Source organism: Notamacropus eugenii, chromosome 4 (genome assembly GCF_028372415.1).
Source record: "Notamacropus eugenii isolate mMacEug1 chromosome 4, mMacEug1.pri_v2, whole genome shotgun sequence".
Classification (NCBI taxonomy): domain Eukaryota; kingdom Metazoa; phylum Chordata; class Mammalia; order Diprotodontia; family Macropodidae; genus Notamacropus; species Notamacropus eugenii.
The window spans coordinates 205,429,084-206,005,799 of NC_092875.1; the positions used below are offsets into that span (position 1 = coordinate 205,429,084).

A 576,716-nucleotide genomic window follows, 5' to 3' on the forward strand; every position below is an offset into this window, starting at 1 on the left:
CCTAAATATATTCCTAAAACCCTTAGAGTTGGCTATGGTAGCTCACTATTTCAAGTCTTTGCTAGGGAGCCAAAGCACTTACTCAGAGTCAAAGAATAACTCAGCTATTGAGATTTTAAATTATGTCACATCCAGGGCTCACTAGAGAAAAAGCAAGCACAGAGGAAGAATGGTGGAGTTCTCAAAAGTATAAGTATTCAAGAATATAACAAAGGAAACTTTCAATTAGAAAGAATACAGCCCTTCAGTTCCCTCCACCACCTCTCAAAACTATTACATCCTCAAACTTGATTATTTCTAAAGTTGATTAAAAACAGGAAATTAGGATTCTGAGAGGCTAAAATGAGGGGATGTAAATTCTAGATGTAACTAGGGCCTCAAAGCTCATTTGCATGGAATTCTCCTTATTGAAAGTGATTAATTATTCAAAGCATTTGGACTTGCATGAGGGGCAGAATAATCAATCTACCTACCAATCTGGAGGGTTACATGCATAAGTATGAGGAATAGCTTATAGAAATGCACAAAGGTAGGCATTAGAATCCCCAGTTCAACTACTAGCCTAGTTTGGCTGAAATATAGCATATGGGAAGGGGAATAATAAGAATTAACCCTGAAAAGGAAGGCTAGGCTGAGATTATCTAAGACTTTATACACCAGGCTTGATGCAGTTTGGGGAGCTGAGAACCCTGACATGCAGGTAAGAGGGGGTCTGCCTAGAAAAAATTCAACCAATCAAGCCTTATTTCAGTCAGAATAGCAAGATTTTATTGTAACATCAGTTAGGCAAGATTCCTAGTAAATCTGAAAGTTTGATGAGGATGGGACTGATACTTGTATACATAAAAGACAATGAGAAGATCTGGATGGGATAAGGAGTGGTAAATAGCCTGGGGTGGGCCAAGTAAAGAGAATAAAAGGAGTTAAGTGGTCAAAGAGCTACAGTGAAAGGGCAGTTTAAAGAATTATTGAGTATCTAGGTAGAAATGTGTAGAAAAGTTCAGGGGCCAGTTGTGTTAAAAGATGTGGTCTTTTCCTTTTAGGAGTCCACCACAAATCTGATAACCTCATCAGGTTGATCAATGACTTTTGCATTTTGTTCTAAAGAACAAACTATGATTTATAAAGATTTTTAAAAATGTGAAGATGATGAATTGGCTATCTAGGTGGCTCAGTGCTGGATTTGAAGGCAGGAAGACATATTCCTGAGTTCAAAAAATCTGGCCTCAGATACTTACTAGCTATGTGACCCTGGGCAAGCCCCTTAACCCTGTTTGCCTCAGTTACTCATCTCTAAAATGAGCTAGAGAAGGAAATGGCAAATGACTCCATTATCTTTTCCAAAAAATCCCCAAATGGGGTCACAAATAGTTGAACATGACAGAAAATGACTAAACAACAATGACAAAAGATGATGGATTGGAAAAGGGAGAGTCTAGAAGCAGAGAAAATAGCTAAAATAATATTATAGTAGTACAGGCAAGGAGTTATAAGAGACTTAACTAGTGATATGGTCATGTGAGTGGATAGAAGGTAGTAATAACTGGAAGATTAGAAGTGTAACCCTGCTTTGGGAGGCAATCCCAAGAAGCATAGCACCAGATGTTTTAAAGAGGAGTTCTAAGAAACTGTGTAAGTAGGTGACTGGGATTAGGTTGTGGAACATTCTGAGAAAAAGGTAGTAGTGAAGAGAAAGGCATAATTGAAAATGGGGGCGGGGTGGGCACAAAGGGATAAAAGGTAATTAAGAATCAAGGATGATTATAAGACTATTAATATGAGTGACTGCAAAAAGGATAATACCCTTGACAGAAATAGGAAAGTTTGAAGAAGATAAGTTTAAATTAGGGGAAAGGTAATGAGTTCCATTTTCAAGATGTGAAAAGAACATTTAAGTGGAGAAGTTCAGTAGATAGTTAATAAAGCAACACTGAAATTCAAAAGAGAAATTAGAATTATATAATTAGAGATCTGGACATGATCTGCATAAGAAAGATGATCCAACTGGAGAGATCAGAAGGAAGAATGTGTAGAAATCAAGATAAGTGGGCTAAGAAAAAAGTCTTGAGGAATACCCATACTTAGGCACTGAATGATGTAACAGCAAGGACTCCGTACACAGGAGTGCCTGCTGTAAAGGTTTTTAGATCTGATTTTCTAAAAAGAAAGCAATTTTTGAGGGGTCAACAATCTACTTTAATCAAGCACATATATCATTCACTTAGTTCAGCATCCTGAACTTCAGAGAAAATACAAACAGAGGAACAAAGATTGACAGGGTTCCCAATTGTCCGACTGTAAGCAATACACACATCACAGATCAAGAGACAGATCTAACTTTCTGACCATACATACATAGTTACCAGAGAGAAAAACACCAACATCTGGGTTTTCAAAACTGGGGCTCTCCTTAGTGGCTACTCAGAGTCTCATCTGGCCAAACAAACACTTACAATGAGTAAGCCCCAAAGTAAATCTTCATCTCAGAGTATTTATACATTTTTCAGAGATGGAGTGCAGGACCCTCTGATCCAGTGCCTCAGTAAAAATTAACAAAAGGTATTGAGGCCTACTAATGGGCAAGGAAAATCTTTAACTCTCCCCTGCCCCAGACGCCATTTACCTTAAATAGTCATACAAATGATGAACCCACAAAGGAGCTTAGGAAGAAACAATCACCCAAGTAGAAGCAGGGGACATAGCAGTGTCATTGACAGAGAGGAAGGAATAAATATTCGGCTCCACTCGCTCCTCAAGAGCCATCAAAGTCTTCTGGCAAGACAAAAGTCAAGATAGCTGGTAATGGGCTGGATGCAGTAGATAACCCTTATGTCTTAGATGTCTGACTAAGCTCTAAGTGCTCCACAGCACCTGCTTCAGCTGCCTTCTTTGTCCATTGGAATAAATTGTTTTCTTCTGCCCATTCCACCAGGGAAACTTTCATATGCTTCAAGTGGGGAACCGGTGGCCTCAAGGCTACATGTGGCCTTCTAGGTCCTTGGGTGTAGCCTTTTGATTTTGTTAAAGAGAGGATATAGTATTTGATTTAGAGATGATGGGAGTCACTGAAGTTTATTGGGTGTGGAAGTGATATCATGTGCTTAGGAAAATCACGTTGGTTTGGACAGACTGAATGAATTGAAATAGGGTAAGACTTGTGGCATGCAGACCAACCAGTAGACTATGGCAATAGTCCACATATAAATGACAAAGATGTGCCTGAAAGCAATGGCAGTATCAGAGGAAAGAAGACAATATACTTCAGAAATATTACACAAGTGACTTCAATATACTTTAGCAAAAATGGAATGCAAGGTTGTTGTGTTTGTCCTTCATTCTTGAAGAGGACAGTGACTTCAGGGAGATGATCACGTAACTTGCAGTTGACTTTGATATGAATGAGGGAGGACTGTGCAAGATCACCAGCCTCACTTTCTTCTCCTGAGCCATCTGGGTCCAGTAGCTAGATATTCATCAGGACAACTGGAAATGTCCCAGAGTACAAGATAGTGAAGAATTCAGATGGACACCTAAGTTGTGAGCCTGGTTGGCTGGAAAGATGGTGGTGCCCTTAACCATAACAGGGAAGTTTGGAAAGGGGTAGGGTTTGGGGAAAATATTTGGGGGAAGGACCAGTTTTGGACATGATGAGTTTATAATGTCTGCTGGACATCCAGTTTGAGATGTCTGAAAGTAGTTGAAGATAGGAGATTGGAGGTCAGCAAAGAGATTAGGGCAGGATAAGTGATATGAGAAACTGACAGCATAGAGATAGTAATTAAATCCAAAGGAGTTAAAGAGATCAACAAGTAATACAGAGGGAAGAGAGAAGAGGACCAATTGATGTACCTCAAGTAAAGTGCTCAAATTTCTTTTCCTTCTCTTATAATGTTATCTTGATTAGAATTCAGGAGTCAATATTTTTGCACAATTATGAAGTTTTCTTCTGATAAATATCCACCTGCAATTGATATCTCCCTCTGATTAACTGAAAGGGATTCTTGAAGGGACAGCATGACTTTTTCATGTGTAATCTTTGAATTCACAATATCTATTTTATGTTATTGATATTTAGATACCTATCTCTTTCTCCTTTTAGACTGTAAGTCTTTAAAGGGAAGAGTTGTGACTTATTTACCTCTGTGTCTACACAACACCTAGAAAAATGTTTACATGTTAACAGTTCAATTTACAGTGGTCAAAAATGAAGGAGTCTGAATAACATTCTACAGTAAAAATGAGGGAAGTCATTCTGAACACGAGACATAAAATTTAGAGTTGAGATGGATCTTAAGTACTATCTCAAGCAAACTTTTCATTGTAAAAATGAGACAACTGAGGTCTCTGGAGGTTGAGTAGCTTTTCCCAAGATCCCATTTTAAAACTGGGATTCAAAGCCTAGTTCTCTGCCTTCACATCCAGCATTCTTTCCACTATAGCACATCTCTAATTCTATAAGGATGTTCATTCCCCTTCCTTTGTCAATGTTCTGCACTTTTTTGTTTGTTTTTGTGGTTGAGTTTTTTTTTCTTAATGGAAAACTTCCAAACTGCCAAATGTTATTATTCCATGCCCCAGATTTCATCTCCTTTCAATTGTGTAAGTTTTACAAGGAAGTATATTTAGAATTTCTCTTTATTTGGGAACATAAATCTTTCCCAGCACCCATAATAGTTTAAAGCAGATATAATCCATTAGAATGACTGATTACATCAATTTAAATTGCTGTATAACTCATTGTTACCCATATGCCACTAGGCCTCAAGTTTAAAATCTGCCGATCAAAACTTAATGACTTCCATCTATAGACCTTTGTCACCTGACAGAAACAAACTATAGTTCACCCATGTGACATTCTATTAGACTGTCACTCACAAGATTATATTTGAGTATTTTATTACTTTTTTTACTGCAATATTGAAAATTGAATTTGCCCAGTAGTCATAGCAAAACAACTTGTAACAGTATTAAGCCATTTGGGACACTTTTTAATGTCCTAGCAATGTTAATAGGAGAGGGGCATAACTCAAGTTAGAACTCTGTCAAAAAAAAAATGATGTTCCCTGGGGCAAGAAAGTTCCAGGAGACAAAACATCTTACACCAGCATTTACAGTGTTCCTTTGTAGTCTATTAACCAGGATAGGCTCCAGATTGAATCCTCAGTTTTGAGGATTTATAACATCTACCCATGGTTTCTATCCCACTCTCTTTCCCCAAGAGAATTCTACCATGGGGCCTATTGATTTCCTTGATTCACTGGGAGAAGTCACCCCCAACCCTTCACGCCCTTAGTGTCAGGTCTCTGAGACTCCGAGAGTACAAGAGCCATCTATGTACTAGTTGTATCCTATCCTTTCAGGAAGCAAGTAAGTGACTTCAGTTGATGGAGTAAACTTCTATGAATACCTGTTGCACAATGAAGGCCCCAGAAACATGTAACCTAAAACTCAAAAAACAGAGAAACTTTGGGGGCCAATGGAAATTGTCAATGAATTGTCATTCCCAGAAATAATACTACAATTAGAAATGTCCTTCTTTAAACTGCATGAACAATTTTAATGGGATAACCAAAGATCTACATTACTAGGGACTATTATAACAACCCTTGAAGACAATCTACTAAAATAATAGACTGACTTTTCTTAAAATAGTGATCTTCTATAACTTTTCACTCATCTCCATCTCTTCTTCCTTCCTTCTTTTCTAAACTTGCTTCCCTGTGTATTTACTGTTATTGGCCAATTCTTTTCCCAGAAATACAAAACTGTTCAGCATATCAGAAAGTAATAAGTAAACCCTTAGTTGTATTATACCACATATTATACCTATAATATTTTTAATAGGATGTCTTTAAATAGGGATAATGCATGTATATTTCTCTAGGTTTTCCATTCAGGTCAAAGATGATTCCAGGGCAGCATGTTTAGTCCATGTGTATTAATTAGCTTTGATACTTAAGAAGCACAACAAAAGGACTCTTCTGATAACTCATTGAGTACAGGAGACGACACTGGGTTCTTGATCACTCTGATAGAGAATTATTGGTTCTAGTGAGTTTGTCCTTAGCCACCCTTCATTTCCCTTTGGCAAAGTATCTTTTATTTCCAAAGATTGAGCCTATCTATGTAGTCCTATAAGACTTTCTTTCAAGTTTATATCTTTTTCCAAAAAGAATAAAACATGTAAATAATGATTATAAATTTTAAACTGATATTAAAAAACCCTCATCATATATCATAGGGTTAAATTTGTATGAGAAATATAGTCCATAGTCCTGTAAATACAGTAAATTTGTTGAAAAAATTTACTTGAAAATTCCTAATACCTGCAATACACAAATAAATAAAAGAACATACAATATACTACATAAAATATAAGTTATATAATGTTCTTAGAATAAATCTGACCTTAGCCTGAAAGGGTCTCACATCGCATCCTGGGCCATCTCCAGTCATCCAGATGAATATCAGGCCACTGGACCCAGATGGCTCAGGAGAAGAAAGTGAGGTTGGTGACCTTGCACAGCCCTCCCTCATTCAAATCAAAGTCAATCACAAATCATGTCATCATCTTGATGTCATAGTCCTCTTCAAGAATGAAGGACAACCACAACAATTTAAAATACTTAATTTTCTATCATTTGATTTATAAATGATCTTTCATTTATTCATCTGACAAACATGTATTAAGTGTTTATTGTATATACATGACGGTGATAGAGTCTGAGGGAAATACCAAATTTAGATACAACTCTGTCTTATTTTCAAGGATTAAGTAAATCCAGTTAAGATATAATACAGAAAAAAATGTTTCTTGTATAGGTAAAGTACAGTTATATTTTCTTATTCAGGATAAAAAGAGTAAGTATTTGAAAGTCAAAAGTTTTGGCCTTAATTCTAGAAAAACTAGATGGCAGAGTGGATAGATATGGATCTGGAATCAGGTGCTAAAAATTCCAACAAACAAATCTATAGTATTTTCTAATCTCCCTGTTCTCTAACCTCTTATGAAGTCATAGGTTTGAATTACAAAGCACTTCATAAAACAAAAATTGGCCCTTAAACAGACTTTCTTGAAAAGACTACGCATTTTCTCTCTCAACCATAATTACAGATCCAAAAAGGAAAGTGGTAATCACAAGAGAATTGCATTAAAATGTGGCTTTCTCTAGACAAGAAATCTTAGGATTTCAAACTGAGGCAACTTAGAGATCATAAAATCCAACCGCTTCATTTTACAGATGTAGAAGCTAAAGTTTAGAGGGGTTAGTTACAAAGTGGCAGTTAATTAGTGACCAAACCAGAACTAACACTCCCTAAATGGTCTTTCATGAATCCAAGCATGGGGATACATGGAATTGTGCAGTTAATGTTATCAAGTTTATGAGGTCTCATCTAAGGCTGCACAATGGCAAAGGCACAGCTAAGAGAGCCTGATGCCCACTGGGCTTCTCCAAATGCTACAGTACCCTGCCTGTGGGCTTGAATATTTATTTGATTTTTTTTAAAATCATGCCAAATTTTCAATACTCTAATTGACTCTGAACTGTTCCAAACTATCCCTGAATTCTTCTAATCTCTATAGGAGATGAACCCCTAGAGTTTAGAGTCTCCCTGTTTCTGTCCATCACAGCCTTCAAAGAAGGAAACCAATAGAAAATTAATGAGCGGCACTAAATATCCCCATATAGTCACGCTGAGAACTTAAAAAGAACTCTCTAGAAGTCTGTGTAGCAAAGAGAAGGAGGTAAGTATAAAATTTATCCCCAAGACAACCCAGCTGGCAACCTATTACATTTGTACAATCGTGGAGTGAATAAACAAAGGAGCCTTTATTTTGCGTACTGCCTTGTAATTTTACTTTGAGAGCTCTGGGTTAAATCTAACCAGAACCATGTATGTGGCCAGGGCAGCCTTCATGCTCCTTTTATTTCCTCACAAGTCAGAAAGAAGGAAGAATGCTTATCATGTCTCCAGGGATAAACAATTCAAATTGGAGTGACTATAAGTGAAAGATGCCTATTAGAAAGGAATGTGAAGCTTCTGTCTTTGGTTTCTATTTGCATTAATATTGGAGGTTCAAACAATGAAAGATAAGTGGAAAATCCAGAGAAATCAAAGGACATAATTAATGTCACACCAGTGTCTCTGTATCTATGAAGGTTATCATGGTTTTTAAAAGTATTTTATCCTCTGCAGGCTATAGTTAAAGCTTTTTCTAAGTGGTCATTATGTTTTCTATTGACCTACCATGACCTTGACAGCTCTGCTCTGATTCCAAATATTAGGCAAATCTAAGTATGAATTTATAGGTGCTTCAGACAGGTTGAAGGGGTCAGAGTGTCAAATAACTGAGGTACTTAAGTCCTTCAGTATATCTGTTTCTTTTTGCCACTTATGCATCAAATGCTGGGGCTGTAAGTGGGAAAAATGCAATCCCAACTAAAAAAGATTACATTCTCATAGGGGAGGCAACAAGTACGTATATAAATATATACAACATAAATAAATGTGAATAAATATGTTTGTATTTATTGTATTTAAGTGACAAAGTAGAACAAGTGCCAACAGACTTAAGAACTTCAGCACCATATATGCACATCTACATGCAATGTAGTTAAATACAAGGTAGTTTGGGATAGAAGGTACCAGGAAAGGCTTTGTGGAAAAGATGGTGCTTGAGCTACATCTTAAAAAAAAGAGAACTCGTTGAGGTAGAAGACAGGAGGAAGTACATTCCAGACATGCAGTCTGTCCAGTACACAGACAAGAAGATGGAAGATTGAATGTAAATGTAAGGTATAGAGAGAAGGTCATTATTCATGTAACTAAGTTAAATTCAATAAGCATTTAATAAATGGAAATGGCAGGATCTGTGTCTTGCTTCATCAATACATCCCCAGCATCAGGTACACTGGATTTCATTATTTCAAGGAATGTATGATCTCATTGGTATGAATGCTAGTGTGGATCTTTCTTCCCCTGGTACAAAGCACAACATATCCATGCTTTCTCATTCTGGGCAAATGGTGGCCAAAACATTCCACAAATCTTCCATACAAGCTCTCCCCAGTACTCTGAAGGTTTTCATCTTGCTGTTATGGTAATTCATTCTACAGCACTCAGACTGCCACCCTCTAATTCCTCAGCCTTGATATGTGACTAGTTAAATTCAATAAGCATTTTCCAGATGTTGGGGACAAAGACTAAATGATAAGCAGTTCCTACCCTCAAGGAACTGACCTTTTACAGATATCTTTGAGGGAAGTAATAGCTGTTAAGAATAACAAGATTCATTTCTAACGGTCACATTTAAAAAGTTTGAGACATAGTTTCTGGGTAATTAATAATTCTATTAATTATGCGAGTGGATAGTTAATAAAAGGGGTCAGTGGCACTCTGGAATGGCAAAGGCCCCTCATGTAATCCACTCAATGCTTATATGCCCTTGGAAGAGTGGATATTCCTGAGAGTGGCAATCAGTTCTGATTGGTTAACAATTAATGAGAATGAATATTGTAATGAGAGGTGAACCCATTCTAATGAGGGAAAGGGGGAACAGGACTGTGATCACTCTGGCTCCCAGACCACTGCCAGCCTCTCCAATCTAGACATAGGATCTACCCCCACCCAAACCTGAGTAAAACACAATGAGCCAGAATTCACTTTAGACTAAATTCTTTGCAATATTCTCTAGTTGGGGGGGGGGGGGGTAGCAATTCCAAGATTTCATCCCATCATCCCTAATCTCCAAATGAGGAAGGAAAAGGTTCTCCCTAATATTAACAATTGGATATTTAATAATGATTTCTCTCATAACACAATCAGATTCATTTGTAACAGGTACTTATATGTTAGTTGTAACACATTAACTGTTTGTTCACATGGACTATTTGTTCCTGACCTGTGGTACAGCATTCTGAGCTTGGATTGACCTGATCAGCGACAGATGGACTCATTGTAACTTGATTCTAACATAGTGATGTCATTTCATCCTCTTTGAGAATAAGGAAAACAACCAACAAATGGAGTACAGTTAAACAACAAAGGCAGGGATGCTACTTTGTTTTATCTTTGTCTCTGAGTTAAATATATGTGCTTAAGAGACATCGATCAAATTTAAGTGATTTTTATAGTGGGTACTTAATAAATATTTTTAACTAATTTGAATCATTGTAATAATATCCAGCATTTGTGTAGCTTTGTGGATTGTAAAACATTCTACATGTGTTAATGCAATTGATTCACGCAACAACCCAATAATGTAGGTGTCATTATTTTCCTCAGTTTTTACAGATGAGTAAATTGAGGCAGAGAGAAGTTAAATTACTTGCAAGAGTCACACAGCTAATAAGTGACTAAGACAGTACTGAAAAAGGTATTCCTGATTCCAAGCCCTATGTACCATGCACTGCGCCATCTAGCTGCTGAATAAGTATAAGGACAACTGAAATAGAAATTTTGGTGTTCTAAGTGCAGAGAATAGATCAAGATTCAAGATCAAGATTCCATATAGCTGGAGGGATGCAGGAATGTTTCATGGAGAAGGCAGCATTTGAGGTTTGTTCTAGTAATGCTTATAACAAAGGCTTTATCGTATTTCTAGAACTTTCTTGGTTAAAAAAATTACTAGAGAAGTGAAATATGTATTAGAACTAGATCTCTCAGTATCAATGGTTTCTGATTTACTCAAAGATACTATCACAAGCAGTGATTTTTTTTTAAAATAGCCTCATTTCTTTTTGAAAGTCTAACATAAAATCTTAATACTCCATTGGATCTATGATTGCATTGATGAAGATGTTATCTCTACCATTACAAATCATAGTTCTATACCTGATCTTCCTGTACAACCATGTCTATTCTCTTCCCACCAGTCATAAATCTACCATAATTGGCCCACCCTGCATAATGAGCTATTTTTGTTCACTCTTTTATACTGCTTGGAACACTTTGCTATCCATTAGTTATCCCATATAATTGTGTTTCTAACTGGTCCAACTTTTTTTTGTCAACATGCATTTCTCTGATAACATTTTGTTCACTGCTTCTTCCGAATAATTCCTCATTTGCAAGTTGTTGTAACTCTCTGGCACCCACCACACACCTCTCTATTGCATTTTGGAGGTGTTTGCACCTCAACTTCAGATGTTTGCACATTAATTGTGAAAACTTCAGAGACAGACAAAGTCAACAGAAGAATGTCGAAATTAAGATCATAGGCCTTTTTTCAGGGTCATTAAAAAAATAGTGCAAATTCCCAAAGATAATTCAACTGCCTAGTCTCATCATAATAAACAGTAATATTATAAAAGTAGTAGAGACAAAAGAAATATTGCATAGAGTCTTTAAAAATGTAATCATTAAGTGGGTTCTTTTGCACGTTTTCATATATTACTTCTTTTGAAATTATGCTTATGTAGACATTAAAAATTACAATTTTTAAATAGGTAAAATTTGCCTTTTCTTCCTTCTTATCTTTATACTAGGCACTTTTCTCTTTTAGTGGTATCTCTTTTCTAACCCTGACCTAGGAAATAGCAGTGTTTTCCACTTACAAAACTTACAGAAGAACTTATCTGAAACTTCTTCACCTTAAAGTATAAATGACTGATGACTCAAAATTCAAACTCTTTCCAGTAGTATTTGTATTAAAACAGGAGGGAAATAAGATTGGTGAAATTAAAAGCATCAAAATGAAAAAAGTATTTTGGATGAAGTAATCTTTCCTGGTTCCTCAGCAATTATACTATGTAGAAAATCACCTTTTAGATTTTTTCAAATAAAAGCAGACTAGAATTATAAAATTTTATTGTTTTAATAACAGTGAGGTTGTACTTTACTTCATAAGTGATTTGAAAGTACAAATTGGCATAGATAAGAAAAAGTATTTATCATAAAAATATTCATTAGGTATATTTATTTTATTCCTTTTAGGATAGTACTTTGTACCATGAATTCACATAGTGGACAATGGATGATTAAATAATTTTACATAAAACAACTTGGAATTTGTTGGATGACTATTTTTTTTAGAATGTGAAGGACTGATTGTACCCCACTATAAAATATGGTTTCTTTCAAATTTCATAGGCCCATATTACCAACAACAAACTCATTATCATCCAGTGTGTCAATTCATATATTTTAATAACCCTTTTAAAAGATTTTCTCTTTCAGTTCTTTGACATGCTATTAAAAATAAATAAATAAACACAGATGTCTAAGTTAATAAGGATTCTGAGCAATGACTTTTTAATGACTTTATCTTTGCCATAGAAATATGTTAAGAATTAAATCTCAACTATGATTTTAAGCTCTGCTGTACAACATAGTAGGAGCTCCTGTTCAAGTGACTTTACTTTACTTGAATCATTTACATTAAGAAATTCATCTTTTTATCAGTATAGCCTACAGAAATCCAAAGAATTACTTTTAAAATGCTGTCAACTAAACTTCCCAAACTAACATAATAATTAAAATGAACAACAGACCAGGTAGACTGTGCTAATATAGAAACCTGGCAAATATATTTATACAGAGTATCCCTGGAGATTCTCACAGCTTTTCCAGTGGAGACAAATTGAAAGTTACATCATCTCTCTATGGCCAGTATTTACAGTGCCCAAAGGAAGGGCATTTGCCTCTTTCCTGAATGATTTGAAGTGACTGATGCAGTTTGTAAACATATCTAAATTCTCCCCCGCCTATAAACTATGATAGATGGTTGTATTATGTGCTGTTATGAAACTGGAAAATTCAAGTGTCTTAAAGAAGATTCATGTAGTAGAAGCAAATGACTTCACTTGTAACTTTTCTCCCTGTGATTTTCTGGAGGTATATTAAAGTGTCATGACTAGCATTTACAACCCTTAAGTGCCCCTTTTCTGTCAGCTTGATCACTGCACATTAATATATCACTTTCAGATCTACTTCATCCCACTTAAATCTTTTACATTAATGGAAGTTTTATTTATACGTAGGAAGAGCTTTACTTGAAATCTGCCAATAGTTGCACTAGCTACATACATCCCGGATGGAGAATGGCAACTTTGGAATGGCTCCAAGTGAATTAACAAAGATGGATACCAACGTCAAGTAATTCCACTGTGATTATGAAACTGAAATGGACAATGAAGATCCACTTAAACTATAGCTTCAACAAATATGTATTGAGTGCTTATTTGCAAGACACTCTACTGTATGTGGTGTTATTGTTTATTAATTTTTAAAATTTATTTATTTTTAGTTTTCAATATTCACTTTTATAAGATTTTGAGTTCTAAATTTTTCTCTCTCCCTTGCCTCCCCTCCCTCTAAGACAGCACGCAATTTGATATAGGCTATACATGTACAATCATATTAAACACATTTCCACATTAGTCATGTTGTGAAAGAAGAATCAAGACAAAAGGGAAAAACCACAAGAAAGAAAAAAAGAGAGAGAGAAAATAGTGTACTTCAATCTGCATTCAGACTCCATAGCTCTTTCTCTGGATGTGGATAGCAATTTCCATCATGAGTCTTTTGGAATTGCCTTAGATCATCGCATTGCTGAGAAGAGCTAAGTCTATCAAAGTTGGTCATTGCAAAATGTTGTTGTTACTGTGTACAATATTCTCCTAGTTCTGCTTATTACGCTCAGTATCAGTTCATCTAAATCTTTCCAGGATTTTTTTGACATCTATCTGTTCATCATTTCTTATGGAACAAAAGGATTCCATTACATCCATATACCACAATTTGTTCAGCCATTCTCCAATTGATGGGCATCCCCTCAAATTCCAATTCTTTGCCACTACAAAAAGAGTTGCTATAAATATTTTTGTACATGTGGGTCCTTTCCCCTTTTTAATGATCTTTTTGACCGCCCATTGTTTTTGCTTCTTTCCAAGTCAAATATTCCTGGAGCATCTAGTATAATCTTTTCTCTGCCTTTACTTCCTGCCCTATATTATTACCCTGATCTGCACCAAAGATGATTTTATCAATTAATTAAACTATATATGACTACTAAAATTTAAGCTCCATTGGTAACAGTGGATCTTGAGAGAAGAGTGGGATTTCTATCGCATTTTAAACCCAGAATTTAGGATAATCAAAGGCACACTATTTCTAGAATGCATTTGGAGATGGAAAAGATCACTACATAATGCAATCTCAGACACACTAGTTCCATGGTGAGAGTATCCTATCCATTATTCCATCAGTTACCTATATCAGTTACATATAGTCATATGGTATTGTTAGGAGGTAATTTGGGTTCCCCAGAATTTGTGTTGCTTCTGAGCTAGCATTTAAATGATCCTAGGTCTCAGTGGGGGAGGGTATTAGGTATAGAATAAATTAGGTATAGAATAAATAAGAGGAATCCTTCTTCCCAAACCAGGGCTCAGCCAAGTTCCCATATCTCATCTTGGGGATACAGTGCTTGACTCAGAGTCTACAGAGCTCTGAGCCAGTCACTTTACTTCCCTCCACCTCAGTTTCTTCACATATGAAATGGGAGTAATAATAGCATTATGTCATAGAGTTATTATGAGGATCCAAAAAGATGACATAGGTAAAGTGTTTGCAAATCTGATGGCAATGAGTTGGTCTTGAATTGCTATCACAAATTCTTCTTTCCAAAAGCAAATCCATATACTTCAGCTATTTATTCAATGTATCTTTGGTGTCATTAATGGAGAGCCTCAGAGTCAAGAAGACATGGGCTGAAATCTTGCCTCTCACACATACTGACTATATAACCTTGGACAAATCTCTTAACTTCTCAGTGTTTTAGGAGACTATGACTATGAGTTACAAAGAAGTAGAATGGCATTTCTACTTTCTAGTGAGGGAGTTTTCTCACCAGGGATTTCCCTAAGCTAGTGAAATCCCAGGTCTAGTCTCTGTCCCCATATTAATCAGCATACTTCAGACTGAGTTTAAGTGAGCATCACCCATGAAGTGCTTCTGATTCCACTCTTGTATCATAGTATCTAAGTAGTATCCAATCAGAGATAAGCCACTTTTTGTTATATTTGATTAATGCAATGTACCTATTATCGGTCTTTACTATTATTAGTTCAGTTAAGTGATTTCTGTTTATTCCAAAAATATTTCTTTAGATTTTTTTTTTAAGATGCTTATTCTGTGCTCTAAGAATGACTATCCTCTTCCTCCTTTTTTGATGCAAAAGGAGAAGTTGCCTTAGGGTGATGGACTCTATATATTGTAAATAATAGGTAGATTTTTTATTAAAGAATTTTCCTAAACTAATATGGCTCATTTTACCATCGAAAAGGTTTCCATTAAGACTTAGATTATAGAAGTGTTCATAGTTTTGTATATGTTCTTCCTAGTCAGCTATAATTTCAGAAGATCAGCAAGTATTTTACCACATTCAGTCACAGACTTCTTTCTTAATATATTTATGTGTGATATGGATTAACTGGAAGAAACAATTATTTGTATGTTAACATATCTTGCCTTGGAAAGATAAAATTAGATATACACACATACACATATAGTTTTGTAAATATTTAAGTGCCAGATAATTGTTAGTTATTATTAGTAGTACTGATATTAGCACTGTCTTCTTCTACTATGTCAATGGGATCTTCAGGTTCAAGTTCAAGATCTTCCATCTCTATACTTTTTTTTCAGTTATCAAGGTAGAACTTTTATTATTTCAGAAATAAGCATCTCTATACTTTTGGTATATGCGGAGACTCACTGAGTCCAAATAACATTTTATCATTAAAAAAAAGAATTCAGAAGACAAAGAATCTGTTTAATTTGTTTTTGGTAGAGTCATCAAACTTGATATCTATCATTCATACACCTGAGATAGTTAATAAGCTATAATAATTATAATAGTTAATAAGCTATATAAGGTTTGACTTCTTCATTAATTTGAAAATCATACTTAGTTCTATCCAGGAGTGATGATAATGGATTTCAGGTTAGGTAGAACCATAAAGGAAAGCCATTTCCCTGAAAAAATGTCCTTGTCATTATTATGTTGAAGGCAAAATCCACCAAAATAGTAAAACACAGTCTTCCATGTGAATATTAAATACTATTGTGTCCTTACTATGCTGGGGCTTATTTTAGATATAAATAAGCTATGAGTACAAGAGCTGAGTTGTTTTTAATCCTTTAAATTACTTTTTTTTTACATTACTTTTCAATACATCTTTTTTTCTCTTTGGTCAATATATTGTTTTCTTATAACGTTTATGTATTTATCTTACTGATACAAGCTGTGAAAGCTTTGCATAAAGTACATAAGCACACAATTGATCTAACTTTGAGAGGTCATTGATCTTTGCAATTTTTGGTAATAGATATATGATTCCTTCCATTAAGAAGGGTGAGATCAGGTTATGTCTGAGAGGAAGGTGGTAAAGTGCTTCACTAGTCATTAATGTTCCACTATAATGTGTTTGAGTCAACAATTATTGATTTTACGCAGCTTTGCTGCTTTCCAGTTTTTCAACAAAGCTAGAGATTTGATATAAATGTTCTCATTCATTACCTTAATGGTACAAAACCCTCCTGCTAGTTTGATGTGCCCTATGTTTTCATTATGTTGGGCTTCATTTATCATATAGACAAATGGACTGGGAGTGGAAGACTCTCAGGGTTCCTGGTAAAAGAGAAATAACTACTATTTAGTAATTACATTTTTTTTTTATTAAAGGGACCGTCCCTTGAATAGCTACTTTAAAAAGCCTATTCATTGAATGGGTGTATCTCACTCAAAGTGAGAATGTGATAAGACCTTAGTCTAAAAGAGCCAGGGTCTCACTTTGCATCCTGTACCATCTCCAGTTGTCCTGATGAATATCAGGCCACTGAACCCAGATGACTCTGAAGAGGAAAGTGAGATTGGTAACCTTGCACAGCCCTCCCTCACTCAAATCAAAGTTAACTCCATGTCATCATCTTGATGTCATGGTCCTCTTCGAGAATGAAGGACAAATATAATCTGTTTTTTCTCTTCTCTTCTCTTCTCTTCTCTTCTCTTCTCTTCTCTTCTCTTCTCTTCTCTTCTCTACTCTTCTCCTTTCCTCTCCTTTTTCCTCCTCTCCTCTCCTTTTCTTTCCTCTCCTCTCCTGCTGAAAGACCAAGTAAATTGGGAAATTTGGAGATATCCAAGCACAGCTGAAAATGGAGGAGACACAGAAACTCAACAAGTTTATCACATAATTTAGAAGCCAGTTGAGGAAAGATAGCTTTATATTTACGATCTTAAATCAAAAAACTACGGAGAGGAATCAGAAACAGCATGACACCTAGGTTTGTCTGTATGAACTCAAGCCAGGAGGGGATAAAGTCTTACTACCAAATTATTGTCTCCAAGAAAAAAACACAAAATTGTAGACTAATGTAGGATCTGCTCTCCTTATCAAGAAATTGAAAGATTAGACAATTTTCCAATATACAAAATAGTCACAGAAAACAGTCTGGGCACAACAGAGACGTATTTTGTAACTATCTTCTGTCCACAGGGAAATTAGTTTTTCAACTAAAATTATCTATTTTTAAAACTGTATGCTGCACTTGATTGATGTCTATGTATCTGTTTGTGTTGTAGCAGTAAACACCCAACAATTTGAGGGATGGAGGAACATATGGCAATGAAAATCAGGGAGGTGACTAGAGGACTTGCTTTCCCTACCAACCCTGCACCAGAAATGAGAAATGCCTTTTTTCCTCTCCTCTTTCCTGCCAATTCAAAATAAGTGTTACAGTAGATAGAGTGTTGGACCTGAAGTCAGGAAGATATGAGTTCAAATCCAACCTCAGATACTTTCTAGCTATGTGATCCTGGGCAAGTCATTTAATCTCTATCTGCTTCGATTTCTTAATATGGAAAAAGAGATAATAATAGCACCTACTTCACAGGGTTTTCACGATGATTAAATGAGGTAATTAATTTACAAAAGTGCTTACTTAGCACATGCACTATATAAATGCTTATTCCCTTCCTAAATCCCACCCATCCATTCATGTTGATCTTTTATCCCACTCAACTTACTCGATAAATCCTTCCCCAAACACCCTAGTCCACACTGACCTCTCACTTCTCTGAACCCCTAAAACATTGAGACTCTAGATCACATATGTCAAAGCTTAATCATAGGCTGTCTCTTAATGTTCTCTAACTAGATCTTATCTCCCCTATGAGACAGCTCCTACCTCAAGAAGCATGTAATACTTCTTTTTCCCTTACAGTACTTAGCAGGAAGCAAGCATTTAATAAATATTTGTTAGATTGAACTGTCCATTAATAAAATTGTTATTCATGAAAAAGGAGTCAAAGTTTATATGCAGCAAAGGTAGGAAAAATGGTTAAATAAATGAGAAGATGAGAGTTTAGAAGATAAATGAGTACTATAACCATACTATAATATGATTGAAATATTGACTTCTCTTTTTTCCTCACTTCTTATCCCATCTATTTTCTTAACTAATTTTTTCCTCATTAAGTTATATACTCACTAGTGCCAAGAGGCTAAAATAGATTATTTGTTTATGTCACCCAAGCCCCAAAGCCCATTGGTAAGGGACTTCCTTTTTATTGGTGATCAATGCCCCATAACAATATAAAGAGCCAGGTGGAATTGGTGAGAGTGGAAGAAAAGAGAAATCTGTTCTCTTTAATTTCTTCAGATTTGTTTTCTGGTTTCTAGCTTCAAGATTGAAGATGAACCATTCCAACCTTTTTTCAAGTCACTGAGGGGAGAAAAAGACTCTGGGAAGAAGTTGACATTGCATTCCTATTCCCAGGTTACTACAAGAGGCTTTGGGGAATTTCCCCTTGGGTGAAAACTAGGACTTTATCTCTTGGTTAAGCTGAGATACCTCATTCCCAATGGGAAATACCTTTCAATCTGTATTGTCTGGTCTATATTCCAAGATTTCTGATTTCTGTTTTGTTATCAACTTAGATTAAAGGGTTTCTTTTCTACTTGTTACGTGTATTCATTGTGGAACTAGTATTTGGTGGGAAGAGAGTCCAGTCTTGGACATGAATCTTTTCTCATTAAAAAAACAGTAATCAGGAGTTTAGCTCGAACCTGAAAACTATAGCCCATAAACTAATAATATTTAAGGGAGCAAGTATATCTAATTCTAGCCCAGCATTCGTTTTCTCTAAGGAAAGCAGAATGGTCAGCTTCTGGACCTAATCTCCTACTTCCCCTCTGGCACAAATTAAAGTCTTCCTTGCAGAAGGATAGGTAAAGGACATGCTAGATATATTATTTTTGGTCCACCCCCCCACCAAAAAAACCACACACAGGACAGCTCATGCTACCTTTAGAAGCAGATTCGTATTTTTAGTCTCACTGGAAATCTCATGGAAACTTCTAAAAGCAATGAGAAAGAGGTCATAGATCAGTTAATATATATTTATCAAGTGTGATTTTGAGCACTTCACTAGAGAATTTGTTTATTCTTTAGTCTAATGTAATATAGATGTTTTATTACATGAAAAGATGACATTGAATAAATTTAAACAGATAAATTCTCATTTCAATAAACTGACAATAAAAAAAAGTTAAAGATACTGTTGGTTTTCAAGCTCAATTAAAATCAGTCCTACACAAATTATGTAATCTTATTTGTTCTCAAGGCCCAAGTACTGTAACTTCCTTTTGGTTGTCAGTATCCCAATTTTACTATTATTTGTACTTTTGTTTCCTTTCATGTTAAACCTTCTTTAAGTTCATTCTCCTATTTTTTTCCTGTTTTTTTTTTCTTATAACTATGCAAACAGCTATAAATATCTTAAGAACTTATGCTCAAATACAGGCAACTCTCAATTATCCGTGGGTAATTTCTCCACTTTGGGAACTTTCAGCAGTAAGTTGTTGGCCAGAAAATGAAAACTAAATTTAACATTATTCTAAACAAAACTTTATTTGAAATGTAAATATGCTGGGAAAGGGGTGATGGGTAGGAATCATATGTTTCAAAATTATTCTCCCTAGTCCCCTCTTCCTTAATGTTTGAATTATTCATGTCACTTAGATCCCTTAGACTGGATAATTCAAAGGACTAATTTCTTTAAAATTCTAGAAAATGTATAAATCTTGATTGGATATTAGAAATCTTCTCAAAAGAGCTGTTTTAATTATATTTGGCATGAAAAAAAGGTCAATTATTTCTTGGTCTCTATGGTAATATGTACTTGCCTGCTGACTCTAGGACCCCCTTTCATTCTTTTCTATACTACTTCCTCAGTCTTTTCCCCAACCAAAAGTTCACCTAAGAATATTCTATGCTTAGAATAATGTTATCTTTTAAAAATCACTTGCTTGGGCCATAGGCTTCTAATACACAAATTTGAACATCATTTTCATTTGTTTACATAGTATGAAGTCCTAAAAAGATAACTGAACCCTTAGGAATCAGAGGACCTAGCATCTATGTGATCTTACACAAATCACTTAACCTCTGTGAGCCTCAGTATCCTGATCTCCAGAATCAGTGTTGGACTCAATGACCTCTAAAATCATAGAATTATAGATTTAGAGGTGAAAGGTAATTTAGAGGCCATCAAGTTCAACTTTCTAATTTTATAGCTGAGAAAACCAGGTCTTAGAAAGATTGACAGCCCTAGTCATATAGCTAAGTCTCTTCCAACTCTAAAATCTATGATCCGATAATTTTGTGATACTCTGGATAAATACTTATCTGCTAACACTTTAAAAAGAGAATGTTATGATTTCATAAGTGTCAGGAGGAAATGACTATAAGCTGGCAGGCGAGGCACATGCAAAGATGACTACTGGCACATGTGATTTCTATTTACAGTCACTGGCAAATTAGCAGAAGCAGTGTGGAGAAGGACAATGCATTGCATTCATTGTCCCCTGCCCAGTGTCAACTGCCAAGTGTAGGATGGTAATGTTGCCAACCCTCTTTCCTCACTGGCCTGAGTCACTCATATAGATGTCATTTGGACAGCTCCAGAGTGAGTGGATAGCAACATAAATAGAGAAAAGTTGGAGAAGGAGAAATATAAGGGAAAGCCAAAGGATCAAATTTTTGGAGAAGGAGCCCAGACTAGGGAAGCTATCATAGAGAAATCCACTTCAGTTTTCTCTAGATCCTTGATGGTATTTACTAGTAGTTAGGGGCTACTAGGTGACTCAGTGAATAAAGTCTCAGGCCTGGAGTCAGAAAGATGAGTCTTCCTGAATTCAAATCCAGCCTCAGACACTTAGTAGCTGAATGACTTTGGGCAAGTCACTTAATCTAATTTGTCACCATTTCTTTATTAGTAAAACGAGCTAGAGAAGGAAATAGCAAACCACTCCACTATCTTTGTCAAGAAAATCCCAATAGGGATCTGGAAGAGTTGGATCTGAAACTGAAACTAGTAGTTCAAGGGTCACTTAGATTAGGGATCATAGAAGTGTGTAGACTCTGTTTTCTGGTCTACTTGACTCCCTTATATTTGTCAGTCCCTTTCAGACCTTCCTAACACTGACTTGAACTGAATTCATAAAGTTAATATGAAGCCAAATAAGTAGAGGTGAACCTATTGAACAAAACTGTAAATTTGGTCTTTGGTATTTCCATCATCTCTTTTTTCTAGCGTTCTTGCTTCCTTATATGATGACTCCCACCACTAGCTCAGATATCAAATAGCCTAATGCTTTCTTACCCTTATCAAAACTTCTTCAAAGGAAAGAAGGCAACATTATGCAGTGGAAAACACTGGAAGTCCTGCATTCTAGTCCTGGCTTTGTCACTAAGGAGATTTTGACCATGGGCATATAATAATGTAATTTATCTGTGTCTCAGTTTCCACAACTGTAAATTGAGGCAGTTGAACTATGTAAGTTTTAAGGTCTCTTCTAACTCTAATAGTCTATGGTCAGATAAATTATTCATACTAAAATGTAAATAGCTGCTAAAACTCCAAGCATTGTGGAAAGCATGTCTGATTTGAAGTCAGAAAACCTGGGGTTGTATCCCAGCTCTGGCTTACTACCTTTTACCCTGGGCAAATCAATCACTATCGCTAGAACTCAGTTTCCTCATCTGTAAAAGGAGGGAGAAGGTTGCTCTAGATGGCCTCTAAGGTCCCTTCTAGCTTCTAATCACTAATCATATGATTTTATGTTCAAAATATTCCCCTTAGGAGTATTTTTCATTTTAAAAGTCATCATCAGGGACAGCTATCTAGACCAGGTAGCAGGAGAGGGTTCCTGGGGACTTAGGACATAGAAAACTTTTGGCAAGTTTCTTGAATTCCTATAAAGCTCCTACCAGTGTAGTGCCTTCTAGAATCCTGCCCCTGACTCTAATGGTGTGACCATGAGCAAGTCCCTTGAACCTGTTTCTTCACCTGTAAATGGAGAGCATACTTGAAGTACTTGTCTCACAGGGTAATTGTGAAGATAAATGAGATGGTACATACAAACCACCGCAAACTTTAAAGCGTTAGATAAATGTCAGTTATTGGAAGAAGAAAAAGAAGAGTCATTTCTGACTAGGAAGACTTCATGGAGGAAGTGGCGTTTAAGCTGGCCCTTAGAGGAAGTTTGGGATTCTAACTAGGTGAAAACAAAAAAAGGAGGGCTTTCCAGGCACAGTGACAAACTGGACTAAAACTTTGAATGAATGGAAGGAAATCTCCAGGCTAGGGATCAAAGGAAAATCAGATGAGAGTGGAATCTGGACCTCTCCATGTTAGGAAGCTCCTTTCTTGGTCAATAGTTTCTCTTTATAACCTACCTACCTACCTACCTATCTATCTATCTATCTATCTATCTATCTATCTATCTATCTATCTATGCATATATATATATATATATATATATGTATACATATATATATATATATATATTCTGAGTCTATAAGTAGCTGAGGACCGAGAAATCTCCTCACAAACTCTCTATTTTGCCTGTCCTTTGACCTCCAGTTCTCAACACTTTGGAGTCTTAATGCTACCTTTTCTGCTTATCTTTAATATAATGGAATTGTTAATCCTTTTTTCCCCAACATTCCTTTCTAGTACACTAATAATATTGAGTGTGCTTTTTAAAAACAAATATTCCTAAAGAAAAAAATGAAACAAAATAGTATGCAATAGTCATTACAAAGGCAGTGGTAATCAGAAGTGTTTATTTATATTCACACATACACATACATATATATGTATACACACATATATACATATGTACGTATGTGTGTGTGTATGTGTGTATATGAAGCTAGCCTGCATGGCTGGAATGTCTTCCAAAGTTTACTTTATCCTATCTAACTCAAGTCTCATGGCTGTCATTATTCTCCAGTTCTCAGAAAACAATTCCTGCCCTCAGGACTCTGTCAGTCTGGTGTCACTTTGGCTGACTGGAAATTGGCACTTTAACTACAGAACATGTTCCCCTCTAGGTTCAACAAATTTAATAAATTTTAAATGGTTTATGCCACTACACCCTCAGAATACAAAGATGAAAAGTGAGGCAGTTCCTAATGGAGGCATAGACCCTTACATAATTAGGCGATAAAAATACTGGATTGACTCAGAACAGCATTCATTTTATTTTACAACCTAAATCTGAATCTAATCCAATTCGAAAGCCAAGATCATTGGTCAATACAATTTATACATTCCTATCAATAGCTAAGTAACCTTTATCCTTACTCATCTGGAATATATGGGGGTAGGGAGGACTGAGGGGAGGGAAAGGGTAGGAACACTTGGATCATCAAATCAAAAATATTATAGTCACTTTGAAACCCGAATTGATAAAATAACCCTTTCCTTTCATGATGGATGGTGAGTAGTGCAGTTTGAAGAATGGTGCACAGGGCCAGGAGCAGAATTAGAGGATGCTGGAAGGGTGGCATGCAGGTTGTGGAGATCCTCACTACCTGAATAAAGAGTTTATCCTAAGATATCCAGGTGGAGATTTTCATGAGGCAATTGGAAATGCCAGTTTGAAGTTCAGGAAAGAATTTCAGGGCTGTAAATGTGGAGGGTAATATGGGGTGGGGGTGGGGAATGGGAACTGATAAGACTGGTAAAAGAAAATGTAGAGAATTAAGAAGAAAGGACAGAACTTAAACTATCAGGAAATAGAGAAGCCACTAAAGGAGAGCTAGAAGATACAGTAAGAAGAAGCAATAAGAAATGTAGAATGAGGAAATGTATGTTGTTCTATGAAGAAGGCAAGATGGGAAAGAATATTGAGGATCAAGGAATGGTCAGTGATGTTAGATGGTACAGAAAGGTCAAAAAGTGATAACTCCTGAGAAAAATTATTTGGATTAGACAACAAAGTGATCTTTCAGAGGGCAGTTAGCAAAACATAGTGGGGATAAATACCAGTCTTTAAGGAGCTGAGGAGTGGTGGGAGGGCAAATGGAATAGACTACTGTTTGAAAAAGTTTGGTAAGAAGAAGAGAAATTGGAAGAGTCCATGAAAGCTTTTTTGTTTTGGAGAGGTCTGGCCACGTCGAGAAAACTTGGGGCGGAAGGGGAGGAAAGGCGGAGAAGTAGCCTGTGGCAAGGAGAAAGTTTAAAGATGAAGATCAAAGAGGCGTTGAACACTTGCCTTGGCCTCTCAAAAAGGAGCTGACACTTTCTTCCCTTTTAAAATTCAAGTGCTTCCTACACAAACTATACCTGGTAACTTCTCTCAATATGACAGAGTAGAAAAGGTGAGGTAGAGGGGGTCCTCATGTACGTGCACTGGGTGGATCAGATAGGAGAAGGAAGATGAAAGGGCTTATTTAAGCTGCAAGGAGGGCAGAATTGCCAAAGGGAACTATTTACAAGGTGGGCTATCCCTAAACTGAAGGAGCGGTCCCAGTCCTACAGACTCCTCCATTTCTGGGACCCAGGATTGGGTAAAGGAACGTGCTAAATCCCCCTTATTTACACAAGGTAACTGCACCTAGTAGCTCTGCTCAGAGCTGGAGGGAATAGCAGCCGGAGACGCAGACTTCATGGGGGGAGAGGGGGACTGCTGGAGGAGTCTCAAGAGGAAGGAGGCATTCTGGGTCGGAGAGGCAGAGCACAGTGTGTCTAGGTGGGGCTGTCTCGGGAGGGGAGTCAGCTACGAGTCAGCCCATGTGTTTACCTTGTTCACAGGAAGCCGTAGGGTAAAGAGGAGGGGAAGAAGAGTGAGTGAGTGTCCCTGCTAGAGCTGCCTGTCAGTCACCAGCTGTTCAGCTCTAGAGAGCAGACCTAGTCTTTGAGTCTCCCCTCCAGGGCCAGAGCGCTAGACTGGGGCTGACACTGCGGAAGGTAGCTGGGCATCCAGGAAAGCAGGGTGGCTAGTCCCCCAAAGCCTACACCTTCCGTCTACACTTTCCCCCTTCCTGGACCTAAACGCCAGGGAATAGCACCCACACACAGAGATACACACACACACACACACACACACACACACACACACACACACACACAGATATACACACGCGCGCGCGCGCGCGCGCACACACACACACACACACACACACACACACACACACACACACACACACACACACACACACACACACACACACACACTCCCCACTCTCCCCAAGCTTTTCCTGGCCCCTCCTCCTCCTGTCTCTGCTGGTGCACTGCCTTCGCCTCCTCTCCTCTCCTCTTCACCCCACCTGGGGGCGGCTCTGCTCCAGGGGGAGAGGTCAGCGTGCCTCTCCCCCCCCGCCCCCCCGCCACCCCCTCGCCTGTGGATGCGGTAGCCCCTGGAAGCAGCCGGAGGGAGCGAGGCGAGCTGAAGACCCGGTGCGTGAACAACAGGGGTAGTAGGGGCTAGGGGACCTCCAGGGCCCTTTGTCTCCTAGCTCATCTTTCCCTGGCCCTAGGCGGGGAGAGGGGGCGGGAAACTGGCCAGTGGGGCGAAATAGTGAGAAAGCTCTCTTCGACCTCCCTCGTTTTCTCTTTCAAAGGGATGGGGGCAGAGGGAGGAAGCGATATAACTCTGTCGATCTTCCGAGCGCGGATTTCCAGTGGGGAGGGGGGCGTCAGAGAAGGACCATTTGCCCAAGCCGGGGGGGAGGTGAAATTGTCCCAGCGGTGTGAGAGCGGAGGCCGATACCTGAGCAGCAGCAGCGCAGGTGGCCGGGTTGGAACGGGCACCACCACCACCTCCTTTTCCCGGGGCTGCAGGGTCCGGGCAGGTGCCGGCCCAGCTCCGAGACGTTTCCTGCGTGGTCTCTGCCCCTGACCACACCGAGAGTCCTTTTTCTGGATAAAAGGTGTTTTGTAGGAGGCAGGCCGACTTTTCTTCACGTAGGTGCGGCGGCAGCTGCTCCAGCTGGAGGAAGGGTCTCCTGTCGTCCGACCCAGCTGGGACGTCGGGCGGGAGGGTGGGTTTGCTTGCCAAAGGGGTGGATTTACCAAGTGTCACTTTGGGGGAGGACCGGTGTCCCCCGGCCTGACCCTGCCTTTGGGAGCTTCTCGCGGGGGAGGGGTTTAGTGGAGTCTGGTGGTTGGCAAATGTTTAAGGGATGTTGCCTTTCACTGCTACAAAAGACATTCCTATCAAGAAACAATGTATCCGAGTGTTTTGTTGGTTTCTGTCTATTTATTTATTTAATTGCAAACCTGTGCTGCGCGTTCCTCCAAGTCCAGAGTTTCAGTTAAGGAGCCGCAGCCTGGGTTTCTTGTGTAGCTTCCGGTTTCAGATTATGGCGTGTTCTCACTGCTCCGCTGATCAGTTACCAAACTTCTCTCTGGCCCAGGAGCTTAGCAACTGGAACTCTGGAGTAAACCCTTTCCTCCCGCTCTCGGCCAGTGCCCCAGCTGCCCTCGCTGGCATCCCCGACCTCTGCTACCTCTGCTGCTTTCCACACCTGCAGTACCGACTCTAGGGGCTACTTTCCCTAGGACTCCTGACAAGGAAACTTTTTCATTCGTGATTCTCCCTCTTCCCCTCTACCCGCCCCCCCCCCCCCGCGCCCCGATTTCTTTTGGTCTTATTCAACCTAGTCCCTGGCATCCATGAGTCAAAAAATAGCTTCCCAAGGGTGTGCCTGTTTTGTTTTTCCGTTCCTGTCTCTGACAGTTCTTGGGTTTCGGTAGATTCCCAAGAAATCCATTTGCTTGTGTTTCAGTCATTCTGCTTTCACAAAGGTGTTGTAAAGATGTTGTGTAGGTGTTGTAAAGACCTGGTGGCAGTACCCTGTCAGGGCCTAGTGTAATCGAGTTTTTTAGAAAGCTTGATGAGAAGGAGGTGGAAATTGAAGTCCTTGGAATTGTTGGAATTCATTATAACGCTGGAAGGACGAATTCTCATTCTTCCTCTGTTTCGCTGTTACATTATGAGAATCAACATGTTCAGTTTTTTCCTTGAATCTGTGTATGTGTGTGTGTGTGTGTGTGTGTGTGTGTGTGTGTGTGTGTGTGTGTGTGTGTAATTTTTTAAAGTTGAAATATGCCCCAGAAGGGCTGTGAACTCCAGGTGATTTTATTGTTGTTGAGTCGTTTCTGAATCTTTATGACCCCGTTTAGGGTTTTCTTGGCAAAGATACTGGAGTGGTTTGCCATTTCCTTCTCATTTTATAGATGAGGAAACTGAGGAAAACAAAGTTTATGTGACTTGCCCAGTCACAACTGCTAGTGTCTGAGACCGCATTTGAACTCACTTCCTGACTCCAGGCCAGGCACTCTCCACTGCGCCACCTAGCTGCAGGGGAAACCGGTGTAATAACGAGATAAGAGGTTTGAGTTGGAAGACCCGAGGCTTATCACCGACACCCCCCAACTTTCCGACCCTCCCCCCGCCTTGTACATACGTTGAACAAGTTTATTCATATTTCTGGACATAGGCTTTCTCTTCAGTAAATAAAGGAGATTCGACTACATGACCTACAACAGACCCATAGATAGAGTGGAAAGAGCTCTAGAGCCCAGGGTTCCGAAGACTGGTTCTACCACGGTGTTGCGAGATTGGAAAAATCACTTTACTTTTCTGGACAGCAGTTCCTTTATCTATAAAATGGGGACATTGGACTAGATCATGTCTTAAGTACCTTCATTTTCTATTGGTTTAAATATTAGGGTTTCTAGATTAAAAATTCTGTGATTTCTATAAATGGCTGTCTCTAACAAAGTGGTATAACCCAGAAAATAGAGGTGCAAAGTTAAAATAAATCATCTTTAAATAAAAGTTTAATTTATCAGAATGCTCAGAAAATGTACTGTTCTCAATTCAACAGTCATTGCAGCATATTTGTAATTTTAACTATTGTTGAAAAAATGTCTGTATTAGTCCACTTTCTTCTTTTAGCAAATAGGGAAACTGAAAATAAGTCTTTCTTTGATGACTTTGATGATAATTTTGAGCACCAGTTATCATTAGACAATTTTGTTGCTTTTGTCAGAAAGAAGACAACTTGACAGCTAACATACTGGGGATTTAAATTTTTAAAAACTTCCCTTGGCATCTTCACTTCCTTTACCTGCTACCTGCTTTTATTTTCCACTGGGATAGGTTAGTTACTTTCACACAGTGGGTGATTAATAGATGTTTGTAGAATTGAGTTGTTATGAATATTAATTTTGGCATATTGTCACATACAGTTTCTTTTCCAGAATGATTAAACTATTAGTCTGATACTATTTTATAGCTTTATTATTCTAAAGGATGCCCCTTTTATCTACCAGAATAGTTAATAAAGAAGAAAAAATATTTCAATTACTGTAGAATCATTTTTAATGTATAGCCATTAGACGTTAAAATATAAGGACCTATGCTTTTATTGGTCAATTACAACACACTCACGGAAATAGGCCTGAATACCACAAAAGCTGTCTTTTAATGGAGCAATAAAACACATCTTGGAGACCCTAAATGCCATCACTGAACAAGGATGCCAGATAAGAAACAAATAAATTCTATGTATATGATTTAAAATAGCCCTCAAACAGGAAGGAGTGATTACTAAAGATCAATATCTTAGTTTTTAATAGAATTGTGTATTCTATTACTTTTAAACATTTTAAAATGTTTGTCTTAATTTCTTAAGGGATAAGGTTTGTGAATACTAACTACTAAATTCTCTATAGGGTGCCAATATAAATAATGAATTGCTGTGTGAACACTATAATTTTATAAACTGTTGAGACCCTTAAGAGAATGAAATATATAGCACTGATGAAGTCAGGAAGAAATAAAGAAATTAGCAGGTGTTATAAGGAAGCAGATTATTAAAGGAATAACGTAAATCACTAACGCCTGAGACAAGGCCAAAACATTTGAGGCTGAGAGTTTTCTATCTCTTAATCTCAGCTCATAATCATTAGATTAATACTGTATTATAGAAAAAAGGAAAGAAAATGAATGGAGAGATGTCTTGATTTTAAAAAAAAAAAGACTGTCATAAAGAAATAAATAATAGCTAAAAATGAAAAGGGCCATGGTGGGCATAGGAGGGAAATACAAACCACTAAATAACTATGCTAGATCCTATTCAGTTGTATCTGTAGTGTCTCTGTAGACTACTTTGAGAAAACCAAAAACACTGATCTACCCAATTTCTAAGAGGAAACAAACACTTTATTCGTGGGCCACCATTTTCATTTTCTTTTTGCTTTAGCTATAGCTTCCCTTTGAATCCCACCATAACAACAAACGTGAACCCCTTGAGTATCATTATATTTCAAAAAGCAATCAGCATACTACTGACTAATTCACTCAAACCCTTGAGAGACCCAAGAAACTATGCAAGTGGTGGGAGACGTCTATACTAGATATCATTATTAAACGTCTACAATGAGCCCTTTCTCACTCCAGGCATTAGGCAGTCCATGAACAGAGCCTGAAAATAGACCCTTTGTTCATTTCCTATTAGTTACCCATCCAGTAGAGCTGACTTGGAAGGAAAGGATTATGATCTTTGATCCATTTTTACATCTCACTCAAAATAGTAAAAATTTAGTCAATCTCTACCCATGTAGGAGGGACAGGGAATCATTTTTCTAAGGATTGGTACTGATTGGAAAGACTGGTGGAACAGGAGAAGGTAAATCAGTTGAGTACCACACAAAAGGGGGGGGAAAGATTTTTTGAAAATAGAAGGCCCTTTGAGGATAGGTATTATGGATATTTTTTGTCATTGTATCTTTTTGGCTTCTGGTTATTAGATTGTTACCATTGCCTTTTGACATACTTAGTTTTTCAGTCTGTTTTGTACATGGAAGATGGCTTGGTATCTTATTTTAAAATGGAGAAGTTTACTATTGAAATAAAGACTTATTCCCATATAAATTTAATTTATTTGTTTCTGAAGAAATAGTGGGTTTGTGAATCATAGAAATATGTTTTTTACTTAAATTTATTGGAGGGAGGTTTACCAAGATTTGTTTTGGTTTGATTCCCATTATCTGTCAATTCCATTATGAGTTAAATATACCAAAACTTCGATTAAAAAAACAACAACCTTGAAATGATAGTTCCAAAAGTAATTTTTAAGTACTGATGAATGAAGCAGCCCTTATCCCTTCAAAAGATACAGACTAGTAGTTTTCCATGTCAAAAGACCTTGTAGAACCTAAAATATTGAGCTAACACTTAAAAAGTATGTGGAGACAAGCTATATCTGTATTTGTTTGTTTTCATAAATGTTCAGATCCCTAAAGATAGTTCCCAGTTTTTCTTTTAAATGTTCATATTAAACCTTCAAAAGTTCAATTCTTATATCCCCAGCACCTATCACAGTGACTGGCAAATAATAGATGCTTAATAAGTACTTATTGTATGACTGATTGATATCATAGTCATAAGAGAAATTATTCTTAGAAACTTTTATTTCTATGATTATGGAGCAGTATATAGAGTGCTGATCCTGGGCCCCAGGAAGACCTGAGTTCAAATTTGGCCTCAAACATTGCTAGATGTGAGACCTTGAGCGAGTCATTTAACTTCTATTTGTGTCAGTTTCCTCATCTATAAAATAAGAATCATAATAACACCTACCTTCTGAGGTATTGTGAGAATCCAATGAGATGATAATAGTAAAATGTTTAGCAGAGTTCCTAGACCATAGTAGGTGTTAAATAAATATTAGCTATTATTATTGTTGATATAAAGATCTCTTTAACAATAGTGTAAAATTAAGCTGAGACATTGGTTCTCCACTCTGGCATAAAAAAGAGTTTCCTGACTTAGAGGGAATTCTGTTTTGGGGAGGAGGGAGAGAAAATTTATCTTTAAGAAAGAAAGAAGGAAAATGAGAATAGGAAATTATGAAAGCAGTTCTGTAAAATGCCAATTGAGACTGAAACTGATCCAAATGATCAGTGTCTTTGACATTAAATAATTTCAGAGGAGTGATATTTTCTAGAAATGTATATCTGAACCATTAGCTTAACGTAAATAGATTGTGGCAGGGGAGTTATCTGTAGTTATAACTGATTGCTTCTTCTTACTGGAAGTGTGTTTCCAGTTAAAGTTCCTTGCGGTTAGTGTGCATTTCTTCTTATATATGTCATCATCATTAGTAAGACTATAAAACTGAATCTTATTTCAGTTAAATGATTTTCAACAATGACTTGTTGAAGCTTTGTTAACAAACTGAATTCAGTTTACACATCTAGATTCTTCCAGTATGAATTATACTGGAGATTGTTCAGAGGCCTTTGACACTTCCTAACAAATATAAAGTCATCTGTTTGGCATTTAAAGGACGTCACAGCATGGCCCCTTGCTACCTTTATAGTGTTTTTACATATTGTTTCTCCCTGTTACTCCCCCTACTCTAAGATCAAGCTGCACTGTCCAAAGTGATATTCACAGCTCAAAACTCATCTTCCATTTCTGTGGCCTGGCTCTCCATACTCCCCCATGCCTGGAATGCACCTCTACCTTGGAAGTTTCCCAGGCTTTTTTCAAGAACCAGTTCAGATCCCACTTTTTTTTCAGGAAGCCTTTCCTATTCCCCCCTATCTGCTAGCACCTTCCCCTTTCAAATTACCTTCATGTACACTGTTTGTGATTAATATGTGCCTTGGTTATTTATGTGTTGTTTCCATCTCTACAATATAATATTTTCAAGGGCAGAGACTGCTGTTGCATTTCACTGTATCTTCCCTGTTTAGCAGATTACCTGGTACGTAGCAAATACTTAATAAATACCATCGACTTTGCCTTGTGTAATACCACAGAAAAAAAAAAAAGCAAGCATTAAGACATTAGGAGAATTCAAGATCTGTCTTCTTACGTGACCTGTATTGCACTCTAGTATAGGTTGACATTTTACTCTCAATTACAATTTTCAGTTGTCAACATTTGGAAGTCATAACCTTCATGTTTAAAATTAAGATTGTCTAATTTTTATTGTAGGCTTGAATTTCACTGCATTATCTATTAGCAATCCTCCTTTTAATGTGTTTTGGTTTGTTAGTATGTGAATTGTTGCAATAACTGAGTGGGATAATTGAAATTGAAGTTAAGCATAGAACAATTTTACCAAGTGATATAGATTTGTTAAATATAACTTTTTTTTTCTCGTGAGTAAGATGATCTTAGTACAGAGCAGTTAGGTGGTATAGTGAATAGAGCACTGGGCCATGAGTCAGGAAGACCTAAGTTCAAATAGGGCCTCACTTACTAGCTGTGTGACCCTGAGCAAGTCACTTAACCCTGTTTCCTCATCTGTAAAATGAGTTGGAGAAAGAAATAGCAAACTACTCCAGTAAACCCCCAAAAGAAGTCACAAAGAGTCTGACACAACTGAACAGTGACTAAACAATAAGTAAAGACATATACTAAATCCTAAATAGGACATTGACTAACAAACTCAGTTTCAGGAAGTGTTTTCTATTTCAAAGATCTACCTACAGTGGTTTGGAAGGAAAATTTCATAAGTCTCATGACTAGGGAGGAAGGGGGCCCTTGAGGGGAGGGAATCAGAAGGGAAAGAGATAGAAAGATGTGATTAAATAATCTGGAGAAGTTTAATAACATGGACATAACATGTGTTTAGATGACACAATAGGTTTTTAAAGAGAACAATGAATTTCAATCTTATCTAGCTTCATGTCACATCTTGGTTATTTAAGTAAACAAGTAACTATTGTATGGATGCATGTGTGACCTTTCCCATGTACTCAGATTTGCAGAAACACCAAAGAAACAGTACTACCTTACTGTGTTGTGGCATTAATGGAAGGCTCACCCTGGATGAGATAGCAAACTTCTAAGAACCTTTCTAGTCTGAATCCTTTCCTCTCCTAATGGAGATAGAAACCACTCCCAAAAACAGCTTTCAAAAGCAATCTGATATGAAAAATAAATATTCCTAGTGCTTCAAAACCAAATAATAATATAATAAGTCTTCCCACAATATGTCCAAATAAACCCACACTAAAAAAGATAAAACCCAGGGGAAAAATGACTTCCAGCTATAGATTAAACTTTGTTTTTTGTCAACTAGACCTACATTCCCCCTTTGTCTATACCTTTTTTTAATGATATGTACACGTTGTTGTTCAGTCATTTCAGTGATATCTGACTCTTTGTGACCCCCATTTGGGGTTTTCTTGGTAAAGATGCTGGAATGGTTTGGCATTCCTTTCTCCAGTTCATTTTATAGATGAGGAAACCAAGGCAAACAGGGCTGAGTGACTTGCCCAGGGTCTCACAGCTATTAAGTATCTGAGACCTGATTTAAACTCAGGTGTTTCTGATTTCAGGCCTGGTGCACTCAATCCTAGCTGCCCTATTTGTACAAGAGGTGGACCTAAACAAAGACAGATAGGAAAGGGTGGATAGGAATGATCTTTGCTCTGAACATTCTATTTCTATTAATGCAGAAGCAGGAGGACCACTTGGCAAGAAGGATATAGCCTAGAGGAAATCCACATTGGATTAAAGTTGTCAAAGCTTTCTTCTAACCTCAAAATGCTAGGGTTTTTTGGAGATTGAATTTACCTTCATCAGGATGATTGGGTAAGGGATTAGACTAAATGACTTTTAAGATCTTTTCCATTTTTAAGATTTGTGATTCTTTTTCTATTACTTAAGGGTTGATCAGGCAGTGTGAAAACATAAGCAAAAATAACTAATTCAATTTAATTTTCTGAACAGGGCACAACCTAATGGTCAGCAAAACAAAAAGTCTCATTTGGTTAACTGATCTATTTTAGTTGAAATCAAATGATAATATTGACTTAATTGTTAAGATGCCATAGATGCAACCATACTGACTATTATTTTGCCGTATGAACTACTAGTTTGGCAGCTTCTCCCTATTTTCCCAACAATATATTACAAGATTGACATTCAGTTGTAAGGCTTCAGGAGAACTGAATTATGGAAACTTTTTTTAAACAAAGATAACAGAAATTTTATTTCAAATAAGTATTAAAATTTCTTTGCATTTTTTCTGCCAAGGGAAAAAAATTATAGCTTAATAATATTTTTCAATTGTATATCAGAAATTTTTTGGTTCTTTGCCACATGACTTTTTTTTTAATTGTTGTTTTCTAAAACCAAAGAATAATATTTTTCTTCCTGATTTTTCTTTTACCTAAAAAATGATATTTTTCATTCCCTTCAGAATACAAATTGTGATTCTGGTAGCATATGTTTTAACTATCTTTTATACGCCTTAAGTAGTTTCTATCTAGATATTTCATGTTTACTTTTTCTTAGCTAATATTGCTATCAGAGAAAAAAATATGTAGAAAGATCTGATTAGGCTTATCTTTCAAACTTCAATACAATCTGAGCTTAGCATAGCTATTGAATTTGAGAGGAAAGATGCTTCATAAATTCCAAGGTTAATGTTCAGTGGAAACTTATTTGGACGATGTAAATTATCATCTCTTAAAACTAGTCATAGTCGCAACATACTATCTGTATTTAAATAAAATTTCTGGTTCTTTTCTCTTCCTTTCCAACCTTATGTCTATTTTCTTACAGGTACCATGTGCTCTAGAAACATTGGATTTGCTCGAAATTTCCTTAGGGTTTTTATGTCTCATTCTATTCCTTCAGCCTGGAATGACTTATCCCTCTCTTTTCTTTCTTTTTACTCTCACTTTCCTCCATCTCTATACACCTAAATCCTATCCATCCTTTAAAAATCAAATGCCACTTCTTTCACAAAATCTTCCTTGCTTTCTTCCTTCTTCCACCTTTTCTCAAACTAGAAGTAATTTCTCCCCTCCGATCTTCCTTACCACTTTCTTTCTATGTAGGTCTTGCTGCACTCTGCTTTATGTTTATAGCTTCAAAGAATTGTCATCATCTCTAGGTGACAGGTAAAGTCCTTGCATCTTTTCATCTCCTAATGCACTGCTGGTTGTAGCTTGTATATAATACAGTAGAAATTCAGTATTTATTTATTGAATGAAGGAAAATATTCAACAAAATTTGTTATGCTCATATCTTTACTGTAATTCTTTGTCTAAAACTTACACTTCACAAATGAGAAGAGATATGGCTAATTAGGCATATCAGCATCCTGCCAACCATCAAGCCTATTCAGAATTGACCAGTAATTTAATAAAATTAACAAAGGAAATGATTATATCTTTTATAATTTAGTTTTCAGTGTATTTGTTTTTATTTTTTTTTATGATTTGTTGTTTTTTGTCAGTAATGAGCTTGGTAGTGACAATATAGTAAAAGGATAGAATATTAATCTTGCAACTCAGTAGAACTTGGGCCCAAGCCCTGCCTCAGATACTTACTAACTTTTTGACCTCAGAAAAATCATTTAACCTTTCAGACCCAGAGGCAGCTCTTGAAGATTAGACGTTACAAATAAGTTGCTGATTTGTATCAACGAATGTAATTTTTACTCCAACAATCCCAGATCCCAGTGCTCCGCCCCCTGAAAAATCAGGAGAGCTTAGATTTGATTTTTCTAAAATTGTATTGATTTTTAAAGCATAAATATAAATTTGCATTGTCTTTCTGTGGGTACAAGTTATATTTCCCTTATTAGGAGCAATGCAAAAGGTTTTAAATCAATGATACATACAGTGGTTTTTTGGGAAAGATGATTGTTCTCTTTTTTTATTTCATCATTGTTTTCATATGGCAAGTCTTAATGTGAAGAGGATAGGTCAATTACTTTCCAAAAGATAATTAATTCTATGCTTCCCAGGGTGACAGGTGAAAAATTTTTATGTTGAAGAGTAGGTAGATTATGAAAGAGAATACACATATGATTTCCAGGTGAACAGACCTGGCAAATTTGTTTTCTACAAGTCTAGAGGTATAATTTTTGAAGCCAGAGTATTTAAGAAGGAAATCATTCGAGTGGTACTAGAGATAGAATAGAAAATGATTCTCAAAGTGTGATTTGAGGACCTCAAGGCCTTCCCAAAAGGGAAGGGAGGAGAAATAAGCATTTCTATATGAACCAGGTACTCTGATAAGCATATTTTACAACAACTTTGGGAGGTATGTGCTATTATTATCCCCATTTTACAGTTGAGGAAATTGAGGCAAATAGACCTAGGGTCACATAGCTAATAAGTATCTGAATTCAAATTTGAACTCAGGTCTACCTGATTCCAGGCTCAGAAATCATTTATTTTGCCACCAGCTGCCAAAACCCTTTAGGAGAATGAGGCCAAAACTCTTTTTGTAATATTACTAAGACATTAATTTCTAGCATAGTTAAATATCAATAGTTATAATCCACATTTAAAAAAGATTCTTTGGGAGGTCCTCTGAAATTTTTAAGAATGTGAAGGGGTCCTTAGACCAAAAAGTTTGAGAACCAATAGAATGAGGAAGGGGGAGGACTTAGATCTCTTATTTTATTGATATGGGGAACTTCCAAGAAATTTTTCCTTCAGTGCAGATCAGTACTGTGTCTGCAATTTAAGAGTATTAAGGAGTTACCCAGAGCACTGAGAGGTTAGGAAGTGGCCAAGGTCACAGGACCAACAATGTATAAAAGGCCAGACTTGAACCCAACCTTCCCTGGCTTTAACACTGGCTCTCTGTCTGCTATGCCAGACTGTCTCTCAAATGTCAGCGGATATATAAAAAGTAAAATGTTTTAGCAACTCCTCCTTAAAGGAAGGGCTTTTAACCTGCGGGGAGCCTGGGGAGGGGGGGGGTGGAGCGTGGTGAGGAAAAGAGGCTATACTTGGTTTTTTTTAACTTGTTTTCTAAAACAGTATTTTGATAAATTTCATTGTAATTGGTTTCCTTTGCAATCCTACACACACACACACACATGCACGCACACACACACACACACTTTTCCCTCATTTAAAAATATTATTCTGAGAAAGGGTTCATAAACATGATCAAACTGCTATGAGACAGAAAGGTTTAGGAACTCCCCTCCACCCAGGTCCCCCGTCTTGATCCATATTAAACTTGATACCAGAAGATTCCAAATGCAATAGAAATTATACCAGCTGGTGAGCAAAGCACCACCAGTTTTTAATCTTTCGTTTGAGTATTATACAATAATATGAATAAAAGCATTAGCTGCCCTTAAGCCTCAGAATTTAATACACTGGCTTTCTTAATGAGAAGCAAACATAAATTTGGAAAGCTTTGTTTTGATTTTGGTGAATTTTATCCTGTACTGTTTTTAATCTTGTCCATTGTCGATTTTGAATGTTTGCCACTGTGGACCAAATTTACTTGAGAAGAGAAGAAAACTTGACAATTTATATTTAAATAGAACTTTAAGATTTATAAAATACTTTCTTTACAAAGCATATAAGGAAGAGCTGAGGCTCAAAGATGTTAGGTGGCTTCCCCAAGGTCATACAGATTATCACCATGGGCACTCAAACCTACATTTCCTGATTCTGAGTCTAAGACTTTTTTTTTCCTATAGCACCCGAACAACATTTTTTTTTTATTGGCAGAACCGTGTAACTTTTAAAATCTGATCAGTTTTTGCAGGTCGACAATTATGATACTTTTTTCTAAAAACTCAGTGTTGCCCTAAAATTCAGATTCCATGCTGCCACCTCTCCCTTACCCCCCTCTTCCTCTCAGTAAAATCCAGGGGCTTTCTTTTGCCTCCTGGAAGAAATTAAAAATGCTGCATTCAAAGCTCTTCATAACCTAGCCCCCTCCTACCTTTCTAGTCTTCTCATACCCTACTCCCACATACACCTACCCTTTGATCCAAAGACACAGGCAGCCTGGCAATTCCATGACAAAGACACTCAATCTGTCAGCTTCTGCAATTTTCTCTGGTTGTCCCCCATGTTTGGAATACTCTCCCTCCCCAACTCTTCCTTCTGATCTCCCTGGCTTCCTTTAAAACTCAGTTAAAATCCCACCTTCTATAGGAAAATTTCCCCAGCCCCTCTTAATTCCACTGCCTTCCTCTGCTAATTATTTCCTAGTTTTCATGTATATAGTTTAGTTTGTATATAATTGCTTTCATATTGTCTCTACTAAAGACTCCTTGAGGATCATGACTGTCTTTTGCTTCTTTTAGTACTCTCAGCATTTAGCAGAATACCTGGCAGATTGTAGATGGTTAACATAGGTTTACTGATTGACATTTTCTTCAATTTAATCTCATAGGATTATCTAGTCCAGTGGTGTCAAACTCAAATAGAAAAGGTGGCCACCAAACCATACCTAAAGATCCCCATGTGCCACATATTGACTTAGTTTTAAAATGTAATACTATCTCCATTTTGTCATGTTTTCTTGTGTTTTTATTAATTTTGTTAAATATTTCCCAATTACATTTTAATCTGGTTCAGATAGCATTTTGGAGTGTTGTGTTTGACACCTCTGATATAGTCTGATGTATTCATTTTGTATTTGAAACTGAGAGGCAGAAAGTTTGAATAACTTGATCAAGGTCGTGGGACTAGTAAGTAGCAGAGACACTCTGGTTCTCAATCCCGTGCCCTTTCCATTTTGCCACAGTGTAATCAGGGACTCCTCCCACTTAACTTTGTTTAAGTGGTTTCAGAAACTTGCCAAAGTAATTGATAACCTCTTTTAGACTAAAGGTGCAACAATCATTAGCCTATTGACAGTATATTCTAATGGATAGAATGGCCTGAACTGGGGCAAATGAAATCAGAATGTTTTTGACCAAAGAAGTTCAGTCTCTGTCAGTTTTGTTTATATTGGGGGAGGGGGCAAGGTAAAGGGTGGGGAAGCGAGGATGTATTTAGATGAGTCAATGGAGATATTTTGTAAGAGTTTTACTATAGGAAATATTCGTATTAGATGTGTAATTCCTTTACCTGGTACTCTTCATAGTTTGAGGTAGAGGGAAGGTGTAAGATTGGTGATAGAAATGGTATAATTAAAAGATGATTGCTCTATTACTTTTGTCATGCTGAATGCCATGAAAGGGAAACTAGGAATTTCAGTCTTTTCCTCAATCTAGGAAAAGTTCTTGACCTATGAGACAGGATTTAAAGGATAAAAAGGAGATCAACAAATGTGAAAGGGATAAGGTCATTCCATAGAAGGTAAAAGTATGATGAGAAAACACAGGATAGGGTCAGAGTTATCCGCTTTGGTTATAGCATAGCCTATGTAAAGGAAAGTAATGAAGCTGGAAAGGTCTGGTGGAGGCAGATTGTGGAGGACTGGGAATACTGAAAAAAACAGTGTTTTAGAAATAGCACTAGATTTCAGAGGTCCACAGCCTGAATTTGGGCCTTGTCTCCACCACCCATATAACCTTGGGCAAATCACTTAATCTTCTTTAGCCTCAGTTGTCTCCTCTGAAAAATGAGAGAACTGTATTTAGATGACCCCTAAAACATCTTCCAATGTGGACAGGGAGCCTCTGATACATTCCTCAGTCTAGAAGTGTAATCAAGTCTCACTATCTTCTGAAACTTTATGAAAAAAAAGAAAAAGTCAAACTTGGTGATCCTTGCTCTGCCTCAAATCTCTGCTTGAAGTTAGAGCATTGCAGTCTTTACTCAAGTAGGGCAGGCTGTTGAAGAGGCATTTCATTACTTATTTCTTGAGGATAAGACATAAGCCAGAATGTGCACATCTATGTCCAATTTATCCTAGTTTCCTTTTTTTTCTTAGACCACCTCTTGTCCTTGGTTTGCCTCATATCCAGTCTAGGATATTGCTCCAAGTCCTGAAACTTCACTGCTAATTTGCAAACTGACAATACATAATTATTGAAACATGATTTTAAAAAATCTTATGCTTTTCAAACCCCTCAAACACTGTTTGAGGTCTTGTTAGTCAATTCCCATCCCTTAAGGGAAGCTTAAAATTTTGGAGCTGAAAGGGACCTTTGTAGTGCAGGTCCCAAACTGTGCTGATAAATAAGGTGAGGGAGAGGGTAAATGACAGCCTGGGAACCAGAGAAAGTTAAAAAGAGGACAAAACTAAAACTCCCACATCCCATCTCCCAGCCTCATGTTTTTTCTATTAGACTCAGCTCTTTTACTATGGAATGTCTTTTCTTCATTGAGAGTGAAAATTCACTGCCAGCTTGAATCATGAGACTGAAAGACCATCTTTGAAAAGCAGGAGTCATTAAGAAAAATCTCTTTCAAAAAATTATGCTTCATAATGGAGCCACAGTATTTTCACATATATTATGGAAATTACCCATCTTAAGCTATGTGTTCATGCATTTTTTCCTCGTTTTGTTTTGTTTCGTTTTTGCTCAGACTTATGATTTCATTAGTGTGTAGGAAACTCCTGTTAGTACCCAGTGGATCCTCTTCTGCAATTTCTAGTTTTGGGGAATTGCCAAGGACAAGTGACAGGTTAAGTGACTTGCACAGAAACATACAGTATGTGTCAGACAGGATTTGAAACCAGATAGAACTAATTCTGAGGCTGCTTCTCTCTCCACTAAGCCATATTGTCTTTCTATACATTCACTCTAAGTCTAGCATTTTCACACTGAACTCTTGAAGAAAGAATCACATATTTCTTAAGATTGATTCCTAGTTGTCCGACTTTGAAAGAGAACTGAAGTTATTCAGCCCGAACTTGCCTTGTGTGAATTATTCCATTCCTAAGATACATTTACTCTTCTGGACCACTGGGTACCATTTTGCAAATCATTATATATAGTGCATTAATTAAATGACATCAATAAATTAATTAGATGGAGAACTGAAAAGTTAGTGCAGTACAATTTACTTTTATCACTAGCAAGCTTATCTCATTCTCATTTTGAAATTTTGGTCCTTGTTATTTTATTCTTCCCTTAGTCACCTTAGAAATGGACTTTTAAAAACATGATAATAATCAAATTTAGAGTTGAAAATACATTAGAGATGATCTATCCCAACGTTTTTTATTTTAGAGCTTTTTAAAGAATTTTAATATTTTAAAGGGGCAACTAAGTGTTACAACATATGAAGCACTGGGCTTTGAATCAGTTAAGATTTTCATCTTTCTGAGTTCAAACCTAGCCTCAGACACTTATTAGCTGTGTGACTCTGGGCAAGTCACTTAATTGTGCCTCATCTGTAAAATGAGCTGTAAAAAGGAAATGGTAAACCATTCCAGTATATTTGCCAAGAAAACTCCAAATGAGTTCAAGAATCAGGTTCAACTCAAGAGACTCACCACCAACAATATTTAAAAGTTTCCTACACAGATGATTTTGTTTCCATCATCTGGAATTGGAATATCTAGAGCTAGAAAGGGTAACAATATAAAACAGGCCTGCATAACATATGGCCCTCAGCCCAGATTTCAGGTGACCTTCGAGAAATGTAGGGTTGCCGCTGCACACTTTTCTGTTTACCACGTGACCAGAGGCATCTAACCATTGTCAATCTGTCTTTAGTCTAACCTATCTTTGGCCCATAGAAGTTTAGACTAATTTTGGTCTTTTGCTTACTGCCAGGTTGTGCAGGTCTGATATAAAAGATGACCTAAGATATCTTCTCTACTTCTTATGTCGCAGAGGAGAAAGCCGAAGCCCAGGAACTTGGCAGAGTGAGCATTTGAACAGAGGGCCTCAGATTCTAGGGACAGGGCTCTGTCCACTCTGCCTTTACCTTTGCTCTGACTTTTAGGTGGGAAAAAATACAGGTGAGAACAGAGACTAGACCTGTGATTTCTTTGATACTGGGAAACTCCCAAATACAGGAACTCCTTCCACCAATACAAGTCAATACCTACTCCATGACTCAGAATCATTTGCCTAGAGCACTGAGGAGGTTTGAGACTTGCCCAGAGTCACACTACTGGTATGTGGGAGAGGTAGGACTGGTATCCAGGACTTGGCTTCAAAGTTAGCTATCTTTTTTGTATGCCATGCTCACTCTTGGAAGTGGGGGGGACTGGAGGGAACAATCTTTTTTTCTCCTAGAAAATTTTTGTCCACATACTTAGAAGGTAATAGAACTTTCATAAAAGTATGAACTTTGAAAGGCAATAAGTATTACTTTTGGATGAATCTCTTTTCTTTTAACTAAATTCAAGGCTCAGTATGTTGAAAAACAGTTTGACATGAAACAGATTCCCCATCATCTTTTCTTTTGCCATCTCGTCTTTTCATTTTATTTCAAGAACAGTCAGCAAACAAGCATTTGTTAAATGTTTACTATATGCTTAGCATTGTGTTATGTAATGGGGATACAAAGAACTTAAAAAAAAATGTCCTTGCCTTCAAGAAGCATACATTATAATGAAGAAGACAACAGGTAAATAACTAGTTACAAATAAGATGTTATTTTGAATAAGTGGAAGGTAATCACAGAGGGAAAAAGCAGTGGTAGCCAAGGGACTGGGAAAGGCCTCCCTCAGAAGTGGGTCTTATGCTGCTTCTTGAAGTCAGAGAAATTACAAGGCAGGGGTACATTCCAGGTGGAGTCCACCAGAGCAAAGGCAAAGAAATGGAATATAGTGTTTGTGGAACTACGGATAGGCCACAGTGTAAGAAGCCTGGAAAGGCAGAAAGGAGCCACACTGAGGCCTTTAAATGCCCAGCAAAGGATTTTCTATTCAATCCTGGAAGTTATTAAGGAGCCCCTCTTGAACTCACTGAACGAGTGAGTAGATTAGTATGGTTAGACCCATGCTTTAGAAAAATCACCTGAGAATGAATTGGAGGGGATGGAGACTTGTAGTAGCCCAGGTAAAAGGTAATAAAGTCTTAAACTTGAGTTGTGGTGTGAGTGGAAAGATGGGGACACATTCAAAAGATGTTGAGGTGGTAGAAATGACAAGATTTGGCTAGTGGAGTGAGATGAGTGTGTAATACTCAGGTTATAAGCTTTTTTGAGGTAACCACAGAAGTCTTAAGGCATTATGGGTTTGTACTGGGACCTCTCCATTTAATTTTCTTACCCACACTATCCCTTGTGATTTATAGCACCCATTCAAAGGCAACTGGTGAGGATTAAAGTATGTCTAGAACCTTAGCACATGGTTCAAAGTATTATTATGCTCTTTGATTAGAATCTGGAAACTGTAGATTAACAGTTTTACAATTCAAGTGTACAGTCTATTTCCTGGGATATTGATTTTATTCCAACCAGGCAGAACAAAAGAGGAATTTTAGTCCCTAGGGGACATTTGAACTTATGGCCCTGGAAACTGACTTCTATGTTTATTATTTAGTGTTCATTGTAATCCACTATGCATTACTGTGCACTAGTAATGTTGATATTAAAACAACAACCACAAAGAACAGCAGAAACACCATAAAATCTTGATAATGTATTGCCAAAAAAAAAAAAAAAAATCCTCCAGCATGGATAGAAAGCAAAGACCTTGAGGAATTTATGTGTTGCATCAGAAGTGGATTAATTGAAGGTATACACAGTTACATAAACTTCCTTCAGTTATTTCCATCTCCAGCTCTAGCTGTGAAGAATGCCTGAAGTATTTGTGTCTTGTCTAATTATTCAGCGTCACCATCCAGTGTCATAGATAGGCGTGACTGCCCATTGCTCATAGTAGACATAAGACACGGCTGATGAAATGGCATGTTTGGCGGAACACAGAGAGGAAACAAACACATGCTCTGGATTGTTAAAATTATTCTGACATAATCATGTGCCTAGTCAAACAGCTAATTATCCCCCAAACACCTTAAGGAGATCTATTTTTACCATCTCCAGTCTATATGCAGATAAGGGTGACCTTTGCCAAAAACTACATAGTAAGTCTACGAGAGCCAGGACAAGGAGGCAAAAGTACTTCTTGTGTTGTCTTTTGCCCATTAGTATTTCCTCTCTAGGGTAGTCCTTATCAGTTTAAAAAAAAAACAACTTAAAGCTGCTTTGCCTTTCACTTTATCAACTGCTGGCCTCCTGGATTGCACAACTGCCAACTTCACAGTTGCTGGGAATTTTCTGTAGCTTACAAAATCCAATCAGATGTGTACCCTCATTAGCCACAGCATCTGTTGAGGAAGTTTGACTCTAAAGCAATGAGATTAATAGTTAATTTTCCTGTGTATCTGGTTGAATTCAGTTTTTCCACATGTTCAGAAAAGTCCATGGAGAAATAAATATGTTGATACCTGATTGCCCTGTATGATAGACCAGAACGATAGTTTTTGACATTCCCTTGTAATTTATACCCTGAAAATCAAAGAGTCCCTTTCTGATGAACCTTGCAGTGGTGAAAATTATACAATGTCAGGGGATTTTTTTTTTTTTTTGGCAATACATTAACAAGATTTTAGGATGTTTCTGTTGGTTGTTGTTTTAATGTCAACATTAATAGAATTACAGCTGATCCTATGTGATTTTTCCCCTGAGAAAATGCTTTTTTGGTAGTTTGGAATAGTAATTTCAAAAACCATATCACAGATAAGAGAGCAATAGATGGTAGTTACTTTCAGCTTTATAATAACACCTTCATTATGTTCAAAGCTAACTCATGCTTTTAGTGATAAGTGCAAGGGAGATCAATCAAATGTTTCCAAGGTTCTTTCCAATTCTTTTTCAGGGATTCTGATTTTTTCTGTAAATTCATAGGGTGTTTTAGAATAAGAGATGTTTTAATCAAGTGATTCATAAAGTTCCTTCCAACTCTTTTTTTCCCTGTGATTTCATCATTTTCTCTATGATTTTTAAAATTGTTTTTGAAAATATTCCATCCTGGTATCTGTTTTCCTCCAAATAAGAAATGGAGCCACTTACAATCAGGAAAATCTGTGTACAACATGGAGGGTGGTTAACTCTAGCACTATTTATGCTCAGGATCCTTGAAGAATTTTTTATCCTAGACCAGACCAACAGAGATGAATCCAGACAAGGCTTAGGAAGTTCCCCCAGCTCAAAAAGGCCACCAGTTGTTCAGGGTCAATTCCAGTGTTAAGGATTCCTGGGGACCAAGGTGTTCCTAATTGTGTTGGAGAATCTGGTCCTAGGAGGGAGAACTCAGACTAAAGTAAAATTATAACATGCCCTGAAATGAGCAGGGTATAACCTAGTGTTAGTGTCTTTTACCTCAAACTGCAGAACCTCCATCAACGTAAATCTGAACTAGTTGGTACATGTTGGTGTCATTTACCTCATCATTAGTTTATCAGTCTTAACTGCTTAGTCACCTCACCCCAGTGCAGACTGAACATTCCTGGTGTCACTGTAATACCTGCAGAAGTCTTATAAGTTCAAATCCTTCACATTTTAGTACTGACTAAGAGAAAGAGAGGAACTAAGGGGACAAGGGTGATTAAACCCAAAAGATGTGAGGGATAACTCAGGGAGCTAGAAAGAAGGGGAAGTGTCACTAAATAACCATAATGCTAACACTAATCAAAAAAGGTAGTTAAGTGGCATAGTGGATGGGGTGATGGGCCTGAAGTCAGAAGACTCAGTTTCTTGAATTCAAATTTGACCTCAGACACTTACTAGCTGTGTGACCTTGAGCAAGTCACTTCACCCTGTTTGTCTCAGTTTCCTTATCTGTAAAATGAGCTGGAAAAGGAGATGGTAAACCACTCCAGTATCTTTACCCTCTCACAAAATGGCATCATGAAGAGTCTGACGTGACCAAGCAACAAGAATAATAACATTAATCAAACATGGATAATTTTCTATTTAGATATACAGTGAATACAGTGAAGAAGAAGATTAGGTATTGAGTCAAAATGGATATGTAGCTGTAAGGGTTGCAAAATGAAAAACCAAAGAGGTCAGCTGATAATTTGTCAGAAAAATTCAGAAGAACAGATATGGTTTTATTGTTGTAATGTGTTGTATTTTTTGTTTCTGTGATACAGAAAGTGAGGGAAAGGATAGTCCATACCATGTTGCTGTTACGGCAATGCCAAAATATTTTGAGGCTATCCAACTGAATAGCAGTTTTCTAAACTCTGTGTTAAAATGTTCTAACATTCAGTAATATGATTTGAATTTGTGATGAATTCTGAAGTAAAGCAATTCCAGAAGATGATGTCAACTTTCTTCTTGCTTTTGTGACTTTAAACATAAAAGAAAAATTTGATGCCCACCCTTTTCTCCACTAACCACCACCCTTATTCCTTCTATTTTCTGTTAGTTTAGAGTAGCATGTCAGAAGGTAAATGAAGAGAGTCCAAGAGGGAAGTGATTGTGATTGATTTGTTTTAGACCATTCATAGTCATGGCTTTCCTACAGTCCAATAACTGGTCCCTCAAAGATGCCACTCCAGACCAACTTCTTATGAACGCAAACACCATCGAGTTATCCAATACCCACAGTTAGAGAAAATATGAACAGTTTATTTCCAAATACAGAAAAGTATTGGGGTGGAAGGGCAAAAGCTTAAATTTAGACAGATGTCACTGTCTTCCTGTATGCTTAAGAAACTCTGTTAAAAGGATTTGTGCTTGTAAGAGAAAATCCATTTGGTACCTTTCTGCAGTGAGAATATATAAAAGGACCCATTCATATCGCCATTTACGAAGGACAACAGAAGATTAACAAAAGTAATCCATAGAGATAAATGACTGGTAAAAAACCAAACCAGGTATAAAGTACATGTTTACAAATGTACCAGCTGTCAGTTGGGATGAGGAAATGCATCATAGGAGTTGTGATTCTTGGATTGAACATAAATTATGAACAGTAAGAGCTCAGACAAGATTTATTCACATTCATTATGTCTAGGAACTATGACTGTCCATGGATAAGATGGAAAAGTCTCTCCAAGTTATGTTTCAGCATCATTTCATGGTCAAGACTGCTCCTAAATTGGTCAATAGCAACTGCCATTTGAAAAGTAAATTAATATATTTATGTCATGGCTTACATGCACATGCACATGTAGGGCAGTATCATCATCTCCAAATAACACTGCAGCAAACCTGAAGTTCTCAACCCTGTATGAATTGCTTCTACATGAGCGTTTTCATTGCATCTGGAAGTTTACTGTTAAAATGCACATATGTGGGCAGCTAGGTGGCCCAGTGGATAGAGCACTGGCCCTGCAGTCGGGAGAATCTGAGTTAAAATCTGGCCTCCAACACTTACTAGCTACGTGACCTTGGGCAAGTTACTTAACCTTGATTGTCTCCCCCCAAAATTTAATAAAATGCGCAAATGTTGCCTGTGGAGGGAGAGCAAAAGATCAAATAACCAAGACTTTTTGAAAGTAGATATTATTACTTAAAACAAACGTATTGTTCATTTGTTTTCCGGTTGTGTCTGATTCTTTGGAACCCCATTTGGAATTTTCTTGGCAAAATACTGGAGTTGTTTGCCATTTCCTTCTCCCACTCATTTTATAGATGAAGTAACTAAGGCAAACAGGGTTAAGGGACTTGCCCAGGGTCACACAGGTAGTCGGTGTCTGAGGCCTCAAGCATTTGGAATGTGTCCTCCTGGTTTCTGAAATCAGGAACCTGGATCACCTCCATGTGTGAAGAAAGTCACAGCAATTATGCATCTTAGTTTTCTCATCTGTGAAATGAAGTGTTTGGACTAGATAATATCTGAAGTCCTTTTTAGTTCTAAGTCCTGGAATCTTAGATACCTACATAGCAAAGGGGAGATTCTCCTAAGAGTAGTAAAAAGCAGCACTGAAGAAGAATCCGAACCCAATCCATGGTTTTGCCTCAGGTTCCATCAATCTTCAACAGAATTTTAAATGTTAACTGCAAATTTTAGAAACCCCATTATAGAAGCACTATTTCCCACTTCCCTAGATCTCAGTTATTTTTCTGATGGCCATTTTCTGTGATGCAGAAGTACAACTCTGAACATTTCAGTCACTGAGAGAGGAATTAAGAAGCTTGTTGATTGGCCATATCATTATTTCCTTTTCTTGGTCCCTGTCAGCTCTTCAATTCCCTATTCATTCACACCTCTGGCAATAGAGGATAAAGGATAGAGAAAGGATTTGAAATTTAAATTCATCCATTTTGTTACTTTGTGGCAACTCTTAAAAAAAAAAGCCAGCTGAAAAAAGGGTTTGGGGATGATTTATGCTGAGATTATGCATACTGCCCTTTTCTATATGAATATTTGAAATTGATCTGTAAACGTGCTATTGGCAACAATAATATTTTTTAATAATCCTAAAATTAAACCAGACCTTGGCAGGCTTCCCCAATCAGTTCCAGTTCTTTTTCACTTCAGAAGATAAACATTACGAGCAGGAGAGACTGAGGCAGGAAATTGCTCAATCCACATGGAAGAACAATGCTGACATGAATTGGCAGCTAACAGAATCTCTAAGGCTTAATGTCAGCCAGGATTTTTTGTTTCATTTTGTTATTGAGTTATAATCAAGGGTGCCTGGTAATATAAACCCAAAACTGTCTGCTTCATTTCTGATGCATGCCTTGCTTTTGTGGAATATGGCAACAGTTAATTATTTTCAAAGGCTTAGTAGGAGGGATTGTGTTCGTATAAATTCAGCAGTATAGTCTTGGGCATATAGCCCAGTTCTTCAAACACATGTTCATATGCAATCTGAGCCATAAAAGTGAATCATTTTTAGCACTAATTTGTTTATAATCAGTACGAAATAGAAGCTTTCTTTTGCTAGGATTACTTAAAGCTCATACTGGTCACATTTTTAAAAGGAAAGACGTGGGACTAAGGAAGAGAGATAAGATTTGGACCTCTTCATTTTTTTGTTAAAAGTTTAAAATAGAAAGAAATTGCTAGTACATTTTTGTGGGGAAAAAATTTTAAGCCACATTAGTTCAAAGAGCTGTAATAAATCAATATGTATTTATTTATAAACCACTTGGTATTCTTTACTAGGCTTCCTGACTTCCTGATTGCTCTTCCCTCATTCTTTCTTTAGCACTCAGTCTTGTTCCAGCTTCTTCAAAGTTGGTTTTCTCTTGATTTTTTTCTCTGTATATTTATTCTCTTGCTTTACAGTCTTATCCATTGTTAAGGCTACCCCTGTTTGGGTGAGTTCCAAATCTTGATATAAAGTTTTACCCTTCTAATAACAAGACATACATAATTTAATAATGATGTGGTTTGTCATTCAGTTGTTTCAATTGCGTCTGACTCTTTGTGATCCCATTTTGGGTTTTACTGGCAAAATACTAGAGTGGTTTGCCATTTCTTTCTCCAGATCATTTCACAATTTAGGAAACTGAGGCAAACAGGGTGGAGGACTTGCCCAACCATGGTCATACAGTTAGTAAATATATGAGGCCAGATTTGAACTTATGAGGTTGAGTCTTCCTGACTCCAGGCCTGGAATTCTAACTACTGTGCCACCTAGCTTCCCCATAGTTTAGTAATGTATTCTACAAAAACCACAATATGCAAATTAGGATGTTTTCAGAGGACTTCCATAATGACATACCTCTATAGTTATTCATTGCTCTGTTTGAAACACACTACTTGCCTCTAGGCAAAAGTTGGATAATTTGTTGAGTTTAATAACAACAAAAAAAGAACCACATGGAAATATTTGAAGCTCTATGTAAACATTAGATATACACGAGGTAAGCAAATTTCATATTAATATAAGGAAAAACATTCTAACCAATAGAGACATTCACAAGTAAAATGGGTTGCTTTTTGTCACTAGATGCATATACAGAGGCTGAGTGACTACTTTTCAGCAATATTATAGATGAGATTCTTATATCTGGTGGGAAGTTGAACTATATGACTTATTAAGGGATCTTCCAATACTAGAATTAGCTCTGTGATTCAATGATGTCTCCCTTGATCTTTCTCTTCTATTTCCAACCATTTGCTTCCCATCTCTACCTAGATGTCCCATCCAAAAAGTCAAAATAGGATGCATTTTTCATCCAGACCTACTCCTCTTTCTGACTTGCCTATTTATGTTCATCAAGTTGCTACCCATTCTTTAAACCTTTGAGCCATCTTTGACTCTTCCCTGTCCCTCACATTTCCACATTCTGGTTGTTGTCCTTCATTCTCAAAGAGGACCAAAGTGACATCACTATATTAGATTCAAGTTATAGTGTGTCCAGTTGTGGCTGATCAGACCAATACAAGCTCTACCACAGGTCAGGTACAAATAGTACTTGTGAACATTTGAGGGGGAGTCTCTAAATTTGCACTTCTCACATTTCTTTTGAACTTCTTCAATTCTGCTTTGCTCATAGAGCCCAGTACCTTCTCTGATGATGGCGTACCATACTGGGTAGCGTCTCCCATGTTACACAATCAGTTCTATTCTTCTTAAGAGTGTCCTTGTATCACTTTTTGAGACCACCATGTGAGCGTTTGCCCTGCACACATTCTCTATAAAATAGTCTTTTTGGCAAGCATACATTGGCATTTGAACAATGTGGCCAGCCCATCATAGTTGCACTCTCTGCAGTACAGTTTGAATGCTTGGCAGTTTAGTTTGAGAAAGGACTTGAGTGTCTTCTGTCTTATCTTGTCAGGTGATCTTTAGAATCTTCCTGAGACAATTGAAATGGAAGCACTTCAGTTTCCTAGCATTGTGCTGGTATACTATCCAGGTTTCAAAGGCGTTCAACAGTGAGGTCAGCACAACAACTCTGTAGACCTTCAGTTTGGTAGTCAATCTAATACCTCTTCTCTGCCACACTTTCCTTCGGAGCCTGCCAGACACTGAGCTAGCTGTGGCTATGCGTGTGTCAACCTCATTATCAATGTGTACATCCCTGGAAAGTATACTGCCCTATGGCCTGGGCTACCTGTGTGCAGGGTTGTGATGACAGCTCACAATTTATTTTTACCTGCTGCTTCATCACTTGCTAATCCCCACAGGGCTTTGAGATAGGTAAAAATGGCAAAATAGTACAAGTGATATCTTCTGATTAGTGTATAGATTCGATTCAAGTGAGGCAGAGCTGCACAAAGTCATCAGCCTCACTCTTTCTTCCAGAGTCATCACAGTCCAGTGGCAAGACAGAGTCAAAATGGCTAGTGATGGCTTGAGATGCAGTGGACGACCTTGGCCTCTTTGATGGTTAGCCAAGCTCTAAGTACTCCACAGCACCTGCTTCAGTTGCCTTCATGGCCTTTGGAACAAATTGTTTCCGTATGCCAATTTCACCAGGGGAATTCACGCTTGGCGTAGACACTCCCCAAACTCACTGATGAGTTTGAGATCCCTTGGTTTCCTTCCACCTGGTTTAGCCCATCTGCAAAAATGGTTTACCAGGGTTTGGCCACTGTGCATGCTACAGCTTTTTGGAGCCATCAGTGAGAGGATACCAAAGGTGAAAAGCAGCGCTGAAAAGGGCTTGGCAACCCTCACACCAGAGGTACTAGTCTTCCCTGAATACACCCTATACCCCATTCCCACATGTGGTAGTAACTAGATGTTTGCTACCTCAATAGTCTTTCATCAATTCATTCCATCTTTCCAGTGACATGGATTTTATTCAAGATTTTATTACCTCCTGCCTAGACTGATCCTTTTGTCTCTTTCCATTTATTGAAAAATGTGCCTATTAAATTAATTTTCACAAAGTTTGATAGCCAGATCACATTACTAACACAAAAACATTTAGTGGTTCTCAATTGCCTTGTGAATAAAGTCAAAATGAAAGGTGAGAAAACTTTTTTGTGTTAGGAAGCTAAAAGTTTCCTCACATTTCCTATTCTGTGCTTAAGCTATCATAAACAATAGAAATGGTACTTTCAATGTAAGAGAAATTTACAGTCAATCTCTCCCACCTCTATATGCCCCATCCAAGATGCATTCCTTTATGCCTAATGAGGATCTTAACTTCCTTCAAAGTTCAACTCATGCCATTTCTTCCATGAAATCTTCCCTGATGCCCCTAAGTGCTAGTGCTCACTCTTTCCTCAGTTTTCCTTGTATTATATTTACTTATATGTACGTTTTCTCTCCTTAGTATCCTACAAGCTCCTTGAGAGCACAGATTATATCACTTGTGTCTTTATAACCCTAGCACCTAGAACAATAACCTTCACATAGTAGGTATTATTAAATTTGATTATAGAATTAATTATATTTCCACTGTGATATACATGTACCATCATTTCACAATTAATTAGATTTTTAAAAATTATAAAGTAGTAAATATGATTTTTAAACTTTGAACAAGAATGTTACTCTCCCTCCTTTCTGTTAAATTTTAAATGAAGTATGAAGTAAATAATATAATGATATTTTATATGTTTGTTATGAATGAAAAATTTAATATTTGCTTCTAATATTTCTGTTTTCAACTTCATTTTGTCTTCCGAGGAGTCATCTATCATGTGTTGTACAAAGCAAATTATGATTCAGATGATGTGCAAAAATATACCATAGGGTTCTTATATTATGTAAGACCTATTTTAAATAATTGAGCACTTTTGCTGAGATTCATGTTACTGAACTGCAATGGCAAAGTGAAAAAAAAAAACAAACAGTTATTAATTAGGCTCCCAGGATATCAGAACCAGTGGATTCTACTACTAGCCTATATTCATTGTTATAAGAATTGGAACTCAGTTTTCATTTGTTTAGATTAGAATGCAAATATGTTAAGGGCCATAAGATGTAGTGTGTAGCTTGGTCCCCCATCCCTTGACTAAATAGCTTCCTCTTATATTTAAAGCTATCAACATCTTATTGGCACCATTAATCTCTTCCTTGTCACTGGTTCCTCTGATTGTTCATGATATGCTTCTGTATTCTGGTTCTCCTCCTACTAGTCAGCTGCTCCCTATTCATCTTGTTTGCTGGTTCTTTATCCATTACTAAATGTAATAGATAAAAGAACCTATTTGTAGGATAGAACTGGAAAGGACTTCAAATAATCTGTACTCCCCTCATTTTATAGTTGAAGAAATGAAGGACCATGGAGTTTAAGTGACTTTCCCATGGTCACACAAATTGTAAACATCGGATAATTAATTTGAACTGAGGCCCTTTGGCTTCAGGGCCAGTGTCATTTCTACTGGACCACAATGTACCAAATATGACCTGATGAGACCTCTTTGGAACTCAACAGTATTATTAGAACATCCACAAATCACTTAGCTTCTTTGACTGCCATGTGACACTACTGACTGAGTGGGAACTTTATTTTCTACATATGCTCTGTGCTGTTTTCATTTCAGTCTCCTACTTTAATTAAAATAAGGTAAGCAAGCAGAGTTAAATCAAGCGTACCCTTCAGAATTTCAGTTTGGTGTCTGCTTAATGAAAGCATAGGACTTGTTTTGATTCACCCAATGTAAACAAAAATCATTACAACATTGAAGCAATCTGTTTCTGGAGAAATAGAAATCACTTTGTTCCAAAATCGGCATTTCTTCCCTGTGACCCTTAGGTTCTTCATTTGGAAGCACTACATATAATTTTCTCTTCCATTGTAGTAGTACAGAAGAGGAAGTAATTGTGGTCCATTTCTGCATTTTGCTGCTAATAGTTCTAATAGTCACAAATGACCCTGAATGGTTTTCTCTGGGAAGATTTCCAAATATGGGCCATAACTAATACAGTTTGGAGATGCCATCAGTATTTGCAATTTTTGTAGATCTCTAGTTATTGTGCGTATGCTTTAAGACAGGGAACTCAATTTTCATTTCTTTTGTACCTTTCAGGGCTGATTATATTTGCATTAAGCATATAATACATGCTTTTTTCAATTAATAAATGTATGAATAAATGAGAATGGAGTTCTATCATTTAAAAAGACAGTTTGCCAAAAGTTTTCATGAGAACAATTATCACTTGATAGCATGAAGAATGAATGGGGTTTTCAAGATCAAAGACTCCTTCAAATGTGGAGTGTTAGCATTAAGTAATATCTGCACATTGGATGGTGTAAAAAATAGAAGATTGCTGAAGCATGAATTAAATAAAATAATGCTTTGCACATAATAAGTACTTAGCATTTGTTGAATTTAATATTTATTTAGAAACAAATCCTATCATTTGAAAGCTATTTTTATACAATTCATACCACTTATTTAATTTTTCAGTTCAGTTCCAATCTTTTATTATCTCTGTAAGAGCTTTGATTCTTCATACTTGTTTTTATGGCCTATGTATCCTTCTGTATCTCTTTTTATATATTATTGGTTGAATTAAGTCTATACTATCTTCCCTTTAGATCAGAAGGTTCTTAAGGACAGGAGTTTATGACTTCCTTTTCTTTGGTTTCTTCATATAGTTTAGGTGCTATGGTGGGTGCCAATGGGATTTTGAGGTGATTTTTTTTTCCTTTTTTTTCTTTGGTAGATTGTAAACACAGTAGATATAGGTCTCTGGAGACTGCACATGAAGTTTACCAGACTTAATCAGTATTGCATGTTGACTGAATGTTCTTATAAGCATAGCAAATTAAGAAAAATAAGTATGTAGAATGTTATGCAAAGTCATTTTTAAAAAAATGCATAAATAAGTGATAGTTGCCCACCATTTCTAGAAAGGTTTTATTATAATATAATTATATAACCCATCTATAGTATATCATTATTTTGTAAGAGTTACTTAACATAAGTTTCCAGTAAGATATTTGTGTGAATACTAAAAATAATTTTAAAAAGTAAAAGCCTTGTATGTAGCAGATCATCATATCCACAGGTATACGAATGTATTTTATTATGTTTGTAAGGATTTTATTTGCTTTTCAGATATGCAATCTAAGGTTATTCTAGTGCAACAGCATAAGTATCTATTATGTAAAATACTCTAACCCTGCCTGGAAAATTAACCTAAGAAAGGTAAAATTATAACTTCTAAAATGAAATAAATAGAGAAGCTCTTATAGGAGATTAGCTTTAAAAATGAATTCAGCCAACTCCATTGTCATGAAGGCATCATCTCTAATCTTTGGACCATTATAGTAAAACTATGATCGCCTATGGTAATAGACAGATTTTAGGAAGCTGGTGATACATATGAATATCTATATCCTGAGATTCAAGAGTCAGGAAGGCATAGAAAATAGAACAGTGACCTCAGAGGCAGGAAGACCTGCATTCAAGTCTTACCTCTGGCTAACTGCTTTTATTACCTTTGTAGACTCATTTAGCTTGTCAGTCCCTCAGATAAACCTCTAAGACTGTAAATTTCAGAGAAAGTGTTAACTTGAAGTGGTAGATGGATTTTCTCAGTAGGAGGTCTTTTAACCAAAGAAATTTACATGTCTGGTTTTACTCATCTACCACTGGAAGAAACAAATGAAACTCAAGTATATGACCTTTAAATATAGGTATAATTACAGTTTTTAAAATCACCAGGCTCCCTGTTAAAAAAACAGTTTAAGTAGCACCTAAGAGTGTGGTCTATATACCTATAATTTGAAGCTTCAACCTGGCAACAAATTATGCTGTGACTATTATCAATGATAATTCACATTTAAATGATTGCAAAGCGCTTTCTTCCCAACAGATCCATGATATGGACAGTACGTATAGTATTGTCTTCATCAGGGTCAGTTGGGTGTTTCAGGGGATAGAGCACTGGGTCTGGAATCAGAAGACCTATATTCAAACCTGACCTCAGACATTTACCAGCTGCGTGACTCCCTGTTTATCTCAATTCCTGCATCTATAAAATGTGGATAAAAATAGCATCTACCTCCTAGAGTTGTTGTGAGCCTCAAATGAAATAATAATTATAAAACATTTAATACAGTGCTTGACACTTAGTAAGCACTGTATAAATGTTAACTATTATTGTTATTATTTGACAAAAGAGGAACCTGAAACTCATAGAGGTTGTGACTGACTTGTCCCATAGCTAGTAAGTTACACCAAGTCAGATACAGAACTGTGTGAATGTAGCTTTTGAAAGAAGAAATTAAACCCACTGAGTCATGTGGTCATCAGGGCATTTGAAACAATGTGGTTGTCTTGACACAAGTGAATTGCTGTCTGTGCAGATTGTGTCTGTAAAAATACCAACCTTTTCAGGGACCAGAATCTGGATCCTTCAGAAAGACTACCAAGTTCGTTGTAGATTGCTCTAGGCAAACCGAGCAAACCACCTTTCCTTAGGATAAGACTAAATCCAGTTGGCAAAACTTGGAATCATTGGCCTTGAGAACAAATTTTCAGGGTGGTTAAGACTAGACAAAGGGGTTATTAATCTGAGATCTATGAATTTATTGTATTTTGTATTATTAAAATTGTATTTTAATATAATTGGTTTCCTTTGTAATTTTGTGTATTTTATTTCATGCATTTCAAAATGGGTTTCTGAAAAGGGATTCAGTCTGATGAAAGGGTCCATGATAGGCAAATACATCTTTAACAATCCCAGGGCTTGAGGTATATTTTAACATTGTAGATAGGCAAGGCTACTCAGTAAGGTCCCTTACTTTTAAACTGTTTAGTTCTAGTTCTATGAAGTCTAAAAACCAGAATCTCAGAGTACTCCTTACTGTGGATGACATCCTTCCTAAAGAAGGTGCTTAGAGCCCAATGATGTGTGTACTAACTGCTCTATGGGACAACAGGGAAACTTGAAAGGATGGTAGAAGAAGAGTGAATAGTTTTTGGCATTTCTCCCACTGGCAGTGAAACAAAAAAATCTGGGGCAGGAGATAGAACAATGAGAAACTTTCTGTTTTAAAAATCCATCCAAAAATAGTTAACATTTATATATAGCTTTAAGGTTTTCAAAGCACTTCCAGCCCTATATACTACGTACCATCTAATCTCTCTGATCCTACCCCTCTGTGGCTGACTGCCATTGGAGAAAGTTACAACCATGCTGATTGGGTCCACTACAGATTTTTATGATCTAAGTAAAATAAAGATTCTTTCCAAAGTGAATTTCAGAAATTGAAAAGTATTTGTGTTCCAACAATAAGCTATTATCAAGACAGTGTGTTATAGTGGAAGTGAGATTAGTTTCTAGCCAAAAGCCCTTGGTTCAAATATTGCCAATGCAACTTACCTCTGCTACCTTGGGCAAATAGCCCCCTGACCTCTGTTTCTTTCCAGTCTCTTCCAACTGTAGAACTATGATCTAATGATTCGGTAACGATGCCCGATTATGAAGTGACCCATCCTACAGCCTCTGCTTGTTTTTGAGCAAATGGTGAACCTTATGAAATCTCTTACCCTTTCAGATTCTTTTCCCCACCCCCGACTCTTGTGGTTTCTCTCTCTAACGGTAAGGGTCCACCAACTCCGTGTTCTAGTGGGACTGCCAAAAACAGGAAACATCTGATATCACTTAAACCATTCACAGGCTGGGGTTCAAACTCATTCATAGTAGTATCTTAACTTTCCTAAATGTTGGTATTTTTAAGACTTTCATTCCTAATTATAGAATAAAAGGTTTTGTCTCCTATATAAATAGTTTGGTGACAGTGAGAGGTTCTGAGAGATTCTTGTCCTTGAAATTATGCCATTTCTGTGGTTGGCCCAGTTGACAAATATGCTTTAGATTTCTTAGGGCATATGGGAACTTTGATCAGAAGGAACCACAGAGTACTTGGTTTGGCCTCCTTCCTTTCCTCCCTTCCTCTTTGTTTAAACCATCCTTTTTTTCTCATCTTTCTGTCACAAGACCTCCATTCTCTGGAGAGTCAGACATTGTATTCTCTTCCTTCCCCTTTGCCTCTGCTGCTTATCCAAGTTTCTTTTTTTCCTCTTTAGCAAGGTGATCCTGCTGTCATTCTAGGGCAGGTATGGTCCTGTGCTGCTTCTGTGTCAAACCCTGGGATCACTGGGGAGAAGAAATATATCAACTGCTTGGGAAAGAACTAGATGGAAAAGAGTTGGAAGATCAGAAGTCATATATGTAGAACTGGGAAACCTCAGCCTTGGGTTGGTAGGTGGAAAAATATTCAGCCTTTGGAAAGTAAGATTTCAGGACATTGGCTTTTTAGACTGTATGAGAGAAATGATCATTGAATCTAATTCAATAAATATTTGTTTAATGCCCACTGTAAGTTTAGATTAAAAGTCGATAATCCCTCATTGAACTTGAAGTGTGATAGAGGGAAGTGTTTATACGTGCATATGTAGCCCCTGGGAGTTCCTACAACCTTACAGGATTGTCTCTTTAAGGCAGGATTGCCCTGGGTTAAAGGTACCCTGTGATTATATATTTGTTTTATTATTTTATTTACAATTAATTCAAAGAATGCATTTGATAAAAAATGGAAAAGTAGCAATAAAATATTTTCCTCATAAACATAAGGCACCGTCTCCCACAAATACACCATTAGAGGAAAGAGCAGACATAGCATAAGGAGACCTGTGTAAACACATGGTCAAGACATGCCCATAGAAGGGTAAACATATAGGGAACACATTGCGAAGAGACAGCACATACCTTAAACATAGAGTGGACACCCATATCTTCCAGTAATGTCATTATGCTACATTTACTGGGGCTAAAGTCTCTGCCATGCATGAGGACATAGGGTCTAACCTCTATTGGGTCTTGCCCTATGCTGGTCTTTCATGGATGTTGTTTGATGGTGCTTACCATGGTCTACAGCTGTTGCCAGATGTGGATCCCCAGATAATTCTGGTTTCAGGTTGCACACTTAATTCAGGTGCCATCTCTTTGCCTTAACAGGAGTTGATGGTTATGCTGTCACTCAGTATAAATTTCAAAGGGTTGGGTGGTTTTTTGTTTGTTTGTTTGCTGTAAAATTAAGAAAAATATTCTTAGAAGTTTTTCTTATGGTCCTAGCTGCAATAATCACTTTCTCTCTGAAAGGGAATTCCTAACCCAAAGAGTCAAGCTGCTTGGAGCACAGAACAGTTTCATCTAACTAGTGCCTTATGGGATTAATCTGATTTTTTTTAACTGAAACTTCCTACCCACTAAAGGTGGTGATCTTCCAAGATCCTGACTCTGACTTATAATTAGAAATTCCATATCACTCTGAGATTTACAGCTGATTGCTGAGCTATACGTAGTGTCAGTTTTGAATCTGCTTTTCCAACAAACTGCCTAGGGCTCTCAGGTTTCAACGTTCCTCAGTTTTCTCAATCTTACGATGCTTTTGGCAGTGAGGTGGCACAGTGGATAGAGCACTGGACCCAAGTTAGGAAGACCTGAGTTCAAATTCAACTTCAGACACTTATTAGCTGTATGATGCTAGGCAAGTCCCTTAACCCTCCTTTGTGTGAGTATCTTCATCAGAATGAGGAAATAAGCTGGAAAAGGAAATGGGAAGCCACTCTAGCATCATTGACAATTAAATCCCAGATGGGATCACCAAGAGTCAGACATGACTGAACAATAAAAACACCAATAAAAAAAGATGATTTTGGTCTCATACAAATGAATGGAAGAGGGAAAAATCAGAAACAAAACCGTGCATAGTCACCAAGGCTATTTTCTTCCTCTTGACATTGTTGCCTTTAATACAGTCAACAGCAAAACTGATTATACATAACTTTAATAAATACTCGTATGTATGCATATACTAGAAAATTTCAAATCTGTGGAACTATGTTAGGACCAAGGGAGAAGTAACTTGAAAAAGAATTATTATGATGATAGTGATTCCATTTAGACATATCAAGTATCAGTGGGAGGTGCAACGTTGATGTTGATTAGAGAATATAATACCCAGAATGTCACCCAGTACTCAAGATGGCATCTGAAAAGGGTAAAAGAATAAAGTAAAAAAGATATGGAGGAATTAATGGGCTAAAAGCCCAATATGAGCAAAAAATGTACTGTGAAAATTCCCTTGGACTCCTCCCCCACCAAAAAAATCTCAGCTAATTCTATTCTAAGGCTACATGGAAAAAACCAGAGTGGGTGGTATATTCTAGAAAGCACATTGATAAGCTGGACTATCTATAGAAGAGGGCAATGAGGATGATAATAAAATGGAAAACATGTCACATGAGGATCTCTTTATGGAAATAGTGATTTTTGGTTTGTAGAAGGACATGGTAATTATCTTAAGTCTGAAGGACTGTCATGTGGATTGACTTATTCTGCTTGATCTCAGAGAACAGAGCAATGGGAGGAAATGCAGAGAGGCAGACTGATGCTAAATGGTAATTTTCCTATTAGTTAAAGCTGTCCAAAAGTAGGATAAATTGCTTCAGGAAATTATACCCTTGTTAAGGTCTTGAATTTAAAAAAAAAATTTCAATTAAATATTTCCTTTTTTTCTTCTTTCTACTACTACTTCACTCCCATCCTCTCCGCATTGCTGAAGAAAAGGAAAGAGGGTTAACACTGGAGAGGAACCTTTGTAAAAATATGTACCATCAATTAAAACATACTCCCATGTTAGGTTTGTCCAAAAAAAAAAAATATGCCACATTCTGCATCTTGAATCTATCATCACGCTGTTAGGAGTTGGCTAGCATGGTTCATCATTTTTCCTTTGGACTCATGGTTGGTCATAATACTGATCCAAATTCTAAGGTCTTTTACAAGGTCTTTTTCTTTACAATGTTGTTGTGAGTTTATAAAGTATTCTAATTTTGCTCATTTCTCTCTGCTTGAGTTCATACTACTCTTCCTTTGTATTTCAGAAACCATCCCAAAGTATTCGACTACATCCATATACCATGTGTTCAACTGTTGCCCCAATTGATAAGCACTCCTTAGTTCCCAGTTCTTTGCCCCAATAAAAAGAAATTCTATAAATATTTTTGTACTTAGAGAGCCTTTTCTTTTTTTTTTTTTTTTTTACTATGATCTCTTTAGGGGATGTCTAGTAAGGGATAGTTAGGTAAAAATGCATGCAGTTTAGTGACCTTGGGAATTATTCCAAATTGCTTTCCAAAATGACTACACCAGTTAATAGCTTCACCAACAGTGAATCAGTATGTCTGTTTTCCTGCAACAATTCTTATATTTGTCGTTTTCCTTTCTTTGTTATTTTTGTCAATCTTATAGATGTGAGTTGGAATCTTGGAATCGCTTTAATTTGCATTCCTCCAATTATCGAAGAATTATTTTCATATCCTTATGGATAGCTTGGATTTTTTCCTTTGAAAAGTGACTGTTCATAGCCATCATATCATATCACATCACATCACATATCATATCATATCATATACATATTTATTTATCACTTGGGGAATGGTGCTTAATGTCTTTAAGCAGAGGCTGTATGACTGCTTGTTGTTGATAATGTAGATGAGGTTTTTGGTCAGTTACAGGCAGCAGTATGCTGGCAAACCAGCTCTCAAATATAAATATACATACATATATATGTATATATATATATATACATATATATGTATATATATAAAATATGAAGCACTTTTAAGTTTAATTTGCATTATCAACATTTTCTCCATTACTTTCTTGAGTTTAGATAATCCACAAAACAACAAATCAAGCCTAGATTTTTAGCATTTGTAGATTTCTAAGGTGTAAATACACTGAAATTCAAATGTGACCTTGAATAAGTCGCTTAACCTCTATCTGCCCCAGTTCCCTCATATGTAAAATGGGAATAATAATAGTATCTTACCTCCCAGGGTTGTGATAAGGATTACAGGAGTTAGTATTTGTTAAAAGCTTTTCAAACCTTAAAACACAATACAAATGCTTGCTGTTATTGTTACAGTTGATCATCTCACAACTTTAAAATATTATAAGAAATATTGATCCTGACTACAGAAAATCTTAAGCAGCTTCTTAAGATTTGTAGAAACAAAGTGATCCCTTCTCTTATTCTGTGGGATTTGAAGTACCCTGTCTTGACAGAAACATGCCTCTACTCCTATATTTTCTATGGAGATATACCAGAAGATTACTACTTCAAGATAACAATTAACTTCCTATTTTCAGTTCTCTACATTCGGTGAAACAGCAAGTCATGCTTCCGTCATCCAGGCTGAAGTTATTTTTAATTCTATAATGTTAAGGGTGCATTTAGGTAAACTCCCATTATTTTCATTTGGAATCTGGTGAATCAGTCTATATATTACACCTAGCAACCAGGCACTAGCTATTATGTATAAACCTCCAATACTTGAACATCCCATTGCATAGTGGATCTCTGAGCATATTGGTGTAGGTATTTCCTCTACTGATACAGATTACAACGCATCTATGTCTGCCTGTTTTGGAAGGGAGGAAAGGAGCTTGGGGATGCACCAGATGTCTTCTGAAGCTCCTTCTAGAATCTAAGTCTTTAATCCTATGATCTTTTGTACCTCTTAGCCATGCCCGTCTATCAAGGTCAGCCCAGGGAATCCATTCAAGTTGCTAGAGGACTTTCTTCAGGTCATTTGATTTGCTACTGAAGCATAAATATTGTTCAGTGGTTATCCCTCATTCTTGCCACATGACCTACCTATCTTCTTTTCAACCTTATACTTCTTTGATTATATACTTTAACCCCCTTCTCCTTCAAAATCCCTTGCTTGTCATGTGATGCATCCCTGCTCGTACCCACCACATGGTTCTCCATTACCATGAGGCAGGTCCTCTTTCATAATTTTTTTAATTTTTTCCCCTGTTATAGATAATAATTTTAACCTATAAAGCTATTGCCCATAACAGAGAATAAGAATTAGAAAACTTGTAATACTTCTGTTTATTATTACTTTTTGTTAATAATTGTAATTTATTATTGTCAGTAATAATAAAAATAATAGCTAGCACAATTCAGCACTTAAAGCACTTTACATGAGCTATTTCATTTGATCCTCATTACAGTCCTGTGAAGAATGTGCTCCTATCATTACTAATTTGTACTTTTAGCATTAGGAAGAGAAAGACTACAAAACTGTGAAGAAGAAGGCACGACAGCCAAATTTTCCATGTAGTACCTGTAAGGGCAAGGCACCTCATTTCTCTGAACCTCAGCTCCCTCATTTGTACAAAGGAGATCATAATATGTGCATTACCTCCCTGAATTATGATAAAGAAAATGCTTTTTAAATATGTATACATATATTAGTTTTTCCCTAAGTACATGTAAAAACAATTTTTAACATTCATTTTTAAAAAATTTTGAGTTCCAAATTCTCTACCTTCCTCCCTCCTATCCCCCAACCTGAGACAGTAAGCAATCTGATAAAAGTAATCCATGTGCAATAATGTAAAATATACTTCCGTATTAGTCATTTTGTGGAAGAAACTTCAAAAGGAAGGAAGGAAGGAAGGATAGAAGGAAGAAAGAAAATAAGTTTGCTTTGATCTTTATTCAGATACCATCAGTTCTTTCACAGGAGGCATATAGCATTATTTATCATGAGTCTTTCTGGTCTTGTATCATTGTATTGTTGAGAATTGCTAAGTTCATTGTACAATATTGTTGTTACTGTATACAGTGTTTTCCTGGTTCTGCTTATTTCATTCTACATCAGTTCATGTAAGTCTTTCCAGGTTTTTCTGAAATCATCCTGCTTGTCATTTCTTGTACCACAATAGTACTCCATTTCAGTCATATACCACAACTCTATTCCCCAATTTATGATCATCTCCTCAGTTTCCTATTTTTAGCCACCACAAAAATAGCTGCTATAAATATTTTCATACAAATAGATCCTCCCCTCCTTTTTTTGTCTCTTTGGGATATAGACCTTGCATTGCTGGATCAGAGGGTACACACGATTTTACATAACCCTTTTGGCATAGTTCCAAATTGTTCTCCACAATCGTTGGATCAGGAAAATGCTTTGTTGATTGTAAAGAGTAACATAAATGTGAGCTATCATCACTTAACCGTTGTTTAAGGACTTCTATCTTTATTATAGGCATTACTTGGCTGCACATCTGGAAATTTATGATAATTTGGACAGAACTGATATTAATTTGTATTAAATAAACCATTCATAACACAAGTTATGCAAATAATATCATAACGAGTTCTGCCTTCCTAGAAAACATCATTGAGTGTAAGTGATATTTTCTCAAGGTGAAATTGTTATAAATGATATTTAATTTCCTAATTGATGACTCTTAAATCCTGGAGAAATGGGAGAATGAGTGGTTTTCCAGAGATGGGTACTTCCTACCACAGCAAAAAATCTAAATTAACAAACTCTAAACTCAGAGAGCTCTCCAATGACCAGCAAATAAGGGAAGGAACCCTCTATAGGGTAATTTCAAAAAAAAAGAAATAACTGAAGGGTAATTCAACAACCTATTGATCCAGAGCACTCATAGTTCTATGACTCCCCTGTTTCCAAAGCCCATGCTGCCATTTGGTGCTACCCCTATGACATTAATAATTACTGCAATTTTGAGCATATAGCTTTTTAAGTTAATCCCTTTTCAGTATCCCAGGGTGTCCTTGCTTCCATGGCAGATGGAAGTTTCATTACTTAGGGTAATTTTGCTTCTTCCTGCTACCTAACTCCACTCCTATATCCTCCTCTCTTGCTGACCAAGGACAGTTCCTTAATCTGTCCATGTAGCATATTTAGTTTTGGAGTTAATTTGATGACAGTGTCCCAGTAGAAACTCTAATAGCAGAGTAAAATGAAGCTCATGAAGAATCAGTCATCCAAAAAAAAGGAAAGCTTTTAGTAATATGAATACAGATAAGAAACAAGAAATTTCATTACAAGACAATGGTGATTAAGATATCTCCAGAGTAATGGTTTCAAACTCATGTAGAAATGGGCGCCAGTATTCCTTGAAGCTGGGTGACAAGGTAAATAGAGTGCTAGGCCTGGAGTCAGGAAACCTGAGTTCAAATCTGCCCTCAGACACATAGTAGCTGTGTATCCCTGGGCAAGTCACTAAACCCCATTTGCCTCAATTTCCTTATCTGTGAAATGAACTGGAGAAGGAAATGGCAAACTATTCCAGTCTGTTTACCAAGAAAACCCAAGTAGGGTCACAAAGAATTGGACACCACTGAAATGACTGAGCAGCAACATTCTTTACAAAAGAATTACTACAGGCTACATATTGACTTAGTTTTAAAATGTAATGTTATCTGTTTTATTTCATTTTGGGGGTGTGTTTTTGTAAAATATTTCCCAATTACATTTTAATCTGGTTCTGGCCATGTTGCAGGCAATGTTTTTGATGCCTCATATGCTATAGAGTACTCTTGGAACACTTTTGGGTTAACCAAAACAAATACAGATGTTCATTTTAGGGATGTTCCAGTGATCTTGGTGATCAAGCCCCTGTAGACCCAAGTAGGAAGTACTCTGCTTGAAGGTTATCCACTTTTTTCTCTTCTTAGGGAAGCTAGGAATCCATTGACTGATTTTCCATTATCTAGTCATTGTGTGGGACTTCAGAAACATCATATTTTGCTCTCAACCATATCAAAAACATTGCCTCAAACAGATAAATGGCATATCGAGCCATGACATTGTGAGGGATCCATGAGTCAGAAATCCTTCCACAGTACTGTAACTTGGGAGATTTTTTAGCACTGTCAAGACAGAGAAGTTACCAAACAGTTGTATCGCTAAGGCAATATTCACAGCACAGAGGGTGACTATGAATATTCTGGCATAGTTCTGAATCACAACATATAACAGTTTTCATATAGAAGGCAGAAGAAAAGCATTTATTCAGACACTAGAAAGCCAAATCCCAACACCAGAAAGCCAAATCTGCCATAGTAACGAAGAAGTCAATACACATTATCACAGCAGGGACAAAGCCATTTCCAAGCCTTCCCCCCTCTCCTGGGGCACCTCCCCACAAACAATACTCGCAAGACTAGCTGTGGCTGCTTATGTCCTCTCTTCTTTGCCCCTAACCACTCTCACCAACTTCTACCCAGTCCTGCTTCAGCTCTGCCTCTTCTAGTTCCAACCTTCCTGCTCTACTCCTTCCTATTCTACCCGTTCAGCAAGCTTCTCCCACCACAGGCTTCATGTGACCAGGAAGGTCACTTGGACCTATTAATAAATGGGAAAGATATCCCCATTTAAATTACCATTATACCTGCAGATGTCTGAGAGCTTAAGTCAGATGTCACCTCCCTATCTGATATGCTCTGTCACCCTTGGACCTGGCATCGACCAAGCTCCAGATGTGAGCTGAGGAATTGCCCCACGAATGGGATCTCTTGGGGCAGGGACAGCTCTATGTCCAATTTCAGCAGGAAGTAGCTATGGAAGAGGAGACCTTTGCCCCTTAGCCCAAGGGATTTGGGGCTCCATTTCTTTGAGGGGGAGTGACAGGGTTTTTGTGTGCAAGCCCCACCCTGAGATATTGTTTTATATGCTTATATTCTGTTATCCCTGTTAAAGTCCTGTTAATTCCAGTTGCCCCACATACCTGTGTAATGAATATGAAAGATTTGGGGGCTGAATGTAATGATAATTTAAATGGAAATATCTTTCCCATTCATTAATAGGCCTCTGGGACCTGCCTGGGTCACTTGGAAGCCTAAGTCACATGAGTTTGAGTCACATGAAGTCTGTGTTTGGAGGAGCTTGCTGAACGGATGGAGCAGGAAGAGTAGAAATGGAAGAGGTGGAGCTAGAGCAGAGCTGAGAGGAAGTTGGTCAGACTAGTCAGACTTAGAAAGATGGAGGAAGCAGGCAGCTGACTGTGGGTGAGAGAAAGGCATTTTGCTTAGGGGAGCCTATTTGTGAGAAGGCCTGATAATATGTATAGACTTCTTGGTTACTATGATAGATTTCTTTGTTGCTATGATGGATTTGGCTTTCTGGTGTTTGAATAAATATTTTTCTTCTGCCTGTTATATGGAGTTTTTCCTGTATTTTGTGATTCAGAACTACACTGGCATAGTCACCATCAGTGCTGTGAATATTACCTTGGTGATACAATAGACCTTGAGAAGTATGCATTTAAATAATAGTCACTGGTGCCTTAATTTTAGCCATTTGGATTTACGTAAACCAGACTTTGAAAAAGAACCCACAGGAACTGATTAAGGGAGAACAGTGAAAGATAATATAACAGCAAAATTCTTCCACATATTGAATGCAAATCAAGAAATCCAAAGAGAAACGTTAGTAAGTTCCTTTTTTGTACCCTATTACTACACCAGAAGATCCAGAACTCCCTCCAAGGAAAGCCAACATTAGCTCAGGTGAACAGGCCAGAAGTCACAGCAAGGGAAGTTCTGGGAGACAGTGGAAGAGGGTGGGGTGAAATAAAATCCTGCAGCAGGATCTTCCTGACCAGAAATTATGGAGGGCTGACCAGGAACACTTGACACATACCAGCTCTCTGAGCTCAGATACATCAGGAGAAGCAGAAGCCTGTGGAAAGAGCCAAAAAAATTAAGGACAGCACCAAATGGTGCCTTACCACAACATCCAAGAGTTTAGGAGGAGGCAGAGCTGGCCCTGGCACAAAACCCCAAAGCAAGAATCTAGAATGGAGACATGAACAAACAAAAGAAAACATTGAACAATATTCAAAAAATAAAATCAATCAAGACATAGTCACAGGATAAACTGAGAACAAAGTAACTCCACAGCTACCACAATCACATTCTCAGAGAGGAAGAAACAATGCCTGACTACAAGGATTCTAAGAGTAAATATGGGGATAGGGAATATGATTTCATTCATATAGAGTACTCAGAAATGAGGAAACTATCTACCACTGCTGGTTAATACATATTCTGTGACTTATGGACTTCTCCGAGCATTGAGAGATTAAGCGACTTTCCCTGAGTCATGTAGCCAGTTTGTATTAGAGGCAGGACTAGAATCCAGGTCTTGCTGCCCCCAAGATGGGTTCTTTATCTGCTTGGTGAAATCAAGTAAGAAATTTTGCAAGTGAAATTATAAGTGAAGAGCTCTAATAGAAAAAAAAAGGAAGAATAAATGACTTAGAATGATAGATACAAAAAACTAGTCAAGAAATGAAATCGTTGAAAATTGTTTATACTTAATAGAACTCAGCCACTCAATAAGACAAGAAATATCATAACAAAATTCAAAGATGTAAAAAATGAAGGGAAATAAAATTTGCAATTCTCATGTGCAATCATATTTTTATTATACTCTGTTATGGAAATGCTTGTCTTGTGCCATAAATTTAAAATAAAATATAAAAGTAATGGGAAATTTAAAAATTTATCATTTAAAAACAATTAAACTGGAAAAAAAATCAAGGACAGATCATTTAAGATTCATCAGACTTCCTAAAAATGATGACCAAATAAAAGCATGGCAATCATACTTCAAGAAAGATACAATAAGCAATGAAATATACTTAAGTATTGTATGACACTTTAGTACTTGAAGAGAAGTTATATCCACCAAAGGCAGAAATAGGCAGTAAAATGATTATTGTGAGGGATCTTTGTGTATCCCTCCCAAAGCTAGAAATCTAACAAAAAAAAACCCAAAATAGGTAAACATAAAAGGGGCTAAATTCCTGAATAGAATTTTAGAAAAGTTTGAAATGATAGATCCTAAAGAGGGAGATCATCTCGGGGGAAGAGACTAGCAGCAGGCAGTGAGGGGCCTGTAGAATGGCCTCCTGTAGAATGACTTGGGATGAGTCTTGCAGGAAGCCAGGGAAACTGGGGGAGCCCAGGAAAGCCTGGCAACCAGTGCAAATGCATACAGTTGGGAGATGGAGTTCTGTGTGTGAGGAATACCAGGTAGGCTAGAGCAGAAGTATTGTATTAGAGAGGATGCTATTATAAGTAGGCTAGAAATCTGGGAAGAGACTAGATTATGATGAGCTTTAAATGAAAAACAGAGGATTTAATATTTAATCCTGGAGGTAATAGGGAACCAGTGGAGCTCATTAAACAGGGAGGATGACATTTTCAGAATGCACTTTAGGAAAATCACTTCGACAGCTAGTGGAGGCCCGAAGACCAATTAGAAGGAAAGTCACTAATTTAGGTGGGAGGTGATGAGGGCCTGGACAAGGATGGTAATTATGTGATAGAAGAGAAGGGAATATTTGAGTGATTTTGTGAAGGTAAAAATGGCAAGATATTTACAAGAAACTTTATATGTGGAATGAATGCAAATAATCATTTGAGAGGACGGGGAGGATGGTGTTCCCATCAATACTAAGGGAAAAATTTGGGAAAATGAAGGGTTTTGGGGGCAGGGGGAAGATAATGAGTTCTCTTTTGGATGCGTTGAATTTGAGATGCTTACTGAACATTCAGTTTGAAATATCCAAAAGACAGTTTGTGATATAGGACTGGAGCTCAGGAGAGAGATTGTCTGGATATAACCACCTAGGAATCTAGGTGGTACAATGGATAGGGCACTGAACCTGGAGTCAGGAAGACCTGAATTCAAATCCAATCTCAGACACTTATTAGCTGTGTGACCTTGAGGAGTCACTCAACTTGTGTTTATCTCAGTTTCCTCATTTGTGAATGAAAATAATAATAACATCTACTTCTCAGGGTTGTTGTGGAGACCAGAGAACATAGTATTGGTAAAGTACTTAGCATGATACAAGGCGCACAGTGGAGTCTATATAAATGCTACTTATTATCATTATTAAGATCTGAGAATTATCTACATAGAGACAATAGTTGGGAGCTGGTGAGGTTACCAAGAGAGAAAATAGAAGTGAAAAGGGCCCAAGACAGAGCCTTAGGGTTCACTTCCAGCTTGGAGTCAGAAAAATGGATTACGATTGCACAAAGGAAACTGAGAAGAAGCAAACATAAGTTTAGGGAAAGAATCAAGAAAAATTAATGTCACAAAAACCCAGAGAGGAGGAATTATTCAGGAGAAGAAGGCGATATACAGTGTCAAAATCTTCAGAGAGGGTAAATAAGATGAGGTTGAGGAAAAGGCCATTAGATTTGACAATTAAGGGATCATTGGTAAATTTGAAGTAGGTTCAGTTGAATAATGATGAGTTTGGAAGCCCAACTTCAGAGGGTTTTGAAGCTAATGAGAGGAGAGGAAGTGAAAGTACTTAGTGTAGATGACTTTCTCAAAGATGCCCTTCACCTTCTGAAATTTTCTAAGGCTTTCAATTATAAAATAAAAACAGAAGGCATATTCAGCAATCTTAAGACCTGGTTTATCTCAGACCCTATCTTTATCCACCTACAAAAATATTATTGTATGATTACATGTAAATGTATTATGATAAAATATAATTATAGAAACTGTACATCAGCATTACTGCAGAAGTGGTTCCCTTCCTCACATGCTCCTCTCCCCCACGCTACTTCTACTAATGAAAGTTGACCACATCAGAAAAGAGTGTCACCATATTGGTAAAAGCCACATTTGAGATATGGAGGCACCATATTGAGGGAGTACAGTGACCCATCATCATCCTTACCATCCATAAAGACCCAGAACTTTTCCAAAAGCTTGACCAATTAGATTCGCCATATATTATTTTTTAGTTAAGTTCAATTTAACCAGCTACTCTATTCTAGGATATTCAAATCTGCAGGCAGATTTAGACACCCAGTGGCTCAGCCATCCTGTGACGCTTTTTTGCAGACTATTTATTAATCTTCTCTCCCTCCCTTGCTTTCTCTCTGCCTTTCTCCATTATTGTGCGTTAAAGTATTAAAGCTATTTACCCCAGAAATGATTCACATTTGTACTATGAGCTCTCTGATTACTAGGACAGCTTCAGTGAGTCATTCTGTGCATTTATCAGATTTACTTTTTCAACCTGATTAGTTTCAAAACCTGATGATCTATAACCATTGAGATCATTCTATCCAGCAGATGGTTTTTCTCAGCTTGCTGCAGTAATCAGCTTCTGGTGTTGAGTTCTTAGCTGGTAAAGTCTCATTATTGTGACTACTGAGTTAAGCAAAGTGTTCAGTTTTAATGAAATCATTTGTTAATGATTTGTAATAATTACCAGGAAATGAGTACCATAAGAAACTTGCATTCCTGTTTCTGCTATACCTATCAATTGTTGTAGGACGTTCAACAAGTTATTGGATATTTCTGGGCCTTAGATTCTCACTCTAAAACAAGCATTTTTTGTAGACTAAACAGTGAACTAGGGACCCTGATGGAGAGGTGATCAGGGGAGTGGAATTATTGCAAGGGGTCCTTAAATCTATTTTGAGGTATGTGTACCAAGCTCTGTCATTTTGATCTTCCTTAGTTCCAATAAAATATTTATCCTTTGATCTCAAAGAAGATCCGTGACACCAGGAGGGTGATTTCTTGACCCCCCAAGTGAACTGGATTTGAGTGAGGCAAGGCTGTGCAAAGTTACCAGCCTCACTCCTTCCTCCAGAGTCTTTGGAATCCATTGGCAAGACATAGGTCAAGACAATTGGTGATGGTCCCTTTATCTAGACTAAATCAATGATGTCTCACCCATATTTTTCATATGTGTACAGATACTATTGTGATTACTAAAACATTCTTTTAAGAGTACTTCCCAAAGATTATGTTATGTATTGGACAAAGCTCTGACTCAGAACTCAGAAGTACTGGGTTCAAATACAGGGTCTAATATTAAGTACTATGTGACCTTGTGTAAGACACAACTTCCCTGGGTCTCAATTTCACCTTCTGTAAAATTATGGTGTTAAACTAAATTACTTCTAAAGTCCCTTTAAGATCTAAATCTAGGGTTCCACATAGTAGCTTCTATCTTCATATATTTTCTCAATCAAATCATAGTAAAAGTGCTACTGTGTTGGAATCTGAAAATATTTTGACATTAAAAGAGTCTCTTCATACTTTTAAAGGTTAAAAGCCACTAGGGCTCTGTCTCTTCATTCCCTACTAGGTCTAATTTTCCATGATTCCATGAGTGCACGGTTATATAGGAAATGTTACAGCCAAGAAGGGGATTCTCACTGGGATGGAATAACTTAAAGTCTTAAAGGCTCCCATGCATCAAATTGTTCTACTATTTTCTTATTTTTTTAAATTTTCCTTCCACCAGAGAAATTATTTCATTAAGTTTTGAGTTCAACTCTAAGATAACCTCCCATGACTCATGAATTCACAGAATATCTCTCTTTTTGCTTCTATTTTCAGCATCTGGGAATCTATGTGTAGTATAAGTAAGTTTGCCATTTTACTAAGAAGTGACTAGAATATCTAGGAAGGCAGCTGAACAGAAGAAATACAACTTGGAGTCGGGAAGAATTGGGTTCATCCCTCACCTCAGACGTTTAATAACTGTGTGATGGGTGAAAGTCAATTTACTTTTTCTATGAGTCTCATTTTCCTAATCTGTAAAATGAAGATACTATCTCTTCCTCACAGGGTTGTTGAGAAGTTCAAATAACATAATGACTGTCAAATACTTTTCAGATTTTTAAGTGCTAAATAAGTATAAATTGCTATTTGTATTATTTTATCTAATGTCTTATAAGTCATCATAGGGCTTGATGACATGTATGTATTTATAAAAACCAATATAAATAGCCCATTTTTCTTGGAGGAAATATTCCTCCATGGAACATAGAAACAGAGCCAGAGCCAATCATTTCCGTAGCTAAAATAGAAAGCCACTTTTGTGTTGAGATTTGAGGAACATTTAAATATCCCCATGCCCCAAAATACCTCCTTCTATCAGCTTCCCACTTCATTCACTGTTTGGCTCAAGGCATTAAAGAAGACCTCTGTTAAAGCAAAAATGTTCTTTGGAAAAGGACAATACATTAACATTGTAGTGTGACTTTTACAGAATTTTAGATTTGGAAGGAGGTTTAGAAGTCATCTATTCTAAGCCCTTCATTTTACAGAGAAGGAAACTGAGGTTTAGGGAGGTTAGGCAAGTTTGGCTAGTGTGCTGTGGGAAGGATAATGTGAGATTAGTTTGGAAAGATAGCCCGGAGCCAGATGGTAAAGGGCAGGGGTGGGGGGCCTGCAGCCTCATGGCCACATGTGGCCCTCTATGTCCTCAAGTGTGGCCTTTTGACTGAACCCAAACTTCACAGAACAAATCCCCTTAATAAAAAGATTTCTTCTGTAAAACTTGGACTCAGTCAAAAGTCTGCACCTGAGGACCTAGAAGGCCACATCTGGCCTGCAGGCTGGCCACTCCTGGTAAAGAATTTTAAGTGCTGGAGGAATTTGTTTTTTTATCCTAGATGCAATAGGGAAATACTGAAGCTTCTTAAGGAGGGGAGTAATCTGGTCAGATAAACACTTTAGGAACTTTAATTTACAAGCTGTGTGGAGATGGGTTGGAAAGGTGACAGACCTGAAGTGTGGAAACCAGTTAGATTATTGGAATAGTTCAGGTGAGAAGTGATAATAGAATGAACTAACATGGTGGTTATATGAGTACAAAGTTTGAGACAAAAGATATATAAGAGATGCAGTGAAGGTAAAAATCACCAAGCCTTGGTGAATACATAGGAGAAATAAGAGAAAGTGAAGAATTAAGGATGATTCCCCAACAGAGAGCCTGGGGGACTAGAAGGAAGGTGGTATCCTCTACAGAAAAACAAGTGTGCTTTGAGGGAGATAAATGGCTGTTTTGGACATGTTGACTTTTGAGATACCTATGGGACATCCAGCTAAGGCTGTCCAAATGTCCAACCATTTGGAGTTATAGACTACATGATAATATAACAAAGGTGGCTGAGAAGGATCCATCAGGTAGGTAGGAGTAGAGTTAGGACATTATAGGATCTTGAAAACCAAAGAGAAAGGATATGCTAGAGGAAGGAGTGGTTATCTGTAAAAAAAAAAAAAAAACTGCAGAGAGATCAAGAGGGATGAGGACTGGGAAAAGGCTACTGAATTTTATAATTAGATAATTTTGGTAGCCTTACCCTTAGCAAGAGCAGTTTCTTTTCTTTTTTCTTAACTCACTCAAGCCTCAGTTATTATTTGAACAGGGTTAATGTTTCCCCTCATCCCCCAATGTTTCAAAAGTCATTGTAATAAGAGAACAACTGCTCCTTCTGCCTGATAAAAAGGTTTGCTAAGCACTGGTTTGTGTAGCAAAAGGAGGGGGTACAAACGTTAAACTGACCAAAAAAACTGTTCTCTTATTGACGCTGAGACGATGCTACAATCTTTTGTACCAGTTTCAAAAACTACTTGTTGATTAAATTTACATGTAGACAGACAGACAAATAAATAGATATAGATATAAAAACTAAAAGTCAGCATTTGCTGTTTTCACATCATTTGCTGGGAAAATGATAAAATGTAATTTTGACTAATTGTACATTTGTTGTAGAGTCCTTGCTTAAGGGACCATAAAAATAGCTTTCATAATTTTAAAAAAGTCTTTTCTTTATTTTGAATTTGGTTTTACTCTCAAGTCTGTAAGTCAGAGTAAAAGTACTGAGTAAGCAGGATTCTGATCTATTCTTGAGGGCTTGGAAATCTTGAATTTCGTTATTCCCAATGATGTGCCAACGGAACCTAACCACTATTTATTTAGCCTCTAGTTGTTAATATTCCAGTGCTTTGCAATTTAGGTTGACCCCATTAACCAATCAAAACTAATGACTGACTAGGCCCTTGAAGAATCAGAGCTGCCTCAGCCATCATTAGCAGATGCAATAACTCACCAATTCCCTTTACAAAGCTTTGTTGCTGCACAGATGTATCTAGGCTGTGGTTTTTTTGGGGTTTTTTTTTTTTTGTTTTTATCAACTAGGCAGAATGTCAGACCAGGGGTACTGGGGTGCAACCATAAATCTGTGATTGGAAAGAGCACACCAGCCCAGTGCTGATATCCTGGAAACTATCGATTCTGCTCGGATTTAGAATGGGGAAAGGGACATTTCTATAATATAGAAGGTAGCTGTGCAATAAAGAAAAGTACATTTAAAGGTAGCTTAAAAACCAGATTAAAATTAAATTGTCACTCAGAAGCAGGAAGAATTCCATTTGCTTCTCCCCCTCCTACCGCCCCAGTCAACCGCATCTCTTGTGTTCAATGGGTCGACACAAGCAATCTCATTTTAGTCATCTTCAGTTAGCAAGTACCTGCTGTGTGCTGTGCATTGTATGAAGCCTTAGGGATAAGCGTGGTTGGGGTTGGAAACCAACTTAGCCTGGAGAAAAGAAAACATGGGGTGGGCAGGATAGATTTGATAAATTATTTCAAAGATGTGGAGAGTTATACTATGAAAAAGTAATTTAGTTTTTTCCGCTTGGTGCCAGAGGGAAGAATTAGGAGCAATAGATGGAAGGTACAAGAAGAAAGTTCAACTCAGTTTAAGGGGAAATTTTATATTTTTAAATTAATTTATTTGTTTTCAGTTTTCTACAATCACTTCCATAAATCTTAGATTTTCTCCTTCTCCCTTCCCCCTTCTTCCCTCTTTCCTCCTCCCTCCCTCCCCAAGATGGTGTTCAATCTTATATGGGTTCTACACATGCATTCTTACTAAATACATTTTCACTGTAGTTATGTTGCATGGAAGAATTAAAATGAATGGGAGAAACCATGAGAAAAAACAAAACAAAGCAAAACACAAGAGAAAATAGGCTGCTTCATTCTGTGATCCAATTCTATAGTTCTTTCTCTGGATGTGGAAGGCATTTTGCCTCGAGTCCATTGGGAATTTTTTATATCTTTGCATTGCTGTGAAGGGCTAAGTCTACTAGAAAAATTCTTCGCACACTATGGTTGTTACTATGTACAAAGTTCTCCTGGTTCTGCTTCTTTCACTCAGCATCAGTTCATATAAGTCCTTCCAGGCCTCTCTGAAGTCTTCCTGTTCATCATTTCTTATAGCACAATAGTATTCCACTACATTCATATAACACAACTTGTTCAGCCATTCCCCAGTTGATGGGTATCCCCTCAATTTTCAGTTCTTAGTCACAACAAAGAGAGCTACTATAAATATTTTTGTACATGTGGGATCCTTTCCCATTTTTATGATCTCTTTGGGATACAGTCCTAGAAGCAATATTGCTGGGTCAAAAGGTTTTCACGTTTTCGTAGCGCAGTGGCAATTATCGCTCCCTTGAAATGATCACCTAAGGCTCTAGCAGTGAACTCTACCTGTGCCAGTATTTAAATGAAGACTGGATAACCATTTTTAAAGATGCTGTGAATAGTATTCTTACTTTAGTTAAAGACTGGACTACTTAAACACTAAGGTATTGATGTTTTCCCCCAAAGCTGGGATTCTTTTATAGTGAAGACACCATGACCCGCTCAGCTTCATCTTCTCCCTCAGGGTTCTAAGGTATCCCTGAGGAGTTAGGCTATCTCTTCATTACTGTCATCAGCTTGAGCCCCCACCAACTGAATTCCTTGTACTCTTAGGAGCCAGTGTTATTGTTATTGTTTCAGTTATGTCTGATTCTTTGTGATCCCATTTGAGGTTTTCATGGCAAAGATACTGGAGTGGTTTGCTATTTTCTTCTCCAGCTCATTTTATTGATAAGGAAACATTGGGGGTAAGGGGAAACATTAACCCTATTCAAATAACTGAGGCTTGAGTGGAAAGGAAAGGGAAGGGAAGGAAAGGAAGGGAGGAAAAGGAAGGGAAGGGAAGGGAAAGGAAAGGAAAGAAGGAAACAGCTCTTGTCAAGACTTCAATGCGGGCCAGTTGAGACAGGTACATGCATTCCTGTATGCATTACCCAAGTCCCAAATAGTTCCCCCACCCTGACCAGTGCCCACTTGCTTTATAGGGCAACAGACAAAGAAGGCATATTGCCAGCAATAGCCTCATTTAACTTTAGCAATACCATCATTTGGTGCAAGCTTAGTAAATATTACATTATGTCACCCCTTATCTCACTGCACTGTCTCAATAGGACTGCCTATCACTATGATTGTAGGAATTACTATCTAGGATCCTTGGGGCTATTCTGGAAGTTATTATCTAACACCTGGAAACTAGAGGTTGCCATGGCCATGGCTTCTGAGAAGCTAAACTCTAAGAAGGATAACAAAATCCTCCTTACAGACAGATATTTACTTCAAAGATGAAACAATAACAAAAGTCCATTTCCCTCCATCTCAGAGTCACATTTTCTCCTGCATTAGTTAGTCTGTGAACAGCAAGCTTAGATTTAACTCAGTGCCTATTGAGAACTGGTCTCACCAAATTCATATCCAAAGGTACTACTGGATGCTGCCAGATGAGTCCTTGTCTCAGTTATCACTGGAATGGACCCTAAGAGTCACTCCTAAGATCATTCCTTGCTCCTCAGGCCATTGATGATGAGCTGACTACAAAACCTGGGCACTGGGAAACACGGACAATACTCATCTTTCACCTAAGATGAAGAAAACAAGCAGTAAGTCAGACAAAGAACCTAGGTCTATATTCTCAGGACCCATTACCTCTGAAGGGGAAAGGTCTAAGACCTCTCCCCTTTCACAGCACAGACTTTCATCAGTGAAGTGAGTGAAGGAGTCAAAGAGATCCTCCAAGATCAAAAAGTTAAACAGAAAATGAGTTGAAAGAAATGGCTGAAGACAACAAAGGTCTTTTTTGAAGAAGTCCCCTGTTTCAGCTCTGTAGCCATTTGGAAAGTCTCCTAACCACATGGTTAGTTACAGAATGGCACTTTCAGACACGTCATCATGACTCTCCCCAAAGCAGACTCCCAAGCCTCCTCCATGTGAGGAAACGCCTTCAGAGATGGCTCTGTGCAAATACCAGCCTCCTTTATACTTTCAGTATCTGAAATTGGCGAGCTAGACACCTGGTAGCTAAATCGTGCAATGGATGGAGTGCTGGAGCTGAAGTCAGGATGAGTTCAAATCTGGCCTCAGACACTTCTTAGTTGTGTAACACTGATCAAGTCACTTAACCCCTGTCTGCCTTAGTTTTCTTAGATCATCTATGAAAGGATAATAATAACATCTATCCCCTAGGGTTGTTTGAGAATAAATCAAAATAATATTTATAAAGTACTTTGCAAATCTTAAAGCACTATAGAAATAATGGCTATTATTATTGGAAAAATCTAGGATGGAATGAGGTTTTTGACAGAATGAAGAATTAGATTGTGCCTGAGAGTGATGGGTGGGAAGATACCTGTCCTGTGGGGTGGCCCTGAGACTCTATCCAGAAAGCTTTATTAGGGCATTGAGTACCTGGGAAAAGGGGCCAAAGTAAATTAGGGGGCATGGAAAGGAAGATAAAGTGCCCTAAATACAGGTTACAGCTAAGTCACAGTTTTTGTCCAAAGATAAGCTTTTTAAAACTTGACATGCCTACAAAAGGACAGCCATTAGCTTGATGCGTTCTTTAGGCAGTGTTTATATTGGCATCTCAACAGCAGCTGGTACATAGGGTTCCTATTCATGTTTTCTGATAATGGAGAAACAGTTTAGGCTCCAGGAGGGGAAAATTTTTTTTTTCTTTGAAAGAAAACTGCACTCACAAGAAAACGTTTTCTGTTTTCTCAACCCAAAAGGTGGCATTTATTACCATGATGAAAACATGTAATGGTTTATATTAGAACTCTATTTCTTAGTGGGGGGGGAATAACAAAATTTCTAAATTATCTTTAAAAACTAATAACCTGGACCAAGGGCTAGGCTGTTAATAGGAAAATTCAGGAAAATACACTGATGTGGTAGTGATTATTTTGGTTGACATGCAGTTAGAAATCCAAAGATAGATGTTAGAATGTTGCCAAAATGCTATTTGTGAGGCTGATATCTGATTGAGATAACCTCAGTCAAAATGGACAGACTTGGCCTTCTAAACCAGCTGTTACCTCTTCTCCCAAATTGTGAGCATTCTTTACTGTCCTCCTGAGTAAGTCTGATTTCTTAATATTCTTATGTTTAAGACATAGAATCTTTTATTAAAAATTAACCATTCCTTATATTTTATTACCTTTTTTAGAAAAGTTCTGGGTACCTTCCTAATATTATGTCATTGACCTTTATTACAACATATTTGACTATATATAGTAAAAGTATGTATATGATCTTCAAAGTATTTTTATAAGTGACTGCTTTCATTTTTGTAGACAGGGAGAAAAGATAGGCTAACTTTCCAGTCAGTGAAGTTACGTGTTGAATTTAGCTACCAAACTTAGCCCTCCATCCCTTAGAGCAATCATTTTTTAAATTTTATTTTATTTTATTTTATTAATATGTTGAAAAATATATATTATGTAGAGGTTAATCACAGAAAAATCATAAATGAAGAACAAGACATTAAAAGAAGAAATTTACACAAGCTGATATAATTTGAAAAAGCTTATTGTCTAACTACATTATAATATTTGGTGACTCAAATTACACATTTTTGTAGAGTGAATGGCATCTATAGACTTTAACAAAAAAAAGCAACATTATATTTTCCATTGTTTTCACCTGAAAATGTTCTTAATTGGTTCAAGGGCAATGTACAGTATAGTGGCAATTCAGTATAGAAATTAAGTAGGCTATGATTTTTTAAAAAGCAATTACAACTGTGATGTTGTAAATTTCTATTTAACAAAGACTGAAAATTGTATTTAGTTGGATTATTTAAAGATGTGCAGAGAATAATGACATTTTACCAAAATGGTCTCCAGTTTATGGGGGGGGAGGGAGGGAGGGAGAGAGAGAAAGAGAAGGAGAGAGAGAGACAGACAGAGAGAGAGAGAGAGAGAGAGAGAGAGAGAGAGAGAGAGAGAGTGTGTGTGTGTGTGTGTGTGTGTGTATGTGGTGGTGACTAAATACTTCCTATGTGAGATTACCTTCCATCTCCTCTCTATATAAAACTTGTTAATACCTAGTACATATGCTGTTTCCTCCATTAGAAGTTCTATTCCTTGAAGATGGGGACTCAGGTTTGTTTTGTTTTATTTTGCCTTTCTTTTCATCCATATCTCTTAACATAGTACCTGGCATAAAGTAAACATTTAAGAAATGCTTGTTAATGGACGATAGCTATACTCATATGCAAACAGGTGGATAGAATAATAGTAATAAATAATAGGTAGCATTTATATGGTGCCGGTTACCATACTTTTATCTTCTATCTTACTACTTCCATCTTCACAACAACCTTGGGAGGTAGGTGCTATCATTATCCTCATTTTACAGTTCAGGGAACCAGGCAAATAGAGGCTAAGTGACTTGCCTGTGGTCATGCAGCTAGTAAGTGTTTGAGGCTGGATTTGAACCCAGATCTTCTTGAGTCCAGGGCCAGAGCTCTATTCCACTACACCATATAGTTAATGTGTATATAGACAGGGTCCTGTTTTTGTCATAGCTTATGAATTTAAGTCAGTTTTATCCAGATTTTTTTGTTCCACACTACAGGTTTTTAAACTAAAGGCTTATTTTTTTTCTTCCTTTCAGCCTTTGACTAGCTGAGTGACTCAAGATGGGAAACCACGTAGGAAAGCGAGATCTAACATCTGAGAAGCCTAATAAGGTAAAAAGTGATACTTGTAGAGTCTGAATGCTCTATAATGTCATTGATGAATATACATCCAAGATTATAACTCTTGACATCTTCTCATCTGATTTTTTTTTGTCCATGTTTGGCCATAAATACTCCATCTACTCCATGAAAGGCTACCTTAAATGTGGGTAGGACTCAGTGTAGCTATCACTTGGGTTCATCTTTTCATTCAGTCTTTCAATCTAAGTCCATTCCATCATTCATATTCTTGTTTTGTACTTCTTGAATACAGTAAATTAACTCACCTTAAAAATGAAGTCCATTTCTAAAATTTCATGTGCCATCTCTGGAAATTCAAATAACCAGCTTAATAATCAGCTTTTGCTTTGGACTTTGACCACTTGACTTGAAGCCAGAAGATTTGGTTCTGAATACTGACTTCCACTTAGTAACAGTAAACTTTGAGAAAAAAAAAAACACTTTAATTCTCTGAACCTATTTCTCTATCTGTGAAATTTCTCTATCTGTATTTGAGTTTTGAGGAAAATGTTTTACATCCTGTATGGTATCTATAAATATGACCATTTCAAAATCCCTATAAATAATAGATTTAAGGACTAGGTTTTAACTATTACATCACTTCACTGACGGTTGGCTGACACAGGTGAGATCTGAGACCACCTCACATGTGTTGTTGTTGAATCGTTTCAGTTGTATCTGACCATTCATGACACCATTTGGGGTTTTCTTGCAAAGATACTATAGTGGTCTGTCATTTCCTTCTCCAACTCATTTCACGAATGAGGAAACTGAGGCCAAAAAAAGGTTAACTTGTTCAGGATCACACAACTAGCAGATGCCTAAGGCCAGATTTGAACTCAGAAAGATGAGTCTTCCTTGAGGAAGACTTTTGCTCTTACTTCGAGGCCTGGTGCACTCCCTAGCAGCCTGATCTCACATGTAATAAATCAATAATCCTGCATTTCAGGAGACAGAATATGGCTTTATAGACCATGAAGGACTTTTAAAGAAGTCACTGTCGTGTTTTATCTTTATACCTATGGTAGGTTCTAGAAATCCAATCCAATTTTGGCACGTAGAAGATTAAGTTTGCTAATCTACCAATCAATGTAGGATATAGAAAACCGTACTGGGAAGTCAAAAAACCTAGATTAAAATATTATTTCTGCTACCTTCTACATGTGTAATCTTGGGCAAGTTAATTTCTCATCTTGAGGCCTCAGTTTCTTCATCTGTAAAATTAAAAGGTTGGATTAGTTAATATCTAAGGTCCTTCCTGTTCTAATTAATTTTTCCTGTAATCTACCTTTAGTAAGTTCATATTGTCCTTATATAAGAATATTCTTATACTCTATTGCACACATGCTGCCTAAGAAAGTTATTAAACTGTAAGCTCTCATAAGGGACCTAAAGATTAATGAGTCTTCTGTCTGAAAACACTAACCTAAACCTACCTTCCATGCTCCATACTCAGCTATCTTTTGTCTCTTCTCATTCAATTCCCATTATTCCCTCTGTGGGATGTGTGACATCCCAGTTTCACATTCCTTACAAGGTTTGGACCCCACTGGAAATTTAATCTAACCATTCTTTCTTACATGGGGGAATACATCCTGGAAGCTTAAGTCTTTGGGCAAAATGAAGTCAACAGCTTTTGAGGTTTTTCTTTAGAACTACACTGAGCCAACAACATCAGTAGCTGTCTCTTCAGTAGAAGTTCTTTTGCATTTGTTCGCTGGCTTGTTTACTAGACAACTTGTTTCTGCCATAGAATATACTGACCTCTAGTAATGCCTTTATCTCAGTACATCTATTGACACAGATATTTTCTAATTTTGTCCTTTGATTTTTTATTTCAATTGTGTTAACTCCTTTATCAACCCACATTTGAGTGCTGATTGCCAGTGATTAATCTTAGCAGCATCATTATGCCTACTTATTTAATTCACAGCTACCACGGTAGGGCATTAGATGATGATATATTAATTTATTTAATGAGTTAGAATACTTTGTCCACCATCAACCAAGTTTTATATAACAAATTATACATGTACAAGTGTGTATGTATACATTGTATACATATATATGCATATATGTAAATATCCAGTTTTCATTTTCAGTGACCAGCTATGCAAATAACCTCAACATGCTCCTCATCCTTACCAAACAGTTTACCTTTCTTTAGGTATAAATTATCTAAAGCCATGTTTACATATTTTTTGCAGAACTGTTATAGATATGTAACAATGACCATTTTTTGTTTATAACTCTAAATTTGATGTTGGGGCAAAGCTCCCTCTCTCTCTCTGTATATACATACATATATGTGTATATGTATATATACATATATATACACACACATACTGTTTTTCTGTCTAGTTTGTTATACTGCACATTAATAAATCTTGTTCTCTTGCTAGCACAAAACTCATAATTTTTACTAATATTTCTAGATTGTAGTCGTACATGATTAAAAAAACTTCTTAATTTAATCATCTGAAAATAATATGTATGTGTTATTAATAACTTATGTCCTGCTTTCTCTTTTTTCATGAAGTAATCCTTTCATTGTTTATAATTAACTCTAAAATATAAAATATTTTTGGGTCTAATGCCAAATGTCACTAAACTCTGTGCCACAGATATTATAGCATTTACTAAGTGCCTTCTATATGCAAGAAACTATACTAATTACTTTACAAACATTATTTCATTTGATCCTCACAACGACCCTATGAGGTGGGTGCCATTATTATCCACATTTAGGGATAAGGAAACTGAGACAGAGATTCAGTGACTTGGTCACATGACTAGTAACTGCTAGAAGCTGGATTTAAACTCAGGTCTTCCTGACTCTAGGTTCAATATCTTTACACTGTGAAATCTGCCTGCCTGATAAGCATAAATCGACTACAAGTGAATTTATATAATGCTATTTTTACTATTTGTATGAACTTGTATGTGAACCTCATTCTTCTATCACTGAATTTGATAATCATTTATAGTTTACTAAGCTATGTTTTAGAGCTGAGGATGGCAAATGGCAAATTATGTAATTTTCATCCTCATGTTTTATCTTAAAGTCATTAAGAGTGCTTTCTAGTTTCTGATTAATGGATTTAAAAGTAAGCAAAATAAGAGAGGATTCAATGGTTCTCACTGAAATCACCTTCATTTTAAATGCACCATTCTTTATTTGGGAATTTCCTTCCCTTTCACTTTTAAAAGAACATGCAATTTTATATCCGAAAATTTTCTGGCAAATGTGAGTGTGGCACTAAACTATAATCTTTTTGTAAGCATTTTAGCTCATCCTATGTCATTGCTAACAAACTCATTAGTAGTAATTTCTTTAATAATATTAAGAACTAGTAATTCTTAAGATTGTAAATTATATGTGTTTTTGGTAAACATAATTCATGCTATATTATTGCTAATAAGCTAACTATTAATAGTAGTATTTATAATCCTAAGAACTAATAATACTTAAAATCTCAATAATCAATAAATTATATCTGTATATGTATGCATACATTTGTGTGTATACATATACATACATATATGTATGTGTTTATATATTTTACCTTGGTATTTGCCATTAGAAGTATTTTTTATTAAAAATGAAAGTAAAGGGAGTAGTTATACTCAGAAAGATACAGGATATTGAACATTTTGTGACATTTAAAATCTTAAAATGACTAATATGAGACTCCTATTATTAAAAATCTCTGAGCAGCTTACCTATTGTCTTCCTGTTATTTGACTGTAATGAAACATTGTTTGTCTGTTTAATGATGTCTAAGTAACTTCTTTAAACTATTAGAAAGTTTCCAAATTTCGTATATCAACAGTAAAAACAATAAATTTCTGTTGGTACTGTGGAGTATAACAGCTTTTTAGGAGAGAGCTAGCAGTACTAGTAATACTGAGGCATTTGCTCTGTTTTAGCGCTTACCAGGAAAATCAGATGCTCAATGTACAAATGAATACAAATTTATCATATCACTTTAGGATCCTTTCTTGCACCCTTTCAATGAAAATATTAAATAACAAACCATACGAAATATTTCTTGGACATGAGATCCCATAAGAGTTTGTTCATTTTGATTTCTAAAATCAAAAGAAATGTTATTTGATTTTCAGATTTGATATTTTGGTGTTCTGTTTTAACAAAATGAATAATGTTTTGGAAACTGATCCTATAATTTAGCTAATATACTGGACCTGTCCTAGGAAAAATTCAGAGGAATTTGTCTTTGGCTCCTCTTGTGTCTCTTTTTAGTACCTTTTTTCTTCCTTAGTGTTCTCTTTCCAGCCTTTTCTTCAACCCTGAGCTTCCTCTGTCTTCCTTTTGTATCATTTCGTGTCCCTGTGTCCTTAATACTCTTCATTCTCAAAAAAAATTCGGTCATTAGAGAAGGTTCTCCTGCCAATTTTTAACTTTCATTGTGAATGTTATAAGCTTAAGTCAGTGTGTTATTAAAGGTTTTATGTCTGATTGCAAAATGAAAAACTATTGCCTGTTTAGGGGATTTCAACCAACACTACGCAGGAAAGAAAAAAGTTCCCTTATATTTGAAAATAGGAGTTTCCTCAAGGCCCTGAAATCACATCATATAGGTGGTTTCCTACTGCACCTATACGTAAAATGGAATCTTCTGAGTAGCTTCCCCAGTAAGAGTGATGTGAAACTAGGAAAGTTCACTAAAAAAGAGATACTTTGATTGAATTTTAAGAATTGTTGTAGTACATGAAGGTACTCCAGATTTTTATTAGAGGTCATATGGGATCAGAGTTTTAAAAAAGACCCTAGAAATTCAAGCTCCTTATTTTACAAGTAAGGAAATTGAGAACCAGAGAACTTACATAATTTACCCAAGGTCTCATGCGTAACATTTTTTGAAATAACTCATCTCTCTGTCTCTATCTCTCCATCTTTCTGTCTGTATTTGTCTCTCTGTCCTGTCTCAGTCTTTTTCTATATTTCTGTTTCTGTCTTCTCTGTCTCTATGTATCTCTTTGTGTTTTTCTATCTGTCTCTTTTTTTCTCTCCTCTTCCTCTTTTCTCTTCGCTATGAACTTTCTCCTTGAATTATCTCATCCCATCTTGTGGATTCAGTTTTCATCTAGTGGCAATATGGCGTAGTGGAGAGAGCCTCTAGAATTAAAATTAGTGGATAAAGCTTTAAATGCTGCCACAGCCTCTTATTATTTATATTACTTTGGCCAAACATGTCACTTAACCTCTCTGAGCCTCAGTTTACTAATTTGTAAAATGAGAGAATTGAGCCAGATGATCCTTTAAACTCTCCTATGACACTAAATCTGTGAACCTCCCAAGTGACATAGATGCCTTCCAAATCTATATCTCAGACCCAATCTCTTCCCTGGGCTCCAGTTTATAACTGTCTTAAGGGCATTTTCACTTGGATGTCTCTGTCTTTAATTCAACATATCCAAAACTAACGTTTACTATATTTTCCCAGATTATGTTCCCTCCTTCTAACCTCAGTAGTTCTATATGTAACACCAACTAAGATTTAACCTCCTCATTTTGCAGCTGAGTGGAGTAGAGGTTCAGTCTGTGATTTGCTCAGAAACACACAACTAGTATTTGAAGCGTGATAAAGAACTTTAGAAACCCTATATTTTCACTTACAATCTTCTCTAATCCTAAAAGTTTGTCATTTCCTTCCCATTTCACTCACTGATTTTCTCCCTTTCCAACAAAGCTCAATTCAGATGTAGCCTCTTCTGGGAATCCTTTTCTAATGCCCAGGGTCAGTAATGACACTTCCTTCCTGAGACCTTTCATAAGCTCTTTCCTGCAGCTCTCTTACACAGTACTCCTATATTATTTTGTGTTATAGTATAGAAGAGTCATATCCACCTACTAGACTATTAACTTCATGATGACAAAAGCTCTGTTGTATCTAATCTTTTTTATTACTCCCAAGGACCTATCTTAGGGAACTACCAATAGAGGTTGCTTAAAAAACATGTATCATATTTTAAATTAAACAACTACAAGAAGACATATTTAACAGATTAATCAGAAGTGCTTTTTCCTCATCCTGATGATAGTGATAAAAAATTTCAGAATATTAAGGGGATTTGAGACCAGTTTATGCAGAGTGATTGTCCTTTTCTGATTTCCATATTTTTCACTCTTCTAGTACTAGAGATAAATCTACATTTATATCTCATTTTGCTCTTCTACAACTTCTAAAAGCGTAATGTGACTGAATTTAGTCCTTTTTCAGTTTTTTAAGAATAAAAAACTAATCTGAAAATTCCATGACAGTAAGTTCTTCTGTCTCTCTCTCTCTCTCTCTCTCTCTCTCTCTCTCTCTGTCTCTCTCTCTCTCTGTCTCTCTGTCTCTCTCTCTCGTTTTCTTTCCCTCTTTCTCTCTTTTTCTCTCTCTTTCTCTCTCCTCTCACTCTTCTCTTTTTCTCTCTCTCTGTCCCCTCAGCTGGACTGGTGATCTCAAAATCCTCTGATTTTTGATGTCAATGAAAACAGAAGTAGCTGCAGAATTCAATTCAATTCAATGAACATTTATTAAAATTGACTACTACATGCAAGGAATGTTTCATTTTCAAACAACTGCCCCTCAGACACTCAAAGAAAGAACATAGTTGAAGAACTCATCCTACAATCTAAGAACGGAATGTCCTACAGGTAGAACTCTGATCCTGCTAACTACTTTGTAGTTACCTTTTGGTGAGTTTCGGCAATCTGAAAAGGATAATAAATTAGCCTTTGTAAAAACTAACAAAAGGTGTTAAACCAACGGAATTTTTGGATCAATATCATATGGTTGATTAGTGATAGCAACAATATTGATTATCTTTAAATTACATAATAATTATGTGTAATAATAACTGATATGCACATTTCTGAACTCATAGTAATTGTATGACTGGGCAAATCACCTAACATTCTAATGCCTCCAAGTAACTCTCTAAGTAAGACTGGAAGTTGCAAAGGAGGAGCCCAACTGCTCTGGCAGAAGTAATGATTCACTAGGACCCCCTTAGCTTGGTGAGATCATAAGGCTGTGTGTCATTTAAAAAGTTCGGTAGAGACATAATTTCTGGGTAATTTAATAATTTTATTAATAATGCCAGCATTTTAATAAAAGGCCTATGGTACTCTCAAATACTAAAGATAATCATGGCAGACAGACTGGAGGAAGGAGTGGATGGGGTTCATGCTGTCCTTGGGTGGGAGGGGTGGGAGAGATAAGGAGAAAATTTGGAATTCAAATGATTGTGGAAATCATTGTTGAAAACTGAAAAATAAATAAATTGCATATTTTTTAAAAAAGACAGTCATGGCAGTGGGATCATGACTTATATGCCCTTGAAAGAGGGGGGGTTCCTAAAGGTGACAATTAACTCTGGTTGGTTAACAGTTAATGAGAGAATGAATATTACAATGTGGGGCAGAACCTATTCTAATGAACTTTGCTTATGTCCTTTACTTCTAAGTAACCCCCAGCCTTGGGCAGTCTATTCATAGACTTTATCCCCCACCAAGCCTGAGCAGAAGGGAGTTTCACCTTAGATTAGAAGTCTGATCTATGTAGGTAGAGTAGAAATACTCAAAATGAGAAGCATGTTCATTCTGTCCTCCATTAGCCCTGTCCTTGAGAGATTGGATAAGGAAATAGCACAAGGGAAAAAACTTGGGTGTCCTCAACTTTAATATTTGGCTATTAATATGAGAGAGAAGTATCTATTTCTCTTAACTCTTCAAATGTATGTAGAGAGCATTTTAAAATTTATCAAGAATTTACTTTTTCTCATTTAATCTCCACGGAAACCTTAATCCCAGTTTTATAGACATGGCAACTCAGGTCAAAGAGTTTAGATGACCTGCCTAGAGGCAGTTAGATGACACAAGACCCAAGTTCAAATCCAGTCTCAGACACTTACTAGCCCTGTGAGTCTGGATAAGTCACTTAACCTCAGTTTCCTCAGCTGTAAAATGGAGAGTAATAGCCCCTGCCTCCAGGGTTATTGTGAGGATCAAATGAGATAATGATTGTTAAGCACTTAGCACAGTGCTCAACACATAGGGAGTGCTATATTTGTTGTTCAGTTGTGCTGGACTCTTAGTGACCTCATTTGGGGTTTTCTGGGCAAAGATACTGGAATGGTTTGCCCTTTCTTTCTCCAACTCATTTTACAGATGAAAAAACTGACGCAAACAGGGTTGAGTGACTTGCCCAGGGTCACACAGCTAGTGTCTGAGGCCCAATTTGAACTCAGGATGATGAGTCTCCCTGATTCCAGACTTAGTGCTCTATCCACTGTGCCACCTAGCTGCCCAAGCACTATATGAATGTTTATTGGCTGTTATTGTCATAAACAAGTGTTGGAGGTTGGATTTGGATGTGGATCTTCCTGGCTCAAAGTTCAGCACTCTTTCCTAAGATTTAGTGCTCCAAGGGATCATAGAGGTCATCTAGTGGGGAAAGGAAAGAAGAGCAACAAACATTTATGAAGTGCTTATCTCATTTGATCTTTGTAAAGTTCTGTGAGGTACGTGCTATCATTAACCTCATTTTATAGATGAGGAAACTGAAACAAATAGGTTAAGTGACTTGTAGAAGGTCACGTGGCTAGTAAGTACCTAAGGCTGGTTGAACTCAGGTCTTTCTGACTCCCTGCCCAGTGCTCTAAGAGGTCATTTAGTTTAAATCTCTTATTTTTCAGAAGAAGAAACTTAAGCCTAGAGAGGTTACAAATGAGTGATTTGTCCAAATTTACATGAAGAGTAAGTGACAAAAAAACATGATTTTAACCCATCAACTGGCTCCAATCCCAGCATTTTTTTTCCTATCACCACATTGTCTCCCATGGCGTTTATTGAGGTATTGCAGGGGGTAGAGCACTGGATATGAAGTTACTAATAAGACCTTAGTTCAAATGCAGCCTCATATACCTACTGTGTGACCTTGAGCAAGTCACTTAACCTTTGTCCACCTCAAGTCCCTCACCTGTAAAATGGGAATAATAGTAACTCCTACCTCCCAGGGTTGTTGTAAGGATAAAATAATATTTGTAAAGCACTTTGCAAATCTCAAAGCATTATGTAAAGGCAAGCTATTAATGTCAGCATTATTTCTCTGTTTATCTCTGTCAGATTCTATATTCTTCTGGTTCTTCTCAACTAATGGTTTTAATATTTGATACTTTCTACTCATTTCAAAGCCATTTGGGAAATTGCATTGTGCTTTCAATGACCCGAAATTTCTCCCTGAAACAAAAGCCCATCATTTTATTAACATCATTATTCTTTTGGTAATGCAACATGGTTGTGGATCATGGAATACCACAATCTCTGAGGAGTTGAAGTGATGAGTCACCCAAGATCAATAGAGAGACACATGGTAGGCATAAATAGATTGCAATATGTTACCAGTGTTGAATTGGAAACAGAAGGCAACTCAGAAGATATCATCCAAGAAATGCATGACTAGAAAAGGAGGGTAGTCGCCTGGCTATACAGCAAGGGCAAGAAAGAACAGATGGAAAACCCAAATTCTACAGTGGTGCCCATTTAAAGTCAAGAGATCTAGAAGAAGCCTCTAATATGATGCATGGAGGACAGAAACAAGAGTCTCATAGACTGTAACTGGAGGATGTACAGCACATCAGTGATCTCCCAGATCCATTGAAGACTACATACAGAGCTTTCTATAGCTTTAAACTGCACTAAGACTTTTGAGACACCCTGTAGAAGTGTGAATTATCAAACTCACAAATTAATGAGTTGACCATATATATATAAGCTTTAAAAAAAGGTAAAACATGGAGTTGATTAGGATGCTAATGATTTTTTTAACTACTTGTGATTTCAGTGGTGTAGGAAAATTCTTGAATGAGGAACTCCTTCTATTAATGCAGATCAACTCTTGATCTATAGCATAAAGAGAGTTGTCTGGAGCACTGAGAGTTTGATCAGAGTCATACAGGAAGTATATGTGAGAGGCAAGACTTGATTGACTCAACGTCTTCTGCTCCCTATGTGCTATCCCATATACATAGAAAACATGATAGTTCAGAAGACTTCTACAGTCTTCCAAATGTACACATTGTTTCCTCTTCAATCCAGATGAGAGTCAGTTTCCAATATTACCAGCCCTCCTCCTCCACTGCCTTTCTCTGTATTAGTCCTTCCTTTCATATCCCATTTTTATAACGTAATTTCTCCCTTTGACCTTTTCCTACCCAATTTTGTTTATTTAGAATCAATCCATCATATACAACTCAGCCCCAACCTTTCTTTCAAACTACCTTAGTAATGAGGACAATTTTAAGAATCCTGATATAATAAATAATTTGATCTTAACAAGTGCCTTATAATTCGTCTTTAATGTTTTCTTTATATTTCTTCTGGATCTTTTATATCAAATTTTCCATTGTATTCTGGTCTTTTTGTTACAAATACATAAAAGTCTTTCCGTTTGTCAAATGTCCACTTTTTTCCATTCAGGATTATACTCAACTTTGCTAGATAAGTTATCCCAGCTCTTTTGCTCTTCAAAATATAATGTTCTAAGACCTGTGGTCTTTTAGAGTAGAAACTGTAGAGTCTTGTGAAATCCTGCTCTTTTTCTTCAGTGTTTACATGGTTTTTTTTCCTTGTTGCTTATGTATTTTTTTCCTTTACCTGGGAGTTTTGAAGCTTGGCTATGACATTCCTGTAAGTTTTCCTCCTGGGATCTCTTTCGGGTGGTGAATGGATTCTTTTTTTGTATTTTCTACTTTACCCTTTTGTTCTATGGACATGTTTGTTTTGTTACATGAATTGAAAATTTAAAAAGAAAAAGAGACATAATAGTGTGCAGTCTTAATTATATAGTCTCAACTGGTGATCACTTAAGTTACACTTAAGTTCAGTAAGTATTTATTAATTGTCTACTATGTTTGGGACACATAAATGAAATTAACTCTGCCAGTGCTTAGCACAATGCCTGGTAGGTAGAAAGTGCTTAATAAATGCTTATTGACTGACTGCTCTCAAAAAGCTAGCACTCTAGTTTAGAGATGAGGCATATTCAAATAATGATCATCCAAGTTAGAATATTATTTTTTCCCAAATTTATTAATTTGTTTTCAGTTTTCAACAATCACTTCAGTGCATTCCAAATTTTCTCCTCCTCTCTCCCCAAGATAGCATACAATCTTACATGGGCTTTACACATATATTCCTATTAAACACATTTTCACATTAGTCATGTTGTATAGGAGAATTAAACCGAATGGGAGAAACCATGAGAAAGACAAAACAGAATATAAAAAAAGAGAAAATAGTCTGCTTCATTCTGTGTTCCAATTGTATAGTTCTTTCTCTGGATGTCCATGGTATTTTGCATCATGAGTCCTTTGGAAATGTTTTTAGGTCCTTGTATGCTGTAAAGGCTGAGTCTATCAAAAACAGTCCTCATACACTGTAGTTGTTACCGTGTGTAATGTTCTCCTGGTTCTGCTCACTTCACTCAACGTCAGTTCATAAAAATCTTTCCAGGTATTTCTGAAGTCCTCCTCATTTCTTATAGCACAATAGTATTCCAATACATTCATATGCCACAACTTGTGCAGCCATTCCCCAAATTGATGGGCTTTCTCTTGATTTCCACTTCTTGGCCACCACAAACAGAGCTGCTATAAATATTTTTGTACATGTGGGTTCTTTTCCCATTTTTATGATCTCTGTGGGATGCAGTCGTATTGCTGGGTCAAAGGGTCTGCACATTTTTATAGCCCTTTGGCAAATTGCTCTCCAGAAAGGTTGAATCAGCTCACAGCAACACCAACAATGAATTAGTCTTCCAACTCTCCAAAATCTTCTCCAACATTTATAATTTTCCTGTTTTGTCATGTTAGCCAATCTGATAGGTGTGATGTGGTACCTCAGAGTTGTTTTGATTTGCATCTCTCTAACCAATAGTGATTTAGAGCATTTTTTCATATGACTATAAATAGCTTTAATCTCTTCCTCTGAAAACTGTCTGTTCATATCCTTTGACCAAGTTAGAACATCATTAAGATCATAGAGATGTCAGACAGTGTGGCCTGAGATATTCAAGGATAAATATATATATATATTGCTTCTAATCAGGGGAGAGGGAAGGTAAAGAGTGTTTCTTGGAGAAGCTGGAAGGAGGAAAAGAATATCAATAGACAGAAATGAGAGGGAAACCATTCCCTATATCATCAGAAGAAAGAATCCTGGAGCCAATAAAGCAAAAATTTATTTTTTCCAAAATGTCAGTATTGTGTTGAAGAAACAAGCTTTCAATTTTTCACATCATTCCCTGACTAATGATTGATAAAAATGGCCATCTCCCTGAGATTCTTTTGGTTGAATAAATAAGAGCAGGAGGAAGTGTGCCATTCAAAATGGAAAATGCCAAGTGGAGAAGAGAAAAAAAATTTAGAGATGAAAAGTTTCCAATGAAAGATGAATGCAGACTAAAACAAGAGAAAGTTAATAGTGATTTGAATTGATTTGGCAAAGGAAGCTTTATGTGAAGTTTATTCTTGGACAATTCCTTTAAAAAGAACCAACAGCTGTTCATTTCTAGTAGTTGTGAGGATACAACAAACATGTATTTAGATTAACCTATCTTTTTCCCCTTAGAAGAAATAACATTGATATTAATAATCTATTCAACAAACATTAAGTGCCTGCTCTATGCAAGGCTGCACCCTAGGTATGTGGGATACACAAAGTACATGTACTTTAATTATGATCTGGGGAAGGCAGAGAGAGATGCAAAAGTCAAGCAGAGGACTGAGAAACCTGAGGAGGACACGATTGCTTATCTCTTAACAAATGAACCATTCTCAATTCAGTAAACAAGTTATGTCTAAACAGTTCACTTCACGGTGGGTTGTTTGAAGCTCAGGATTCATTAGAATAGAAAGTGTTACAAATGATAGATTACTCTTGCTTCTTGGCTAAGTTCTGGGTCCTGGGGGGAAGAAGGCATCTAGTGCAAGGAAAAAAAAGAGGAAGAATGAGAGAATTTTATCTCATTTTCTAGGTCACACTGTTACTGCCCTTAGGAAAAAAAATGTGATATGTACACATTTTCTTTGTCATCCTCCTATCCATCTCCACATTTCAGGAAGGGTATTGCTAATTGGAGGGTGCCCCTAGAAGACAACTTGCATGGTAAAGCACCTTGGCACATGCCATACATAGAAGGACCAACTGAAGTCACTGTAGTTGATTAAATTCGGGGAGTTACATGGGCATATTTGTGCTTAAGAAACATTGATTTGGTCTCATTGTGTTGGATGGAGGATATAAGAATCAAGAATTAGGAGGCTGTTGCAATATGCTAGGTGAAAGAGAATAAATTCCTGAACTAAGGTGGCTATCTGGGTAAGTGGAAAGAAGTCAGATGTGAGAGAAGTTATGAAGTTATAAATGGCAAGATTTGGCAAACGCTTGGATATGAGGGATGAGGCAGTGAGAAATTGAGTATAATGCCAAGTCATTAACAATACTGGAAAGATGTTCATGCCTTTGACATAACTTTGACAAACTTTGGGCAAGTTTGGAGTAGGAGGAATATTGAGCTCAGGTTTGGATATTTATTTTGAAATGTCTAGTGGGCAATTGATGAATATAATGCTAATGAGAGTAAAGATCTTCCCCACTTATTAATGGGCCTGCCTATTAAGGGGAGTTTGATTAGGGGAAGATTTGCAGGAAGGCCTATACCTTTTGATAATGAGGCACTGGTTCTCAAGGGTTGTGATTCCCTCTGACTCTGAAAAATGTATAAATACTCTGAGATGAGGTGTTACTTTGGGATTCACTCACTGGAAATGTGTTTGCCCAGAGGAGACTCTGGGCAACCACCAGGGAGCCCCCCAACCCCCTTTGAAAACCCAGATGTTGGTGCTTCTCTCTCTGGTAACTATGATGAGACAGTTGGATCTATTTGTTGATCTGTGATGTATGTATTGCTTATGGTCGGATAGTTAGAAGCCCTGTCTGTTAGTCTTTTTTGCTCTGTATTTTCTCTGAAGTTCAGAGTGCTAATTTATTCCCCTAAACTAAGTGAATGATACATGTGCTTGATTAAAGTAGATTATTGACCCCTCAAAAGTTGCCTTTCCTTTTAAAAAAGTAGATCAAAGAACCTGTGATACTAGGCCCTCCTCTGTATGTCGGGGTGCTTGCTTTTAAAGTGATGAAGTGCTAGAACTCAGAGGAGAAACTGGAGCCAGATAAATAGATCTGAAAGTCCTCTCCACAGAGATGGTAGCTAAGCCTTTGGGAGCTGAGAAAGTTACCAAGAGAGTAAAGAGGAAAAAGGGAAGACGGTCTGAATCAGAACCTCAGCAAACAGCCACAGTTTGGGGGCAAGATATGGCTGATGATCCTCCATAGGAAACTGAGGAGTGGTCACACAGGTAAATGTAGTACCAGAAAGTAGTAGTGTCATGAAGACCCAAAGAAGAGAGAGTATCCAGGAGGAGATGGTGGTCAACCATGTCAAATGCAGCAAATAAATGGAGACCATGTAGGACTTAGAGAATTGTATTTCAGTATAATTGGTTTCCTTTGCAATCCTATGTGCTTTTATTTTATACACTTAAAAACATTATTCTGAGAAGGAATGTATAGGCTTCACTATACTTCTAAAGTATACTTCCATATAAGTTGAAGGCAGCCTAGGTAATAACCCTAAATTTATACTTTTGCTCTTTTCTCTTGTCCTAAAGATTTGGGGATGTAATAGGGACATAGAGATTAATGCAGAGAAAATTCACATGCATACATCGAGTATAATGCCAAGGTCATTAACAGTACTGGAAATATGTTTTTGCCTTTGACAGAAATATTGACAGAATATTACTCACTTTGTGTCAGCCAATCTACCATTTTAGATGTTCATATATGTCAGGAGAAAGCCTGTCTAATCCTATGCTACTTTTTTCTCATGTTGTATTAAGAAAAAATATCTTGTTTTAATGCATCCTTTCTTAACTTTTTATCATGGGCCTATAATAGAGAGTTTGAAGAGTATGGTTCACCTGGGAAACAATTTTAAACAAGGAGGGCTGTGAAACAGCTATTATTTTAGTTCTAATAGGAAGTAGGAGGGAATGATACAACCACAGCATAGCAACATAGCAGCTATTATCTGGAGAAAAAATTCCCCTCCTTTCACATAACTTTTGATATCTTCACTGTTACAGCAAGTCTGGCAGGAGCTTACATCCTGTAATAATGCTGTCATATCTACCTGGAATGGGTTTTGTCAAAAGCTGGAGTCATTTTTGCTTTCTGTACACTAATACCTGGTTAAAATGGCCAAACTAAATATTAAAAGAGCCACACTGAATGGCAGCTCAGTAATAGGTCTGCATTTCTTTGTCACTGGAATTTACACAGTACCTAAAAATAATGGGAGAAAAAAAACGAGAGTGCTTAGCTTACAAAAATCCAAATACATCCTGAAAACTTGCAGTTAGGTGTCTGAGTTCATTGCCCCAGTATTTAAATCAGTTGGTTTAAGCTCATGAGACATTGAAGCTATGTGTCAAAGACGTGACCTCAGAGAACAGTGACATTTAAAGGATTTGATTGTCTCCATAGAGTCACAGTGGACCTAATAATATGTGTTAGCATATATGAGTCAGTATTAAAACTTGTATTCTGACTTGAGACTTTCTATAGACATGATTAAAATCGTAACCTGAGATATATGACATAAACCTAAAACTATAGACTGAATTCACTCTATAATTCCATCAATAGTCAATAAAAAATCCCCTCTTTGAGAAGCATTTTGAGTTTACATTAAAGTTCCTAACAGCTTAACCATAAAATATTGCTGATACTTTTTCATCACTATGATTTATTTCCTATGTGGCCAAATTTTCACCTCAGAAATGATAGGGATAGAATCATAAATTTATATTATATTCTCCCATTATTAGAATATTATAAAGAAATTTAAATCTCAGTTTTATTTTTATATCATTAATTTTCAGCACTTAGATATGGTAACATTCTAAGAGAAATTTAATTTTCTACTAACAATTACATATTCAGCACTTTTTTTCAATAGATTATCTTTTAAAATATGCTACCATCATCATATCCTTTTTATAGAACAGCACAGTTACTGAAAATTTAAGTTATTTTCCCACAGCAACAGAGAGATAAAATCAGAATTACTTAGGTAGAGAGACAATAATAGATTTTGAAACCTGAATTACCTGCATAATTGTGGCTATGAGGCTTGGCCAGATAACCTTCAAAGGTCTTAGAGCTGGGGCCTGAAATTACCAGTACTTCTGTTAAATCATTAATAATAGCTATCAAGGCTAGCTTTTGCATGATACTTTTAGGTTTACAAGGCCCTTTTCATATGTTATTTCGTTATGTCCTCACACAACCCTGCGAGGTAGATATTACTATCGGAGTTGCTACTATCATTCCCTTATTTTACAGATAAGGAAACTGAGATGGAAGGAGGGTAAATAATTTGCCTGGGGTCACACAGCTGGTAAATGTCTAAGGCAGTTTTTGAACTCCTGCATCTCTAGCACTATGTCTAATGTACTACCTTAATGGGTGTTTGTTAAGTACTTGCCTTATACTCAAAACTACATTGAATTTTATTTGTTGTTTCGTTTTTAAGTAGAAGATAATTCCCTAGTTGTCAAAATAAGATTTACATAGTTCTACTAAAAAGAACTCATTCCATCTACTAAAACTTCTTCAGGTGTTTTCTTGATATTTTTCCTTCTCATTTGCACTAACTTCCCATTAAGAATACTACGCCATTTGATTACGCCTATGTTTTCTCCAAACATTTTGAAATCTGCTTTTCCAAATGTGGGGCACATATCAGATTATACCTAGCTGCCTCTCCTTCTCCATCACAAATGTTAGGATGAAATAGTCATTTGCCTCCAATTTTCCTGTCACGCCTTTGTCTTCCTATATTTCTATATCTTAAACTATAGATAAATGACTGTTTGTTTTGATATTTTTTGAAATAGTATTGTCTTGTCCTTGTTTTTAGTGAAATATAATTGTTCTTTCCTTTCCTCATCTCTCTCATTTTCTAATTCATTCTCCATACCCTCCAACCAAATAATCCTTCTAAATTATAGATCTTACTCAGCTTGTCACTCTTCTGCTAAAAATCGTCATTAGCTCCCTGGTGTATCTTGAATGAGAATAGAACTGTTCATCCTAGCATTTCAGGCTGTCCTCAACAATCTGACTCCAACCTTAGTTCTGGCTTTATTTCGCATTACCCTCCCCCCACCTTTGAGCACTGTATGTTCCAGCCAAACTGTTTCCCAAATTCAAATTTCCATTTTTCCCCTCTGTTAATTCACACAGACTATCACCTGTGCCAGTCTAGCACTCCTACCTCATCTCAGTCTTTTAGAATACTTGTTTTCTCTCAAGGTTTCTGCTTAGGTGTCAATTTCTCCATGGAGTTTTCCCTCTTTCCCTGATTGTGCATGTTCTCATTCTCCTCATTGTGTTCTCTTCTCTTTTCTCTGTCTCTCTTTCTCTCTACTTTCCATTATAGTAACTGAAGTACATGTTGTGCCTCACCAGTGTAAAAATCTTTGCAGGTGGAGATTCCAATTGTTTTCTTTGCATCTCCAGTGTTTAGCACATTTCCTTTCACCTGTTAGGTGTTTACTGAATCTCTGTCCGATTAAAGAACTAGAAAACAGTACAAGGTTGTACACAGTCAACTGTGTGATGGCATGTTGTCAACAGTAAGTTTTACTTAACCCACCCTACTCATGTCTTCCTATCTTCTAGAACTTTTATGTGTTAACTAGTCCATTGTCACAACCTATGCATTGTACAATGAAATACAGACCACCAGTCATCATTCAGTGTGGACGTGGATTCATAACAAACAAGGAGGTATTATATAAGCACAACATGAATGAGACAATACCTATGTATGTAGTTCTAATTAAAAATAAGCCAATGAGCTATTATTTGGAATATGCGAAGGATTCTTTGGATCCTTGGTCATATATAAGTTGTCATCCTTTAACCCTTTTAATTTCGGAATTATTAATTAGTCTAATTCTCCATGTTTAGAAAGGAAACCTTGGCCAATAGCTCTGATCATCTGGAGTTTTCTGAAGAAACAGTACATTGAGGTGTCCTCTGATGATGGTATTGTTTGGCAGTAACACTTGAGGTACTTTAATAAGGCATGCCAGTCAGGATGCTCACATCAAGTAGTCTGTAAACCTCAGAGGAAAGACTCTCTCACAAAATTTAATGAAGAAGCCAACGCCCAGTGAAGAACTTCAGTTTAAAAAAACCCCTAACATGCACCGTTGAGATAGCTGCTGTGCTTCTAAAAGTTCCTGAGTTCTGGTAACTGCAGGAAACTGAAGAGAATGATATTTATGTGGTCTCTGTTGTTATAGACTGCTTTCCAGGAGGTGCTGTAGTAGAAAGTGGAAACTTGGTTTTGGAAGCTCTGGATTTCAGTTTCAGATGTTGCCTGTAGCACTTTCTGTGTGTATGACTTTGAGGCACAGCACTTTACCCCTCCGACTCTCCATTTTCCCAATAATAAAATGAGGTTAATAATACTTGTACTGCCTCCCAAGGCCATGGTGAGACAAACATTTTATAAACCTATATGTGTATGTGTATACATATGGAGTTGTTATTTTTATTACTCACAGTGACCATAAAAAAGGTAGAACTTTGTTAGATATTGAATTTAAGTCATTCATTAGTTTGGTCATCCATAGACCCCAGAAATCTGACAGCTAGGAAGCACAGTGGATAGAACATCAGGTCTAGAGTCCTGAAGATCTGAATTCAAATCCAGCCTTAGGAGCTGAGTGACCTTGGGCAAGTCATTTAAGCCTATTTGCCTCCATTTCCTCATCTGTAAAATAAACTGGAAAAGGAAATGGCAGACTACTCCAGTATCTTTCCCAAGAAAATCCCAAATGGGGTCATGAAAAGTCACATACAACTGAACCATAAGACCTCAGAATAGCATAAGATCCATCCAAATGTTTTAAAACTTCTAAGAAAACTTTATTGCATCTAAGTATTGGTAATGTTAATGTAAGGTTAATGGTGGGTGGGGGAAAGAGTTAAAGATCTTGCCCACCCATTAATAGGCCTCAATACCTTTTGTTAATTTCTACTGAGGCACTGGGTCACAAGGGCCCTGCCCTCCAGCTCTGAAAAGTGTATAAATATTCTGAGATGCTTTGGGGCTTACTCATTAGAAGTGTTTGTTTGGCCAGGTGAGACTTTGGGCAGCCGCTAAGGAGAACCCCGCCCTTTGAAAACCCAGATGTTGCTGCTTTTCTCTCTCTGGTAACTATATATATATGAATGATCAGACAGTTGGATCTGTCTGTTGATCTGTCATGTATGTATTGCTTACGGTCAGACAGTTGGAAGCCCTGTCTATTGGCTGTTCTTTATTTCTCTGTTTGTATTTTCTCTGAAGTTCAGGGTGCTGACTTTTTCCCCTGAACTAAGTGAATAATATATGTGCTTGATTAAAGTAGATTGTTGACCCCTCAAAAGTTGCTTTCCTTTCAGAAAAGCAGATCTAAGAACCTGCACAGTAGACCCTCTTGTGTATGCCAGGGTCCTTGCTGATATAGTGTTCAATTCAGTTCACTTCAAGGTTCAAGGAACCTTTAAATGCTTTCTGTATCTAAGTGTTATAATATAAGTAGGGATATTTAGCTAAATCGATAAATTTGTGATCTCATTGATGTGGGTACTCAATGCAGACCATAACCCATCCATGCCTTCTCATATAATCTGGCATCACTAGATGCCTATTAGTCATTTTGAGCCATGTGCTCCCTAGTCATATTCTCCATGTCCTTCTGTAAATCCTCACCCATTGAACTCAAGGTCTTACTTTAAATATCTTGACTGTTGCATGGCTGTCAGTGAGCATCTGAGGAGTACACTGGTTATCTTTCACTATGTCTGTGTGACATGTCCACCTCATTTTCTGGTTATGTACCTCTTAAATTATATCTTTTAGGCAACTTCTGTGTAATTATTCATAATATCCTACAGTATGCTCACTTTGATCATGTACAGCTCTGCATTTTGTATGACCTATAATTTTAATTCTTCAAAGACAGTGGTATTTAGATATTGTTAGATATTGTGTTTAAGTTGTTCATGAGTTTGGTCATCCATAGACCTCAGAATCAGACAGCTTGGTAGCACAATGGATAGAGGCCACAGCATGCCTAGAGTCAGGATGTGACTGTGGTAGACTGTGGTATTCCATAGCTTGTAGCCATGTAGTACCACATGATGATCAAAAGATGGGCCTTTGTTTAAGGGATTATCTTAGGTTCGTTAAGAACACCGTAAAATTTCCCAGATCAATACAACTCACTCTCCTGTTCAGCTCCAGACCCAGTATGTTATTCCTACATGGTGTTGTCTAAGATGTGTATATTGATTAATCTAAGCTGTCCATTCAGTGCTTATCATAGTCTGCACCTTAGGCATTCCTTATCCACTTGTTGTCTCCTGTGTGGGTAGTTAATCTAAACTCTCTTTAAACATTATAACCCTCATGTAGGAGGCTCTACAGTGCTCTGGGGTTTGGTGCAATCAACACAATGCCATCCATACACTGGAGTGTCAGGAGGTCATTACCATCCATAGGGGATCTCCCACTTCAATGTTTACTTTGTGGTGGATATCCTGTATGGCACTGGCAAATGTGTTTGTTGATCATATATCTCACTTGATGTTAATAATCAGGTAGTAAAAAAATAGTCTCATGACATCATTCAAGGCTTCTTATAGGAGTTTACAAGGAAACAAAACTGTTGAAAGAGAGACTTAAAGGTTTAAAGACTTTCTTTGTGAATTAAATTGTTTTGGTAGTCAAAAAGTAAGTGCAATAGAATCTTCTGTTCTTTATTCTTTTCAGTCAGTTATATGACTGTAAAGATGTGGTCTGCTATAGGATATTTCATTTGTGAAAGTCACTTCATTAAGGATGCCCTTGACACATATATAGATTTTTCTCATAACAATGTTAGAAAGATGAGAAATAAAACATGTAGGTCATTAGATGCTTATATTTTCCCAATCACCTTTTTAACATAAAAATAAAGTCTATGAAGTTGTTTCAGATCATTTGTTATCACCCTCTCCCCTTTCAGATATCTTAAATTTAATCATTCATTGACCTCTAGGTAATTTTTTCCTACTGTACATCTTTGTTTTCGTTAGTGTCTTTTTAACTTCCTCATTTAGCACATTGTGATGTTATAGATCAAATGAGGCCCTATAGTTATTGATGAAGAAAAAAATTATTGATTATCTTTGGAAATTTTTTCCATGTTTCCCCATAATCCATGTCATACCCCTAACTATGAGTGTTGAAATTCTGCTTTGGGCTCTCTTCTCTTTTCAATCCAAGGTCTTTTGTTTGATTACCTCATGGGTTTTCAGATGACTTCTTGAATAATCTATATTATGTGTATATATATATATATATATATACACACACATACATACATAATTCCAGTACTCTTTTTGAATTCTAGTTCCACTTACATTTTGGACATTTCAAACTGGATTATTATCAAACTCAACATTTCCAAAACAAAACTCATGATATTTCCCAACTTCTATCCCACCCATCAAAAAATATATCATCTGAACTCAAAATTTTTAAGGTCACCCCATCCTGCCAGTTCACCCAGGTTCACAATCTCCTTGCTATCCTTGACTCTTCTCTCTCCTTTACTCCACATATCCAATCAGATGCCAGCTCATTCATACTTCCAAATCTCTCCACATGTTACCTCATATCTGCTCATCCTACCACTCTGTTTCAGGCCCTGATCACTTCTTGTCTGGACTAATGCAAATGCCTCCTAATTGGTCTGTTAGCCTTAATTCTCTTGACATTCCAGTCCATAGAGCTGCTAAAGTGATTTCCCAAAGGGCAGGTCTACTTCCCTCCTTCAACACACATGCCCAATAAGTTCCAGTGGTCACCTATTACCTCCAGAATCAATCCAATCCAATAGACATTTATGAAGTGCCTACTATATGCCAGGCACTGTGCTAAGCACTGGAGATAGAATTAATAAAAAAGAAAGATCATCCTTGCCCTCAAAGAGCTTATAATCTAATATAAACTCCACTCTTTGTCATTTAAAACTCTTCATGACTGAGCCCCATCTTACTTTTCCAGGCTTTTTCTACAATATTCCCTTCTATGTACTCTGCAGTTTAGGCATATTGGCTTTCTACCTGCTCCTCATATACCATGTGATATTTCATCTCCTATTTCCACGCTGTTGCTCATCTATGCCTAGAATGAACTCTCTCTTCACTTCTGCCTCTTGGAATTCCTGGTTTTCTTCAAGACTGAGCTCCAGGACTAGCTCCTTCAGGAGACCTTTCCTGTACTCAAAGCAATAAGGGACATCATTTCATGGGACATTCTTGACCATCTCACCTGGTAGTACTCAAAGATAAGCAAGTGTAAAGAGCCCACCATGAAGATAAATATATGAACATGTATGTCAGAAGATGAAGATATAGACGACTTTTATGAAGAACTTAGTATCCTCCAAATTCTATTCTCTTGGGGGTTGAGAGAGTAAATGTAATATATAATCATATAAGTAAATACAAAGTAATTAGAGGAGGGAAAGACCACTAATTATTGTGAGGGATCAGAGAAGATGTTCTGGAGGAGTTGGCATCAGCAGAAAAATAAGAATTCTAAGAGGTATAGATGAGAAGGGACTATGGCAAAGCCTAGATGAAAACAATGTTATGAAAAATGAATGAATATCTAATCATTCTGTTTCTGAAACTAACTTACATATGACTTTTGGATGGCCAAATAGAATAACTTACAAACAGCTAGTTTAAATCATGACTTTATTAAGTTTAAGTCTTGCAAAAGTCTATTTAACAATTGGGAGCTTTCTATATAATGTATTCCCAGCTTACTTGGTGAGTTTAATTATGTTCATCCAATGACAGCAGTATTTCCTGCTTTGGGGGAATTTCTAATTTATCTGAGAGCAGAATAGTATGTTCAAAATACCTAATCTCTTGCTAAAGTTGCAAGTCTCAATTTTGTGTAAGAGTGATAGTGAAGCTCTTTAAATGAACCACCCAAAATTTATTCTTTCCACCATTTTACTAATATAAGGAGTGTTCTGATTCACTGACTAGGATTGCAGTCTAGAGGAAACAGAGAATTAACCCAGATATGTTTCACTTGACAAATGGGAACCCTTCAACTTTTATAAATCTGAAGTAGAAACAAGCCTATTTTGAGAATATCTTTATTACAACCACAGGTTGAGATTAGAAAACTGACAATATCTCAGTGACCCTTGCATGGGAAATGCTATTTTGGTACAAAACGGAGAAGCAATGCCTGTAGAATAGACTGAATTAACAATAAGGCAGGAGGGGCAAAAATAGTAAAGAATAGGTATATATGAAAGCCAGAGCCCTCCTTGTCTGTTGTGAGTCCCCAGAGTTCGTGACTGGGCCCCTTCTCTCCTACTCATCTGCCAGACTTGAAGAGATTGAAACCCTGCCTTCTCTCCCTACTTCTGGGGACTTCTACAGTATCTTGGACAAAAACTAGATGATCATCGTCAAAGCGTTTGTCTAGCAGCTACTCTCCATTCCCAGCCCATTTCCCACCCAGCTAAGGGTGAGATTCTCCAAGTTCAGGGGCAACTCAAGGCTCAGAAGAGCCTGGAAGCTTAGGAGTCAGTAGTACTCAACGATATAGGGAAAGTTGAGTGTCATACTGTCAGTATAATTTCAGTTATATTGTGAGTTAAAGGTATTAATGGGCTGGATTGGCCACCTAATCATAATTTAAAGTATTATTTCCATAGAAAAATATATTTCAGATTCCAAAGTCCAGTAGACTTAAAAATTAACTTTGGAAATGAAACTCATTTGTAAATTGAGAGTTTCCTATGATATATCAGCTAAAGACGAAGATTATTCTAATAAAAATACAGAAACAACATAATTTTTCTCAAATGTCATGTGTCAAATATCTAGGCCAACAAGTTTGGCCTAGAGTTCTACTTACTGATTGGATCCAAGGGGAGTCACTTGGCTCATTACATTTATTGTTGAAGGAAGTGGTCGATTTCATGAAATAAGTAGCTTGTTTCTCCAATGAATGTCTTGTATAACATATTGCTATCTAACTGGGCTCAGAAAGTCTCCCTATTTCTTAATTTATTATTGTAGTAATTACTTACTTCCTTTCCACTCATGTCATTTATGAGAACTGGAATTTGGAAGGGAAGGAAAAGATCTTCAGCTCTCATCAGAAGCCAGAGCTGAATAGAAATTATTGGCTGGATTTGAAGTCAGGAACACTGTCAGAGACACTGGATATGTGACCCCCATAAGTCATTTAACTTGCATGGCTATACAATCCAATGGAAAAAAGTCTTGGATTTGGATTTAGAGATGCTAGGCTTAAAATCCCAATATTGCCTTATACTACCCACGTGATTTGGAATAAGTCGCCAGAACCTCTTGGCCTCAATATTCCCATCTATAAAATGAGGGGGTGTAAAAAGGCTGGTTCTGGGATTGGAGGTCCTGGGATTAAATCCTGCCTTTGTTGACTGCTGATTACACCTGTGTGACCTTGGAAAAGTCACTTAAACTCTCTGGTCCTTAGTTTCCTCATGTAAAATTGGGGTGTTGGATTTTGTGATCTCAAAGGTTCCTTCCAGTTCTGAAGCTATGATCTGGACTAGCTGATTTCTGATATCCTTTCTTACTCTTAATTTTCTCATCCTCTGATCTTATTAAAGCTTCAGTTTCTTCATCTGTTAAAATGGGAATAATGATGCCCTTGGTAACTACCTCACAGGGATATAGTGAGGCTCAAGAGATAATTTACATAAAGGGTTTTGCAAACTTGAAAATGCTACATAAATGTCAGTTATTATATTTCATTTAATAGATACAGTGCTTGCAACATAATAAATGGTTGTTGACTAATAGTCAATACAGTAACAATGCAATTACAACACTTGGGAAGTGATTGGCCCCTTGTGATGGATGTAGACTTACCTACATAAAAATAGTTCACCAGTTCTTTTATAGACACTTTAGAGAAAGCTTGATGAGTCTAGTAAGGAAAATATTGGTTTAACAATTAGAAATCACTAAGGGAGAAGTCTTAGGGTACAATTCCTTTTTAATGAGACTGAATCAGTTAGCTTCTTATTGAAATAGTTGCAGTAATAACTATCTTATGGCACCTATGGGGCTGCTAAATAGCATATCTCTTGATTAAGTTTTATTCTTTTCTAAGTGAGGTAAGGTTGTATGTATATATATATATATATATATATATATATATATATATATATATATATTGCCACAACAAACTAGATAGAAGACCAAGAATTGTTTTAACATTGGGTGCTGAATCCAGTGTTTCTAGTTCATATCCACTTGACTTCATTCTGTCAATGAACTCTAGTCAGCCAGACTGACCAAAATTTGCCACCCTAGTTCATCATTGGCTCAAGTCAAAATGCTTATGTTGTTGTTCAGTCATTTCAGTCATGTCTTCGTGACCCCATGTGAGGTTTTCTTGGCAAAGATACTGGAGTGGTTTGCCATTTTCTTTCCCACCTCATTTTACAGATGAGGAAACTGAGGCAAATGGAGTTAAGTTACTTGCCATTTGTATATGGCATGTTATTGTTTTTTGTCTTTTAGTACATAGAGGCTTCATATATGTGATTATATTCCCATACATACCTAGAATTCCACACTCTGATAATAATGGTGGTACTATTATCCTAATTGTAATAGCTTAATTGCCTTAATTTAATGATGATATGTTTAAACTAAAGTTTGAATGAAACATGATTAATTTTATTAAACTTTAATATGTCATTTTATGTTTGAAAATATTATCCTTACTATTTTGGATACTCAAATTAATGTCAGCATAGATTATACATGAGCAAGTATACATTATTATTGAAATAAACAAAGCAATTAGGTAGTGATGCTACCAAAGCATAATGACTCAAGTACTTATTAGCATAGGTTATTCAGAGGTACATATCTTAGTCCTGAAGCGTTTCTAGATTGAATTAAGGCATTCAACAAGATACTGATATTATAAAACCACTTTAGAGAAAGTTCAAAACCTTATGTAAGTATCATTTTCTGTTGTCCTGGTAAGAAAGCAGACTCTATTTGAATTCAGTAAGTAATTTACTCACAAAAGAAGTTGGTCAGAGTTTGTAAATGATTCTGTACATGGGAGCAGCCAGCTGTCTAGTAGTTAATTCTTAGACAGTGGTTTCACCAAAGGTATCTGTGCATAGGGTTGTGAAAGTGCCCGTGGGCAGTAATAGAGCTGGCTCCTAAAGACTGACCTCCCACAAGATAACAGATTTCCAGACAAATAGTTTTATGCTCCAGCTGTCTGAGTCCTCACTCCTGATCCCCACTTTGACTGACTTCTTTGTATCATGATATTGTGATTTTGCTTTCTCTTCTCCCTCTGTGATTCTCCTTGTACAAGCTCTAATTGGGCATCATGGTTCTTCTTTCAGCCCAAATCTCCAAGTGTGACATGGATTACAGAAAGGATCCATTATTTCTGGACTGGCTGATATCCTCTATGTTGACCCTTGGAGATTTGATGGCATTCTCTGATCCAGAACAACTTGGCCAGTTTATGTTAATTTCTGTCAATATCTGAAAAGTGAAGCAATGAATAGAAATAGCTATAAGAAGGAGGTGTGTTTTTGGAGTACAATGGAATTAGAAGGAGGAATATTTTGTTAGAGTGGAAAGTTACTTTCTTCTTCTGTAATAGAGTTTTGTGAAGGGCTACCCACCAGTATTATGCTTATAATTAGGGGAAAAAATAAGCACTAGGTTTTTAATACTTTTAGGACAGAGATTCATTCATGTGGTTCATTATTTTCCTTCCTTTTTTCCTTGTCTAATCAAGGGAGAAAGTGAGGAGTCTGGGAAGTGTGTGTTAGCACCCAGCTATTTGAAAGCAATCAGTGAAGGAGCTAACTCCTATATTCAGTAAAACAAGAACATTATTATTATATAGCTAGCAGGGGCAGGGAACCTGTGGCCACGAGGCCACATGTGGCCTTCTAGGTCCGTGAGTGAGACCTTTTGACTGAGTCCCAGTTTTACTGAACAAATCCTTTTATTAGAGGATTTGTTTTATGAAGTTTGGATTCAGTCAAAGGGCACTTGAGGACCTGGAAGGCCACATTTTGCATTAAGGCTACAGGCTCCCCACCTCTGATAGAGTGTAGGGTATTATACAAAGTGTTAGAGAGAGATACAAAGTTTTGTTAACACTTAGTCCCTGCCCTGAGGTTTAACTAGTCTACTGGAGGAAGAGGGGATGACAGATAACTATAATACACATGATTATTTGATGAATGCATTATGAAGTTCCTTTAAAAAAAAGTAATGTTTGTGGTCCATTTGAGAAAACTTATATTATTATCTGGGAGAGATCCAGGATGGTTTCACCTAGGAGGTGAAATTTCCCTGAACTGAAGCACCTATGAGAGCCTTGTGGGGACTTTTGATGCAAAAATGGCCTTAAGTCATTAAGCCAGATTTCAAATCTAGGAAGCTGACTTCAAGAGAAGAATCAACATGAATTATTTAAAAAGCATTCTGTGGCTGAACAAGCTGTGCTATACAGTTGTGATGGAATACTGTTGTGCTGTATGAAATGAAGAACTCGAGGATCTTAGAAAAACCTGCACAGACTTGCTTGAAATAATGAAGAGTGAAATCAACAGATTCAAGAGAATGTTGTATGCAGTAACAGCAATATTGTTTTAAGAACAACTTTGAATGAATAAGTTATTTTGACTGTTAGGTGCCCAAATTAACTACAAAGGACATGTGATCATATCATAGTTTTCCTAGATGCTATGTGCATCCAGAGAAAGAACTGATAAATAGAAATATGTATAGAATGGTTATATACATGTGTATGTATATATATACGTATTATATACATATTTGTGTCTAATAGTAATTGTATCTCCATATCTGGGGCAGGTAGGTGTAGGGGAAGAAAAAAAGGAAAAAAAGAAATTTACATGATAACTTTATTATATATTTAAAAGGATAGCAAGTTGCACATAATAGATTTGCAGTCTCATATGTATTCATCTTTTTTATTATGCTATGCTATGAAAATGTTTGTTTTATTCCAGAAGTTAAAATTTAAAAAAAATTAAAAACATTCTAGTAAAGTCTAGGAGTAGTATCAGGGGTACAATAAGTTGTGATAGGAAAAGCTATAGACAGTGGAGAAGGGTATTAAATTGCATCTTAAGCTTTAAAAACTTGTTCCTCATACGTATCCTCTTTTCAACAGAGTATCTAGTGACATTAAGTCCAGCTGTTTCAGTAAAGCTATATTGTTTTTAAAAGAGAAGAAAAGATGCCTTTCACGATGTCAAGTAAAATATGATATAGGACTAACTGCTCAGGCACATGGTCATTTACTTCAGTTGAACAAATGTTTATTTAGAAGGTCCAATGGTTCAATGACAGTGCTATGTCCTGGAGACACAAATAGAAAAATGAAAACAATCTCTGCCTCAAGAAACTTATATTCTACTTGGGAGGAAAGAAGAAATGATGACATTTGCACAAGTAGATGCAAAATCTTTATAAAGTAAATCCAAAGTGATTTGGGGGTAAGAGTATTAACTACTGGGAAGATAAGGAAAGATCTTATATAAGAACTTAAGTTAGAGGTTACAAAAAGAGGTCATTCTAAGCATGGGAGCCAGTCTGTGCAAATGCATGGAGATGAGAGATTGAATATCCTGGTGTCAGGGAACACCAATAGGCAAGTTGTTAACTGAGTTGTATTATGCATACTAATCAGTAGATTTTGAAAATTATTTTAGAAGTAGTAATGAACCACTGAAGTTTCTTGACTAAGAGAGTGATATGGTAAGGTGTGTGCTTTAGGAATATTAATTCACAGCTATGTGGAAAGTGGATTGGTGAGAGTAAAGAGGTAGGGAAACCAATTAGGAAGCTATTATAATAGTCTAGACAAGAATCTATAAGGGCCTGAACTGGGAAAACAGTTGTGTGAGCAGACAGAAGAAGGTGCATATGAGGAATGTAGTAGAGGTAGAATTGACAAGACTTGTTAACTAACTGAATGTGTGCAAGGTGAATGAAAATGAAAAACCACAGTCACAAACATGACTACTCAGTGGGAGGTACATTCCTACTATTTGCCAGTATAGCTCCTGAGCCTCCATCAGTGTTCTTCCCATTTAAACAAATCAGCCACGGATGATGCCATTAACTCTTAAACATGAAAAATATACTAAGCAAGACAAAAGCAACGATCAGGACAATATATACTCAACGGAAGGCAAAAGAGGAAGAGTCAAAGTATACTAATCCCCTTTTCACACAAATCTAGGTTATATTCTATCAATCTGTACTGTATTTGTACATACTAGGGAAGAGTGAATACTTGTGAGGAGATAAACCCATGTATCTGGGACAGTTCACAACTCTGAACTTCAGGTATACATATTGTTGGTTTCTTTTACAATGGTATCTGTCCACATATCATGTATTCTAGCTTCCCTTTCTAAAGTTCCAGTTGTCTTCTAAACCTCAATTGGAAGCTATGTTCTTTGAGTTTGGATTCAATGAACTGACTGGTCACCAGAATCTATCATTTATTCTATCTCCTTGCTTCCTTTTTGATTTTCTCAAGGGATTAATCCCTGTCTCGTTAAGGGATGACAAGGTTTGGCCAAATATTTAGAGTTAGTTCAACATTCCATTGTCTGTCACTTTTTTTGTGATGAAGTCCAACTCTCTTACATATTCATGTAATTCATGTTTTTGAAGCTCTTTCCCATTCACATTATTCTGTCCTTTCCATTAATGTGTGTCTGCTCTCCACAGAAATACTGAATGCCCTGGTGGGAGAAGGTGAACTAGGTTTATGTGTGATGGTGAAGTATTTATCACATATGGTTTTGCTTTGATATACTTTTTTGCTAAGATGTGAGGAAAATGATGCCATAAATATTTTGCTATGTCTTTAGAACTTTCTTTCTGTCTTTGAGTTCCATAGATTGTATGTCAAAGGATATAAAGAATTTCTTTATTTGCTATAAGCAGGACCAGACTGACCAAACCATCTATGCCAGATTAATTTGTGTATGTGCTGCTTAATTAACCTATAAATTAACCATGATTAACCATAATTGTTAACCATAATTAATATATCAATAGATAGCAGAAATAATCAGTAAAAGAAGGTTGGATTTGATTCTGCAGTGAAAGCTAATAACCACAGTTAAGTAAAGAACCTAAATAATTTACTAATAATGAATTTTAATTATTGTGGATATGTAATAGTTTACAACTAGAATCTTAAACATTTTTATTTTTATTTGTCTTCTCTATCTCCGATTATTATCTAATCATATTACAAAAATAGCTTACAAACTAATATGATTTTTAAAAAAGCAAAAAGAAAAAGGTCATTTTCAAAACTATTGGAATTTTTTTACTTAAGGAAATAGCATAGTAAAGTACCCAGAACTAGTAATAGTGATGTCTCCTCTACCCTTCAGTATTTGCAAATAGAACTTTTAGAGTTGTTCGGTTCCTGTCACACTTAATAAATGTTTGATGAAATTTAATACAGGAAAAGCTCTGTGTGTTTTAAGTGCCCAAATTATCAAAGAATGTGTTTTCTAGTCCTCTTTTCTTGTAACTATCAAAAAAGGTCAATCTACCAAAAAGAAAACCCTCAAAATCCCAAATTGCCTAGAAGGAAAGTAAGCTTCTTGAAGGTAGGGACTGTTTCTTGGCTGTCTCTGTATCCCATTTGCTTTACAAAGAGTTGTAATTGATTCTTAATGCTTACTGACATTGAAGATCCTACATTTCTACAAATAATTTCGTTTTGTGTTATTAAAAAATAATCTCTGAGGTCTTCAAAATTCAATCAGTAACATTACTCATTTTATCTAGAAATTTAAGTCAGTGTAGCAAAGAATTTTGACTAAATAGATAAACCCATCAGAACCCTATTCTTGTACTTATGTAGCCAGATAGGCTCTCACTTAATCCATTTTGCTATCCACATGGCTGCTAAGAGCAGTAAAGAGTTTTGTGTTTAGTTTTGATATAGGTTCTCCCTCAGTTCCCCTTTTGTGAAAACGAGCAAATATTCATTTATATTCTCCACTCAAAATTTTGAAATATTGTAATAGCTAAGTATTAACTTTCACAACTAGGGTGAATTTATTTTTTCTTAATTCATTACTCTCCAACTTTTCTCACATTATCTATTTTCTGAATTGTATTTGCTTGGTTTGAAGGTCTACAAAAGGTATCTCTACGAGGAAATGTAGAGGCAGCTAGATGGTTCAGTGGCCAGAGAATTGGGCCTGGGTTCAGGAAAACCCAAATTCAAATCCAGCCCCAGACAATCACTAGCTGTGTGACTCTGGGCAAATCACTTAATCTCTGCCATAATCCACCGAAGAAGAAAATGGCAAGCTATTCCAGTATCTTTGCCAAGAAAACCCCATAGACAGTATGGGTGTGCACAGGATCACAGAGTCACACACTGCTGAACACCAGTGTGAAAACATACAGCTACAGTGTAGTTCAGGAACTCGATTCCCAGTTGACACTCTCTCTATGGTATTTTGTTCAGACAGTTTGAGACTTGTCCCTTCCTAACGATCTTTCTAAACTGAGCCTGATTTCTCTGCAGGGAAAGGGAGATCCCCTTGAGATTACAAACTTGCCTTGTTCCAGTTTTCCTCTGTGTGGCCTACTTTAATCCCCAAAGCTTTCAGATTATTTCCCCTGTCACCATTTTGATTCTTGATCCAGACCAACTGACAACACTAGTAGCATTATGAACTTTCATTTTAAAAAATCAAAAAATTCTTTTTTTTTCACTCAGAATAAATGTATGCTGTGGAATGGGCCAGCTGTCCTTATGTTTATTGCCTTACTTTTTATTATTTTGCAAGTTTATCCCTCAGGGAGTTCTTCACAGCTCCCGTGATAGAAAAGTTACTGAAATTTTGGTCTTCCAAAAATTAGGACTGCATTGTACATAACTGACATTTCTTTCTGCAATCATTTTTAACTTTAATTTTAACAATATAGATACTGAGTGAGCAAAGGGGAAAGAAATGTGTTTTATCATCTGTATAAAGTGTAGAAAAGACTTGAATTTTACTCTGTCAACATCAAGTGGTAAAACCTATCCTTTCCTATAAGCCTAGGTCTGAAGAATCCTATAAATCCCTAGTCCATTCTCCCATCCCTCCCGTTTAAAATTAGACCACACGTAAATGATCCTAAATGATATGAGTTCTGTTATAAGAAAGACAGCAGTTTTCTTTAGCGGCCTATTGTTATTCTCCTGGCAGTGAGGTTGTTAATCTGTTCATTCTCCCTTATCTCCAAACCTCAGTGCCTTGTGGTACTACTTATGCGCCTTTTTTATCTGCAGTGGAATGGAAGAGCTCTGAATCATCCTCTGTGTAATAATTGATCAGAGCTCTCCCCCTCCTACTTCTCCCCCTTTGGCCACATCCCCTCTCCTTAGCTGTTGTAACTGCAGAAACCCTACTCTCAATTTCACAGAATATATGGCCCAAGGCAAAATCCTCCCTGCCCCTTGTTCACAGTGAACTAGACACTATTTTGCCATTAATATTTGAAAATATTATCTCCCCAGCTAAATAAATCCTTTAAATTTCTTCATAGACCTTTATGCTTCACATTTTAATCACCACAGAAGCCTCTGCATGTTTTATACCTCTCTCTCAAGTTCTTGAGTTGACAGCAGTTCAGTGTATGTTAATAAGTAGCCAGATAAATGCAGAATATAATAGCCACTCCTATATGCCGGGATCCTGTTTGTAAACACTGGTCCTTTGCTTACTTTTGTATCTAAGTTAGTTACTGACTCATCTCACGCACTTTTACAAACTTCTCTTTGGGGAAGCAGTTTTGAAAGAAACCCGAGGCAAGTAGAGACCTCCTTTTCACTGGAAAATCCAGAAACACACCCATGTTCTGTTCTCCTGGCAACAAATCTTAGCACAAACAACCACCCTGAGAGTGGAGCTGTGGGCAAATTTAGAGAATGGTTACTTCTATGTAGCCCTTAAGTCTTAACTACTTCCTAACTGTAGTGGTTAGTACCAGTTGTTTCCAGATATACAGTGCATGACTTCAGGTTGTGATGTTTAAAAATTTGGAGAGACATAATTTCTGGGTAATATCATTTTAATAATATTGCTACATTTTAATAAAAAGCAGTCAGTGGCACTTTCAAATGCCAAAGATCATAGTGGTGAGTTTGCTCGCACCTTATATACCCTTGAAACAAGAAGTCTTCCACAGGGGGGCAATCAACTCTGATTGGTCAACAGTTAAGGAGAGAATGAATTTTACATTGAGAAGTGGGCTTACTCCAAGGAGGGACTGAGAGAGTGACATCATGTCACTCTTGGACAAAGAGACTATATCTGTACTATATCTACACTTAAGTCACCCAATCCCAAGTAGAACACAATGGTCTTCACCACCATAGATTAAATTCCTTGAAAGATTGAGTAGGTTCTGACCAAGATTGGGGAGAGTTAATTCACTCTCATTATCAGTAATATCTTACAAGGGACTGAACTTTAAAATGAGGACTATGGAAAAAGGGGAAACTCTGGATCTCCTCCAAATCTTTGGTTATTAATAATTATTTCTTTCAAGGTGCTATTCTAAGTCCTAAGTATAAAGGAGACAAGCTTGGTGGCACAGTGGATAGAGAACTGGACTTAGAATCAGGAAGACCTAAGTTTAAATTTGGTGTCAGACACTGTGTGACCTGTGTGACCCTGGTCACATCACTTAACCTCTCTTTGCCTTATTCACTGGAGAAGGAAATGGCAAATTACTTCAGTATCTTTGCCAAGAAAATACCAAAAGGAGTACAAAAAGTCAGACATGACCGAAAACTCTGAACAAGTATCAAGTAAACCCTGGATGATTAGATTTTTAGGCAATGGATATCACCACATAATGCCTGCTACATAAATGATGCTAAAGAGGGAGAAGACAAGGGTACGTAAATCTGGGATCCTAGTGTGTGCTTCCTAGGGTATAATTAGCTTAGAGAAAATTGTAGCTTATCTTCAACAAATCTTATTTTCAAATTTTTTTTGACATTTTACACAGGAGTTATCAACAGTGAAGTTAAGTAGAATAGGTTGTAAAAAAAAAAAGTGGAAGTAATGGCACTGCAGGGCTGTTATCTACAGGAATTACTAAAGAGAAGAGTTAAATAAGTTTATTCCTTTGCTGCTACTGCTGCCCTTTTTGTTTTTTACTCAGAACTATAGCTTAACAGGCACTGAAAGACCCCTGCTTTAATATAAAAGTCTTTAATTGCCCATGCCCCACCATAGATATTATAAATCAGGACCTAAAGAAAATTGGAGAGAGTTAAGGCAGTTTGTGTTGCCTAATTGTAAGGAGGGATGCTGCCTACCAATAGTTTAGGATGACGAACCGGAAGAATTATAGATTCAGAATTTAAAGGGACATGATTGGCCGCTCAGTCCAACCCCTCTCATTTTACAGTCAAAGAAACAGGCCCAGAGAAGTTGATATGATTTGCCCAAGGCAACTGAACCAGGATTTTAACCTATTTCGTCTGACTCCTGGTCCAGCAATTTTCTTCTCCTCCAGTCTACTATAGCTGAGCTTAGTAAAGTCACATTAGAAAAAATGGAGTTTTCCATCTTCTCCTCAATTAGGTCTTTACCATGCAAATGCATTATTTAGTTTGACAAGGGGGTACATCCATAGAATATGTAATGCCTCTGTAATAAACTGTAGGTTATAAAACACATTATAAAAGTAACAGGTCATGATTTTGGTTTAAATTGATGGTTTTACATTATCCATCCCAGGACTGTTTTCCATTAGTGCATATAACCAAGATGTGAATACATATGAAGAAGAACAATTAAGTGAAATAATGGTGGCATATGAGTGTTCAGATTAAAAAATTAATATGCCAAGCAGACTTTTATAGATGCAGGTTAAAAACATTATTATCTGTATATTTTATGTGTCTTTATAGGTATATAATTAAATATACAATTTTACTTGCATATATGCAAATAAAATGGGGGAAATATGCTTACATGAAATGTCATTACCTTTCTCTTATCTAATGCTATATCATAACAGCTGTACAATTAAAATAATTTTTTAATTAAAATACTGATCTGCCAAGTTGATGCCTGGTTTCACTCTAAGGCCAAATTTCAAATAATTTGTCTGCCTTAAATCTTTTTTAGAAAAAAAAAATTTCTTATGTTGTACAAGTTTTAAACAAAAGTAAATTTGGCCAACAAGATATTAAGTTCCTTAGGGACAGAAACTATTTTGTGTTTTTTTGTCTTTGTATTTATAGCATCTTAGGAAATAGATTTTGATTCGTTTTTGTTGCTAATTTCTCTAAGTCCTTCTAGAAAATGAGATTTGTAGTCCTTGATCAGTTATCTAGCACTAGGTTTATGTTATTCCCACGGAAGGTTCCATTTGCATGTTTTGCTTCTGGTATTTCTCCTTAATATACTTAATTTTTTTCTACTGTTCATAAAGCAAGGAAGGAAATTCCAATGAGATATGACCAGAAAATCTCAAGAGCAAAATGATTTATGCTGTGGTCATGATTAGAAAGATATACGAGGAATTGGCACAAATAAAAAAGAACCAAGACACAAAAGTGGTCAAAGGATAGCAATAGTTTTGAGAAGGGAAACACCCACAGTAAACAATAGAATTAAAGTATTCTTCCAGACCATCAACAGTAATAATAATAAAAGTCACATGAAAACAACTCTGAGGTTTTACCTCACTTTTATCAAATTGGAAAAGATAATTTTAAAATGGAAGTTGTCTAATACCATCAAGGCTTTAGAAAGCTAAGGGTCCTAACATATTCTCAGGGAAGTTTCAGGTCTTCCTTACTCCAACATCAGGACTTTAACCACTGTATCACACTGCCTGTTAATATATCACAATTTATTCAGTTATTATAAGTGCAGCCTTTGTGGGATTGAGTTCCCTGCAGTAATTACCTAGTGGTGGAATTGTTCTATGAAGGGGAATTGAGAATTTAATAACTTTTCATAATGAACTCTTTTTCTTTTTTTTACCCCCTACCTGTCCCCAGGTCCAGCACAGCCTTGCATTAATGAGTGCTTAATTGACATTGAATTGAATTATTTCCATTGTACCCACCTATTATTTTATATGCTTGCTTATCAAGAACAAGGTCTCCCTAACTGGGCTCATTTTGTGAGGTCATAGGAACTTCCCAACTTCAGACCAGTTGGAAACAACCTTAGAGGCTGTCTAGTCTGTCACCCTTCCTTTATAGATGAGAAACCTGAGGCTCAGGGAGGTTAGGTAAGCTGTCTGCGGTCGGTCAGATAGCAAGTAGCTGAGTTGTGTTTGAAGCCAAGATTCTTTAACTCTAAACCTCTTGTTCTTTTCATTATAACTGCACACTGTTCTTCAGTTCCTTTCCTATGAATTATGAAACATATTGTTCCTCTTTTCTGGTCATGACTAATATTTTGAATAACTACTGGATGAAAGTGTGGGGCCATGCAAAGCATGAGATATGACCTCTAGCAATGTGTTCTGTACACGGTGGGGACTGAGTCAATGCTACAACTAAAGAAAAGGATTTCTTAGGATCACAAATCCAGAGTTAGATCCAAGGACTTCAGACCATAGAGTATAATTCCTTCATTTTAAAGATGAGGAAACTGATGCCCAAGAAGGTTAAGGGACTTGTTAATAGTCACACAAGTAGAAAGCACCAGTGGTGTTATTTGAACCCAGTGTCTTCTAACTTCAGAGATAATACAACACTTCCTTCTTCACTGTACTAGCCTGCCTATTCTTGATAGTCATTTTTGCTGAAATTAAAGAGCAGTCCTTCCTTTCAATTCTTTCTAGTTAGAAGCTCTCCAGAAGGTTATATAATTTCATTAGAACAAGGTAAATGCAAGAAAAAAAAATCTACTAAAGAATGAGATTTAAATCAGCAATATAATCCAAAATGGTCTCTTCAGGCCAGAGGTTTCTGAATCATAGCCAATAATATCCAGTTCAGCACTTCATAAGACCATGAGTTTTACTGTTCACTGTTCTTAAGTGTGATTTCCTCAAGCATATTATCAACTTGAGGACAGGAATTATGGCTTGGACATATTCTACACTCAACATTGTATAGGTGGAAGTCTATTGTTCAGTCATGTCCAATTCTTTGTGATTCCAAAGATTTTTGTTATGTTCAAGGGCAGCTAAGTGGTGAAGGAAAAAGAGCACCGGCCTTGGACTCAGAAGAACCTGAGTTTAAATCTAGCCTTAGACGCTAGCTGTGTGACACTCGGCAAATCATTTAACCCTGATTGCCTCCCCTTCCTAAAAAAAGTAGAAAAATTACTCCTTAATTTATCTAAGCATTGAAAATAGTTTAAAAATCGCCATGATAGGAATAATACATCTTACCTTCACTGAACTCAGAACCTAGTAACCATAGCCCACCTCACTTATCTTATATTGCTGAGCCTTTTACCAGACCCTTATCAGGTACTGAGTTGAATCATGCAGTCATCTTTAGGAATATACATCACTTCTAAATTCTTAGCTTCAAAGTATTATATGGCTAACATCCCAACCTACCGTTTTTATATTGGTAGGAGAGTAAGAGACAAGGAAAGTCACTTTGGCTATTAAGCAGTTGAGTAGATTACCTAATATTAGGTCATCTGTTTTGTATATGTCCATGAGGCTTAACTATGCCATTTCCCTCTTTTTAAAAATAGATAAAAGAGAAGTGGTTGTGTGCTTGATTTCTTTAAATCCTTCTACTATTTTTTCTATACCTTCTAAATTAAAGATAATGTTAGCCAAAGTTGCGAAATTCAAAAATCATAGATTGATTTTGCAAGTTAGAATGCTGAGCTCTAGAAAAATTAAGTGTCCTTTCCAACATTGCACAGCTAATTAGTGGGAGTAGGAATTTGAACTAATATATCCCAACTCCGAATCTAGGACTCTTTCTATCATATCACATAAAAACAACTTTACTAATGTAAACCCTTCAGGGTCAGAGTTGTATTAAAAAAAGCATTTTTGGATCTGATTATTAAATTAAAGTGGGGGTTCATAACATTTTTTAAGTCATAGACCCCTTTAGCAGGCTTCTGATAAAGTCACAGGGTCCCTTCTCAGAATAATATTTTGAAATGTATAAGATAAAATACATAGGATTGTAAAGGAAACCAATTATATTGAAATATATTTTATCAAAATATTTTTAAATGTCATGGACTCCAAGTTTAAATCTCACAAACTGATCTCTAGATTACAGACAGCTTGGAGTAGTAGGAAGAAAAATGAATTCCTTCCAAGGGTATTGACAATATGTAACAATACTTATAGCATGATGATCCATGTTTGACAGTGGCTTTGTGGATGTAGGTAGATCATAAAACCTTTTGGGTCTTTATTTTTCAATTAAATATGGATGCAACTTGGTTTTATTAACCAATCGCAGGATCCTGGTAAGAAAAGCATTTTGTAAAAAGTGAAGTTTTATATAGAGGTGAGTTATTCTTACTGAGGTCATATTTTAGTTCTAAAACTTTGTGATTGTTTAGATAAATTGTTTAGATAAAAAGAACCTTCCAAGGAGCTTAAAGGTCTAGTATGCAAAAGCTTAAATAATTATCCTTATGTTTTTAAATCCTATTTTATAGCCTATCCCTTTTTTTAAGGAAAAAACATCTTATAAGTAATATAATGGGAATAATCATGTAGGAGCAATGAAAAGATAGGATATGTAATTTTTAAAAATCATGTTTTCAATTAATCTAATGGTCTTAGGTTATGTGACCTTGACTTGTTTTCCAGAATATGTGTGTGTATATGTATGTATGTATATACATACATACCTATATGCATATACATACATCTCTCTTTTTATATATACACACACACAGAAGAGTGTGTGTGTGTGTGTGTGTGTGTGTGTGTGTGTGTACCACAATTCTCTTCCAACTTTTTTCAATCATTTGATTTTGTTTTAAAATTATTTGTTTCATAGAATGATCATTTCCTATTTGGCCCATTCAGAATTTCAGGTAATTGAATTCTTGGGTAAAGCTTCCTCCCAAATATTCTAGCTGTTAAATCTCCTCTCCATTCATTCCTCTCTAGTCGTTATTTCATCTAACATTATATTTGTAACTCTTATTGTATTTCTTCTGCATACTGTTGTAGTCCTTGTAGCCTGGACATTAAACCAAGATACTTGTATCTGTGCTGTCTACATATATAAATATGGCTTTGTAGGTAAGATAGATAGATTGGATAGATAGTGAAGTCTGGCCAAACTTTGCAGAAAGTAGGAGGAGGGCCTGCATCTGTGCTTCCAACAGCCTTGTTTGCAGGGGGAGAGGGGAGGGAGGGAATTGGGGAAGGGAGGTGGGCAGTTAGAATATAGGACCACTAGGAGATGGAGGATCTCACCTCTCTCAGATTGGGGTATTAGGCTGTAATCATATCTCTGTGACACTCCTAAAATATCTATAATCATGGAGTATGATGTTTAGGAGTTCAGAACAAAAACTTCTTCCCTAGTGGCTCTTAAGGAGGGACAGAGACCCTTACCTTACACTCACCAGGCTTGTTTTTTCCTATCAAATACTAGTTATACAAAAAGACCACCTATTTATCCCAAGCAAAATAACAAGTAGAAATGAGAGTTCTCCAGCTACATCAAACATAGAATCAGAGATAGAAAGTTGGGTGGGGCCAGCCATATGAAAGGGAGGCTTACTTAACAGATGGGAGAGCCCAGCGTTAGACTAAGGACAAGCGCCCTGGTACACTGAGATGTCTCTCTGTGGAGGATTTATGAAAAGTTCCTGACAAGTGTTACATGTTCATCTGCATGCAGCGTTGGAGAAAGCTCCCTTATTAATGAGACAATAGACCCATTGAGGATCAAAAAAAGATACTTGAGAGACTAAGAACTTGATAACTTTGCCAAGCAAAAAACAAACAAACAAACAAAAAACCAAATGGTGAAATCATCCCTGCTTAGATTGAAATTTATTATGCTTACCTCAGGTAAGATAAAAAGTAACACATAATGCTGGCTAGCATTTACATAAAGTTTTAAGTTTTGGGATGCACTTAACATGTTCTCTCATTTGGTTCTCACAACATCCCTGTGAGATAAATGCCATCAATATCCCCATTTTTCAGATGAGGAAACTGAGACTGAGAGGAAGTAAAGTGACTTGCCCAGGACCACACATCTAGTCAGCGTTTGAGACGGATTTGAACTTTAGTCTTTTCTGAATCCAAGATCAGCTTATTGTACCACAGAGTTGCCTAAGTTAGAAAGGTGTTAATTATTCAAACTTAACCTTGAGTTACTTGACCATCAACTCTGTCTATCATGTAACTCGTTGTAAGAGGGCGTATTTACATGTAGTTTCAGTGCTTGGCATGAAGCCATCTATGCCTTCTTTAATTTGTGGACCCCTGTCTAGCCTTTTTACAAATTAAAAAATTCAGTTAAAAGCCTCACTGCTACAGAAAATCTGGCTGAGGCAAAGCTCCCTTCTATTACGGAAAGATATTGTCAGTGGAGAACACCATACAGTAACATCACTGTGCTGCTATGGAGAGTAGGTCACTGCAACATCTTATTAGCGTGCCCCAAGATTACAAAAATAGTGACTCACTGGGGTAATTTTTTTTGCTATGTTTTTAAAAGATGACAATGCATTTTCTATGCTGTCTGAACAATGTAAGAGAAAGCCGGTAGCACGGTAGGTAGAGCTCTTAGCCTAAAGTCAGGAAGGTTTGAGTTCCAAAGGACCACAAACATTGTGTGACCCTGGGCAGATATTTCTTTTAACTTGTCTGCCTCGGTTTCCCTACCTGTAAAATAAGTTAATAATAGCACCTACCTTGCTTGGTTGCTGTGAGGATCAAATGAGATAGTTTTTATAAAAGTACTGTGTAGGAAGCACTATATCTGCATATACGTATACATACACATGTATAAGTATTTTATGTTACAATTATTCCCTTCTCTTCTCCCTGAATTCTACAAGATGACTAGGTTTAGCTTTAATCGAACAGCTATTTAAGCCACTTTAATCTTGATACCAGTCTCCACTGACTTAAAAATTTGTCATTATTTGAGTTTTAGTGAAACTAGAAGCAGCTAATGCTAACATTTTTATAAAGGCATAACAGTGAAATTAGGTGATACAGACTTTTGTAACTACCTTAGTAGAACAATATCTAATGCTACAGTTTTAATGATTCCAGTTATCCAGTTATAATTCTAATTCTAATTGTAAAATCCTGGAGACTAAGTTATTTGAATAGATCTGTGATGTATTACATCTGTGAAGGATCAGTGTAGGTATTCTGCCCATCTATGCCCAACCCATTTATGCCTCTTCATCTTGTTGTGTTTTCCCATAGATATTTCACTTAGTATCTACCCAGTGTGTTGGAGGTCTAGGTCTTTCAATCCTTCTTGGGTGCCTGTAAAGCACCTGGGCTCTCTATCTTTCCCTCCCTCATTCATGCTACATAACTGCTGCTTTTCTGGTCATATCTTTCCTATAACAATATCTGTCACTCAATTTCTTGTACATAAATTAAAATTGAAAATATTTAGCATTATGTTTGTGTCACTAACAGTTTATTTCATCAAAGATTGTGATGTTCCGAGATTCATCAATATATAACATCACTGGGATAACATTTACATTAGAAAGGAGAGCAGGGAGGTTGTGTTGTTTTTGTTTTGTTTGTTTTGTTTGCCAGTGAGTAACTTAAAATAATTACAAGAACTGTGCATTTTTCCAAATGCAATCTTTTTTCTCCTATCTAACTTTGAGCGTAACTTATGTGCTATCTGTCCCAAATAACTTATACTATTTTTCTAGTTGAATGGATTCTCTTTCCAACTACATGTCACAGTCTGTCCAATGGACTCTTTTCATCCATTTGCTTTTTCCTATCTGGATTGGTAGGCCAATCCCTTTTGAGTAATCATGTATATCATTGAAGAAGTGCTATGATGTCCAGCTTAAAGCAGTCTGCAAGCAGAAACATGTAGAAGACCTCCATATCCCTAGGAAATGCCTCTTTTCCATTTTGACCATCTATAGAAGTCCTTCATAATGATGGTGAATAACTTTATTCCATTAGAATAAACTCTATTCCATTAGAATAGAAATTTTATTCCATTACATCCATTGGAATGTCATCTCATTGAGGTTAGAGATTATTTCATTCTCTGTAGTTGTATCCCTAGCACCTAGCACAGTACCTGTAACTTAATAAATGCTTGATGTTTGACTGGTTCTTTTATATCTCCAAATTGAAGTTATTGCTGAGGTTGCATTGATCCAAACCCCATTTCCCATCCAGAGCCATCCTTTCCCTTACTTTCATCCAGCTCAACCTTCCACCCACCCCACACCTCCAAGAGCCAAAGAAATTCCTTCCACTGTGCCCTCTGGCATGCCTATTCCATAGTCAACAAACTTGCCTTCATTTTAAACCTGCTCCTCTCCCATTCCTTTCATTTTCTCTCAGTCACTGAAATTTCCCTCCCCTTCTCTGGCTCCCCACTGATAACATAGCCTTCTGGTCATTTTTCCTTGTATAGCTTCATTTTTATTCATTCCTTTTGGCTCACTGGTTCAGGTGTGGGCATTGGAATACTACTTGTTCCCAACTGATACTTTTAGATTCTCCTCCTACGACCATCACTCAGTAACCTTTTCTATTTTGAGGCCCTTACATCTTTCAACAATTCAAAATCCTGATAATTATTGTCTGCAGATCTACAGGACACTCCCCTTCCTTCCTCAACTAGTTCCTCAACTGGCTCACAGTCTTTCTCTTCTCAGCTCCTGCCTTCATACTAGAACTTCAACATACATGCTGACTGTCCCTCAAACATTCTAATTCTTCAACCTACCAGCTTCTCATAACCCATACCCCACCTCAGCTACATACAAAGATGGTTATATTTTTAATCTTGCCATCACCCACAAATATACCATCTCCATGTTTTAAAAATCGGAAATCCCCTCCTTCAACCACAATTTATGGGCATTCCACCTCTCCCTTTGCCTTCTCATGACAAACCCAACTTTTTGTCCATGCCATAACCTCCAATCCCTTGACTCCTTAAACATGTTTACCCTTTCCATATCTGCTTTATCGATTTACTATTCCAATCTTCACAGTGGCTTTTCTTCGTCCATCCTCTAAGCTCCCATGTCTCCTTCTCTCTGTACCCTCTCAGCTGAGAGCCTAGCCTCATATTTTACTGAAAAAAATAGAGGCCATTCCCCAAGAGTTCCGTCTTCTGCCCTCTTCCTCATCTCATGTTACTCAGATAATTGAAGAGGTGACCCTTTGCCAAGACAAATGCCCTTACTTGCACAAATGACCTTTTCTATCCTATCTCCTCCAACAAATGGCCCCCTCTGTCATCCCCACTGTCACTTATTTTCAGTATTTCCCTGTTTACTCTCTTATTTCCCACTACCTATAAATATTGCCATGTCTCCCCTGTCCTCAAAAACCCTCACTAGATCCTTCCATCCTCACTAATTATCATTTCATATTTCTTCTGTCCTTTGTAGCTAAACTCCTTGAGAAAACTATATATAAGAGGTACCTCCACTTCCTCTCAATTTCTTTTTAACTTTCTACAATCCAGCTTCTGACTTGATCGTTCTTCTGAAACTCTATCTCCAAAGTTACCAATGATCACCAACCTCCAAATCCAATGATCTCTTCTCATTCCTCATTCTTCTTTACCTCTCTGTAGTCTTTAGCACTGTAGATTATTTTTTTCTTTTTAATAATCCTTTCTCTCTAGGTTTTTGGGACACCTGTCATTTCATGTCTGGTTCTCTCTCTACCTATTTGATCATTTGTCAGTCTTTTTTACTGGATCTCCTTCCAGGCTATGCCTGCTCAGCATTGGTGTCCCCCAAAGCTCTGTCCTGGACCCTTTTTTCTTCTTTACTTGATGATCCCATAAGCTTCCATGGATTTAATTATCATCTCTATGCCAGTGATTCTCAGATCTATCCTGTCTCAGTCTCTCTGCCAACCTGTTGTGACATCTCAGGCAGAATGTCTAGTTGACATCTTAAACACAACACATTTAAAACTGAACTCATGTGTCTCCTCACATCCTTCTCCCCTACAAACTTCCCTATTACTGTCAAAGGCACATCATTCTCTGAGTCCTCCAAGCTTGCAACCTAGGGTTCATCCTCAACTTTTCAGTATCTCTCATCTCAACTGTATCCAGTCTGTTACCAGGTCTCATGCCTATACTATAGCCCAGAGGGTGGGTCTAACTGCCACATGTCTCTCTTAACCTTAGTCCTATCCTCCATTCAGCCAACAAAGGGATTTTCCTAAAGTACCAGTCTGACCATATCATCTCCATATTCAATAAATTCCAATGGCTCCCAATCACCTTCAGGATCAGAACAAAAAATCCTCTATTTGGTATTCAAAGTCCTTCATAACCTAGCCCCCATCACTACTTTTCCAGTCTTCTTACACCTTACTGTCCCCTCCCCTGCATACTCTTCAGTCCAATGGCACTGGCTGTTCCACAAATAAGACACTCTGTCTCACAACTCCAGACATTTTCTCAGACAGCCTCCCCATCCTTGGAATGCTCTCACTCCTCATCTTCACGTCCTTGGCTTGCCCAGTCCCTCTTAATTCCAGTGCCTCCCTCTGTTCGTTATTTCCTTTTTTTCCTATATTTACCTTGTTTGTACATATTTATTTGTTGTCTCCTCTGTTAGATTATAAGCTCCTCTGGGACAAGGACTATGTTTTGCCTTTCTTTGTATCCCCAGTGCTCAGCACACTGCCTGGTACACAGTTGATGCTTAATAAATGCTTATTAACTGATTAACTGGTAAAGGAATTTTGTATGATTTTAATGTGTGCATTAACCTTCTTATTGGAGGAGATGCTTTAAGGTGGCATTTTATTCTACTGAATCGAATACTTCTTTGTAATCAACAAACAAACATGATAGGGACCTGCTTTCTCTAAATCTTTTCAGTTAATGGTGTGGTGAGAGAGATAGGGTCTGCTGAAGAACATTGCTTATGAAAGTCTGCCTGTTCTATCTTTTTTTTATCAGTTATACCCTCGGTAGAGGAATAAATCATACTCATGTCTACTTTTAAAGATGAGAAAATAAGTAATGTTATCTATGCTTATTTCCCATTCTTTTGGTAACTTTCCCCAAATTATCTCGCCAAGTAGTCCCTCAGTGCCTTCAAAGTTTCTTCATCTTCAGCACAGATGTCCCCTGTGTAAACTCTCTTTAGTCCAGCTGCTCTTTCCAACTTTGTTTTCCTAAGTGTTATTTCTGCTTACTCAATTTGCATATTGGGAACTGAGGTATGAGAGTCCGAATGAGATGGTTTTGGTTTCACCAGTGATGACTAGAACTTATTATAGAAACACTGGTAAACTGATTCCTTTTCCAATTTTTTCTACCAGTTTCATCTATGAATGCTTGGGGGATTCTATGGTTTATTTGGGTTTAACCCCCAGACAAAATCAGCTTTCAGTTATTTTTAATGGCGTATGCCAGAGAGCCTTTTATTAAAGAAGAGTATGCCTCAAAATCTAACAAATGATGATAAGGTATCTCAGTTCCAAAAATAGCAAGGATTATTGGCCCAAGGCGTTTTGACATTTTTCACACACTGCATATTTTCTACTTTGAGTCAGCACTTTGTAAATACCCCTTTTTTTCAGAAAATTTAGCATCTGCTGTTTTGATAGTGTATTTCTCATCTATTATAAGCCATCCTGCTAATAACGTTGCTTTAGGAAGGGATTTGGAAGGAACAATGGGGGCTTCCTTCTCATCCATTAACTTTTAGCATCTTCAAGCAATAGGTAATTGAGTAGGATGGCTAACCCTCCAGATGACTTTGTTCAAAAGAAATATTGAAAGAGGACTTGCAAGCATATCAGTTTTCAGAGATATTCCTTGCTTCAGGCAAATAATCAGAATGTTCAGAAATAATTAAGTTAATAATTAATTCCTAATAGTAACTCTAAAGACACAGGCAGATAAGCATTCTTGCATATAGAAATGGAATTAGATTCTCTTTCCCTAGGACTCATTTGGCCTCAGCAGGTCTCCCAGGACCCATGAGGCCATGTAATCCTCTCATCTCCAGACCAAAGAGAGACTAGTGTCACTTGTTCCCCTGCCCACAAGAGAAAAGTTCAAGAATTAAAGAGAGAAACAGAAGAGGACTACTATTCCACCTTATCAGAAAAGACTGATGGCAAAAGGAATACCTAGAAGTATCCTTCACTTCTGTTCTAGTCTCTGTGTAGCCTACTCCTTAGTATCTCTGTCCTTAAAGTTAGGAGGCAAAAATTGTAAATTTTGTATTGCAAGTTCTGTGTCACATCTGAGAAGTAATGGGGTTCCTTTTAAAGGATTGGTGACTTAAATTAAGAAGATCCAACCCATTGAAAGAAAGATGCCTCCTGGATTAGGTCATAACTTAACTGCTACCTCCTACCTGTTGTTCTGGCTGAAACTGATTAGGGGAAAGAAACCTTTTCTGCTCCACTCACCACCACTACCTTCACCATTCCAAACAGGCAGAAAGTAAGCAAGTATCAGTTCAAAATTAAAATACTGCTAAAGAAGCACACTATGCAGGCAGGTTGCTAACAACCTTTAGGTCAGCAGTTTATACCTGCATAGAGGCTTGTCCTAAATTACTGGAACTCTAGGTGCAATTTTTTTAAGTAATTGGAAAGGAAAACTGAGCTTCTCTCCTACTGGGACAGTAACTCAAATGAAATACTGTATGGGTTGTGAAGGAATGCATTGAAGTAGTGGGCCCTATCTCCTGGAAGAATGGTGATGGTCATTGTTGGTTTTTGTTGTTTACCTTTCCATCTTGAAGAGGACCTGTGACATCAGGAGGCTAATATCTTGGCTTGCAAGTGAATTGGATTTAAATGAGGCAGAACTGTGCAAAGTCATCAGCCCCACTCTCCCTCCTGAGTCACTGGAGTCCAGTGGCAAGACATAGGGTCAGAATGACTGCAGATGGCCTCAGATGCAGTAAGACACTTTGGCCTTTTTAAACCAAGGTCTTTTCCAGGTCTCAGTGATGGTTGAGCATGTAAGCAAAAGAAATAGCTCTTTGGTTTCTTTTATCCTAATTATTTACAGGGAATCCACCAAGTCTGTGTGAAAGATTCAAAAAAAAAAATTAGGTTTCCTAGCTATATTTGGATTTTCATTTAAATGTGCATTTATCTCATTATTTTCTGTTTTTCTGTTTTACTCTTCTGAAGGCAACAGAAACTTATTTGAATCAAATTTTCTTAGTACTTTGGAGTATGTCATAAGTTTCTGTAAATTCTTCCTCAACAAAGCATAGTGGAGAATCAACTGTTATGTAGATACTGAAAAAAATTTAGTGCTCTTCAAACTATGCAGTTTTGCTTTCCATCAAAGGACTTGACCACTGTTTTCATTGGTGTAGGAGACTCCAACGTGCAGCAACTCCATCTACCAAAGATCAGCACTTTTTCCACAACTTAATAGTCTTAGAGTAGGGGTGGGGAACCTGCAGCCTTGAGACCACATGTGGCCCACTAAGGCCCTTTGAATCCAAACTTCACAGAACAAATCCTCTTAATAAAAGAATTTGTTCTGTAAAATGAGGACTCAGTCAAAAGGCTGCACCTAAGGACCTGGAAGGCCACGAGTAACCTTGAAGCCACAGGTTCCCCATCCCTGTCTTAGAGAGTTGCCTAAAGCAGCTTGGTTCCAATCATGCAGTCAGTATAAACCAGAGGCAAAATTTGCAACAAATCTTTGTGACTCCATAGCAAATTCTCTGTCTACCGCACTAAAATATCTCTTTCAGTCACATTATAAGGTAACCAGCAGTCTAGTACTAACTAAATTAGGCTGCCTGGGTCTGGATTAATTTTTAAATGTTCAGTTCACAGGACAAGTAAGACATTAATTTTCTGGTTTTTAAAGATTTGTCATTGTTGTCATTGTTTCAGTTATGTCTGACTCAAAATGACCCCTTTTAGGGTTCTCTTCAGCAAAGATACTAGAGTAGTCTTCCATTTCCTTCGCCATCTCATTCTACAGAGGAGACAAACAGGGTTAAGCAACTTGCCCAGGGTCACACAGCTAGTAAGAATGTGAACCCAGATTGGAACTCAGATTTGAACCAGATTGAATGACTAATAGGAGAGCTGTTTTATTTAGACACAGAGAATGCATGAACATCTTGTTTTATACTCATTCCTCATCCCTGAAAAGATAATTTTCGTTGCAAAAACTGGTTTAAACATAGTGGGCTACTTACAGGCTTCCTGTAGAATTTGATGATCTACACATACACACACACACGCATACACACACACACAGCTTAAAAGAAACCATGATAGATCTGAAATGAGGAAAAGAATTTGAAATCTGGTTTGACTGTTACCATGGACAAATCATTCAATGCCTTCTGAGCAGTGGCTAGCAGAGTATCCCATACATAGTAGGCACTTAGTGGATGTGTACTGATGTATTGAGCCTTAATAATAATAATACCTGCAATACCTACTCACAGTGGTGGTGTGGGGTTCAAGCTTATGTCAGTTATTATGTCACAGTCATAATCCTACAAGCCATATTTCTTTCCCTTTCCCCAATTTGACTGAAAAAAGTATTCTGTGGGTAAGAAAAATGCCTCACATTTTTCAGAATTTTATCCTGGCTCTTTTCCCAGTTACTGACAATAACTTATGCTTAGGGAATTTGAATTTAATCACTAAAATATTATCTGGATAAACATGTAGGGTCTACTTACTGCCATATTAAGAATATCATATGTCATTTTTCTGGCATTATCTTTCTATATAGATTGTGAATAATCATATTTTCACCATTCATATTGATTAGTCCATCCTATGATAATAAAACATGAGAAAAGCTCCCACTAGATTGGGCTGAGACTCTTTGGCAAATTTATACCAAGTTAGTGACAGAAGTCATATATAGGAGAGGTAAGAATTACATCATGGGAAGGAATATAAACATTGCTGAGAGCACAAATCTATGACAGTATTTAAGTATGAATGATTGATAGTATGCCAGCTTATACTCACAAGTACATTACAGAAGAGAGTGTTCAGTTGGCATATATTTTTTTGTCATCATGCACCATATTTGCACAACTGATAAGTTGCTATTACTTCCAAGATGGAGCCTCTGACTAGTACATATTTGAGTGATGTCATTAGAAAATCTGATCTTAATCCTTCATGATTAGTTATACTGAGCCAGACCTCAGCTATAGCAGAGGCAGCCGGTCTCCTGATTCAGAAGTGATAATGTAATGCAATTCAGTAAATGAATCAGTAGATTACTTGAATTAGGTATAAACTGATTGACATATCCGCTTATCCTCTGGGAAAAAAAATGAAAAGATCCAGGAAAACTTGGGATCATCATTAAGTATCACTGAGTATTTACATTCAAGTATTAGGGGAAAAATATTTATCTTGATTTCCTCAAAGTCACATAGATATTAACTATGTTATAATTATGGCACTGTAATTTCTGAAACAGAAATTGAGAGCTTAATTTGCCTCCATTCCTCAGAGTATGGAAGCCTTCCCAGATATGAGCCTGATTACAGGGGCTCGTCCCATCTGCAGTTACCCCGACCAAGTAGAAGATCATAAAGCAATCTTTACAGTTTCTTGGTCCTCTCTTTGATGTCCCCAACAGGCATTATATATAATATAGCTTTCTCTTTTCCACCTACAACTAAACCCCCTTTTCAGACTCTGATTACCTGATGCCTAATAATGTGGCATCCTTTTTCCTTTTACACAAATTTTTTCCCTTAACTGGTTTGTGCGGTGCTAAACATCATGCATACTGCGTATACCTCTTGACATTACTCACAGCAAACTCCCTATTGCCATTGTGGGCATATTACATTGTGGGTAAGAAAAATGCTGCACAGTTTTCAGAATTTCATCCTGTCTCTTTTCCCAGTTACTGACAATAACTTATGCTTAGGGAATTTGAATTTAATCACTAAAATATTATCTGGATAATCATGTAGGGTCTACTACATGTAAATGTAAATGACTGGAGTAACCCACCTTCAAGCTCCTTCTCCTGTACAAGATAATACTTTTCTCTATCACATTGTATTTCAGCCTCACCTCCACCTTTTATTCTTGTGGTTAAGTTTACCTTTATGCTTCTCTTTACATGTAGTCATATCTTTTTCACTTCCAAATCTATTTCAAAGTTATTTCACATATGATTCGAGAAAGAACCACCCTTCTCTCTAGTGAACTAAATCACTTCCCTCCTTTCATTAACCATTCAGTTTCCTGAAGAAGACTTTCTTGGATTAACATCATTGACTGAACCTAATACCCTATGATTCTCTAACCTGCCAGCAGAGGCCCCCACTCTTGTCTTTATTGTAGCTAGCAATATATATTGCCTGAACAATGATTAATACCCTTTCTTGGTCCTTTGCAGCCCTCTCCTAGAATCTGTATTTATTGCATGCTACCATCCCCCAATTAGACTTTAAAGTCTTCATGGTCAGGGAGTGCCTAACCTGGGCAGTATATTTTTCAGTCTCATATTGCGAACTACTGCATCTCATATACTTCTCAAACACCCCTAGAATATGATTACGAGTTTTATCAGTCTGCCTTAAGAAATATCTTCCTCCAGTTATTTGATTTTTACATCCTTTCCTAAAAGATTCCTTCCTTGTTTTAGTCTCCTTTCCTTCCTGTCATTTGCCAGTGAACAGACTGTTTCCAGATGACTCAAAAATAAAAGCAAGCCATTCCTTTGATCTGATCATTCTAACCATTTGCCTACCACTGTAATGAAAGAATTTTGCCAAGATAAAAATATTGTCAAATGCTGTAAGATGTTGGTATGATGAACAAAAAGAACGTATAAGTACATGGCAGAGCAAAATACTTTTCTCCTATTAGGAAAAATGTGCAGTCCCAATGGTGGTAAAGACTATTGCACACAGAAAAAAAAGCAAATCTATATTAAATTTTGCAATACATTTGCTTTTTTCTTCACTCTATTAATTGAATATACTGAAGAAATGTCAGAATGACTTATAATGGAAAGGATCAAGTGAATCTCAGAGGAATTAGTATATTTTTGCTTATTTATAGAATGGTTCTAATTATTGCTATGGGCACTGTAAGGCATTTATAAATGAACTTGATTGTCCCCATCCCAGGGAGTCTCATATCCTCCTCATATTATCTTAGGTAATTTTGTGTTCATGCAAATGAAAGAGACAGTTTAATTCTCCCAGGAACCACATATAATTTATATCCTGAGAAAGCCCCAGAGATCCAGAGTCAGATAATAACCTCCCTCCCCCCAGAAGTGTATGTTCCCTTTACTTAATGTCATGGAATCTTTGAAATGGAATAGATTTTTGAGGTTTTCTTTCCTAATCTTCCTCTGAGGACAAGAATCACCCCTATACCATGCCTGGCAGATCCGGTCTCAGTACTTCTGGTGATGGAGAGCTCACATTTAACTCTTCCTAAGGTCACAGAATACATTTTTGGAGGTGTACTTTTTATCATGTCTTTCTTATATTGACGGCAAACGTTTTGTCCTTTTAATTTCTACCCATTGGTCCTGATTCTGTCCTCTGAAGGCATATTAGCATAGGTCTAATCCTTCTAGATGGCGCTGCTACAGATATATGAGAAGAGATATTCTGTTGTCCTTACATTTTCTGGAAATATTGATGCAGTCCGTTGGTAAGCTGGAATGTATCCAGAGGAAGACAAATAGGATAGTGGATGACTCAAAGATCATGCTGCATTAGTTAAAGGAAATGGAGGTATTTTGCCTAGAGGAGAGAAAACCAAGGGAGAGACATGATAGCTGCCTTCACACGTTTGAAGGGTTATCAGATGGAAGCAACAGTAGACTTGTTCTGCTTGGTGCAGGGAAATAGAATGAGGAGCAATGGGTAGAAGATTCAGAGATGCAAATGTGGGCTTGATGCACTTACTCCAAGGGAAAAGCTTTTAATAATTAGTTATCCATAAATAAAATTGACTCCTTTGTGGGGTAGGGGACAGTATTGCTGAAAATGTTCAAGCAAAGACTAGATCAGGGTTGGGGAGCCTGCGGCCTCAAGGCCACATGTGGCCCTCTAGGTCCTCAAGAGTGGCCCTTTGACTGAATCCAAACTTCACAGAACAAATCCCCTTAATAAAAGATTTGTTCTGTAAAACTTGGACTCAGTCACAAGGCCACACTGAAGGACCTAGAAGCCCCAAGCTCCCCATCCCTGAGCTAGATAACCATACTTTTGTCAGTATGTTTGTCAAAGTGTCTCCTATTTAGGTCCAAGATAACAAAAACATTAACAATAGTTGCTATTTACAGAGTGCCTTGGGACAGCTAGGTAGCCCAATGGATAGAGTAGCTGTCCTAGAATCATGAAGACTCACTTTCCTGAGTTCAGATCTGGCTGGCCTTAGACATTTATTAGCTATGTGACCCCAGGCAAGTCACTAATCCTGTTTGCCTCAGTAAATGAACTGGAGAAGGAAGTAGCCAACCATTCCAGTATCTCTGCCAAGAAAACCTCAGGTGGGGTCACAGATTCACCCGTGACTGAACTGAATATAGTGCTTTAGGGTTTGCAAAATGCTTTACAATTATTAGTTCACTTGATACCTGCTGTTATTAACCCTATTTTACAGATGTGGAAACTGAGGCAGACAGAGGTCAAATTATATACCCAGAGGCACACAGATAGCAAACGTCTGAGGCTGGATTTGAACTCATGTCTTCTTCACTCCAGTCAATAAATATTTATTGCGTGTCTACCATGTGCTAGGCACTATATGAAGTTCTGGCCTAATACTCTATCCGTTGTATCACCATAGCTTCCTAAGTGTGAACTAAGTAACCTTAGAGGTCCCCTCCAACTCTGAGATTCTGTAAAAATGTATTGACCCCTATGGCAGGAATTGTGCATAGAAAAGAGTAAAAAGGCTGTTTTCTTACTATAAGAATATTTCAAGGGGTGTTTAGTAGTCTTAGTTTCTATATCAGAAGATATAAATAGATTAATATTTGGATTAGTTCAGGAAAGTTATGATAGAATCAGTTTTATTACTTAATTAAAGGGGTCTGGAGATATTCCCACATATAGCTGACTTATTTCTTTCTTCTTCCAAAGAATAAACAAAGTTATTCAGTTCTTAAAGGAAATCTTCCTTAAATGATAAAGCTAAGTGAGGCCATTTTAAAGAAGGACAAACATTTAATCATATGTTTATATGAGGGCTATTAATCAACCAGCATTTACTGAGCACCTACTGTATGCCAGGAACTGTGCTACATGCTGAGGATACAAATGCTGTGGTTGGGCATTCTGAACTCATACTGGTCTGATCAACTACAGTTAGACATACTGAAACTTGACTCTACCATAGTGATGTCATTTTCAACCTCTTTGAGAACAAAACACAACAACCAACCAAGATCTTCCACAATCTGACCCAAACCTACTTTTATTTCCTTATCAAAAGGATAACCTACTGTTTCCCTTCACATAATCTCAGTGTTGGCCAAACTGTATTTTACTGTGCCATTTAGTTCAAAAAGGAATGTGTTTGCTTTCTATCTTCCCTTTTAAAAATTTTCTGGCATTCCAGGCCCAAGTCAGATGGCTACCTCTTCAAAAAAGGTTTCCTGACCTACCTTCTTTCCCCCCAACATACAGGACCCTGCCGGAATGAATCTCCCCATCCTCTGATCTATCCTAATATGATCTTCTTCCATGCACTTACCATAATATAATTTACATCATAGTAATAGAATGAATGTCAATAGCTAAAAGGAAACTCCAAGGTCATTTAGTCTGACTTTTCTTCATATCCCTGTTTCCTCTCCTCATTACTTTGTATTATTTTGTGGGTCAAGGAGAGACCTTGCCATATATATCTCTGATCAGCCTTGGTAACTGCCTCAGGGCCTTGAATTTCATTGACACAAAAAGTGTTTGGTGAAATGGATTCCATGATATGGATGATCAGATGCTGATAATGGCTGCCACCCAATGCCTAGAATCATCCTCTATGGAAAAAAAGCTCAGAATTGAGAGTAGGATTCAGGTGATGAAGTTCTAATTTGCTTTCCCTTTTTCCTCCGTCACATTATTCCACTCCCCACTATCTTGGGACCAACTTTGATTGCCCTGTGCCTCCTCAGAACATTTTTTGCTTTGATTTTTTTTAATTACTTCTTCCCTCCTTTGCTTTCTAATAGGCCGAGGTGATGTTAGGCATTTCTCAAGACCTACCACTATCTCCTCAGATGAGGAAACCAGGTTATCTGGAAATGCTCTCAGGCAGGAAGACAGTAGTAATCTACAACCTGAGGTTTATTGGCACAGTTCTCTCCAGGTCTTTATCTCCTGGATCTCAAATGGAACTTTAGTCCTTTGTGTATCCCTCCTAAACAGTACATCTGTCCCTCTTTCCCTGTTGTCTTTCAGCTCAGCTAATGCTAAACTATGAATGAAAATTAATTAATCAGTTTTCCTGTCTCTAACCTAATTTCACTTTACTCTGCTACTTCCCAGGGTCATAGAATTAGAGCTGGAAAACCCCCTGTAGGTTATTGAACACACCCACTCATTTCACACTAAAAGAAACAAGATCAAAATAGGTTAAGTAATTTGAGCAAGGTACATACATATACATACATGCATACACCGTAGTTAAAGAATTGAATTGGGATTTGACCCTAGGTCCCCTGATTCTAAATTCCACATATTTCTATAGCAGCCCTTTCCCCTTTAGCTAGGCTGGTACAGTGGATAGAACACTAAGCCTGGAGTCAGAAGAACCCAAGTTCAAATCTGGCCTCAAACATTTACAAACTGCACAGCAGGGGGCAAATCAGTTAACTTTCTGCTTGCCTCAGTTGTCTTGTATGTAAAATTGGAATAATAATAGCACCTATTTCATTGGGTTGTTATGAAGATCAAATGAGATATTAATTGTAAAAAATGTTTAGCTTAGTGCTTGACATATCGTGGGCATTATGTAAATGCCTATTCCCTTTTCTTTCCCATTATGTAAATGAGATGATTTAATTTCTGTAGACATATTTTAGTATATCTTGCTATTGATAGAGCACTGTGATATAGTAGAAAGATGACCAGATGTAGAATCAGAGGAACTTAGTTCATTTGGAAATGCCAGCTGGAACATTAACTAGCTCCGTGACCACAGGCAAGTCAATGAACCTGTCTGAGCCCTAATTTCCACATTTTAAGATGGAGATAATGTTTTCACTACCTCAATCCACCAACACATCAACAAATAATTATTAAGTGCCTACTATGTGCTCATCAATATGCTCAGCACTAGGGATACAAAAACAAAATTGAAGAAGCCTGCGCTTTCAGGACATTTTCCTTTTTAGGAGAATCAATATGCATGCACATATGTAATATATACTGAGTAAAAACAAGGTAATTTCAGGAAGGAAGCACTACCATTTGGAGAGATTATGGACATTACTATGTAGGAAGTGGTGTCTGATCTAAGTTTTGAAGGAAGCTAGAAGTTCTAAGGGGGAAGGTAAAGAGGAAATGCATTCCTGACATAAGAAGGACAAGCCAGGACAAAGACATAGAAATGGGAAATGGGATATCGTATGTAATAAACAGTGACTGGATCGTACAGTGTATGCAGGGAGATAATGTATCATCAGACTGGAAAGACTGGGTTCAAGCAAGGTTGTAAAGGACTCAAACAAAAGAACTTCCATCTGACTCTAGAGGCTAGTGAGTTTGCTGGAGTTTATTGAGCAGGAGCAACTTGGTCAGCCCTGTGCTTTAGGACTACCATGGTGGCTATTCCATGGAAGATATATTGGAAAGGGGAGACACTTGAAGAAGGGAAACCAATTATGAGACTGTTGCAAATCCAAGAAAGAGGTGATGAAGACCTTAATGAGCATGGTGGATACATGAATGGAGAGAAGGGGATGGATGAGAGGGATATTGTGGAGGCAAAAATCAATAAGATTTGGCAACTGATTAGATACGTGGGGTGAGGGAAAGTGAGGAACTGAGAATGTATCCCAAGATATGAACCAGAGTAATGATGGTGGTACCCTGGATAGAAATTAGGAAATGTGGAACAGGATTGGGTTCAGGGGAGAGGTAATGTTCTATTTTGAACCTATTTAATTTGAGATGTGTGTATGTATATGTATATGTGTGTGCATACATATATACATATGTGTGTGTGTGTACACACACACACACACACACACACACACACACACACACACACACACACACACACACACACACTAGTTGAGTCTAGGAAAACTGATGAGGTTACTGAAAAAGATGGTTGGTTGAGAGACATGAGTGCCCTAAGACAGAGCCTTGGAGTTTACCCACAGATAGGAGTCAGATCATAGGTGATAATACAGTAAAAGGATTTTGAGATGGCACAGTCAGGCAAGTAGGAGATCCAAGAAAAAAGTAGAATCACAAAAACCCAGGAATAGATAAATTAAGGAGAAGAATGTGGTCCACAGTGTCAAATGCCACAGAGAAGGCAGGAAGGATGAGGAATGATAAAAGGCCTTTGGATCTGGCAGTTAAGGCATCATTAGTAACTGGATGGAACAGTTTCAATTGATTGATGGGGTCATGAACCAAAGTTGAAAGGATTGTGACCAAGAGGACCATGAGTGAGAAGAAAGGAAAACGAGGCAAAGAATATGTGCAGGGTTTTCTGCTTTGGCTGTGAACGTGATGAAACATAGGATGATTGATTACATAAGGTCAAGTGAGAGTTTGTAAAGGACAGAGAATTCATACTTGTAGGCATCAAGGACAGATACCATAGAGACTGAAAATTGGGAGTGGGGGAAGGTGCAAAATGATGATGGTCATTTTTATTACATCGAAGCTAGCCTTCGAATCATTGGTTTGCCTTGGCAACTTTCACTGAAATCTTAAGTGCAGAACTTCACTACTAAGATGCAGGGTTTCTAACAACGTGAGTTTCTTCCACTTCTGAAGTTCTAATGTCTTCTACTAAGTACTTTAGAGTGCCATGAGAGATGGTTAAAGCCATTCCTTTTGGTTTAAACCATCTATAGAAAACTATCATAGAAGGTCAAATTTAGAGATTAAAAAAAACATGCACTTATTTAAAGTGAACTTTTAGTGCCCTTCAAACTTTCCAGATGATTTACCCTTGTCACATGGCAGGTGTCCTGACATAGTCTAGTGAACATCAGTAGATGTATCTTGTTCCTCCATCTCCACAAAGCTCTTTTTTGCGAGATCATAAGATCTTGATTGGACATCTGGCCAATGTGGGCAAAGCTTTGGAGAGAACTGATTATTAGTTATTTCATGCCCTGAATATCTCTCTGAGAGTAAATAGCTTCTTAGTGATGGCTGTGGCTCTGGAGCTCCATCACTTGATCAGATGTTTCATTTACTTTGTGTTGGCTATAAAATTATGCTTTCATGTATATAAGCAGTTAGGATGGATCATAGAGATCACACATCAGACATTATGAAACAGATCACAGCAGTAATAACTTAAAAGGCCTCAACCCCCACATTCCCCACCCCCATTTAGAAATCTACCACAAGGCGTCATACGTTATTAGACCTCATTTTGAGGATATTGAGACAGACTCAGAGAAATTGTGCAAGCTAAAAGTCACATACTTAGTAAAAAAAAAAAATAAAAGCAAAGCTGGAATTAACTTGAACTCAAGTCTCATGACTTGAAACTAGATATTCCATCTACTTAACGGCCATCATATTTCTCAAAAGGAGACCCTAATCATGTGGCCCACTCCAAAAATAGATGAAATACTGCTGGATAATTGAACTTTGACTGTGTTCAGAAAATTTTTTTTCCCCTTTGTCTCTGAAAATTAAATCATAGTTAAACACGTTTGTTTTAATTTTGAATCCAGCATTTTGCACTGGGGAAATGTTTTGTTTATATAAACATTAGTAGTTCATAAGATGACTGCATTGGGCGATTAGTTTTTAAAAGCAAGTATTACGTTTACCACATTGTGCTCCATCAAACATTTGGATTTTTGTTGGTCGTTGAATCACTGAGGAAACTAATTTTTCAGTTGTTTTCTTTTCATATGTCATAATTTATTACCACCTGCACTGAATGGTTTGTGTTTCAAGAATGTGTAAAATGGTGACAGTACAGGTATTAGAATTAGAAGCAGGGAAGTGAGAAGTTGAAAAAAAGGGAAACGTCCCTCAGTGTCAGGAGTTTTTGTGGACTTACTGCTTTCCATCACATAGGACACTGGACTGAGCGTCAAGAACAAAGTTGAAATATTGCCTTAGATACTTACTAGCTGGTTTATTCACTTAACTTTCTTGTGCCTTTCTTTCCTCATCTAGGAAATAAAGAGGGTGGACTTAATGGCCTCTACCATCCCTTCTTACTCTGAATTTGTAAGATAGATAAACATGGTTTGTCCTGGATCCATTTGAGTAACATATCATTATTATTGAAATTTCTAAAACCACAGGTCTGACTATATCCATCCATTGCTCAGGTTGCATGATGTTGAGGACAGAAACTAGTGGAAAAGCCAATGCCTCCACTATCCAGACCTTTCCTTCTACATACCTGCCTTTAGTATGTGTATCTGCCGCCAACAGAACCGCATTGGTCATCTTTTATTTAGTTCTGTGGAGAACAGAACTTCTGTCTTTTAACTAGTATAACATTTAAATAGTTTTAGGGTTTGAAGGGAGCTATCCTTAGGACCCTGTGAGGTTGTTGGTATAAATATCTCCACTTTACAGAGTTATTATATTCTTTACACATAATCACTCTGCTGATCTGAGGATGGATAATTTCATGATTTGATGATTTACAGCAAAAGAGAGAAGACATAGTAGAGAGTATATGTAGTTTCCTGACATCAGATATACACCCCGCCCAAAAAAAAGCCCCAAGGTTCTTTCTGGTTACATGTGGCAAAGACATACAACAAGCACAATAGAATATCTTGTACATGTATCATATGATCTATATTTGTCTTTCTCCTTATTTCTTTCCTTTCTTCCTTTTTAAAATTTTCTTCCTTCTCTCATTTTCTCCTGTTTGTGAACTGAAATATCCACAACTCATTGACCTCTTTCTGCTTTGCTAGAGGTCACTCAGAAGCAGGTAGGTAGCTCAGTGGATAGTGCACAGAGCCTGGAGTCAGAAAGAGCTGAGTTCAAACGTGGCCTCCGACACTCATGACCAATGTGACACTGGGCAAGTCACTTAACCTGTTTTGCCTTAATCTACTGGAGAACAAAATGGTAAACCACTCTAATATCTTTGCCAAGAAAATCCAATATGGGGTCATAAAGAGTTAGACTGAACAAGAAAAACAGAGGTCACTCAGGATGAAACTGATAGAAGGCCACAGACATCAGGTAACCCCTATACGCAAATGCTCGGAAGAGTTACAATATGCACATATAGCAGGACTGAAGAACCTGAGGCCTTGAGACCACAGGTATCCCTCTGCATCCTCAAGTGCAGCCCTTTGACTACATTTGAGGACCTAGAGGGACATATGTGGCCACAAGCCACAGGTTCCCCACCCCTGACCAAGTATATCTAAATATTTGCTTTATGAACATTAAAAAAAAAAAATCAGTGCCTTTTGAAGAGGCAGCTACTGTAAAAGAGCACCTCATTTGGTATTGTAGCACCTGGATGTCAATCCTGTTTCTGAGACTTACTACCTGTGTGACCTTGAATGAGTAATAACTTCTTCAGCCTTCACCTTCTTCCATCTTTAAATCAGGATTTTGGATTGGATGTCCTCTATGATTTTGCAGAAGGATGTTATCACACAGGTTATCACACAGAATAAAGCATAACTGGGTTTTGAGTTTCACTTCATGAGGGTAAAAGATCACAAAGCCAGCAAGTGAAGGATCTCAAGATATGACTTTCTGTTACAGGATGCTGAACCGAATGTGGGGCAAACAGAAAACAAGAGAACCATTGCAACCCAAGAACTTCCTCAGGAAACCCCAGAAGACAATGAAGTGTTTGGTATGTACTCCAAGAACCAGAAAATGGAGGGAATCTTTTGAATAAATGCACACATTATGTGTATATTTGCATATACTCTAATTTATTATGCATTTAGAAATACATGAGAATACTATGTGTAAAGTACTATACATTCCCAAAGAAAGGCATAGCTACAGTAATCAAGATAGCCAATATAATAGACTTGGAGTCTTCTTTTTGTGGTAGAGGTAATTCTGTTTTTTCAAGCATGATTGTTTTTCACAGAGGGATTTGTTGGTGGTTGAGAAAGACTACCATCTCCCATGAAAATGAGCAAATGAAGACGTAAAAATACCAAAGAATGCTTAACAAGTAAATTCTTTTTCCCCCATAGTAAAAAGAATTTGTATAGTTCTAAAAATCTAAGACTTTTAGTGTTATCAAAATAATGGGTAAATAGAAACAGGTTAGAGGCTAAAGTCACTAAAATCTGATTTTCTTAAACCAAGTTCAGTCTGATTGGTTGAATATCTACATGTTACCTTCCTGCTGGGCAAATGCCCTATAATATAAATGCCCTCCCATCCTGCTTCTCATTGCTTGTTTATAAAATTGTTCTTTTGTACTCAATTTCTTACCAGCCCAGGTTAAGATGGGAAATCTCCTTGTATCTCTTCTTCCTCTTTCTGTTGCTTTGTTTCTTCCCTGCCCATCCATCCTTTTCCTGCATAAGACTTTTGTTCAATTTTTCCTTATTTTAAGACACCTGGAAAAATGAACACTGACCCAAAGACTCAAAGCCAGAATAAAATGCACCTCACCCTAATAGAAATCAGATAGTGAGTATAAAACAAATACAAAACAAATCTGCATGATTTTTATTTGCTTTTTATTTGCATCCGTAGTAACCTGGTTAACAATTCTGACAACAATTTGCTATGTGTGGACTTAATGTTCTTATACTCCAGAAGCCGTGGATTTAATGAGAAGACAGCTAGAGTTAGGAGAGTTTTAGCTTCAGATCCCATCTCCAAAAGGTACTGGTTGTGACAAGGAAGGACTTTTCTGAGCTTAAGTTTTCTCAGCTGTAAAATGGGAACAAAAATGCCTGCTGTACCTACCTCCCTGCAATGTTGTGAAGATCCAATGAGATCACCAGAATAAAGTGCTCTATAAACCTTTAAGAGCTATAGAAATGTCAGCTATTATTAGTGATATGACGAAGGAAAGGTGAAGGAAGGAGAAAACTCTGGGAGTTATTACAGTGTTTGTACTGGTAAAGAGCAACAGGGTCAAATCAGACTTTGTGAACTGAATGGAATTTCTGTAGACTCCATGAACTTTAAAATCAACTCTATTTATAATTTATATTTCTCTAAATTTTGTTTTAATTCTTATCTATACCAACTGCTTGGAGATGAACTTTTATGGTATTCCTGTAAGATTATGAAGAAGCATCAGTACAGGAGATGTATGTATGTGTATATATATATATATACTCTTTTAGATATTATGAGTGTAAGTGATTTTATAATAATTTTAGCCAACTTCTCATCCTTCATGGAAATTAAATCTTGCCTTTGATTATGGAGTATTGGCAGTTAGAAGGTATGAAGCCTGTTCCAGAGCACAGTGTAGCACATAGTAGGTGCTTAATGAATGTTTATTGACTATTGACTGTCTGACGAAATTGATGTGAAGCATAGATTCTGTTCTAATATAATTGGCTTTTCATTCATTTAGAAAGATGAAATAGTGGTTGATAGGCCTCCAAATAGTCTTTAACCTTTCTGGGATGAACTTTCAAGACACAGGATCTCACAGAGACAGCTAGGTAGCACAATGAATAGAATACTGAACTTGAAATTAGTTAAGATGTGACTTCAAATCCTTCCTGAGACACTCACCAGCTCTGAGGCTTTGGACAGATCTATGCTTCTCTCAACCTCAAGCTCCTCATCTCTAATAAGCACCCGTCTCATAGGGCTGCTGTGACAATCCGTGAGATAATAACTATAAAGAGTTTTCTTTGCAAACCTTAAAGCACTTTAGAAGTGTTTGAGATTAGCTATTATCATCTGTATCAGAGTATACAAATGAACTTTAAAATTGGGCCTGAGAGTATTTAAGACACATTTGTTCTTCCAGATAAACAAGCTTGCTTCTAGCATGTCTTACACTCCTGTCAGTTTTTGAGAAGGAAAGCAAATTGAAATGCTCTTTAAGTTACCCCTTTTTAAGCAACATTTTTTCCTTCACCAGTGAACTACCATAAACCTCTCCTAGCTTATGCATGACTGAGAATGACTTAGAACAGAAGGAAAGCTTGTGGGGCTTCTGTAACCCTAGGTATGTGCATTTCATGTGACTTGACATAACCTCTCTCTCTGTTAATGCACCGCATTCCTTCCAGGTGTCCAGGCTTGGAGTCATTTTTGAACCCACCCATTTTGAGCTAGAAGAGGGGAAAGAGGGAATAAAGATTTTTTATTAAGCTCATACTATATGCTAGGCATGGTGCTAAGAACTTTACAAAATAACTAAAATAGCTGACATTTATATAGCACTTACTATATGCTAAGAAAGCACTATGCTAAATTTAGCACTTTACAATTATTATCTTGTTTGACACTCACAACCACCCTGGGAGGTATTTCATTACTGATAGATATATAGAGAAATCTATAGGTGTGAATATATGTGTGTGTGAAATATTTATATGTACATACGCACAAATATATCTCACAAGACACCTGGATATAGGTGCTATTACACCCACTTTACAATTGAGGAAACTGAGTCAGGCAGAGGTTAAGTGACATAGCCAGGGTCTCCCAGTTCATAGAAAACATTACTTCAACTGTCTCATTTTGAGATGATGAATCTGAGCATACCCAGACAGCAAGTAGCAGAGTTTGCCTGGGATTTGAATTGAGGAAGTCTGATTCCAAATTCACTTTTTTTCCATTACGCTGTACTGTCTCCAGGCAGCTAGGTGGCACAATAGAGTATCAGGTTTGGAGTCAAGATGACTTGAGTTCAAATTCAGCCTCAGATACTTACTTATCTGTGAGACCCTGGGCACGTCACTTAGCTTCTGGTTGCCATGATCTACTGGAGAATGAAAAGGCAAACCCATCTTTGCTAAGGAAATAAGAAATTAGACGTGACTGAACGAACAACTGGATAACAAACAATTCCACTTATAAGAGGGAGAGGAAAATATGCACATCCTTAGAATGAAATGATAATAATTATTCTTATGTATTTGCGATAGGTTTATAAATACCAAAACAGAGAATAACATTCTCTGCTGTATAAGCAAGAGGGAGAGAGAAGTTGTCAGTCAGGACAAAAAAATATAAAATGCTAATAAGATGAATTAGTAAAAAATTAACTCTGGGATACTGAGACACATAACGAATATCTGAATTCAAGATCTGTGCAGCCTTCCTATGTGACCTTGTGAGAGCCAAAGCAATTCAGCTGATGATGCATTTATTTTTAAATTTTCTATTACATTTTTTATAATTGTAGCTATTTTTAGAACCACTTATAGCTAACTTAAATGCAGTCTTTCTGAGATTCCCTGCCTAAAAATGTTGCATTTACACCATGATATTGTTTTGAATTATTGGAACAAAAGAAAGGAAAACTGTGGCTGCTCCAAGGAGCCTCGGGAATATATTTTTACCAAATTTTGTAGAGTTATAGTATTTTGCTGCAATTTGGTTACCTTGTTTAACACACCCAAATCCTTGCAACTTTGGAAAGCAGGTAGTACAGAACATTTATTCTAAGGGGACAAAAGGATATTTGCCACCATACTTCCAAATTTGATTCGTATAATTGCAAGATTTTTAATATTTTGTACTTTAACCATTTATTTCCTCCATGTTCTACAGTCATTTTAATCAACTGAAGAAAGCTAGGAGCCAATAGATGAGCCCTATCTGGTCCCCCTCACTGTCCCTGAGTAGTAGTATGACTTTGGAAACTTGCTTATCTCTCATTTCACATCTGCAAAATGAAAGGAGTGGAAAAGATCCTTTCTAAGGCTCCTTTAAGACTTATTATTCTAAAACTCTGTGATTCTAAATAATGCTAACCTAAACAATTTTCTGATCACTCCTGAAATTACATTTTTAGAAATGTCAAATTATCCAACAGGGGGCACCACTGGTCTCTTCAAAAATATCTGTGAAATTTACTCAAAATAGTTACCAACTTTTCTTTCAAAGCTGAGAACTGAAAGAATGTGTTAATTGTGTTTTGTGTCTCACATATTGAACACCAGTGTTCCCATTTAAATTCCATGCTAATCATACAAAAAGCATCTCTGCAATTCTGGTACAAAGGAAATAACACGTAAGAACTGGGGGATTTAGAAGGCTCCTGACAATTCCTGCCTGTGTAACTTTAGACAAGTGGGCCTCAGTTTTTTCATCTAAAAAATGTGGAATTTGGACTAGATATCTTCTGAGGTCTCTTCCAGCTCTACATCTATGAGCTTATGATCCAACACTCTCCGTTAGTCATTGACAGGTTCTACAAGGGCAAAAGTGCAGTTGAAGCAGTTATGAAATATTTTATCATTTCATTATTCTGGAACAATGAGAATGTGATTATCTACTTTTATGTTTAAACACAGTGTACATTTGGGGAGCACAGCTTACAATCCAATAATTTTTTGTATTTTAAGACAATATTGGTTGGAACTGATTAAGAACAAATTCGTTATGTGCATGATAAGTTGAGTTCTCCTATCACAGAGCATACTGAAATATTTCAGCTTATTGTGTTGCTTACATCCTGAGCTGGAAGGAAGAGAGAGAGAGAGCATCAACTTTCACAACAAACAGTAGTACCTTTTTTGCACAACAGAAGGAACGCAAAAAATAATTTTAGTATTTAACATTTAACGTTTAATCACTGCTTTTACAAACTTCTGTGGAACAGACAAGTATAACTTTACTTTTTTAGTGGTAGTGCAACTTTGCTTTAAAAAAAATTACTGTGTGTCTCACCACTCTAAGGGATGGAAATCCTGAGTCAGCTGAGATGGTACCATTCAGATAGGCATCACTAGACTGGACCCAATATCTGTGTCTACTCCCCAAATCCTCATGCACACCGCCTGCGGACTCCAGGACTAATAATAACACCCAGAAATTCCTACCACACATTCACAAATGCCCACACCCCGTGCACCGTAATGATGATGGTCAAAAATGCAGAGACACAGGCACAAGCACAACCGGTAAGTACCAGATTAGCCTCAGCTGGTTCATTGCCAGAATGCAACCCTTACTTTCCCACCTTAAAGCTTTTTCCCTTTGCAACATCCACCGATACTTACCAGACGCTGTTTCATCACCAAGGAAATTGATTTGATCCAAGAGATACCCTAACAGTTCTTTCCATTCTTCGGTTCCTTTAGTTACCCCTTGTTTCAGTGCTCATTCTTTTGAATAGTTTCCCTTACAGAGTATGAAATATCACCTGTGCCCTCCTTCACCTTCATTCCTGCTAGTATTCTATCCTCACCACTGCACTGACAGAAAAGTAAACTAGGAATGATGTTAATGTTTATTTTATAATACATTCTGAGATATTCAAATAATGTGTCATTCTAGGCTTTCTGAACAAGGCAGCAATTGATTCCTTCAAAATCAAACTTCATTTAGCAGATCATTTTCAGAAGTTACAAATACTTTGACTTTCACTCAGATATAAATTGAGATCGAATTTGAGAGTACAGAGTTATGGTCTATTTGTCTTAATGAGCTTTGCTATTTCTCAGTGTCCTACCCTATCTAAAGCTTAAGAGTTAAATGTGTCAATAGCCCTATCAGTAAAACAGCAAACAGGACAACGAAATATACAACTAGATATAAGTCCCTCATTGATCAAACAATCATGTCTTTCTACAGAATTATCCCTTAATGATCAGTCTCTCTCTCTCTCAGAGAACAGATGATGAAGTATATTTCCTTGACAGTGGGTCACTTTGCCTATTGATTTTGCAAAGTTATTTGTTTTGTTTTGAGCTGTTCAATAAGGGTTGGTGGATTGTTATACCAGAAAATAGGCGATATACAGCAAAATACACTCAAAAAGTTTTATGCCAGATTGGATCAGAAATTGGAGAGGGGAGGGATGATAGTATATAGAGGACAGCAATAAACATTTTAGAAAGGCAGGTAGTATGGTGAAAAGCAGACTGGGCTTGACGTCAGAGCACTTGGCTTGAAAATGTAGTTGTCACAATCCCAGATCTGTGAAAGGGACATAATAAGACTTACGATACCAGCTTCACAGGGTTGTATAGGGTTCAAAAATGTATATGATCTTTTTAAAATAATTTACCCAAGTGCAAACTCAAGTAGTTTCATGAATTTGTTTTTCTGTGGAAATATCCCCAAAATTATAGTGATGTGAATACTCCCTTTATGGATGCATACTGCAACCCTTTTGTACATCCACAGCATCCTCTTCCTCCTTATCATCAGCATTAATAATGTTAATAACATGTTACACTTATTCACAACTTCTGTAAAGCTTGTCTATGTCATTTCACTTGATCTTTGAAATAACCTTCTGGGTGAGGTAAGTACTACAGGTACTATTATTATCCCTGTTTTATATATTAGTAAACTGAGGATCAGAGGGGGTAAGCAACTTGTTTATATATTATGAATCAGGGCTGACCATGCTAGCCTTCTGGTAGTTTAGGTCTGAGATTGAACAGAAATGAGACACTTGTAGTGCATCTAATGGTTAGCAAAAAAAATATTTGCCTAGCCATAGCAAAGGAAGGATATTTAACAAGGATTTTCAGTGAGAATACCATATTAATCCAGATGAATGTGGCTCCCCAACCTTTCAGTTGCCCATGGTGGCCCATCAGTCAAGCATTCATGAGTAACTAGAACGTCTCTTGACTTTTTGTACTCAGGTGGCCAGAAAGCCTTTAGTCCCCAAGCTAATTATGTCTAAAGGATGGTTTCAATACCTTTTAAGGAAAAGAACTAGATCAGCCTACATGGTAAAGAACTCATAGATCTTATGCCTACCAGATCTTAGCAGACTTTTTAATAAGTTGCTTAGGCAAAAAAAAAAAAAATCATTATTTGGAATTGAGCCTTATAGGGAAGAGCCTCTACAATCTTGTTTCCTTGATAAATCAAAAATTACATGCCTATGTCTCTCCAGTACAACCTACCAAAACTTGAGCTCTTTGGCATGGCATTCAAGAACCTAGGGTCACCCGCACACTCGGTATAGCCTGGTATCTATGGGAAAGCATGTCTTGGGGTCCAAATGACTGACAGCACAGTGTTTAGCATAACTCCTGGTGCAAAGAAGGGGCTTAATAAATGTTCATTGACTGACTTAAAAATTCAGTTTCAGATACATTTCATTCATAAATTGAGGGTTAACTGTATTCAAATGTTTAGTTTGAGTTGCTTCATTTTGCCTCAGACAAAATTGCAGTATGCCAAAAGTTGAACACTCATTCTTGGAAAGCTTTCATACTGCTAAATTTGATTTTTCAAGTATATATCATGTAAATTTATAAAATAATACTTATTTCTAGAAGTAAGGGGAAGTATCTTCACAGTGATGCTTTAGTATTAAAATGAACATTCTTTTCCAGGCTCATGGTTTCTTCAGGGTCAAAAACTCCTACCAAGGAACTTCCCCTTTCTTTGTAGATCAATACCTTCTCTGAAACTTTTAGTCTTAAGAGGTTTACCTCAGAAACTACAAGGTTAAGTGACTTGCCCAGAGTCATGCAGCTCAGAGGGATCCAAGGGGGTACTCGAATCAGGGGGCTTCCTGACGCGGAGGCCAGTTCTCTATCCGCTGCACCAAGGTTTCACTCAAGTGAGGACGTAAGCAACTTAAAATAAAATGTGATGTTTCTTCCCTTTCCTTTTTTATTTGTTTTAAGAACAAGGAAAAGAGAAGTGAAAAGGACTATTTTTGACTCCCACATTGGTTCTTATGTAGAAATATCCTGGCAGTGACAAGCGTACAGCTCATTAGAGCCTTGTCATTCTCCCAGCCCAGCACTCTCAGAATGCTGTCTTTTACATTAGCATGCTGAGCTCCACCACCACTCACATCTCCTTTCTTGTGCCCTCGTTCCTTCACATGGACGTTTTCTGCGTCATTCTACTATATTAGTGATTGAATTGTGAAAGCTATTTGCTCATTTCTTTTATATCACAACATGCAATGAAACCTCACCTATCCAATGACAACTTTCCAGAATTCTCAAGCTTTTGGAACAATTCTTGACCATTCCTTAACAGTAGATTTTCTCCTTGTTTGGCCTTGCTCCATGACAGCCTCCCAAAAAAATCCACCTCTTTCAGAGAAGAAGCAGCATCTTAGCACGCAGTAACAATGGATCATAGTCAAAAATTGCTGAAGTTGAGATCCATCATACATTACATGGAGGGAAGTCCTCTAGAGATCTGTCAACATCTATAAAAGATGAACCTTTCCATAAGAAAGCCTGCTAGCTTAGGAAATGTAACTAGAGACAAGGAAAGAAGGATTGAGGGTGGGAAAAGAATCCAAGATTATCTAGCCCAAACCATAATTGATCAGAAACTCCCTTAAGAACGTCACGCACAAGTGGTCATCCAACCTCTGCCTAAAAACATCCAGGAATGGGCTACTCACTTCTTCCTGAAACAATATACTGCTTTTAGGCAGCTGTATACTTTTCATAGAAGATGCAGGTGGAGAAAGCATAAGCTAAAAAAGAAGGAAAGAGAGCACTATTGGTAGTACCAATTGAAAATAGTAAACAGAGAATAGGAGAAGGAGTAAAACTGAACTGGTAATGAAGTTAGAGTAAGTATTGATAAACAAACAAAACGAAAGAACCAGGAAATCCAGAAACCATTCTGTGGTGTAGATGATAAGTACTCCAGCAAAGTGGAGAGGAAAGAAACATAAAAGTATTGTGAAAGATTAAAACAGAAAATAAACATCTCTACATGACTTGAAATATATATGTATATATGCAAAAGAAAATGTTGAAGGATCAATATAGTATTGATTCACTTAATTAGAACGTATGATATAAGGATTTAGAAAAAGTTCATTGAGATTATTTACAGATCCTGAGTGCTGGTGGAGGAATGTCATATGATATACCAGTCTAAATTAAACCACGTTTACATGAATGGTTTAAATGGGGGGAAAAATATCTGAGACCATACAGAGATGATCTTAGTATGCTTCAAAAAGACAAAAGACATTTTTATGGGCAACATGCAGTTGGCTCAGAGCTTAGTTTTGGAATGGTGGTTTTGGTTCTTCCACTGGCCATTTTTGAGCCTGGAGTGTTTGATTTTACTTCCTTCTTTAAACTTCCTTTAGTCTGGGAAAGGGTCTTGCAGACTTCTGCATTCTAAAGATATTGTATTCCTCCAGCTCCTGCCTTGAAGCCTTCCAAGAGCCTTGAGCTTTTACTTTGCAGGTTGTTGCCATTTGCAGTTCTGAGCTTTAAAGAACTTCTATGTTCTCTATGTGGAATCACTGTGGCTAGGAGTCCTTAGTTCTTATAGGTTGTTCAGTTGACCTTCCAATCTGTTGCAACTAGCTTTCTCCCTAGGTACTCCATCTTTCCCCAGGCTTCTCCGAAGGAAGTCCTGTGAATCAAAAAATACCAGTGGAAAAGAAAAATGCCTACACACGTTCTCTTGTTATCAGATAGAAGATTTGAGTTAGAAGAGACCAGAGCTTATATTGCAGATAAAGAACTAAAGCCCAAACAGGTGAGGGGATTGTTCAGGGGTGCAGAGGTAGAAGTACGTAGAGCAGAGCTTGGATGTGAACCTAGTTCTTCTGACTCCCAAACAAGATCTCTTTCAATTGTACTACACTATCTCACACAGAAATCTACAAGGGCTTTTTTGCTGCATGCCATGAATAGGGAGACTGGTGAGACTGGCTTCAGTGTGTAAAATGAGTTTACAACAGAATTTTACATGTATACAGGATATTTTGACTAGTACTATGTTACTGAGGCTTTCTTCATCCATAACCACTTCCCATAAAATCAGCAGTAATGAGGGCTTAGCCACTGAGAGTCTGTTTCTTGGAGCAGGCATGATAAGCTCCATCTGCTCCTAAACTGGGTGGAAGCTATAGTAAGCCTGCTTCTGGAAGGAGGTGATAATGCAGAATGCAGGGGCCCAACCCTCCACTTCAAAGCAAGTGAAAATATCCAATGACTATTTGGCATCCTTTTAGTGAGGAGCAAGAAAAGCCTTTTGACTGGAATATCTACCAGAACTGAATGTGCATTCTCCAGACTGGGCCTCCATTGTCAGGTCCTAGGTTTTGATCTAGCTAGTAGGTTAAACGTGTAATATTCAAATTCAGTATTTCCAACTCAATATTCTGATTAAATACTGAAATTACTTATCTAAGTGCTTTCCTTCAAGTGAAATAGGTGAATTCCCTAAGTACATTGCATCCGGGCTAAGTTAACCAGAAGATTTCATATCCAAATATGGCATTTAGCTTCCGTAGTATATGAATATTATATTGTTGAAACCCTAACAGACTGACATCTGGTTTTAAAAAAATTTAAATGTAGTGGGAGAGAGGGAAAACCATTCTTTACTCTCATGTTTTTCTTGTCCCCATTAACATTTATATTACCTGATATCTATGATTTGCATTTTATCCAACTTGGGAAGAAGACATGAAGCACTGGCCTTGCTTTAGGTGTTCTCTGTATCAGAAATTGCCAAGACCATTCATAAGAGGTAGCCTCCACAGCAGCAGCAGAACATTCCTATCCAAGTGAAATTGGATGGAAATATAGAGTAAGAGCAGCAGTCATGAAGTCACAGAAGAGCAAACTGATGAATATGTGTGTAAAGGAGAAAGACCAGGAAGTCAGCGAAGAAAAACCATGCTAGGGCACAGTTTTATGGATATGAAACCTCAGGTTTCTTTTAGCTCTAGCTTCTGACTCCCCAACTCATATAGAAGACTGTATCCTGGAAGTGCCAAACCTCACAAATCAAGGGCCCATGGATACATCCTATTTGTCTACAGTTTCTGGAGAGCAGAGTTTGTCATGTCTCTCTTTGAAGCCTTAGCATTTAGCACACAATTTTGCACATAGTAGGCATTTTAAAATGTTGGATTCAGTTGAATTCATGATAGTACCAAGCAAAAAGCATTTATGAAGCACTTACTAACTACCAGGCCTATACTAATTAAGTAAAAAGAATGGCAGTCTTTCTCCTCAAGGAGGTTACATTCCAATGAAGGAAGATAGTACATAAAAGGGAGCTGAAATACAGTGAGGAGGGAGAGGGGATGATCCAAGAGAATCAGGAGCCTAGCAGGAGGGAATGAAATATGGCTTTCTTGAGTCTGTCCCCAAAATGGAGGTTCTGGAAGGAATTCACCAAAGAGAGAGTAGGTTATCAAGCCTTCAATAAATGTGTATGGATTGATTTGTTGGTTGGTTGGTTTTTTGACTGGCATGGCATGTTGGAGGGATATTCCAGGGGGATTAGTCAGCTAAGTCATGGTGGCAAAGTAGAGAACCAGAAGCACAAGTGGGATGGGAATGAACCAAGGAACGGCCTATAGGCATTGGAAGACACTAAAGATGGAGAAAGAAGTAATAGAATATCTAGTTCACTGTGAACAATCATATTAAATGATTAATAAAAGTTTCATGAACTTGAAATTTGTTTCTGCATCCCTTCATTGATCCTAATTCTTCAAAGTGAAATGTATTACTTAAAGTTATTCCAGGTCATTATGTCCACAGAAGGGCAAGTGAATAGTTTATAAAAAACAAAGAGAATACACAATCTTAAAATAGTACAAATAACAGATGTGATGGGTTTTAGCCAGTGGTTAGCAACAAGTACTAGCATTCAATCAAGCGTTAGTCAGAATATTCCTTACAAGCTGAAGTCTATCTCTGTTTTACCCCTTTGTCTTGGTCATTATGGCCCTAATTCTGTTGCTGTCTAGGTCCACTGTATCTTAGATCCATTATTTCAAAGAGCAAGCTGGTTCATATTGCAGCTTTCTGCCCAATCCCAGCCCCCAAATCTTTGTCATTTGTGTTTTCTAATTCATGCATGATACATAACTGTGAGATTGTCAAGGGAGGCTAAAGGAATCTTGAAAGCAATCTAAGCTTCTTCCTTATTAGGTTTCATCCTATGATAAATAGCAAGGACTAGTCCTTTTGCATCTTTCTGCCTTCCTAATGAATCATCTTTTTCTTTCTCTTCTTCAAATTATTTTTCTTGCTTTAAGGATAGTCACCAGCATTCTCACTATTATCTTTTTCCCCAAAAAAAATTTTAATAGAGGAAAAATGAAAATTGTGTGCCTATAGCCACCTGATTATTGAACATGTCCTCTGTCTCACTTATCCTTAATGAAGTACCACTCCATTGATCTAGGTGTGTTTTAGGTGTTTCTTGTATAGTTGTATGACTCCTAACAAGCTATAGGAGGCTTCACCAGTAAATGGTAGTGGATTTTATAAATGGAAAATGGGATATGGCATCCCTTTTATCACATTTAATGTCACCATCAGGGAGGTAAGAGGCAGTTTAGAGATGCGAACATCACTCACTGTAATGCAGTCTGGGTAGATGGGTATAATTTAGATCCATCAAAACTGGAATGTTTCATTAGGTTGAGCTAATATCAGTTATTTTTATTTTGACACTGTTACAGTTTCTGGGGGGAAATAGGCTTGACATAAGAGGGAGATCTTTCAGCAAAGGAGATATAAATCTTTGAGCAAAGGAAATATAAATATTCCATTAGTGCATTTTACTTGAAGGTTTATGTGTGTTTGGGGGAAAGGCATAGAAATTTCTGATCAAAATGCTTTTTGAACTAGATCTTAATGATCTTGTTCTCATCTACAGAGCTAACATGGTGTAGGAAGCACTGCAAGTAAACATTTAACACACAGGTACCAAAAACAACTGGAATTTAGAATTCAAAAACCTTACTTTTGGAAGAGAAAAGAGGGGGGAAGCTTCATTTGGAGTATTTAAGATTCTGTGGTTTGGCCTTAATGCCGTAGCAGCAAGTAAATTCTATGGGAAATCTTGTTCGTGTTCTTAATTTCATTTTGATGAAAACAAACACATCTATAACCACAGGAACATTTTAAAAGAGGGAGGACGTGTACTATTGTTGACTCTTGACTCTGGAGCTGACAACTATTACTGAGAAAAGTGTTGATGTTTTAGAGGCCATGATAGAAGCTGAGACATTATGTGTGCAGTCATAGAGCAGGATGATCAGTAACTCATTTTATCTAAAATGAAGTATCCCTATAATAGCAAATTATGTCTGTGAAGTAAAAACAAAGTGTAGTTCTGGTTTGACTTACAAGTGTGATGTTGGCAGACAACACTTATGCTTTAAAAGTAAAATTTCAAAGGCTTTTAGCATTCTCACTAAGGAAAAAAATAAAACTTGTCTTCTGAAGATTTGCATGGTCCAGCATGACCAGGTGGGTGTGTTTTTCCTTTAAGAATGGTTGTTAGATATAATTATATCGAATGTTGGTGTTGGTTGCCATATAGAGTTCCTTATATTGGGTTCTTCACAGGACTTCTTCATTTTTTGTGTCATGGGCCCTTTTAGAAATCTGGTGAAACCTATAGACCCTTTCTCAGAATAATATTTTTAAATGTACAAAACCAAACTTAGAAAATTAGGGAGGATACCAATTTTATTGAAACACAGTTATCAGTTTTTTAAATTTCAGACTCCAGATCAAGAACCCTTACTTGAAAATAAGGTTTCCAGTTCCAATTCCTCAACGCTACATATGAAATCTTGTAAGCCTTCCCCCATGGTTTACTTCACTTTAATTTTAAATAATATGGATATAAAATCACAAAGCATCTCTAGAAGCCAAGGGGAGGGAGAAAGATTGGATATCAGGAGAAATATCATGGAGGGAAGGCAATATGAGCACTTGAAAATCTCATAAAACGTCTTTGGTGAGGGTGAGGGGAACGTTAGAGGAAATGCCAACTAGGACTAAACTACCAAGAAGGTGGCTGAAAAGTATGATAAATGATAAATTGTTATAACTCCCTGAAGACTGAGAATCCATGTTCTGAAAACTATTGTATCATCTTAATAACTATCAAATCTGAGTAATAAAAGGAAGCTGTGTTCTTTGAGATGGTACAGTGGATAGAGTCCTAGACCGAGAGTCAGGGAAACCTGAGTTCAAATCCTCCCTCAGACACTTAACAAATGGTGTGAGTTACTTTATCATTTTAAGTCCCATTTTCTGCAGCTGTAAAATTGGAGTAATAATAGCACCTCCCTCCCAGGGCTGTTGTGAGTATCAAATGAGATGATGTTCATTAAGGGCTTAGTACAGGGCCTGCCTTAGGGTCACACAGCTAGTAAGTGTCTGAGATGACATTTGAACTCAGAAAGATGAGTCGTCCTGACTCCAGGTCCAGCTCTCTATCCACTGTGCCACCTACCTGGCCCTGTACCACTTAGCTGCCCTGCCTGGCACATAGTAGGAACTTAATAAATGCTTGCTTCCTTTCTTCCTTCCTTCTTTATACTTATTATCAGTCCTTGGATTCATGCATCTAGTGCCTTATGCTTTTCCTTTTCCCCTTTCCTAGCAAAATATGCTGGCCAAGAGGAAATATGTTTAACAAATATCCATCATGATTTGTAAGTAATTCACAAGTTGGGAAAAGGTTTTCATAAACTAAAGATGTTTTGCAGTATCTGAAAGAAATGAATAAAATCATAAAGCTTTTATCATCAATTAGCAGAATTATTTTTTTTGGTTCTGCTTAAATCAAAAGATGTTCCATGCTTAACAATTTTAAATCAATGCTTGTTTCCATAGTAACACATATTCTTAGTTTCAGTAGTTTAAAATGGACAACAGTTTCAGAAGATGAATATTTTAAAATAAATCTCTGCACAAAAAATGCAAAAATTAATGATCCAGAAAAAAGTTACTTAAGCATCTGAAGATATTGTCACCTAAAACCAAAAAAAAGATTATTATAAACCATATAAATATGTCCTTGAAATGTTATTTAGTTGGATAACAAATCAGGACTTTTGTTGAACTAACGTATGATTTTGGTGTTTTGATTTTTTTAACTATAAAGTTTATGAATTGGATTGAATGATCCTCAATAGTTCCTTCCAGCTCTTAATGCTCTATGGCTCTAACCCATCAGTCAACAAGCACTTATGAAGCACCTGCTGTATGCCATGTGGGGCAGGTAGGTGGCAGAGAGGCAGCTAGGTGGCACCATAGATAGAGTGCTCCAGGAGTCAGGAAGGCCTAATCTTCTTGAAGACCTAATCAAATCTGGCCTCACATACTAGCCGTGTGACCCTGAGCAAGTCACTTAACCTTATTTGCTTCAGTTTTTCATCTATAAAACAAGCTAAAGAAAGAAATGGCAAATGACTCCAGTATCTTTGTCAAGAAAACCAAAATGGGGTCATAAAGAGTTAGACATGACTGATCAACAATATGCCAGGCACTTCTGTAAGTTAATTTTATGCCAGAGAAGCATATTCATACTCTAACTAGGAGTTTGAAATTAAAGTTCACAATTAAGCAAAGGTAAAAGATAGCACTTAAACTTTTATCTTTAACTTTCAACATCAGCGGCAGGAATATTTCTGGGTGTTATTGCTTAACAGTTCCAATCTAGGAAATTATTAAACCGTTACCTTGCCAATTAATTTCTTGCCTAGAAATTCCCCAAAAATGGTTCTGCTTTTTTAAGTAGCACTAATTTTGTATTTAATCACCTTCTAATAAACACATAATCAGAGAAAGAGGGATAGATTTGAAGGTAAAATAATGATTTCAGTTTTGAATATATTGCTTTGTGGATAGAGCATTGGACCAGGGGAGAGGAAGATATGAGTTCAGATTAAGTCAGACGCTACTAGCTGTGTGATCCTGGGCAGGTCACTCAACTTTTGTTTGTCTCAGTCTCCTCATCTGTAAAATGAGGATAATAATACCTACATCCCAGGGCTGTTGTGAGAATCAAATGAGGTAATAATTATGAAGCATTTAGTGTAATGCCTGGTACTTTTTAAGTACCATATAAATGTTAGCTGTTATTATTAAAATGTCTTTGCAGGGTTCACACAGTGAATCTTGAAATTGCGGTAGAAAAGGTATCAAGGTTTTCATTTTAAGATCAAATCTTCAAAGACGAACTCTAAAAAATGATGCCTTTCTTTTTATTTCTAGTATTAGCATGATAACATGATAAAATGTTATGCTAATAACTGCCTTTATTATCAGGACACATGATGTCCAAAACATTTCCTTAATGAGAAAAATAAGTATATTTAGTACTGAATTGCAATAATGTTTCTAAGCATGGCATATCCAACGGAACTTAAAGGAAGGAGTTTACTTTCAATCAAATCTTTGTACACTGTATCTTTACATCTTTTCTCCTTTCCCATTGACTTCATTAAACTATCTTTTGGGGGAAAGAAGTTCTTCATCGCAATATTTTCTCTGACCAAATGTCTAAATATTTCTCTAGAAGTTACATAATAAAAAAAAGTTTGAAGGGAGAAATTTTATAGCTTTTTTTTTTCATTAAAAAATAGCAGTAACTGCCAGTAGCTGGTACAAGGGCTGATACTGTGTGGGTAGTTTCTCAATCTTAGAATGCCATTACTGAAAAGCAGACATTGTGCCAAGATCCATCCATCAGTGCTGCCGTGTTATACAGTTTGTCACCATTGTTCTGCATGCTGCCCTGAGTCACATTTAGTACTATGGTACAGATTTGCAACTGTTCCAGAAAAAAAAGACATTTAGAAATAACTGCCTTGTTAATATTTTTAGAAACTTTTTATGTGCTTATATATGCTTTATATAAAATATGTTTATATTTTAAAATTTCATATGTTATGTATACATACATATATGTACTACATTAGAAGTTATAGCTAGTAATATCAATGCTCCTATGTAAAATTAACTGGAGCAACTCTAGCTTATTTTTTTTTAAAAGACTACAGTTTCTGATTTTAATTTTTTTTACAAGGTCAACATAAAAAGATGTCTCTAAAGACTTCCAATAATCAACCTGGGTACCTGTGGTAGAGAGGAAAGAACACTTGAATCAGGAGCCAGAAGTCGTGGGTTCAAAATTCCATATCAGGCACTTATTGCCCTTATGATACTGGGCATGTCACTTCCTTTTTTGTACCTCAGTGTAGTAAATTGAGGGGGGCAAAAAGTATACTTGATGAGCACGGAGGCGCCTTTCCTGCTTAAAAACTGTGATTGTAGAATCCTATAAATTTTTGGATATTTAACCTGGAAAAGATTAGGGTTGGTGGGGAACAGGATATAATTGTGGTTTTCAAAAGTTTTAAAGGTTGTCATATGGAAGATGGATTGGAGTTATTCTGTTTGGCCTCAGAGGAGAGAACTATGACAAATGGGATGTTATAGCTGGATCTCATGATTGAGAGGGCTTGGACTGTAGGACTTTCTTATGACTCTAAGGTTCTGTAGCTCTACAAAATGAAAATAGTCTTCAGGGAGCAGTATGGCTTAACTGTTTGAGAATTATAGAAATCAAACTCTGAGAGTTATTTATGCAGAGAAAGGATTTAAAAAGCCCCATATTTTAATCTTTTTAGCAAATCATTGTGAGATCATTGTCATAAGTTACTGTTACTCTTGATAGTAAACTTGTTAAATAATCAGTTACCCATTCTTTTCCCTAAGCTTTTCAGGAATGGCAAATCCTCATTTTTCTCCATTCTCTTTTAACATTACTTTCATGCTAACTCTTGTATTGTTTTGATTTTGATTCTTTTAAAATAAAGATATGTCACCCAATGCCCTGTGCCAGTTCATCATCTCAAAGTTGGTTTTGGGGGCATTCCCTTTCTAACTTCCAGAAACACTTTGTTTGATTTCTAAGTTTTTATTTGTTATTAATATGAGATCTCTAAGTGATTCCAAAGAGGCCCCTGGATACAACATGAATCTAAATTCTCCCACAGTTGCTTTTCTGTCAACAAGAGCATACATTTATCCTCTGAGTTTTAAATGGTAGGACTATTCATTGTAATCTTGGAACCAACCACAGAATGATCTTTTGATCTTACCTCATATTCCTAAGCACTTATTCTCAACATGCCTTAAAGTTCTCATTAAGGCCCGACATTCACAACAATATGAACATTCTTACAAGTGCATTAAAATTTGCATTATTCATATAGCTTTCTAGGAGCTTTTTTTTCCAAAATATTAATGAATCACACTTCTGTTCTCAGAGCTTTAATATAGGATTGTGGGTTTAGAACTGAAAAGGACCTTCAAAATCTAATGCCCTCATTTTGCAGATGAGGAAGGAAAGTAGGGCCCAGAGGAGATTGGTGATTTGCCCAAGGATTTTAATCTGTGTCCCCTCATTCCAAATCGAGCCCTTTCCTTTTAAGGCTCCTTAAACAAGATGCAACAGGTTCTTGGTGCAAGCCATTTACAGGACAACTGTGCTGATTTGTTCTTGATTCAGAATGAATGGGGAAAAATTCTAAATTTGTCAAAAGACCATTAAACAAGTTTTAAATACACATATTTGTTATATAAAGTGAGGTATATAAATGTGTAATCGCTCAAATTGTACACGCTCAGAAATACTAAACAAACTCGATGTTTGTAAAAGTTTCTTATACTTTACAGTTTTCTGTTCATAATGCTATCTTTGGGCAAAATTCTATGATAATTTTCAGTGCATGCATATGCATAATTTTTCCTTGGGAAAAGAATAAGTATATTGAATTTAATAAGCATTGAGCTTTCTTGAGGCTTCTAAATAATTTTTTTTTAAATCACAGCTTTTTTCTAATCATGTTATTTCTACTTCAAACAAAATTGTTCTTCATAACTCCCTTAGGGTTCAATCCAGGATATAATTTTTTGTACAAAGTCTTGCCTTAATTTTTATGCAGATGTTACAGATTTTATTAGTCATTCTCTGTCCTGGCCATTTGGTTGATTCATTGGACTGTCTTGTAACCATAGTCATTGGTTTTTAGAATTTCTTAAAGCATGCTCTGATAAAAGCTGCCATCTTTAAATGCTTTTAATACTTAATTTGCATTTTATTTCAACTGGGGGATTGAATATTGATTAATATATTTGTCTTCCATTAGTTTTGAGTTTATGGGAAATATGTAAATGAAGTAAATTAGATTGTTAGAATTACTTGTTGCTATTTGCCTTTGCCAAATGTTTATACTTTAAAATGGAAGTTTGTAAAAATTATCAAGTTAATACTGTTTTTAAAATGAGAAGTTCTTGGATGACTTTTATTAGGCTGCCTATTATCAATTCATGGTAGAACTAATGCATCAGACGTACCCAGGATGTCTCATATCAGCATAGTACCTTTATTCTGAGACTTTCTCAGAGAATCTCTAGGAGACTGAAGGGGAAGTAAGAGATACTCTGTTTAATCAGGGCAACTGAGGAAGAGAAAGGTTGCCCTCAAGCCAAAAATTAAAATGCTTCAAATATCTTGATTGTAGATCCCATCTTACTTTGGCCAGACCATGAGGCCTTCCAAGGAAAACCATATAGTGATTAGTTATGTCCAAGTCAAAGATTCCAAATTGAACTAAGAATTTTTTAGGGGATACAACTGCCTCTCTAGGCCTCCCACTGATCTTTATTTTCAGGTCCTAATCCTCATGACTTTGTGCAAACACATTTCATTCTGAAAACCAGGGAAACTAAGAGACAGGAATTTTGCCAACATGGAAATGGAACTATTATCTCACTGTAAATAATAAACACAAATAATATGCAGTCATATCAAATACAGTGTCTATCAAGATAAGTAATCTTGGGAGGGAAACTATTCTCCTTTTTTAGATAGGATACTAAAATCTTGAGAAGTTAATTGACTTGTCTGGTACTTCTTGGAAAACTGGTTAAGCAGACAATAGTAGCACTCAGGGCTTCTGGATAATCCAGAGTTTTCAGCAGTAGCACATACAGAGCTCCCCAGGAGGCTGTAGCAAATGCAGAGATGGAGGTCACAGCTGTCACAAGTTCACTGGAGCTCGGAAGAGCTAGCCTCAATCTATCAATGTATATAACTTCTAGACACAGCATGATTACTGCTCTCACGCATCTTCTTTGTCAAAAATCATTTGTCATGTACCCAGCTTTGTCCTGCATATTGCCAGACACCAGATAAATAAATCAAATTAAAAATATACTGAGAGTAACATCAACTGTGATGGGGGTCCCTCAGTCTACTGGCAAGTATTGACTCTGTGTAAGGCATTAATAGGTAGGTTCACTCTGATCCTCCTACCCCCCACGCCTACCTCTTTCTGCTAGCTGCCTGGAATCTTTCTTCACTGTTCTTTGACTTTTAAATCAGAATTTAGCATTAGTTCAGGAAGCAGAATGCCACGAATGAAACCGATCAAAATCACCAAGGTAGCTGCCTTCACTACTTGGAGTGAGTGCCTGGAACACTGAGCATGAAGCTAAACCAAAACCAAACCATACCAAAAAAGAAAAAAAGGGCTAAGAAGCATAATTTCAAGATCAGGGAAATCAGCACAGTCCCTGAAAGAAAAGTAGTGAATATGGTTCACATTAGGCCCACCTTAACCACCTCCTCTCCTGACGTTCTTCCTGAAGAATTACTTCAGACGCTTAGTAAGAGCACAAATTGTCTGCAGAACGCTGATAGAGGAAAATGAGCCCCGTTTTGAAAACATTGTGAAACTTGAATTACTTTCAACACTCTCTGAAATGCAGTGTAGAATCATAGGATCGTAGACTGAGAGTTGAAGGGACCTTAGATAGAGGTCACAGAGACCAACCGCCTCAAATAACAGGAAGAAACTAAGGGCCAAAAAAAGTCACATAGTAAGTGAAGGAGCTGGAATTTAAACTCAGGTCTTCTGATTTCAAAGTCACGACCCATTGCACTGTACCAAACTGTTTCTCTGTGCAGGAATTAAAATAAGCAGAGTATACTCTGTTATTGGCCAGTGACCAAACTGGATACAAATTACTCTTCTGGGATGATGCTGAAACCCATTATAGATTTGGGAGTGAGTTTAAAATGCTACAAAATATTCATCAATGTCCCATTGACCATTTCTATTTTCTTTTAAGAAAGGTGGGGCATTTCTGGCATATTAAAAACTTTCCACATCAGTTTCTCATTTTTCTTTCCATCTTACCCACTGCCAATTAGATGCATGCCTTCCTCCTTTCTCTATAGAATAACCATTACACACATGCAAAGTTCTCTAAGTGATAAAGAATATTACTCCCATGGAATAGTCATTACTTTTTAACTTAAATATTTTAATAATTTGTTACAATAAAGGCAAGTTCACATAATGAAGACCTAACGGACTCATCCTTTTCAATGTAATGTGTTCTTTCATGTTTAATGTATGTAGAATAAATTTCTAAACACTGAAAGGATGCTGTGTTTCCTTTATGGAGACAGGCAAATTTGTTTCCGTCAGTAACATGTCACAGGCAATGCTTCCCTACTTTCATAGTTGTTTGTTTGTTTGTTTTTGTCATGTCTGAATAAGCAGAATAGAATTTTTTGTTCAGTCCCTTCATCTGTAAAATGGATTTGGGGGAGGGGGGAAAGAGTGAACTAAATGATGTCTAAGCTGCCTTTGGGATCCATATCCTATGTTCCTATGCATCAGTTTTTAAATTTTTATAGGTGTTTTTTTTTTTTAATAAGGACTGTATTAGGGAGCCAAGATGGTGGAGTAGAAAGGCGCACATACACATAGCTCCAAACCCACAACCCATAGAACGGCTACAGGGAAGTAACTCACGGCAAATTCTGCACCCAGAGGCCACGGAACATTGGAGCGAGGGAGACTTCTGTTCTGGAGAGACCTGCAAACCTCTCGCAGGGGGTCCTTCACGCTGTGGACTGGGCGCCGGGACTGGGAGCTGAGTGCAGCCCTGCCGCGGCTGCAGCACCGAGAGGAAAAGATCCGAGCAGGCTTCAGGGACGGGATCTCCAGCGGCCGCACAAGTCCCTCCACCCACAGGAGACGGGGGTCGGTGAGAGAGTCTCTTTGGCGGGTCGAGAGGGGAGTGGGGTGCCCCCATAACTCAGGCCCCCCCCTGGAGGTAGAAGCTGAGAGGCGGCAGCAGACCAGGGCTCCCCAAGGGGGCAGGAGCCTGGATCCATTGTGGAAGGTCTGTGCATAAACCCCCTGAGGGAACTGAGCCTGAGAGGCGGCCCTGCCCCGACCTCAGCACCTGAACTTAATCTCACACTGAATAGCAGCCCTGCCCCTGCCAGAAACCCTAAGGCTGGAAGCAGCATTTGAATCTCAGACCCCAAACGCTGGCTGGGAGGATCAGGAGGCGAGGTGGGTGTGAGGACAATATTCAGAGGTTAAGTCACTGGCTGGGAAAATGCCCAGAAAAGGGAAAAGAAATAAGACTATAGAAGGTTACTTTCTTGGTGAACAGGCATTTCCTCCCTTCCTTTCTGATGAGGAAGAACAATGCTTACCATCAGGCAAAGACACAGAAATCAAGGCTTCTGTGTCCCAGCCCACCCAATGGGCTCAGGCCATGGAAGAGCTCAAAAAGAATTTTGAAAATCAAGTTAGAGAGGTGGAGGAAAAGCTGGGAAGAGAAATGAGAGACATGAAGTGAAAGCATGAACAGCAGCAGATCAGCTCCCTGCTAAAGAAGACCCAAAAAAATGTTGAAGAAAATAACACCTTGAAAACTAGCCTAACTCAATTGGCAAAAGAGGTTCAAAAAGCCAATGAGGAGAAGAATGCTTTCAAAAGCAGAATTAGCCAAATGGAAAAGGAGATTCAAAAGCTCACTAAAGAAAATAGTTCTTTCAAAATTAGAATGGCACAGATGGAGGCTAAGGACTTTATGAGAAAGCAAGAAATCACAGAACAAAGCGAGAAGAATAGCAAAATGGAAGATAATGTGAAATATCTCATTGGAAAAACAACTGACCTGGAAAATAGATCCAGGAGAGACAATTTAAAAATTATGGGACTACCTGAAAGCCATGATCAAAAGAAGAGCCTGGACATCATCTTTCATGAAATTATCAAGGAAAACTGCCCTGAGATTCTAGAACCAGAGGGCAAAATAAATATTCAAGGAATCCACAGAACACCACCTGAAAGACATCCAAAAAGAGAAACTCCTAGGAACATTGTGGCCAAATTCCAGAGTTCCCAGGTCAAGGAGAAAATATTGCAAGCAGCTAGAAAGAAACAATTCAAGTATTGTGGAAATACAATCAGGATAACACAAGATCTAGCAGCCTCTACATTAAGGGATTGAAGGGCATGGAATATGATATTCTAGAAGTCAAAGGAACTAGGACTAAAACCAAGAATCACCTACCCAGCAAAACTGAGTATAATACTTCAGGGGAAAAATTGGTCTTTCAGTGAAATAGAGGATTTTCAAGCATTCTTGATGAAAAGACCAGAGCTGAAAAGAAAATTTGACTTTCAAACACAAGAATGAAGAGAACCATGAAAAGGTGAACAGCAAAGAGAAGTCATAAGGGACTTACTAAAGTTGAACTGTTTACATTCCTACATGGAAAGACAATATTTGTAACTCTTGAAACATTTCAGTATCTGGGTACTGGGTGGGATTACACACACACACATGCACACACACACACATACATAGAGACAGAGTGCACAGAGTGAATTGAAGAGGATGGGATCATATCTTAAAAAAAAAATGAAACCAAGCAGTGAGAGAGAAATATATTGGGAGGAGAAAGGGAGAAATTGAATGGGGCAAATTATCTCTCATAAAAGAGGCAAGCAAAAGACTCATTAGTGGAGGGATAAAGAGGGGAGGTGAGAGAAAAACATGAAGTCTACTCTCATCACATTCCACTAAAGGAAAGAATAAAATGCACACTCATTTTGGTAGGAAAACCTATGTCACAATACAGGAAAGTGGGGGATAAGGGGACAAGCAGGGTGGGGGGGATGATAGAAGGGAGGGCATGGGGAGGAGAGTGCAATTCAAGGTTGACACTCATGGGGAGGGATAGGATCAAAAGAGAATAGAAGTAATGGGGGACAGGATAGGATGGAGGGAAATATAGTTAGTCCTATACAACACAACTATTATGGAAGTCATTTGCAAAAGTACACAGATTTGGCCTATATTGAATTGCTTGCCCTCCAAAGGGAAGGGGTGGAGAGGGAGGGAGTTAAAGAAGTTGGAACTCAAAGTGTTAGGATCAACTGTCGAGTAATGTTCTTGCCACTAGGAAATAAGAAATACAGGTAAAGGGGTATAGAAAGCTATCTGGCCCTACAGGACAAAAGAGAAGACGGAGACAAGGGCAGAGAGGGATGAGAGAAGAGAGAGCAGATTGGTCATAGGGGCAATTAGAATGCTTGGTGTTTGGGGGGGGGAGGGGAGAAAAGGGGAGAAAATTTGTAACCCAAAATTTTGTGAAAATGAATGTTAAAAGTTAAATAAATAAATTTAATTTAAAAAAAAATAAGGACTGTATTAGTAAAAGTTTTGCAATATGGCTAAATTTACAGTCTATAAAACTTTTGGGGGGGAAATTCAGTCAGTATTTGAATAGTCAAAATTTTCAGTGTTCAGTTCCCTCTTAGCATCATAGATTTGGAGCTGGAGAGGACCTCTAGGGGCCATCCAGTTCAACTATCTCATTTTGTAGGTGAGTAAACAGACCCAAGAGGTAAAACTACTTGCCTCAGTTCACACAGGAAACAAGTAGCAGTGCTGGGATTTGAACCGAGGCCGTCTAATTCAACATCCATATTAGTTTCCACTACATCCTGTGGCATCTGCCAAAAACTAATGTTGGCATTGTCAGCATTTTTTTCCCAGAAAAATAAAATTAAGTAAATTATACTGGATCAAGTGGGAAGAAAGGGAGGATTAAATCCAAAAGTGACAGGGATACAAAAGCAAAAGGTATTTTAGATCAATAAAAATCTAAGCAAAATTTGGCAACAGTATAGAGTAGTATCTCCCCCCTCCCAGCTTCCAAAAGTTAGCTAATAATTTAAACACAAGTATGTAAAGTTTAACTCTGTTCAATAATTTGGCACTCAGAATTCTTTGGCATCAAAATCAGAAATGGGAGACATGTTGGAATACCCCTTCCCACTATTTTCCCACATCTTTTTCTCATATATTTTCTTTACTATATTTTGTCACTGTCATTCCTGTCCATGGCAAACCACAAATGTCCTTATTTCCAAATATGCTGGGGATGGAAGCTCAATTCCATGTGGACAGTCTCGGGTGGGTAAGGGTGGGAACTTCTAAATCTTAGAGTTCTCATGAGGCCCCCCATAAACACCAGGGAATCGAGGAGTGAGACCGAGCATTCTCGTGTATTTCTGCCTCTTCCCGTGAGAAACGTGATGGGAGAGAGCTCTCCCCGCCCTCGAGATTGTCCCGGGTCTGGGCACACCTATTGTTATCTAACAGGCACGGTATTCAGGTGCAAACTATGCGGCTGGAGAGCTTAATTAGGATCAGGAAAGCCTGAAAGCCTCTTAGCGCGGGAGGGGCGCGGACAGGACAGAAGGCTCCGCTTTCCCTCTCTTGGCTCTTCCCTCCCCCTCTCTCCCCACTTACACTTCTGCTTCCAATCTCTTATTGTAAGATCTTTGCCTCCTTGGGAGATTCTTCGCTCCCTCCTAAGGAAGAATTCCCCTGCACTTGTAACCAGAACCCTGAATAAAGCTTAACCCTTGTTCGACTCTGAGAAGTCTCTTCTCTCATAAGACTATCCGGTTTGGCCAGCCGAAGACCTGCGAGAGGTAAGATAAGAAGACTCGGGTAGCCCTCAGGCCTCTAGGCCTGGCACAAATATATCTCAATTTTTAAAAATCAGCACATAAGGTCATAGGATTTAGAGCTAGAAGGAATCATCTAGTTCATCATCTTTTTCTTCAGGTGAGGAAACTCATATTCAGAGAGATGAAAATTACTTTCCCAAGGTCACACAGAGAATAAATAGTAGATCCAGAATGTTCATTAGCTGTTTAGACTCTGCTCAAGTCACTTAACCTTCCTTACCCTCAGTATCCCCATAGCTAACTAAAATGAAGCAGTTAGACCCGAAAGCCTCTATTGTCCTTTTTAACTTAAATCTACAATTCTATGGTCTTTGGATTTTAGTATTCTTTCACTGGATACCTTTTCACTACGTCTTATTCTTCTGTCCCAGAAGCCACGACCCCACTCCCTAAGCTATGCAGAGCTACCACACTGTGGTGGGTGTTTGCGGATAAGCAGAGAAGGGCTGAGTATAGACTTTAAACATTTTACAAATCTAATCCACAATATACTTTCACTTGCAAAGTGCTAGACAGCTTCCCATGTATTATTTGATCCCTGTATGCTCTCTTACTGTCCTCCTTCCTCCACACACACAATTAATATAATTTGATTTTCAGAATAAAGAGTGAGGTTCTATCTCTGTGGGGAAAACAATGCAAATTATTAAATCTTAAATTAGTCATTATGAAGATTTAAGGCTCTATATTTTTCTCTCTCAAGGAGAAAGAGGTGATAGCCAGAAAGTCCTAAGAGACTAAGTGATAAGAAAGAGGAACTGGGGAAGCAAATGAGTTTTTAATTGAAAAATTTTCAAAATGGGGGAAGTTGTGCTGCTGCTGCTAGTAATCGTTGGTACTTCCCCAGTAGATAGAGAACTAACTTAGAGTCAAGAACACCTTGAGTTCAAATCCAGACTCAGGCACTTAGGAACTATATGACTTAGTGCAAGGTACTTAACTTCTATCACAGTTTCCTCAGCTGTAAAATGGATAACAAACTTGGCCTTGGCCACCTCCTTTTCCTCTTCCCTTCTCCTCCCTCCTCCACTTTTTCCATCTCTTTCTCTATCCCTTTCTTCCTAGATATACACTTTTCACATCAACACTGTGGGTGAGTATTGGTGAATAAGAAAGTTTTCATTGAGAATAGAAAACATAGTAATGACAGTCTTCAGGATAATTATAACATTTTACATCAAAAGTTGCTTGGATAGATGACAGCCACTGCTGATATATGTAAACTGCATGCAACTGTATTTGCATTGTGGCCCAAAGAAAAATGCTCACAAAGATTACTGGCTTAAAGTGAGCAAAGCTTAATTCCCCATCCCCTAGAACTCTTCAGTTGTAATCTTCAAAGTTTCACTGTTACCATGGCTATTTGGATCAAACTGACTTTTCTTTGGCCAAAGAAATGGGATTTTCTTTTCCTTGGAAGTTTTTCTTGGTCTCTCAGTATATCAAAGCAAAACAAGCACCTATGACTAGATCATATGCGTTCTCTAAGGATGAAAAGTAAGACTTCAGACTATCTAAGGGAGGGCAGAGCAGCATCGTACCTGAAGCTGCCCAGAGTGTATCCTCTGTTCAGCCCTTTATTGCCCTCCATGAGAGGATATTATTTTTAGACAGATTCTGAATCCCATTTAGAAATAAAGTTGATTGCTACAATTGGCCTTTGTGAGCCTGCTGTGTGTACTGTCCATTATTGAGGAAAAGAATGAATGCCTCCTTTGCCGGGCTGGCAGTACCAGCAGTTCAGGACTTCTCTTGTCTGAGATGGCAATGCCTGTCCTCCATTTTATCCCTGCCCCTCCTGTGAAGAGATTCAAGGTATAGAAAATTGTATCTGTGTGATTTTTTTCATGCAAGAATGGCCAATTGAAAATGGAATGGCAGTTTTCTTGCCCAAAGCTCTGAAACAACAAAAGTTGTGACAGGCTTGTCCTCACTTTTTTATTTAAAAGGAAACTGATTCCATGGTGACCCCAGAGTGGAATGACTCACCTAAACTAACAATTACGTATTTTTAGGATATAAGTGTCAGGACAGATACAATCTACATGTCATCGATAGACATTTCTCAGAAGGACATTAGCAGGAGAGTTTGGGGAAAGTTAAAGAACATGTAATTGTCAGAGTTGCAGTGCAAAAATTTGGGCCTAAATGGGTTTTAATTCCCAGTTCAGTTTGGCATTTGGTCAGCTAGTCAGCAAACATTTATTACATTTGCAAAAGAATTATTGCAGTCTTTTATTAAGCTCCAGCTCCACCAGCATTGCAAATGAGGCATTATTTTCAAAATTATCGATTTCAAGGAAGAATTTATAGTTTAAAGTAAAAGGTATGCAGGTAAACATTTGCAATTGCAGAAATTATCTAAAGCCATAGCCCTTTCCTAGATACAGTGTCAGAAAATCATAGTTTTAGAGACCATTTAGTTCAGCCCCCTCACATTAGTGTGTTCACCTTGCCCAAACTCACTTGGGGAGGAAGTTGCAGAAGGAAGATTTAAACCGAAGGCCTCTCTGCACTGCTCTTTCTGCTCTTCTGGATTTCCTTGAGGTTTTATCCCTTCCTTTCCAAGGTACTTTAGCATAATTTCAATTACTTTGGACACTTGTAAGCTTTGCATTCTAACAGTGTTTATAAATCTTCTGCAATGGTATTTTGGAAAGGAGGGATGAGAAGGAAACTGAAAAGCCCACTCTTGTAGAGGCCAATCAAGCAATTCTTTCTGCCATGATTCAGTAGGTATTCCTATTTTACAAATTCATTTAGGACTGAAAAGTAGGAGAATAGGCTGGGAAAGAGGGAAGGGATGGGAAGAGGAGCAAACAGAGCCTAAGAGTGGTCTCAGTAGTAACCACATAGTTCATTTTACTGTGGGAGGTTCTGATGGGTGAGATATTTAGGGCAAATAAAAACTATATGTTCTGTTCTACAAAAGATCTATTTACTGTAAAATGGGTGGGTTGATGAAATTCATTTGTGTAAAAGTTTTTCAAGAAATCTCTTTGGGTTGCCTGGAGAACTGCCACATGCCTCTCATAGATGCAGAATTTCTGCCATAGCAAATCCCACTGGTCATAACCATGGACCTTTTTGTTTTCCTTGCCCTCATTTCTGACCCTAAGAAAACCATGTCAGTGACAGAAATATTCCACAAACAAGGAGAATTTACTTCAGCCCAGGCCTATACTTCCAAATTCTGCTGCCCTGTCCTGCTGGGGGTTCACATAGGCAGTCACCTCCCTCTTCAAGGTAAATTATCCCTGTACTTTGTACTGAGAGGTGCCAGTCCCTCTGTAATTAGATATCTATAACCATACTGAAGAACTTCTGGCATCCTTTTCTTTCCTTTTATTTATTCATTGTCTGCACGTATCAGTTATATAATGTAGCTGTCAGTGAGCATTCATTATGAAGTACCCACTAGATGCCAGGCACTGTGCTAAGTGCTAGGGATATAAGCATAAAGGAAAAAAAAAATCCCTACTTACAAGGAGCTTACATTCTAATAGAGACAATAAGTATACGTAAAAATAATACACCAAACAAACATAAAGTTAATAAATACAACTATATATAACAATATACTGTACTAGATACTAGATAATACTATTTATATACCAAATATAACAAGTACATACGGCAATATATGCCAGGTAGTTTGGGAGCCAGAGTGCCAGCAGTTGGGGAGATAAGGAAAGGTTTCACTGAAGATGGTGCCTTAGCTGCAGCTTAAAAAAGAACAGAAGAACTCTTGAGCTAAGGGTGAGAAGGAACTAGATTCCAGGCATGAAGGGACAGCCAATAAAAGATATGGACCCAAGATGTCATCTCAGCGTGCAGGAGGTGGTGTACTGTCTGCTGGGGCTGGGAAGATAGGTTGGGAGCAAGTTGTTCAGGGCTTCTATTTTATCACAGAAGCAACAAGAAGCCACTGGACGTATCTGCCATCTTTGTTTTGAATTCCTTGAAGATTAATTTAAAGTAAAAAAAAAGTAAATAATAAGACTATATCTGACTCGTAATAATAATACCTGACATTTATACTTGATGCTTTCCTCTTGGGGTATCATTGGACCCATTAAGTGTCCAAATTGGAATTCTGGAGCAGCTAGATGGCACAGAGGATAGGAGCGCCAGGCACAGAGTTAGGAAGACCAGAGTTCAAATCTGACCTCAGACACTTAACTAGCAGTGTGACCTTTTTGCCTCAGTTTCCTGACTTGTAAAATGAACAGGAAATGGCAACCCATTCCAGTATCTTCACCAAGAAGACCCCAAAATGGGGCCATGAAGAGTTGGAAACAACTGAAAAACAACTAAACAACAAACAATAAAATTGGAATTCAAAGCCTCAATTCACTATGCCAGGTTCTTCTCACAAAGTCATAAGATAATACCGATTAAATCTGAAAATGACTCTGGAAACAAGTTCAATGCTTCATTTTACTAATGAGAAAACAGTTCCAGGGAGGAACTCGAGGTCAGTAGGTAGTAAATAATGGTATTGGAATTCAAAACTGTGTCTGTGGCTCAAGTTCAACATTCTTTGATGTATAATGATTTGCAAGTTGGATTCTAATATACAACAAATTTTACAAATGTGAAATGCCTGTTATGTATAAGATATTCTTTAGATCAAGGAAACTCATTGTAGCATTTGGAATGAGAGTTCTCTGAAATGGAGGAGATTAAAAATAATAGGGCCCTGATCAGTTTCTCCTACCTATTTCAGTTCCTAAAATGCCATGAGGCTATTTAGACCCAGTGCTACGGTCTTAGTATTATGGGGGCCTTTGGACCCAGATATGTGCTTATCTGTGAAGATGTAATTGGGGAAAAAGTGGGAGACCTTCTTTCCTAGTTTTAAGGTTAAGCAAAGGACAAATGACAAAACTTACTAGCTAAATGAATTGTTCATGAATCTTCCCAAGGGATCTGACAAGTGCCAAGAGGCTAGCTTTGGTCGTGATTATGTTTTCCTCATTAGGGTTCTACATGTGAATGTTAACTCAGATTCCATAGGGAAAGGGGAGTAACTTCTCAACATACAAAGAATGAAGGAAGGGAAAAGATCTTAATTATTAATATGAAAGTATTTATGCATACATCATTCTGTAGCAAGCAATATCAATTAAATATTAATCAGAGTGAGAAAGAATTACAAAGTCAGAAAATTCTAAGTCAACATTCTTATACACATCATAGATAGGGTTGCTTTTAGGAACCGTAAGTTAGACACTAGAAATTAATCACAGCAGTTACAGATCACCATGTCCTACAAAACCTGGTAGGAGCTGAGGCACATATGAAAATGAATATGGCACTATCCTTGCCTTCCAGGAGTTTGCAAACTAGTAATGTCATCTTGACCTGCATATTATGACAATAGCTCCTTCAGCAGCATTCACTGACCATCAGAAGTTTGACCCACAGTAGCTCACTTCTGAATTCCTTGCTAGTCTTAGCACACCTTGCACATTGTAGACACCTATAAATGCTTCTTGGATTAAATTGAATATCACAGTTAAAAATGATCTTTCTCTGACGTTGAGATCTTTTCTCACTGTGGCCCTGTAATGTGCACAGTGGCATCTGGCCCATTTTCACTTAGTATGAAGTTAAGTAATATGGGGCAGTGGAAAGAGCACTGGATTTAAAGTTGAGAGATGTCAGGAGGGCTCTAGATTTATAAACTTATGTAACTCTTGACAAATACATTCACCAGTCTTGTCCTCCATTTTCTCACCAATTAAATGATAGTTTTGCCTATGATCTCTAAGGTCTTTTCTAATCCTACATCTTATTATACTATTTGTAGGTGCTTTAAATGTTCATCAAATAGGTGACTTTTGTCCTGTGATGGCTGCCTAGTAAGGTGTAATTCTGGATATGAAACCACCCCCTAAAAGACTGTTTAGTCTTTATCCAACATGACTATGCAACAATAGCAATGGATTCTTATTTGCTTTTACAGTGAACATTCCATTGGTCATTAACCAGAAAATGGGATCCTGTGTATTACATGATTAAAAATCTAACTTGTTTCATTATTCATTGAAGTTGAATAGGGAAATATTAATTTCTAGGAAATAAAGTTGTCACATATAGAAAGATGGCATCTGATATTTTCCATTTTACTCTTTTTCTAAGCACTCTCAGAAGACATTATCTTAACTTGAGACACTTAATTTGCTACATTTTACATCATTAAGTGTCTAGAAAACCTTGGACAGCAAGTCAACATTATTTGCTCCAGATTCATTCCAGAAGCTTCTCTTGAGCTACAGGTCCTCTTTTCTTGGCCCTGATGGTACTTTTCTCATGGAAATCCAAGCTCTGCTGGGGTGTTCAGAGGAAGAGGGTTATTGTAACTGTCCAGGCCATAGTCTACCTGTCTTAGGCAGGATGATAAATTAATGAAATGATGAACACAGAACTTTAATTAACATTGTAGTCAGCAGAAAATTAGAGCTACATGGTTAGAACTCACCTCATCCAACCTCCTCATTTTACAGACAAAAAGACTGAATCCCAGAAGGATGAAGTGACTAACCAGGGCAAGATTCAGGGCAAGGTCTTTTAACTAAATCCAGCCTCTGTCATATGCTCCCCTTCTCACTTACTGAGGGTCTTTTGGCCATCAAAAGTGCCTTTTAAAAATTATTTAATTTGATTCTCTATTACTTGTTTCTGTTCATTAGCTTCTTCAATGCTATGTGATTCTATCAATGAATCATGAAGACTTTAATATCCCAGTAGGCTTCATTTGTATTACACATTTTTTCACTTTTTTTACGTGAAAGATGTAGGTAACTAAATGTATGTTGTGCTCACTTAAGCTCCAAAGAACAAGTTAGAGTCTTTCAGAGCCTTTTTTTATTTGTCTGTATTCCTTATGATTTGCCTTTTTTTTTTAACTGATCTGTTACAAAAGATTTGGATCCAACTCAGGACAAAAGAGGCTGTTTAAGATAAAAGAGTTTTGAAACGAGAGTGTAAAAGTACATATTTTCAATACTTTGAGCCCAAGCATTTTTATGGTTTTACAGATTTCCTAGATAACTTCCCCTCTTCTGCCTATGTACAGGGAGTTAGAAATGTTTCTATTAGCCTGACTAAAACTAATATGTCAGTATTACAGTCTTGAACTCTTACTTTAGACCATGGATCTAGACATTTTTGAAAGCACTATTTATCCATCAGGAATGAAAATTGCATAATTTCCTAGATGTGGGGATTTTCTTTATGCAATCTGTTAGACTTAGGGAAGTCTTCGCTTGCCAAGACTTAATAAAGTTGTGACTTGCCCTTGGTCACATACATCTAGCAAGTATCAGAGATGGAATTTGTACCTGAATCTTCCTCACTGTGATCTCCCTAAATATGAGCGACTGAGTAAATAGAATTCTGAAGTTGCTATACTTCTCATTTTTTAGACATTACTTTCAATAGTCAACAAGTTCCAGTTGCCTTGTTTTACAAATAAAAATCCTAAAATAACTGTCAGAACTCTTGCCCAGTGTAGTACTAATGTAACCTAGTGTATAATTCAGTCTTCTGAGTTCATAATTCTAGATTCCAGTTATTGGATTTCATTGTTCACTATTGAATGTGCAATAATTTTTTTAACATTAACTTTGCCTTTCTTTTATTATTTAAATTAAAAAGAAATTGTCGAATGATACATGGCAGTGCACTCACTGTTAATAGCTCATCTTCCTTTGTCAATTTGATAAATGGTGATTGTATTCAAATAATGAACCAGTACTTCTTCAGTCATCCATGCCAAATAGAATTTGCCCAATATCTAAATTAAATCAGGCCTCAGAGAGAAACTGAATTCTACTTCTCCATTCCTTTGCTTTCTTTTGAATTTCATGGGAATGTGCATTTGTAGAGCCCTAAAGAAGTTTGCGTTTGTAGAATCATAGATTTAAGTACCACAAGTCCAATGACCTCATTTTAGCCATTTTAGTCCCTGAACCTTACTTTAAGAATTACTACTCAGGCAATTAATAAAAGGCAGAGAAGGCACCAGCCTCCATTGATAGAAGGAATTTCCTCACCTAAGAGTTCTCTATACCAGTAAAGTCACAGATCTAGTCCCTATCTCCATGGAAGCTTTTATACCTTATCTAGAAGGTTTAATGTTGTGCTATTAAGTCAAATGCTTTCTTAAAATTAACAGCAGTAGGCATAGTAGGATCTTACATTGTCTTCACATAGTAGGAACCTGATATGTGACTGTCAGTCAGTTCAATTAAAAGAAACATTTATTAGGTACCTACTATGTGCAAGCACTAGGGAGATAGGGAGTAATGTGGAAGGAGAAAGAAATCCAACGTGATCTCTAAATATCTGAGGTAGGAGAAAATATTTTCAGCTGGATAGCTGTGAGGAAAGCATATAGATCATGTGGCGCCTGAAGTGGGCTTAGGAATTTTGAAAGGAAGAAGTGAAAAGAAAGGACTTGGGAGACTGCAAAACCCTCTATCTTCAACCCCAATATGCATTCAGTGATCTTAAGTGGTGTTAAATTATGGAACACTGATACCAGAGGTCTCAACACTGCAAGGGACCAAAGGTCAGTGAAAAGATGCACAATGAATGTAAGCTTTCTGAAGCATGTGAACAGCCCTTACTTGTGCATTGTAAGTGGTGTAAAAGAAATCCAGCTTTGATGCTTTGGCGAACCATAATACGTTATCACGGAGTTTGTAGTCTATGTAGTCTGGTGCCTTTGACACCTCAAACAATACGAAATTCATGTATCACACAGATATACATATATGTGTTTTCGTTTATGCGCATACCCCCATAAAGTAATTGTAATGATTACTGGTCTCGGTTGTATTTCATGTCTAGGAAATTGTGGGGTTTGATCATTCAGTTTAATAGAGTGACGTTCTATGGATGAAATTCTTTCATTTCTTTATATTGTAATCCAAATTTGCTTAGCTGGATAGCCAGGTACTAACTAACTGTAGAAAAATAATTATTGCCTATTGATCTGAAAGTCCAGCCATCTTGACCATCCAAGGTAACCAAAACTAGTGGAAAACAATCTCTAGGAAGCTAATTGTCACAAAATTCATGTGCCTTATACAATCGCCTTTAGTCTCTCAAGGAGATAATTCTTCATGAAATAAAGCAGCAAAGTAGAAACAAGAAAAGACATTGTGAAAATAGTTCAAAATAATACAGTTATACCAAAAGTACAAAATTTTAAAACTAAGTACAAAATATTAATAACATGCACACACAGAGACATTTGTTTATGTATATATAAAATTAATAAGCACTGTATATATGTATTCTGGGAAGGGAGAGAGATAGAGAGAGTGAATGTTGTTAGTACTTATCGCATTATTTGCAGATATGGAAACTGAGGCTCAGTGACATTAAATAACTTGCCCAGGACACACAGCTAGTAAATTTCTGAAGCAGGATTTATACTCAAATCTCTCTGACTACAAGGTCATCACCTTCAATGCTGTGCTATGCTATACTATAAAAACCTAAGAGAAAAACTACAGTTTAAGAGTATATATACAACACTGGGGACCTTGAGTGCATCATTATATTTTAGTAGTGGCTCTTAACCCTTTTTGTGATGTGGACCCTTTTGGCAGTCTTAGAATTGTCAGATTAGATTCACTGTATTATACATAATTCCACAATTGATATTCATATGAATGACACATTCTTCAAGAAAAGGGTTAAATTGTGTTGGGCACACTTATTGCAAAGGCAAGGAATTGTGTGATACATTTTACAAAAATGTCCATTTCCATCCACAACAGTAAAAATTACTTAGAGCTTTATGTATAAAAAAGAAAACACTTCTTTGGAAAAGTCATGTATGTGGAACACTTAATTCCCCAGAATTGTCAGATAAAACATTACTTGGGATAAAAATAACATTTAAGTAGGGGTTACTCCATTTGTTTATTAAAATTGTAGAAACTGGAGATAGGCATGTGATTCTCATTTTCTGATTATAGTAGAAGGATGAGAAATGACAAGTTTTTGTAAACAACCATTACTATAGAAAACTTTACACTTCTAAACTGCTGGAAGGTATCATCCATTTCCAAAGTGCTAAAAATATGTATCAGAGTACATTTCAAGGTTCCTATACAAGCCTTTCACTGAAATAAACACAAACTTGCACATCACGTAGAAAGTGAATCAGTGGTGCAGGCCCCCTACACCATGCCCTTCCATGCCCTTGGTTGACCAGGATTTACACATAAATATACTGAGACTACTCATCTGACCAATAGGCTTATTGCACTGGATTGCTTCCTTTCTTCCAGGAAATTAGGTTAATTGCAAATCTTAAAGCACTACTAAACGCCAACTAGTCTCAATTCATACTCTTGTCACTATTTCCCAGTTTTTTTCTAACCTTTTGCTTTATTTTACAGACAGCCATATAGTTTGGTAGGAGAAGGGCAGGAGGAAGGGGATGAGGTTGGGGAGATTCATATCTTTCCTATTCTTAACCTCTGTCTGCCTCAGTTTTCTCAACAAAAAAATGGGATAATGACAACGTTTAACTCAATAGGGTTGTTGTGAGGATAAAAAGACATGACATTTGTAAAGCACTTACCCAGTCCCTAACATATAGTAGGGTGCTTACTAAAGGTACTCTTTCCTCCCCCACTTAGAATAGAATGGATAGAATGATGGACCTACAGTAAGGATAGACCTAAGTTCAAATCCAGCCTCAAATTCTTGCTAGCTGTGTGACACTAGGATAAATCATTTAACCTCTCTATGCCTCAGTTCCCTCATCTGTAAAAGAGGGACAATAAAGGCGCCCACCTACCAGAGTTGTTATAATAATAAAATAAGACAATATTTTTATAATGCTTTGTGAACCTGAAAGCACTACGTAAATGTGCGCTATTTTTATTATCCTAATCCACATATAATTCGTTTAGTAATTTCTTAATCTTCTAAAGTTAACCAATCACTGTGACCCTCAACTATTCATAAAATTCTTCAGGCAATTTGATTTTTTTGTTTTTTGACAGAGTGTCAGCTCTGTGCTCTTTTTTAGGTAAAGTCATACCCCATCTTGAAAAGAGATCAAAGAATCATACAACTGACAGAAGGGATTCACTTTGAGAGCTCATCTACTCCAATAAAACCATAAAAAGAGTTGGACGTTCAAAAAGTTTGAGTAACATAGGTTCTGGCTAATTTTAATAATGTCATGATTTTATGAGTAGAAGAGATCAGTGGCATTCTTGAATGCCAGTGACCCTTTATGTTGATGGACTCCCAGTTTGTATGCCCTTGGAAGAATGGGTGTTCCTGACAGTGGCAGTTAGCTTTGATTGGTTAACAATTAATGAGGGAATGAATATTATGAGAGGTGGGCTATATTACAACGAGGATCTTGGGGGTATATGACTTGGATCACTCAAGTCTTGGTCAAAGAGCCTTATCAATCTCCATATTACCTGTCTGTTTTATCAATTTTCATATCACAAAAGAATGAATCCACATTTTCCTACACCTGTGTGAGTAAACACAATGAGCAGGAATCTATTCACCTAAACTTGAGTTTCTTTTACTGTCTTTGATTGGATCTTAGCCTGGGTAAGTCTTTGCCCAAGATTTCCCACACTGGTTGGCTTCTGGATGAGGAAGCAGAAAAGGGGCAAAAATCTTGGTCCTAATTCAGTAATTAGTTATTAACTACAAGAGAGAAGCAATTATTTCTCTCAAAAGACACCTTAGAGATCATTTAGTTTGTTCATTTTTCCAACTGAAGAAACTGATGCCAGGAGAAGGTAAGTAAATTATCTAAGATCACCCCACCTTAATGGATGAGCTGAGAGACTAGAATCCAGTGCTCAAGATTCTCTTTTAAATCCTTCCTTCAGTTTGGAACACATATAAGCATGTGCACACATCTATGCAGAATCAATGATTATGGGCTCCCCCAAAATATTGAGTACTGAAGGCTAGCAACATGGATACCTCCTGGGGAATAAAGAATCATCATTCTGGAAACTCCACAGATGTTAGGAAGAATGAGCAAAAAGTCATGGAAATATTACAATATATAATCATACTTTCCATTTGCTATTATTCAGTATGCATTTATTGAGTACTTACTGTTTTCCTGGCACTATGGTAAGCAAAAGTAATATGGGACACAATCCCTCACTTCATGGAGCTTACAATCTTTTGGCATAAAATAATCAAAGAACAGTTAAATACTAAGCAGTGTGGTATTGACTGTAATTACAAAATAAAGGTTCAGAAAAGGAAAAGATCAATATATACTGGAGGAGTAGGAGGAAAGGGATTCTTAGACTAGGAAAGTATTGAAGGCAAGTAGGACTTAAGAAAGAAATCAACGGATAGAACAATAAATTGTGAAGCAAAAATTCATGGTGCATGCACCAGGAAACACATCCTTCTGTTTCTGTGTTTGAATTCTCATTTATATGACAATAATTGGATTTTGGAGGGGAGAGGGTAAAAGCATAATCATGTTTTAAACTACTATCAGCATTCCTTTTAGAGTATATGTTTACTACACCTAAATGTTTACCACACCTAAAAAGGTCACTAGAATTTATGCCAAGAAAGAACTCGATTTGAATTCTGTTCCCAGCCCTTTCTAGCTAGTTAACTACAGGTAAGTCATAACCTGTCTGAGTCTCAGTTCAGTCATTGGTAAAAGGAGAATAACAGTACTTAAATCCTGATATTGTAGGAATCAAATATGGTAATGTATGTAAAATGCTTTACAAATGTTAAAGCACAATAAATGTCAGTCACTGTTATTATGTAAAGTTAAATTAATTGCCGTATTTTAAGGATTCTGAAGTACATTGTGAAATTATCTTGGCATGTCCATATTACAATAAAACCTTATTTTCCAACTCTTGGTAGAGTATGAATCTGTAAAAACTAGGTTATAAAATCATTTTACCACTCAGAAATAAAATGAAATGAACTGTATAGCTTGCTACTTTACAAAGAAGAAATATCCTAGTGATTCATCATCATAAACTACTGTTAGAGTAATTTTTTAAAAAAATCTCAGTGTCATACTATAATTTTTCTACCCTACATTTGTCAACTCCCCATCTCATTTTGTACAATGACTGTTCTAAGGTTTTCTCCTTAAGCGCCCAAATCCACATTTCTACTTCTCAAAACTTCTCAGTATCATTATCTATTCTTTATTCCATCCAACCTTTTGGTCAAAAGTAATTCTGCTTACTAACGGTAACGCCCACACCAGCCAAATCTATGAAAACAGTTGTCATGTCCTCACTCACTCCTATTTCCCAGGTTAAAACATCTCCATTTCTTTTAACCAATCCTTAGATGACATGGACTCAAAGCCCTTCACTATTTTAGTTGTCCCCCTCTGGACATTATGCAGCTTATCAATATCATTTCTGGATCTAGAGTTGAACACAGTGCTTCAAAAGAGGTCTGTTCAGAACACAGTGTTTGTTGTTGTGTTATTTCAGTCATGTCTGATTCTCTGTGATCCCATTTGGGGTATTCTTGGCAAAGATCATGGAATGGTTTGCCATTTCCTTCTGCATTTCATTTTACAGTTAGGGAAACTGAGGCAAACAAGGTGAAGTGGCTTGCCTATGGTCACACAGCTAGTAAGTGTCTGAGGCCAGATCTGAACTTATCTTCCTGACTCCAAGGCTAGCACTATATCCACTGTGCTACCTAGATGCCCAGAACAGAATACAGTAGGACTGTCACTGACTTGTTTCTGGATGTGATGCCTCTTACAATGCAGAACAAGATTACATTAACTAGTTTTACTGCCACATTATGCTGCTCACTCATATTCGCATTATAGTCCTATAAAAACCAAGCTGGAGATATGCTGAGTTGATATCAAACCATTAACAATTACTATTTGATTGTAGCCACATTTTGTCTAATCTTTATCTCTCTATCTTTTCTACAAGGACAGTGTAAGTCACTTTATCAAATGTTCTGCCAAAGTCTAGGTAAGCTATATATACAAACTTTCCCTGATTTTGCTAATTTAGTAATCCTGTCAAAAAAGGATATAAGATTAGCCTGAAAGGACCTGTTCTTGATGAAGCCATACTGGCTCTTTGTAATCATTGCTTCTGATTCTAAATGCTCATTAATTGTCTCTTTAATAACTCATTTTAGAATTTTTCTAGGAATTGGAGTCAAGCACGCTGACATAGTTTTTAGACTGCTGTATTCTGTAATTTGAAGGTTGTTTTTGGAAAATCGAGGTATTTTTCTTTCTCTAATCCTATTGTATCTTTCCTATTTTCAGCAATCTTTCAAATATCACTGACAGTGGGACAGTAGTAATAGCTCATCCTGTGGCATATGTCTTTCAGTTAACTAAGCGTGTAATTTATCTAAGCCAGGTATCTAGAATTCATCAAGGACAATAATAACATTAATAATAGCATTTATGTAACTCTTTAGAGGACTACACATACTCTGTCATTTGATCTTCACAACAACCCTGTGTGGTAGGTGCTATTATTATGCCCATTTCACAGATGAAAAAACTGAGTTAGACCAAGGATAAATGACTTGATAAGTAAGTGAATAAAAAAGAAAACAACAAATTATTTGGGGGGACAACATAGGAGATGCTGCTGAAGGATCATAGCTTTGTTGCTGAAAGGGGTGCTATCCAAACCCCTTTCTTTTTTTATATTTTTAATTAAATTTTAATTCTTTTCAATTAACAAGTATTTATTTTCTCTCCCTCTAACTTCTTCCGGAAGGGGGAAAGGAGGTGGGGGGGTAGGGAAACCCTTGTAGCAAATACACAGAGTCAATCAAAACAAATTCTCACCTTGCACGTTCAGAAATATGTCTCCTTCTGCGTATTTGCCTGTCACCTCTCTCTCAGAAAGCAGACAGCATCCTTCCTCATTGGTCCTCTGTAATCATGGTTGATCATTATGTTAATCAGACTTCATAAGCCTTTGAAAGTTGTTCATTTTTACAGTGTTGTCATCATATAAATTGTTCTACTTCCTCTGCTCACCTTACCCTGTTTCAATTCATACAAGTCTTCACAGGTTTCTATGAAACCATTCCTTTCATCACATCTTATGTGGCATAATGGTATTCTATTACATTCATATACCACAATTTTTCAGTCATTCCCCAATTGATGGGCACATCTTAGTTTCCAGTTCCTTACCACAACAACAACAAAAATTGCCATAGATATTTCTGTACCTGTAAAACTCTTTTCCTCTTTCTTTGATTTCTTTGGAGCAATGGCCCAGTAGGGATATTACTGGGTCAGAGAGTATACATCATTCGGTAACTTTTGGACATAGTTCCATGTTGTTTTCCAGAATGACTGGACCAATTCACAACTCTACCAACAGTGCATCAAGGGACTTGCTTTAGTGAAGCCTTTCTAACATTTGTCATTGTTTTTATTTGTCAATTTTGGCAATCTAATAGGTGAGAAGGGGAACTTCAGAGTTGCTTTAATTTATATTTGTCTTGTTACCACTAATATGACTTTACTAACAAATTTTATCATTTACTATTTGACTTTGGAAATTATACTACTCTTCATAATTCTACTCACTCTTTTATTGTGGTATTGGATGTATGTTGCTTTCCCATTGATTATAGAGACGGAGGCCCTGAAAATAAAGTTACTTGACAAAGGACACCAAGGTAGCTGCTTCTAAGTAGTGGGACGATTTCAGGGGAGTCATTTCAACTTATTAGATTTAATACAGTAGTGGGATGCAACAATAATCTCCATGATCTCTTCAACCCTAAAATTTTCAGATGCTGGTGAGGTTTGTGCTTGAATTCAATTGATAACAGAGGGATTTTGTGTAGATTTTGTGTTTTAAGGAGAGTTTAAGATTAAGATGGAATCCTAGGGTCTTTGGAACTGAGTTTTGAGAAATTTTTCACTCTCCATTGTACTTACTATCTCTTAGAGCTCCTAATTCACCAAACACTCAAAACCCAAATCTGATCGCAGGTCACTGTAATTCATACTGCTGTTATTTCTCTAGAACAAAGGGACAAAATAGAACGGTTTTCCTCCTTTTCAGTGGCTTTAAGAAAGCAACAGACATTTGAGCACATGATTGGTAATGTAATCCATCTGTACTATTTTTAAAATAATCATGTGCTCACCAGAAGCAACACATATTGAGGTGGAAGTGGGCATGTGTGTTTAAAGACATAGACAAGGAATGTCTTATTCTCTTTTTGCACTGTAATATTTACTGTAGGGTAGATTTAGTATCAAAGTTAAAATTGCATTTTTATAATCTCCAAAAGACACATGTAATGATTTAGACTTTGCAGTATACATCTAACATGTTAAGAGAGAAGCTACTTTTGTGGCACAAATGCTCTTCTTTGTTACTTACAAATAACTATATTCAAGGACACAAAGCCCAACTGTTGCAAAAATATTAGTATGCAGATGCTCTTGTGTTTTGTTAATGCATTTGATTAAGCACAATATATTCATTGTTTTCCTTTTTCATTTTGCATTAATTCATATTATGGCACACAGTATAAAACACAGCTAGTGATTCACATGTTTTTCACTCTTTCTCTTGCTTCTACCACCCATAAGGGCTATTTCCATCATGTAAAAGGTAGTTAGGAACTATCAATTACAAAATGTCATTCGCATTAAGTCTGTGATTATTTTACATTAGCACATTTAGTGAATATTCGGTAATGTGAAAGATATGCTGACAAAAATAAGATATAATTCATAAAAATGTTGGTAGGTTTTAGTCAGCAATGATCACAGCTTAGATAAAACTGTGATATCAAACTATCCCTTTTCCCTCCATCTCTTTTCCTCCACAGTCTTCTTGAGTTTAATGACAAATTTCTAAGTCATATGAGATGAGGTTGATACCCAAAAGCAGTTTTTTTTAAATATAACATAAAATTTGGATTCAGATTTCTGGGTTGCTATTGTTTACCAAACAATTTTTGAGTGATGGCATGTGTTACCAGCTTCAGTGTCTGGTGTAAATGTGCAACATCTGTTTGAAAATTCTAGTTTGCATTGAAAATGGAGTTTTAAATATCAGGAAGCAATCAATTTTGTCCTTGTATGGACTCTTTCCCCATATGATTTGTCCAAGCCATTTGGAATTTTTTATCTTTCATATAGACAAATAGATTAATGATGTAACTTGTGCTTCAGCACTTAACCTGGGCAAAATACACAGACAAATGGAGAATTGGCTAATTACAAAATAATTTAGGGAAGAAGAAAAATCTAGTATTGATATTTAAAAGCCCCTGTATTTTATCTGAATTTTTCATTTTAATTATCCACAATTTTAACCTGTTATTTCATCTTTACCCATGTATATAAAATATCGACTAATTAATTGATATTTATTGTTGTTAACTATGAGTCTTGTAGAAGTTGTAAAAATGTTAAATGATTTTGTGTTAGAAACACATTGTGTATGTATGAAATCAGTTAATGAACAAGTACTTAGTAAGCACTTACTCCAAGCTAAGCCAGTATGCAGGGTGCTAGAGATACTATGACAAAAATAGAAAAAATCCCTGCCCTCAAGGAGTTTATATTCTTTTTTTTAAATTACTTTACTTGTTTTCGGTGTTCAACAATCACTTCCACGTATCTTAGATTTCTTTCCCCTTATTCCCCCCTCCCTCCCTTCTCCCTCCCTGAGAAGGCATAAAATCTTACACAGGTTCTACATGTACATTCCTATTAAATACATGTTGCATAGAAGAATTAAAATGAATGGGAGAAACCATAAAACAAAACAAAACATAATACAAAAGAAAATGGTCTGCTTCTATCTGCGATCCAAAGGAGTTTATATTCCATCTCATTTGATGGTCACAACCTCTCTGAAGTGATTAATGGAAGTATAAGTTTGATTCAGTTCAATTCGATTAACCAGAAGAGATTGAGGAAAAGCATTATGGTATAATGAAAAAAAATGCTAAACTTGGAATCCCAGGATATGAATTCAAATCTTAGTTCTACAACCTATTATCTATGAGGCCTTGGACAAGGTACCTTCTCTCAGCCTCGGTTTCCTTAACTATAACAAATGAGGATGATATACAAGATGACCTCTAAGGTCCCTCCCAGTTCCATATCTCTGATCACATCATTAAATAACAGTGATAAATATCATTTTTATATTGATTTAAAGTTTTTCAAAGCTCTTTACACACATCTCATTCAAGCTTACAACAATTTTGGGAGGTAAGTACTTTATATGTTATTTTTCTTTTACAGATTAAAGAAACTCAGAGAAGTTAATGAATTTCCCCATGATCATATAGCTAACTTCAAAAGTAGAATGAGATAACAAGTTTTAAAAAGTGCGATAATGAGTTAAAAAAAGAAAAAGATAAGACTAACTTCGCTCTCAAGAAATGTATTTACTTTTGTGGAGGGAAAAGCAACTTAATATGTATTCCCTCTGGGGTTACTTCCCCAATTTTCACATGTCGTAGCAGACTGGATCCCCAGAGGTGTCTGACTACTTCTCCTTTCAGGGTTTTAGGAGTAATCCTGAGAGATTGAGATTTACTGTTGCCTATAAACTTCCATTTACCTTTTTTAAAAATATGATTTCTCACCCAGAATTTGTAGCAAGGACAGAAGTTGCAAAATATCCTCCAAGCCAGGCGTACCCTCTCTCAGTACATATAAATTCACTCCATTGGAAAAGTGAGTTCAAATTTGAAGTGTATATTTAGAAAATACGTGGGGTCAGGGATGCCCCATGTTTTATGAACGTAGGAGCCCTTTTCTTTCCTTGGAGTCTCCACCAAATTTATTTCTGGGTCTAGTCTCACCAGAGCATGAATTGTGCCCATATTGGGCTAAGCTAGCTTCTTGCAGGTTGAAGACTCTTAGTTGATAGGTCAGTTTACAAATGAGGCTAGAATGGGCAGGTAACTCCTGGCTCCTCACTAGATTCAGTTACTGCTGCTACCTTGGTCTCTGTCATTTGATATAGTAGTTGATGGTTCTTCCAGCCTTTCAAAGCTCACAAAGTCATAATCTGAACCATTCCATCTCCAGATTCTCATTCACCTGTAATTAAGAGAGAATAAATGCACCGTGCAATCACAGATACATGGCAGCTAGATGAAAGAACAGCCTACTTCTCCCCCAACTGGTGGTTTACAACAGTCCTCCCCATTTAGAAGACACCATGAAAGCGAGCAAAAGATAATCTACTTGAACTTTTTTTAGGTAGTTTTTAGGTATCAGTTTAGGCTCAACCTTTCCTACATCATCATTCCTTCTGGTTCTTCAGTCCAATAGAAAACTTTTTATTTCACAGAACTGTCTCCTCTTTCACTTATGGCCAAAAGGAGCCTTTCCAAGCTGTCTTATGTTGGATGAAACCAGGCAGGAAATATCATGCATGCTCTGATAACCCACCTGAGAGGACAAATTGAAACATACTCTTAAGGACTGGACCCTTTTTGGCCTTTCCCCGTTATACTACCTTGAAATATTAAGATCACTTAATTATTGTGTTAGTGGCTAAAAGTATAATAGAGAAAAGGGAAATTAATACAGAGATTGGTGATGAATGGATGGATAGATAAATAGATTTATTCAGTGCTTGCCATATGGAGTTTTGGCACAGAAGGTTTTATTGTAGAAGTGGCTCTTAAGTTGGATGAATGAGAGTTGATCATAAATGTGATATAAAAGATAAAAAAAGAGAAGAGTCAAGAATGACTATGAGGTCTCTAATCTGGGAGACTGAAGTGATGGTTTTACAACTACCAAAAATGAGATATTGATAAAGGGAATAAGTTTTGGTAATGTGAAGGAAATTTGAAGTGAATTGTTTTAAGGTGGTGTTTCATAATTAAAAGACTATTGGACTTGGAATCAGAAGGGGTTTGGGGTACAATCCCCTGTGATACAGTAGCTATGATACCAATTACTTAACCTAAGTCACAGTTCCATCATCTTTAAAAGAGGGATAATAATATATTTTTATCTACCTAACAGTACTTCTCTTAATTGACTTCCCTTCCCCAGTTCTCTTCCATATAGTTGCCAGAGTGATTCAATGACTTCCTACTGCCTTTAGGATAAGATAGAAATTCCTCTGTTTGGCATTTAAAGCCCTTTACAATCTGGTTCTAGTCTACCTTTTCCCAGACTAATTATTATGCATGTATTCTCCTCCATGCACTCTCTGGACAAGTCACAAACTTGTTTCCTTGCTATTTTTCCCATGTGACATTCCATCCCTTGCCTTTATACATTTGCATGAGCTATTCTCTATATCTGGAAGGCATCTCCTCCTTATCTTTACCTGTTAGAATCCATAGCTTCCTTTGAAACCCAGTTCAAATGCTGCCTTCTACATAAGGCCTTTCCTAATGCCCCTCACTTCTTGTACTCCTCCGCAAAAATTTAATGTATATTTAATATACATGCATAAATATATATGTATAATATGTATATACATATATATAATATTACCATATTTACTTATGAGTCAGCACACTCTTCCCCCACTAAAGCACAAATTTCTTTAGGATAGACACTATTTCATTTTTTAACTTTGTATCCCCATAGCCCAGAACAGTGCTTGACTTAATAAATTTTACTGATTGATTGATCAAATGAAATAATATCCATAAAGCACTTTGTAATGCTTAAGGTACTGTGTAATAGTCACCTGCATTCAGTGTAGATGTGTTGAGTTGGAAGTGATAGTAGATCCTCTAACTAGAAATGTAATATATTCCATTAGAAATTTAAGACTGGAATGTAGATGAAAGGCTATGATTGAAGACATAGATTTAGGAGTCATCCCCACAAAAGCTGGAACATAGATGACTTCACAAAGGTTAGAAGGCTGGAAAGAAAAGAGTAGTGGTCCAGAAACATCTACTTTTAAAAAACAGTATGATAGAATCATGGAAGGGACCTTCAGAGTTCAACCTCTTACTCATTTCATATCTCAATAAAAATCTTTTCTACATCAAACCTGACAAGTGGTCATGTAGCCTTTGCCTGAAGACATCAAATGAGGGAGAAACCACTACCTCCCATGGCAGCCTATTTCCACTTTTGAAGAGGTCTAATTCTCAGGAAATTTTTCCTTACATGAAACCTAAGTCTGCCTCTACAATTTCCATTCAGCACTCTTGGCTATGCCTTCTGGACCCAAGCAGAACAGATCCAATGATTCTTTCACATCACATTCCATGATATACTTGAAAACAGCTAACACATATTGCACACACACCCCCTGAACACATACATATCTTCTCTGCTCCAGTATTTATATACTCTGCATCTCCAACTGACAGGTCATAATTTTTAATCCCTTCACTATCATGATTCCACTCTTCTTGAGCTGTTGCAACATATCAGTGCTCTTGCTATAATGTGGTACTTAGAATTGGACATAATACTGCACATGAGCTATGACCAGGGGAAAGTACAGTAGCATTCTCACCTCCTCAGTCTAGATACTAATTCTGTTAATGCAGCCTAAAATTGTGTTGGTTTTCATGCATCACAATTACACGATTAACTCATATTAAGCTTCTGGTCTACCAGAACATCCAGATCTTTGTCAAATTACTGACCAGCCACGCCTGCCCTAACTTGTATTCATCAAGTTGATTTTTTAACCCAAAAGTAAGATTTTATTTCCATTTATCCCTATTAAATTTTCTCATTCAATTTGGCCCGATGTTCTGGTCCATCAAAATCTTTTTGAGACTTGACTGTATCATCCAGTGTATTATTCATCCCTCCCAAGTTTGGTGACATTTTCCCAAATGGGGTCAGAAAGAGTTGGACCCAACTGGAAAAGGACTGAACAATAGATTTGCGTAATTCAAATCTCTCAAAAGATATAAAAATGTTAAAACAACAGAAAAGTGAAGCATTCATCCAGCACTAAGATCCTCCACTTTATCTCTAGGGGGAACAAGAGAAGTAATAAATAGGACAGGGTCATTGGAGGTAGAAGAAAAGAAATAAGAAATTCATGGTCATGGAAACCATGAGAGAAAGACTTTCAAGAATGAGTCAATTGTGTCACGTGCCCAAGTGAGATAAAGGAAGAAAAGGAGAAGGGTCAAAAAAGGGGGTCCCTTAACTTGTTTATATAACATCATTGGTAACAACTTGTTAGTTGTTGAGGAGCCTGGTGAATGTGAACATCAGATTGCCCAAGTTTGTTTTTACTTTTTGAATTATTAAAATATCTTTTAGTTTATTAGAATATTAGCTAATAGTACCATTAAAGGTTAGGGGTTGAAAGAACAAATATAAGACATATTTTATATATTTTAGGAGTAAGAAGAAAGTAGAAAAAATTCAGCAGTAGCTATACAATGGAAGGTTTCATTTTAATCATCTTAATTTTGGTTTTCCTTCAGAAAACAGAATAAATGCATAATGAATTAGAATAATGCACAATGAATTGATTCAAGAGAAGCAACTTTTTAAATTCAGAGTTACAAGTTTATATGGAGAGCATTACATGTCTAGCTCATAGGCTCATAGATTTAGATCTGGAAGGGAATTTAGAGGTCATCTGGTCCAACTGCCTCATTTACTTGTTGATCAACTAACACACAGATATTAAATGGCAAAGCTAGTATTTTATTGACACTCTAATTCCAAATCCAGCATTCTTTTGTGTTTTCAAAGTGCATCAATGTCTTCACAATAAGTTGTTTTGAAGTGAATGAATGAATGAGTGATGTTTAGGCTCTTAAGTATATCAAAATTCTAACAAGTTCTTATTTGACCATAATTTTTTATCCTTTTCTTTCTATTCACTCCTCTTGAACCTGCTCTTTACCCTCATTGGAACCCTTCATCTTCTCTGTTCTCCCATTCCCTAACCTCTGCTCCTACTTCACTTCCATCACTGCATATTCTTGACTCCATTTCAGCATTGCTGTCCCTTACACTCTTAAGTTCCCTACCCTCTGGTTCTGCCACACTACTTCCCTGTCAATCTCTAGCCATTGGTAAATTCCACCATTTTCTTTTACTATTCTTGAATGTTGCCAGAAAAAAGTCAAAAAATTTTGCCAGCTGGATCCACTAGAAACTCAACTTGGCTGTCCTGGCAATCCATCCTCAAATGTCATAAACCCCACCCTGCCAACCCCCCTCTCCCCTCACCCACACCTCTCCTTTCTCAGCAAATGGCATTGTCTTCCATTTTAACTAAAAAATTGAGCCAACTGAGGGTCAGTGTGTTATTGAGAATCAACAGGGCATAGTAGAAAGAGTACTGGACCTAGAATCAGGAGAGATTTGATTCTAATCTGACCTCTTCATCATTTCTAGTTATATCAGTTTCCTTCTCTGTAAAATGTGAATAGTAGAGTCAGTCTCAGTTTGTTGTGCAGAGCGTATGATGTGTGTATGTATACATATATCAAGATATGTGTATGTATATGTGTGTATGTATGTATATTATTTCATCTCCCTCATACCTCCTTCATAACCTTCTTCTCTTCTCCCCCCTTGTATAAGATAGCCCTCCTCCTTGTCAAAGCTAACATTCACATTTGTCCCACCAATCTCAGCTATCCATTGTACTTTGACTTCTTTCCCTACCACTCTATGGAAATTGCTCTCTTAAAAGTCACTAAAGATCTCTTAATTGCCCGAAACCAATGGACTCTTCACAGTATTCAACCTCCTTGACTTTTCTGCATCATTTGAGAAGGTTGAGACAGTCAGTGTGCATTTAGTTAATACCTAGTTGTAAGACACTGTGCTTTGCCATGGTGATGCAAAGACAAAAATGAAATATCACATGATCTCAGAGGTTTATATTCTATCATATATTTATTCTGTCCTACTTCTTGATGGTGCCTCCAGACTTGGCTTCTGTGACTCTATTCTGTCCTAAGTTCAAATCCAGCCTCATACACTTACTAGCTGTGTGACCCTGGGCAAATCACTTAACCTCTATATGGCTCAATTTCCTTAATTATAAAACAAAGAAAATGGCATCTATCTCACAGGGCTGTTGAAAAGATCAGAGGAAATAATATTTGGAAACCACTCAGTACAGGGCCTGACACAGTAAGCGCTTAAATGCTTGTTCCTCTCCTTTAGAAACTTGGTTTTTCTTTTAGGGTACCACCTAAAACTTGCCCTCACCCCAGTTAAAAATAATCTTTCCCTCCTCAGTTTTCTCATGGTACTTTTTTTGGTCTATCCTATTGTACTTATTAAATTCTCTCTGGTATCAAACTTCCCCCTCTACCCCCAAGGACTGTAAGCTGCTTAAAGAGACTGGAAAAAGGCAGAGAGCGTGATATTCTTCTTCTATGTATCATAGTACTGATCACAGTACCTTAACATAATAGGAAGTTAATAAAATGTTAGTTGAATTACATTGGATTGATGTGTGAACACTTTGTGGCAACTAATTTATAGCCTTAAGCAATCAAAGTTGTATGAATATAAAAAGAATGTAACTGGAGACTTTCATTCTCATCTTTGTACCCTCAGTAATGCCTGGAACAGAGTAGGTGCTTTAATACTTGTTTAATACTTGAATTTCTTGAACTAAGTCACCTCTAAAAGCATTGTAATTGAATTTGAGATCACACTTTCTCAGAAAAGCCTTCTCCTGTGTGATGGCATTGCTTTCTGATTATCTGTTATTAAAATAAAATGGAATTATTTGAGGTGTTACAAGTTATAATTAGTTTGAAAACTTACAGATAAATTATATAGACCAAAAGACATAGGAACAGAATAACAGAGTTGAGACTGACTTCTTTTCTCCAAAACCTTTGAAGAACATGTCCTTGGGAGAAATATAGCTTTTTACAACTTGAAAAATCCTTGGTACTTTTGAACTCTGCCAGTTAGCCCAGTTTCATGGTAAGGATTTCATGGTGATCTCTAAGAATCATCAATTCTCCTGTGAGAGAGACCAACTATTGGAATTTGAGGATACGGGAATCCCAGATATCCTCTTCCCAAGACTACATAAAAAGAGAATGGTAGAAAATAGAAAGCTGGATATTTAACTGGGAACTTTTCAAGTGTTCAATGTTATTGTCTGTTAAAGAGGCTGTTAATATATTTTTAATATGTGTGTGAATAATTTTTGAGGAATAATTATGCAACACCTTTATAATAAAGTTCATCAGCATGCCTGACCTGCCTCAATGTGCTTATGTCAGCATTCTAGAGGACATGTTTGGTAACTGTCATATTTGGTCAGTTTGTTTTATTAGGAAACGGTCCTGCATCTTCCTCAGATCTCCACTGGTTGGTTCTTAGGCCCTCCTGCTGCCAAAATCCCCCAGCAGGGTACTTACTCCTAGGGCGATTTTACAAAAAGCACTTTAGGAGGTGGGGTGCAGTTGCATTGCAACGACCCGTATTCTATGGATTTTGTATGAAATAACTAAGTCAAGACAAGTCAAAGAAAGCAGCATTGTTCCAACGCCCTGTTTTGCACAGGCCTGTATTCATATCTCATCCTTGTTGTTTGCAGGAGAGGCAGATGTGAACCAGAACAATGGACCCTCCTCTAAGGGCACAGCGGTGACAGACTCCAAGAGTACAGCGGACCCAAAGAATGCCTGGACCGAGGCCAACCCAGCTGACACCGTGGGTCGCCCCCACTTGATCCGCCTCTTTTCCCGAGATGCTCCAGGAAGGGAGGACAACACCTTCAAAGATCGGCCCTCAGAGTCAGATGAGCTTCAGACCATCCAAGAAGACAGCCCAGCAGCTTTGGAAGGCTCAGAGTTGATGGCTTCACAGAAAAGGTCTTCTCAGAGGCACGGATCCAAATACCTGGCAACTGCAAGTACCATGGACCATGCTAGGCATGGATTCAACCCGAAGCACAGAGACACGGGTATACTTGACTCACTGGGCAGATTCTTTGGAGGTGACAGGGATGTGCCCAGGAGGGCCTCAGGCAAGGTGAGCTCTGAGGAATAGGGGGCACCCCAACACAATGTGTGCTCGTTTGTTTGTAAATTAAGAAAGCTAAGAGAAAGAAAAAAGGAAGTAGTTGAACTAAGTCACTACCACGGAGCGAATAGTAACTGAACCAGCAGACAGTGGGTGTTCATTCGGCTTCTCGCAATGCTGCTCCTTGCTTTAGAAACAAAAAAATCAATTAACCGAGTAGCACAAGGAAGTGTCCTTGGCTGGCTGCTTAGGGCATTGCCACTTTCTATCCAGTCCTCCCCCTCCTGGAGGCTGGAGGGCTGCAAATCAGGGTGGGGCTCAGGGAGCCTGAGAATTTTGTGACTCTCTGGTGTGCAGTGGGGGACAGAATCTAGGGGACAGGGCCTTGAGGAATGCAGAAAGAAATGACCTTTGCAAGCTTTGGGAGTTCTTGTGATTGTTTTCTTCTGCTCCCAACATAGCTTGATGTGTGCCATTCTCATCTCCGTTGCCTGTTAGAACAATTTATGACAGCTTTCTTCTGATTTTGCAGTGATAGAAAGGGGATTTGGAGGAAGTATGGTGAATATATTCCTGAAATATCTGATATATTATATGTAAACCTGCTTTTTTCTTTCTCATCTGTCTAGTGGGGAGGGGGGGAGAAATGTCTGTGAGTGTAAATCTGAAGTGCATTATTCTATAAATTGAACCATAAAATTTGTGACCTTTAGTGAGTGAAAATATATATTTAGTGGACAAAACTGTATGCCAAGAAATGGTCCTGTCGTGTAACACAAGGAACACGTAGGTAGGTAGTGTTAGCCCTTACGGAGCTCCCTGTTACCTATGAAGACAGGGATAAACTAAAATGTCTTCAGCTGTTACTGAACTAGGGAGCTGGTTCCCAAATAGCAATTCAAATATTTTTTTAAAGTGATTTTCATTTGATTTCTGAGCTTTGGTTTGTTCTCAAAAAAGTGCCTGAGTACTGACAACTGTCTCTTAGAATGTAACTTTTCCCATGAGTGTATATTGTGTTTATGACGGTGTTTTTTGACCTGCTTTGGGGGATTTGAAGGAATGTTAACCAAAAAATCGAGTTCCTTTCTGAGTAATGACATCTCTCTTTAAAGACTATACTAGTGGTGATCCAGTGGGCGGGGAGGATGGGAAAACTTCTTAGCATTACGAAGGTGAAATTCCCTTCATCCTGCACTGAAAGTCTTTAAAATATGCATCAGGCTTTTGAAGGTAATGCTACAGTGCTTCATCGTAATAGTGTATGCCTATTAGAAGTCCACTGTAGTCAATAAAAGGTGAACATTGGACTTTTAGGTATGCATGCCAATCTCATTGTTGCAACACCAAGGCTTAAAGTACATTCATTTCTATAATAGGTCAGTTCAGTGACAAGACCACTATAAGCATGGTGTCAGTCATCTTCTCTTTTATTTGTAAACTATACTCAGAATAACCCAGCTGCTTATTGAATTCATTTTCTGGTTACAGTGCTACAGTGGCTGTTTAAACAGGCTTTTTTCTGAGGCTTTCTTGGACTGCCTTCTTCCCCCTGCAACAGTAGTCATGCTATCTGACCTACTTTTAAAGCTGATGACAATTTGCAGTGGTTTCCAAAGAACAACTCTTGAACCACAGTAGATTGCTGTGAATTCAGGCTGACTAACTCAATTCTTGCCTTTATGTTAAGTACTGTATTCAAGGCTATCTCCAGTTTTGAAATTTTTATTTTTCTTTGTAGCTCAAGGGAGCAGGTAAATTGTATTTAATCCTACAAATGAAAGATTAAGCAGCTGGGTCTCATATATTAGAAAATAAATTTCATTTCTGTAGTAGTGGTTTGAACTAGACATAAATTGTGGCTTTGTTTATAAGTCATTGTGAAAATGTACCTCAAACTGAATCTGTACGTATACATTTAAGACTTAAGCCTGTGCTGTGTGCTTATTATCCGAGTGATCTTCAGTTAATTGATCATTTGAATGCTGCCAGTGTCTGAAGGAGTCATTCTCAACACAAAAGACTGCTTACTGACTACCAAGTATCCTGGATGAATCAAAATTTTGTAACAGATCTTTTCTTTGTACTTTAAAAAAATCAAACATCCTTTAAAATAACTGCTTTTTAATGTTCGAAATACCAATTCTAACAATTGTGGAATGTTGGCTGTGGGTGATTTTTTAACCATCAGCCAAGAACATCAGTACTTTGTTAGAATTTATAGCTGTAGGAACATGTAAGTTCATTAACTACACACTGTTAAACAGTTCAGTGAAGTATCATTGCTGAAAGTGTAGAAGTATTGGCAATATTTAGTTAGACTCAACTCATATGCTCTAGAATCCTTGCTTATTTTGAGTAGTGGAAAAGTAAGCCTAATACAGCTATGCTCACAGAACCACTGGGAGACTCTAGTGTATTTTTTGCTGGTGATGAGTGGTTAGAGGCACCGTGTTTCTTGTTCTTCCTAGAAAATGAAATTAAGATCATGCTAAATATTAGTCTGATAGGAAAATATTTCAGAGTCTTCAAGGCTTTCAGAAATCAAGACAACAGGAAAGGGTAGCTGTGGTCCCTAACCACATCGGTACACTTGTAAAATGGATGGCTGTGTGTGGGATGGCTCAGGTCCCTACATAAATCAATTACTCAGAGGCCTCTCAAAGTGATGACAGAAAAGAGATTTATTCGATTCTCGAGAATCTGGACAATCCTACAGCAGTTCACCTGGAGTAGGAAAGCCGAAGACAAAGAAAGGGCAGTGATTTATATAGACTCTAACGCAAGTCCCTCCCCCCCCACTGACCATTATTCTCATTAGCTGAGAATATGATCTTACATTCTAGACATGAAATCTAACCAATCCCTTTTGAAATGAAGACACTGAAGAATTAGGTAAACTTTATCCAATCATTGAGCCCTAATGTACTACATAGTTTTATATCCTTATATGGAATTATTCTGTTCTAAAAATATAGTAACCTTGAGCCTCTCAGTCTTACCTCACCCCTGGGAGAAGAATTACAATCTGAGAAGTCTTCACTAAACCTATCCCACTCAGCTGTAACAGAAGCAAAGCTCACTTTACACCAGAACTACAAACCACACCAACTGTAAAAAAGTTATTTCAGAGGAGTTTGCAGGAGGACTGATGTTTAGTTGATTAGAAGAAAGGTCCCAATGACAAGATTTTGCACGAATGTATTGAAAAGGGGTTGGTGTGTTGGTTTTTTGTTTTGCCTAGATCTCTTCCTCTTCCACCTCCCTCCCAGTGACCATATCATGGTGCCACTTGGTGCCATGTTCCAGAACTACCCACACCAGGAACATGGAATGTACTAACAACACTTGTCCTTTGTAAGGCCAAATAGAGCTGACATTCAGGGAAAAGTGCATTACAAATTCCCTGATTAGGCGTATTCTTTTGATAAGCTGAGATGAAGCAGGTTTAACACATAACAACCCCCTTTGTTGGAAGACAAGGGAAAAGAATGACTCTTGTTCCCTTGAGGGAAAGGGTTCTCCCATCTGCTGGAATGTTGGAACAATACAAAGAATGAGTAGGAGTTGGGGTAAAAATAAAACTTACTAGGCTTTTATATTGAAGGAGATTGCCACCTTAACTTCAATTATTTATCTATCTTTTTATTGTATGCCACCCATTCCAAATGCCATGCTTAATTGACCTCGTACTGATCAGTTCAAACATGACTAAAGCTTTGAAGTTTTAAATATAGAAACTGAGTTTGTTTTTTTCCTCTGAGACTAGTCAGATTAAACCATAGTTCTTGCCCTTGGATAGAAGAACAACACACATAGCTACAACACCACACAAATGATTAATGCATCAGAATACAGGGAACACACACTCCCCATCATTTTAAGTAACCTTTCTTCTTCATTTAAAACTACATTTGTATCAGGGTGGGAGAGAAGAAGCTTCTCAGTTGAATGAATCTTTTTCGACTCAATTTTATTTTCTTTAAAATCTCCATGTAAAGTAAGCCTCTTTCTATATTCTGTTTCTGTATTATGTCTTTGTGAACTTCAGAATATAGTATGAGAGCATTTTCCCTTTTTTAAAAAATTTTGCCGATACATAGTCCAATTTTGAAAGCATCCAAATTAGTTTACTTGAATTTTTTTCCTGATTTATGTCCATGTCCCACCCTATTTGGTTTTTGATTCCTTGATGGCTTAATTTCCTGTTGTAAGCCTTGTTGCATGGAGCATTGTAGCATTTGAGAATAATGTGAAGAAGATCCATTTTGAAATTCTCAATAGATCAGTATAAATTCCCAAGTCTAGTTTCATCAGCCTATTTGTCATCTTTTTAATTTTGCTGCTTGGCAAGTGGAACAACATTCATCATTTTAAAATTTTATTTTTGCTTTGGTTTTTTGGTTTGTTTGCTCTTTTGCTAATGGTATCATCTACTAGACTGCATTCTCCTCTCTCCTGGACAGTAGTGCGTATATGACACCTGATCGAATCCCACAATTAAATGAGCTAATCTTAGTACACAGCCCCTCAAAGCATGTGTTTGCCAGATGATTGCCATGAGAAGTCCTTTGGAAGTAACAAATGTCTAGAATGTTATTTTATCCCCCAGTCTCGCACAGATATTTTTGAAGTTTCTTATTAAATTTTCTCATGAAGATTATACTGTCATCTTAAAGAAGTTATTAATCAGTAGTTACCCCAAACTTTGGCTCAGCTGCCAGAAATTGACTTGTCTTTCCGTTACCTCAGTTGCCTATTCTTATTTAAATAGAACACAGTTAAAACAGACTTGATTGTCACTGTATTGGCTGTTTATTTGGGTATATTTGCTGTTTAAATGGCAAGCATGTAAATGATCTCTGTATTTAATGGTACTAGTTCTGTGGCCATTGTATTACAATGTGATTTTGGTTTTATCCTTTGCTTTATAATAAGCTTGTGCATTTATTAAACTGTTTAACAGAAATGGTGTACTAATTGCTTCCTTTTTAAAATCACTTGATTTGGTGTAACAACAACAACAAAAAACATTCATTCAGGACATCGAATGACTTCCTTGGATTTGGAGTTGTATTTTTAGGACCTCAAGATATGTCAGCCATTTAGCAAAAAGAGATGGGCATTTGTTGATTATAAGGGTCTAACCTCTAATAATTTCTATAAACTTAAATCTGAGTATGTCACAGATTTCTTTACGCATTATGTATTTACAGTCATCATTTTTTATTTTTGTCCACTTCAACAATTCAGAGTATTCAAATAGTTGTCATTATGGCTGTATTTTTAACAACAACATTTTTTTTCAAGCTGTTTAGTACTAATTTTGCATTATAAAATGCTGGTATTCTTGTTCTTGACATATTGCCTTTCATGGTAGTGACACAATAATGCTTACTGAATAATTTTGAATGAATAAATGACTTCATGGTCCAGCTCTGTGAAAATTATTTTTCTCTAGCATGAAAGGCAATGAGAGGCAGCCTGGTGTAGTGCATAAAAAGCTAGCCTCGGAGTCAGGAAGACCTGGGTTCGAGTTCAGCCTCTGACACATACTAGTTGTGTGACCATGGGCAAATCACTTAATCTCTCAGTGACCCTAGGCAACTCTCTGAGGTTATAAATTACAGGCAATTCCATAGAATAATAAATATTGATCTGGAAGAGACCTAATAGATCACCCAATCAAGCCCCCTCATTTTACAGATGAGAAAATTGAGACCCAAATGGTTTTGAATTGCACATGGTCATGCAAGTAGTAAATAGCAGATCTGGGATTTAGACTCAGATCCTGTTACACACGTTGGGAGTCCTATCCTCGATACCTTCTGTCATTGCTTTGGTAAGGTTTTAGTGAATGTCATAGTCTGGTATGAAAAGACAGCACAGCATAATGAAAATTTAATTTCAAAGTCAAGAATACCTATGTGACCTTGGGCAAGTCACTTAACCTCTTTGGCCATCAGTTTCTTCATCTGTAAGATGAGGAGGTTGGATTGGATGACTTCCAAGATTCTATTCAGGTCCACACCCTGTGAGGTTTTCTTCTTGGTTTCCTAATTCTACTCCTAAAAGGCGCCTGGCTTTCAGACATACCCATTTCAGACAGACTCCACAAGAAATAAAACAACTTCCAATGAGGCAAAACAGAGATGGGACAGGTTTTCATTTTTATGCCAGGCAATTTGTAGACACATGAGATTAATGAAGTCATAATCATGGGCTAGCATCGAAGAGAGGGAGCCTGTTTCCCAGCCGTCCACTGTGTCTCATCTAGCTGTCTCATAAATAGGGGACCAGGCATGAGATTGCAGATGGTCCAGCAGAGAATCATTCACATACTCTGAAAAATCCTATGGCTTGCGGGTGAGAATCATGTTCCCTTAGAGAAGGATGATAACATTATCATAACGTGCTTGGTAAAGTGAAACTAGCCACTTAATTGGCTTGTTTAATCAAGAGTCTTCTATTCCCTTTTGAGTTGTGTTAAGAACTGGAAATGCCTTCTTTTTACTTACTGTCATCTCAGGAATATCCCCTAAGCTTTGATAAGATAATGACTATTGAAGACCTAACTATAAGAACATACCTACTAATAAATACCATTTGGGTACCCTTTCAAGAACTGTTAACACAAAATGAAAGTACACGTAATTCTAGATTTTTTAAAGCTGTAGCAGTAGCCTCACTCACTAAGGGGAAAGACCAGTGGACTAGGATGCCCAGTTGCAGGCCTGAGTTCTAGGGATCCCTTCCAACTCTTTGTGACCATAGTCTCTTAACCTCATCTATAAAATTAGAGATGGTAGATGAGATCAATTTCACCATATAATATGTAATTATATAAAGAATTTCATTCATTAAAGCCAAAACCCAAAATCTCTTGAAAAGATTAAATTTCTTTTCTCCTGCCTGGAAGGCAGGCTGGCTACTTTCCTTCAGAGATATGTTACTGTCTTACAACTAAACAATTAAGCTACCTAATTAAACTACAATTAGTAGTTACCCTATTCTAGAAGCTTCTTCTCAACCTGATCTCTTACTATCAATAAAGTTCCTGGTGCTGTATGCATGCTAGAACAGGGAAACCTGAAAAAAACAAGAAGTAAATAACATTTGGATTCACTTGAACATTCTGCATAATTTGATTTATATATTATTTTATCCCCAGCATCTAGTTTAGGACCAAACACATGCTGATTGATTGATTGATTGATTGATTGATTGACTGATGCATAATGATAACTAATGTGAACCTGCTAGTAACTGTGTCCTTCCTCATCTCCACCACTTGGCTTCCTTGGCTCCCTTCAAGTCAGCTAAAATCCCATCTTCTACAAGAAGCTTATCCTAATGCCCCTTAATACTGGTGCCTTCCCTCTGAGACAATGTTCAGTTTATTCTGTATATATCTTGTCGGTACATCATTGTCTTTATGTCATCTCCTGTATTAGACCATGAGCTTCTTGAGAGCAGGGATTATCTTTGTCTTTCCCCCATCATAGTAGATGCTTAATAAATATTAATTGGGAAGGGAAGGGTGTAAACATTAATATAGTACCTACTATGTGCCAGGCACTGTGCTGAGTGCTTTTTATAAATACTATCTCCTTTGATCTTCACAACAAACCTGAAATGTAGGTGTTATTATTATCCCCATTTATAGTTGAGAAAACAGGCAAACAGAGGTTAAGTGACTTGCCCAAGGTCACATAGCTAGTAAGTGTTTGAGGCTGGATTTGAATTCCGTTACATTTTCCTAATTCAAAGCCAAGTATGTTACCCACTGCACCTCCTTGCTGGTAGTAGGTGCTTAATAAGTTTTTCTTGAGTGATTGATTAAAATGGGAACCAGAGAGGGCCTCTTCCCTCTCATCTTTTCTGCTACCAGCATCTGGAGGGAGCAGGGTACACAGCGTCTGTCCTATTAACCACATGGACAAGGATATAATCAGATTTCTGGAGGGGCCCTTGGAGTAGGAGAAGGAAATGGGAACATTGTTCTACCAAGCTTTCATCATTTCCATCCTCATTTCTTATACTAAGGCAGCTGAGGAGAATCTGGTGGTTTCTAGGTAAGAGCAAAGATAATACTTCTCCAATTAGTTTCTTATTTCACATGTCACAAGCTGGGAGGTACCAGCAAGGATCTATAGAACAGATGATAAAGGTATCCAGCCCAGGAGACCAGAAAAGAAAGGAGTCCTAAGCATGAAAAAATTCACAGCTGGAGTGGAGATAGCCTATTCAACAAGGTCTGGGGGACCCCGAACCAGAGGTTTTTCTGTAGTCACTCAGGTATTAAGTGGTAGATCCAGAATTCCAGTACGAGTTTCCCCTTATTCCAACACAAACTCTTTAAACTACACCTCTCAAGTACAAAGGGTCACAGCTCTAGAGGGGGAACAGACATCAGAGGTCACCTGGTCCTACCTTCTCATTTAATAGTTGAAAGCTCATAGAACCCAAGACTACAGTAGCATACTAGAAACATCAAAGATGAGATTTTAAACTTGAGTCAAACCCACTCGTCTGATCTTAGGGAAATTTTTAAAGAATAGATTTTATACTTAAAATAGTTCATTAAATGTGGGAAAACTTCAAAAGTGTTTATATATAATATATGTGTGTGTACATATGTATTATATGTATATATATAAACATATATATAAAACAAAAGGAAGAAAACAGAAATTTATTCAGTGTCTTTTACCCCAGTCAATGGTGGTTTTTAGTTGGAAATCCAATTTTGATGCTAATATAACATTTTAAGAGGAAAAAGTGATCATTCTATAAACATTGTTATACATGACAGTTTTATGTTTGAAAGTAATGAATTTTTTAACTATAAATTTAGAAAATGTAAATGTCATTTAATTAACAGAGAGAGGAATTTGCAGTTGCAGAACTTGGTTTATAGTCAGGAGATCTGGAAGTGAGACAGCACCCAGAGTTCATCTAGAACAAATGTGTCAAACTATTTGAATTTAGACACAACCAGCCATTTGATAGATGAACAAATGACTTTTCTAAGGTCTCATACGTATGGAGTCCTGGTTTTCTAATCTCTTTCTGTACAATTCTTGTTAAGTCCCTTAAACTCTTTGCTATTCTGTAAAACAGAGGTAACGATATCCTCCTTGCCTACTTTATAGGGTTTTTGTGAAATCCAAATAAGTCAATGTGCAAAAGGCCATGATTATTCTAGCTTTCCCTACAAGGGTTGAATCTCTTATGGTTGCTGCAATAAAATAGGCTACATCATATAATACGTAATAATTGACTTGGAGATCTTCCCCTGTCTTTTTCTTCCCTGGGCCAACCCCTCTGTCTTTTTAGTTGCCTGCTATTTTTTTCTGTGTCTTTCCTTTTACTCTCACTCTTACGCCTATTCTTCTTTGTCTCTGTCTCCTCCTCTGTCTCCCTATTTGTTTCTCTTTTTTTCTCTCTGTGTCTCTGTCTCTCTCGTTTCTTTCTGTTTCTGTTACCTCTCTCCCTCCCTCTCTCCCTTTCTCCCTCTCTCTCTCTTTCCCTCTCTCGCTCTCCTTCTCTCTCTCCCTCTCCCTCTTTTTCTCCCTCTCTCTCACTTTCTCTCTCTCTCTTTCTGTCTCTTTTCTCTGTGTGCGTCTCTATTTCTCTGTCTCCGTCTCTATATGTCTATCTCTTTGTGCATCTGTCTTTGTCCCTTCTCTTTCTCTGGTCTCTGTCTCTTTTTTTCTGCGCTCTCTTTTCTCTGTCTCTTTCACTTCTTCTCTCTTACTCTACTCTCTCTTTACCTATGAATATCTCTTTGATTACTTGCTCTCCTGCATTCTCTTCTTTCCTTTTCCCTACTTTGCCAGGGTTAGTTCAGTGCTTGGAAAGAAAGAGCAGCCCCGTAGTCCTTTCCTTCCAGACTTTACCAGAGTAGGACTGACCTAGACTCAAATTCTTGACTTGATTTCCTTCCTGGCAAATTCCCTGACTAAAACAAAACTCTTCCTCCAGAAACTAGCCCATATCAGTGGTTGATCCCTGTGCTATAAATTCATGGTAAGTCCTTGCACACAGGAGAGCCATACCTATGATGACTATTATACCCAGCTAAAAAGGAGAGAGTTGAGACTATCTGAAAAAGAAATGTTGTACTGTGCTGTGGTTCACTGAGAAAATACTGAATTTGGAACCAAAAGACCTGGGTTTGAATCATGGTTCCGCTACCAAGTGACAAAGAGAAGTTACTTTTTTTATCTTTAGATTTCAGTGTCTTCATCTGTAAAATGAAAGGGTTGGGCTAGAGGATCTCTAAGCATCTTTTCTGCCTTAATACCTATGTTTCTTTAGAGAGTCTCCTTAAAAAAGTCAACTTTCTTTTCTTGAAATCACGACTGCCCCCAGAATATCTAAGCTATATGTTACTGAAATGGAAGAATTGAAACAGCTTCCTACTCACAAGTTACTCTTCCTGCTCAGTGCATGTATGTGTGTGTATTTTCTAAAAAGTTTTCAACTCCCCTAGTTGCAGACCCTAAAGTATAAGACAACTCTAACTGTAGTGATTAGTAACTATGTGACCTGGCTCCAGTTCAGAGGATCCTGGGGTCACATTCCTTGCCAAATGGCATTAGTGAATCATAAACATACAAGCCATTAAAGAGGAGAAAAAAGATTAAACACACGGGGATGTTGGGGACCAAGGTGGGAAAATCCCTTAAGAAAATGTTGAGAACTCTACTTGAGTTACATTCAAAAGATGTGCAGGGGGGACCTGCCTGCCGAGATCCATGTCAAGCTATGAGGCCAACAGTGAATTGACAGCTTCAAGGCCACAAACAATAATAATAGATGTGTTTCTTCCTTGTAAAAATATGTTGATTCTAATCATTATTATTATTATTACAACAACAATAATAAACATGTACAGCTACTGCTAAGATAGTTTTCAGAATAGGGTTTCCCTGGGACCTTAGTAGGTTGCACTGATTATTACCCCAGGCCCTTGAAGTATGGGAAGGCTATGGGCTTCCCCATGTTCCTTCTTTCCTGAGGCTAAATTCAGGATCAAAACTGTTGGGATCTAGAAGAGACCTTAGAGATCATCCAGTTTGAACTTCCTCTTTTTAAAGGTGAAGAAACTGAGACTCAGAGAAGTTAAGTCATTTGTCCAAGGTCACTGGGCTAGAAGAGGATTGAACTTGGGTTGTTTGACTCCAAAACCAGTTCACTTTCCACTATTTACAGTTTAAGATTAGAAAAGAAATTTAATCTGCTGGAACATTGGCTCATTGGATGACATCCATCTGACTATTCTTTCTTCCTAAAAAGTCTGCATGTAAGCTTTGGTAGTTTTGGAAGGGATAGAAGGAGAGGAAGGACACCCTTGCGTATTTTATTTGAGTTCCCTTAAGTAATTGGGACTTAGTAACAGAAATTATAATCACCATTGCAACTTCTGTCAATTTTTGGTTTGATATAGAAGTCAACTACAAAAGGCTGAGAAGCATATATTTAAACACATGAAAATGGTAGCCCATTATTCTTTCAGCAGCCAGTGGTACTGAGACAAGCTTAAGAAGATGAGCTTTGAACCAGTTCCCTAATTATGTTGTCTTTCACTTCAAATGGATGGAGATAGGTAAAGAGAGGCATTATGTGTTATTTCACAGTGAATAATGAAGACTATGGAACAAAAACTGATGGCTGACAAATCTTTGGGTCCTCAGAGGGGACCCCATATTCTAGTTGGTGGAAAGGTAAGTAGAATCACAGATTTAGAGTCAAAAGGGACTCCAGGTCCCCGCTAGTCCAGTACTCTCATTTTACAGATGACTTAACTGTGATCCAGAGAGGATAATTTACTTGCCTCAAGTCACACAACTGGTAGCTGGGATTCAAACCCAGGTCCTCTGACTCCAAATCAAGTCTTTTTTCTACAACATCATGCTGGCAGCCTTCACCATGGGATTCATTATGTAAATATAGTGGCTACTGTGAGAAACATATTAAAAACAAAAGACATTGATATTAGAATTTGTACCTCCTGATGAGCAAGATTGAAGGTTGAAGCTAGGGAATACAGTAATAAGGAACTGGAACGCCTGGAGATGACAGGTCAAAGGTGGAACTCTAATCCCAATCTGGCACTATGCCAAAGATCAGTTACCCAGACTCCGAAACAGAATGAGTCCATCTTTTTAAATTGGACAGCTCCTCACCTCCCACTCCTTTCCAGGGTGCCTTGCTTTTATACTTCTCAGAAAGGAAGATGGAAACAAATTTTCAGTCTTGTGAATTTCACTGCCAGGGTGAGCTACTGATGGTGGCAGGACAAATATGACTGGCTTTATTTCATAACATTTTCCTGAAAAATTTGTTTATAAATCCAATCACATTTTAAATTCAATGCAGAGGGGAGTTTGCTAATTAGAGCCATCCAGTGAGAAATCCTTCCATAAAGCAGATACTCTCTTCTCTGGACTTGCCCCCCACCCACCCAGTTTGCCTTCTGTGCAAAATCCAAATTTTGAAATTTTGACGTATTGCATTTTGTGTTTCCCATCCATTGTGCTCAAATCTTTCCTCCTTTCAATAGCTCTTATCTCAAAGCACTGGCATTGCTTGGGACATCTGAACTACAGTTACCCAAACTAGAATATCACTATATCCTCTCTGTGGAAATGTAACATAATCACTATGAAAAAAGCAGGTCATGATAGCCAAGGACTTACAAAGAGACTAAAGTTGAATGGAGTTAGAAGGAAAAATACAGTAGATGGTGCCCTAAAAATGAATCTTACCCTGAGGTAACCTTGGATTCTGCATCAAACTAAATTGTTATTGCTCATTTTAATGTCTATCAAATATTATGTTTTAAGGGTTCATCTCCACAAATGAAACAATACAGAAATGAGCCACTTTAGTAATTTCTAATACCTTATGAATAACTTTTCGATAACAAACAAATCACACCATTTTCTTTAGTACTGCGAGAGAGCCAACTTACAGCTCTTAAACTGGAAAAAAGAAATCTACTCTTTGCTCTCTTTAGGAACTTTTCAGCAAACTCATTCTCTATAATGGAGGTGGGGAGGGGCTGAAGAAGGGGACACTAGTCTTGGTACTAGAGTCAGGCCAAATCTGGATTTAAGTCCCAGTTCCACCAACCATGTGATGCTGAACTTCATTCTCTTTATCTTTCAAATGAATCAGTTGAACTTTATAATACATTCCAATCACTTGCTACCCATGCTTTCATTCCAGACTAAGTCAATATCTATACAACGATAAACCTTTTGATGAAAAATGAAAAATTCAATCATCCATCTGTACTTTCTTTTTTTGCACAATGCCAAACATCTGGATGGTTGGCTGAATTTTTCACTTCTCAGTGAGATATTTGTCATCCTGTAGACAGAGTATAGAAGTTATTAAAATTCAAGGGATACTATGTCAATACGTGCCTTTGTGAAATCACATTTTATCAGAAAATAAAAGTCTTCAGGCCTTCATGCTTAAAATACGCAATACCATCCCCCAGTCCACTTGGGCATGATATAATAAAGCATGATAATAACAATAAGAATCTCAATCTGATTTCTTTCCATAGAGGAACATTTCTGCATTATTATTCCAGTTTCCCAAATGTGTTTTGGTAAAAGAACAACATGCTGCTTCTCCCACTGGATGGATTTGAGTGGCAGAACTAGGGAAATTTCTCTGAGCTCCATGTCAACATTTTCTCCTATGACTCATTGAATGTTTATCATCCCCTAAGTGGGGCAATATTGAATGGCAATTCTATGGTTGTTTTCATATTGAATAAAGAGTAAGCCTATAATCTTTCTCCTTCCTGTTTATGAAGGACCTTTCATTGACTTTGTATATCTCCCTCCTGGTCAGCTGAGTTAGGTGTACTCTTCTTTTAAAACAAATGTTAATGTCTTTGTCCCAAACAAAACCAACCAGAGAACAAAGTAGATATCAGTTAGCTAATTCTTTCAAGAAATTCTCCTCATCATTGTAGAATAGATACCTAGGACTAAGAAGATGAACCAAATGAATGAAATTGAACCAAATTCACTTTAAGAATTATCTTATTAATGATGGGATAGGCAGAGGGGGTTACTGCAACAGAGACTATAAATAACAAAAACTTCAAGCAAGACAGCTGCTCTGCAATACTCGAAGATTAATTGATAGATGACAGAATGAGAAAACATCTTCCCTGTGTGGTTCAAAAACTATGAGCTTTTTGGCACACAACTTCAATATGCTTTTGGCAACTATTTACCCATTCCATTCTACCATTTCCCTTCAGAAATAAGAGACAATTTGGATGAAAGTGCAACAAGGCAACAAAGCCAGAGCTCTAAGTCAACAAAAGTTAGAGCTTACCAGGTCCCAGGCTCGAGGATACTCCTGCAAGGATCAATTATGGACAATACTGCCCTGGCATCCTCTCAAAGATCTAATCCCTAGCTCTGAATTTGGCCTTCAGAAATTCCCAGTGTACTATCCAAGAATAAGAATTCTTCAGTGATGCCAAGACCCCCAACAGAAAGCAATAAAGGAAAAGAATGCTGAGGGAGCAACTAGGGCGAAGACATAAAATGGGTGGGGGGATAACATCTCTGATGATAGAAAAGTTATATTTACCTGAATTCAGAGTTCCTGCTTAGTTCATGATTGCTACTAGGAAAAAGAAGGGTGAGTACAAGGGCCACAAATGGTCCCACTGAATCCAAGGATATGTTTAATATGCCTTCTTAAAACTTGGGTTCTTGGAGGTAGGTATGGTATACTAGATCAAAACAGTTGCTGGAAAATATTATGTTAACAACTGAAGGTGGCATTAAGTCATGAGGACCAGGCAGGAGTGGGGAACCTGCAGCCTCAAGTGCACACATGGCCCTCTGTCTAGGTCCTCAAGTACAACCCTTTGTTTGAATCCAAACTTCACAAAACAAATCCCCTTAATAAAAGGGTTTGTTCTATTAAACTTGAACTCAGTCAAAAGGTCACACCCAAGGACCTAGAAGGCCACATGTGGCCCTGAGGCCACAGGTTCCCCACCCCTGGATAAAGGAGTTGACGGTAGAGAGGGGGTAAAGCTGATATCCCAATTCCCTTTCCCTCCACTTAATTTGTCCTATTTACTAAGTTCTTCTAAAACAAGGATCATTTCTTATGTTGACTTCAATGGAAACAGCAATGGCCATGTACATGTATATGTACATCTACACATACATTTTTCCTCTCCTCTTTTCTTAAAATGTGGCTGATTTAGAAGCAAGCCTTCAAATCAGTGTTTCTTGAGCATCTATCTTGTTCTGGAATGCACTCTCTCCTCACCTTTGCCTCATTGAATCAATGGAACAGAATGGTACCACTCAGTACTACCCCACTGAACAAAGCCTTTTCTTATTGTTGTTACCACATGGGTTCTTGAAATTACTTTGTCTCTGCTTAGTATTTCTTGATTTGTGAACTAGCAGCTTACTAGGTTTGCTTTAGGACACAGGCTGCTTCATTGTGTACCACAGTGCTCTGCAAATAATAAGTAGTATGCATTTGATAAATGTTTATTGAATTAACCTGTTAAACAACGGCGTTTCTTCCCCAAATTAAGATTTGCCAAACCCTATACCAGACTGGAAGGAGGCAAAAATGGTTAGACATCATGCTGGTGATTTCTAAATCACTAGTTCGAGCCCACCTCCCTCCCCAACCTTCCCCCAGGGCTCCACAAACTTTCATCCTTTTCTGTTCTGAGTCCTGGCAGCCAGTTGTTTCCGTATATTTCCCCTGATTTAGCCCTGAAAACTATGGAGTTTTCTTTTCTTTTTTTTTTTTCACTTTTACCAATTCCTAATGAGATAAAAAGACTTCATAAACTTTAACCAGACTACCTGCCAGTAATCTCTCTGACTTCCTGAAGATCTTATTATCTATACATTTTGGCACCTATCATCTTCTTAGGACCACAGGATCACATATTTAGAGCTTTAAAAGACCTTAGAGGCCATGTAGTCGAATTCCTTAATTTTACAGATAGGGAAGCTGAGGTCCAGAAAGGTTAAGTGACTTGCCCAAGATCATCCAGGTCCTCTGACTCCAGATCTAGCACTGATTACCTGGCTCCATGTTGCATCTGCTCTTGAGACCATCTTATTAATTTTTCATATGAATGCATTTGTCCTGTCTTGCCAACTTGCTCCTTGAGGTCCAGGACCATATGACCAGATGATTCCTATGATTTAAGATTTTTTCTCTCATTTTTACAAAAAAAAGGCCCAAATCTTTAGAGAAGGTATCAAAAGACAATCAGGACATCATAAATAAGCAGATTTCCTGTCATAATTTAAATCTGTTGTATCTGGTCTGGCTTGTACCAAAAAAAAGTGGAAAAGCTACCCTCTTGTCTCTCATACAGTATGAAAAGTTGTCATTTCCACTCTCCTCAGTCCTGATTTATCCAATTTCTCTATGATTTCCTCATAAGACCCTTTTAAAAAAAAACAACATCTTTTTGGTTGTTTGCTCTGAGCCCTCGGTACGATGCTTTATTTGCAGGGACATAGACAAGGCAGTTTTCTGACAAAGGCTTGTCCTACTGGGCCTCACTCTCATCTAGATTATAATGTGTTTCCTAGAATCTTTTTAAAACAACAACCCTGCATTGCTAAGTCATGTTTACTTTTAAGAACAGTACGACAGATCTTTGCTTCCACAAAATCTCTCCTACCCCATCCTACGTTTTGTGTTTGTATATGAGCTTTGTTTTACATAGAATTATAAAATTTTAGAGCTAGAAGGAAGCTTAGAGGTCCAACCCCCTTACTTTGCCCAAGAGGAAACTGAAACGTGGAGGAGCTTGAGTGACTAGCCTATGGTCCCACGGGTAAGTGACAAGCTGAGATTGCCAGGATTCTAACCCAATTCTCTTGAGTGACAGTGACTTCTTTCCACTATATACTATGCTTTTCTCTCATTCTTTTTCTTACATGAGTTATCTGGGCCTTCTCAAGAATTTTATGACTTGGTTTGAATGGATGCCCAAAGCATATTCTTTACATATTCTTAATATAAATGCATAAATATATTTTGAAGCCAAAGTAAAATGACAGTGGAGCCATCGGCCCTTTGAGGTTACAAACTGGCCATACTCCTCTACTGATATATATAATTGAGATGTGACTTACATGTCTCAACAAATAATAAATGATTTCTGTGTACAGAGCACTTTGCTAGGCACTGGGGGAAATCCGAAATTCAGATTAGTCACAGAACCTGTTTCATGGAATTTATACTCTAGTAAAGAACAAGGCCTGAGTTCAAATACAGTCTCAGATATTTCTGGACAAATCACTTAACCCTGTTTGCCTCAGTTTCCTCATCCGTAAATGAACTGGAGAAGGAAATGGCAAACCATTCCAGTATCGTAGCCAAGAAAATCCCAAAAGGGTACATGAAGAGTCGGACATGACTGAAACAACTAAGGAAATACAAGGAATAAGGCATAAACAACAAGTATTTATTATTTGCTTACCATATGCTTGGCACTGTACTAGGAACTAGGGATACAAGTACAAAAAATGAAACTACTAGTCCCTTCTGGAAGGGAGCTCACATTCTAATTGGAGGGACAAGTTGTTGTTGGATGTGTCTGTCCTTCATTCTCGAAGAGGATATGACATCAAAATGATGACATGACTTGCAGTTGACTTTGATTTGAGTGAGGGAGGGCTGTGCAAGGTCACTGACCTCACTTTCTTCTCCTGAGCCATCTGGGTCCAGTGGTCTGATATTCGTCAGGATGACTGGAGAAGGCCCAAGATGCAATGGGATATGGAGGGACAAGTACATATGGAAAAAAATATATGCATATATACACAGAGAGAGAGAGTGCATTAATATAAAGTGAATAAATACATATATACAAAGTTATTGATTACAGGGTAATTTCGGAGGAAGGGTATTTGCAGTTGGACAGATCAGGAAGGGTTTCATGTAGAAGATGGTTCTTTAGTTGTGTCTTAAAGGAAGAGAGGGACTCCATCATGTGGAGGGAAGGAGGAAGTACGTTCCAGGCATGTTGTATACAAATACAAATACAAAGGCATGGAGACTGGAGATGGGGTATTATATATAATGTGTGTTTCATTATATAATTTACTAAAGAGTACATCATGCTTCTAGTTGGGTCTAAATTGTCTCTCATATACATTCAGGATGGGGATGGGAAGGGTAAATTTTACCTGTGACTCCTCTCTGAAATTACCAGTGCCATATAAGGATCCAAGGTACCAAAAAAAGATCGGGGAAAGGAATAGCATTTGAGTTGGGTTTTCAAAGTTGGGTAGGAATTTGAAAAGCAAAATGAGAGTGAAGAGAATTCATTCATTTATTTCAATGTAACCAGATAAATCAATACCCACCTTAAACTTTGAAAAATGGAGACTTCTTTAGCTTCCCTCCCGTCTAGATGTGGTTCATAGTGAACTTGGTGTGAGATTTTCGTTGATTTCTAGAGACAGAGGAGAGAAGCAGGTGACTGCCCATCTGATGGATAACATGCTGCCCTAGCTCTGTGTTTATTAAGAGAGTATTTCTAAATGACTCATCTTCAGCAAAATAATTCTGTTAAAGAAAAAGCTCATCTCAGGCAGAGAAGGAAATATAAATGCTAAAAGATATGAATTTGACAAGGATTTTTATGACTTTCTAACAAGTTTACAGGGAGTATTTGCTTATGATTCGATTTCCTTTGGCCATATTCTTTGCTCTTCCCTTCTCACGCATGTACACTCACAGACCAAGGGCAAAGAGTCCGAACAGATGGGATGAAGTTAGGAATATTATATGCATGGAAATCAAAGCTTTTTCTGTACTTGAGCTAAATCCAGAGGGAGGAGAAAGAATCATCAAAGAACTTGATTTCATGTAAAACCATCAAGTTTCAAACGTTCCACTTGGAATTTCCTTCTATCACCTGAACCAGGGCAGCAATATTCAGAACTCCTCCTCTTTATCTTCTATAGGCAGGCTTCTGATCCTCATCACTGCTCTTCAACAAAATAATGACAAAATCCTTTTTCAACGGATCCTTTTAGCTGCAGATTGAGATGCATAAGAGTGCAGGGTGTTAGGATGAAACACTGGAGCATTATTTCTGAAAGCAGAAGATGTGAATTCAGATCCTGCCTCTAACATTCAGTCTCTGGTGTGAATGCTTACTCTCTTATGAACCTAGGCAAGTCATTTTCTCTCTATGAGCTAACGTAGATGAACTCTAAGGCAGCTTCTAGCTCTAAATCTTATTGTAATCCTGGTTCAGGAGAAGTATATTTACTCTGAAATCCTTAACTTCGAAATTCTACTTTCTGACCACAACTTTCCATCCTTCTACTCTCTCCCTTATACCAGACCCACTCTTCTTTCATGTTGTATCCTCCAAGTCTTTAATCTATCTCCAGTCTCCTAATCTATTTCCATACTTAGTCACTGCCACATAATCTTCCACAAAATGCCAAACTAGAATACAATCATCAGGAGGGCAGGAACTGTCTTCTTTACTTTTATTTCACTGCCAGCACTTCTCATAGTATTCTGCACCTGACAGACACTTTGAGAAAACTTTTGTTGAATTTAATTACTTGAAATTGAACTGAAATGAGGGATAGAGAGAGGAAAGGTAGACAAAAAGAGACAGAGAGAGAAAAGGCAGAGACATAGAAAGAAGAGAGAGAGAGACAGAGAGAGGGAGATATGTCTATTCTCCAGGTAATGGCTTGTCAAACAGTACCAGTGGAAGTGTTTTCCCCAAATGTAGAAGAAACCTCTAGGCTAGACAACAAAGCTGGCTTAGCTTGAAAAGACAAAAGCAATGATGCTTCAGAATAGGACTATAGATTCTTGAGCCGCTGTTATACTTCCAGCCTAGGCAAGATAGGGAGATTCTGTTTCCAACAGAGGTAGAGAGTTAAAGATACCTATAAATCACAGATATTTATCCATTATATACACATATGTATATTTACGTACATACACAGACATATTGGACTAGATTTCAGGGCATGACACAGGGCAAATAAGCAAAGGCATGTTACCAATCCAGTTAGAAAATTGGTTAACATTTAGGTTCTCTGATACAGCATGCTTCTGTTGACAGATCATGAAGTAACATTCCAATTTCAGGCAGAATCTGAAGATTCACCTGTGTATTTCTTTAGGGAATGGATGTGAGACTGCCTGTTTAGAAAGAATGAAAAAAAATCATCCTTTTAGTTTTATTCAGCTCTGGAAGGGTCAAAGGAAAAAAATAGTTGTATCATACAGAGTAGAATCTTCTCTGAAATGCAAATTCTAAACCGCCTGGACTTCACCGGAAATAGCTCACCCTCTCCCCTGGGGCATCATCTTAGAAATTGCTTGGTCAGCAATTTTACAATTGCTGCCTCTAAAAATCATTTACTCCCAGAAATAAAATTATGGCAGAAAAAGACAACACACTAGAACCATGTTGTCTAAATAGTTTATTTATTTGGTTACAACCTTAATTTCCTAGTGGTTCAGTCTAGTCTTACAGGAAAAATGTGGAGGAGGCAGGTGGTAGAAGGGTCTAGTCTAGAAATAGCCTATTGGCTGCACTCTGGAAGACTCAGAACCCTCTCAGCCTGCTTTCACGTTTCTGCCTTGGAAAGTTTGAGATGGTGATATGATATGATGTGACGTGATACTGCTTTATCCTCTGGACCCTCGTCTTCCATATTGCTCATCTTTTTCACCTTCAATTCCCTCTTGATATATTTTAGCCTGTTCTACACAATTCCAAAATAATTTGAATTATTTTTAAAAGGGAAGAAAAAGATAGAAAAAGACCAACTGAGCAAATCACGTTCTGCCTGTGAAAATGGAATATTATTGAATGGTTAGAAAAAGCAAGTATGAGGATTGTAAAGAAATACAAAAAGACTTATGAAATGATTCAGAGTTAGAAAGACTGACAAAAACAGCATATGCTTGGATTGCAACAGTGAGACTTAGCAAGTGCAGACTATGAAGAGAGCAGCAAATGTCATTATTATTATGATTTTGTTAAAAGTTTGTATTTTTTTTCAAATACAACTATCTCAAAGGCTGTTGCACTCTGTGACCTGGAAGGTCCTTTCTGGGTCAGAATTTGTAATTCAATGGGGAGGAGTCCCTTGATAAAGAGAAGAGACACACAAGAAATTTCCTCAAAACTTCTGTCATTGATACAGATCAGTAACTCATCTGTAATTTAATATTGGAGTATTATTTGGGGCAGTGAGATACCAAGTGACTTGTCCATAATCCCTCAATAGCCTTGAGTTTCAGTCTTTTCATCTTGTGAGCCCCTGTACCATCCAACTACAAACCTTCCAACTCAGAGACAATGGACTGGGTCTTCTTCTTGTGCTGGAATAGACACAACTATGTCTCCCCTCCACTATGGTAAGGATGGAACAAGCTTTTCCCTCCCCCTACCCCCATGCCCAATAAGATTTGAATATTGTAGACCTTATTCATTATAAAACAAATGAGGCCCTGAGTTTTCTCTACAACACATGTAACAATTTTATCACAAAATAAATTCCCATGTATCACGCAGAGTAGAATTTTCTGGCATTGTCTATTGAAAAAATTAATAATACAGAATCCAAGGATCTTGGAGGTAGAAATAACCTTAGATCACACATAGTACAACCATTGCCTGCACAAGGATTCCTTTTAAAATATTCTGGCCTTTTGTGAGGGAGATCCTACTACCTCCTGAGGTTGCCCATTACACCTCTGAATAGTTGTAAACATTAGGGAAGAAATTTTCTTTACATCAAGTCTACATTTACTTCTTTAAAAATTCCACCCACTGCTCTTAGCTCTGTCCTTTGGCACCAAGAATAAATCTGTCCCTGAGACAACCTTTCAGAAATATAAAGACAGATACCACGTCCCTCCTAAATCTTCTTTCCTCCAGGTGTAACACTCTGCCTCCTTTAATTGGCCCTCCTTTGGAGACATCTCACTTCTCCACTCCTTGCAATTTGGATTCTAATCCTTGTCCAGTTCTCATATTCCTTGACCTCTGAAGCCATTGCCATCCTTCATTACTCCCTCCTCCTGTCTCTTCTTTCCTCTGTTGGCTTGTCTAACCTGGATCTCTCCTCTAGGGTTCTCCTAGCTGTCTGTCTGTTGTGTCTCCATCCCCTTCACTAGTTCCTCATTTCCTCCCCACCAAGCAAAGCAAAAAAATCAGTTCTCCCCAAGGTTCTGATTTCCATTCTCTTCCAACTTCAGCTTTTCTCTCTAACACTTTGCCTTGATGATATATGCTTCCATGAATTCAATTATCACTTTTGCAGAGATGACTCCTCTCCCTATATATAACCATTTCTAGTCTTTCACCAAAATTCCAATCCTGATTCTCTAATTATTGCTAGATATCACCTAGATTTCCCATCAACTTCTCAAACTTATATACAAAACCAGCCTTATTATATCCTTCAAAGGTGTCCCTCCTCCAAATTTCCCTATTCTTCTGAACATATCATCATCCTTCCCCATCATCCAAGTTAGTGTCCTCCTTAGGATAACCTAGACTTTGCCAAATTCCCTATATCTAATAAACAGTTGCTAAGTCCTATTGACTTTACTTTCACAATATTCCCTCGTATCAGTTTCTTTCTCTATGTTCACACCACCCTACTTCAAAACCTTTCATTTCAACAATTACAAAACAGTCTTATAATTGATTTCCCTGTCCACAATCTTTCCTCAATTCAGTCTGTTCTCTACATGGCTGCTCAAACAATGTCCTAAAGCACAGGTCTGAGCAGATCACTCATCTTCCCCCAAACCTTCTGTTTCCGAGATAAAAATAAATAACTCCACTGACTTGATCCCAAGGCCATTGAAAAACTGCGTCCAATCTACCTTTCCAGACTTGTTTGACATTGTTCCATTTCAGCCAAACGAAATGGAAATAGTTTCTCCTCCGTTAATTCACACAAGCTATTTCCTCATTCTTGGAATTCATTCTTTCCTCGTCTTTATCATTAGGCCAGCTAGATGTCACAGTGGATAAAGTACTGGGCCTCAAGGCAAGAAGTTCAAATCTGGCCTTAGATACTTAGGTGGGTGACCTTGAGAAGGTTGTTTTTACCCTATTTGCCTCAGTTTCCTCATCTGTAAAATGAACTGGAGAAGGAAATGGCCAACCACACTAGTATCTTTGGCAAGAAAACCTCAAATGTCATCATGAAGAATCAGAAACACCTGAACAACAAGAAAAATCGTTTAAAATCTTTATCCTCCTTCCAGACTCAAGGTAGGTACTGCATACTCATTGAATCTTGCCCCAATCTCTCCAGTTATTACTATTTTCTTCTTCCTCAAATCACCTAGTACTTATCTCTACAAGGATTTTATTCACCCCCTCTTCCTTCTAAATTTAACCTCCTTGGGGACAGAAGGAGGTTTGTTTTCATTTTTGTCTTTGTCATTGTATCCCTAGCACTAGTGCAATGTATTATACATAACAGAAGTTTTATAAAAGTTTGTGGAATTAAATTGAATTCCAGGGGTAGTGATGAATTTGCACTGCTAAAGCGACAGTTTAAAGCTGGAAGAGACTGATTATTTAATCAAGCTGACTCATTTTACCAAGAGAAAACTGTGGCCCAGAGTCCGGAGACCTGGGTTCAGATGTCAGCTACCACACTTACCACATGTATAACCTCTGGCAAGCTCCTTCGTTTTTTCTGAACTTCAGTTTTTTAAGATGGAAATAAGAAGATATGTACTATCCACCTCTGAAGCAGGTGCTCTGGAAGCTTTTAAATACTACATCACTGTGAATTGCCATTTATCTGTATTCTCGATTCTGTCATTCTCTTTTTCCTGGGCTTTACATGAAAAGTCAAGTCATTTATTCCTTACAGGCATCATCCTTATGCCCTTTCTTGATTTTTTTAAACTATATCTTCATTTCAAATTGGTACCATTCTGTGCAAGGCTACAAATCGAGAATTCTCGAGCATAAGTGGCATAAGTCGCAATCTTCCTATCGGAAATGAGGTTCCCACTGCTCCAACTGGTTTAGTTTTTTCATATATCTACAACAATAAATTTCATAGCTCTGAACTTCTGGAAGTCAGTGTGAGGGAGCAGAAAAGGTTTGGAGAAAGAAGACTCAGGTTGAAGCCCAGCTTTTCTATTTACTACCTGTGTGAACTTGGGTCTTTCTTAATCTTAGGGCTTCATACCCAATCTATTCTGTTACTTAGCTGCTTGTATATTGTTCATGCCATTAAACTGAACTCCCTGAGAGCAGGGACTGGCTTTGCCTTTCTTTACATCCTCAGTGCTTGGCACGTGGGAGACACTTGACAAATGTTTGTTGAGTGACTGCCTAAGTAATAATCGAAGACCATAAATTGCAAACATCTGCTGACAGAGGGATTGTTCTCCCCTAAAAGTTACCTATACCAGTAAAATAATGGGTTTAGTCCCTATGCTGAAGTGTAAAGGATTGTTTCCTGAAGGATATAAAGAGTAATCATTTAATGATCCCATGTTAAGGATATTCTTTGTAATATCCAACCTCAAAACTTCCCATTGCTGTTTTAAATCACAGTAGGATTAACGAGAAAGAAGAGCCTCTCCCTGGCTCCTACTTCAATCAATCAAGAAGAACTTATTAATCACTGACTACAAGCTAGGTGGTACAGTGGCTAGTCCTTAAACAAAGTCTTCAAAATGGTCGTAAGTTGGGAAACCCTAAATTTAGTAGAAACTCAATAACCAAACATATCTGTGTGTATTTAATTACCAGTGCTTATCCAAATAATTAGATGTTTATGTTTTTAAAAGTAAAGAAAAAAATTAAAACTCCATTATTATCCAATAATTTAATTTATTAGTTTATAATTAATTAAAATATATTTAATATATGTATGCATTAAATTACATTAAATCATAATTATGTATCATATAAATTAAATTATATAGTCTAGATATTACAAATAATTAAAGTTAAAATAATATATAAATTAATTTATCCAATAAATTAATAACTTCCATAGCTAAATGAGTGATTACTTCTCTTTAATCTGTAAGAGAAAATTCAGTTTCCAGTTTTACATTTTAACCCAGGACAGGTCACTAAAATGGAGCTCAAGGAAAAAATAATGTTTTCCTCTCATTCCTTCCCACCAGCTTGTATGATCAGGCAACCAACGAGTCACTTTACTACGGAGATCTGTAGAAAGATGATGTAACTCCCACTATTTAAATCACATGAATCTCTCCCAGATTAATCAAGTCCTGTGGGAGTACATCAAACTTCTTGGAAAGCCCTTATTACAATGGACTAAGGAGAGCATGCTAGTTAGCAATGTATAGAACACATTTAAAAAAATTTTTTTAGACAAATACTAAAACTTAAATACATAATAAGGAAAGAAAAAGAAATTTGATAAATTTAAATATAAAATAAGAAAAGAAAAACTTTGCACATGTACAGCAGAATATAGAAGACAATTCAGAATATATAGCAATAACTTCTCATTTCAAGAAAGCCTATATATTAAATACTGTGTATTGTGTTGAGAACTGTCCATCTTTTCCTTACTTCCTTGTAGGTTTTCTTTTGTTCTCTGATGTACACTTTTCACTTTGTTCTTTTCTCCTCTTCCTTCTTTCTTCCTGCCACCCAAGGCTACATCTGAGCATGGATATATTTATATATAGGTAGGACACATTTTTGACATGATTATCTTCCCTAGGGTACCCACGTTTATAAAATATGTCAAAAAAGCACCAAAGGGTAAAAGAACAATTAGATCCCAGAGTTCCATGCCTGATGCTCCCAGGCACTGGCTTTGTGACCTTGGCCTTCTTCTCTCTGTTTCTTCTCAGTTTCCAAATCTATAAAATGAAGATGATAATTCCTGCCACCAGCACCTCTTACCTCGCAGGGCTTCTGTCTAACAAACAGGATGATGTACATGAAGTGTCATAAGCTATAAACCATAATACAAACATAAGGTACTATGATTATAATACATTCTGTTATCTAACATGGAAAAACAATAGAAGAATTCCAATTAAAAAGAAAATTAATATGCAGATCACATGATTATCAAACTTCAGTAAACTAGAATACAATACAATGCAATTAACACTGACATTACCAAACACAATTTAGTCTCTCTTTTGTGATATTAGCAAAATGCTTCGTTATCCTCCAGATTACTACAGGGTTTTTATTTGGAAGACCCTCTATCATTATATCTTAGCAGCATCACTTCCCCCTCTAGACCTCAGTTTCTCTCCTCTGTAAAATGAGTAGATTGGACTAGATAAGTCTCTGAGGTCTTTTTCAGGTCTTATAGTCTATGAATATGAGACAGAGTGCTGGTTAATAGGAAGCATTGGTTAGTTCAGTGACAGATAATAGTTTACTTTAATTCACATGAGCCTTCAAAGACTTTGGAACCTATTCAGGCAAATTTCAGGTTTAATCATAGCTACATCAGAGGTTCGGTAGAACGATTATTGTTACGTTGTCTCTTCCTTCTCATTCATTCAACACCATTAATTCCTTAGAAGAAAGGGGGGGCCTATAGACCAAAAGATGGCTGAGAAGGAAGGGAAAAATAAATTGAAAACTTTACTGGACCACCTTTTGGAAGCCACAAATCTATGAATATTGTCTGGACACCATGTGTGCAGAAATGGTGTGAGGGTGAGATGCCCATGATTCATATGCTTTTTTCCTTTCATTCCTTTTTTGTCTTCTGTTCTTGCTTCCTTCTTCTTCCTTTCCTTCTCTTTCCTTTTTATTTTTTACCTTTCTTCTTTCTCTTTCCCTTCTTTCTATCAGCTTAATTGTGGGTTCCAAGAGAAGGATTTCAAAACTATTCTGTTCCCTCACATGAAATCGAAGAAGTTCTTGGTCCTCTTCTCCCTAACATAGAAATCCCAAGAGCAGTGGCTATTAATCTTTGCTGAATGCTTTCATTTTTGAGAAGTCATGAAAGGCTCATTGGATATACTGTTTTTAGTCAAATTCTATTTTTTATTAAGGAATCCCAAAGCCTTGTTCACAGTTCAACTCATACTGTCCAAAGGAATTCATTTCCATGTCATGTTAAGGGAATGCGAATCTGCCATTAGTTAAAAAGTGAAGAATTCACTTCCCCAAAGCAACTAGAGAGAAAATAAGATGAGAATCTCTTTTTGATGCCTTCTTACTTAATATAAAACAAATCAGAAAAAGAGTGGAGAACAGCTCCCCCTCCTGGTGAAGAGCATTATCTCAGGCTGAGAGCAAAACAGGGCAACTGAGAGCTTAGCTCTTATTTCCAACAGAAATCTCTTTGGATTCCTTCAACAAATGTCTCTTCTTTAAATGGCATGTTTTAAATCTTTGCAGGTTCTTATATTATGCAATCAAGGAGTTCTGCATGGGACTAAAAACTTTGGGGGCCAAGGAAAGTTGGGTTTGACTTGACCAACCCAAACAAAGGTCCCTTCCAACTCTGAAAGGCAGAAAGTTTGAGACTTAGAAGGGCCAAAGAGACTATCCAGGTCAATCCCCACATCTCACATGGCAGCACATCCAGGTCCCAAATCATGAACTGCTTTGTCTAGGGTCACAAACATAGCAAGCAGCAGAACTGGGTTTTAAGCTGAGGTTTTCTGCTTTTCTTTCCACGTAATATTCTACCTCCTCATATAATTCACTTCCAGGTTAGAAGACAACCTCCATGACCAAAAGCCCATACAAATCTCACTCAGCAGTGAGGGTCTCTTGCTTCATCCAGCTGTATGAGAAGGGGATTGCGTTAATTGTTCTAGAGATTCTCTCCCGGTCAATATTTTTTATGATTACTTCTATTCAGAATATACAAACCTAGTCCTCAAAATTATCCAGATATTGAGTTTCTATCTCCAGACTAAATCCCTCAGCTTTTTTCATTTCTTATTTTTGTTACTCTAAAGCTTATAATCTATTTAATTCCTTTGATCTTCCATCAGAGAAAAAATAATTCAGCTAAACTGTTTTAGGATTTTCAGTTAAAAAAAAAAAAAAGTAACCCCATATCAAGCAGAAGAAGAGGAAGCATTTAGTTAATTAAACACATCTCTCAGCACTGACCTAAAAATGCTTAATCAGAGAATTAGGGAAGTTCTTCCTTCAAGGAAAACTTCAAAACTTTGTAAAACAAAGACTCGCTAAATAATGTTGATGGATTTTTTTGTTTTGTTTTGACATAGTAAACAGGCCACCAACAAACATCCAAAGCCCCCTACGATGCACATTCTCAGAAAAGTTATACAAGTCTGAGAGCCTGGGTGGCTCACCCTGCATATCACTTTCTACTTCTGTCTGTAACCCGAAAGGATGCTCCTTCCCCTTAGTCATTTGGTGTCCACATTGCCCATTGTCTTTGACTAAATTATATTACCCTTTAGTGTGGCCTTCATTTGCATCACTGTAATCACTATTTATGTTCTTTTGGTTGTGCTTAAGGTGCTCACTCAGCAATTCTTCACTTTATGCAATTTCCCCAAACTTTCTCTGAATTCTCTGTAGTCCCTTATAAGCTCAAAAAGCACCCATTAAGGCAACTTCTTTCCAGCCAAAAATCAGTGGGCCTATGTACTATAATTCATTTAGTCACTTCCACAGAGCTTACTTCAAACAGCTGCATTTCAAAAAGTGATACTTTCAATTATTTCAAAGTGTTCCTTGGATGGAATTCTAACCCTGGGAAAACCTAAGAAATGGGCAAAGTGTGCCTTTGACAATTTTTTCCTCCTTTTTCCAACTCTGGCCTCTCCGCTGTGTTCTCTAGGGGTCCAATCCCTTCAGTTCTGGGAAAGCAAAGTGAGAAATTCCTCTCTAAGCGGCTAGAAATTTCCCTCCCAGTACAGTGTGCAACCCAGAAATAGGGAAGCACTGAAAAATGAAGCAGGGAAAAGACTGTTGTGGGAAAAGAGCCTTCAAGTCCAAAGGTGGATTGGAATGCTTGGAGAAGTGGTGTTGGGCTCTGTCTCCTTGGAGAACTTGTTGGGTATGTTACACAGTGGGCTTCTTTGGGATCTGAGTTAGACTAGATGGCATACGAGGACCCTTCTGACTCTTCAATTTTATGACTCCGTGATAAGTCACCCCAAGGGTACAATTTCCTCTGCCTGTGCCTGCCGTAACTATGAATGGAATTCAGCTGAGCAGAAAGTCATGTATTTCTTTTCTTAGAAAGGTGCTTGACCCCCTCAAATAACTTCAACATAGTAATGTCATCTTGCCCGAATTCATTCTGAAAATGAAGCCATTCATTGCCAGGTAGGTGCTAGTTTAGGACTATTAAGGGAAGTTGAGTTATGACTTAATGGCATACCTTCAGCTAAAAAGCTTTGAAACGGGACTGAAATAGTCCCATTGGCTGAGTTCATGCACCCTAGCAATTATCCCACAGTACTAAACATGGCACTGACAGACATTTCTTTAAGCTGGGTATTGGGGCCAAATGAAGATGCCCTCATAATTAGTGGACATTCTTGTTCTATCTGCTAAGGGTAAATTCCTTAACTCCTCTCTTGGGTTCACCACCTCTTATTAAGGCATACAAAGGAACAAATAAGTAGGACCTATTTGAGAACCTGTGAAAGGGCACCAGATGGAAATGTTGCTAAATTACTATTTTAAACTCCTCAGCTACCACTCGGGGTGCTCTCTCCACAATCTCTGCTTCCTATTTCTGGCTACAGAATGATGGTTCATATTCTCTATAGACCAAACAGAAGTATAAATTAAAATATTAACAAAAAAGAACAACAAGAATCCCTCTTATTCCAGTCTGCCTACTTACGTCAAGCAAAATTCTGTACAGCCAAGTTCCAGTTGGGGATAGATCCATCGAGCTTCCTGTAATAACGTTACATCTGTGTTTCTTCTTTTTATATTCTAAGATGTGTATCTACAGTGATATAATCAATCTACTGTATGTATGAGGCACAATTCTGAGAGCCGAGATTGGTCAAAAATGGACAAAATATTTAAAGAATTCCCATTCTCAAAATATCACATTCCTTCAACCAGGATTTGTTGATTACTTCCTGAACACTCAGCCCTTTGTACAACACAGAAGTAGTGCAGAGAAATGGATAGATAAAGTACTGGCCTCAGTGGAAGGTCCTGGGGTTTAGTCTCAGGTCAAACATGGGGAAGTAGCTCAGTGCCTGAAGCAATCCTCTTAGACCATACATTGGAAAGAAGTTATATACCTTTATCCAAGGGGGGAATTTTCATATCAATTAAATCACAGGTTTCTCACATATGCACATCTATCTAACATGAATATGTTATAATAATTACATAATAAATATATTGGGTATGTTATGTATTATAACATGTATATGTTATATGCCATGTATGGTATATAATATATGTGCATTATGTATTGTGTACATTTCATAACATATTACATTTGTTTACTATCTACATCTATATATTTACAGGACTTTTTTATTTTACTTATGAAGGGAGTTCCTGGTGAGAAACTTCCTCCATTAATGTATAACCTTTCTGAAAATTGTTATTTTTGAGACTGATCTGAGAGGTTACATGACTTAATATGACTCAGGGTCACACAGCCAATACGTATCAGAAGCAGGACTTAAAATGTAGAGGGTTGGGGAGGGGTCTCCCTGACTGAGGCCAGCTCTTCGAGCCATTATACCATTTTTTATCTGTCCATCATAAGAGTAAAAAGATCACTGAATCTGGGATCACAGGGCTTAGGTGTAAGTCCCAGCCCTCTCATTTACCACCTCTGAGCCTCATTTTCCTCAGATGTGATGTTTCTTACACTACTAGATCATTGGTTATTGTGAAGATCAAAAGGAATGATGCCTGTAAAGTACAGTGTAAAAATACATAACACTAAGTGTTATGTGAAGTCAGCTGTCTTATTATTATGTAAGTATACATGCAGAACTACATATTATACATATATATATGTATATATATGTACACCCCAGAACTGTATCCTGAATTCTGACTCTCAGTTTTTTAGCTAGAAGAATTGAAATAAAAGCAAATAAAATAACAGCATTTCCACATGTATGTACATTGAAAGATCAAGTTTTAGTGTGACTGCAGGAATCTGCAACCAGTCATTAACATTACAAAGCCATCAGCCAGCACTCATTTTCATGCCCCTCTGATTGATATCAGTACTGGTGATATCAAGCATCATTTTCCATGTTCATACATTATATTATTTTACTCTTTATGCAAATTTATTCTAAAGGTAGGAATACATTATTATATCAACATTCTTTCTCCTTTCCTCCCTCCTGTCTCTCCCCCTTTTCTCCCTCTCTATGTTTTTCTCTCCCTCCCTTTCTGTCTCTGTCTCTCTGTACCTTTCTCTGTCTCTCTTACTCTCCTTTCTGTCTTTTTCTCTCATTTTTAAGATATTTGTTTACATTTCATCAAAAGCTGGGTGTGATTCATCATGGAATGATACTACCTTGACTCAAAAGCTTGGAAATAATTTTCAGTATGTAGATAAATTGAGAACTCAGAATGCCTCCTATTTTCTTAGCCTCTCCAACATACTTTATGAGATAATAAATTGCTTCCTTTTTAAGCATACATTAATTCTTTCAGACCACGGGGCTAGTGTTTGGTAAATAACTTCTCTGGGCACACTTTCCAGATCCTAAGAGCTGGAGAGCTTTGAAGAGAATCATTTCCCAGCAGCCCCTAGCCTCGTTAGCTGAAGAGCTCTTGCTATTTTCCATGTCAGTCTGTTATCTGAAAGTTCTCATTTCTGTAGGAGTCTTCTCTTGAGGAGGTCAAGCACTTTGAATTCAATCTCTGTAATTCCAGTCACACTCCTGTGAGCTGATAATAACAATGCCTTACATTTTTATGGGACTTCATTCTTTTTCAAAGGGTTTTCATGTACCTCATAAGAAGTCAGTGAGGGAGGTAGATATGGGGCATACATTCCTTTTGTTGTGGCCATTTTGTTGGTTGGGAAACAAGACCCTAAAGAGGTTACTATCTTGCTAAGGAGAGAAGGCTAAGGGAGGAAACAGTTCCAGAAGATAATGAGAGAGATAATTAAGCACTAAACTATGTGGTACCAACCATACTTGTTTTAGTTTAGGAGAGAGAACTAGAAGACTCAAGGAAGTTTTCAGGGAGAAAGTGGAGCTGGGCCTTTCCACATGTGCTATCTCCGTCCTATAATCCATGCATCCTACTTCTGCCAGAACAATATTTCTTAAACATAGGTCTTGTTAGGTGGCTAACAGTTTTAAAAGGTTTCTATGACTCCTTACTGCTTCTCAAGTTCTAACTTTTTTTCCCAGCATTCCAGACCTTCCACAATCTTGTGGCACACCCCCTTTCTTTTTAAATTTTTCTTTTTAATTTATGGAATAAAACAAGCATTTCCATAATATAGTACAACAAAAAAGATGATTGTACATGAAACTGCAGTAGGCACACTTCCTTTCTACCATACCTCATCTTTTTCCCTTCCGTGCATTGTATGCTTCAGCCTAACTGGGCAGCTCTCTGCACCACTCCCAACACTCACTTCCACATCTCTCTGCCAGCAGGAATACAATGCTCACTCTCTCCACACTTCCCCATCTTTTCCTGTTGAGCTCCTAGTCATCCTTTAAAGTCCAGCTTGAGCACTACCTTCTTTTCAAAGCCAACCCTTCTTTGTCATATCCCACTTAATACTTTGGTATGTAAATCTCTAACATGTGTATTGTGTAATATTGTAGGTTATAGATGCCTATTTTATCTCCCTCTCTCCAACATGCTTGGAAGGTCTTTGAAGGCTGGGACTCATTATTCTCTAAACTTTGCTTCTCATCTCCTTCCCCTGTCTAGTGTAGTGCTCTGCCCACAGTAGACTTGTAATAAAGGTATGTTGACTGGTTCCATTTGAAGGATAGGCAGATTTAGGATAGGCAGACAGACAAGTGGAATAGATGTTATTTCAAGTATGCAGAAAAACATTAGCAAGGTTGGAAAACCATCCCTTCTTTTAAAAATTAAAAAGGAGGGAAAGGAGAAGAAAAAATTAGCATAACTAATCAGTACATTGATAAAATCCAAATATTCCATACCTATGGATCCCATCTACCCCTACCTACTTACAAACCTGCAAAGGAATAGAGGAAGACATCTTCTCATATCTTTTCCTTGGGGGCTAAACATATCCTTTATACCTTTGCAATGTTCACTTTCATTTGTGTACATTGATAATCATTGTGTACATTATTTTTCTGATTTCATTTACTTTGTCCCATCAAAGAAATAGTTGTTTGAAGAGGAATATGAAACATTCAATCAGGGAGAGTAAGGAATATGAAGAGAAAGTAAGAAAAGCCCCCAGTATGTCGAGTAGACTTCCAATTGGTGAACTTAGGGGAATACAAGGACTGTTCTGCACAGGATGGGCATGCATCAACATTGTTGAAGGAAAGATGTTTATAGATGAGATCACAAATCCATTTGAGTTAGACATATGGATGAAAGTTGGCATTGGAGCTTTGAGAAAATCAAAATCTTGCCTGTAGCAAAACATCCATTTGAAAGAGAACAGATCTCATAAACCTAATGTGAAAAATAAACTCATTAGGAAAAAAATGTTTTTTATTGCATTTTAACACACTTAGAACCAGTAGTTTGACTATACCTCACTGAATGATGGCTATGACAAGTTAACCTGACCTTGTAAGCGAGAGTCTTTCTGTTCTCCTTTTTCTTTTTTCTTACTTGCACATTTATAACATTATCAAGCAGCAGAAAATGTGTATTTATGTACAATTTTGCATGTGAAAGAGAGAAACTAAACAGACTAATAATGCAAAAGAGGGCATGTAAGAGAGAAATAGTTTAAAATATTGCTTACGTAGTACTTGAAGGTTTGCAAAGTTCTTTGCATCTATTATCTCATTTGATCTTCATGGAGGTAGGTGCTCTTTATTCTGCAGATTTTTATTTTACATAGAGAAAACTGAGGCTCAGAGAGCTTAAGTGACTTCCCTAGGGTTGTGCAACTATATAAATATGTGGGACAGGATTTGAACTTCTGGACTCCAGGTCCTAGGCTCTATCGCTTTGCCACCTAGTTGGCATCGAATGTTAATTTAGGTGTGCTTTTACAAGAATTTTGGTGGTTTTTTTCCCTGAACATCATTATATTTTGACTGGACCCTTTATACCGAAATGGAGTATCTTCTCTTTACAGCTACAGTCTAATGGATATGTGATCTTAGAGATGTGGGTAGAGATCACAAGCCAGTCATGTTTTTCCGTTCTTGATCATGTCCTCTTGTACATCTACCACATAAAGCCCACTCGCTCCACTAGATCTTTAGCTCATTTTCTTGACATGGTATAGATCTTAGTGAAATGTTTATGGGATATCTATTGGTTATCCTTTGCTCCCACAGAATGGCCATCTCACCTTTTCTTTTTTTTCTGGTTTTATATTTTGCTGATTTCCTCTTCCTTGCGTTATCTGCTATAGAATTTGTATTACTAACTTCCTTGGTTATTCTCTCCCTCGTAAGTATCTTAAAAGTCTTTGGAACTACTGAATATTGGGAATTTTTATTGTTATCCACAGAACTTATGGATCCTGAAAGAGCAGTAGTTTTCCCTTCTGAATTCATTCTTTTCTTGGCTGTGATGAAGTGATCTCGGTTGGTGACTACCATGTGCCCCCCTTGTTACTGCTGTATTTACTGAGCTAGAAAGTTATGGTTCCCAGTGATCATGAATCTGCCATGGGTCACTCATACCCAACAGTGCTTACATCTTTACCTCCTGTTAAATCAAAATGTGGCAGTTATTGTGCCAAATTGTGCAGACCCCATTATTGTTAGAGCACAAGACATCCATTTCAGTTGACCAAGGCTATTTCATGCTTTGTAACCACTTCAGAGTTAATGGTCTGATACTTCTTTTGTTTTCACTAGTTAGTCAGTGGGTAGCTCCTGGGATGTTTCCTTTCATCAAAGCTGACAGTCTGGATAACAGAGCCATAGCTTTGTGTGCCTTCCTTAACCTTCCTTTGGCCTTAAACAGAATTGCCCTTCCCCTGATCTAACACCGAGGGCTAAGCCACTGTCTGATGCTTTAAATTAGAACTTCAACAGGCGTGGGCCTACCAGCATTGTAAAGCTAAGAGAATGATAGGTCATGTTTTCCATAACATATATTGTAACATGTACACTTCTACGTAATCATGGACAAATGAATGACAATGTCTACCATAAAATAGACCAATGTGTATTATATTTGAAAAAATTGCTTGAACCTGGGACAAAAAAAAAGTTCTGTTTCTTTTCAGGTGTTCACCTAAACCTCTACACTTGCCTTTCTGTGGCTTTCCATTTACGTCCACTTTGTAATATCTTTATGTCAAGCTTTGCATCTTGCATTTCAGGATCTACACCATGCAACAAGAGCTGGCCACTACGGCTCCCTGCCACAGAAGGCTCAGCAGAAGTCTTACGATGACAACCCTGTAGTTCACTTCTTTAAGAACATTGTAAGTTCCTCCTTTGTGTTGGGAAAAGAAAGGCATTTGTTGGGGTAAGGAATTGGCCATTAGATCTCTCTGGGGCATGACCCTTACCTTCAAAGAAAGTCCTGGAACAGATGATTCTGTTGTTGGCAAACCACAAGCAGCATCAAATGCTTTTTACCTTGAGAGTCCTGAGCCCTGACTTTGAAGACGAGATCAGCGTTTGAGACACGTAGCAGTCAGAACTCAAAAGTTCAAGCCCCTCCTTGTTCCATTTTCCATGAACTGATCTTTCTCTGTATTTGGAGAACTTCTATTTGAGACTAAATCACATAAAATAACTTGTGTTTTTAAATTTTACTTTTTAAAATTAATTTTCTGATCTGTGGACTTGTTTAAGGTAGCACAGTGTGTTTCCTTCTCTTGAGCAGATTATTTAAGACATTATTTCATGACTGATTGCTATTTAAAGAATCAAGATGCCACATGATGCTCACGACATTGTGGCCGATCAGTCAGTCAACAAGCATTTATTAAACAGTTACAATGTGCCAGGCATTGTGGATACATAGGAAAACAAAGAAACAATCCCTTCTTTCAAAAAGCTTACAATGCAACAATCAAAACATTTGTTAGAGAAAAATTCCACTGTCTTACAGAAACCCATTGAAATGTTCGTTGGTTTTTATCTGAAACACTTTCTGAACAAATGTTTCTTGGGATACCTTAGAAAGTCATGTAAAGGAATCGCGTTTCTTAAAAAAAAAAATGCCCTCAGTCCTGTAGGTTGTTTTTAGACCTGGGGCAGCCTGGCAGGAAGGTTGGGTTCTCACCCATCTCAGGCATCAGGCACTTCAGGTAGCTCATTGAGATGGTAGCAGCAGCCCAAAGGGCAGTTTCCCAGAAGGTCTGGAGCACTCGCTGGCTCCTTGGTCTCTGCTGCTTCACCTTTCTCTGCATTGCCTTCCAGGTGTCACCTCGGACACCACCTGCCGGACAAGGAAAGGTAAGACATGGTCTTGGAGGGACTGTGGGAGTGAGGGTGGGGATGGAAGGAGCAAACAAAGCTAATTTTTACAAGCCATCCTTTTTCTTTAGTCGTTTCCTGGAAGTTCCTAAAGCAAGTAGGAGAGAGGCTGACTCTCTCTCTCTGTGTCTCGTCTCATCACCAGCCAGAACGTGTGGAAAGGAGTCCAGTGGCCATGTTGTGCTTGCTGGCTGCTGGGCTGTTTGTGTCAGTGGGGTCTTGACAGCCTGTCTCCTCTGTGTTTGTTGACCATGTTACTGTTTCTTTCTCTTCCTGTATAGGGGAGAGGATTATCCCTCAGCAGATTTAGCTGGGTAGGTGATGCCTGCATTTTTCTTTGGCTCCCTCTGCCTGTCTAGCCACTGCAGCCACCTGACTTTTCCGTTCTGGTCTTTTCAGTTGCTTAACCTATTCCGATCCTTTTTTCCCCTGTAAACAGCAGTTTGCTTGTGGCTGTAATCTGGGAGCTTTGCTTCTGAATGGGAAACGTGGCCTTTTTCGTAGTGCCTCAACTCTTCTGCCTTAGCACCAGTGGGCCAAACCCACTTCATGCATAGCAAACCACCTTTTCTCCTTCAAGACTCCTGGAAGATTGGGCTGTTTTCCTTTTCTCTCTTTCTTTCCTTCTTTCTTTCTTTTGTTTATTTATATTTTTTTTGGAAGGATGGGAGGGGTGGGAAAAAGATAAAACCAGAGCTGACTAGCCAGCCCTGGTTTGTCTTGTAATACAGAGCGGTAGCACCTCATTTGGCCAACTTAAATTTTTCCTCAGGCATAGGAAATGAGGGAAGTGAGTCCTGGGGTCTGGAAGAGGGCAGCAGTGTTGACAAAGAGTTTTAAAAATGACCTTTCAGTGGAGCTTTTGAGGGAAAAAACTAATTCCACTTTTAGAAGAAAAAAAAGACAGAAGAAAATTCCATTTAAAAGAAGACTTTGTCTTTAAACCATTTAGACTTAAAAATCAAGTAAAAAAGGGAAATTGTAGACATCTGATGCTAAGAACACAAGGCTCAATAAACATCAACTCTTTATGGCAGGGTTTGCCCTTTCTCTCTCATTTACTAGAAATGACCATGACCTTAGGAGCTCTCATTTATTCCTCAAAGGTCTCCCAGTTGAGATGGATACAATCCTCTACACATGCCACTGCATTTGCCTACTGTTGTACAGTAGGCTGTATCTGATTCCCATTTCACAGACTCACAGACTGTACCACTCTCCAAATAAAGCACAGGAGGGGCAGGGGTAAGAATGACTTAATGATACACTTCACTGCAGACATAGCAACTGAATGCTTCCAGGAGGTCCTAAGTGAAAAAAATTGTTTTTGAACCATCTTCAAGGACATTTTCTCTAGAATGAACCATAAGTCATGTTATTATTTAAATTTCAGGAGTCCAAGGGACTGTGATTCTGTCAGGATAGGTATTCATTGCACGAGGCAGTTGGTAGCTTTTGTAGATGTTGACCTACTGTGGCTAGAAAACACAATAATCCAGCGATTGCCATTCTAGGGAAGAACCCCTCCAAATCTGGCTAGGCTGGAGCTTGGAGGACACACGTACATTCTGTCACTGGGCTGTTCTAGTGTGGTTGGTTCTGTATGAACTTTGCTCCATTGGAATAGTCTTTGAGAACCCAAGGTCACCTCCAAAGCAGAAGGAAGCATTCCAGTAGGACTGTATGGGAAAGGACCCTCATCTTTTAGTGTTCTTAAATCTATTCTGAGCCTGATTCTCTGACCCTGGGATGTGGGTGGGGGGCCAGGGTGGGGGTGGGGGTATGCATAGGGAAGTCTTTAGCAGGATTTATGAGGGGGTGGGAGACTCCAGTTCCCCTACAATAGGAGTGTCCAATAGAAGATTTTCTTCTCTCCACAGCAAAAGGAGTGGGACATGAGGAGCAGAAATGGGAAAATTTGGCACTGTAGGTATCCAGAAGCAGAGCTGTCCTAATCTGGCCTCATCTAAACACTTCATCAGTCCCTCAGATTGCTTCACAAATTTGCAAAGCACTTAGACCCTATCTCCCAACCCCTTCCCTCCCAGAGGACTTTGCCTGTGGCAAAATCTATACCCTTTCATTGCTCAGTTTAAAACAAAAACTTTCAAAAATGTCTCTGACAAATTAGGGTTTATAAAGTTAAAAACGAAGAAGGGGGAACTTTTAAAAAAGTTAGATCAATGACCATATCACCTTGGCAAATGGAAAGGACCCCAATAGACTTTTCTTTAAGAGAGGTAGCTTAGTGTAGGGGAAAGAACCCTGGATTTGTTATTAAGACCTGGGTTCAAATCCCAACTCTGCTACTTCTTATCTACATGACTTTGGGAAAAATTAACCTCTCTAGGTCTCAGTTTCCTCATTTGTAAGATGAAGTTGGACTAGCTCATCTTTAAGGCCCATGAGTCCTGTGGCCTCAAGATCATAGCTTTAGAACTGAATGAGATTTTAGAGACCATCAAGCCAAACCCTTTATTTTATAATAAATAAGGAAACCGAGGCCCCTGGAAGTAGTATGGTAAAAATGGAAAGAATGCTGAACTTGAAATCAGAGGATGTGGGTTTTGAAACCTGGCACTGTCATTTACCACCTAAGTGACCTTCTACAAGTCACTTTTCTAGGTCCCAGGTTCCTCATCTGTAAAGTGAGGGATTTGCATAAGACACTCTTTAGGACTCTTCCAATTCTAAATCTACAAGCCTATGAGGTCAAATGACTTGCCCAAAGTCACACAGAGCAGCAGAGCTGGGATGTCTTTTGGAATAATGTGCAGAACCCTCTCAAATCCCCAAATAGATATGTGATATCATCTATCGGTCTATTCCTCCACCTTCCTGATCACATCCCATCCACACCTGCCCATTCTGTGTGACTCTTGGCCACGTTGACTCACAAGTTTGCCACAGGGGGTCCACCCACCATGCTGGGGGCCTTCTTTTGCTTTCTTCTGACATTGCTAGGGGACTAGTGGATCACTTGGGCCATCCACCTGTCATCCCTTGCTCTCTCCACGCTACCAGCCCATCTTCTCTTTCCATCATAAGTTTCTTTGATGACAGTTTTTCCAAGTTCTTCACTCATTGTATGTTGCGGCCTGCTCACATTCACCATTTGCCTCTCCCTTGCCCAGAATGTGATATTCATTTTGAATTCTTCAGACACATTAGTGTTTACATGAGTCAGGGTCATATAATACCACTCGTGGAATATTGATATTAAAAGCCGGGCCTTTGTTTCTGGAGTTTAAGGTTATTAAAGGAGATTTTGGAGAAATATCATTAGCAAATAAGTACCTGATCCCTTGGAGTGAACTCTCAGGGATCCTCTCCAATGACGTGAGAGTAATAAAGGGAAAATATCATGAAGATATTTTCCTCAGCTATTACACACTCAGAAAAGTGCACATAAACAGCTTGCTCGTCATTATCTGTGGTAAGAGGAGACAAAGATGGTACGGATAAGGGCCATTCACAAAGAATTCTAACCCTTAGTTTCCACTGCCTTCCTCTCCAGACCTTTCTAAGAGCCACAAACAATGGATCAGTTTTAAACGACCAGGAATTTCACTTCTTTTCTTCCTTTGCTTACATGCTACCTTTTGGCAGAGGTGCTAACAAACTGTAATGTGACCCAAGGAAGGCAGCAGGAGAGTGCAGGGGGAGAAGCCAGGTCTTCAGAGGATGCCCCAAGTGGAGTGGAGACACCAAGGCCACTCATTCATTCAGTCAATCATCAGGCACATATGAATAAGTGCCTACTAGCTGCACTGTGCTACTGCTGGGGGAGCCCCAGTGCTTGGGGAAGGCATAGCTCATGCCCTTGGGGAGCTTACAGTCGGATAGAGAGGCAATAAAGAAAATAACCATATTACTTTAATGCTTGTTTGTTAAAATCTCTGCATAATACGGTATGTGATATGCTGTATTCCTTCTCTTGTGGGATCCTCCTTTGCCCAGTAGCTTTAAGCAGGAGTCCCAAATGTAAGCCTGCAGTAGACCTGATTTAGCCTCTATTGCAGGCAGAACTTTCTCCCAGACTCAGGCCGTTGTCCTGATTTTTCCCCACCTGTTAAAACCTGCTGTCAGATCCTTTAGTCACACTGTGTCTGCGAATGCAAATTTCTGATAACACCTTAGAGTATTTACATTTTAACTGGGCTGGGAGCCTCAAACTAAAGGGGTCAAAATGAATCATCAGCAGGTGGGCGGCTGGGGTGTGGGGAGGTCGTGTTCGCATGGTTTGGGGGGGTTAATCTTCCTGGGCTCTGGGAGAGAAGACATCTCCAGCCCACCGGCTAACCTGAAAGTTTTTATCTCCCTTTCTGTGTCTGCTCCATTTCCAGCCCAAGTCATACTGGTTGACAGTTTTCTTTTCCCCAAGCAAAAGTCTACCCTGGTTTCTTTCAGAGGATGGCCAGCCACCTTGTTGGGAGATTCTGACGGCCCGTGGTTCATTTTTTCCAACCTGTGCCACATGTTTCCTGATAAATTCTAGGTTGTCCAACAGAAGAGCGAGTGAGAATTTAAAAGGAGAAATACAGTCAAGCCAATTATTAATCTGGATAATAGCTCAAGAACCTAAGGTTTTAAAGGCACATTGTCTTCAGAGGAAGGCAACAGGAAATGCAAAGCAGTTTATCATTCTAACTTGAAAATGCCATCTCGCTATCCTTTTCAGTTATTCTGTTGATTTGTTTTGCTTAGCTCCGTTAACCATCATCCATCCTTCTGTGTACCAGCCTGGAGAGAGCTCATTGGTGGCAGCTGCAGGGAGGCAAGGACAGCCCTGACCACAAGCTATGGCGCAGCATTTTAAAGCTGTTGCTTGTTCCTATTTCATTTTTATTAACACTAGAAGCCAAACCCCAGAGCATTGTTTTTCATGTGAAAATAGCACGGGGCGTAGGGTGGGGTGGAGTGGGAGGGGGCCCTACCTTCTGCAACAGGGCACGGGATTTTACGAGGAGTCATTCAGAATAAGGCAGGACTATATACAAAGCAGGAAGGGTCAGTGCTACCAGGGGTCTGCTTTTCCTGGCTTTGCTGACAACTGTATGATTTTTCTTAAGTCAGTCAGCCTCTCTGGGTTTCCTTTCTCACCTATAGACCAGCAAGATGACTCTGCCCCTCTTAATCTAATAAGGATGTGCAAAGCTAAAAGGAGATAATGCATAGGCGATTGATGTATACATTCTAGGGTACCTTCCCCAGTTAGCCACACATGAGAGTGAGCATCTTTGTACCCCTTTATCCATGTTAGATAACTTTTCTTTCCCAGTCTTGCCAATATACTTTGAGACACCCCAATCATATTTTCCCTGTGCACTTCTTTCATTTAAAAAATAACACTCCCCATTTGAAGATAAAATACACTAGAAAAGAGATGGCTCTTAGGGATAAAAGTAATGAAACCTCAGGATTCATTTGTTTATACTTGTTAAGACTGAGAGAATTCTTACCATTCCCAAGGTGCAAAATTGGAAATGGGCAAGGGGTCCTCCTGCTCACACTTCCAACCCCCCCAGCCTCCTCATTTCACAAAGTACCAGAAGGAAGATTGCATTCCCCCTACCATGCTACTGGCACTTCTCTCTTGGTTTTCCCTTTGCCCACACTAGATATGCTGGGCACTGAAGTTCAGGTACCCTGAGGTCCTGAGAGGTCATTCTAGTTCAATGACTATAAGACAAACTGAAGAAAGATTGAAAGAGGGATTTGAGCCCCATTCTGTTTGTATGGAGCCTTTTCTTCATAGGTTTACAGATTTAGAGGAAGATGGGCCCTTCAAAGTCATCTAGTCTAATACCAGATAAGGAAACTGAGGCTCAAAGAGGTTAAATGATTTAAGTGTTCAGAATTAATTAACTCATTCATTCAACATATATTTGTTTTGCCAGTTTAGGTGTTCTGAAGGCCCAATTAGAAGCAGTCCAATCTACACAATATAGATTTACTTAAAATAACCAGCAACAAAATCCCTCAAGAGTGCCCCTCTCCCTCTTCAAGATCCTCATCTTTTGTTCTGTCCAGTACCATCTTTGCAGGAATCTTTTTTTTTTTTTTATTTGGACAGATTTCCTTTAACAACTTCTACCCTGACATCACATTCACATATCTCCCCCCTCACAGGTTTTAATGTGATAACAAAACATGTTTTCCTGTGATTACTGATTGATTTACATTCCTGCTGGGGGGACACCCAGGTCTGCATAACTGAACCAATTTTCATCCCCTTTCATTATCCATAGTTGCTACTGGCCCATCACCCCAGCCAACACATCCCTCCTGGGAAGGAACCTGAGTCACCTGTTTGTCTTTCTTTGCAGGGAGCCGAAGGGCAGAAGCCAGGGTGTGGATATGGAGGAAGGGCTTCAGACTATAAATCAGCTCACAAGGGATACAAGGGTGCACACCCAGATGGCCAGGGCACTCTTTCCAAAATCTTTAAACTGGTAAAGTAAACAATTATTACAGTCCATGAAATGCAGGGCCCACAGAACAACAGTGACGTGGCTGTCTGCAAAGGACATCAGTCACAGACCTGTTAGGATGTTCAAGATGTTGTACGATCCCCATATGTACTGGGGGCCAGAATTCCTCCAGTTATCAGGGAGCAGGTGTGGTCTGTGTGTCCGAAGGGACGCTAGCTCTGTAAGCCCTTGGAGGCTCTGCAGAGAGGACTTTGCCAATAAGCTGAAGTGGAGGCTGTCTCTAAACAGGACTTTGGAGCGAATTTATTCTAGATAGTAACATAGACGTTTGCATTCCAGGCTCTGACGGAAAGCTTTGCAAGGTGACTATATCATCTCCAGATCCACCCTCCCTCAAAGTGCCCTTGCCACCCATGCCCTGTTCTTACACCCCTAAGCACCTCAGGGGCAGCTTCCGAGGTAGCTGCCCCGAGGACAACAAGTCTTCCTCCACTCAGTAAGCTAAAATCCTATTCATCTTTCTCTGCTTATGAATAGAAAAAGTAAAAGTATTTTAATTCGCTGTGCTAGAAAAATTAAGAAAGACTTCAAGGGATTATTCTAGCTAATTTCAAGAGCAGGTAAATGTGTCTACTTTTAAATATGAAAAATCGTAGAATGTAGCTAGAACAGCACTGTAGAAAAAGCACTGTGGTCTGATCCTGGAGGTAACCTATGACTCAGTTCCATTTGGGAGGAGCTCGTCCCATTGACCTATTTTTCTGTTTTGTTATATTTCTCCTTTTATACAACAATTTTCTCCTTTTATACAAGTTTGCTTTTTTTTTTCCTTTCTGGGCAGTACACATTTCCTAAATGAATGCTTCTGCTTCCTCTTCATTACACTATGAGAATAGCTACCATTTGTCACTTACTCTTAAGCAAAACCAACCCACTCCCCTGCTTTAGATTATGGTGGAGCAGTCAAGATTAAAACAACGCTTCCGTTCGATTAATTCAATACATGTCAATGAATACTCAGTAAGCACCTGCCTATCTTGAACTTTATTTAAAATTTAATGGTAGGAAGAATTAGACAGCAACCAAGTACATGCTGTATGGAAACAGTGATAAGGGCAAAGGAGAGATCCAGACAAAATGCCTTCAGAGATTTCGATGGTGTTCAACTGTGGGGGAAAGGGAAGCCTTCATGAGGAATGAGGAAGGTTAAGGAAGAGAAGTACTTTCATATAAAGTTATGAGAAAAGAGTGTGCTTCAGGTATGGAAGGCCTTGCCTAATGGAGGGAGGGACAGAGTCACTGAAATGCGATGGGTAAGCATCTCACCTTAGTTCAGCTGTCCTGCATCTTAGGGTGAAAAGAGAAACGAGTGGAGCAAGGCTGGAAAGGCAGAGAGGCTGTAACCTGATTACAGACCTCAGTTCTATGTGAGGAACTGCAGGCATTTCCACCAATGGAATGCCACAATGAAACTGCATGCTAACAATAACAAGGCAGAATGTCTTGAGGATGAGAGGCAGCATCATATTGGCTTTGGAATAAAATCCTGTCCTGGCCACTTACTACCTGTATGACCTTAGCCAAATCACTTATTCCCTCTGTACCTCAGTTTCCTCATCTATAAAATGAGGGGATTGGACTGGGTGATCTCTAACATCCCTTGTAGTATCAAATCATCAGTCCGGTGATTAGATAGATACAGGGAGAAAAACACCAAAACCCATTACACTTATGCTACTTTTTTTTTTTTTTGGTCAGGAAATCGCAAATGGTAAAACCTTTTTGATTAGTCTCTCTAGACTGGAATAAGTAACAAAGATTCCAGGGAAGTGTTTTCCATAGTTAAAATGGGATTACAAAAATGGAGCTAGAGGAAGCCATGGATGTTTAACCAGAACTACTTTTGTGTTTATCCAGAAAAGTGGGATATCATGTTCCCTTGGTTTGCCATAGTTTAGAAAGTTTAACATCCGTCCTGGAGACTTACATAGCTATAATGTTTATGTAGCACTTTAAGGTGGCAAAGTACTTTATGTGTGTCATCTCATTTGATACTCACAAAAACCCTATGAGGTAAGTCCTATTTTTATCCCCATTTTACAGAGATCGAGAGGTTAAGTGATTTGTCCAGGGTCCCAGAGTCAAACAGCTAGTAAATGGCTAAGGCAGGATTTGAACTCAGGACTTCCTGACTCCAAATCCATTGCTATATTCACAATGCTACCTGGATGCATAACATTTGTATGCATGACATAGACAGATATATGCACATATGCATTGTGTGATACATAAATTAATGGTTGTGTATATTACACATCATATGTATACATATTCACATGTATGTATAAACACATACATAGGTGTCTTTGTAAATTTTAGTTTTAGAGCATTGTCTAGGGTTCTAGAAGGTTCAGTGACTTACTCATGATCACACTGCTAGCATATATATCAAGAAGCAGGGCTCAAGCTTGTTTTCTTGACTTCAAGGCTGGTCCTTTATCCACTAAGTAGCATTACTGCCTCTCATTAGCAAATGATTATCCAAATGATTTTTCTGTTTACAAAAATTACCTCAGAGAGGGAATCAAAAACTCATTGTGGTCATGTCTAAAATAGAAACTGTACTAAGAAAAAAAAAAGAAAAGGTTAGAGTTACTGAAACTTCACTGAGACTGATGGAACAAGGGAGTTCTGAATTAGGGAATAATCTGAAATAGAAAATATTCTAAAAGAATTCTAGTTTCAGGGCTTTGAAAATAATTACAATAACTGGAGCCAGCCACTGCAAAGAAATCTAAGCAAAGACCTAGGCAGCCCTGCTTTGAAGAGCCCAGATGAGTGGTTTGCAGCTAATGTTATATGCAAATAACATGGGAAAGGGCAAGGAACATTCTCTCTGAAATCTGTTTTACACTATTAATTTGCTTAGCATATCCTTTTTTCATAGATTTGTTAGAGGGAAACCAGTCTAAGACAGAGAGAATTAAAGCAGGTTTTAATAGTAGGGAAACAAAAAGAAAGTTTTTATTATAGACATGCTTCTCCAGATTGATGGCTGAAGGGCTTGTTCCCATTTAATAGGCATTTACCTTGGGATTCACAGTGCTACCAGATAGTAGATTGAGATGGCTGAGATTTAATGGCATTTAATACAATTTAATGTATTATCTTCTCTACCTTTTCTAATATTTTTTTCTCTTTCCCTTTTCCCCCCTCAAATGAGGCTGAGGGAAAGGAATTGGCATTTTGTCAATTCATAGAGTTGTTTCGAAGAAAAATGAATATAGGAGACTACCATAAACTTCTAAATTAATATACTGTGTCCCAAATATAGGCAAGAAGCTTTCTCATTTCTATTTTGAATAGATCAGGATTTGTGCTTACATGTAGAATAGGGCAGCTCAAGGCCCAGTATTTGTTCTTACAAACTCTTGGTACAGCTTGCTGAGCCCATGTTTCCTCATATTTCATATAGAGCAACCATTTATTTCAGAAAGGTATTTCTGAGACATTCATGAGTAAATAGGAGCCCACAAAGCACTTAGAGAAAAGGCTTGTTTCAAATGTCAAGACAATTTCTTGCCAGGTACTCGTAGCATTTTATCATATCTTAAGATGGCATCTTTTCTTAAGAACCAGGCATCTTCCTGGTTCTCACATTTGATGATTTCAAATCCAAACTTTCACTTCCTCTCCCTAAATTACTTACCCCCTCCCTGCTTTCTGTAAGACTGAAATGGAATGTCTCCAAGGGCCAAGGAACTGCTGAAATCTGGTTATGCACATGGCTAACATCTCATGGAAAGGTTCAGATTAATTTGTCGGTTGTATTTTCAGGCTGATCTTTAAACAGAAGCAGTTTGGGATGCCAAGAATTGCAGCTGGAAAGGAATATTTTAGGGAACTAATAAGGTCTGGTTCAGTTTTAATGATTCCCAATTCTAAAAAAGTAAAGGAATTATTCTTTAAAATTCAGTCTTGCATAGTATAGAACAATGAAATCTTGTACATGGTTAAAATTCACAGGGTGAGATAACTCTGCCGTAGTTAAAGGTATTTATATTTTCCTTAAAGTCATATGCTTTAAACTAAAGTGTCCAATGACACATTCGGAAGTAAAGGCCATGAGTTGATTTTAGATTTCTGAAGAGAGCCCTCAGAGACTAATGGAGCCTCAGAGAACTTCAGGAACACACTTTAAGCACAGCTAAACCTCGCCTTTTGCAATAAATAATTATGTAACTGGGTTTTTTTTCATAATTCAACAGTAGAATTCACCATTAAAGGAATTCTCTAAAATAAATGTCTTTAAAAGGCTGGCCAAGTGGAAGCATATTTTAGCCCAATATAAGAAAGACTCTTCTAACAACTAGGACTGCCCAGTGATGGATGGAATGGAGGCTTTGTTAGAGAATAAACTCCCTGTCAGTGGAGGTATTCAAACCTTTGAATGACTATTTTTTCTGGTTTTCTCCAGAAGAGATTCCAAAATTGCCCAAAGGTAGACTAAAGTCTAAAATACCTTCCAAAACCATGAAGTAACTGGATCCTTTTGAAATGTAATTCCTGTAGCGCAGGGGTTCTTAACATGGGGTCCATGAACTTGTTTCTTAAAATATTTAGATAACTATATTTCAACATAATTGGCTTACCTTATAATCATATGCATTTTAAAACATCCATAGGCTTCACTAGACTGCAAAAGGGGCGCATGACACAGAAAATACTGCATTAATCAATACATTTCATATTCTTGGAAAGTCTTTTCTACACTCCCTTGTTCCATAAGACTTGAACAGATTTCTTAAAGCAAGGCATACTTGTAGAGTTTTCAGGAGGAAAAAAACCAAACACTTTCACATGCCTCCCCTTTTCACTCCTCCCCCCAAAAAGACTACCTCACATAAGTTATGCAGAAACAAAACCTTTTTGTGATTGTTAGTTTCTTTCCTAGTGTATTTTTAGTGAGTCCTACTCCTAATTTAAAAATGATACTTTCCTCATTTTTATAACTACAAATAGTAAGGTAAGAACAAGCCAATACTTGTTAAAAGCTCTTTAATTTTCTTCATGGCGTAGTGACATCTTGCTCTCCTGTGGCCCACAATCAAAAAGAAATTTTGAAAGAACACAAGAGGTACTTCATAGGTCTAAAACTTGTTTTAAGTTTTTTGTTTTCAGTTTCCCTCATAATAACATATAGGGGAAAGAATGAACATCACAATTCAGATTCATTTAAGTATTTCACCCCAAACTTGACAAAAAGTGTACTCTTTCTTTCCTGTGTTAAACTAAATTAGTAAAAGATGATTTCATTGTTGGGGGAGGTGTCACACAACTCTGGAAAACAGATGAAGCATCTTTCCTTTTTTTGTAGAGGGCATATACCCAAATAGCATTTCTACCACTGGGCTAGAACTGGACCAGAATCTGGTTTTGCACTCTCTTCTCAAACCAAATTTCAATGGAAAGCAAGAGAATGAATTGATAATTCTTGCCTTAACTCAAAGGCACACTGAAATGTTTCCCACTATAACTTACCTGTCCTTCAATATCAAACTGTTGAAAAAAATCAGAGAAATATTTCCTAAGGACAATTGTTACTTGGTTTTTAAAATTTCACTCTTTTTTGGCTATCTTTAACTTTGTGAATGGTTGTTGGTGTGCTTGTGGCTACTGAACTCTTGCTTTGGTTGAGATCGGCTTGAGGACCTTAAGAGATAATTGCATCCAATGAATTACTCAGAGAATAATAATCACTTATTTATGATTGTCACCAATAGAAAAAATCTAAGTCCTGGTAGTTTGTGTGGGAGTATCTAATTCCAAAGGACAACTGGCCCTGCAGGGTTCGAAAATTCATTGAGCGAGAGCCAAAGGATTAGTCCAAGAACTGAAATTAAAAGTTCAAACAGGGTTTCCCAACTAGGCGCCATCCTTCACACCATTTCCTGATTAAGCTTTAAGCAAGGTTCTGATCCTTTGCTCCCCCACTTAAAATCTTTTAATGGCTCCCTGCGGCCAAAGAAGAGAGGCCATCCTCTTTAGTCAGGAAGGTAATTAAGACCTTCCATTCTCGCTCCAGGCTAACAAATGAGTCAAGATTCTCCAGAACAGTCGGCTTTTCGTCTTTCCTTCTGTCTGCATTACCATATCCTCTTCTCTCCCTCTCCCCTTCCTGTTGAAAACCTGCCCCATTCTTCCAGTCATACCCTGCTCCATGAAGCTTTCCCTCATTCCCTAAGTTGAAAATTCTTCTTAATTGCTCAGAATAATTGCACTTTCTTTGTAGCTCATTTATGCACTCATGTTCTGTTTTGCATTATGTGGCTTATTTTATTTGTTAGACTGTAAACTCCTTGCAGTGATCCTGTCTCTTCCAGCTCCTTGGCACTAAAAGTGGTTGTTGAACTTGAAACACTTGTGCCACAATTTTTAGTGGCCAGTCTGTAGTTAGTAGCCATCTATTCATCCAATTATCCAACAGCCATATGCAAAGCACTGCCCTTAGCCACTGGGGTGAGATACAAAGATAACAGTTACTATCCTCACAATCTAAAACACAAACAAAGCACGAAGCCGGCCATCGAGAAGGTCCTATATTTGTAGGCCTTCATGAAGTGGCTCTGTTGATAGATGTGCATAGACCAGAACTGCCTTTGTCTAATCTTTGGCATTTTCTTTTCCACAGGGAGGAAGAGATAGTCGATCTGGATCGCCCATGGCTAGACGCTGAAGTTCTTCATTGTCTTTACAATATTATGTACTTGGCTTCTTAATATAACTGCCTTAAATTTTTAATATTTGCGTAAATTTCCTAGATAGACAAGCAGTTTCTCACCCAATGTGTCTATTGAGTTGTGCGTGCAGTAAGTAGAGTCAGACAACATCCTACTGGCAATTTCTGGCCAACAGTTGAATGGAAAAGAAAAATTAAGAAACACAGAGTAGGTTTAAGTGCTTTTTTATGTTTTAAAATAAAGTAACAGATTCCTCAGAGTATTCATTTCACTTCAGAATGCCCCCTTCCACACCCAAAAATACACTGGTCTCCATTTTACCAAAGCTCATTCCATCAAATCTCTCCATCTTTGGATTTCTTTCTCACTGACCCCACAGAACCAAAGCTTTTGTTCCTGAGCACTGCCATTGAAGACATGCCACTGTGGAAAACACATGTGCAGAGTAGGTATGGACTGTTGATCCAAGCTTACTTTATTTTTCTTTTAATGCCCCATTCTCTCACCTCAAAAACACTTTATTTTTCATAACAGGATTAGGCAGTCACAGAGTGGGTTTACAAGTGTTGGGAGCTCCAGGTATGTGAAATGTGGGATAGGGCAGCTGTTAACAGTTTTAATGTGATAGAGAAAAGAGGGGGAAGGAAATCCTTCCAGAATTGCACTTGCTCATCACACCCAAAAAATTTGAATTCGAGAGTGTGGCAGAGAAAGGAAAAGGACGTCAAACTAGGGCTGGGCTATTGCCTCAAAACAGGAAACAGGAATTTCCCAGCAAAATGGACAATTCCATGTGGCCACTGGATGTCACTGCTGCTCCACACAGACAAAGATATCATAGTATTTCTTTAGCAGTAATAAAAACCAAAGGTAGTTTCCTGTAATAAACCCAAGAAATCTAGTTTCCTGCAATAAAACCAAGAAGTCTAGTTTCCTAAAGGAAGCCCGCTCGCTAGCTAGGAGATTTTCAGATAGTTCTGCACATCTCACAGTAGCATTGACAGTTTTCTTGTTGGCCTGGCAGTGTGAAACTGGTAAGCTGCTCTGAAACCATGAACCCAGTCCTAAGTTTTTAATGGTAGTGTATAAGCCAGTCCCCAGCTACTGTGAAAACCCAACTACTATAGTTGCCTCCTAGAAATAAACTAGAAATAATTAGACATAGATGTGTAACTATCATGAACATACTGACGTATCTACATGTGGTCTGGAATGCACCAACCATATGTGAATTAAAAAAAAAAAAGCTCTTCTGAATTGCACTGTTCTCTAACTTACATAAGCCAAGTGTTTCTTAACACTAACTCTAATGTATTGATTGATCCAAATATTTTGGTTCTAGCATATCCTTCTTAAGCCAGCAACAGAGCATCCATTGTTGGCATCCAGCTTTCTTTAATGTTAATGAGTATCAAGAACAGTTAATGCCCCAATGCACTGTTTTTAATTCTAGTTCACCTTTATATGTTTAGTGTACATGTAATGCAATGTCTGTTAACATGTAGCAATGCATGAAGAGAGGGTAAGGAAAAACAGGAACAAAGTTAAGGAGGAAAAAAAACCTTCAAATTGTTCAGCAAAAAAATAAAAAATTACATCTTTGAGCTAGGTTGCTGGATGTATTTTCTCTCTGTAGATGTGTTTTCTCTCTGTAGCTTCACCCCCCAAAGTAAACTCTGCAACATAGTTGAGTTTAAAAGTCTACACTGTGCTCAAGAGTGGAAAAATCTTAAGCTTATAAAAATGATTGAAATAAAAATAATAAACATTTAATGCTATTTGGATGAGATGTCTTATTTCATTATATCTAAGGTTTAAAAAGTGGGTACTTTAGGGCAGGGACTATGGGTCTTAAGAGCTGACCTTTGTAGCACCTGCCATAGTAAACACCTATACAACCTCAGGGATTCTTCTTGGATAATATTTGTTACTAGAGTAGTTTGGATAACAATGAAATAAAGACACCACTATGAGCAAAGGGGATTTAAAGGCATATTTTTTTTAACGCATCTATATAAATATTTAACTATAAAATATTTATAAATTATTATTGTCCCCATTAGGGCCATTTTGAAATGCTTTTGGGATGGAGCACTTTCATTTGTTATGTACATTGGTATTTCCAAACTTATTTTGAAATTTATTTTTTTATCCACTTTTCATTACCCTGGTTCCTTGGAGGTGAGGAATGGGAGCTATTGGTTCCTTTTTTATAAATGGCCACTTATAGAGGAAAATGTAAAGGGTTGATTTTAAATCTATAGGTATTTACAAAACTTTGCCTTCATACAAAGGCTTGCTAATGTGAGGACCTAATTCAATTCAAGAATTATTTCCTGAGATCCTACTATGCACACAGACCTTCTAGTAGAAGCAGAGAGGGTTATAAAAATGGATAAGATTGTGCTTGCCTTCAGAGAGGTAATTATTTGGAGTAGAGGGAAGAGTCTGAGACAACAAGCACACAGATAACTACAATATAACGCAGAATATAATTGTCTTAAGAGAAATACCACATTGGGATGGGGTCTTGGAACAGGGAAGGCTTATAACTGCTTTTCGGGTTAGGAAGAAGCAGTGAAGACCCATGCAGGAGGGGGCACTTTGAAGAGTGCCTCAAAAGACAGCAACATATCTCACAGCAGCAAATACAGGTAAAGATAATAGGAGACAGTTTTCAAGACAGAGGAAACATAACAAGCCAAGATGGGGAACCCAGAAAGGGATGTGCTCAGAAGGCTCCGAGTATTTCTTTATGGCTAGACCGTAAAGAAGTGTACTGAGAGATGAGGGCAGAAAAAGATTGGATCTAGGAGACAGGACATCCCTGAATGCCAAGTGGAAGGAATCTGGACTTAATTCTACAAATAATGGAGATTAATAAAATTTCTGAGAAGGGGAGTGGCAAATTCAGAGTTTTAAGAAGATTGATTTAACAGCAGCGGGCAAGATCATTACAGGGAGAAGAATCTGGAGACATGGAGATCTTTCAAGAGGCTACTGCAGTCATCTGAGTCATGGATAATAGGACTTGAACAGGTAGTGAAGATGGAAAGAAGAATGGTAGAATCCTTGAGATAGGTAATAGAATGTAATCTCCATGAGGACATGACCTATTTTTTGTATTTTTTAAGTTTTGTATCCACAAATAAAGATCATAGTAGGTGCTTAAAAATGCTTGTTTGACTGATCTAGAAAGCAGAATCAGTAGGACATCATGACTGAATGATGAGGGATAGGTGAGGTCAGATGACTCCAATCAATACTAAGGCCTCCATGTGTTAAAACATTCCATTTCTGTCCATTTTTTTTGGAGGGGGAGAAATCACACAAAGCTCAATAAACTACTTTTAAAAGTTTCTATAAAGATACTTAGGTTATTAAGATATATTCAATATAGTTAAAACAAATATAGCTAAGTGGTAAAATCCAGTTCTATTATGAATCCACAATTATAATAAGTTGCTTTCGTAAATAGATTAACATGAGAATGAGTGAAAAGGCATTTATTAAGTGTTTACTAAGCACAAAACACTAGACATATAAACAGAAGAGATTACTCTCAAGGAACTCATATTTAACGAGAGTAGACAATACATACATATAGAAGTTTTCAGCTTTGTCTGATGGAAAGAAGCCCATGGTCATTAAAGCGCAGCAGCAAAGTAGGTTGTAATGCATTTAATGCCATTTCCACTGATAAGTCATTAGTTTCTGATATCACACCATTGGACAGTGACAAGGACTTTGGTATCAAGAACCTTTCTTCCTGGTCCTTCAGCATCAGAAGCAGTTGACTACATCTTCATGGGACATTGCTTCCTAGGATGATGGCTTCTAAGCAATCTGGGGAATACTGCCATTTCCAGAGCTCTTGGGATGATCTGCAGTTGTATTGGTGATAGCAAGGAAGGTGGGCCCTTTCTCCACAATGATTGCTCCCTTCAATGACTGGCGTAAGGCCCAAGTTGGAAGTGGTCTGACCATACTATTATTCCCAAGATTCTCGTATTCTGGATCCTGTGCCATCTCCATGGAGGCCTGAGGAAATGCAATGGCTGAGATAGTAGCAGCGGTTTGACCTGCTTGGCACATGCCACCTCCTATATTTTCCTCAAGATGCTCTGTTGTTTGAGCTAGGCTAGCTTTCATGAGACAATGAAAAGTGAGAGAAACATCTGACATCAGCCTTCTTTGAAACCATACCTAAGGAAATCTGTATAATTTTTCCAGATAAGTTAGTTACAAGTTATTTCCTAAAGTGAGTTGAAGGTACATGGTTAAGAAGATCAACAGATAAAGTCCATGAATGAAAATTCTTCCCCCAGTGTCTATTAACAGATTCAGATGCTAAGACACCGTGTTAACCTGAAAAAGTATTTTTTTCATCAGATTCACTGAAAAAGAAAATTCTAATTAACAACTTACCATACAGAAAATACTTATCTTCCCTCATTGAGTTCCAAATTTAAGCACCATCCTTTGCATTATCGTAGTCCCAAGTAGATCAATTCGTTTGTGACAATGAAAGGATAGAAAGAAAAATCACAAGATGATTATTAGTCATGCACATCAGACCCAGAGAGAGGATTGCTACAGACACTTCTGGAGAAACAAAGTAAATGAAGAAAGGATGAGGTGGAAAGGGAACAATGATGGAAGGCTACAGAGTAGAAAAAAGGAGATTAGATAAACATTTTGAGGAGTTTTGTGAGAAATATCTATATTATACTTTTTTCAACTTATAATACTTTTCTATTTGATACAGATAAACTTCCAAACTTTGAACTGGTTCCTCTTCTCCCTGCCTCCTCTTCCTCGTTCTTTCCCAACCCAAAATGCTTGTATGCAAAGGCATGTTAATTTTTGTGTCTCCATTGTACATATAGATATTAAATTCTATCACTGAATACTTACAACGTACAAGTATAATGTACTGTGCTAGGCATTGCAGGGGATACAAAGATGAGTGAAGACCCATTCCTGGCTCTCCAGGAACTTACAATCTAATAGGAAGGATCAGCATAGAACTATACTGTAGAATGGGATGGGATGTTTCCAAAGAAGTATCAAAATACTACAGAACTTTGGAGGAAGAAAAGATTTTATGAGAAATGGGGAACTGTTGAATGTATCTGAGCAAGGGAGTAAAATGATGAGAAATGTGAATTAGGAAGACTGAGCTGGCAGGGGTATGTGTGTAGGATGAATTGTAGCAGATGACATAGAGGTGGGAAAACCAACAGGTGGCCACCTAAGTAGCCCAGGAGAATCAGTAGGGCTTAGCCTACAAATGGAAGTGAAGGGCAAAGTAACGATTGGAAGATAACTGTAGCCAACAGGCATTGGTGCTGGTGTGGGTGTGGGTGTGCATCTGTGCTGGGAATACAATTATCAATAGTTTGATATCGAGGGCTGCATCTTCAAGATTTAGAACCCCATACGCACATTAAGGTGAATAAAGAAGGTGATGCGGGACAAAAACATTCCTGGAATTAAGCTTATACTATTTTCAGTGATGTGCTCATTATTGCTAGGCATTATTATTTCAAGTCAAATCAACATGTATTTGTTAAGCAACTTACTATTCCTTAAGCATGATGTCAAGTGTTGGGAATACAAAGCAAAGCAAACACAGTCCCTACCCCCAAGGAGCTCACAGTTTGTGTGTGTGTGTACACAACGTGTGAACTATGTACATAGTAGTCATGTGTGCATGTATGTATACATGCATGCATACATGTGATAAAAAGAGATCGTGTCAGAGGGAAGGCACTAACATTGGGCACTACGAAAGGCTTCTTACAGAGGAGGAGATTTTAACTTAGATTGAAAGGAAGTGAAGCCAGGTAACAGAGGTGAGGAAGAACAACATTGTGGGCATAGAGGGGCCAGGTAGTAAAATAACAAAGAACAGGGGCATGGCACATGTGTGAGGAACAGCTACAGTCACTGGATTGTAAAGCCCATGGAGGGGAGTAAGATATAAGACTGAAAAGGTAGGAAGGGACCAAATTCGGAAGGAGTTTAAAAGCCATTTATTGTTCCCAACACTTTGTGGTTCCATTTGGAATTTTCTTGGTAAAGATACTAGAGTGACTTGCCATTTCCTACTGAGGCAAGGAGGGTGAAGTGACTTGCCCAAGCTCACACAGCTAGTATCCGAGGCTGGATTTGAATTTGACTCCAGCTTAGAGCTCTATCTGCTGTGCCACCTTGCTGCCCTAGTAAAAGTTATAGGGGATTTTATATTTGACCGTAAAGTCACTGAACAGTGAGTCACTGGAGCTAATCAGAGTAATGGCGCAATTCAGGAAGATCATTTTGGTAGGTGAATAGAGGATGGGGAGAGACTTAAGACATGGAGGCCAAAGAGAAAAACAAGGCATGAGGAGATAAGGACCTCACCCAGGATTCTGGCAGTGCAGGAGTGAGGGGGAAGTATGAGAAATGGGATCAGCAGGAACTGGCAACATAACACAGCAGGTGTGAGGTACTGACATGTAACAGGTCACAAGCCTGTGTGACCAGGAACTGAAAGATGAAATTATATACTCAAAACTCTTAAGTAAATTATATCCAAAATTCTATTTCAGAAATTTGTGTTACATGACACAGGTTTTCCATAAATGTTGATCAATGACAAAATTTGAAGGGGAAATAAAATACTTCACATTAAAATGTGAGCTCCTTAAGGGAAAGGGTTGTTTTTGCCTTCCTCTGTATCCCTAGTACTTAGCACAATGCTTAGCACATATTAAATGTTCAACAGATATTTGATGATGACTTCCAGGACTCATAAGTATGCTATTAGCTAAACACGGACTTAAAAAAAATACAGAATCCATGGATTCTAGAGATGGAATGGACTTTAGCAATCTAGTCCAATACACCTCAAATAACAAATGAGGAACTTTGATTCCAAAGACAATGACTTTTTCAAAGTCAAACTGCAAGTAACAGATGCATCTTGATTCTCACTCTGGTCTTCTTACAACATATAATGGATAAATCTACCATTTTCCCCAGTAATTAAGTCTTGCTGATAGGAAGAGAAGGCAGGAGGAAACAAAATATTTATTAAACATCCCCTATGTGGCAGTCACTGTCCTAAGACCTTTACAAATATTATCTCATTTGGTTCACACAACCAGTCTGGGAAATAGGTACTATTATCTTTGCTGTTGAGGGAAATGAGGAAAATAGAGGCTAACCATTACTTTCCCAGAGGCACACAGCTAGAAGTGTCTAAGGGTGGATTTGAATTTACTCTTCTTGTCTCCAGTTCTGGTGGTCTATCCACTGTCACACTTAGCTGTCTTTACAGAAAAAGACTCAATAACCAAAGAATTAACACTTTTGTTTCCACGAAGCACTCCAAGAGGCTGGTAAGTCTCATTGTACTGATTTTAAGATCCTCAGATCATGTATTTAGAACTGGAGTACACCTCAGAAGCCATCTAGTTCAATCCCTCATTTTACAGATTAAGAAACTGAGGCTCGATGAGATGAAGTTAACTTGTTCAAAGTAAAAAAAAAAAAAAAAGCATTAGAGGCTAGTTCTGAACTTAGAATTGGTATTCTTTCCACTGCACTGATCAAGTACCCTCCATATTTCATCTCAGTAAACTAAATGCTCTGTAAAAACTCATTTCAGAGTGCTTTGTAAACTGCTGGCACTAGCGGCATTTTAAAAATGGAGGAAAAACAATGGGAAGAGAAAAAACTGTTTTTCTTTTTCCAATTAACAAAGGCATAGCTTTCAGAACACTAAGGTAAAGATAAAGGCAAAAGTTTTAAAGAGGGCAAAGCATTCAGTCAGGAAGGAATTGGAATCATGGCTTGTAGAGCTGGAAGAGCATTCAGTCATTTAAACCAATCCACTCATTTCAGAGATAAGCAGATTGATTATTTAGACTAAATGATTCTAGAGGTTCCCTCCACCTTGCCAGAATGTGTAGTTGAGACTGAGATGAATTCTTATTTTGACATTTCAGCTGGTTAATGAACACATGATAAACTTTTAAAGTATTTAGGATCATATATTTAAAATGTGAAGGAATCTTAGTCATTCCATCCAACCCCCTTATTTTACAGATGAGGGAACTGAAGCCCAAAGAAGCTGGTCCAAGGCTACACAAATAATAAGGGAGAGTCAGAATCTGAATTCAGGTCCTCTAACTTAAAATCTACTGCTTCTTCCACATTCAGTTCTTTAGAAAGACCCTTAAACAGTAGGTATGACCACTGGAATAGTATTCCAAGGAAACCTCAACATTCCATATCCAGGTGCATTAGTGCTATCTTTATTTCCATTTTCAAGGTTTCAAAATTTAAAAAATTTTCTTCATTATCTTAAACATATGGACATAAAAATAGAAATCACTGTCAAGAAACTGTACCTTTTTGTGTCATTCAAACCCTAGAGTCTAATACACAGCCACTAAAAATTAAAGAGTTCAAAAAAGCATAGCTGACAAAATTGGATCCGTTTTATAACAATAACAATTGGGGATACAATCAGCTGTGACACTGACCCTTCATTTTAGCAAACACACAGAATGCAGGTGGCTTGTTTCCATAGAGTTACCATAAGAGAGTTACCTTACCAGAACTCTCTCATTCTCGCAACTTTTATACTATGAAGAAATTTGAGTTTATTATACAGAGATGCTGACCTGGGCTTGATGTGCTTTTTTAATAGAGTCTAGATTTGTTCCACTGCAGCTGAACCCAAGGAGGCTGCTTTGTCCGTCTGAACCATTTTCCTAATAACAGTGTAGATGAGGAGGGCAGCTTGTGTTGTTTTATTTATTTTACGTTTTTAGCTAAAAATGCCTCTTCCTAGCATTCTCCAGGTATGGTGGCACCAGGATACAGATAGTTTTAAGGACAGTAGATTGACATTATTCTTCTGCTTAAAACAATACAATCCTCTTGCCTTCCCCACATATAAAAATGTGGACTGCTGCTTTTTTTCTGTTCTCATAATTCAATTTCTGAGAGATAAGGATATTTCCAATTCCAAAAAAGAAATTCAGAAGCAAACATTTAGTGTATATGAAAATACATTAAGAGTATCTCAGTAGCATATAGGATACAACAAAAAGAGAATGTTTACAAGCTTCAAGTATTGGGGGAATCTTGTGTAGAGCAGCATCTGTTGTCTGTGTGTTGACAAGTTTTTGCAGTTTTTGAGACTGTAAAATATGATTTAAGTCAGGCAGTTAAATTTGTTTAAAAATGCATAAAAAGGTAACTGATGGAAAACAACAAAATAATTTTCCCCTAAAGCACAAAATAATTAAATATTCAGGAGATTTTTAATAATATAAAACACTATTTTTATTTTTCAAAGCCAATGCATTTGGCTTTGGGCAGACTGCTTATGCATTTCTAATACAAAACTGGATTAAATAAATATCATCTGATGTATAAATAAACCATGAAACCAATTTGAAGGTAAAAAAAGTATCTTTTCCATAATTCAAAAAAATTAACTTTCTAAATTGTCTACAGTTGTTAATCACCAAGAACAGATCACTCTGCCATGGTAGAATTTGTAAAAGAATAAAACACAAATCCTGATCTCATCAATACAAAAGTCATCAAGCCGTATATATAGCAATACACAAAAAAGATTAAGTAGCAATGTTTGTTAAAAACTACTTGCTTCTCCCATAATTTACACTGAGTAATTTGTATTTTAATTGCTTCAAACATTTTGATTAGCCATCCATAATGAGCTATAATGAATACTTCCGTGCATTTTCTTTGAGGGAGGGAATGAATTCAAATCTGGACAACATTAATTAAATTTTTCACATGATTTATCAATTCTGCCAAGATAAACAGAAGCATCTATGTCATGGATGTTTAAGGCCAGCAATCTGGCACAAAAATTCTGCTGTCCCCACCATTTAAAAAATATAGCAAATATAGATGGACTTTAAAAGTGCAACATTTTCATTGTGCTACTAAAAGTATTGAAAGGTAAACAAAAGTGACCATAGGCACCTTAGTAGGATATCATATCAGATATGTCAAAACCCAACCAAACCCTCTGATTTTTCTAAAATTTGGCTGTTAAAAAGTCCAAGAAGTTGAAATGATATAAATATAAATTAAGCGGGAAAAAGAACAAGAACTTGGATCAAATTATAACTTGGAGAACTTTACCTTGACAACTTCAATCCTTACATTACAGTTTCTAGGAAACTATTAGTAATAATCACATCTTTGATTGACCATTTTGGCACATAACTATTGTAGAGCTAAACTTCAGGAACATCCTTAAGCAAAATGACATGCTCTTCAAATGAATTCTCACAAAAGTGGTTCTATGTACAATTATGCATTCTTGCTTATAAAGAGATGTCACTGACATAAACCTGTATGAAAATCATTTGGAATAAAACAATGTACATTTCAAAATCACAAATGTTGCTATGAAAAGGAATAATTCAAGTGAAGAACACAAGCCCAATTTTTTTCCTTCTAATCTGTACATGTATGCATGCATCTATAGCACATAAACTCTTCCTAGTAGAATTTGTAAAAGGAAAATTTTACCAACTACTGCAAATAAAATATCATTTTTTTCTAAAACACTATTTATACTTAAATGAATGGGGTTTGGATTAAGATTAAATTGTAGATATGGGAGCAATTAAAATTTAATTGGATTTAAAAAGAAAGATTATTAATCAGGACAAAGCTGAACTTCTCATCGTAAAAAGTTTTTCATAAGCTTCTACCACTATAAAATTATTACTGACCAGACTGAGTACTAAGTAAAATATTTTCCCAAAGAAACAATACCCCAGCTTTAAGTTCAGTACCTTGAAAATAGAATTATGTCAGGTTAACTGTGTGCTATGCATTTACTTTGCTGTTGAAGTGCCTTAAGCATAGTATTGTTAGAGGTTGAAAGTGTTAACTCAATTTTTAAATGTGCTCAGTTTACTAAGGAGAGTACTGCTTAGGATGGTTAAAGACTAAAAGAAAAGTCCAAGTATTTGGGTAGGTATCTATTGTCCAAGCTCTCAATTATAATATTCTATTTGCAGCTCACCTTCCAGAGAGAGAGAGAAAGAGACGGAGGGAGATGACATTTATGTCAAAGCTTACAAATGTTACATTTAGAAACAATCTGAATTTGATTTTTCTTAAATGGAAGATTTAATTCCATATTTAATCTAAACTTATAATTAAAGAGGAAAATGGCCATATTTCTGAGTAACTTTATTTCTGATCCACACCCAATTAAATTACATCATATATTTTGATATGAGAAAAGGTGTTTCTTATACACTCAATCTCTGAAAACCCTGCTTATGTCCAAGGAGAAAAAGTTTTTCTAAAGATTTAAAAAAATATTATATTATAAAAATCAACCTTTTAGAGATTAGATTAAAAACTAAATTGTTTTATAGTGCTCATATTCCAAGGAGTTTTACTGTATATAGGAGCAGCTTTTAATATTAGGACAACAAACCTGAAAAATTACATTCAAAAGTGAACATGTACAAATTAAGTTTTCTTGCTCATTTAAACTGGAAAAGTCACAGAATGGATGGTAGATGAATTTTTCCTCGTTCAAAACCCTTCTTTCCAAACTACCATTAGGCTTTAAGTTTGTCAATTAAGGCCTTCTGCATGTGCCCAGGATAAAATAAACCAATGTAGTTGACTTAATTAGATAGACAAACAGGAATTGAGCAAATCCCTGTTAAAAACTCATCTGTCATAAGTTCAATGTTAAAATAAACAAACAACTTCAATGCTGGGAATGCCCATAAAGCCACCGATATTTATCAGTATTCCTAAAGTAGTGCCATACATTGTTTCAAAGGAAAAGTGCATAAAAATACGTGTCTACCACTCAAGGACAATTACAATTATCCAAAACAAATTGGAGTCAGGTTTAGCACTGACATTCATTGGAATCCTCAGGATTTATATAAATCCAGTACCACAAGAAGATTATTTCAGGTTTTTTTAAAAACCAAACTTTCCCCCCAAAAATATGCAATACACAAAGCAGTTTGAAAAAAAGTAATATTATTTAACATTTTCTGACTTAAATATTTTCACATAACAAAAAGTATTTTCATATCACCAACTATATTACTTATATACATATGCCAAAAGTTAACAAAAGAATCAAGATGCCCTATCAAAATAACAGTGAAATGTCTCTTCCTTCAATGACTTGAAATGATCTTGTCTCTTAGTACACACAGCCCACATAATATTTACAATTAAACAAATGTATTTCTGAAACTAAAGTAGAAATGTGGGCACATAAAAGCAATTATTTTGGGGGAAATAAAATAAAACCCAGCTTTATATTACATTATAATAAAACGAATATTCATTTATTAATAAAATGAATACAATACTGATCTAGAAGTGCTCATGTGAAGTTGAAAACTTTGATGAACTCTCTCTATAATTGGGACTAGTACTATATTTACAAAATATACTGTTCAGCCACACAGAGGCCTATATATTTGTATATATACATACATATTTATATATAGAACATATAAATAATCTTAAAAGAACAAACTACAATGAAGCAAAGAATTTTCCATCTTTGGAATGTTGAAAGGATGATTTGCACTAGACTCCAGTATAATTTGGTTATGGACATATTTAGGTGGCACCTTTCAGAAAAAAATTAAGCAGTTTGCTTAGGCAGTTTCACTGAAATAAAAAAATATGTTTACATACAAAGGAAAAATACTGGTACATTTCTGGATTCCTACAGCCCACAGCAGAAACATATTAATTATCTTTTGGGGCATCCTGTGCTACAGGAGCTTCAGTGCTAAGAGTCTAGTGTAACAGGGTAGGTACCTCCTTCCTTCAAATATGGCTTGTGCTTTCTGCAAGAATCCAACTCAAGGAGCTGAATATATATATTTATAGAGTATATATGCTAATATTAATCACTTTGTTTGGACAGTTTAGTTTTGACTTGTACTTTTAGATTTACCCTTTGCACTCTACATACTTTTTTCGTGCCCCAGATACTATATGCTAACTAATGATTAGTTACTTTTATTTGAGAGAGAATTGGTCCAGCCATCTCTCAGGATATCAGTTTAATTTACCATAACAGAAAAGTTATTTATTACCACTAGCCAAAATATACAGAAAGAAAATAAGGGGGGGGGGGGGGGGGAACTTCACCGTGCATTGCACATTTTTTTCTGTACTTCATGCCCTTATCTTATTTTTAATATTAAATTAGGTTCCTTCAACAGAAAGTGTTAAGTATCAATTCTCATACTTTCCATCTATTGGCAATCTGCTAATATAATGAAATCACACCCTAATGATAAGATCCAGTGAAAGTTTTTTGTTTTTTAAACAAGATATATTGGCTGTGGATTAGAAGATGAAACTGCCTGTTGCATTACCTGAGTTCGTTGATTTGTTGATCAATGAGCACAAAACAGATTACCTTTTTCCTATTTTGTCCTATAAGCTTATGAAAGACAATGATTCTTTTAAATAATGTTGGGTAACTAAAAACCACATATTTTGTTAACATTTTCAACACCTGAAGCTCCAAACAAAAAATCCAAATGCTTTTTTTCCTTTTCAAAATTTAACTTCAGAAATTCTGTTGTTGAAAGCGTTATTTAAATCCTCATCGAAAGACGTTGGTCAGGGTCTGCCACTCATTTGGAGTTTCCTGACCAACCTCTTCCAAATGGAGCACACGATGGAGATCTTCCCCTTCATGCTCTTGATGACTAGCTGATTCCTGTAAAGTACCTATAAAAGAAGAAAAAAAGAGATGAGGAAAGTATAAAATAGAAACACCTCAAAATTAAAATTAAGATCATAATATAATTATGAAAACTTCATGATCTAATTTCTGCCTTCCAACAAAATATTAAGTTGTTATAGATGAATGTCTTTAATGTTACTTTGTGAATTGATCCATATAAAAGCACCCATGATGTAGTTAAATGTAAGTATTCACTATCCAGACTGAACAGGGAGGTTGTATTATTATTTCAATAATAACCTTTAGTTAGCATTTTATGTAAATATACATACTCTCCTTTAATCTTCACAATCATCCTATGAAGTAAGTAAATTATCATAATTTTTATAAATGAAAAACTATTTCCTCCAGTTCTAGGAAAGGAGAAAACAAAGAAAAGCACTATAGGTTAGACATAAGGTAAAAAGCTTTCCATTCTCCATGAACACTCTGCAATCTTGATCACCAACAAATACATTTTGCTAAGCACTATCCCATTAGGTCGTGTAAGCTTCACTGTTTATCCCTTCTCTAAATCTAAGTTTAAGAAGTGCTTGAATGGGTGACGAGTGGAAAAACTTTAAGTTCTGCAGCATGAATAAATGTTAAATATACCTAATAAAAAAATTTATTTCTGTCACAGAGACCCATCAGAGGGTTCAATCATTTCTAATAACTCTAAATTCATTTCCTTTAACTGTTCCCTTTTCTTTATATTTGAACCTGGGAGGAAAAAATGTGTGGAAAGTTTTAAACTAAGATTAACCTACAAATGTAACAAAAAACGTACTTGCTGCTGTTTCATTATCTACTACAGTAGGAGGCAGAGGAGAGTGTGCACATATATTTGAGACATTCCATACGGTAAGACTACAGAACAAAATTTCCAGATACAACTTCAGAAGATTTCATTCTTTTAAAGAATAATTGATTAAATGATAGTCTTATCAAAAGGAAAGACACCTAGAATTAGACTCTTGGGGTCTCTAGGTTTCTGGCATTCAGCTGTGTGTCCCTATTCTTTCACTCAAATTATTAAAATTATTACATTCAAGGCACTGTACAGGATTTCATTCCAGATGAATCAACGGAAAAGTACCATGAAGTTGAATAATACTATGGGGTACTATTTAATTTCAACATTTGTTAAGTATGTATTAAGCACCTTAGCAGAGTTTGAAGTGCTAAGATAGATAACAAAGATTAAAGAATACTTGGATCTATCTACTCTATCTTCACAGTGCTATATGCATTTCTGTTTTTGTTCAGTGGTTCTTCAGCTGTGCCCAACTCTTCCTGACTGCACCTGGGGTTTATCTGGCAAAGACACTGGAATGATTTGCCATTTCCTTCATTTGACAGATGAGGAAACCGAGGCAGAAAGGTTAAGTGACTGGCCCAGGGTCACAGAGGTAGTAAGCATCTGAGGCCAGATTTGAACTCAAGAGTTTCTGACTACAAGGCCAGCACTTGATCTATTGTGCCATGTAGCTGCACCCCCACTCAAACAAAACAAAAATGATAGGCAGTAAACTCTTAAGGTTCAAACCAAGTTCTTCAAAGCTGAGGGGCAGGGAGAAGACTGTTGTTAATGAAGCTGATTGATGAAGACGACAATAACAAGAACAAAAATAACTACTCACATTTTAAAAGTTTTCAGGTGTCTCCATGTCTCCATGAAGTAGGTGGTAAGTATTACTATTTCCCCCCTCCCTTTTAATATAAAGAAATAAAAGGGCAGAGAGGTGAAAGAGACTGGAATGAGGGCTCCTGCTTCTAAAGTCAGGACATTTTTCTATACCATGTGATGATATCACAGACAATGCAGTATTTAAGTTTGGCGTTAACTGAACCAATGTAGATGGAGGTAGGGCAGGGGTCAGAAAGAGGCATTCCAGATGTAGGGAAGAGAAAGCATTTCTCTTGGCACAACAAAGAATGGATATTGTCAACTACTGTTTTGAATGGCTTCAAAAGCTTTTGGAATATCAAATTTTTTCTTACACTTAAAATTACAGTAAAGCAGGAAAACAAAAAAGACCCAGAGGCTGCTGATGAGTTAGATCTGAGGTCGAGGGGGGGAGAGAGGAGAGCAAGGAAAAGAAGCTCATGTACTTTGGGGAAATTAACAGATGCTCTGGTCTTTCAGAGCCAAGAAATGGGTACAGCAGAGCTTCAGGATATTAAGAATAGCATACATGTAAAAGTCAACAAGGCATAATGGATAGAGAGCTAGTTTTGCAATTAAGAAGCCCTGGGTTCAAAGTCTTGCCGCCAACACATCCCAGATGTGTGATCATTACTAATAAGTCACTTAACCCCTCAGTGACACCCGAGAAAGCTTAAGTTTCAAATAAGTTATGAATTTGCATCAGGTGAAAGAGTTTCTACACCAGGAATTCTTTTTACCAATGAAAATACAGGTACTGCTACCCTTCAAAATTTCCTAATGTCCATAACCCACTTCTGGGTTCCAAATATATCACAGAGCACTTAAGCTGTTCAACAGAGCTTTGTGACACAGTGGGGCAAGTTGGTCAATACAGGAAAATCTTAGAAGGAATATAAGTAACACACCTGGGTAAGAACCCAGCTCCTCTTTCAGTAGTGGTGTTTAGTTTAAATACCAGGCCCTGAAGCAAATCCTCTCATCATGTACCCTTGGCGCTCCTTCTTTCACAGTTTTCAAAGAAGTGTAGGAAAGTTAGTCTATCCTTTTATCCACCAGTAATCTCTGCAACCTTATTTTTTCTCTATTTGTTTTTAATCGCGTAATAAGAAAGAGAGATTTCCCTCCAGCCCAGTACAGTAGGAAAGAACCTGAGACTGACATTCAAAGAGGATGTGTTCAAATCCCACCTCTAAAATCTACTTCCTCTATGACTTTGGGAAAGTCACTGACCATTGCTGGGCCACAGTTTCTTCATCTGCAGAATGAAAGGGACAGGCTTGAGGATCTCAAAGAAGTTACTTTCAATTCTAAATTTAAGACATGTCTTATGAAGCTGGCGCTGAGTTGAATATAACAAACACCCTGATATTCATGAAAAGTCTTTTAGCCATTTTGACCTCAGTATTTTCTTCCATCGGTGCATTTCAAAATTCACTCACTTAAGAAAAAAAATTAAAATAAGAATACTTACCAGTATAGCTATGTGCTCGTTTCATATGGAGTTTCATATTGCTTTTCTGTGTAAAGCCCATTGCACAGTAATCACATTTGTAAGGTCTCTCCCCTGTGTGCTTTTTCATATGTACCTGAAGTGCACTTTTCTGATTAAATGCTTTTTCACAAAGAGTACAATGAAACGGACGTTCTCCTAAGAGATGGGAAAAACATTTTTAAATTTCCTATATCAGAGTCCATTAAAAAATAAGAAACATTTATTAAACAAGACTAGGTGTTTTTTAAAAAAGTAGAGATGTTATTTTTAAAATAATGCTAGTTTAATGTCCCCATCACTAAGATAATCCATAGTTTTATCCCAGTTAGTCCACAACATCAAAGAGCATAAAAATTTAACAGGCACTTGTTTAAAATTTCAGTAACTCAATGTAAACTCTTTAAGGCAAGAGATTATAGTTCCGTAAGTTTTCTATTTCCTGTTGCATTTAGCACAAAGTTGGGCATAAAATGTAGGAGGCATTCAAGAAATACTTCTTGTTCAGTTTAAAATGTCTCCACAGACACCTGGCTGGATAGTCAGGGCAGAATAACACTACAAAGAACATTTCATGCAACCAGTATAGTTCAGATTTTATTCAATAGTCTGAGTGAGAAGAAATAAGGCTCTGAAACAGGGAAGTGGCAGTGGAAAGGTAGGAAAAGCTAAACAAAATAATTTATAGTGAAGTATAACAGAACCTGAAAAATGACTAGGTATTAAGAATGAGGGGGAAAGGAAGTCAAAGTTGAGTCCAAGATTTTGAGCTTAGGTAACTAGAAGAATACTGGTACTATCAACTGAAATAGAAAAATTGAGAGAAAGGACCAAGGTTTTAGAGAAAATGATAGGTTAAATTTTGGAGATGCGGAGGTCAAGAAAAATATCTAGGCAGAGATATACAGCAAGCAAATGGAAATATGGGGTTGTATATATAGATTTAGGAATCATTCACATCCATGAGTGAAATTATGGATGAATTTAACAAAGTAAATAGTATAGAAAGGGAAGATGGCCAAGAACAGGGAACACTGAGAAATACTCCAACTTTCAAAGTGGTAATAAGAGAAATGAATAAAGGATACAAAGAAGGAATAATTGGAGGCAGGAAAACTAAAAGAGCAGTATCATGGAAAGCAAGAAAGGACAGAAGCAAGAAGAGAATAAAAAGAGATTTTAAAAAGTAATGAATTAGAACAATTTTATACTACTTAAAAATCTTCATATTTGAGAACATCTATTTTCTACTTAAAACATTTTCATTATGAAGCTGAAAAGTCCCAAAGAGCTATTCTTATGCAAATTCTGTATATTAATTCTACAAATAAAACGATACTCAAAATGATTTCCAGCACTTCATCAAGAGGAGTTTTCTTGTAATTCAGCTATAAACACTGTGTGTCTCGATAAATTATTTCACAGCACTCTGGAATATTCTTCTTGTTTAGAAGAAAGCAATTTTTTCGTAATTATATTGCCCATTTCATCCAGAAATAGATTTGAAATCCCTAGACAAAAACTCTTCAGATGTTTATTAGTTTCTACTTAATGAATAAATCATGGTTCAGACTATTTTAAAATGTTTCACGATAATACGCAAATGTATAAAATACAAGCTAAGAAGTTAACAACCTCAACACTGAATCCTCAAAACTGTTGACTTTCTGTGCATTCAAATAAATTTTTGTTTTAAATTACTATTCATTAAATCATAAAATTAACAATTTTCTCTAAAAACAATTCTCTAAAAAAGGTTCACTTTCAAGATGTATTTACTAACCAATAATGCAGGTCAACACACAAAAACTAAGGACAATTATACGTACTTTCATGGTACCTGTTTCCAAAACCAATTACAAACTTTCCAAAACAGGCTACAAATATTATTGCTTAAAAAAAAAAGAAAGAAACAAGTCTACTTTTTCCAGGGATATTTTTGCTATTCTGTATTTCTTTCCTTTATTCATCCAATTAGGCACTTACTATACAGCTTTAAGGCAGAAAGTCACAGATATAAAATATTTAATATTAATTATAGACTACTTTTATGTATTCTGTTGAAAGGATAAAAATAATTTTGCTTCATGTAATTTCTTTGTTTGACTCCTTTATAGTATACCATTTTCCAGTTGTCCTTTACTTTTATATTTTCTATAAATAGGAGATAGTAAAACATTCTACCTATGTGGAAACAGCTATGTGGAAATCTCAACTACCCAGAACACAGCCAAGAAACACAAAGAATGCAAAAAAGATATCTGAAGTAGCAAAAAAAAAGTTTCAAATTTTCTGAGTTAAATCTGAAAAATTTCAGTTAAACAACATTTTGTTGAGATGCTATAATGTCACTGTGTTAGATACTGGGAGTATGAAGCTTAAAAAAATAACAGTCCTGACCTCAATGAATTTATACTCTTAGAGGCAGAACATGAAAATACTGGACAAAACAAACCAAAAAATACTATGATAAATGTAGAAGAGACAAAGTTCTACTCTTCTCTGTAATAATCCTCCCCCCTCACCATCCTCCAGTTTGGCTTCATCATGGTCTTCGGTTTTTCATTTATTCCTGATTTCTTAACCTATCAATCTTGTTCTAGTCTCATTTCTCAGCCTCTTTGATGATGTATTTCCTGTCTCTGTCTTTCCATCTTCTTGCATGGCTTGTCAATCTTCTCTAGCTCCTTAAACTAGGAAGTTGTTACAATTCTGTCCTAGGCTCTCTTCAAATCTCTCTAGAAAAATTCATCTACTCCTTTATCAGTTCTAGATCTATGGCTCATATGTCTCTTTCCCCCCAGAGCTTAACATTATCTCTGCCCAAATGATCCATCTGTCACCTCAAATGCGTCATGTCTAACTTTTTTCACTTGTCTTGTCCTCTTCCCCTTTTTGCTTTGAATGTCATTGTCATCTTTCCAGTCACCATTGCTTGCAACCTTGTAGCTATCTTTGATCTTCCAATGATTCCCACACGTTCTATCAATTGCCAAATGTGCCAAGTCCTCTCATTTTTATCTTAGCAATACTTGCAGCATCCAATCCCTCCTCTCCATTTCCAATGAAACAATCCTCATATATATAGGCTTTCCTATCTTATCATCTAGACTTATTGTGATAGTCTTCTAATAGTACTTCCTTCATCCAGACTATCCTTCATTCAATCTACTCTCTATAACAGGGGAGTCAAACATGTGGCTAGGAGGTAAGTCTATAACTCTCTGGAGTGAGGTCAAAACCAGATTAAAATGTAACTGGCAAATACTTAACAAAAGAAATAAAAATACAATTCAGATGTTAATAATATGTAACTTTCTAAGATATTAATATGTGGTTTTCATTAAACTGAACATAAGGTCTCTGAGGGCCACATTAAAGGTTAAATTGTTTTCAGTGTACCTCATTTAAGAAAGAAAAGATATATAATCAAGATTTTTCTCCAAAATGGTTTAAAAAAAAAAGTTTAGGGTTAAACAGAATAAACCCTCAGCTATCCTTTAGGTTTCCATATTGTCAAGGTTTTATTGTACTTCTACCTTTATTTTTGGTCAGGCTTCAGTACAGCCAACCTCTAATTAAATAGATAATCTTCACTTCCAGATCATCTCCACTGAAATCCAACAAGCATTTTAAGCAAGCACTTACTACGTACATGGCAGTGTGACAGACGGCGGGCATGCATAGAAAAAATTAAAAGTTAACAAATCAACACTGTCATCAATTTTATATTCTACTGGAAAGATAATATGTGATATTGTGCATTTGGACATTCCTTCCAATGATGCAGATCACAATCTGTTCATGCCTACCTATCCTGTGTGATTCTTGTCCATTTTTATATCTCTAGCTCCTTACAGGGACCTGACATAATGTGTTCTTGACCTGAGTCTTGAAGAAGCTACAGATTTTGAGTTAGAAGTGAGGAGCAAGAACATTCCATTCCCTAGGTATGGCTATGCAAACGCAAGTAGGATGGATTTCTGAGACCAAAGACTAGCAAGTGGGTAAATTTGGCTGAAACACAGTGGGTGCGAAAAAGAACACATGATAAGCCTGGAGGATTTTGAAGACTTTAAAATGCCAAGAAAAGGGTTTTGCTTTTATCTTAGTGGTAAAGGGGTGCCACTGATTTTTCTGAAACAAAGGAGTGACATGGTCAGCTTTGTGCATCAGAAAGATTGCTTTGGCAGCTGTGTAGAAAATGGCTTGGAGTGGAGACAGACTGGAAGCCAAGAGTTCAGTCAGGAAGCTGTTGTAACAGTGGAGATGAAGAGGGAATGAGGAGCTGGAAAAGAGCGATGACTATGTGAGAAAGAAGAAGGGGACAGATATGAGAGAGACTAGGGGTGAAGGACAGAAGTGGAATATAACTCTAAGATGATGACATCAGAATGGAAGTGCCTTTAACAGATATTTCAAGGAGTGGATTTAAGAGGAATTTTTGCCAATTCTATGAAATTATCCTTGATTCCTCCTAGAATAAATGACCCTACATCCTCAAATCTCTCATGCTTCTGTTTAACCTCTTACACACTTACATGCTAACTTGTATTAGTTATTTGTATTTTATCCTTGTTATAAAGAGATTATGACTTATGCATTTTTATATCTTCTAGGGCCTTCCACACCATGAGCACGAAAACAATGAACAAAAAGTAATACTTGAATTGAATCAATTAATTGTAACATCTTTTGAGTGTGTGTATGTATGTGTATGTGTAGACCCTAAATGTTAAACTCCATTACCAAAAATAGGTATTCTAATTGTGTCTTTTGAAAAAGACTCTATATAATTGCAAAGATAAAACCTTCATCATGCCTATTGCCTTGAAAATGCTTAACACATCACAATTATCTGAAATCCTATTTTACCCAAGATCTCACTTATAAATAGGGTAACATTAAGTTTACTAATAACGTCATTATCACCTATAATTTGCAAAGTACAAAGTACTAAGAAAAAAGACCACAAATTTTAAATTGATTATAACACTTGAATATTACTTTATGATTTAAAAATTGATATATAACTACTGTTATAAGTATGCCTATATTGTAGTATCATTGGCAGTATCAAACTTTTGTATGTACCCTGGAAATAAACTATTTAATTTAAAATCACAGAGATAATATTAAATTCTAGTAAATTACATCATTCAAAAGTTATTTCCTCTTTTCCCATTTTCCAAAATCAATGTAAAAGCAAATTAAGCAAATAATTGCAATTCTGAAGCTATATGATCAAGATATAAATAGCAAAACCTTTGACTTTAAAAAAGCTTGTGAAAGAACAAATTCACTAATTACTGGGTGAAATTAATTTTCCTTTACACATTAAATACATCTATTATAAGGTTACATGTTAAATGAATATTTGCACTTTGAATTTTGTTTTCCCAATGACTAACAACTTAATTTCAGGGATCATTAAAATCAAAGGGCAGGACTCTGTAATCATTAATTACCTGTGTGAATTCGGCTATGTCTTTCTAGTTGACTTGGTTTAGCAAATGCCTTTTCACAAGTGTCACACTTAAATACTCTTGGCTTCTGAGAACTTAAAGAAGGACCTGCTTGATGTGTCTGCATATGCTCCTGTTCAATAAACAAAAGAATGAATTTTTTTGAGACTTTTGCGGGAAGATATAAATTTGGAATGGCAGGGTGGAAAAACAATGGTCCCTCTCCCTCCCCAAAAACAACAAAAAATCCCAACAAACTGAGAACAATGAAAGTAATTGTTATCTTTCATAACTTCTCTATTTTGCCCTATTTATTAGGCTGCTTAAACCTACAGAATTTGGGTCCTTAGAAGTCATTTAGTCCAGCCTCCTCACTTGGCAGGCAGATGAGGAAATAGAGGTCCAGAGATGAATAGTGAGTCATCTGTCAATTTATTAGACTTCTTACAGTCATAGAACCTGGAAACTGAATGACACCTAAAAAAGTCATTGAGTTTAAAACTTCTGTTTTACACATCAGGAAGATATGACAGATTGAGGTCAAATCACTTCTCTATTTAGTCACAAAGACAGAACTAATAAGCTAGTCTCTGGACTCTCAATTTATTCTTTTTATAATACATACCCAGGATTGACTATTACATACTTTTTAACATCTTCTCTGATTCCAGCCAGTTGAAAACATTCTCCCTCTCCTCAAACTTTCCTAGACCACTTTGTATGCACTTTTCCTTTGACCTAATCACATCTTCTCATGTATTATACTTATCTGTATACAGGCTTCCTTGTGTTTCTCAACTCCCTCCCCACCATACAGTAGAATATAAGTTCTGTAAAGGCAGGGAACTTGACCACTTTCAATCTCTCCATTGCCTGTACCCTGCAAAGTTCCTTTGTGATTTTTGGGGGGTGGGGAAGGGAAGGAGAGAGTGGATCCATGATTTCATTAGTGTAGTGTAGTGAACTCCTGGTATGGAAATCAGTAACTGTTCGAGAACTTCAGTTTTACAGTGTTATTTGAGATCACACAGCTAGAATGTATCAGAGGCAAGATTTTCAAACCAGCTGTCACTGACTCCAAGGAAAATCCTACAGTCTAAAATGTTATCATCTCTCTCACCTTTCCTTATATCATGCACTTAACAAACGTTTGTTGAATTGAATTACTGGAAACTGTGTTGGCCAGGGAAAGCCTTGTGGAAGGAACTGAGTATGCCATATTTAGTTTATGTTGGTTGAAATGAAGTGGAAATTGAAATGAGTTCTGAATAATGTTAAGATCTGAGTAAGCAATAAGGAGAAGGGGATTCCAAGAGGTATATATGGCATGAACAAAAGCTTCAAGTAAAGACCGAGCATGAAATCTCTGACAGAGCTGAGAAATGGTGCTAGGCAGTGAAGGGGATATATCAGCAAGGTATAACCAAACCCACAAGACTAACAATGAACTATCCGAAAAACTGAAGCAAAAATGGAAAATGGATCAAAAACGAGAGCTAGTCAGTGCACTGGGCTATTAGGAAGCACTGCACTGAAGCATTAGGAACCCAGAAATAAGTAAAAACCACAATAATCAATAGCTGTGCTTTAGGGAAAGGAAGGCATCCCTAGCTCTTTGCTCTTGAGGCAGTGAGATGGTGCAGTGACCTGGAGTCAGAAAGAACTGAGTTCAAATCCAACCTCAGATACTTCCTACCTGTGTGACCCTTGGCAAGTGATGTAACTGTTTGAGTTTTCTCAACTCTAAATCGGGGATAATAATATCATCTACTTTACAGGGTTGTTGTGAGGACCGAATGACATATCTGCAAAGTGCCCAGCATATTGCAGGTGCTTAATAAATGCTCATTCCCTCCCTCACTTTGTCACTTCCAATATTCAATTAGTTGCCAAGACACCAAATCTAACTCTACAACATCTCCTGCATCCATCCTGTTTTCTCTGCCAACATGGCCCTTACACTCTAGTCCCTCTCACAAGACTATCTCAATAACCTCCTAACAGGGGTCATTCCTTCTGGTTTCTCAAATCAGTCTTTCACACAGATACTAAAATAATATTATGTAGGCACAGGTCTGATTATATTATTACCCTATTCAAAATCTTCAGTGGCTCCTTCAGGTGATAGTTTTAGGACAAAATATAAGCTTGTCATCATGGCATTTAAAACCCGCCACAATCTGGACTTATTTCTAGATTTATTTCACAGGGAGCAACAGCGACCCTCACCTCCTGAAATATTTCTACATTTCAGCCAATCTATATTATTAGCTATTTTCCAAACTTAACATTCAATTTTCAATATTTGTACCATGCCTGGAATATACACTCTTCTTCTTCCAGTCACTGCTTATAATCTTTTAGCTTCCTTGAAGTGTCTTTAGTAATTTCTTCCACTTTTTACAGCTCTCTCCTTCAAATTAGATACTTATTTCCTCTTAGTAGAATGCAAACTCCCCTAGGTCACTGGCTCTTTCCTTATTGTTTTAGCAATTACTTTTCCTTGAACAATTTTCTCTTAATTGTTAAATCTGATGTTTTGTTTCTCAACCCTTATCCTTTTCTGGCTTCTTGGCAACATTCCACACTATCAACCACCCCATCCCTCTAAGATACTTTCTGCTCTCTGGGCATTTATGACATTGTTCTCTTTTGGCGCTGCTCCTCCTACCTAACCACTTCTTAGACTTTTTTTTTTGCTGTCTCATCCTCCTCATCACAGCTCCAAAGTGTGACTATGCCCCATGGTTCTGATTTGGATTCAATGCTTGTTTCAACTCCATTGTCAACTTCTACTCTCCATTCTCCCTATCCCTACATTCAATTAGCTTCCAAATCTTATTGTTTCTATCTCAATATTTATCACGTGTCCCTTTCCTACTGACATTTCACAATGCTATTCATGCCCTTATCACTTCTAACTAGGATATTCCAAAAGCCACCTAATTGGTCTCCCTGCCTCAAGAAACTTTTCTAACCTATCCTTGAAATAACAACCAATTACGACTTTCCTAAAACACAAACCTGACCATGTCCCTACCCAATAAAGTCCATTGCTCCTTATAATCTTCTAGGATGAAATAAATAGAAGTTGCGCAGCTTGGCTTTTAAAGCTCTTCAAAAGCTATTTCCGACTTACATTTGAACCAAACTGGTCTTCCTACTGTACCTCACATGTGACACTTCAGGACCTCCTATCTCCATGTATTTGCATTAGTTGTTTCCTAATTCTGGAATCCATTTCCTCTTCACACTTGTCTCTCAAGAATCTACAGAAGTCTTCAAAGCTGAGATCAACTATCATGTTCTTCATGAACCCTTTCCTGATCATTCTAGCTGCTACTGCCCTTCTCCTCAAATTTTATTTATTTTGTACATCAAGTGAATGTGTATACAGTCTCTCTTGACATTACGTAAGCTTCCTTGAAGACAAAGACTGTTTTATTTTAATCCTTCTATCCCCAAAGTGTAGTATGCATGTACTGTGACCTTCATGTAATGTCTGGGACATAGAAGGCACTTAATAAATACTTCACACACACACACACACACACACACACACACATTCTCTCTCTCTCTCTCTCTCCACTTAACACCAAAAAAAGAGCATTTCCATATACAAAAACAGAAAAAGATAACTGTAAGTGAAATCCGTATTTATAATTACGCAGTTTGCTACTTAAAACAAGTTATAATAAATTTCACATTACTTTCAAAGCTGTCTTGTGTGTCTGTGTCTCCTTATAATGTCTCTGTTCTCTTCTGTTCATTTTCTTTTAAATGCTTCAATGACCCTGTTTCCTCTTTTTTTTTTCTTGGTAACATCCCTAGCCTTTTCCCAAGAAATTCCCTGACCTACAACTTGAAAAAATAAAAACAAATAAGCACAGAGAAACAAAAATCCACTCATTGGCCACATCTGAAAATAGTTAATACGTACTTGGTTACTGCGTCACTGAAATGAATTTTAGCATGGGTGTGCAATAAATACCGTTACAAGATAAAAGACAGGGGAGCCAGTCAGAAGGTTCCTCTAACAGTCCAGGTAACTTAACTAGGACACTGCTACTAGTAATAAAAAGGAAATGGATACAAGAGACACATGGACTTGAGGACTGATTTGAAATGTGTGGTAAGGAAAAGAGAGAGGAGTTAAAAAATGCATGAACATAATGTTTCAATCTGGAGGGATAGGAGAAGTAGAGAGGGAAGGAAGCCAGATGAAAGAGATTCAGAACAAGAGACAATAAATTCAGTTCTGCACGTAACAACTGGTGAGATCTATGGTTGATATTTTCAAAAGGCAACTGAAAATACCTATGTGGTACAGCCTTGAAGAACAGTGGTGGCTGAGTAACACAAATAAACTTGTACTACTCTTTGGAGCAATGTGCCATGTACGTATGTTTATAAGGTACATGTGCCTTTAAAATCACAAACACCAGACTTGAAAAATTACTTTGACTTCTAACTTCTAATATCTGAGGAAGAGTGTTTATTAAGCATTGTCATTGTACACTAAGCTAGGCAATATATATCGTTTTTAGGGAATTTATTTGCCAAAACTGCCCAAAACAAGGTTTATTGGAAAATATTCACAGAATTGTGTAACCCAAAGTTGCATTTCTCCATGACATTCATAAACAGAACTAAAAGTGCTTCAACCAGATCAGATGATTTCTACTGGACATAAACAACAGACTATGATAAAGTATTTGGAAAGCTAAACAAATTAACTTCAAGCAAATCATTTAGCTTCACAAAATAATAACAAAATTTACATGCTGTGTATTATGTTTTGCAAAACACTTTGCATTTGTTCTTTCATGTGAGCTTCACAGTCTTGTGAGACAGGTCTATCATTTTTCCTATTTTAAAGAAACTGAGGTTTAGTAAGGTTGAGAGACTTGCCCAGGGTAAAAAACTTAATAAGGAATGGAGGCAGAATTTGAACTCTAGTATTCCTGATTCCAGGGCCAGCATTTTGTTAAAACAACAACAACAACAATAACAAAAAAAAAACAGTCTATACAAAAAAAAAAGGTGTAGCCTAAGAAGTTCAAAACAGCATCATCACCTTGAGCACTGATGCATGAATAACAATATCTAAAAGTAAAGAATGAAACTCATGGCTTCTACAGAAAAAGCAGAATGTAAAATTTGTAAAGTCAAAGATAAACTATCAGATTATATTTAGTGTTAGTTATACTAATGCTAGTAGCCACCAATCAACAATTTGTATCATCAAATAACAACTTATATCAGTCTACCAGCAAAAAGAGAATTAGAAAGGAAATCAGTCTGGCATATCATTTTTATGGGCTACAAATATAAATATATAAATATAAACAGAGATGAATTAGGACTCCTAGAGCTTATGAAGACCTACCCACTATGATCCTGGGATGCTTACTATGACAAACATACAAAAGGAAAACTCCCTTGTGAGAATTACATTCTACCTTTCTTGTAGCTAAGAATATCTTCACTTTTATATTAAAAGTCATAAATAACTGACAGGTAATTCTGCTGTATTAAGCATTCAAAATGATTTTAAGTTATGCCACTGAGTATACAAATCAAATCTTTTTCTCTTTTCTCTAATCCTAGACCCCTTATCAAAAATCCCAAATAATTCTTATTCTCTTCTTAATTACACATTACTGTCCCTGTTATAAATGATCCTGAGAAACAAGAAGGCAGACAAGTTTCTAATGCAGCCAGACTAGAGAGTACAAACCTTCTACCCTTGAAGGAGAATGGAGTTATATAGGAAATGCTTCTCCAAGTCCCTTGACCATTTTAGTTAAGAATTCCATGAAGAGTGGGGAAGAAGAGGGAAGGTTATAGGTGACAGACAATTATCTAGGTCTGAGATGTCACTATCCTGGGAGAAGAAACTTTGGAGGCCCAAATAGGCAAATATCTTTTTTCATAGAGCACTGTGTTAGGAAGGCAAAGAATGGCATCTTAGCAGGACTTCACGATGAGTGAATGAGAGGTACGCCACAGAAAGACTAGGCTTGGATGAAGGGGAGACTCAGCAGAAAGGACCCACATCCTCCCAATCTTTTAACTGAAGGGTGGAGGAGAGCTTAAAAGGTTAAGAAATGGCACAACTGCCCATCAGTAAAGAATACACCTAGGGAACAGGAGGTTAGGTAGGAAAGAATAAGAATTTTTGCAACCTTTCCAACTGTCACTCTTTTCACCCTAACACTGCCCACTGTTTGGGTCCTTACAGTAAATCTCTATTAAAACACAAAAGGAGGTGTATGATGTTTGCTGGAGAACAGAAGACAGAATGAAGAGGGCTTTGCTGACACTGCCCCAGAAGACCTCAGCTTCATGCAGTCTGCTGAACACTAACTCCCACTGCTGCTCCTGTCACCCCCAGCCAAACCGGCTGTACATCATGTACATCAACCTACATCAGCACTGATGCTCCAGGGCTGAGCTATTTTCAAGCTATTTGCAGACAAGTTTCCAAAGAAACTTGCATGTTCTGAGAATCAAGCCCTTTGGTTACAAGGGCTCCTGCTTTCCCAGAATCACTGCTGGGTTTATGAACCAAGGTGATGATTTCACATGCTACAGTGGCACTGGTGTCAAGTCTATCCACAGGGAGAAATTTCCTGATGAGAACTTCATTATGAAGCACACTAGCCTTGGCATCTTGCCTATGGTGATGGCTGGCCCCAACACAAACAACTCCCAGTTTTTATCTGTATTGCTAAGAATGATCTGTTGGTCAGCGAGCATGTGGTATTTGGCCAGGTAAAAGAAGCCACAAACAGTATGGAAGCCATGGAATGCTTCAGTTCCTAGGATGACAAGACCAGAAAGAAAAGCACTACCACTGGCTGTGGACAATTCTTCTAAGTGTGTGTCCGTTTGTTTTTGTCTGCCCCACTAAACCATTCCTCTGGAGCTCTCAAACCCTGCAATTCTTGTACTCTCACTTTTCCCTTTTTCTTCCATAAGTATGCCAGATGGTAATACTTAAAATTAAATTTATAATTATGAAATAAAAACTAAATTACATAAAAAAGAAAGAATGGAGAAAGAAATTCCTGTAAACTTTTCCTGAAAGAACTTCTGTTTTTAGGAAATGGCTAAGAGAAGTAATGGTAGCTATTGTAATAACTTAAAGGGGGCAATAAGCAAGTTTAATGCCTTTTCCTTTTGGTACTTCTAGGTGGGATGCTCTACCTCCTCCTTTCTTCACATGCTGAATTGCTACCTACTATCTAAAAGGCAAGTTACATGGCACTGCTTCCAGGAAACCTTCCTAGATCTTTACATTCACTTAGCTTCCTCTCACAAAGCCTTGTCTTTTGTAACTCTTTAATGTACCTATTAGGTAACATTGTATATTACAGCTACCTGTGTTGTTGTCATATCTCCCAGTTGGACTATAAGATCACAAAGGCAGGAACAATGTCTTTTTTACATTTAAAAAAAAAAAATCAACCTCAGCACCTAGCATAGTATAGCTCACAGCAGGTTATAATATCTATAACCTCTCACTTCCTCTCCTCTTCTGTCCACTCACAGGGCCACTATACCAGTACTTCATCACCTCTTCCATTGACTAGTACAACAGCCAAATTGTTCTTCCTAATTCAGACTTTTCTCCCTCTAATTCATGTACATTGTTGCCAAATCAACAAAGCACACATTTTCCTCTTCTAATCTAGACACCACATGCTACTTCCCAGGTCAAGAAGCTTCAGTTGCTTCCTATTGACTCTAGGATAAAATGTAAACTTCCCTGTTTGACATCTAAAGCCCTTTATGGTCTGGTTCCACCCTGTCTTTATAAAATCATTTCATGTTACTCCATGTTACACACTTTACACTGTGGCTGAGCTAGCATTTCTGTTGTTTCCGTAGAAGACTTTCTTTGTCCCATCTTCATGTCTTTGCATAAGTAATCCTTTCACCCCTGAAATGCTTTCCCTGCTTGCCTCCACTATTTGAAATCCCTAGTTCCCTTGAACGTACAACTTAGGTACCATTTCATATGAACGCTCTTCTCTTCTCCCGGAGGTGTAAGTACTCTTTCTCTCCAGAAACTATCTCATATACGGTTTGCATTTACTTAAATGTATATATGTTATTACCTCCATTTGAATGAAAACACACATGCAATAAGGGACTATTTCTTTTTCTGCCTTTGTATCCCATGTATGTCTAGTGTAAGTGTTTAAAATGCTTCCTGAATTGTAATAAATAAATGTGAACTGTTTTGTTTTTGTACCTGTCCTGAGATGGGGAGAGGGAGGCATCACAGGTCCCTTAGAAAGATCAGTGACTGTCAGACTGAATAGCAAGTATTTTTCCTCTCCACAAACCCCTAAGTCCAATTTCATGCTGGGATTGTACAGAGGAGTGAATTTTTAACCAATCTTATGTAAAATTAATTTTGAGCCTTTTAAAAATACATTCTTAGAGCCAAAAAACAGGATGGGAGGATAGGCAGTATAGAGAATAGAAGTGTTAAGAAGCACTCATTAAAGGATCAGATACCTATATTTATATTATACGTGATAAAGAGATCCCGCAGTATATAGTCATATTCTTAAAAGACTTTGTCAGAAAAAGTTGGAGATCCAGTATGGACTAATTTCATTACTGAATTATGTTTTTAAGAACATTTATTAAATATACTAGGAACACATAAATACCTTATTGGGCACTCTAAAAAACATTTCTAGAACTTGTACTTTGAGCACTGGTGATTATTATAATTTTCAAAAAGCATTTGAGAAATTCTTGATTCCTTAGAACATTGATTTCTTCTAGTAGGCTTTACTAACTTATTTCCTTTCAGGAAAAGAAAGGGAGTATTTCAAATCCTAACAAAACCACAACTAAACTATATTAAAAAAAAGAGCACAATAAGGATGATGCTTAACCATTACGAAAGAAAAAATTACCTTGAGATGTGTCGCTCGTTTGAAGGCTTTACTACAGATGGGGCAAACATGGATCCGCTCCTTGCCATGAACTTCTTTGCTATGGTGCATTAACATGGTTGCGGATGAGAAAGTGCGATTACATTCAAAACACTGGTGTACTCGACCTTCTTTTTCAGACTGACTGCTTTTATTCAGATTTGGCGAAACATCAGTCACCTGGAAAAATTTATGGAGAATTACTTTATATTTTTAACAAATATATTTATTCTTTGTGTACAGGTTTGCACATAGGTTATTAAAAGCAATGATATGCATGTCACTATTTCCTTTTTTTCCTACTTAGATTTAAATAGTTTAACTGACAGATATAACAACAATAACAACAACAAAACAATCCATACGCTAATATCTTAAACACTCTTGCAAGCTGCATATGTTACATCAACCTACCAATGCACATAAAAGATATGGATAAATTCAGTTCAAAGTGCTCCGTAAGGAAATAAAGAACACATAGCTGAAGGAATATTCAGTACTTGTGGTTAGACCATGCCAACAGAATAAAAATGGAAATACTGACAATATTAATTAATATGTTTTAATGTTACACTAATCAAATTACCAAGGACATACTTTATAAAATCTGATAAAATAATAAAATTCATTTGAAAAAACAAAAAAATCTAGAATATCAAGGGAAATGACGAAAAGAAGTAGACACAGAGGAAATAGTACTTCCAGACCTCAACTTATAAAGTAGCAGTCATCAAAACCATGTGGTATTAAGGAGGTTAAAAAAGAAAAACAGAGGTCCTGGGATAGATTGGTTCTCTTCTAAGGACATTTAGGGATAAATAGAAGGGTAAAAGGAATATACCAGTAAAGAAGGGAGAAAGAAGGGAGTTTCATAATTGGAGCATCGGAGAATTATACATAAATGGACAAAAGGGTGAGAAGAGCAGGTACCTTATTGCTCCTCAATTTAAATGAAACTCTGAATTCCTCTGGGCAGTTCATATCAGTTAAAACTCTGCACTTAAGATTATTCCTCCAGGAGGAGGATTTGATATATACCCTTACTGCCCACTAGGTCCTTTAGGTCAAGGTCTTTGCAGGTACTCACTTAGGGTGAGGTAATGGCCATTCATTTAACAGGCCTGTGTAAGAAGTAGGCAGAACACGGCCCCTTTAATGAGGCCAAGAAAAAGAAAGATATAAGGCTGGGAGGGAAACAGCAACAGTTAGTATTGATAATCACTCTAAAGCTAGGAGGGTCCAGAGGAGCCCTTAGGCAGGGGCCCATAGGCATCCCGACTTCAGAGTACAGTAGGATTAAGGTTTTTGGAGAGAGGAGGGGAGGGGAGGGGAGGGGCCAGTAAAACCCAAGTCAACTGGGCATCTTTTGGCCATACAAATTTACCTTCCTTTGGAGAGGAGAAGGAAGGGGAGGGGGAGGCACACAGGTGAGGAGGAGTTGAGTTACCCATATAGCTGGGTCCCCATCTGGTCAGCTGAATCTACTCACAGGATTGTGTACGTCCTTCATTGCTGAAGAAGACCATGCCACCAGAAAAATGATGACATGACTTGCACTTGACTTTGGTTTGAGTGAGGGAGGGCTGTGCAGGTCACCAGCCTCACTTCTCCTCCAGAGCCATACACATTATCACTGTACGGGATACTACCATTCCCAAGCCTTCCATCCCTTTCCCCTCCCCAAAGCTGGGGCCTTCCCACAACCACTCACAATCCTAGCTGCCTGCCTGCCTGTGTCCTCTCTCTCCCTCTGCTCTAACTGCTCTTACGTCTCCAGTATCTTTGCCAAGAAAACCACAAATGGAGTCATGAAAAGTTGGACACAACTGAAAAACAACTAAACAATAACAAAAAAGGCCCATTTGATAGCAAATCACTTGGCTACTTGGAGTTAAAATTTTGTTGTTAGTTCAATTAAGATGGACTCTTTGGAAAGCAGCTTTGTTCAAAACACTGGTCTTTTATACAAGCTACGCACAGGCTCTCCTGTGGTTAATATGGCTAGCTGTTGATACTTTCCCTTATAATTTGGAGATTAACCATCAAACCATCTTTTCTATGTATTATGACAAAAAAAAACCCAGCAGGAGTTAACTATCTGCAAAGTTACAAATGTCTAAGTTTACCTTACACAAGAAAAAAAAAGAAAGGAAAATAAGGTTTATTCATAAAGTGATAAGAGTACTTCAGGTCTGAACTATTTCAATACCTTCCTATTGGTCTCCCTACCTCAAGTCTCTTCTCACTCCAGTCTATCCGCCACTCACCTTGACCAAACTGATCTTCCTAAAGTCCAGCTCTGACAATGTCACTGCCCTGGTCAATAAAGTCCAATGCCTAACTTTTGCTTCCAGTGTCAAATGTAAAATTTTCATATGGCTTCTGAAATACTTCATAACTTGGTTCCTTCATACCTTTCCTGTCTTCTTACCTTTACTCTCTTCTATGTATTCTACAATTCAGTAACACTGGTCTTCTTTTCATTTCTTATATGTTTAAGTTTATACTTACTTGCCTTTCTCATATGGTTGATTTTTTTTCCACATGTTTCTGGCCATTGTAAAGTTCTTACTTTTTCTTACTAGTTCTTGATTTTTATGTATACACTGTATTTCTATTTAGTTTTTTACTTCTTTTCTTAAAACAGAAATTTTGCAGGGCAGAAGCTTTTTGCAAATGATGATATTAACGCCTTTTAAAAGAAACTTTTAAAATATTTCTTTTTCAGATGTTAAATTGTAATGAAATTTTAAATGAAACAGTATATGTCTTTACAGTTTTTACTAAACATGTTTGCCAAAGAATGATTTGTTTTGATTATGGCAAAGCAAGTATTTTTTCCCCCTAAGGAAATATGTAACGCAACTAGAACCAGAGAATTTCATAATGTGCTTTTGAAGTAACTGATTTTTCTGGATATATAACTTTAGTGAAGCTCATTCTAATTATTTTCTTTAGTATTTCTATCACAGCACAATGAAAGTATTTGCATTCTGCAATCATTACTCTGTTTGTACCTCTTTTCATTATGGCTTTGTGCTAAAAAGAAAAAACTTTGGTAGATGCAATTTATCTCTAATTGAAAATTTTACAAGGATTCGTTTAAAAATGGCCCCCAATTCAAGATCAGGGTAAGCTTTCCTTGTATCTCATATATTTCATATGCCCAATAACCATAGTCATTTAACTATAATGAAATATCTTTTATCTTTAAATTTATGTAACTGAAATATATTTATTAAATAGCTGTGTATTAATTCAGGATGTCTTCTTCTATTATATTCTACTGAGGTAATTTCTTTCTGCTATCACTTTCTGAGGAAAAACACAGCATAATATCCCCTCCTTTTCTTTATAAAGATTCTTCAAGTAGAAAATCAAGTTGAACACTTATTAAGCACCTTTTAGGTGCCAGGCACTGTACTAAGCACTGAGGATACAAAGCATTTCCCTTTCTTCAGGGAACTCAAAGTCTAACGTTCAAACAATTATGCAATCTTGAAAACAAGATATATACAAGGGAGCTACTTTCAAGGGAAGGAATTAATATTTAGAAGATGGGATTCAATTTGAGATCCGAAGGGAAGGAGAGAAGCCAGAAGTGGCAATGAGGAAAGAGAGAATTCTAGGCACAGAGGACAATCAACAAAAAGACATGTAGTCAGGAGATCAAGCATTCTGTGAGGAGAACAGCAAAAAAGTTGGTGTTGAAGGATTCTAGAATAAGTGAAGCAAAATGCAGTAAAGGACTAAAAAAGTAGGAAAGTGAAGAAAGAGAGGAAAGGATGTGTGTGTGTGCCATTTTTTGAAGTGCTTTAAATAGCAAACAGAGCATTTTACATTTGATGTGAGAGGTATCATGGAGCTATTATAGTTCATTATACTTTACTGAGGGTTAGGGTATGAGTTCAATGTGGTCAGGCCTGGGCTTCAGGAAGATCAATTTCACAGCTGAGTAGAGGAGGGACTGGAGTTGGGAAAGACTTGAGGCAGGAAGACCAACAAGAATGCTACTGAAATAGTTCAGGTGTTAGGTTACGGGAGCCTGTGTACCAGGTAGCCATGTGAGTAAAGACATATACAAAAGATGTGAGAGTAGAAATGATTAGATTTGGCAACAGATCAGACAGAGTGAGTAAGAGGAAAGAGCTTGAGCATGATGATAACAAGATTGAGAGTTTGGGTGACTGGGAGGATAATGATACTCTCAACAGTGATAGGAAGCTGAGAAAGAAGGAAAGTTGGGGTGAAAAGATAATGAATTTGTTTTGGATATGTTGAGATTGATTTACCTATGGGACATCCATTCAGAGATGTCTAAGAGGCAACTGGTGACACAAAACAGAAGCTTAGGACTAAGGTTAGGGCTACATATATAGATGTAGAAATCATCCAAATAAAGATATTTGAACTAGTGGGTGCAAGTGAGATCAGTAAGTGAAATAGATTAAAGAAGAGTGTCAAAGACAGAGCTTTGGGGGATACCTACATTAGCAGGTGCGACCAAGATGAAGAATTAGTAAAGAAGCCTGAAAAGAAGCAGTTAGAAGAACCAAGAGAACCAGCCGTATCATGAAAATCAAGAGAGGAGAGAATATCTGGAAGATGGTGACTGACAGTGGCAAAGGCTGCAGAGAGGTCAAGGATAAAGACCGAGAAATGGAAATGGCCATGAGATTTGGCAGTTAAGAGATTAATAATAACTTTGGAAAGAGCAGTTTCAATAGAATGACAAGGATGGTGAGTAGGAAAAAAAATACACCATATATCACTGAGAAATCTGATATACAAGATACATAGGGAAATGAGGTGAATATATAAGACCAGGAGCTATCCCCCAACAGACAGAAGAAGAAATGCTATCAACAATTTTCTAAATGAGAAGTGTAAATTATCAATGACCATAGTAAATAATGTTCCAAAAAATCACTAAAAAATAAAAGAAATGCAAATTAAAATAATACTAAGGTTTCATCTTACACTCAGCTGATTGGCAAATGTGGGGAAAAATGGAAAGTATGAACACCGCAAGGGCTGTGGGATGGTACTCAGTACACAGGTTGTTTGGATGTAGTTATTTGCATGTTGTTTCCTCCATTAGACTGTGAGTTCTTCGAGGGCTGCTTTTTATTTTTTTGGTATCCCTGGCATTTAGCATAGTCCCTGGAATACAGTAGGGGTTTAACAAATGTTTGTTGACTGACTGACTATGCAGTGAACATTGAAGTCACTGTCGGTGGAACTGTGCATTGGTTCAGCTATTCTTGAAACACAATTTGGAATTAAGCAATGAAAGTTGCTAAACTGCTCAGAACTTTAGATCCCAAGATCCCACTAATAAGCATAAACCCCATGGAGCTCAAAGGCATAATGAGAGGCCTCATTTGGATATCAACTTTTTTTATGGCACACAAAAATTGGAAACATTAACTGGGGAAAAGCCAAAGAAACAAGAAGAAAATACCATCAATCTTGTTGCTCTAATAAACATCTTAATTCCTAAAATGTTTTACGGAGCTCCCTGCCCACTGCCCTTCTCACACCCCCCACCCTAGCTGAGAATCTTGCCTCATATTTTGCTTAAAAAAAACTTAAGCCTTTTTCACAAAGAACTCTCCCTCCTCCTCCTCCTCATCTCACATGACTCAGATACCTTCTCCTACTATCTCCTCCTTCACTTCAGTCTCACATGAAGAAGTGACTCTTGTCTTTGCCAAAGCAACCCCCTTCTCTATCTGCACGAGTCCATTCCAATGTTCTCCAGTGTCTGTCATCCCTACTCTCTCACTCACCTTCAATCTTGTCCTATCTGCTGACCACTTCCCTCCTACCTGCAAATATAACTACAGCTTATCACTTCATCCATCCACTCTCCACTAGTTATCACTCTCTTCATTTCCTCCTTTCTGATGACCCCATCATGCACCACAACATTTTGGGGTGCCCCTGCATCTCAATAACACTAATATCTCACTTTCTGTCAGAAGCCTTTTCCATTCTTTCTTAATCTGAATGCCTTTCCTCTGAGACATCTACAATTTATCCTGTATCTATTTTGTTTGGATATAGTTGTTTGCATGTTCTCATACTCATTAGATTGAGGTCACTGAGAGGAGAAACTTTTTTTTGTGTCCTCAATGCTTAACAAGCACTTAATAAATACTTATTGATTAATTAACCTTAATCCTACTAAACCCATGGTATTTAGAGATCTAAGAATTGTCAAACATAACAGCATGCTGTACCTGATAGGTGAGTTCATCAGAATTGCCTGAAGTTGAATGTGGCGTGTGGCTCACTAGTATCACTTGCTGTGACCCTGTCCCACTTTGGCCAGGAAGAGAGGAATCTGTTAGTAGAGCTGGGAACTGCTGAGTCTAATAAAAGAAAAATATAATTTCATGAGCTGTTTAGTGACTGTCAAAGTAAACAATAAATTTTAAGATATTTTAAGATATCATACATTCCTTAATTTTAGTGTCTTCCTTTTTAGGCTATCCTTAATTTATCCTGTATATATCATTTGTACATACACACATTAAAGATGAATCATATATTGTAAGAATAATATCATAACTTTGGAGCTAGAAGGGATACTGGAAGTCATCTAGTTCATCCTCTTATTTTACAGAGGAGAAAACAGACCCAGAGAGATTCACAATTTACACTTTAAAAAATTACAAAAAATACATTACTTTACAAAATAGCAAACTATTACAAAATGGAAGTGACTTAATTTATAAAGAAAACAACTGCTAAATGGAGTTAAAATCAGTTAACATACCTCAAAATGACATTATACTGTGGAATTTAAGTCCTAGAACTTTTAATATCTTTGACTCAAGCTCATTTTATTTTGAAAAGCTACAAGCATAGGGTCAGGAAAGTGGGAATGAGAAGTGGTTAAGAGGATCATGGAGTTAGGAATTAAAAGGTAATGAATACTTTGGAGAACTTAGATAACAGGCACTACAATGAGAATTGTAACTGTAACGTGAAGTGAGAAACCCAAAAAGGAGACACCAACACATATATATTTCTAGCCTCTGGCTTAGAGGAAGGGATTTTTTTTAAAATTAATTTTATTTATTTTCAGTGTTCCACAATCACTACTGTATAACTTAGATTTTTTTTCCTCTCCCTCCCTGAGATGGCATACAATTTTATATAGGTTCTACACATACATTCTTATTACATACGTTTTCACTACAGTCATGCTGCATAGAAGAATTAAAATGAATGAGAGAAATCATATAACAAACCAAAACATAATATACACACAAAAAAATAATCTGCTACATTCTGCAATTGAATTCCATAGTTCTTTCTCTGGATGTGGAAGGCCATTTGCCTCAAAAGTCCATTGGGAATTTTTTAGGTCCTTGTATTGCTATATATACTAAGTCAACCAGAAAAATTCCTCATACACTGTGGTTGCTGCTGTGTACAGAGTTCTCCTGGTTCTCCTCCTTTCACTCAGCATCAGTTCGTATAAGTCTTTCCAGGTCTCTCTGAAGTCTTCCTGTTCATCATTTCTTATAGCACAATAGTATTCCATTACATTCATATACCACAACTTGTTCACTCATTCCCCAGTTGATGGACATCCCCCTGATTTCCAGTTTTTGGCCACCACAAAGAGAGCTGCTATAAATATTTTTGTACATGTGGCACCCTTTACTATTTTTATGATCTCTTGGGGATAAGTCCTAGAAGCGATGTTGCTGGGTCAAAGGGTAGAAGAAATGATTCTTTAGAGGTATTATATCTTGTTTGAAACTTAAAAGTGAAATGAAGGAAACACTACAGGTATACAGAGACACAATGGACAGAGTACTGAACTTGAATTCAGGAAGGCCTGGATTCAAACACTTATTAGATGTGTGACTCTAGGCAATTTGCTGAACTAATCTCAACACAGTAGCACTAATGAAACAAACACAAAATAGGGATAATGTAGTACTTAAGCCCATTTTAGAATAAGGGAGCTATAGACAAGTATATGAATAGCACTAGTTATATTCAACCCTCAACAATTTACCTGTTGATTTAAAAGTTTGATTTTATCTTAATAAAGCTAGAACATTTTATGAAAATGTACAATATAGTTTTCCATGAAGTTTAATACATAGGCAGGATAAATACATATAGCTAAATAACATGTAATAATTTGTCTTGTTTCTTTATAAAAAACCAAACAGTATTTTCAAGGTGCACTTCCCTCAGTTTTTTATAGGCCCTGAACAATGCTTCATCAAGGCCAATGTCCGTTCATGCTTTTAAGAGCTGGCCTCTCCTAATCTCCCAACCTTTACTTTTTGGTCTAAGAACAGTAATCAAATCAACACTATCAATGGCCAACTATTTCCTGGCTTGCCTTACTGTCCTGTAACTTTCCAGACCAGAATTCCTTTCTCTATTTTTCCCTCCAAAAAAAAAATGCTCTTTTTTTGTAAAAATAAGTTTCTTAAGGGCACAGATTATCCTTTTTGTATTTGTATCTCCAGCAAGGAATATGATGCCTGTCAGTCAAAAAGTGTGTATTAAGCCCTCGCTATGTGCATTTTCACTGGATGCCCCTCATGTCTGGAACTGTCTTCCTCCTCATCTTCCCTCCTAGCTTCCTTCAATTCTCAGCTAAAGTCCCAGCCAGAATCCTTTCAAAGTCTTCTTAATCATAGTATCTTCCTTCTTAGGCTATCCTTAATTTATCCTACATGTATCATTTGTACATTTTTGTTTGAATACTGCCTTCTCCGCTGGGCTGTGAACTCTTTGTTTTTAATATTATGTTACATTTTTATATTTCTATTCCTGAAATCCTCTACAAGGCACTGTTCAAAATGTCAGTCAACAAGCTATTTGCCAGGACCCTTGCCGAGGGCAACAGATACAAAGAAAGGCAAAAAATAATCTACACCCAAGGAGCCTCCAGTTCAAAGGGGAAGAAAGCATGTAAACAACTACTTACAAAAAAGATATATACAAGATCAACAGAAGATTAAAAATAGTGGGAAGGCACTAGCATTAAGCTGCTACTTCAGAGAAGCCAGAAGAGAATTAAAGGGAGAGAATTCCAGGCAAGGGGACAGTTAGAGAAAATGCCTGTCTCAGAATGGAGGCAATCCTAAATTCTCAGCATTTATGTCAGAGAAATCAAGGTTTTAGCAAGTACTATCTATGCTGGAAGTCTTGGGATATGGCCCAAGTAATAGACACAATCTGTCTTTGAAGGATAACTCCTACCATTATAGAAAGACATGTCACCAACAGGCTTGCCAACTGGTAATGAATATTTTTGACCATGGCCAACCAAGGAATAAAGTTTGAAAACGGCCTTCAATATTAAGCATTTGCCTTCTGTTTCTGAACTGATAGTGGTAAGAAAGGGGATGGGGGGTGGCAAGAATGATATTATTTTTGCATTGTCTATAAGTGTGCACACATTCCATGTGCCAATGGTGAGTGGAATCATCTTTGCAAATGTTTTTTTTTTGGTGCATTTTGTACATATTTTTGTGTTTTGACCACAGAGTGGGATTCCCCGCCTGCCGCAGTAATCAGGCCAGGGTTGGGTAAGTAGACAATGTTTAGGGCACCTTTTCTAGCCTCCTTCCTCACACCAGGAGGTGAGAAGTGCAATCCTTAAAAGGCTGCTCAGACAGCCAGGGGGCTGCCAAGTCCCACTGCTGCTTCCAGTGAGAAACGACCCTATGACTTGGGCCACCTGTGTGCAGGTTTGTGACTGCAGCTCACAGTATATCTGCCACCTGCTGCTTCATCATTTGCCCGTTGCCACAGGACTTTGAGGCATAATAGTAAAATGGTATGGGTGATGGAATTTGAACTGAGCCTCAAAAAAGACTTGGCAGCCATCACACCAAAGGTACTGGTCCTCCCTGAACACACCCTACACTCCGGCTCCTTAATAGTGCTAGGATGAAATACATACTTCTCTGTTTGGCATGTAAAGCCCTTTACAATCTTGATCCAACCCGCCTTTCCAGCCTCACTTCCCCATCACACTCTACAGTCTATCTAAAATGGCTTTCTTACTATTCTCACGTGCCACTACATCTGTTTTGTACAGACCGCTCCTCTAGCCTTGAATGCATTCTGCCTACTATTCCACTTCTTTGAATCTCTAGAATCCCCCACAGCTCAGTTCAAATTCCACTTTCACCATAGATCTTTTCTGGACTTTCTTCGAGCTGCTAAACCTTTCCTCAAATTACCTTTTATTTATTTTGTATATATTTACATAGACACATATATGTTCATGTTGTGTCCCCTAGTAAGAATGTAAGCTCCTTTGAGGACAGGGATTGTTTCAATATTGTTTTGTATCACCAATGCCTAGCATACATGGTGCCTGACACATAGTAGGCACTTAATAAATGCAAGTGGATCAACTAAAGAAACAAATGTGAAACCAAAATAGTCCTGGGAAATTCTGGGTGCTTCAACAGATGTCTTTCTTCCTATATTACAGCTAATTTTTTCATTCAGTTTCTTGACATGACTCAGGATTCCCTTCTATCTTTTCAGAAACTTTGTCTTCTTGATTTTCACATGAAGGTCTTCATTTTTTTTTTTTGCAAGATCAGATGCCTTTACTTAGTTGAATAAAAAATGAGTACAGCTCAAATGATAGTGAATGAGGACGTTCATCTTACCAGAGAGGTTAATAGTCACTACCAGAGTTATTTATTTAGTAAATTCCACATTGTTAGTAAAGTCAATATAATTGCTGCATAAAAATAAACTGTGGTTCTGAATGCCCATTTACAGTTAATTTCAAAAATACGTGTGATGACGGAGACTGATTACAGGCAACAGTATCTGGTGGTCTTCTGTTCCAAGGGTAAGAGTTTCACATTTATAGGTTCAGGTACAGGATTTTTCTGCATGGAATCTTGTTCATTAAAAGTTTTATCTCCCATGGGAGAATCTAGAGCTTTTTCAGATCTTGTCCACATGTAGTGTGCCCATGTAAATGAACTTCAGAAGCTTCTGGAAGTCATTTGATTTCACCAGACTCTGGTCTGGGAAAACATCACTGTGTGGAGCAGTCCTTGTAGACAACCCTGAAGTACTCGCTGAACAAGGACAGCATGTTGCAGTGTGCTCAGAACTGCTGCTCACTGATGACATCATATAGAAAGCCTGCCTTGTTCAGTCACTCCAAGAGATGTCTGCAAGTGGTGTGACAGCCACATGTTTTAGCTTTTTAAAAAATTCTTAAAGTATATTTCCTCACCTGAGGTATCCTAGAAAGTAGGGAGGCATTTACTGAGCCTTTTTAGAGCCTCTTTTAGAAGAGAGATAAGCCTATGTACAATTTGAGCATAAAAAACCAGACACCTGGCTGTAGCAGAACTACAAACAGAACACACTCAAACTGCTATTTATGTTTTCTAGATTTGATATTTTAATCTTTTGTTTTTCTTGCTAGTAGCTCCCCTATGGAATTATTATAAGAAACTACTTGTGGATGATTTGAACTGCTGAGTTATGACTCTTTTCTTTAGCACCTATAAACAGTATGACAGGTTATTTAGCATTTCAAATTTAGCATTACCTCAAGAGACACACTTAACTTCTTCTCCCTTACTTAGTCTTAACTTTACCTTCTCCCCGAGTCTTTCTCTTGTTTCAGATCAAGTCCTTGATTTCTCCTTATTTTGCTCTCCTCCTTGTCCTTGAATCCTTCTAACTTGAGTACTCCTTAAACTTCTCATCAAGTACTCTCAAATTTCTCTGCCCCAAATTCAGTATCTCACTCACTTGACAATGTTAGAGGCCTCCAAATCACCACCACAATTCCTTCTTCTTCAGCTTAAATCTTTCTCCCTTGCCCCTTCTCCTCCATTCCTTTTTTCCTTTGGAAGCTAGAAAAACTTCAATTACTATGTGGTAAAGTGATTAGAGTGCTGGATTTTGAGTCAGAAAAGACTGAGATAGAATTCTGCCTCAAACAACTCTATGTGACTCTGGGCTAGTCATTTAACACGTTTTAGGGACAATAACAGTACCCTACACCACAGGACCGTTGTCAGGATCAAATGAGATAACATACATCTAGCTCTTTGTAAACCTATATAAATGCTAGCTATTGTTATATACAGTAATAGACTTTAAAGTTTACAGTTATTTACATTATGTGATTTAATCTTCAGACTTTGTAGATTTCACAGGATTTTGGCAGCCGGATAATTCCTGTTATGGATACAGAAGTCTTTGCCTGAGAAGCTGACTCAGAGAAGTTTACTATTCTGTTTAATCTTCTACCTTTCCTCTCCTCTTTTCTAAGCTGAGTGGCCTAGATTAGAGTATAAAAATTGTCTTCCCTGGACATGTAGGTGAAGTAGGCTGAGTGTAATTTTAATTCATAATATATGTAACTTTTGTAAGATTAAGAAAGCCTAAGACTACACTTCAAATTCAATTCAAACAACATTTATTAAGCAAATACTCTCTGCAAAGTTCTGTTAGGCTTGTAGGTAACATAATGATGAGACAGTCCCTGTCTTCATGAGGCTTATGATTATTAGGAAAAGGTGAAGACAAGTGTGTCAGCACAGCATAAATCAAATATAAATACTATAAGACAGTTGCTGTAACAAATAAAATGATACAAAAGGTTGGGAGGACCGGTGCTTTACATCTGACTGGCAAGCTGCATTTTAGTTTGGCCTAGGTAGAATTTTAAGAGAGGTACAGCACAAAGGCGGCAGCAAGATACAAAGGCATACAGTAGAAGAATAGGGCAGGAAAGTGCTGGAAGATAAAGCTAGAGGTAACAGTTCGGACCATGTTGTAGAAAGCAAGACTGAAGAAGTTGGATTTTATTCTACAGACAATGGAATGTCACATGATAATAACTGTCTGTGCTTTAGGGAGATTGTGTGGCAAGAGTAGAGAGGGTGAGTTGGAACAGGAAGAGGCCAGATGTGGGAAATCCAGTTAAAAGGCTATTGTTACAATTCAGAGCAGGGATAATGAGAATCTGAATCACAATTGTTGCAGAAGAAACAAAAACAAGAATCTATTGTAGCAAGAGTCCTAAGAGTTAGTGCTCTTGAAGACTTTGGAACTGCCTAGAGGAGGCAAAAGACAGAGAAGTCAAAGATAATTTCAAGGTTTCATACTTGGATTACTTGTAGAACTGCCATTTAACAAAAATAGCAAAGTCAGTAAGAGAAGGTGGTTTGTATGAAGATCATTCTGAGAGGCTGGGGGGCAGGAGGGAGAATATAATTTTGGATTTGAATATGCTGATTATTAGGTCAATGGAACTGTCTGGGATCATAGACATAAAGCTGGAAGGCACCTTAGAGCAGAGGTGTCAGACTCACTGTTAAACTAGAGTAAAATACAGTTGGGAAATGTTTAATAAAATACATAAAAATACAACATAAATAACATTCATTTGTAGTTTTCTAAGTTCACATGCAGGATAGCTAGGTGGTGCAGTGAATGTTGTTATTATTTGTCCATCATTTTCAGAGGATCTATGACATTACAGGATAATGTCTTGACTCCTGGGTGAACTGGATTTAAGTAAGGTAGAGCGGCACAAAGTTTGTCACCCCCACTCTCTCTTCCAGAGTCATCAGAGTCCAGGTACAAGACATAAGTCAAGGCAACTGGAAATGCTGCTTGGACAACAAGAACAAAAATGGCATTGGCTGTTTTTGATCATTAGGAAGTCAAGATGAATTTTATCCTATAATACTGTATAGGATCAGCATTAGTTAATAATGGGGGACTCCTAAGAGCTTTCTAGAAAGCAGTTTTATTCAGAGCAAAAGATATACTACAAGGAGACTGAGAAGCGAATGGGTGGAGAGGAAGTAAAAGATCATCTACTCCTCTTTAAAGGACTTGGTCTTGGAAAGGAAGGCAACAGGCATTTATTTATTAAGTGCTTATTATATGCCAGATAATGTGTTGAGATAGCTCACTTTCGAAAGGGGAAGAAAACATATTAATAACTATGTACATACAAGATATATACATGTTCAATTGAAAGTAATCTCAGAAGGGAAGGTCTCAGCAGCTGGAAGTAATAAGAAAGCCCTCAAAGGTGAAATTTGAACAGAATCTTGAAGAAAATTTGGGAAACTAAAAGAAAAAGGTAAAAGGGGAGAAAACTCTAAGCACAGAGGATAGCCAATATAAAGGCACAGATATGAAAAATGAAATGCCCTGTGTGAGAAACATCAAGTAGGCCAGTTTATCCTGATTGCTGGGGAATAAAATATAGAACACTGGGAAGGCAGGAAGAAGTTAGGTTATAAAGAGCTTTAAATGCCATAGAGGGCTTTATATCTGAGGTAAGAGGGAGTCCATGGGGTTTATCAAGTAGGAGGGGGTGACATAAACAGATCTGTGCTTTAGGAAAATCATTTTGGCAGATAAACAGAAGACAGAATGAAGTGCAGAGGCAGAGTCCAATAAGGAGACTGCTGAAATAGTTCAGGTGGAAGGTGGTGAGGCACTGAACTAGAGTGGCTGCTGTTTGAGAAAAGGACATATACTTGAGAGATAATACAGTTGAGAGTAGGGCTGGCAAAGTAACTTTCATAGTAGTAAAGGCCTTGAAAAATAAATCACAAAGCAATGAAAGGAATTTCTATTTTAGCTAAAGAAAATTACATTTTTGTATAATCACTGATCAGATTTAGGGCTTAAAAGAACATTTATATATCTTCTAGCCCAATCTCATTTTGTAATGAGGAAACCAAGACCAAGAGATGTTAAGTGACTTGTTCAAAGTCATATAAGTAGTATCAAAAGCAGGATCTAAGGAGGAAAGAAGATGTAAATCATTCGATTTGAAGTCAGAGAACCTGGATTCAATTCTAGACTTAACTTGTGACCTTGAACAAGTTACTTAACATTTCTGAACCCTCTGAAACCAAGAAGGATAAATCCCAGTTCCAGTTAAGGACTCTTCAAATACTTAAGAGACTGATCTCATATTCCCCCTGGCTCTTCTCTTTTTTTGTACAATCTTTGAGTGATTGCCAGTCTTGTAACCATTCTGGTTGCCTCAGTTAGATATATTACAGCTAATCAATTGTCTTTCTAGAGTGTGGTGCTTGAAAGTTCTCCAGATTTTAGTCTGAGCAAGGTAGAATAAAATGGGACTAGAACACTCCATGTTCTAGATATGACAGATAACAGTGCAGTCTAGAAGAACATTAGCTTGTTTGATTCCTAGTAAACTTGAAGTACGCTAAGTATGAAGTACGCAGTTTTTTTTAAATGCTGTACAGCTATGCTTCTTCCTGAAATACGTGAGAAATTCATTTTTAATCCCAACTATATAATTTATCTTTAAACATTTCTTCTCATTAGATTCAGTCAAACTTTCTAGTCTTTTAATAGGTTTTTGAATTTTGACCTCCTCTAGACTTTGTTTCATTTAGAAATCTGACAATCATGACTTTTAGGCTTTTATCTAAACCATTCATAAAAATCTTGAATGACAGATTGCTAAGGACAGTTATTTTGGGCACTCCAACAGAGACCACCAAGAGAACTTGAAAGCTGACAACCCATTAATGACTACTCACTGAGTGTACAACTAGTTCTGAATCCAGTCAGTCAATAAACATTTATTAAGTTCCTATTCTGTACAGGCACTTTGGATATAAAAAGAGGTGTAAAAAAAAATCCAAAACCTCCCCTCAAGGAGCTTATATTCTAATGGGAGAAATGACAAACAAACATATATAAATGTGTGTGTGTGTGTGTGTGTGTATATATATGTATATATATATATATATATATACACACACACACACACACACAAACTATATACAGGACAAATAGTAAGTAGTTAACAGAAAGATGGTACTAGAATTTAGAGGCGTTACGCAGGTCTCCATTTCCAGATTTCTTGGGGAATATAGGGGATTGGGTTAGGAGAAAAGATAATGAGTCCCAGTTTGAACATGTTTAGCTTAAGAGGTCTACCAGACATTCACTTTGAGATGACTGAAAGGCAGGTGAAGATGCAAGATTAGAGATCAGTAGAGAGACTAAGGCAAAATAGCTGGAGCTGAGAATCATCAGCATAGAGATAGTAATCAACTCCATGGAAGCTGATAAGATCACCAAGTAGTGAGAGGGAGAAGAAGATCTAGGATAGAACCCTGAGGAACCCCTACAGTTAGAGGTTATAATATGAATGAGGATTCGGCAAGAGATACTGAGGAGGAATGGTTAGCTAGGTAGGAAAAGAACCAGGACAGAATGGTAGACAGAAAACCTAGAAAGAATAGAATATCAAGGAGGAGAGAGAGTGATCAACTATGTCAAAAGCTGCAGAGAAATCAAAGAGAATGAGTACTGCAAAAAAGGTCATTTTTGCATGTGGCAACTGAAGAGATCATGGGTAACTTCAGAGAGAGCAGTTTCAGCGAAATGATAAATTCAGAAGCTGGATTACTGTAAAGAGTTAAGAAGAAAGTGAAAGGAGAGAAAATAAGAGGCACCTGTTGTAGATGGACTTTTCAAGGAGTTTAGCCACACTGGGCAGAATATAGGCTATGAGAGGAGATAAATGATCAAGTGAGGATCTTTCCAAGACTGGGGAAACATGGGCATGCTTGTAGGCAGTAGGGAAAGAGTTAGAAGACAGAGAGAGACTGAAAATAAGTCATAGAGAGGGAATGACAGAGAAAGAAATATCTTGGAGAATATATGATGGAATGAGATTCCTTGAGGAGGTAGATAGGTTAGATGTGGTAGGAAGTAAGGCCTCCTAATCACATGAGACATGGGTGAAGAAGTAAATAGTGGTAGAAGGCATCTCTGATGTGAAGTGAGGAAAAGGGGAGAAGGGGAAGATCATGGCAAATATGATCTCAATTTTCCCTGCAAAATATGAGGCAAGATTCTCAGCTAAAAGGGGAGGGATAAAGGCAGGGCAAGCTAAGGGAAGTTTGAGGAGGAATGAAAAAGATCTAGAAGAGCTGCTATGGTGAGTGGGCAGGAAATTGATGAGGGAGATATAACAGGATTGCCTTGGAGCAGTAAGGGCCCAGGTGAGGTATGACCATCTCTGTGTGTGGCTGAGGTGGGATATAGGATTAAGTTATAGGAAGTGAATAGGTTAGGATGAGGAACTGAGTGGTTAGGATGTTTGAGAGACTATTATGTTTGAATTTAGCTAAAGGTACTGTCATCCAACTTACATATCTCCACCTTATCTACAAGGATTGCATGAATGACTTTTATTAAATATTCTGCTGAAAATTAAGCATACTGTATTGTTAGCATTACTCCATTTTCCTAGTCTAGTCATCTCTTCAAAAAAAAGAGTATGAGATTAGTGTGGCATGAACTAGTCTTGATAAAGCAATTCTGATGTTTGGCCATCACTATTTCCCTTCTCAAGTGTTCACAAATCATTCCTTTAATAAGGTGGTCTACATTTTTGCCAGGAATCAAACTCAAGCTTACAGATTTAAAATATGCAAGCTTCATCTTATCTTCTTTTTCCTCTTTTAAAACAAGATTTAACCTTTTCCAATCCTATAACACTCTTCTATTCTCTAAAATCTTTCACAGATCAAAGGCACTTTTCTGTCCTTTAGCTTTCTCTACCATCTAAATGCATATATCCCTCTAAGGTTTGGGGCTTGACTTTTCCACTATATTCTTTCCTCTCTCAGCGAACTTACCCACTCCAATAGTTTCAACTATAACCTCAAGGTAGAAAGCTTCCAAATGTATATTTCTAACCCTTATTTGCTTTTTCAAAATCCACATTTCTGTTTTCCCCCTGGATGGTTCCTACATAGCTGCCCTGCTGGCAGCTAAAACACAACATATTTGAAACCAACTTCATCATATTTCCAACTCTACATCCCTCCTTCCAACCTTCCTTGCTACCACTGATTCCTGATTTTCTTATTTCTATTCCATACTTTCTACATTTATTTACTGGGGAAAGGGGAAATCAGGGCAGTAATTTCAGCACTACGGGGGGTTGGGAGGTGGGGGGGAGAGGAGAGAACAAACGGACGTGTTACAGAAACTCTACCAATGCGACTCATTTGTACCCTACCAGTGTTACGTAGACTAGAAAAGTAAGAATGCTGGCAGTTTTTCATGGTAACAAAGCTAGTAAGTGTGAGGTGAGTTGTCCTGCATGTTACTGATGATATAAGACTGGAGCTCAAGAGAGAGGTGAGTGCGAAGTATGCAGATGGCACAGTCATCTTCATAGAGATGACAGTTCTTTATAGAAGGGTTTTGTGTTGTCTGTATATTATACTTCAAATTAAACAGAAAGCATTAGGGACTATATTTTTCCAAAACTTTGTATCACATCATCCAGTATAGGACTCTGCCTACAGTAGGAATTTAAGAAATGTTTGTTAAATTTAAATGTTGAGTTTTGCCTCTTTCCTTTTCCAATAAAATTCTGATCTGACACTTTACTGTGGTGTGGAGGCGGCCCTGTATCCTCAAAGGTTAAGATTATAGAACTTAAGTTCCTCTAAGTCCCACTAGCATGGAAAGACTTTAAATAGAAGTCTAATGATAGGTAATGGGTTACTGTCCAATGACTGGTACAGTAAGGTTTAAGGAGGCTCACCATCAGGTTGACTGTAGGATGAAGGATTTTTTTTGGCCACTCCAGCTCTTATAAGGGAAAAGAAGGTTTTGATCAACATCACTCAAGGAAGTGTTCATCACAATGAAATCAGAGATCCTCAAAGAATTGAAGAGTCTTCTGTCTTTGTATGGTCTATAATCTCAACTCTGATTCTTAAGAGTTAATGAGTAAAATATACTCGGATCCTTCACCTTTTTTATGTTTATGACAGGTTAATATACCTTCTTGTATTATATAAGGTTGCCTCTTTTTGGTCATTTGAAATGTTGCCTGTCTAGTCTTTTTTCCTTTATATAAGAGCTCTATAAGTAGTTTCAAATATTTAAGATTGGTATAGAATTTTAAATGTAGGCCTTTGAGTTCTGACACTATGTGCTCTGTGAGAGGAGAATTTATTCAGCTGTGTATTCCTCAGATATCAGTTACCTTGTACATTAGGCATGCAAAAAATTTTGTTAAATAGAATTAATGAACGAACAAATAAGCTAATATCTTATTACTATACCACAATTATCTTATGTCTGGTCTTTTCAAGGTATTTAGGAATAGCCATTTTCTCTTTGAGTGGCAGCAATTTTTTTTTTTCATTTCTTCCCTTTGATTTTCACCTAAGGGAAGATGAAACTGTGTCATAGGACAACTTCTATGATATACTTAGATCTCTCTTGTGTTGCTTATGTATTATCATATGGACTACATATGGTACTATTTTATTACTCTAGAGATGTGGTAATATTACAAGTGATTACTTTACAAAGACATACCCATACCTATAAGACTTGTTATTTCTTATTTGTGAATCAATCAACAAGTATTTATTAAATGCTTACTGTATGACAGGCACTGTGCTAGATGCAAAGAAAAGAATGAAATAATCTCTGCCCTAAAGAAGCTTACATCCTACTAGAGCAACAATATCTACTTATAAACATATACAAAATATATAGGGATAGGTAATGGACCTGTGATTTTTTTAGGCATGGGGAATTCCCAGACAACAAAATGCACTTTACTGATGTAGGGTAGCAGTTTCCTTGCAATTTATGATGTTAAAGAGGTGTCGATAAAGTTGTTTTCCTCTGCAATATTTACTAATTTTCTCAATCAAAGACAGCAAAAGATTTATCCACAAAGATCTATGCAGGATTTTTTTTTTCTTCTAACCAGTGATGAAAGAAAGGGAAGGTAATCTGAGTGAAGATCCTTTAAGACTGTTCTCCTTAAAGTTATATTTGAAGGGAGGAGTATAATGTGAAAGATTAATTTTATTCTGCCTAAGCCCAGAAGACATCTTTAGGACCAATGAATAAGGAGAAGTTACAAGGAGACAGATTGTAGCTCATTAAAATTTAAGATTTCCAAAAATTAGAGCTGTCCAGAAATGAAATGGACTGTGTGGTGAAGTTGCTGATTCCCTACGATTGGAGGTATTTAAGTAGAACCTGTGTGATCACTTGCCAGGGAATCTTGTAGAGTACATTTCTGCTTGGATATGAGTTAGACTAGTTGGCCACTGACGCTTCTTCCAATGGTCTTTGTTTCAGTTATTTTTGTTTCCTTGTAGAGGTATGATTCCTTGGAATATCATCACTACCCATTTTTAATAGTTATCTGGCATCTGCCCATTTAAGAATGTTTGTATTTTACTTTTTGAAATTTTGCGAAATTAGAATTATTACAACAGTTATGTGATTTCACTTTGATGGGATGCTCACACCCCAGCCCAAAGACCCTGTCTTTGGCAATAACTCCTGAGTGAGCCCCAGTGGGGCAAACTATCTTCACCTGTTATAAAAACAAGCTGACCTCTGTAGAATTTCCCCTGTATGAACAGGACTATCTTGTGCCAGCAGAACTATCATATACTGATTTCCACAATTACTGTATACAATCCAGAAGTCAAGCTATAGAAGTCAACTCCCCTGGCTATCTTGTTACAGATGTAGCAGAACAAAAAAAATATCACTTAGGAACGCATCCCCTCTATCCCCAGGGTTTCTAGTAGTGAATGATGCCTGTACCCAAGGTATAGAAACTGTATGTTTCTTCCCGCTCTCCCCTCCATGAGCACAGTTGGCATGTAAGGCAATAAGTTTTTCCTATATAAGCTTTAGCATCACCCCATTAGGTTGCAAGTTCCCTAAAGAACTCCGCCTGCTACATTAGTGTTAACAGTACATTTTTTTGTCCCTTGACTGGAAGGCTGCTTGAATCCGTAAACTGAATTCTTTCCAAATGACTCTGCCCTGCCCCCTGCCTAAAGGCTCTCTTGTGGGATCCTCCTGTCTTCAGAGTGATTATCAATAGCAACTGTTGCTGTTTTCCTCCCAGCCTGATGTCTTTCTTTTCTTTGCCTCATTAAAGGGGTCATGCCCTGGCTACTTCTTAAACAGGCCCATTCAATGAATAGGTATTATCTCACCCTAAGTGAGTACCTGCATAGACTTTGGCCTAAAGGGGCCGAGGTCTCCCAGTGCATCCTGGGTCATCTGCAGTCATTCTGAGGAATTTCTGGTCACTGGATCCAGATGACCCTGGAGGAGAAGTGAGGCTGGTGACCTGCACAGCCCTCCCTCACTCAAAACAAAGTCAAATGCAAGTCATGTCATCATTTCTCTGATGACAATGATGCTCTTCGAAAATGGAGGATGAACACAACAACATTCAAAAAAGGCAAACACTGTTACCCAGGTGGATGGGATTGGCTCAGTAGGGGTTTGCCAAAGTCTTTTCAGAGACATTGGAAAAAAAAAGGTTCAATTTTATATTACCATTTAAACTGACAGGTTTAATTGACTTGCCCAAAGTCACAGCCAGTATGTGTCAAGAAGTAAAATTTGAAGCCAAGTTGTCTTAGGTCCAAGGTCAGCATTTTATCCACTATGTCAGGTATACATACAGAAGAAATATTTAAATACTAATAATGGTCTGAAAGAACAGTTGCATATGAAGGAAAGTAATGAGTATGAAACTAGGTTGTAAAGGGCCATACTAAAAAGAAGGCTCAAGTTTTGGGATGGGAAAGAAGGTATGTTCTGTTTTGGACTTGTTAAAGTTAAGATGCCTGTGGATCACCTGAAACTAATAAACGATTTTATTATATTCCTCTTTCTCTCTATTCTTCTGTTTTATCTGTCACTTCTCCCATATCACAAACAAGTAATCTTCTACAGATGCCATAGTGCAATCAGAACCTTTATTTCTAAGAATCAGTCAAACACATTATCAGGTTTATCAGGCTTCCTATCATCTTCACTGTTTGTTTTTGTTTGTTCTGGCTACTTACAAGATTATATGATTCAGAGCTAAAAGGGACCTCAGAGATCTAGAATAACCTATTGCAAACCAAGAAAATGAACCTCAGAGTGTTCTATTACAAATGTAATAAATAACAGATTTCAAATGCAGGAGTTCCATCTCCAAATCATATCCTCACTCCATTATACCATGTTATCCTAACTTCTTCTAACGAAAGGTGTGTGTGTGTGTGTGTGTGTGTGTGTGTGTGTGTGTGTGTGTGTGTGTGTGTGTGTGTGTGTATTTAAAATGTTGCTTCCAGTTTGGGAAGTATTCTGGAACCCTGAAAGTTCTGGTTAAGGTTTTACTACAATAAATACAATGTTCTTTGAACTCAATTGGACAAAGAATAAAGTACTGCACATTCTTCTTCCCTCAATCCTTTTTCCAGGTCTGCACTGTGTATATCTGACTTTGGAATCTTTTGCATCTTAAGAGTTGCAAAAGAAGATGGGAGATGAAGAGGAGCTGATGCTGGATAGTAGAGCAGAAGAGATGTGAAAAGCCATGGGCTTCCCTTCTCAGAATACAGTTTGGTGCTTTGATTAAAAAAAGATTCCCTGTTACATGAAAAGGACCCAGGAGACAATTTATTATTTAAGAATATTCAAAACAATAGCAAACTGGTACTAACATTACTAACATACCTTTATCATGCCTACTCCCTCCAGTAAGGATATTCACTTATAATATGAAATGAAGTTGTTTTTACTACCAAATAAAACAAACTCTTAAGTACGACTATATGAAGTCTCAATAATAGTCCACTGAGAAAGTTAAAGCAAAAGCAGCTATGAAATTGTACTGACCTGCGAAGTGATGTTAAGTGTAACTGCATCAAGGCCACCAGAAAGCATACCCTGAGTGTCAGCCAGAGTTAACGTGACACTAGCATCACCTCCAACTCCTGATGAAGACATTACAAGATTTTGAGTGGCTATGGTAGATGGAGACATGGATGTTGCTGAAGGAAGGTTTCCAGGTGCAGTATTAAGGTCTATAAAAACAAAACAAAATAGAGAAAAAGGAGATCAAAATATAAGCTAGAAAAATAAAATTGTGGTACAGGAAGAATGGCTATTGGTTAAACACAATTTTGTGGCTAGAGAAAACTATGGACATTTGTCAATTACGCTGATGGAATATTGTCGATCTTAATTTTACTAAAATTTTACTTTACATTTTAACTGCCTATTTTATTTTTCCCTGAGTAAATCTACTGTGCTTTCCTCAATATTTGTGGAAGATCTGTTAAAGTAAAAGACAGAATGGAACAACTTAGTCCTAGTGATTGCTGTCATCAAGAAAGGACAGAGAATTCAAGTGCAGTTATTTATTTATTTATTTATTTTAGTTATCCACTAACTGCTGCTCAGAATTAGATTCCAAATACAACAAAATGGGATCAAATCTAATCAAATGGGCAACCACTAGTTCCATATTTTGCATTTCTAAGGTTGACTTTTCCCAGTTATGTTATTTCTTTACAAACTTTCTTTCTCTTCTGAATGGTCAAACATAAATATAGACATCATCCAGTCCAATAAAGTTGTTTTTCTCTGTAACATTTATTAACTTTCCCTAGTAATGACAGCAAAAGATTTATCCACAAAGATTCATGCAGGATTTTTTTTCTTCTAACCAGCGATGAAAGGAAGGGAAGGCAATCTGAGTGAAGATCTTCTAAGACTTCTTCATAGAGCTATTCAAAAAAAAAGCAAACTTTGTTATCCAGGTGGATTGGATTGGCTCAGTAGGGGCTTGCCAAAGTCTTTTGGTAGATATTGGAAAAAAAGGTTCAATTTTATATTCCCATTTAAAAAAATAACTGTTTATTTTGTTAAAAGATGGAGATCTTTCCATAACCTAGTTCGTCAGAAAGCAAAAATTTAAACTCAAGAAGCTATCTGATAATTAGACAAAAAGAAAATTCCTGTTAATACTTTGCTGTGACTTGGTTATACCAGTCCAGAGAGAGCCTCCTCATATCAGTCAGGGAGCCAACAGGAAAACTAGGTTACTTACTTGTAACTGGAGTTCTCCAAATATATTGCCTCCATAGATCCACACTCTTGGAGTCTCACACTGTGCTGCACAGACCTGGAACCTTTAAAAGCAGTATAACCATTAGGAGTCTAGTGCATTGAAGCAGCCACCGGGGGCTCCAAAGATTACTACATAAGGAGACAGTAAGATCCCTCCCACCTCTCTCTTTTTCTGACAAAATGACTACAGAGGACTCCCAAGACAAACAAGGGTAGGAGAATAATGAGTGTGGATTTGTGGAGGATTTATGTTTCAAGTACTCCAGTTACCAGAAAACTAGTCAACCTAATGTTCATAAAATTGCCTCCACATATCCCTACTCTTGCAAACTAGTCAGTACCAATCATTCTAGAGGTAAATTGAAGAAGATAAAAAAATAAAAACCCTGAAAGATTGTCCTATAAAAAGCAACCTAAATTTGTGTCCAACAGAAAGACTAAGGAGAAAACTGTGACCAAAATGGCCTATCTAGACTTCTCCACTGGCATAACGTGCAAAAATACCTTTGGAAAGCTACTGAAGAGACAGTGAGGAAAAAAGCAACATGTTTCTATATTCCTTTACCAAAGCAAAAGTTGATATATTCTATCTAAAATCGATCCTATTTACAAAGAAATTCAAACATTAACAAAATTCCTCAAGGGGGTCAAAAGGTATTTTACAAAGCAAAATGTTTCCAGCATTATCATGATACATGGTTGATCAAAAGGTTCCAGGTCTGTGCAGCATAAGAAATCTAATAAGAAAGAATCATTGAGAAGAAAGAAAGAAGGTTCTGCATTCTTGTAGCTATATCAAGTCTTCAAACAAACATTCCAATTATAAGGTTCAGATAAATGTCAGAGTTCATACTTGCAGCCTTATAAGGTAATAAATATACCCTAAATCTAGTTCTAATCTCTATAGAATTTAATTTTAAACACACAAAAATAACTGTAGCTCAAATAGAATTGTCCTCTCTGACTAAAAGAAACTTGGAAGAGATCATATCAAAGTTAAATCTATATGACTGGAAGTACATAATCTGATATAATTCCTATTTGTTTCTTAATATTGATTCCATAAGACCATTAGAGAAAGAGATAAAATACATTATAAAGAAAGGAAATAATTATTTTTAATATTTATTTATACAGACTTTCCTATTGGAACTACTATGTGCACAAGTCAATAAAGCCTTCTAGAACTTCCCAGAAATTTAGAAATGGATAGCTCTTACATTGCAGATGACTTGAGTGATTAAAAATAGGAAATGTGCTAAACTCTTAGTTCAAATAAAGTAACCTTAAAAAGATAAAGTCAATTGTCTTTAGATTTTTTTCTGACCCAACACTATCAAAAATTTCAGAGTCAAAATGTACAGCATTTTCAAGAACCATGCTTCTAAAACTCTGAATTGGCCTTCATCAAAAATTTAAATGATATCAATTTCAATTTTTTGAGTACTAACAAAAATCAGGGGGTGGAAGAAGGAATGGCAGTATGGGATGTACGTTAATTGTGAGAATCAAATACTGACTTTTTAAAAACATGTAGATGTTCAGACACAAAATATGTAAACAAGTATTTCTGCTTCCAGAGAATCTGACATACAAATACTAAACTTTCAATACTCTTCCAAATCAATTACTGTTTTGCATCACTCTAAATTATAGCATATCTCAGTACTAATCATTTAATCTATATCCAAAAAAATCTCCATTACAATAATTTACCCCATATATGGTCATCTTGGATTTGTCTGCAATAATGACTAACAGTATCTGCGTTTTCAGAAAGCATTGGTGAAGTAGGTAACAAATGTATTCCTAAACTTGTACAAAAGGTCTAACTCCAACACCTTAATGACAGAATCCCATGGATGATGACTATCATGAAGAGAGAATGCAAGGAAAAGTAAGTATCTTTCCCAGTGCTGAAAGATGCAAATAAACCAATGTCATCAGGACTACTCTATGTTTAATACTGAATGGTGTTAGTGCTATTAATTTTCTATTACTTCCTGCAAAGAGATACATGTCTAGTTTTAAGCTTTCAATGTTAATATCAACTGTTTTTGAATGGGTATTTATATAAAGTTCAACCTTCTTTATCAGGAATTAATCTATATTGGAATTTGTCTTCATTTGTAATTGTTTAAGGGGTAATATCAATATGAGGCACTAAGAGGCACTAAATATCCACACTGAATTCCTCAAAAACTTAATACTTAATATTTACACTTAATAAATATTACCATAAAATGTTTCCTAATTCCAAAGAGAAGTTCCACACCTAAAACGTAATGCTCTTCTCCTTTAAACTTTCAAATGGAACTGAAATAACTGTAATTAATGATGAATCATCACTAAAATTTGTGTTATACCTTTCAGTTCAAGAGAATAATACAGAAGAGAATACTTGTGTACTACATAATAATGGCTACTGAAAGACATTTTAGAACTAAGTATTGCTAAATAATAATGAGAATTATTATGTTGGTCTAGAATAATTCTTCTTAATGGAAGGACCTGTGATTACTCTAAGTCTAAATCATTAAATCCAACAAAAAAAGGAATCTGAAAACAAAACAATTGTTCTGCAATTGGTACTCTAATATTTTACAAAGTGGACAGATGCAGAGCCAGGTTATAACTTTTACTCTGATATAAATGTTTATGAATGAAAACAGAACTACTCTGGCTGGCACCAATACCTTAGCTACAACCAGTAGTGACAGGTTACTCAGACCACCCTAACAAAGTCTTATTATCTATTAACCTATTTGACATTAAGGAAGAAGTATGTCTGACCAAGATTATCCGCCAAAATTCAGTCCAGTTCAAAGATTAAGTAAAACTGAGAACATAACTCACTTGTTCTTACCAAAATGACCCTATATTTAATGACAGCCAACATAAGAAAAGCAAAACTCATGAAAACTCTTGAATAGCATTTAATCTCAGATTCTAAATTTTATCCATTGGACAAGTTCACAAAACAAAATAAGATGCTGATGTTAAATCTTATAGACTGATATGCAGAATAAATTGAGAAAATATAATAAAAAATAAATCTCTTAGCCAACTTTTAAAACATCACAAGATGATAAAAAATAAAAATTCAGGAGTAAAAAGTCTGTTTGCCTTCTTTAGTCAGATATCATTGATATAATATATTGGCTGCTTTTAGGCATTTTATTAACAATGGCTATACTGCATTAAAAGATTCTGGATCTATCCCTGCTGGTGTGAGACTCCATCAGTATATATCGGTGGGGGCAATTTTATGAAGATGCCGAACCATCTGTACTCATACTACATCGACAGTACCCTTAAATAGAAAACTTGTGGACAGAATAAAGATCAATGTATTCACATATTTTGTGGACCATTATTATGATAATCCCCCATTTCCCAGTAATACATTGAGCCATCAAACATCAGGATAACCAAGTGGCAGAGACAACTACATATTCTTCCAATTAAACTGGAAATTTTCCCATTTTCTGTTCCATCAGTCTACCAAAAAATTATTGAACATTCCCAATAAAGTTACTACCATAAGGACTGTTACCCAGTTAACACTGATAACATCATTTGTTCTTCAATGAAGCAGAGTAGAAAAACTCTAGAATCTCTTGGAGAGGTTCCCAGTGTAATATTAATGACCCATATTTTTTCCCTTCCCATCAACAAAAGATTCACATAGGGTAAAATACATCTTTACATCTTCACACACACCAAATGGTAAGCGGAAAGATGATTAAAATTTCTTTTGTGCTCAATTTAAAGTAAATGGAAATTGTTATTATACTCCCCACTTCTCAAAAAATGTCATTTAAGGAGCAGGAGAGTACATTATCCTTTTTGCACATTTTGCAGGCCAGGTTCTTACTCCAGAATCTTTAGCAGAGCTCAATAGTGTGGCTGGCTGCAGTTTTTACTGATCAGCAATGACTTGGAAACTAAAATTCACAGATCAATATAAGTTACTGCAAGTTATTTGGTACTAATTATTTGATTATGAATAGGGCTTCCTAAAGCAAGATTCCAACAGAAGCTAAGACAACAGCCTCTAATTATTATGGATCAAATTATAATGAGCTCACATGAGAGCAAGTCAAACTTTTTTATTAGATTATAATAATGACTATGATTTAACAATAAAAAGTACTTATTCCAAATTCACAATAAATCTTAAAGATTAAAAAATGAAGTGATTAACAGAGTCATTATTATTTATTAATAGATTAATAAAGATCATGATAAAATAAGAGAAATGATGTTATGGCAATGGAAAATAATAACAGACTATGAATTCTATAGACTCAGAATCAGGTTCCTCATCTATAAAATGAAGGGGTTAGATTAGATACATCCTTAAGAACTCTTCCTGTTTTGACAATTCTATGATGAGACTGATCTCTAATAAATGATTCTAAGTTAATATCTCATTTATGTTTTTCTTTTGCTTCAACTGAAGTTCTGAAACTTTTAAAGAATCCTCTCGGTTACTAAGTTTAAACATTTTATACCTCAGACCTCCAACTAATGAAAATGTTCAAGGCTCCTCCTAGAGGCCTACCATCTCCTTTCTCTTACTTTATATTAATGGTCAGAAAGACCATTAATGGTCTTGCTTAGAAGGAAAAGGGGAAAATGGAATGAGTTAGATGTGACACAACTAAATTTTGTTCACCTATTCATTTTATGTATAGCTCAGGAGTTAATTAGGTAAGTTTTTACTATGGAAAAAGTTGGATGTCTAGGTTTGGGAAGAAAATAAGGGTAAACTTAGAAAACTTGCAAAACTAAAGACTGTTGTGTAGAGAAGCTTATAATGGAACTAAGATTATGTAAAGATAGTACAATAAGCTACTGTAATTTCTTTCATACTACTATGAAGTTCTACGTCTTTTAACTGTGCACCAGTGCTTTACTTAATTATCTTAGTTATTTAAATAAGAGAAATAATGCAATATTTTTATCAGGAGTATATTTCTAATCTCAGCAAAGACACTGTCCGTGTGTCCATTACTATGAACTAAATGCCACCTAGTGGTAGCCAAAAAATAAAGTATACTGCAATGCAAATAGTAGTCTACATCAGGGGAACTGCTGACCTAAAAGGTCTCATCACTAAAAAGGAAATCTCTTCCACAGGGGACAGCAAAATGCTAAATTGTTACTATTTTTATCTATTAGATTAAAATTATTCATTTTGGTCAATAAGAATTTTATTTATAAAAATTGGTTTGTAAGGTTTTAATCCTTAGGGTTAAAAAGCAGACATAATTCAACTTGTCTTATCTAACGTGTTATAAACTTGGGAAAACTGTATGTATATTTTTCAGGCTGAAAGACAATGCAAATTATTACACTTATTTACATATGCTTTAAGAAATGAAATATGAAATTTTGGAATGTTTCTCTTGGCTAAATCATACCTGAAGAGTTTAATGTTGCACTCTGAGAGAGAAGTTGATCATTACTTATTGTTAATGTGGCACCAGGAGGCTGATTATTGATGGCAGGAGCTGACAATCGTATACTTCCATTTAATTCACTATTTCCATTAGTATTATGTTGAATAAGATCTTGACCTAAATAAAAATTAATTTTGTTAACTTAAAAAAAATCAACTTTATTTGCTTAAGTTTAAGGATCTCTAAAAACTCAGTATTCTAATAATAGAGAAATGAAGATAAGATCATTAAGACATTTTTCTATTGTGAGAAGAGACACCTAACTAAATAAAAAATTCTCTTTCAATGTAAATTATGCTTTCTATGTTTGTCATATTAAATGACGATATAAATAAAAACACTAATTTAGAGAAAACCGGGCTAAGACTATATTTTAACTATTTTCAGATTTTGTGAATATTTGCCATATTTCCATTAAATATCAGTGAAAAGATTTTATAATACTCTGGCATATACAAAATCTGCAAGGCTTTGTATTTATGAAAATAAAATATATTCTACAATATGAAAAAGTTTATCTTCATCAGAACTCCACTTACTTTCAATAACAACTTATAAGATTACAACTCTATAGCAGTGTATTTCACATTTAATTCTGAAGAGGATAAAAAAATGTTGGCAATTATGGCTAAATCTTTATTCATAATAGTGGAGAGAAAAGACAAAAAAATTAATAACATCATTTTAGTTACTAGTCTCAAACTTCCTTAACACCAAAATCTTTCAAATATAAAAAAATAGCTTATTAGTTTGATCTACACTGATAGGGTAGCATAGAAGATAATGAATCACAAAACACAGGCAAAAGGCCTAGTAAAGGGAAGAGTATGATAAAGGCAAAAATTGATAACACACAAAGGAAATAGACAATCCAACTACAATGTAAACTCTTTGAGGTCAAAGACCTTGTATCTGTTACAGTACTAAGTGAAGTACCCCACATATGACATGCATCAATAAATATTTGCTGATTTGATCAATCTGAATAATTTTAAAATTTATTTAATATCATTAGTTACAATTGCTTTTGTTGTTCATTAGTACCTATATTTCAAGATACCATTTAAAAGGCAAAGCTCAAACTGTGTTTTCTACAAGTCATTTATTTAGATTAAAATTAGATTTTCTTCTACAATGTTCTATTGTTGTTAACCTATTGTAGAAATGTTATTAAAATAGAAAAAACTTCATAGAGTAGGTCAAAGTAATGGTCCATCTAGTCCACAGAATTCTTTCTCTTACAGTGCTATCTTCTGTGAAAGAACAAAACAATGTCTTCAAAGTATTGTTAGCTCATAAGTGTTAGTTTTCTTTGCTTTTAAAAAAATATGAATGTTGATAAAAGTGGGACAAAGTTTATAGCTAACTATCTATCTCCAAAGGACAAATGTTCACACAAAATGCTGTATGAGGGCAGCTAGGTAGTACTGCGCATACAGCACCAGACCTGGAGTTAGGAGGACCTGAGTTCAAATCTGGCTTCAGACACTTAACACTTACTAGCTGTGTGAGACCCTGGGCAAGTCACTTGACCCCACTTTGTTACCAAAAAACAAAATAAAACAAAACAAAAAAACACTGAAATCTTTAAAATAAGTGTGAAGAGAATAAAAAACAAAAAACGTTATATGCACATAAATACAATTTTTGAGTAGTTAAGGAAATGTCTATAGCTTTAAACACAAAATGCTAAGCTAAATAATTTTCAAGCAAATTTTAGCATCCAGGTAACCATATCGCCAAAGGTGCCTGCCCTCTAGAGATCCACCCTTTCTACCTGTATTTGATAATCTTTTATGAAGTTCTGTTTAAAATTTTTTCTTTACACACATTTAAAGTTACATTCTTTCACAATATAAGAATTTATTACTTGTAACATATGCAATTTATATAAAAGTTAAATTCCTAAAACTCCGAATAATGAAATTGTTAACAGCATAAAACTATTTTTGTGGTATGTATCCTTACTGAACAGAAAATGTTACAGGATAGCAAATAAATAGGTAAGTATACCTAAAATGCTGCAAATATGAAATATTGCACTGGCATAACTATAATATACTAACCAGATATGGTGAGAGTAATTTCTTGTGAAGATCCTGATGAAGTTGGAGCAGTGGAACCAGCAGCATGGGCTAAAACCTGACTGAGACTTGAATTATTAATAGTCAAGGTGATCTCATGCTGACCATTAGAAGTGGATACTAGACCCTGAGAGGTCATCACTTGAGAAAGATCTTGTGTACCTGATTATTTAAATAAACAAATGGTTAAAAAATACATAATAACAAACATAAATAGGGTTTTTCCCTTAAGATCATTTTCTCTCTTCTAATACCTAACCATTTTAATTAAACTTTCTGATAGTCTAGAAAGAGTGAGGAAAAAGAGGGGATAGAAAACAATTTTCAAAATAAGCAGCCCAGAAGAACAAGAAATTGTTATGGATAAATATATACCCTATATTAATTACAGAAACTATTTAAAACAAACAATTACAATACATATATTATGTAGATATTATCTATTATTTACAAAGAATATACATAAATTGATCTTAATTTACTTAAGTACACTTAATGAAATTTCAAAAACAGAAAAGTGTTATGAGCTACTTATTTAATCGCAGGACCTCCTAACAGTAATTAAACAAATAATTGAAGGCAAGAATATCATACTGCCAAGTAAATGTTTCTTACCATTGTTGCTAGAGGTCAACATAGAATCTTGTTCAGATAATGGTCCTATTGTCATATTAGCAGAAGATGTCACTGTGGGCTGTAAAGATAAACTTGAAATTGGCTGGATGACAACATTGGCTGGAACAGTGCTGTCAGATGTCTGAAGGGAATTATTTTGTGTAGCCAAATTAGGTTCTCCAGTTAGTTGTTGAGCAAGTATATTACTTTGCTGCAATGTTTGTTGCAAAATACTAGGATCAATCTGAAAAACAACAGAGTTTTATAACAAAAACTTCATATTTAAAATATGCTTAGATTATCTTACAATATTTAACACAAAATGATTGGCTTTCTGTCCTACCTGTAGTGTAATGTTATTAATACTAGAGGCATCAATTCCAGAAATTTGCACATTGGGTCCAACAAGATTACCAGCTAGTTGTAACTGTATGCCTTCCAGGGTGGCCAAGCTACCATCTGTCAAGGACACAGTTAAATCACCACCAGCTATCAAAAAAAGACAAACAAATATTAATAAAATGATCCTGCTCATAATTCTTAAACAGCAAACCATACCCACTCACACACCTTCCACCCCCCACTATAATGTTTGGAGTCATAAAATGTTGCAGCAACTGATAAGAACTGATATTCAGACTCTGTGATTTACAAAGTAACTTACATGTATTATTCTACCTCATATTAGCATCATAAAGAAAAGTATAAACCAAAATATGGATGAATGTCTTTGGGCATTTGCAAGCAAAAAGAAGAATTGCAGTAAATTTAGGGTTTTATAAACACTAACATCATATTAAAAAGTTATAAAACTAGTGCCCACAATTGTTTCAACATAATGTGAGCATTAATAAATTAAATGCCTCACTGAAATTTGTTAGCTTAATTAATTTAAATATTTATTAAGTGCTTCCTTATTATGTGACAGACACTGTACTAGGCACTAGTGATACCAAAATAATAATAATTGCTGCCTGCAGGGAATTTATATTCCGCACAGAGTAGTGGCTTCAAGGAAATAACAAAAGAGAATAAAGAAAAGCTTCCACAGAAGACAGCACCTGAGCTGAGCCTTGAAGGAAGCTAGGATAGGTCTAAGATTTAAATTCTTCAAGTGTCAGTTTCTTTATCAGTAAAATAGTGATAAGATGTCTACCTTACAGGATTACAAAAAACATGCTTTGCAAATCTTTAAGATTTACATTATGTAAATGTGAGATGATATTATTAATAAAGCTGGGATTGGGGAATTTTTTTTAAACAGAAGAGTGAATGAAACAGCAGTGCAACCAAAAGTTTTCTTGTTTATCACTATTTTTTAAAAAAAGAAAGTCAGGATGTTGACCCATAACACTTACATACTGACTTCCTATTTGAAAAAGTAAAATCCACTTCATTATAGCTGAATGAAATTGGCTACTGTTTCACATAAAATTGGTGGTGAGAATTTTAGGTAAAAGAGTTTAGAACCGTGAAAGTTCCCAATTGATAAATGGTCAAAGGATATGTATGAACAGGCAGTTTTCAGAGGAAGAAATTAAAGCTATCTATAGTCATATGAAAAAATGCTCTGAATCACTATTGGTTAGAGAGATGCAAATCAAAACAACTCTGAGGTACCATATCACACCTATCAGATTGGCTAACATGACAAAACAGGAAGATGATAAATGCTGGAGAAGATGAGGGAGAAATGGAACACTAATTCATTGCTGGTGGAGCTGTGAGCTGATCCAACCATTCTGGAGAGCAATTTGGAACTATGCCCAAAGGGCTACAAAAATGTGCATACCCTTTGAACCAGCAATGTCACTTCTAGGACTGTACCCCAAAAAGATCATAAAAATGGGAAAATGTCCCAGATGTACAAAAATATTTGTAGCAGCTCTCTCTGTGGTGGCCAAGAAGTGGAAATCGAGGTGATGCCCATTAACTGGGGAATGGCTGAACAAGTTGTGGTATATAAATGTAAAGGAATACTATTGTGCTATAAGAAATGATGAACAGGAAGACTTTAGAGAGGCCTGGAAAGACTTATATGAACTGATGCTAAGTGAAAGGAGCAGAAACAGGAGAACATTGTACACAGTAACAGCTACAGTGTTAGAGAATTGTTTCTGACGGACTTAGTCCTTCACAGCATGCAAGGACCTAAAACATTCCCAAAGGACTCTTGAGACAAAATGCCATCCACATCCAGAGAAAGAAACATGGAATTGCAACACACAATTAAGGAGACTATTTTCTCTTGTGTTATGTTTTGTTTTTTCTCATACTTTCTCCCATTCATTTTAATTCTTATATGCAAAATGACTAATGTGAAAACGTGTTTAAATAAGAATGTATGAGGAGAACCCATATAAGACTGTATGCTGTCTCAGGGAGGGAGAGGGGAAGAAGGGGAAGAAAATTTAAGACTTATGGAAGTGATTGTTGAAAACTGAAAACAAATTCATTAATTAAAAAATAAATACCTTCAAACATTAAAAAAAAGACCTGTGAAAATTTTATAAATAAAATTTATAAAATCCACAAATTGTGCAAACACTGCATCCAGGTTTTTGAATAGCCATGTCCAAATCAGTAGTGATAAAAGTCAAATAAATGTAATGAATACGTAACAAAAGGAAGTAGGAGAGAGAAAACAGAAGTAGGACGAAGAGTACAGAGAGAATTTAATTTATTCCCCCCCAAAAGTTAGAAGGAATACCAATGAGTAGAACCTAAAGAAATTAAAAGTTTACCTGACATGGAAGCTGGGAGAATGGCCTGACCAACAAGTCCTTGCTGAAGTAAATTTTGATCAAACTGTACTGAATTATTCATAATAAACACATTGGGGTCTGCTGAAGAAGAATTAAGGAGACTGACTGGCTGTAGGCTCTCATTTGGACTACGGGCCATGGGCTTTCTAACTTTCTTATTTTCTGGTTTATAATGACATTGTATGTGTGTTTTCCTTCGTCCAGAAGTACGGAAACGTAAATCACAATGTGGACACTTGAAAGGCTTGGCTCCTGTATGCAGACGCATATGAACTTTCAAGCTTCCTTTTGTAGAAAAGGAATTGCTGCACACATGACAACTGAAAAGCTTCTGACCTAGAAAAGAACAGGATAAATCAGTCAGAGAGAAGTAATAACTGCTAGAACTGTGCAATACCAAGACAGGTACAATATTTAAGTAACTGTTTATGTAAGTCAATCTTCTATTTTATGCCTGCATCTAATTTCTGTTTACTAACATACGTGTTTTTAAATGACTGACATGTTTCACACGATAGCAGTTTTTTCTTTAAAATAAAGATTAAAAATAAAATAAAACATTACAACTTATCTTCTAGCCCAAACAAGAAAACTGTGGCTATTGGAGGCCAGTGTCAGCTTGGACTCCATCAGGAAATGTGACAGTGGGATGGGAGGGAAGAACAAAGGTAAATTAGTATGTACGGGCAAGTTATTTAAACCCTTTGTGCCCTAGCTTCCTTATAAGTAAATTGAGAATAACAGAAACCATACCCGCCCTACACACAAGATTATTTTAAGGAAAGGACTTTGTAAAATGCAAAGCCCTGTGAAAATATCATCTATAATTACTGTAGCTGGAAATATCTTCCTTTTTCCTTGCTCATGTCAACCTGAAATTTAATTTCATGGTCATATTTAACATAATAAACAGAAATAAATCAACAGTTTGTAGCTTGTTCTGCACACAACAGAGTTAACACAAAAGAACCAAATAAGACAACAAAGAAGAATGTTAAATGCAAGAAAACAATGATGAATAAGCTAACTGGTATGTTCCATTTGTTTCCAAATCTTACTGACTCCTTTAAAAGTGACTGGTACATCTGCAAAGTATGAACATTTTAAAAGTTACAATTCTCAAAAAAGAGCATTTAGTATTTACTTTTGTGTTCATTTAAAAAAATTCCCCTTACAGCCAAAAGATAACAAAAAAAGTGAGGTAAAAGGTAGAGGGAGTGAAAAAATACCTCACAGGACCACAAACTGGGAGCTGGAATCAACTGTTAAGAGGTCATTTGATCCAACCTAATCATTTTACAGATAAGAATACTGAGGCCCATAAAGGTTAAAAGACTTTCCCAAGGTCATACAAAATGAGAGAGGCAGAATTTTAACTCAGATCCTCTGATAATAAACTCAATGCTCTTTCCACTACATCATGTTGACACATTTAAATAAATGTAGTGCACTTTTAATTCTTAAGAAAGAGAAAAAGAAAATAAGTTACTACAATTATGCATTTGTTCTTCCATTTTTAAGGATTCTTTTCCCTTCCAAACAATTATTAAGTTCTTTTAACCTTAAATCTCTACATAAAAGGGAATTTTCTTTGATTATTTTGTTTTTTATGGAACTCCATCCTCACAGTATGAGGTAATTCTTTAAAAGAATAGCTAGCTAATACCAAAATGCAAGGACACTAGTTTTCTTGAGAATTATATAAAACATATTCATCTTTGTCAAGGATTTGTGAAAAGGTAATGGTGGTACTAAAATAATTTGAGCTTGTACAACAACACAGTTCAATGACCTAAATCACTTGTTAAGATCATCATATTTTCCTGTTTCTATGTACTGTTTTATCTAAACCAAACAATGTGGGGTACTGAACAGAAAGCTGGCCTCAGAGCTAACAAGAACTGGGTTAACAGACTTGATAGATACTGGCTGTGTGTTAAGTCATTTAACTTCTCAGTGCATCAAGCAAATATTACATATACCATAGAAAACGTGCTGACTGGCATCTATAGAAGAAATTCTAACCCAGTGGCTCAATATGCTAATGAAATCACACATCAGTTTTTTAAAAAATTTAATCCAAACTTTGCTATTGTCAGTAATATTCTTATTTTGGGTTCATGCTTATATAATTTACTCATATTTGTATTGTTTTTACAAGTGCTATAGATAATTATCTTGTTCAGAATATAGGGTACCCATGAAAATAATTCCCACTACTAAAATGAAACCTTTGAAAGGAAAAACAATATCCTAGTAGATAAGAGTAAAATAATTCTTCAATGTCCACACACAATGAGATAGCTTATTTACCTGTATGTGTCTTTACATGGCAATCCAGAGTAGACTTAACTGTGAAACTTTTTCCACATTCATCACATTTATATGGCTTTTCTCCAGTATGGATTCGGACATGCCTAGACAAAAAGCATATATTTAATTCTTTCTGATGTTTGTAAACTACTTCATAAACTTAATTCAAGTATATTAAAACACAAACAATTTCCTACAATTTAAAAGTATTTACTCATTTTCTATAAAACAATGATCAATGTTGCCTCTTTTTGGAAACAAATCTTAATTTGTAAAACAGGAAGACTAAGCAACTTAAAGTATAAGTGGCTGTGTAAATCTTACAACTTCCATTCTTTTAAAAAAAGAAAAAGTAAAAAAAAACTAAAAGAAAAATGAATAATTTTCTTAGGCCCATTATTTATAATTCATTCTACTATTTTGTCAATAGTTATAGATGTAATTTTAACCATTTTATTGTCAAAGTTCCTTGAGTTCCAATTCAGTAACTTCAATCTTTGCTTTTTATCAACCACCCAATACTGAAGCCAAACTATGAACTTCCATTATCAAATGCTACACTTCTACCTGAAAGAGTCCGTACTTGCTTTGCCCCTTTCCAAAGATAGCCTCTTCACCTCCACAGTCTTCTTCTATATTACAACTCACAATGTATTTTGTAATTCAGCGACACTTGTCTTGCTATCCTTGAACAAGAAACTCCATTGCCCAACTCTGAACGTTTTCATTGACTGACTCCATATCTTAAATGTTCTCTCTTCTCATCTGTACCCCCAGGTTCCTTTAAGTTGCAGCTAAAATTCTAATTCTAATGCTTTCCCTCTGGTGATGATTTCAAATTTATCATATATATACACATATATATGCATGTATGTATATAAAAATAAACATATACACACATACATGTATATAGCTTGTTTGTTTATAGTTGTTTCCTCCATTAAACTGTGAATTCCTTGAAAGCAAGGACTGTCTTCTGTCTTTCTTTGTATCCCCAGAACTTAGCTCAGTGCCTGGTACACAGTAAGTGCTTTAAACATGTTAACTGACTGTCAAATGTCCACATTCACTCAGCCCTTAATTCTCACAGGGTCATCTTCTAGCTCTACTTCTTACCATCCAATAGCTCTATCTTTTCATTTAACCTAGCCCATTAACCTCCTAACTATAAAATACTTCCTTGTCCAACCCAGATTCTCATGGTCAGTCACTTCAGCTATGACTTAACACCCTATACTTCGTCAATTCAACAATTCACTTAGTATCTATTTATAATAGGTGCTGAGGAGGCTACAAAGATCCCTGCATTCAAACAATCTAATGAGGGAGGAAGAATAATATCTGACATTTAGGGAATTTTAAGTTTAGCAAAAAAGTTTCCTTAGACCTCTGTGAGGTAAGCAATGCTATTATTACTAGTGTTTTATAGGTGAGGAAATTGAAGCTCGAAAAGCACATTCATCAGAAAAGGAGGTAGTCTAGCCATGTAACCAGACAGAAAAATAATAAATGGGCTTGCTTAAATATGTCATGGATATCATGAAATCATACAGCTAAATGAATAAGCCAGGAATGGCCAGCATCAAAACTCATTCGCTCCTCAAACCCTGAGAGGCAAGTACTACAGTTATCATCATCACCATGACACAGAACAGGGCTTCACTCATGACTCATTTTTGCATTTTGGCAGCGTTGGTTGGTATAGTGTGGGCTGAGTAGTGTAGTGCAAAGTGTGCATCTTTTGTGTTCAGAACCAAGGTGGCAGTGAAGTTGCCTGATGCAGCTCTGGAAAGCACTGCCAGAAACACTTCAGATTCATTACATGTTGGATTTTCAATTAACTTTTCATCATTGAGTTCAGAAACCTTAAACTGTGGCCAAATTTTTTGTGACCCCATATGGGGTTTAAGAAGCACTGTAAAGAAGATTAAAAAAGCAACACCATTTAACTGGAAGAGAAGTCTAAGGTTCAGAGAGACAATGCCCAGTTCGTGGTTATTCAAGTAATATATGTCATGGCAGAAGTTGAGACAAAATTAGTTAGTCCTGACACCTAAGGTTAAACTCTTCCTATTACAACATGTTATCTCTTAATCAGGCTCTACTGCCTAAGAAGGGAGCCATAAAATCTCTAGTCATCCAAGTGCCAAAGCCATCCCTTGCGCCCTTCCTTCCTGCCATCCATCCATCACCTCTCCCCACTGTCCCTTGCAACTTTCCTCTATCCCTTTCTCTGCCCATCAGAATCCTCACTTCTCCTGTAAGACTCAATACAAGTACCACCTTTTTCATGAAACCATCCCTCTCTACCCTAATTATAAATATCATCCCTCCTTCAAACTACCTCAGACTTAAGTATATACTATATCCCTCTAAGAGAATGCATACTCTGGGGGAGTGGGTATGTGTGTGTGTGTGTATTTGCTGGGTTTTGGTTCTATCTTCCAATGCCTAGCATTCACTCATTTTGGTTCCTTGCACATAGTAGGAACCTGATGTATTAAAATCTGATTGTATTAAACAGAACATAATTTCCAAAAAACTCAGTACTACATTAGCATATTCCTCCTCTAAATACATTGCACTTAAAGAATGAGACAATCTAAGAGATGGAGGAAAATTGAAGAAAAAATTGGGCACAGTGTAAAGTGTGGAATGAAGAACAATATGGAATCAGTTCTGATTCTAACATGACTTCTATGACTTTGGGTAAAACACACACCTCCAACTTTATTCACCAGCAAGATTAAAAAAAATCACTTATCTCACGGGATTTTATAAAGATCACATTAGACAGTATATATAAAGTGTTCTATATAAATATCAGCTGCTATTATTATCAACTCCAACATCTTGTCCAGGAAAGGAATCATTTCGATCATATCTGAAATATAGTCATCCAGTTTCTACCTTAATACATCAATTGACAAGAAACTCACTATCATTAATAGTTTTCTCTTCTGCTGGAAAACTCTGATTACTAAAATATTCTTCTTATCCTTGAGTTTAATACTACCTAACTGTAACAATTACCCATTGGTCTTAGTTTTGATCTTTGGAATAGCACAAAGTCTAACTCATCTTCCACATGGCAGTTTTCCAAATATCTAATTTGTGAAAATACTTTCATGATCCCTCTAAGTGTTCTTTCTTTTTCAAGGTAAATACTCATAATTCCCTTAACCTTGACTCAGATAACATAGCAGCTAGACTTGTGATCATTGTGGCCACCCTTATCTGTTATATGTTGTTTTGCTTGTGATCTGGCAATTAATTATGGACTGCTTTCTAGAAGTTCTTGAAAGTAGGGCCAGGATATATTTGTATTTTCAGGTGCTTATGCCTATTTTCCCCCAAATGGATTATAAATTCCTAAAGAGTACGCATTGCTTCTTGTTTCTCTTTATATATGCCAAAATACCCAGTATACTCCCTTGCACACAGCAGGTGTTCATTACTTTTTTATAACTATCAATTCATAGTCTTAGTAAGGTTTTGTAGTCAACAAAAAGTCAATACTTCAAGTTGAATTTCTAGAACTTAAATAGGAGATATTTACTGTTACAAAGAAATGAGAACACAGGACGACTAGGAAAAATGGCAAATAAAAGTGACCATAAATCTCTGAAACTAACTTCCTAAGCTGCATGTGGAAAGCAATGAAGGTCTTTCAACCTAATAATTTCAAGAAGAAAGTTAATGCTCTGCAAACAAAGTAAGAGTAATTTCAGCAAAATTTACCTCACTAAGTCACTGGGTTTTTTAAAGCTTTTGGGACAATAGGTACAGCAATTGGCATATTTTGGCTCTGCTTCAAGTTCAGCCTGCTTATCCTTTATTTCGCTAATTCGGTCTTTCTCTGCTGCAGACTGGACAAGCACTTTTTCAGAAACTGTAGCACTTTCTCGTGGTCTGATTTTTGCCAATTCTGCTGTTTCTTCTTCTGTGAAAGTGATAACCTCTGGACGAGATTTTCTAGGAGCAGTTCTTTCAGAATTTTCATCTTCTTCTTCCATGCACACAACTAAGTTAAACACACAAAAGAGAATTACCATTAAAAACATTTTAAATAGAAGTAACTTATAAGAAACGAATATCTAAGATTTAAAAATAGCAACAAAAATATACTGTTATATAGCAATAATGATAATGATAACAATAATGATTATAGCCAGCTTTTATATATATACTTCAAGGTTTGCAATTTGATCCTAACAACACTGGAAAATAGGAGCTATTATTGGGCACTAGGCAGGCCAGTGAATACAGTGCCAGGCCTGGAGTCAGGAAGACTCAGCTTTCTGAATTCAAATCCAGCCTCTAACATTTACTAACTACATGACCCTGGGCAAGTCATCTAACACTGTTTGCCTCAGATTCCTCATCTATAAAATGAGCTGGAGAAAGAAATGGCAATCTACTCCAGTACCTTTGACAAGAAAACCCCAAATGAGTTCCCAAAAATTCAGACACAACTGAAAAACTTCTGAACAACAAAAGGAGCTACTATTATTCCCTTTTTCAAATGAGGAAGGTTGAATGATTTGCCCAAGGTTATACAATAAATGTCAAAGGCTGGATGTGAACACAGATCTTCCTGTTTCCAGGTTCAGTACTCTATTTACTAAACCCTTTAGCTGTCTATATTGCAATATTAATAATATTTACTGTTACTACTAAAGGTAGTAGTATTTGGGTTTAAAAATTAAATCACTACAATAAGATATCAAGTCAAAACAACCCTGATGTTTCAAGTCAGACCAAGCAAATTGGCCAAGATAACAAAAGATGGAAACAATACTGAAGGAGTTGAGGGGAGCAGAGGGAAGAAAGGTACATTAACACCCTTGTGGTAGAATTATTCATTGGTTCAACCATTCTGGACAGGCATTTGGAATTACAGAAGTTAGTGATTTAAATGCCCATATGCTTTGAACTAGGGATTTCACTGTCAGTCATATACCAGTCATATATCATATACTTATTGCAGCACTATAGTAGCACATAAGTGTAAATAAAATATGTTATGTTTCACTGGGAAATGGCTAAACAAGTTCTGGTGCGTAGGTGTAATGGGATATTACTGCTCTATAAGAAACAACTATAATAAAATCAGAAGCACTGCAAAGATTCAAATGAATGAATGTAAAGTAGGATTGACAGAAGCAGGAAAACAATACACACAAGAAACACAATATAACTGGAAAAAAACAGCAACATTAAAGCAAATGAAACTGAATGCTATTAAAGTATGACCCAAAGAAGAAATATGAGAATGCTTTCCCCAAACATACACATTTCTTTGCATAACAGTGGGAGTAGTGAAATGTACGGTATATCAGAATTTCTTTAATATGTTAGCTTTCCAGAACTGTTTTTCCCTTTTTAAAAAAATGTTATTCTTAGTTCTACTGGATTATGGGTAATTTAAATTGGAGATTTAAACTCATTAATATTTAATTTCAATGACAATAAAAGATTCCTATAAAACTTATTATTCTTATGAATTTTAAATATGTAAATGCCTTAAAGGTTCTATGATCTTAATTAAATGAGTACTCCCCCTAATAGTGTAGCATATAATCCATTAATCACTTATCTTTTTGTGCAATTCTTATCCATATCCTTCCACAAATCCTTTATAGAGAATCTACCCTAATACTGGAGAAGATGTCTTTAAACCTTTCTTGGGTATCAGTGAAGCACTCCAACTGTCTATTTATTAAGTTCTCCCCAATATCTGACCATGCTGTCTTCTAAACAGTTAAGCAGTATAGTGAATAGAGTGCTAGACTTACAGTCCAGGAGACTCAAGGTCAAATCCTACTTCAGACACTCACTAGCTGTGAGGCCATGGAAAAAGTCACTCAACTTCTCTCTCTTTATCTATAAAATGGGAAAAACTGTAACCTATTTCACAGAGTTACTGTGAGGTTCAAATGAAATAATACATGTAAAGTACTTTGTAAACCTTAAATTACTTTTTAAATACAGGTAATTATTATTTTTAAATCTTTTTTCCAATGAAAAATACTTAAAACTTATCCTTTAATCCATTTCATAGATACAAGCTAGCAACATACTATAACCTAATAAGGCTTAGCAAGGCAATCTCTTTGAATAACCTACAATTTTGACTCAAAAATCAGGATTGTCTATGATTAACAGCTATATGTCATCAGTAAAAAAAAGGAGTGGACATGAAGAGTAGATGTAGTCTGTCCTACTCAAACTATATTTGAAGTGTGGTACTCAGTTCTGTGCACAACACTTTAGAAAGGACACTGAGAAACACAATTTTCTAAGGCAGGAGATGAGAATGTGATTAATGAGGGACTTGAGAACATGTCACATGAGAATCCACTGAAGAAACTGAAGACCAGAAGAGTGGAAAAGAGAAGATTTGGGAAAATGTTGTCAGGGGAGAGGAGGGTATTCAAATATTTGAGAGGATATCATGTGGAAGAGATTTTCTACTTGGTCCCAGGTAGCAGAAATGGGGGCAATGAATTGAAATTGCAAAGATAAATTCTGAACTGATGTAAAGAAAAACTTTCTAATAATTAGTTACCAGAAAGTGGAAAGAGCTATTTTGAGAATTAGTAGGTTCCATTACACTGAAGGTACTCAAAAAGAGATTAGATGACCACTTGCCTGGCATGTTATTCTGTAGGGTAATTTAGGTATGAGTTAGAATAGAGAGCCTCAGAAATCCCTTCCAAAACTGAGGTTATATTTTTTTAAAAAGATGGGCATTTATGTCAAGGAATGTACTGGAATATATATCACTAAACGTGATACATAATTTCCTAAATGTCTTTCTCCTAACAGTTGATGGTCTTGAGTGTCTGTTCAAAATATACATGTAAAATAACTCAACTGGCTTCTCATGCAACTGCATGTCAGAGTTTTGACAACAGGCTTCTTTATCCACATGTGTGCATGCATGATAAGGTCACATCACATAATACAATGAAATGCACCTGAATGTCTTTCCTCTAATTATTGAGTCTGTTGTGCATATGGTAAGATCATACCAAGAGTCTGTGAAAGATGGAAATGGAGAAATGATTTTGTTCACTGAGGTATAAAATAAGGTACTACTTGAAGTTTGGAAGACACAAAAGGAAACAATTATGAATAGGAAGAAAAACAGGTGTTGTCCAAAGAGATTACAGTATCCTAGGTCTTGATTTCTTTAGTGATATGTTACTTGCAAATAGGAGCATCTGGAAGGCTTCATCATTTAAAGGCAATTTTTACTCAATTTAGATTATACATACTATATTATATTGATGAACATCCAGCTCGTTTTATGCCTCAATGAACAAAGTCATTTCTGTGTTTCCATTTATCACAAAATTCTGTATGATTATAATATGAATGTGGAAAAAAATAAGCTATATTTTGTTCTACTAAATCAAATATTGTACTGGGAGAGTAATGAACAAACTAAGCACAGCAGTATCTTGTATTCTGAGGAAAATTAATATTATGTTGTATTATTTAATATTACTAATATCACTAATTACTAACTAGTGATATTACTAATATCACTAATATTACTTTGTGATCCATCTTTTTCCTCACCGTCAGACCTCACTTTGAAAGCGCAGGCATTTTCAGAAGGTCAGGCATTTTGGGAAGGAAATGACTGAGTAATGTGATTACCCCCCAGCCCCCAAGGTATCTGCTCCTTAACCATCTTGGGCAGGGCCTCCCAAGTGAGAGCTTTGCTTCCGTTTACCCCACAGACACAGGACCAGCTAGAGCTAGGGTCAGAAAGGAGCATTATCAGCATTATCAGCCAGCACATTTCCCCAGCTGCAAAATTAGTCCTTCTCTTCCAGCACCCTCCTTCTTCCACCCCACATGCCCCTTCCCCCTCCAAAAAAAATCCCAAATGATGACATGATAGGGAGAACCTAAGAGTTCTTACCCCTTCTCCTCATTAAAATGTCTACCAACTGGTCATTCCTTGCCTTTGTCAGTGAAGATCTAAATGATATAGTCAGGCAAAACAGAAGGAAGACACACCCAGTTTTGAAAAGCCCAGTTGACCCTCACTCTGGGTCTTTCATCATCAGAGGGCAATGATCCAATTTATTGGTTACTGCTAGCCTAACAAATTGATTGATCATGCTTGGAACTCCATCTCTCAGAATTTCAAATGCAACAATTCTTTAATATCTTTTAGTTACAGGGTGATGGGAAGATGTGGTTTGCTAAAGAAAATCATTTCAAGAGTCTACCTATTCTCATATTTTTAAATCAAAGATACCCTTAATACCTACGTATTATTCTCAAGAAGACTGTTAGCAATGGGAAAGTGGGCATATGGGTTGTTCTCATCATAACCTTTTTAATCCTTTAGCTAGTTCTGTCTGTGATCTTTTCCCCTCAGTCATTTGGAATCTTTCACTCTTTCTAAATATCTTAACAACTAATATTCAATATCTTCAAACAGATTTTTGAGGTACATTTAGTTTGGTACAGTACTTCTTAACAACCTCATTTTCTTAAGTGCCACTTGCACAGGAATCAGGATATTAAAAGTCCAAAAGTATTAGTTCTAATGTCTTCAATGATTAAAAGCAACAGAAACACTGGCAAAGGGTTCCTGAACATTTATTGGAACTCTCTGCCAAAAATAAAAGAGCTAATAAATTCCTGAGCTGTTTTTATGAAAATTTAAATTTCCAAAAGGTATAGGGGAAACAAGGAAAGATTTTACTTTTAATCTGATTTTCACTAAAAGAAAAAAATTATGGTGCTGGTACTAAAAATATATACTTTTTTCTATTGTGGGGTCTATATCTCAGGGGTTATATACTTCCTGTTATTCCTTCAAAAAGATATGGGCAATAGCACAGTAATTTATGATTTTTACCTTACTACTGACAATAACATACCTGGATTTAAATCCTACAGTTACTAGGGGTATAACCCTAGATAATGTCATGTAACCAACCACTAAGTGTCTCTGGCAACTTGCTAGGATTTATGTAGTATTTCAAAAATGAGTTTTAATTGCTTTGGTGGAAGGAATTTTCTACTCACTGAACTCACTCTTTTTTACATATTCATAAAACTTTGCTACAGATATTTGAAATGGAATAGACTAAGGAAGACAGCACATTTTAAGTTAAATGTTTATTAGGCTATCAAAAATAAAAAGTTAGACTTTGGGTACTGAATATTTCCATGAGCTAAGAAAATTAATACTCATGTTGGTAATAAGATTTTATCAAATGTTAACTTATTTGGATAAATAAGTTTGGTCTTATATTACTTAAGAACTAAGAGAATCTGTGATTAATAATAATATAACTATAATAATATGCCTACATTTGAGTAGTAACTAATAGGACTCAAAAAACCTAGTGTTACGCAGTTCACATTAGGGAATGTGAATATAAAGGTAGGAGTACCAACATTATACCAAAGTACTCAATGCCAAAAAAACCATCAATAAATAGTTCATTTTTCTTTAATGGGGTGAGTTTAAAAATTACATTGGTAAATTTACAGGATATGGGTGAGCAGTGAACTATTCAAGGACATGGGCTCTAAAAAAGGCAAGCTGAGTGACTCTGTTGTGCAGAATGATTTAATTCACTGAATTTAATCAATTTCAATTGAAAGAATATTTCTGGACAACAATATCAAATGCAGAAAAAAACGAATTCTAGGCGAGGGTGAAGTACATATTATAAGGACTAGTGAATACATATTTGACAAATTTCATCAAAGTGTTTCACACTGAAAATAAAGCAAGAAGGGATAAAATTACTTATGTTGCTTTATTAAGCTAGAGAGAGGATAGATATAAAGTAGGAAGAAGAGTATTAGTGACATCTAGAAATTTCAGGAGATAAATCCAAGAAAGAAAGCAACAATAAAACCTCAGGAGTATATAGGTAAATATATACAGTACAGTTAACAAGGAGGGTAAATTAGATATCTTAATGCAAAGACACAAATTTGATATTGTAGAGAACACTGGTTCTCAGGGAAAGGGATGAAACCTATGATTATAACAAAGGTCTGGATAAGTGGTGAGTATATTTTATTTAAAATAATAACGATGATGATAGTTAGCATTTGTATAGTGCCTAGTATGTGCCAGGCACTGTGCTAAGCATTTTATAAATACTATCTCATTTGATCCTGACAACAAACCTGTAAGGTAGATATTATTATCCCCATTTTTACAACTGAGGAAACTAAGGAAAACAGAGGTTAACTGACTTGCCCAGGATCACCCAGCTAGTAAGTTTTAATCTGAGCCCAAATTTGGGATTTATTTTGGCAAAGAGTTTGCCATTTCCTTCTCCAACTCATTTTACAGATGAGGAAATGGAGGCAAATAGGGTTAAGTGATTGCCCAGCTTCACATAGCTAGTAAATATCTGAGGCCACATTTGAACTCCAGGCCCAACACTATATCCACTTGGCCACCTTGCTGTCCTGTTAAAATCCTCCTGACATATTACCAACAAAACCCAGCAAGGAAGACACAGAAAGCAAAAATTTCATTTAAAATAACCACAGAAAGTATAAAAAAATTGAGAGTCTACTTGCCAAGACACACATACATAGTAAATGTATGAACCCTAAACAAAACATTTTTCACACAAGTAAAGACAAATATAAGCAACTGAAGAAATATTAATTGCTCAAGCCAGTATAATAAAAACGATATTATCCAAATTTAATTTGCTTATTCAGTGACATACCAAACAAGTTACCAAAGAAAAGCACTGTAGAGCTAGAAAAAATAATAACAAAATTCACCTGGAAGAACAGAAGATCTAGAATATCAAGAGAATCAGTGGAAACAAAAAGGGAAGGAGAAAGGAAAATGCATAGCTGTATCAGATCTCAAACTACACTACAATCAAACTATATTACAATGCAGCAATCATCAAAATAATCGAGTACTGCATAAAAAATTGAATGGCTGGTCAATGAAATATATTAGGTACATAACATGCAGAAGTAAATGACCACAGTAACCTAGTGTTTGATAAACCCAAAGATTCAAGTGATCGGGGCAAGAATTCATTATTTGAGGAAAACTGCTGAGAAACCTAGTGTGGCAGAAATTAGGCACAGACAGACATTTCAAACCGTCTACCAATATAAGCTCAAAATGGATATACATGATTAGAACAAGGAAGACAATCCTATCATATTTCTGGATAAGGGAAGAGAGTTTATGATCAAATAAGGGACAGAGAAGATTGCAGACAATAAAATGATTACATAAAATTTAAACGTTTTTGTGCAAGCAAAACCAGTGCAGTTATTAGCAAGGAAAGAATTAATTGGGGGAAAAACATCTTTTTAGCAACGTTCTCTGATAAAAGTCTCATTTTCAAAATGTATAAGAAACCAAGTCAAATTAATAAAAATCAGAAAAAATCGCAATTGGTAAATGGTCAAAGGACTTGAGAGGCAGAGGCAGTTTTAAAAGGAAGAAATTAATGCTTTCAAGTCAGATGAAAAAATGCACTAAATTACTGTTTAGAGAAATGCAAATTAAAATAACTCTGAGGTATCACCTGACACCTTTCAGACTGGCCATCAAGATAGAAAAGGAAAGCAACATATTCCAGAGAGAATGTGGGAAAACAGGTACACTAAGACACTGCTGCTGGAGTACCATTTGGAACTACGCTCAAAAGAGTTACAAAGCTGTGCATATCCTTTGACCCAGCAATACCACTAATTCTTTACCTCAAAGAGATCAAAGAAAATAATCCATTATGTACAATAATGTGTATAGCAGCTCTATTTGTGGTGGCAAAGAACTGGAAGCTGAGGGGATGCTCATCAATTTGGGAACAGCTGAATTAAGTTGTGGTGCATGATTATGAGACAATATTATTGTACCATAAGAAATGATGGGGATGGTTTCAGAAAAACCTGGAAAGATTTATACAAACTGAGGTAAAGTTAAGTGATCAGAACGAGAACAATGCACAAAATAAAAGGAAGGCTGTAAAAATAATCAGTTCTGAAAGACTTAGTTACTCTGCTCATTACTATGATCTATAATAATTCCAAAAGACTCATGATGAAAAATACTATTCACTTCCACATAAAGAACTGATGGACTCAAAATGCAAACTGAAGCATACTTTTTTTCCTCTTCTTTTTCTTTCTTGGAACATAGTCAATGTGGAAATACATTTTGTATGACTTCATATGTATAATGGGTATTAATTCTTGGTGGAGAGAGGGAGAGAATTTGAAATTAAAAATAAAATTTAACAATAAACAGGAAAAAAATTGCAAATGATTTGATATAGGGGGTGAGAATAAGGGAATGATGATGACACCCAAGTTGTGGGCCTGGTTGACTGAAGGTGGTGGTACCCTCCAGAGTAACAGGAAAATTAGGTAGAGGAGGGAAGATAAAGAGTTCAATTTCAGATACATTGAGTTCAAGATATCTACACAATATCTAGTTTGAGATGTCTAACAGGCTGCTGAGGATGTGACACCAAAGGTCACTAAAAAGCTACCAGGGCTACTAGTCAGCAAACTGGATAGAGTGCTGGGCTTGGAGTCAGCAAGACTCATCTTCTTGAGTTCAAACTTGGCCTCAGACTCTTACTGTGCGACCCTGGGCAAGTCACTTAAGTCTGTTTGCCTCCGTTTCTTCATCTGTTAAACGGGGTCAAGAAGTAAACGGCAAACTACTCTTATGTCTTTGCCAAGAAAATCCCATATGGAGTGACAAAGAGTTGGACATGACTGAAACAACTGAATAACAACAGAAAGTTTAAAGCTGAATACATAAATCTGAAAATCATTAACACAGAGACGATAACTGAATTCCTGAGAGCCAATGAGATCACCAAGTAAAGTAGTATAAAAGGAGGAGAGGTACACGATGGAAAGCTAGGCATAGCCTAACAGGCATCCCTTTATGAAACTCAAGGCCTCTCTGATTGGGTCAAAGGAAAAATCTGATTGGTTGAGAAAACAAGGAAGCCCTTAGGAGATCAAAGCAGCCAAAGTTCAGAGCACTTGTGGAACGAGAAATGACGGCAAACATTTTCTCAGGACTTTAAAAATGGCATCTGAACTTACTTTAAACTCTGAGATGTTTTTAATTTCCAAGTACCTAATATGCTGGATGGTAGAAATGTAAAGATTTTTTTTAAAAACCTTATCCTCAAGAAGCTTATCATCCAAAAAACAGTTAAAAAGTACAACGGAAGATGAGTTAAGCCCATCTTTAACGTAGAAAGTGGAAAATTCTGCTTTACTTTGGTAAAAGTTTTCAAAGTTCCACTATCTCTGTGATTTCATGAACAAATAACAAAAGCAGCAGCTAGCTTTTATATATCATTTTAAGGTTTGCAAAGAACTTTAACTCATGATGCTCACAAAAACCCAAGGTGCTATTATTATTTCTATTTTTATTGCCATTATTTTATTCCTATTTTACATATGTAGAAAGTAAGAAACAGGTTAAAGAGACTTTTCTGGAGTCATACAGTTAATAAATGTCTGAGGCAGGATTCAAATTCAGGTCTTCCACACCCCAAGACTCACAGTCTATTCACTGTTACCACTTCACTGCCTCTAAATGATAAAAAATAAAACAAAACAAAAACATGGCTGCAACTCAAAGAAGGGTTTGTAAATTAACAGATGAAAACATCAGTTTTTCACATTTAGGATTTACATTTTCAACACGCTTATGCATTTGGTAGCTACATATTGTAGCAATTTAGGAATGAGCAGATTTTAATTAAAAAAAAAAAAATTCACCTCCTCCTCCTCCTCCTCCTCCCTCTCCAGTTGTTGCTACTGGAGAAGAAACAGTCTGGTGCTTCTTCATATGTTTTTTACAGTGAACTGTTGTTCGGAAACTCTCCTCACAGAATGGACACTTATAAGGCTTCATGCTCATGTGAGTTGCCATATGTCTGGTGAGACTACCATTGGTAGTAAAGGATGCATTACAGATATTACAGCTGAATGCTTTTACACCTACAACAGAAACAATATTATCAAAATCTATGCCGTTAAAAAAAAACTTCATTATTTTGAAAAGACCACAGAAGATTTAAAAGCCACAATTTTCTTGCTAAACAAATGGAAGTAAAAAGGAAGTTGGTTGGTTGCTTTTACCTACAGTTCCTTTTTTTTTTAGGAAATGAGTTGTCTTAAGAACATAAGAAATATTACATTGGGCAGTCAGACTCTATTTTATCCATTCCAACATTCTATGACTGACAGAGGCACCAAAGGAGAGAGATAGAACAGCAAGTTTATCTTGGTTGATTTCAACTTCCAAGATTAGTGAACCTCTCAAATATCTTGTTTCCCTCAGTAATCTATCATGCCTCTGTTGCTCTTTAATTAAATTAATCAGATTCAAATTTAATTCAATTTTTTTAAAAATTATGCTTTCACTCTAGACAATCTCTTGGCAACAGTGCATTCTACAAATTTATCCATCTCTATATGGAGCTGCACTTCTTCTGTCTGCATTAACTATGTCTCTCTTAAGCTTTAATGGATGCGATTCTTCCTCAAATTTCACAATTTGGTGAATAAATATGTTTACCTTATCCACTTAATGCCTATGTTTTTAGAATGAAATGCTTTTATAGGCTGCTCATAGAAGCACAGTTCACATGGTGAAAAGAAATAGTTTACAATTAAATAAGGGAAAGGAGCAAGCATTTATATAGAGACCATATGATAGGCACTGTACTAAGTATTTTTAACAAATATTTGATTCTCACAACAATCCTAGGAGGTAGTATTATGTCCCCATTTTATCGCTGAACTGAAGCAGACAGAGGTTAAGCAACTTGCCCAGGGTCACAAAGCTACTCTGGGTCTAAGGTTGGATATGAACTCAGGTCTTCTGACTACAAGCTTAGCACTCTGTCCATTGCCTCTTAAATTTTTACATTAATTTAAAAAAATTAAATATTTTAAATTCAATTGATGGTTAAATTATCTGGGGGTGGAGGGATAAATTACAGCAGAAGAGGCCTCTTATGTATAACTTTTCTAAAGAAAATTTTTTCCCAAAAAAATGTGAACTGCAAAATGGAAAACCAAACAGTCAAACTGTATACAGTGAAAGAAAGAGCAATCTAATTAAATCTAAGTGGCATACTGAAGTACATTTAAATAGCTTACATTTTGTTTACTGATCACCTAACAATGTTTTTTTTAAACCAGACACAATGATAGGCAGTAGTATTTAATGGAAAAAAAAATACTGTGCTTCAGCGTCTTTACTGCTTAGAATGCAAATGTGGTCAAGTTATTTAGCCTCTCCAGATTAAATTTCTTCTCCTAGAAAATAAGATGATAATACCTGCCAACCACCTCACAGAGTTGTTATACATTTAAGGACTCATTAAATTATAAAATGCTAGCCAAATATAAGGTATTATGGGATTAGAAAGGACCAAATAAATGACTTATTTCAACCCTTTATTCCACAGATGAGAGAAGTGAAGAATAGCAAGTGAAGCAGTGCACCAAAGACCACAAAAATAGGTTAGTAGGAGACTGGACAAGAAAACAGTTCTGATTTTGCTGTGCTCTTTTCATATTTTGAAGTATCATGTAAGTCCATAGGAAGTTAAAACTGTCAATATACCATAGTGCTTCACTCCTCTAAATGTCGTTTTCATAATCCATGCTATAGTAACTATCTTGTATGAAGAACATCCTAATACTTAAGTTTGCCTTGAGTAACTAAGCCACTTTGGCTGGGAACAAACAGTTGCCTGACACTAAATCTCACTCTATAAACATGCTCAACAGACAACATTACAACATGGTTTTTTCATACCATAGGAATGAAGAAAGGTGTCATATTAAAGGATTAAAAAATAAATTCATTTTTTAATATTTAAAAGTTATAATTTATTGCTTAAATACTAAGAAGCAAATGAACACAAAATATAAATGACAATGTATTAGACTACAATATGAAAGAGTAAGACCAAAAAAAAAGAACTTACATGATGTATAAGGAGAAAATGTAGCTGTACAGCCACAGCAATCAAGCCCATTGTATTTTTCAACACTAAATGACAGAATTGTTAACAATATTCCAACATTCCAAATTTATGATCTCCAAATAAAACGCAGACTTCATTACCTGTGTGTGTCTTCTCATGGGATTTGAGAACACCTGAGGAAACAAATCCACGTCCACAGAGCTTGCATTTATAGGGTTTCTCACCAGTATGTGATCGCACATGTTGTTTTAAGTGACTGGATTTCTTAAAACCTTTGTGGCAATATTCACACCTATGGTGGAAAAAATAATGAATTGATACTATGTCACTTTGTCCAGGTTTATAAAAAATAAAACCTGCAAAGAGAAAAAAGCCTAGCAACTACACCAGCAATTTTTATAACATGAAAATAAAAAAACCTATTATTATAGTACATGAAAGTACCATGAAAATCCTAACACATTATACAAGTAGCAATCATACCATTACAGTTCATATCAAGTTATGTTTAATATTGTTTAATCTTGTATACTTTATTTGAAAATAACAATACCTTACTAACCAGAATGTCACATTCTTGGATCATATAAAATACTCTGTTACAAGTATGTATCACAAGTAACTTTAGAACATTATACTGTTTCAGAAGAACAGAAGTGCCAGTTTATACAGACTACTGATTAATATTGCAATATAAAATAGCTAATAACTGAAGTTTTAAAAAAATACAATTTGATATATTGGGTTTTTCAAGTTTTCATAAGCGTATTATAATTATTTCAGAATTTTACAACTATTATACATTTTAAGTTCACATTCAAATGTGAACCTAAAGATAAAAATAGGTTCTATTTAAATGACTATCACACAACACTATTTTTATGTAGTTCTAAATTTTAATTGGTCATCCTATCATTATCTTGTAACCAAAATGTCTTCTCTACCTGACTGTAACTCAGACCACGGACATACAAAGATAATACTGCTAACATTCTTCAAAGTAATTTTTATTTATAATGAAAAGTTTATATTAACTACAGATCGATCTAAAAAGAGGGGGAACTTACCCTGATGAATTCAGTTTAATAAATTCTAAGAAAATATAACATTAGGCAAAACAATGTTGCAGAAAGTTATTTCCAAAAGAACAATGTTTATATTTATATACAAATAGTACTCAATATCCTAATGGTAAATTTACTAGTTCTCAGTACAGCTAATAATACATGCAAGGCTCGAGTACTCTCTCATTTTAACAATGACCATCTGATTTATACGCTTTGTGGTTAGTCAACAACCTTTATGTTTGGCTAAAATACATTGAGGGTATGACCATGGTTAGGGCAATGTTATGGCTGTAAATGGAAAATGGCATAGAATGCCTATGGCATTTTTCATTTACACAAAAATTTCGTGTACATATATATATAAATATATATATGCATAATGCATATGTACCTCTCTGTACAGATACAGAATATGTGTGTACATGTGTGTATATATGAATATATACATATATGTATAAAATTTTTAAAAAATTTATGGTGATCTGAAAAAAAAAATATGAAAACAAGCTAAAATTTACCTGAATCATTCTTGAGAAACAGGAACTAAAGCAGATTTGTAGGGAAATCACTGATGGAAAATAAGTGGAAGTAATTCCAAACTGCTTTGAGCAATGGCAGTACCACTGGAATAAGTGTTTAGCCTTTCCGTTTACAAATGACACAAGTGAAGAACTTTACAAACTGTGAAGCACTATATAAACGGGAACTATTGCTATTATGATGAATAAAGGCTGCAGCAGAATACTTGACAGTTAAATTCAAGAGCACCGAATCTAATGCTCAAATTTTGTCTATACTGGCTGATCAACCCTGGGCAAATCACAACTTCAGAGTGCCCCAGGTAACTTTCTAAGAAAGTCTAAATTTCTGAGAAAGTGGCAAGTTTCATTGTTAGAAAGGTGTTTCTTTATTACAACAGTGAAATTATAGATCTGAGCCAGAGTTCTGAGCTGCAGTGGGCTAAGCCAACTGGATGTCCAAACAAAGTTAGTCATTACTATGGTGAGCCGCTGAGATTTGAGGTTGCCTAGGGAAGAGTAAATGGACCGAGGCCAGAAATGCAGCAGGTCAAATCTTCCACACTGATCAGAGCAAGACCAGCCTCCTAGGAGTCCCTACTTCCAGCCTGGGCAAGACCGGATCATCGCTACTGTTATTGCCATCATGGTGATCATTATCATCACCACCACCACAACTAGCATTTCTATAGCACTTGAAGGTGTGCAAAGTTCTTTATTAAAATATAAAACAAGTATCTCATTTGATCCTCACAACAACCATGGGAGGTAGGTATTATATACTCATTTTACAAATGGTTAATCTATAATAGAAAAAGGTTAAATAACAGGGTCACACAGCTAGTAAATATATGAGGATGGACTTGAACTCAGGCCTTCCTGACTCCAGGTCTAGCACTTTTTCCACTATATCACCCAGGAAAGAAAGAGGAAGAAGAAAAGGAAAAGAAATCATAGATCTGGCAAAATAATTACAAACTCTGTTTTTTTTAAAGACCATGTACTTTATAATCTTACCACATCTATATTTATTTAAATATGTATGCACACACACACATTATCATATTAGGAAGACCTGAATTCAAATCCAGCTTTAGGAATTCACTAACTGTGTAACCTTGGGTAAGTCACTTAACTTCTGTTTGCCTCAGTTTTCTCAACTCTAAGATGGGAATAATAAGAGCACCTACCTCACAGCGTGGTTGTGAGGATCAAATGAGATAATATTTGTTTACAAAAAAAACACTTAACACATACTAGGTGTTATATAAATGCTTATTCCCCTCCCTTTCCCTCATATCCAAATACTTTGCCACTTTAGGGCCAATCTATTAGGTGATGACAGATTCTCCAATATTTTAGAACTAGTCTCACTAGGTACAGGATAACTTGTCATTAAGACCATACTTGAAACCTTATTAAACTGAAGTTGTCTGAACTTGAAATCTGTTGGCATACTCTTTGAGGGTCAACTCCTGCCATGATGAAGCATTCGTGTGTGTGTGTGTTGTATGTGTATACACAGACACTCACAAAAACACACACACACACATTGATGTAAGGAACTGAATCCTCAGAGAAAGACACAGTATATACTATCTCCAAAAAAAAATCCCACCAATTAAATAAATATTTAAGTAGGGAAAACAGTTATAAGTGTACCTGTAGGCTCGCCTACTTTGATCCTCACTGTCCTCAAGAAACTGGGGTCGCTGAGTTTGTAGTTCCAGTTCTTCTTGTGAATGTTCTTGAATCAAACGAGTTGTCTAAAATTAAAAGGCTTAGATCAATATAAAGACAAAATCAGAAAGCAGGCCACTTAATTCCCAGTAAAATATTTACTATCTGTACGGCCCAAATACCACTGAATCTCAATTTTCTCATCTATAAAAAGGGACCCTTGGGCTAGATGCTTAGGTAGATCTTCAAGCTCTAAACTTAGAATCCTTTGAAGAAAAATTAAATCATCTGTAAACAATTTCAAACATTATGTAAATGAATCCATGAAGTAAAGTTACCATATTCTCACACAATTTAAATGTTAAGATTATCCTTCTTATATGTCTCAAGCTATACCGTGACTAAGTTCCATAAGAATGATTCTTAACATTTTCTTGTGTCTCACAACAACTAAAGAGAAGAAACTTAAGAGACACCAGAGTGGGGGCTTGGGATCTATAGGACATCCTAGGACACAGAATAAGAAAAAACCTAGAACTATTTTGGATAACTCCAGAATGGCAATATTGGCTGGCAGTATATAACTTACAAATGAGTTGCATACTTTAAAAAAGTGAGGGAGGGTGGAGAGGGAGTCAATTGCTGTTTGCAACTTGGAACACATTTTATATAACCTTAAGCTGGGCTTTCACTTTTTTTGGAAATTCGTTTAAAGAATTATAACTTTTGACACATTTCTCACAGTGATTATTTCAAATCTTTTATTTTCTCAAGCTCTGATGCTCAAATCTGTACCTCACTGATGTGGATACAAACAGTACCCTAAGGGTTAATATTTAAGGGTTACTTTCCCAGGCCCCCTGAAGAGGTTTGAGGCTCATTCAGTAGCCCACGCTGTAACTTGAGATCCTGTACTTGAGGGTATCTTAATGGTCTTTTCTCCTTATCTTGAAATACCATACAACTTGTACCAAAAGAATTGCTTTTGTCTCTATCATCCTGTGTTCCCTATCTGGTCATTCATCTTTCTCATCCTGTGTCATGACAATTTTTCCTTATCTTGCAAGCAACCATCTTCCTCATCTTCTTTGTACTTATCCTGTCCCTAAGTCTCCAATGCCCATAAGAAACCCTAAAAATTTTACATCACCACCCTTAACATCTCCGTATAAGCATAACTCCCCCAAATAACGAGGTCTCACTTGGCTTTCTTGCTTTTCTGTCAATAAAGCTCCCAATGGCTACAGAGAAGGTCTAGAATTCTTTCACAATTGAACCAGCTCTAAACCTCAACATCATTACAGTGTATAATCTAGTATCTGACTTTATTGAGAAGACTGAAGACATCTGAGATGAATACTCTAAATTCCCCTCTAACCTGCCAAACTTTAAAACTTCTCTGATTTCATATTTCTCTTTTCCTCCTATATCAAATAAATATCTCAGTTCTTGCTAAGGCAAATAGATCCACCTCTGCTCCTGAATCTCATTCCTTCCCACTGGACTTTTCTTTCAATTATTCTCCCTTTCTCCAAAGCATTTTCATTCTCTCCTTTAATACTGGCTCTGGCCTACAAACAAGCTCAGATCTTCCCTATCATAAAACAAAATGTAACAAAACAACTTTCAGTGCCATCCTACCTACTTAACTTCCCATCACATTTCATTCCTCCCCATTTACTGACAAATTTCTATAAAAAGTGGTTTATATTCGTTGTCTTCACTTTACCACCTAATTCTTCACTCACTCTTTTGAAATAATAGCTTCTTTCTAGTACTCTACTGAAACTTATGTCTCATAAGTCATCAGTGGATTAACAGCCAAATAAACTTGTCTTTTTCCAGTTCCAATCTTTCATGTCTGTCACTGTTGACCACTACCCCCCCTTCTTAATAAACTCTTCACCTTTGACACCAAGGTGTCCTGGTTTCCCTTTCTACCTCTCCAATCTACTTTTGTTAATTGACTTTCCTTTCCTCCATTTCTTCCCTAAATGTAGGAGTCCTCCAAATTTACACCCTTACCTGCAGGTGCTCTGCCCAAAGGGAACATGTTCTACTCAAGCTTGGGTGGAGACATTCTTTTGTCTAGATAACCCAAGGATGGGAGTGGTCTGGTAAAGCTGGGGGTGGTCTGGTATAGAGATATTTTCCCTGTATAGGGGTAAAAGGATGATGGAGTGACATCAGCCCTTTTTGGGAGGGCAAACAAAATGACAGATCAGTTTTGACTGCAGCTCCTAAAGGATGCTTACCTAGGTGCTACCTAATTCTGTTTGCCTCCTTTTTTTAGACTACTCTTTAAGACTGACATATCCTATGCAATACTTCTCATTCTAAGCCTTCTTTCTATTCCCATTAATAATATCCTAATCCAGATTTTTTGCTGAAACTAAATTATTAACTAAATTATTTCAATAGTCGCTGAACTAATCTACCTATTCCTGATTTTGTTCCCCATCAAACATAATTCTTTACAATGCTTCCAGATTAAGCTTCTTTATGTAAAGATCTGACCACTTTATGCCTTTACTCAAAAATATTTTGTGATTCCCTACTGCTAAATGAATAAAATTCCAACTCCTGAGCCCAGCATTTAAGGCCATTTAAATCTGATTCCAGTCTACCCCTCTAGCATCTATGTACAGTTCAGCCAGAATAACATGTTGTCTTGGAACACATTCCAAACTTTCCAGGGTCTGTGTCTTTGCTAATATTTCTCCATCTTTGGAATGCCCTGAACCACCTCCACCCCTATTCCTATTTCTGCCTATTAAAACTTTACCCAGTGTTCAAACCCCAGCTCAAATATACTTCCTGAAAACACAGAATCATTAAGTATGAATGAATCTCAATGAATACCTAGTCTAAATCATTCCTGAAAATTAATCTCTTCTCTAATATACCTGACAAATCATCATTACAGTATGTTTTTTAAGATCTGAAGTCTGGAAGCAATCTATCAGGAAGTCCATTTAAGTTTTATATTGCCCTGCTAAGAAGCTTTACCAAACAAAAACAAACCTAAACTTGGCTCTTTTAACTTCAATCCATAACTCTTAATTCTCCCTCTTATGTCTTTCCCCACCTCCAACCTGTTTTTGTACCCTGAAGCTATGAATGTTTTTTTACTGTTTTACTTAAAAAATATTATCGTATTTTAAAATAGGTTGATTTTAGGGAAGAGAGCTGGGTAGGGCAAGGGAGAACAAATCTAACACTTTTTCTATATGACAATATTTCAAGTTGACTGCAGATTTGAAGTTGATTTAGAGATAGATAATCTATCAGTTCCTTCATTTTACAGCTGAGGAATTTTAGGCCTAAAGAATTTATGCAATCTCAGCAAGGTCAGAGCTGGCTTTTTTTTCCCCACTATATCATGCTGCCACTTGAAGCAAAAAAAACCTATCACTACCCATCCTTCCTCTCCTCAGCCATGTTAAAAAGGGAAAAAAACACTTTTCTTTTGCGTGTTAAGCATTCCCTATTGCTTCAAATGATCTTTAAATGGCTTGGATTCAAGATTCTTCACCATCCCAGTTGCACTTTCTTTGGATTCTTGAAATCTTATCAAATTCCTTCTTCAAACAAGGTGCCCAGGATTGAACACAATCCAAACACAGTCGTATCAGGATAGGGTATATCAGGCTTATTATGTGCTTGCTTCTAGATACTATGTATGCGTCATGATGCCACAGTGTGTCATGAACTTTCTTGACTACCAGGGCAAATGCGACTTGCACGAGCTTGCAGTCTTCTAAAATCCTCAAAATACTTTTCTGACAAATTAATTAAATATTCTGACATGCCTCTATCTTTTACTACCAACTTTTTTTTTAAGTACTCAAGTTTTAAGACTTTACAATTAGCCCTACTAAATTTCACCTTAGATCAGTCCAGCATTGTAGCCTGTCAAGTTCTTTTTAGACTGCTATACAGTTTATGAGCTGACTCTATCAGTTTGGTGTCATCTGTGATAAGTTTGCCATCTTTGCCATCACCCAAATCTTTATCAAAAATAAATACACATCACTGGTGAATGCCACTTCAAAGGTGATATTAAATTAGTCACCTATTTTTAAGGTCCAGTCATTGAAAGGTTCTGAATAAAACTAACTATACTATCATTTGCCTTACTTATCCAACTTTTCCAAAGAATAGCACAAGATATTTTATGAAATTCTTTCCTAAAACTGAGGTAAAAAATAGCTATAAAAGTCCTCTGATCTATCAGCTTAGTAAATGATCCTTAAAAAGGAAATGAAAGTTAATTGGATATGATTTAATGATGAAGTTGTATTAAGTCTTTGGGATCGCTATCCTTTACCAGACATTAACTTTACCTTTATCATTACATTCTAGGAATTTGTGCCAGGAATCAAACTCAAGCTCAATGGCTTGGAATGGTATTTGCACACTCCATTCTGATCCATTTTTAAAATACTAGATATTTGTCCTTAATACTACAATCCTGCTTTTTTGGGTTTTTTTCTGCAAAATTTTCCCCTATATCCTTACTTATCTATAATATGTACAAGTTAAATTATATGGCATGAGATAGAAATAGGACAGGAAAGAAAAAGATGGGAGGTATGATGGATGAGAAATATGTCAGGCAGTTATATCCTTCCCTGAACTCCTCCCTCAGCCCCCAACTAAGGTTTTCTTAAAATTTCCTTTTAATATTCTAAAACATTACCACCTTTATTTTGTTTCTGTGCTTGTATCTTAAACACATTCATAATTTTCTGTTCCTCAAAAAAGGAAATCACATGATTCTTCCAGTGATTATTTTAGAAACACTATAAGCCCTGCTGACATACTGTCTTATCTTGGTATCATAAGAGCTTTATTCCTCATAGCAAAAACACAAAAAAGTCTTCCTCAGCACATAACAAATACTGTTATTTTTCTTATTTTATCTATGTAAAAGTGGATAATTCTATCACTTGGCATTTTGGAAAGCCTGGTATTGTTAGAAGTGGTACTACAGAGCAGCCAATGGTGATGCCAGGTGATAAATCTTCTTAAGTCTAGTACTCTCTTTAGAAGAACTCCTAACATTCCTATGGAACCATGACATGCTGATCTATTCATCCAGCTATGTACATACTCTTGCTCTCCTCCAAGTTGTGTCATGAGTTCTCTTTATCTATATATAAGGCACCTCATACGATTTCCCTTTTTTCTTCATCTTTGGAAACACTTCTTTGTGTCTTCAGAATTTATTTGTTGAGTTTCTAACCCTCTTAAGCTAATTTTCTATATAGAATCTCAGGCTGTGGAATTATGTCTACCCTTTCTCTTAATACTCTGAAATCCATCCTCTAATCTAGGGTATTAGACTATAGCAGAAATTTCTCTATTGCAAAATCTAAGATGAAGTGTTTATTTTCAACTAAGATTCCTAACATTTCTATTCTAGCAACTAGTTTCTTCTGATTGATGACTATCAGATCCAGAAGAGAATATCCCTTTTTTAGGTCCTCCATCTTTGGAGAATGAAACCATTACAAATTCAAGATAATAAATTCTTAGCTTCTGTATTTCTGGCAGAGAGAAAGAACTATAGCAGGTACCTGGATAACTAAAGTCATCCATCATTACCAGTCCATGCCTGGAATACTTAGTTTGCATTCTAATTCCTGAACTTCTAATTTATTTCTTCATTCTGTCCAGGTGGTCAGCAATACAGTATAACTATTTGGCTTTGCTTATTGGATTTTTATCCAAATACTCTTTCCAGTAATGTTCTCCTTCCTTCCAAGGGGTCCTTACCTGGAAATGATCTTTCCTTCCACAGACCTAAAAAGAACTGCATAGCTTCCAGTTTAATCCTCAAAACATTTATTAAACATCTTTGATAAAAGGGCTGTTCTGAGTCCTGGGAGATACAAAATAGTTGCTGCTAAGTCATTTTTCAGTCATATCCAACTCTTCATGACCTCATTTGGGGTTTTCTTGGCAAAGACACTGGAGTGGTTTGCCATGTTCTTCTCCAGTTCATTTTACAGATGAGGAAATGGAGGGAAACAGGGTTAAGTGACATGCTTGGGGTGACACAGCTATTAAGTGCCTATACCTGGATTTGAACTTAGGAAGATGAATCTTCCTGACTTTTGGCCAATATGATCCACTGTGCCACCTAGCTGTCCTCATATAAAGTAGACACAGTCAGTATTCTCAAAGAGTTACAATCAAGTAGGTCTGATATGATTTATTTGTTTTCAGAGAGCTCTGTTCAGAAATTTTTTTCCTGGCATTAATTAGACATGGTCAAATTGCTATTCCTACTCACTGCCTCATTTATTCTCTGTGTCCAAAAGGAAGAAATCTACTGAGTTTTCACATGGTTACCAATGAATACCTGAAAGTAACTATGATTTCGCCCATCTTCTTCAAGCTAAATTTCCCCTGTCCCTTCATACACAATTCTTATGTCCTTAAATTATAGCTCTTCACCATTCTGCTTGCACTTCTCTGGATATTTTCTAGAATATCAATGTCTTTTCTAAACTTTGGCACTGAACATAATATTCCGAGTCTAGGATAGAGTATAGTATGCCTATCATCTCTATATGCTTCTTTTCATGCAGCCTAAGATTATATCTTTTTTTTTGTATTGCCACACTATACATTTGAATTTAACGAGCATATAAACCCCCTTATCTTTTTCAGACAAACTATGTCTCCTTCACCTTGAATTTATGAAGTCAGTTCTTTGAACCCTAGTATAAGACTTTAGATTTATTCCTATTTTGTTTTATCTGATTCAGCCCAGTGTTCAAGGTATCAAGATTTTTTTGGCTCCTATCATCCAGTGTGTTAGCCATTCTTCCCAATTCTGTATCATCTGAAAATGGGAGAGATCTTCATCTATGCCTTTGTCCAAGACTGAAAAAAAATGTTCAACAACATAGGACCATGCACAGATCTCTGGAGCAACTCAAGTTGAGGATGAGAGCTAAGAAGATCAACATGATGAAGGAAGATATGTCATATTCAACGGCTATAGTCTATTAACTGTAGGCTATAATCTATTCACTGTAGATTTTACGATGGCCATATATAACCTACAGTATTCACGTGTCAAATCCATTGCTTTTAAGTGATCAATCAATCAATAAACATTATTAAATGCCTACTAAGCATGAGACACTAAACTGAATGCTGGTGCTAAGGCACCTATTAAAATTCATTATTTGTTACTTCCATAAGTATAAAACAGAAAAATAGATAATGAATATGAAATAAAAAGGTAGAAATACACATCTCCAACAAATCTTCAAAATTTACCACCCTCATGTCTCATTCTTACTGTTGATAAGATTTCACCCACAAGATTTAATACATTGTGCATCTTACTACAACATAAACATCTTGAAGTTAACTTTAAGCAGATGATACTACATACAGTTAAAGAGGTGAAATCTCTCCTAGGTTCCCAGGGAAAATAAACTAAAGAACTACATTTTGTATTTACCTAAAAGATGCTAGAAAGCACATTTCTTCAGTGGTTTTTTTTAAATTCTATTATACTGTCTTTAGAATATTTACTGGAAGCAAGATATATTTCTCATGTTTTGTGCCTGGACAATACAACACATAGCATGTTGTGACAGAAAGAACATTTGCCTTAGAAATTAGAAAGTTCTGGATCACAGAATTTTACAAGCTGTGTGATTCTGGATAGGTTACTTCCTCCAGCCTCAGTTTCCTCATGTTTGGACTTGATTACTACTGAGGTCTCTTCCAGGCCTACATCTATAACCCATTAAAAAAGTTGTCAAACCTAGTTTCTAATCAAGAAATGACTGCAGTACTGGCATAATTAAAGGAAAATCAAAATGATTTAATGAAAAATTAAGATAGGCAGGAAAACCTTTAAAATGTAAACATTTTTAAAATTCCACAAGTGTTACAATCAGAGGTTTTTAGCAGTAAAATATCTCTGTTTCTTTAGTTATTTTTCTTTAGCCTTTTCTGAATCTACCAAAATTTAATAAGGAAAATCTAGCACATATGGAAAAAAATAGATTGATTAACCATAAATTATTTTTCAATAAATACTCACTACATTAATAGTATCTGTATTAGGAACTTGAAGCAGGTTCTGTTGATGGAAACTGGTTGAAAGAGCCTGAGATTCTAGTGTGCTGGAATCTTGTAGTTGCTGGACAGGTGGAAATTGATTCTGATTATACGTATCAGTCACAGCAAAACCTGTAACAGATTAAAAAAGAGGTGGTCCAAACAGTTTCCCCAGCCCTCATTTTCTATAATTATAGAATAATTCTTAACTGTTAAAAAAATATATTATTTTAATAGTAGAAGCTTTTTTTTTTTAAGACAAGCCAACTCTATTTCTAAATTGGTTTCAGAATTAGATATCATTAATTTAGGGGAAACAATATTGCAGGGGATGGTTTTATGTTAACAATATAATAAATGGAAGATATGTTTCAGTGCTACAAAATTTGGATTGTATTTTATAGATACCTTAGATGAAAATAGGGAACTGTTAGGTAGTTGCTAGCCTGAACAGGGCTACGTGTAAAGAAGACAATCAAGATTATCAGTCCTGATATTGCATGCTATCAGCGCAATTTCTGAGGCTTATGGCTAATGGATAGAGAAGCAGGATTTTCACCAGGATATTGATGTACTAAAGACAGCAAGGAGAAACTAAGGACAAATGAGCCTACTGGGAATCATCCAGTTGCTCAATAATGAGAATCGAGGTTCATGAAGGAAGCCTGCATCTAGGCTGAGGAAGATAATTACAAATAAAATAAAAGAGCTAATGAAGCAGAAAATATCCTGGAATGGAAACGAGAAGATGGCACATTTAAATGACAAACTGATGATGGGGGTCTTACATAGCCAGTTAATATTAGAAGATAATTATTCTCAAATTTGTCTGGTATTGGGCAAAAAGAGATATAGATCAATAAAATAAAATAGATATAACATATATATATCTAAATATAAGCAAACTATTACACTTGGCAAATCTACAGAAATAAAAAGTAGGAAAAGGATATATTATTTGACAGAAAATAGATACAAAAACCGACTGTCAAATTGGCAGAAAAGGAATTTAACAGTTAAGAATTATTCTATAATTCCACATGGATGAGAGGGCCATAAACATTTTTTTAAAAATTTATAGAAATTTTTTTTTAATGAAATGAAATATTTATCTCATTGGGGAAAGGAGAACTTTTTTTAAAAAAATTTCAACAGTTGCAAAAATTATTTGGTACAAGATGTCATGACTGTACAACTAAAAGAAATAATTAAAAGAAAAATAACAGATTAGGGAAAACATAGCGAACATGAAAGATACAAACAGCATTGATACATAAGGAACAGTTAAAAAATCACAGTACTAACTCCTAATCCACAATAGATTGATTGTCAAAGGATATAAAGAGACAACTTTCAGGAGAGGAAATACAAATTTTTCAAGTATCTAGGAATGCTTATCTTCAATAATAACCGAAGAGATACAAATTATAACAACTGTGAGACAGAATCTCTCACCTACTAAGTTGTTAAAAGTAATTAAAATCAGTGGTGGCAGGATTGGAGAACCTGGACCACTGGCGTAACTGCAAACCACAAGAATCACTTTAGATAACATCATAGGCAGGAAATGGTTATGAAGATAAGTTTACCCTTTAATCCAATAATTCCACTGTTAGGAATATACCCTGAAAGTGTACAAAGTTATTTCAAAAACATTCTATGTTCAAAGATGTTCACTGAAACATCTATCACTATAGCCCCTTACTCTCTCAAAAAAGAAAAACAAAACAAAACAAAATCATGCAAACTAAATGTCCAACAAAATGGGAATGGCTAATATCAGTTGTGGCATCTTAATGATTGAATTCTATAATGCAATTAAGATCAAAATGTGATATAATGGAAAGAATAATGGATTTGGAGCTAGAACACCAGGCTTCAAATTCCAAGTGTGCCACTTATTATCTATTTGACATTGAGCAAGTCACTTAACTTATCTAGGCTTCATTTTTCTCAGCTATAAAATAAAGGGGTTGGATTAAATTAATTTCTAAAGTTTCTTCCATCTCTAGATCTATAATCCTAGAATAGAAAAACATTTGAAATGATCTTAATGAAACGTCACGCTAAAAGCAGAATCACAAGAAGGGAATAAAACTATGATCAGATGAAAGAAAGTAAATAAAAATGAGTAGAAAAATAATCCTTCCATATAAAAAAAAATTCTCCCCATCAAATGAAAGCAACTCTGAGGCCCTCATATGGATGAACCCAGCAAAGTGGATTAAAATGGAAAATTGCAAATGTTGGAAGGACTGTGGCACATTACTATGTGGCTAGTGAAGCTATGAATTGGTACCACTATTCTGGAAAGCAACTTGTTACTGTGCCCCAAAAGTTAATAAACTGTGCATACTCACTGACCTAGACATTACTAGACTTGTACTCTCCCATCTACCCTCTAAAGAGTCAAAGAATGAGCAAGAGGACCTAATATTTACAAAAATATTTATGTCAGCTCTTTATGGGGAATGGCTGAAAAAAAATTATGGTAAATGAATATAACTGAATACTACTTTACTGTAAGAAATGGCAAAAGTTTTCAGAGAAACGCTGTAAGACTTGTATGAACTGATGCAAAGTGAGGTGAGCAGAACCAAGAGAGCAATTTATATAATGACAACATTACCGTAAAAACTAACAATGATGAAAGACTAAAAGTATCTTATCAATGAAATGACTAACCATGATTCAAAAGTACCAATGAGGTTATCCACCTCCTAAGAGGTAAATGAAATTAATATGCTGAATGACACATATCTATATATTTGTACAATATCTGTTACATCTGGGGGTGTGGGATTGGGGTGGGGTCTTACCCATGTGGGTATTTCCACAAATTATTACAAATTGCAAGCTATTCATGTTCACCATACCATACATGTATACTCATAATTTCACCTGGAAGGATTCACACAACATTCTTGACAGTGGTAGTGAGTGAAGGGGTGGGGGTGGGGTGTCATTCTTCACTTTCTCTTAACAGTAAAAGAACAGCAGTTGAACATATAACCTACCTCCATCACACAACTAGTCCATCTTCTTTTCTGATAATACATTTTTCAGATGACATTTTTTATTCTGGTTTTTCTTTCAAGTTTCTTATTTATGCTGCAGCCTACTAACATCCCCCCTCTTCCCACAAAATGCCTCTACACTGCTCTCTGGGGAGTCCTCATCTTTTAATTATTCAGCAATAACAGTATTCCATAACCTATAGCCAAACAATAACAACCCGAAAAATACTGATATTTTAGAGAAATTTTAGTTTAGGGAGAAACGTGAAATTACTAAAGGAGTGTGCAATTTCCCTAAGACAAGCAAGTCTGCTGTTCTCCTCTTTATTTAATTTATGGCTTGACTTACTGTCCATCTGTAGTATCTGTACAAGATTTATATAAACAAGTTCTTTTGTAGTCAATATGACTGCATGTCATAGTCTTTATAACAGACATTTTTCATTCACTTGTCTTGCTGCATGGAAGGTTAGACCAAACTCTTCTGAAAGTTATGTATCTCTTCTTCCAAGAAGCTCCCTGGCAACCAGCACAATGTCCTACATATGGACCCATTTGGAGTACCTCACTATTCTTTATGGAATCCATCTTATTCTTTAAAGAATCCATCCTCAACATTTAATGTGCACTGGGAACCCCTTCAAGACGAATACCATTGGAAAATGCATATTGTTGAAAGATGATATTTTCCACTATCTAAACAAATTGATTTCTAATTACAAACAGCAAGAACGGTGAATTTTTCCTACAACTTTCAATTACAATACAATCTACTGTGCAATATAACTTGAAAAAAATCTGCCTCTTCCCTACTAATACGACATCAAAGATGTTTTTTAGGTTATTCTTATTAAAAAAAAAATAGACAGGAAAATAAACACATGGGATGGTTAACTGTTGGTGCTCTCTCCATCACATTTGGGGGGGTACTAATAATATCTAATGTTTTTCCATTTCTTTGATATCCTTTAGATACTTTATGGATCAGTCCTTCAAAATCCTCATAACTGTGTAATTTTCAGCATAAATATCTACCTAGTTCAATGTTACTTTTCATTTATCATTATATCCAGGACTGTGATAATAAGAGTCCAAGAATGGTAGCTCTTGTATTGATAATGGGGAAGAAGAGGTGGAAGGAGGGAGGAAGAAAAATCTATTTATAAAAATCCTCATCTATCTTATTTATTTTTCTTCTATTGTCCTCCCACTTTTGTCCTTTATTCTCCTTGGGGAAAAAAGGAAGGATAAAAGAAGAATTAAGTACTTATTAGGTGACAGGTACTGTGCTAAGCCCTTTATAAACATTATGTAATTTGATTCTTACAACAACTTGGGAAGTTCTGTGCAAATTTTTTCCCTATTTTACAGTAAAGGAAACTGAGGAAGATAGAGGTTAAATGACTTGCCTACGTACCATTCTCTATTCACTGCCTCACCTCGCAGGATGCTTTCGAATGCTTTCCTTAATTGGGTTTCTTGCAAAACTTTCTCAAATTAGTTTCATCCTCTATTATTTTCTTTGCTTTATCAGGTGATAATGCTTGTAATTTTCAGCTCCTTATGATCTTACGGAGATGTTTATATAATAAATGACTTTTCCTTGGTGACCACATCAATTTACTTGGAAAGTCAGAAAAGTGTTTGCTGACAAAAGTGCTCTTTAGATTATTATGGTCAATTTGTTATGGCAATTACATCAGTTGAACTTCTGTAAAAAATTATGGAAATTTGTATCTATGTTCTTCCTTCTATGTATATCCCATTTTTATCATCAATAACTTGAGTCAAGATGGATTTTAATTGCACACTATCTTTTTCTCATTACTATTCTTTTTTTGTGTGGTTTGGTGATCTAATTGTGGTCACTGTTTAACTGCCAAATCCAATGGCTTTTTCTCAATTCTCATTTTCCTTGACCTCTCTGAAGCCTTTGACACTGATCACTCCTCTCCAGGTATACTTCAGGTTTTTGGAACACCACTCTCTCCAGATTCTTTTCCTCCTACTACTCTGTCTCCTTAGTTGGATCCTCCACCAAATCACACTCTCTAAATATAGATATCACTCAGAGTTCTGTCCAGGGCTCTCTACTCTTCTTTCAACTTCACTTGGTGATCTTATCACTGCTCATGGTTTTAATTACCAACCTTATGTTAATGATTCTCAAATTTACCTTTCCTGTCCCAGTCTCTCAGCAACTAATTGTCTTTCAGATGTCCTGAACTGGACATCCTGTAGACATGTTAAACTCAGTATCTCTAAATGAGAACTCATTAACTTTCCCCTTACAACTTTCACTTTCCAACCTTCCCTGTTACTATACAGCCAACACCATCATCTCAAGTTCTTCAGAATCTCATCCTAGGAGTCATCCTGGATTCTCCATATTCAAGCTGTTGTCAAGGTCTATTGATTTCACTTTTGAAACATTCTCAAACTCGGTCCCTTGTCTTCTTTAATACTGTTACGCCTCTAGCACAGGCCCTCATCATCTGCTTGGTGGGTCTGCCTGCCTCAAGTCTCTCCCCACTCCAATTATAAGCTGATCATGTTACCACCACCACCACTTTTCACAAACACACAAACACACGCACACACACGCACACAATAAACTCTAGCCTACTGCCTCCAGAAGCAAATACAAAATGCTCTGGCATTCAAAGCCTTTCATTAACTAGCCACCCCACCTCTTAAGTCTTCTTATACCCTCCTCCTTAAAACATAGTCTTTGATCCAGTGATACTGGGTTCCTGTTTTGTGAATAAGATACTCCATGTCTCAGTTCCAGGTATTTTCTCTGATAAACTCCTCCCTGCCCTCATCCCTGGAACACTCTTCCTCCTCTTCTCTGACTACTGACCTCTTTTAAGTCCCAACTAAAATGTCACCTACTATAGAAAACTTTCTTTAACTCCCTTACCTCCAGTATTTTCCCTCTTTCAATTATCTCCTATTTCTCCTGTACATAGCTTGCTCTGTATATATTTGTTTGCATTCTGTCTCTCCCATTAGATGGTAAATTCCTTAAGGAGAGGGGCTGTTTTTTTTTTCTCTTTGCATCCACAGGGCTTAGCAGAGTTCCTAACACATAGGAGGCACTTAATGTTTACTGATTGAGTTTTGTTGTTCCTTCTTATTCCAACTTTTCATTGAAATCACTAATTATCAAAGTATGTGCTTATTTAAATTAATAAATTGAGGGACAGTCTAAAACCTTTATGATTCTCAGCATTCCCATTCCATATTCTTCCACTCTGGTCCTCAGAAGTCAGATTCTATCTGATGTCAAGAACACACATGAAGCCTTTAAGACTTTCCAGCATGTCCAAATCTGCCTATACTATGTAGGCATACCTTCCCAAATTCTAGAGTCAAGATTCATGTCAACATGAGGAATCTGAGCAGGTCTTTGAGGAAGGAAAAAAAATAAATTAATTTAAATAATTACTAAGTGAGGACATTTTTATTAATGTCTGATGCTAAATTTATAATGAAACATTTAATTTAATTATATATCTTTCTTCCCCTGTAAGCCTCATGTTTTTGTCTTCATAGATGACTATCTGAAAAAGAAGCTATTTGGGAAGCAAGAAACACTGGAACAACATATAAGTCTATGGAATAAAGATCAAAATATTAAATATACATAAAGATGACTTTTTTTGCTAAACTTCTTTTCCTCTGCTAGTCTCTGTTATGAAGGATAACTCTGGGAGAATGTGAAAGATAGGAGATTGAGAAATGTAGATAATATAAGAAAATGAAAGATATCAATAAAATTTAGAAACAGAGAAATATACACACAGGTTGAGGTAGGCTGATCCTGAAAACTAATTTTTTGCAGTATTTCTCATTTGGGGGTGGAGTTTAATAATAATGCTACCCCATATCCAAACAGAGTTTTAAAGTCAACAATGTTAACAGTTGTGTTAAGAAGGTAGTTGGCTTGTACCCTTTTTATTAATGAGGAAAACTGAAGCTTAAAGAGATTAAGTCATTTGTCCAAGGTCTTCAGTGCTAAGTGTGAGGACTAAGATTCAACTTTTGACTTCAAAATTCTTTCCATTATAATATATTACCATCTTTTATGATTTCTCTTTCCTGTTTACCTTTTCATGCTTCTCTTGATTCTTGTATTTGAAAGTCAGATTTTGTATTCAACTCTGGTCTTCTCAACAAGAATGCTTAGAAGGGAAGGGTGGAGTCAAGATGGCGAAGTAGAAAGACACATATACACTAGCACTTCCCCCACAGCTCACAAAATACCTGTAAAAAATGACTCTCAACAAATTCTACAATAGCAGAAGCCACAGAACAACAAAGTAAAGAGGTTTCCAGCCAAAGGTAACCTGGAAGGCTAATAGGAAAGTTCTATCTCACAGGACACTGAGCAGAGTGGAGCCCAGCCCTGGCAGCATGGCACTAGGAGGAACAGGACCTGAACAGAACTCCAGGGGAGAATTCCCAGCAGGGAGGGGCCCAGATTTCTCAACCCACAAGCCACAAAGAAAGCTCCAAAAGTCAGTGTGGGAGGGCTTTCTCGGGGTTCCCCCAGCACCAGCCCAGGCAGCAGCAGTGGCAGCAGGCTGCTATGCTGAAGCGGCCTGGGTCCATTGTCCAGGCAGCTCAGCTTAAAGCCTCTGGTAGAACTGAACAGCTGATCTCAACCTCAGCCCTCAGTGGTGGCCTCACCCTCACCCAAAGCCACTAGGGGAGTTGCGCAGCTGATCTGAATCTCAGCCTTGAGCACAGTACTGGGGAGAGGAGAAGCACTAGGACCCTCCTCTTGACAAAGGATTCAGAGGTCAAGTAAGTGGTTGAGAAAATGCCCAAAAAAAGGGAAAAAAAATAAGACCATATAAGGTTACTTGCTTGGTGAACAGGTATTTCTTTCCATCCTTTCAGATGAGGAAGAACAAGGCATACTGTCAGAGGAAGTCAAGGTCTCTGCCTGCAGTACCTCCAAAATGAATATGAAATGGGCTCAGGTCATAGTAGAGCTTGAAAAGTGAGTCAGCAGCTTGCTAAAGGACAACCAAAAAAATGCTAAGGAAAATAACACCTTTATAAAGAGGCTAACTAAATTGCAAAAAGAGTTCCAAAAGGCCAATGAGGACAAGGAGGCTTTAAAAAGCAGAATTAGCCAAATGGAAAAGAAGGTTCAAAAGCTCACTGAAGAAATTAGTTCTTCAAAAACTAGAATGGAGCAGATAGAAGCTAATGACTTTATGAAAAATCAAGAAATAACAAAGCAAAATCAAAAGAATGAAAAAACAGAAGACAATGTGAAATATCTCACTGGAAAAACAACTGACCTGGAAAATAGATCCAGGCAAGACTATTTAAAAATTATGGGACTAACTGAAAACCATGATCAAAAAAAGAGCCTAGACATCATCTTTCATGAAATTATCAAGGAAAACTGCCTTGATATTCTAGAACCGGAGGGCAAAATAAATATTGAAAGAATCCACCAATCACCTCCTCAAAGAGACCTGAAAAGAGAAACTCCAAAGAATATTGTGACCAAATTTCAGAGTTTCCAGGTCAAGGAGAAAATATTGCAAGCAGATAGGAAGAAACAATTTGAATACTGTGGAAATACAATCAGGATAACACAGGATCTGGCAGCTTCTCCATTAAGGGATAGAAGGGCTTGAAATAGAATATTCCAGAAGTCAAAGGAACTGGGATTAAAACCAAGAATCATCTACCCAGCAAAACTAAGTATAATACTTCAAGGGAAAAAATGGTCATTTAATGATATAGAGGACTTTGAAGCATTCATGATGAAAAGACCAGAACTGAATAGAAAATTTTACTTTCAAACACAAGAATCAAGAGAAAACATGAAAAGGTAAACAGGAAAGAGAAATCATGAAAGACTTTCTAAAGCTGAACTGTTTACAATCCTACATCGAAAGATAATATTTGTAACTCTTGAGACTTTTCTCAGTATTTGGGTACGTGGAGGGATTACACACACACACACACACACACACACACACACACACACACACACACACACAGAGTACAGGTTGAGTTGAATCAGAAGAGATGATGTCCATAATAAAAATTAAGGGGTGAAGGAAGAAAATAATGGGAGGAGAAAGGGAGAAATGGAATGGGGCAGGCTATAACTCATAAAACAGATAAGAAAAATCTTGTTCAATGGAGGAGAAAAGGGAGAAGGTGAGAGGGGAAAAGTGAAGCTTACTCTCTTCACATATGGCTTAAGGAGGGAATAACATGCTCACTAAATTTGGTATGAAAATCTATCTTACACTACAGAAAGTAGGGAAGGAGGGGACAAGTGGGGTGAGGGGAATGATAGAAGGGAGGGCAAATGGAAGAAGGGAGTAACTAGAAGTAAACACTTTTGGGAAAGGACAAGGTCAAATGAGAGAATAAAAAAGGGAGGACAGGGTAGGACAGATGGCAACATAGTATTATACAACATGATTACCATGGAAGTCTTTTGCAAAATAACACATATATAGTCTGTATTGAACTGCTTGCCTTCTCAGAGGGGATGGGTAGGGAGGGAGGGAGAGGAGTTGGAATTCAAAGAATTAGAAACGAATGTTGAGAATTATTATTGCATATAACTGCAAATAAGAAACACAGGTAATGGGGCACAGAAATTTATCTTGCCTTACAAGAAAAGAGAGAAGATGGGGATAAGGGAAGGGTGGGGTGTGATAGAATGGAGGATACATTGAGGGAAAGGGCAATCAGAATGCAAGGTATTATGGGGTGGGGGAAGAGGAGACATGGGGAAAAAAATTGCAACTCAAAATTTTGCAGAAATGAATGTCAAAACCTAAAAATAAATAAACAAATAAATACTAAAAAAGAAAAAAGACAACTGAAAACAAATTAATTAAAATATAAAAATAAATGAGCTTATTATACATCAGCTAAAAAATTGCCAAAGCAACATTATGTGCATTATTATCATGTAACATTAACCAGTACGGAGATGCTTATTACAGCATAACACTCAGCAGGAGCTTGCAATTATTTTATCTATTTATTCATTTATTATCTGAAGGTAATAAAATATAATACATCAGGGTTCTGTTACATATTCATCTAATTATTTTTACCAAGTCTCCAATTTAGATCCCAGTCATCATTATGCAGCTTATGAGAAACCCTAAAAACTATCATGGTAAAATGACTGCTAGAGTCTGTTGTTTGAGGGTTGAGAAAACCAAAGTAGATCTCTCCATCCTAGAATCACCTAATCAGTCAATCAATAACCATTATTAAATTCTTAGTATCCGCCAGAGATACAAATTCAAAAGTGAGGGAGAACCTATCCTCAAGGAATTTATATTCAATATGAGAAATAGCATGCTAATAGATAAGAAAATCAAGAACACATGCAAAATAAATATGAAATGATGAGTGTGAGGGTCAGGAAAGATATCTTAATAGAATGGGCAATGGCTTGTGCAAAGGCATGTCAACAGGAGATAGAACATTATGTATGAACAAACAAGAAGATCATTCCAGCTGGGGCAGAGCGTGCCTAATGGAGAAGAAGTATGTAATCAGCCTGGAAAAAATAAGAGGGAGCCACAGCATAAGGGACTTTAAACAGCAGAGAAATCTGTATTTCATCTTATAAGTAATAGGGAGCCAATGAAATCATAGTGAAGAGGGAAGTGATGCAGTCTGATCTCATGCAAACATAAACATTTTGAATGTATGAGCTCAGCTCATTATACATTACAAAATGAAGCAAAGTTCAAAAGAAACATTAAGAACTGTGGTAAAATTAAAATGTTAAAAACCTGTATTTCTTTTAAAAGATCCATTTAATCAATACAAACACTGACCTTGAGATAATCCTGTTGATTCATAAGACTGCTGTGGGATAGTTTGCTGGTCAAACTGATTGATGTTATCTTGGAGAGTATGTTCAGAAGTCACAAACCTATCTAAAGCCAAGAACACAGATGCAAAGAAAAAATTAATGATTTAGGCAAGTATAACAGATTTTACCATTTACTAATAAAAAAGGATAGTTTCAGTATTTAATCTTAAAATTAAAACTGCTCAATCTCAAAAAAAAAAAAAAGATTCAGAAACTCTTTCATCTTAGTTATAAACCACTGCATCCAGAACTTGCAAGTAGAACAAATGATAAACAACAATTGTCTCAGAATTACTATCCTTTACTATCTTCTTCCAAAGGTCAACTTTAAGTGCCATTTCCTATATGAAGCCTCTGGCTAAACATTGTTTTTAACCTTTGGTGCTAGGGAAGGATTATTGAATGGGAAAAGGGAGAGACATATTTTTTTAGTGATATAAAAAAAGGCATTAATAAATCCCCAAAAATCATAGGGTAGAGAAAATGTAAACAGTGTCTTTAAAAGTTCAAAAATGAGGTTTCATCCAAATTCTATTGTTATTTTTTCTTAAAGACATTATTAGTGATACACATAACCAGAAAAAGAATCAAAGTGTAAAGGATGGAAAACCTGTCGTAACAATTAGATGATATACCCAGCAAAGGACTTTGTCAGGAAAATTGGAAATCTTCTTTAAAGTAACATTCTATAGGCAATTCAATTCAACAGATGTTTACAGAACAACATTATATCTAGCATTGCACTAGACAATAAATATAAGGACAAAAAGAAAGTATAAATATAGTCCCATCCCAAAAGTTTTATATAATTACTGGGAAAACAAGTGAAATCTAGAGTTAGTATTAGTTTTCTATTTATACTTATCGATTTATTCCTTTTTTCAGATGTCAATTTTTAGGGATGCAACCAATATTCAAGGTAGAGCCAACAACTCTGTATGACTGACTATACATGACTAAGAAAAATGCATGTCAACATATAATCAAAATGCAAATGCTGTTAATTAAGATTACAAAAATGAAAAATTCAAGGTGGACTAGAGTAGTCTAGGACAACTTTATCCTTCCTATATACAATAAAAATATATTTTTAACATGTGAAAAGTTACCTTCATCTGGCTCCAAAGGTTGGTCTGTCAACTGTTGTCCAAGTCCTGTTTCTTCTGGACCTACGACATGCTGCTGGTCCAATTCCAAAATGGTTTCATGATCAGTAGTGACTGCTTCACTTTGCTGCAGTTCATCACTTTCAACTTCTACTTGCATCTGCGTAGAAACATGAATGGTCTGCTGATCTACTGTGGTATCATCTATAGAAGCAGATTGTTGGTGCTGCTGTAACTGCTGAGCAAGTTCATATCTTTAAAAAAATAAATAACACGAAATAATTGTCAGAAGTTCATAATAATTACCTTTAAGGAAAATCATTAAGAAAATTATTTTATGAACTAGAATAACACTTTCTTTTTGTCCTCTTCTTCTACTGACCTCTTTTCCCCCCTCATAAAGCATCCCTCACTATAATGTTTGTAAAATATGGTAGAAAGAGCAACAGTTTTGGGGTATACTTAAGATTTAATCCTAACTCTGCAACTTACTATCTATGTTATTTGTCCAAATTTGTTTAAAAATACCTCCAGCTTCAGTTTTTTTCATCTGTAAAATGACAGAGAAGACTATACAATTAATTGCAATTTGAAACTCTTCGATTTTATGATTCTTTACTCTTTTGAAGGGAAGTTTATCTGTTTAAAAATTTTTTTATTTTTATTTTAAAATCATTAATCTCATTATTAATTAATTAAAATTATTTATTTAAATAATATTTAAATTTAATTCACTATTAAATTTATTGTTAATTTATCTAAATTTATTTATTTTAAAATTATTTTTAAAATCTCACTTTTTAAAAATTTCTGGTTTTAAAAAAAGAGATTTGTGGAATTGATAAAGTATCCATCATAAATTGCCTACCATATGCCTGGTACCTTGCTAAGTGCTTTACACATACTATCTCATGTGATCCTTACAACAATTCTGTGAGGCTGACAGTATTTTGATTTGACAGCTGAGAAAACTAAAACACAGAGGTTAAATGATCTGTAATGTCCGAGGCTGAATTTGAACTCAAGTCTCTCTGACTCCAGGCTCAGGTCTCTCTATTCACTGAGTCACTTAGTTGCTTCAGTGAACAAACTAGCACAGTGTTCAATTAAACCCAAAGACCCAAGCTACTGGGTCAAGTTCTCACAAATCAATAAGAACTTGAGAAAACACTGGAAAGCAGTCTGGCAGAAATTACATCAAGAATAATACAGGAGGGTTTGAGGTTCAAATGAGATAATGCATGCAAAGTACTTTGTAAAACTTAGAGGGCTACAGAAATGCCTATTATTATTCTATATTCTATAGTCACTTGTCCTCCAGTCAGGAGATGACTTTATTTTGAGAGCCTTCAACTGCACTCCTACTTAGGCCAAGCAATGTTTATAAAACAACACAGTAGCCTGATGGTAAATTATTAACAACTGGGTAAAAAAAATATATGCATACACTTTTAAATTTAATCTGCATTATTAACACTAAGTTTATACACTTAACAAAACAATAAATTGAGTCCTGATGTGTACTAAGTGCCAAAGCCTGAAGTGCAAATGATCATGCTGAAAATTTAATGAGAGACAGTTGAAGATAGCTCCAGCACGCTACAAACCTTATTTGTTGTTGTTGTTCAGTGGTTTCAATCAAATCTGATTCTTTGTGACCCCATTTGGGGTTTTCTTAATAAAGACACTGGAATGGTTTCCCATTTCCTTTTCCACATAATTTTCCAGATGAAGAAACTGAGACAAAAAGGGTTAAGTGACTTGCCCAGGATTACAGTGCTAGTAAGCATCTGAGGTCAGACCTGAACTCAGGAAGATGAGTTTCCCAGACTACATTAATCACTTTGATTACATAAAACTGAACAGCTTCTACACACAAAAAGTAAGATAAATGCAGTTAAAATGAGAAGAAATACAATTAACTGGGGGGAAATCTTTGCAGCAAGTTTCTCTGATAAAAATCAGACAGCAATAGATATGTAAATGATTCAAATATAGAACAAAAACTGTTATTTGACAGATAAATGGTTAATCAATATGTAAATTAGTTATCAAGGGAAAAAGCCAATTTATCAACAATCATATGGAAAAATGCTCCAAATCAATAAAAATAAGAGAAAGGCAAATTAAAATAATTCTGAGGTTCTACCTCACACCCATTAGACTGGCAAAATTGACAAAGACAGAAAATGAGAACAGTTGGAGAAGTTGCAGGAGATTAGGCATATTAATTATTGTTGGTGGTACAGTTAATTGATCTGGCCATTCTGGAAAGCAATTTGAAACTATGCACAGAAAGTAACTAAATTCTACATACCCTTAGATTTAGTAATACCTCAAAAGGGATCAAAGAGAGAAAATGTTGATATGAACAAAAAAATTTATAGTAGAACTTAAATTTTAATTGTAGCAAAGAGCTGAAAATTAAGGACATGCCTATCAATTTGGGAATGGCTGGACAAACTACAGAACACTGCTATGATGGAATATTACTTTATCATAAGAACTACATCTAGGAAGACTTCCATGAATTAATACTGAGTGAAGTAAATAGAATCAGGTGAAGAATTTATAATACAATCTATAATACACACACAAAAACAAACAACTTTTTAAAACTTAGCAACTTTGAACAATGCAACAACCAATCCTCTCCAAAGGACCAATGAACAACCAAGCTTCCTAAAAAAGAGGTAATGGATACAAAGTATAGAATGCAAAATACTTTTTAAGACATGGTCAATGTGGGAATTTGTTTTGACTATATTTGTCATGAAAAGGTTTTTGTATAATTTGGGAGTGGGGTGGTGGTGGAAGGGACATGGAAGTGATCTTGATACGGAAAAAAAAAGAGAAAAGGGTCACTGAAGAAAAATGCACAGAAGAGAACTGAAGTAGGGTCAGAGGGATAGACTGAAGGATATCTCAGAAAGTAAAGCATTTAATTAAAAAGCTCTATAAAATTATTATTTATACTTTTATACAAAATTCTTTTTTCCCCATGTGGAAATATTTATATATTAGTATTTATCAAGTTTAGAGTGACAAATTTTATTCTTTCATTTTAAACTTAAAAAGCACTGGATTTGGATTTCTGGACCACTTAAATATAGGGAAGAGAAATTCTTCAACCAGAACAGAATGCCTCTATCAAGCTGCTTATGAAGGTAATTGCCTAGAATCTTACAAATCTAGTTAAAATAGTCTTATACAGAAAATTATAGGGGAAGAAAAAAAGACTGACTACAACAGTCACCAATCTAGACACACTAGACTCTACTGACTAGAGAGCAGGTACAATGCAGTAAAAAGACTAAGAATAGTAATAAAGACACTAATAAATTCATAGAAGGCAAAACCCAAGAAAGGAGCTATTTAGAACAAATGTCCAGAGATACTTAAACACCAATGCACAAAGTATGTACACAAGCAAAGTAGAAATCCTACTGTGCAGAAATCTGACTTCATAGATGACACTGGATTCTAATGAAATGAGGTTAATGATTACACTATGGCTCTAGAAGGTTATAGCCAATTCAAAAGAAACAGTTCATACTGAAAAGATCTGGGGATTTTATTGAATTACACACTCAACATATGTTAAACAAATTAACGTGGCAGCCAAAAACAGCCATGATCACAGAGATCACATTTCAGAGGTAGAAATGCAAATATCCTGAATCCAAAGCTGACCTTCTATCCAAAACCACATACTACTTCAATAAATTAACTAGAAATCCTTAAGATTAAAACTAACACCAAAAATAATATAATACCTACCTATGTGTCTTCATGTGCTTTTTACAATTTAATGAGGTCTTAAATGTTTTTTGACAATAAGGACACATATAAGGTCGAAGATCATTATGGATGCCCATATGTCTCCTTAGGCTACCACCAGTAGTAAAAGCTCCATTACATATAAGACATTTGAAAGCTTTCAGCCCAGTATGTGTTCGGATATGTGCTTTCAGCACTCCTGCAGACACAAAACCTCTTCCACATTGAGAACATTTAAAAGGTTTCTCACCAGTATGTGATCTAAGGAGAGGGGGAAAGAATGAGTAATACCTTAAATTAGTTCACGATTTTAAAATTTGCAATGCACTTTTTATACATTATCTCAAAGATTCTCAAATTAAACTTATACCATAGGAAAAGTAGTTATTATTCTTCTAATATAAATTTAGAGAAGTTTTTGTCCAACACAATACATCTACTAAGTAACAGAGCAAAAGCTAGAATCAGATTCTGGAATTATAAATCCAATGTTCTTTCCACAATAATTCTCATGATTAAGTTTCTATTTCTTCTTCAGTATTATTAGTTATATAAAAACAAGTAATACTGAAAAGTATTTTAAAAAAAAATTAATTCCAGGCTAATAAACTAAAGTCCTACTACCTAATCATAGCACAGAAGTGTTCTTTAAAAGGCTATGTCAATATAGAGTCTTATACCTCCTACCAAGTTGAAAAGTCATTAATTATGGTAGTATTGAGGAATTACAGATTTAAATTTTATTATTAGCCAAGATAAGTTTGGAGAGGTTTGTTACCAGAAGGCTGGTCATCAGGTGATAATTTTCTTTTAAGCCACAAAAATTTACAAAGTCTGTCAACTAAGGCATAAAGGGATTATTATCTACACTGTTGGAGGGAAAAACAACAACCAAAAAGTCATGGGTCCTAAAGTGCTGAAGTATTTCTATTAGTACTGATGATGAGAATAATTATTGATGCTTATTATAATAAGATATTCTTTATAATCTCCACAAAGTCAGGGATAAAAAGAAAGTCAGGGCAAAAGAAATCCACTCATGTAGGAGTTAGGAGATAAATCCAAATTAAATAATTCAATCATCAAATTATTCTAGATCAAATGAGAAATTTTCAGCATCCCAAATCAGCTTTATTCTCTTCAATGTCATAAATTCTATCAAGGCACTTCATTAGTCATTAGGTCACTAATCATACTAAATTCTATCTTTTTAAAATGAACTCATTGCTATAGCATCGTGTGGTGTATAAACTATTTTCCTCAAAATAACACTAATATGAGATAATGCAGAAGTTATTTTCATTTTACAACTGAGCAAACTAAGATTCTGAGACATTAAATGACTTAAGCCCACAGTCACATAACTAGTGTCTGCAATGCAAACCCAGTTATCCCATCTCCACATCTGCCACTCCTTACCCTTCCTTACCATATTGATGCTCTCCCAAGGAGCCAATATTGACAGAATACTTTCAAGTATACAATACCCTATATATATATATATGTTATCATATCTGATCCACACTGAAAATTCTAAAAGCTTATTGAACTTTCATTTGTATTCATTATATGTTATCTTACCTGATATGCTGTTTAAGGTGGCAAGATTTTTTATAAGCTCGATGACAGTAAAAACATTTGTATGGTCTATCTGCTTCATTGACAAAATTATTATTAAAGTAACTTTGGAAAAACTGGCTGTTTCTTGGGATTGGCTGAATAAGACCTAAAAATCAAAAGAAATGCTGTGTTCATTGTCAAAGCTATTTTTAAAACTTAACTACAAGTCATAATTTAACTATTTGTAATAAAATATGTTCCTGAAAAGCTATCTTTAGATAGCACTTCTATCAAGTAAACCTCACTTTAAAAACAAGAGTTAATAAATGCAAAAAAACAATAAATGCAAATATATAAATTTGTAAAGTGAATTACATTCTAGATTCAAATTTTATAAACCCTTTTTTCTTTTAAATGAGGAAGTACTGTGCCACTATAGGTAAAATAATAAAACAAAACATTTAAAGAAAATGACAGTCTTATTCTGAAGGTCAAAATTTGAAGCCAGAATAAAACATCAACATGCTACCAACATAGTTTTCTGACACAGAAGTTTAATTATATAACACTATTTTATGCATCATGGATTTATGCAAAATTTATGTATCATGGATTTGAATGTCTTTTGCTACTAGTTGTAAATAATGTATTATTACCTGCTATAAAGAATGTCAGAGATGATTCTGTCAAACTTTATTTTATTCTAGATTTGTTGTTATACTTATTTTTTCACAGAAATTTCTCAGAAAGCTATAAATTATTTACCAAAAACCATTTACGTAAGTATGACTATCTCCTATGGGAAGTTACAAAAGAAAATAAATGAAAAGATTTTAGATTATTACTTACTGAAAATAACAACCAGAATATATCAATGCTTTTTGACCATTACTAAGTTTAAAAAAATTACACTTAAATTTTTGTCATTTAGGATATGTTTAAGTGATGGCACTTTCCACTTAGTGAGGTAGAACGTAGAACGATTAGTTTCTTTTCAACAAAAGTAAGGCTATTACATAAACCCCAATGATTAAAGTTCAAACTATGATTCAACTTATGTTACATAATAGTCATTTTTAAAAAGACATGAATGTTCATGTGGTTATCCTGCAAATATTCTTTAGAGATGGAGTTCTTAACCTGGTATCTATAAACTTTTTTTAAAAAATCATGATAACTATTTCAATATAATTAGTTTCCTTTGTAATTCTATGCATTTTTACTTTTATGCACATAAAAACATCATTCTCAGACAAGTCAGGAGGCTTCACTAAATTGCCAAAAGAGGTCCATGGCACAAAAAAGGTTAATAACATTTGCTTTAGAGAATTCAGTAGCTGCCTCATAATTTTTTTAAAAATTATTTTTTAAAAAATAAAATAATAACAATTTATAACAATAATATGTTATATATTATTATAGATTACATATAATATGATTATATATAATATAATAATATAACAATTTAAATAATAAAATAAAATTTTAAAAGATGTACTTGTTTAATGTTAAACTGCCTAGACATTACAGGCATGAAAGACACTTTCTTTAATAGGGTAAGAAGTATTTATTTAATATCAAGAACAAGTAAAAGTAAAGCCCTAGATTTCCTACAAAAGGCAAAAGGGAAAAGAAAAGATGTCAACTACAGTTACAATTATTAAACATATTTCTGTAACCACCAAATATAGGAATAAGACAAGATATAGATATCCAAGGTGTGAATATCAGAAATGAAAAAAATTATTCCTATATTCAGATGATACAACTATTTAGAAAATCCTAGATAATCAACGGGAAAACTACAATGATTAGCAGCTTCAGGAAAGTAGAAGAATAAGTGGATCAAACAGTTAACAAATATTATTTAATAAGTGCCTAACATGTGCCAGGCACTGTTGCTAGGATCTAAGAAAACAAAGACAAAAGCAAAAAGCCCCTGCCCTCAATCGAGACACTTAGATTGTATCAGAAGAGACAGCCACATGTAGTTGTATAAATATATACATAATATGTATAAGTTGTACATTTCCGTACAAATGTATGTAAAATAATGCAAGGTAATTTTGTCAGAGGGCACGAGTATTTGGTATATTTGTGATATGATAAATACAGCATATTAAAATATATTGAAATGCCATCAGGACCATCAAGAAAAGCAAACATTTGCATAGTTTTATGTACATTTGATGGTATTCTAATTGTTGAAAATCTGATCTTTTCTGTTATTCATGATTACTCTAAGAAGTCAAATATTTAATTAAATAGTGTTCTCCACTCTAACCACAGCAAATAAGTAGGTATTGTATAGTATAATTTTGTTACCAGGGACAAATGCCACTAGAAGAACCCAAAAATTCACTGAAATGAGGTGTTATCATAATCCTCTGAAAACAAGGATAAGATTCTTGATAATTTCATGGAAGATGATGTCTAGGCTCTTCTTTTGATCATGGTTTTCAGGTAGTCCCAGAATTTTTACATTGTCTCTCCTGATTCTATTTTCCAGGTCAGTTGTTTTTCCAATAAGATATTTCACATTATCTTCCATTTTTCAAATCTGCGTGGTATGTTCTGAGATATCTGTCTTTCTCATAAAGTCCTTAGCGTCCATCCGTACCATTCCAGTTTTGAAAGATCTATTTTCTTCAGTGAGCTTTTGAATCTCCTTTTCCATTTGGTTAATTCTGCTTTTGAAAGCATTCTTCTCCTCATTGGCCCCTTGCACCTCCCTTGCCAGCTGAGTTAGGCTAGTTCTCAAGGTGCCAATTTCTTCAAGATTTTTTTGGTTCTCCTTTAGCAGGGAGCTGATCTGCTTTTCATGCTTCTCCCTCATCCCTCTCATTTCCCTTCCCAGTCTTTCCTCCACCTCTCTAACTTGATTTTCAAAATTCCTCTTGAGCTCTTCCATGGCCCGAGCCCATTGGGTGGGCTGGGACACAGAATCCTCGATTTCTGTGTCTTTGCCTGATGGCAAGCATTGTTCCTCCCCATCAGAAAGGAAGGGAGGAAGTGTCTTTTCTCCGAGAAAGTACCCCTTCAATAGTTTTGTTTCTTTTCCCTTTTCTTGGCATTTTCTCCAACCAGTGGCCTGACCTCTGAATGTTCTCCTCACACCCACCTCGCCTCCTGGTTCTCCCAGTCAGCGTTTGGGGACTGAGATTCAAATGCTGCTTCCTGCCTTAGGGTTTTTGGCGGGGGCAGGGCTGCTTTTCAGTGTGAGAATTAAGTTCAGGTGCTGAGGTCAGGGGCAGGGCCGCCTCTCTGGCTCAGTTCCCTCAGGGGGTTTATGCACAGACCTTCCACAATGGATCCAGGCTCCCGCCCGTTTGGGGAGCCCCTGTCTGCAGCTGCCTCTCAGCTTCTATCTCCTGGGGGGGCCCAAGCCATGGGGGCACCCCACTCCCCTCTCAACCTGCCAAAGAGACTCTCTCACCTACCCCCGTCAGTCACCTGTTGGTGGGGGGGCTTGTGCCGCAGCTGAAGATACCGTCTCTGGAGCCTTCTCAGATCTGTGCCTCTCGGAGCCGCGGCCACCACTGCCGCCACCGCAGGTCCGGGCTGGGCTCCGCGTCTGCAGCGCGACGGACCTTTTGCGAGAGGTTTTCAGGTCCCTCTGTGGGTGGGGGGACCCGTGTGGCCGCTGGAGATCCCGTCCCCGTAGCCCTCTCAGATCTTTTCCTCTCGGTGTCATGGCCGCAGCAGGGCTGCACTCTGCTCCCCGTCCCGGCGCCCAGTCCACGGCCCGAAGGACCCCCCGCGAGAGGTTTGCAGGTCTCTCCGGAGCAGAAATCTCCCTCGCTCCAATATTCCGTGGTCTCTGGGTGCAGAATTCGCCCTGGCTTGGTCCCCTCTAGCCGTTCTGTGGTTTGTGGGTTCGGAGCTATGTGTATGTGCGTCTTTCTACTTCGCCATCTTGGCTCCCAACAAGGATAAGATTCTAAGAAATAGGGTGTTAGCATTTATAGCCCAATGTCTAAAGACCCTACTCTTCCAGTACCATGGTCCTCAATTTTTTAATCCTTGAGAAAGCAGAATGAGATTTCTAATCCTTTTCCTAAGTCAGCCCTAAATAAAATAAATCTCATCAAGAACTTAACAGACACTGATAATGTTCTTTTTGACAATGGTAAGATGGATTGACAATAGGAAAGGTTAGCATTTTCAACTCCCCAATCTCATTCTAATAAGTGCTTGGATCTCTGGAGCCAAACCAGAAAACCAAATGTGAAATAACATATCCTATGACATCTATAAATTTCCAGGTTGGTCTACTTCACATGGGCCTATATTCTCAGTCTAGGACAAGCATATAGAGTAATTTCAAGGTAACTCCAAGAGATTCCTAGTCATACCTGGAGTCATAAGAGGTTCCCATCTAGAACAAGAGAGTCACTGAATATCCCCAGGGCATTGTCAATATATAGGAGAGTTCTCAAAAGTATTAAAATGACACTGAAATTCCTGAGCACCATAAAACTATTTTTTATCCATGAATTCAATTCAATATCATTTATTAGTGCCAACTAAATGAGAGGCACTGTTTTGGGCACTAAGAACTCAAATACAAAAATGAAACCAGTCCCTGTCTTTAATCCTTGAGGAACTTATAAAATTACAAGTGGGAAAGGGGAAGTTCAACTTGAAAACAGAAGACAGATGTAACTATCTATAGATATCAATATGGAGAGAGGGGGGAGGAAGGTAGGTAAAAAGAGAGAGAGACAGAGAGAGAGAGATAGAGAATAAAACACCAGAAATAAGAGAGTGTAGACAGAGAACATCAGCAACTAGAGGAACAGGGAAAGCTTGACAGAATAAAAAAGTTTGGGGCAGCTGGGTGGCACAGCAGATAGTATACTGGGTCTAGAGTCAGGAAGACCTGAATGCAAATCCAGCCTCAGATACTAGCTGGATATAACCTTGGACAATCACTTAACCTCTGTTTGTCTCATTTTCCTTATTTGTAAAAACAGTAATAAAAGCACATACCTCTCAGGGTTATTTGAGGATCAAATGAGATAATGTAAAGTGCTTATCACAGTATCTGGCACACATAAGCCCTACATGAATGTTATCTGCTATTACTGAAAGAGCAGGTGGTATCTGAACTTAGCTTTAAAGAAAGATAAAAACTTTGGGGGTATTGAGCCTCAGCTCAATGCATTATTGGGGACGCATTATTGAAAAAAGGACCACAGCACCTACTCAAAAGTAAAGACTTTAACTACAATGTTTGCATTTAAAAACTAATTAGAAAATTTTCTTAAGAGTCTTCTCATGAAGACTTTCACAAAGTATTTTTTCTCACCAAGAGGTTGTGATAGTACTATAATAGTGGAATTGATGGCAGATTTTTATCAACAGTATATAATACGAAATAAAAATTTTAATCTCTATTATAAGGAAAATTAAATATCTAACCAGATAACAGAACTATGGAGAGAGATTACGTGGAGAAAATGTTCTGCTCCAATATTGCAAATTTTGACCAAGAATCTTGGAGGGTGGTTTGTAGCTGTCTTTAAAAAAAAAAAAATCTCCAAGGTACACAGTGTATTGCAAAGAGTAATTACTCATGCAGGGGTGGGGAACCTGTGACCTCAAAGTCACATATGGCCTTGAGGCTGCAGGTTCCCCACACCTGTGACTAAAAGTGTTTATTATTTTTTATTTAATTCCTGAGAATGCACCTAGAAGAGTCTTTTAGAAAAATGTTATATACTTCATATAAAATATATAGCATCACCATCATGGCCCTATCTCATCTTTAACAATCAGGAATGCTTCCATTTTTATCTTTTTCCCTGTGAACATGGATGAGTTGACATAGATTCATGAAAACATTCTTATCTGGTCACATTCTAAGACAAGGTTAAAAATTTGAGAGACTGAAATAAACCAAGATTTCGGTCTTTTTACTCATAGGTCACAGATAAATGGATCATAAAGGGTCTGACACTGTAAGTATAATTTAATTAACATAATGCTCAAACCAATTGAACTCTATAGATTTTAATACTTAAACTATTCCAGAGGGTGTAAAATGAAATAGTATTCAATGAATAATAAAATATTTAACATATCTTACCTAAGTCAGTTATGAGAATTGGTTCTTGCAAAGGAATATCTGGCACTGGAACATTCGACTTGCCTACTCGAACTTTGGCAGGTTTGCGCTGATGTCTCAACTTTCTTAGTTCAGTGTGCTTAAAGTGCGATGCAATATGGGTCTTCCTATGACCTGATGTTCGAAATTTTTTGTCACAGTGAGGACAGGCAAAAGGTCTAACTCCTGACAGAAATAAAAAAACACAAATACATAATTGTGACAAACAATACATCCCCCAAAAATTATTGCAAAATGTAAAATAATTGTGGTACAGCAGATCAAGAGTCAGAAAGATGACTCTTTCTGAGTTCAGATCTGATTTCAGATGTTTACTAACTGTGCAACCCTGGGCTTAACTTAACCCCTTTTGTCTCAGTTTCCATATCTGTAAAATGAGCTGGAGAAGGAAATGACAAACCAGTCTAGTATCTTTGCCAAGAAAACCCACGTAGGGTCATGAAGAGTCAGACATGTCTGAAAAATGACTGAACAACAACACAAAAAAAATTTTAACATATTAAAAAATAATCAATGTATCTGGTTCATTATTACATAAATGAATCCATATGAACACCTGCATATTCTTCCACAGTGTTGAAGAATATGTATGCCACACATACATATGAAGAATAAGTAGGCCATAGAAATATTTCAGGTGAGAACTAAGGCTAAATACTTACACAAATCTTTAACATTTGAAATGAGAGGATTTATTTAGCTGTGATTTTAAAACTACAGAAACTGCAACATTAACCAAATTGTGAGACTGGAAGAAATAAAGATTTTGTACAAAAACTTTTATAGAAGATTTACTATTCAATGACTATTTAGTAAGTTTTCCAGATTTTGTGCAGTTACTCCTCTTTGCTGCTGGCCTTTGAATATTTGGGCTACTCATTAATTAATAAGTAGCCTAGGAGAAGAAATTAAAAACAAAATTGATTTTATTTTCTCCTAATGCTTACATCAAGTGGTTTGACAGCCTTATCCAACTACTATTAACTTCTTAACTTATATTTTCTTACTTTATAAATATAATAATTTTAAAGTGGCAGATTCACCAATATAGGTTGCCATGAGGTGGGAGGAAAGGAAGGGTTGCTCCAGAGCTGTGGTTTCATTGGCATGGATATACCCAGTGCAGAAACACTCTCTACCGATGCAAATAAGCAACTTGTCTGAGACTTAGAGAATCAATTGCATTAGGAGGTCAAGTGAGAAGTTCACTGTCACAGAGCCAATATGTGACAAAGGCAGGACTTGAACACAGGTATCTCTGACTGAGGTTTACCTCACCCTCTATCAACTATATTACAGTGCCTCATTTTATTTACAATGAAATTTTTAAAAGAAATTTGTACTAACGTGAAGATACATAACAAATAAGGCTTTTAAAAATACCATCAATTTTTCCCTATCACTCTTAAAAACAATAAAACTTAAAATGAATTAATGTCAATTAGAAAAATATTTAAAACTTGAATATTTTGACCTTAAAATATTTTAACAGGACAATAATTAATAAAATATCAATTGCATAATAAATCTACTTTTTTAAATAAAGTAATAAATTAAACAAAATGGAAGCAAATAAATTTTAGCATACTAAAATGCTATAAAATGAACATTTAAAACTATTATAGCCTGAATTAGATCTACAAGGTATCTCCTTTGAGTTCAATGAAGTATTAATATTTTTCCTCAAAACTGAGAATATCAGAATTTTGTACATGAGTTACCTTTACAAGAGGACTCCTTAGCTGAACTATTGTGAAAGCATACTAATTGCTCTCCCTTCCTTATCTGTGCCCTCCCTCCATCTGCCACAGGGCTGCCTAAAGCAGCATGATTTGCCTAAAGCATGGGTTTGCTCACATTACTCACCTATTCAATAAACTCGAAAGGGTTCCTATTACCTCTAGGATCAAATATAAACTTCTGTTTGGCACTCAAAGTCCTTCACAACCTGGCTTCAATTACCTACTTTTCCAGGTTAATTGTACATTACTCCCCCTTTCATGAACTCTACAATCTCTACCCTACCTGGACTTCTTACTGTAGTCCAACACAATTCCATGCCCCTGAATAGACTGTCCCCCAGGGTTTGAATGAACCTCCTTCTCATTGCCTCTAAGTTTCCTCCAAAGATCAGCTCAAGCTCTTCTTTCTTCATAAAGCTTTTTCTGATCCTTCTCAGCTGTAAATACCTTATTCTCTTCCTCCCTCTCCACTCTCCATTTCCCCACTAATTACTTTGAGTTTATTGTGTATTTATATCAACAGGGGTTTTCCCCAAGAGAAGTTCTTTGAAAGCAATGACTTATTTTCATCTTTGGATTTACAGTACTTAGCATACTGCTTGGCACGTAAACAATTTTTGCTAACTGATTTCTATAAAAAATGTTTTTCTTTTGCCTAGATGAAATAATGTACATAGATTTTATAACTCATACAAGGTAAAGAATACATGTCATTTTTGAATATAAAAGTTCTAAACTCCTAATCAATGCTGTCTTATTGAACAGAAATAACTTTCTGAATGCCACTGAAACAAATCTGAAAAAGAATGGATACGATACAAAGACCCAATCTAAATTGGGTCTTCATTGCACAGGATAATACTTTTATTTTTCCCTAATGGGCTCTTATCACAAGTCTTACAATTGCTATTTCAAACCTCTTCTCAAACTTCCTATGTTCTTGTTCCACCTTAGAGGCGTACCTCACCTCTTAACTCACAGAAAAAATATACAGGATCTAAGTTTTTTCTATCCTGTTCCATACCTCAAAAGCCCTCAGAGGCATCACCCCTTATTCTCTCCCTTGCTCTAACCTCTGGAGATGATGTGGTGCTTCCCCTCAAAGCAAAACCTCTCAACTTGAGTTTCTGATCCATCCCCTATTTCCTCTAGGAGTTGCCTCTTTAATCATCTCTCTTCACTTTCTAATCTTCAGTCTTCTTATATACTGTTTTTTTCCCTCCACTGACCTACAAATATTCCAATATATCCCCTATCATTAAAAAATCTACACTTAACTCTGCCATCTCCCCAAGCTAAATCTCATCACCTCCTTCAATAGCCAAACTCAAAGAAAATGCTATGTATTATGTTTCTACTCTGCTCACTTCTTTTATCTAGCTTCTGACCTCACTAGCTGACTTAAACTACTTTCTCCAAAGTTATTAATGATGTCTTAATTCCTAAATGGAATTCTCAGATCTTTTTTTGGCTTCTTTGTAACATTTGAGATAGTTGACCACAGATCCTTGAAGGTAGGTACTATTTTCACTCTATTTCTGGCATGAACGCAGTGGTCTTGAACATAGTAGTTAAAAATGATTCTTGAATTGTATTGACCCAAGAATATTATAAGTTATGCTACCAAAGGGTAAGCTCCAGTTGGCACTCCTATCCTAGAAAGCCTTCAAGTTTAAGCAGCCTAGATAAATTTGCAGAAGCTCATCACCCGAAAATTCAACACTCAATGAAAAATGAAATTTTTTTTGACATGATAATTCAGAAATATTACTAAGTGCAGTACAGAGAGATTTTGATAGATATCAAAAGAGGGAGTACCCACACTGCTAACATTGATCCTTAGAGTTTTGTAATATAAATATAATAAATTACAACTAAACTATGTTATATACTTATGTCTACTAAGAAAAAATACTTTTCTCATTAGAAGATGGAACCTAAAGTATGGGCACTAACTCCAAATCCACATACAATAGGGATACCAAAACTGCAGTGTTAGTTTAATTCTTCACTTTGTATAGCAGGCTTGCAAATGGAGATGATGGTACAAGATTTCTCCCACAATGTCATGGAGGAGATAATACCACTATTCCATTTTAAAAAGACTGATTAAGGAAAAGACCTCAAGAGGAAAACAGAAAGATTTTCTCCCCTCTCTATAGTTCAAAAAGGATGCTATTATGTATGTATAAATGTTTGAGAGTAGAAGATTATAAAACCAAGTTAAGCTTCTGAAATGAAAATACTGTTAATTAGGTAAATTTCAAGCTCATTCTGTCCTGTAATTATGATGATCTTCCTGTGTAACAGAGTTACTTTGTATTTGAACACTAAAATGTTAATATGTGATAACTTAAAAAAATAAACTTATTCATCTAAATTCACAAAATGGAAAAATATGCAGCAATCTACTGTGCTGACTTGATATTATGGTTCATAAGCAGCAGTGATCTTTAACAGTCCTATGTGAGACAACATCTCTGTGTCTGGGTTTCTGCACAGTGACAGTACAATTTTCTAGTCACTTCATTAGACTGATGTAAGTTTCAAAAGAAAAACACACCAAATTAAGCAATAAAACTCCCACATAATAGATATTAATATGCTTTGAAAAGAAAAGAAGCATAATGCAACAATAAGACTCGTAATTTATGCTTTTGTGTTGCACTAATATTTGCAAAGTGGCCATATTTATGATTATTGTCACTATTGATTCCAGATCCCTTAAAAAACATTGTCAATGCAGACTGAAGGAGATCTGTGTTCTGTTCTTTAAAAAAGTCAAATATACAATTAGGAACTAGAACATAAAAGTAGTCATACTTTACTATTTCCTAGGGGGGAAACACACACACATGCACACACACGATTTTGGGTTTTATTGCCTAATGGATACACTGCCCAAAACAAAACAAAATAAAAGATGCTGCACCATGTTGTCCTTTTTCAGGCTGTCAAACAGGAGATAGTTTAATTCTTACCTGTATGAAGTCTGATATGAACTTTTAAGCTTCCTGAGGTGGAAAAACATTTCATACAGTATTGGCACTTAAATGCTTTGATGCCAGTGTGAGTTTTTATGTGAGCAGTAAGAGTGCTCTTCACAGCAAAGGCCCGGAAACACTGTGGGCATTTAAATGGTTTTTCATGAGTATGAATTCGAATATGGCGCACCAAGTCACTGGGTTTTTTAAATTCTTTTGTGCAATATGGACACACATGCCATCTTATTCCATTCTCTTCACGAATTGAACCTGCACAGAAAAATAAAAAATTATGCATGTGCATAAAAAAAACAAACCATTCTAGCTAAGCCAAATTTTAGATCATTTTAACTTTCCCATTAGAGAAACTGAGCTAAAGAGACTTTAGCAGTCTAACATGGGTATGTCAACTCTCCTGGCAAATGAATTTCCAGAAATATAGTCACATTAATCTTTTTTTTAAGTGGAAATAAAAAGTTCTTTCTCAAGATATCCGTATTTCTATCAGTGGAGCATTTAGTAATTGTCTACTAAAAGTACAAAGGCATAAATGAACTGTCCCTAAGCTTAAGAAGCCTACACTCTGGGAGTCCCCCTATGCTTGGAATGCACTCCCTCTGAGAATCCTTTGCTTGCTTTAACAACTGAAGCATTACCTTCTACATAAAGTTGTTCTTTATTCTCCCAGCTGCTACTACCTCCCTCTATACAGTAGGCCATTAATGAATGCTTGTTCGTTAATTCTGGAGAGAATAATTAATTGATCTTTTTACTGTATTACAGTAACTTAAAAATATGAAACAGTATCTCAAAAGCTAGTGTAACCCACACCTAAATAAAAATCCCACTTATAACGTACCTGACAAATAGTACAAATAAAATAATCAAAATGTATAATTCAGTACACATAAGTCGGTAGAAAACTCCTCTAGCTTTCTCAATGGAAAAAAACATGTATAATAAATGCATAATATTATATGACTTCTATAAGGTTAGACTTTAATAAATTAAATTAATTTTTTAAAATCAATTTTAATAAATTAATTTGTATTGCCAAAAAGTATCTTCTTTAAAAGTTCCTTGATTGAGTATAAATCTTGTGAGAGATGAAAACTGAAGCCCAGAGAAATAATGTGACTTGCTCTAAACACCTCAATTTCATTCACCATGAGAATGAAAATGAACCATTACCAAGAGCTGTCAAGTCACAGTATGTTAAGAGCACAGAGTAGATTAGAAACCAGGTTGCCAAACTCCAAGGCCAATGTTCTTACCACCATACTCCCAGATATAGTCCCTGCCCTCAAAGGACTTAGAATTCAGTTTGGAGAAGAGTAAAGTACATATATTACTATGGTATAACATAGAATTTGTTTAAGTGCTGTAAGAAAGATATGAACAAAGAGCCACTGGAATTCAGAGAAAGGAGAGGTTATCTTTTCTAGGTTATACTGGGGAAAACAATTCAATGATAGGAATTCAAAGGAGGAAATGATAAAATATTGAGGAGGTAAATTCATTTTGACATGGTAACTGAAAGGATATAAGAAGCAAGTGAAAAGGGGGGAGAGAGAGAGAGAGGAAGAGAGGGAAAGGGGAGAGGGGCAAGGAGAGAGGGAAAGAAGTAGAGAGGGAGGAAAGAGGGAGAAGAAGAGGAGAAAGAGGAGAAGAAAAAGAAGATGATGATGACAAAGATGAAGATGGAGATGAAGCAATATAATACAAAAACATCCTGCCTTGTCACTTCCTCTGTGACCTTGGGGAAGTCAGCTTTGCCTCAATACACCACTCTGTAAACAAGTTGAACTAGATGTCCTCTAAAGTCCCATTCAGCTCTAAATCTATGATCCTATGATCCTCAAGATAAACCCGATACCTTAAACATAAAAGAATGGTGATCCCATTAATAAAAACACATACATACTCTCATATACACATATATGCACATACATCTAGATATGGATATGGATATGCATATGCGTGTATATGTATGTGGACAACAAATATTTCTTAAATAAGAAGGTTAACAAAAAAAAATTTAGCCATTTAACTTTAGATGACAAATTATATATACATATACATGTTTGGGTATATGTATGTGTATATGCATGTACACACAAACATCCACACAAATCTAACTCTAAAAAAGAAAAGATCAATGTTTTTCCTAATGTTTAAGAACAGTTTACTAATATATTACCCAAAGCTGTCTCAAAGAAGACCCAAATACTGAAGCGTTACTAGAATTACCAGGCAGAAACGGTGACTTCTTCTTTATAACCTTCTTTTCTTTCTTATCCAATTTATCTGAAGTTTCCTGTTCTTTATCTTGTTCTGCTTCTGTAGGGTCTGGGGGCTCATTTGAAACGTGAATATCTGGGTTTTGAATCTGGGATACAGAAGTCTTAGTCTGGTTGGAGTCATTAGGATGTGCTGCAACTGGAATTGAAGACAGCCCACTGTTTTCTAAGGCTTGCTAAGATAGAACAAAACTAAAAGGTTAATGAAATAATTCAGATTTGCCTACCAAAATAATATCCTCCAAATAACTTATATGACATTTGCTTAATGAGATTCTAATTCTGATTTACTAAGAACAAAAATTTCTATTTCAGGCAATCACTTTAAAATAGGAAGTCACAACCTTCCCCAAGTTATGATATCTTCTTGGTCTGATTATATAATTTACTCCACTCCTGTTCAAAGTATTATATAATATAAATTTAAATTCCCATGCAAAAATGGTTTAAAATTAACTTGGTCTTTAGAATTTCACAAAAGTACCAAAATGAATTAAATACACACTAGAATAGAATAACTGAGGAAAAAAAGGTTACAAATCACTAGAATTTTTAAAGTATTGTTTTCTATTCAGTGTGACACTTTGGTTCACCATGAAGACATCCTTCATGAAGAGGAATTGTTTATAATGAAGCTAGAGTATAGGAAATGTGTGTTAGTGAATGCAAAATATGGATGAAGGTTAAATTAATGGAAACTTGAAAAAATCTGTCCTTACATGTCCTGTGATGTTTATTTATATTATATACTCACATAAAGAATTCCTTAGCATAAAATTTTTATGTTTGGCTTGAAACAGCAGTATTGAAAACCAAAACAACATTAGCACTTGAAAAAGGATCTTCAATAAGACATTCCTAAAAATCCCTCTTAAATAATGACAGTGCAATTTTGCCAAATGTACTTTAAAAGAAATACCAATACACTTGTCTGACAACCCTTTTTACTAAGTAGAAAATGTTAAATAAAATTACATAGATTTTTGCACTCAGTTAAAAATGAAATACAAAAGCACTATTTCATCATACATACAACTCAGTACTTCCAAGATTTGTTAATTTTCTGAGTGCAAGTATCTCTCCCCCTCAATAATTCAGTAGATGGTGTATTCAAAATTACTGTTTACAAAATTCAGATACTTTACTTTTTAATGTTGATAACTAGGTGTTATAAAGTCAGGGGAAAGCAAGGTAATAACATTATAAACCAGGGTAGAAATTATATTGTTTCTATAATTCTATGCAAACATGATTCACCTGTAAAATGTCCTGATTGATTCCCACTGCAATACTTAGTTGCTGGCCTGGTTGCGGAGATGGGTTTGTTTCAACTTGTCCTGGTTCCGACAGCTCCAAAAGCTGCTGGATGACATCAGTCACTGCCTGTGGACCTTGCTGACTTGCAGATGAAGTTGCTGGGGTTTCAGTCTGTTGGAGGGGTGAAGGCTGAAAAAGTGTGGCCTGAAATATATAATAGTTTTTATATCAAGCATAACAATAAAATTAGCTTTATTTATTGTTTTTCTTTTTCCATAAGAAACACAGGCAGTGTACTAATTAGGAATACTTGACTTACAAGTGACCTGTATAAAAAATAATGACAATTGTCTTCCCCTCATCCAACCAAAACTCCTGTTTGAAACTGCTAGTCTGTAGTAGGCAATCCCATTCAAGGTTATGCCTCCACCTACATGCCCTACAAGAGCAGCTGTCAAAGAAGCCTCTACTTCTAACCCAGAGCACTCCCTTCTTTCTGCCTCCCATAATCTCAGCCACCAGAGTCTCTGATCTTTCCTCTAACTATTCATGCCAAAGTCCTCTTCCCACTTTCTACCCTGGGAGCCTCCATCATCAGTTATCTCCCCATTCCCTGACAGAGTTAGGTGGAATATATATGAGTATGGGTGTAAGTATATATATCTATTTATGTGTGTATGAGAGGAAAGAAGGTTTAGAGAAACCCTACTCCAGGTGGCAAAAACCTTCTTGTCACTGTGACCACCAGAGTAAAAAAATATGTTCTTGGCTTCCCTGTTTAGAATTTGGAACACATTTTCCCATAGAAACAATGATAAATGTTAGCTAGAACCTACAGGTCTGTGAAAAATATGGGTCAGTTATATCATGGGTAAAGTACACTTTTGTGTGATTGTCTGGACTCCTAAGTCTTTATAAGAATATTTCTATTGGAAAATTCAATTCAAGTTTCAAAGATGAATATTTTAAATGAATGATCTTGACAACAAGGTTAAAGTGACTTCATAAAGGAACATTCAGCAAATTCCAATACTATGGGGGTAGCAAAGATCACTTTCATGAACACAGAAGATAACAATCCCTGCTATTATTTGTACCTCAACATCTTTTTTCAAATTTTAAACCACAGATCAGAGGTTAGTCCCTGGCTCCTCATCCTATCTCCCATCATGCCTTGTTAAGCCCTAAACTTGTATTACTCCCACTCTTCACTCTCTTCATTACTATTCAATGATGCTGAATGGAGAGAGGGGGGAAAAATCACCAAGCAGCGCTGACTAGCTCCATTACAAATTTATGTTACATATTCTCAAATAAGTCCTCACTGTAGCAAGGCAGTCATTTCCCATCTCCCTAATGGAGTAACTACCCCACTGTCACACGAATTATTCCAAGACTTTTCTTGCCTCCTCAAGCCTCCAATGTCCCCTCTCTCTACTCTCTTGCATCATACTTCATTGAGAGATCCCTTTTCTCCCCTCCTCTTCATTCTACATCACTAAAATGTCTTCCTCAAAGATCTCTTCTTTCATGGTTGTCTCAAATGAAAAAATGGACTTTTGTGCCAAGGTAAACCTTTCATCCTATTCTACCCCATTTTATCCAGTAGATTATTTCCTCTACCATTCCCACTCTCACTAATCTTCATTATCTCCCTAATGGCTGCTTTCAGGCTGTCTAAAAAATAAACTCTTATCATTAAAAAACAAAACAAAACAAACTCTTAAAAATTCTCATTTGATCCAACTACTCCTGCTATCTATTCTCATATCTCTCCTCACTTCTACACCTAAACTCCTGGAGAAGGCTAACTGTAATTGATATTTCTACTTCCCCTCCTCTCACTCAACTGTGAACTCTCTGCAATCTATCTTCTGACTTCATCATTCAAATGAAACTGCTCTCTCCAAAGTTACTAATGATCTCTTAATTGCCAAATCAATGGCCTTTTCTCAATCCTCATGCTTCTCGATCTCTCTGCAGCCTTTGATCTTCTCCAAGTTTTCATGACACACTTTGGTTTCTCCACCCCCACCCCCAATTTAACACTCTTGGTCTTCCTTGCTAGATTTCCATTCAGGTCATGTCACCTGAAGACTCTTCACTGGGCCCTTTTCTCCTGCTATGTGATCTCATCAGCTCCCATGGATTCAATTATCCTCTCTATGCAGATAAATCTCAAATCTATTTATCCAGCCTTAAGCTCTTTCCTGATATCTAAAGTCTTATCTCCAACTACCCAATGAACAGCTCAAAGTGAATTGTCCTAAAGACATCTAGAACTCAGAGTAAAAAACTTACCTTTTTATCTTTTCCCCCAAACCTTCTCTTTTTTCCAAACTTCACTCTCACCATCAAAGGTACCACCATTCTTTCAGTCACTCTGCCCCGCCCATACTTGATTCCTCATTCTCAACCACCCCTCATACTCAAACTGGTACCAAGTCTTGTTGATTTCTACCTTTGAAATATCATTTGTGTACATCTCCATCTTTCCATTCACACACCAATAAATGCAATAAGACCCTCATTATACTCACATTTACACTATTATTATAATAGCCTGTTGGTTGATCTATTTGTATCAATTCTCTCCCCACTCTAATTAATCCTCCATTGAGCTGCCAAAGTGATTTTCTTAAAGCATAGGGCATAGCCATGTCACTCCCAATTACACCAAGATCAAATATAAAATCTTCCATTTGGGTGATAAAGCCCTTCACAACCTAGTTCCTTCCAATCTTTCTATTCTCTTCTCCACTCCACATAATCCATAATCTAACAACATTGGCTGCCTAGCTGTACTCCAGTTATATGCTCCATACCTCCCAGCTCTGGGCTTTTTCGCTGGCTGTCCTTCATGCCTGGAATGGTCTCCCTGCTTGCCCTCACATACTGTCCTTCTTTGCTTCCTTCAAGACTCAGATCATCTTTACCTTCTGCAGGAAGTTTTTCCCAGATTCTCCCACTGCTAGTACATTTCCCCTGAGATGGACTCCAATTTACCCTGGATATATTTTGTGTGTACATAGTTATTTGCATGCTGTCTCTCCCATCTGAATGTGAGCTCCTTGTGAGAAGGGATAGTTTTTTGCCCTTCTTTGTATCCCCAATGCTTAGTATAGTGCCAGGAAGAATGCTGTCATTACTTTTCCTAAGATATAGTTACACATTAAAACATTTTTGACCATTATATAACCTAATGATCACTGTTTTTTAAAGTTTATTGCATGACTAGTAGCTAAGGCTCCAAACTACAAGGAAGGAAGTGAAGATTATAGATGAAACAGATTATCAATAATTTTTTGACAGAGCAAAATAAATTAGTATCTTCCAAGACCCCTCATGATATATCTCAGTGGGATTAAATGAAAACAATGTTTCACACTAACCAAATCATAATGTTTTTAACAGTGAGCACTTGCTCTAGATACAAACAGGGCTTTTCAGGACAACGGAACACATAACCAACAAGTCATAAAATAAGGTCTTTGAAATATTTATATCATAGACTGCAGAATTATTTTGTGAGATGATTCTTTCAATAACTTTAAGATAAAGGAGATTAAAACTGAATTACTAGCTTTTGCCTCAGAAACCAAAACTTTCAATAATAAATTATTATCCAGAGTTTAAAGCTTTAATTATGTGGACAACTGCCAATAGTCAAAAGTACAAGGTCATGGGTCAGAAATTAAAAAAAAAAATCTCATGTACTCAAATGAGCTTCTTTACACTACTTTTTTAGGTAAGCAGGAAAATCTAAAGTCTCAGGATTTTAGTGTCTTAAAACAGCTGTGAGAATATATTGTGTAATTCTAGCATTCAGAAATGAGGTGGGTTTTTTGATAGTCTGAGCAATATTAACTGCTGTAAGTACTACTTAACTCATTCTCAAATATATCTTCCTATTACTTCTCTGGATTTCTATTAAGATAAATTGATTTAAATCACAGATTTTTAAAAAGGGGAGTAGGGTAGAGGTAATATTCTCAGAACAATTAAATGCTTGCTTTGTTGTAACTTTAAGCAACCTTGATTTCTTAGAGCAAAAAAAAGAATAAAACAACTTTTACATTAAAGAGATCTGGAGGTAACACTAAGGACCAAGAGTCTTCATGTTGTTGTTCAGTCGTTTTCAGTGGTGTTCAATTCTGCATGACCCCATTTGGGGTTCTCTTGTATCTTATATACTCCAGTATCAAAATACTGGAATGGTTTGCTATTTCTCCAGCTCATTTTACAGATAAAGAAACTAAGGCAAACGGGGTTAAGAGACTTACCCAGGGTCGTACAGACAGCTATTAAGTGTCTGAGGCCAGGTTTAAACTCAGGAAGACGAGTCTTCCCTGACTCCAGGCCTAGCACTATCTACTAAGCAACCTAGCTGTCAAGAGCCTTTATAAACAACTGTAAAAATATTTCTAAAATGAAACTAATTCTTCCACACATACTTAAACCATAAGTTCATGGTATACTAGACTTTCCCTTCAAAGTTAAAATCTGAAGTGTGAAAATAAAGTTAGGAAACAGGCTTGTCATTTTTTAAACAGGAGGTGTTTCCCCTTAAAATGCAAGTTCTTAATCTAGAGCCCACAGATCTAGAGGCAATACATGGATAGATTTCAGGATGTCTGTGAACTTGTATGGAGAAAAAATACACCTTTATTTAAATATAATCGGTTTCCTTTGCAATCCTATGCATTTTATTTTATGCATGCAAAAACATCATTATGAAGAGGTGTCCATAGGCTTTACAAAACTGCCAAAGAGGTTCACTAAAGAAAAAAGGTTGAGAAAATCAGTCTTAAAAGAATATTAACAGATGAAAACCAATGACAAAAAGCAGAAAGGTATATGGAGCAAATATGGAGCAAGTTTTATATTCGAACACAGGAAGATCTAGGCTTGTGTTCTACTTCTGACAAACAATAGATTGTGTGACCTTAAGGAATCCCTGTGCCCCAGGCACAAAAGACTAAGATTAAGCTGTATCATAATTGCTGATCCCCTACACTGACAAAATCACAGGTTCTAAAGAAAAATGGACTCAACCTTAAAAGTCAATATGTGATCAGTATAGCTTATCTCAAATAGATTCATATCAAAATCTAACATGGTTCTCTGGCTCCCTCTTCCTATTTTTCAGTCTCCTTTTCCCCCTCTTCTTCTATGTTTCCCAGATGACCATAACAGAAAACCAAATGTATCTCTTAAAGTTTCATATTCATCATTTTTAAGTTAAAACTAGGAATCACATATAAACTTAAATATCTAAATGTATCTAATTTTATCAATGAAACTATTTTCTCCTGTAATCTAAATGCAAAATGCAACACATGCATGCTTTGCTTTTCTTACAACCTGGCTCTATCCTACTTTTTCAGCTTTAAAGAAACATTATTCTTCTGCACAATATAACCAAGCCATAATGGCATTCTTGTTCTTCACAAACAATATTTTATTTCTTGTCTGTTCACTTTCACATTGGCTATCTTTCAAATGCCTGGAATTATCTTCTCCTTCATCTCTGCTTCTCAGACCCCTTAATTTCCTTCAAGACTCAGCTCAAGTGTCAACCTCCACATGAAATTTTTCCTGAATGATCTTCATCCCCAAAGTTTACCTTAAATCTGTTTTGTATGTGACTATATATTAAGTACACTGTTTCCCCAATAAGAACATAAAATACATATGGCCAAATATTATTTAGGTGGCAGAGTGGATATAGAGTGCCAGGTCTAGAGTCAGGGAGACCCAAGTTCAGATCTGGCTTCACACATTTACTTGCTGTGTGACCCTGGGTAAGGCATTTTACCTTTTTGTCTCAGTTTCTTCATGTATAAAACAGAAATAATAATAGCATCTATCACTGAAGGTTGTTATGGGGATCAAATGAGATAATCACAAAGTGCTTAGCATAGTTCCTGGCACACAGTAAGTGCTACACAGATGCTAGCTATCATTATTATTTTTATTACTACATTTTTGTCTTTATATCCCCCACGTTGTACTTTGCACACAGAGGAACTTGCTGATTCACTGATTGAAGGAGATACTTGTCTTCCTTCCCACAAGTTTGCCAGAGGATCTACTTTATCACTTGCTCATGATTTAATGAGCATACTTAACACATCTATAACTATCACTACATAACCAACCAGCAATTTAGTTTGCAATGTGTAACAATCAATTCAAAACCACCATATTTCATTAAGTATACATGTAATATTCCAATTCTTGGAGCCAAGACGGCAGAGTAAGCAATAAATCTCTGTAGCTTTCCAATATTCACTTCCAAACCACCATACAATACTGACCCAGAAATAATCCTGGAACACTGGAGCCAGTGGAAAGATGGGGTGGAGTGGTTTTTTAGCCTGGGAGACATGGAGGAGCAGCAAGAAAGGTCTGGCTTACTTGGATAAAAGGGGAGCATATTCAAGAACAGAAAGCATCCCAGCAAGAGCCACCTCAGCAAACCAGAAAGACATCCTGAGCCTCAGTGTGATAGAACAGGCAAACGCCAACACCAGGATCTGCCATGTGCCTTAACACAGCCAGGGAAACCAACACACTCCAATTCCAAGAACTCCCACATGCTTCAGTATAGCCCTAGGAAAACAGGCATCCTCCAGGGGCCAGACTTCCACATGTTTCAGCACAGTCACTGACAAACATGCATCTTCCAGCAACCAGATCTGCATGTGCTTCAGTGTAGCCCCGTGAAATGCAGAAACATCCCAGGAGAGCTCAGCAGACACTAGATAGCACTACTAAGACCCCAGACCAGCACCAGGTAAGCTGCCAGACACCTATGGCCTCCAGCAGCACTGACAACTCCCCACTTCACCCACAGCCCCAGACACAAAGGTCCCCTGTGGGGGCCCCAGAATAATATCAGTGCGGCATACCCACACCCTCTGACACAAGAAGTCTAAGACAATGCCTCTTCTATCCTGGGAACAGAAATCAAATTTAAAAGAAACGAAAAAGCCCCTCCCCCCAAAAGATGAACAAAAACACAGTGAAAAAAGAATCTTACCACAGAAAGTTATTTTGGTGACAGGGAAGATCAAGACACAAACTCAGAGGAAGACAACAATGTCAAAACACCTATGGGCAAAACCCCAAAGAAAAGTGGGAAGAGGTCTCATGCCCAGAAAGAACTCATGGAAGAGCTCGAAAAGGAGCTTAAAAATCACATAAGAGAGGTAGAAAAAAAATGGGGAAAAGAAATGAAAGTGAGGCAAGAGAATTATGAAAAAAAGAGTCAAGAACTTGGAAAAGTGCTTAAAAATGAGAACTGGTCAAATGGAAAAGGAGATACCAAAATCCACTAAAGAAAACAACTCCTTAAAGAGTATAACTGACCAAATAGAAAAGAAAGTACAAAAGCTAATTGAAATTATAGTATATGAATGCAATGTAGTACTACTGTGCTAAAAGAAATAATGAGCAGGCAGACTTCAGAAAAACCTGAAAAGACTCATATGAACTGATGCTGAATGAAGTGAGCAGAACCAGGAGAACACTGGACGCAGCAACAGCACATTGTGTGATGACCAGCTTTCACAGACTTGGCTCTTCTCAGCAATGCAAGGATCTAAGACAGCTCCAAAAGACTCATAATGGAAAAGTCTGTCTACAACCAGAGAAAGAACACTGGCATCTGAATGCAGATCGAAGCAAACTATTTGCTCCCTTTTTTTGGTGGTTGTCGTTTCGTTACTTCTCTCTTGGGTTCCTCCCATTGGTCCTAATTCTTCTTTACAACATGACTAATGTGAAAATATGTTTAAAAAAATGCAAAATGCCTCATGGGAAAAACAAATAACCTGGAAAACAGATCCAAGAGAAACAATATCACTAATAGTACAGTTAGAAGGAATACACATAGAAGGTTTGGGTATAAGGTGAATTGGAGGGAATGACAAAAAAAATTAAAGGATAAGAGGAGTACAATAAACACAGAAGGAAGGGAAAGGTAAAATGGAGTAAATTCTTTCACACACAAAGAGGTAAGAAAGACCTATTACAGTGGAAAGGAAGATGTAAAGATGGGCAACGGGCATCATTTGAACCTTACTCTCATCAGTACTGGCTCAAAGAGGGAATAATAAAAAGTCAGATGAATATAGAAATCTATTGTATCTAAAAGGGAAGTAGGAGGGGAAGAGATTAAGTAAGGGGAGGGTCGGGGTAGGAACTGACAGAAGGGAGGGCAGATCAGGGGAGGTGGTAGACAGAAGCAAAACACTGGTAAGGAAGAAAAGGGTGAAAGGAGAGAGGGTGGACAAACAGGAGGAAGAACAAGATGGAGGGAAATAGACAGTAATCATAACTGTGAATGTGAATGGGATGAACTCTCCCATAAAACAGAAGCAGATAGTAGAGTGGATCAAAAACTAGAATCCTACAATATGTTGTTTACAAGAAACACACTTGAAGCAGAGAGACACAGAGAAAAGTGAAGGGGCTGGAACAGAATCTGTTATGCTTTAACTGAAGTAAAAAAGAAGCTGGGGTAGCAAACCTGATCTCAGAAAAAGTAAAAGCAAAAATAGACCTAATTAAAAGTGATAAGGAAGGAAACTACATCTTGCTAAAAGATGACAGTGAAGCAATATCAACACTAAACATATATGCACTAGTGGTGCAACATCCAAATTTTAAAGAAGTTAAGTGAGCTATAGGAAGGTATCAACTCCAATACTACAGCAGTGGGGAATTTCAACTGTTCCCTCTCAGAACTCAACAAATTCAAGCAAAAAAACCCCCCCAAAAACCAAGGAGGTAAACAGAATATGAGAAAAGTTTGACAGGACAGACCTTTGGAGAAAACTGAATGGGAACAAAGAGGAATATACATGTTTCTCAGCAGTACATAGCACCTACACAAAAAGTGACCATGTAATATAGCACATAAAAATCTCAAAATCAAATATAAAAAGGCAGAGATACTAAAAGTACTCTTTTCAGAGAAAAATGCAATAAAAATTACATTCAACAAAGGGCAGTAGATTAAAAATTAGTTGGAAACAAAATAATGTAATCCTAAAGAATAAGTGGGTCAAAGAATAAATCACAGAAACAATCAATGATTTCATTAAAGAGAGTAACAACGAGACAACATACTAAAATTTATGGGATGCAGCCAAAGCAGTACTTGGGAAAAAACTTATTTCTCTAAATTCTTACATTAACAAAAATGGAAAAAAGAACAGATCAACGAATTCGGCATGCAACTAAAAAAACACTAGAAAAAGAACAAATTAGAAATCCCCAAATGAGTACCAAATTGGATATCCTGAAAATCAAAGGTGAGATTAATAAGACTAAAAGTAAAAAAAAAAACAAACTATTTACCAAATAAATCTGAAATTGTTTTATGAAAAAAACAGTAAGAGATAAGCTATTGGTTAGTTTGATTTTTTAAAAAAGAAAAAACTACCCAGTATCAAAACTGAAAAGGTGAAATCATCACAAATGAATAAGACAATAAAGCAATCATTATGAAAGGTTTTGCCCAATAATATGCCAATAAGTCTAACAATCTAAGTGAAACTGATGAATATTTGCAAAAATAAAAATTACCTAAATTAACAGATCAGGAAATTGAAGGCTTAAATAACCTCATCTTAGAAAAAGAAATTGAATAAGCCATTAATGAACTCCAAAGAAAAAAATCTCTAGGGTCAGATGGATTCATGAATGAATTCTACCTAACATGTAAAGAACAATTAATTCTAATACTACATAAACAATCTGGAAAAACAGGCAAAGAAGGAGTCCTACTAAATTCCTTTTATGACACAAAGATGGTGCTGATACCTAAACCAGGAAGAGCTAAAACAGAGAAAAAATTACAGACTAATTTCCCTAATGAATATTAATGCAATAATTTTGAAAAGAAAACTCACAAAGAGTTTACAGCAATATATCACAAAAATTATACACTATGATCAAGTGGGATTTATACCAGGTATGCAGGGTTAGTTCAATATTAGGAAAACTATCAACATAACCATATCAATAACAAAATCAACAGAAATCATATGATTATCTTAACAGATGCTGAAAAAGCTTCTGACAAAAAACCAGCACCCATTCCTATTAAAAACACTAAAAATAAAAGGAATAGAGAGAGTGTTCCTTAAAATGATAAGCAGTATCTATCTAAAACCATCAGTAAGCATTATCTGTAATGGGGATAAGCTAGAAGCCTTTCCAAGAAGATTAAGGGTGAAACGAGGATGCCCATTATCACCACTATTATTCAATGTAACACTAGAAATGTTAGCTGTAGCAATAAAAGAAGAATAAGCAATGTAAGGAATTAGAATACAATGAGGAAACAAAACTATCATTCTTGCAGATGATATGATGATATACTTAGAGAATCCTAGAGCATCAACTAAAAAAATTACTTGAAATAATTAACAGCTTTAGCAAAGTTGGAAGATTTAAGATAAACGCACATAAACCATTAGCATTTCTTTATATGACCAATAAGGCCCAGCAGCAAGAGACTGAAAGAGAAATTTCATTTAAAATAACTTTGTTTGGACAATATAAAATATTTGGTAGTCTACCTGCCAAGACAAACCCAAGAACTCTATGAACACAATTACAAAACACTTTTCATGCAAATAACATCAGATTCAAACAACTGCAAAAATATCAATTGCTCATGGGTGGGTCGAGCCAGTGTAATAGAAATGACAATTCTGCCTAAACTAATTTACTTATTCAGTGCCATATCAATCAAACTACCAAAGTATTATTTTATAGAAGTAGAAGAAATAACAAAATTCATCTGGAAGAACAAAAGGCCAAGAATATCAAGGGAATTAATGAAAAAAATACAAATGAAGGCGGTCTAGCAATATCAGACTTCAAACTATATTATGAAGCAATAATCAATAAAATTATTAGTACTGGCTAAGAAATAAGAATGGTGGATCAATGGAATAGATTAGGTACACAAAACACAGTAATCAGTAACCATACTAATCTAGTAATTGATAAACCCCGTTTGGGGGATAAGAACTCACTATTTGACAAAAACTGCTGGGAAAACTGGGAAAAAAAGAACAGGACACAACAAACTAGGCATAGACCAACACATCATCTCATGTACCAAGATAAGATCAAAATGGGTACATGATTTAGACATAAAGGATGACATCAAAAGAACACGGAACAGTCTACCTGTCAGATCTACGAGGAGGGGAAGATTTCATAATCAAACAAGAGATAAAGAACATTAGAAAATGCAAAATATTATTTTTAAAAGCTTTTGTACAAATAAAACTAATGCAACCAAGATTAGAAAGAAAGCAGAAAGCTAAGAAACAATCTTTACAGCAAGTATCTCTCATAAAGTCCTCCTTTCTCAAATATATAGAGAACTGAGTCAAATTTATTTTTTTAATTAATTAATTTTATTTATTTTCAATGTTCTACAATCACTACCATATAACTTAAGATTATTACTTTTCCCTCCCTCTCTGAGACGGCATACAATTTTGTATAGGTTCTACATACATTCCTATTAAATACATTTTCACTATAGTCATGCTGTGTTGAAGAATTAAAATGAGTGGGAAAAATCATCTAACAAACCAAAACACAACACACACACACACACACACACACACACACACACACACACACACACACACACACACACACACATGATCTGCTACATTCTGCAATTGAATTCCATAGTTCTTTCTCTGGATGTGGAAGCCATTTTGCCTTAGAAGACCATTGGGAATTTTTTTTAAGTCCTTGCATTGGAATGAAGTTCCAAGTCTACCAGAAAAATCTCTCTCACACTGTGGTTCTTACTGTGCACAACATTCTCCTGGTTCTGCTACTTTCACTCAGCATCAGTTCATATAAGTCTTTCCAGGCTTCTCTGAAGTCTTCCTGTTCATCATTTCTTATAGTGCAATAGTATTCCATTACATTCACATACCATAATTTATTCAGCCATTCCCCAATTGATGGGCATCCCCTTGATTTCCAGTTTTTGGCCACCACAAAGAGTGCTGCTATAAATATTTTTGTATCCTTTCCCATTTTTATGATCTCTTGGGGATACAGTCCTAGAAGTGGTATTGCTGGGTCAAAGGGTATGCACACTTTTGTAGTCCTTTGGGCACTTCCAAATTGCTCTCCAGAATGGTTGGATCAGCTTACAGCTCCATCATCTTCCTGTTCTGTCATGTTTGCCAATCTGATAGGAGTGTTGTGGTACCTCAGAGTTGTTTTGATTTGCATCTCTCTAATCAAAAGTGATTTAGAGCATTTTTTCCATATGACTGTAGATAGCTTTAATTTCTTCCTCTGAAAATTGCCTGTTCATATCCTTTGACCATTTATCAATTGGGGAATGACTTGTATTTTTGTACATTTGACTGAGTCAAATTTATAAGAACATATGCCATTCCCCAATTGATAAATAGTCAAAGGATATGAATAGGCACTTTTCAGAGGAAGAAATCAAAGAACACACGCCATTTCCCAATTAATAAATGGTCAAAGAATATGAACAGGCAGTTTTCAGAGAAAGAAATCAAAGTTATCTATACTGCTGGTGGAGTTGTGAACTGATCTAACCATTATGGAGAGTAATTTGTACTTACACTTTGATCCAGGAGAACACTGTACACAGAATAAGCAACACTGTGTGATGATCAACTATGAATGACTCAGCTTTTCTCAGTCACACAATGATCCAAGACAAGGATTCACAAAGGAAAATGCTACCCATATCCAGATAAAAACTGATGGACTCTGAATGCAGATCAAAGCATATTTTTTTATTTATTCTTTCTTGAGGCTTTTTTCTCCTTTTTGATCAGTTTTTTTTTTTTACAACTTTTACTAATATGGAAATATTTTTACATGACAGCACACATATAAACTATATAAAACTGCCTACTATTTTCAATAGAAGGGAGGGAAGGTAGGGAGAGAGAAAAATTTGGAACTCAAAATCTAGTAAAAATGAATGCTAAAAATTTTCTTGACATGTAACTGGGAGAAAACTGGGAAAAAATGTATATAGGTACATATGCATTTGTGTGTATGTGTGTGTAAAATTTATTATAATCAAACACCTTAAATAGGTTACTAGGTAATGCAGTAGATAGAATGTCAGGCCTAGAGTCAGGAAAACTTATCTTCCTGAGTTCAGATCTGGCCTCGGATATTTACTTGCAACATGCATATGATGCTGGTCATGTTACTTAACCCTGTTTACCTCAATTTCCTCATCTATAAAATGAGCTTCAGAAGGAAATGGCAAACCACTCTAGTATTTCCCTCAATAAAATCCCAGATGGGTTCATGAAGAGTCAAGACACAATCAAAAATGACTGAACCTTAAATATGTACTTGCATACTGTTCAATTAAATATTACAAGGACTTGTGAAATAGTTGTAGTATATGTAGACATAGATATAGATAAATCTCCAAACCAAACTATATGACTTAAAAAATATTAATGAAGTCCTTAAATGATTTTGTCTCATTGATAGGAAAAAAGTTCCTCATTCCAGTGGTTAATTCACTATAGGTTAAGTGTGTTCAATACCATATATATGTCAATTGGATTTGTTCTAGTACATAATGGTTGTCTCACAAATCTGTTCTATTAATTACAAGAAAGAGAATCAAAAGAACATAGATGGATGAGTTTAAAGCTTTAGGCTATTCCTTAAAGTAGAATCTCTAAAATTTACCAATTTTCAATTAAAATTTATTCCCTTTCTGGGACCAAGTAAGTTGAAAAACCTCTCCAAACCAAAAGCAAGAAATTAAAAAAAGAGACATTACAAAGGCAATAAAAAAAGAAAGTAGATCTATTTCCATTACTAGTAGGGGGCTATCCACTTAACAGAAATCTTATCTTTATAATCAGTTTTATCAATGAGCATAAAGTAAAACTTTTGAGATTATCACATAATTGCCAGCGTCATTTGTCTTAACACTACCTGTATAATTCTATATATACTTACATTTTTCCATTTATTATCAACTGGTTGTAACAGTGTAGTAGAAGCAGTACTTTGGGACTGGGATATGGAATCCTAAAAATAAAAGCATCAAAAAAAGAAAAGTAAAGAAAGAACAAGCATTAGAAATCATAATTTTTCCCTCAAAGCATATACAATTTAGGAAAAATTTTCACTTCAGACAAGGAAAAACTTGACCCTTAAAGAAAAATAACTTCCAAAGTTACAGATTAAGGAGATAAGTAACTCTATAATTCATGCCTCATTATTCTTAATAAATTTCATTGCAATTCTGTGATTTCTTTAAATGAATGCTTATGTCATATCTTATTTTCTCTAATTCTGATGAAAGTCTATTACTTAGGGTCAATTACTATTTCTTTAAACAAAGAAATATAACTTTTCTTCTAGTAACCAAATATCAAGAAGATCCCTTCATGAAGGAATTTAACTTTGTCAACATTTAAAATGTTCATATTACATAATTCAAACATGGAGACAAAAGATTTCACATATAGACAGGTATGGCTTTTTACCTAAATTTGCATTGCGCAAATTTTACTTTAAGTCAAGAAATTTGAAAGACATCACATTCCAAAAAAACCATCTATAGTAACTTTCCTGTACAGAACTGTGCTCTCATTCTGTCTCTCTTTCAGTGCTCCGTGGCCACACCCCAATCAACAACAACAAAACCACTCCAAGTGAAAGCAGAATTAAGGACCCCACAGAGACTCTGCTACCGTGAGGGCTTGTCTTGAGACCTCCAGCACCAAGAGAGGAGACCTTTGCCCTTCTGTATCACCTCCCAAACCTTACCCCATTCTATCTTCCTTCCTACAGCAGGCTGTCCTTGTCCCAACTTGCATCCCCATCCTCTCCTGTGTCTGGTCTCCACATGTCTCTCTCTCATTCCGTCCTCTTCCCCATGCCCAGTTTTCCCTTGTGATTCTGGCTAGACCCCAATATGGCTGGCCCTGGCCTTCATATGTTCCTGTTCTTGCTCTCCTTTCTGTCCCTGGCCCCCCAGGTATCTTCGAATCATGTACCAGCTCCCTCCCGCCACAGAGGCATACCTTCCTGGCTTCCTTCATTCCTTCCTTTCTATCCACAAGCAAATTCACATTACATAAAAATCTATGTAAAAGTCTGAACAATTCACTTACATAAAGTGAGAACTATCTGAATATGCTTTTATAAACTACATTACCGTTGTAACATGAGTGGTCTCTGTAGTAGAACTTGCTGAATTCTGTGGTCCACCCATATGCATCTTGCTGATGTGAGTATTTAAGCTACCTAAACTTTTGAATATACAACTGCATTCTGTGCAATTATATGTAGGACCATTCTTGACCTTAAAGAATCGTTTTAGAAAAGAACAATTAGATTATTACAATTATTTAATCAATGTTAAATTATAGTAAACATAACCACAACAATTAAATTCTATTCTAATGAATTTTCCCTGCCAAACAAACTAGGGAAACAACTGAACCCCACTTTTGTTGGGGGAGGGGTGAAAATTTTTGCTTGTTTTAGTTTACAATAGACACCACCCCCTGTATTCCATACATTTTAACATGAGATATAACAGGAAATAAACATCACATTACATTCCAACAGCTCAATGATGTTTACATTACTTCTTTGACTGCAACCCATCCTTGCCCACCAAGCCTTTTCAACTCTTACAGTACACATCACAAACAAGAAATTAAGCCAAGGTTGTACAAAGATATCAAAGCAAAAATAAACGTGCTGGTCACATGGTGAGGATGAGGGATTACTCTTTGGTGTCTGCTCATCCTCAATATTGTCAAATCAAATATTTAATGCAGAGATTTACCAACATACTGGCTGCCTTCCTTGAGTCTTCTTTGGATGTTGCTAAGGATATAAGCAGAGCACACAGGCTAGCCATCTCTTTCTCACTATGTGCCTAGGCCATCTTTTTCAAAAGCACATTTCTTTGATAACGTCCTTTATACCAACTTTTCTGGGTAATTTTTCATTTGTATTACTATATTAAAGTTCACACTAAAGCATACATGTAGTCATACATATGACTTTCTTTTCAATGGCTCTTTGTATAATTCTCAACTTCAAATCTTTGATATCATTTTTCATGACTTCTGAACATTTATATGTTCCATCACTGGAAAAGTATTTGTACTATGTGGAAGATACTATTGTGCTAAGCTCCTGGGAGACAAAAGACTAAAAATCTCAAAACTTCCCTGGCCTTACGGAACTTACAATCTACTGACAGATGAACACAGATAAGTAAAAAACATGGAAGGAGACAACTTTAACAACTGATGGCATCAGGAAGGGCTTTATAGTAGGTAGAATTTGAAATTGATCACTGAAATGAATTCCAAGAATGTTAAGTTCAGGGGACTCAAATAAGACTATCTGAGCTAGAATATAGCGCATAGGAGGAGTAATGTGAGATAAGGCTGGGGATAAGTTGCAATAACACTAAAGTTTTAAATGGCAGGCTAAAGAGTTTTGAATGTTAACCTAAAAACAATATGGAGTACTAAAGATTTATGAAGGGGAGAAGATGTAAGCTTGGAAACCAGTCCAGCACCTAATATATCAGTCCGTGAGATGTGATAGTGGTCTGGACTATGGTTTCAGTAGACCTTTTGAGTACAAAGGGAGACAGATGTAAAGGATGTTATGTTGGTAGAACTGATAATACTCGATCAATGACTAGAAATGGGGCAATGAGCAAAAGTTAAGAACTTAGGATTACTGCAAGGTCGCAAGCCTGATTAGAATGATAGTAACTTCAAGAAAAACAGAGATATTTGGCAGAAAGGTAGAGAATGAAAATAATAAATTCCATTTTGGATACATTGAGTTTGAGAGGCATCAGGCTAGGATATCTAGCAGGCAGTCGTTGATGTAGGATAAGCGTTGCAAATAAGTTAACATGGCTGGATGGAAAGATCCAGGAAACACCTAAGTAGAATAATGGAATTTATAGCAGCAAATTCACAATCATCATGAGATTACTGGTATCAGAAAGATTAGTTTTTATGTTAGGGATTAATTTAAGATTGTTGAAGGAGATGAGTAATTGCTCAAATGTAATCCAGCTGGATCTCTTCTTTGTATTCAATTCTGGCCCCCACTTAAGTCACCACTTTGAATTTATGTCAGAGAAACATGTACAGGCAGGCCAATTCTGATTTTACTGAAGAACAACAGGGCATAGCCCTTATTATCTATTTTGAGTCATGAGGAGGTCAGTGAGGAAGACCTACAGTATATTCTTAGGTTTGATGCAACATAACACAACATCATAAAAATTACCACCTGCAGAACTTCTCAGTTTATAATAAATTCTTCTTCCATATGTACTCAAATGTCAACTTTTAACAGTTCAGGGTACATACTATCAAAAGTCATGCTTCATCAGAAATGTCTGAATGGACCTAAAGTTTCAATGAAAACCTTAGGAAATGAACGTATATATCTTTGAGGACAGTGAAAAAGAAAATAAAATTTTCATTACCTTAAGGCTGCAATTTTCAATTCTGTTTAACAAATACTTATTAATCTCCTAGTAAGACACTATGATATACAGTAGGCATACAGAGATTTGCCCTCTGTGAGCTCAATAGTAATTGGGGGTGGGGGGGGAAGGTGTCTGCACTTCTGATATAATGGATGTAAGGAATTTTTGGTGAGGAGACTCTCTTTACCACTTAAGGTTAGCAACTGTTGTGCATCATGTATTTGGTTGCCAGGGCACCAAAGGGTTAAGTATATAAAAACAAATTTAATATGAATTATAATATATTAAGTATAAGAGAGAAGATAAAAATAAAATAAAGAAAGAAGAGAAAACTTCTATCTAAAGGTATAAAGAAAGTTTTTGTGGAGGTAGCACCTGAGCTGGGACTTAAATGAAGAAACAAACTTCAATAGGTATACAATGCCATACAAATTAACTAAGACAAACCAAAATAATTAAATTTATTGGCTTCTACCATAAACTTACAACTTATATCTTTAAATGTTAAATGGTATTTGAAAACACCGAGGTGCAAAGAGGCAAGGAGATTAGCCAATAGCCACCATTTCAGTTCGAGGCCCTAGATGTTGTAGTGCGCAATAAGTTACTGCAACAGGCTAGGCAAGGAGAGGAATGAGACCCAGAACACAGGTTGGTAGCAATGGGGATGAAAAGAAGCAAATGAAGAATTGTTTAAAATAAGACTGGAAAATTAGAATCCAAGATAAGTAACTTGTATTTTAATCTAGTTAAGAGACAGGAAAGCATAAAAACTTTTGAGCATATGAATAGGCCTGTGTCATAGCAGAATTACCTGAGCACTAGCATAAATAGGCTAAAAAGAGGGAAAAATCTGTAGTCATATACAAGTTCAAAAACTCAGCTTCTCAAGTTGTCAGCAGTGTGATGTGGCAGCCCCAAAAACTAACGTGATATTTGGGCACACTAAGAAAGGCGCAGCTTTCAAGAATGTGGAAATAATTATCCCTCTACAATCTAGCTTACTCTGACTATATCTGCAGTTTTGTGTTCAGTTCTGGGTGCCACAGTCTAAGAAGAATATGGAAAAGGCAGAAAGAGTCCTAAGGAAGGCAACCACAATGCTGAGAGGTTTTGAATCTGTATCATATGGAGATTTAATGAAGGAACTGAGGATGTTAAGCCTGGAGAAGAAAAAGGAAAGTATGGCAGCTATCTTTAAAAATTTGTAGAATTATTATGTGGGTGAAGAATTAGACTTGTTTCTGCAAGGGCCCAGAGAGCACAACTAAGAGTAATGTGAAAGATGTAAAAAAGGTAAATTTATACTTGATACAACTTCTTAAAAATGAGAGGGGTCCAAAAGCAGAATGAGCTACTCAATGTGGTCATGAATTCCCTTTTTTACTGTAGTCTTCAAGCAAAGGCTAGATAATCATATTTTAGGTGGTTATAGGCTGTACTAGAAAATGGTAATAAATGTAGCATTTATAGAGCACTTTAAGGTTTACAAAGTGCTCTACACATGATCTCATTTGACCCTCAGAAGAGCCCTGTGAAGCAGGTGCTATTATTATCCCCATTCTAATATGAGGAAACTGAAGCTGAGAGAGGTTAAGTGACTTGTCCAAGATTATACAGCTAGTAAAGTCTGGAGGCAGAATTTGAATTTAAGTCTACCACTCATCTACTACATCAGCAAATCGCCAAAAGAGTTACCGACATACCCTTTTATTCTAAAATCTGGTGATTCTATACCTCTTTTTCCCCCTACCCTAATCTGCCCCTGACTTCCTAATTCCCTCTAGCAGTTCCCACCCTCTCAGATTATGGAAGGGCATAGCAGTCTAGGATTTTAAAAAACTCGGATATTTTATTGGTTTATGGTATGTAATCTGAATAAAGGTTGAAAAACAGTAGACTGGATGGCTCTAAAAATAAAACATGAGGAGGAAAAAAAAGAATAAGCAGCAAGTGAGCATATTTTAAAGAAATTAACCAATACGTATTTATTGAATCAATCAATAAGCATTTATTAAGTGTCTACAAGAGCAAAAATGAACAAAAAAGGAGCCCACGTTCTATCTTGAGAAGTAATGTGTGTACATACATACTAAATACATATGAAATAAATAAAAGGTAATTTTAGGGTACAGGTAATGACAGCTATGAACATCAGGAAAAAAGTATTATTGAAATTTCACAGCAAAGCTCCTAGGAAGAAAACTATCTCCTCTTGTTGGCTCCTCTTTTTCTTACCTCATAATTTGGGTCTTTGCAATTTGGCTTCTGATTTCATCAATCAAGTAAAATTGCTCTCTCTAAAAATTAAATCAAATTTCTCAATCCTAATCCTTTTTGACCTCTCTGCTACATATGTTGTCATTGACTACCTCTCTACCTGAATACTCTAAGTTTTTGTGAAACTGCTCTCAGTTCCCCTCCTATCTTGTCTTGACTATTCCTTTGCTGCAACATCATCCATGCCTCACTCTCTAATTGTGGGTAAATCTCAAAACCCTGTCCTGGGACCCTTCTTGTTCTACACTCTGCTTTGCTGACCTCATCAATTGCCAATAGTTTAATTATCATGTCTGCTGATGACCACAAGATCTCTGTATCTTGGTAACCTCTGTAACCACTGCCTACTGAACATTTAAAACAATGTCAAATAGGCAACTCAAATGCAATATGTACAAAAAAAGATTCATCTTCTATCCTCAAAACCAATCCTCCTTCCAAACTTCCCTATTTTTAACAAGTGCATATATCTGCATACATACAGTTGGATAGACATACAAACCAGGAATCACCATAGTGACTCATGCCCAAGTGGTTACCAAGTCAATTCAACCTCAATAATATCTCTCACATTTAAACTTCTCTTATTTCTAGTTTATTACATTTCTAATCAACGCTAATGGATGTTCCCACAGGAAGTTTTGGGGAGAGATTATATTTGTATGACTAGATTTATTCTGATATATATCTGAGACTTCTATCAAAGTATAATATTCATCCTGAGCCGACTAAAATATTCAACTAATTAAGTTAGGGATTAACACTGAAATACATTTTAAAAAATGAAAAACGTATTTCTTTAAAGGCACATGAAAACTAATTTTGAAAAAAAAATCAAAAGTCAGATTTCATGGTGAAAGGAGAACTGACCCAGTACTCAGAATACCTGGGTTCTAATGCTAGCTCTAGGTACGTAATGTTAGACAACGTTAGGCTTCAATTTACTGATGTATAATAAAAGAAAGTTGAATTAATTGATTTCTAAGTTTCATTCTAGTTTGGAAAGTCCATGCATCTTCAACAGTACTAGAAATTGCTCAGATAAAAACTAAAAACTATAAAAATAAAATAAAAAATATTTGCTAGTAATAAGTAGAATATATGTAAGTGACTAAAACATGAAAGTTCTAAATACAAGAACTACTTCACCATGATAAGAACCAAAAAATTACTTCAAATATTTTAAAGTACTACAAAGGCATTTTTTTCCATTCAGTTAAGTAAATCAACATGATTAAAATAACATTCACCCAAAAGGAAAATGCCTGAAAAATTACTATAGAATCATCAGAAGTATTAAACAACTGCCTAATGGAGTTATTATTAATTCATTGATCAGACAGCAGATATATATCTAATTAAACAGTAGATACAGAATAAATTACAAGTCCAGTGGACAAATGGAAGGATTCATTAATTTTCATAGTAGCACAATCATAATGCAAAAATATAATAGTTTTTTCTAATTTTCTTTTTCTTTTTCATATCAATATTTTAACTTCATCAAAGGAATTAATAAGATTTTTAAGTCCTATCCTGACATAATTCCATTACCATCAACAAAGGTGACATTTTTCAAATGTTTACATACAGCAGAGTTGAAATAAATGTTGAAATTTTTATTCTACACAGCTATTTAATGCATGTATCCAATAAACAAGTAAAAGATAAAAATGGTAATTCCAAGTATAAAATTTGTAGAGTATTCAATATTTAACTCTTTAAAAAAAGGTGAACATATAAGAAAAAGTCCATTTATGACAACATATCACTAACTAGCAAACTTACCTCTGAATGAACTCGCTGTATATGTGACTGAAGATTTCCTTTCTGAGAAAAGGCTGCAGGACAAAAGGCACAGGCATGGGGTTTTTCACCAGTATGTTTAATCATATGAGTCTGCAATGCCCCCTTCTGGTTAAAAGCCTTTCCACATTCACTACATTTAAATGGTCTTTCACCTAAAATGAAAAAGTTACAAAAAACACAACCCCATAATTGTGGAAGCACATGTCACCATAATATACCTTAAAAAAAAAAGTCCAAGTTACAAAAAATATTCTATGGTTTCTCTCAATAAAGAATAAGTGACATTAGAGGCTAGCCATTTAATAATAGGTAACTACTAAGAACTTTATAGCTGCTATGCCCAGGGACTAGCAAAATGTCTAACATACAGTAGGTACTTAATAAAAATTTGCTATTTAAGAAACTTGGGGTTATTCAAAATTGCTCTCCTGTGGAATTTTTAAACTATCACCTCTTGAACAAATGAATTTTTAAAAACAATCATAACAACCATTCATCTATGAGTTGATAATTTGGGAAAAATTTCATAAACACAACAGAATAAAGTAATTGGCTGGACATTCAACGCTCTCTACACTCTGGCCCCAACCTAGCTTTCTAGCCTTTCCTTCACTCTACTAGCTCTCAACTATTCTTTGATACAGCAAAATCATAATGTCTTGAAATATCTCTTGATTTTCTACCTCTACCACTGAGCTAATGTCATTCCAAATGCCTTGAATTTTTTATGCCATACCTCAAAACCCTTTCTTTATAATTAAATCATTATTCAAAGCCAGCTGACATGTTCCCAAAAACCAGAGACTACCTCACTGTACTTGCAACTCTCCTAGAATTTTGTACTTCTACTTTTTACTGTTATTTAGTACCAGTAATTTGTCTATGCAAACTTCATTACTAGAACATAATTTTTTTTAAGGACAAAGACTATCTTACTTTTGTATCTCACTCAACATTTAGCACAATTCTTCACAAATAGGGTCTGAATGAGTTGGTGAATATAAAATATAAACTTATTTGAGAAAAAATATCATTTGTACATCTGTCATTTATCTTTCAAAAACCTAAAAAATATTTTAAAAAATTATAGAAGTTCTCTCTACAACTGCTTTTATATTTCTCAAATGTTTCTTTTATGGCACACAAAGTTACCAAAGCATTTATGACAGTAATGTCAGTGTTTTAAATGGTAATTAAAAATCATTCTATGTTAAAAAAAATGCAAAGGGCAAGGCCCCTTGAAGAACATGCAAAAAACTGAAATATGTTTACCTAGCAAACACTTCATTCACAACTGATTATTTTGGACAAGTCATTTAACTTCTCAGAGCATGCATGACGGACTTGGACGAGAGCTTCCCTAAGGTCTCCAGGGGCTTTAAAATTCATTATAGGATTCTAAGGCTTCAAAGGTTAGGATAATATGGCTGTTATGGTAATAAAAGTTGTTGCCTTAAAACTTGTTTCTCTGAGGAAAGAATAATGTTGGAAAAAGTCTCCAAGAGGCTGCTTTACTTCAAATTAAGGCACAACAAGAGCTATGGATGAGGTATCCTCTCCAGAAGTCAGTCAAACTTTAATAAGTATCTACTGGCACCAATGTGCCAGATATTGTGCTAAGCACCAGGAATTCAAAGACATGCAAAAGCCAATCCTTGTTCTCAAAAAACTTAAATCAAATGGGGGAGACAATGTGCAAACCACTATATACAAGTAAGTGATACACAGGATAAATTAGATAAAATCAACAGACAGCACTCAAATTAAGACAGATTGGGAAAGGCTTCCTATAGAAGAAGAGATTTAATCTGGCCCTTAAAGAAAGCAAGGAAACCAGGAGACTGAGATAAGGAAATAAGAGATTTTTAGACATGGGGGACAGCCAGTTAAACTGCCTGGGTTGGAGATGGAGTGTCTTGTTTGAGGAATTGCAAGAGAACCAATGTGACTAGGTCATACACTGTGTGGGGGTATGTAAAGTGTAAGAAGACTGAAAAGGTGGTGTGGTAGTAGTGAGGCGTACGGTGCAAAGCAGGGATTAAATTATGAAGGGCTTTACAACAGGGAACAGATCAATGAATTGGGCATAGAGCTAAAAATAAAACTAGGAAAAAAATTTTAAATGTTCAATTAAACTCCTTAACAGAAATCCTAAAAATCAAAACAGAGATTAATAAAACTGAAAGTAAAAAATGAATAAGAAAAACAAAAAGCCATTGAACTAATAAATAAAATTAGGATCTAGTTTTGTAAAAAAAAAAAAAAAGAAAAGAAAAGAAAAACCACTGAGTTAATTTGATTAAAAAATATAAAAACAAATTATCAACACCAAAAACGAAAAGGATAAATGTACCACTTACAAAGATGAAATCAGAGCAATTATTAGGAACCATGCTGCCCAATTATAAACTAATAAAAATAACAGTCTAAATGAAATAGTTGAATATTTAAAAAAATGTACATTACCCACATAAACAGAAGAGGAAATAGAATACTTTAATAACTTTATGTAAGAAAAAGAAACTAAACAAGGAACAAATAAATTCTAAAGTTGTATCCAACTTTAAAAATGGAGATATAACACAAAAATTAGTAGCTTTTTAAAAAATTTAAACATTAGGTACATTTCGCACTAAAAGTAAGCTGAATTGAACCTTTTCTTGATGACTCAAAAAAAGTACTTCATGATCACTATAAACAAAAATCAACTGGCAAAGCTGAATGCTTTAGTATCAAACATATAAGGCCTGTCTATACAACGTTTTTTAGAATATCTACTGAGAAAAAAGCAGAATATCATGACTTCAACAAATATCAGAAGTTAAATCAGCTCACATTTGTCTAGACAGACATTTGAAAATTCCACTCAAATGAAAACAATATAAATAAATATGATGATATACAAACACTAAAGGATAAGAGTTTAACTTTTCTTTCTACTAAGAAAATCAGGTAGTACAGAGGAAAAATCTCAGGAGTAGGATCAAATCTTAAGTACTTTAAGTAATCTTATGTTCTTTAAAACTTTAAAACACAATGACAAAAATTTATTATTATAAACTGGACTTCTCCAGGTTTCTCCCAAATGGCACCTCACCATCTGAGCCTTTGTAGTGACTGCTCCCAATGCCTAGAATGCAGTCTCTCCTCAACTTGACATTGCAGATGTCAATCTTTTTCAAGCCACAAACTCAAGCATCACCATTCACGTGAAGCATTTGCTGATCTTAACTGCTAATGCTCATCCTCAAAACTATCTTGTATTGAACTATTTCAGACTTATTTTTATTTCTTCTGAATGTATTTTTTTGTCTCCTCTATTACAGCATAAGCTGCATATGAGAAGGATCATTCCATTTATTATATCTGTATTTGAAGTACTTAACATAATTTTTTGTTTAACAAAGCAGACACTTAAATTCCTGATTATTTCTATAATAATAAACTTCTGAATTTTCTTAAAACAAATTTTTTTTCATACCTGTGTGTATCCTAATATGTCGAGTTAATTGACTTGGTTTTTGGAAGGTTTTTCCACAATGTGGACATGAATATGTGAATCCACTTCTGTCAATGTTCCGATTATATGACCTTGTACTTGACACCCTGGTGACAAAGAAAGTACATTATTTAATTAGTATTCATTCTTAAGCTATTCAAGATTAAATTTTGAATTAAACTCTTATTATGTACCAGGCACTACATTGTGACTGCAAGTTCTAGAGTGAGCACTGTCTTTAACCTTTCTTTGTATCCCCAGCACTTTAAACATAACAGACTCTTAATAAACGCTTATTGACAAAGAAAGGCAAAAAAAGTTCTTGTCCTCAAGTCAAGCACTAATGCAACAACATGCAAACTATTTACAAATAAGATATATAATTAAGAGCTAGAAAGAGAGATACAGACAAGATAAATTAGAGAGGCAAAGCACTAGTATTTGAGAGGGTCTGTGAAAAACTTCTTGTAGAAGGTAAGATTCCAGATGAGAGTTGTAGGAAAGCAGGAAAGCCAGGAGGCAGAGATCAGGATAGACAGTGTTCCAGATATGTGGGACACAGTAAAAAGGCACAGAGTAAGAACATGGAGTGTCTTATTTGAGTAACAGTAAGGAAGCTAGTGTCTCTTCATTGTACAGTGTGTGGAGGAGACTAAAGTATAAGAACAATGGAAAGGGAAGTAGGGAAGGGAAGGTCAGATTCTGAAGGGCTTTGAAGGCCAAACAGGATAAAATTTATTATATTAATAAAAAGTATCTCTATTCTTTGCAATGTTTTCGAATTAATGAATGTTATATCTGTAGAAGGCATTTTCTATACTTATCAATCAGTAGCTATTACAGACATGTGCTTTTCTCCCAAGAGTAAAACAGTTTTGCATTTCTGACATAGCTCTTAAATGATAAATAATTCTTAAATGTGTACGTATTTCCACAGCTAATATGTTGTTTAGTTTTTAACTTCTACCTTCATTAATATGGACCTTATTATTATTGACTTAATCTCACAAAATTGACTTAATATCAATAACTACTGACCCACATAAACTTATATATATATGTAACATATATATATAATCACTACAAAATCTTTAATGACAATAATTTACACTCACACCTAGAAAATCTTTTGTTAAAGTATGACAAGAGTACAAGCAAGAGTTTACAAATAAACACTCTATAGGAAACCACATCTTTATAGCCACATATAAGTTAAAAGACACAGAGAATACATCTCACCCCATGCTTATTGTCTGAGTAGTCAAAAAAGTATTTTATTTAGTAAAACAAAATGCCTCTATAAAGGTCCTTTTCCTACAAAGCGTCTCCCTTTTTCAAACTTGTAACACTCTTTTGACAACCTAACAAGTGATAACTTTGTTAAAAACAAAAAACTCTAGTCATTTTTATTAAGTGGAGCATAAAAAAGAGATATATACAAGTGTCAGTCATGTTTGATAATCTTCATGGGCGATACCCAACACAAAGTCTAAACATGAAATGGATTCTCTATTGATGGATTTGTTGTTGCTGTGGTTGTTCAGTTCTTTCAGTCATGTTCAACTCTTCATGAAATTTGGGGTTTTCTTGGCAAAGATATTTGAATAGTTTGACATTTCCTTCTCCAGTTCATTTTACAGATGAGGAATTGTAGCAAATAGAGTTAAGTGACTTGCCCAGGGTCATACCGCTCTCAAATATCTGAGGTCAGATTTGAACTTATGTAGATAAGTCTTCCTGATTCCAGGCTGGCGCTCTATCCGCTGCACAACAAACACTCCTGTTTACTAGCATTTAATGTGTTGAATGTGTCAGGCTGCAGAGCACTGAAGATCCTCCTAAATGACATCTATAGTCACTTGAAAAGAGTTCACACACATAGGAAAAAAACAATGTTCTATATGAATAATGGCCTGGCTATGAAATGCAAGTGAATGGACAATTCGTTGAGCTGGCCCATCAATACAAATATCTGTGATAAGACACTCTGAAACAGATGATAAGAAAGGTCTAGAGTTGAAAAGAAGAAATAAGATTATGTTAACCTTAGGGGAATTATACAATACTTTTAAGGACCTCAAAGTATTTCCTGAAATAATGGCCCAGTTTTTCAATATCAACACTCTTGTAGTGATGTTCTAGGTCTGGAAGTCAAGCAATACTGTACTGTCTAAAGAATTAGGTTTCAGGGCCACTCAAAGATAAATGGAGGGTGTGAGCTGACTACACAAATTACCAAGAAATAACTGCACAAGAGAAACAGTAACAGAAATGTATGAATAGAAATGCAAATGTGTCATTCATATAACCAATGAGAGTTAACTCATTAGCAGCCTGAATGTTACACCAAAATATCTAGAAGGCAGCCCTTTAGTACATTAAGTGCCAGGCCAACTGAGAAAGATTCACAGGAGGATATGGACAAGAGTGACATAGAATGCGAAAGCATGGCTAAACTGTTTTTTCTACAGCTGGAGGGAATACCTGTATCAATGAAATAAAAGATTCATCATAATACAAGTACATATTCACAAATGAGAACTGGCCTATAATTTTAGCATTTGGTATTGTCTTTACTAGGTTCTAGAAGCAGTAATTGTCATCTTAACAATACCAAAACCTCTTTGTATTTCTAAACAGCCTACCAATAGAGCTGTAGATTCCTCAAAGTTTTGGAAAAGTTCACTTTGAAGCCCATATTTGCCAGATCTTTGGGGATATTTCTATTCTCTCCTCTAGAATTGGTCTATTTAAATTACCTACTTCCTATTGTACCTGTGTTGGTAATCTATGTTTTTACTACAGAAACAGTAATCAAATAAATAGTATCCGTTATTGGAAAATCTCACCATCCTAAGAGATCAAAACAGCCTTGTTACTCACATCTACTCAGTACCCTCTGCCCTTCTGATTGGAGGGTGGAGCCAGGAACTCCTCAACTTTTATTTAAGGAGGGGGCACAAGACAGATATATCTCATCTCTCAACAGGCTATACTCATTTTGGATTTCTCAACTATGTTCCTGCCCTTGCTGCATACCTTCCCCCACATTTCTCTCCTTCCTTTTCAGCATATAAAAAATAACATCTTAAAGAAAAAGAAAAAAAAACCAGTAAAACTGACGAATACATCGAAAAAGTTTGAAAACACATGCCCCATACACAACTATAGACCTTTACTACTTATGATAACTCATTGCATGACTCCCAATTGTTTTCCAAAGCTGATTCATCTCCATCAAAAATCAAATTGATCAGTATGCTTAACTTTCAATGATTCCTCTATGAAAATTTGCAAGATTTGAGTTTTTAAAAAAATCAGAGTTGTTTTGATTTCCATTTCTGTTACTATTAATTTGGAACATTCTTTCATAGTTACTAATAACGATTCTTTTGAGATTTTTCATATCCTATAAACACATCTACTGGGGAATGGCTTTTGGTCAAAATCATATGAATGTGTATTTTTTTAATTGTTTATGTATCTTGAATACAAAAGCCTTATCTGAGAAATTTGTTACAAAGATTTTTTTCCATTTAACCTCCTTACGTTATCCTACGTGCAATAATTTTGTCTGTTCAGAAGCTTTTGTTTTGTATAATCAAAATTATCCTTTTTATCTTTTGTGATTGATTTGTCTTATTGTTGTTGTGTTCATCCTTCAGTTTTGAAGAAGACCATGCCATCAGAGAAATGATGACATGACTTGCACTGGACTTTGTTCTGAGTGAGGAAAGGCTGTGCCACCAGCCTTACATTATATTCCTGAGCCATCTGGATCCAGTGACCAGATACTCATCAGGATGACTGGAGACAGCCCAGGATGCAGTGGGGGACCTTGGTCTTTTCAGGTACTCACCTAGAGAGAGGTAATACCCATTGAGTAAATAGGCCTCTTTAAGAAACAGGCAGGAAATGGCCCTTTTAATGAGCAAAAGATATGCTTCAATCTGCCCTCTAATTCCATCAGCTATCTGGAAGCAAACAGCATGATTCTTCTTGAGGCCTTTGAAACTGTAGTAGGTCATGGTGTTGATTAGGGGTACTAAATCCTTCAAAGCTAGCAATCTTCACAATATTCTTGCTAATGAACAGGCTGTTTTCCTGATTCTCTTCTCTCTTCACTTTGTATCAGTTCATACAAGTCTTCTAGAGTTTTCCTGGAAACTATTCATTTCACCATTTCAATAGCATTTTATTACATTTTTAAACCATAACTTGTTTATTATTAATTAGCCTTTCTCCAACTGATGGGAATCCCCTCAGTTTCCAATTCTTTGCCAACACAAAAAGACCATTTGTATTGGTCTTTTTCCTCTTTCTTTGATTTCTTTGGGGTACAGACCCAGAAATGGCATTGCTGAGTCAAAGGATAGTCACAGTTTAATATCTTTTGGGTCACAGTTCCAGATTACCTTCCACAATGCCAACTCTGAGATCCTTGAAAATAAAGCACTCAGTACTCAAAGAGAAAAGCAAAAAAAAGGTCCCAGAGAATACAAATCAGAACCAAATAAGTAAACAAAAAAAGAAGTCCACAGTAAAGAGGGATTATAGTAAAAGGAAAACCAAAATACAAACCCAGGAAAAAAATGATGCCTCTCAGTTACAGAAAACAGGATTTCAGATGAGATCTAAGGAGAGCCAAGAAAAACTGGTGACAGAGTCAAGGAGGAAGTGCATTCCAGACACAAGGAACAGCCAGTGAAAAGAGACACAGTCAAGAGATGGAATGTCTACTTTTTTGAAGAGAAGGGGATCAGGTCTACTGGACTGTAAATTAGTCAGTCCATGGAGAAGAACAAAGTAGAAGGGGCCAGGTTATGAAAGGCTTTAAAAGCCAAAAGGAAGATTTATTCTTGTTCCGGTAGGCCATAGGCAGTCAACTGGAGTTTATTAAATGGAAGGGGAGGAAAAGAGGGAGGGAAATTAACATGATTCTATCTGCATTTCAGGGAGATTATTTGGATAGCTGAGTGAAGAATGGACTAAAAAAAAAATCTTTTCAACAAGTGTGTGATAAAACTCTTACTTTGTAGAGTGGTAGATCAATGGAATAGATTAGTTACACAATACACAATGGTAAATGACCACAGTAATCTGGTGTTTGATAAACCCCCAATCTCTAGATTTTGGGATAAAAGTTCACTAAGTGACAAAAACTGCTGGGAAAACTGGAAAACAGCATGGCAGAAACTAGGTACAAACCTACATTTTACACCACATACTAAGTTAAGGTCAAAATCAGTACATGACAGAGACATAAAAGGTGATACCATAACAAGCAAATTAGAAGAGCAAGGAATAGTTTAGCTGTAAGATCTATGGAGAATGGAAGAATTTATGACCAAGCAAGAGACAGAGAGTACTATGGAGACATAAAATGGTTAATTTTTATTATATTAAATTAAAAAGTTAATTGTGATTATATTACATTTAAAAATTTTTTCACAAACAAAACCAATGCAACCAAGATTAGAAGGCAAGCAGAAAGCTGAGAAACAATCTTTACAGCAAATATCTCAGATAAAGGTCTCATTTCTCAAATATATAGAGAATTGAGTCAACTTTTTGAGACTACAAGTCATTCCCCAATTGATAAAAGTCAAAGGATATGAACAAGGCAGTTTTCAGACGAAGAAATGAAAGCTATCTATGTAATCATATAAAAAAATGCTTTAAATCACTATTGATTAGAGAAATGCAAATTAAAACAACTCTGTGGTATCACCTCACAACTATAAGACTGGTTAATATGACAAAAATGGAAAATGATAAATATTGTAAAGGATGTGAGAAAATTTGGACACTGATACATTGTTGGTAGAGTTGTGAACTGATCTAACCATTCTGGAGAACAATTTGGAACTATGCCCAAAGAGTCAATAAACAATGTATACCCTTTGATCTAGCACTACCTTAGTAGGTCTGTATTCAAAGAGAACACAAAAAAGGGGAAAGGGCTTACATGTACAAAAAAATTTACAGCAACTCTTTTTGTGGTGGCAAAGAATTGGATATCAAGAATGTCCAGTTGGGGAATGGCTGAACAAGCAGTGGTATATAAATGTAATGGAATACTATTGTGCTATAAGTACTGATAACCAGGATGCTTTCAAAAAAACTCGGAAAGACTTACATGAACTGATGCAAAATGAAGTGAGGAGAACCAGGAGAACATTGTACACAGTGAAAGCAATATTGTATTATGATCAACTATTAACAAATTAGCTCTTTTCAGCAATACAATCATTCAAGACAAGTCCAAAGTATTCATGATGGAAAATGTTATCTACATTCAGAGAAAGAACTGATGGAATGTGAATGAAGATTGAAGCATACTATTTTCACTTTATATTTTTGTGGGGTTTTTTTGGTCTGTTTCTTCTTTTATAACATGACTAATACTGAAATTTGTTTTACGTGACTGCACATATTTTAAAAGAAAGTCTCATTCTAGGCTATATAAGGAATTGACTTATAACAAAAATCAGTTGCCAACTGATAAATGGAAAGGAAGAAATACAAGCTATGTATATATGGGGGGGGGGGATGTCCAAAAATCACTAATAATTAGAGAAAAACAAATTAAAGCAATTCTTAGATTATACCTCATACCTATTAAATTGGCAAAAGTTGTCTCACACCTCCCCTTGCCAAAAAAAAAAAAATACAAAAACCGAAAACTGACAAACGATGGAAAGGCTATAGGAAAACAGCAATACTGTTGTACTTTTCACAGAGCCATTTTCAAAAGCTATTTGGAAATAGGTCTCAAAAGTTAAATTCTGCCAACCTATTGACCCAGTGATATCACAATTAGGCCTTTACCTCAGTGACCATGATAAGCAGAAAAAGTCTTATGTATACAAAAATATTTACAGCTGCTTTTTGTGTGGTGGTAAAAAAAACTTGAATCTAAAGGGGTACCCATCAACTGGGGAATAACTGAACAAATTAAGATATTTAAATTTAATATAATACTACTGTGCTATAAGAAATGAAGAGCCATACAGTTTTCTGAGATATCTGGGATGACTTACAAGGGCCAATTAAAAGGAAATTAGTAGAACAAGGAAAATAATTTGTATTACAACATCAACACAGCAAAAATGAACAAAGACTTAAGCACTGTGATTAAGGCAATGATTAATCAAAGGACCAAAGAGGAATTTTTCACCTCCTACCAGAAAGGTGATGATGGACTATGTAGAATGATACACACTATTTCTACGTTAGCAATAAAGGAATTTATTTTGCTAGACAATTTGTACCAGAGGTTTTCTTTTCCCATCTCACCCCTCACCTCTTGAAGGGTTTTGGGTGTGGATGGGAAGAGGGAGGTGAAAAGTGGTGGGGAGAAAGGGAGAAAAATGCTTGATAACAGAAAAAATAAAATTGAACTAGAAAAAAGACTGATATTGCATAGAATATTAAATATGCTAAATATCTCCATTAAGTTTTGATTTCAAGGAATCAATTTCTCAAGTCTCAGCTTTCTCCTTGATAGTCTTCTATTTTCGATGTTCTTTAGATGTTATAGAAAACCAAGATATTTAAGTATCACTTTTAAGTACTGGTAAAATTCAACCTCTCTACTCAAAGTCTTAAATTTTTATTCTTCCTTTTTAAAACATTAAAAATGCTATACACTTATCTACTCAAAAGAATTTTTGACATTCCTGAAAAGAGTATCCATGAGATGGAGTAGGATTTGGTGTGCTTTTCAGCAGAGCTGTGAAACTTGAAATCATCCATTTACATCAAGTGATTAATACAATGTTATGATATTTTGACTGAAAGCCATAATCAATTCTATTTAGGAATGATAATGAATTTAGAACTAAGCATGAACAATGTCCCGAAACTGTATCCCTGGAAGATACTACATTTTACAGCAACTGTTAATGCCAATATCATATTAGTGGTATAGTTTAAATAAAGTACAGTTTTCCAAAAGTAAATTAAAAATACCCTAGCATTCTTACTATGTTTGGACTGATTTTACATATTAGCAGTATATAAACTAAGCATACTGTTTATTGCAGAACTGAGACAAAGTCTTTGGGGTTAATCAATAAAGGTGGTATAAAAATGTTACAGAACCTTTGATGGACTCGATTTTTTAAAAAAATTTATTTATTTTTAGTTTCCAACATTCATGTCCATAAGATTTTGAGTTCCATATTTTCTACCCATTTCTCCCCTCCGCCCACCCCAAGAGATCATGCATTGCAATTACCCCTTACCCCAATCTGCTTTCCCTTCTCTCATTTCCTTTCCCTCTATTTTCTTGTAGGGCAAGAGAGATTTCTATATCCTATTGCCTTTATATCTTATTTCCCAGTTGCATGTAAAAACAATTTTTAACATTTGTTTTTAAAACTTGGAGTTCCAATTTCTCTCTCTTCCTCCCTCCTCACCCATCCCCACTGTGAAGGCATGCAATTTGATATAGGTTATACATGTGTAGTCATGAAAAACTTCCATAACAATCATGATATGAAAGACTAACTACATTTCCCTCCATCCTATCCTGGCCTCATTTATTCTATTCTCTTTTGACCCATTCTCCTCAAAAGTATTTACTTCTAATTACTCCTTCCTCCCATTTGCTCTCCCTTCTATCATCCCCCTATACCTTCTTATTCCTTTCCCCTCTACTTCCCTGTAGTGTAAGATAGATTTTTTTCATACCCAACTGAGTGTGCATGCTATTCCCCTCCTTAGGTCAAATTTAAGGAGATTAAGAGCTCACTCTTTCTCTCTCACCTTCCCCCTCTTCCCCTCCATTGAAGAAAACTTTTCTTGCCTCTTTCTTTGTCTCTTTTCTTTCTCCCTTTCTCCTTCTCCCAATATATTCCTCTCACCCCTTAACTTTATTTTTTTAGCTTTCATCCCCTCATATTCAACTCACCCTGTGACCTCTGTCTATATGTATATAATCCCTCCAACTACCCTAATACTGAGAAAAGTCTTAAGAGTTACGAATATTATCTTTCCATGTAAGAACATAAACAGTTCAACTTTAGTAAGTTCCTTATGATTTCTCTTTCTTGTTTACTTTTTCATGCTTCTCTTGATTCTTGTGTTTGAAAGTTAAATTTTCTATTCAGCTCTGGTCTCTTCATCAAGAATGGTTGAAAGTTCTCTATTTTATTGAATATCCATTTTTTCCCCGAGGGATTATACTAAGTTTCGCTGGGTAGATGATTCTTGGTTTTAATTATAGTTTCTTTGAGCTCTGGAATATCATTTGATCCCTTAATGTAGAAGCTGCTGGATCTTGTGTTTCCACAATAGTTGAATTGTTTCTTTCTGGCTGCTTGCAATATTATTTCTTTGACCTGGGAGCTCTGGAATTTGGCTACAATATTCCTAGGAGTTTTCCTTTTGGAATCTCTTTCAGGAGGCCATTGGTGGATTCTTTCAATATCTATTTTACTCTCTGCTTCTAGAATATCAGGGCAGTTTTCCTTGAGAATTTCCTGAAAGATGATATCTAGGTTCTTTTTTTTTTTTTTGCTCATAGTTTTCAGGTAGTCCAATAATTTTTAAATTGTCTCTCCTGAATCTATTTTCTAGGTCTGTTGTTTTTCCAACAAGATGTTTCACATTGTCTGCTATTTTTTCATTCCTTTGGCTTTTTAAAAATAATTTCTTGATTTTTCATAAAGGTATTAGCTTCCATCTGCTCCATTCTAATCTTTAAGGAATTATTTTCTTCAGTGAGCTTTTGGACCTCCTTTTCCATCTGGCCCAATTCTGCTTTTTAAGACATTTTTCATCTCATTGGCTTTTTGGATCCCTTTTGTCATTTGGGTTAGTCTATTTTTTATGGTGTTTTTTTCTTCAGTATTTTTTGGGGTTCCCTTTAGCAAGCAATTGACTAAGTTTTTCATGATTTTCTTGCATCACCCTCATTTCTCTTTCAAATTTCTGCTCTACTTCTCTTACTAGATTTTCAAAATCCTTTTTGAGCTCTTCCATGGCCTGAGACGAATTCATATTTTTCTTGGAAGCTTTGGATATAGGAACTTTGACTCTGTTTATTTTGGTCTTCCTTGTCACCAAAGTAAGATTCTATAGTGTGTGTGTGTATATATATATATATATATATATATATATACATATATATATATATATACATACATACATATACATACACACACGTATAGCATATATTATATATATATACTATATATACGTATATATAGTATATATTCTTCAGTATATATCTTCCAGTTTTTGCTCCTTTCTCCAGACATTTACATGACTTTTGAGCTCATTGTCAAGATAATTCTCTGCTTTCAGTGGGGGTAGGGGGTTGTACTGTCAGTACAATCTGTGGATTGTACAATCCCCTCCACAATCTGTGGACCTAGAGCTCCAGAAACAGCCACTTCCTGTGCCCCTGAAGCGGGGCCAGACCCCTCTACTGTCTTACATAGATCTGACAGGTTTTGTCCACTGACCGTCCAATTTATGTTCAGTATTTTGGGGTTGGGAAGTCTGGTAACTGCCACAAGTGCCAGAGATTCAGTTCCCCTGAGGCCTGTTCACGTCCCATCTGTGCCAGCACGGCCCATAGTGGACGGCACTCTGCTTCCAGTATGACACAATGGATGCTTACCATGGACATTCCAGGCTGGTTTGGGCTGGAAATTTGCTTCACTCCTTCATTCTGTGGGTTCTGCAGCTCCAGAATTTGTTTAGTCATTTTTTAGTTATTTGGCTGGACTTGGGGGGAAAGCTCTAGCAAGTGTCTGCTTCTACTCGGCCATCTTGGCTTCGCTCCCTGGACTCTTTACAAATCACCAAATAAATAATGAGTTATTATTTATACCACCATGGGGCATTTCATCACTTAATTCTGGCTCCTCAGACAACAAGTTATTTTCTTGAAAGTTATTGCTGATGGCAGGTATATGAGAGGTTTGTTTTCTATATTAACAACTTTAACAGACATTGGTGCTTAGGCTATTTCTGAACTAATTCAGAAAGTCTATCACTGATCCTTTAAGATGTTATGCTCCCTTGACAACTTATTTCAGCTTTAACCAACTTGTTCACCAATAGCCAGGACAAACATCATTATTAAAAGTGTAGTGAAGACTTTCAGTGCGAAGATGGCAGGAAAACACCTCAGCCCTCTCAAAATCTCTTCAAGAAAAACCTTGAAAAATGCCTCAGAACTAATTTTAGAGCAATGAAGTAGCTTACCAGCTCAGGACAGCTTAGAGGGTAAGTACGAAAGGTCCATCTCACTGGGATGCAATGAGAGCCACAGTAGCCCCAAGCCACACCCCAAGGGAGACTGCAATGAGTCACTGAATCCCAGGGCAAGCCACTAATGAGACCCTGCCTCACAGTGCAAACCAGAAAGGAGGCCCCAAGCCCTAAGGCAAGCCACTGGCCCATGTAGGCCAGTACCACAGTGACTTCTTTCCCAGTGCAGGCCAGAAGCAAGGCTCCACCCCCGGAGCAGGCCAGTGATAAGGTCCTGCCTTCCAGAGCAGACCAGGAATGAGACTCCACATCTGGAGTGGGCCAGCTAGGACCCAACCCCATGCAAGCCACCTACTAGGCCTGGAGGACTGGTGCAAAGCAACAGCAAGGCTCCAAGCCCCAGCAAAAACTTGGGACAATGCCCTCTTTACTCTAGGAGCAAAGCCCAACTTTTACATAAAAGTACCAAGTCACAAAACTGGCAGAAAAAATGAGCAAAAAATGAAAAAAAATGAATCTGACCATAGAAAGTTACTGTGGCAACAGGAAGGATCAAGGTACAAACTTAGAAGAGGACAACAGTGTCAAAACTGATATTCACAAAATTGCGAACCCTCAAAGAAAAATGTGAACTGGTCTCAGGACCCAAAAGAAGTCATGGAAGAGCTCAAAAAGGATTTTAAAAAGCAAATAAGACAAGAAGAAATAAAACTGGGAAAAGAAATGAGAGTAATGGAAGAGAATCATTAAAAAAGGTCAATAGCTCAATAAAGAAAGCACAAAATATGGAAAAAAGTAACAAAAATTCACTGAAGAAAACTGCTTAATAAGTAGAACTAGCCAAATGGGCAAAGAAGTACAATACGGTCACTAACTTTTAAGTCCTTAAAAGTTAGAATTGGGCAAGTGGAAGTTAGCAACTCCATAAAACATCAAGAAACAATAAAACAAAATCAAAAGAATGAAAAAAATAGAAGAAAATGTAAAATTTTCTCATTGGAAAATAATTACTGACCTGGAAAATCGATTCAGGAGAGATAATTTAAGAATTTACTAGACTACCTGAAAACCATGATAAAAAAAAGAAAAAGAAAAAGAAAAGCCTGGCCATCATATTTCAAGAAACTATCAAAGAAAACTGCCTTGATATTCTAGAATCAGAGGGCAAAATAGAAATTGAAGCAATCCACCAATCACCTTGTGAAAGAGATCCCACAATGAAAATACCCAGGAATATCATAGCCAAATTCCAGAGCTAACATGGCAAGGAAAAAAATACTGCAAGTAGTCTGAAAGAAACAATTCAAATATCATGGCCCTATAGTCAGCATTATATAGGACTGAGCAGCTTCTACATTAAAGAAACATAGAGCTTGGAATATGATATTCTGGAAGGCAAAGGAACAAAGATTACAACCAAGAATCACCTACCCAGCAAACTGAGAATAATCCTTCGTGGGGGGGAGGGGGGGATGGACATTTTAATGAAATGGAGGACTTTCAAGCATTCCTACTTAAAAGATAACAACAGAATAAAAAATATGATCATCAAATATAAGACTCAAGAGGAGCATGAAAAGGGGAATAGAAAAGAGAAAACATAAGAAATTTAGTAAAGTTAAATATTTTATATTCCTACATGGCAAGATGACACTGGTAACTCTTAAGAACTTTCTCACTATTAGGGCAATTAGAATGAGTCTAAATAAGAGGGTGAGTGTGCCAACTGACTATGATTGGATGATATACAAAAAAAACAAAACTAAGGGATGAGAAATAAGATTACACACTGGGAGAAAAGGAAAGGGAAAGATAGAATGTGGATAAATTTCTCACATAAAAGAGGCATGAAAGGGCTATTACAGTGGAGGGGAAGATGAGGGTATAGGGAGTATTGCTTGAACCTTACTCTTGTTAGAACTGGCTCAAAGGGAATAACATATACACACTTAGGTGGATATAAATTGGATCTTGAGCAGGACCCCACCCAACTAGAAGACCTCACAAACAGAATCTAATCCAGGTGAATTCTCACCTTTAGGAAGTCAGTCTATGCTATTGCAGTCCCTCTAATTATAATCTAGGGGACCCCAGCTTATGAAGGAGAAAACCAAACACAGTGGTCTGGATAAAGATGGATTCCTTTGTCTGAAGGTGGCTGAGTCTCAGCAAGAAAAGCTTCAGACTTTTAGCCCACCTCCTCAATTTGGAAGTCCACTCTTTCATTAATTGTTCATCAGTCAGGGTCAATTTTCACCTGTCAAGGGCACCTCCTTTTCCAAAGGTATTTAAGTATTATGGGATCGTCATGGTTTTGTCTTGGGTTATCAAGAGAAATCACTAAACATTAATTAATTGATGATTAGCTAGCCTACTTAATAAACTGATTATTAGCTACCCAGAAACTCTTTCTCTTTGGCTTTTCATTCATCTCAGCTAATCTGATTTTAAAAAGGAAAGAAGAAAATCAAATTACCAGGATCAAAAATGAAACGGGTGAACTCACTTTCTTTTACTCTTTCCTTTTTAATTCAAGTTTTCTTCCACAAAATGACTAATATGGAAATTCTTTACATGATTGCACATGTCTAACCTATTATCAGATTACTTAACATCTCAGGGAGGGTGGGGGGAGAAAGGGATAAAATTTAGAACTCAAAACTTAAAAAAAAAACAATGAATGTTAAAAATTGTTTTTACATGTAGTTGGGGGGAAAATGAAAAAAAAATTTAAGGGCAGTGAAAATAAATTTAGGTACCTATAAAACATCACAAGCAATTTTTTTTTAACTATCAAATTTCACCAAGAATATATAATATTATACATATATTCAAATACAGGTATACACTATGCTTAACCAGAAGAACATCTTCATTAGTTATTCTAATAGTGAGCAGGCCCTGACAAACTCATTGGTTTCAGGGCTTGTTGTAGCTGCATTCCCCTCCCCACAGTGCGCATCTAACTTTCTCAACTTCCATGCCAGGTCTCCGCTTCAGCTGCACCCTGGAATCTCTCTTTCAACACCTGGGGCCTCCTCAGCCTGAAACATCCACCCTCGTGACAGCCCCATTCTCCCACTGGTAAATTGATTATTGTGGCCTCCATTCTGGAGTGGAGCATGACACCATCAACCTTCATTCCTCTCCCAGCTTTGCTTCTGACTTCCAGTTCTTCAGCATGATCCTACTTCCCTATATTTCTACCACCCCACCCCACCATTTTCCAGCTTCCTTTAGTGTGGTACCTCCCACCATTTAAACATAAAGCTCCACAAGGACAGGGATTGTCTTTGTCTAGCTGGTATTTGTATTCCTAGCACTTAATCCAATGCCAGCAATACTGGTGACAGGAAAGGAGATAAAACAAAAGCATTAAATATCTACTACATTCAAGGCACTCTGTTAAGGGTTTCTAATGTATTATCTCAAGCTTATCGGGCTTAATAAAAGCTTGTTACCTACCTACCTATGTAAGCAAAACTTTGTATGAGCCATAGAACTGGACTAGAAATAGAACTGAACCTTTTAATAATATTTTTAAGATGGGATTCAACCTTATAAACAAAACTTTGAACAATGTATTTGCTGGCTCTTCTTCTCTATTGTGGACACTAATAAAAATATGCTAACTCAATATAATAATCCTACACCACTGTTCAATCAGCTTACTTTTAATTTACCGCACAGCTTCTTACTAAAACAAACACAATATTCCTACCTTATTTTATAATGAGTTTTCATGTGTTCTTTGAGCTGTGAAGAAGCTTCAAACTCTTTCTTGCAAGATTTGCAAGTATAAATTCGGTTCCCAACCAGTTCCTGTCGGTGTTCTTCCATGTGTATGGACAACTGGCTCTGAAGAGTAAATTCATCCCCACATTCAGAACAGATGAGATTCTATAAAATTAAAAACAAATATCTGTCAATAACCAAGATATCAAAAAATACTTATTAATAAGCAAGATAACTACTTTGAAACTGTTACTTTTTAAGATAATTCCAATAAAATGTATTTGAGATCACTACCCAAAGTAAAAGTTTTATCTGAAATTCTCTCTTTTCCTACTTTCAAAATATTTTTTGGAATTGGAAATCTCATTTCCAAATAACAACTTATTTACATGAATAGAAATAAATGAACTATGGTGGGACTACCTGAGGTACCTTCCAACTAGAATTTGTTTAATCCATATGTACTAAGTGCCTACTCTTATCAAGACATTGTACTAAGCATACAAAATAATATAATGATGAATAATAGTCAATAATAAGAATAAGAATAACTGACATTAAACTTTACAAAATGTTTAAGATGCATTTCATTTGATCTCATCAAATAAGACACAGTCACAGCCCTAAAGAAGCTTACAAATAATTTATTAAAAAAAAGAATATTTGCTCACCTCTCAAGGTTGGAAAATCAGTCTTTCCCTGTGGACCCTTCCTCTAATTGGTCAGTTCTTTCTAGAATCTCTATTTTAAGGAAAGGACACAGACTAGTCACATTTGTTTCTTCTTTCCTCTTTGGACTCTGCTTCTGACTCCAGACTTCTTTCTCTACCAGTCCCCCAGGAAGTATTCTCTCTCACACCTACCTCTCTACTCCAATCAAAGGAGAAATTTCAATGGGTCATCTTTTTTTCCCAACCTCAAACTCAAACCAGACAAGCAATCAAGGCAAGAATAATGGGCAAAGAGTAGGCCAGCAAAGCTGATTACTGACTCAGTTCTAGACCCACAAAAGCAGAACAGGTTCTCCCAAGCAGCACAGGGTTTCCAGGGGGCCCAGGAACACAAACTCAATACTCGGGGTTTTGAACCAGGTCAAGTGCAGTGACATACAGAGATGATCTTAGACTCCATCTTGAGTCTATGCCAGGAGGCCAGGGTCTCCCAGAAGGAGCAAGAGTACAGACTCAAGACCAGAGATCAAAGCTAGGTCAGCAGCGTCAGTATGTCCAGAAATAATCTCAGACTGAGACCCCAACCCAAGTCAGCAGCACAGGGTTTTCTCAAAGAAGCTAGGGATCAAAGAAGCCAGATCCCTTAATCTAGAGCAGATCTTGAACTCAATCCCTGTTCAGAAGAGAAGAATGGGGAAAGGGAAAAGGACAGTGAAAGACAGATCCTTAAAAAGGAGCCTGGATCAAAGACTAAGCCCCCCTAACTCCCAGTTGGTCCTGCAATTCTGGGTTGCACAGAACAAATTATTGAAAGAAAGAATAAACAAACAAAAAAGATATGGTGCCAAGGATGCCCAAGACACAAACTCAGAAGAGAATAAACAAAATACCTATAAGCAAAGCTTTAAAGATAACACAACTTATACGTTAAATTATAATTATAATTGCACAGTCACAACCATACAAGATTTAGCAGATATCACTGTAAAGGAGAGTTTGTAATATGATATTTCATAAGGCAAAAGATAGAGGCTTATAACCAAGATAAATTTATCCAGAAACGGAATATAATCTTACAGGAAAAAAATGGGCTTTTTATGAAATGGAGGATCTTTTAAGAATTGTTGATGAAAGGAAAACTAAGAAACTTCGAAATATAAACACAAGGCTAAAGAGAAACATAAAAAGGCATACACAAAGGGGCATTTAGTAAAGACTTTAAATGGATGAAGTGTTTGCATTCTAATAGAAGGTAAGATTGAGGGGAAAGACCAATACAAATATCTGCTAAGAACCATAACGTCATAATGGGTCAGAGGAGGAGTCAAATAACAGAGGAGGCCTGGGAAAAATTTTTGTCATGTTTTGATGATATTAAAGAGAGGAAGGGGAGGGAGAGAATATCGTAAGTTAGAAAAGAAAAACTGGAGGTGAGGAGTCATAACATAATCAGAGGGCAAAAACAGAAGCTTACAGGAATGAGGAAGGGAAAGGGGAGCAAGCAACAACTGAAACTCACTTTAATCTGAACTTGTAAGGGGATAAAATACATAAAGATAAAAAGTCTGGTGTAGAAATACCTTCAATTCATCAATGAAACAGGAAGAAAAAGAGGGAAAGAAAAGGAAAACAAAAAAAGGGCAGACATAGGGAGAGATTAGTTAAAAGCAAACAAACTTAAGTTTAGAGGGGAGAAGAGAAAGAAAAGGTAAAAACTTTGATTACTCCTTAGTAATAAGAAGAAAAAGCAGGAGAGGAGTGGAAGCTGTTTGAATTATTCAGAGAGGTTTGGTGCTAAGAACACTCCTGTTTTAAACTCCTCTTTTATGTAAAAATGGGATGAAAAACAGAGAAAAATGTATTAAGAGAATAGGATAGAGGGAAATAGATTTATTAAGTTCCAACTATGTACCAGGAACTGTACAAAGAGTGCACAGGGGAAACAAAGAAAGGTATAAAACGGTCCCTGTGATGACTTCTGGGTCTGGTGAGCAAAAGATGACAGACGATATTTTCTCTGAGTCCAATAATCTCTCAAACCTCTCTAAAACAGAAATTACGTGCCAAAGATAAAACAACTTTAGCTGTTTTCATGACCTAGGAAGGTCAAAACAAAACACATGATTGATGACCCTAAACTCACTCAGCACCCCTTCCTGACCTCCCAGACTACCAATAGAGAAGCAACACTGAGATGTTCAAGGATGTTAACACAGACTTACATTAACACCCTGTACTGTGTTGCCCCCCCTTCCCAGCTCAAGCTATGGAAGTTTGCTTGGTCTCCATCAATAGCTTGGCCACAACCATTTTGGAACAAAAGCCTACCATGGTCTACAACTTGGAAGCACTAGCATTGCAAAGCTCCAACTAGCTGATGGTGGAGAAACTAGACTCGAAACTGTGTGTATTGAACCAAGGAATTGAAGAATAGGAATGGAAAAGGTCACCAGGACAGGACACTGTAACACTCCTCTAACCCTGAAAGAAGAGCACAGCATCAAGTTAGGGCCAATTCTGACCACTCAAAAGTCAGTTGATGGAGAAACCTAAACTGGTGAATGGTTAATAACCCAGAATGAAAGAAGGCTGGGACACTTTGAGATCCAGCCCCTAGGGAAACCATAATCAGAGTTAAGAGTCAAAAAGTAACAACTGGGAAGCCCTTGAACATCAACAAGAAAAAACCAGTAACTATAGAAGGAAATACAGTCTCCAGGTCAAGTAAATGAGTTTAAGTATCTAGAAATAAATACTGCAACAAGGAAGGGCAGGGGAAAGACGTAAGGAAGGAAAAGAGGAAAGGAAGGGCAAAGGAAAGAGAAAGGGGAAAGAAGAGGGAAGGTAAAGCTAGAGGTGCAGGAATCTCACTTGATACAACTGCTCCTGGCCTAGAATTCCTCTAATGCTTGTAGGCTTGGTGTTTAAAAGGTTATCAGCAATCCAGCAAATCTTTTGTTACTCAATACCAAGCTGTTTACAATTCATTTAGAGAATTCCTTCCTATTTTCTAAAGGACTAGAGGGAAAGGGACAGAGGACCTAATTAAATTTAAGGAGAACATGTAAATACAATATGCTGTGAATGAATGCTTTAAAAGAGAAATGATGGTTATAATAGAATTTATGTCCTACATAGCAAAAGAATGAACAGAACAGAGATAACTGAATCTGCAATGGCAAGCCTTATCAAAGAAACAAAAGGAGAACAAGAGATTGGGAATACAAATACACAGAAGAGAAGAAAAACCTAGAAGAAAAGAAGCAAAAAACAATAACATTAAAAGAAAATGTGCTCACTATACAAGAAAAAATACTGAACTCAAGCACAGAATGCACAAGGACAAGCTAAGGATCATAGTTCTCCCAAAAGAACACAAATGGACCGAAAAACTTAACATCATAATGAAGTAAATAACAGAAGAGAACTTCCCAGAGCTTCTAAACACAGAAAATGAAATTTCAATGGAAAGAATTCAAAGACTGTCTCCAGAAAAAGACAAACAAACAAACAATTAAAGGCTGTAAACTCCAAGATACATAGTGGTTAAACTTAACAAAAGCAGAAACAAGTTCTGTGAGCCATCAGGAGAAAAAAACCTTTAAAATAATTCATGACTATATTTCACACCAAGAAGAAGAAAAGAGGAGAGAATGGAATAACATGTTCCAAAAAGAAATGAAACTCAAGATGCAACCCGGGGTGACCTATTCTGCAAATCTGAGCTTTAGCATACAGGAGAAAAGGTGGACCTTCAGTAATGAGAGTAGAAAACATCTTTAGAAAGAAAACCAGAACTAAAGAGATTATTTATCCCTCAAGCACCTAAACAAGAGAAATGCAAGAGGAGTAAATAAACGCAGCAGATAAAGAAAATAAAAACAATAAATATATGTAAGAGAAATGTACACAAGAATTTACGGCAGGTTGCTCCAATAAAGGCCTCATTTCTCAAATATATACTAAGTATGGAACTGAGTCAAATTTACAAAAACAAGAGTCATTTCCCAACTGATAAATAGTCAAAGGATATAAACAGGCAATTTTTAGAAAAAGAAATCAAAAGTTGTGAAAAAATGCTCTAAATCACCACTGATTAGAGAAGTGCAAATTAAAACAATTTTGAGGTACACCTCACATCAATCAGAAATGACAAATGCTAGAAGGGATAGGGGAAAAATAGGTACACTTGGGTAGTGTGAAATGACAAAATGAAATAAGTAAAATTAGAAGAACAATGTGTACAAAGATAGCAACATCGTACAGTTTTTAAAGACATAAGAACTCTGATCAATATAATAATCAACCATTGCTTCAGAGGACCTGATGTAAGATGTAAAATGTTATTCCACTTCTGAGAGACAAGTGATGGACATAAAGTGAAGGAAGAAAGAAATTCTGGGATATGGCCACTGTTTAGATTTGTTCTCACTATGCTTATCTGTTATTCTTATATTTTATCTTTATTTTTCTTAGTTTTTCACTGGGGGACAGAATTGTAATAGTGATGTCAAAAAAAGAGGGTCATTGAAATACATAATTTTAAATGTACTAAAAAGAACAGAAAGAAATACACATGACAATTTTGGAAGTAATGTGTAGGATTATGTGCTTTATAAAAAGCAAAAAGTATGAAATGAAATTTATGATTTAATAGAGAATCTCCCTTTGGCTTATGCTAGATGTATAGAAATTCTTTCATTTTTTTGGTATTTAAGTTCAGAATAAAAAAAAAAAACAAAACCTTTACATATCAAGCAAGAATTAGAAGTCCTAATCCAAGGATGCAAATTTGACCTCAAAGGTATCAAAACTTAGCTCATAAATCACATAACAGCAATGTGGCTGGAGGGGGCAGAGAATATGAAGAAGGTATACTTATATGAGAAACTTCAGCAACTATGAGTGGGGAAGCACAGTGGAGAACATTTGGATGAAGGTCAAATGGAGGCAGACCATATGGACAAAAAGAGGCAATAGATGAGTAGTGTGGGAAACATAAGTCTGGCTCAAATACATGACATTGTCATGATAGGCTACTATAATTATCCAGTTATCCTCTGGAGCTAAAGGCAGGGAAGATAAATAACTTCTTGACCTGCCTTGGCAATGATTTCATCCTTTAAAACATGGAGAAAGTAACAAGAGAGAATTCTATTCTAGATCTGATTCTCACAAAAAGAGCCAGGAGTTGCTAAGATGGAAATATAATGGGTATCTTGAGAGAAAGTGACCACTCCATTCTAGAGTTTATGGTAGAGAAGAAAATGAAATCCAAGCATAGCTTGACATGTATCCTAGATTTGGGAAAAGCAGATTTTCAAAGATTAGAATGCTGGGTAAGTTCCCACAAGCTGAAATTTGACAAGAGGGAAGTATAAGTGCGATAAGAGATGCCCACAACTAAAATTCTAAAGACAAAAAGGGAAAAAATTCCAATGAGAAGGTGCAATAAGATATCTGAATGTTTTTGTTGTTATTTTTCAGTTATTTTCAGTCATGTCTGACTCTTTGTGACCCCATTTAGGCTTTTCTTGGCGAGGACACTGGAGAGGTTTACCATTTCCTTCTCCAGCTCATTTTACAGATGAAGAAAGTGAGGAAAAAGGGGTTAAGTGACTTACCCAAGGTCACACAGTATGTGTCTGAAGTCAGATTTGAACTCAGGAAAATAAGTCTTCCTGACTTCAGGTGTAGCACTCTATCTGCTATACTATTTAGCTTCGCCAAAATATATGAATAAATCAATGTAAATCCATACAGAAATCATCAATAAGGTTAATTTTTTTTTTAGAAGAGAAATGTACAAAAAATAAAAACAAAGTTTTAATGTAAGACCATACAAAGCACAGTTCTGTAGTGTCAGTGCAAATGTCAGTCAACTCAAAATGACCTGAGGTTGGTATGGGAAGCTAAGGATGAGATGGCTTTTATTTGTTTATCTGTTACGTGTTTCTTTGTTTAGCTATATTGGGAGAAATATGAGGCTCAAAGAAAGTATAAGACTTTTGCTTATCCACCAAAGGGGTGTAAAGGACAATGATAAAATGGTGGTAACAAAGAGAAGACAGAACCTTTTAATGCATAATTTGCTGTTTTCTCAGCCAAGGAGAATGACATTTATACTGGAAATATTAGAATAAAAATTGCAGGAGATAGTAAACAAGCACTTAGTTACCCTCAACGAAATCAAGTTACTTAGCCCAGAGAAGAGCTAACCTTTCTCATTCTTGTAAAGAACTAGCAATTATTGACTGATGAGTCATTGTAAGTAATAATGAAAATGATGGTAGAAAAATGAGAGGTACCTTAAGACTAAAGAAGGGTAAATGTCCCTATCCTGATTATTTAAATTAAAAAAAAAAAAAAAAAGGCAGAGAACAGAATCTGCAAATTCTAGGCCAGTAAGTTTGACTTTGGTTCCTGGGAAAATTCTTAAAGTGATCTCTAAGAAGATTGTTGGTGAACAAGGAGATAATAAAAAGACTGAACATGGTTTCATCAAGAAGATGTCGTCAGACTAAGCACTTCTTTTTTGACAGGCAAGATTATCAAACTGGTAAATGAAATGAATACTGTTATTATAATTTACCTGGATTTCTGCAACATTTTTGATAAAGCATCCCATATTATTCTTGAGGAAAAGTTGGGAGATGAGGACTACTTCAATAGCCTTCTAACTGGTCTCCTTGCTCAATGTCTTACAACTGCATTCCACTTAATGGCCAAAATGATTCTCCTAAAGAGAATTGTCCAACAATACTACCCTTCCCCCTACTCAATAAACTCCAAAGGCTTCCTAGTATCTCTAGAATCGAATATAGAGCCCTTTGCTTATCTTTTAAAGAGCTTTACATATATCTTTCTAGTTTTCTTACACTTCTTATACTCCTCTCTCTCCATTTAAGACATTGATCAATTTACTGCTCTTCACACATGACATTCCATACTTCATCTTTCTCCCTGGGCACTAGTTGAACCTTGTGTCTGGAATTCTCTCCTTCCTCACTTGTACCTCTTAAAATCCCTCACTTCTTCAAAACTCAGTTAAATACCACCAAATATTTAACAGGAGGTTCTTCCAAGAACCCCTGATGATAATATCTTCTCCTTTCAGATTAACTTCATCCATTCTGTATCTCTCTTATGGAACCAGATGTTAAAACTTCCCCTTTAGGATGTCTGGCTTTTTAAAGTACTTCCTGTACTTAGCACAGTGCCTGGCTCAAAATAAATGCTTAATAAGTGCTTGCTGACTAATTAGTTGACCAATTAGATGATTTCAATTTTCTGGACAGCCAGATTCAAAGAATAATTATTAATGGCTCAATGTCAACTCTGGAGGAGGCCTACAGTGGAGTACCCCAGAGTTCATAAGCCTGTGCTATTTTCCATTTTATCAATGACTTGGTTAAAATTATAGGTGGCAGTATGCTCATCAGATTTGTAAATAGCATAACAAGGGGAAAGATGACACTGGTAGGCAAGGTCAGGATCTAAAAACATCTTGACAACTGGGCTGAATCTAGTAAGATGAAATTCAATAGGGATAAATGTAAGTAAATCTTACACTTATGTGCAAAAATCAACTTCATCAGTACAAGATAAGGGACACAGTATTAGAAGCCAGAGGCCAGAACCAAGAGTAGTGAGTAAAATTCTAAAAGAGGCAAATTTAGGCTTGATATCAGGAAAAACTTTCTAACAACTCCAGTGGAATGGACTAACTCCAGAGGTCATGAATTCCATCTCCACAGAGGTCTTCAAGAAGAAACTGGAAGACTACTTGCTGGGTTTGTTATAGTGGGAATCACTTTCAAGTACAAGTTGGATGAAATGGACACTGAGGTCCCTTTCAACTCTCAAATTTTATGAAATTCTTGCCTTCAAGAAAAGAAAAACATTTTCTGTTCTTAGATCTTGTAATGAACAAAAAACATGGAAAGAAATTATCTTTAACTAGATAATGCCCTTGGTGGGGGAATGAGGCGGGAAGGCAGATTCCTTCTACAATGTTGAATACTAAAAAAAAAAAGAAATCATTCTAATATTCTGTCAACAGTGTTACTACCTCTCTGGTTTTTCAGATGAGGGGGACTGAAGTATCGTTTTATCACCACATAAATCCATTTCCCACCATCCAAAACATTTCCTACCTGCCTCCCTCACTCCCACCATCACAAAAACATAGCAGACAGAATGCAGGACCTGGAATCAGAAACTATAGAGAAAAATATCAACTATAACTAGGCAACTCGTAACTTTTATGGGCCTCAATTTCTTCAGATGTAAAATGAGGTAGTTGGATTAGATGGCTTCTAAGGATCACTTTCAAGTCTAAATCTATGATTTTATGATTCTTTTGCCACATCCGAGAATTTATCTCTTTTCCTGTTTTATCTCATCATCAGATGTTGAGATTAACCATCGTATATAAACTGTTTCAGAATAGAATTCAGCAATATCTCTGTAAAAAATAAGAGGTTTGGTCAATTTTTACTGATCCTGTCCACACAAGGACTAGGAGGATCTCTGCTTCTGACGTGTGCTAACAAGCACACACGAACAGGATCAAGGACAGGGGTGCTAAAACCAGTAGCTGTTATGATGCTCCCCTTTTCCCTAGGACTCACTGCAATTTCATGGAATAAGTTTTGGGATAGTGGCAGGTCATCTCCTTATGGTTAAATAATTTATATAAACAGCAAGCTGCAGAGAACAAACATGCCATCATTTCTAAAACTACCTGAACATCATATAATGTTCAGCACAGATACAGTATTGTGCTTCAAAAGCAGCCTACCCTTCACCGCTGTCACAGTACATTAGTCCTCTTATTTCCCAATCAATACTCTACCCACTTAGCCCCCTGGTTCAATGCTAAAGATTCAAAAGAGAACCATAGTGACTCCTTTCCACAAAAATGTGGGGAATAGGGTCTTGAGTAAACTCTAACCAGCTATTTAAATGGCAAGTAGAAAATAAGAAAAGTTCAGCTGCAAACATATCTCAAATATAAATTAACCTCTCTCTCTCTCTCTCTCTATATATATATGTATATATATATATATGTATATATATATATATATATATATATATATATATATCTTATCTAAGATGGTTATTATTTGGGAATTCTCTCTCCTGAGAGACCTGTAAGTGTACCTATCATCAGAGATCCCTAATGACTAGGGGTCAAAAATAGAAGATTAAACTGAAAGCAAATAAATATAAAAGCATGCTAAAGGAAAACTGCTCTCAGTGATAGCAGCTTTAGCTTCCTATGCCACAGATTTAGTTTTTATATCTTTTCAAGTCAGTTAGGAGTATGTAGTCAATCAGCAGCATTCTGTGGAAACCTAGGACAGATAAGTATTTCATGAAAAGGAAAGAACAGAGAGAAGAGGAATCAGCAAAAGGAAAAAGGGGATTTCTCACAGAATATTTGCTGTGTACCTGGCAGGGTTTGTTATTATAATGATAAAACAGGCCTGTTCCAGGGCAGGAGACAAGAAGACGACAATATTCTTTTTATAACTGTTAAAGAAGTCCATTAAGATAAAATTATAGGGTTAAAGAAACCAACCAATCAATCAATATTAAGCACCTACTACGTGCCAGGAACTGGGCTAAGCACTGGCAATATAAAAAGATGCAAAAGACAGTGACAGTCCCTGCCCTAAAGAAGTTCACAATCTAATGAGGGAAACAACAAGCAAATAAATATATGCAAAGTAAGTGATATAAAAGATAAATAGAAGATAATTAGTAAGGGAAAGACACTGGAATTTAAAGGGGCTAAGAAAAGTTTTTTGAAAAAGGTGGAGTAAGAAACTGGGGGTGTCAGTAGGTAGAGCACAGGAAGGAAAGCACTCCAGGAATGGAGGATAGCCAGAGAAAATGCCCAGAGTCAAAAAATGAACTATCTTGGTTATGGAGCAGCCAGGAGTCCAGTGACACTGGAGTGAACAATATATGCTTCAAAGGTAACAGGAGTCTATGCTATGAAGGACTTTGAATGCCAAAGTCCTTTTATATTTGCCTCTGAAGGCAATAGAAAGTCCCTGGAGCTTACTGAGTAGGTGTGATGGAGTTCAGGGGAAGAAGAGAGACATGATAAGAACTGTGCTTTAGGAAAATCAGAGGCTGGTGACCTGGCACAGCCCTCCCTCACAAACCTGTGAATGAGTAGCAGCTTCTTCTCTTCTCCCCTCCTCTCCTCTCCCTCTTTACTTGTGGGTGCTCTGCCCAGGGGAAGGTACACTTCAATAGCCAAAAGTTACCTATTTTTTCCTTGGGTTTACTGGCTAGATTTCTTTCTCAAACACTAAGCCTTAAACCCAATTCACTCTGGAGCACATAGACTGGACAATAGGTCCCCACCCACCTAGCAAGAGTGAAAGTAAATACTAAATAGTAACTGTTTCTCTTTTGGCCGGGGACCCCTAAGGATCTTCCCCTCCCAGTTTGATTTTTTTTTTCTTTTGACTTGTTTTTATTACATCCCTTAAGTAACTACTTAAAGAGGCCTATTCACTAAAAAGTAAGAACCTGAAAAGACCTTATCCTAAAAGGTCCAGGGTCTCCCTCCCATTGCATGATGGGTCATCTCCAGCCCACTGGTTACAGAGAAGAAAGTAAGGCTGGTGACCTTGCACAGCTTTCCCTCATATCAAAGTCAACTGCAAGTCATGTCATCACCTCCCTGATGTCATGGTTCTCTTCCAGAATGACAAACACACAACCACCTTTAGGAAAATCACTTTAGCGTCTGGAGGATTGACTGCAATGGGGAAGAGATTTGAGACAAGGCAGACCCACCAACAGACTATTATAACATTGCACTCCAAATATGAGATGAGGAGAGCCTGGTATTAGAATTGTGGCAGTGTCAGAAGAAAGAAGGGAGCAAATGTGAGAGATATTCCAAAGATAAAATTGATAGGCCTTGGCAATAAATTGAATATGAAGGTGGTGGGTGGTGTGAGAGATAAGGATGAATTCAGGATGACAATATTGCAGGTAACTTTTATAGAAAGACAACAAATAGTTGCTATAACAGTTTTAAACAGTGCATGAAACCATCTGCTTCCTTGCACAGCTTATTACATTTATTTCTTCTTTAATAGCAGTTGAAGACTTTTTACTAGTAGGCAAACAAATAATGATTTCTACATTGTTCATCAAAAAAGGTACCATGAAATAAATGTAATTTTATTATACACACACACACACACACACACACAACTATAAAGTATATGATATGCAACAGTCTCCAATCCAGTCTTCAAGACAATAGTACTCTCAGTTACAATTCTTCCCACTCAAATAATCTTATACAAATCTATTTTTATCATAACACTTTCATACTCAAGAACCCATAGTAGTTTCCTATTGATTACGAAACAAATCTAAATTCATCAGTACAGCATTCAGACCTTCTATCAACTGGCTACCAAATTCCACTAACCTCATTCTTCTTCTCCTCTTTACAGAGATCCCTTGTTCTAATCCAACTAATCTTCCTAAAGTACCCTAATACAACTTTTTCCTGTCTCCTCTTTCTGAAATGTATTATTTCCTATATTCCACACCATGGAAACTAGGTTCAAAACTCAAGTGATTCCACATAAATCTTTTCATTCCACAATTCACCTCAATACATAGCTTGCATTAATACTTAAATTCAACTAATAATTATTAAATGCTTGCTCTGTGCAAAGCACTTTTTTAAGCACTGGTGGTGAAAAAATGTTTTCATTTTTTGTTTTACATGAGAATCTCAGCTCTCAAAGAGTCTATTGTCTCCTGAAGAGATAGTAGGATAGGTACACAAGTATGTATTAAAAACAGGAATTTGTTAAGAGCAAAAAAAAAAAAAAAGATCCATTATTGTTGTAAGACAATCTGAAGAAAGAAAGGACACTGATGGGAGATGGGGGTGTTTGGAAAAGGAGTGATGTTCAGGGAAAGCTTATTAGAGGACACAATACACCTGAGCTAAGTCTATTACCAGAATAAGGACTCTGAAAGGGGAAGATGGAGAGAAAGTAAGTATATAACAGGTACAAGAGGAAGAGCAGAGAAATGCATGGAAGGAGGTAGAGGCATGCGAAAAAATTTTATAGTAATTCAAAATAACTGAAACTATATAGAGGGGAGTAATATGAAATATGTCTAGAAAAGTAGGCTGATAATATTCACTTGTATTTGTTATTTCTTAAAAGTATCCTTCAACTCTTTCTCTTACTGTAAACATTCTCTTTTTCTAAAAAGGTTGTAATAAATTGTTTGAAGACAAAATCCTATTCCCAAAGTGCATAGTTAATATATTCTATATGCCAGTATTCATCAGGAAATGACTTTGCTTTGATTATCATCTAAAATGTAAGGCAACATTATTTAAGTTGATTCTATGGCAATGTTTTTTTAAATGTGCTCTTTTTTTGTACCACATTGGATTAGAGCTCTTGAATCCCAATAAAACTGCACTAAGTAACAGAGCTCTAGAAAGGAGTATTTAGTAAAATAGCACAATAAAAACCAAAAGAAAAACCTACTTTATAATACACACACACATATATATGAAGATAGCTTTGTGGATTATTTGTTGAATGATAAAATGTCAGGCTTTACCTATGATAATTATTAGCAACCTAACTTGCTAATCACTGATATCAATCACCAGAAAAATGAGAACATCACAACTAGCACATTTAGCATTTAAGGAAAAATATTCTTTACATTAAAAAAATGTATTTCCTATAAAGTTACCTCAGTTTTTCAATCCTTAACATTCTTCTTCCTAATGAGATAGACCTCAAAACTGAGATTCCTGTTCATGTCAAAATCACTAGAGATCAACATAAATTTAACATGATCCTCTCAACACCCTACTTCTACTTCTTAGTAACATTACAATAAACAAGGAATTCTCTGATTTTATATTTCCTAAAGTCTCAGAACCCATAAGAACCTTGAATTGAGGATCCCCATGAATGACAAAATCACACATATACACTCGAGAGTTTATCTTCTCTTATTTCCAAATTACACAATGTTATTCCTACATTTCCAACCAAATGTATTAGAAAAAAAAGTGCATTAAAAACAACTGTCAACAAACCAAATCCTAAACGGCAATATGAAAATAAAGTATTAGTCATTACTTAAGGCTAGTCGTTTAAAAGTTACTGTCTATCCAAAAAGAGGTATTATATTCACACATCTTTAATCCAGGATTTACCCACATTTTTCAAATAGAAGTGCATGTGGTCAACTTCATTTTAATGATATTTTTGTGTGCACAACAAATTCATTAATTTTAACGTTATACTTGAAGAAGAAAGTACATGGAGAAACTGTTTACACTCTTAGACCTAATGATATTATTACTGGTCATAAGACTCAAGACAGAAAGATATTTCAAAATGTTTTCAGCAGTACTTTCTGTTATACCAAAAAACAAACCAAAACAAAACCACAAAAACCAGAAACAAAGTAGGTGTCCATCTACAAGAAAATGGTTGAATAAATTTACTTATATTAATATATTTCACTATAAGAAATGACAAACATGAGGAATTCAGAAAAATGCTGAAAGATTTATTTGAACTGATGCAGGGTGAAGAAAACAGAAAAGAACAATATGTAAAATGGCAATAACAACGCAACCAACACTAAAAAGCAAGCAAAATCTGATTAGCTGCAATGACCACTACTGGTCCCACAGAACAAATGATGAAATCTACTTGAGTGAGAGAGGTGGGACATTACAGATATAGAATACTCCATACAATCGCAGATGTGGTCAGTTTCTCTTAACTGTTTCACTCTCATCCAAGTGGTCCTTCAATGGGGGTGTGACACCAGAAAATGGCTGGAAGCTATATCATATAGATGGGAAAATTCTCCAGAGTCTACAAATCTTTGATCTCCTATTTCTTAATCCCAAATGTAATTTTTCAACATAGTTTTTAACAACCCCTCTTGTACTCTCTTTCACATTAGTCATCAAATATTAAGGACTTAGTTTGCAGGATTCTGTAAAGTTCTCTCCAATATTATTTTTTCATCTTTTGTAATAGATTTTGACATATATAATGCAATTACCGTAATACAGTTGTTTGCTTGTTCCCACAATCAATAAAGCAAGGCAAGGTGACAAAGTAACCATGGAAATGTTTATTTTTGCCTTCGGATGCACAACGAAACCAATTCTAACAACTTTATTTGACTTCTCCAAAGAGAGTCTGTGAGTCATCCTTCATTTAGTTGCAACTTATTCAGGTTTCATTTACAGCAAGAATTACAGTAAAGCTGTTGTAGTGCATAAACTTAATGGTTGCAGGATAAATATGATATATAATGCATAACTATATTAATATTTACATTAATATCTGCATACAGTCTAAATAATTTTATTTTTAGCACTTTCTACTGGCTTTTCTGCCATGGCCACATAGACCTGGATTCATTCTCAAGTCAGGATTCCCTCTCCTTCCCTGCCACCTTGACAATGGAAGAAACCTTCACTTTTGAGGTCCTACTCTCTTGATGGGTAATTCCTTGCCTGAGACCACTATTTTTAGAACTCCAGCTTCCCCATCCCCTCTTACTTTCCAGCTCCCTAAATGTATTGTCTTCCACCATTAGAATGTTAGCACTTAGAGGATAGGGAGTATATTGCTAGATTGTGTTTGTAATCTCAGCACTTATCAGAGTGCCTGGCACAAAGTAAGCCCTAAATTGTAAGGGGAATGGCACAGAACAGAAAGCCTTTTATGGTTCTGTCCATTTTGTGGAATGTCTGGCCGCCAAAATGCATCATGACAAAATAGTCAAAAGGCTAATGTGATCTGAAGAGACACAGTCTCCAGAACTAGGGAGGTGACTATCCTGTACTCTGCTCCTATCAAGAAGTACTACAGTTAATTTCTGGGGACTACATTTTAAGAAGAGCATTAAAAAAGCTAGATAAAGTCCAGAGGAGGGCAACCAATTCATCATAAATAAACAGAGATGTGTAATCTGAAATAGAGGGGATATAATAGCTGTCTCCAAATCATGGAAGAGTTATTATATGAAAGAGGGAGAAACAGGCACTGTGCAAAGTGCTTTACAAATATTGTCTCGTTTCATCCTCATGACAACACTGTGAGGAAGGTGATATTATTATCTCATTTTACAGTTGAGGAAACTGGGGCAAATAGTAGTTAAGTGATTTGCCCAGGACCATACAGTTAGTAAGTATCTGAGGGAGGATTTGAATCTCCCTGACTCTAGGCCCTAAGCTCTATCCAATGAACCACCTAACAACATTGGACCCAAAAGACAAAACTAGGAACAATGAGCGGAAACTGCAAAAAGGTAAATTGATTTATTAACAATTTAAGCTATCCAAAGGGCAGCTAGGTAGCCCAGTGAATAGACTGCGCAGTCTATAGTCAGGAAGACTCATTTTCCTGAGTTCAAATGTGGCTTCAGATACTTATTAGTTCAGAGTCATATTTTTAAATATATAAAATGAAATACATAGTATTATAAGGGAAACCAATTACACTGAAATACAGTTTTCAAATGGGTTAGCTAGGTGGCAAAGTGGATAGAGCACCAGGCCTGGAGTCAGGAAAATCTAAGTTCATATCCACCCTCAGATACTTACTAGCTGTATGACCTTGTGCAAGTCACTTAACCCTGTTTGACTCAGTTCCTCATCTATAAAATGAGCTGGAGAAGGAAATGGCAAACCACTCCAGTATTTTTGGCAAGAAAACCCCAAATGGGGTTACAAAAAAGTCAGGCACGACTGAAAAACAACAATGAAAAAGCTATTTAAAAGTGGAACTGACTACCTGGTGACATCATGGATTCTTCATCAATGAAGGTCTTTAGACACAGTTGAATGCTGTAGGGGATGCTACAGAGGGCAAATGAAGGTGTAACTAGACATGTACCTTCTTAGGTTCTTTCCAACTCTGAGAGAGCCTGTGATCCCCAAGTGACAAACTTTCCAACAATGACCCTCTCCTTATTTAACTAGATTGGTCCTCAGATAACAGACACAAAAGCTTGTTCTATAGCTATATAATTCAAGCATTTTCATGATGGTAAACCTGTCAGGGCTTATGCTCTGTTGGTATAGCCTATGAGGACTCAGGGCTATGCCCAAACAACAATGAGACACCATATAACAATTTATATGTAAGTAAATTCTTTACTGCTAAATGCAACGGCTTTTTCTTGGTTCCCACCCTTCTTGACTCTATACAGTTTGATCCTACTGACCACACTATCCTTCTGGATAACTTTCTTTCCCTTTGGTTTTTATAACTTCTCTCTTCCTGCCTCAGACTAATACTTCTTAGGCTTTTTTTTTTTTAAGGATTATTATCATTTATGCCCTGCTCTCTCTCCATGTGGGTATATCCCCAGGTTTCTATCCTAAGCCCTCTCCTCTTTTCTCTCTGCATGATCTGCATAATCACCATCTCCTAAGAATGTAATTAACATCTCTATGCCTTTGAATCAATACATAGAGCTCTCATTTCTCCTCTAAACTCTAATTCTGTGTCTCCAGCTAAGCTAGTCATTTCCACCTAGATGTCCTATAAACTCAACACATCCAAAATGAAACCCATTATCTTTCTCTCTAAACTAGGAGTTCTTAACATTTTTTGTGTCTGATTTCTTTGGCAGTGTGATAAAGCCTATGGCTCCATTCTCAGAATAATGTTTACTGCCTACATTGCTAACTGAAGGAATGGTAAATTTTAGTGAGAGGTTAGTGAAAGATGCATTTTTTTCCCCACCCCAAGTTCACAGACTTCCTGAAATCTATTCACAGATACCTTAGGGGTGGTCTCTAGACTCTAGGTTAAAAGCTCCTGCTCTAAAGTTATTCTTCCTACTAACTTCCCTATTTCTGTCCAGGAGAGTCCCATTGTTCTACCCACTTAGGTTCTCAATGTAGGAGCCATCATCAACTTTTAACTCCTACTCAGACTCCTCCTTCATATATGATCAATTACCAAATCATATCAATTTTCTCTTCAAATTTCTATTATATATTTCTTCTCCTACACACACTACAACCCTCCATTTCACATCACTTTTCACCTCAACTATTTCATTAGCTTTCAATGTGGTCTTTTTGTACTCAGCCTGGGCTGTGTGCCACTCTACTGTGCCCCATGTATCCCTTACCTGACCTCAAGTCACCAGAGGGAAGAGGTAAGGAAGGAGGAAGTGTCTCCAGCCTCTGGTGAAAATGGGAGGAGGAAAGAGAGATACCATCATTGTGCCCCAGATTGTCCCCTGCCTAATCTCCAGCCTGCAGGGAAAGAAGAAAGGTATCATTCTACGATACCAGTTTCCCACTACTGAGATGAATGGAGACAGCACATTCCCTCAAGTTTCAAGTTTAGTCTTCTTCCCTGGAGGAAAAAGAATAGCACCACTCCTTTTGCTCCATGTTCTTACTCCTTTGCCTGAACTGCTCAAAGTTCTAAAAGGACTATGCCCAGAGATCATAAGTTTTCACTTACTTATTAACAAACTCTCCCACTGGTCATACCTTCCCCATCCCAGGAATTCTGAAACCTCATAGGTTTCTTCATCTAAACCTCATTCCCCATCCCCTAATACACAATTCTCTATATCCATTCCCTTCAAACCACCCCAAGTCCCACCAAAGTCCGAACCAAAAGTTATCCATCCTTTTCATTGTGCCCTCTGGAATTCCTGCTCCATAAACAAGGTTGATTTCATCTTAAATCTTTTCCTTTCCAATTCCTTCAACCTTCTGGTTCTCTCTACCTCTGGTACTCTGCTACCTTATTCCCTCCTATTGACATATCCTTCCTGGCCATCCTTACCAACACTGATGGCAGTTTCATTCATTCTCTGATTCACTAGTCACAGTGGTGAAATTCGAATACTCTTTGCCCTATACTGACATCTCTAGGTTCTCCCTCTATCTCCATCACTCAATACCCTCTCCTTTGAGGTTCATGCAATCCACATCAAGCACCCAATCTAAATCCTGATAGCTGTTGTCTACAGACATCCAAGACACTCCTCTTCCTTCTTCAATGAGTTTGGTACCTGACTCACAATTTTTCTCTCCTCCCCAACTCCTGCCCTCATACTTGGAGACTTAGCATACACACTGACTCTCCCTCAAACACCCTAATCACCCAGTCCCTCAACCTACTCACTTCCCATGACCTACTCCTACACTTTACCTCAATTACACGCAAAGAGAGTCATTTCCTTGATCTTGCTAGAACCCATAAATACACAATCTCCATGTTCATGAATTCTGAAATTTCCTTCTCTGATCACAACCCATGGGCTTTCAACCTTTCCCTCTGCCTTCCCTTACCAAAAACTGTCCTTCAGCCACCCAATGATCTACAATACCTCAAAAAACCTCATTTCTCTGCTAGGTCATCATCACTGCACTACCCACTCTCTTCCTTTCCTCATCTTGACCCCTTGGTGAAACAGTTCAACTCCACTTGGTCTTCTTCTCAAGTCCCTTGCCTCCTTCACCTATCACCAATTTTGCTATGCCACACCTCAGCCTCAAATCATTTTCATCATCTGTTGTCTTTACCCTTACACACGTGATGCTAATAGAAGGTGGAAACAATCATATAACTATCCTGACTAGCTGGGTCCATTACAAATTTATGAGATATAACCTAAACTGCATCCTCACTGCTGCAAGGCAATCTTTTCACCCTTCCTTATTTCATGGCTCCTCTCTGAACATCCTCTCACAACTGAAAACCTTATCTCATATTTTAGAGAAAAAACTGAGGCTATCACTCATCTTGAACTCCTTCTTCTCCCCTCCTTAATTCACATCTTCCAAATGCCTTCTACGTATTTCTCCTCCTTCATTTCTGTCTAACATGATGAAGTGGCTCTTTTTGCCATGGCCAACCTCCTGCACGCACAAGTGATCTCATTCCATCCTATCTCTTCCAGAAGACTGTCACCTGGATTAACCCCATTTTCTCACTCACCTTCAATCTTTCCCAGATAACCCACTGGTTCCTACAGTCTACAAAAATGCCCATGTTTCCCTGGGCTCAAAAAACTCTCACTTGATCCTTCCAACTCCACTATCATCCCATTGTTTTTCTTCCTTTTGTGGACAAATTCCTTGGAAAGGCCATATCCAATAGGTGCCTCCACTTCCTCTCCTCTCATTCTCTTAACTCTCTATAATCTAGGTACTCAGCCTATACTCTCCAAAGTTACCAATAATGTCATAATTGCCAAATCCAATGGCCTTTTCTCATCCTCACTCAAGTCACCATCTCTGCAGCTTCTGACACAGTCAAGCACCCTTTTTTCCTTGATACTCATTTCTCTCCAGGTTTTCCAAATACTATTCTCTTCTACTTCTCCTCATACCTATCACTATTCCTCAGTCTCTTTTGCTAGATCTTCACCCAGATCACATCCACTAACCTTAGTTGTCTAACATTTCTATCCTGGGCTCTCTTTTCTCCTGTATACTATTTCACTTAGTGATCTCAGCAATTTGGATGGACTCCATTATTATCTCTCTGCTGATGATTCTCAAATCTATCTATACAGCTTCAACATCTCTGCTGACTTCAGTCTTGAATTTTCAATTCCCTATTGGACATCTCAAATTGGATATTCAGTAGTATCTTAAACTCAACATGTCTAAAATTTAACTAAACATTATCCTTCCCCTGACACCCTTCCCTCTTTCAAATTTTTCTACTGCTATCAAAGGCACCACAGGCCTATCAATTTCATCTTTGTAACCATCTCTTGAATAAAACCCTTTCTCCCCTCTGATGTTGCCATCACCATCCCACAGACTCTCATTTACTCATTCCTGGACTACTGCAACAGCCTGTTGATTGGGCTTCCTACCACAAGTCTCTCCTTACTTAAATTAATCCTTCATTTAGCCTCCAAAGTGATTTTTCTAAAGCACAGGTCCCAACATGCCACCCTTTTACTTAACAAATTCCAGTTGCTCCCTATCATCTCCAGGATCAAATGTAAAACAAAAATCTTCCTTTTGTCATTCATAACTTACCCTTCCTTTCCAGGCTTCCTACGCCTTGTACTCTAACTCCTATATATTCTTCAATCCTGCACCACTGACCTCCTTGGAACAAGATACTACATATCCCAATTGGGAATTTTCACTGTTGCGCCCCATTGCTGGAATACTCTTAGTTAGGTGGTGGAGTAGTGAGAACACTAGGCCTAGAATGAGGAAGACCTGCATTTATATCTGGCCTCTGATACTGACTGAGTGATCCAGAGCAAGGCTCTTAAAACCCTCTCTTTGAGTTTCCTCAACTGTAAAGTGGGGGTAATAAAAGTATCTACCTCACAGAGTTGTGGGGAAGATCAAATGAGGTATTTGCAAAGTACTTAGCACAGCGCCTGATACATGGTAGGGTTATAGAAACATTTCTTTCTTTCTACTTCTCTCCCATCTTCCCTCCCTATTCACCTCTGCCTGCTGGCATCCCTGGTTTCCTTCAAGTCCCAGTTAAAATTCCACCTTTTACAGGAAGCCTTTCCCAATTTCTCTTAATTCTGATGATGTCTTCCCTCTGTTAATTATTTCCCATTTGTCTTGTATTTGGCTTTTTTCATGCATTGTTGTTAACAGGTTGCTTCCTCTATTCAACTGTAAGCTCCTAGAGCACAGGGACTATCTTTTGCCTCTTTTGTTTCCCCAGGGCTTAGCACAATACCTGGCACATAGGAAACATTTAATAAATGTTTAATGATTGACTGACCTCTCACCTCAGGTATTATACTAGCCTTCTAATTGGGCTTTTTGTACTCAGTCTTTCAGTGTTCAAATCCACCTTCCACACAGTTCTCATCATGTCATTCCCATGCCAAAGAGCCTTCAGTAGATCCATTCACTGCCTTTAGGATAAGGCAATAGCCTTAACATATTAAACATGAACTCTTCTATTTGGCATTTGAAAACTTTCACAATCTGGTTCATACCTCTCTTCTATGGCTCATTATATTTTTTTCTACTCTAGACAAACTGGACTATTTGCCATTCCCTATAGCTGATTCTCCATCTTTAGCCTCTGTGCCTGTGCACAGGCTGTTCTGGAATGCTTCCTCCTCTCACCTTCACTTCTTGGAACTCCTATCTACCAACAAGGCTTGCCTCAAGTACTTCCTCATTCAAAAGGCCTCTTCTGATGCTCCCAGTTGTTAAAGCTGGCCCCACAAATTGTTGTGTATTTACTTATATGTGAGTATGTTATACCCTCCCTCCCGAAGAATATAAGCAACTTGTGAGCAAGAACTGTCTCACATTTGTATTTGTATCCTCAGCACCTAGCATACAATCAGGTACAGGCACTTGATTAATGTTTGATGACTAACCATCAAATTTTAAAGTTAAAAATATGCTAGAAATGACAAACCACAATCCCAGGGGGTCAAAAACTGAAGCATGTCACCCAAATCTGACAGAGAAGTGGTAGACTGAAAATACAAAACAACACATTTTTTTTTAATATGACCAATGTGGGAATTTATTTTGTTTGACTCTGGAGATTTGCTCTGGATTTCTTTCCTTCTTTTTTTAATGGAGGGAAAAAAATAAACACTTGCTAATTGAAAAAAAAATTTTTAATTAATAAACAATATGCTAGGCTAAAGTAATTTCAGCATCTCTTTTTAGTGGCTACACCGTACCAATTATCTTCTCTAGGATGGATATTTCAACTTGCAGAATGATATCTCTAATTTCTTTTTACTCTCAAAATCCCTTTTTTCTCCTGACACTCATGAATTGTCAAAACCTACCATCTACTTCCTCTATTCTTTAATCATGTGCTGATGCACAAAGCTGGGTGAAGTCATGTCACTCTCCTGACTGGATCCATTATGAAACTGTTATTTAAGTTCAACTGCATCCCCATAGTAGCAAGGCAATCCTTTTACTCCTAACAGAATTTCTACTATGCTCCTCCCAATGGCTAGTCCAAAACTTCTCCTTTTCTTAAGCCTCATATCACCCAAAACTCCCCTATCAATGGAACATCTTTGTCTTCTGTTTTTCTAAGAAAGTAGAGGCCACATTCCCTCTTTTCCTCTTCTCTACGTCTCAAAACCACTTGATATCATTCTCCATTCTCTTCTTCATTCCAGTCTCCCTACCTCACCCAAGCTGGAAGCACAGTAGAGAAGATGGAATGGAAAATACAAAGATTTGATATGGATAGGCCATTGAGGAGTCTATTGTAATAGTCAAAGTGAGATATGAATAAGAGCTTGAACTACTGAGATGGATATGTTAGTAGAGAGAAGGGATCAGATTGTTAGTGAGGTAAAATAGACAAGACTTGATAACTGAATGAACATACAGAGTGTGGGAGAGTGATGAATCAAAGTTAATGCTAAGATTGTGGACCTGGGAGACTGGGGTGGTGATGCTGTTAACACCATAAATAAGGAAATTTGGAGGAAGGGCAAGTTTGGAGAGAAAGATAAGTTCTGTTTTGGACATGATGAGTCTGAGGTCCCCATTTGACAGAAACTGAATTATAAATGTGTATTAGGTAATTAGTGATATTGAGTTAGAACTTAGGAGAAAAACAAGGGCTGAATATATAGATTTTATAGTCATTTGCAAAGAAAAGATATTAAATTCATGGGAGATGATTAGGTCACCAAGTGAGAAAATGTTGAGAGAGAAGTCCCATGACAGAGATTTGGGATAGTATATATGTATCCTTGGGCCAATCACCTCCAACAGATTGCCCCCAAAGTTACCTCCTGACTAATTTTCAATCTCTGTCTAGTGATTCCTAAAAACAAAATCTATCACAGCTCTCTATCATCTTCTAAAACTCCATTATCTCCTCTCCTTTACAAAGCCAAGGGATAGGGGACTGGACCTGTGGTTTTACTGGCACAGGGAATTCCTAAATGAGGAAACATCATCTACCAATACAGGAAAGCACTTATAACCTGGGAGAGTTGTCTTTCTAGGTTAAAAGTGACTTGCACAAGGACAAAACAGTCAGTATGGGTCAGAGTTGGAACTTGAACTTGGATCTTTTGGGCTTTGAAAATGACTCTTCATTATATAGGATGACTCTTCATAATATTGTGCTGCCTCTTTTGTCATTCATTTCTCAACCCTTTGCAATAGCACTTCCAAACTCAATCCTTAACTGAAATTGTCAATCCAAGTTCCTATTGATCTCTTAGGTGCCAAATTTTAATTGCCTTTTCTCAATCTTCAGGCTTCTTAATCTCTGTGGTTCATTTGAAACTGCTGATCATTCTTTCTTCCTGAATACTCTCCGCTCCCTGGTTTTTTCATTCTTCCTATCACTGCTCTCTCTTGATTCTCTTCCTTTCAACCTCTGTTGGATTATCCCACCAGCTAATAGTGGGTTTATGCTTCCTGCTCTAAGCTGGGCCCTCATCTCTTCTCTCCCTGTATTTTCTCAGTTGGTGACCTCATCATTTCCCATTACTTTAATTTTCATTTCTATGTCGATGACTTCAAGATCTATAAACCCTCGTTTACTTTCTCTGTTAAGCTCTAGTCTCATATCAACTGCCTAGCAGACATTTACAACTCAATGCTAAATGGACATTTAAAATTCAACATGTCCAAAACAGAATTTATTATCTTTTCCCACAAACTTCCCCATCTTCCAAACTTCTCCATTTATGTCACGGGTTCTACCATCCATACAATTTACTGGGTTTGCATAATCCTCCGCTTCAGGCTTTCATCACTTATACTTTAGAGTACTGAAATACTTTAATAACTGGTCTCCTTGCTTCAAATCTCTTTCTTCTCTAAGCCATCCTTTACATAGCAGCAAGTGATTTTCTTAAAGCGCAGGTCTGACCATGGACACTCCTACTCATTCTATTTCTGTGACTTGCTATTACTTCTACGATAAAATACAAACTCCTCTGATATTCAAAAGTCCTTTACAACTCCTCTCCAACCTATTTTCCAGCTTTATTACACATCACTCTAGTGAAATGGGCTTTCTTACTTTTTCCCACATATAACACTTGAGTTCCCCAAATGTCTACAATATACTTCTTCTTCCCTTCCACCTCTTTGAATCTCTAGTTTCCGCCAAAACTCAGGCCAAGGCCCAGTTTGTACAGGAACTCTTTGTTTATCCACTCAACTACTTGTGTTTTCTCAAAAAATTTACATTGTATTTATTTTGTACACACACACACAAACACACACACACACACACACACACACACACACACACACACACACACACACACACACACACACACACACACGCCCTCCCTCCCCCAACAGAATGGAAGCTCTTTGAGGTTATGAAGAAACTGCTTCATTTTTCTCTTCATCCTCAGGGTCTGGCAGATAGGAGGTATTTAGTGAAACCCTGCTGGCTGATCAACTAAACACAATTTGTTTCTTTGCTGAGACTGAGACCTCCACAAATTCCAAATAATACTGTAAATGATTCTTCAACAATAAAATGCTTACCACTATTTATTTGGTTTGTAATCAGTAACAAATAAGTAATAATTTTAATTATAGTCATAAAGTGGAAAGGTTCATATCCAATTTTCTAGCACTAAATTTTTAATGAAGTTTCTCTAAGTAAGAAAAAGTATCAAAGTAGTACTTGCAAATTTCATTTCATTTTCTTTCCTCTACAATTTTTTATCAGTTATCAAATAGCAAAGTTGAATGATTTGAGTTCAAGCCCTTTTTATTTCTTCTGTACACAATATAGTAATGAGACTGAGGTACAATAAATTGTCAAAATACAGAAATGGACCTGCATATTCCACAAACTTGAAATTCACCAGTCCACTAATCATAAAGAACTGATTTTTAGAAAGAATGAGTACAAATGATTTTATAATTATTTTAACTCTAATAATTTTTTTTAATTTTATAATGACTTGGTTTTATCAAAATATTGTCATTCACAATGAACTGATTCTCCTACCAGCAAAGAGGTCAGTTCAGTAATTACCCACCCTCACATTCTAGAACACTGGACTAACAGTCCGCCAATATTTTATCTCCTTCTGAAATAATCACCGTATTATAGAGACTGCTTAAGAAAATCACACCCTCTAATAATTAGTCTCCAATTACAAGGAAGTCAAAAGCAAAGCCAAGGAAATATGACTACCTTCAGGGACAAGGAAATTCTTTTTATTATTTCTTGAGTGGCAATAGTATCTTCCACAGCAGCATTCCACAAGGGTCCCACATCTCTGATGTGTCAATCATATTTTGATTCTGGAAATATGCTACTTTAAAATGCTTCTAACTCTAGAACACTGATGCAGCTAGAAACTGAATCAGTGAATATGATACTGGCCAAGACAATTTTGACAGAGGAATAAAATTTTCTTACTTCACATATATGGTTACTGTCCTTAACTCACAGTTAAAGTTCTTTCCCATTAGGAACCAGTTGCTTTCAAAAGTCATTTTCAAAAGTACACGCCAAAATCATTACCTCTTCCTTCTCATGCAGCATAATATGCGCTTTGAGACTAGCCACTCTGGAGAATTTCTTGTTACAGACAGGACAGGTAGGATCTTCCCCGTTGTGGGTACATTTATGAAGTGTCAGGTTGAACTCAACATTAAATGAAAGGGGGCACTGGTCACATCGATGTGGCTATTTGGAGAGAAAAGTGAAAAAGCCACTGAAATACAAATATCTTTCAAAGATGCTCTGTACATTAAAAGGTTTTAAAATACTAATAAGCACCATCAATAGAATACAGTACTTTCTACCCGGTAACTTCTAGGATTATTTTCTATAATGGAAATCTAAATATTCTTCCAAAATGTATATAGCAAAGCCCTTATAGCACTTTCCAAAGAGTTAGACCAGCAGCATACAAGTGCAAAAGAAAACTGGAAAAATTACTGCACATATATATTATGCTGTGGTCTTCAGAAACTAATTTTTAATAAGAAAACTGCATAAAAGTTAATTTAAGTTCACCTATATTTGTGACCAAATTCAGACTATGACATAGAACATTTCAGGTGAACCCACAGATCTCATACATAAAAAATGTCCAGATCCAAAAAAGATGTTTAACATGGTTTGAAATTTTAGATGGAAAGAAATAAACAGAGGAAAGCAAATTTTCAACATTCTTCTCGCTAATAAAATCATCAGACATTTAATTTTGGTGAGAGTCATTCTTTTGCAGCTTGAATGGAAGAATGTGACTGTACATGTTAGTACGAAGAAGGAAGGCTTTAGTGACATCAGTATTTTATTCTGGAAATAAAGCCTGGATTGGCCATACCCATATTCCCTGGCAAAAAGATCCCTTTTATTTCCCTGGTCTCAGATGGCCCATTAGCCTAGATTTATCTACACATATGGAAAGAAGGAAATACTGGTCAGTTGTTACTGGTACTTTTTAATGTATCAAGGAATTAATTCCATGAATATAAGATTGCAATTCATGACACAAATAGGGCTTCACAGAGAATATTTAGAATCTCTACTCAGAAGAATATAAGTTCCCTTCTAAAATGCATCCTAAAATACCAATCAAAAATACTATTATACTTAAATGCAAGTACAAAATTAACAGAAAAGATACTCTCTATTGTTAGTAGCTTGTGACAAAACTCCTGAAAAATATGAAATATTTTATAAAGAAATTTAAGTGCAGAATTCAATTTCTCTCTTCACCCACAGTTAATCTAAATACCAGAATTCAATGGAATGTTTCCATTGTCTTAAAAAAACTCACAAACCTATTGCTAAGTCAAAAACAATAAATAATACAAATAAAATAAACTATCAAAATAGTGGTTTTTATTTTGATCAGTAAGATGTGAAAATTTTTATAAACCTTAAGAAACATATATCAGAAAGTTCTAATTAATAGTGTAATTAAAATCTAATTTGAAGTTTTTCATCTTAATAGGTACCTCCAGTTTCAACGCACACACTGCTGCTCTCCCTTCTAAAAATACATACCTTATCATTTTGCTCGTGATCCCTCATGTGGCGTTGAAACTGTGTCTCTTTTGGAAAAGATAGCAGACAGATATCACATTTATGGAAGTTTGGAACTTGATAGGCATAATTAGTGTTCTCCGCATTCAATGTTAAAACTCCATCTACAAAATTGCACAAGTATAGACAATAAACATTGGTTGTCATTCTCATTACACAAATACATATATAAGTAATTTGGCTACCTGAAAAACTATATGATGGTGATAAATTTGAGAAATATTATTATTTGAGTCTGAAGTCAAATTAAGAAAGTTCTTTTCTAAATTACAGATAAGCAATTTATAGTAAAGAAATGTGACATTAAAACAATTCTAAAACACACTTCTAAGTAAGTAAGAATTCATTAGATTCTTAAAGTTAGCTGGACAAAAAATGCAGTAAGATAATGATGCTACCTTAAAGATTTGTTAAATGCAGCTTCCAGCTCACTACATCTTATCATCTAGGCATCTCACATCTCCTTTAGGTCTTTTCCTTTTCCATCTTATCTGTTCCTTACCAAGAGTTACAGATTCAATACTGACATATAATAAAAACAATCTTCTAACATAAGCAAAAAATCTTTTTTACAGAGACCTCTATGAACTATGGAACAGCAACTAAATCAGTCAATGAACATATTATGTGCCAGAGACTGTGCTACATACAAAGAAAGGTAAAAGGCAATTTCTGCACTAAAGGAGTTTACAATCTAATACACAAATCATCCTACTGAATCAATAGCTAAGCAGTCCTCCCTTTTCATTACAAGATGTTGTTCCTTAAAATCTTCATTAGGTTAGAAATCATAAAGTGAATAATTTTTGCCCACAGAACTACTATAATTGGAGACTGTGTTCCATGGCATCAGATAAACCAGAGAAATGTTAAACAAATGCCATCAAGAAAAGGCCGAGTTATATACTTCTTTAGTAATTTAAAATGTTAATTTTTATTCTTTAAATGATCATAAACTTACTGTAAACCCTAATTACAAGAGCCCCCCAAAAATATACATATAAAAATATAGGTACAACTCTTTTATACTGTAAATTGGACCTAAAATTAACATGTTAATTATAACAAATATTCAAAATTTAATTAACAGTTCACTCTGCCTGTTCAAAAAAAAAAATTTGGATGGGCAATTTTCCTTTCAAAAGGGTACTCAGGAAAGATTCATTTCCTTTAAATAAATACACATGTAGCAAATAGGTATTCAAAATTATTTCACTGATTTTTGAGCAAACTGCTGAAAAAAGAGTTAAAAATTAATTAATATCACCACAAGTTGCTGAAGTACCATTATCAGTAAATCACAGAATGATTCAATAAAAATAAGAGCAATAGAAAAGCCATTTTGGCAAAGAAAGAGGTTTCAACATATTACCAATGATAACTTGTACATGACAAATGGCAAACAGCATTATTAAAGGCATACACTACATAAAAAAGAGATGAATGATAATAGTGAAATGGCTCTGGATTTGGAGAATTCTTTCATAAGAAATGCAGGCTCTGCCACCAGTATATCATTAGCAAATCAGTCCAATTAAGTTTCTGGGTCTCACTTCCTCAACTGTAAAATAAGAGTTCTGGGCTAAATAATCTCTTTCCTTCCTGCTCTAAATATCTATGGTCAATCAGTTAATCAACAAATGTATTAGCACTTGTGAGGTGTCAAACACTAGTTTCTTGTCCTCAAGAATTTTTACATTCTATCAGGAGAAATAGCATGTACATATAAAAGTAGGTACAAAATAAATACAAGGTGATTTAGGGGAAGATACTAGTAACTTGGAAGATCAGGAACATTGGATGTTAAACTGCATTTTGAAGAAAACTAATTCTAAGAGGTTGAAATGAGAAAGGAGCGCATTCCAGGGACCAAGAAAAAGATTCAGAAACAGAAGGATGATCATTATAGTGATTCTACCCTTCAAGTCTTGATCAGTGAAATCAAATATAAATTATTTGAAGGACTATCAGGTGGAAGAGGGAACAATTTCTTCTGAACCCTAGAGAGTTAGGTATAACAACTTAAAGATACAGATTTTAGTCTGATATAAAGGAAATCTTCCTAAGAATTATAGCAATTCAAAAATGAAATGGACTGCCTTAGGAATAAGTTCCTCCACCATTCAAGTTTCCAAAAGAAAGCACATGACCATGTGTATGTTGTAGAGGGTATTCTTATTCTAGCATAGTGGGACTAGACAATCCCTGAAAATTTCAATTCCAAGATTCTTTTATATTCACATTTGAAAAGTATTCTATTATGGAAAAGATAAAGGTCCAAGATATCCCCTGAATACAGTAATAACCCTAAAATAAAATTTATTTCAAATGCACTCTATATGAACATATACACATATGTATTGTATGTGTGTGTGTGTATGTGTGTGTACAAAGAGAGATAGAGATTGTGATTTCAATGGTATAAATAACTGTTCAGTGAGCCAATTCCCTCAAGCAATGCAGACTGACACCTTCTTGGCAATATGTAGTCTTACAATTTTCAGCTCTGGCTAGAGCACTGAGAGGTAGTTGTCCAGGGTTACACAATCAGTATGTGTCAGTAGCAGAACTTGAACCCAGTTCTTCCTGGTTTCAGGGCTGGTTCTCTATCCGCTATAGAGCACCCACGGAACATGTGCGCACACACACACACATACACGTGTGCACACACACAATAATTACACAAAATTAAACAAATAGGCAGTTGGGTGGCAGAGTATATAGAGTAGTAGATTTGGAGTCAAGAAAATAGTTTGAATTTGGGGTCAGATACTAGCTGAGTAAGCCTGGGCAAGTCACTAATCTCTCTCAGCCTATTTACACATTTGCAAAATGGGCAACTTGCCTCAAAGGATTGTTGTGAGGATCGAATGACATAGGTAAAGTGATTTGCAAATCTTTAAGCAGTATATAAAAATACTGTTACTATTAGTATTATTAGAATATTCAAAAGGCGCTGTGATCTGATCAATTTGGTTGTTTACTCCAATAGTGCGGACCATAATACATCCCTGATTGTTCAACCTGCACGTTTCTTGTCCATATCCACTGGCTACCTTGCTTTCACCATACACTCATCTTCCTAACCAAACATTTCCTTGATGACAAATTTAAATCCTATTCTTTGAAGTTTCTCCTAGGTCATATTTTAGTGCCTGTTCATACCTACCATGCTCATATCTCCATTTCCTTGTATATGATATTTAATTCTTATTCTCATCCCATCTCTTGCCATATAGCAGAACATTGGCATTAAAAAGATGGGCTTTTACTTTCAAAGTAAGTTTGAGATCATTAAAGATATTTTGCAATTTCCCAAAGTCTGTTCCCTCTTCCTGTTCAACTCTGAGCCCAGTTGATTTTATTTGAGATAGATTGGATGGAAATGGATATGGATATGGATAAGTTCTTGGTAAGAACTTCTCCATTGTGGATACACTGATGAAGTTTCAGGAACTCAACATTAAATGAGATAGGGCACTAGTCACATTGATCTAAATTCCTGTCACAATCTGGAAAACAGACAAGGTTCACCCATTTGGTCTTTCCTTTAGGGATATTTATCCCACACTCTTTTGAATAGTTATAAATTTCTTCCAAAAGGAAGATAGGCAACATTCCAAAGCTAAATGCAAACAACACACTGCCATACACAAATAGGAGCATATAGAGAACTTTGCCATAGAAAGAGAATACCTCTTCAACTCTATATTGAATCTCTTCTATCACAGAGAGAGCACCTTTGGCAAGCAAACATAATCTGTTTTATGTCATGCCTGATATTTGAAACAAAGTCATTTATTTTGTTATATCTTTCAAGGAACCTTTGAATATTTCTAATGTATGGATGGGAGTTGCTTGTGGAAAGAGAATCTTCAAGAATTTTCCTCTAGTGAATTGAATGCTTTTTTTCATATTCTGCAAATTCTAAACACAAGAAGATTCTGTATTCTTTTCATCTTCTAGTCAAATGTAAAATGGTCCAATGTGGTCCATTATTGAACAGCATTTCTGAAAGCCTGTTTGTTTCCTACTAATATCCTATCATCAAGGAGGTTCAAAAAAATAAAAAAGATTCTGTATGTTTGAGAAAGTGGAAAGTTGGAGTACAAAACAGTGGTTGTTGATGTTTTCTAGGGCTTTGGGGGTGAGAAGGGCAGAGGAGTTGTTAAGGTGTCTAACATTTTAACTATACTTCTGGTATTTTCTCCTACCTTCCCCTTGGGTATTGATCTCTCATTATTTTGCAAGCTTCAGCACATACCTTACTTACCTTCTATATGTACACTTTGTGCACTTTGGTTGCTTTTCCTGTCTTCATACTCTTTAATGCCATTTCCGTCTCCTCCAGAAGTGGTTCTACTGTCCTTGACCTTTAAAAGTTTTTGTAAAAACCGTGGCAGATCTTTTCCTTTTTTCTTCTGTTTATTGACTTCCACCTTTACCTTTATATGCCTTTGGAATGACTTTGTCTCTTGACACAACTTTTAAACTGGTTTTTATCAATCACTGCTTCCTTCTATTTTGAGATAATGTGGCTCATAAGTAACCATTGAGTGGTGAAAGATGTTGCAAATTAGTTCATATTGTATACCTGTGTTGCCTTTGACCACAAACTCTTCCCTATTTGGCAAGTAAAGCTATGTGGAATAACCGTTAAATAGCTGGATTTGGAGCCTGAAAAATCTGGGTTCATGCCTGCCTCTGACTTTGACTAGATGTGTGAACCTGGGCAAGCCACTTAACCATGTTCCAGGCAACTGAGTAAGTTCTGAGAAAGTTTTGACCTTCAGATAGGAAGTTCCTCACTAATAGCTCCCACTGAAATCACAGATCCAATCTCACTCTCTCTTGCTAAAAGTAAGGCAGGTGTTTACTAAAGACTTTCTGGGCTCTTCTAATTTTTTGCTGTGGCAACTCATTTACGATGCTTAAATTTCCACATGAAATTACTACAATTGATGGCAATTTCTTTTCTGTTGTCCATTTTTCCATTCCTCGTTATCTATTTACTTTCAATTTGTGTTAGAATCTAAATGTGATTCAGAATTGAGTTGTTTCAACTGTATAACAATTTTCCTCCATTATCATCATCCCTTCTAGTGTTTTACTATTACTGATCTTTGCTCTGACAAGTCAGTGGTCTGAATACACAGAGAGCTGATTCAGGAACGACTCCCATATCAACTAGTCTTTTCCTGCCAATCTCCCCTCCAACTGGAGGGCTGGAGGGTACAGTATAGTACTCTTCCCAATGTTGTCCTTTACAGAGGTCAGAACTGAACTTTTCCACTAACTTCACTCTTTATCTATTGCCCTGTCTGGTTTCAACTCCACCCAACAAGATGCCTCTTGAGTGACATACCCTGGTCTCCCTCCCCCCTTTCCTGACTTCTTTTATGTGTTTCCTTGAAGTCAGATATTGTCTTTCATTTTATTAACAATATCCCCACTGCCTAGCAGAGTACCTGTCACAAAGCTGGTGCTTGATAAATGTTTACTGGATTGGATTGAGAACATGGTGCTCATTATACCAGGTCTAGTGCTTTCCAATTCTTTTTTTAAAGCATTCATGATGTAAAATCATGAGGCTGTGTAAATTAAAACTCTTTTAACCTCTCATGCATGCTTCTGGGAGGAATAATTTCCGATGTATCACCATTTTCACTTTTCCCTAACTTTTTCTTAAAGTCACAAAGTTTTCAGCATAAATGCTGATTTAATATGGAGAATTTTATTAACTCTTCTTCATTCTTAGCAACCACTATCTTTGCAGAAATGGCAATGATTTTCATTGTGAGAATTTTGTAAATATAATTAACACAAATATTTCAACATGAGATATCAAATAAGTATTTCTTGTTGCCTCTAGGCATATGATAAAACTGTCAATTCCTTTCTCTTTCAAGTGAATAACAGTGAGCTAATCATTTAGCTTCTATTTCCTTCTTTATTCTGATTTGATTTATTGTGACAACATTAAGACAGATATGATTCAGCTTTTCTAGCTGTATAACTCCTCACTGGTCACTAGAGAAGGAGCTCTTATTTTAGAGTACCAACAGACAAATTAAAGTTTATAAGATGGTCTATTTTATAAGATGGTCTAATATGGTCTATCTTAAAAACTATAATTCTTAGCACCCCCTTGCCTCCTTTTTGGCCACTCTCTCAGCAAAAGTAAAAGAAGTTTGTACATGACTGGGGGCAATTTTGACTCTGTTTTGTGGGTGGCCAGAGCTAACGATTCATCACTAGTAGCCAACCCACTGATGATGAGACTCTCCATACTAAGTCAGGATATTCAAAGAATTTCCAGCATAGCAGAACTTGCCAGAACTCATAAACTGGCATTACCTTTAGGAACCCAAGAACACTTCTACACCAAGATAAGCACTTTGTGGAATTAAACAAAGTTAAATTTAAGGGGAAAAAAACCCACACTGTCCTAATTGGAAAAAAAACATTATTTTTCTAAAGTAAATAAACTTGTCGAGCAAAAACCTAAGGCATCATAGCAAAGTAAGTTATAATAATAGCTAGCATTTATGGATAGTTTTAAGGTTTGCAAGGCACTGTACAGGTTATCTCATATGAAAAATTGGATTTTAAAATATGAAAGGTTTTTTAAACCTAGGATATCTAAGTTTACACACATTTATCATATAAATGGCTTTATATGATAATGAAGAGAATTTTCTGCCACCTCATCAAACATAAAATCTAGCAGAAGTTAGAAAACTGTCTGGTTTTATTTCAAATCTACAATGGTGGAAATCCTATCACATCCCATAATACATAAAACCTAATACATCTGGCTGTGATTTTTATCACCTGCTTACTCAAAAATCTGCAATAGCTCCCTACTGCTTCAAGAATAAAATACGAACTCATAAACCTAACACAACCTAACATAAAGCCATTCACAATCTGGCTCCCATGTACATTTCCAGTTATATGATTACTTCTTCAGTCAAACTTGACTGTCAGCAGTTCCCTAAACACATGAAGTCTTTTCACAAGTCGAGAATACTGTTTATCCTCACTTCCACCTTTCAGATCTCAAGCTTCCCTCAAAGAATAGCTCAGTTACAATATTTATGATAATTAAATGTTGAAATATTTGTGATAATTATACTAACAAAATTCTCACAAACATAACTGCAATCTATGCGCAAATATTCATTGCTAAGAATGAAGAATTTTATAAAATTCTCCAAATTAAATCAGCAATACCCTAAAGGTTAAAAACTTGGTGACTTAAAGAAAAAGTTAGGAAAAGGTCAGAATGGTGAGAAATACATGGGAAAGCATTTCTAAGGCTAATTTCCTTAAATAAGCCCTTTCCTGTCTCCACCCACTCTCACCTATTGTTACTACTTTCTATCTCTTGAAATTTCTATTTTTCCATATGTACTTTATATTCACTTGTATGTATAAATGTTTGTTCCACTATAATAGTATGTAAAAGCCTCAAAGGAAGATAAAATTTGTTTTTAACTTTTGTATTTGTTTGGCATTCAAAATAGCCCCTCCTACCTTTCCAGTCTTCTTATATAACAGGTGGAGAGCCTATGGCCCTGAGGTCACATGTGGCTCTCTACGTCCTCAAGTGTGGCCTTTTGACAGAATCCAAATTTCACAGAACCAAACAAATTCTTTTGTTTGGGGATTTGTTCTGTAAATTTTGGATTCAGCCAAATGGCTGTACCCAAGAATCTAAAGGACCACTTGTGGCCTCAAGGTCACAGGTTCCCCAGCCCTGCCCTCCACACAATCTATTTTTTGGTTGTGTGACACAAACCTCTAGTCAACTTTACAAGTATCATGAGTAGTCCAAGTCACTGAATAAAGTATAGAGCGATTATAGGAGCAAGCAACCTTAGAAGACATTTAGGCCAATATTATTTTATAAATAAGAAAACTAAGTCCCAGAATGGTGAAGTCATTTGTCTAAAATTACAAAGGAACCAGCATTTTATACCCAAGTTCTCTTACTAGAAATTAAAACACTTTCTATTACAGATGCCCAATCTTTTCAGAAGGACCCCATCTCTACCACTTACACATAATTCCCTCTAGACTCCAGAATGCTGGAAAGGAGAGGGCCTTGACAGGATTGGCAGGATAAGTCCTATTTCTAGGAGACTTACAACCTAGATTCAGATAGTTAAGTATTAAGGTTATTGCCTATAATCATTCTAAGAATCACATTTGTTTTTTCAAAAAATATATAATTTACAATCAGGTCAATAATATATACATATACGTACTATAGACACATAAGCATTTATATCCCTTTTCATCTTACTGACACCAACATTTTGCTTTAAAATAAAAAAGCCTTCTCAAAGAGATATTTTTAATGTTTTATAACTTTCAAGGCTCAAATACAATGGTCATTTTGGCTATATCAATTGACATAATATTCTCCTTCGTAATTTTTATTTGGTAAGAAATGTTAGAATTTAAGGTACAAAAAAAATCTCTACTGAAATAGCTTAAGAATGCAGTAGCCATTCTAACATATTCCCTTCAAGATTCAACAACATGTGAATATTTCTTCAGTGGAATTCAAAATGATTTTTAAAAAATCTATAATAACTAAAATATCTTGGTAGAGAAAAAGCATTTTTTATTCATTCCATTTATTTAATAGAAGTGTTATATACCACAACTAAAAGGGAATATTATTTAGTCTAATTGATAAAGGCTGTCCAAAAAAGCTGATAAATTTAAATTAAAATGTCAAACATAGAAATTTAAATTATTTTTAAAAATTAATATATTTCAAAAAGGTTTTCACAATAAAGAAGAAAAAACTTTACCATTTAAAAAATTTCAGGATGTTTTCAAATCAGTGACTGTATTCTTCAATAAGCCTCTTCTAAAAAGCATTACAAAGTAATATAATTTCAACTAGTACTAACTAACATACAAATTACAATATGTCATAAGAAAGTATGTTTTTGTTTTTCTACTCTAGGCATTATTTTAAATAAATAACTTTTTCAATTTGCTTTTAGGCCACAATACTAAAAATATCATACTCTAAGCCAACAGTGCGGAACCTGCGGCCTTTAAGTCATATGTGGCCCTCTACGTCCTCAGGTGTGACCTTTTGAATGAATCCAAACTTCACAGAACAAATTTGTTGGATTCAGTCAAAGGGTCATACTTGAGGACCCTAGAAGGCCACATGTGGCCTCAAGGTCACAGGTTCCCTGCCACTGTTCTAGGTAAACCTGTAGATTCTTTCTGCATGCTTCTACCTCTTTGGACTTCTCCCCAATTTTTTCGAGTGCCCCAAATAATTCTTTCCTCCCTACTTTACCACTCTTAAAATTCTTCTTTCCTCAGGATAAAAGATCTATCCTAATTGTCCTAAAGAAAGCTATCAGTTCAGTTCAAACTAATTTTCTTAAAGTCTGGATAACTTTGAGCAGCAGGGTGGTGCAGTGGATAGAATACTAGGTTTGGGGTCAGACGACTCATCATCCTGAGTTCAAATCTGGCCTCAGACACTTACTAGCTGTGTGAACCTGGGCAAGTCACTTGACTCTGTTTGCCTCAGTTTCCTAACCGTAAAATGAGAAGGAAAATGAGAAGAAAATGGCAAACTACTCCAGTCAACAACAAAGGATGAGTTTTAAAGATACCATGTTGCTGTAAAGCAATGGTGTAAACAAAAGGATAAGATCCAAACTGGGATACAGGAAGAGTTCTCTGGAAAGGTTCGAAGAAAACTGAGCAGACCTGGACCAGAAGATGGCCAGCCATAGCCTCCTTTCCCCTGATGTGGACTTTCGAAAAGGGAACAGGGTAGTGTCAAGGCAAGCTGCTGAGTCTGAGAAATCCCTAGATGAATCCCTGGTACTATTCATACTCAACAACATTTTGGAGTGACACGTATTATACTTTCCAAATTCAAGTAATAGAGTGTATAAACAAGAAGAATTACGTTAATTAATTCTAATGATTAGAGCAAGAGTTCCTAATCTAAGATATAGGTATCCATCAGGGTTAAAGAAGGTTGTCAGAAGGGATTATTGGGTAAATAACATTATTCTACTGAAGTATTACAAAAGTAGTAATGTTAGAGGAAGGAAAGAAGGAAGGAAGGGAGGGAGGGAGGGAATGTGGATTTGGGAGAAAGTGTTAAAAAGGTAGAGTTAGGTTAAGGGTAAGGAGATAGTAATACATCTGAAAATTACCGGAAGAGATAGTTGAGGGAAAAATTCCTATTGACCAAAATGAAATGAATGAGGTTTAGGGACAAAACTCTTTTGATATTAAGCTAGGAGAAAAAAGAAATAACCACAAAAACCCAGCTAAAGATAAACTACTAAATGATAACCACAATAACCACAAACTTTAAAACATCTTCCAATCAATGTTTTTATGTACCTTTGGAGAAGCATATCCCATTCTTACTAAAGGTTCTCACAAAGCTTTAATTCTGTTTATAACATTGTGTGCATCAGGATTTTCACTGCTGTTCTCTATCAACCAACTCCAAAGAAAGATAAAAACTGAAAGCTAAACATGATATGTAAGTTTCTTTTAAAAGCAATACTGAGAATAAAACTGTCGGAAAACAAGAAGCAAAATCAAGAGTCTCATTAATTAATTTGACTATGTTCTGATAAACATTTAATCATTTTATAATACTAAAAAAGTTACATACTAAAAGAAAATTTCATTTATGGAAAAATAAGCTCTTTGCTACTTATATGAATATGCAAAGTAAACTCTAGAATTGGTTTATTTTTATCCTGAATAAGGGATATGGCAAAGTTTACTGAAAGTGAAGGGATAAGGGTACCAAAACGGTTGGGAACCCGTGAATTAGAGTTATTCAAAACAAGAATAAGCAGTCATAAAAGGAGTGGTTCTCTTCTCTCTCACCTCCCCCTCCCAAAGGAAAGACTGGTCACTATTTTTCAGGAATATTGTAAAGGGGATTCTTGTTCAGATGTGCTGGACTAAACTGCCTGAGGTCATATGAGATGATATAATTTTGTGAAGTATATTTTTCCCATTTTACATGGATGTGCCAAAAATATCATGTCCATGATGAAAATTCTGGAACAAGGAACTTTTTAAAGCAGTAAGCTACTTGGTGTCATTTAAAGCCAATTAGCCCTAAATTCTAAATAAGAGTAGTAAGAAGAGAAAAATAAATTGAGGAAATAAGCACAGACAAAGAGGAAACAAATTATTGCTTTTTTAGTGGATATTATAATGGTTTACTTAGGGAACCCTAGAAAAGTCAGCCAAAAAACTGACTGAAACTAACTTCAGCAAAAATAAACTCACATAAACCATCAGCATTTCTCCAACAAAACCTGGCAGGAAGAGACAGAAAGAGAAACTTCACTTAAAATTAACTAGAGTATGTAAATACCTGGGATGCCATGAACACAATGATAAAACACTACTTGTGGAAATAGACATACTTGAGAAATTGGAGTTCACAGGTAGGTTGATCCTTTATCACAGCAATAAAAAATACCACCTCATCTAATTTACTTATTCAGTGCCATATCAGTATCACAGAAGTAGAAAGCTAGAAAAATAATTGCAAAATTCATCCAAAAGAATAAAGAGGATAGGAATTTCAAGGGAAATGATTTAAAAAAATAAGAGGGAAAGGAGGCCTAGTAGTACCAGATCTCAAACTATATTGCAAAGTAGTAAACATCAAATCAAGTTGCTACTAGTTAAAAAATAAAGAAATCAATTTGTAGAAAAGATTAGGTACATAACATATAAAAACAAATGGCCTAGTGTTCAATAAATCCAAATTCTCCAACTACTAGTGTAAAGTAAGCTCTATTTAACACAAACTGCTATCAAAACAAGAAAGTAATCTAACAGAAAGTAGATTTAGACCAACATTTCACACCATATACCACACAGATAGAATATGAAGACATAAAGTATCTGATTATTAACACATCAGAGAAGCAAGGAAGAAACTCCTATCATATCTCTGGACAGAATGGTTTAAGACCAAACAAAGAATAGAGAGGATTGCTTAAGATAAAATGGATAATTATGATTACATAAAATGAAAGTTTTTCCACAAACAAAATCAATGCAATTAAAATTAAAAAGTAAAGTTACCTGAAACAAAACTCTTTGCAGCAAGTTGCCTGATAAAGGTCTCTTTTCCAAGATGTATAAGTAACTGAAGGGCAGCTAGGTGGCAGAGTAGATACAGTGTTGGGCCTGAAGTTAGCTCATCTTCCTGAGTTCAAATATGATCTCAGATACTAATATCTCAGCTGTGTGACCCTGGACAAGTTACTTGACCCTGTTTACCTCAGTTCCTCATCTGTACAAGGAGCTGGAAAAGGAAATGGCAAACCACTCCAATCTTTGCCAAGAAAACCCCAAAGAGGAGGAGGAATAGTTGGTTCCAACTGAAGAGCAAAAAACAACGGATTCAAATTTGTAAGAATAAGAGCCTTTCCTCAATTGATAAATGGTCAGAGGATGCAAACAGGCAGTTTTCAAATGAAGCCATCCAAGCTATCAACAGCCAAATGAAAAAAATTCGCTAAATCACTAATAATTAGAAAAATGTAAATTAATACAACTATGAGGTTCCATCTCACTCCCTTCAGGTTGGCAAAGATGAAAAAACTGAAAATGATAAATGCTGGAGAGGATGCGGGAAAACAAGCACATTAACACACATTTATGGGGCTGTAGTCCAGTCATACTAGATAACAATTAGGAACTATGTCCAAAAGTAAATAATTTATGAATTCCTTTTGACTAGCAATGATACCACTACTAAATCTATATCCCCAAAAATATCAAGGAAAGAAGCAAAGTACCCCTAACTACAAAAATATTTATAGGCGTTCTTTTAGTGGTGACAAGGAACTAGAAACTAATAGAAAGTCTGAACAAGTTATGGTACATGAATATAATAAAATTTTACTGTGTGATAAGAAATGACAAGAGAGACTTCATGGAAACCTGGGAAAACTTGCTTAAGCTGGGGCAGAGTGAGGTGAGCAGCACCAAGAGAGCAATTTATTAAGATATACAGTAGAGACAAACAACTTTGAAAGAATTAAGAACTCTTATAAATGCAATGACCAACTCTTATAAATGTAAATAACCATGGTTCAGCATGAGTGAACTCATGCTGAACCATGCTACCCACCTCGGGATAGAAAGGTGATGAACTCAAGATGCAGAATTAAACATAGATTTTTTTGGACATGGTCAACACATTAATTTTTTTGCTTGTCTATCCATATTTGTTACAAGTGTTTTATTTTTCCTTTTTTTTCCACTGAGTAAAGCTGGGAAAAAGAGAAAAATAAATGATTTTTTAATTTTAAAAAGTAAAATAAGTCATATTAAAAATAACAAAAATAAACAGAGAGTTGGACTAGATCAAGAGGTTCTTAATCTGGGGTCCACAGTCCATGAACTTGAATGGGAAAAAAAATTACATCTTTTCATTTTCATTACCTTCTTACTTAACTTTAGAATCTCCTTCAATCATGAATGCAGACAGCAAACATTCTGAAAAGGGGTCAGACCATAGGTTTCACCTGACTGACAAAAAGGACCATCACACACACAGACACACAGACACACACACCTCTGGACTCTAAAGTCTCTTCCAGGTCTAAAGTTATGATTCTATGAACCCCTCCATATCTTCCCATTCTGTGCAATTCTTATCCCCATCTTTCCATATATACTCTACATAGGATCCTACCAATATGGCTAAGTCTTCATCTTTTAAAAACTTTTAGCTAAGAATATGGCACTTAGAATATGTATCTGTTGCATTTAATTTCTGCCACATAATCAGCCCATCTCGTTTTCTGGTTGTACATGTTTTTATGTCTCATGTATACCATTTTTTTGGAGAGGGGAAGGCAAGGCAATTAATTAGGGTTAAGTGACTTCCCCAAGGTCCCACAGCTAATAAGTGTGGCAAATGTCTGAGGCAACATTTGAACTTAGGTCCTCCTGACTCCAGGGCTGGTACTCTACTCACTGTGCCACCTAGCTGCCCCATGTATATTATTTTTGGTAAGATACTATCGCTTTACACTTGTCTTCCATTGCCCTTTGAGTTAGATATAATTTTGATTGTTTAAAAAATGTGGAATTCCATGCATAACCAGCAAAATATTGATGTTAAATGAATGACCTTTTTTGTTATGGTAGCTAACCTGGAATCCTTCAAAGCACTGTACAATTTTCCCAGTGAAATCCATTCAGATATACTTCTCAATCTGGAATGCAGTTCATTATCTAGTGCCTGTCCAGCTCATAATATGGACCCAATGACATACTATATTTAAGGTGTCTAGCTAAATAGAGAGGTTTATTCTCAAAAAAATCTCATCAACTACAATCCACTCATCTCAACTCCTGTTCCACTTTTGGCCATGCTTATTTTCCATTTACTATTCTGTGCTAGATAAATATAATGATGGGTAAGTTCTATATATTATCCAACTACATATCATTGTTTGGACAACAGGCATTCTTCCTCTTAAGTTTTGTTGCGTGAATAGTTGGGGTGAAATTTCACTGCAGCCTCCTCACCCTGAAAGGTCACTCTTTCTCTGGACTCTCCATAGCATAAGTCAACACTGAACTTACAACCCTTTTCTCCCAGAACTCTTGGATACTCTAGTCATCGCATCCCAGAAACTCCATTTTAAGGGAAGTACACATGCCAGCCAAGTCTTCATTCCTCTTCAGGCTTCAGTGACTCTTGGGGCTTTCTATACCAGCAATGTCAAACTCAAAACTGCATGTTATCTTAGTTTTAAAATGTAATATTATCTACATCTTACTGTATTTTCATTTTGTTAAATATTTTCCAATTAGGAAATGTTATAGGATGAGGGAAATCTGTGTTTGATACTCCTGTTCTATACCATGCTATGGCATCCTTCTCATACAGGAAGGTCACTGCTTTTGCAGCCTCCTCATTCTGGAAGTACCTTCTACCACACTGCCCCTTCCTCTAACTGGTCAGCTTCTCTCAGAATTCCATTTTAAAAACATGACTGTTAATATATTAATGTGTTAATATGTTTTTAATAACTTCTTATGTATAATTGACATCGTATTCCTTGCCTTACTGAGGAGTGAAAGAGGGGCAAGGAGGGAGATAATTAGGAACTCAAAATTTTTAAAAATGAATGGTAAAAAAATTTTAATGTAACTGGGAAATATTTAACAAAATAAAAATACATTAAAAAAAAACACAAGCAGTAAACCTTGTCTCCATTATTCTTCAACCTCTACTCTTGACAGTCCTGACTTTCTCCACTAAGCCACAATTTGAGCACCTTCTCCCTTCCCCCCATCTCAGTCTTTCTCCCCTAAAATGTATGGTCCTTTAGGGCAGGGACTGTCTTTCTTCCTGGTTGTATTTATATTCCCAGTATTTAGCACAGTGACTGGCACATAGCATTTAATAATCATCAAGAAAGCTCTGCAAAATTCCAAGAGCTAACACAATCAGTACAATATCATCCAAAAACAGAAACATCTGAAGTCTTCCCCCAAAACAGAGTTCTTCCTCAACTTGGAATCTTTACTAGACTTCTTCCATGACAGTATCGTAATGTCTTTGGTAAAACTATATCTTGTAATCAAAAGATCAAACAAAATAAATTCTATTATTCTATTTTTCGAAGTACCCTGTACAATTTTTTACATGTATTTTAAAAGTCAGTGCTTTGTTTTATCTCACTTATGTCAAAAGAGACAACATTTGTAAAGTACTTAGCCTAGTGCCTGGCACACAGTAGATACTTAATAAATGCTTATTGCATTATTCCTACTGAATTAAATACTTCTTTATAATCAACATCATACAAAATGCAAATGTTTTCATGTTCTGTCAATACCTTAAAAAAAGAATCAACAAATTAGAAAACCATCCTACCCACCATAGGTCAATACTTTTAGTCAGTAACATATAATTTAATACTCATCTACAAGAGAAAAAGATTAATTGCAAATACATTCCCAGGCATCCTTAATAATATATCAAACATCCAAAATTTTATTGTGGCAATGTGAAAAATTAAATTTAATGCAAAAAACTCATCAATTAAAAAGACTGAACCATAATTTCTGTTTTATAGTAATATTTCATAATTAAAAGCATACTGTCCACTGGAAAAAAAATGCAATTAAGTTGTAGTCACTTCTTAGGTTTCCTAGGATTAAGACCTAATACATAGTTTCATTCAGCCTTTTGCCAAAATAACTTTCTGACAAATGATTGTGGGAAGAAACAATCCTAAACACTCCAGTCTAAGGATTTTAGCCAGTAATATATATGCATATAAATATAAAATTTCCATCCAAAAAAGGAAACAGTGCAATGTAATGGGAAATCTGACTCTTGACTGCCATTTATTACCTGTGACCCTGAATGAGTCACTTGTTTTTTTTTAGGTCTCAGTTTTCTCATGTATAAATGGACGGGGGGGTTAGACAACATGTTCTAAGTTCCCTTCTAACTCTCCACTTAAGATTCTATGAAAATTCAAAGATGCAGAATCATAGGATAATTCTTTTCTTCCCACCTATACAACTTGTTAGTTATCTCTCAAGCACTTATTTTTTTATTAAAGAGCCCATATATCTGTTGATAAATTCTAATATAAAGGTGAGCCAGGTTAGATAGAATATCAGAGTTGAAAAAGACCTCAAAATTTATGTAATCTAATGAGTTCCTGTACCTGAACAGAAATCCTCTTATAACTTGGACAAAATGAATGAGAAGGTTTTTATTTTCCCTTTTTCAAATGCCAATGTTTAGCAATACGTTTTCTAATGACACTTCATAAGGAAGTACTCTTTTAAAAAGCTGTTCTAAATATTACAAAAAGAAAAAAATTAACATTGATCATCATCATCATCTGTTAAGTAACAGTGCATAATGAATACAGACCCAGCTTGTCATACAGAAAGTTAGGAAGTCCTGAGTTTAAAGTTCCACCTCTGACACAAAGCAGTTATGTGGCCCTAGTTAGTCATTTAACTTCTGATCAAGCAACTCTTTAAGACTAAGTTGCTGAGGAGAGGCGGAGCCAAGATGGCAGAATACAAAGACGCACATACACTAATTCGTCCCCCACAGTCCATAAAATACCTGTAAAGAAAGACTCTCAACAAATTCTAGATCAGCAGAAACCACAGAACAACGGAGTGGAGGAGATTTTCAGCCCAGGGTGACCTGAAAGGCCAATGGGAAAGGTCTGTTGCATTGGATACGGAGCAGAGCCTAGCCCAGCCTTGGCCACGCAGCATGCAGGGAGAAGGACATGAGCAGACCTCGGGGGTGGAAGGCAGAAGCAGCAGTTTGCAGATCCCTCAACCCACAAGGTTAAAGATCAATGAGAGGGTTTTTTCAGCTGGCAGAGAAGGGAAAAAGGGTCTTCCACAGCTCCAGCCTCAGGAGGTGGAGGCAGAGGCCACATCAGGCAGCAGCAGCTCCCACAGCAGCCCACATCCACTATTGTAAAGCCCCTGGGGGAACTGAGCAGCTGACCCATACCTCAGCCTTGTGTGACTGCCCTGCCCCCACTGAAAGCCCCTGGGGGAATTGAGCAGCTTATCTGAATCTCAGCCCCCAGTGCTGGCTTGGTAGAACTGCCCACCAGGTGGCTGTGGAGAGGAAACTACTACTCACAGATTCTGGGCGCAAAAGTGTCTGGTTCCTCCCAGACCAGTGTACACAGTTGATTGTGCCACCTTGGAGGAACTGAGATCTTATAGATCCCCAGAGTATACCCTACTCCTGACAAAGGACCCAAAAGTCAAATAACTGGTTGGGAAAATGCCCAAAAAAGGGGAAAAAAATAAGACTACAGAAGGTTACTTTCTTGGTGAAGAGATATCTTCTCCCATTCTTACAGATGAGAAAGAACAATGCTTACCATCAGGGATAGATACAGAAGTCAAGGCTTCTGCATCCCAAACATCCAAAATAAATATTCAATTGGCTCAGGCCATGGAAGAGCTCAAAAAGGATTTTGAAAATCAAGTAAGAGAGGTGGAGGAAAAATTGGGAAGAGAAATGAGAGAGATGCAAGAAAATCATGAAAAGCAGGTCAACACCCTGCTAAAGGAGACCCCAAAAAATTCTGAAGAAAATAACACCTTTAAAAATAGGCTAACTCAACTGGCAAAAGAGATTCAAAAAGCCAATGAGGAGAAGAATGCTTAAAAAAAGCAGAATTAGCCAAATGGAAAAGGAGGTTCAAAAGCTCACTGAAGAAAATAGTTCTTTCAAAATTAGAATGGAACAGATGGAGGCTAATGACTTTATGAGAAACTAAGAAATCACAAAACAAAACCAAAAGAATAAAAAAATGGAAGATAATGTGAAATATCTCATTGGAAAAACAACTGGCCTGGAAAGTAGATCTAGGAGAGACAATTTAAAAATTATGGGACTACCTGAAAGCCATGATCAAAAAAAGAGCCTAGACATCATCCTTCATGAAATTATCAAGGAAAACTGCCCTGACATTCTAGAAACAGAGGGCAAAATAAATGTTGAAAGAATCCAACTCCTGAAAGAGATCCAAAATGAGAAACTCCTAGGAACACTGTAGCCAAATTTCAGAGTCACCAGGCGAAGGAGAAAATATTGCAAGTAGCTAGATAGAAACAATTTGAGTATTGTGGAAATACAATCAGGATAACACAAGATCTAGCAGCTTCTACGTTAAGGGATCAAAGAGCTTTGAATATGATATTCCAGAAGTCAAAGGAACTAGGACTAAAACCAAGAATCACCTACCCAGCAAAACAGTATAATACTTCAGGGGAAAAAATGGTCTTCCAATGAAATAGAGGATTTTCAAGCATTCTTGATGAAAAGACCAGAGCTGAAAAGAAAATCTGACTTTCAAACAGAAGAATCAAGGGAAGCATGAAAAGGTAAACAGCAAAGAGAAGTCATAAGGGACTTACTAAAATTGAACTGTTTACATTCCTACATGGAAAGACAATATTTGTAATTCTTGAAACTTTTTTCAGTATCTGAGTAGTTGGTGGTATTACACACACACACACACACACACACACACACACACATGCACGCACACAGCACAGGGTGAGTTGAATAGGAAGGGATCATATCTAAAAAAAATAAAATCAAGGGGTGAGAAATATATTGGGAGGAGAAAGGGAGAAATGGAATGGGGCAAATTATCTCTCATAAAAGAGGCATGAAAAAGACTTTTCAACAGAGGGAAAAAGGGGGGAGGTGAGAGGGAAAACGTGAAGCTTACTCTCATCACATTTGACTCAAGGAAGGAATAAAATGCACACTCATTTTGGCATGAAAACCCATCTTACAATACAGGAAAGTGGGGAGGAGGGGATAAGCGGGGTGGGAGGGAATGATGAAAGGGAGGGCAACGGGAGGAGGGACCAATTAGAAGTCAACACTCTTGGGGAGGGAAGAGGTCAAAAGAGAGAATAGAAGAAATGGGGGGCAGGATAGGATGGAGGAAAATACAGTTAGTTTTACACAACATGACTATTATGGAAGTCATTTGCAAAACTACACATATATAGCCTATATTGAATTGCTTGCCTTCCCAGTGGGGAAGGGACGGGGAGGGAGGAAGGAAGAGAAGTTGGAACTCAAAGTTTTAGGAACAACTGTTGAGTATTGTTCTTGCATACAACTGGGAAATAAGAAATACAGGTAATGGGATATAGAAATTTATCTTGCCCTACAGGACAAAAGAGAAGATGGGGATAAGGGAAGGGAGGCATGTTAGAAGGGAGGGCAGATTGGTGGTAGGGGTAATTAGAATGCTTGGCGTTTTGGGGTGGGGAGAGGGGAGAGATGGGGAGAAAATATGGAACTCAAAATTTTGTGGAAATGAATGTTGAAAACTTAAAATAAATAAATAAATTTTAAAAAAAAACAAAATAAAAAATAAAATTCTTGGTGCATTAAAAAAAAGAGTAAGTTGCCTAGTAGCTCTTGTTCTGCACTGTAAGAGGCTTATCAGTAGGTAAGGAAGGAAAAAAAGGAAAAATATAAGTAAAGCATTGCTAGCAAACTAATGAAATTACTGAAGTGAATTTTTGGTGGTCTGCCCTAATGTCTAAACTAGACCAAAAAAATTAAAGCTATTTTTTGAGGCTTCTGATCCTTTACTATCTATGATACAACTTTCTCATTACTCCTTAACTCTTTCTTAGTCTCTTTTGCTAGATCCTCATCCTGCCTCCAAAACTTTAGTCTGAACTCGTCTCCACATCAAGGATGGGCAAACTATGGTCAAATCTTGCCACTGGCTATTTTTGTAAGACAAAGGTCCCAAGAATGGTTTTTACATTTAAAAAGAGTTATGTTGTATTTACAATAAATTGATTACAATAAAACTATGAAGTTGTGGGCTGTACAAATGCAGGTGACCATCTGGATTTAAACCTGTAGTTTGCCCACCCCTGTTCCATATCCTGTCTTCAAAGTCTCATCAAAACCTTACAGATTAAGTTATCATCTCTACATATATGAATCCAAAATCTAAATATCCAGCCCTTATCCTTCTATAACACTTCAGTACTACATCACTAAAGGCCCACCAAACATAGATGTCCCATCAGCCTCTCAAACTTAAAATGTCTGAAACAGAACTCACCATTACTGAGACACCACCTATCTTTGAAAATACTTCTACTCTTCCCTTTCTCTCATCTCCATCATCCAATCAATTGCCAAGTCTTCCCTACATCTTCAAGATTCATCACATCAGTGCCTTTTTCTACACTGACAAGACCATCTATTTCAAATCATCACATCTTGCCTATCTACTGCAACAACCTTCTCCTAAATGGTCTCCCAGCCTCTAGTATCTTCCCTCTCCAATTCATCTTTCACAGAGCATCTTAAGTAATCTTTCCTAAAGCACAGGTCTGACTATACCACTCTCCTACTCAAAAATCTTTGGTGACATTCTAGTACCTCTAGAAAACACACTTCTCAGACTGGGATTTAAAGTCCTCTAGTATTTGGCTCCAATTTACCATGGAAGCATTTTATTTTCCTTCATATAATTTAAATTCTAGTCTACCTGATGTTTCCCAAACTCCAAATTCCATCCTATATCTCCAGACCCATGCGTAAGCAACTCCTTGTGACTAGAATGGATTCCCTCTTCATCTATGTCCTTAGCTTAAAATCCTTAGCTTCTTTCAAGGTTCAGTACAAATGTCATGTCCTAGGTGAAAGCATTCCTGTTCTGACTCTTCAAATTACTTTCATATATGACATATGCCACAGCAGAATGAAGACAGAGGCTATTTTTTATTATTTTTGCTTAACTAAAATCTATGCACATTTCTTCAAAATTCCCACGGTTCTAAGATCTCGTCAATGTGGTACTACTACTCCCTCCAAAGTTACAAAACGCAACCTTCATAACATTGTTCCTAAGGAGCTAAGTGCCCCCACCAAAATCCTGTCACCTAATGCAGTATTTTCATGGAATCGATTAATGGCTCTAAGCAAGATATGCCTGAATCTTATCTTTTGAAGTCAGTTTATACTTTAGTTGTATATGGTAGCAAAAATCACATTACAAGCTCTGGTCACTTAACAGGTCAACTGCTAACTACCCCCACTGCCTAAAAAAAGTACAACTAAATTGGATACAGCCAGAAGCCATTACTATTACAGCCCTAACCTTGCATGGCTGATCTTTGTACTTTATCAGCAAAAATAATGGTGAGACAGGAGCAGAATGGCAGCTGTGCTGACTCCCATCCATGATACCCTCTCCTCCAAGTCTATCCATCTGGAAGGATACATGATTGCCTGCTTCCCATCCCCCAATTTATGGACTATCAGAAGGCCTTCTACACATTTTAGTGAGTTTTCAGGAAGCCTGCAGTAAGGAGTTCCTTGTCACATACACACTCACAAAAGCTGAAAATTTCTATAGGTGGTATTATATCAGTTTAGGACAACAAAAAAAAAGAAGAGATAATGATTTTTCATGTGATTTCAAAATAAAAGCTTTTATGAGTTAATTTTGCTTTGTTCCAAGAATCTGTCCTCCCATGGGAAGCCTTCCTAAATTAAATTAAGCATTTGAAAGCTAATGTTTTTTCTGCTTGAGAGATAGTATAGTTAAGAGGAAAGGGCACTGAATTTTAAGTCTGAGGAACTGTGTTTAAATCCCTGATAAGCTGTTTAATAAGGTATATTACCTTGAACAAGTCACTTTCCTGAGCCTCCAGTATCATCTGTAAAATAAGGACGGTTTTAGTAAAATTGGCAAAGGAGACAAAACACAAAGGTAGTGATATTGGAGTGGGCTGCAGGAAGACAGGAACATTGTTGATAAAGCTTTAAATCGATACAACTGTTCTGGAAAACAATTTGAAATTATGCCTCCCCCCACCTAAAAAAAAAGGTAATTAGACTTCATACTTCTTGATTCAGAAATTTCACTGCTCATCATATGCCCCAATAGAGTCACACAGAAACGGTGCTTCCAGAGACAGTGAAATATTCTAGCAGCACTTTTTGTGGTAGCAAAAAGTTGGAAATAAAGTTAGTATCCCATCAACCATAGAATGGCTGAACGATTGTGGTACATGAATATAATGAAATATTACAGCACCAAAAAAAAAAAAAACAACCCTACAATTAATGAGAAATTCAGAGAAACGCAGACTTAACTCTTCAACTCTGATTGAAACTTTGTGCATACACTTCAACCTTCAAGCATCAGTTGTTCCTAAGACAGCAAGGGAGGAAGAGTTTTAGCATTAGGAAGACACAGCAGAAACTATTTATATGTGTGGGCTGGTTCTAAGTCAGGTGTTAAGAATCAATTTATGACAAAACATGTGCTGGAACCAGTGCAGCTAAACTGTCAAAGACTTGCTAAGTTTCAATGAAATATTCATACTCCAAAACTTTGAGAGTTGCCTTTTTATATTATAGGAAGTCAGTACCTATAGTGTAGTTATCACAGAACAAATGCCAATAATACAGTCCAATCATTAATATTCTTGTAATAAACATGTGTCTCACAAGTTGACCTTTGCTTGCCTGTTTTGTGGATCAAGTTTATGTTTCTTACATAAGACTACTATCCTTAAACTCTATGTACTATTTTTTTTTTAATGAATCAGATTTATAAAGGAAGGCTTCAAAAAATGTCTACAAGCCCTTATTAAATGGTTACTAAATGCTAGGGACTATGCTAAAAGCTGGAGGGACACAATAAATAGCAAAAAAAAAAAAGAAAATCTTGCCCTAAAAAACATACATCCTCATATGGGAGAGAAGAAATACAACGACCCTGGATTTTTCTTGCTCTCCCCTGCCCCCACTTTTCAACCCTCCTTCTCCAAGGATAATTCAGCAGAAGTGCCTTTTTGAATGTTCACATGAATTGAATTATGTCACCCCGTCCAGAACTTTGATGCCTCCCTCTCTTCACAGTTTGGATGCGATGTGAACCTGTTCAATGAGAAACTAACCTCTACCCTTAAATTCCATCTACTGTTTACATGATCCTTGAGAGGTGGACTGAACACTTCCATAGTGGTTCTCAACAGACCATCATCCATCAATGCTGAGGCCATTGACTATTTACCTCAGGTTGAAGTCAATCCCTCCTTAGCTGAACTTCCAACTGAAGAAGAGGTTTTGAGGTCTATTTAGGCTCTTTTCATGTGGCAAAGCACCTGGTGCTGATTCTATTCCAGCTGAGATTTACAAGGTGGGGAACCATTGCTCACACAAAAGCTGACTGAAATATTCCAGGTTATATGGCAAGAGGAGGTTATCCCCCAGGATTTCAAGGATGCCTCCATTATCCATGTCTATAAAGGTAAAGGGAATGGATTGTCCTGCGACAATCACAGGGGGATCTCTCTCTTAGTCACTGCTTGCAAGATTCTTGCTAGAGTTCTCCTTAACGGGTTGATCCTTCACCTGGAAGATGGTTCTATACCAGAGAGCCAGTGTGGCTTCAGAAAGGGCTGAGGAACAGTCAATATGGTGTTTGCTGCCTGACAACTCCAGGAGAAATACCAGGAGCAGAACATAGGTCTGTACACAATGTTTGTAGACCTGACCGAGGCCTTTGACACTGTTAGTCATGAGGGCTTATGGAAAATTATGTCAAAATTTGGTTGCCCAGAGAAGTTCATCAATATTGTACGTCAAGTTCATGATGGCATATTTGCCCAGATTCTAGATGGTGGACAGTGCTCTTGTGCCTTCCCAGCCACCAATGGAGTGAAATAAGGCTGTGTGCTTGCTCCCATGCTTTTCAGCATGATGTTTACAGCCATGCTGTCAAATGCTTTCAATGAGGATGAACACAGCATCAAGGTCAACTACGACACTGGATGGGAAGCTCTTCAATTTGAAAAGGCTACAAGCCAAGACCAAAGTGGAAGAAGTGTTTGTGCATGATTTTCTGTTTACAGATGAATGTGCACTCAATGCAGCCTCTGAAACGGAGATGCAACAAAGTACAGATCAATTCTCTGCTGCCTGCGCTAATTTCGGCCTAATAATTAACTCCAAGAAAACACAGGTGCTCCATCAGCCACCACCACACCATCCATATGTGGAACTATTGCTTACAACAAATGGAGAAGTTTTGAATGCTGTGGATAAGTTCACTTACCTTGCAAGTGTACTTTCCAGGGATGTACACATTGACAATGAAGTTGATCAGGCATTGCCAGAGCTAGCTCAGTGTTTGGGAGGCTCCAAAGAAAAGTTTGAGAGAGAAGAGTAGACTGACTACCAAACTCAAAGTCTACAGAGCTATTGTGCTGACCTCATTGTTGTATGCCTGCAAAACCTGGACAGCCTACCAGCACCATGGTCTGTTCGGCCGCAGTCGTACACAACTAAACTTCACTTTATCATGGTGATGTCATTTTGATCTTCTTCGAGAACGAAGGACAACAACCAACTGTTTACATTGCTATTCCTCTAACCTGGATCACACTTATCCAATTTCTCCATTCCAACTATGCAGACTAGGCTCACTACCAATTGAGGTATCTAAACAATTCAGACTTCACAACTCTGTGGCAGTACTTTTATTATGAGGCAACTAGGTGATACAGTGGATAGAATGCCAGGTATGGAGTCTGAAAGACTTATCTTCCCCAGTTCAATTCCAGCCTCAGGCATTAGCTGTGTGAACCTGGGCAAGTAACTTAACCCTGTTTGCCTCAGTTTCCTCATCTATAAAATTAGCCAGAGAAGGAAATGGCAAGCAACTCCAGTACCTTTGCCAAGAAAACCCCAAAAGGGGTTAGGAAGAGTTGGACATGACTTAACAACAATAACTTTTTTATTGACCTTTATATTCTCTATGGTAAAATAACCAAAACTTTTCTCCTCAAGGCCCCAAGCTCCACCAACAACCCTTTGCCACTTCTCCATCACTCCCCCAAATCCAGTTACTAAGTCCTATCAATTCTACCTCCACATCACCTTTTAAAATTAACTCTTCTCTCTACTCACTTTGCTCCCTCCCTAATTCATTCCATCATCACTGTCTTGCCTAGACTAATAACCCTAATAACATTCATCCAACTGCCAAACTAATCTTCCTAATGCAGAGATGTGAACATATCATTCCCATGTTAAAAAAAACCTTTGTGGTTCCCATAGGATCAAATATAAACTTTCTAATTATGAGAAACAGAAGAAGTTCTTTTTTCACAGGATTAACACTACACACTCATAGATTGCAGGAAAGATAGAGGATGAAAACAGTTAGAACCAGAGCTATGACTTCTGGTTCATAGATCAGTAGAAGGCCTCTGATTAGTACAAGGTCAGAAACTTGTACACATGCTTAATAACCTATTTAATATTAACCCACACACCCCCAGGGTGGAGCAAGCTAATTTAAATGTACTAAGTATGAAAAGGGAGGAGGGAACACATCTAGAAGAAAAACATGGAGAAAGCAATTCAGAAAATTGTGTCCAGTCAATGGGGAAGGGGGGAGGGGGAGGACATTCGAATTGGGAACAGGGCATAAATAGCCTTGCATGGTCTGAACAAGAGTGCTCCCTTAAGTGGTGTTACCCATTCACAAGAAAGTAAGAGTTTTCCAGGCTTCAACAACAAGTGTTGTTCTTTCTAGAATGAGCATGTTTCTCACATAATCAAGTTCTAACCTACCCTTCTGACCTCAATCCACATTACTTTCCATTTCTGTGCAATCTATACTTGCATCAAATTGTACTATTATCTGGTCTCCCAACTCCACACATCATTTTCCATCTATCCATGCTTAGAATATGCTTTCCAACTTACCTATACTTTCTGCAGCTTTTTCTTTAAAGACTCTACTCAGATGCCATCCCTACTACAAAGTTTTCTCTGATATTCCACCCCCTGCTGACCACCATACCATATTCAAAATGTTCTCCTTAAATTTTTTCTAGAAGACGCTGAATGTATCTGTTTCTCATTGTACAAGTTGCATTCTCCCTCCACCCAGAAGAATGTAGACTCCTTAAGAAGAAGGGACTGATCATTTTCATCATTTTATCCCTAGCAACTGGCATAGTGTCTTACATATCATAGACACTAAAAATTTTGTTGAACTGAACTGAATAAAACTGTGGAGGACAACTTTAACTCAGGTAGACGTCCTCAGACACCAAACAAATTTTTGTTTCTGTCAAATCATGTTTTACAAATATACAATAAATTAAGTCAATCAACAAATGTTTGTGGAAAATTAACTTAGTTTAATAATTCAATCCCTCTTTCCTCCCCCATATGCCACTATACAATAATTAAAAACAAAATAGAAGGATGGGTGGGATTCATAAAAGTTTACAAATGCAGTAAGGTGATAACCACCTTGGTTTTATCCATATGTGGATTATCTGAATTATGTTCATCCTTGCAAATAGAGTTTTCAACTTCTTTATGATATCACTAGTTCATCTATCATCTATTTACTCTTACTCTATTAGCATTTCCGTGTGAACACTGAACACTAGCTACATTTAGTCTAATTTCAAATGCAATCTAGAGACCAAAAAACAAACCCCAAAATAATCAAGGTTCCTTTCCATGTGTATATTCAGCTTCCACTAAAGGCCTTTCACTCAAAACAATAAGTCTCTCATACTCAAAGGACAATCTGAGCCAGATGTGCAACAAGTTTAAAAAAACAAACTTCTATTTAGGTTACTACTTTGCCTTTGTATTAAAAAAATGACACTATCCATTCCTAGCATGAAGTAGAGATTAGGGTAGAATGAAAAAGAGTTTTCTAATTCTTCTAAATTGTAGTCATATTATCATTTTCTTCAAAAAATTAATTTTCTAAAAATTAAACAAAATAATCTAATACTATAACAAAAATATATTCCAATAAGTATAATCTTCCTCAGTCTGCTTTGCTAAATCATCCTGGTCACACCCAATAACTATAAGTGTCCCACAGAGCTCTGTCCCCTTGTCCTCTTCTATTCTCCCTCAGTACTACTTCACCTGGAGATCTCATTAGCTCCCATGGATTTAATCATTATTTCTATGTAGATGATTCTCAAATCTACCTATCCAGCCCTAACCTCCTTAACAGCAAGCAAAGTGGGATTTGTTTGTTTTCTTTTTGGAGTTGTTTCCCAGGCTAAGGTTAAATTGTGAGCATCTGAGGGTTCAGTCCCCTTTGAGCCCTGATGGTTTGCAGCTGTGCTGAGTCATGCCTACTGACTCTAAGCTAAACAGGAGCCAAGTCTTCATTACATATAGTGGGAGGTTGGTATTGTTACCTGAGAAGGATCTTGTGATTAGCTAGTTGAGACTGAGCTGAGTGGCCGTAGGTTCAGACCCCCAACTGCTCGGATGTACAGACTCTCTCAATACAGAAGTATGCAAAATGTACAGCAATATTTCTTTGATTCAGGCAGTAGAGCCCTGTCTGTTGGTCTATAATTTCTCTGTATTTTCTGTTTGTTGAATAGATAGGAGTCTCGGTAGCTTTGGAAATGTAAAAGATAAAAAGGTGTGACTGGGAGCATTTGGTTGAACTAATTAAAGAGATTGTTGACCCCTCAAAAGTTGGCTTTCCTTTTATAAATGCAGATCTAAAGAACTTGTGATAGCAGGCCCCCCTGTGTATGTGGCATGCTTACTGATACACTTCCCTACTGACTAGTCTGGCATCTCCAGCTCCCTATTAAGACAGCTTAACTGGGTGTTCCACTAGACATCTTAAACTTGACAAGTGCAAAATTGAATTCATTATATTTCCCAAAAAAACTTCTTTCCTTCCAAATTCCCTATTACTACTAAGCGCATCACCATCCTCCCAAAGTCCCTCAGGCTCACAATCAAGATATGTCAACCTCAATTTCTCACTTTCTCTCTCCCCTCGCCACCCCCATACCCGCTCTGTAGCCAAGGACTGTCAATGTCACGTTTGCAACATCTCTGAAATAGGCCCCCCTTCTCTCCTCTGGTAACTCTGGCCCTCATTTCCTCACACTATTACCTATAGTTGAAATCCTTTTGACAAGTCTCTGGGTGCTATAAAAATTCTCATTCCCTTCACTTCCTCTAGAATTAATTGTAGAAAATTTTAAGTCCTGGCCATGCAATACCCAATCTTTCTCCTCATCCTGTTATCAGTTCACTAATGTTCATGGAATGCAAGCTAATGTTATACAGCTACATACCATTTTTATACTTTTCTTAATAATAGTCATCTACATCATCACAAAAATATCCTCAAAGTTAATTTGACACAGATAGGACAAGTATCCCATTTTACAGATGAGTAAACTAAGGTTCACTTTAGTCAAATCATAGATAGTAGATACAAGACTAGAACCCAAATTTACTAGTTGCTTCCAACTATACACCACTGCTGATACTAGACAAAACAAAAGTGGGAAATATATATTCAAGCTAAAGATACAGAGTGAGTTGGAAAAGCAAATAAAAATTTTAAAATTCTTATTATAATTGCTATCTCATTATCTCATACTACCTTATGTAACAAAAAATGTTTTACATTATAACACTATGTATTATGTTGGTTAATTATATTATTCTTAATATCAGTCCATCCAGGTTTGACAACATAATGACTTTTATATAACCTGTCTTGTAAATACTGTCTTGTAATTCTTTGTGTCACTGTTTTTAGGAAGGAAAGGGGACAGCTATTGGACCAAGGACTTCACTGGTAAACGAAACTCCGGAAGAGGAGGCTTAGAGGTCTCAAAAATCAAGGGTCCAGCAACACAACAGAGCGTAGCCTAAATCAGATTAAGATATAATTGGGAAATATTTAACAAATTAAAATACAATGAATACAAATAATGTTAACATGTGATTTTCTAAATCAAAATGCAGGCTCCAGAGAGCCTTAGATATAATTGAATGGCTACCCCCTCTTATTTGAATTTGACACCACTAGCCTGGGGCACTGAGATTTTGCCCAGTGTCACACAGTCAATTTGAGTCAGAGTTGTGCCTTAAATTTGGGTCTTTCCAGATCTCTCTCTACCCATACTCCATCAAAATTCAAGAACAAAACATAGCCTATTTATATAGAGCAAAATAAAAATTATGAAAAGTAAATTTCTAACAATACAGACTTTTTCTACATAGGTGTAGCCCAACTAACTTCATTAACTGGTTCTGCAAAAATGCAATGTTAGATGAAACTGTTTCCACAGAGGCCAGTTCCCTTAAGAACAATGTTATTATTACATGGGTAATTAGCTGAACAACGTTAGGATAGTTTTATATCTTGGTGGCCAAACCTGGCCATAATTAGCAATGATATGACAAGATGACATTTGTCAAAATAGTGTTAGGTGGGATATGCCTACATATAATCGATAGTTAATTATCAATAATTGTACAGTTTGTAATGAATGTTTACATGTCTCTTACTGGATTATCATAATATCCTTGTAAGGAAAGGAGAATAGGTGTTATTGATATCCAGTTTAAATAACAGGAAACAGAAATTCAGCACAGTTAAGTGACTTACCCAAGGTCACACACATCATTAGCAAGAAGAGGCAAGCCTTGAATTCATGTTTTTGATGCCAAGTCTAGTGCTCTACTTTATTTCACCTTTAAATTTCAAAAAAACACATATACTTTATCACAGTAGAAATCATCCATACTTATCGTGAAATCCCAATTAGAAACTCAATGAGGAAAGAGGTGGCCCATTATAAGTTTTTTACTACAACTAATTTTTCTCTTGTTATATGAATATTTCAAGCTGCTAAGCTTTATATTTTGTTGCTGATTATACATAAGTAGATAGACACACACACATACACACACATACAAGTGAGGCAATGTGGAATAGTAGGTAGAACTGGCCTCAAGGGTCAGGAAGATAGATTCAAACTCTCATTTTGATACATAACACCTCCCAACTCAGTGACCCTGGAGTCACTTAAATTCTCAGTACTCTAGGCTATAACTATAAACTGCAGATAAAGTGCTGCCCTGCATTAGTAGAGGGAATTTGTTCACCTGGCATTTCCTTGAACCAAGAAATCATGAATCCAGTCCCTTATCACCTGAACCTAAGACTCAAGATCTCTTGATTCCCAAGAATTTTCTCTAGCTGTCCATCATGCCTAGGAAAGTTCTCCCCTCCTCATCTATACCTATTGGCTTCCCTAGTTTCCTTTAAATCCCAATCAAAAGCCCATCTTCTGCAGGAAGCCTTTCTCTACCCCTCTTAATTCTAGTGCCTTCCTTGTTAACTATTTCCTATTTATCTTGTATAATATAGCCTGTTTGTACATATTTGTTTACTTATCTCCCCCCACTGGATTATGATCTCCTTTAGAGCAGAGTTTTTTGGACCCTTTTTGTATGTTCAGCCCTTAATACAGTGCCTAGCACACAGTAGGCACTTAATAAATGTTTACTGATTGACTGAGTAGACAGTTTCTGAGGTCCCTTCCAAATCTAGATCTGTGATACCCCTTTGCTTTTACATTTTCTTTCTGGATATACACTATTTTTTTAAATTCAACTTTATTTTCAATTCTAAATTCTCTCCCTCCATCATCCCCCTCCCAAAGAGAAGGCAAGAAAAATAAAACTTATTACAAATATGTGTAGTCATGGAAAATAAATTCCTGCATTAGCCAAGAAGAAAAGAAAGGGAAAGGGGAGGGGAAGAAAATGCCCTATGCTTCAATCTGCACTAAGTCCACAGGCTGTCTAGGGGTGTATATCGTACTTCACCAGGGCAGCTGGGTGGCGCGGTGGATAAAGCACCAGTGCAGGAGTCAGGAGGACCTGAGTTCAAATCTCACCTCAGACACTTGACACACACTACCTGTGTGACCTTGGGCAAGTCACTTAACCCCAACTGCCTCTTCCTGGGTTATCTCCAGTCATCCTGATGAACATCTGGTCACTGGAATCAGATGGCTCTGGAGGAGAAGTGAGGCTGGTGACCTGCACAGCCCTCTCTCCCTCAAAACAAAGTCAAGTGCAAGTCATGTCACTTCTCTGATGGCATGGTCTTCTTCGGCAATGAAGGACGAACACAGCATGATTCATCATGTGTCCTTTGTTATGGTGGCTAGTGATTCCACTGATGAGAGATCCTAAGTGCTTCAAAGCTAATTATCTTTACAATACTGTTATTGTAAAAATTGTTCTCCTTATTTGGCTCACTTCATTTTTCATCAGTTCATACAAGTTTTGCCTGTTTTTCCCCCTGAAACCATCCCCTTCATCCCTTCTTTTAGCACAACAGCATTCCATCACATTCATATACCATAACTTGTACAGCCACTCCCCAAGAGAAGGGCATTTCTTCAGTTTGCAATTCTCTGCAACCACAAAAGAGCTGTTATAAATATTTTTGAACATATGGGTTCTTTTCCTCTTTCTTTGATCTTGTGAGGTATGGAATATGGACCAAGTAGTGGTATTTCTGGGTCAAAGAGCATAGATATGCTCGGTTTGTTAGTTATATGCTATTGGGTATAGTTCCAAACTGCTTTCCAGCTTCATCAATAGTGTATTAAATGTACCCATTTTCCCACAGCCATCATTTTTTTTGTCAAGTTAGCCAATTTGATGTGTGAAGATGGTACCTCTGAGTTAGTCAATCTGATGTGAAATGCTATCTCACATTGTTTTGATTTGCATTTCTCTATTAATTATTTAGAACATTTTTTTTGCATAGCTACTGATAGCTTGGATTTTTCCCTCTGAAAACTGCTTTTTGATATCCTTTGACCATTTAACTGGAAAATCACTCTTATTCTTATAAATTACTTAGTTCCATATATGTGTGTGTATGTGTGTGTGTATATATATACATACATACATACATATATATACACACACATATACGTATATGTATACATCCCTATGTTTCTATGCAGCCTAAGACTTTATTAGTTTTTTTTGGCAGCCACATAACACTGTGATGACTCACACTGAGCTTTAAGGTCAACTAAAATCCCTGTATCTCTTAATAACTGGGGTGAAGTCCAGTTTCTCTCAAGTCTTTAGAACTGTCTCTTGTAAATTTCATCTTGTTCATTCCAACCTACATAGATAGTTCTGAAACTCGCTTCTGACCCCTAGTATACTGGCCATCAAATCTCACTTTCCATATTTCATCCAAGTCAATGATAAAATGTGAAATAAGCAACAGTCATTGACCAGACACTAAAGAACATTTCTAGAAACCACTCTCTAGTTTGAAATATTAACATCTTCAGGTAAAGTTGTTCAACCAACTATAAACTGTACTATCAGCAGCAAGGCACAGGGAATAGGAAACTAGATTTGGAAAAATAAAGACCTAGGTTCAAACGCCATCTCAGACACAAGCCATGTCACTCTGCACAAGGTGATTTAACCTTTATGTGCCTCAGTTTCTTCATCTGTAAAATGAGAAACTTGGACTCAAAGGCTTCTAAAGAGATACATTATAGCTCTAAATCTGTGATTCTAATCTGTAATTCAATGAATTTTCACCACCTTGTGTGCAAAAGTATTATGAAAGATGAAGAATACTTGGTCTACATAATGATACAATATCTATAGTATTTCATTAATTCCAGTCTAGTAACTTTATCAAAAGGGGGGTTGAAAAAATTTGTTTTACATGATTTGTTCAAAATGGACTCTTCTCAGTTCCCAGTGATCTTTCTTTTTCTAAGTGCTCACAAGACATATGCTTAATAAACCATTCTAAAAGTTTTTAGGGGACAAAGTTAAGCATAATGGGCTGTAGTTTCTAGACTTCCTATCTGAAAATCAGAATACTAGCACCTCTTTCATTTTCTAGCACCTCTCCTATTTAATGTTCTATAATAGAGATCTATTTACTTATCTAAAAGATGACTGAATCAACTAACAAAAAGTTACGGAAGCCAGGAATTTTGGTTACCAAAGAACAGCAATTCCTGCTCATAGGTATGGCTCAGGATACCCATTCATAAGCCCAACCTCCCTGGATTTCAATTGACTTATCTATAAAATCCAGAAGTTGTGTTGATCATGATCCCTACAAGCCCTTCATGTTTTAAAATTCTAAGATTCTTCTAAATACTATTAACTTGCTTCAATACAAAACCATCCTACAGAGTATTAACAAAATATTTACACAGGCTAGACTTAAACAATGCCATAAAGAAAACTAAAGCAAAGTAAATGGACATTGAGATCACAGAGAAGGGACTGTGTGTGTAGTTCTTTTTGTACAGTTCCAAGCAAACACTCTGAGGATGATGAAGATAACAAAATAGTATTGGAGTATAACAAGCAAGCACTTTCTTAAAAAATCATTTACACGGGTAAATTTCACAATCACTTTTCCACCAAGTGTTAATTACCTCTTCTTTTCTGGTAGAAAACAAAATTTCTGCAATTTAGGAAAAGTTCCCAATTTCTTTTGGGTCCAGACCTGCACTTTATTGGTGTGAGGAACTCCCAGAAAGCAAATTCCTTCTATCAAGGCATATTAGCAACTACTCTGCAACCATAATTTTAGAACTGACTTCGCCCTACGTGTCCTAATCCAGGTATCTTTAAATTTAGGTCTTCTCGAAAACTATCCGCTGCCTCAGGCTGCCTCTTTACACTAGATTTCTGGGCCTAGAGAGGTTTATTCGGTTACTGGTTTTTAAAATTTTTAAATTTCTCTTTATCAACACCTAAGACAGCAAATAATAGCGATCTTGTCACAACAGTCATTTATTTAGCACCTACTATGTGTAAGATCACAGCTCAACCCAATGAAAAATTCCTTAGTGTTAACTTGCAAAAATAGCCAAAAACTAATCAATCAACCACAGATTCACTGGATCAAATAGTGCGCATTTATAAATATTATGCAGTAAGCAAACCCTTACTCCATACAGAAATCTTTCAAAGTTTAGCTCCAGGAAAGTTATATATTCCTCAGATTAATGACAAAAACGCCCAACTCTTTATGCGGTGATTCAAAATCTTAAAGGAAATAACGTACGGCACTGTCTTTTTTTTTTAAACTCACATAATACCAACCTGCAAAGAATAAAAACTGTCCAATAAAGTTGGCATTTTAAAACGCCGGCAATCCTTTCACAGGAAGCACTGCCCTTAAAAAAATAAATAAACACAAAAACCTTTCCCCGGACTACATCACAGACAGACAGTCAGCGCTGCTGTAAGGAATTTGCAGGAACCCCAGCCTCCACAAACGCGGACTGGGGGTGGGGAAGGAGAAACAAGGAGGCTGGGTTTTTCTGGGGGATCTCGGGGAGGGGGTTGGCCACTCAATACTTTCATTACCATCTCCGAGGAAACTTTTAAAGCAGACCCTGCCACCTCCGGGGCGCAGCCAGGAGCGGGGCAGCGAGGGTCCGGGCTCCTCCGGCAACTTCTGCCATTTGTTTCAGGCAAAGAGCGCCGGGGGGAGCTGAGGGAACCTTTAGGGTCCGACCTAACAAAAACCAGTTCAAGTACAGTCATCCCCCCAACACGGGGGAGCGGGGACGGGGACGCATGGAAGCCGCTGAATGAACAATACTCTAAGGCGAGAAGGTGGGTGGGGAGCGAGGAGACGAGGAGGAGGAGGAAGAGGGCGAGAGGCGGATACACCGCAGGCCTGCTGCAGCCACCGCGGCCTTCCCCCAACTGAGACAAAAGTAGGGCCAGCGCCGAGGCTGAGTCTCTGGCGGAGGGGCCTTGGCGGCGGCGACCCGGCCAGTGCGGTATCATTCCGCACCCTGCCTGCTTCCCTCCCTCCCTCCACCGCAGTCGGGAGCGGCGGCGGCGGCGGCGGGAGTAGCCAGCCCAGCGGTCGCCACGGAGGCAGCTGCCGCCTCATTCGCACAATGGAGACGAGTTCGGCTGCGGCCGCCACCGCGCCTCGGTGCCGGCCCCGTCCACATCCGGGGACTATATGCGCGGCGGAAAAGCACGTTTCTCCTGCAGACCCCAGCCCCACCGAGCCCCCGGGCCAGGCCAGACCGCTCCGGGGGTCGCCGAGGGATTTATTGGGCTCCTCCCCGGCCACCTTACCGGTCTCGCCGCTCGTTTTGGTCTCCTTCGGTTTCGGAGGACGGCCCCGCGGCATAGTTCCCCGGCGGTGGTTTGATGGGGTAGGGCGGCTTGGGTGCAGCTAGAAAGGGGGCCGGACCAACCCCTTCACACAGTGTGTATACACACACACACACACACACACACATACACGCATACATACACACACACACATACAGACATACGGGAGAGGAGGCGGTGGGGGCGCGCACGCGCGTGGAACACGGCGCGTGAACGCGGCGCGCGCCGACGGGATGGAGCGAGCGGGAGGGGGCGGGGCAGGGGCGGGGAAGAGGGAGCAGACGTTAGCAGTCCCGGCCTCTAGGGGCTGCCCCCTCCCCTCCGCCCAGACTTGTCATCCGGGCATTCTGAAGTGCTCAGGACTGCGGGCGTAGAGACGGCGGTAGGGGCAGGGCTGACCTCGGCCAATTCCTTGCCTTCGGGTCGTCGGGAGCGCTGAAAGCCGCTTTGCTTTGGGGGAGGAGGACGGGCCGGACTGGGGTTTTGTGCGCGTGCCCCGGAAGGCTCGTTCGCTTGGACGCTGAAAAGTGGGAGAAGACTTAACCCTCGTCCGGCTGCGGGGCCGCCCTGAGAGCCGCGGAGGGGCGTGTGGGCCGAGCGTACCCCGCAGACCGGCGCGCAGACCGTGCCCAGCCGAGCCGTGGGGGTCTGTCCCAGGCCGCCCTCGCCTGGAACTCGCAGCGGCTTGGAAACCCTTCCAGGTTTGCTTGGGCATTATCGTCAGCCTTGCAACCCACGGAATGGACCAGAAGTCCATTCGCTCAGATGTCAGAGGGCTGTTTTAGAAATGCCCCAGTTGTCCGCGGTGCTTTTTGCATCCTCATTTTTACGTTCAAGGACCCCTGCACCCCCTCCTGCCCTCGCACCTTCCAGTTAAAGTGCACCCAGATTTTCAGCTTTTCTGGCTCTCCGTCTCTTCCAGCCCAACTTCTGCCTGTCCCTAATTAGCGCCCCTAGGGCTATTGTCATGCATAGTGCCTCCCGCTTTGGACCCGGGGCTCCACGAGGGGAGGGACTATCTTTTTGCATGGTGCCTGGCGAGTAGTAGCCTCTGGATAAAGGTTAGTGACTGAAAAACTTCAAACCCAGTTTAAATGGTTCCATACTAGAGTGCGAACTTCCTAACAGTAGGGACTATCTTAGCTATACTTTTTATCCCTGCCTTCCCCTAAGTGCCCGCACGCTGTTCATTCATTAAGTGCCTACAAGAGTCACCTGCGAAGAGCTGGGGGCGCAGACAAAAATCCAGCAGTCCCTACCCTCGAGGCCCTCAAGTCCCACGAAGGGGAAGGTCGGGGGAGGGGGAAACATGTGCACAGATAATTAAATAGAAGACGTATACAAAATAAAAATATTCAGGGGGCACTAGGAACCGGGAAAATCAAAAGAGCACTTGTATGGAAGGTAGAACTTGAGAGGATATTGCTATTAACTTCAATACCTGTCACTATTCCCCTTTCACCTAGCTGGCACGTGAAAAATGGGGGATTTAATTTAATTGTATGTCAGTTGCCTACCAAACGTCTGGCACAAAATGTAATAGGAGCAAGGGAATGTAGTTGAGTGTCTGGTGGACAAGAAAGACAAGTTTGTCAGGAAGGGAATGATGATTTGCACCATGCTGGGGAAGTCATTGAAGAAGTATTAAGAACTGGAAAGGACTTGGAGATTATCAAGTGCACATCTCACTGCGCAGATGAGAAATTGACATCAAAGATAGGATTGGAGATTATCAAGTGCACATCTCACTGCGCAGATGAGAAATTGACATCAAAGATAGGATTGGAGATTATCAAGTGCACATCTCACTGCGCAGATGAGAAATTGACATCAAAGATAGGATTGGAGATTATCAAGTGCACATCTCACTGCGCAGATGAGAAATTGACATCAAAGATAGGATTGGAGATTATCAAGTGCACATCTTACTGCGCAGATGAGAAATTGACATCAAAGATAGGAAGAGATTGAATTAAGGAGTAGACACCAGATCTTCTCACTCCCACCTTCCACCACAACACATTTCCTCCTTGGAAAAGGAAGTTGGAATCACAAAGTAAATCATTCTTAAATTCTAAGTGAACCCCTCTGCCATCCTTCCCACTAGATGAAACTATCATATAAATGAGGATGCTCTTATAACAATGACTAGATTTTCAAAACTAGACGATATGAATGTAATTATACAGCCAAAACGTTTACATATGTAAATATTTTGACTCCCTTTTGGGGAAAATAAAGTAGTATTGCTGTGTATTTCAGTTAAAAATAAAACTTTTCAGTTTTTCTAACTTTAGTAGATCAACTGAAGAAATTAATAAAATAATTAAAAAGAAAATAAAATTTAAAAGGGAATTAATAAAATAAAAATATTTCATGCATTTGTGTCCTTTAGTGTTTGTTATTAGCTTTCAGAGTTTATAGAAATATAAATATTTTCATGCTGTGATTAAGTGAGTGGGAGTTTTTTTGTAAAGTGTGGATTAGTTAAGTCATTGCTTTGTACTAGGACCTAGAAATTGTTTATTTCAAAGAATAACTGAAAAACTCACAATTTACTTTCTGTCAAGATTTCTCATTTTTTCTGAAAATAAAGCCTGGAAGTAGAAGATAGACAATAGCCTGGAAGTGTGTGGGGAAACAGTTCAAGGTCAAAAATCCAGTCGGATGATACAAAAAAAAAATTATTTTTGATGCATATAAAAGTAGTGATCCTACACACCAATAAGGGCTGACAATTATTAAGAGTACATTGTACATACATAATGTTTGAACAAATTCATCAAGTGATTATTACATACTAAAACTTGGAGATACACGGATAAAGGTTAAATTAATTCCAACCTTCAAGGAACTTCCATGGAGAGAAAGGGGACCTGTAGAGATCAGAAAAAGATCATAGATTTTGAGATGGAGGGGACTTGAGAAGTCTAATCGAACCCCTTCATTCTAAAGATGGGAAATCTTAGACCCAGAAAAGTTAAGTGACTTGCCCGAAGTTATACAGTCAATTTTTCAACTCAGGTCCACTAACTCTAAATGCAATACTCTTTACATTGGAGCATGACAAGTAAATGCAATGTAATTTCAGAAGGGAATGAGCACTAAAAGGAATCAGAGAAGGCTTTTGTGGAAGGGCTATAAACTTTTACATCATCTTTCATCATTATAAGCTAGTTACTAGAAAGACTGGAGTTTGTATGATTAATATCAGTCAATCAGAGCAATAGATAGATATACATATAATATGTACATATTATGTAATCACAGAAAGAAAGTCAATAAATATTTATTAGGCACCTATTATGTGTCAGGCACTGTGGTAAATGCTGAGGATACCCATATAAAGCAGAACCAGGTGGTCTCACAATATAATAAATTGGGAAGATAACACACAAAAGGAAGCAGAAAAGTTGAGGGGTGGATATGGGGTCTGATACAGAGTTCCAAAGAAGTCCTAAAGCAATGTAGCTGGTGTGAAATGGAGAGAAAAACTCTGCTGAGCCCTTTAAATAGGGGCCCCGGAACCCATGTCCCTGACCTTCAGTTAAAGTGTCCAATCAGAAGAACAGAGGGTATTGAAGAGATGTGAATACTAGGCAGATTCAATCATGTAGGATAATGACTATTCTCAGGGATGGTTTTCCTGGGGAAGAGAGTCATAATGGAGAGTTCTAAAGAAGTTTCAGAACAATTAGGTTGGTGAGAAATGGGGAGCTAGATTGAATTAATCAATAATCAAATCATCAAAAATGTAATCTAGGTGAGAGTCTAATCAATTTGGAGTGTTTTGACTTTGGATAAAGAGATGAAGAATCTAGCTCTGGCGATGCTGTGAGGAATGATTAAAACTTTTGTTTCCCCAGAAATTATGTAACCTATAACTTATGAAATCTAGAGAATCCACTTGTGATGGCAATCAAAATAGAATCTTTTGCTGTTTTTGTTTTAGTGTAATTAAATGCCTCTGATTGAATCTTGCCTTTATCAATCAAGAGTCTCTACTAGGAGTAAAGTACAGACACAAGAGTTTCTTAAACTAGAAACAATGTATTTATTTGTATTGTTAATTATTTTAATGTGATTTTTTCCCACCCATTGATGGACTTGTCCATTGGGGGAAGTTTGATTAGGGGAGTTGTTTTGTTAGGAGGGTCCCAAGTACCTTTTGGTTTTTCTATTGAGGCTCTGAGTCAAAGGGTTGTGATGCCCTCTAGCTCTAAAAAAGGTATAAATCTTCTGAGCTGAGGTTTTACTTTGGGGCTTAGTTTTTGGTACTAAGGTTTGAGTACCAGATGAGGACTCTGGGAAGCCACTTTAAGGAGCCCCTTGGCTTTGAGAACCCAGATGTTGTGCTTCCCTCTCTGGTAATGATGGTCATACCTGTCAGGCAGAGGAAGCCATGTCTGTTGATTACTTTGGGACTTACTGACTGGAAGTGTTTGGCCAGATGAGGACTCTGGAAAGCCACTAAGGAGCCCCAGCTTTGAGAACCCAGATATCATGCTTCCCTCTCTGGTAATTATGGTCAGACAGTTGGGGTCCAATTGTCTATTGAATTCAGGCAGAGGAAGCCATATCTGTTGATCTTTTGATTTCTCTATATTTTCTTTGAAGTTCAGGGTGTTAACTCCATGAACTAACTGAAAGATTTTTGTACTTGGTTAAAGGAATGATACATGTCCTTGATTAAAGTGATTGTTAACCTCTTGAAAGTTGCCTTTCCTTTTATGAAGACTGATACCTGTGATAGCAAGCCCTCCTGTGTATGTTGGGGTTCTTACTAATACACCATACATACCACATAGTCTTTTGACTTGCAGCAAATGTAGGAAAATAAATTGATTGTAGAAGACACTATCAACATAGATTAGTTACTAGATTATCTTCTAGCAGAAGAAGAGGAAAATTGAGAGATGTAATAGAGAAATTTATTTTCATAAGTTCAGAATAACAATCAACAGAATAGGTGACATAATGAAAAATTATATTTCACACAAGATAACAGGCAAAGCAACTGGTTTGATCTTATTTTGAGGTTAGAAGTCAGCTAAGTAAAGTAAAAATTAAGTCTTGCTTAGAATGCTCCTTAATAAGCTTATGAATATTAATTTCTCTGGGAAGACTCAAGGTTCATTGTAATGGCCATGTAAAACATGTAGCAGAGGGGGAACATGTCAAGGGGAACTATGTAGTAGGCATATCAGAAACTTGTATACCCTGTATTACCCAGACAATGGGGAGACAGGGGAGGGACTTGCAGTGGGTCATAGGTTTTTAAGGCTCACTTTTGTTTCTGGAGAGTTTGTCTGTCCAGCAAGACACCTGTTACTATGGTAATGTAATAAACTTACTTATCCTTTATCTTTACCCCTCCTGAGCCTGAATGAGTTATTTCTCACAGTGCATGCATCAACCTCATCATCTATGTCATGCCTGGAAAATATACTGCCAAGGTAAGTGAACTTATCCACAGTATTTAAAATTTTTTCGTTTGTTGTTGAAGTGGACATTATTTCCCCTCCCCCCCAGAACCCCTGGGTTGAGAAATGTCTGTTGAGTTTCTAGGCAGGGTTGGGCCTAGTAGCCACTTTCTGTTAGTGGCTACACTTTCTGTTGTAGCCCTTTGCCTAGCAGCTGCCTGGGCCCCCATCTCTGTTGTAGCCCTTTGCCTAGCAGCTGCCTGGGCCCCCATCTCTGTTGTAGCCCTTTGCCTAGCAGCTGCCTGGGCCCCCCTCTCTGTTGTAGCCCTTTGCCTAGCAGCTGCCTGGGCCCCCCTCTCTGTTGTACCCCTTTGCCTAGCAGCTGCCTGGGCCCCCATCTCTGTTGTACCCCTTTGCCTAGCAGCTGCCTGGGCCCCCATCTCTGTTGTAGCCCTTTGCCTAGCAGCTGCCTGGGCCCCCATCTCTGTTGTAGCCCTTTGCCTAGCAGCTGCCTGGGCCCCCATCTCTGTTGTAGCCCTTTGCCTAGCAGCTGCCTGGGCCCCCATCTCTGTTGTAGCCCTTTGCCTAGCAGCTGCCTGGGCCCCCATCTCTGTTGTAGCCCTTTGCCTAGCAGCTGCCTGGGCCCCCATCTCTGTTGTAGCCCTTTGCCTAGCAGCTGCCTGGGCCCCCCTCTCTGTTGTACCCCTTTGCCTAGCAGCTGCCTGGGCCCCCATCTCTGTTGTAGCCCTTTGCCTAGCAGCTGCCTGGGCCCCCCTCTCTGTTGTGCCCCCTTGCCTAGCAGTACCTAGGAACCCCTGTCAAAACTGTTCTGTGAAAAATGTGTGCTATTGGAACCACAAGGCTGTACCGGGAGGTGCTAAGATGCTTAAAAGGCACACACACCTTTGTTCAGGGCTGCTTCCTTCGTGGAGAGCCGCCGGCTAATAAAGACGCTCCCAAATTCTCAATTAACTCTTGCCTGTGCTTGTTTCGGTTTGTCCATTTCAGTTGTAAAGCATGGTTCCACATATGGATGGTGTGGTGCTGCCTGGTGGAGAACCTGTATTTTCTTGATATTAATTAACAGGCCAAAATTGGCACAAGCAGCAGAGAATCAACCCATACTTTATTGTGTCTCAGCCTCAGAGGTTGCATTGAGTGCACAATCATCTTTAAACAAAAAATCATACACCAACTCTCCCTCTGCTTTAGTCTTGGCTTGTTACCATCAGAGTGGTAGCTGATCTTGATGTCCTTGTTGAAGGTGTCTGACAACATTGCTGAAAACATCATGCTAAAAAGCATGGGAGCAAGTATACAGCCGTGCTTCACTCCACTGGTGACTGGGAAAGTGCAAGAACATCATCCATTATCCAGAACCCATGTAAGCATGCCATCATGGAACTGGCAAAAAGTACTGAGACAAGTTAAATATCTGAGAGACAGAGTTTTTGGGTAATTACTAATCACTTTATTAATTAAACTAACCAATAATCAATAAATTGATGATCAGTGGTTTTTCTCAGTAACCAAAGACAAAACCATAGAGATCACTGAATGCTTAAATACCTTTAAAAAAGGAGGTGCCCCTGGCAGGAGAAAATTAACCCTGATTGGTGAACAGTTGATAAGAGAGTAAATATATTAATGAGGAGGTGGACTAAAAGTCTTCAGCTTCTCCTCCTGAGACCTTGATCTTGATCTTGAAACTCAGATGCCTCAAACAGTCTGGATAAAGGAATCCATCTCTACTCTGGTTGGTTTTCTCCTTAATAAATTGAGTTATTCTAAATTCCAAAGGAATGTTACAGTGCCACTCCCCACCCCACCTCCACCCATGCTTATTTTCTAAAGGCAAGATTCTGTTTGCACTCTTAAACAGACCTGCACAGCTTGTGGCCCTCAGGCTGCTTGGGACAAGCCAAACGATTTCTAATGGGCTGTGAAAATGTAGAGGAAAATATCCTTTGTATGTAGAGGAATCCTTTGGCCTGCTGCACTCAGAGGGCCCTAAGTGAGTGACCTGCAGCCTGCAAGTTGTGCAGGCCTACTCTAAACAAAAGTAAGGTCTTTTAGTTGGATGGAGTCCTGCCCAAAATCATGTACCCAGAAGATTTAGGCAATCTTATCTATCAGCAATGTCCTTCAGGGACTGATTGATTGACCAGTAGGAGCTGGTCCCTGAATGAGAGAATAAAGGGAAAGAAACCTTAATCCTAATTTAGTAATTGCTTATTAATATAATAGAAAAAATAACTTCTCTCAGTACTGATGGACTACTCTGGGCAACCAAATTTTGTTATCTTCCACAAGCCCTCACAACTGAGGCCTTGGTCAGATTGATGAATGTTGTGTATAGACTTTTCTTCTGTTTCTGGCCTTTTTCTGGGAGTTGGGAGGCAGCAAATACCATGTCAAACAATCCTTGGCCCTTTCTGAAGCCACACTGCTCTCAGATACATGAGTATCTTCCAGGTGAAAGATAAGCCTATTAAGGAGGATTCTGGCAAGAATCTTGCCAGCAATGACTAAGAGAGAGACACCTCTCTGATTGTCACAGGAAAACCGATTTCCTTTTCCTTTATAGAAAAGACAATGGAGGCATCCTTGAACTCCTGCAGGATAATCTCCTCTTCCCATTTAACCTGGAAAATTTCAGTCAGCATTTGTATGAACAGGAGACCCCCTGCCTTGTAAATCTCAGCTGAAATAGGATCAGAACCAGGTGCTTTGCCACATAAGAAGAGCCTAATGGCAATCAAAACCTCTTTCGCAGTTGGAAGTTTGGATAGAGAGGGATTGACTTCAACTTCAGATAAATAGTCCATGTCTTCATCTTTGGTTGAAGATGGTCTGTTGAGAACACTACAGAAATGTTCAGCCCATCTCTCCAGGATCTTGTCCTTATCACTAATCAATGTGGCTCAATCTGCACTGAGTAGTTGAGATGCACAATAGGTCTTTGGTCCATAAATAGCCTTTAGAACATCATAAAGGCACTTTGGATCATTATTATCAGCGTAAAACTGAATTTCATCTGCCTTCTTACTAAGCTTCATTTGCAATTTATTTCTGATAGTGTAAATGCTGCCTTCTTAGAGACGCATGAACTATCCTGCTGGTAAACCTTATGAAGTTTTTGTTTTTCTTTTAGCATTTTCTGAGTTTTCCCATATTTTCTGTCAAACTAATCTTGATGTTTGTGAGTGTTTTGGCTCAGATCAGTAAAGGCAGTGCAGTACATCAAATCTCTGAAAGCTGCCCATTCCTTTTCTATTATAGATTATTTACATAGAAATAGATATGTAGATATAACTTCTGCATTTGCAACAGTCAATATAGGATAGCACCTCATGCTGCTACAAGAAGTATAACTTCTTATAAGTTTTATATATATACTTCTTAAGTCTAATGAGCTTTATTTCATTCAGTTCATTACAAATTTATTAAGTATGTATGAGTAGTAAGGCACTCAGCTAGATATTTGGGATATAATCACAAAAATGAAACTTCATGCCCTAATAGGGCTTATAGTCTATTTATTACAAGGATACAACATGTATGTAGATAAGTTAATATCAGGTACTTTGAGGAGGGAAAGAACATTAGCAATTTGGGGGGAGGGCAGAGGTATCAAGGAAGGTTTCAACTAGGGAAGTACTTGAGCTAAGTCTTGAAAAAAAGATAACATTTCTGGGAGGAAAAGTTAGGGTGGGAAGAGGAAAGTTAATTCAAGGATGGCCAGAAGGCTTGTGCAAATAAAGGTAGGTAGGTAGAAGACAGACTATCAAGATCTTTAGCAGCATGGTTTTTCTGGGACATAGAGGGAATGATGAGAGCAAATTAAATGATTAGCATAATGGAGTTCTGGCACATGTGCAAACGCCATCACTTTGCTTAGCTGATGCAACTTTTCCACCTTGATAATGCTAGGGAGCTCTATTCAAGGAGATGCTTTATGATGTATAAAGGCCATGACTTGGAGATACTATGGAACATGGGTAGAATACTGCAACTTGTTCTAGGTGGTTAACCATATGATTGAGAGGAGTCTTTTCAATTAGAACCATAGCCAGAACTGTCAGTGTCTTTAAAATAGCCAGACAGCATCAATCACAACCTCTTTGTCTCATTCATACCTGGATTGGTATGAATAGCCAGGAATTGGTTGGTTATTACTCATATTATCTGGCAAGAGATTACATGCAAAAGAACTTTAGGGCCTCATATCTTGTGAAACCATATAACCAAGAAATAGGTCCTGGTCCCTGGCCTTTTCATTTGTTCTGTTTTAGGTGAAAGAGCTCGAGCCTCAAGTGATGTGAGTTTCAAAAGTCAGGAGAGCACGCCACAGGAAGCTAAAAGTCAGAAACTAAGCTGGGTTTTTTAGCCCACACAATGCCCACCTCCGCACATACTGCATCCTCCCCACCCCACACCAATAAGCACAATCTTTGAGAATAGGAGTGACCTTTGAAAACCCAGCCCAAGAGAAAGACTCACTTTGGTTATCATGCTGCATCTGGACATGGACTGGGACCGATGACACATCAAAAATAAACTAAGTTTTAAGCCTACTTACAACTAACAGAGGTAAAGTACGAAAAAGTATGTCCTAGAGGTACTGAGGAAAATGTTTGTATGTTTGTTTTTGCTATACTTTGAAGCAAATATCCTTTTGTAAAACCTAATTGACATTAACCTATTGAACAGAAGTGAGATACTAGTAACTGGGCCCTAACAATGTCCAGTAATACAAGTCAGTGGGGACTTGAGCCAATGGCTAGAGAAAAGAAACACCCCAAGCCTCCTGAGAGAGGAGATATAGCAGACCTGACCCCAAGAGAATAGGACCAAGGCATCATGTTACATTGGAAATGTAGGTTTGGAGTCTGATTACCTGAAGAGCCTTAAGACTGACTAGTTATTTGACTATAAAAGCAGCAGTGAACCACTGGAAATTTTTCTAATTTTTTTTTTTTATCATAAAGTGAGTCATCAAAAAACATGAACATGTAGAAATACAAAAAAAATGAAGAGTTGTATATGAAACCATGGACTTGCTGTTTTCAAAGTATGCATCAAATTCAACCTGATATTATAAATACTTCCCTACACTTTTTGTCTGTGTCCCCTTCTGAATGAAGTTTTCCTGTCTTTTGTATATTTTTTACGTTTCACTCGTACTTTTTTTTAATGTATCACAATCATTCGTGTTATTTATTTCCTTTGTAATTCAGTTTTATCTCTTCTTTGATTTTCAGAATTTCTATTTTTTGTGTTTAGTGGGAGTTTTGTGATTTGATGTTATAATAGTTTTTTTTAAGGTTGTGTTCTCAGTTTATTGAGCTAGTCATCCTTTCTGTTATTGGTTATACAAAATTAGAAATATGACATTCCCTCACAGGACTATTTTGGCTATATCTAAAATGTTTTGGTACATTGTCTATTGATGTCATTTTCTTTGAAGAAATTATCTGTTGTTTCCATAATTTGTTCTTTGACACACCAATTCTTTAGGATTAATTTATTTAAAGCTCCATTTCAGTTTGAATCCTTTATTCAAAGGCCCTTTATTGGTTATAATTTTAATATGTTACAATCTATAAAAAATATTATATATTTCTGCAATTCTGCATTTGTTTATGAGTTTTTATATACTACTTAGCACATGGTCAATTCCTATAAAGGTACCATGTATATATTATATATGTCTATATGTATATTCCTTTACATTCCTTTTTATCATATGTAACTTTTTGAATTACATTTTTTCTTGCTTATCCTTTTGTTAGATTCGTATTGGTATGAAAGGGACATATTGAGGTTCCCAATTATAGTTTGATAGTTTCTTTTAACTATCCGAATGCTATGCCATTTGGTACAGATATATAAAACATGCATAATATAGTTTTGTTGCTTTTCTTTTTAACCTTATATGTTTTTAATGTTACTGTCTGAGATCATGATTGTCATTCCAGGGTTTTTAAAAACTAATTTGGGAGATAATAATTTTGTCCCATCCTTTTATTTTAATCATGGGTAGATCTTTATGTTTCAAGTATGTTTCTTACAAGTAACATTGTTAAATTCTGCTATCTACTTTATCATGTTGCCCTCCTCTGTTTTATGGTTGAATTCATCCCATTCACATTCACAGTTATGATTGTTACCCTCTTATACTTTTTCTCCTCTTTGACCCCCACCTCTGACTTTAAAATGAAGAAGGTGGTGAAAGAAAAAGAATGTGGGTAATGTCCTTTTATTTCCTCTCAAAACCACCAGTGTGAAAGCAATCCATCTCCAGACCAGTTTATATTTCTTTATTTCCTCGGTGACATTTGGAGCTAGGAGGATTCAAATGGAAAGCTTGTCTCTTCTCTCTTCAATAAATACAAATAATTCAGACCCTTTTCATCATTCAAAAGTATTTAATTTTTTAAATTTCTTTTGTCTTCAGTGTTTACAATTCTGTTAATAATTTACAGTTCCCAGTTCTGGTTTTTTTTTTTTTATCAGAGATACTCAGAAGTTCTGTGTTCTATTAAAAATCCACAATTTTACCCTATACTCAGTTTTGCAGGGTATTCTTGGCTGTAAGACTTTACCTTTTGCATTCTGGAATACTGTAGTCCAAGATTTGCTCTCCATTGAGGTAGCTGCATCAGATCCTTACAATGGCTACTTTATCCAACTCTTTCTGACTGTTTTTAGTATTTTTTTCTTTGACTGGATTTTGGCTATTACATTCCAGGGTGTTTTCATTTTGAGTTTCCTTTTAGGAGGTAATCATGGATTCTTTTTATTTTAACTTTGACTTGTGATTCCAATAAGTCTGGGATGTTTTCTTTTATGGTTTCTTTAAATACAGTTATGAAGTTTTATATATATATATGTGTGTATATGTATACACACATACATATAATACATATATGTATATGTGTATATCTATATATACACACACGTGTATGTATGCATGCATGTATGTGTGGAACTATACAATACATAAATAATTTCTTTCTCTGGAGGTGGATAACATTTTCCTTCATAAGTACTTTGTAGTTGATTTGAATGATCATATTATTCAAAATAGCTTAGTCATTCACAGTTACTCTTTGAAAAATATTACTGTGACTGTATACAACATTCTCTTGCTTCTGCTCATTTAATTCTGCATTATTTCTCCCAAGTCTATGCATTTCCAAAAACAACCTGCTCATCATTTCTAGCAGGACAGTAGTATTCCATCACAATCATATACCACAACTTATTCAGTCATTCCTCAACTGATGAGCATCTCCTCACTTTCCAATTCTTTGCAAACACAAAGAAAGCTGCTATAAATATTTTAGGTTATTTAGATTCATTTCTTTTTTCCATAATTGCTTTTGGAAACAGACCTAATAGTGGTATTGCTGGGTCAAAGGGAATACACAGTTTTATAATTCTTTGGGCATAATTCCAAATTACTTTCCAAAATGATTGGATCAGTTCACAATTGCACCAACAACTGTATTAGTATCCCAATTTTCCCACATCCCCTCCAACATTTGTCATTTTCCCCATCTATTATTTTAGCCAATCTGAGAGGCATGAGATGGAAATTCAGAGATATTTTAACTTGCATTTATCTAATCAATAATGGTTTAGAACATTTTTCATATGACAATATATAGTTTTAATTTCTTCATTGAAAAAATGCCTGTTATATCCTTTGACCATTTATCTACTGGGGAATGACTCATATTCTTATAAATGTGACAAAGTTCTCTATATATTTGAGATATGAGACCTTTATCCAAGAAATTGGCTATATAAATTTCACCCTGGTTTTCTACTTTCCTACTAATCCTTGGCCACATAGGTTTTACTTGTAGACCTTTTAATTTAATGTGATCAAAATTATCCATTTTACATTAAATAAAGTTTTCTATTTCTTATTTATTTATAAATTCTTCTCTTATCCATAAATCTGATAGGTAATATATCCTATGCTCTTCTAAATTACTTATGCTATCTCTCTTTATGTCTATTTTGACCTAATCTTGGTAAACAATGTAAAATGTTGGTCAATACCTAGTTTCTACCAGACTGCTTCCTAGTTTTACCAGCAGTTTTTGCCAAATAGTGAGTTTTATCCTCAAAGCTAAGATCTTTGTGTTTATCAAACATGAGGTTGCTATAATCATTTACTGTGGTGTATTATATGTCTACTCTATTCCACTGATCCACCTTTCTATTTCTTAGTCAGTACCAGATAGTTCTGGTAATTACGGCTATAGCATAGTTTAAGATCTGGTATTGCTAAACCTTTTTCCTTTTATTTTTCCACTAATTTCTTTGATATTCTTAACCTTTTGTTCTTCCATATGAATTGTGTTGCTATTTTTTTCTAACTCCATAAAATAATTTTTTGGTGTTTTATTTGGGATGGCACTGAATGAGTAGATTAGAACTGTCATTTTTATTATGTTGGCTCAGCCCACTCATAAACAATTAATATTTCTCCAATTATTTAAATCTGGTTTTATTTCTATAAAAAGTGTTTTATGACTGTGTTCATATAGTTCCAGGGTTTGTCTTGGCAGGTATATTCCCAGGTAGTTTATATTGTCTGCAGTTATTTCAAATGAAATATCTCTTACTACCTCTTCTTGTAGGACTTTGTTGATGATATATAGAAATGTTGATGATTTATGTGGATTTATTTCATATCTTCCTACTTTATTAAAATTATTATTTCAAGAAACTTTTTAGTTGAATCTCTAGGATTCAACTATACCATCATCTTGCCTGTAAAAATGGTTTGATTTCTTCATTGCTCATTCTACTTCCTTTAATTTCTCTTTCTTTTCTTATTGCTATTTCTAGTACAATATTGAATAATATTGGTGACAATCGGCATGCTTGTTTCATTCTTCATCTTATTGGGGAAACTTCTAGTTTATCCTTATTGCAGATAATGTTTACTGATTATTTTAGGTAGATGCTTCTTATCATTTTAACAAAAATACATTTATACTTATGCTTTCAAGTAAAGCTTTTACACATCTATTGATATGATCATATTATTTTTGTTCATTCTGCTATTGAGGTGATCAGTTATGTTAATAGTTTTATTTATATTCAACCATTCCTGCATTTCTGATATAAATCCCACTTGGTCACAATTTATAATCTTTGTGATATATTACTTTGTTCTCCTGGCTAACATTTTAGTTAGGATTTTTGTATCAATTATCATTAGTAAAATTGTTCTATAATTTTTTTCTCTGTTTTTTTTCTTTTTTGATTTAAGCATCAGCACCATGTTTGTCTCATAAAAGATAAAAGGAGGTTGGCAGGACTCCTTCTTTGTCTAGTATTCCAAATAATTTATTTAGTTTTGGAATTAGATGATCTTTAAATATTTGGTAGAATTCATTTGCAAATCCATTTGGTCCTGACACTTTTTTCTTAGAAAGCTCATTTATGACTTGTTCAATTTCTTTTTTCTAAAATAGGTTTATTTAGACATTCTATTTCTTCTTCTGCTAATCTAGACAGTTTATATTTTTATAAATATGTATGTAAATAATTTCTCTTAAATTGTTAAATTTATGGGTATATAATTAGGCAAAATAACTCCTAATAATTGTTTTGATTTCATGTTTATTAATGGAATACTCACTTTCTTCATTTTTATACTAGTAGCTTGGTTTTCTTCTCTTTTTTTAGAAATCATATTAATAAATTATTTATCTGCTTTGTTGTTGTTTTCTTCCCATAAAACTGGCTCCTAGTTTTATTTATTAATTCAATGGCTTCCTTACATTTAATTTTTTAATCTCATCTTTAATTTTTAGGATTTTCAATTTGGTGTTTAATTGGAGATTTTTAATTAGTTCTTTTTCTAGTTTTTTTTAAATTGCATACCCAATTCACTGATGTGCTCTTTCTTTTTTTATTGATATAAACATTTAAGAATATAATTTTCCTCTCATTACCACTTTTGCTCTATTCTATAAGTTTTGGTGCGTTGTCTCATTATATAATTCTCTTTAATAAATTTATTTATTGTTTCTATGATTTGTTCTTTGACCCACTCAGTCTTTAAGATTAGGTTATCTAGTTTCCAATTAATTTTTAATATGTGTGTCCATGTTCTTTTATTGAGTGCAATTTTTATTGCAATATGATCTAAAAAAGATGCATTTAAATTTCTGCTTTTCTGCATTTTATTATAACATTTTTATGCCCTAATATATGGTCAATTTTTGTAAAGGTGGCATATACTACTGAGAAAAATGTAGATTCCTTTCTATTTTCATTCACTTATCTCCAGATGTCTATCATATCTAGCTTATCTAAGATTGATTCTATTCATCTCCTTGAATTTTTTCTTTTTAAATTTTTGCTTAGATTTATCTAGTTATGAGAAAGAAAAGTTGAAGTCCCCCACTATTATAGTTTTGGTATCTATTTCCTTCTGTAATTTGCTTAGTTTTTCCTTTATAAATTTGAATGTTATAGCATTTGGTGCATATAGGTTTAGTATTTGCTATTACTTTATTATCTAGGCTACCTTTTAACATAATGTAGTTTCCCTGCTTCTCTCTCTTAATTAAATCTATTTTAGCTTCAATTTTTTCTGAAATCATGATTGCTACCCTGCTTTCTTTACATCAGCTAAAGCATAATAAATTCTACTCTAGAATTTTATTTTTATTTTTACTCTCTGTATGTCTTTCAATTTTAAATATGTTTCCTGTAAACAATATATTGTCAGATTTGGATTTTTTATCTATTCTGCTATCCATTTACATTTTATGGGTGAGTTCACCTCATTGTCATTCAAAGTTATAATTATTAGTTATGTATTTCCTTCTATCCTATTTTTCCCCCACTGTTTATCCTTCTCTCTCTCTCTCTCCCTCCCTCCCTCCCTCCCTCCCTCTCTTTTTCACAGTATCCTTCCTCAGAAATCTAATTTACTTCTGACTGCTGACTCTTCAATTCACATACTCTTTTAAGAATTCCTTCCTTCCTATTTCCTTGCCTTCATATTTCTCTATACATCAAGAAGAGTTTTATACTCAACTAGATGTATATGTTATTCCCTTTTTAACCCCATTCTATTGAGAATAAGATTCCTGCCCTGCCTGCTCTCCACCCCATTCTCTTCTCCACTGTAAAATCCTTTCATTCCTACCTCTTTTATATAAGACAATTTGATCCTCTCTCTCTACCCAATTTTACTTTTTAGGATCATCTCATCTTATTCAACTCAAGTCTAAACCCTCTGCCTATGTATATTCTTTCTAACTACCCTAATAATGATAACATTCTTAAGAATTACAAACATCATTTTCCCATATAAGGCAGCAAATAGTTTAACCTTATTAAATTACTTTTGATTAGTCTTTTATGTTCACCTTCTTATGGTTCTCCTGATTCTTGTATTTGAAAGTAAAATTTTCTGTTCAGTTCCAGTCTTTTCCTCAAGAATGTCTGAAAGTCCTATAATTCATTAAATATCCATTTTTTCCTTTGCAAGATTACATGCAACTTTGCTTTATAGGTTATTCTTGGTGGCAAACCCAGCTCCTTCGCTCTTTGGAATATCATGTTCTACACCCTTCAGTTTTTCCAATGAAAACCACAAAATCTTGTGTTGTCCTCACTGTAGCTCTATACTATTTGAATTATTTCTTTTTAGTTGCTTGTAATACTTTCTCCTTGACCTGGGAGCTTTGAAATGCAGCTGTAATTTTCCAGTGGTTTTTCATTTTGGGATTGGTTTCAGGCAGTGATCTGTGGATTACTTTTTCAATTTCTATTTTATCCTCTAGTTCTAAAATTTCAAGGTAATTTTCCTTAATAATTTCTTGAAGTATAATGTCTAGACTTTTTTTTTTGATCATGACTTTCAGTTAGTCCAGTGAATGTTATGTTCTCTCCTCAATTCATTTTCCAGTTCAGTTGTTTTTCCAGTAAATTATTTCATGTTCTCTTATGTTTTTTCATTCTTTTGATTTTATTCATTGTGTCTTGAAGTATTATGAAGTTATTAGGTTTCCCTTCCCAAATTCTAATTTTTAAGAAGTTATTTTCTTCAGTAAATTTTCAGATCTCTTTTTCTAACTGGATGACTTTTCATAATTTTCTTGATTTTCTTGCGTTACTCTTTTTTTCACAATTTTTCCTCTACCTCTCTGATTTTTAATGACCTTTATAAGCTCTCCCAAGAACTCATTTCTGGGCCTGTGACCATTTTATATTTTTCTTTGAAGCTTTAAAGTAGCTGTTTTGATTTCAATGTTTTCTTCTGAGTTTGAACCCTGATCTCTATCACTATAGTAACTATCTATGGTCAGGTTCTTTTTCTGTTGTTTACTCCTTTTTCTAATGCCTCAGGGTTAGGCTCTGCTCCTAGGCTGTGGGATATAATGTCTTAGGCTTCAGATTTTTCTTGTTGTTTTCAGAGCTTTATCTGGAGGTCTTTGACTTTTTAATTCTTCTAATATGCAATGATCCAAGGCCAGGTATGGTCTCTGTTCTTCCTGTTTACACTTCACTTTAGGAGTGACATGAAGCAGTCATCTGCACCTGTGAGTCACAACCAGGGCCCTGCATCACTGCCACCACAAATTCTCTCACTCCTCAGTCTGGGAAGTGCACCAGTACCACCAACCTCAGATCTTCTAAGGCCTGAGCATTTTGTCCCTCTCCCTGAAAATGAAATCAGAGACTCAGTTCTCTTGTGAGTGAACACAACTAGTCCTCTCCATCCCAGACAAGTGCCTGGGCCAGGGAAGGACCAATTCTCAATCTTTCCCTGATAGCTACTCAACCTCCTCATTTGTGGAGGAAAAGTTCCCCAACATAGTTGTTGACTCAGAAGTATCTGTGTTTCCAAACCACCCTATATATCAGAGCTGTCCTAACCTCCTCCCAAGTGGTCTTAGGCTAGACAACTGCTTTTCCCTGACTTTTTATTTTTTCTGCTACTTTAAAATTCACATTGAGGCATTATTTTAAGTTACTTGGAAAGGAATTTAGAAGAGCCAGGTAATTTCCTTCTTTATTCCTTCATCTTCTTGCAATTTTCTGAGCTCTTCCAAGTGCCCTATGATTCTTAAATTATCTCTTCTTTACCTGTTTTCTAGATTAGTTGTTTTGATAGTAGATATTTTACATTGTTTTATTTTTTTCAATCTTTTGACTATTCTAAAAAGTATTTTTTCTTTTCTCATGGAGTTATTGGATTATTTTTGCTCTATTCTATTTTTTTAAAGGGAGTCTGCTATTTGGGCAAGGTTTTCTACCTTCTGTTCTCAGCTATTTATTCTTTCTCCTATTTTCCCACATCCAGGGCTCTTATTTCAATTCTAATTTTACTTTGTAACTCTTGTAATTCTCTAAGTCTGTGGTATTTTTTAATTGCATTAATCCTTTTAATCTTTTAACTCACATATCTAGTCTCAATTTTTGGATTGAAACTTTATGCGTGAGCCAGATTCCTGGATGACATGATCAGGTTCTGATTAGTTCTGTTAACTCTATAGTCCTTCCTACCTGTCTGGAGATGCATTATGTTCATGAAAAGGCAATTGTTGTAGTTGTATCTTCCCTTGCCAACTCTGCTTACCCTCTGAATTCCAACCTTTTACTGTTACCTTAAGCTTCAAGCCATCCTTTCTGTGAGTACATGTCCTTAATAAATTTTTTTTTGTTTTCTGCATCATTACTATTCTTCCTTTTCATTTCCCATCAATCTGCATTCCTCTAGACTTTTTCATTATGCCCCAGATAGCTCTTCATCCTAGAAGATCACTTAAGCCCTGGAATTTACATATTCACACCTTGAAAGTTCTCTCTGCCTCTGTAATTGGAGGGCTCCTTCTAGAAGCTCCATAAAACTTCTAGCTTCTAGGCCAGCCATCTCTTCATTTTCCACCAGGGTGCACTGCTCTGGACTTCTCCATGCACCCTAATATCAGGCAGGGGCAACTAGGTGGTATAGTGGATAGAGCACAGTGCAGGAGTCAGGAGTACCTGAGTTCAAATCTCACCTCAGACACTTGACACTTACAACCTGTATGACCTTGGGCAAGTCACTTAACCCTAGTTGCCTCATCCTGGGTCATCTCCAGTCAATCCTGATGAATATCTGGTCACTGGATTCAGATGGCTCTGGAGAAGTGAGACTGGTGACCTGCACAGCCCACCCTCAAAACAAAGTCAAGTGCAAGTCATGTCATTATTTCTCTGATGGCATGGTCTTCTTCAGCAAGGATGAACACACACAGTATTAGGTATTAGGTACTTCCCTTTCAGATTTCTTTTATTCATTGCCTTCTCAATTGGAATATAAGCTCCTTGAGGACAGATGCTATCTTTCTTTTTCCTTGTATTTGTATTTCTACTGATTAGGATAGAGCCTGGCATGTAGTAATCACTTAGTAAATAGTTTGTTAACTGACTTCCTTCCCCTAAAATCCCTTAAATTTCAAATAATCTGCAAAGGGTAAGGATAGAGGCACATAGTATGTAGCAAATTAAGATACTCATGAAGAAATCCAGAACCAGAGGGGCTAACCATGGTAGACAATCTTTGGATCAAGGTAGGAAAAATAATATTGTTATAACATATCACAGACTATCTAGATAGAAAAAGAAAATATGAAAGATTCAGGAAATAGATCACAAGTCTATTACTAAGGCTTAATCCAGTAGTGATGAGAGGTTTCTATAAATTAGATATATTCTGAACCTCTGTCTGTCAAATACATAACATTTAATAATCTCTTGACTTTCTTTAATAGTAATTTCATCCTTTAATAGATGATTGTATGTCATATATTATTTTGACCTTTTTCTAAATTGGTCTTAATCTTAGTTGATCCCAAAATGAAGGGAAGAGAATAAGCATTTATATGGTGCTTACTACGTGCCAAGCACTGTGCTAAGCATTTTTTTTTACATTTGATTCTCATAATAGCCCAGCAAGGTAGGTGCTATTATTATCACCATTTTAGAGCTGAGGAAATTGAGTCAAATGGAAATTGAGTGACTTATCAAGGGTCATACATCTAGTAAATCCTGAGGCTAGATTTAAGCTCAAGTCTTCCTGACTTTAGGCCCAAACCTCTATTCACTGTGCCACCAGTTACTTCCATGAATCCCACACTGGTAACCAGTTTGTCTTGTTTGATAAGGTATAACATTTCATTTTTATGGTGTTATTCACATTGTCCAAGCTTTTTGAAGAAAATATTCATGATTATATAAGAATGAAACTTCTATGTAATCTATAACCTTTGAGCTTCTTTTGTTTCCTAATTCTGAGATATATTTTCCAACCTCCATTTTATCTACTCCAATGCCTTCCTTCACTTTGAAGTCACTGAATGTTAAAGTAGATTGTCTTAACTTGGAAGATCTTATCAAATTTTGTATAAAAAATTCTTTACTTCCTCATATTCTGTAGCAGACATTAACATATAGTTATAGAATGACTTATTTTGGAGATTTTTATCAAGTTCTACATAGAATTTTCTAAGTTTATTTCCTCTGTAACAGATGTTCTTAGGATCATAGATCTAGAACTGAAGGGAACCTTCAAAGTTATCTAGTCTAATGCTTGCTCTCATTTTATAGATGAGGAAACTGAGGCCCAGGGAGGTTGTGAGTTGCCCACAGTGTCACAGGTAGTAAGCTTCAGAGGTAGTACATCAAACCAGGCCCTCTGTATCCATGTCATCAGGTCTCCAGTGTAGATACTCTTTCCACCATACCATGCTGTCTGCAGTTTGGCCACATGCTGCAGTTAATTTTCACGATAAATCTTTTTTGCTTATGCTAATCAAGGCAAGATTACCAAGTATCATATGAAATTATGTTTCTTGTTTCCTTTGTACAACAAAATTGAACTCTAACAATAATTGAACTCCCTCCAAAGAGAAACTGAACTATTCCTTCATTTGAGTACAACTTCCTCATATTACCAATAGGTCATTGTAGCACCAATGTGATATTCATAGCACCTATGGCAGCCATGAATACTCAGCACAATTCTGAATTCCAAAATACAACAGACTCTCCACATAGAAGACAGAACCAAAAGATTTATTCAGATACCAGAAAGCCAAATCCATTACAATAACAAAAATCTATACACAATAACAATGCAGAGGTCAACACCATCTCCAAGCTTTCTCCATTCTAGGGCCTTCTCACCAACAAACACTCAGGAGCCTAGCTGTCTGCCTTCTTTCTCTCCCTCAGTTCTGACTGCTCTGACCAATTTCTTCTCAGCTGTACTCTAGCTCTGCTGCTTCCTGTTCTACCCTTCCTGCTCCACCTCTTTCTGTTCCACCTGTTTAGCAAACTCATCCCCCTAGCAGCTCCATGTGACTCAGACTTCCAGGTGACCCAGGCAGGTGACATGGGCCTATTAATGAATGGGAAAGATCTTCCCATTTAAATTACCATTACAATCATTAGAGAGGAAGCATGGTGGAATGGATAGAACCCTGGACTTGAAGTTAAGAACTATCCTAGCTAATACTTTTACTAACTGTGGGATCTTGGGAAGGCCACTTAAACCTGTCTGAGCTTCAGTTTTCTTGTCTGCAGTGTTGGATTAGATCTCTAGTTCTAAATCAATGATATTATGATTTTTAGACTTATTTTTCCAAAGATTCTGAGTGTCCTCATTGGTGGGGTTCAGACTCTGGGAACCTCCTTGAGCTCTCTTGAATCTTCCCACTTAACCTGGCCTTTCATACTTAAATTGAATTTTCCTTGAATCTCTCCACTTAACCTGGAATCTTCCCACTTAACCTGGCCTTTCATAGTCAAATCTGTGGCCATTTATGTTACCTCTTGATTGCTTTCCACTCAAACTACCTGCTTTCCACTCAAACCCTCCATTGTCTGATATCTCCTTATTGCCTCCAACTGTTTCCCACTCTGTATTACATCACTAGTTACCCCAATCCCATCAAGATTCTCCTTAGACTCACTTCCGAGACCACTAGACCACCTCTAGATCTTTCCCAAGGATTTTCTGTATATAAGTTCCATCTTGCCTCCATGAAGCTGCTCAGATTCAATCCAGTTTAGACTCTGTCTAGCTGGGATTCTATCTGACCTGCTTGTGAATACAAGTGTTACAAATGCTTAGGCTTCTTAAGAGTCAACCGAATATGGCGAATCTTTAATAAACTTTGTTTTTCTTTGAGTCAAATTCATTTGAGCAGAACCCAGCATGGCAGCATTTGGGGGTCCCTAGTACCCCAGAACCTCAACACTCATATGCAGTTTGTAAGGTGTAGGGCACAAAGTCCTTTCAGAATTTGAGTGACTGTATTTTAATATGAAAAAAACCCAAGAATATGAGCAAGTGGAACCTGCAGAGCAGCAGCCCAAGGTGAGCGACCAGCAGAACCTAGCGAGTGACAGCCGCCGAGCCCCAATATTAGCTGCAGCAGTTCCTGAGACTTTCAGCCTGCAGATCAAATGTCTATAAGTCACCTACTAGAACTTCCAGGAGCTAAAATGACGGAGTGACTGGTAAATGCTCTCTCCTCCTCCTTTGTTGACCTCGAAAGAACCATAAAGTATTTCCCCAGAAAAATCCCAGATCAGTGGGTACAGTGAAGGGGCAAACAGTCTCATAACACCTGAGGCTAGAAAAATAGCTAAGGAGGATTCCTCTTACTGTGGCAGAGGCAAACCAGAAGGAGAGGAAGCCCAGGGCATTGGAAACTTGCACTAGGACCCAGGCATGTCTCAGCACTCCAGGGGAAATGGGAAGAAAATAGGACAGCCAGGATCACCAACCCCTGTGCTTGCCTTTGCCTCAGCTCAACTGAGGATATCTTCCAGGACCTGATCACCCCTTCCTGACACTTAACAAGCTAGCCCTTGGGCTGATTGGGGAAACACACACAAAAAAAGATAAAAAGGCATCTGCCCTTAGCTTTTTTACACCAGTCAGCTCAACACCAAGTTCTGCAGCTTCTAGCTGAAAGAACCAGAAGCCACAACACAAATCATCATCATGAGCAAGAAAAAGCAAAAACAAGGGTGAAAAAAACATAGTATCTTTCTATGGAGACAAGGACCAAAAGAAGAATACCAAAGAGGTCAGTAGTGAGACTGTACTCCCATCTGAAACTTCAGAAGGGACCATGAACTGCTCGCATGCACAAACAGCTCTCCTGGAACAGCTAAAGAAGGAAATAGAAGAAAAACTGACAAAGGATTTTAAAAGTAGGAAAAAAGAATTCACTGATGAGAACAACTCTTTAAAAAGGAAAATTGAACAAATGGAAAAGGAAGTACAAAACCTAACTGGAGAAAATAACTCCTTAAAAGGAACAATTGGACAGATGGAAAAGGAGATGCAAAAGTTAACTGAAGAAAACAATTTGATAAAAATTAGAATTGGGCAAATAGAAACTAATGACTCTATGAGACATCAGTAATCAGTCAAACAAAATCTAAAGAATGAAAAGATAGAAGAAAATGTAACATATCTAATTGGAAAAACAACTGACCTGGAAAATAGATCCAGGAGAGAAAATTTAAGAAGTATTGGCCTACCAGAAAGCCACCATGAAAAAAAAGAGTCTGGATAATATCTTCCAAGAAATCATCAAGAAAAACTATTCAGAAGTGCTAGATCCAGAGGGCAAAATAGTCATTGAAAGAATCCACTGTTCACCTCCCAAAAGGGATTCCCAAACTAAAAACCCCAAGAAATATTGTTGCCAAATTCCTGAACTATCAAGTGAAGGAGAAAATACTACAGGCAGCCAGAAAGAAACCATTCAAATATCGAGGAGCAACAGTCAGGATCACACAGGACCTTGCAGCTTCTACAATAAAAGATCAAAGGAATTGGAATATGATATTCTGGAAGGCAAAGGAGCTGGGACTACAGTCAAAGATCAATTACCCAGCAAAGTTCAGCATACCATTTCAGGCAAGGAGATGGACATTCAGTGAAATAAAGGATTTCCAGACCTTCCTGACAAAAAGGCCAGAACTCAATAGAAAATTCAGTCTTCAAACACAGGTCTCAAGAGAGGCATGAAAAGGTAAACAGGGGAAAAGAAAAACTTGTTACTCAAGTTGGGCAAACTGTTTACCTCCCTATAAGGGAAGGTGATACTTGTTAATCCTGAGAATTGTACACCTATCATGAAATATAAAAGGGATATAGGTAGAGGGAACAGGTATAAAGTAAATGATGTGATGATAAAAATATGATTTAAGCATGCAAAGGGATTGTAACAGGAGATGTGAAAAGGAGGAAGCAGAAAATGGTAAATTACATCACAGGAAGAAGTACAAAATTATAGTAGAGGGAAAGAGGGAAGAGAGATGAGCATTGTTTGAGAGGTACTCTCATCTGATTTGGTTCAAGGAGGGGGCAATAAACTTAAGTATATAAATCTAACTAGCTCTATAGGCAATAGGAAGGGAAGGGGGAAGAGAGGGAAGGGCAAGCTAAAAGGGAGGGAAGAAGTAGTAAGGGTAAAGGGGAGTAAAAGGGAGGGGGGGCTGAAAGAAAGAAGGAAAGACTGTGGGAGGTGGTGCTGAAAAGTAAAAACTCTATTGAAGAGGGGAAGGGAGATGGGAGAACTAAAAGCATAAACAGTGGGAAAGAGGTTGGAGGGGAAGACACAGATTGTAATCATAACTGTGAATATGAATGGAATGAACTCTTCCATACAACAGAGATGGATAGCAGAATGGATTAAAAGTCATAATCCAACAATATGTTGTTTACAAGAAACACATTTGAAACGGGGGGGATACACACAAGGTAAAGGTAAAAGGTTGGAGCAGAATATATTGTGCCTTAGAAGATGTAAGAAAAGCAGGGGTAGTAATCCTAATCTCAGACAAAGCAAAAGCAGAAATAGATCTAATCAAAAGAGATAAGGAAGGAAACTATATCCTGCTAAAAGGCACAATAAACAATGAAGCATTGTCATTACTAAACATGTATGATCCAAGTGGTGTAGCATCCAGATTCTTAGAGGAGAGGTTTGAGAGATTTGAAGGAAGAAATAGACAGTAAAACTATACTAGTAGGGGACCTCAACCTCTCCCTTTCTGAAGTTGATAAATCTAACCTCAAAATAAACAAGAAAGAGGTTAAGGAGGTAAATAAAACTCTGGATAAGGTAGCTATGATAGCTCTCTGGAGAAAATTGAATGGGAATAGGTATATTCCTAATAGGTATATTGTGGTACATGGCACATATACAAAAATTGACCATGCTCTAGGGCATAAAAACCTCACAATCCAGTGCAGAAAGGCAGAGATAATCAATGCATCCTTTTCAGATCATAATGCAATAAAAATTATATGTAATAAAAGGCCATGGAAAGATAAACCAAAAAGTAATTGGAAACTAAATAATCTAATCCTAAAGAAGGAGTGAGTTAAAAAAGAAATCATAGAAACAATCAACAACTTCATTCAAGAGAATGACAATAATGAGACAACCTACCAAATCTTATGGGATACTGCAAAAGCAGTTCTTAGAGGAAGTCTTATATCTTTGAATGCCTACATGAATAAAATAAAGAAGAAATTAATGAGTTGGACGTGAAGCTGAAAAAGCTAGAAAAAGAACAAATTGAAAGTCCCCAAGTAAATACCAAATCAGAAATACTGAAAACCAAAGAAGAGATTAATAAAATTGAAAATAAGAAAACTATTGAATTTATAAATAAAACCAATAGTTGGTTTTATGAAAAAAATAATAAAATTGATAAACCTTTGGTCCATCTGACTAAAAAAAGAAAGAAGAAAACCAAATTACTAAAATCAAAAATGAAAGGGGTGAAGTCACCTCCAATGAGGAGGAAATTAAAACTATAATTAGAAATTACTTTACCCAACTTTATGCTCATAAATTTGACAATCTAAATAAGACGGATGAGTATTTTAAAAAATACAAATTGCCCAGATTAACAGAAGAGGAAGTTGAATACTTAAACAACCCCATCTCAGAAAATAAAATTCAACAAGCCATCAATGAACTCCCTAGGAAAAAATCTCCAGGGCCAGATGGATTTAAAAGTGAATTCTATCAAACTTTTAAAGAAAAGTTAATTCCAATATTATATAGACTGCTTTTGAAAACTAGGGAAAAAGGAGTTCTCCTAAATTCTTTTTATGATACAAATATGGTTTTGATACCTAAACCAGGAAGAGACAAAACAGAGAAAGAAAATTATAGACCAATTTCTCTAATGAATATAGATGCAAAAATTTTAAATAAGATTTTAGCAAAACTAATATAGCAACTTATCATGAGAATAATACATTATGATCAAGTAGGATTCATACCAGGAATGCAGGACTGGTTCAATATTAGGAAAACTATTAGCATTATTGACCATATCAACAACAAAACTAACAGAAATCACATAATTATCTCAATAGACGCAGAAAAAGCTTTTGACAAAATATAGCACTCATTCTTATTAAAAACATTGGAGAGCATAGGAATAAAGGGAACTTTCCACAAAATAATATGCAGTATCTACCTAAAACCTTCATCAAGCATTATATGCAGTGGTGATAAGCTAGATGCATCTCCAATAAGATCAGGGGTGAAACAAGCATGTCCATTATCACCACTATTATACAATATGGTGCTAGAAATGTTAGCTGTAGCAATTAGACAAGGTAAAGAAATTGAAGGAATTAGAATAGGCAAAGAAGAAACTGAATTATCACTCTTTGCAGATGATATGATGATATACTTAGAAAATCCCAGGGATTCAAGTAAAAAACTACTTGAAACAATAAACAACTTTAGCTAAGCTACGGGTTACAAAATAAACTGGCACAAATCTTCTGCATTTCTATATATTGGTAACAAAACCCAACAGCAAGAGATAGAAAACAAAATCCTATTTAAGGCTAGGGTAGACACCATAAAATATTTGGGAGTTTACCTGCCAAAGCAAACCCAGGAACTATATGAACACAACTACAAGACACTTTTCACACAAAGTCAGATCTAAGTAAGTGGGAAAACATCAGTTTCTCGTGGGTAGGCTGAGTCAATATAATAAAAATGACAATTCTACCTAAATTAATTTATTTGTTTAGTGTCATACCAATTAAACTATCAGATAATTATTTTCTAGAGCTGGAAAAAATAGCATCAAAATTCATCTGGATGAATAAAAGGTCCAGAATATCAAGGGTACTAATGAAAAGAAATGCTAGGGAAGGTGGCCTAGGGCTACCAGATCTCAAATTGTATTATAAAGCAGCAATTATTAAAACCACTTGGTACTGGCTAAGAAACAGAAGGGTAGACAAGTGAAATATGCTAGGTACCCAAGACACAGTAGACAATGAATATAGCAATCTACTGTTTGATAAACCCAAGGTTCCCAGCTTCTGGGATAAGAACTGACTGTTCAACAAAAATTGCTGGGAAAACTGGATAAAACTGTGGCAGAAACTAGGCATAGACCAATGCCTGACACCATACACAAGAATAAAATCCAAATGGGTACACGATCTAGGTATACAGATAGTTACTATGGACAAACTGGTGGAGCAAGGAATAGTGTATTTATCAGACTTATGGAGAAGGAAAGAATTTTTGACTAAAGAAGAGATAAAAGGCATTATGAAGTACAAGATGGATAATTTTGAATACATTAAACTGAAAAGATTTTGCACAACCAAACCCAATGCAACCAAAATTCAGAGGGATGTAGAGAACTGGGAAAGAATTTCTATAGCTAATCTTGGGGATAAAGGCCTCATTTCTAGAATATATAGAGAACTGAGTCAAATGTATAAAAATACAAGTCATTCCCCAATTGATAAATGGTCAAAGGATATGAATAGGCAATTTTCAGAGGAAGAAATTACGGATATCTATAGTCATATGAAAAAATGCTCTAAATCACTTTTGGTTAGAGAGATGCAAATCAAAACAACTCTGAGGTACCACATCACACCTATCAGATTGGCAAACATGACAGAACAATAAAATGATAAATGCTGGAGAGGATGTGGGAGAGTTGGAACACTAATTCATTGTTGGTGGAGCTGTGAGCTCATCCAACTATTCTGGAGAGCGGTTTAGAACTATGCCCAAAGGGCTACAAAAATGTGCATACCCTTTGACCCAGCAATATCGCTACTAGGACTGTATCCCCAAGAGATCATAAAAATGGGAAAGGGTCCCACATGTACAAAAATATTTATAGCAGCACTCTTTATAGTGGCCAAAAATTGGAAATCAAGGGATGCCCATCAACTGGGGAATGACTGAATAAATTATGGTATATGAATGTAATGGAATACTACTGTGCTATAAGAAATGATGAACAAGAAGACTTCAGAGAGGCCTGGAAAGACTTACATGACCTGATGCTGAGTGAAAGGAGCAAAACCAGGAGAACTTTGTGCACAGCAACGACCACAGTGTGTGAGAATTTTTTCTGGTAGACTTGGAACTTCATTTCAATGCAAGGACTTAAAAAAAAAAAATTCCCAGTGGTTTTCTAAGGCAAAATGCTTTCCACATTCAGTGAAAGAACTATGGAATTCAATTGCAGAATGTAGCAGATCATTTTTGTGTGTGTGTATGTGTGTGTCTGTGTATTGTGTTTTGGTTTGTTTGGTGATTTCTCCCACTCATTTTAATTCTTGAACACAATATGACTATAGTGAAAATGTATTTAACAGGAATGTACGTGTAGAACCTATACAAAATTGTATGCCGTCTCGGGGAGGGAGGGAGGAAGGAGGGAGGAGGGAGGAGAAAATAATAATCTAAGTTATATGGTAGTTATTGTAGAACACTGAATATAAATAAAATTAATTAATTAAAAAAAACCCAAGAGTGTGATTGATCAGTTAGCACTGATCTCTAATGTCCATTTTCTCCACCTACTCCTTTACATAGACATACAAAAGAAACTTAGAGTTTAAAAACTGGAGCATCTCACCCTAGAGCTGGATAATTATTAGACAGATAACCATTGTATGATTTATAGCTGAGTCTTCAGAGATGAACATTTGAGAAGTATATTGGAAAATCTCTTTAAGTTATGGTACAATCTCTGACTCTATTTAACCAACCCTATACTAGGAAGGATTGTCAGAAGAAAAGGTTAGGCTTGAGGTTATAACCTTGTTGGGATAATCTTGCTCTTCATTCTAGAGAGTTGGACCTGAGAATCTCCTCCTTGGGAAATGGCATTCTCAAAGTGGAGTGTCTGAGAAAGGAAAAGTAGGGAGGATTTTTGCCAGTTCTAGGGTAAGCTTCCTGCTCTTTCCAAACAAACTGGCTGAAAAAGTATACCAATACCCTAGTCAAAAATTCAACTGAGGATCTAGTATTAACCAAAAGAGATAAAAGATATCAGGAAAAAAGATAAAGGTATCAGGAAGCCTGTAGTATTGGAAGCTAAAGTTGTCTCTCCTTGACAAATATGGCCTTGGCCATACTTTCTCACTTTGTGTGTTCTCTACATATTTATCTTCCAATTTGTGACTTATGAGTATGTCCACTCTCCTTGCTGATGCTGGATATACGTATTAATGATTGTGTCCCGGCTCTATGGAAATGTTTCATTGCTAATTTTCTATCTGTGCCATCTCAAAGCAAATGCATTTGCTTTGAGCTAATTGTGTCCTCTGACTGGCTTGAAAAATAAACAAAATGGTGAGGATTTATGAGCTATTGTTTTAGGGACATGGACCCATAGAGGTCCTGAAACCTGGAGTAGCCATCCCCTGGGGAATCTGTGATTTGGGGAAGCCCATAGTTGCTACACTATGGGGTTCGTTTGGCATCTCCATTTTCTTTCTTTTATTATTCTTTCATTTCTTCATTCTTTCTGTTTCTTTTCTAATCGTGGGAGCACAGCATAAGCATTGGGAAATGCTTCTGTGAAAGACATTGTTACGTCTTTACATCCTATATCAGAATTTAAGTGCCTTGATGGTGGAAATTATTTTTAAAAATTTTTGTTTTATTTCCCAAGTCGTTGAACGTAATGTTTTGCACACTAACTACCCCAGCTTTTTGTCAGCATTCTACCAGTACTGATAGGGTCATGAGCTAAGTGATTGTGAAGGTCAAAAGGCTTAATTGTTACTCAGTTGTAGTAGACCGTGGGTACAGAAAACCATTATAAAGAAGTCATTCTGTAATCAAAATTTTATGTCCCCTGAAGTCACTAGTAGGATAATCCCCAGTGGCATAAATAAAATATGGGTATATTTTAGCTTCTTTGTAGTTTTCAGAGGGGATGGTAGACATTGGTATAAATAAATAAACATTGAAGCACTGATATGTTTAGACACCATAGATATTTCTGGGGCTTCCAACTTGATCGAAACAAACCTTCCCAAGTTCTTCAGACAAGGAACCAAATATACCTGAATACATGAAAATAGGTGAGATGGAAAGAGCACATGAAAGTCTCTCCTAATACCACATCTCAATGAACCTTCTTCACACAGCATCTGCCTCATCATTGCAACCCAAGAAGTTTAACTTTGGAGATTCTATAAAGTTTGGAAAGCAGAAAGACTGGTTGAGTAAGAAATACAGTGATTTCTCTCTGTGAAAAGACCAGAAATCCATTGAAGCAGCCAGGTAACCTATTCAGTTTCATGATTTTCAACTCTAATCTTGGTTCAGTGAATTAAAAAAAAAAATTGATAAATGTAGTTCCAAAAAAAAGAATATGTATAGTTGTGATTACATAAAATAAAATAAAAAAACTTTTTGCACAAAGATCAGATTAAAAGGGAAACAATTGGGTGAAAATGTTCTAGCAAGATTCTATGATAAGGTCTCCTTAGCAAAATATATAAGGCGCTGATTCAAATGTATAAGAATAACTGCTATTCTCCAACCGATAAATGATTGAAGGATGTGAACAGGCAATTAGCATGGGAACAAACTCAGACTATCTAAAGACATATCACTTTCCACCTGGCTGTTTACCTGAACTTCACCACAGTCTCCAGAAACTCATCTTCCTGCAAAAGCAAATAAACTCCAAAATTCAAACTTATTCATTACTCTCTTTCCCTGGGGCTTCTCCCTCACTTTGATTAGAGAGGGTGAATGGTAAATATCTTGGTGAGCTCCTCTCAGACTCTCTATTTAAAGATGGGGCCCAGAAGAAACCTCATAATTTCCCCCATAGTTGGAAGATCAGGTATTCTCCTTCCCCCATAGCTCTTTCAGTTTCCTTTTATGTGTTTTCTTCCCCATTATATTGTGAGTTACTTGAGGGTAGGGCGTGTTTTATGCTTTTCTTTGTATTTGTTGTTGTTCAGTTGTTCACTCATGTCTGACTCTTCATGACCCCATAGACCATATCATAACAGGCCCTTCTATCTTCCATTATCTCCTGAAGTCTAAGCATATTTGTTTGCTTCCATAATACTACCTATCTCATCCTCTGCCATCCCTTTCTCCTTTTATCTTTAACCTTTCCCAACATCAGGGTTCCAGTCTTCTCATTTGGCCATTATGTGGCCAAAACCTCAGTTTCAGTATTTGATTTTTCCAATGAAGAGTCTGAATTAATGTCTTTAAGGATTGCCTGATTAGATTGTGCTGTCAGAGGGACTCTCAAAAGTCTTCTCCAGCACCGCAATTTGAAAGTATCAGTTTTAAAGTGCTTAGCTTTCCTTCTAGTCCAGTTCTCACAACCATCCATTGCTACTGGAAAAAGCTATAACTTTGATTATATGGACCTTTGTCAGCAAGATGATGTCTCTTGTTTTGTAGTATGTTGTCCAGATTTGCCATAGCTTTCCTTCCAAGGAGCAAGCATCTTAATATTTCATGACTGCCTTTGCCATCTGCAGGGATGTTTGAGAATAAGAATATAAAATCTGACACTACTTCCATTTCTTCTCCCTCTATTTCCCAAGAAATGATGACACCAGTTGCCATGATCTTAGTTTTTTTAAATGTAAGCCAGATTTTACACCTTCCTCTTTCAGCCTCATAAAGAGGCTTAATTCTTCTTCACTTTCTGCCATCAAAGTGGTATCATCTGTTTATTTGTGATGTGTGAGGGTGAATGTCTAGTAAGAGTCTGAGGCCAGAAATGAACTCAGGGAGAGTTTTCCTAGCTCCAGGCCCAGTACTCTATCCACTGTGCCACCTAGCTGCCCTACCTAGCATATAGTAGGTGATTAATAAATGTTTATTGACTGACTGGTCCTATGAAAACTGCTCCAAATCACTACTAATTAGAGAAATGAAAATTAAAGAATTTGGAGATTCTACCTCATATCTATCAGAGTAGCAAAGATGACAAAAGAGGAAAATGACCAATGTTGGAAGGACTATGGGGAAACAAGCACACTGCTGCATTATTTGGTGGACCTGTTAATAGGTACAACCATTTTGGAAAGCAGTTTGGAATTATATACAAAAAATTATTCAACAATTTATATCTTTTGACCCAGCTCTATTGTTTGCTAGATCTATGCCTAAAAGAGATGAAAGAAATAGGAAAAAGGTTTCACAGATACAAAAATACTTATAGTGATTTTATTTTTTTTTATGGTGGCAAAAATCTGAAAATTAAATGGATACTTATCAATTGAAAGATGGTTGAATAAGTTGTGGTACATGAGTATGATGAAATACTATCGGGCTATATGAAATAAGAAAAAAGATGATTTCAAGGAAGTAGGGAAAGACTCATATGAACTGATGCATGGTAAAGTAAGCAAAACCAGGAGAACAATTTATAAAATAACAACACTATTGGTTGGTTGGTTGGTTGGTTGGTGCCCTCCATTCTTGAAGAGGATCAAAATAAAATCACCATGATAAAGTCAAGTTTCAGTGTGTCCTACTGTGGCTGATCAGACCAATAAGAGCTTAGAATGCTCTACCACAGATTGGGCACAGATAGTCTGTGTAAATATTTGGGATGGATACTCCAAATTTGTGCATCCTACATTTCCTTTGTGCTGTTTCAATTCTGCTTTGCTCACAGAGCACAGCACCCTTTCTGATGTGAGCATGCCACGCTGAGTGGTCCTGTGCCAGTTCATGTCGCACAATCCAAAGTTCTTAGGAGAAATGATGACACATGCTCTCTACCACTTGACAGAGAGGTGATGTAGGGTGCAAAATGAGATGATTTTTTTTATATACAACCAAACCAAAGAGGAAATTTGTTTTGCTTAATGAAATATATTTGTTCCAAGGATTTTTTTCCTCTTTTTTTCAATGGCAGAGGAGGTAGAGCTTATTTCCATTAATTAAAAAAAAAAACAATTAAAAATAGAAAAGTGTGGGGGGGTTGCTATAGGTGTGAAATGTTGTGTATTTTTTCAGATGTGGTCACTATATTGCTTGTATTACTCTTTTATAAGAGACACTTCACAGAGTGGAGGTAATCTGTAAACACTTTTAATGTAAAAATAAAGTACATCAATAAAACTTTTTACAAAGTATTATATCTTGATTAGTATACCTAATGTCAAGAAGCATTGGACTGCCAGCTAGATAGTAAATGGTTGGACTTGTGCAGTAGGTAATATCAGATTCCAAGGACAAAAAAAATCAAGATTTCCTTTATTTGCTTCTCAATAGAATTCTATCAATTTGACCATAGGTCAAAAGGAATCTCAAGCCACCTTTCAGAGACTTCTTAAAAGTGGTGGAAGTCTGGATCTACCCAAATATTTGTCATAGTTATCTGCATCACATCCTCCTACTAGACTTTTTAGCTCTGTGATAAGAGAGACTGTCTTATCTAATTTTGGTATCCCTTCTTCCACCTCCCACCCAAACCTAGCACAGGGCTCTGAACACACAGATGCTTAAAGTGTTCCTTGTATTGAAGTAATTGACTTCATTGTAGTTGGAAAGACATTCAAGAGGAATGTGAAGAAATGTCTAAGCATGATAATGAGGCAGTGTTGGAGTCTGTCACAAAGACCTGAGTTAGCTGCGTGACCTTGAGCAAGACACAACCCCTCTTTAGTTCAGTTTCCTCACCCATGAAATGAGAGTAATAATACCTGTAGTACCTATTTCACAGGATTTTGTGAAGAGAAAGCAAATTTACAGTGAAATACAAACCTAAAAAAAAAAAAACTAGATAAATACCAGATATTGTTATTAAAAGACCTAGGATAATTAGGAATGGTCAGTTTTGCTACCAACCGAAAAGTATCAACTCTGTAGGAATTTTATTAAATAGCATAAACATTAAATCCATTAGATTGTGAGTTTCATGAGGGCAGGAAATATCTTTTCTCATTTTTAAAATCTACTTAGCAAAGTGGCTGGCACACAAAAGCTTAACAAATTTTTATTGATTGATTGAAATTGGGGGAAATAGAGGTATTATGGCCAAACTCAGGGAATTATTGTAAACTCAGGTTCTTTCTGTGGATTAGTGGAAATTACCAGAAGTTTATGTAGCATTGTAAAGTTATTATAAAAACTCCTAAATAAGATGGACAACAAATTTGAAAGGGTCAAAAAAAAATCAAAGGTAGAGGAAGAGTAAGGCACTGTAGCTCAAACAAGCAAAAGTAAATAATTCTGAACCCCTCCAGCTTTTTAGAAACCATTGACTTAAAGGTGGTATTGAGCTTTCATTCACCTCCTTAAATGTCCATTTGGTACACAAGTGTGATATGAGAGGAAAGAGGGGTGCCTCTCATGTTGGAGGACCTAGATTTGAATCCTAGAGTAATCCAGTTATGTAACTTGTATGTCTTTGGACAAGTCACTTACCCTTCTTGGGTCTCTGTTTCCTCATCCATAAAATAATGGAGCTGGGCTAGATGACCTCCAAAGTCTCTTCTCACTCTCAATCTACAGTCCTATGATTCTATGGTCTTTCTTCTGGAATTTCTCCAATATAATTACTATAATTCTTAAAATATGGTACATAGAACTGAATAAACACAATATTCTGGATATTGTCTGATGAGGCAGAGTATCATGGAACTATTATCTCCCTCATTCTAGACATTATACCACTCAATGGACCTCAAGATCAGATTAAATTTTTGACTGACTTATTACATGTTGACTCATACTGAACTTTCTCATAAGTTCACTCAAAAAACATCCATAATAACTAGTTGTCATATCTTGATAGGAATGAACATCCAATTCACCAACCTATAGGTTTCAAAATCCATTTTTAATGAAATTAGTACATTGGTCCATTCTTATTCTCTGTTATTTTTTGTTTTCCAAAATCTTAAAGTACCATATAATTGCTAGCTACTCTGACAGTAACAATCTGAAGTGCTTTTATGATGACCTGAAGGCTATTTATGAGCCAAAGCCTGATGGGGCATCTGAATTACTCAGTGCTGATGGATTCACATTGATTAATGATAAGGACATCCTGGAGATACAGGCTGAACACTTCCATGATGTTCTCAACAGACCATCATCAACTAATGTTTAAACCACTGAAGTCACTTCCTCTCTAGCCAAACCTCCAACTGAAGAAGAGGCTTTGAATGCCATTAGGCTCCTCTCATGTGCTCAGCAACTCCAGGAGAAATGTCAGGAGCAGAACAGGGAATGTCCATTGATCTGACCAATGCCTTTGATGTATTCAGTTAAGAGGGCTTTTAGAAAATTATGTCAAAACTTGCTTGCCTAGAGTTCATCAGTATTGTATGTAGTTTCACAACAGCGTGTTGGCATGAGTTCTGAGTAATGGACAATGCTCTCATGTTTTCCCAGTCACCAAGGGAGTAGTTGTTGTTTATCTTCTGTGAAGAGGACTGTGACATCAGGGAGGTGATGCTATGATTTGTAAATGAATTGGATATAACTGAGGAAGTGCTGTGCAAAGTCATCAGCCTCACTTTCTCCTCCAGAGCCATCTGTGTCCAGTGGCAAGATACACATCAGGACAACTGGAAATAGTCCTGGATGCAGCGGGAGACCTCGGCCTTTTTAAGTTAAGGTCCTAAACAGGTCTCAGTTTGGCTGAGGCAAGGCCTATTCTACGATTAAGGTTAAATAAAAACAATAACAACAAAAACAAGGCAGAGATTGGCCTCTTTTTTGGAGCAAATAAATCTGGGAGGGGAAGATCTTTAAGATTTCCACCCAAACAGAAACAATTGCTATTTACATTCAATCTAGGCCAAAACCATGACATGCAAATGAAATGAAGGAGGGCTGTGCAAAGTCATAAGTCTCACTTACTCTTCTAGAGCCAAGTAGGTCCAGTGGCAAGATATAGACCAGAATGCCTGGAGACGGCCCTGAGTGCAGTGGAAGTGCCAATGGAATGAAGCAAGGCTATGTGCTTTTTAAGATGATGTTTTCAGCAATATTGTCAGATGCCTTCAACAAGGTCAAAAGTGGCATCAAGGTCAGCTTCCACACGGATGGTAAACTATATAACTTGAAAAGCTACAAGCCAAGACTAAAGTGGATGGAGAGTTGGTGCATGATTTTTTTGTTTGAAGGTGACTGCACACTCAATGCAACTTCTTAAGCCAAGATGTAACAAAGTATGCATTGATTCTCTGCTTGACAATTAACACTAAAACAAAGGTTTTCCACCAGCACCATACCATTCATATGTGGAACCATCAGTTATAGCAAATGGTGAGATTTTGAATGCTGTGGATAAGTCCATTTACCTTGACAGTATATTTTTCAGGGATGTTTATATTGGTAATGGGGTTGATGCATGCATTGCCAGAGCTAGCTCAGGGTTTGAGAGGCTCTGCAGGAAAGAGTGGGAGAGAAGAGGCTTTAGGCTACCTACCAAACTGAAGGTCTATATAGATGTTGTGTTGATCTCATTGTATGTATTGTTGTATGCCTGTGGAACTTGGACAGTATACCAGCACCATGCCTGAAAACTGAATCACTTCCCTTTGAATTGTGTTAGGAAGATTCTGAAGATTACCTGGCAAGATAAGGTATTGGACATTGAAGTCTTTTCTTGAACTGAACCACCAAACATTCAAACTATTGCAGGGAGTGCAACTCCAATACGCTGGGCATGTTGTTTGAATGCCAAACTTATATTTGCCTAAAGGACTATTTTACAAAGAACTCACATAAGGCAAGACCTCATATGGAGGTCAGAAGAAATGATACAAGGACACTCTTAAGATCTCTCTGAAGAGCTTTGGAATTGATTGTGAGACATGGGAAACCTTGGCATGGGACTGCCCAGCAAAGTGTGTCTGTATCAAAGGAGGCACTGTGCTCTATGAGCAAAGCAGAATTGAAAGCTCAAAAGAGATGTAAGATACACAGATTTAGAGAAAACTCCAAATGTTCATATAGACTATTTGCCTAATCTGTGATAGAGCCTTCTAAGTTCATCTGAACCACACTTGGACAATACTATACCTTGACTCCAACACAGTGATGTCATTTTGGTCCTCTTCTTGACAATAATCAACTAACTACCTAGAGGACACTAGATTTTGAATCAGACCTGGGCTTAAATTTTGGCTTTGCCATTTACTCCCTGAATGACTTTGAGGAAGTCACTTAACTTTTCTGGGCTTTAATTCCTTCATCTATGTAGCCCTACTTTTTGAGGTATACCAATCCCAAAATGCCCAGCACTAAATGTTTTGGAAACTCTAAGAGGCTGTATCTGTGAGTGGTTGGGATTGGTATGTCTTACAAGGCAGGGCTACATCTATAAAATGAGGGTATTGGACTAAATCAGAAGTTTTTAACCTGAGGTCCACGAACTTGTGGGGTTTTTCCTAATTTTTATTATTTTTTTCATTTTAGACAAATTCTAAACCTTAAATACATAATAAGAAAAGAAAAAGAAGTGTTATAAACTCAAATAAAAAACTTAAATGTAAAAAAAGAAAAGAAAAAACATGTCATGTACACAACAGAATGTAGTAGAGGATTAAATTATATAGCAATAACTTATCATTTCAAGAAAGCCTATATATTAAATACTGTGCATTAAGTTGAACGCCGTTCATCTTTTCTTTGCTTCCTTGTAGGTTTTCTTTTGTTCTCTGCTGTACACTTTTTACTTTGCTCTTTTTTTCCCTTCTTCTGCCCTATACACCACCCCAAGACTACAATTGAGCATAGATATGTTTATATATAAGTATTGATACATACATATATGCACATGAACTTGGTTTTTTAAAAATATTTTGATAACTGTATTCTAATGTGTAGGGCTATATACCATACATGTATGCTAGGTAGATGTCTACATAGGTTTGTCTAAATGTGGATTGCAGGGATGCATGAATATATATCTCTGGAATCTTACCTCCTCTCTTCAATGTAGACTTTGATTCCTGCCTGGTCAAAAGCAAGACATTGAGGTCACAAGGTTGGGGGAGATAAATAGATTAGAGTTGTATTAGTCTGCTCCCTTAAGTATAGCTAGTCTAGAGGAAATAAGTTTCAGGATCAAGCAGCCATCTTGGCCATGATCATTTAATGGGGAAGGAGGTCCCCAAGTCTCTGTATCATAAATTGACTATCTTCCCATCTAATGATAGTTACAGAAAGACAATCTTAAATAATAATTAGGGAATAAACCAATTTACCCAAATGATAGCAAACAAACCAGAGACATTAAAATATCCCAGGCAATATAGACTTAATAAGTTCTTGCACTGGAGTGAGGTATCTTACTCTCAAAAGAGAGAGTCCTTGATCTAATCCAAGGGGAAATTCCTTGAAATCTATGTATCAGTGAACTGCAAATTAAGAATATATTGAGGAGCCAGCTCCTCTACACATCTTTTTCCTAAAGTTTTTATCTCCCTCTAGGTGCATCTTCCTAAAGAGAGCTGAAACTGTATATATTCTATCTCAAAGTCAGAAGAAAAATCTCTCCCAACTTCTCACCAATTCCATTCCTCACATAGGCATGGAGCATTGAATAATCATTCCTCTCACAAATGAGGAGAGTCTTATGCAAATGAGTCAAGTTTGAACCCCAGGTTACAAGTGCAATTGGTTTTCTTTGTAATCCTATGGATTTTATTTTATGCATATAAAAATATTATTCCACAAAGGAGTTCATAGGCTTCTCCAGACTGCCAAAGAAGCCCCAAACACAAGAAACATTAAGAACCCATTCCATGTCTGCCAAGCCTAGAGGCCTGTATTGGGCTACCCGAGTCTTTCTTACCTGTCCAGGTCTTCGGCTGGCCACGCCGGATGCACATATGAGAGAAAGGACGTTCCAGAGTCAAACAGGGGTTGAGCTTTATTACAGGGTTTCGGTTACAAGTGCAGGGGGTCTTCTTTCTTAGGACGAAGAGGGGGAGATTTCCTAAGAAGGCTAAGCTTAAGGGAATGGAAGTAGAAGTACAAGCGGGGAGAGAGGGGGAGGGGAGAGAGGAAAGAAAAGAAGCGGAGCCCTACTTTTCTCTTTGGCTCCACACGTGCTAAGAGCTTTCTGGCTTCCTCAATCCTACTTAATCTTCAGCCACACAGTTTGCATCTCAATACCGTGCTGTTAGGTAACTAGGTGTGCTCCAATCCGGGACGACCTCGAGGGCAGGGAGACTCCACCCATCAGGTATCTCCGGGGGAGAGGCGGAAATACCCGAGCTAGCCGAGCTAGCTCGGTCTGACCTTCTCGAACCCCCGCTGTTCATGGAGGGCCTCGTAAGACTCTAAGATTTAGAAGTCCCACTTTTACCTGCCCGAGACTGTCCACACGGAATTGAGCTTCCAGTCCCAACACATGTCTAAATGTAGAATTCTATGATCCTATACTTTTTAGGTTATAGGGAGGCAAATTTTATTTCAGCATAAGGAAAAAGTCCTAACAATGAGATGACCCAAAGTAGAATGGGCCAGGGATAGTTTTTCTTTCTTTCTCTTTCCAACTTCCTTCTGATCTTCATAGGCCTTTACTTTCTGAGGCAAGTTTGAGCAGTTTCTATTACATTCATTTCTTCAAAATTATTTTTCAGGTGCAAAAGAAGAAAAATAAACCTTAATTTTTGCTTGTTCTTCTAGTTGTCCCTGCTCTTACATCACTGGCACTTTCTCCCTCCTCCCCCCTTGTCCTTATTCAGACTATTCCTAACTCATTCCCCATTGTTATGGATCAGGATATTGTGAAGATGGGAAGCTTGAGTTCATTCCCCACATTCTCACCATACCAGCTGAGACTCTTACAAGCAAGGAGCTCCTGGCACATACTTGATTCAGTTGAGGCTAACTTTGCCCCAAGTGGATTATCTGGGATCCAGCTGTGAGCCCTATGGGCAAGAGTAACATGAAACCAGTTTTAGGACATTGATCAGTTTCATTTACATCTGTTACAATGGATCATTAAAAGACTCAAAGTGGTCCAGGGCTCCTCAATAAGTTCAAAGGAGTTTCTAGTTAGAAAGGCATGATGATGTTCTGGTGATTAATCCTTGTCAAAATAGAAAAGCTTGGAGTACTTGCCCAGTTAACTAGCCCGTCATCCCAGGACCAGATTAATTAAAATCTAGAGAAGGTAATCACCATTTCGGTCTCAGGATGAACTTCTTGACTATAGTAAGCCTCTAAAAATGCTGTATAAATACCAGTTATTTTAAGTTAAAGAATAAATGTGGTTGCCTCAGTAGAGGGAGCACCTGCACTAAAGAAATGATATTTAACCACCTGGTGGTATTGCTGCCAATTATCTTGATTCTATTTAACAGGAAAGTCCCAGGGATGAGGGGGCTGGGATAGGAAGCAAAAAGAGGAAAAGAAAGAGAAGAAAGCAGAAGAGGGAATCCCACGCTCATGATGGGTCTCAGATAACGTACAGCCTTCTATTCTCTCAACTCTGACTCCATCTTCAAGCCTGGTCAAATAATTATCAAGGTTTGTGTGGAATTTTACAATCAGCACAGCTCTGAGTTCCCACCTACTGACAAACTCTGCCTCCTGAATTACCTGGATATGTTTTACTGAGCTCTAAGCATTGTGCCCTTGGCATATTGTAGTTGACTTCCCAAAGAACAGATAGGCATGTGTAAATACCATTTACAGCATTTACTCTTAGTTCAGGAACAATACAAGCAATGTATAAACATAATAAGACATTTACCTTGAGGTTGCCTGCTTCTTCTAGACTATAGATGATACATGGGATTAAAGTAAACTAATGTGTGCTTTTTAAAAAAATCTTTTTTTCCAACTATAGGTAAAAACAATTTTAACATTCATTTTATAAAATTTTGAGTTCCAAATTATCTTCCACCCTTCCTTTTCTTCCCCCTTATTGAGAAGGCAAACAATTTGGTAGAGGTTATACATGTTCAGTCATTCAAAACATATTTCCATATCAGTGAAATAAAACACAGATACCCCCTCCACCCCCCAAAAAACACCAATAAAAATAAAGAAAAAAATTTAAAAGTGTGCTTCAATCTGCACTCAGACTCCATTAGTTCTTCTTCTGGAAGTGGATAGCATTTTTCATCATGAGTCCTTCAGAATTTTTGCAGATCATTGCATTTCTGGGAATAGTTGTTAAGTCATTCACAGTTGATCATCATGTAATGTTGTGTTACTGTGTACAATGTTCTCCTTGTTCCACTCACTTCACTTTGCATCAATTCAAGTAAGTCTTTCCAGGTTTTTCTGAATGCATCCTGCTTGTCATTTCTTATACCACGAGAGAATTGTTTTCACGATCATATACCATAGCTTGTTCAGCCATTTCCCAGTTGATGGGCATCCCCACAATTTTTAATTCTTTGCCACCACAAAAATTTGCCACACACACACATGCCTTTCCAGTCTTCTTACACCTTATACTTCTCCATGTACTCTATCATCCAGTGATACTGATCTGTTTGCTTTTACCCAACAAGACATTATCTTCCATTTCCAAGCTGTTTCACTGGCTGTGCCTTTTACCTGGAATTCTCTCCTTTCTCAATCTGCCTCCTTGACTTCCCTGGTTTCTTTCATGTTCTAGCTAATATCCCATCTCTCTCAATTTCTATTTACTCTAATGCCATCCTTCTATAGATTATTTCAAACATGCTGTATGTATCTTATTTGTACATAGTCTTTTGCATATTGTTTCTCCTATTAAACCTTAAGTTCCTTGAGAATAAGGACTATCTTTTGCATTCACCAGACTTAGCACTGTGACCAGAACATGGCAGGTACTTAATAAATGCTTGTTCATGAATTGACTATAATGCCATTTTATTTGTAGGTGATGGCGATTTTTGCATGCAGAGAAAGAATGCTACCCTCCTGGCACTTAGCTAGCAGGAACACAGATGATGTGTTGTGTAGAGGTTAACTTCCCTAAGACAATGTTTGAAGGTTTTGAAAGATACTTAGAGCTATTGCTCCAAAAGAGAGTGGCAGAGCATAAGGAATAACAAAAACAGACAAGAACAGCCCACAAAAGTAGCATTCACTAACTGATGAAGGCTGAAATGTCGAGGACCCTTATGAAAAGAGGTATCAAGAAGGTGAGTGGGGGAAATGGGAAGACTGTCAGGGTGACCTTGGTCTGCACTGTGAATGATTTAAGGGAGCAAAATCATTATTTGACTCCATCTCTCACCTGACAATCACAACCTTGGGAAGAGGTGGGAGAGGGGAGTAAAAAATTCTAGGAAAGAAATTTTAAAGCTTCATTGGGCTTTCTTACCCTCCTCCCCAAACAAATCCCCACAACCAAAAGTATTAGGAAGTTATATACACTAAAGTATGAATGATTACTATTCTGTGTCATAGACTCCCCTAAAAATATATTTGCATTTTAAGAAGGAACTACTTAATCCAAATTCATTTCTTAATATATAATATCAGGGGGTGGGGTTTAAAGGATGAGATACTTCAATCAGGAGATACTAGAACCCTGATGGTTCCTTTTATCTATTCCAACTAATACTCTCGCCACCTCACAGGGTAAGTAAGTACTGAAAGATTATATATGCTATTATTTCTAGTAGACTGGAAATGTTTGCTATTTGCAGAATACTTTTATTTCCTGTGTATTTTTCTACTTTAAACTGTCTTAGATGTAAGGTTTGCTTCTATTATGATAATTAGTTTCATCTTTAAAAAAAGAAAAGCAAAATATTCTTGAGGTACTTAACCTGTAATTGTACAGGTCACCGCAGAGACACCCGAGCAGTCCTCCCCAGCCAGAACACTTACTACTATCTGAAAGCATGTATTCAGTCATGTGACTATGCTCTTCAATAAAATTTATGCTCAATCTCTAGCATCAGATATATGCTATTCGACATTTAAAGTCCTTGAAGACTTTAATACAAATAACATTTTTGTCTTAATATACATTACTCCCCTTCACCCACTCTATGATCCAGTTAAACTGGACTACTTATTGTTCCTTGTATATGATATTCCATCTCCCATCCCCATGCCTATAGCAAATGCCTGGTACATAATCCCTCTTCAATTTTGCCTCTTAGAATTGCTAGCTTCTTTCAACACCCTGATCAAGCGCCGCCTTCTATAGGGAAATATTTCTGACCATTACCCCCCTGCCCTAAGCTGATATTACCTCACCTCCCGCCTACCCCATTCTGCCAAATTATCTTCTATTTGTTTAGTCTATAATTTTTGTATGCTTCTATGTGTGTGTATATATGTGTGTATACATACATATATGGATAGGTATGTACATATGTGTGTTCATTGAAGGCATTCATTTCTGTCTTTGTATTCTCAGTACCCAGCAGTGCCTGATACGTATTAGGCACTTAATGAATGATTATTGATTGATTTTTCAACAGTTTTTCTTTCATTTCTTTTCCATATATTCTCAGTTTTTTAAGTTATTACTGTAATTTCCCTGTCTCCTTTCTCTTAGCTGGGCTTTTAATTTTGCTAACAATGGATTGACTTATTTTTTTGAGTACTGGTGGCTTAAAGAAGCACCATAACAGATCAAAGAGATATATTTTCCATTTTACTGGAAATTCTAATGTTGTAGCCTAAAATTGGTTTAGGTCATCCGTATGAACAAAATCTTATAGGATACCCTTACATAAGGAAAAATTTAAAACATCTTTGATTTAAGTTCACACACATGTGTATGTTTATTTCTGTGTACACATATGTAAAATTTCACCATATTTTGAAAAGCATATAAATTCAGCACTGCGGGAAAGCTAACACACAACAACAATTACTCCATTCACACTTAGAATAACTTTGTCCCTATTTGTAGCATGACCTCCTGTTCCTGAATTGACATAACCTATAAAAATACCAATAAGTCTGGTATTAATAATAGAGACAATGAGATAAATAGATATCATACAGAACATGTAGGTAAACTTAGTAAATAATCATGAATGAACAATTCGAATATTTTGTTGGTGGTTGTCCTTTCTCGAAGAGGGCCAAAATGACATCACCATGATAAACTGAAGTTTCAATGTATATAACTCTGGCCGATCAGATCAATACGGGCTCAGAATGTTCTGTCTACCACAGATTGGGCACAGATAGTCTATGTGAACATTTGGGGTGGATACTCCAAATTTGCACAACCTATGTTTCCTTTGTACTGTTTCAATTCTGCTTTGCTCATAGAGAACAGCACCTTTTCTGATGTGGGCATGCTATGCTGAGCGGTCCTGTGCCAGTGTCTCCCATGTCACACAATCAAATCCAGAGTTCTTGAGAGAGGCCTTGAGAGTGTCTTTGTTTCACTTCTTGTGACCACTATGTGATCACCTGCCCCATGTGAGTTCTCCATAAAATAGTCTTTTTGGCAAGTGTATACATTTTGCATTCAAACAACATGGCTAGCCCATTAGAGCTGTGCTCTCTGAAGAATAGTTTGAATGCTTGGCAGTTCAGTTTGAATCAAGGATGTCAGTGTCTGTTACTTTATCCTGCCAGGTGATCTTCAGAATCTTCCTAAAACAGTTTAAATGGAAGAGATTCAGTTTACTGGCATGATGCTGGTAGATTGTTTCACAGGCATATAACAGTTAGGTCAGCACAACAGCTCTGTAGACTTTCAGTTGGGTAGTCAATCTAATACCTCTTCTCTCCCAAACTTTTCTTCAAAGCCTCCCAAACACTGGGCTATCTCTGGCAATGCATGCATCAACCTCATTGTCAATGTGTACATCCCTGGAAAATACACTACCAAGGTAAGTGAACTTATCCACAGCATTCAAAACTTCTCCATTTATTGTAACCAATGGTACCATGTATGGATGGTGTGGTGATAGCTGATGGAGCACCTATGTTTTCTTAGTGTTAAATATTAGGCCAAAATTAGCACAGGCAGCAGAGAATTAATCCATACTTTGTTGCATCTCAGCTTCAGAGGCTGAACTGAATGCACAATCATCTGCAAACAGAAATTCATGCACCAACACTCCTTGTAGCCTTGGTCTTGGCTTGTAGTCTTTTCAGATTGAAGAGCTTACCATCAGTATGGTAGTTGACCTTGATGCCATGTTCATCCTCACTGAAAGCATTTGACAACATGGCTGAAAACATCATGCTAAAAAATATGGGAGCAAGCACACAGTCCTGTGTGAAACTCCATTGGTGACTGGGAAGGCATGAAAGCATTGTCCGCTATCCAGAACCCAGGCAAGCATGCCATCATGAAACTGACGTACAATAATGATGAACTTCTCTGGTCAACCAAATTTTGACATAATTTTCCATAAGCCCTCACAACTAACAATGTCAAAGGTCTTGGTCAGACAGTACAACGTTGTGTACAGACCTCTGTCCTGCTCTTGGCATTTCTCCTGGAGTTGTCAGGCAGCAAATACCATATTGACTGTTTCTCAGACCTTTCTGAAGCCACACTGGCTCTCAGGTACGTGACCATCTTCCAAGTGAAGGATTAGCCTATTAAGAAGGACTCTAGCAAGAATCTCTTTTTATATTAATTTTATTTATTTTTAGTGTTCTACAATCACTTAGAATTTTTTTCCCCTACCTACCCCACAGTTCCCCCCTCCCTCCTCGAGATGGCATACAATTCTATATGGGATCTACACATACATTCTTATTAAATACATTTTCACTGTAGTCATGCTGTGTAGAAGAACTAAAACGAATGGCAGAAATCATATAACAAACCAAAACATAATACACACACAAAAAAATGATTTGCTACATTCTGTGATTGACTTCTATAGTTCTTTCTCTGAATGTAGAGGGCATTTTGTCTTAGAAAACCACTGGGAATTTTTTTTAAGTCCTTGTGTTGCTATGAAGTTCCAAGTCTACCAGAAAAAACTCTCTCACACTGTGGTCGTTTCTGTGCACAAAGTTCTCCTGGTTCTGCTCCTTTCGCTCAGCATCAGGTCATGTAAGTCTTTCCAGGCCTCTCTAAAGTCTTCTTGTTCATCATTTCTTATAGCACAATAGTACTCCATTACATTCATATACCATAATTTATTCAGTCATTCCCCAATTAATGGGCATCACCTTGATTTCCAATTTTTGGCCACTATAGAGTGCTGCTAAAAATATTTTTGTACATGTGGGACCCTTTCCCATTTTTATAATCTTTTTGGGATACAGTCCTAGAAGTGACATTGCTGGTTCAAAGGGTATGCACATTTTTGTAGCCCTTTGGGCATAGTTCCAAATTGCTCTCCAGAATGGTTGGATGATCTAGCAAGAATCTTGCAAGCAATGACTAAGAGAAACACCCCCTGTGATTGTCGCAGGACAATCTATTCCCTTTACCTTTATAGACATGGACAGTGGAGGCATCCTTGAACTCCTAGGAGATAACCTCCTTTTGCCATATAACCTGGAAAATTTCAGTCAACTTTTGTATGAGCAATGGTCCCTCTACCTTGTAAATCTCAGTTGGAATAGAAGCAGCACCAGGTGCTTTACCACATGAAAGGAGTCTAATGGCACTCAAAGCCTCTTCTTCAGTTGGAAGTTCAGCTAAGGAGGGATTGGTTTCAACCTGAGGTAAATGGTCAATGGCCTCAGCATTGATGGATGATGGTCTGTTAAAAACACTATGGAAGTGTTCAGCCCATCTCTCTAGGATCATGTCCTTATCGCTAATCAATGTGGCTCCATCAGCACTGAGTAGTTGTGATGCACTGTAGGTTTTTGATCCATAAATAGCTTTCAGGGAATCATAAAAGCTCTTTGGATTGTTACTATTGGCATAAAACTGAATTTCATCTGCCTTCTTACTGAGCCAGAAATCCTGCATCTCTCTAAGCTTTCCTTGTACTTTTGATGGAATTAAATGCTACCCTTTTAGAGATGGATGAACTATCTTGCTTGTGAGTCCTGTGGAGTTCTCATTTTTCATTTAGCAACTTTTGAATTTCCCCAACATTTTCATCAAAGCAGTCTTGGTGTTTGTGAGTGTCCTGACCCAGATGAGCCAATGCAGTGCCATACACCAAATCTCTGAAAGCTGCCCTCTCCTTTTTTGTTCCACTGTTGCCAACTGTGTGTTGGCTCAACTTTCCCTCCAAGTTAGCAATAAACTGTTCAAGCTCAGAAAAGAGCTCTAATTTGTTGACTTTAATTCTTCTGGTAGTCATTTTTCCTTGGGAGCACCACTTTTAATGAATGCTAATATTTAGCTTGGAAAGGATAAGTCTATGATAAGTCCAGCACTCTGTACTACACATTGTATTTGTCACTCTCACATCATCTGTCTCTTCTCCTTACAATCACATAGTCTATTAGATGACAATGTTTGCTGCAAGAGTGCATCCATGAAGTTTTATTGCATTTAGCTAAACAGAAAACAGTGTTGGTAATGAGAAGGTCATGAGATCCACAAGTCTTCAGCAGTAAATAACTATTGCTGTTGATGTTTCCAACTCCATTCTTCCCTAGAACTCCCTGCCAAGTCTGGTAGTCTGAGCCTACTATTAAAGTCACCCAGAATTATAAGCTTGCCCTCTTTTGGCACATTGATGATAAGGGTCTCTAGATTTTCATAAAATTTTTCTTTTACCTCATCAGGGTTTGTCATGGTGGGAGCATAGGCACTAACGATAGTGTTTTCCTGCAAGTGGCAATCTCATTGTCATGAGCTGGTCATTCATTCCTTTTGGCAGGCATGCCAACTTGCTGACACATTTAGTTTTGATTGCAAAGCCTACACCAGCTTCGTGGGCACTCCCTTTCACTGTGGCCACTCCAGAAAAATGTGTATCCAGCTCCAACTTCAATAAGATGACCTTCATTTGCCAGTCTCGTTTCACTCAGGGCTGCTATTTGAATGCAAAACCTGTTGAGTTCTCTTGTAACAAGAGCAGTACGTCTTTCAGGTCTACTGGATTTTGTATTGTCTGTAAGTGTGCACATATTCCATGTGCTGATGGTGAGTGGAATCATCTTTGCAGATGTTTTTGTACATTTTGTACTTTTTTGTGTGTTTGGCCGCAGAGTGGGATTCCCCACCTGCCTCAGTATTCAGACCAGGATTGGGTAAGCAGACAGTGTTTAAGGCACCTTTTTAGCCCCCTTCCTCACACCAGGAGGTGAGAAATGCGATAATTAAAAGACTGCTCAGATACCCAGGGGGCTGCAGAGTCCCATTGCTGCTTCCAATGAGAAACAGCCCTATGGACTGGGCCACCTATGTGCAGGGTTGTGACTACAGCTCCCAGTGTATCCGCCCCTGCTGCTTCATCATTTGTCTGTCACCACAGGACTTTGCAGTATAATAGTAAAATGGTATGGGTGATGTCTTTTGATTGGTGCATAAATTGGATTTAAGTGAGGCAGAGTTGCACGAAGTCATCAGCCTCACTGTCTCCTCCAGAGTCATCACAGTCCAATGGCAGGACAGAGTCAAGACGACTGGCAATGGCTCAGGATGCAGTGGATGACCTTGGCATCTTCGGTGTCTAACCAAGCTCTAAGTGCTCCACATTGCCTGCTTCAGCTGCCTTCATGGCTGTTGAAACAAATTCTTTTCATCTGCCCGTTCCACTAGGGCTTCACATGTTTGAGGTAGACACCCCTCTAACTCATCAATGGGTTTGAGATCCCTTGGTTACACTCATCCTGGTTTGACCTGTCTGCTGAAATGGTTACCAGCGTGAGGCTGCTGCGCATGCTGCAGCTTCTTGGAGCTACAGGTGAGAGCTGGGTGGAACAGGTAGACACCAAAGGTGGAAAAAAGCCTGAAAAGGGCTCGGCAGCTATCACGCCAAAGGTACTGGTCCTCCCTGAACACACCCTATGATTGAACATTCCTAAACTGTCCCTATGTTGAACATTCTCAAAAAAAAAAAAAAAAAAAAAGGATATTTTTAAAAGTACTCTGCAAATGATGGCCATAGGGCTATTTCTTGTTTAAAAAAGAAAGATGTGATATGGGTAGAAAGTGTTATTTTATTTCAGCTTAAAAAAAAAAAACAACACCTTCCCATAGTACTGCTATAAATGTACTAATAACAATTACTCCCCTTTGAATGTATATTTCCAAACTAATTTTGTGATAAGTAACCACTTTTACTGTAATAGTAAATATCAATGATCATAGAATAATTAGAATTTTAAAATGACAGAATGATGGAGATAGTCTAATTTACTGCACTTTAGTATTTCCCTAAATTAAATTAAAGCCTTCATGTGGAAATATCCAGTTAGCAGGGCAGGATATAGTGGCTCAAAGAATTCTGAGATGTCTTTAAATGTCTTTAGGTCATACAGGGAGGGGAATGAACCTTTCATGATATAGTGGACCTCAAAACATTCCTGATGAAAAGAAGAAAGCTGAGTAGAAATTGTAAAAGATAAACACAGGGGTCAAGATAAATATAAGAAAACAATTGGAAAAGGCTATACAAAGATGGAATTTTTATGTTTTAATAGAGGGAAATGATACTTGTCTCCTTAGAACTCTAATGTCATCAGGGGTCAGAGACAGAATTAAATAAGGCAGAACACTAAGGAATGATTTTGTTCTGATGATCTTAAAAGAAGAAAGGAAAAGTAGAGGGAAAGGAAGAGTAGAGAGGGAAGAGAGAGAAAAAATCAGGGAATTTGCTCTCTCAAAATATGGATATTCAGCTAGTAAACCACTATGTAAACAAATTCTAAATTCAGTTGATGGTGAAAAGAATTTTAAAAGAAAAAAGTAAGAATCTGTGATTGGGTGCTAGAAGAGGGGAAGAGACAAGCGAAAGACAGAGGAAGTAGATTTCATCAAGCACAGAGCACTGGTGCAGAGCATACTCCTTTTTCACTAAACTCCTATTCTTTGTAAAGGAGGGAGGGGTAGGGAGCAAACAGAAAAAAAGAGAGCAGTTTGGAGGGAAATACATAATTAATGATCACAACTGTAAATATGAATGAAACTCACCCATTAAGTGGAAAAAAAATAGTCCAATGGAAAAGCCAAATCCAATCAGATTGTTGACAAGAAGCACACTTGAAACACAAAGCTTCATACAGAATTAGAATAAAGTGCTGGAGTAAAATCAACTTCAGCTGAACTAAAAATATCAGGAATAGAAATCATGGACCCTAGACAAGACAAAAGCGAAAATAGAAATGTTGAGTTGTTTTCAGTTGTGATCTCATTTAAGGTTTTCTTGGCAGAGATATTGGAGTGATTTGCCATTTCCTTCTCCATCTCTTTTTATAGTGAGAAAACTGAGGCAAACAAGGTTAAGTTACTTGCCCAATCTCACATAGCAGGTACATGCCTGAGGATGTATTTGAATTCAGGTCTTTGTGAATCCAAGTCCATCTCTCTATCTATTAGGCCACATAGACAATTAATATCAAGGGTTAATACATGCACCAAATGGCATCTCACTACTAAAAGAAAAACTAAATGTTACAAGGAAAAAAATCAACAATAAAATTATAATAGAAAGAGACTTCACTGTATCCCCTTTAGACTTACACAAATCTAATAGATAAATAAGAAAAAGAGTTTTTAAAAGTTAGAAAGTATAGATCTATGACAGTTATTGAATATGAATAGAAAGGAGTATGCATATCACTCATCTATGCATGATTTCTTTATAGAATTTGATCATGTATCAGAACCTAAAAATCTCACAAATTCAGAAAAGTAGAAATAACAAAAACACCTTTTCCTGATCACAATGTAATAAAAAACATTTCTAGCCATGGTAAGTCATGAAACAAATAAAGCTAGGACTGGACAGAATTATTAATCTTTTCAAATATATTCAACTATAGTTATCTATATGCATATCTTATCCTCCTATTTAATTGTAAGCTCTGTGAGGACTTTGTATCTCTTCCAGAGCCTAGCACAATGGTTTATATTGATTATATTGTTAATTACTTCATAAATGTTTAATGAATATGTAATATACTGGGAAAATGTCACGATAATCATGCTATTACCTAGTCCTGTCTATATCTGATGGGGCAATGGAACCTAGACCCCTAAAAGGCCGGAAACTTTCACACACAACCTAGTCCCTGGCATTTTGCCTGAGGCATCTGGTCAATCCCAGCCCATCTAGAAATTCAATAATTCTCTTAACTGTTTTCTCATGGTGGCGCTCAGACCACTTAGCTCCTTTCATTGTCTGCAGCTGGACCACCTCAGGCTACTTACCTGCTCCTTAATCCTATCTAGACCCTTTCTCTGTTGTCCCTGGACCATCCCAGGCTATTTGCCACTCCATAATCCCGTCCAGATCAGATCTTCTCAGTGTCTTTTCTTGTATATCAGTACCAATCTTACTCACATTAAATTGCACAGATTCACTAAGAATCTCAGCTGCTCCTATTGGTGTCTCAATACTGCAGATTTACTAGAGTTATAATAAAATATTACTACTCTGACTGAAAGAAGGCTTGAGTGGTCAAATTCTTTCAAGGCAGACCCCTTCTGCCCTTGGATTTTGAGGTTCCCAGCACCCAAAACCACAACATATCCACTTGATCTTTTATGTGGTTTACATATATGGTATAAAAACTGAAATTCATATTATACTATTATAGTAATAACATTATTAATTTATGATTCATCCTTTTTCCTCCTGTTTTTTTAAGACCATACTTCAGGATTCTAGAGGTAGCACTGAGGGGTAGGAGGTGCCTTTGTCTTATCCTATTCACTTGAGCCCCCATTCAGGTGTATTCCCTCCACTCTGAGCTACCTGTGACTAGCACCTCGATTGTGTCTAACTAGCATTAATTAGCTTTTTCAAAATGATATTTCTTTTGAAGATATAGCAAGAACAAAAACTCAAACATTTACTCCTCTCCTTCCCTTAGAGAGATGACTTCCCACTCCCTACTTCTGCTACCTTGGTCTTCAGGGAGAGTAGGCACTGGCTAATGTAGTTTCTACATAGCATTGGTCTCACCACAGTCACATCCAAATGAAGCATTACTTCTGAGCCCATGTCTCAGTGAGTGGAATAGGTTTAGTGAAGACTTCTCAGATTGTAATTCTTCTCCCAGTGGTGAGGTAAGACCTAGAGGCTCAAGGTTACAATATTTTTAGAATAGAATAGTTCCATATAAGGATATAAAACTGTGTAGTGTATTAGAGTCTCAATGATTGGATAAAACTTACATAATTCCTCGATGTCTTCATTTCAAAAGGGATTGATTAGATTTCATGTCTAGAATGTAAGATCATATTCTCAGCTAATGAGGATAATGGTCAGTGGGGGAGGAGGGACTTGCATTAGGGTCTGTATAAATCACTGCCTTTTCTTTGTCTTCAGCTTTCCTACTCCAGGTGAACTGGTATAGGATTGTCCTGCTTCTCGAGAATCGAATAAATAAACTTTCTGTCATCACTTTGAGAGGCCTCTTAGTAATTAGTTTAAGTAGGGACCTGAGCCATCTCACACATCAGCTACTACTAGCCTGGCCCCTAAAAGTTGATTTGAGTCCTTGGAGACTCAAAGCTGGACTGGCTAGCTACAAACCCCAGCAGACTCTACTCCTGAACCTCCTTGTAGTTTGTTCTTCTGATCTTTCAAAATTCACAAGGTTATAACTTCCATTTTCACCTAAAATAAAAGAATAAATGCCAAGACAAAGAAAGGAAGCTCATATTCAAAGGATCTGTCAACCTCAGATGAGAAGATCCCAAAGTCTTTCCCTTCACAATATTGTCTCTTTTGTCTCATCAAAATGTCACCAAACAAAAATCAAATCAAGAGAAAAGATGCTCTGGATGACCAGTGTCTTTTTAATGTCTCCTCGTTTCTACTAGGTCTGTAAGCCAAAGAGATTATAAAAAAGAGAAAAAGATCCACATGTACAAAAATATTTATTGCAGCTCTTTTTGTGGTGGTAAAGAATTGGAAATTGAGGAAATGCCCATCAGCTGGGGAATGGCTGAACAAGCTGGTATCTGAATATAATGGAATACTATTCTACAAGAAATGATGAGCAGGTGGATTTCAGCAAGACTTGGAAAAACTTACATAAGCTGATGTTAAGTGAAGTGAGCAAAATCAGGAGAAAATTGTAGATAGTAACAGCAACATTGTAAGAGGATTAGCTTTGATAGACTTAGCTCTTCTAAGCAATACAGTGATGTAAGACAATTTCAAAAGACTCATGCTGGAAAATGCTATCCACATCCAGAAAAAGAACTATGGAGTCTGAACTCAGATTGAAACATTAAAACATATTATTCTCTCTCTCTCTTTTTTTTTTCCTTTTTCTTTCTCATGGCTTTTCCCTTTTTTTATGATTCTTCTTTCACAGAATAATTAATGTGGAAATATGTTTAATATGATTGTACATGTATAGCCCTATATCAGATTGCATGCAGTCTTAGGGAATAGGGTGGGGAGAGAGTGAGGGGGAAAATTGGAACTCAAAATCTTATAAAAGTGAATGTTGAAAACTAAAAGTAAATTGAAAAAAAAAACCCAAAAAGAATGTACCCTCATTTAAGCTTATGCAGCCAGTTAAAGAGGTTCTGCTTCACCAGGTAGTTGGCAGACTGGAACTAGCCACTGAATATAGATTGTATACATTCTCCAAAGTCCACATGATGATTGTAACAGCCAAGTAGTCTGCAAATGCTAGTAAGCACTAGGCTTTTCCCTTATTACACTCACCTTTTGCTCTTAGCTTCATATTGGCTATTTGAAATAGGTTTTCATCTTATGAGCTTAGCTGTTTCCTTCACACTGACTTTCTCTCTTTCTTGCTATTAAAGTATGGTGGACCCAGATGTATATTTCCTTGTGTTATTTTGTTTTCAGTCAGAGTGCCTGGCAGGACAGCTTTAGTACTTTTTGCCATGCAGAAGAATGTTGACTGAGAAATTTCTTCTTGGTTTTGTTTTGGGCACCCCAACCTTTAATCTACCCTCTCTAATTGAGAGCACATATTATGAGCCATTTATCTAATAATCCTTATAAAAATGTAAGTTCTCTAAAGCAGAACTCTAAAAGTGAATGTGGGGACCTTCCCTTCCTTGGAAGGGAAATGTTTATTTTATTGTAACACCTAGTAACCTCATGGATAGATGTCAGCAGTACTTCAGAAAAATATCATGACTGAACAAATGGAGAGCAAACATCTCTAGTCTTCCTATACATACATCTTTCTATAAAAGTGCGTTGTGTCCCACTATATATCCCACAGCCTTTTCACATGAACTTAGGGAAGAGAATAAAATTTTTTGAGTTATTGTCTTTAATGTTTTTCCTCCCCCTCTGTCATCCCATAAAGAAAATTCAGATTATTTCTTTAACAATCTGTCCCAACAGTTCTATAGAACAGTAACTAAGTTGAGGCATGTGAGGTCTTTTGTTTTATTGTATATGCTTTAAAAATACCAAAACATTACTGTCATTTCCCTATATCCTCCTTTCTTTCCCCTCCCCATAAACCCTTCTCTTGCAATTAAAAAAAAAATAAACTAAAATATTGATAATGTACATACTTCAATCCCTACCTATAGTCCATTATTTTCTAATCAGTCCTCTGGAATCAATATTGATGAATGCATTGATCTGATTTCTTTTAGTTTTTTTACTTTATGTTATCATGATCATTGTTTGCATATTCTCTTGATTCTTTTTTCTTTACTCTGTATAAGTTCATACAGATCTTTCCAAATTTCTCTGAATTTTTCATATTTGTTAGTTCTCATAGTGCAATAACCTTCCATATTCCATTATATTCAAATACCACAGTTCATTCAGCTTTCCCCAATCAAGTCACGCTCTGTACTTCCAGTTTCTAACTACTGCAAAAAACACTGCTAGAAACAATTTTATATACATGGAATTTTTCCCTGTCTCTTCAACTTTCTTGAGGGCAAATACCCAGGAATGATATCACGAAATCAAAAGGCAGAAATTTAGTCACATTTCTTTCACAAGTCTAGATTTTTTTTTCAGAGTGGTTGAACCAACCTACAGCTCAGCCAGCAGTATGTGAGGGTACCTATCTTCATTTACTTCTGCTAACTTCAATTATTTCTGACTTTTATCACATCTGTAAATTACATAGGTTTTATATAAAATTAGGATGCTATTCAAAAATTTCTGTCTTGGACTTTTCTATTTTATGCTGGATTTGAAGTATTGGAATTCTTGAATGTGTCCACTCAGTGAGTCTTACCATTAGTAATTCTCATTAAAACTGAAAGGGCAGTTTAAAGTACTTATACTGGACCTAAAAAATACTGCAGCTTTTTTAAGGCTTACATACATTCCTATAATATAGTAAGAAATTTATTTCAGGAGTTTGGCTAATAATATGTCTACATCTGTATTGTTCTCCACTATTTCTTGATAAAATTTTGCCCCCCCCCCAAAGTTATTTAGTGTTTATCTTTGTTTATTGTTCCAAATGTGGCAATACGTCAGTGGTTTACTCAAGACTTTTGCTGTAAGAATCAGTAAGTTGTCATTTAACTCATTGTCAGCAAAAAACAAATATACCCACAAACTGAAGACAGCCTTGCAATATACATTTTAGCCAATTGTACCTACAAAAATGGTCAAATCTTGAGAAAAAACATTTTTCAAGAGCAATTCTGAAAACAGCAGAAATCACTTTTTCTCCTATGACTTTTTTTCACCAGATTTTAGTATGTTTTCCAAGTCATAGGAATAATACTGGGGATTTCCAGCTTTTGTCGGAGTTGTCTCAGGGACCAGCTGATGGAATGCAAGCCTAGATGTAATTACTGAAAAATATAAGAATACCCTTAAAGGTGTTATTTTACCCTTGATGATAAAAGTCATTTTAAAGTTTGGAGGACCTAATTTACTATGAAGGATTGAATACCATGGAGTAATCTTGACCTTTTTATCCCCTGTTCTTATCTGCCCTCAAGGATATAGGCCCAAAGACAGTTGGGGGTGGGAGTTATGCTGATACTAAACAGTCCTGGGGTGGAAGTCTAAACAGATGCCAGGTCATCTCTAGGACATTAGGAACTTGAGAATAGCTTGAGAATCAGTTTGCAAGTTTGAGATTACTCTAGTACTTGCTAAATTCAGAGATCCCAAATTGAAATGCTTTCCAAAATCTGTCCTAAGGTGAACACAAATTCTTGAATTAGCTCCAGAATGAAGATGATTCAAGTATGGAATCTGAGCTTGGTAGTAGCCATGGTTTTATTGGTATAGCTTCAAGGATGTCAGTATTAGGAAATCATCAGAACTAAATAAGAGGAAGACTGGGTGGATAGGAGAATAAAGTATTAAAAAATTCATGTATAACTTTCTATGAATCTTGTGCCTGTCAGATTTCTAGAGAGTTTCACTTCTGGTTTAAATAGTCAGTAAATTTTGCTATCCCTAGAGTTTCCTTTAATGCATTGTAACATTAATACATTTGTGTCACCTAGTAATGCAATAAATAGTGCCCAAGAGTCCTTTAAACATCTCTATACTTCTCCATACACTAGGGAGCCAGTTGCTCATTAAACGCTCAGCATGTGACTGCCAGAGAGGTAGATGAGAAGTGAAGAAACTGAGGTGCTGGAAGAATAAATAAAAAGTACTATGAGGTTCAGGGGGGATTGAGATTAGAACTTAGATTTTCCTTCTGTTAATGTCATAGACCATGTTACAATCCATAAATATCGAGAGTACTCAGTTTTCTAAGGCTATGTAATGAGGAAAAAGCTAGTGATAAAGCATTTTGAAAAAGTCACAGATGAGTCACAAAAATTCTGATTCACATTCCCATGTCACAAAAAGGATAATTAAACATTTTATTCAATTTTGTGACATCTTGAAATTTTATAAAATGTTTCATCTTCATCACTAAGGCAACTCCTCCTCTGTCTTCTGTTCCAAATCTTTTGCCAATTAACTCCCCACCCCCACCTCCATTCCTCCTTTCCAGTGTCTTTGCTAAGAACTCTCCTTTGTTCGCCTACAAAAAGAACTAAAGTAAAATAATGCAACTTCATCTATCCATATCAATTGTAGAGAACATGACAGGATGTAGGAGAAGCGATCGTGTGCTTACCTCTTTCAGAGAATGAATTCATCATGGATCAGCAACTTAAGCAAGTTCCTTTCTTCATTTTATTGCTACAGGAATCAGACTGTTGGGAAGCTGTGCTAGGTCATAAAAAAAAATGCAGAGACTGTATTTCCTTTGACCCCATGGACTAAACAAAAGCATGATCCTGGGGACAGATTATAAACGTTCTTTGTAAGGGATAACTAGATAGTCTGTGTGATATAATCACAGAAACCCTTTCCCAACTCTTACAGCCTTCCTCCTCATCTAATTAGATCAAAGATAGATTTATGTTGCTTAATTATTTTCAACAACTCTTTGGATTTTAAGTTTCTATAAAAAGCTTCAGGCATATGTGTGTATGTGTGTGAGAGTGGAAACTTGCTAACACAAACTACTCACCATATTAAAAGCATGATAAATGTCTTTTTCCTGCTTAAATAAATATAAACACACTGTATGCTCTGAGACTCCATGGGAACCTAGCCCTGTAGCAATTTGTAAAGCATACTAGCTATTTCAACCCTGGCTGACAACTGGAATTTATTCTCCCAGAAAATTTTTGGTCACTAAGGTTCATAGAGAAACTGTTTTCATTCAAATTCCAGTAGAAAAACAAAAACAAACAACTTGAAATTTTTAGTTTTCCTGATCAGAAAGAAAAATGAACAACACTCTCACTTGAAATGTACTTCTCTATATATCATATTGGAAGGCAAAAAACCTTAATCAACTCTACTCCACCCTAAAATAAGAGATTTTATGTAACAATCAGCCTTTCTGTCAGCTGATTTAGTTTCAAACAATATGTGGGTAGTATCTACCCAGCTAATCTGAGAGGAGGGGCCATGCTACAAGCTATTACTAGTCTTAGACATTTTTTTTAAACTTAAATAAAAACACAGGAGAATGAGAAGTTTTCATATTCACTATTTTAGGACCTATAACTTCCCTGGGAAGTGGACATTTTTTTAATGACTATTTTTATTCCCAACAGTCTCTAGCAGATAATCAATCAATATTTATTAAGCCCCTACTCTTTGGTCAGCATTAGGCTTGATGCTCAGGATACAAATACATGGAATGACAATGAATCTTTATCAGTGATATAGTGGAAAGAGCAGCATTGCAACCTAAGTCTAGTTTCTCTCATTAGTTGACTGAGTTACATCAGTGACCTGGGCTTAATTTTCTCATCTGTATGTGACAATAGTGTGGGAAAATACTGGGATTCATCTCAGGTGGCCCGATTTCATGCATGGCTGAGGTTTTGTGGTAGCTGTCAGTTCAGTCCAGCCTGGCTCCCTCTTTGCCTCTGGGTGCTAGCTTGCCCTCGACCTTAACATCTTGGTACTGTCTCTTGGTTTCTGCTGAAATCATTGCAACTGTCTAGGATCCGTCTAGCTCTATGGCCATGTACCAGCTCAATGGAAGGGGCAATAGCCTATCAGTAGACTATGCCTTGAGAGTTCCCAGTTTCTACCTATCTTTTCCTTGCAGCATCATAGGGATGGCCTGAAAGGCTGATCAAAAGTCTCCTCAAGGATAAATCCTTTCTACTCCTTCCATATAGAAAGAATGTCCTAGAATAGTTGACTGGAAATCTCTTCAATGTCAAAGAAAGAGAAAAGTAGGAGACATTGGGATATGTACATCCACTTACATTTTTCCTCCATTGTCCATTGTTTCACTGATTTATTTCCTCCCGCAAAACTTGCAAAAGACATTAGCAATACCTGTTACATGGAAAATGGATGGATTCTATTGGATATTCTCTAAAGTCTTTCCTGATTCTAAAGTTCTATTATTTAGTTCTATGAGTCTAATAAATAAACAAAAAACAATAATAAAAACTCTCAGGAATTATTATTTAGAAAGATTATATGAGGAAAATATGAGTCCCTGGATCATGTATTTTCACTGATAAATAAAAAGGAAGGGATCCTGCTTTTCCTTCTTGCTCATTTGACTATGCATTATGTTGTATGATTACAGTTACCTTAAAAGTATTTTAGTTGTCAACCATGAAGTATCAGAACATTTATTTATTTTTAAAAGGTATTTTATATGTATGCCCAAAGGGCTATAAATATGTGCATACCTTTTGAGTCAACAATACTGTTTCTAGGACTGTATCCCAAAGAGATCATAAAAATGGGAAAAGGACCCACTTGTACAAAAATATTTATCACAGCTCTTTTTATGGTGGCCAAGAACTGGAAATTGAGGGAATGCCCATAAATTGAGGAATGGCTGAGCAAATTGTGGTGTATGAATGTAATGGAATACTATTGTGCCATAAGAAAAGACTAACAGGCAGACTTCAGAAATACCTGCATAGACTTATATGAACTGATGCTGAGTGAAGTGAACAGAACCAGGAGAACATTATATGTAGTAATAGCCACAATATGTGAGGACTGTTTTTGATAGACTTAGTCCTCCACATCAAGACAAGGACATAAAATATTTCCAAAGGACTCATAATGCGAAAGGGCCATGCACATCCAGAGAAAGAACTGTGGAGTCAGAATGCAAAATGAAGCAGACTATTTTCTCTTTTGTTATGTCTGATTTAGTTTTCTTCCATTAGTTTTAATTCTTCTATGCAATGTAACTAATATGAAAATGTGTTTAGTAAAAATGTATGTGTAGAGCCCATATAAGATTGCATGCTGTCTTGGGAAGGGAGAGAAAATTTAAAACCTATGGAAGTGATTGTTGAAAATTGAAAACAAATAAATAGATAAATTTGAAGAAAAAAAAAGGTATTTTGTATGACCTCCATTTGAAGTCAAATACTAGGGAAAGAACCAAGAGGATAGAATAGGCAGCAACTCAGCTGTACTCTCCCAACATTCCCTTCCAAACAACTTAAAAATGCCATCTCAAATAAAATTCTGCAGTGTCAGAGCCAACAAAAGGTAAGGGTAAGACATTTTTCCAGCCCAAGACAATTTAGGAGATTGGCAGGAGAATTCTGTGACATTGGAGTAGGAATCACCAAGGAGCATAGCCCAGCAACAGCAATACCACCAGCAAATCATGGGGGTAGCTGTGGACAGAAGCAGCAACTTCAGGAGCACTCACCTCAGAAATGGTAAGGGTGTTGGATAATTGTCAGAAAGTGACTACAAGAGATCTTTTCTTGGTGCCAGCTGCATGACCCTGTTTCATTGCCCATATGCACTTTCAGTTCACAGTTCTAGGCAAAGAAAAGCACCAGAATTGTGTCCATAGGAGAATAGGGGGTCTATGTGCAGTTCTGGGATAGAGAAGAGTTCTTGTGGTCACTCACAGGGAGAAAGGTTGTTCCAAGGCAGAAAGGCGCCCTGGTGCTTGTGGTTACAGGCAAGCAGGAGACCTGGTCACAGTTCCATGGCCAAGAGGAACAATAGTACTTGCAGCTGCAAAGGAGAAGCTCAACTTTAAAATAAAGTTAAAAGTCAAGAAATAGATTGGAAAAATGGACAGACAACAACAACAACAAAGAACCTGAAAATAAAAAGTTACTAGGGTGACAAGGAAGATTAAGACACAAATTGAGCAGACATCATTGTTAAAACAGCTACAAACAAAGCCTTAGAGAAAAATGTGAATTGAACACAAGCCCAACAAGAATTCCTGGAAGAGCTTTAAATAAAAATAATGAAATAAGAGAAGTGGAGGAAAAATTGGGAACAGAAATGATAGTGATATAAGAAAGTTATGAAAAGAGAATCAACAATTTGGTAAGAGAGGCACAAAAATAATCCTGAAGAAAACAAGACCTTAAAAAATAGAACTGGCTAAATGGTTATAGAAGGACAAAAGCATATTGAAGAAAATCACTACCTAAAAATTAGAAATGGGCAAGTGGAAGCTAACAACTCTATGAGACATAGAGAAACAATAAAAGAAAGTCAAAAGAATGAAAAAAATATGTGAAATATCTCATTAAAAAACTGACCTGGAAAATAGATGGAGAGAAAAATTTCAAAATTGAGGAAAATTTGCTCTAATGTATTATTTATTATTAATATTAATTTGTAATACACCTCCCCCGCCCCCAATCTTGACCATCATCTTTTAGCTTTAAAGAAAAGCTTGTCTTAGCAGGTACTGATTAAGAATGCAATTACTCTCAGCCCCCAGGCTTCTGCCTGGTCAGGGGCCCTTGCTCTATTTATCCCATAAACAGAAACCAGTTAGAGCTAAGACTATGCTACCCATGGGACAACTCTTGCTTTGTAATCACAATTTGGGGTGACCTAGTGTACTTGATAGAGGACTATGAGAATAAAACCCTGACTAAGATGGCTTATAATTTTTCTAATCAAGAATGCTAGTGGGAGCTATCTCTCATGGAGAAATTGGCATTCTTTGAGAGGAGTATGATCAAACACATGACAATTAGGGTAGCCTTTCCTTTGTCAGGGGAAGTCCCAATGATGTACTATCAGGAAGACAGGCTTGGATTTAAAGAGCCTTGTGACACTCATTTGGTGTCTTTGGTCACTAAGAAAGATTAAGACCTCAATTTATTGGTTATTGCTAGCCTCATTAATAGCTGATTAATTTTGCATAGAACTCTATCTCAAGAGAATTTCTTTCAAGGCAAAATTATAGGACTACCTAAATGCCATGATAAAAAAAAAGCCTCTACATCATCTTTGAAGATATTATAAGGAAAATCACCTTGATATCCTATAAACAGGGGTTAAAATAAAAATTGAAAGAATCCACCAATCACCTCCTGAAGTAGATGCCCAAAATAAAAATTCCCAGAAATATTATGTCCAAACTCTAGAGCTCCTGGTCAAGGAGAAAATATTGTTAAGCAGCCAGAAAGAAACAATTCAAATATCATGGCATCACAATCAGGATCACACAAGCTTTAGCAGCTTCCATGTTAAAGGAGCATAGGACTTGGACTATTGATATTCCAGAGGGCAAGGGAACTAGGATTACAATCAAGAATCATCTTACTTGAAGCATAATCCTTCAGAGGAAAATGAATATTTAATGAAATAGAGGACTTTAAAGTATTCCTGATGTAAAAAACAGAGCTGAGTAGAAAATCTGACTTTCAAATACAAGACCCAAGAGAATCATAAAAAGGTAAACATGAAAAATCATAAAGGAGTTAATATAGTTAAAATGTTTGCATTTCTGTATTGCAAAATGATACTTGTAAGTTCCAAGAATTTTATCATTATTAGGGTAGTCAAAAGTATACATAGAGGGTATGGTGCGAGTTGAATAAGATGGGATGATATCATGGTATCTAAAAAATAAAATTAAGGAATGAGAAAGAGGGATTCACTAGGGGAAAGAGGGAAGAGAAGAATGGGAAAATTATCTCACATAAAAGAGCTTTTACAGAAAGGGCTTTTACAGTGGAGGAAGAAATGGAGGGAATGAGGTGGTAGGCAATGCTTGAATCTCACTCTCATTAGAACCAATTCAAAGAGGGAATAATATACACACTCAAATGGGTATAGGAATCTATCTTACCCAACAAGGAAGCAGAAAGGAGATGTGGGAGAAAGGGAAGGGGATAAGAGAAAGAAGTGGGGTTGATAAAAGGGAGACAGGATTAAGAGAGGAAGTGGTCAAAGGTAAAACAGACTTTTGAGGAGGGGCAAGTTGGGAGAGACAGACAAACAAGATAAAAATAAAATGGAGGGAAATGTACAGTAATCATGACTATCAATGCAAACAGGATAAACCCACCTATAAAATGGAAGTTCATGGCAGAATGAGTTAGAAAACAGAATCCAACAATATGTTGTTCAAAAGAAAGACACATACAGAGTAATAAAAATATACAATAGATAATGAAATAATATCAGCATTAGACGCATATGCACTGATTAGCGTAGCATCTAAATTCTTAAAGGAAAATAAGCATTAAGAGAAGAAAAAGAAATTAAAGGAATTAGAATAGGCAATGAGGAAACAAAACTACTTGCTCTTTGCAGATTATGTGAAGGTATACTTATTGTTGTTCAGTATTATCATTGTCTATCACTCCATTTGGGATTTTCTTGGTGAAGATACTAGAATGGTTTTCCATTTCCCTCTTAAGCTCATTTTATTGATGAGGAACTGAGGCAAGCAAGATTAAGTGACTTGCTCACGGTCACACAGTTAGTATGTGTCTGAGGCTGGATTTGAACTCAAAAAAAGAGTCTTCCTGAATCCAGGCCCAGCACTCTGTCTACTGTGTCACCTAGCTGCTTATGGTATACTTATAGAATCCTAAAGAATCATCTACAAAACTAGTTGACACAATTAACAACTTCCGCAAAGCTGCAGGATATAAAATAAACCCACATAAATCATCAACATTTCTATTGATTCCCAACAAAGTCAAGCAGCAAGAGAAAGAATTCCATTTAAAATAACTGCAGATAATATGAAATGTTTGGGAGTCTGAATGCCCAGACAAATTTAGGAACTAAGACACTTTTCACACAATAAATATAAATCCAAACAAGTGGAGAATTGTCAATTGCTCATGGGTAGTCCAAGCCAATATAATAAAAATGACAATTCTACCTAAATTAATTTACTTATTACATGCCATACCAAACTACTAAAATTATTTTATGAAGCTAGAAAAAATATTTTAAAAATTAATCTGAAGATAAAAAATCAAGAATATCAAAGGAATTAATTAAAATATACCAGATCTCAAACAGTATTTACAAAACAGTAATTATGAAAACAATCTGGTATTGCTGAGAAATAGTGGTGGGTCAATGGAATAGATTAGATACACAATTTGTTGTTGTTCAGTCATCTGACTTTTTGTGACCCCATTTGGGATTTTCTTGGAAAAGATATTGACATGGTCTGCCTTTCCCTTCTCCAGCTCTTTTTATAGATGAAGAAACTGAAATAAACAGGATTAAATGACTTGCCCAAGGTCATACAACCAGTAAGTGTTAGACCAGATTTGAACTCAAGTATATCCTGATTCTAGGTCAGATGCTTTATCCACTGTGTCACCTAGTTGCCATGTTACTATACGTAGTAGTAAAAGACCATAGTAATTTAGTGTTTGATAAACCCAAAGATCTAAGGTTTTGGAACAAGATTTCACTATCAAAAATTGCTGGGAAAACTGGAACATGGTGTAGTAGAAACTAAATAGAGACCAACATATCACATCGTATAAAAAGATAAGGTCAAAATGGGTACATGATTTAGACGTAAAGGGTGATATCACAAACAAATGGGGGATCACTGAAAATTTTACCTGTGACATTTATGGATAGGGGAAGAATTTATGATCAAACAAAAGATAAGGGGTAGTAAAATAGGGCTATAAAACTATGCACACCTTTGATCCAGCAATGTCTCTATTAGGTCTGTATCTCAAACAGTTCATAAAAAGGGGAAAGTACCCACATGTGCAAAAATATTCATAACAGCTCTTTTTGTGGTGTCAAAGAATTGGAAATTGAGGGGATGCCCATCAATTAGGGAACTTCTGAAAAAGTTGTGTCATATTCTATATGTAATGAAATACTATTGTTCTATAAGAAATGATGAGCAGGCAGATTGAAGCAAAACCTGGAAAGACTTACATTAACTGATGCTGGGTGAAGTGAACAGAACCAGGAGAACATTATACACAGAAACAGCAACATTATGTGATGATTAACTATGATAGTCTTTTCTCAGGAATGCAATGATCCAAGACAATTCTAAAAGATTTATGATGGAAAATGCTAACCACATCCAGAGAAAGAACTGTGGAATCTGAATGCAGAATGAAGCATACCATTTTCACTTGTTTGTTGTTTTTTCCTTCTCATGGTTTTTCCCTTTTGTTCTGATTCTTCTTTCCCAAGATGACTAACGTGGAAATATGTTTAACATGACCAAACATGTATAACCTGAAAAATAATAAATTACTATTCATTACAGCTATGCAAATTAAAAACAGTGCTAAGGTACAACCCCACACCTATCATATTGACTTATATGACAGAAAAGGAAAATGACAAATATTGTAGGGGATGCAAAAAAGTTGGGACACTGATATATTGTTGGTGAAGTTGTATACTGATTCAACCATTCTGGAGAGCAATTTGGAACTATGCTATAAAATTGTGCATACTCAGCAATATCACTACTAGGTCTGTATCCCAAAGAGATAAAAATATTTATAGCAGCTCTTTCTATGGTGGCAAAGAATGGGAAGTTGAGAGGATACATATCAATTGGGAAATGGATGAATAAGCTATGGTATATGATTGTGATGGAAAACTATTCTGCTGTAAGAAATAATGAGCAGGATGCTTACAGAAAAACCTGGACTTAGGTGAACTCATGCTAAGTGAAGTGAGCAGAACCAGGAGAACATTGCATACAGTAACAGTAATATTGCAGGATAAACTATTGTGAATGGCTTGATTATTCTGATCAATACAATGATCCAATACAGTTCTAAGGGACTCATGAAAAATGTAATCATTTCCAGAAAAAGAACTGATGGTATCTGAGTGTAGATTGAAGCATATTTTTTCATTTTATTTTTTTAAATTTTGTTTCATTAGTTTATTTTTTTTTTTTTTGCAACATGGCTATTATGGAAATGTATTTTGCATGATTTCACATGTGTAATTGATATCACATTTCTTTCCTTCTTGATAGGTGGGGGAGTGGTGGGAAGGAGTAAGGAATTCTGAACTCAAAATTTATTAAGAGTTATGCTATTGTTGGGCAAAATCCAGCATAGCCTATCAAACTAGAGATTTCAAGCACAGGTCGAGATTAGCCTTGCTAGAAAGAAAAAAGTTCCTGCTTGGAACCACTGTGTGGCCAGAAGCAGCAGCAGTAGTGTGACTTCTGAAACATATCAGCCCAGGATGGAAATCCAGTGGAACTGAGTGAGAGAGAAGTGTAAAACCCCAGGTAAGAGCAGCAGCCACTCCTCAGAATATCAGCCCACAGATTAAATGTCTCTAAGACACCTACTTGAACTTCCAGGAGCCACAATGATGGAGTGATCTGCAAATGCTTTCCTCCTCCTCTTGTTGACCTTGAAAAACACAGAGAATATTTCTCCAGGAAAAATCTTAGAATAGTGAGATTAGTCAAAAGTGTAAATAGTCTCTTAATCTGTAAGGCTAGGAAAATTACAAAGGGGGGTTCCCTTTTGCTGGGGCTGAGGGAGGACCAGAGCTGTCACAGACACCCCCAACTCAGTAAACCAGGAGGAGATCCTGAGCCTCAGGGGAGTGGAACCAATAAGCACCAACACCAGGACTCCAGGCATGCCTTAGCACAGCCAGGGGAATCAGGAAGATACTAGTGCAGACAGGGTTCACCAACTGCTGAGCCTGTTAGTGCTCTAGCTCAGGAGAGGAGATCTCTGCAACCACACCACCCCTTCCCCCTACCTCACATAGTGAGCTCCAGGGTAACTCTAGGGAAACTCAGAAAGACTTCACCTGGCCTCTGCTCTGGTACACCAGCTAGCTCAGCAGTTAAGCTGCAGCATTCTAGCTTCCAGCTGCAAGAACCAGAGTCACAATATACAAAGCCTCAACTTCCAAGCATAAGAACTGTGAGACAGAGCCTCCTGTACCCCAGAAGCAGAGATCCACTTTAAAAGCCAAGAAAAAGGGAATCGTGATGAGTAGGAAGCAAACCAGAAAAGATCATAGAATTTTACTATGGAGACAAAAACCAAAACATGTTTACCTAAGAGGTCAGTATTGAGACTGCACTCCCATCTGAAACTTCAGAAGGGAATATGAACTGGTCTCAATCCCAAAGAGCACTCTTGGAAGAGCTCAAGGAGGATTTTAAAAGCTAAATTGGAGAGGTAGAAGAAAAGTTGGTCAATGATTTTAAAAATATGAAAAAAGAATTCACTGAAGAGAACAACTCCTTAAAAAAGAAAATTGGAGAAATGAAAAGGGAAGTACAAAACCTAGCTGGAGAAAATAACTCCTTAAAAGGAACAATTGGACAAATGGAAAAGGAGATGCAAAAGTTAACGGAAGAAAACAATCTATTAAAAATTAGAATTGAGCAAGTAGAAGCTAATGACTCTATGAGACATCAAGAATGAGTCAAACAGAATCTAAAGAATGAAAAAATAGAAGAAAATGGAAAATATCTCATTGGAAAAATAATTGACCTGGAAAATAGATCCAAGAGAGAAAAATCTAAGAATTATTCATCTACTGGAAAGTCATGATGAAAGAAAGAGCCTGGACAATATCTTTCAAAAAATCATCAAAGAAATTTGCCATGAGGTCCTAGATCCAGAGGGCAAAATAGTCATTGAAAGAATTCACTGATCACCTCCAGAAAGAGATCCCAAATTGAAAATACCAAGGAATATTGTTATCAAATTCCAGAGCAATCAAGTTAAGGAGAAAATACTGCAAGAAGCCAGAAAGAAACAATTCAAATATGAGGAACTACAGTCAGGATCACACAGGACCTTGCAGCTTCTACATTAGAAGATTGGAGGGATTGGAATATAACATTCCATAAGGCAAAAGAGCTTGAACTACAACCAAGGATCAATTACTTAGCAAAATTGAGCATAATATTTCAGGCAAGGGAGATGGACATTCCACAAAATAAGGGATTTCCAAACTTTCCTGGTGAAAAGGCCAGAGCTCAATAGAAAATCTGATGTTCAAATACAAGTCTCAAGAGAGGCATAAAAAGGTAAAAAGGGGGAAAAAACTTGTTATTCAATATGGGCAAACTGTTTATATCCCTATAAGGGAAGATGATACTTCTTAATCTTGGGAATTGTATATTTATTATGATATTTAAAAGGAATATACATAGATAGAGGGAGTAGGTATAAATTAAATGATGTGATGATTAACTTTAAAACTAAGGCATTTAAGTAAACCTAAAGAGTGTTCCCACATTCCATTTTGTAAAGTGTACCCATATTAATGATAATAATAAAAATAAATTACACTTACAATTTAATCACAATACTAAAGTTGTAATTTAGTATAAACAATGTTAACTAATAATAAAAATCAACTAATTGTTTTATAAAAAGACTTTAGCAATCACTTTCTCTTCATCCCTCCTTCTAATGTCTTTACTCAATAATTCTTATACAAAAGTCTATTTTACAGAACCAGTCAGTATGGAGACAGTGGAAAGAATAATGGCTCTGAAATCATAGGACCTGGGTTCAGACCCTACCTCAGATGCATATTACAGGTTTGACCTTGGACAAATCACATAACTTCTCTGGGTCTCAGTTTCCTTGTCTATAAAAAGAGAAGGTTGATTAGATGACTTTTGAGTTCCCTTTTATTTTTCTGATGATCTTCTAATTTTAATTTCTTTACTTTGTCTTATTTCATATGGTTTCCCACATTTTTTATATTCCTCATTTCATTTATTCACATATAATAGTTTTTTCAGTCATTCTTCAAGTGTTCATTTTTCTCCACAATTACAAATAATGCTGCTAAAATATCTTTGAGTAGATAACTTGGATTTTGAATTTTTTTCTTATAGTCTGAAGAAGAGAATTATTGGGGCAAGTGCATGATTATTTTTGTATTTCTGACAGTGTATTACAGGCTACTCTCTAAGAAGATTCCATCAATCTTTCGTTCAGTCAACACCATTTAGGATTACTTTTGCTGTTTTGGTGAGTATAAGGTGGTATTTCAGAATTCTCTTAATTTTTAAATTTTTTATCCTTTAAAATTCACTTTTTTATTTTAATTTATTTTTTATTAAATTTTTAACAGTTTGATTACTAATGAAGCTAAACAGTTTTGTCAATTGATTATTTGCAATTTGTTTCCTCTTTTGAACATGTAATGTTCTTATCTTTTGACTATTTATCCCTTGCCAAATAGGTAGTTTTCTTGAGTATTGTACCAGTTCCATGTGTATTTTTATCTTATTTTTTCTATTATATGAAATAACATTCTGGGTAATATTATTTTGACACCAAAAATATGAGGAACTGCCCAAACACTATATTTTAGTTGACGTTAGGTTAAAATCAGATTCATTACTATTTTTTTTATTAGGAAGGGTAGAAAGTCCTGATGAATATTTTGAAACTGAATAATATTTTTGAGGCCTTGAAGATCACATGATGGCTATCTGAAAGCCATTTTATTTGTATTAATTATATATGAAAATGTAATTTCACATACAGGTACAAAGATGACCAGAATGTGAGAGAAAGAGGTTGTATTTTCAATATCTAAATGTTGTTACCCAGAATATGACTTGAAAGTAGTATAAAATTATTATCCTCTCATCATGCCTTTACAACAGGAACAACTATTCTAATTTGAGCATTCTAAATAAAGTTAGAACTTTTGACCCATATGACTGTGTTGATACTCTCAGCAAATTCAATTAGTTTATCAATGCTGCCTCTTAAGAAATTTGATTAAATGCTAGAACTTGCCTTTTATGTACAGATGTGTTTTTTTAAAAAAAAAATATTGGTATTACTGCATATAGAATTGATTTATGTCATCTCTATATCTTCACTTTCTCCCACTGCCTTTGTCAAGGTCAGGGGCTGTCACAGCATGTAGAGTTTAATTGTTATTACAGAAGAAATGTGTCAAGCTATAAGAGATATTAGTTCAAATGGTGGAAATTTGCAACAGAAAAATAAAATATTGCATGTTTATAGAAAATCCACTTACAGCATAAAGAAACTGATCAAGGAAAAAAGTCAAGTAATAATCTTCAGAGGAGTGACTGAAATTAAGTGGAAAGGGACTAATCCCATATGCTGTTTCTAAGAGGTATAGTATGTCCTCAGGATTGTATTAGCATAGCAGAGACAGTTAGGACAAAAAGCTTCTGAAGCATATGGCAATAAAATCAATTATCTGAAGAGCTACTGGAACAAGTTGTAAGGAGTTAATGAAATGAATCAAATTAGGAACACCTGGTAACCAGTCAAACATTGCTAAAAGAAGAAAAATAAAAGGAACATTGTGGTACAATACTACTACCTTTGGTCTCTCAAGATCTTGGATTTCATCCTTTCCCTTTTCTTATATTATTTTTAGCCACCTGCCAATCCAACAGCTCAAAGAAGGCATAGTATTCCAGGGAGCTGCCTAGTCTGTGGAGAGGCCTATTCGATGCCATTCAGCATTCATAAGTTTGAGTACATCTCCTACCCACTAAAGTACTGCTTTATATTTGAGTAACATTTTTTAAATTGCAACACTGCTATTTCTTAGTGTTTTCATGTCTACAACATAGACTATACATATTTCACAGAATCTCAAGAAATGGAAAGGACTTCAAAAGTCTCTTAATCCAAACTGGAACCTGACAATATCCTAGACAAGTAGTCAGGTAATCACTTTATAAACACCTTCAGTTATAGGGAGCATACTATCTCATAAGGAAACTCATTCCACTTTGCTATAACTAAGAGTTATAAAGTTTTTCTGTATATCAAGCAAAAATTGCCCCTCTTTATTATGTCCTCCAAGTATTGCTTCCTGGGGTAAAGATAAACAAGTCAATTCTCTCTTCCATATGATAGCCTTTCAAATACTTTAAGACAAATGTCATGTTTTCCCTAAGCCCTCTTCCCTTCAGGATAAGCATTCCCATTTCTTCAACTGATGACATGGTCTCAGTCTTCATACCAAGTTCCTCCAGATATTCTCCGGCTTACCAATGTTCTTTCTAAAATGTGACTTCCAGAATTAAATACATTAACCTAGATATTCAAACAATCATTTGTTAAACCTGTAAAATTTTGACCTGAAAAAAATCTTATTTTACATATGATTAACTGAAGTTCTAAAATGAGATCCAAAGACTTAAAGTTACTTGACTTAAGTCTCATAGGTAAGTAGCAGAGCCAGGATTTGAATGCAGGTTTTCTGATACCAAATCTAGTGAGTTTTTCATGACATTGTACTACAGACTCAATCGCAGATTGATAGAATGGGTGAGACCAATTAGAAAAAAACTGGCTGACTAGTAAGACATATGACACACATTACAAGGTTCATTACCTCTTCGAGATTATAATTAGTGAAAATAAATTATTTTAGATACATAATCCTCTCCATATTTTATCTCCTACAACCAGTTTTAGTGTCATTATCTTTCTTCTACCTTTGTTCCTGCTACCCTCTCTTCCTGTAATGCCCTCTCTGGCCAGACAAATTTTTCAAGGTCAATTCCATGAAACCGCCAATATTTCAGTTCATTTCTACTAAGTTCAATACCTACAAAAATATAAAATATTCAGATTAGAAAAGGAAGAAGTAGACTTTAAATAACTCAACGTAAGAAAAAGAAATTAAACAAGCAATAAATGAACTCAAAAAGAAAAAAAAACTAGGACCAGTTCAATTAACAAATGAATACATTCAGAAAATAATTAACTGCAATACTACACAAACTGCTTGCAATAATAATAAAAGGCACCCTTCAATTCTCCTTATATGATACAAGTATGGTCTTGATGCCTAAATCCGGGAAAGACAAAGCAGGGAAAGAAATCAAAATGCTCCCTGAACATAAATGCAAAAAAATATTAAGTAAAATACTAGCACATAGGCTAAAACATCATATTGAAAGTTGATATATTATGACCAGATTGGGTTTATATCAGAAATGCAGGGTTGATTCAATGTAAGAAAGACTATAAATATAATAAATCACATTAATGATAAAAATAATAAAAACATGATTGTCAATAGATACTAAAGACTTTTGATGAAATTCAATAGCCATTTCTATTAAAAACTCTAGAAAGCATAGGGATAAATGGACCTTTCCCTAATATGGTAAATACTGTGTATCTAAATTCAGGAACAACCATCATTTGAAATGGGGGAAAAGTTAGAAGTTTTTACAGTAAGGTCAGAAATAAATCAAGGATACCCATTATCACCATCACTGCTTGACATAGTGTTAGAAATGCTAGCTATAGTGATAAGACAAAAAAATGAGGAAATAAACATATGTGAAATGAACACAAAAGTATTCCTTTTTGCAAATGATATGCTTAAAACATCTTAAAGAATCAACTAAAATTAAAATAATTAAAATTTCAGTAAAGTTACAGAATATAAGATGAATTAATATAAACCATCAGTATTCCTATATATAACTAAAAAACACAGCAAGAGCCAGAAAAAGAAATTCCATTCAAAGTAACTGCAGAAGCTATAAAATACTTAAAAATATATCTTCCAAGATTCACCTAGAGACTATATAAATTTGATTGTAAAACACTCTTGCATAAATAACAATAGATCTAAATAACTGAAAAAAACTAAATGTCCATTGATCAGTGAAAGCAATATAATAAAATGATAATTCTACCTAATTTACTTATTTAATGCTATACTGATAATCCAAAAAGATATTTTATATGAAGTAATAAAAGATTAAGAAACTCAAGGATAATAAAGGAAAAAAGTAGGAAGGGGAGGGGTACCTATCAGTACAAATTCTCAAACATTAATATAAAGCAATAACTATTAAAAAACAACTTGGTATTAGTTAAAAAGGGGAAGTCAATAAGTGGAACAGATTAGGTAGATAATATACAGAAGAAAACAAACACACAAACAAACAAAAACAGAAGCAAGCAAAAACAGAAGCATGGTATTTGATAAACTCGAAGACCCCAATTACTGCTGAAGGATTCATCGGGGTTTTTTTTCAATTTTAAATGACATTTGTTTTTCAATTAGCAAAAATCTTCCTTCTCTCCCTTCTACCCCAATGCCACTTCTTAAATGAGAACAAAGCCAAAATCCCTATTACAAACATATATAGTCAAGCAAAACAAAATTTCCACATGGGCTATGCCCAAAAGGAATAAGTCCCATTCTGTATTCTGAGTCCTACACCTCTCTATCAGGAGGTGGGTAGCATGTTTTGTCAACAGTCCTCTTTGAAATCATGGTTGATCATAATGTTTATCAGAGTGCCTAATTCTTTCAGTTGTCTTTGACAAATTGTTGTCATTGTATACATTATTCTCCTGGTTTTGTTCACTCTGTATTAGTTCATATAAGCCTTCCCCAGTTTCTCTGAAACATCTGTATTATAATGTCTTACAGTGCAATAGTATTCCATCACATTTATATACCCTAGCTTTTTAAAAATTATTTTTCCTGAATAATTTTTAAAAAATATATGTATGTCTATATAGTTACATTTTAAGTTCCAAACTCTCCCTTCCTCCATCCCCTCCCTGTACTAGAGAAAGCCACCATTTGACACAGATTTAGAAATATATATAAAACCATCCTATGTGAACTTCTATTTATCAGTTCTTTCTTTGAAAGTGGATAGTATCTTCCTTCATAGGTCCTTTATAACTGATTTGAGTATTTATAGTAACTTGGTTGTTCTCAGTTATTTTTAGAACAATATTGCTGTTACTATATACAATATTGTCTTGCTTCTGATCACTTAATTTTTCATTATTTCATCCAAGTCTTTCCACGTTTTTCTAAAATCATCAAGTTTGCCATTTCTTAAAGCACATTAGTATTCCACCACAATTATATACCACAACTTTTCCCACTTGACAGACATCCTCTTAATTTCCACCTCTTTGCCAACACAAAGAGAGCTGCTATAAATATTTTGGAATATATAGATTCTTTTCCTTTTACTGTGATTACCTTGGAAAACATATCTAATAGTAGTATTGATGAGTGAAGAGGTATACACAGTTTTATAACTCTTTGGGCAAAATCCCAGATTATTCTCCATTTTTCACATCCCCTTCAACATTTGTCATTTCTCCCTTCTATCATTTTAGCCAATCTGACGTGTGAGATGATATCTGAAAGCTATATTAATTTCTATTTCTATTTCTCTAATCAATAAGGATTTAGAGCATTTTTCATATGACATATAGTTTTAATTTCTTCATCAAAAAACTGACTGTTCATATCCTTATGTTGGCTTTGACCACCCACAAACAATTAATATTTCCCCATTTATTTACATCTGACTTTATTTGTATAAAAATGTTTTATAATTATGCCCATGTAGCTCCTGGGCATTTCTTGGCAGACATTTTATATAGTCCACACTTATTTTAAACGGAGGAATCTCTTACTATCTCTTCTTGCAGAGTTTTGTTGGTGATAAAAAGAAATAATGATGATTTATGTAGATTTCTTTTATAGCCTGCTACTTTGCTAAAATAATTGTTTCACCTAACTTTTTAGTGGAATTTCTAGGATTTTCTAAGTATGTCATCATATTGTTTGCAAAGTGGGATAGTTTTATTACCTCACTACCCATTCTGATTTCTCTTCTCTTATTAGAATTCCTTGCAATATTGAATAATATTGGTGATAATGGGCATTTTTACTTTACTCCTCATGATGCAATGTAATGTAATGAATGTGGGAAGGCCTTCAGTTATAGCCCTTCCCTTAATGCATATCAGAGAATTCATTCTGGAGAAAAACCTCATGAATGCAATCAATGTGGAAAGGCTTTCAGAAATCACTCCAATCTTGCTGTCCATCAGAGGATTCATACTGGGGAAAAACCCTATAAGTACAATGAATGTGGAAAGGCTTTTAGCTAGAATACAGACTTTCTTAAACATCAGAATATTCACATTGGTGAGAAGTCCTATAAATGTAAGAATGTGAGAAGGCCTTCAGCCAGAGAATCTCTTCTTACACATCAGAGGATCCATACTGGGGAGAGGCCCTACACATGTAAAGAATGTGGGAAAGTCTTCAGCCAAATCTTAAATCTTAGAGTACATCAGAGGATTCACCCTGGACAGAAGCCTTATTAATACAATGAATATGGGAAGCCTTTATCCTAAAATCATCCCTCATTTTATACCAAAAGGTTCATACTGGAGAGGAAACTTCTAAATGCAATCAACGTGGAAAGGCTTTCAGAAAGAATTTTCACTTTGCTGCACATTGGAGAATTCACACTGGAGAGAAGCCCTGCAAACATAATGGATGAAGGAAGACCTTCACCTGCTATTCTTACCTTACCGGGTGTGATCAAAGTTGTACTGGAATGTATCTAATTGATGTGGGAAGAAAGACCTTGTGTTAGAGCACAGACATTCTAGAATATTGGAGAATCCATACTATAGGTAAAGCCATAGAAATGCAATACATTTTTCTGTGAACGTCTGTCATTTTTTGTTGCCTAATAATGTTCTAGGACATTAATAGACTATACTTTCTTCTCTCATTCTCCAATGATAAGTATCCTCTTTGTTTGCAGTCCTTTGCTATCATGAAAAGTGTTGCTGTGAATATTTGTATCAAGGACCCTGGCATACACAGGAGGGCCTCCTGTATAGGTTCTTCTGCTTTTCTAAAAGGAAAGCAACTTTTGAGGAGTCAACAAAAACTTTAATCAAACACATATACCATCAGAGAAAATACAAGCCAAGAAATAAAGACCAACAGACAGGGCTTCCAACTCTCTGACCATAAGCAATACATACATCAAGATCAATAGACAGATCCAACTGTCTGACCATTACATATAGTTACCAGAGAGAGAAGCACCAACATCTGGGTTTTCAAAGCCTAGGGGACTTCTTAAAGGCTACCCAGAGTCTTGTCTGGCTAAATAAACACTTCCAATGAGTAAGCCCCAAAGTAAAACCTCACCTCAGAGTATTTATACACTTTTCAGAGGCAGAGGACATGACCCTCTGACCCAGTGCCTCAACAGAAATTAACAAAAGATATTGAGTTCTATTAATGGGTGAGGAAGATCTTTAACTCCCCCCCATTAAACTTATATTAACATTACAATATTTTAATGTATAGTAGTTCTTCCCATCTATCATTGACTTTTGTGAGATATAAGCCTAGGAGTAGAGTTGACTGACCAAAGGGTATAGAGAGTTGTGACTTTTCTTGTATAATCCATTTATTCATTAAATAAAAAATGTTTCAAGTTGAAAAAAAGGCGAGGTAAGGAGGGAAGCTTGGGGAAGCTTCTAGCTTCTCCCTGATACAGATAATGTTTACTAATGGCTATAGGTAGATGTTCTTATCATTTTAAAGAAAAATCCTTTTATACCTATGCTTTCAAGTGTTTTTAATAAGAATGAGTATTGTATTTTGTCAAAAGCCTTTTCTGCACCTATTGATATATTCATATGATTTTTGCTACTTTAGTTATTGATATAACCAATTATGTTAATGGTTTTCTTTATGTTAAACCACCTCTGCCTGCCTGGTATAAAACCTACTTGGCCATCATGCATAATCTTTGTGATATATTGTTGTAGTCTCCTGGCTACTATTTTATTTAGAATTTTTTCATCTATATTCATTAAAGAAATTGGTCTATAATTTTCTTTCTCTGTTTTTGCTTTTCTTGCTTTAGGTATCAGCACCATATTTCTTTCATATACAAAAAGAGTTTGGTAGGAATCTTTCTTTATCTATTGTTCAAATAATTTATTTAATATTGAAATTAGTCGATTTTTAAATATTTGGGAGGATTCGCTTATAAATCCATCTAGTCCTAATGATTTTTTTCTTAAGAAACTCATTTATGGCCAACTCAATTTATTTTTCTAAAATAGTTTTATTTGGGCATTCTATTTCCTCTTCTGTTAATTTAGGGAGTTTGCATTTTAAAATTGTTAATTATGTTGGGATATAATCAGGCAAAATAACTACTAATAATTGCTTTGATTTCAACTTCATTAGCGACATATTTACCTTTTTCATTTTTGATTCAAGCTATTTGGTTTTCTTCTCTTTCTCTTTCTTTTTTATCATATTAACCAATGGTTTATCTATTAGTAAACCCAATTTCTAGTTTTATTTATTAATTCAATGGTTTTCTAACATTCAGTTTTATTAATCTCATCTTTAATTTTTAGGATTTCCAATTTAGTGTTTAAGTGGGGATTTTTAATTTGTTCTTTTTCTAGCTTTTTAAAATTAAATACCCAATTCATTGACCTACTCTTTTTATATTTTATTGATGTAAGCATTTAAGGATAGCATTTTCCTCTCATTACCACTTTTGCTACATCCCATAGGCTTTGCTATGATTTTTCCATGATTATCATTCTCTTTAGTAAAATTATTTCTTGTTTCTATGACTTGTTCTTTAACCCACTTATTCTTTAAAATTGGGTTATTTGGTCTCCAATTAATTTTTAATCTGTGTTAATTAGTTAACTTATTAAATTGTTAAATATAATTTTTATCTTATTAAATATAGTTTATTATTATTAAATATAATTTTTATCTCATTATGATCTGAGAAGGATGCATTTAATATTTCTACTTTTCTACATTTAACTATGAAGTTTTTGTGCTCTACTATATGGCCGATTTTTGTAAAGGAATCAAATACCACTGAGAAAAAGTTGTGTTCCTTTCTATTCCCATTTAATTCTCTCCAGATATCTATCATATCTATCTTATCTAAATTCTATTCATCTCCTTGACTTTTTTTCTTATTTATTTTTGGTTAAATTTATCTAGTTCTGAGAAGGGAAGGTTGAAGTTCCCTACTATTATAGTTGTGCTATCTATTTCCAGTTGCAATTCATTTAGCTTTTCCTTTAAAAATTTGAATGTTATAGCATTTGGTGCATATAGGTTTAATACTGATATTACTTCCTTCTTTGTGGTACTTTTTAATCATAACATAGTTTCCCTGTTTTTCTCTTTAAATTAAATCAATTTTATCTTTAACTGAGATCGTGATTGCTACCCCCAATTTTTTTGCATCACCTGAAGCATAATAAATTCTACTTTAGCTCTTCATTTTTATTCTATATGTATCTCTCATTTTTTAATATATAATTTGTTTATTTTTCAGTATCCCTTTCATCAATTTTCTGTCCCTTTTATTATCTTCCCTCTCCTATCCCCTTCCCCCTTGCCTTCCTACAGAGTAAAATAGATTACCATATCCAACTGAGTGTGTGTTTTCCTCTCCTTAAGCCAAATCCCATGACAGTAAAACTCACTTATTTCCTTTTATCTGCCTGCTTTTCCCCTCCATTGTAAAAGTTCTTTCTTGCCTCTTTTATGTGAGCTGATTTGCTATATTCTATCTTTCCCTTTCTTTCATTCCTAGTACCTTCCATTCAACAGTAAACTTTGTTTTTGAGGTATTCTTCCTTCATATTCAGCTCACCTTGTGCCCTCTGTCTCAGTATGTATATATATATGTGTGTGTGTGTGTGTGTGTGTGTGTGTGTGTGTGTGTGTGTGTATACACACACATATACATACACACATACACTCATGTATATATACATACCTACACATATATAATATACACATACACACATATTTTATATATATTCCCTCTAACCACCCTAATACTCTCATGAGTTACAAATATCATCTTTCCATGTAGGAATGTAAACAGTTCAACTTTAATAAGTCCCTTATGGCTTCTCTTTCCTGTTTACCTTTTCATGTTTCTCCTGATTCTTATATTAGAAAGTCAAATTTTCTATTAAACTCTGGTCATTTCAACAAGAATGTTTGGAAGTCCTCTATTTCATTGAAATTCTATTTTTTTCCCTGAAGTATTATGCTCAGTTTTTCCAGGTAGGTGATTCTTGGTTTTGATCCTATCTACTTTGACCTCTGAAATATCCCATTCCAAGTCCTTTGATCCCTTAGTGTAGAAGTTGCTAAATCCTGTGTTATCCTGATTTTTTTCCCACAATACTTGAATTGTTTCTTTAAGGTTGTTTTTAAAATTCTCTCCTTGACCTGGGAACTATGGAATTTGGCTATAATATTTCTATAATATAATATTTTGGTTATAATATAATTTTCCTTTCAGGGTCTCTTTCAGGTAGTGATTGGTGAATTCTTTCCGATTCTATTTTACCCTCTGGTTCTAGTTTTCCTTGATAATTTCTTAGAAGATGATGTCTAGGCTCTTTTTTTGATCATAGTTTTCAGGTAGACCAATTATTTTTAAAATATCTCTCCTTGATCTCTTTTCTAGGTCAGTTGTTTTTCCAGTGAGATATTTCACATTGTCTTCTATTTTTCTCATTCTTTTGGTTTTGTTTTGTAATTTCTTGGTTTCTCATAAAATCATTAGCTTCCATCTGCTTCATTCTAATTTTTAAAGAACTGTTTTCTTCAGTGAGCTTTTGAACCTCCTTTTCCATTTGTCCATTTCTGCTTTTCAAGGTATCCTTCTCCTCATTGGCTTTTTGGACCTCTTTTGCCATTCAGTTCTTCTACTTTTAAAGGTGTTAATTGCTTCAACATTTTTTGGGTTCTCTTTCAGCAAACTGTTCACTTGTTTTTAATGATTTTCTTGCATCACTCATTTCTCTTCCCAATTTTTCCTCCACCTCTCTTATTTGATTTTCAAAATACTTTTTGAACTCTTTCATAGCCTCAGACCATTGCATATCTTTTTTTGGAGGCATTGGATGTAGAAATCCTGACCTTGCTGTCTTCGTTCACTTGTATGATTTGATCTTCCTCTGATTATATGCTTTCATTTTCCTCATTTGAAAGGATTAAAGAAAATACCTTTTCACCAAGAAAGTAATCTTCTATAGTCTTATTTTTCCCGTTTTGGAGCATTTCCCCAACCAATTATTTGACTTTTGACTCCTTTGTCAAATGGAGGTTATACTACCCTAGGCTTCAGAGGTTTTGTGCAGCTATTTTCTGAGATATCTCTAGGGATCTGTAAGTTTTCAGTTCCTCCAAAGTGGCACAGTCAGTGGAGAGGTGTTTGCTCCTCTCCTGGCCTTCATTCTTGTCTGTGCACAACCAAAAGCACTCTTTTCTGCCCTGGAACTGCAAGTAGGATTCTCTCTCCACAGCCACTACCAGCTCCACCATGTCAGCACTCTTCCTTTCTTGACCCACCACTCAGGACTGAGACCCAGATCAGCTGCTTGATTTCCCTAGGGTCTGTAGACTGAGAGTTCCAGAAAGTGGATGCTGATGTACCAATGGCTGCAGCCACCCTGAAGCTAGGGCTGGGGTCAGACCACACTCCCCTCTCACCCAGGTGAAAGAGATTTATCACTGACCTTTGAAGCTGTCTTTGGCATTTGTGGGTTGAGAAATGTGGAAACTGCAGCAGCTGCCCATGATTCAGCATCCTGAAGCTTGCTCCAGTCCTGTCTGTGTCATTTTGCTTATGCTGGAATGCTCTCCTCTCTGAGCCCAATGTGATAGACCCTTCCTGTCAGCCTTTTAGGCTGTCTTGGCCTAGAAATCTATGTCACTCTGCTACTCTGTGACTTCCACTCCTCTAGAATTTGTTTAGACTCCTTTTTTTATAGGCATTTTAATGGCTTTGGGAGAGAGTTGGAGCTAGTCTGTGCAGCTTCTACTCTGCCATCTTGGCTCTGCCCCACATGTATTTCTCATTTTTAAATGTGTTTCTTATAAACAACATATTGCAAGATTCTGATTTTAATCCATTCTGCTATCCATTTCTGTTTTATGGGTGAGTTTACCCCATTCACATTCAAAGTTATAATAGCTAATGGTGTTTTTCCCTCTATCTTATTTTTCATCACTGATTATCCTTCTCTCCCTCTTTTCTTTGCAAACATCTAATTGACTTCTAAATACTGCCTCCCTAATATGCACCTCTTTCCATTCTTCTCTCGTGATATCCAAGACATAGCAGATATATATGTATACATATACATATACACATACATACATGTATGAACATATACTTTCTCTAACGTATTTTACTCCTAATCTTTGTTTTTATATTTGTATGTATCTCTTATTTCCTGTCCTTCCTGACCCCTCTACTTCTATCTGCTACCTTTCCCTCCTATTACTTAACTCACCCCTCCTCCAAAGATCCTTCCCTATCTTCCCATTAATCTGAACACCCTTCTATATACCCCTTTAACCTATTCCCTCAAGCTCCCCTCTAAAATTCCTTCCTTATCCCATCCCCTTCCCTATCTCCTTAGTGTTTTATTTCTTTCTAAATTTAGAAAACTTTTATACTCTTCTAAATATATATGTATATATATCAAGAGGGAACACCCTCTTGAACCCATTCCTGATGAAAGTAGGCTTCCAGAATTAACAGCCCTTTTCCCCCATTTAATTCCTCTGCTTTGGCTCCTCCTCTCACACCTCATGTATATAATTACTCATTTTAGCTGTTCCTAAACACTTTTACTTTTTGAAGTCATATCTTACTAAAGTTTAGTCCAATCTTTCTAACAAACTACCCAATTACTAGTAACAATATTAGACACACATTATACCATATAAACAGTGCCTTGTAATTAATCTTTGGCATATACCTTATATTTCCCTTGGCTCTTGTGTGTCAAATCTTCTATTGAATTCAGATTTCTTTTTAACAAAGTCCCGAAAGTATAACAATTCATTAAATGCTCATTTTTTTTTCATTCATGATCATGCTTAGTTTTGCTGGATATGATATTTTTGACTGGAATCCCAGTTCTTTTACCTTTTGATGTATGGTGTTCTAAGACCTGCAGTCTTGTGGCATCACTGCTGCTAGGTCTTATGTGATACTAACTGTGGCATTGCCACATTTAAATTTTTTTCTTGTTGCTCATATTATTTTATCCTTGATCTGGGAATTTTGGAATCTGACTATAATATTCCTGTGGATTTTCCTTATCATATCTCTTTCAGGTGATGATCAGTAGATTTTTTTGTACTTGTACATTTCCCTCTTGTTCTAATTCTTCAGGACAATTTTCTTTCATTATTTCTTGTATTATTGTATCTAGATTCTTTTTTTTTTTATCATAGCTTTTGGGTAATCTGGTTATTCTTATGTTTTTTCTTCTTGATCTGTTCTCCAGATCAGTTGTTTTTCTTATGAGATGTTTCAAATTCTCCTCTATTTGTCCATTCTTTATATTATTATTTCTTAATCTCTTATAACTTTACTGGCTTCCCTTTGCCCAGTTCTGATCTCCTTTTCTAATTGGTTGACTTCCTTTTCATGGATTGTTCTTGTTTTTCATGGGTTATTCTTTTTTTCTTTTTTAGTTTTTCCTCTGTTTCATTTGATTTTTTTTTGAGAGGGAAAGGCAAAGCAATTGGGTTTAAGTGACTTGCCCAAAGTGACACAGTTAATAAGTGAAAAGGGTCTGAGGCCAGATTTGGACTCAGGTCCTCCTGACTCTAAAGCTGGTGCTCTATTTACTGTGCCACTTAGTTGCCCCTCATTTGATTTTTAAATCTTTTTAAAATTCTTCTATGAATTCTTTTTGGGCAGGTGACAATTTGATGTTACTTTTTGGGGTAGAAGAGGGTTTCTTTGCTTCAGTGACCTCCTCTGAAGACAAACCCCAGTCTTCTCTATTTCCACTATAACTCTCTATAGTTGAATTCTTTCTCCTTTGCCTGTGCAGTTTTTTAAAAAATTTATAGTAGCTTAGTTTTTATAATCACTTCTAGTCCTGGGGTATAGGGGATGGTGCCTCTGGCCTAAGATCCTTCTTCAGTTCTCCCCTCTAACTTGGAACTGAAACCAAGATCTCCTATAAGGGCCTGCAGCCAGCAGCATCCCCCACCCCACTGCTTCTGCACTCACCAGGCATGTACTGGTTTCTTCTCACCCCTGACTACATCTCAGCAGCACAGCTGGTAATGTCATTCCTTGTCAGCAGAGGTTCCCTCAGTCTTCTCTGACTCAGATGCCCAACTCCCCTCATTGTTGGGGGTGGGGGGTAAGAGTTCCTGGAACTGAGGCTGAGGCAGCCTTCCAACCCAGCTAACCCCAGGGCTTGCCACTTGTTCAAGCAGTCCCTAGCCGGGAGGTGTTTACTCTTCACAAAGACCAAACTTCATCCTGGGATTTTTCTTCAGATTTTTCTCTGATTGTCCCAGAAGGACCATCCTTCTGCCCCTACTCTCATTTATTTTTACCCTATTCTATGTTTGCCTGAGGTGCTATTTTATCTCTTTTGTGGGGGAAAATCTTGAGAGCTTGAAATTATCTGACCTACTGTGCTATCTTCCCAGAATCCTCTCCTGGTTTCCCATAAGTCCCCCCAAATTCCATCTTTTACAGGATGCTTTTACCAGTTCCTCTTACTTCAACTGCATTCCCTGTATTGTTTTTTATTTATCTGGTATATAGCTTAGTTTGTATATATTTGTTTGTATGTTATTTACCTTATTAGACTGTAAGCTCCTTGAATGTAGAGACTATCTTTACTTCTTTTTGTAACCCCAGCATTTAGCATAGTGCCTGGGCACATAATTAGGGCTTAATAAATGTTTATTGATTGATCAGTCTTTTGACTTTCTTTTTCAAATTTCTTGCTGCTTCATCAAATCTTGGCTTCTGTTTGGTCTGTTCTGACTTATAGGGTGTTTGCAGCCTGAGCAAGGTTTTGTACCTCTTTGGCCAAGTTGTTAATTCACTATCCAGTTCTTTCTTCCATAGTTCTAGTTTTTTTTTTTTAATTCATGTAGCACTTCTATTTCATTTATGAAAAATTTTAATTCTTTTATTAACTCTTTCTTCATCTTTTGCAGAAATTCTAGTTAAAGTATGAAGACTAGCAGGAAGGATGGTGTCATTGGATTGTGGTGTACATGGAGGGAAGTAAAGTGTAAGAAAAATGGAAAGGCAGGAAAGGTTATAAAAGGTTTTAAAAACCAAACAGTGGGTTTATATTTGATCCTGGAGATAATTGGGAGCCACTGGAGTTTATGTTGGGAGATGTTTGAGGTGGATGGAATATGGTCAAACCTTCATGTCAGGAAGATAATTTTTGTAGTTGAGAGGAGGATGAACTGGAGTATGGAGAGACAAGGCAGGGAGACCAACCAGAAGCTATTACAATCGACATAAAATGATGAGGGCATATGTCAGGGTGATGTCAAAGGACAGAATGGGGTAAATAGCAGAGATATTCCAAAGGTAGAACTAAAGAATCTAATAGATATGTGAGAGCAAGAGAATAAGGAGTCTAAAATGACACCTAGATTGTGATCCTGGAGGACTAGGAGGATGGTGGTATCCTGAACAGTAATAGGGAAATTAGGAGAGGTTTTGAGTTCATTTTTGTACATGTTGAGTTAAAGATATCTATGGAACATCTACTTTGAGTATATCCTAAAGGCAGTTTGGAAAGGCCATTTTAAGGTGTGTGATAGTCAATTAGAGAAGAATAAAAGGATTGCCATGAAACAGGAAAGGGCTGGTTCATATTACATAGCATAAGTTTATAATGTACTTTATAGGCATATATTGTGAGGCTTCTAGAAGCATTTGGTAGAATTCTAGTAGGAGTAGAAAAGGGAGTTGGTAGGAGTAATCTAGGTAGATGCTTGTCAAGGTTTGAGTGGCAATAGGAGAAAAGATAAGGAAATCAAGAGTAGAGGACAGCTAGTGAGTGCTTATTAAAAGTATCTTCACTGGGTTGTAAGTCTAAAAAATGTTTCTTTGCCAAAGGGACATCAAAGAAATAGTAACTGTGACTTGATTAACAGATCAGAAAAGACCTCTTTCAGAAGGTGGGATTTGAGCAAACTCTTGAAGTAAACCAAGGGATCTAAGAGGTGATGAAGGGGAGCTTTTTATGCATGGAGATAACCAATGAAAAGGTAAGGACATAGGAGATGGGATACCATGTGTGAAGAATATCGAGAAGGCTAGTGTTATTGGATCATAGAGTATGTTAAAAGAATAACAATAAGAAGGTTTGAAAATTAAGAAAAGGTCAAGACTGTGAAGAGTTTTAAATGCAAACAGAGCATTTTATAATTGATAAAGAGCCACTGGAATTTATTGATTAGGGTTGGGGATGTGACATGGTCAGACCTGCAGTTTAGGAAAATCTCTTAAATTGTTGAGTGGAGGATGGTGTGAGGTACTGATGGGTGGGATTTTATTTGAGAAGATAATGAAAGAGCATATGAAATTTATTTGTAAAACTTGGAATATATAGTTACAACATTGCATACACTGTAAGATGAGTTTGATGTTTTACTGGTTTTGCTACACTTTATTTTCTTTCTTTTTAAAATCTTTGTTACAAAGGATAGCTCGATGGCTAGGTAAGATAGAAGGACCTATTTGGAAATTAAGGTAAATCAAAAACATATCAATTAAAACAAAATTTTTCAAAGAGCTTAAGGGAAAACTATTAATGATTGTGTCTCAATTGCAAGTGAGTCCTGAGTCTAAAAAAAGCATGATATTTACCGCCTGGTCAAGTTGAGAGTTATTCAGAGCTGAAAGTGTTTCTGGGGTTTGGTTTTGATTCCTAGATATTTGTGAGGAATTGCACCATCACTGCAAAACTGCTCAACTTGCTCTTGGATATATAGTTGAAAAGAACCAAATGCTTCACATATGCATCATTATTGATTTTTGCCCATGCAAGCAAACTCTTTGTATTACACAGAAGCCAGTTTCAATGGTTTCAGAGTAGTTTTGTATCATGAAAATATGGCCAGCAAAAGTAACTCAGTCATCTCTAGATGACAAAGTTGGGTTAGTGAAGGACACAGCTTCAGTTCCTCCTAGACCTCAATTGGTATTCAATACTAACCAAAAAAAAAATGTTTGGATTCCCTCAGTAATAGCAACTGGATGTCAGATAAATCCTTGTGTGCTTATTTCCTTGGTTGTACTTCTACTGTGATAATCACAGATTATTCTTGGGTTGGATAATTGGCCATTGCACAGCAATTCCATTGGGTTCTGAGGACACCAGGACATCAGGCCAGTCCAAATTTCTGAAAAATCTCTGAGGGCTCATGACTGGATTCTCTGAGTTCCCTCTGATATGCCTTACTTGTGGCATATGTTGCTAGAAGTAACACTAGTCCTCCTAAATTCTTGTTAATCTAACGAGTTGTCAGAAGCATAACTGTATTTGCCCTTTTTCCTGTACTCTTCTTTACATCTTACAATTAATGATTTTATAATAATAATTTTTATTAGTATTTATCACAAATAGAATATTATGCAATTTGCCAAACAAATTTATGAACAGATTCACAAAATCTCAGCTTGGAAATGATCTCAGGGAATATCTCTTCTAAAACGCACCCAAAAAAAGCACCTGTTTTTCAATATTCTCAAATAACAGAAATCTAGCCTTTTGCTTGAAGCCCTCTAGTGAGGGATAACCCATTATCTTTGGAAGTATCCAATTTCACTTTGGAATAGGTCTGATTGTTAAGTTTGTCCTAACATCAACCGCAAATCTGTCTATAACTTCCACTCATTGCTTGTATTTCTGCCCACCGAGGCCATGAAGGAAAAGAATAAAATAAAACAACCTCATTCTTCTTTCACATGACAACCCCTCAATACTTGGAACATATATTTGAAAGCTATTATATCCATCCTAAGTCTTTCCTTCTCTAGGCTAAATATTACTTGTCCCTCCAGATGATTCTCATATCTTGAGGCTCTTCACCAATCTCACTGGCCTCTGTAATGGCAATTTAAATGGGGAGATCTTTCACATTCATTAATAGGCCCATATGACCTACCCTGGTCACATGGAAGCCTAAGTCAAATGAGTTTGAATCACAGGAAACCTGTGGTAGGAGGAATTTGCTGACAGAGTGGAACAGGAAGAGGCAGAGCTAGAGCAGAACTGAGAGGAAATTGGTCAGAGTCTAGTCAGAGCTAGGAATGATGCAGGCTGCTGGCTAGTGTGTGATTTTGTGATTGTTTGTGATTTTATTTGAGAGAATCTGCTTGTGATTTGTTTAATGGAGCTGGTTTGTGGGAAGGCTAGGGGCTGGTGTTGTTCTCTGCATTGTTATTGTGTATAGATTTTTGTTGCTATGACGGATTTGGCTTTCTGGTGTCTGAATAAATGTTTTGGTTCTGTCTTCCATGTGGAGAGTCTGTGGTATTTCATGATTCAGAATTGCGCTGCAATATTCATGACTGTCATAGGTACTGTGAATATCGCATTGGTGCTATGCCCTTCCCAATCTCTCCTTAGGATATCAATGTCTCTCTCAAAATATGGCTTCCAGAACTGAACACAATGTCTGACCAATACAGGTGAGAGGTTATCATCTCCCTCATTCTGGACACCATCTCTTTCTTAATGTATTCTAAGATCACATTAACTTTTTTTGACTGCATAATTACATTGTTGATTTTTATATTTTAGTTTACTAATGTTCCTTCTCTCAATCTCCCCCCGCCCACCCAAAAAGAATATCTAGCTATACCTATTCCATTTTGTGCTCGTAAAAGTGATTTTTTGAATCCAAGCATAAGATGTTTTTCCCTATTCAATTTCATCTTATTACATTCAGAATAGTGAACTAGCTTGTTAAACATATCAAATACACATAGATTTTTTTTGTGAGCCATAAGTCAATTCAAAATCATTATAAATTGCATTTAATGGTGCATATTCTTCTTTCATTTGCGTTTTTTGCTTTATTGTTTGGTCACCTCCCTAGAATCCATGTAAAATCACCCATCATACAAACAGTTGGAAAAAGACTAATGTTCATGATTCATTACAGTGGCTATCTCTTGGAAATCACTGAAATTCAATCCAATTAATTTCAACTTAGTTCAGCAGACATTTATTTAGTGCCTTCTACTTGCAAAGCATAGAACTTAGACAAATAGAAATGACATAAGCCTTGCCTTCACAGGGCTTACAATTTAATAAGGGGGAATAAGATATATGCGTACATAAGTACAATACAAGACAGGATGTGATGAGGGCAAAGGAGAGATCCAGAAAAAGTGCTCTAAGAAAGCAATGCCGAAAATCAATGCATAAAGTTCATTTTATCTTTCTTTCATGGTTTTCTTGATTCCATGAATATTCCCTTTCTCCTGCAGGCAGACCTCAATTACAGCATATTCAACCCCCAAAATGTTGTCTATAATTATCCTTCTAGGGATTTTCTTGTAATAATTGTAGGGTTTTATCTGACATAATGTAATACAAATACTATGTGGTTTTCTACTGGATACGTGATCAGTTGATTATACTTTTCCATAGAGATCATTTCTTTGTATTGTTTTTTAAGCATACCATTAAGGCACACCAGATACTGCAATATAAAAACCAAGGTAAAGCAGCACAATGCATGGTCACACAACAAAATATGAAGGTTTTCACTTTATCCTGAATAATTCTTTGTGCTTAAGCTCTGAAGTAAACAACAAAACATCATGCATGGAAATCCCAAAGTAACCTGAAATTCTTATAACAATTGGCATAATAAGCAAGTCAAGGGCAGGGCAGAAGGCATAACTCAGCTTTTATTATTTTGTAGCTGTAACAGATGTTTTGGTATGTTGAGTGAGGCAGAAGTAATTATTTTTAGAAACAGAAGTGAAATTGAACAAAACAACGCAAAAAAAAAAAAAAAAAGCTCCTGAAAAATCTGCCATAAAACTCTTTGGGCCAAAAACATGACAACCACTATTATCTTAAGATATCATCAATAATAAGCAGTGAAACACATTTATTAAGTAGCTAACTAATTCTGTTCATCACTATTGTGTATTATTCAAAATAGAATACATAAAATGAGTCCTTACCTAACACTATCATTTTTCTTCTCCCTCCTCTTCCCTTCTACTTATATCTTCTCTCCTCTTTTTGTAATTTTTCTGTGAGGGTAGGGAGGGATTAGATTCTTATCTAATAAACATTTGGATATTAATCAATAAATAAGCATTTATGAAGTGACTTCTATGTGCCAAACACTTGCACAAAGCACTGAGAATAGATACCAAAAGTGAAACAGTCTCTGTGCTCAGGGAGCTTATTTTCTATTACAAAAGACATGTCAGGTAACATGTATCTAGATCTAGACATGCCAGTCAGCTCTCAAACCCCCTAAGATCAATCTAGACATACATAAATCTAGATTTAAAGAGAGCTAGTTCTACTTACGTCTAGATAGGACAAAGTAGGTTTGAGAATTTGTGGGCATTCTGGAATTTGTGGTTCAGAGGGAACTCGTAGGTCCAAAAGCAATTTAGACCATCTTGTTCTTTGAGCAGGAAAGGGAACTCAAGTAATGCCCAGGATTTTAATTATTTACTTTAAATTAAATTTGATCTTTTAAAATTATCAAGAATTTGCTTTTTTCTACTTCCAAACTCTCTCCATTTCCAGCACTACTTATACAGGAAAGAAAAGCAACACCCTTGTAAATAAATAAGTGTAGTCAAGCAAAATAAATCCCTATATTGACCATGTCTGAAAACGTGTGTCTTATTCTGCATATTTGTCTATCTTCTCTTTGGAAGATGTGGGTAGCACTTAGCATTCTAGACCTCTGGAATCATGGTTGATCATCGCATTGATCAAATTTCTTAATTCTTTCAAAATTGTTCATTTTTACAAAGTTGCTTTTAATAGTATAAATTGCTCACCTGGTCCTATACATTTCACTCTGCATAGGTCCATACAGTTGTTCCAAAGTTTCTCTAAAACCATCCCTTTTATTCATTTCTTACAGAACAATAGTATTCCATTATATTCATCTAGCATAATTTGTTCATCCATTCTCCAGTTAATGAGCAGCTCCCAAGTTTCCAGTTCTTGGCAGCTACCAGAAAAGTGCTGCTATAATGAGAAAGAGACAGGGGGACAGAGAGACACAGTGAGAGAGAGAGAGAGAGACAGACAGACAGACAGACAGAGAGACAGAGACAGAACAGAGACAGAGAGATAAAGAGAGACAGAACCTTTTCATCTTTGTTTGAATTTTTTGGCATGTCTATCAGTTTTAAAAGAGAAATCAAACCTTGAGAAAATAGACTGAGAGGAAAAAGTAGGAACATGGCATTTTATAGGCTGAGGGAAAAGAGGGAGGAATGGGTAGATGATTAACAAGTTAAACTGCAAAGCATCATCAGCACAGGGAGTCCCTGTGGCTGACATAAGACACTAGAAGGATAAATTGAAAGGAGACAGAGCTTCAGCAGAGAAGGTACCTTAGGAACTTTATTGACATCTTAAAGACAGAATTTGGATGGAAGTTACTGGTTATACTTACCTTTTTGGAACACTGAGGAAAGTTAAAAAAGAAAAATAAAAGATATCTTTTGCAACTCTCCTCTGCCATGCCTGTTCGGTAATGTAATATACTCTGCTCATTCCTTTTACCAAAATATTTCATGTATTCTAACCTTTCCTCAAATACAGAGAAGTCTAAAATTAACTGGAAATACACAAAAATTTTTAAGGCAAAGAGCCAAAACTCTGGTTGAATGTTAGTTATTTTCCCAGCGGAGAGTCCTGAGCTATTTTCATTCTGTTATTAACTTTTCATATGATATAAACTCCATAAAAATGAAGAGGGGACCATGTGAACCTGAGAGACACATAAACCCATAGGCTAAAAAATGAAACTAATTGTAACCCAGGTGTGTCTGATCAAATTTTCAAAGAGAAGGGGAGAAGAAGGGGAAGGAGTTGACTAAAGCAAAGGTCATACATACCCCAATTACTCCCAAGCGGGGAGATGGAAAGACCTAAGAAGGATTCAGTTCTACCCTATTGGCAGTGGGGAGGGAGCAGAAAGGATTAAGTACTGGGCAGCTAAGTGACACAGTGGAGACAGTGGACACAGGACTTCAGTGCCTGGCCTGAAGTCATGAAGACATCAGTTCAAATCTGACCTTAGACACTAGGCGTGTGACCCTGGACAAGTCACATAACTCCTATTTGCCTTAGTTCCTTATCTGTAAAATAGGGATACACTGCAAAAGGAAATTGCAAACCCCTCCAGTATCTTTGTCATGAAAATGATTGAACAGCAACTGATCGGCCAATTCTCTACTCCACAGTGACATCCAATGGTGCTAACATGAGTATATGTAAAATATGTAGAAAATTCATACAAGGAGATTTGGGGATGAGAGACAAAGAAAGCCTTCATGTAGAAGGTGGTGCTTAAACTAAGTCTTGAAGAATGTTGTCATTTCCTTTCAAGATTCCAAGAGGTGAGAGAGAGGAATGAATGCTTTCTAGTCATGAAGGACAGAAATGGAATACCAAGTATAAAGATAAGTGAGAAGGCTAATTTGACTAGACTGTAAAGCATGTGAAGACTGATGTACGTAATTAGATTAGAAAGATAGGTATATTGTAGTTATTGAGGGGGTATAGGCTGAGCTGAATGGCTTCTCAAATCTATCCCAATCCTGAAACTCTGTACAATTTTGTAATTTCATTCTGAACTTTAATTATCCATGTTTGTACATAATCTTAATCAGGGCATACAGATTCTAACTGCCCCACATTTCTATCCCCTTTTAATTTCTGTTTATTTTGTCTTTCCTTTCCCTTTCCCTTTTGTTTTTCTGTCCTCAGTCATCCATTAACCTTTTCATGAGCAGCAAATTTCTCTGGAGGCAAATGGACAGAGCTTAAAAGTAAGCTATAATAGCAATCATAAAAAAAATTAAACCCCCAAACTGTACAAATTCAAACAAAACCCAGACATGATCAAAGTGCCATGGGATGTTTTTACTCATTCTGCCATTGCTGGATGGTGGGTGGTAAAAGTTAATTCATTTCACCCTGGATTGATTGTTTAATCTATGCCATGGGTACTTTGATAGTAGATACTTGAGGTTCTGAGGTGCTTTGCACAATAGACATTGATAAAGATTACATGTAGTTTTCTGCACTGAGATTCTGAATGACACTGAGTAACAGAGGATGGGCTAAGATACTGGAACCAGGAATGTGAGAGAATCCAGATGAATGCAGTTCACACTTGAAAAAGCATCCAAGAGCTAGTAGTTAAAGGAGAGGAGATTTGGTTAATCGAGGCATATGTTTCAGAATTAGAGTTCATAGTAATAATAATAGCTAATATTTATACAGTGCTTATTATGTACCAGGCACTGTGCTCAGTGCTTTACAATTATTATCCTCATTTGATGCTCACAACCCTATAAGAAGGGTGCTTTTATTATCCCTGTTTTTACAGATAAGGAAACTGAGGTAAATGACGATTAAGTGACTTGTCCAGGTTCACACAGCTAGTAGGTGTCAGAGCTAGTAAGTGTTTGAACTCGGGTTTTCCCAACTCCACACCCGGAGCTCTATCCATTGTGTTAACATAGGTCAGGGCAGTGCAAAACTAGCCAAATATTCCAGATCCAAGAGGACCTCATAGATTTGAATGGTATACACCACCACAGATCTACATGTCCAGAAGCATTAGAATTTGAATGTTCATCTAACATATTTAATATTCTCAGTCAGTGAAACTGTTAAATGACATTTCCATAAAATTCCCTTCACTGAGTTAAAAATGAAAACTATTCAGATGACATTAAAAGTTTATTTTCTGTAACACTCTGTGCAAGGAATGAAAAGTAATAAGGCACCAATCAACTGTGCGTTGAACCTATTTATGATTCCCAAGTCGCAGTTGTAAAATTCTTCAAATAGCAGTAACAATTATTTGTTCATGTACTACTCGTTTCCATTTTAGCATTTGATTATTTTAAAATCACTTTTTATAAAGAGACTCCTGCAGTCTACATGAATACTTATGTTGTTTGCCAAGAAGGCTTAGCTGATGAATACTTTCTAGCATGGTATAAAGGAAACTGAAACAAAATCAATTGGATAAAAACATTTATTAATATTTGCGCCTACTATGTGCATAGCACTCTGCTGGATGTGAAGTCAGGAAACCTGAGTCCAAATCCTGGCTTCACTACTTCCTAGTTATGTGATTATAGGCAAATCACTTTTCTAAGTCTGTTTCTTCATCTGTAAAATTGGAAGAATAATACTTTCACCATCTACCTTACAGTATTGTAGTGAAGAAAGTACATTTTAAACGGTAAAGTTCTTTCTATATAAGCATGATTTACTACCATCAAACAAGAGACAATCTGTATTTATTTGGTATATATCTTATATCCTTATTTTCCTGTATATATTTTGTTTCTTCCTAGCAAAATGTAAACTTCGTGAGAACAAGGACTGTCTTGCTTTGCCTTTTCATCCTCAAAAGTCAAGACATAACAGGCATTGAATAAATGCTAGTTGATTTATTGATTAATCAGTTGAATAAAGAAGGGTAAGCATGAGGTGGATTACTTTAGATCTTCAGAGAATATTGTATTGCTATTATTAATATCATTTCTATTATTCTTAACTCATTCCCTGTTGGTAACCAGTTTTGTTAGTTTCAATCACCATCCACGTTAGAACTCTACCCTATGCCATAGATGTCAAATAGGGATATATGGCACATAGATCAAAACGCTTCCAAGTACACCTGAACCAGATCAAAATGTAATTGGGAAGTATTTAAGAAAATAAATAAAAATGTAATAAAACAGATACTACTGTGTTTTAAAACTAAGTCAATATGTAACCCACAAGGATTGTTATGTATAGATTAGTATCCCTCATTTCTCTTTGAATTTCACACCACTGCCCAACACTAATAAGTCCCCCTCTCACCTTTCTAAAAAATCAGGAAAGGCCCATTTTAAGCAAGATAATTCCTTATTTTTTTTGCCAAACAAAAGAGGAAAATACTTTTTTCTCTTCGGGAGCTGACATTCTTTTGCATATTTCTGAGAAGCAACAGATTTATTGGAGTCTTTTTCCATGGCATTATCAATTGCCAAAAGAAAGAACCAATAAAACTTTCTGAATGGTACACAGAATTTGGGATCATAGAAATAAATTGCATCCGGGGGAAAAAAATCAAATTATCCAGCTTGCTTCAAACCTCTGAGCTTATTTCTGGATGAGCTCTCTACAGGGAGTAATATGAATGCTGACTTGTCTGAAACACAATAATAATGCTACTTTTCTACTAATCAGATTAGGCACCTGTAAAAGAAAGCAGCACCTTATCTTAATCTAACCACTTTATTTCCCCCATCCTTAGCTTTTTTGCATTTTATACACATTTATGTCATGCTGTGACTTTGATGAAAAAGCAGACATTTGAAAAATCGCATTGGCTATGCGAGGTTTAGAAATATCTAGCATCTCAGACCTGTATTTTCCTATACTCAAAATTAGAAGAATGAAAATCATGTACTGTGAAAAACAAAAGGTGCTTTCAAATCAATGTATACTTGGAATTAAAATTAAATGTAGTTTTATGGGTTTGTTCTTACGGTCAGATAAAGGAAATATAATTTTCTAGGTGACTCAGTTCTCCAAAAACAAAATCTTACTCTGAGACATGGAGGTAACCTTGAATTGTTAAAAGCTGTTTTAAAGGAATGAAGTTATGGTGAAGTCCAGCACGTTAAAAAGACAGTACAGAATGTCTCTGTCATCTAAGAACTAATCTACCTGCCTGCAGAATAACTCATCATCAGATGGTAGACTTCTAGATGATGAATGCTTTACCCACCAAACAGATAAAATAAAAAAGGAGCCTCTGTTTGATTTTGTGATGATGATACCAGAGTGACAGCAAAGGTGGGGGAAAGGTAGTAGAAATCACACAACTTTTAGGTTACCTATAAATATGAATGTAAGCATGAAAACTGTAAATGTGAAGTCTTTGCCCAGATGCTAAGAAACTGACACAATTCTTGAGGAAATGATTCACAATCATACTGACATTCTTATTGTACATTAAATGAAAAGATCCAAGTCACAATCCAGATATGGTGACAGGGTTTTGTCCCACAGAACCAAAGTTTAGAGGGTGAAAAATTGAATACCTGCACTCCTTCAAAGCATAGAGAAAAAAACACACAAATAAAACCTGATCTTAGTGAGAACAAAATGACCATTTGGTGAGGCAATTTTTAATGACATGCATTTGTGAGCCACCATAGTAATTTCCTTTCCTGATTAACTAAATTTGTCTTAAATATGTTTTGTAGTATTCTCACACCATGAACGACAAGGTCAATCTATGCTGTCTCCCCTAGGTGGTCATTCTGCTTGCCCTGATAACCAACATTTCTATATATCTTCAGGAAATATAGAGAAGTTGAAGCTAAATGGAAAGATGGCTGACTGGTTCTCCTCAGAGAGACAAATAAAGCAGTTGGAAGAATTACATTCATTTGTACCCAAAGGCAAAAAGAAACATTATTTCATAGGATATTCAGATGTGCTTTAACTGTGCTCATGAGAAGCATAAGCAAATAAACTTCGGCAATAAAACATCGATTAAAAAGTTGAACACTACAAGGCCAAGCATAGATTTCTGGGCATGCCCCTATTTGGTTGGGTTGACATGACCTGTTCATTACTTTTTGCTTGGATTTAGACATTTATTTAGTTTTATGCCATTTCTGTATCCACTTTACTCTCATTCAGCCCACATCTCTCCCAGCATAGCATGAGAGCCTTTATCAAATGCTTTGCTAAGATCTTATGAGTATGACACTCCCCTGCTCCTCCATTCTAGTTATCTTAGAGATAGGGGAGACAGTGAGCAGTAAGACATACAGATAAAGTATAATGAGAGCTCAGAGGTAAGATCAGCTCTGGGTTGGATGGATCATGGAAAGCTTTGGGAAGGAAGTCATCTCTGAGAGGGGCATTGACTGTTTCCTACTTCTCTGTTTGACATCCTTTATGCAATTAGCAGATTCTTTTTTAAAAAAATAAGTTTTTGATATCTTTTATTTTTACATCATCTACATATTCCAATATATCCCTCTTCCCCATTGCCCTAGAGTCATCCCTTACACTTAGCACATTCTAACTTAACTTTTTTTTCCTTGAACAAGTCTCTGGGGCTTAGTTTTCCCTCTATAAAATCAGGGAGTTGGATTGGATGAGCTTTAAGGTCCCTTCCTTTTCTAAGTGTATGATCTTAGGACTCTGGGCTCATTAGGGGGAAGGGGGCAGCTTAGGGGACCCAAAGATAAATTGTACAATTTTCCCTTGTCTATATTTGTATATCTGTGCACAAATTGTACCACCCCTCCTCCTCCACTCCAATAGAATATATGCTCCTTGAGAGCAGGACAATAATCTTTTCATCTTTATATTCTAGTATTTAATAAATGCTTGTTAAATGAATGAATGAGAGACAATATGGTTCAGTGGTTAGAGAATGATGGGCTTATAATAAGAGTTCAAGTCCTACCTTTGACATATACTAGCTATCCTGAGCATATCATGTCATCGTCAGTACCCAGGCAAGGATCTCAACTGAGAAATGGTTACTGACCTATACTAACAGAGTTTCCTCATCAGGAATTCCCTATGTCATTGAAATCACAGGTTTAGACCAAAAAAAAATGATGCCACAATTTCAAAATGTTTCAGAACTAAAAATTCCTTCATCTTAAATAATTTGTTTAATATTTAAGTGGTAGTGTGGTGCTGGGGATGGAAGCTCAATTCCAGGTGGACAGTCTCGGGCAGGTAAAGGTGGGAACTTCTAAATCTTAGAGTTCTCACGAGGCCCCCCCAGGAAACGACTGGGAATCGAGGTGAACCGAGCTATCTCGTGTATTTCTGCCTCTTCCCGTGAGAAACGTGATGGGAGAGAGCTCTCCCCGCCCTCGAGATTGTCCAGGATCTGGGCACACTATTGTTATCTAACAGCACGGTATTCAGATGCAAACTATGCTGCTGGAGAGTTTAAGTAGGATCAGGAAAGCCTGAAAGCTCTCTTGGCGGGAGGGGCGCGGAGCAGACAGGACAGAAGGCTCTGCTTTTCCTCTCTCTTCTCTCCCCTCCCCCTCTCTCCCCACTTATACTTCTACTTCCAATCTCTTATTGTAAGATCTTTGCCTCCTTGGGAGATTCTTTGCTCCCTCCTAAGGAAGAATTCCCCTGCACTTGTAACTAGACCCTGAAATAAAGCTCAACCCTTGTTCGACTCTGGAACGTCCTTTCTCTCATACGAGCATCCGGTTTGGCCAACTGAAGACCTCCGATAGAGGTAAGGGAAGACTCGGGTAGCCCTCAGGCCTCTAGGCCTGGCAGTGTGGTATCAGAAAGTATACTGGTTTGGGATTCAAAGGACCTTGGTTCAGATCTTGGCTCTACCACTTACTCTCTATGTGACTTGGGGCAAGTCATTTTAACCTCAGCAAGTGTTGGTTTCTTTATCTCTAAAATTAGGGTATTAGACTGGATAATCTCGATAGTTAGAGCCTTGTTTCTGAAGTCAGGAAGACCTGAGTTCAAATCCAGCCTCAGACCCTTACTAGCTGGGTGACCCCTGGGCAAATCAATTAACCCTATTTGTTTCAGTTTGCTCATTGGTAAAATGAGCTGGAGAAGGAAATGGCAAACCACTTCAGTATCTTTGCCAAGAAAACCCTGAATGCAGTGAAGAAAAGTTGGACATAAATGAAGTGCCTGAACAATAACAAATCTCTATACTGTCTTCTGTCTCTAAATCCTATGACTCTACAAAGTGGTCAGTAGGAAGCTCATCATCCCTCATCTAGGGATTAAACAAGGTGGAATCTCAGATTCAGATTCTTGCAGTGGAGTCAGGAATTGACTAGAAGATGAAGGGGATTCCAAATAAACATTCCTTTCCTAGGCATTCATTACAGCAAAAAAAAAAAAAAAAAAATTCCATGTTATTAAAGCATTTCCTGGGTCACCAAGTTCCCACAGCACTGGGAACAGAAGCTACAATTTTTGGCACACAATGGCAGAGGATCATGGGATGTCAAGATGCCCTAGCTAGACATCTGTTTCACCTGCCTCATTTCAGAGATTGAGCAAACTGAGACCCAGAGAGAAGATATATAAAGGTAATGTTATAGATTTCTATCCAAATTCTTGAGCTCTGAGTCTTGTGCTTCTATGATCCATTTATGTGGAATCTGTATGAGAAATAGAAATGATCCAGAGCCCAGCCAATAGCCATCTGAATGATTGCCCCAGGTCAGCACAGAATCAGTTAAATGATGGTGTAGTGCTGTGGTGTCATGGAAAGAATGTTGGACCGAGACTCCAGAGCCCTCTAGTGGTATGCTTTTTCCTCTTCAAACTTTTAATGAATAAGTGGGATGAAGATGGCAATGCCAGGCTTACCAAATTTGTAGGAGACAAAAAGTCTTGAGTTATGGTTATTAAGCTGGATGACATAATCAAATTTCAAAGAATTCTCACCAGGCTGGAACACTGAGCCAAAATCTAACAACAAGAAACTGAATGGAAAATACATGTCCTGAACTTAGGTTCAACAAAGAAACAAACAAACTCTTCTAGCATAGAATGAGGGCAGATGATGAGAACTGAGGCTTGAGGCCTTTAGTGGAATGTAAGCTTAATTTGAATCAGCAGTTTTATATGGTTGTCAAAAAAGCTAATGCATCCTTGGCCTGTCATTGGTTGAATTGCATAGGGAGTTTAGAGTAAGGGAGGTAATAGGTTGGGTTATGCACTGGTCAGAGCACATCTGAAGCGACAGAGACAATAAATTAGAGATTCCTAGCCAAATTCTTTCACTCTAAGTCCTGTGCTTTTATTCCTCATTTATGTTAAATTTATATGAGAAATAGTCAGATGATCCACTGCCCAGCCAATTTAGTCATCTTAATGCTTCTCACAGGTCATTACACTATTAATTAAGTCATAGTGAAGTGTACTATTCCTTTCAATACATCACCCTACCTGTATTGTGCTCAGTTTTTAAATACATTTTAAAGAGAGAAATTAATCAGTCATCTCCAGAAAGGTGAGTAGAATGAGAAGGAGTCTTGACATTACTACACAGAAGGAATAGTTCATGATAGAACAGTTATTTACTCAAAACTTCATACCTTTTATTTTATTTTTACCAAAAGTATAATTAATTTTCTCAGGAGATAGTGGTTTTCCCATCCTTGGAAGATGAATAACCACTTGGTAGGCATATTATTGACAGGATTTCTCTTGAGGCCTCTTGGACGCCATCCAACTCTGAAATTCTTTACCTCAGTGAAAATCATCCAAATATATTTACTTTGACTTTTAATTCACCAACTGATCTCCTGATATTAATTTATGTTTCTCAAGTAGACTTCTCAGGAAAGAATGTATAGACCATCTGACATCAATATTCTGATTGATTTTTGGCAGTTATATTTCTCAGTGTAAATTAGTAAATTGGAATACTGCTTTCCAGACCAGTCTCTTGAAAGTTTTGTTTGCATGAATCACTTCCCCTGTGTCTGGATCATTCTTGGCACCATGTATAAATCTCTTCCAACTTTCTTCCCAGGACACAAATGACCTCTGAAGGTACCAAACAGGTATACAACTTTAATTGAATCTGAATGCAGACTGATCCTCCCTATTCTATTAGCTGTGCCTGGCCTTGAGGCAATGTAACAAACATAGGCAATAGAAAAAGAAGTACAAAAAGACACAGATAGGACACCCCTTTCTCATCTCCCTTCCTAAAGGGGTGGTTATCCCAGTAAAGCACAAGGAAAATTTTCTAGAGTTTCCAGCCTGCTGAAGCTGCCTGGTTTTTCTTTTCTTCCTCTCTACTTCTTTCTACTTACACAGACACTGCCATAATTTAGTCTCTTGCCTGGACTATTGTAATTGTTCTCATTGCCTCAAGTCTCTCACCACTCTAGCTAAGTGATAGATGGGGAGGGGAGAGACTTGAAGCAGGAAGACCAATGGGAAGGCTTTTGTAATAGTGTGAATACTTGGCAGTTCAGCTCGAGCAAAGCCTTGAGTGTCTGGCGCCTTATCCTGCCAGGTGATCCTCAGAATCTTCCTAAGACAGTTCAAATAGAAATGATTCCGTTTCCTGGCATGACCCTGGTAGATTGTTCATGTTTCACAGGTATACAATGAGGTCAGCACAACAGCTCTGTGGACCTTCAATTTGGTAGTCAGTCTAATACCTCTTCTCTCCCAAACTTTTCTTTGGAGCCTCCCAAACACTGAGCTAGCTCTGGTAATGTGTGCATCAACCTCATGGTCAATGTGTACATCAACCTCATTGTCAATGTGTACATCCCTGGAAAGTATACTACCAAGGTAAGTGAACTTATCCACAGCATTCAAAACTTCTCCATTTGGTGTAACTGATGGTTCCACGTATGGATGGTGTGGTGATGGCTGATGGAGCACTTGTGGGGTTTTTTGTGTTAATTATTAGGCCAAAATTAGCACAGGCAGCAGAAAATTGATACATACTTTGTTGCATCTCAGCTTCAGAGGCTGCATTGAGTGCACAATGGTTCAAATGCAAAATGTACACTTGCCAAAAAGACTATTTTATGAAGAACTCGCATGGGGCAGGCGATCACATGGTGGCCAGAAGAAACGATACAAGGAGACTCTCAAAGTCTCTCTCAAGAACTTTGGATTTGACTGTGCAACATGGGAGACACTGGCACAGGACCGCTCAACATGGTGTGCCCACATAAGAAAAAGTATCGTACTCTTTGAGCAAAGCAGAGTTGAGACAGCATAAAGTAAATGTGGGATGTGCAAATTGGGGATACTCACCCCAAATACTCACAAGGACTATCTATGCCCAACCTATGGTAGAGCATTCCAGGTTCATATTGGTCTGATCAGCCACAGTCAGGAACACTGAAATTTCATTTTACAATGGGTGATGTCATTTTGGTCCTCTTTGAAGATGAAGGACAACAAACAATTGACCAACTATTGTAATAGCACAAGTGAAGTATGATGAGGGCTTGAACTAAAGGAGCAGCCATGTGAGTGTAGAGCTGCCAAAGTGATTTCCCTTAAGCTCAGATCTAACTATGTTACTTTCCTACTCAAAAAACTCCATTGCTTCTAGGAACAAATATATATTTCTTTGGCTTTTAATACTCATCAGAACTTGGTCCTAACTTGTCTTTCCAACCCTGTTATATACTACTCCATTTTCATCACTCTGTGATCTATTCTAGGCAAACTCTTTGTCCCCAACACATAAAACTCCACCCCCCATTTTTGTGCCTTTACACTGGTCCTCCCTTATGCCTGGAATACATTTCAAAGTCACTTCTACCTCATAGACTGTTGTGTAAGGTAGGTCATATGATGATAACAGACAATGAGAAAAGACAGAATTATTCAGTTTTTAGTTTGTTTGGTTTTCTCTGCCAATGATTTTTGAACTTCAAATAACAGAACACAAATGATTAACAGGTTGTTGACATTTAGATAAATAAGGCTATAGGAAGAAAATGTTTACCTACCTTTTATAAAATTCAAGTTACTTGATCCAGAGAAACTACATCTTTGGTTCCTGAAAAACTGTCAGAAAAGATCTCTGAGTCACTGTCAGTGGTCTTCAAAAGATCATAGAAAAAGGGAGAGGTACTGGAGGATAGCTATTCTAATTTGGAAAAAAAAGAGGGGGGGAAGAACAGAGGGATAAAACTATAGTTCAATAAGCTTGATTCTGAGGTTGGGGAGACTTTTAGAAACCATCATTACAGAAAGTTAGTGAACATAAAAAAAAACCCTACATAGGTACCACATCACATCTACCAGATTTGCTAATGACAAAACAGGAAAATGATAAATGTTGGAGAAGATATGGGAGAGTTGGAACACTAATTTATTGTTGATGAAGCTGTGAGCTGATCCAACCATTCTGGGGAGCAATTAGGAACTATGCCCAAAGGGTATAAAAATGTGCATACACTTTGATCTAGCAATACCACTTATGAGGCTGTGCCAGACCTAGAGGCCTGTGTGGGCTACCCGAGTCTTTCTTACCTCACCTCCCGAGGTCTTCGGCTGGCCACACCGGATGCACATATGAGAGAAAGGACGTTCCAGAGTCGAACAAGGGTTGAGCTTTATTACAGGGTCTAGTTACAAGTGCAGGGGGGTCTTCCTTAGGAGGAAGAGGGGGAGATTTCCTAAGGAGGCTAGGATCTTAAGGGCTTGGAAATAGAAGTACAAGCGGGGAGAGAGGGGGAGGGGAGAGAGAAGAGAAGAGAAACGGAGCCTACTGTCCTCTTGGCTCCTCACGTGCTAAGAGCGCTTTCAGGCTTCCTCAATCCTACGTAACTTTCAGCCGCACAGTTTGCATCTCAATACCGTGCTGTTAGGTAACTAGGTGTGCTCCAATCCGGGACCATCTCGAGGGCGGGGAGATCTCTCTCCCATCACGTTTCTCACGGGAAGAGGCAGAATTACTCGAGATAGCTCAGTTCACCTCTATTCCCTGCCGTTTCCTGGGAGGGTCTCGTGAGAGCT

General features: G+C 36.6%; 2 protein-coding genes across 12 annotated transcripts; one reads left to right on the forward strand and one right to left on the reverse strand.

Moving 5' to 3' along the window:
* Positions 1–25,587: 25,587 nt before the first annotated feature.
* On the forward strand, positions 25,588–244,341 carry MBP (myelin basic protein). 5 transcript variants are annotated; one of them, XM_072604068.1, is made up of 9 exons: positions 25,588–25,756; positions 80,302–80,377; positions 140,777–140,870; positions 192,347–192,783; positions 228,276–228,380; positions 229,327–229,362; positions 229,665–229,697; positions 235,713–235,838; positions 242,509–244,341. In XM_072604068.1, the coding sequence occupies exons 2-9, from the start codon at positions 80,327–80,329 to the stop codon at positions 242,551–242,553; spliced, it is 927 nt and encodes a 308-aa protein (XP_072460169.1). In that variant the 5' UTR covers positions 25,588–25,756; positions 80,302–80,326; the 3' UTR covers positions 242,554–244,341. The 5 variants fall into 5 exon arrangements, with proteins under 5 accessions (XP_072460169.1, XP_072460173.1, XP_072460174.1 ...); XM_072604072.1 differs by lacking the exon at positions 235,713–235,838 and adding an exon at positions 231,264–231,309 and having other exon boundaries at positions 242,509–242,976; XM_072604069.1 differs by lacking the exon at positions 25,588–25,756 and adding an exon at positions 77,220–77,285.
* Positions 244,342–256,032: 11,691 nt separating this feature from the next.
* On the reverse strand, positions 256,033–474,038 carry ZNF236 (zinc finger protein 236). Of its 7 annotated transcripts, none has more exons than XR_011965983.1 (34): positions 473,743–474,038; positions 438,120–438,262; positions 436,623–436,787; positions 410,397–410,575; positions 395,429–395,553; positions 391,927–392,099; positions 385,537–385,683; positions 384,330–384,401; positions 370,296–370,499; positions 368,989–369,214; positions 366,736–367,008; positions 361,974–362,177; positions 355,904–356,048; positions 354,323–354,583; positions 350,546–350,796; positions 349,399–349,500; positions 338,515–338,663; positions 330,420–330,523; positions 327,313–327,464; positions 324,948–325,169; positions 314,898–315,180; positions 311,157–311,260; positions 308,823–309,179; positions 306,422–306,567; positions 306,079–306,322; positions 305,446–305,625; positions 303,341–303,496; positions 297,892–297,973; positions 296,676–296,863; positions 280,175–280,306; positions 273,912–274,109; positions 264,973–265,102; positions 259,487–259,663; positions 256,033–256,348 (listed from the first exon to the last, which is right to left on the reverse strand). XR_011965983.1 is itself a non-coding variant. In XM_072604063.1 (34 exons), exons 3-34 carry the CDS (start codon positions 438,144–438,146, stop codon positions 256,221–256,223), a joined length of 5,604 nt encoding a protein of 1,867 aa, XP_072460164.1. In that variant the 5' UTR covers positions 438,147–438,262; positions 451,342–451,483; positions 473,743–473,985; the 3' UTR covers positions 256,033–256,220. The 7 variants fall into 7 exon arrangements, 6 of the variants coding, with proteins under 6 accessions (XP_072460164.1, XP_072460165.1, XP_072460163.1 ...); XM_072604063.1 differs by lacking the exon at positions 297,892–297,973 and adding an exon at positions 451,342–451,483 and having other exon boundaries at positions 473,743–473,985; XM_072604064.1 differs by lacking the exon at positions 297,892–297,973 and adding an exon at positions 460,416–460,451 and having other exon boundaries at positions 473,743–473,949.
* Between the last annotated feature and the right edge of the window lie 102,678 nt (positions 474,039–576,716).

Excerpts from the sequence above, each read along its gene's own strand:
- MBP (XM_072604068.1), top strand. The coding sequence starts at position 80,327 with ATGGGAAACCACGTAGGAAAGCGAGATCTAACATCTGAGAAGCCTAAT. Across the intron at positions 228,381-229,326 it reads TTCACTTCTTTAAGAACATT|GTGTCACCTCGGACACCACC; the intron begins GTAAGTTCCTCC and ends ATTGCCTTCCAG. Across the intron at positions 229,698-235,712 it reads CCCTCAGCAGATTTAGCTGG|GGAGCCGAAGGGCAGAAGCC; the intron begins GTAGGTGATGCC and ends CTTTCTTTGCAG.
- ZNF236 (XM_072604062.1), bottom strand. The coding sequence starts at position 473,797 with ATGCCGCGGGGCCGTCCTCCGAAACCGAAGGAGACCAAAACGAGCGGC. Across the intron at positions 438,263-473,742 it reads CAAAACGAGCGGCGAGACCG|ATGGAGTTTTAACATTGAAT; the intron begins GTAAGGTGGCCG and ends GCAATTTTGTAG. Across the intron at positions 259,664-264,972 it reads ACATAGCCGAATTCACACAG|GAGAACGTCCGTTTCATTGT; the intron begins GTAATTAATGAT and ends CCCATCTCTTAG.